Here is a 576716-nt window from a genome sequence, read left to right on the forward strand (position 1 = left end):
CGTGCAAGATGAATAGATCTCTATTTGTTTATACAAACCAACTTTGTGGGACTCTGCATGTTTTTAAATGCAGTTTCTAAATTCTCTCGTCAGCCATGCAAATCAAATTTATACAGGCTTAATCCAGTTCCAATGGGTTGAGGGGATACACTTTGCACATTTTCCTCCCAGTAACTCACTCTAATGATTTTATTTCCTGGTTGTAATTTTATTATCACAAAGATAGATGAGGGAGGCCATTCAGCCGAGGTTATTCTTCCACAGAGATCTACAATTTCCCAACCCTCCCCCTACAATACAGCATCCAAATGCTTCTTGAATGGCTCCATTCCAGGCATTAATTGTTCTTTGTGTGGAGATGCTTCTTGACATTAGTCCTGAACTTGTCTTTTACTCATTTATACCTAAGTTCCCTTGTCAAGTGAATATAGAAGATCCCATAGCATTACTCAAAGAAGGGCAACAAGTTTCCCAGTGTCCTGGCCAATGCTGAGCCCTCAACTAACGCCATCAAAACAGATTATCAGGTCATGTAGTACACATACTATTTGTGGGACCTCACTATGTGCAAATTGGCCGCCACTTTGCCTACAACAGTAACTACACTTTAAAAGTAATTCACTAGCTTTTAAGTGCTATGGGATATCCTGAGAACATGAAAGATGCAAGTTCTTCTACTTAGAGCCACTCCACCTTTTTGAAAGGTGCTTTTTTCTAATAATAAAGGCCTTCCCCAACTACCTTCAATATTACTTTGTGTTCGATCCATTTCCAGTTCTAACTTGGCTTACATTTGAGGGTAAATTTTACAAGGATCTGTTCCTAGCATGGAACCTCGCCCAACTGGAGTCAGAATCAGACAATTGGGTTGGGGGGGGATGTCATTACTGTCAATTTGGAGTGCTCCCAATTTTCCAATTTAATTTTATTCACCTGAAAAACTGGAAGTGCCGTGAATTTGGCACATTGACCCCAATGGCCCATTGTCCAAGCCGCCATTCTGTTGAGGGTGCTCTATGTCGGGTGCAGTCCCACAAAATTTACCTTTCTTGGTGGTGTTCACTGACACATGCAAATAAATGAATTTTCAGTTATGGCAGCTGTGATTCTTCCCTCTTATGTGTATGTTTCCATACCAGAGGCTTTCTTGTTGGATTGGAACTCTTCTTACAATGCCATAGTTTGCAATCTAATACCTGACCCTGCAGATACACACATTTGCTTGGATTGCTGTATTCATGTGTAGGCTAACTTGTTTACCATATATGTAAGGAATCTTACAACACCAGGTTATAGTCCAACTGTTTTATTTGAAAATCACAAGCTTTCAGAGGCTTTCTCCTTCGTCAGGTGAGCGAGTGTGTAAGGTTAGCTGCTATCATTTGTTACACATGCACTCGTTTACCACATGCAGCTTAAAAATGGATATGTAGTGCCGTCAATCTAAACCTGGTGTGCTCTCTTTGGTTGCCTGTAACATAATCTTAGAATTTGAAGGATGGGATGTGAAAATGTTATTCAGCCATCACAGGGACAGGAGGAGTTCATTTGACCCATTGAGCCTTCTTTGCTTTTTTTGTTTACCATAGCAGCTCTATCTTCTTAGTCTCAATTCCCTGCTTTGTTCCCCATATTCCTTAATACCCTTACTTCCCAAATAAGTATTTATCTCCTTTTTAAACAATTCATTTTGTCTTCTAGGACTGTGTTCCACATTCTCAGAACCCTTTGAGTGAAAAAGATTTTCCTGGATTTGGTTTTAACCAGTTTAGCTTGAATTCTATGATTGGAGGCTAATTTTCCTCTTTTTACTGCCCAATTTCAGGTGGAAATGGGATGGGCACTGTTAGGTTTATGTAGGATATTATCATATATCCCTATTGCCTTTATGTGGAGGTATTATAAGATATTGTCATACATCCTTTACCTCTTATACAAGTTTGAGGACTAGGAAACACTGAAACGTCAGGTTAGCACTTTTAATTAAATCAAGTCAATGAGATAATAAAACACAGCCTCTTACATGCAGTGTACATGAGATAAGATACCGATTATAACTCACATACCAAGGATTCCTTAGGAGGTCACAAGTATGTCATCTTGACTGCTTACGCTAGCCTCAGCAAGACTAGTTCAAAAATCCCCCAAGGAGCTCCAGTGTGTTGTATCTTTTATAGGTTTGATTACATAGGACAAATGTGGGTACCATATGTCATCATGTTCTGTGTGTATGCTGTTGAGCTCATTTAGTGGTAAGGTTAGCTGCTATCATTTGTTACACATGCCCATTAATGTCTCAGGTTGTTTATCACACTCCGAGCATTCCACACGAGTGCTCATTAGTTCTTTGTAGCATTCAAAGTCTTATGAGGGTTTTTTTAACCCCGCCACCCCCCCCCCCCACCACGACGGGTGGGAGAGGGTCGGGTGTTTGGGGGGTTAAATTGGTAAAAATGTGAAACCTGACCCAATCCGCCGCAAACGCGAATACTTCTGGTTTAACTGTGGCAGTTTTGGGGGTGTTCGAGTAACGCGCTCTGGAGAGGCGGGTCAGTGATTATAATATTTAAATAAGACTCCATCCCTCAGATTTTGGCAGCCATTTCAATTTAACAGCGGCGGGCCAGGTTTCCCAAGGCTTGGGAGTTGAAGGAAGGCGGGAGCTGCTGGATCCAGCAGGTAAGTACTTTTCCATCACTGCTTGTGGGCCAGGAGGAACAGGAGTGCTTCCCCCTGGCCCCTCAAGCAAATCTTCTGCCGCGATCTCTCTATCCCCGCGATCGGACGACCTCCCCGCAATCTCTCCCTCCTCATGATCGGCTGACAGCCCAGCGATCTCTCCCCATGATCAGTCGACCCACCTGTGATCTTTAGAACCCCCCCCAACAATCTCCCCCCACCCCGATCTTCAGACCACTGCCACGATCTCCCCCCCTCCCCCACACACACACCGCCACAAACTCAACCTCCCTCCCTCCTCGTTGCCTTGCTCCAAGCCTCCCTCCCAATCGGATCTTATCTGATTGCCGGATACAGGACCTTGGCCTTCCCGATATTTCCAGGTTTCCCGGCCGCAGACACATGCCCCCGCTCCTTCCCTGCCTCCCCGTAAATATCGGGACTTATTTCTTCCCAGTACATCCATAACACAAGTCTATTTATAACAGGTGACGCTCCTACAGTCTCCTTGACTGATTTGCTATATATCTATCTTTCTTATCTGTTCTCGTGGACAGTTAATGAGGTAATGGGGGTTAAATTGGACAGGGACACTAACCGGGCGCGGGTACTGCGATTCCGTGACTAACCCGCGCCCGGTGCTTCCTGCGCAGCCAGCACTACCCGCGCTGCTGAGAGGTTGCACAGAGAATCAGGAATCCTGAAATAGGGGCGTGGCCAGCGCTCGTCACAGGTAGCCTGTACCTCTTAAAGTTGCAGATGCAAATTTTAAAGGGCAAGTGCACAATCTACTGGGAGGGGGGAAAGATGGCAGGAGGGATCGCGGAACTGGTACGAGAGCACACCCCACGCTTCTCAGACGATGCACTGGAGGCCCTGGTGGAGGGGGTGGACGAAAAGAGGGCCAACCTGTACCCGCAGGGTGGCAGGAGACCCTCCAGACTCCAGCTCTGCAGGCATTGGGAGACTGTGGCCCAGGAAGTCAACGCCTGGAGCACGGCACCACGCACGTGGGTGCAGTGCCGAAAGAAGTTCAACGATTTGACACGAGGTAAGGTGAGTGAATGCAAGTGTCAAGTGGCACCTCCGACCAACTGCACCACTGCTCCGCGCATGACTCCCCCCCCCCCCCCACCCCGTCACCCACCCACCAACAAACACTGCCCATCCATACGCAATGCTGGACTTAGCATGCTGCATCTTATCCTCACATAGTACCACACTTGCAGGCCACACAACCACCACTCACAGGTCACACACACTGGCAGCTAGTCAACCATGACAGGCACATTACCCAGTCACCTTGCAGGATACTCACTGACACATTGCCCTCTGTCTTGCAGGAGAAAGTGGCACATAACATCTGGCAGCAGGAGTGACCTGAAGGAGGACATGCAGGCCTATATGTCCTCACCCCCTTGGGGGAGACAGTGCTTCGGATCATTGGGCAGGCTGTCGCTGTAGCAATGACTACATGCCGTGCTGGAGATCCTGATGACGGGGGAGTCTCTGCATTTCTAATGCTCCGCCTCCTTTCCCACATCTCCCTCCTCCCACAATCTTTTCTGACTCACGTGCTGCAGATGCTGTCGGCACGCGCATCTTACTTGCTCCTCTCCCCGCTCCACAACTCAACCTGTTTCCCTTTGTCATTGCAGATACTCAAGAACAGGTGCTGGCACCGTCTGAGGAGGAGGAGGACACTGAAGCCACACCGTCACTCGATCTGACACTGCCCATCTTTTAGAGGCTAGGTTAGAGGAGGGATCTGCATGTGGTGAGACACTGGGCACAAATGCGCAGGAGCCGGGGCGGGGGGAACGGTTACCACAGGTGCCAGCTCGCCAGAGAGCGAGGTCGCTCTCTACTTCTGCTGCAGAGGAGTCAGATGAGGACTTCAATGGGCCAGGCTACAGAAGATGACTGATGGGCTGGAAAGCCTGCCAGAAAGCCTGCGCACAATAACAAGGGGCATGGAGGAATCCAACTCCAACTTGGCAGAGGGCTTTGCGTAGAGCTTGGAGCACATCCTTTCTCATGGAACGGGTGGTCACCTCCATCAGCACACCTGTGGAACCTACCATGATGCAGCTCCTGATGGCCGATGTCACGGCTTCCATTGCAGCACAAATAGCTTCAAAGGTATGCAAGCTACAGTTGAAGCTCAGACTACTGCAATGTTATCGTGGCTCTGGTACCACTGTGGAATGGGGCTCCCAGGGCGTCGCAGCACTCCAGCAATCCGTTCTCCAGCTGATCACCAGGAGTGCCGCCCTGGGAGAGTGGCAGTGGCGCCATGGCAGTCAGACCTGCTGTCCGCTTTCAGCACGACAGCATTCCTGCTCCCACCCCAACCACTCCGCCAGTACCCTTGTTGTTGCCTATCAGCCAGCCAGGCCAGACTGCAGCAGCCCATGCTGAGATGGTGCAGTCTGAAGCTGGGCCCTCCCGGCCCAGAGCTGCTCGAGGTCGTCCTCCAAGGTCATCTGCTCTCTCCTCAATTGAAGGCCAGCAGCCTTCCACCACCCATGCTCCAGCCACTCGGGATGCATCTTGTAGGAGCGCTAGGATAGGTAAAGGACACGAACAACAGGCACTAAGGGAATGCACAATGGTGAATAGTCCCCTTTTTGCATAATTTAATTTGTTAATTGATAAATGTGACTTTGAATTTGCATTTGGTGGTGGTTTTTATTTATGCGATGAGCTGAAGGGGAAAGCAATACGTAATCAGATGGAGGGCGATTTGACGGTCATGTGGAAGCGGATAGGTGGGGAGTGCAGGATTGTTGGTGACTTGGGAGATGTCGTTCACATTATTGATACCGGGCACGGATCAGGTGTGCATGCAGAGCCCTTGCATACAAGGCGTGTGTTCCTTGTTGCCCCCTTGTGTCTTCCTCCACTTCCTCCTCCAGCTCCTCACCCTCCTCCTCCTCAGCCTCTTCCTTCTCCTCCTCCTCCTCCTCAGCCTCTTCCTCCGCCTCCTCCTCACCCTCTGGCTCAGGATCTTGTCCGATCGTCGGTGGCAAGGCCTGGTCCCTCATGATGGTGAGGTTGTGCAGCATGCAGCATACCACCACGAATCTTCCCACCCTCTCAGCGGAGTATTGCAGGGCTCCTCCAGAACGGTCCAGGCAGCGGAAGCGTTGCTTCAGGAGGCCTATGGTGTGCTCCACGATGTTGCGTGTGGCAGCATGGCTCTCATTGTAGGCCTGCTCTGCACGTGTGCGTGAATGCCACACTGGGATCATGAGCTACCACATGAGGGGATAACCCTTGTCGCCCAGTAGCCAGCCTTTGACTTGCTGAGCCGGGTTAAAGATAGCTGGCACGTTGGACTGCCACATAACAAAGGCATCATGACTGCTCCCAGGTTAGCGGGCATTGACCTTCATGGTACGATGTGTGTGGTCGCACACCAGCTGCACGTTCAGGGAGTAGAAGCTCTTTCAGTTCACGAAGACAGCTAAGTTGATATGCGGAGCACGTAAGGCAATATGCGTGCAGTCAATGGCACTCAGCACCATGGCGAAGCCTGCAATGCGAGCAAACCCTCATGCTCGCTCGTTCTGCTTGTCTCCATCAAGAGTGAATGTGATGAACCTGTTCCTCATCTCGTGTAGTGTGTCTGTGACCTCCCTTATGCAGCAATGCACTGCAAACTGCGAGATGTTGCACATATCGCCAGCAGAGGCCTGAAAGGATCCAGAGCCGTAGAAGTTCAACGCCACGGTTACCTTCACAACCACAGGCAGTCGTGTCCTTGCCCTGCTCTGAGGCTGTAGTTGTGACTGCAGCAGTTGACAGATCTCCATCACGACCTCCTGGGTGAACCTCAGCCGTCCAATGCACTGCTCTTTGCTCATGTTGAAGTAAGAGAATTCCCTGAAGGTCCTCATTGGATACGGCCTCCTGCTCAGTGCCCTGCTCCTCCTCCTCCCTCTCCTCACAGCTTGACCTGCTCTACATGGCTTTTCTGCATGCTCCCAGTTGTGTACAATGCCCAACGGGGGCCCTAGCAGACATGGTTGCCAGGAGTCTTGTGCAACCACTGTTGTAACTTTCCCAACCGTAAGGCAGTACCTGCCAAACCACTCTCAAATGAACACTAGCAAATCTCAGTAAGTATAGGGAGCTTCAAAAAACACTTCCTATTCTACCAGCAGCCTGAAGCAATAATCCAGCAACTAATCTGCAACACCTGCATGATCCCTTTAAATAGCGCTGGTGGGGTGTTCTCCAGGTATTCTAAGACATGTTCAGGTGTGCATGGTTAAGACAGTGCGTTGAATGGAGCGATAAGTTCCAAAATGGTGTTTCTGCCGGTGTTCGTTCTCGGCACTTGCACTAATACCTTTATCAAAATGGCATCTGGCTAGAAGCATGTGTGTGCATCCAAGACGCCATCTTGGCACTCCGGGAGGCCACGTAGCACCGAAACAACAGGCACTAAATGGCCCAATTTTTAGCCCAATGTCTCCTATACTCCAGGCCTGACCTTGTATAGCCATTGCAGAATAATCTAAAAGCTTACCATGGCTATTCTGCCTGGTACACCTATACTTACAGGGACCAGTAAAATTGACCCCTGCCCGTTTTTTTCGTCAGCCTGATTTTCTGACATTACTTTGTCCAATATTGTAAGCACTTGCACAAAAATGGGTGGCTGTATTTAAATGAGGCAGTAATGACATGGTGATGTCATACATCCCATTTTATGTCATTACCACCTTATTGACGTCAGTCGTAAATCACGCCCCTATAAAACAAGCATCTGGCATTGCTAGCTGGTAATTGAAAGGCTGAAGTGCACTTAGAAGGCTGATCTGATGTTAAAAAGCGATTCATAAAAAGTTTATTTCTCAGCCAATTTTCAATTTTTTTGTGTTTTTTATCTCCTGACAACTGCTTCAATGTCTACCTTTGTGCCTTCAGCTGTGGGGTTTCCATTTTTTCCCATCTCCAACTCTAATCACATCGTTCACCTGACGAAGGAGGAAGCCTCCGAAAGCTTGTGAATTTAAAATAAAATTGCTGGACTATAACTTGGTGTTGTAAAATTGTTTACAATTGTCAACCCCAGTCCATCACCGGCATCTCCACATCTAAAGAAATCAACATGGGCTCTCCATTAGAAAGACCTTTGTAACTTTATTTTTGAAGGAATAAGAGGAGAAGCACTGGTGGGATGACATGGCTAGTTAGGCATCACTGGAGGGGAATGGCACCCAAACACTGATATCCTCACTGCAAAAATTACAGACCAAGATACTCCTACCTACAGCTGACCGAGGAGCAATGCTTGTGGAGGCTGTGCTTCACAAGAGAGTTCTCCCATGTGTTGCAACCTGATCTATTATATATGTGGGCTTGGAGTACATGCTGCTCCTTTGCGCCACAATTGGCGACCCTCCCTTCAGCCGACTAAGCTTCAAACTCTGGAATTCCCTCCCTGAACATCTCCACCTCTCTCATTCCTTTTAAGACACTCATTAAAACCTATCTCTTTGACCAAGCTTTTCGTCACCTGTCCTACTGTCTTCTTTAGCTTGGTGTCATTTTTTGGCTGATTACGCTCCTGTAAAGCACATGGGATGTTTTACTACATTAAACGTGCTATATAATTGCAAGTTGTTGTTGTTATTTACAGGCTGCACTGCAGCAACTCATCAACTTACTTTGAATGCACCTCCCTCCCCTGTGACTTCTACCACTGAGAAGGACAAGAACAGCAATGGCATGGGAACACCGTTACTTACAATTTCCCTAAGTCACATGGCACCTTGACTTGGATATATATCATCATTCCTTCATCATCATTCGGTCAGTATCCTGGAATTCTGCACCTAACACTATTATGGAAGCACCATCATCACAAGGATTGCAGCAGTTCAAGGAATAGGCCCACTACCACATTCTCAGGGCAATTAGGAATGGGAAATAAATGTGGCCTTACCAGCATTGTCCACATCTCATGAACAAATTTTTTTAAATGGTAATGTCTGATGATACTACAGGAAGAAGCAGGAAGCAGTACTTTGAAAGGGACGCAATAGAGATGTTGTAGGAAAGGAGTTCTCTTTCCCCGTTAAGGTGCCAAAGGCAGTGGCAGAAAAGCATGGCAGGAAGTGGTCCAGTCAATAGTACCAGCAGCATCATAGAAGACCTGGCTGCATTGCTGCAAGAAATTCAAAGATTTCAGCAGGAGGTCACAGTAGGCAGCTGCATGGACACCTCTTTCTGATTTCCATCAACTGGTGGAAGCATGATCTAGAACCTCCTACCCATTCATACCTTGAGAATCTCCATGCATTCCATTGTGCACTTTCCACCTTCTCTCTTGCCCAACACCCTTTCATTCAGTACAAATAAGTCGTGGAGAAGCTGTAGACATACCTTCCATTATTACCCCTTGAATGCTGCACATATCTTTCGTCACAATCCTGATGGGGTCTCCCATCATGTTGGCACCTTCTTTAAGCCTGCTTGTTCTTTTGTAGCTGAAGTCTGCATACATTAGAGGAAGCTGACTACACCTGGAAGGGTTCTGCAACAATTATAAGCTCGTCTCATTTGAGGAGTGGGTGCTGTAAATCCAGAATCAGGAGTTCCTGGAAAAAGAGGATATGGGGATGCAGGAGGACATGTTGCAATGGAGGATTTGTATGACAGACAATTCCTACATTATCCATCCTTGATCTTCCCACAAGTACTGACATACGAGCTGGCATACATCTGCAGCACAAAGCCAGCTGTTTGCCCAGCATTGTACTGAATTGTACCAATTTCCTTTTCCTAACAGTTACCTCTTTCTGTCTCTGCAGGTATGGCAGGAAAAGAACCAGCTGGTTCCTCCAACGGGTAATCACCAAGCTTCTCACCTGGCACGGTGTCACTGCATCTTACTCTCACAATTATCATAGATAGCAATCATGTAGTGCTTTGTGTTCTTCCTGGAAGGAAGACCCCATGCATTTTGCAGAATCCAAAATTTAATGCAGTGATTAACAGCAACAGGGAGCACCATGCTTGTTCTGCAAAGTAGGTCCTCTTTCAATAAGGCACAAAGTTCTCAGTTTATCTCCCTGGTAAACTGTAGCTTTTGAAGGCACTGCTCCTCGATAAGCTTAATACAACTCCTGTGGAGCTAATAAATCTGTATTATAGGGTGACGGAGGACACATACCCTCCTCCTGTGATGCCTCGCCTCCCTGGTGTCCAAACATGCTTCCTACTTATCTTTCTCCTCTTCCTCCAAATAAGCTAGGAACAAAGGAATTCTCAAAGTGACCCCCATTCTGCTGAAGGGGAGAATGAGTAACAACTTTTCCCAAGCTCTTAATCCTAATTTGGACAGGAACTGTTCCCTTCCTGATGCTAAGTTCAGTGATCCAGCTCCCTGTTTTTATGGCCGTGATCTGCAACCAGCAGAAATAGAGGGAAACTGTTCACAGACAGGAATTACATTATTTGATCCTGATTAATGTGGAATTTGCATAGAAATGCTTGTTTCAAGTGAAAGCAATTGTAAAGCTAGAGGAAATCAGTGCAAAGTGGAGGCAAAGCACAGGCCTGGTGTAACAAATCTGCAGCCAGGAGACGGATCGATATTAGAGAAGCATAAAGCAGAGGAAAATTAAGAAAGAAAAACTTGCATTTATGTAACGTCTTTCATGACTTCAGAACGTCCCAAAGCGCTTTACAGCCAATGACGTACTTTTGAATTGTACTCTTGTAATGTAGGAAACATGGCAGCCAATCCGCGTAAAGCAAGGTCCCACAATCAGCAATATGATAATGACCAGATAATCTGTTTTTAGGGTTGGTTGGGGGATAAGTATTAGCCAGGACTCCGGGGAGAACTCCCCTGCACTTCTTCGAAATAGTGCCATGGGATCTTTTATGTCCACCTGAGAAGGCAGACCATTTAACGTCTCATCCGAAAGACGACTTCTCTGACAGTACAGTACTCCCACAGTACTGCACCAGAGTGCCAGCTTAGATTTTGTGCTCAAGTCCCTGGAGTGGGACTTGAGCACCTTCTGGCTCAGAGGTGAGAGTGCTACCAACTGATAATTGATAATTGTCCCTTATACAGCGGTTATGCTAAGGCTTTATAAGGTTAAACCTCACTTAGAATGCTGTGTGGAGTTCTGGTCGCCACACTTCAAATAGGACATACCTGAAAGAAAGACTTGCATTTATACAGCACCTTTCACAACCACTGGACATCCCAAAGCGCTTTATCGCCAATTAAGTACTTTTGAAGTGTAGTCACTGTTGTAAGGAAATGCCATGATGTGGAGATGCCGGTGATGGACTGGGGTGGACTTCTTCACTGCACAGGATCTCCAACCAACGCTATACACCAGATACATCGACGACATTTTCTTCCTATGGACCCACGGCGAAGAATCACTGAAGAGACTACACGATAACATCAACAAGTTCCATCCCACCATCAAAATCACCATGGACTACTCCTCAGAATCGGTTTCTTTCTTGGACACACAAATCTCCATCAAAGACGGGCACCTCAGCACCTCACTCTACCGCAAGCTCACGGACAACCTCACGATGCTCCACTTTTCCAGCTTCCACCCCAACCACGTCAAAGAGGCCATCCCCTATGGACAGGCCCTACAAATACACAGGATCTGCTCAGATGAGGAGGAACGCGATGGACACCTACAGACGCTGAAAGACGCCCTCGTAAGAACGGGATATGCGCTCGACTCGTCGATCGACAGTTCCGACGGGCCACAGCGAAGAATCGCATAGACCTCCTCAGAAGACAAACACGGGACGCAACCAACAGAGTACCCTTCGTCGTCCAGTACTTCCCCGGAGCGGAGAAACTACACCATGTTCTCCGCAGCCTTCAACATGTCATCGATGACGACGAACACCTCGCTAAGGCCATCCCCACGCCTCCACTACTCGCCTTCAAACAGCCACCCAACCTCAAACAGACCATCGTTCGCAGCAAATTACCCAGCTTTCAGGAGAACAGCGTCCACGACACCACAAAACCCTGCCACGGCAACCTCTGCAAGACATGCCAGATCATCGACACGGATACCACCATCACACGAGAGGACACCACCCACCAGGTACATGGTTCATACTCCTGTGACTCGGCCAACGTTGTCTACCTCAGACTTTGCAGGAAAGGATGCCCCGGAGCATGGTACATTGGCGAGACCATGCAGACACTGCGACAACGGATGAACGGACACCACGCAACAATCGCCAGACAGGAGGGTTCCCTCCCAGTCGGGGAACACTTTAGCAGTCAAGGATATTCAGCCACTGATCTTCGGGTCAGCGTTCTCCAAGGCGGCCTTCGAGACACACGACAACGCAAAATCGTCGAGCAGAAGTTGATAGCCAAGTTCCGCACCCATGAGGACGGCCTCAACCGGGATCTTGGGTTCATGTCACGCTACACGTAACCCCACCAGCAAAAAGGGAAAAAAAAGTTACGTGTTTTAATATTCTCTCTCTCTCTCTCTCTCTCTGCCATTTGGGTCTCTTTCTTTCTGTCTGTGTAATTGACACAATGTATATCCAGTGTACTGGGACGTGCTGTTCTCCGTGACTGGCCTGTTTGAACAACAACGACACCTTTTGATTGGTGTGATGCTGTCCCAGCCTAATATAAGATATGTGATTTGAGAATCTTTCACTCATTCACCTGACGAAGGGGATAATCTCCGAAAGCTTGTGATTTTAAAATAAAATTGTTGGACTGTAACCTGGTGTTGTAAGATTCCTTACGTAAGGAAACGCGGCAGCCAATTTGCACACAGCAAGGTCCCACAAACAGCAATGTGATAATGACCAGATAATTTGTTTTAGTGATGTTGGTTGAGGGATAAATATTGGCAAAGACATCGGGAAGAACTCCCCTGCTCTTCTTTGAAATAGTGCCACGGGATCTTACACGTCTACCTGAAAGGGCAGACAGATCGTCGGTTTAATGTCTCACCTTAAAGACGGCACCTCTGACAGAGCAGCACTCCCTGATTACATGCATTGGAAAAAGTACAGAGAAAAGTTACATGACTGATCCCAAATGTAGCTATAAGGAACACCCACTGCAGCACGAGAAGAGGAGAAGACAGCCTTAAAGGGGGCAGATGTGCCCTGAAGACGGCTGCAACCTTTGCATTGAAGGTCTTGTACTAGATTGAAACCTTCAGCAGTGGGATTCTGGAGCCATTTGAAGGTAGAGGAGGCCACTCCTAGGCCCTCTCCCTCCATCAAGCAACCTGGGAGGATTTCCGCCGCTACCATAGCGACAACTGCTCCTGGCAAGCCTGGGAATCATCAGGGATGGCAGTAGCAAGGGATATTGGGCATAAAGCCTGGGTCTGCCTCCCAGACAGATTTTACCCAAAGCAGGTGGGGAAGGAGCGGCCAGCAGCCATCCCAATGGGAGTGGGGAAGGAAAATCAAGGTGGGGGTGGGGGGGAAGGTGGCGATAGCCTTTCCCCCAGTTTCTTGCTGTTTTTCCCACCATCCTACCTGATTTGGGGTAAGATAGTGAGTCTATTAAGATGCCTTGATCTCTTTCAGCTTTATCTTTAGTTATTTCAGTACTATTCATGAGTACATCCTACTTTACACTTGTCCATATTAAATCTAATTTGTCATTGTTCTGCCCACCTACATATTTATCCATTATATTTTGTGCTGCCTCCTCAGGCTCAATTGCCCCAACAACTGTAATATCATCTACAAATGTGATCAATTTGCATTGAGTTTCTGAATCCAAGTTGTTAATATTATGGTAGAGGTCTGAGCAAAGATCCCTTCAATCTCCCCCCAACTCAGCACTTTCCCTCACTACCCACCTAACATACGTCCTCAAACCAGTACCCACTGCTCCTTACTTTACAGCCAATTTCTTATCCATTCTTATCCAAGAGATTTATGTTGAATCACCACCTCTTTGAGCTGAACTAGGAGTCTTATTAGTTGTTATATAGTATTGATTCCCATCTAACAACTCAATTCTTTCTGTTCAAACTCTACCACCTATGTCAAAGACTTTCAAAAAATGCAAGCATGCTGTTAAAGCATGCACCTCCCCTATTTGTGTTAAAGTATACACCTCCCCAAATCACTAGAAGTTATGGGAGTCAAAGGAAAACCACTGAATTAATAATAGACATGATGTACCCTTAAATACTGTAAGTCAAGAAAATATTTTTAATTTCCCACGATGAATAAAGAATTCATTGTTTATTTCATGACTAACAGAAAGTTTAACGATATTTTTTGTGGTTTCATTAATACATGATTGGTGTGACTGTTTTTTATGACGGTTCAGTTGTGAATGTTAGATATCCCTTTCAGCTCTTAGTAACCTGACAGCCGTACTTATATTTCTGTTCAGCATCTCAAATGTCAAACAGAAAGTTTATAGCCTCTTTCTATTGCAGAACTGCTTACTCGAGCAGTTCTGCTAATCTGATTTCCAGTTCAGCTGTTGTTAAAACTGTCCCATTTACAATACAGGATGGTTTGAACAAGCAGCCAGAATGCAAGAGAAGGGGAAAAAAACAGCAATAAACAGGGTGAGCACATGAGGTGCTCTCTCCCCCAACCTGTACAGGGACTTAAGCAGTTCCAGCATCACTCATGAGTACAGAGATACCATAGCCACTCTGAGCATTGCAGGAACCAAAGGAAAAAGGTTTTTTTGGAAAAGATTTTAAAACAACTGCATATGCACAAGCAGCAGTGAAGCAACAACAACAACTTGCATTTATATAGTGCCTTTAACGTAGTAAAATGTCCCAAGGTGCTTCACAGGAGTGATTATCAAACAAAATTTGACACTGAGCCACATAAGGAGATATTAGGACAGGTGACGCGGTAGGTTTTAAGGAGGGTTTTAAAGGAGGAGAGAGTGGAGAGATGCAGAGGCTTATGGAGGGAATTCCACAGCTTAGGGCCTAAGCAGCTGAAGGCACAGCCAGTAATGGTGAAGCAGTGACACAGTTGTTTTCTAAAACACCTGTCGCTGCTGCTTGTGCATACTCAGCTTGACAATCTTTAAAAAAAATGTTTTTCTTTTGTTCCCCTAACTTGTTCAGTGAATCAGGAAACTATGTACAGTGGAGCGATGCTGAAGCCAGTTCACTATTTGTCCATAGAGAAGCAGGGACACTTCAGTGGCTCACCTTGGCATTGTCTATGTGTTTCTTTGCCACCTTTGCCTGGAGTTTCAGCACAGTTTGTGTTTATATTATGACCAGAAGTCGCACCAACGTCAAAGGTGCTGGTGGAAGCCATCATCTATAGTGATGTAGTCGCATTTGATTCCCTATGCCAAGGATTTTATATTGCTGACTTCAGCGGTGCTATTAAACTGATAATATAAATGACATATAGGAAGTGTCACAGAATTAAAATTGAAACAGACAAAAGAGATAAGGAATACGAAATGTATTTAAAAGTGTCTTTTTATATGTTTTTTCTCCCTTCAAAAGAATTTGAGTTTAAAAAACTGCTGCATTTCTATAAAACAAAAATAAATTTATACAGGATTATTTTTGAGATCCGAGGCACCCAATTGCATTGAGAAATGGAAAATGGTGTTTGTGTGCACTGGTAGAAACATACCTTTTTCACATAGTTAAATATTTTATGACTATTTGTACTATCACCTGTTAAGTGCTGGGTAAGGGTTCGAAGTCCAAAGATACAGGATGTTGCTGTATAAAAAACAACCCTTTAACCACTCCACTCAGAGTGGCAGCCGCACAGATAAAAAGTGTGATTACAAAACACCTCTTTAAATGTCTTTAGAGACAGATCTTGCAAATCGTGTGACTATAGATCTGAAAGAGATGCACGGTAATACTAATCAAACCTTTATAGAGGATGACCAGGAAATAATAGCTAGCAACTTGGATGAATCCATCGATACTGCTAAGCCAAAAGAGGAGCCTTATGCTGTGGCAGTAAACTGTGACAAAAATGACCAGGCGAATGTAAATCAAGACGTTGAACCCTATGCTGGAATGCCCAAAGAAGTCTTAATACGCTATTCAAGCCAATTGTGTTACAGGTTACCCAGAGAGATTTTTTTCTGGTTCATAATAGCAGCCACTCTGGTTCTGGTAGCCTGTACTATCACCATCATTGCCCTGTCTCCCAAGTGTCTGGACTGGTGGCAAGCCAGCCCAATCTACCAGATCTATCCACGATCCTTCAAAGACTCTGATGGGAATGGTATCGGAGACCTCAATGGTAAGCAACAATAATTCTAGAAGAAAAAGTATTGTTGTGCATTTATCCTGTTAAACAAGTAATTCTGACATTGAAAGCCATCTGCTAACATAGTGTGTTCCAGCATTTAATTACTTTTCTTTAAACAAAAAGTATTTAAGATCGACAATTGGTTAATTTTGCACTTGTGGGACACAAAAGAATATCGGTGCCATTAAAAGGAACTCTAGCTTCATAACCAATTATTTATAGGGCTGAATTTTCAGGCCGTCTCTCCCAGCAGAAATGATGCTGGAAATCATAGGGATAGACTTACCATCCTGTTTCTGTTGATGATGCTGCTGGCACCATTTTGATCTCCTTAGGTTAGGCAGCCGGGCAGCCTCCTGAGCTCAGCAATAGGGTAAGAATGCTATTCCAGTCAGGGTTCTATGACGCGATTAGGAGCCCAATGCAATTTTTGGGCACCAAAACAGAAGCAGCGCCTAGGGGTGGTCTCGATCAGCAATCCTTTGCAGTGAAGGCTAGAATCGGCATTTAGGAATGGTATTTAAAGGGGCAAGCAGCTGCACAGAAAACTGGTCAGTACTTTTGCTGATATTGATATTTTAGTGCTGTGGAAGGTTTTGCAACATGAGTACTGATTATAACACTGAGGCTTTTTGGCACTTATTAACAGAATTCATTCTTTGCCTTCAGGGAGGGTGAGTGAAGAGAGGAGGAATGGGAGTTATTCTAGCAACCTAATTGTTGGAGAATCTCGGCTGGTGCTGGGGCAATCCGGTCTAGATGCCTTTCATGTGCCATGGTGGGCACTGCTTGAGTAGTTAGTGTGGGAGTAGACGTGCTGTCACCCTGAGAGAGGGCAGCATGAACCAATTCTATTGAGCCACTGCCACTCCCATGGGACTGTAGGACCTCACTCCTAGTGATCTGCACTACAGCAGACCGTAGGAGATCAGAGACGCTTTGGAAGCCCATATCCACGTGTTCCACCAACATTTTGAAGCTGGCAGATTCTGAGGAGCCCAGAGCCATATGGCACCGGTCTGAGCTTCCAAGAAAGCTGCCACAGCTGATGACGCACATTCCTTTTCAGAGGTCATCTGCAGCATCCACAGAGGTGACCACAAAGTCAATAGCAGACTGTTGACTACTCATCTCATGCCACTGGCCAGAATGCCACACCTGCTGGAACGGAATTCCTCCATACTCTCAGGCATGGTGCGGTAACTCCTAGGCAGGTTGTCAAATACCCCCAACAACTGCTGTTGCACGTCAAGGAGTAGGCCCTTTTTGTAGGCTGGGCCTCTGAGGTCTGCATCTCAATCCTCAGTGGCAGAGCTAGGACCCGGGCTTGCCCTCCACTAAGCCATGTCCTGGGCACTCTAGCTCCTTCGGGGCCCATAAAAATAATCTGGGCCGTTGCCCCCCTCCCCACCGGGCCCCCACCCTCTACGATCGTGACCCCCGCCCCCCGTAACTTACCTTGATGGCGGCTGCCTCAACCCGATCTTGAAGCCTCAAACCGGCGGGCCCTGGAGCTTGCCTGTCAAATTTAAATGAGGCCTCCCTTCACACCACCTTTGGCGGTTTTGCGATGTTTTGACGTGATAAGACACAGTAAAGTTGATTCCCCAATGGTGCACTCATGAAGCTCACACATGCATTCTGCACACATTGCAGAATTGGGTAGGTAGGTCTGTGTCCCAACATTGTAGTGATCCTGATTTCATGATCGTGAAATTTCTACATTTTTTGGATGCTGCATCCCAAATGTTATGCAAATGTAGTTTAATTGGTTCCACAACAAATTCTCCTTGTTTTCTGACCTCTTCACTGTTTGTGCACTGTTCGCCCATGTAGAATAGGTGCTTCTCTGTTTCCAGGCTGGTCGCCAGTGAATTTCGATTCTTAAAACTGGGATCAACTGTAATTTTTGCTAATTGGATTTTACTACCATGTTTAACTTATCATACTGCTGTTTCTCTGTTGCTGTTTTTGCATTACCTTTTTGTTGTTTGCTGCTAAAACTTTGGAAAAAAGGACTACCTTCTCAGAGACCTTTAGCCACAGTGCCTTTTCCATTCCACGAGGGTGGCTATAAGAGAGTTATACTGTCTACTGGACTGTGACTTGCATAAATGATCAATCATGCTTGTTGCTGTAAAAGTCATCATAGCACATGATTTTTTTTACACAACCACATTCTTTCAAGCAACCACCAGTAAGATATGCCATAGTACTCAGGCTTTGGTCCACTGATGCATCAAGCAAGTCATATAAGCCTTGTTTACCAGGAGAAATTCTTTTGTCCATTTCCCTATGGAAAAGAGGCAACTGCACAAGAGAATGCGGCACTTTTACCAGGTGGGAAGTTTCCCTAGAGAGTAGGGTCTCAATGATGACACACATATAGTCATCAAGTCCCCTACCTGTTTCTGTCTACTACCTGCCTCTTCTGCAGTCCTCTCAATGGGGACAACTGGTTTGGGTTATCACTCTGAAAGGTAACTGCCTCATTTGTGCCCCATCCTGCCATGGCCCAGCTGTTGGGTGCCCTTTGCGGAAGACAAGGGGTCTGAGTGGGGATAGATTTTGAACCACCACTAAGGAGTGTGAAGCCCAGCGACAAAGTCCCCTCAAGGCAATCATCTAACTTCTTGAGGCTAGAAGTAAGCGTCCTTTAAATTGGATACCGGGTCTCAATAGCAGCGGACACAGTTTTGGCAAGCGAAACTACATCTGTGGTTGGATCCTTTGTCCTTGGGAGTTCCCATTGCAGATCGCCATAGAGTTGCCACTCGCTCTTTGGTGGATTGCAGGTTCCCTAGATCCCCTAATATTCCTGCACAGGTATTGAAGCTGTACTGCTGCATATTTTGCACCATTCCATGCAGGAATCCCTGAAGATTCTCAAGGAACTGCATTAAGTGCTTTTGCTGATTAGTAAGATCCGCTCCATATGCATGCCTTGTGAGGTAAGAATTTGTGACAAAGGCACATCTGGGCCCAGCCCTCCCATCCTCATATGCTGCTCACCTGCTGCCATCTCCACTTGTGCTGGGTACCTCACCAGATGATACCGTCCGACACTCTCTTTCACATTCCCCTGAGTATGTATGTAAGACCATCTGTTTTTGTCTACTCTTTCCCATTTCTTCAAAATTTTAAATACCTCTATTAAATCAACCCACAATCTTCTCTGTTCTAATGAAAACAGCCCCAATTTTTCAAGTTTTTCTTTGAATTTTCTATTTTCTCATACCAGGCAGTGTCCTAATAATTATGCACTGTACACTCTATATTGCCTCATCATCTTTCAGATAGTGTAGGATCCAAAACTACACACAATACCCCAACTGAGGTCTTACTGAAGTTTTATATAAATTCACCATTACAATCTCAACTTATATATTCTTCCTCATCTACACTCTCTGTAGCTTTTACCCCTCTGATTTCTGGATCGATCTTCTCACAGCCACTGAGGAAATGCAGATTGGCTGAGCAGTCACCAGTGTGGGTTCTCTCTTGACAGTTGTGGGTAGTCTTCTCCTTTAAAACAAATGTTTTCAACATTTGGATGTAACATGAGGTGCACCCCAATGGCCACCCTACATTGTGTGAACCGATGACTTGTAATTTGAGATACCATATGGACTTGGTGACAAAACGTGCAATGGTTATGTGAGGTTACTTTTTTTGCCCGTTCTACAATCTTATCAATATCCCCTTGCAGCTTCCTTTGGTACTCAGATTTAATATGTATCCTATTTTGGTATCTTCTGAAAATTAGACATCACTCCCTCTAGTCCTATATCCAAATCATTGATGTACACAGTAAATAGAAGCAGTCCCAGAAAGGAACCCTGTGGACATCATTACCTATTGCCAACCACTCTGATAAACAGCCCTTAACTCCTACTCTCTCTTTCCTCCCTTCTAACCAGCTTCCTGCTCATCTCTTAGGGGGGGGGATATCGACTTGGGAGGCCCTATACACAGAGATGCCTATCTTCTTCTATGATTGCTGCACATGGCCTCAGGCAGCGAGGTTCTACTTAACCCCAAAAATGCAAATCCTTTTGCTGCATATTCAGTGCTTCCTCTTTGAAGGGGGCAGTTCTGTCACTTGTCTCTGGTTGCAGAGCCATTCTATTCACTGAAGTCAACCACATGCCGGGGAAATGGGATCTGCTGCATTCCAGGTTCCCTTCGGGAATGCTGCTATTGTACATTGTGTTCATGGAAAATGCACAAGAGAATGCATTATGTATATGAGCATCCCACTCTTCCAGTGCAGGAGCAGAGGTGTGCACCAAGATCTCAGGGCCATTTTTCTTGGGATTGGAGAATCAGTTCTTATATAAATACAAATGTTATTAGAATTTTATGATTCTTTTATAATTACAATTTAGATTCTGCATCAATTGTAAAGGAAAGTGAAACAAATTCAACTATTTTTTGACTGTCATTACTAGGCATTAAAGAAAAACTGGATTACTTTGTGGATTTAAACATCAAAGCAATCTGGATAAGTCCGGTGTACAAGTCTCCAATGAAAGATTTTGGGTATGATGTAGAAGATTTTGAAGACATCGATCCAATATTTGGAACTATGGAAGAATTTGACAATCTCTTAGGAGCTATGCACAACAGAGGTGAGAGTAGATTGAAAGAATTCAGGCTTACTTTTAGGCTGCCATTATATTGCAATCCCACTCTGACTGGTAGCTGTTGAATGCAAGACACAGTTGACATGAGTCCTGTTGCCTGACTGCGAGTTGCACTCCACCTGCCAGGAGAAAGCTTTGCACATGTGTGCTTACGTGTGTGTGTAGAATTCCACTCACTGATGGTAAATTTTTTATGGTTTGAAAGTGCGGATGGGAGTACTTGCTTTCTCAAAACATTAAAAAACACTCCAGAGTAAGTTTATAAAGTATCCAAGAGGTCCAATGGATCACTTGAATTTTAAAAAAAATCTTGCTTGGTTGATACCACATTGGAGTTATATTCCACAACCTGTCAGCTCAAGCAACATTGAGCCTCCCTCAAAGAATCTCACACTGTTGAGTTTCAGAGTCAGATTGGAAATCACCTCCAGAGCAATTGTGCTGCTTTCAGTCCGTGTGCCACAAAAGCTGCTGTGCATTAACATGAAAGTGGCTATATAACTGCACCCTTAAATAATTATTCACAAATTCTAAATCAAGGAGATTCATTGACCAAACTGGATTGTTAGTCATCAAGATATTTATAAGCACTGAATAATTTATTTTTTCAGGAAAGGTCAGGAAAGGAAATTAGTGTCCCTAAAGTAGGAATTAACACATTGGGGTAGATCTTGACTTTATGTGATAGTGTAAAACGAGTGATAGCGAGTCGGCAGCCCGTTTTACACTATGATGCATGGACAACATGCAATTAAAACTATAAAGGTAACAAGTTACAGATGTACTTGCCATTATTTCCTTTTATCATCAATTGAAAGAAAATTATGTGCACCCATTACTGAAATGTTTAAAACCGAAGCTGGGAAAGTTGTTGTCACTCCAATTTAATAATTATGTAATTCAAACCAAACACAAGAGCAAATTAATGTATTTTAAATGATGTATTAACTTAGCAGGTACAGTCTCAGATATACAATTACTTGGGGATATTTGCAGTTTTCCTACACTGCACTGTTGTTTTAAAAGAAAAAATTAATTGGAGAAAATGTGAAATATTTTGTTGGGTTATTTGCAGATTAAAGTGCTATTCATTGTGTGGTCATGAGAATAATACATTATTGCCACAAAGGTTTTTTAACATATTAGTATCATTACACTATACAGAAGAAAAAAATCAAACATATGTGCCAATATCAAACATATCAAACATAATATCAAATATCAAATCAAACATAATATTCTGCCAACACACTTCATATGTGACACTTTCACCAGGATGATATCAAGTAGGAGAAGCTATAGTCATGAGGGGAGACTTGAGGTATTGGCACTGCTTCCACTAGAGCAGAGAAGCCTAAGACGAGATTTAATAGAGGTTTTTAAAAGTATGAAGGCCATTTCCTCTGGATGTGGAGTCATTGATGAGTCATCAATTTAAAATTGTCAGTAAAATGAAGAGAAAGATCAGGAGAATTTCTTTGCACAAAGGGTTGTTGGAGCATGGAAAGTTTTGCCATAGGGAATGGTTGAGGCAGAAACCATTGCATCTTTTCAGATAAAAGTGAATAAATATTTGTCGCAGTAAAATATACATGGCTATGGAGTGTGAGCAGAGCAGTAGGATCTGTTCTTTCCAGCATCTGCAGTATTTTGCTTTTGATTTACCTTTGACCTGAAACGTTAACTCTGTTTCTTTCTCCACAGGTGCTGCCTGACTTGCTGAGCTTCTACAGCATTTTCTGTTTTTATTTCAGACTTCCAGCATCTGCAGTATTTTGCTTTTGGTCTTTCTGTTTTATTTTGCTCTGGCAAGGATCGGGCACAGATACAAAGGGCCGAATGTTGTCCTTTTATGCTGTAAACTTCTATAATTGTATGGTTCTCTTACTTCAACAGCTCAAAATGTTTCCACCACTACCATAACCAGTGTTGTATATGTGACTACCGGGGCTTTGCACCACACTTATAAACTCAAAATACTCTCTATAGACACAACCCATGTTTAGAAGAAGGAAATTTCTAAATTAACTATGCTACTGGGTGCTTTTCACTGTTCAAGTGAATATAGCATTCTATGAGTAGATGTAACATTCTATGAAAATATCACAAGCCGACCACTGAACTTTGGTAAGAGCCTAATGACAATGGCAAGTGTGTATACATAGAGAGCTATTTCACCAGCATCCAATGTAAGAACGCACTGGGCAATCCTCTTGCCTTCACATCAGCTGTTCCATGCTGTAAAAGCAGTAGGATCACCCCATTGACAATAAAAGTTCTGGTTCTGAGCTAAAGTGGTTTTCCTGTATTACAGGTTTTAACACGGCTCTTGGCGAATAATTATGAAAATGTGTAACATGACTTACTTTTAAAGGATTTAACTTTATTGAAATGTTTTTCATATACTTTTTATAAGGTTTGAAACTGATAATGGATTTCATTCCAAATCATACCAGTAACAAACACCGCTGGTTTCAACTTAGTCAGAACCGAACAGGAAAATACACTGACTACTACATCTGGGCTGACTGTAAACACGAGGCGAACAAAACCACTAACCCCAACAACTGGGTAATAATGTCAAACCTATTTTTTCATTTATTTATCTTTTCTTTCTGACTCTATAATAACAAAAGTATATCAAGATTTTCTTTATTTTTATTTTTATTGCCAATTTTCTTCCCTCCCATCTTTTCCTGTAAGCATTGATTCCTTGATGAAATATAGTTCCACGGCCATTGGTTATCTTCTGGTATCCGGCCCAAGTGGCCACTATTTATGTGTGGACTTTGACAGTGAGTGTCAGCAATTTTTTTTGGACCATGGAAGGGGCATCACAACAGAACCTAATCCTGTCCTTATCTGATGTCACACATGTACATTTCCTGCAAATGTCCAGGAGCTGATTTTCCCCTTCCCACCCAAGGGGCATTGAAGCCATTGTAGCATCATACCAGTGCCACGAGTAAGATCAGCTAAGTAAGCACAGATTGTGGATCAAACTTGAGATCTTCCTGGTCAGTATGGCTCAGATAATCAGTTACCAGGTCAGCCCAGCAAGATTTTCTAACCAAACTCCAAATTACAAATTTCAGTATTGCTGAGGCAAAGTTTCTTGGAAAACACTTTGGCCTGGATTTTCTGATTTTAATGCTGATGGTAACCCATTCATTTGATGGTTTGCTATTGGCTTTACGATCAGAAAACCTTAATAACATAATTGTACATTAAATGGAGGAAGGCTGGGTTATGTGGAAGACCGAAGGGATTTGGGGATTCAGGTTCACAAAACATTAAACATTAACACTTCAAGTGGATAAGGCCATAAAAAAGCTAATGGAATACTGGGTTTTATGGCAAGAGATATAGAATATAAAAGTTGAGATGTAGTGGTGAATCTATATAAAACCTGAGTAAAACCACAGTTAGAGTACCGTGTTAATTTTGAGCTCCACACCAAAGGATGTTGAGGTAATATAGAAGGTACAGCACAGATTCACTCGGATGTTGCCTGATATGAAGAAATACTAATGCAAAGAAAGGCTTGAAACACTGGGGCTGTTTTTGTTAGAGCAGAGAAGGTTAAAGAATGATTTGATAGAAGTGTTTAAAATCATGAAGGGATGGGACAACCTAGATAGAATGAGGCGATATAAGATTAAATGTAAGAGATTTAGAATAGGCAGCTGGAGAAATGTTTTTACACAGAGTGTTGTGAGGCTGTGAAATGCACTACCAGAGTTAGTGATTGAATCAGAGACCATGTCAACTTTTAAGAATAGGCAAGATAGGTGGTTGAAGGAAAGGGAGATAAAGGGATATGGGAACAGATATGGATATGGATAAAGGGATATGGGATTAGGATTACTGCTCATGTGGAGGAAAAACACCAACTGGTTGGGCTGAATGGCCTATTTGTAATGTGTTGTAATCTCTATGTAATTCTATGTAACAATCCCTTTTCTTCCAACCAGGATAATGGGAGCAAATGTTATTTTCGCTGCCATAACATTTTAGACTCCGTAACTCCTTAAAACAAATATACTTGATCATGTCATCAGCACTCACTCTTTAAATAAAAATCAGCTGAAATAGTCAGAACCAATGCAAAATTGATAGAGATATTGAAAATTCCTGGTAAATTCTTAATTTTTAAAAGGGATTCTATTAGTGGGAACACCCTCCCATTAAGGGTTATTGCAATGGATTATTATGTACCAATCTACAATTTACACTCCAGACAGAACATTATCAACTGCCCATTTTTTTTTCAGGTTAGTTTGTTTGGATATTCTGCTTGGCAGTATGATGAGGTTCGGGGACAGTGTTATTTACATCAGTTCTTGAAGGAACAACCCGATTTGAATTACAGAAGTGTTGATGTGCAGGAAGAAATTAAAGTAAGTACCTATTGGTTTCAACCCATGGTTTAAAACAAGTTATGTTATTATCCAGATAAATCTGCTGCACACATTAAAGGTTGCTTCATTATCTAAAAGTCAATATTTAAAATGTGTGTTAATCTTGTACTTCCATCTCTCTGTATTAGAAAATAAAGAAACCAGGTTTTTGATGCTGTAGAAATCAGTAAAAAATTTAACTTTTAACCAAATTCAGCCCGAGTGAATAATTGAAACTACGTCATCTGAAAGGTCTCCTTAGTTTTCAATGAGTACAGTATTATGCATGCCAATCGTCTACCTGAATTTTCAACTTACTGTCTGATATTCAGATGGTATTCTGGCAGATAGGAATGGAATATGGGGCAAGAATCGATTGTGCAAGACCCCTGTCCATTTTTGTGTTTGTCTAATTTTCCACCACCATTTCAGGTTGACCAGCCATATTTAAATGAGGTGGGAATGATGAGACGATGTCGTACGAGATTGAATCTGGGACTTTCTTGGTCTGTATTGCTCAGTACCACACTGAGCAAGGAATTTACCAATTGAACAACTGGGATGCTACTTCATTGCTTTAAACTTATTTAGCAAGCACTGAGGGTGACACGTTGGTGCTCTGAATTGGGACTCCAACAAGTCGTATCATGGAGTGCCCACGATTCCCCACACAATAAACTCGTGAACTCAGCTGCGCTGAGATGCCTCACAGAGATGAAGATGAAACTGGCAAACAAGCATACTCACCAATTGGTTGGCTACAAGTAGTAATGACAAGGGCCTGGGAGCAGGTTGACTGACTGCCCTCTTGGTTTAGTTATTCCTATGAACCTCACACCCTTGTATTTACTGTTCAGTGCAGACTTGATAGGGCAATTTTCATTTAGTATTTTCATTAAAAGTATATGATAAATCTGTATTTTAATCATAATTTTTCTGCTATTTCAAGAATGTATTACGATTTTGGCTGAAGAAAGGGGTTGATGGTTTTAGGGTGGATGCAGTCAAATATCTTTTAGAAGCCGAAAGTCTAAGAAATGAGCCTCAAGTCAACTTAACACAGAACCCGGTGAGTTACCTGGCTTTTTAATTACAACTAGTAAATCTCCTCTGGCATTGCCCCTGGCACTTGAATTGCAGGACCCGATTAGAGTTCCAGATAAAGATGAAAGAGGGAAAGTTGAAGAACATAAATGTAAATATGATATTAAAGATGTCACAAAAAGTTCAAAAAATGATGCCAAAGATTGAGAACTTACATGAACTTTAAAGGGGGAGACTGCAGCAGGAGAAGATTCATGGGTATTATTTGGGAGGACATCATTTTCAGCTATATTTAAAGGGATCCTCAGCTGTCCTTGGGTAATTTGCTGGAATACTTTTGCAGACTTTTGGCTTGTGAAACATTGTGGTTTCTGGCTACGTAGAGGCTGCCTCTACACCGTTGGCAACTGGTAAGGGGCTTTTAACAACTCATCTTTGCCATCACGGGATTCCTGATGGGAATTCCAGTGTAGCTGGAGGAGGAGGAGGAGGGGGAGCAGCAAGAAAGGATACACAGAGCTACAGCTGCAGGGAGAGCAGTCAGAAGGAAGATAGTTTGCAGGAATCCTTACCCTCCCAGAGTTTTCAGACCCAGGACATCATACCAGCAGTTCTCAGAGGAGTACTGCATAAGGAGACTGTGCTTCTCCAGGGCGGCAGTGACAGAGTTGTGTCAACTCCTGTAGCAAGACCTGCAGCCAACTGCCAGAGCTAGCACTGCCTTGCCTATCACAGTCAAAGTCACTGCTGCCCTGAATTTCTTTGCCTCCATATCCTTCCAGGCTGCAACATGGGACTTCAGTGACACTGCAGTCCATGCTTGGATTAAGCCATTAAATGGCTGCAGTTGCACCAGAATCACCCCCCAACCACCCCCCACCCCACCCCCAATGAGTGAGCTGCCTATCAAGAGTGCAAATGGCATTTGCAGCTCACCCTGAATATTAAAATAAGGTATAATCATAAAAATGGTTTGGGCCTCCCACTGACGTTATCGGGTGGGCATAGCAAAAGCCTTGCCTGCTGCCTGTCCGATATATGCAGAACATGAAACAGAAATAGAACTTCTTGTAACATGATGGTAGTGGTTGTTGGAGGCCAATCATCTCAGCCCCTGGACATTGCTGCAGGAGTTCCTCAGGGCAGTGTCCTAGGCCCAACCATCTTCAGCTGCTTCATCAATGACCTTCCCTCCATCATAAGGTCAGAAATGGGGATGTTCGCTGATGACTGCACAGTGTTCAGTTCCATTCACAACCCCTCAAATAATGAAGCAGTCCGAGCCCGCATGCAGCAAGACCTGGACAACATCCAGGCTTGGGCTCAAAAGTGGCAAGTAACATTCGCGCCAGATAAGTGCCAGGCAATGACCATCTCCAACAAGGGAGAGTCTAACCACCTCTCCCTGACATTCAACGGCATTACCATCACCGAATCCCCCACCATCAACATCCTGGGGGTCACCATCGACCAGAAACTTAACTGGACCAGCCATATAAATACTGTGGCTACGAGTGCAGGTCAGAGGCTGGGTATTCTGCGGTGAGTGACTCACCTCCTGACTCCCCAAAGCCTTTCCACCATCTACAAGGCACAAGTCAGGAGTGTGATGGAATACTCTCCACTTGCTTGGATGAGTGCAGCTCCAACAACACTCAAGAAGCTCGACACCATCCAAGATAAAGCAGCCCGCTTGATTGGCACCCCATCCACCACCCTAAACATTCACTCCCTTCACCACCGGCGCACTGTGGCTGCAGTGTGTACCATCCACAGGATGCACTGCAGCAACTCGCCAAGGCTTCTTCGACAGCACCTCCCAAACCCGCGACCTCTACCACCTAGAAGGACAAGAGCAGCAGGCACATGGGAACAACACCACCTGCACGTTCCCCTCCAAGTCACACACCATCCCGACTTGGAAATATATCGCCGTTCCTTCATTGTCGCTGGGTCAAAATCCTGGAACTCCCTTCCTAACAGCACTGTGGGAGATCCTTCACCACACGGACTGCAGCGGTTCAAGAAGGCGGCTCACCACCACCTTCTCGAGGGCAATTAGGGATGGGCAATAAATGCTGGCCTCGCCAGCAACGCCCACATCCCGTGAACGAATAAAAAAAAACCAGAAAGGATGCAGGTTTAAATCTCTGGTCTGTGCTGAGTTAGCTAATCTCAGCTGGGGAGGTAGTCTCAATGCCCTTGGGCTAGGGAGGGGAAAAATCAGCTAGTGTTCCTGCTCCTGATCAATGGCTTCTTCTGCGAAGTGCACGTGTGTCAGGCAGATGAGGCTATTTCAGGCTCAGGTGTAATGCTGTCCGCAGTTGAAATGCCTGAGTTATTACTGGGTTATATGGAGCACTGACTTGGTTGTATTAATGAGAATTTTAAAATTTTCTCTTCTAGAATAATATCACATCATATGATGAGCTCTATCACGATTACACAGCCACACAAGTGGGTATGCATGATATTGTCCGTAGCTGGCGCCATCTTATGAATGAGTTCGGTAATGAACCTGGCAGATACAGGTAAAGAAATACTTTATATACCACCTTCCTGGATCTCCTAGAGACAGCTCAAAAGTGGTTCACATACAATTAATTACTTTGAAGTGCAGCAGCTGCTGTAATGTTGGCAAGTGTGGCAGTTATTTCACATATAGTCAGAGCCAATGAACAGTAATGAGTAAGCAGTCAGCCTGTTTTTGACAGTGTAGTTTAAATGAGGAGTGTTTGCCGGGACAAAGGAAGAATTCTTGCTCTTCTTCGAATCATGGCATGAAATCTTTAATATCCACCCGAACCAGTGGAACAGGAAGGATAACACCTTGACAGTGCAGCAATCCCTGAGTAATGCAATGGAGTGTCAGCCTAAATTATGAGCTCAAGTCCTGCAGTGGGCCTTGAATACTCAACCTTGTGACTCAGAGGTGAGCATGCTATCCCATTTGAGCAGAGAGGCCATTTTGACTTTCTGTTGGGGCATGATTAATAAAGTTAAATTCCTCCTCTTTAGCCATGTCAACCAGCTTTGGAGCTTTGTTCTGTTTTTAGGACTACAACAAATTCGTAATGAAACGTATTGTATCATAACATGATCAAGGATCCTCATTAACCATGTGCTCATTGTCTTGCACTGTTAAGGTTAACATCATAGGGGGGATTTTTAACTGGCGGGCCTCATTAACATGCTGCCAGTCCACTTCCTGCCTAGAACGGGCTGTGCTTGGCTGCTTGCTCCCCATGCAGCAAACTCTTGATTTCTGCCCAGCTGTTAAAGAAAGATGGAATGGAAATCTAGCTTGTGTTCTGCACCTCCTTAAAAGCAGTTCAAGCAGAGCCTTGATTTTTGTTTATCTGCTTACAGGCCTCCACTGGGGGATGGTGAGTGTCATCTTATTCAAGTGTCACTTTCAAGTCTAAGGTCAGACAGACACATCCACAATCCTGCACCACTGCTGCCTCTTGTGCTGTTGCTATTGATTGCATTAGATTTTTACTCCAGATAATTTTCTTGGTTTCAGCTGAGCCTTTATTTCCTTTGGCCTGGAAGGAACCTATACCTGCCCGATATCTAGGTCATTTGTAAACATAGAATCATAGAAAGTTAGGGCACAGAAGGAGGCCATTTGGCCTATCGTGTCCGTGCCGGCCGAAAAAGAGCTATCCAGCTTAATCCCACTTTCCAGCACTTGGTCCATAGTCCTGTAGGTTACGGCACTTCAAGTGCACATCCAAGTACTTTTTAAATGAGTTGAGGGTTTCTGCCTCTACCACCCTTTCAGGCAGTGAGTTCCAGACCCCCACCACCCTCTGGGTGAAAAATTTCTCCTCAGCTCCCATCTAATCCTTCTACCAATTACTTTAAATCTATGCCCCCTGGTCACTGACCCCTCTGCTAAGGGAAAAAGGTCCTCCCTATCCACTCTATCTAGTCCCGTCATAATTTTATATAGCTCAATTAAATCTCCCCTCAGCCTCCTTTGTTCCAAAGAAAACAACACCAGCCTATCCAATCGTTTCTCATAGCTAAAATTCTCCAGCCCTGGCAACATCCTTGTAAATCTCTGTACCCTCTCTAGTGCAATCATATCTTTCCTGTAATGTGGTGACCAGAACTGTACACAGCACTCAAGCTGTGGCCTAACCAATGTTTTATACATTGTAATGGTTAAAATTGTAATTTTGTAATGATCCAATGGATCGTTGAAAAATCCCTTTTTACTGTATTTCAGTTCACTGGTTAAACCATGTATCCTTTGTTACCTTCAGAAGATGGTAGAACAAACAGTGACAATGCATTTGGGGAGGGCAAACAAGGAAAGGGAATACACAATAAATGGTAGGATACTGAGAAGTGTAGAGGAACAGAGGGACTTTGGAGTGCATGTCCACAGATCCCTGAAGGTAGCAGGACAGGTAGATAAGGTGGTTAAGAAGGCATATGGGATACTTTCCTTTGTTAGCCAAAGCATAGTCTATAAGAGCAGGGGAGGTTATGCTAGAACTGTATAAAACACTAGTTAGGCCACAGCTACAGTACTGCGTACAGTTCTGGTCACCACATTACAGGAAAGATGTGATTGCACTAGAGAGGGTACAGAGGAGATTTACGAGGATGTTGCCAGGACTGGAGAATTGTAGCTATGAGGAAAGATTGGATAGGCTGGGGTTGTTTTCTTTGGAACAGAAGAGGCTGAGGGGAGATTTAATTGAGGTATATAAAATTGAGGGGCCTGGATAGAGTGGATTGGAAGGACCTGTTTCCTTTGGCAGAGAAGTCAATAACCAGGGGGTATAGATTTAAAGTAATTGGTAGAAGGATAAGAGGGGAGTTGAGGAGAAATTTTTTCTCCCAGAGGGTGGTGGGGGTCTGGAATTCACTGCCTGAAAGGGTGGTAGAGGCAGAAACCCTCATCGCATTTAAAAAATACTTGGATGTGCACTTGAAGTGCCGTAACCTACAAGGCTTCGGACCAAGAGCTGGAAAATGGGATTAGGCTGGATAGCTCTTTCTTGGTCGGCTCAGATACGATGGGCCGAATGACTGCCTCCTGTGCCGTAAATTTCTATGATTCTATGAGGCTGACGCATACATATTTTTACTCCTATATATGTAAACTCTTGACCGTTTTCATGTTGTACAGGTTGGAGGAGTAGACTGTGGTAAGGTTAAGTCAAGTAATTTATTATTGATTGCTTGTCAGAGAATGGAATAGATTCTTAGCCATGTCATCTTTGCAGATTTCTGATGACTGAATCCTACGACAATGAAGACATTTATAAGACTATTATGTACTATGGAACACCTTTCCAGCAAGAAGCTGACTTTCCCTTTAACTTCTACCTTATCGATCTCTATAAAGAGATGTCAGGAAATGGAGTATTTAAAATTGTAGATTATTGGATGCGCAACATGCCTGCAGGAAAATGGCCGAACTGGGTGGTATGTCTTTATACTGTCAAACACTTCATAGCAAATAGCCAATGACTTTGACCATAAATTTCATAGATAACTGATAATGTTGGTATATTTTAACTTATTTGCTATCTTGTTTGGTGTAAACATTTTTTCTCCCCTTTTGAACAATTTACAGAATGGGTTAGCACAGTGGGTTGGATTTGAATCGAGACTCCTCTTTCTCTGCTGGGTCTAAAGAGTGAAATGGCTTTCATAATATCACAGTACAGCACAGGAGGCCATTTGGCCCATCGTGCCTGTGCTGGCTCTTTGAAAGAGGTATCCAATTAGTCCCATTCCCCTGCTCATTCCCCATAGCTCTGTAAATTTTTTCCCTTCAAGTATGACAGTGTCGTCAGCTGAAGGAGCTCGAACTCCGGGTTTTGGAGCTCAAGCAGCAGTTGGCATCACTGCAGTGCATCCGCAAGACTGAGAGCTACATGGATAGCACATTTCAGGAGGTGGTCGCCCCACAGCTTAAGAGAGTGCAAGCAAAGAGGGACTGGGTGACCACCAGACAAACAAGGAGAACCAGGCAGGAAGTGCAGGAGTCCCCTGAGGGCATCTCGCTCTCTAACCAGTATTCAGTTCTGAATACTGGTGAGGGAGAGGGTTCCTCTGGGGAGTACAGCCAGAGCCAAGACCATAGCACCATGAGTGGCTCAGCTATACCAGGGGGGAGGAGAAAGGTCAGGAGACCAATAGTGATGGGGGATTCTATAGTTAGGGGGGCAGGTGTTTCTGTGGCCGCAGATGTGATTCCAGGATGGTATGTTGCCGCCCTGGTGCCAGGGTCAAGGATGTCACTGAGTGGCTGCAGAACATTCCGGAAGGGGAGAGTGAACAGCCAGAGGCAGTGGTCCATATCGGTACCAACGACATAGGTAGAAAGAGGGATGAGGTCAGGCAGGCAGATTTTAAGGAGTTAGGAAAGAGATTAACAAGCAGGACCTCAAAGGTAGTAATCTCCGGATTACTCCTGGTGCCACGTGCTAGTGAGTATAGAAATAGGAGGATAGAGCAGATGAATGCGTGGCTGCAGGAAGTTGCAGGAGAGAGGGCTTTAGATTCCTGGGGCATTGGGAGAAGTTCTGGGGGAGGTGGGACGTGTACAGGCCGGACGGGTTGCACCTCAGTGGTGCTGGGACCAATGTTCTCATGGAGAGGTTCGCTAGTGCTGTGGGGGGGGGTTTAAACTAATTTGGCAGGGGGGTGGGCACCAGGATGTAGCATTGGAAAGGAGAAACAAGGAGCACAAAGAATTGGGAGAGAAAGATAGCACTAGAATAAGAAATAGGTGGGACCATACAAAGAGAGAGTACAAGAAAGTCTAAGATTGGTTTACATGTGTGTAAACGCACGAAGTGTGGTAAAGTTTGGTGAGCTGCAGACGCAAATAGCCACATGGGGATATGATGTTGTGGTGATAACGGAGACCTGGCTCAAAAATGGGCAGGATTTGGTACTAAATATTCCTGGATATAAGATGTTCAGGAAAGATAGGGAAGGAAAGAAAAGAGGTCGGGTGGGGGGGCTTGGTGGCAGTATTGATTAAGGAGAATATTGCAGTGGTGGAGAGAGAGCATGTCCTGGAGGGGTCAAGGACAGAATCTATTTGATTAGAGTTAAGAAACAAAAGAGGTGCCATTACACTAATGGGGGTGGGGAGCAAATTTGCAGGGAAATTAGAGAGAGGTGCAAAAGCCATAGTGAAATGATAATGGGGGACTTCAACTATCCTAATAAAGACTGGGATAGTAATAATATAAGGGGCAAAGAGGGGGAGAAATTTTTGAAATGTGTTCAGGAGAACTTTCTTGACCAGTACATTTCCAGCCCATCGAGGAAGGAGGCATTGCTGGATTTGGTTTTGGGGAATGAGGCGGGCCAAGCGGAGCAAGTGTCAGTGGGGGAATATTTAGAGAACAGCGATCATAGTATCATTAGGTTTAGAATAGCTATGGAAAAGGACATGGACCACCCTAAAGTAAAAATACTCAATTGGAGGAGGACCAATTTCAGTGGGATGAGAACAGATCTGACCCAGATAAATAGGAATCAAAGATTGGCAGGTAAAACTGTAATTGAACAATGGGCGGCCTTTAAGGAGGAGATGGTTCGGGTACAGTCTAGGCACATTCCCACGGGGGAGAAAGTTAGAACAACTAAAGCCAAAGCTCCCTGGATGACAAAAGAGATAGAGTAAGATGAAGTGGAAAAAAGGGGCGTATGACAGATGTCAAGTTGCTAACACAAGTGAGAACCAGGCTGAATATAGAAAGTTCAGAGGGGAAGTGAAAAATAAGAGGGGCAAAGAGAGAGTATGAGAATAGACTGGCGGCCAACATAAAAGGGAATCCGAAAGTCCTCTATAGGCATGTAAACAATAAACGGGTAGCAAGAGGAGGGGTGGGTCAAATTAGGGACCAAAAAGGAGATCTACTCATGGAGGCAGAGGGTATGACCAAGGTATTAAATGAGAACATTGCATCTGTCTTTACCAAGGAAGAAGATGCTGCCAGAGTCTCAGTAAAGGACGATATAGTTGAGATAATGGATGGGCTAAAATTAATAAAGGGGAGATACTAGAAAGGCTAGCTGTACTTAAAGTAGATAAGTCACCTGGTTTGGATAGGATGTACCTTAGGTTGCTGAGGGAAGTAAGGGTGGAAATTGTGGAGGTACTGGCCATAATTTTCCAAACATCCTTAGAGATGGGGATGGTGCCAGAGGACTGGAGAATTGCGAATGTTACACCCTTGTTCAAAAAAAGGTGTGAGGATAAACCCAGCAACTTGAGGCCAGTCAATTTAACCTCGGTGGTGGGGAAACTTTTAGAAACGATAATCTGGGACAGAATTAGCAGTCACTTGGACAAGTGGGGATTGATTAGGGAAAGCCAGCATGGATTTGTTAAAGGCAAATCATGTTTAACTAACTTGATAGAGTTTTTTGATGAGGTAGAGGGTAGATGAGGGCAATACTGTTGATGTGGTGCATATGTACTTTCAAAAGGCATTTGATAAGGTGCCGCATAATAGGCTTGTCATCAAGGTGAAGCCCATGAAATAAAAGGGGCAGTAGCAGCATAGATACAGAATTGGCTAAGTAACAGGAAACAGAGAGTAGTGGTGAATGGTTGTTTTTTGGACCGGAGGTGGGTGTAAGTGGTATTCCCCAGGGGTAGGTACTAGGACCACTGCTTTTCTTGATATACATTAATGACTTTGACTTGGGTGTACAAGGCACAATTTCAAAATTTGCAGATAACTCAAAACTTGGAAATGTAGTGAACAGTGAGGAGGATAATGATAGACTTCAAGGATATAGACAGGCTGCTGAAATGGGCGGACACATGGCAGATGAAATTTAATGCAGAAAAATGCGAGGTGATACATTTCGGTAGAAAGAATGAGGAGAGGCAATATAAACTAAAGGGCACAATTTTAAAAGGGGTACAGGAACAGAGAGATCTTGGGGTATATGTACACAAATCATTAAAGGTGGCAGGGCAGGTTGAGAAGGCGGTTAAAAAAGCATATGGGATCCTGGACTTTTTTAATAGAGGCATAGAGTAGGTTATGATGAACCTTTATAAAACACTGGTTCGGCCACAACTGGAGTACTGTGTCTGGGCACCGCACTTTCGGAAAGATGTGAAGGCCTTAGAGAGGGTGCAGAAGAGATTTACTAGAATAATTCCAGGGATGAGGGACTTTAGTTACATGGATAGACTGGAGAAGCTGGTGCTGTTCTCTTTGGAACAGAGAAGATTGAGAGGAGATTTGATGGAGGTATTCAAAATCATGAAGGGTCTAGACAGAGTAGATAGAGAGAAACTGTCCCCATTGGCGGAAGGGTCAAGAACCAGAGGACATAGATTTAAGGTGAATGGCAAAAGAACCAAAGGTGATATGAGGAAAAACTTTTTTACACAGCGAATGGTTAGGATCTGGAATGTACTGCCAGAGGGGATGGTGGAAGCAGATTCAATCATGGCTTTCAAAAGGGAACTGGATAAGTACTTGAAAGGAAAAAAATTGCAGGGTTACGGGGATAGAGCGGGGGAGTGGGTCTAGCTGGATTGCTCTTGCATAGAGCTGGCACAGATTCGATGGGCCGAAAGGCCTCCTTCCATGTTGTAAACATTCTATGATTCTATTTATCCAATTCCCTTTTGAATGATACTATTGAATCTGTTTCCACTACCCTATCAGGCATTGCATTCCAGATCATTACAACTCGCTGTGCAAAAAAAATGTTTCCTCATGTCGATTGTATAATTTCATCTTATGTTTGTGATGGACAGGGACCCACAATACAAAACGTCTCCTGTTTCAGCAATAATTTGTCAATCTCACTCAGTGAAGCTCCAAAGATGGCTAGTTTGGGAAATAAAAAAACTCACTTTGAAGCAAATAGGGAAGCTCATCTTGGTTTGAGAATAAAGCAAATAGTGGGCAGAGTAAAGAGATCAAAATAAAGTATATCTGGGAATACTTACATTTTTTAAAGAAGGTATGTGCAATAGGAACTGGTTTAACAATGCAATGCACTGGACATTTTGATGCAACGTTTAAATAATGTATGGTAGTGTTAGTAGATGTTACTTAAGAGACTATTTTCTTAACTTTTAGGTAGGAAATCATGACAATTCACGTGTTGCATCCCGTATTGCTGCAGAGTATACCAATGTCATTAATATGCTTCTGCTGACTCTTCCTGGAACTCCTACTACTTATTATGGGGAAGAAATAGGAATGGAGGATATTGTTGTATCTGAAGATGAGATTCAAGACCCTTTTGGGAAATTTGATCCTGTAAGTACTTTGCTAAATTTTAATTTCTTACAATATTTAGGAGGTTAAACAATGATCTTGAATTTGGGCTCAAATCTAGTCCAGATTGTTAGAATGAAAATCGGTTCTCTGTGGGCTGTAACAGAGCTACATGAAATGGGTTTGGGCAGTCTCCAGTCAATTCCTTGTGGCCACCCCACAAACCGCAGCCCGCCAATCAAATGTTGATGAGGCCCAGCAGTTAAAATCCACCGGGCCTCACACTGATAACATTGGGCGCTGCTCGTCCCACCAAAATCCGCTGCCAGTTAAAATTCCCCCGAACGTATCACCACTTGAAAATTAGTGGTAAGGATGCCACTTGCCCAAAAATAGGTCTCAAATTTCTTTAGTTCTACCGTAAATTCCTCTATTCACAAGATGGAAAGAACATCAAAAATTAGGTTATTGACTTCACAGTGCTATGAAGTGCTTGTTGATTTTGAGTTGCAATGGAGGCTAAAACTTAAACCCAAAATTCACATGTAAACTGACAATCACACTAAGCTTTTTCAGTTCTTAATTGTGTGGCAAGGCTAGCTGGAGATTGGCACTTATTATGTCCCAAATTATCACAGGCTGACAGGATTCCTTGTATCAAAATGGGACATGATTGGCATGGAACGTATAGCTTTCTCATCCCATAGGCTAGAGAAGGTGCAAATCTAAGGGAACTGTATGAACAAATAATATGAATAAAGTTTATAGATAAATATTTTTACATAAGAGAAAATACAAAAGTCAAATGAGTTAATGTAGTAGCTGAAGTTTTTTCTCCTATTTTGTTACAGGCAGCAAATCGAGATCCACAACGTTCACCAATGCAATGGGATAGCAGTGCCAATGCTGGCTTCAGTACAGCAAACAAAACTTGGCTACCTGTCCATCCAAACTATGCTACAGTAAATGTTGAAGTAAGTGAGCCAGAATTTTCAATACTATTTATGTAAAAGCAGATCAAATAAAGTGATTACAGAAAGCTAACCTTATATTCCTGGATTTTGAAGGATTTAAATGCATAAGTTCAGGACTAGATAATCTGGTCAGAAAATGGGGGAAAGATCACTCACACAATATGGGATATGGGGATCGGGCAGGAAAATGGAGTTGAGGTCGAAGATTAGCCATGATGTGATTGAATGGTGGAGCAGGCTCGAGGGGCCGTATGGCCTACTCCTGCTCCTTATGTTCTCATGTATGATAACGTACACTCTACACAGACATTTTAAACTTGATTGGTTTTCTTGGGAACTTGTAATTCATGCATATTTTTAATTATACTGATGTGTATTTCCATAGTTCATCATTTCCCGTGTAATAATCTTGACAGGTTGAAAAGGAAGAACAGAATTCCACCTTGACCCTGTACCGTGAGCTGAGCAGGCTTCGCCGGAATGAGCTGCCTATTCATAGAGGATGGATGTGTTACATATGGAATGACACAGATGTGTTTGCATATGTGAGAGAACTGGATGGTTTGGATTCAGTCTTCTTGATTGTACTAAATTTTGGTAAAGCTTCAACTGTCAACCTGGCAAGCAAAGTTCCATATCTTCCCAAAGAAGCAAATGTGAGACTAAGTACTGACTTTAATAAAAACGGAAATACGGTTCAAACAGCATCAGTAATAACTAGTGCTGGGGAAGGTCTTGTACTGGAATACAGAACGAGCAATCCAGTCCACAGTAAAGCAGAATTCAAAGACATGTGCTATATTTCACAGAAAGCATGTTATTTGAGTACATTTGATATACTTTACAAGAATTGTTAAGAGTTTTTGAAATGAAGTTTTAAAATATTTTCTGTGGATTTAGTAATCAATTGCAATGTAGGGTACAAAAGAACAATAAACCACTGACTTGGTGAAATATGCATGAAATTATAAGAACTTCAGTCATTGATCTGTGAGGAAACACGTTAATAAAACTAGTTTACTTTTTTTTGTATACAAAACTATATTCTATAAAATTTTTCTATCTGCCAAAGATATATGCTATGAAGAGCTCATCTCCTCCACGAGACCTACCTTCTGCACCAGCTCCACACCATACAACTACCTCTCTTCAGCCTAATGATCACTGACATCATCAGCGGCTCCCTTTCCTCAGGCCCGGTTTCATCGTTTTATAAAATTGATGTCATCACCTTTCCTCAAAAAGCCCACCCCTAACTCTTGTATCCTCTCAAATTAATTTATTTTCATTCTCCCTTTTCTTTCTAAGGTACTTGAATATATTGTTGCCACCCAATTCTGTACGCACATCTCCAATCACCCCCTGTTTGAATCTCTTAGGTTGGTTTTCCTCCCTTCCTACTGGGCTGAAACTAGTGAAAGTCCTAAACGTAATCCTTTATTGCTGCAGCTGTGGTGCATTATCTGTGCTTGTTCTCCTCATTCTCTCCATGGTGTCGACATGGTCAATTTCCTCCATTGTGTTATTGTCCTCACTTGGCTCCACTCCTAATATGTCCTGCAATGGCATTTTCTCTTGCAGAGCCACCTCGGGTGTGCCCCAAGAATCTATCCTTGGCCCCCCTCATTTCCTTGTCTACATGTTGCCCCTTAACACATCAATCATAGACATAAGGTCAGCTTCCATATGTATGTTTATGAAACTTGGCTCAACCTCTGCATCACCATTCCAGACTCCTCTGACCACCTTGTGCTGCCCTACTGTTGTCTGACATCAGGCTGTCGACGAGCAAACATATTCTCCAACTTGACATTGACAAGACCAGCTGGTTCAGTTTCCATCAATAACACTGCGCCCTAGTCTCCATAGCTGTGCAATCCTGCACTAGTTGCTCATTCGTAACTACTAACAGGTTTTATCAAATTTTCCCAACTTTTTGCAAGCATTTTTAACACTTGTTTTGGAGGGGTCAGAATCCTCAGAGCATGGATGATTAATCAGTCACCGCCTGCCTTCCATATTATGCCACTTCTCTGCTGATTACTTTTTCAAAATACTTCATGAACAAAGGAATGTTAGCTCCTAGATGTTTATTGATGCTTGCAAGTCTTTGATTAATGTGTTGGTATCCTGTTACATGCAATAGGTTAGGACTGCCCAAAAGATGCAAACCAATTTTCCATGTCTGGATATACTCACTACTGACTGTACAAAGAGCACAATTGGGACTTTGGAACAGTTTGCAAGAATTTGCAATCAACTTTCAGCTGTACTTAATTAGCAATAATCTTTATAATTCACATTATCCATTATCTAATTACACCAGTTACTGATAAAGTCAATCTTATCATAATTCTAAAAGTGATGACTGGCTTTGTTTGAGGAGAGACAGATGGGCGAATTCAGAGTGAAAGGCAGCTTTCAGTCAATAAAAAATGAGGGGTAGGCTGCCCGCCGGAAATTGCATCGCAAAAATAAACGGGCTGCCTGTTTCCTGATGCTGTCAGGTAGGTTACCGGTCAGTCACATTCAAATTTGGTGCTTTCCTTGCACTCCCGAATCCCACTCTGTTACAATTGGGGTTTATGCTGCTGAAGTGACAAGGAGGATTGATGAGGGTAGTGCAGTGGATGTTGTCTACATGTATTTCAGTAAGGCATTTGACAAGGTCTGACATGGCAGACTGGTCAGAAAGGTAAAAGCCCTTGGGGATACAGGGAAATGTGGCAAATTGGATCCAAAATTGGCTCAATAACAGGAAACGAAGGGTAAAAGTTGATGGATGTCTTTGCGAATGGAAATCAGTTTCTAGTGGTGTGCCACAGGGCTGAGTGTTGGGTCCCTTGCTGTTTGTGGTATATATTAATGATTTGGATTTGAATGTAGGGGGCATGATTGGCAAATTTGCAGACGACACAAAAATTGGCCATGTAGTTGATAGTGAAGAGGATAGCTGTAGACTCCAAAAAGATATCAATGGGTTGGTGGAGTGGGCGGAAAAATGACAAATGGAGTTCAACCCGGAGAAGCGTGAGGTAATGCACTTAGGGAAGGCACACAGTAAAAGGGAACACGCAGTAAACAGGAATATATTGAGAGGGGTAGAGGAAGTGAGAGACCTTGGAATGCATGTGCACATGTCCCTGAAGGTGGCAGTACAGGTAGATAAGGTTGTGAAGAAGGCATATGGAATGCTCTCCGTTATTAGCCGAGGTATAGAATATAAAAGTAGGGATGTAATGATGGAACTGTATAAAACGCTGGTAAGGCCACAGCTGGAGTATTGTGCACAGTTCTGGTCACCACATTACAGGAAGGACGTAATTGCTCTGGAGAGAGTGCAGAGAAGATTTAGAAGAATGTTGCCAGAGCTTGAAAATTGCAGCTACGAGGAGAGATTGGATAGGCTGGGGTTGTTTTCCTTGGAGCAGAGGAGGCTGAGGGGAGACTTGATTGAGGTGTACAAAATTATGGGGGGGGGGCCCAGATAGAGTAGACAGGAAGTATCTGTTTCCCCTAGCGGAGAGTTCAAGAACTAGAGGACATAGATTTAAGCTGATTGGCGGAAGGATTAGAGGGGACATGAGGAAAAACTTTTTTACCCAGAGGGTGGTGGGTGTATGGAATTCGCTGCCCGAATTGGTGGTAGAGGCAGGGACCCTCAACTCCTTTTAAAAGTATCTGGACCTGCACCTAAAGTGCTGTAAGCTGCAGGGCTACGGACCGGGTGCTGGAAGGTGGGATTAGAATGGGCACCTGGTTGTTCTTCGAGCCAGCACAGACACGATGGGTCAAATGGCCCCCTTCTGTGCTGTATCTTTTCTATGGTTCTATGGAATTCATCCGACTACAGTCTTCGGAGGTCACATGCAGATTTTGCTATGTGGATTGATGGAGAAGATAGCCTTTGAATAGTTTGTGTGAACTATCTGAGCTCTAAACAGGCTTCTAAAAGTTCACATAAAGCTTGACAATTTGTTTCATTTCATTAAGCAACATACTGATCAACAAATCACAAGATGTTGTGTTTGTTATAAAATGGAAGGTTGAAACCATAGGTTAAGTTAAACATAGTAATTACTAGACGAAAAAAGACCAAAGTCTGTCTAGTTCGCCTTCTAAGTGGTCGTCGCATGACACGATAATAGGAATTGTTAGCTAATCTCTATCAATTAATCTACAACAGACCCAGACATGACACAAGAAAAACCCCAGTGGTGGAGATCTTTGGGAACCGTAGGTCGGTCCAAAGGCACCTGTTCCTCCTAAGCATTCTACACATAACATATGTCATGTCTCAAATTACCCATATACTGTATTGCAAAATATTATTATTAGGGAGTTTTAGCCCAATTCAGAATTCAGCATTCAAGGGAGGTTTGGGCTAAAGCTACAGGGCCAACAGTGGCAACTAAGATTTATTTTCCTCAGGAAGGGAAAAGCAAGAGGCAGCTTGGAAGGGGCTCTAGGTAGTACTGAAGCACTTTAGGATGTCCTGGGGATATGAAAGCTACTATATAAATACAAGTCGTTTCTTCCTTAACTGGGGATTCATTCAGAGACACTGATCTCCTGCAGTATAGGAAGAGGTTAAAAATCATATTGGTCTTACAAAGCAACAGTCAACAAAAGTTCTAATAGGAAATTGGGATGGTTAATTTTTCCCTTCATTCAACAATGTACCTATCTTAACATTGGTAGATAATAACTTACATTATAATAAATAAGTTCATTATTCAAAAGTAGGAATAATTCAAAGTGACATTGCAAATGTCTTCCAAGGTTATATGCTTCAAGTTAGCCAATACTGTAGTTACTTCTCATATGGGACAGCACTTCATCTTGTAAATTGCTTTTTCAGCTTATGGCTTGAAGCAGGGCGTCTGGGCTTGAATCATTGTGGATAACACAATCAGTGTGATTTTTCTTTTAGAGAGGAACTCTATAAAGGAATAGAAGCAATAAAAAAAAACCAAAGTTCCAGGATAAATGCTCACACTCCTGGCCTTGTAGGTTGGGAGTGTAATAAAGTACCTGTGTATTTAAAGCCACACGTTGAATTGATAAAAGAAAATGCCAAGGACAGCAGATAGCACAGAGCTCTTGTAATAAAAGGGAATAGCCTTCTGTAAATTTTGCTGAAGTATCATTATGCAACAAACTCTGATGAAAGAAAAAGAACTAAAGTCATCTTGGAATATGGACAGAGAAGAGGAAGTTTTAAAAGGCATCAACATCTCATGACTTTCCTTACTAGATTACTTAGGATATGTAGTTAAAAATAATTATTCCGTAGTATATACACAATGAAATACAGATTATAAAAATGTTTTATTGTATTTAAAACTTTGCTAAAACTTTATATCTTAATTTTTGCCCAATACACAAACACTACACAGGTATAAACATTATATGTAATGTAATTTAAAAAATATGCACATATTCGTACAGCAGAAATTACTTTTTACTGCAGTTCAAAATACTTTAAATTGACTATTCACTGAACTTCCAAGGTTGGCTTCCAAATGTAAATACTGATTCAGAGTACATCAATACAAAAGAATGAATCCTACAAATGAGAATTTAATTGTAGCGATTTTGAAGAATAATTTTTCATTAAATCCATGTCACATTTACTTAAATGTGACACATCTCAGCAAGCGAGCTGCATGGAAAAGCTACAACAGATGTACATAAATGCTTCTATACACCAAGTTCTAGCTCTTCGTATAAAAATGCATAATGTCTGGCAACCTATAAAATAAAAAAAATGTATAGTCAATTGGCATGCAATTCTCACAAATATAAAAGAATTTTTTATTGCATAGATGTAATATTTTGCCTTAATAACAATTACCAAATTATTTATTGGTGCACTTTTAAACTATTTTTAACCCTCATGAGGTGGAGGTGGGGGCAGAATTAAAGTGGTCATCCTGTCTATCTGTTTAAAAAATATCAGATTTAAAATCATCTAAATGTAGCCACTGGGTGATCAATGTTTTTCCATTTAGTGCTGAGTTCAGTCTGATAAAACTATCCAACACAGAAAATACATCATTGTGTGTATGATACTGAGCCATTAAAAAAAAGTTCCAGCTTTGATCCCTGGTCTGTGTGGAGTTAGCTGATTTCAAGGGGCTGGGGTGGTAGTATTAGTCATACCTCAGCAAGACAGATGGTTTGGGCGGGGGTGAAAATCAGCTAGGATTCCCACTCCTGATCGCTATCCAGTGACCAGTGCTGATAACCGTGCATTGTGTAAATATTGGGCAAGGATAGGACTGGACTTGACTCTAATGTCTCTCCCACTATTGAATGCCTGCTGACACTAATGTTCAAGACTCACATGAAAAATGGCCACATGGGTAAGGTATTGCTAATATCCGTGGAATCATATCCCCACATAAGTTAATGGTTTCAGGAATTTGAGGGAGAAAGTGGAATAAAAAGAATGGGGAAAAAGTTACAATAAGCATCGTGCGTAATGACATAAAAATTTACACTGAAATGCTGACAGATATTATAAAGACACGTTCCTGAGAGAAAAGAACATTTCTAGTTTATAGAGGTTAAGTTGCTAGCTAGCTGGATGATGAGTTGTGGGCTACTGCAGTATCCTGGAACATTGCTTGACTACCTTAGGGAGACAGAATTATTCCTGAATTGGCCACAGACCATCCTTTTTTATTGCCCCTCCCCGGAGATTGCATTGTTAGGGGATGGGTCAATGATGTATGAGATTGCATTGACGTTACAAAAATTAAGGTTGATGATATTAAAGAGAATGCAACTACATGGATAGAAAGTAAAGGGCAGGGATGAATGAATGTTTTTTTGGATTGGCAGGATGTGAGTGGTGGTACGTCCCAGACATCTGTGCTGGGACCTCTTTTGTTTCCCATTTATATAAATAATTTGGACACAAGCATGAATGGAATGATATTAATATATACTGATACCAAATTAGGGGGTATTGCAGACCACTTGGACAATGCAGAATGCAAGAATACTGGTGAGGGAGAGGGTTCCTCTGAGGAGTGCTGCCAGAGCCAAGTCCACAGCATCATGGGTGACTCAGCTGTACAGGGGGGGCGTGGGGTAAAAAGGAGAATGGTCAGGAGAGCAAGAGTGATAGGGGATTCAATAGTTAGGGGAACAGACAGGTGTTTCTGCGGCTGCAGATGTGTTTCCAGGATGGTACGTTGCATCCCTGGTACCAGGGTCATCACTGAGCGGCTGCAGAACATTCTGTTATGCAAGATAAGGGCTCATGGGGTTGGGGGTAACATATTAGCATGGATAGAGGATCGGTTAACGGACAGAAAACAGAGATTAGGGATAAACGGATCATTTTCAGGTTGGTAGGCTGTGACTAGTGGGTGCTTGGGTCTCAGCTATTTACAATCTATATTAATGACTTGGATGAAGGGACCGAGTGTAATGTATCCAAGTTTGCTGACGATACAAAGCTAGGTGGGAAAGTAAGCAGTGAGGAGGACACAAAGAGTCTGCAAAGGGATATAAACAGGTTAAGTGAGTGGGCAAAAAGATGGCAGATGGAGTATAATGTGGGGAAATTTGGTTATTCACTTTGGTAGGTAGAAAAATGGAATATTTTTTAAATGGTGAGAAACTATTAAATGTTGGTGTCCAGGTACAAGAAACACAAGAAGTTAACATGCAGGTACAGCAAGCAATTAGGAAAGCAAATGGCATGTTTGCCTTTATTGCAAGGGGGCTGGAGTACAAGAGTAAGGAAGTCTTACTACAATTGTACAGGGTGTTGGTGAGACCTCACCTGGAGTACTGTGTACAGTTTTGGTCTCCTTACCTAAGGAAGGATATACTTGCCTTAGAGGCAGTGCAATGGAGGTTCACTAGGTTAATTCCTGGGACGAAAGGGTTGTCCTATGAGGAGAGGTTGAGTAGAATGGGCCTATACTCTCTGGAGTTTAGAAGATGAGAGGTGATTTCATTGAAACATATAAGATTCTGAGGGGGCTTAACAGGGTAGATGCTGGGAGGTTGTTTCCCCTAGCTAAAGTCTAGAACTAGAGGGCATAATCGCAGGATAAGGGATCGGCCATTTAAGATTGAGATGAGGAGGAATTTCTTCACTCAGAGGGTTATGAATCTTTGGAATTCTCCACCCGAGAGGGCTGTGGAAGCTGAGTCGTTGAGTATATTCAAGGCTGAGACAGATAGAATTTTGGACTCTAGGGTAATCAAAGGATTATGGGGATTGGGCAGGAAAGTGGAGTTGAGGTTGAAGATCAGCCATGATCTTATTGAATGGTGCAGCAGGCTCGAGGGGCCGTATGACCTACTCATGCTCTTATGTTCTTATTAAGGGGGAAGGGTGAACAGCCAGAGGTCGTGCTCCACATTGGTACCAACGACATAGGTAGAGGGATGAAGTCCTGCAGGAAGAATTGAGAGTTAGAAAAGAGATAAATAAGCAGGACCTCAAAAGGTAGTAATCTCCAGATTACTCCCGGTGCCACGTACTAGTGAGTATAGAAATAGGAAGATAGGGCAGATGAATGCGTGGCTGGAGAGATGGCTTTAGATTCCTGGGGCAGTGGGACCTGTACTGGCTGGACAGGTTGCACCTCAACATGGCTGGGACCAATATCCTTGCGGGGAGGTTCGCTAGTGCTGTGGGGGAGGGTTTAAACTAATTTAGTAGTGGTTGGGCACTAGGATGTAGCATTGGAAAGGAGAAACAAGGTGCACAAAGGATTGGGAGAGACAGATAGCACTAGAGTAAGAAATAGTACAGAATTAGATGGGATCAGACGGAGAGAGAATATAAGGTCTAAGACAGGTTTACAGTGCATGCATGTAAATGCACGAAGCGTAGTTATCAAGGTTGGAGCGCTGCAGACGCAATTAGCCACATGGGAATATAATGTTGTGGTGATAACGGAGACCTGGCTCAAAAAAGGGCAGGACTGGGTCCTAAATATTCCTGGATATGTAACTATAAAAATAATTATCTGTATATTAAATAACCACTGCACCAGGAAAGATAGGGAGGTGGAATGGCAGTACTGATTAAGGAGAATATTGCAATGCTGGAGAGAGATGATGTCCCGGAGGGGTCAAGGACAGAATCTATTTGGTTAGAGTTAAGAAACAATAGAGGTGCCATTACACTACTGGGGGTAGTTTATAGGCCACCAATTAGTGGCAAGGATATAGAGGAGCAAATTTGCAGGGAAATTAGAGATGTGCAAGAACCACAAAATAATGATAATGGAGGACTTCAATTATCCTAATATAGACTGGGATAGTAATAGTGTAAGGGGCAAAGAGGGGAGGAATTTTTCAAGTGTGTTCAGGAGAACTTTCTTAACCAGTACATTTCTGGCCCATCAAGGAAGGAGGCATTGCTGGATCTGGTTTTGAGAACGAGGTGGGCCAAGCGGAGCAAGTGTCAATGGGGGAACATTTAGGGAACAGCAACCATAGTATCATAAGGTTTAGAATGGCTATGGAAAAGGACAAGGGCCACTCTAAAGTAAAAATACTCAATTGGAGAAGGGCTAATTTCAATGGAATGTGAACAGATCTAGTCCGGGTAAATTGGAATCAAAGATTGGCAGGCAAAACTGTAATTGAACATTGGGTGGCCTTTAAAGAGGAGCTGGTTTGGGTACAGTCTAGGTACATTCCCACGAGAGATAAAGGTAGGGCAATTAAAGCCAGAGCTTTCTGGATGACAATTGAGGTAGAGTGTAAGATGAAGCAGGAAAAAAGGGGCATATGACAGATATCAGGTTGATAATACAAGTGAGAACCAGGCTGAATATTGAAAGTACAGAGGGGAAATGAAAAAGGAAATAAGAGGGGCAAAGAGAGAGTATGAGAATAGACAGGCGGCAAACATAAAAGGGAATCCAAAAGTCTTCTTTAGGGATGTAAACAGTAAACGGGTTGTAAGAGGAGGGGTGGGACCAATTAGGGCCCAAAAAGGAGATCTACTCATGGAGGCAGAGGGCATGGCTGAGGTACTAAGTGAGTACTTAGCATCCGTCCTTACCAAGGAAGAAGATTCTGTCAAAGTCACAGTAAGTGAAGGTGTAGTTGAGATACTGGATGGGGCTAAAATTGATAAAGGAGGTACTAGAAAGGCTGGCTGTACTTAGAGTAGATAAGTCACCCGGTCTGGATGGGATGCATCTTAGGTTGCTGAAGAAAGTAAGAGCGGAAATTGCAGAGGTACTGGCCATAATCTTCCAAACATCCTTAGATACGGGGGTGGTACCAGAGGACTGGAGAACTGCAAATGTTACACCCTTGTTCAAAATAGGGTGCAAGGATGAACCCAGCAATTACAGGTCTGTAAGTTTAACCTCGGTAGTGGGGAAACTTTTAGAAACAATAATCCAGGACAAAATAAGCAGTCACTTGGACAAGTGTGGATTGATTAGGGAAAGCAGTATGGATTTGTTAAAGGCAAATCGTGTTTAATCAAATTGATTGAGTTTTTCAAAGGGGTAACAGAGGGTCGATGACAGCAATATGGTTGATGTAGTGTACATGGACTTCCAAAAGGCGTTTGGTAAAGTGCTGCATATTAGGCTTGTCATCAAAGTTGAAGCCCATGGAATAAAGGGGGCAGTGGCAGAATGGATGCGAAATTGGCTAATATGAAACAGAGAGTAGTTGTGAACAGTTGTTTTTCGGACTGGAGGGAGTTATACAGTGGCGTTCCCCAGGGGTCGGTACTGGGACCATTGCTTTTTTTGATATATATCAATGACTTATACTTGGGTGTACGGGTCACAATTTCAAAATTTGCAGATGACACAAAACTTGGAAGGGTAGTGAATAATGAGGAGGATAGTGATGGACTTCAAGAGGACATGGACAGGCTGGTGGAATGGGTGGACACGTGGCAGATGAAATTCACTGCAGAAAAGTGTGAAATGATACATTTTGGTAGGAAGAACGAGGAGAGGCAATATAAACTGAAGGGTACAATTCTAAAAGGGGTGCAGGAACAGAGAGATCTGGGGGTAGATGTGCACAAATCGTTGAAGGTGGCAGGGCAGGTTGAGAAAGCGGTTAAGAAAGCATACGGGATCCTGGACTTTATAAATAGAGGCATAGAGTAGGTTATGATGAACCTTTATAAAACACTGGTTCGGCCACAACTGGAATACTGTGTCCAGTTCTGGGCACCGCACTTTCGGAAAGATGTGAAGGCCTTAGAGATTTACTAGAATGATTCCAGGGATGAAGGACTTCAGTTACGTGGATAGACTGGAGAAGCTAGGGTTGTTCTCCTTCGAGCAGAAAAGGTTGAGAGGAGAATTGATAGAGGTATTTAAAAATCAGGAAGGGTCTAGACAGAGTAGATAGAGAGAAACTGTTCCCATTGACGGAAGGGTCAAGAACCAGAGGACAAAGGTTTAAGGTGATTGGCAAAAGAACCAAAAGCGACATGAGAAAAAACTTTTTATTTTAAAAACACAGCAAATGGTTATGATCTGGAATGTACTGCCTGAGGGGGTGGTGGAAGCAGATTCAATCGTGGCTTTCATAGGGAATTGTATAAATACTTAAAAGGAAAAAATATGCAAGACTACAGGGTTAGGGCAGGGGAGTGGGACTAGCTGGATTGCTCTTGCAGAGAGGGCACAGATGTGACAGGCCACATGGCGTCCTTCCATGCTGCAACCAGTCTATGATAAGAGAACATAGACAGGTTAGTAGAGGAGGCAGATACAGTTCAATTCAGATAAATGCCATGTGGTACATTTTGGAAAAACAGTAAAAAGAAAGAATAATAAATAATAACATTCTTAATAGCAGAGGAATAGAAAAATCTTGAATTGCAGATACATAGATCCTTAAAGTTGGGAGTGCAGGAAGAAAAGACAAAAAAAAGACAAATGGATTCTAGATTTTATAGGTTGTAAACAATTTTACAACACCAAGTTATAGTCCAACAATTTTTATTTGAAATCTACAAGCTTTCGGAGGCTTCCTCCTTCGTCAGGTAAATGGACGAAGGAGGAAGCCTCCGAAAGCTTGTAGATTTCAAATAAAAATTGTTGGACTATAACTTGGTGTTGTAAAATTGTTTACAATTGTCAACCCCAGTCCATCACCGGCATCTCCACATCAGATTTTATAGGGGCAATTAATACAAAAGCAAGGAAGTGTCTTTTTTTAAACTAAGATTATGAGGGGGTTTAGAGAATGTGGATATAGATAAGTTTTTTGCCGTGTACAAAGTTCAAGAGTAAGAAGTCATGGTATTAAATAAAGGATGGCAATATAAGAAATGCAAAATGTTTTGAGTAAAAGAGTAATGAATATGTAGAGCAGACTATTAAATAAGAGTGATGGAACAAGAAATTATGAAGGGGTTCAAAAAGGGACTACGCAAGGATATAGGTCATCTTGTTGGATATTGAATGGGTATGTAGATAGACTCCTGCCTGAAAATGGTTACTTTGTTACATTTGTACAAAACACTGGTTAGGCCACAGTTGGAGTATTGTTAGGCAGTTCTGGGTACCCCATTACAGGAAGAATATTAGAGCCACGGAAAGTATAGGGAGAAGATGCACTAGAGTGATACCGGGAATCAGAGGTTATGGTTATGAAGACTCAAAAGATGCCACCACCACACTCCGGGAACAGAAAGGGTTAAAGGTGAACGTAATAGAGGTTTTCCAAATTCTGAAAGGTTGTAAGGGGCTAATTACTGAGAGATTGTTTCCATCGGTTGGTGAATCAATAATGAAGGATCATCACTAGAAGAATAAAAGGGGACGCTAGATTTTTTTTCCCACACATTATTAGAACATGGCGTGCTTAACCACAAGTGTCTATTGAGGCAGAGACTATAACATCATTTGAAATTGTAATGGATAGACATTTGAAAAGGAATAATATAAAAGGATATGGAGAAAAAGCATGGAAATAGGACTGGAGTAGATAGCTCCAGTTGAAGAGCTAGATGGGCAGAATAGGTTCCTTCTGTGCTGCCTATGTTTCTAGTGCTATTTTTTCAAATATCTAGCAACAATGGCAGCAAGGACCAAATGCATGCATCTGAGGGCCCATGGCCTAATTATAGCATGTCCTCGTACTGAATGATAGTTAACATTTTCTCCTGTTTTGTTTGAAGTACATATGCAGGACAGTACTATCTTACTTTATGTGGGCTTTGAGTGATGGGATATATTACAACCAACATTCAACTGAAGAGCCAATTAGAATGCACCAATAAAAATGTGAGTGAGCCACTTGTTAAACTGATAACCACACACTAAGCTGAAAGCTGCAAAAGCTTTGCTGCTTTAGAGTGTACATGTCTCTAGTGCCTTTTGTTTTGTTTGGCACAGCAGAAAGTTTTGGAAACTTGACATGCCCAGAAGATGATACACTCAGTCAGCCCCTTAAAAGGCAACTTTTCTATCTTTTGTAAATAACAATTTTGGCCTGTGTTAAAATATTTTGTGCGACTGCTCCTTGCTGACCATTTATAAAGGTTTATTATTAGCTTCACTACTCTTAACCACTGACAGGTTAGTAATTGTTTAAAACAACGAGGTGCTAATTACAAGACATGCCTCAAGAGGCGCAATGTGTTAATGATGGAAGTGTTTCCACAAATCCAGAAGAACATGCAATTCAGTCGTGGCTCAGATTGCTCCACATCAAGCAAAACGGTTAACACAGGAACAGAGTGCAAATGCACAATATTCTTTTTTTAAAAATTCGTTCATGGGATGTGGGCGTCGCCGGCAAGGCCAGCATTTATTGCCCATCCCTAATTGCCCTGCTTACTTCAGGAATAATTTTAGGAGTGTGAGCAACAGTTGTTTAATGTTAACAAACCAAGTTGTTAAGTTAATGCATTTTATATAATGGGCAGGATAATTTTTCGCTCCATGGGTCTCAATGTTTGCATTTTCGAAATTATTGCGTTACAACACAGCTTTTAGATGTGAACAGCTAAAATAAATCTTACTGATCCGAAGGACAGAACCTCTGCTGGGGAAGAGAAAAAAAAATAAAGGTTTACTTCGTGTATTGATTCTTCCCAGTTCGATGGACCAAAGTGATCACCTCCAGGTTGGATATCCAAGATGATGCCCGGTAATTCATCTTTGTTTGAAAACAAAATGCAAAAAAGAGACAATAACTGAACAGGTTGATCTTTATACAGAATACCATCGAATTCAATTATTAAACAATTAGAATTTCATTTCGACTGTTAAACTGTTGCATTCTACTTGTGCTGTAAAGTTTAATGGGAAATTTTACTATACTTGGATTCATCCGATAGTTATTTATTGTAAGAATTGAGCTCCATAGCCTATGAAACCTATATCCGAATAAGGGTGGAAAGAGGAAGGAGTCTGACGAGGCTGCATTCAGGATCTAGTCTGATTCGGTCAGAGCTGGAGTATCAAGAGCGGTCAGATTAAGAGAGGTGGAATGAGGAGCTATTGTGGCAGCTACATTTTGTGAATATGGTTAGTACAGATGAATTAGATCAATGGGAAGAAAATGTAAGCTGTTTTTGGTGACGGTGACACTGACACACACACACACACACACACACACCATTGTCTATAGTTGTCCATTGTCTACCATAGATTCAATTGGCCCATGTTACTCATGTGACCAATACATCATTGCTCTAATACAAGGGACCAATTCCTTTGTTTCTGGTGTATCACTCTACAGCCAAGCCCTGTGCCATCTACCCCTACCCCTCCCCCACCTTGTTCTCTCAAAGCCAAATTGCTAAGGCTAGCATCCCTGCCCAAGCCTGCACCACAGCCTTCTTACTCCCCAAAAGCCTCTGTCCCCTTCTATGCTACCCCCAAGTTTTGGTCTCCTCACTTCCTGCCAACTCAGTCTGATCACGATCCCTATCCCTCTCAACCCCGGCACTCTCACATCATGGTAACAATACAACATATGCTCCATCATCCTGATCCCAGAGAGAGATAAGATAATTTCTGCAGTTATCAGAAATTTGAAATGCTAACTCTGCTTCCAGGTCTCCATGACTGGGAAGAGCAAAAGAAAAGAGAGCTAAATACACAGAAAAGAGAAAGAGAAAAAAGAAAGTGTGTCAGATATACAGAAAAGGGGAAAGTCAGGATTGACTTACACAAAGGAAGAGGAGAGTGAGAAAAACATGTAACACGAGAAAGTCAGAGAGAGAAAAAGAGAAAAAAAAAGACAAACTGCAGAACAAAAAGGATTTGACAGTGGGCTCTAGCAGAAAGGAAAGTGAGAAGTCACCAGAGATCAACTAGTTTTAGAATAAATATTTTTGATTTAAAAAAGTAAAAATATATCAGAACGAAAATTCTTATAAAAGCAGCATATTTACCCAGATTTAATTTTGAGAGGTTTTCAATGTATACGTTCCAGTGTATTTGAACATGCTATGAACTCAATTCTATATGCAGTATTTGTGTTGGCACTGAACTTTTACCCAGTGTGCTTTTACAATGTTACTTCCACTCCACAATGCATGTAGTCAAAGGGAACATTGTTGTCATGACTATTCACAAAGGCCATTCACTTCTGGTGAATCTATAAACCCTCTGTCACATTATAGGCACTTTAACATTTAATGCTTTGGAAGTTCACGCTGCAGGAGAGTGATATTTGTGTGGTGGGTCCCTGAGTTTACATTGCTAAAATCAGTTCAGCTTTCAATTTTCTTTAGCTTGTATTTTACAGTAATTTATAAGCAATTCCAAATTGTTCACAACCGATTACCAGCAAAACCAGACTGCATTGTAATGATACTGGACCATAATTTGTATCATTGTTCATAGTGATAAAAATGAATAGATCATAGAAGAATCATAGAAAGGTTACAGCACTGAAGGAGTCCATGCCGGCTCTATGCAAGAGCAATCCAGCCAGTCCCACATAGAATCATAGAAAGGTTACAGCACGGAAGATGATGACTAATTTCATAAAATGTTTCACAACACCAAAATTCGAAGTCTTAATTAGTATAGATGGCCTAGCTACATGGTGTTCAGTGAACCAGGCACGGGATGCGAAAATCTGAACCAGGTCACATGCAAGTAGAATAGTAGAACTAGCCTTTTGGAGGAGGACAAGAATCTAATAAAACTCATGTTGCTTTGCAATGTGCAGAAGATGGCTATACTGTCATTGAGTGCATCTAAACTCAAACACTGGTACACAACTGGGAAAAATATATCACAGCAATTAATCTCTGCATTTAGCCACAGGGTATAGCGTCATCTTTTCAATTCCTTATTGAAACAATAAATGGAAATTGTTTCTTTTGATCTGAGTTCATTGCAGCTATCAGTAAATCAAATGGCTGCATTTTATAATTGTGATGTACAATTATTAACAACAGTCACTAAATAAGGAATGTAGATGTAAGCTAAAATATGCTCAATAAACCAGAATGGCAGGTTAATAAATGACAATCACGGTACAAAGACTTCTTTAAATTTCTCCAACACATTAAAAGCACTGACTTGGGTGCATCCAAGTGAACTGTAAAGCTGACATTTGGAATTGATGAAATATATTTTACACCACTCTGACAGTAAATGTGTAATAAAATACTGCTGACTCCAGAAAACACAGCAGTTTTGCCTTAGTACAAGAACAGCTCGAAAAGATAATCTCACACTCGAGCGTCAACTACTATTTCAATGGTAGTTAAAGACTGCACCAGCATCAGTCATTCGAAATTTCAACAGTAGAAGATTATACTCACGACAGGTGACTACAATCTCCTGACCCTGCCTTCCTGGTGTTTGGCCTGCAGCCTCCTGGGAGTGCTACCCAATAGTCCACATCCAACTATATACCAGTGACTGTGTACTTGGCCGTGTGCTAACTCCCCTCAGATATTTTGTTATACGAATGGTGCTGTAAGTATATCACACACACACACACATATATATATACACACTGTGTGACTACATGTACCGTGACTCAACCAAATATATGATCTTAAAACGGGTAATTTGTTTTAAATTCCCGAGATACCGCACTGCTTGGTATAATATAACTATGATGTGGAGATGCCGGTGATGGACTGGGGTTGACAATTGTAAACAATTTTACAACACCAAGTTATAGTCCAACAATTTTATTTTTAATCCCACAAGCTTTCGGAGGCTTCCCCCTTCCTCAGGTGGTGTGGAAATGACATTTTCGAATCCTTCGCATTTTAAAATCACAGAACAATGCCTGGTGATTATTGCCCGTGGCCAAGGCAATCACAGTGAGCAGACAGAAAGGTGTCACCTAAAAAGGCCACCGAATATACAAACCCCCCCAAAAAAAGAGAGAGAGAGAGATAAGGAAGACAGTCAATGACCCGTTATATTAAAAACAGATAACATTTGTTCGCTGGACATTCAGCCACCGACCTTCGGGTAAGCATACTCCAAGGCGGCCTTCGAGACACACGACAACGCAAAATCGTCGAGCAGAAATTGATAGCCAAGTTCCGCACCCATGAGGACGGCCTCAACCGGGATCTTGGGTTCATGTCACACTACACGTAACCCCACCAGCGAACAAATGTTATCTGTTTTTAATATAACGGGTCAAGCTTGTGGGATTAAAAATAAAATTGTTGGACTATAACTTGGTGTTGTAAAATTGTTTATAATATAACTGGCACGGGGGTTTAAAGGTACGGCTCATATATTTAATGGTAGCCAATCTCACCTGTTGTATTACACATATTAACAGCCACAGCATTTCTGAGTTTGCTTGTATAACCTAGCAACCCTGACAGTGGCACACGCTGATCATCCTGGTAGGCTGTGATGAATACAGAAGGGTATTTCTGAAAAAACAACAAAGTGTTGAAATCTTTAATTCTTTTTAGATTACACTCATAAAAATTCCCAAACTATTTTACTTCAAATTTCAATTTCAAAACATCAACATGAAAAACATTATCTGCAATACCATATTAAGTTATCATAATATCCCAAAACTGATGTTAAAAAGATATATTTTGAACTGGGGGTCCATAAGCTTCACTAAGTACCCCCATTTCTATCAGCGAGGGGAAATGTTTGGAAGAGCCGTCAAGCCCAGTAGTGTGAGAGCTGTATTCGTACAGTACAGCTATAGTAGAAGCACTCTGACTGATTAGTGTCTCTACGCTGATAATTAAGCTTCCTTCCAGTATCAGGCTTAGTAACACGTCCAAGACAGTACTGATGGTGAAGTCACATTTTTAAAAAACAAAATATTTTTTTCTACCAAGTGAATTTTGCGCTCCTCATGGTGAAGGGTGTTAGCGCTGGGAAAATGGAACAGTTTCACATTACAGACCTCTAAAGGGCAAATTTTAACTTTTACTGGCAGGTGGAAAACTGGCAGTAATGGATCGGCCACCTGTTATACATCTCGCATGATTTTCCTTTCCATTGAAGTCAGTTTTCTGCTGGTGGTGAAAGTTAAGTCTACCCCCCCACCTAATGTCAGCAACAACCACTTCCAGGTCAGGCACAGATGTAAAGTAAAGCTCGATCACCTCTGCCTCAACAATGTGCTTCAACAACTTGCATTTATACAGTGCCTTTAACTTCAGTCTCGAAAGATTACCCCTACTGCACCAGTGTGGCATTTTCCATTGCCCACATCAGCATTCTGTGACCTCTCTGAGTGCAACTGCCAATCAGTGTCAGTTTGTGGCATGGGTCCTTGCCTGATAGGAACTGAATCGATACTATCCATTTCACATAAGATCCAGAAGGCAAACGGAGGTGGTCAGGTCGAGGGTGGATGGAATACCATTAAAAGGAACTGTACCTTTATCCTATTAGTGAGGACTAGATAAAAACATAGGTCCCAAGGTGAGGGGCTAATGTCTAACCCATTGTACCATTCATTTTCTCCAATCCCAGATATTTAAAAAAAGAGAAAAAAAATATTGAAGTTAATAATAAATTTTGTGACTGTTTTACAGTGGCCGTTGCTCTAAGAACTGCTCATTCTGTAAACAGTTAAAATATGTTAGCATAGTTACTGACTGATGTAAGAGTCACAGGCTTACTTAGTAAGGTCAATCTGTTAAGGGAAATGTAAAGATGGGGTAAGAATGTTGCATACTTGCTAGTACTGTGGTGTAGCCAGATTGTGTAGCAAGCTGAGAGAGTCATTGTCAAACTGGAGGTGGTCATATCAGAGCTCAACTTTAGTTGTAAAAGGTAAACCTTAACCTCAGTAACATCTCTGTGGTTACCTTACTTCAGTGCAACTATCAAACTGAGTTATTGTCCAATTTCAAACACCTTTTAAAAAAATTATTACTTTGTCCTTTTACCTGCCACCCTACATCTGCACCTTGATAGACACCATTGATGCTGCTGTTTAGTCAACCTCTAGAAATTCTTTGATTGGCTAAAGATGATACCCACTGAGGCGTTCCTCAGGGAAGTGTCCTAGGCCCAACCATCTTCAGCTGCTTCATCAATGACCTTCCCTCCATCATAAGGTCAGAAATGGGGATGTTCGCTGATGATTGCACAGTGTTCCGTTCCATTCGCAACCCCTCAGATAATGAAGCAGTCCATGCCCACATGCAGCAAGACCTGGACAACATCCAGGCTTGGGCTGATAAGTGGCAAGTAACATTCACGCCAGACAAGTGCCAGACAATGACCATCTCCAACAAGAGAGAGAGTCTAACCACCTCCCCTTGACATTCAATGGCATTACCATCGTCAAATCCCCCACATCAACATCCTGGGGGTCACCATTGACCAGAAACCAAACTGGACCAGCCACATAAATACTGTGGCTATAAGAGCAGGTCAGAGGCTGGGTATTCTGCAGCAAGACACTCACCTCGTGACTCCCCAGAGCCTTTCCACCATCTACAAGGCACAAGTCAGGAGTGTGATGAAATACTCTCCACTTGCCTGGATGCCAACAACACTCAAGAAGTTCGACACCATCCAGGACAAAGCAGCCCACTTGATTGGCACCCTATCCACTACCCTAAACTTTCACTCCCTTCACCACCAGCGCACCGTGGCTGCAGCATGTACTATCTACAGGATGCACTGCAGCAACTCACCAAGGCTTCTTTGACAGCACCTCCCAAACCCACAACCTCTACCACCTAGAAGGACAAGGGCAGCAGACACATGGGAACACCACCACCTGCAAGTTCTCCTCCAAGTCACACACCATCCCGACTTGGAAATATATCACCATTCCTTCAGTGTCGCTGGGTCAAAATCCTGGAACTCCCTACCTAAAAGCACTGTGGGAGAACCTTGACCATACGGACTGCAGCGGTTCAAGAAGGCAGCTCACCACCACCTTCTCAAGGGCAATTAGGAATGGGCAATAAATGCCGGCCTCACCAGAGATGCCCACATGCCATGAACGAGTAAAAAAAAATCCCCTCATGGTATTCCCTGCTTATCACAGCACACTTGCCTTTGAAGCAGAGGGAAGGGAGAAGAGTAGCGCAGGTCGGGTGAGACTAGGATTTGAGTGCAAATCTCCGGAGGAAGTTTACCTCTTAAGCTACCGGACTGCGTTCCCAGCAAAGTCACATTTTAAGACCCAGTAAACTCGTAACATTACAAACAACATCTAAAATTACCTGTGGCTTAATATTCTGATATGGACAATAGGCTTGAATGTATTTGAAAAGATTTTTGTCAGATAAAGGGTCTCCCCACTCTTCTTGCTCTTCAACGGTGAGTGGTAATGAAGGATCCAGCATGGTGTTGAGAACATCAAGGAAAGGAGCCTATTAAGCAAAAATTCAGATTCAGTTCAGCAGTTTATTGATGTTATTACAAGCAATGATTATTGTGAAAAGAACACAATAAAAAAAGTGCAATGTATAAAATCCCTCTATTTTTCCCACTTTTCACTCTAAAAAGGCCACTATGGGCCATAAAGACCTATGAGAGAGTGGTTTGATGGGCAACAGCCAACTGTTAGCAGGCACAGAATGTCCAGGAATGACTCACAGAGACTCCACAGAAGTGCAGATAAATCAGGAAACCTTTAAAAAGGGGGTGGGGTGGGGTGGGGGGGGGGGGGTGGGGATAAATCAAATCTGTGTCTTTTCTCTCCGTTGCATCATCGGTACTGCCACATGCTATACCAGTACACCATCTTATAAACTAATAGCATCACGTAATTGCTGGGTGTTTGAAACGTGAAAGTGTTCAGTTCCCCAGCACTAACCTCTCTTGCCTTGATTAGCAACAAGGAAAAGAAAAGCCACATGTACGCACATCATTTCTACTGCATCAACTAACCAATTTCCAGTGTTTTTCCTTCAGAACGTGACCAACCCTATCTCCATTACTTCACTCATTATGGCTGAATCATGAATAGATTAGGGCTTTGGTACACAAACAATGATTCATAACTTTATTCTTGTATCAAAATCTATTAAAACCTTTGGATGACAAGAAAATCTTTGAGACCCCGTTGATAGGCTTAACTTCCCAATTTCTACTTATCTGCATGTTCCATTTATACAGCTCAACCACCGGGAAACAGCATGAATGGTTTTGGAATGTATTTTCACTCATGGGGATGGACTGAGAACATCATTCCATTTAAGGAAGTCGTCAACAGATGCTAGAGTAGTGTCATAATATGAAACAGTTTTGGACGTTATACAGTATCGCCTGAACACTTAATCCCCTTTATTACAGCAGCAAGAGGGGCAAATTTGGGCAGGTGAGGAGTGAGATTGGGAGCATATTCAGCATTAGAGGGCCAACCGATGGAATAAGAAAGCATGTATTTGCATCTCTAGATACATGCTATTTTGGAATATTTTTCTGATCTAGCGTAATCTCACTTTCACCCGCCATCAAAGCTGATTATTGCTCCCCTATATTTAGGGGAACAAAGTGTGCCAACGCGACAATACTGTGACTACAAGGTACAGCTGCAAGGGCATATTTGTTGTAATATTTGTATCGAGCCAGACATCCTTTTAGCTATTGCACGAACAATTAATGTGTGTGTGGGGGCGGGAATTTATACAGTTTTTGTCCATGGTTTGTTAAATCGATTAATAATGCTCTGATTAATAATCCAAAAATGTACATAACTACATATTTACTCAGTCCCACAAAGAGAAACAAGATTAAATCGCCTGTTAATCCGTTTTCTCAGAGGTGTTGATATGGGGATGAATTTTAGTGGGGACACTGGGACAACTATCCATCTTTTCTTCAAATAGTCCCATGGGATCTTTCGTGTCCACCTGAACTGGCAGATGGGGCTCAGTTAAACATCTCATCTGAAAGACAGCACTTCTGATGCTTCATTGCCTCAGAACTGGACTGATGAGCACACAATCTAGGCTGACAAGTCCCTGGAGTAAAGGTAAACCTACAACCTTTTGACTTAGAGGTGAGCTAAACTGACATTACCCATGGAACTGTGCCCCTGCTTAGTTCAGTCCATTCAGGAGTGCTCAGCACCAGAGAAAAAAAAAGCCAAAAATCGATACACTTCATTTTTTGTGGAGGGAATGTTACTTCGTATTTGTAATTTTATTTTGTTCAGTTAATAATTCAATATTTAATGTTATGCAATAAATATTCAACAGAAAATAGTCAACACTCTTAAAACCACAACATTTAAGAAAGGTTTTTACTATAAAAAGGCCACAGAATAGAGAAAGCCAGTTAACATCTATCTATCTACATTATGTATTCAAAATTTTACAAGTATGCACTCACTGTGCTTACAGGAAACTTGCATCATTCTATATCCATCACACCTGTAAATTAGGTGGCATTTCATAAACCTGGCTGGATCCCATCCCAGTCTCCAATGCAGCCAGCTCCCATGTTCTGGTCTTCCCTTGCTTGGTCTCATGTTTCCCGCCTGCCTTCATCACTTCTGCAACTCATTAGCCCCCTTCCCCCATTTGTCTTCAGCACCACCTTAGGCCTCAGCTGCAAATCCATTCCCCACCTTTCTGCTGTCTCGGTTGCCATTACTTTCCCACCCAATTCCTGTATCCATGGCTGCCACTCCTGATCGTACCTGCTCCTTGGGCTTCAGCACTGCTTTGCAGCCACTTTCCTCAGACTAGTGCCATGGACTTTGCACCACAGCCACCGCGTCCCAGTTCCCTTGCTCCCTCTGCCACTGTATTTCATGCCCCCACCTGTGGATCTTGGTCGATCTGCTTCCCATGCACCCTTCCCAGGGCCAGTTGCCTCCTCCTCACCAGTCTGCCATTAGATAGGAAACCTGTAGTTTGTTTTTTATAGCATGCATTGCACTTATAATGTATTTGCTGACTGTACTGGGTGGGGTAATGATGGCTGGAGGCTTTGGGGTAAGAGTAGTTCTAGGGGATGGGGAAGGTTGAGGGAAGCAAGGAAGGGGATCGGAAGGGAGTAGGAAAAAAGGCAGAAGTGGGTAGGGAGATGAAGGGATGGAGTGAAATTGTGGAAGGGGATATGGATGAGAAGGGGGATGGGAGGTCACATAGTGCGAGTAGGTATGAAGGGAGGGGACAGGCCGGAGAGGGAAGGAGATGGGTGGGGCTGGAGGAGCAGATGTTGGGTGGTAGGGGGAGGGGGAAGTAGTGCAACCCCTTCCGTTACTTTTCACTGATGATCTGCGGCCCTGCGACCCACCACCTATCACCCCAAAGACATTTTGTCACCCTTGCTGGTTCTTTCCCATCACCCACGATCCAAAGTTTGGCTGTAGTCCTGGTCAGATCTCTCCACCGGGCATCAAATTACTTGTTAACCGACCAGCATCCGCACTTCTCACTAACCAAAGAAGAAGAACAGAGAGAGAAGACAAAAGAACAAAAGAGAAAAAAAAGAGACAGAGAACCAGAAAGGAGGGGGAGGGGGTGGTGGAAAAGAGGGGAAGATACACCAGCAACACAAAGACAGTGATTTATCATTAGCAATGCCACAGGAAATCCACTAGTATTTAATACTAGTTCATTATCTATACAATATTTTAAAATCTAACAGTTAAAAAGAGTTACTTATATTTTCCAACTTACTCGTAAAACAACAGCTCTGATGAAATCAGGTGATGCATTGCACAAACTCCCTGCTAGAACTCCACCTGCACTGTTTGCTGTGAGAGCTGTCTGCTTCGGGTTTGAATATCCCATTGTGTGCAAGTGGCACAGACAAGCCTGCAAATCGTCTATGCCTACGTGCTTCTTGTCTAACCGACCCGCTTTGTGCCAGTTTAAACCCAACTCTCCGCCACCTCTGGTATGGAGAATAAATCAAAACAAATGTTAGAATTAAATCAATACAAAACACAGGAATGTGACCTTTACTTAATTAAAGCAAAATCTTTAAAACATTGTTAGAATTTAAAATAGGATTGTCTGTTCTCCATACTGAATACTTGAAACCATAAACAAGTTTATTACAAGAGCAAAGGATAACTCTTCTCCTGGTTTGTTTTTAATTTATTTTCCCCCCCTTTCCATTTTCTAAAACTGAACATTTAGAATCATGTATTTTCCATCATCATCAGCAGCAAATATGTGCATTTATATAGCACCTATAACATAGAAAAACATCTTAAGGCGCTTCACAGAGGCATGAGGAAAAACAGATGCCAAGCCAATGATGACCAAAAGATTGGTTTAAGGAGCATCTTAAAAAGGAGAGGGAGGTGGGAGAGGTTTAGGGAGGGAATTCCAGTGAGTGAGAACTAGAACACCTACTAATGGTAGCGTAAGACACAAGAGACCGGATACAGAGAAAGGGAGAATTCGGTGGGGGGAAACTGTGGGGTTGCAGGGCTGAAGATGGTTAAGGCAGTAGGGAGGGGTGAGGTGATGATTTAAGCACATAGATGAGAATTCTAAATTTGAGGTGGTGGGAGAATCAGGAACAAATGTAGATCAATGAGGGTTGGAGCAATGGCAGTGTGACTTGGTGTGGAAGAGGAAACAAGCAGCAGAGTTTTGAATAAGTTGAAGTTTATGGAGGGAGGAGAAAGGGTGGCCAGCCAGGAGAGCACTTGAATAGTTGAGTCTGGAGGTGAGTGTTCAGCAGCAGATGGGTCGAGGCAGGCTTACGTTTTGGAGTTAGAAGTAGGTGGCCTTAATGACGATATTGGGCCAGAAGCTCAGCTGGGGATCAAAAACAAGGATGTTGCTAAGGCTGACTCAGGCCGAGGAAGGGTATGGAGTTGGTGGTGAGGCTATGGTGTCCGTGCTAAGAGCTGAAGACAGTGACTTGGGTCTTTAGTGTGTCAAACTTGGCTCAGTGGTAGCACTGAGTTTGAAAGTCATGCGTTCAAGCCTCGTCAGAGACTTGAGCACATAATGTAGGTTGACACTTCACAGCATTATCGGAGGTGCCGTCTTTCGGTGACATGTCGTCTTTCGGTGAGATGTCTGCCCGCTCAGGTGGAGCTAAAAGACCCCATGGCACTATTCAAAGAAAAACAGGGGCGTTTTCCCGGAGTTCTGGCCCACATTTATCCGTCAACCAACATAACTAAAACAGATTATCTGGTCATTCATCTCACTGTTGTTTGTGGGACCTTGTGGCACCTTGTGTGCCGTGTTTCCTTACATTACAACACTGACTACACGTCATTGGCTGTGAAACACTTTGGGATGCTGAGATTGTGAAAGGCGCTATATAAATGCACATATCTTCTTTCTTTCAAATGTTTAGCTGGAGAAAGTTGCGGCTCATCCAAGACTGGATGACCGATGAGCAGTCTGATAGTGAAGGGGGTTGAGAGGTGATGGAGAGGTAGAGCTGGATGTCATCAGCATACATGTGGAAGCTGACCCCATACTTGTGGATGATGGTGCCAAGGAGCAGCATGTAGAGAAGGAAGAGGAGGGGACCACATATAGATCCTTGAGGGATTCTACAGGTGGCGATGCAGAGGCAACAGAAGCCATTGCTAGAGATGCTACTGTTATTACTGGATAGGAAAGAATGGAACCAGGCATGGACTTGACGACAGAGGAGAAATGCTGGAAGAAGATGGTGTCATCAACTATGTCGAAGGTTATAGAGAGGTCGAGGAGGGAAATGCAATATGCACCATGGTCAGGAAATGTCTGGTGGTCTAAACAAGCATAGATCTCCCCCACCCCCTTGCTTGACTCCGATTGGTGCCATATCACTGGTGGCAAGTCAAGCTGGAAGTAAGTTTTCATTTGGTTTATGCACTGTCTAGGCTATGAAGGTCACAGGCTGGTTCCTATTCTGCACTGAGCTAGCTGATTGCATTTGCGGTCGTGCTGGAGGCATTATAATTGGCTTCAGCGTCCTTGGGCCTGTTTCTGATTTGTGATCCAGTGACCCCTGCTGGAAGCTGGATGGATGTCAGGTGAATCAGACAGAAGCACGTTTCCTGTTGTGGTTACTTGAATTGAGTGAGGAGAATTTTGGGGCGATTTTAACCCCACCTGCCCACCGAAAACCGGGTGGGCAGGATTTTAAAATCGCCCAGGAGACTTACCCCTTGGACATCCCGCTCCCTTTCCACATACTTCACTTTCAATCTGCTCTTCTGAGCAGGTGGGAAGGACATCTGCCGGAAACTGGCAGGGTTGTTCTTTAAAAGTCATCAGAGCCTGACTACTATTTTAACCAGTGGTCATTGTGGCTTTCCTGCCAGGTGAAGCTAGCAGGAACAGCCAGGACCAGAAGAGGCTAAAACGGGTAAGTTTTTAAACTTTTTTTTAAAATTCTCCGTTAGTCCAGGAGAAGCAGGAGTGCTCCTCTCGGCCTCACAAGGAAAGATTTAGGCCTCCCTTGCACCAGGTTCCTCCCCAGATTGTGAGGCCCTCTCAAAACCCCCTCCCTATGAGTTACCAGAGAGCTGGGGACCCTTCCTGTGGTTCCCAGTGGTAGTCTCCTGCTGCCAGATATTCCGCTCCCGCCGGCCAGCCAGCTTCCGCTTCCCATCAGGTTCGGGCGTGCAACTTACTGGGGGCATGCAGATGAGTCCGGCCTCATGCTGCCGAGGTCAGGGAAGGTTTAGGCCAATTGCCTCGAGTTAAAATCGGGGCTTTGGTAGATCGTGTACCTGTTCTTGAAAAATGAAAATTAATCCCATTTAGACTGTTTAATCCCACACCTGCTACCATTAATCATTAGGTACAATCACTTATTTTTGATTTAAAATGTGACCTACTTTGATGAATGTCACTTTTAAAAATAAACACAGCTTCATATGTTTATAAGGAGATGTATGTTACTCTCACTGATCGTAATTGTCGCTCTAAACATTACTCCAATATTCAGCTCTGTATAACTAGAAATGTCTATAACAGCACACAGAATTAACAGCATAGAAACAGGCCATTCGGCCCAACTGGTCCATGCATGTGTTTATGCTCCACGCAAAATTCCTCCCATCCATCTTCATCTAACCCTATCAGCAAAACCTTCTATATCACTTTCTGTCTTTGGCATGGGGGGAAAAAAAAAGAGAAAACAGCAAAAAGGAAAGATAAGCAGGTATGAAAAGATGAGAAAAGGGAAAAAAAAAGGCTGAACTCAATTCTCTGCTTATTAAAAGCAGTACTCTTGTCTTTGCAAAAATATCCCTCAGATTTAGTCCCTCTGACTGAGGAGACACTACCCCACCAGTTTTGGAAGTAATCTCCACAAATAAAATCAGTCCACATATGTGACATTAAACAAAAACAATTTACCTCCCTGAAACCTCACCATAAATTATAAAATTAGACAACACCTTAAAACAGGAGCATAACTTGACACTGTGACAGGCAACACCGTAACTTGATGAAATGCCAATGAAGTATGGAGACAGTACCTAACATGACAATATGCTAAAATCCAGCCATCTTCCAATAACACCATTTGCTCTGGTTTAAAGCCAACATTCAAATCCATGCCATAAGCTCCATAGACATGGACCAATAAAGGTTTATTGATCATTCGATTCAATGTCGTTTTATGAAAAACCGTGACGGGTACCAAAGTACCATCCTGAAAATAAAAATAATGTAAATAATTGCTGCAATAGTTGCATTCTCAAAAGATTTTACACATCTCTTTCCCACATTACATTCTCAGTAAAATGTGTACAATAAAGTGATGAATATATAACGATAATCTACTTCCACAATTAAAATTGCAGTATCAGACATACCCTCTGGTGACATCATCTTTTCTTTTACACCACCCCCACCACCATGTTCAGCAATGTAAGTCTGTTAACATTTATTAGATTCCTTTCAATTCAATTACTCATACAGCTCACTACCAATGTTGATCTCTCACTGAGAACCCATTTCTGTCAGCAATAAAGTGTACCCTCTCACCCACCTACCTTATCCTTCTTACTCATTTAGCCTTTAATTGTTATGCATTAGTTTTATTTCTGATGAACAGGAAACATGAGTCAATGGGTGCTACTCATCTTTACTAACCCAGAGAAATACAGGAAATTGTTACAATTTGAGCTTTTTCCCTCCTTAACACTTGTGATCATGGTGAAAGGCAGTTTCTGTAAGCAGACTGAGTCTCCTTATATGTGCTGTGAATGGGATAAATTGCCCAGGATTAACAATTAAGTCCTAATTATAATATAGTACTCCAGAGATAATATGGGGCATCCATCAAATTAACCTATCTCTCCTGAAAGGCAGAAAATAGCAGACCAACGCATATCAGCTAAAATTACTTGGTCAGATTTATTAACAAGTTAGTTAATACACAGAAGCCACATGATACAGCATGATGCTGAACCAAAACAATACTTAAAAACAGTAAGGTTGGCTTCAGATCATAAGCCACTGATGTCACAGCAGTCAACCTATCCATGATTAAAGATTCAATGGTACAAACTACGTCACAGAATACTGATAAACAACTCTTCCCACATAGTTTGGTTTCTGAGGCCCCAGGTAAGATTTTAACCCTCTCCGCCCGGCGGAAACCGATGGTTGGGTAGTTAAAATCTCCCAGGTTATTTACCCGCCCTGGAGCCACTGGGATTTGACGAGTCACCATCAAAAGCCGGTGGGGTCCAAGGCTTCTTTGACAGCACCTCCACCACCTAGAAGGACAAGGGCAGCAGGCACATGGAACACCACCACCTGCACGTTCTCCTCCAAGTCACACACCATCCCGACTTGGAAATATATCGCTGGGTCAAAATCCTGGAACTCCCTACCTAACAGCACTGTGGGAGAACCTTCACCACACGGACTGCAGCGGTTCAAGGCGGCGGCTCACCACCACCTTCTCAAGGGCAATTAGGGATGGGCAACAACTGCTGGCCTTGCCAGCGACGTCCATATCCCATGACCGAATTAAAAAAAAGATAATAATGCCATGTGTTCCAGGATGATATACACAAACTTAGTGAGCCTTTTTGTAATTCAACATGAGCTAGGAAAGGGTACTTCACAACAATATCTATAGCATGTACAAATAGTTCAGTAAAAAACAGGTAGCATCACTTTCAGCTTGGTGTACTTTACATAAATCATTTCACAGGCAGGAAAGGTCTGAACTATGTTGATTAAATTCCCTCTGTTCCACTTACTTTACTCTTCATGTTTTATATCTTCTCAGCCTAACAGCACATCACAAACCAATTGAAGAAAACTGCCCTGACCACAACCATGTGACAAATACATTTAACAAATCATTTCTCAGACTGCCTACTCTAAGTTTCCCTCTTGAAGCTGAATTATGGCAAATCTGAAGCCAATAGCATCAATCTGGGGTTCATGTCTGGGAACTGGATGGAGACGAGGCCAACTATTCTTTTTAAAAAAGAAAGCTATTTATTTCCATGAATATAATTCACAAGTTGGATGCAAGTTATATCACTTGAGTTTACTGAATACATCATCTACATGCAATATATTAGTTGCATATTTATGCATCTTTTAATTTCCGGCATGGGAGCACAACAGTATGCACAGCAAGACAGTTAATGCTACCAATTAAAACTGGAATAGGGCCTAATAAACATCTTCACTCCCTCTATTTGGGCCATTCTACTCGGTCCCAAAGTCCAAATGGCAGTCAACAACAAGAAGCATTTATACAGCACCTTGAACTAGAAAAATGTCCCATGGCTCCTCAAAGAGGTATAATCACAAAAATAAATGCTCTGCCAAAGGAGATATTAGGAGGTTTGGTTGAATAAATGGGTTTTAAGGAGGGTCTAAAAGAATAGAGGCAGGTGGGGAGGCAGAAGGGTTAAGGGAGAGAATTTCAGAGCATGGAGCTTAGATGGCTGAAGAAATGGTGGCCAATGGTGTGATGAAGAGAGGGGATTGCACAAAAGAGAGTGGAGAGTTTGGGGGTTGGGCAAGGGTAGAGAGTTTGGGGGGGAGGGGGGGGGGCAAGGCATTGGCTTCAGTCTTCCCCATTTTAGCTGAAGAAAATTGCAGCTCATCCAAGACTGGATGTCAGACAAGCAGTCTGACAGCACAGAGGCAGTGGAGGGGTTGAGAAAGGTGGTGGAGAGGTAGAGCTGGGTGCCATGTGTGTACAAATGGAAGCTGACTCAATGACTGCAGATGATGTCACCAAGGGCAGCATGGTAAGGAAGAGAAGGGGGGCAAGGATAGATCCTTTGGAGGGGGTGGGAAAGATAAAGAGTCTGGAGGTAATGATGTATGGTATGGGAGGAGGGAAGAGAAGCCACTGCTGTAGATGCTCTGGATACGAATGGATAGGTAAGAATGAAACCAAGTGAGGGAAGTCCCACCGAGCTGGACAATGGAAGAGAGGCGTTGGAGATGGGTGGTGTGGTCGACCACGGCAAAGGCTGTGGAGTGGTCGAGGAAGGACAATGCATTATGGTCAGTCGTGGAGAATGTCGTTTGTGACTCTGGTTAGTGCTGGAAAAGGTTAGAGATAGGTTGATAATTTACAAGGACAGAGGGGTTGAGGAGTTTGGGGGGGGGGGGTGCGGTGATGGCAGCAGTTTTGAAATGCAGAGGAAAAGTTCATGAGAGGGAACCATTTACAACATCATACCTATACAATTATAACCATTTTCCTGGGATCACTTATCTTCATATATGCATTCTTGGGATGTGGGCGCCGCTGGCAAGGCTGGCATTTGTTGTCCATCCCTAGTTGCCCTGCCAACTGATGGCCTGCAAGGCCACTTCAGAGGACAATTGAGAGTCAAGCACGATGGTGTGGGACTGGAGTCACATATAGGCCAGATTGGGCAAGAACAGCAGGTTTACTTCCTAAAAGACATTAGTGAACCAATTGGATTTTTACGACAATCCGAGAGCTTCATGGTCACTTTTTAAAAAAAATACCAGCTTTTTATTTCCAGATTTAAAAAAAAACTGAATTCAAATTCTCAAACTGCCAATTTGAGTGGGATTTGAACTGATGTTTTCTGGATTATTAGTCCTGGCTCTGGATTACTAGTCCAGTAACATAACTACTATACTACATCTTACCATGCTTGGTGCCTTTAAACGATTCACTTTATAGTCCCTTGTAATATCTGACCTAGTTTCATTTTCTTGAATATAGAGCTCATCATCTTCTAATGAATACAGAAGACCCATTGGTGGCTGCACTGGAGAGGAGAGGTGAAAGGAAAATTTGTTTGCCTTGCACTTTAGGTTGTCCTCTGGCTCAATAGCACAAGCCCAAGATGGGAGCTGAAGGGAAAAAAAAGGCATCATTGTTTAAATATAACTCTCCCTCCCCAAAATGTCATAACATTATGCTAAGCAACAAATAACAAAAAACTTGGAAACCACATACAAATGATACAGGAGTTCTTATCAGTAAGTTCTGATGTCTATGTTAATGTAACTATTAAAAAGTGTTAACCAGCATCAGACCAAATCATGCAACCCACCTCACTTAGAGAATTATTCTGTCATTCACTAGGAGGTTATGGTATAGATTCTGAGGGTTCCTTCGCAGATATTGCGAGATTGTAACATGTTTTACAGCATTAGTGGGGAGACAGCAGATAACTTGTGGCAACCAAGTGATAAATATTAGTTCAGAAATCAAAAAGGTTTAGGGGTATATTTTCCTCTTTATAATGTTCAAGAAAAATCAATTTACAAAACCATTACTGGTTTAGTAAAATATTTTTTCTTTAGCTTTTGTGTACAGAGGAATATATACCCCATAGGTGTCAAAGAAATTGAAGCCTTTGATGAAAACATCAGTTATAATGCTAAACCACTCAAAGACATAGAAGTTACAACACGGAAACAGGCCTTTTGGCTCAAGTCCATGTTGGCATTTACCTTCCACTTGAGCAAATATTCTTAATTATCTTTACCCACCCTGTTCCCGTATCCCTTTAGCTCCTTGTCCTTCATTCGACCTATTCTTGAATATTGACAGTTTCTGCCTGAACCACTAACCTTGGAAGTGAATTCCACAGCCTCACAAATCGCTGTGTAAAGAAGTTCATTAGATTGATTTCAGGGATGAGAGGGTTGTCGTGTGAGGAAAGATCGAGTAGAATGGGCCTATACTCTCTGGAGTTTAGAGAAATGAGAGGTAATCTCATTGAAACATAAGATTCTTAGAGGGCTTGACAGGGTAGATGCTGTTTCTCCTGGCTGGCAAGTCTGGAACTAGGGGTCATAGTCTTAAGATAAGGGGGCGGCCATTTAGGACTGAGATGAGGAAAAATTTCCTCACTCAGCAGATTTTGAATCTTTGGAATTCTTTGCCCCAGAGGGCTGTGGATGCTCAGTCGTTGAGTATACTCAAGACTGAGATCGATGGATATTTGGACACTAAGAGAATCAAGGGATATAGGGATGGGGCGGGAAAGTGGAGTTGAGGTAGATGGTCAGCCAGGATCTTACTGAATGGTGGAGCAGACTCGAGGGGCCGTATGGCCTACACCTGCTCCTATTTCTTATGTTCTTATGTTACTTTTACTCTCTGTTCTAAATCTTTTACACTTAATCATATCTATGGCTCCTTGATCTGGACCCCTCAACTACTGAAAGCTGTCTGTTTTAATCTGCTCTGTTCCCCCTTTTCATAATTTTAAACATTTCTGTCATATTGCCCTGTAATCTGCGGTGTTCTAATGAAAAAGACCCAAATTTTAAGAGTCTTTCGTCATATTTGTGTTTCCTCATACCAGGCAGCATCCTAGTGAATCAGCGTTTTATCCTTTCAAGACTCAAAATTGTTCCTATATTGTGGAGCCCACTACTGCACATAGTACTCTGAGGTCTTAAGTTTTTAATATAGGCTCATTACTACCTCTTGGCTTTTATATTCCATACCTTGAGATAAAACCGAGAATTAGCTTTTTTTTAAAAAAACTGTCTATCAACCTGAGGTGCTGCCTTTAACCTGTGTGAACCCGTACCCCCAAATCCCTCTGCTCTTTCACAGCACCAAGACTACTTCCATTCAGAGTATAATTACATATGTTATTTTTTTAAAACCAAAATGGATCACTTCACACCTACTGACAATGACTTCCATCTGACACTTTTTCACCCACTCCCCCATCTTATCAGTATCCCTTTGCAGCATCCTTTGGTCTTATATTCGTAGTAAAGGCCTTGCATGGTGTTTTGTGCAAAGAGACCAAAGGAAAGGGCAGGGGAGAAAATAGGTAAAGAACAGGGGCTGAAAATGCTCTTAACAAAAAATAGGAAGAGGCCTGTTTTCCTCCGTAATTAACGGCTCACTAGTAAAATTGCTGGAATGTACAGCTTTGAAACATGCAATTTCTGGTCAGGTTGGTAACTATTGGTTGTTAGAAGAGGAATTTCACCCCCAGGAATTCCCCCTCAGGGAGGAGAGGAAGCTGTCAAAACCAGAATAATTGTTTTTTTTAAAAAAACCTGCTGACAACACAGCCATGTTTCAGGATTTGTCACAACTACATATTCACTCAGAACCTGACAGCCACATTACAGCACTTGCAGTTCACCAACGAGTACACATTGTTGAAGTAAAAATGTTGTGTGCAGCATTATCTAATGAGTCAAAAAGTATTAGCAATTCCCCACATACCTGGATGCACTTAACAGCTTTTGGTTCATTGAGAGAAAACACATGTAAATATAAGTGACCATAACTCTTCAGCATCATTACACAGTGATCCTTGAACAGCTCCATATCGATTAGCTTGGTTCTCTCTTTTACTGCATAAACAGTCTGCCAGTTCTTCATTCCAGGGGAAGAAATTGGTGCCTTCATCAGCTTAAAAAAAGAAAAAAAAATAGAAATCAATGCTTTGTAAGCGTTTTCCCAACATTTCAAGTTTTTCTATCTGTTACAGACAGGAACCACGTTTTGGAAATTCAGGTGCATGCTACAAATGATTTTTTGACCATTGGTCAGGAAATTGTGGGCAGTACATGCTCAAATTTTCGATATTTCCTCCCAGTCAGCGAGGCTCCCTGACAGGAACGCAAAGTCAGAAAATGACTAATTGTTTATAGCACTGCATATCAACATTTAAGAAGAAATTTGTTCTCTTTAGAGATTTATTTTCATTTGTCATTTTTTCCCCTGAAGGGAGTTTACTTTTCTCCCTATTCTCCTTCCATCTTTCCACATGCAAATGACCTTCAGCTGAACTCATTTACCCCAAATGAGCAGGCAGGTGATTCATACCAAGGCTTTTTCCAGCATCAGTGCTGTTCTGGAGTACACTGCAGGGTACTACATGAGTGTGGCCCAGGGTGACTCTCCCTCTTTGCAGGGAAGGCTAAGGGAAGAAAACAGGGGGGGTGGAGGACATCTCTGAGAAACTTGGGGTGGTGCTTAGGGGGCAGTAGACAATAAGGATTTTAAAGGAGAGGCAAGAGGTATGGAACAATGCGAGGTCCTCGAAGGATCAGATCTGGAGCTAAGCACAATTGGGGATCAAACCCCAAATCTTCCCACTCCACCATCATGCTGTGCAGAACTTACTTGGTTTTAAATGAGTATGAGCAGCACGCAACTCACTGCAGTGGAAGGCTTATCTGGAGAACACAAATTGACCATGCTCTCCTTTTAGGAGTTAAAACCAAGCTGGCTACTCTAGTTATCCAATCATAATGGTTTGCCCCAGTCATCATTGCTTGAACAGCACCCAATAGGCCAACTTGTGCAAAGCTTGGACACACAAGACAAATTTAACTGAACTCATTAATGATTGCTCGTGAAGAATCATAATCCAAAATTAATTATTCAAGTTCACATGAGGCGAAAAGCATTTCATTATTTCCACCATCTCTAAAAACAAATTGGGTGCAATTCCTGAGTGCCTCTCTGTAGCTGCAAGAGAATAAAGTCAAGGGCACTTGATCTATGATATCAGACATTTCCACTCTCCTCCAATACATTTGCACTATGTCTGCACTTGAGAGATTCTATATGACTGAATTAAGTTAAATGTGAAATGAATAAACCAACATATGAAATGTAACAACTTCCCAAAACATACTTTGGTAAAGTCACGGTGATGTACAATGAAAACTGCCGTATGAATAGTTATTAAGTTCACAGCAGAAAGGCAAATTCTGTCCAGCAACTGTTAGTGTACACTCTATTGAGAAGTCTGACCTGTGATGAACAGCAGTCATGCAATTCCCCAAAGTCTGTCTACAGGCTATTTTCAGGTATTGATCAGCGCAATTCACATTCAGTGAGATGAGTTTAAACGGCTGCTCGACTCTGTCACTGATACATTACCATACAAGCATTTAGATAAAAATTAACACTCCGAAAACATCACTGTGAAGCAAGTCAATGTAAAGTCTTGGGTTCCATTTAAGTGGTGCACATTGATGCTCCAATTGTGTAAATCTGGATATCCACTTTTTGATTGATACATATAAGCATTTGATAGGCCTAAATCTACACTTTCATTTGCTTATTGATAAATAACCATTCTACATGTCCTCAGTGGTGAGGAATCAGGGAGGACTGTTCCCACCACTGCCACCTCAATATTGTAACAATTGAGCTGTGGACCTCATACAGGCTTTCTTTTAGGTTGGAGTTATAGCCCACTTGATGCGAGCTTACATTTCCAGGCTTTAGTGCATTTGGTTGTCTACCCAGCAGGTTACATTTGGACAATTACCATGATGAACCTACCAACATAGCATAAGCACAGGAGTTTTATATCATGTAATGCAGTATATTATTTTGCTGCATCCAGATAAGGCAACAAAGTCTAAAATATTGTTAAGTAAACTCAAGCACAGGTCGCTTAGAGTTTAACTGCTCTTTGGTCAATTAACTTTGCAATCTGACATGCCTTTTTTAAAAAAAAATTAACACATCTTCTGTACTACTACTCATGGTGAGTTGAAGTACACACTTTTTTAATGTTTTGTAACATGTATGATCAGGGGCACTACTTTACGGTAATCGAATAAGTAATAATCAGTTTTTATTACAAAGTAATAAAAAGGAGTATTAGCAGTATTTTCAGGTTCAAATTAAGTGATTTTTGTGGAAATTGTAAATGATTTTATTACATGTTTGATTTTGTTTCTTAACTTTTTAAAGCCAAGGACAGGCCACAACATGGTGGGAAGATGCTCACAGTTCTAGTTAGGCAGCAGGTGTGTGGCAGCTATGGGAGGTAGGGGAACAGGTTACCATCGACTGATGTGGGTGAGGTTCTGGGTTTGATAGTATTGGAGTTTGTGTTGGGTTTGGTAGAACCTGGTTAGGTGTGGGTGCTGCAGCCTGAGATTTTTTGAGGATTGATGAGGGGTGGCGGGAGTGTTCCGGGAGAGTAGAAGTATGGCAGGGGTGGATTGCCGAGACTCAGATTCTGCTCCTTTAAACTCTCTTCTGCCCAACTCTTGACCAACTACTTTTCCTGGTCACTGAGCTAATGATATTGTAAATTGTTTTCTCTGCTCAGCCACCTGTCCCCATCAAAACTGCCATCATCTGCCACCTTAAAAAGCCCATCCTAGACTTTCCCCCATCATCTCCAACTACTACCCCACCTCCAAACTTCCTTTCCTCTCGAAGGTCCTTGAATACATCTTTGCATCCCAGTTCCATGCTCATCTCATCTACAACTTTTTGTTTGAATCCCTTCTGTCTGAAAGAAAAAAAGAACAAACTTACATTCATATAGTGCCCAAAACCTGTTAAAGCCAATGAAATACTTTTACAATGTAGTCACTGTTGTAATGTAGGGAGACGCAGCAGCCAACTTGCATGCAGCAAGGTTCCACAAACACCAACGAGATAAATATCCAATGAAGCTGTTTTAGTGATGTTGGTTGAGGGATAAATATTGGTGAGGACACTGGGAAAACTCCCCTGCTCTTCTTCAAATAGTGCCGTGGGATCTTTTATGTCCACCTTATCAGGCAGGCAAGGCCTTGTTTTAACATCTCATCCAAAAGGCAGCATGTCCAACAGTGCAGCACTCTCCCACTCCCCAATGAAATGTCAGCCTAGATTTTGCTCTTAGGTCCTAGGCTGGGGCTTAAACCCACAATCTTTTGACTCAGTGGTTAGAGTGCTACCACAGAGCTAAGCCGACTGTTTTGTAAGTTTGTTGTTTTATAAAATTAGCAACAAAAAAAAATTAAGGGATAAAACGCGTACAATCATTATTTTTTTTGGTGTGAACACAATCCAGTGAGCAAACATCACTGTCAGAATTAATTCAATGGTCACTGCACAAATTCATAACTACATTTTTGCTTTGTTATTTGTCTGATTCTAACAGCTTCTTCTGTAATTGTTTTCTTTTCCATTATTCTTCTTAACTCAAGTAATGCTTGCTTGGGAGGACAGATAGGTTGAGCCTACAACTAACTCTATCGATCATTAGTTACAGATGAGGAAGGCCATTCAGCCCACCTTAGCACAGCTATCCAGAAAGACCCTGTAGTCCCATCACCGCATCCAAGTGCTTCTTAATTCCATGGTTTCTGCCTCCATTATCTTACCTGGAAATCTATTTCATGTGTTCATTTCTCTGTGTGAAGAAGAAATTCCTTACATCATTTGCTGTTAACACTGCCTTGTGCTTAACTCAACAGGAGCCACACTTAATTAACTTCAAGGTGAACTCCTTTTTCTCCAAGATAGTTTTTCCTACTCCCTTACCCAGAGATAATCTTGTTGACCCCAGTGGAATATTCTCCAGGGATACCAGAAAACAAATGTTAGTTGAAATTGAAAATTGAGTTCATCAGGTCCTGAAGTGAGCAGGCCAGTGTACCAAAATGGTTGCTACTAAGTCACCCTTTAATGAACCCTTAATTACAAGTCGTGAGCTGGCCTGTAGTGATAGAGCTCAACAGTTCTTTGAAACTTACTCGATATTCTTTTGTTGCACCAAAATTGGTCAGAATATACAGCTGATTTTGCCAATGTTCCACATGGTAAATTACTTCGGGGACTCGTTCTTGCACAATCTTGGGGCTATCCAGAGGATCTATACGATCAATTAACCAGACCTCTGAGCTATTCTTACTGTTACTGTTGATAGTGACAAATCGCCCATCCTTGGTGCAGGTCAGCTCCACAAAAAACCTTGAAACATTGGCAGAAAGAGTAGAAAGAAGAACTCTTTAGACAACTATTTTGCTGGCAATTCAGCTGAAATCAGATTAGTATACAAGTTATTTTAGGAACGAAGGAACAGAATTCCACTATGTAATAGTTACTAGCCTATCCAAATACATAGTATTATGTAAATAGAAATCTGCAAATGGTGGAAATATGGAACAGACAGAAAATGCACAGTGGACTGAACAGCATCTAGTGAAGGACTTTAAACTAGTAAATGGGGCGGGGGGAGGGCTCAGGTGGAAAAGATTGTATAAATAATAATTCTAAAACAAATAAGAATAAAGTGATATTCAGAAATTATGCTTGAGGCACTACAGGTAAAAGGGAAAACTAAAAATTGTAAAGTAATTAAATTAGGAGAGAGAAATAAGAAATGAGAGAGAAAAACATTAGAGCAAAAGGACAGGTGTGTGGCCCAAATAAGCATTCTTTATACAAATGCATGGAGTATAAGGAACAAATTGAATGAATTGCAGGTGCAAATTCAACTTAGAGGGTATGACATGGTAGCCATTACTAAGACATGGCTGTAAGCCAGTCAGGGCTGATAACCTGGTATATTCAGTTCTAAGGTCTACAGGAAGGATAGGGAAACTGGTAGAGGGGGAGGAATAGCCTTAGTGATTAAGGATGAAATTACTTCAATGATAAGAGAGGATATAACGAGAGGTAAGCAGGCAGTGGAGACTTTATGAGTAGAATTAAGAAACAGAAAAGGATTTAAGACTGTAGTGGGAGTTGTGTATAGGTCCCTTGGTAGCAGCTGTGAAATGGCAAAATATATAAATAGAGATTAGACAAGTATATAGCAAAGGCAGAGTGATTTTAATGGGGGATTTTAACTTCCATATTGATTGGGATAAGCAGACGAGCTCATGTCAGAAAGGTAGCAAATTTCTTGAGTGTGTTCAGGACAGCTTTCTGCAACAATATGTCCTAGAACCAACAAGGGGACAAGCCACATTAGATTTAATAATGAGTAATGAGCCAGATTTAGTTAACAGCCCAATGGTGCTTGAACATTGACCAAATAGCGATTGTAATATGAGAGTTTGGCATTATGTTTGAAAGGGAGAAACCCATAACAGCTATTAAGATTCTAAATTTAGGTAAGGCCGACTTCAATGGGATGAGACAGAGACTGTCCACAGTAAACTGGGCAAATCTTTTAATGGGTAAAACGACAGAAGATCAGGAGGTGTGCAAAAAAGAATTTAACAAGATACACAAGCAGTTTATACCCCTAAGGGGGAAAGAGCTCCACTTGCCAAAAAGAAACAGCTATGGACAACAAAAAGGGTAAGGGACAACATAAAACTAAAAGAAAAAGCATACAAAAATGCAAAAAATAGCACAGACCCTGGCGATTGGGAAAGATGTAAAGAACAGCAAAGGGTGACAAAACAGATAGTATGAGCTACTAAAAGGGAGTATGAAAAGAAACTCGCGAGGGATATCAAAATCGATACAAAAAATGTTTACAATTATATTAGGAAAAAAAAGAGGGTGGGCAAGAGCAATGTGGGCCCCTTAAAAACTGATAATGGTGATACTGTAAACAAAAATAAGGAAATGGCAGACATGTTAAATAATTACTTTGTGTCGGTATTTATAGTAGAGGACACCCCAAGGAAATCAATTCTGAATCAGGGACGGGGACTCACCATAATTAACGTAAGCAAATTAACAGTAATGAAGAAAATAATGGCACTAAAGAGTGACAAATCCCCAGGACCAGATGGTTTCCATCCCAGGGTTTTAAAGGAAGTAGGTGAGAACATGGCAGAAGCCCTAACTATAATCTTCCAAAGTTCTCTCGATTCAGGAACTGTTCCTTTAGATTGGAAAATTGCACGTCACTCCGCTATTTAAGAAAAGTGAGAGGGGGAAACCAGGGAATTATAGACCAGATAGCCTAACATCTGTTGTCAGGAAGTTACTAGAGTCTATAATTAAGGCTAGAGTGATTGAACAGAGTGAAAATTTTCAGCTGATCAGAGAGAGCTAGCACGGATTTGTAAAGGGTAGGTCATGCCTGATTGAATTTTTTGAAGAGGTGACTAAAGTAGTGGACAGGGAATGTCTATGGATATTATTTATATGGGCTTCCAGAAGGCATTCGATAAAGTCCCTCGTAAGAGACTGTTAGCTAATGTTGAAGCTCATGGAATTGAGGGCAAATTATTTACCTGGTTAGAAAATTGGCTGAGCAGCAAGAGACAGAGAGTAGGGATAATAGGCAGGTACTCAAATTGGCAGAATGTGACTAGTGGTGTCCCATAGGGATCTGTGCTGGGGCCTCAACTGTTCGCTGCATTTATTAACGACTTAGAAGGACGGATAGAGAGCCACATGTCCAAGTTTGCCGATTTCACAAAGATAGGCAGTATTGTAAGCAGTGTAGATGGAAGCGTAAAATTACAGAGAGATATTAATAGATTAAGTGAATGGGCAAAACTGTGGCAAATGAAATTCAATGTAGGCAAGTGTGACGTCATCCACTTTGGACCTAAAAAGGATAGATCAGAGTACTTTCTAAATGGTGAAAAGCTTGAATCAGTGGAGGTCCAAAGAGACTTAGGGGTCCATGTACATAGAGTAAAATGTCATGGACAGGTACAGAAAATAATTTAAAAGGCTAATGGAATGGAGGATTAGAATATAAGGAGGTAGAAGTTATGCTACGGCGATACAAAGCCCTGGTTAGATCACACCTGAAATATTGTGTTCGGTTCTGGGGAAGGATAATTTGGCCTAGGAGGGAGTGCAGCGTAGATTTACTAGAATGATACCTGGACTCCAAGGGTTAAATTTATGAGGCGAGATTACACAAACCAGGGTTGTATTCCTTGAAATTTAGAAGATTAAGGGGTAATTTGATCGAAGTTTTCAAGATATTAAGCGGAACTGATAGGGTAGATCGAGAGAAACTATTTCCGCTGGTTGGGGAGTCTAGGACTAGGGGACATAGCCTAAAAATTAGAGCCAGGACTTTCAGGAGTGAAGTTAGGAAACACTTCTACACACGAAGGGTGGTAGAAGTTTGGAATGCCCTTCCGCAATCGGCAGTTGATGCTAGTTCAATTGTTAATTTTAAATCTGAGATTGATAGATTTTTGTTAACCAAAGATATTAAGGGATATGGGGCTAAGCCGGGTATATGGAGTTAGGTCACAGATCAGCCATGATCTCATTAAATGGTGGAACAGGCTTGAGGGGCTAAATGGCCTACTCCTGTTCCTATGAAGGGTCACATCCAAAACAATAATCTGATTGGCGTGTGCGTTTTTTGTTGTACCCTAGTACTACCTTGTGTCATTCTCCTTGTAAACCATTTCAGATCTTGCTCTTGTGTCTTCCAGCAGAAGCCTGAAAACTTGATGGGACTGAAGTTTCTCTAAATTGGTGTAAAACAGACTATTGTCTGTGCCCCATTCTGCAACAAACAAAATATTGCTGACTGGTTTTAAAGCCAAGAATGTACATTTGCAAAAGTCAGTAAATCTTAAAAGTATGAATAAAATAAAAACTGAAGTTTTAACTGTATTCACTGGACCCTATTATTACAAACCTCAGAAGCCCAAAGTGAAATATTAGTGGTCTGGATTTGGACACAGGGCTGCACCCATTCCCCCCGGTATAGCTGGGTAAAGAGAAAGTTGGGCTCAAAAAATACTTTACAATGACTCTCATTCCTTGCATTCTGTTGCAGTTAAACATCCACTCTAACACTTCTGTAAATCTTGTGACAATGGACGTCATCTCCATTCATGACCTCATTCTGGAGGCGTGTAGTGGCATGTTGGGCCTGACTGAGGTCTGGATCCTGACGTGACTCCTTCACTCTAATAGAAACCTGGCTTACTGGCAGCAATTCCTTTGCCCTTATCAAAGCTGTCTGACCCAGTGACACATTCCACCACAGGGCTTACCCAAACCGCTGTAGTGGTGTAACTCTTACTGCCAAGTCCCATTTCGGTCTTTTCCCCAACTCCTCCGGCACCTTTTCCTTCTTCAAGCGCCTCAATCTCTACCACCTCATTTAATAGTTTCGGCATCTACAGCCCTCCCAAGCCCCACAATTTCCTTCTGAGATCTCCTCACTTAAATGCCTCATTGTTGACTTCAACCCACACCTAAACTCTCTATGTCATTCTCTGATGTGGAGATGCCGGTGATGGACTGGGGTGGACAAATGTAAGGAATCTTACAACACCAGGTTATAGTCCAACAATTTTATTTTAAAATCACAAGCTTTCGGAGATTATCCCCTTCGTCAGGTGAGTGAGTGAATAAGAGGTTCTCAAATCGCATATCTTATATTAGGCTGGGACACCATCACACCAATCAAAAGGTGTCGTTGGTGTTCAGACAGGTTAGCCACGGAAAACAGTAGGTCCCAGTATGTTGAATACACATTGTGTCAAATTACACAGAGAGAAAGAGACCCAAAAGGCAGAGAAAGAGAGAGAGAGAGAGAGAGAGAGAGAGAGAGAGAGAGAGAGAGAGAATATATTAAAAACAGATAACTTTTTCTTCCCCTTGCTGGTGGGGTTACGTGTAGCGTGACATGAACGGATACCACCATCACACGAGAGGACACCACCCACCAGGTACATGGTTCATACTCCTGTGACTCGGCCAATGTTGTCTACCTCATACGTTGCAGGAAAGGATGCCCCGGAGCATGGTACATTGGCGAGACCATGCAGACACTGCGACAACGGATGAACGGACACCGCGCAACAATCGCCGGACAGGAGGGTTCCCTCCCAGTCGGGGAACACTTTAGCAGTCAAGGACATTCAGCCACCGATCTTTGGGTAAGTGTTCTCCAAGGCGGCCTTCGAGACACACGACAACGCAAAATCGTCGAGCAGAAGTTGATAGCCAAGTTCCGCACCCATGAGGACGGCCTCAACCGGGATCTTGGGTTCATGTCACGCTACACGTAACCCCACCAGCAAGGGGAAAAAAAAGTTATCTGTTTTTAATATTCTCTCTCTCTCTGCCTTTTGGGTCTCTTTCTCTCTGTCTGTGTAATTTGACACAATGTGTATTCAACATACTGGGACCTACTGTTTTCCGTGGCTAACCTGTCTGAACACCAACGACACCTTTGATTGGTGTGATGGTGTCCCAGCCTAATATAAGATATGCGATTTGAGAACCTCTTATTCACTCACTCACCTGACGAAGGGGATAATCTCCGAAAGCTTGTGATTTTAAAATAAAATTGTTGGACTATAACCTGGTGTTGTAAGATTCCTTACATATGTCATTCTCCTCAAACCTCTCTCCACCCTTGTTCTCACTCAATCACGCGCTTCACGTAAATTTTTCCACACACATCCAGCTGCTTTACCTCACCATTTCACGTGGTCTTTTTAATCCCGGAGGTCCTAATCACTCATAAGGGGCTATCTCTGACCGCTAACTCATTTTCTTTACGACTTAGGTCTCCATTTTTCTCCAACCTCAATACCCTCACAGTCCACCCTTAGAAAAAAAAAACTTGCTCCCAGTTCCTTCAAAAATTCACTCTCAGATTCACAGCTCCCTTTCCTCTAGCCCTCCACCTCTGCTGCTGACTGGCTCAATAGTTTGTGTGTATCTGCCTTTAATGTCCTCATTCCAGCAAGTCAAATACGGTCTCTCATTTCTGTAATTCCCGATCTACAGTTTCTCTTTTCACTTGTTTAAATAAGATCACAAGCTTGAGCATACTTTGCACATGAATGGTCTCAACATCACTATCAAAACTGTCTAAACCATGCTAAGTACTTTGGTGGGTATGATAATGTAGTGATTAGGTTACTGCACTGAGGCCTGGGCTAATAATCTAGAAAACGGCATTTTGAGAATTTGAATGGAGTTAAAAAATATCTGGAAATAAAAAGCTGTTATCAGTTAACAAAAAAGTGACCATGAAGCTACTGGATTGTTGTAAAAACTCAGCTGATTCGCTAATGTCTTTTAGGGAAGGAAACCTGCCATCCTTAACTGGTCCAGCCTATGTGACTCCAGTCTCACACCAATGTGGTTGACTCTTAACCTCCTCTAAAGCAGCCTAGCAATCCACTCAGTTCAGGGCAACTAGGATGGGCAACACATGCCAGCCTTACCAGTGATACCCACATCCCGAGAATGAATAAAAAACCGTGCCTTCCTCTCCTCAACAAAATCACCAGTGACCCAAGTGAGATGATTTAAATATACTCATAGCAATAAACACCGCGAAATAAACAGTTATCTCTATGACTGTTATGCAATAAGTGCAGACCTCTTATCTTTCAGACTACAAAAATCAGAATTGCTAACATTTGGGAAATGATTGGAATGATACACAGTTAACTGAAAGTTGCAGTATGTGCAAGCTTGTTCAAGCAGTTGATTGTTGCTCCAATGCTGTGGAATCGGCCCTGCAACATAAATGGGCAAATTCCACAGCACGAGAAACAAAGGATATTAAAAAAAAGATTTGCATTTATATAGCGCCTTTCATGACCTTAGGATGACCCAACGCACTTTACAACCAATGAAGTACTTTTGAGGTGTAGTCACCGTTTTGAGGTGGGAAACGCGGCAGCCAATTTATGCATAGTAAGGTCCCACAAACAACGTGATGTTGGTTGAGGGATAAATATTGGCCAGAACACCGGGGATAACTTCCTTGCTCTTCTTCGAAATAGTGCCATGAGATCTTTTACGTCCACCTGAGACAGCAGACAGGGCCTTGGTTTAGTGTCTCATCTGAAAGACCTTCTTTGAAAGATTCTTCTTGAAGTACTGTAATATGTTCTTAATTTATGTTGAATTTATAAGTAGCAGCAGGAGTAGGCCATATGGCCCCTTGAGCCTACTCCACCATTCAATAAGATCATGGCTGATCATCTACTTCAACTCCACTTTCTCGCCCAATCCCCATATCCATTGATTCCCCAAGAGTCCAAACATCTATCGATCTCAGTGTTGAATATACTCAATGACTGAGCATCCACAGCCCTCTGGGGGCTAGAATAATATTTGCATTTATATAGCACCGTATCACGTCAGAATGAAGTTTAGTGACTGTCTTATGCAGGCAAAAGTAGCAGCCATTCTATGCCAGCAAAGGAATGAATGACCGACCAGCTAATCTTATTTTACTGGTATTGGCCGAGGGAGGAATATTGCCATGACACCAGGAGAACTTCCTGCACGTCTTTGAATAGTGCCACAGGACCACCTGACCTACTGCAAACAGCAGATCAGACCTCAGTTTAATGTCCCATACAGAACAGAACAAAACAAATAGGAACTTAAGAAAGGTCTTGTGTATGTGAAATCAAGATGCACTGTCCCAGACTCACCAAAACTAAATGCTCTTGGCAAAAAATGTGCCACCGCTGGTTTTGGACCAAGCTTGATCACAACGCAAGTGGATTCATCTGATAAAGTACGTATGCTCGAAGCCAAATACTTTTGACTTGGTGAGACTCTGATACGTTGAAATTGAGCATCCTTTGTTTGAAGAAACTGCAGCTGGTCCAGGCATAACACAACTTCAGGAACTTGATAACCTTTGGAAATAAATAATGTTTCACACTGTACAGCACAAAATAGAACAATTAAAATGTTCAGTTACGAATCAATAGTACAGAATACTGTTCCAAACATGCAACTGCACGTCCTTCTATGATGGGAATAAATTCCTACGATGTTGTACAAAGTCAGCAATTATAACAGCATTTTCCCTTTTTTATATACAGGCTTTTTATATAAAATTAACAGTCTCCAATGTAATGGCTCGATTTTAACTTGGAGGCGTAAATCGGGAAGACTCCATGACATCCTCGGCATGAGGTCCGGGTAATTCTGACTCCTGGGCCTCATTTCCATTTAACCGACGGGCTGCCCTACCGATCGTGCTGGAAATCCGACAGCCTGCCCACATGATGCACGTAATTTCTAGCGTACCTCCAGAGGCCTATTTAAAACGAGGTTGCATCCCTCATGTTTAGTTTTGCTTGTCCAACAGTTGAAGAAATTTTAGCACCAGAGATGAGTTGAACTCAAGATAATATTAAGCATAAAATGGTGACAGTTAGATTTGGAAAAATAGAAATCTCTTAATGACTGGATGGTAGTAGGCATGTGCTAAATCACAGCAGGTTCAGGAGTTTGGACTTGTGGAAATTGACCATTAAATTTTAGCGAGTCATTTTTTCTGTGTCAATTTTCTTCCCTTCAACCACTCTTCTAAGTGCTGACTTATTTGTCGCTGGCAGCCCTCTGGTACGTTGCCAAAATGGCTATTCTTCATGTGAGAGTCCAGACAGTGAATGCTGGCAGGCTTTATGACTGTGAGCCTAATCCTCACACTTGACGTTACAGGCTTTTCAGCAGGAGTCGGTAGACAGTGATCAGTAGCGATAACTCGGGACGATTATTTTTTATCTCCATAAGTCAGGACACAGAGCTTCTGACTCAGAGGCGAGAGTATTACCAACTCAACCAAACTGACATTAAAGGTAGATGTTGGGCTACAATGTGTTTGTGCCTGATTATGATGCCTTCAATGGTGAATAGCCTGTTTGGAATCACACATTAAAGATGATCACTTGGGCGAGATATCAGAACACTGTCAGCTCTGGAAATGTACCGCAACAAAACTCAGTGCTTTTAGAAGAGGAGAGGAAAGGAAATTGGAGGGGTATTTTTTGATGTAAATTGTCTCAAGCTCAATTTTAATTTACAAAATTATTTACTTAGGTTTTTACAGTGGAGAATTAGATTTTGGAGTCTCAGGAGCAAAAAGAAATTTGATTTCAGCTGTTCAAATAGACTATCTGAATGAACTGGTGCAGCATTATTTATTCTTTTTGCACACCTCCAGACTGGTCCACAAGATTGAGATTGTTACAGCACCATTTAATTAATGGCCCTCAGAAAAAGAACGATCTTAATGATCAGCCTCATATCTGGATGTCAACCAATATCCCTGAGGTGAAAGGGCCCTTCTTACATTACAGTGTTTGAGTGGTTTCAATTGGGCTCTATTCCTGTGTGATTTCTATGCTGATTATGTTATACTGAAAGACAGTACCATTCTGCAGTCTTCTGTAAATACAGCCATCTTCTTCAAAGTACTCAAGGTCATCTACTTGCATCTGCGGAAACAATTAAACAACAGTTGCCACATCAAAATCTCATCACAAAACACATCTATTATTATTCACACAAGCCAGTACTCTATTGGCCTTTGTCCCTACCCAACACAGAAGAATGAGGTAAAAAGAACATGAAAAATCTATTAGACATATACATGTTTTACTGGGTCAGAAAACCGATTAAGCCCAAATAAGATGGCAGGATGTTTTTGTCCTTTGAGCGTCTGACTAGAATTTTATAACTTTTATTCTAGTGAATTTGTTCAAAAACTAAACACTCAGGGAAAAATGGTACATATAATGTTTCCAACTGGGGCCTTTTACAAACAAAAATGTATGTTGAATGTTTAACTTGGCCTCTGGTCAATGAAGCAATATTAATTCTATAATATCAGTTTGACAATTGGTGGCTAATAGACTTCTGACCTTTTTCTGTCCTGTTTTTAATAAGTGGGATACACATACTGGGACCTTTGGGTTACTGATCAATCAAACAATAAAATATCAAGTGGCTGAAATTCTATGGAAATTGCACCGGGTCTCCACTGTTTCCAAGAGTTCCCACAGGACCTAATAAGAGATGCAATTTCCCCTCGCACGCCTTACTTTTTTTTGAAAATAGGAACAAAAAGAGGCCTCATTTTGTTTCAGTGGGGGAGGTGGGAGCACCTTGGCACCCCTGCTCGCTGGCCACTTACACCAGCCGATTCAACCTCTTCTGGTAGGGGCTGCCCCAGATGCACCCCTTAAGCACCAAAGGCCCACTTTCATGGCCCCACCCCAAGCACACAAACTTTGGCGGGGTCAACAGTGGCAGGTGGACGTATCCGAGCACTTATGCCTCAAAAGCTTAATAGGTTATGGTAAGAGTGAAGTTAATGATCTGAATGTGGGGTATCAAACCATGGCCTGGGGCATTCTGCAGCTCCCAAACACTCACCACCCAGCCCACAAAGCTCTGGCAACTCGATTTCGACGTGCTAATAGTTCTTCCTCTGTTGATTTTGCCATTTTGAATTTTGCTGTCCTAGTAATTTGGGAAGCTCTGTTCTCAGCATTGCTCCCTCACATGTGGATAAATCCTAATTCTGAATGCCAACATCTGTTATCTTGAGGTATATGCAAATTAGTGCAAACTTTCATTTGTGATGATGGGCTCCATGATATACATCCAAGTGACCCACAAAGACAATTAATTGGGTAACTGTGACCTAGAGGAAAGCACCAAGTCGCAACCCCCCCCACCACCCAACAAATGTTTTGGAAATATAATTCAAAATTGAGTAGACAACATGTAGCAGTTTGGTATGCGACGTTTAGCAGCAGTAATTATGCTGGGCTTTGCTGGCACTGGGAGTTTGTTCTATGGCATGCCAATACTGTGGAGGGGGAAACCTGGATTTGGTCGCATTGGGTGTTGGAATGTAGGGTTTCTTTTACTGAGTGACTCATGAGATCAGGCAGTACTTGGGGAAAGATATGGGTTTTGGAATGACTGGTGTCTGGGAGCATAGGGGGGTGGTACCAGGACCTGGTCGCATTGTTCCGACTTGAAACAAATTATTAAGTGGAAAGTCTGTAACTGTATTTGCTGGCATTGGCTGCCTCAGTCCATCTGCTGCTGAAACCGTCAGCCATGCCTTTCTCTCCTCCAGACACAAACTATTCCAAAGTTCTCCTAGCCACCCTCCCATTCTTCACCCTCTAAACTTCAGCTCATCCAAAACTCCACTGTCCGTATCCTATCCCGCAACATGTCCTGCTCACCAATCACCCTGTCCATGCTACATATGGCTCTCAGACCCTAAACGACTCCAATTAAAAATTCTGATCCTTGTGTTTAAATCCCTTCATAGCACAGCCCCCTTCCCTATCTCTTCAACTGAGGTCATCAGATCTCTGTCCATCTGGGACCAGCTTTGGCACATGCCATGAGCAGTGTCTCATGAATTATTTATTTTAGATCTTTTGTGTTTGTTGGCTTACTAGCATGTTATTTCTGTAACTAGCACAGGTTTCCTTTTGGATAACTGACATTTCTTTTGGAACTTAGGACACATGAGTTCCTAGGAATGTGTCATTATTTGCAGGTTTCTGGGAATGTGTCAGGTGAGGACAGGATTGGGCTTGGCTGTAAAGCAGCCTGCCAACTCACCTTGCCTTGGCTCATACCTGAAGAATGGAAGCTTGGGCGAGTACCAGAGGCAGCAAGTGCCCGTGCAACCATACCCCAGTACAAGTCAACATCTACAGGGGAGAGAAAATGTCCCTTTCCTATTTTGTTCTTCTTTCCTTCCTTAAGTTCCTCCACATCATATTTCCAAACAAAAGAGTGAGCAGCTAATTAGAACCCTCTGCCAACATTACTTATGAACTGATTGCTAGGTGTGGCGTAAGCTTTCTCACCCTCTTGTGTTTCATTTCTTTATTCCAGCAAACCACCTTGATTACACTTGGATCTTCCTGTATTGTACAGCTGATGCAAGAAGATAATACATAGAAGTTATGTTTAACACTCCGTGCCACCGCCGTTAGTGTACAAGTACTGTCCTACTTGTATGTTTTTAATTATTGAGGCATCAATTTCATGCTTGAGTCTTTACAGATATATAATCAATGGGTGAAGATCCAAAGCTTGCACATTAAGAGTGGCCACTTGGACAACGTACTGTGCTCCATCAAGAGATGTCTTAAAACTGTAAAATCAATGGTAATTAACTATTTTGGGCAATATGTAGTAATAGATTTTTACTCACCACAGGACTATTACTGTTGGAAACATATTTGTTGCATATTGCTTCCAACCTCTTTTTAAGTTGATCTTCTAGTTTACTGTACTTGTGTGATTTAGATTTGTAATATTTTAGTTCTGCTTGCAAAAGTTCCTTGAGAAAAAACACAAGTATGCCCTTCATTAGGAGAAATCCCAAAGTATTTATTTAACAGTTATAAAGACAATACTATATATCTGTTTCTCAGATCTAGATGATTTCAATACTTTCCGAATCATCTAGATTTGATGATTTGCTGTAAGTTAAGGTTGTTTTTCTAAAAAAGCTTTCTAGCTGTGAAATGAAGATAGGGTGCAGGAATTGCAGTTTCAAAGGCTAACGTAACAGGGAATTGCTCAACACATTCAACAAAAATAAACTGTTTAATTAGACAACACACATTTTCTTTCAAAGCACTGAGGCCATTTTTTCCCCTTGTAATTCATTTTAAATGAAACATGATATCTTGTTTTAAAACTTTGTTAATCTGATAGCTGAACTGTCAAGGTAGATGTGACCCCTGAAATGACAGAATATTAAATTAACACAGTTTTTCCTTATTACAATTGTGGATGTTTAATATTACTATTTTCTCTCAACAATTTCACATTAATTCCCAGAAACAGTTATTGGCCTCTACAATACAGAAATTGCACTTCTCACCTTTGCAGAGTTGTGTTATTTGAGGGGTTAATGATTGAGGGGATAATGTTTATTGCATTAGAATGGTGGATGTTAAGACTTTAAAATCTGGCCTTAGTTTAAGTAACAAATATAGACAGATTAAAAAAAGGATCAAAAACAGTAAATCCCCAGGGATGGGCAATGTTTATCCCAAGATATCAAGGAAGATGAGGGAGGAGCTTTGCGAGGCATTGACAATCATTATGAGGGAGCCATTGGACACTGAATAGCTTAGAAACAGGCTAAAGTTGTAAACATTTTCAAAACGAGTGACAGATCAGGCACAGGCAACTACAGACTCGTTAGTCTTACTTTAATACCATGTAAACTAATCCAATTATCAGGTCTAAATTTGATTATCTGTACATTAATAACCTAGTTAACAGCAATCAACAATGAATAAGAAAAGATCCTGCTTGACCAACATCCTATTTTGAGGAAGTGACATCTCAAGGGGACTACGGCGATCCCTGTGACATTGCATCTAGACATTCAGAAGATATTTGACAAAGTTATGCATGAAAAGTTATTAAAAACTCATTGCAGAGAGGATTCAGGGTAAACCTTGGATATGAATAAGAAATCTGAATGATACTTTAGTTAGAGACATTATATCATGCTGAAAGGAAGTGCTAGAGATCAGTGTTGAGACTACTACTGTTTTTAATTTACAACCTTGATTTGGACTCAAACCCAATTCAGAATAAATTTGCAAATTATACCAAACTAGGAAGGGCATGGAATCAGAAGAGCCAGCTCAGAAATTACAGATAAGTTGGACAAAATACATTAAGTGGCAGAACAATGCAGATGACATTTAATAGATAAATATACAGTACTGAACATAGGAAGAAAAATGGGCACCATTACTTCTCTATAAATGGTCTTGAAGTAGCTAAGGATGAAGTTGAAAGAGACCTAGGAATCTTAAACATGATACTCAGCTTCTTCAACCAATACAGAGCAGCAAACAACAAAGCTAATAGAATGTTATAAACTATATGGCCAAAACAGTCAGAGGAAATCGTGATCAAACTGTATAGTGTCCTGCTCAAATCATACCTTGAGTATTGTGTCCAGTTTTGGTCACGAGACACAAGATAGACATTCAAGTGATGGAGACAATGCAAGGCATGCATACATAATTCAGTCATCATTTTAAAGTCATATGTGCTGTTCTTATTTTTCTTTTTCCCTTTAGGAGGTTTCTATGTCCACATTTATAATGGAAGCTGCTTATGTAAACTTGTCACACTGTAATTAGAGCACCACCACCACCACCACCACCACCAAATGGTAGCACTGCATAACCTCCACTGGTAGGAAGCTATAATTACAGGTTGACCAGTTTACATAAGCAGTTTCCATTCTAAAAGCCGATGTAGCAAAATACAATAGGAAAGTTGACAGGAAGTACACTCAGACATAAGTTTTAAATACAATAGTTAGGGATAAAACACAAAACGTGAAAGCAGCAGGGCAGAACTAGGCACAACCATAAGTGTAACACAATGTACATATATGGAGAAATTATAAAAAATATAGAAGGTAGAGATTATTAGAATCACTTTCATCGCCCTGCAAGTAGTGGATAAAGCTTAATGTAAGAGGGCGATACTCACCTGATTAAAACCGCGAGATAAATGATTTTTTCCCATTTCTAAATTTTTATAGCTTCTCACAAGGCTGGTGAAACGCCGGCTGTTAGACCGAGTTTCATACGTGTTCCTTAACAGACCGCATAGAGTAAAGCACCTGGATTGGTGAATGCCCAATTTCACCTTTTGCAGCAAAATTACCACTCGAGGCATTTTAATCCCAATCCACTCTTTGAAATGAATCAACAAGTTTAATGCACGTCAAAAAAAAACCTACAGGGAAATCGCTGCATTAAGTGCACACTGCAAGAAAAAAAGTCAAGGACGTGAAAGGGCTATTCGGCCCTACGAAAAACCCACCTATTCTCGTATCTTAACTCTCCCCCCACCCCCACCAAAAACTTTTATAATTACTGAATATTCTTCAAACTACACGAGGAAGGAAACACTAACAATAACTAACGATTCGTCCTCTGCAGCTCACGTCCCACTGCACAATCAGGTGCACGCGCTAGCGAGTGAGCCACCCCAAGACAGAACAAATCCATCACTCTTCATCCAATCTCCAGTGGCTTTCACGTCGATTTCAACTCAATGTTGATAGCTTTGGTCTTCAGTTCCTTCTAACCGGAAGTAAAACAAATGCACGCGAGCCGGCTATGACTGTTACTTTTTTTTTTGCTCCACTTCCCTCCGTCCCTTTTTAATTTCTGTGCCTTGAAAAGACCAGAACATTGTGAGCGGAAAGCAATCATCAACACGAATCACTGTGAACGCGTGACATTCAGATAACCAAAAAGAATCCCAAACTCGTTTAAACAGAAACACTTTTTTTTTTATTTGTTGCAAGTATTTTTGTAACCAGTTGATTGTTGCCGCTGCTCGAGACCGCACGGATGGAATGCGGCCCCGGGAATGAGAATGCAACGCCCAGCTCCGAACCAGCTGCTGGCAGGGGCTGTCATGGAAACGGGAGGGCGCTTGAGCTGCTGGCCAGTCCCAACCTCAGCCCAAAGCCGAGCCTGGCAAAAGCCCGGTGGAAACTGCTGCAACGGGTAAGAAACAAATGAATAGGGTGTTGCCGAGGAGATTTAGCATTTTATTATTTTTTAAAAAAATAATGTGCGTACACTAAAAGAGCGGGAAGGGAGAAGGTTTGCAACATGATTGTATAATACTATACATCTAAAATGCCATTTATCAAAGTGCTGTATAATATATCACATATCTACTATAAATTAGCCGGTTTCCCATGGCATTGCGCACGGTGTCAAGACCAAGTATATAGTCTTAAGAATAAGTGGAGTTAGAAGACAAGGGATAATGGGACCAAGGTGTACAGACATAATTTAGCTCCCATTTTAAAGTTATACATTCTGTTCTTATTTTTATTAAAATATTCTATTTACATATTGTCCCTCCCCTTTGAAAACTACTGTCATCATCCACTCTACCAAAAAAACACCCTCAATACTTCTGTCTTACAAACTTCCACTCCATCTCCAACCTCCCTTTCCTCTCCAAGGCCTTGAGCATGTTGTCACCTCCCAAATGTGTGCCCATCTTTCCCACAACTCTTCAATCAGGTTTCCATCCCTGCCACAACACTGAAACTGCCCTAACTAAAGTCACAAATGACATACATTGTGACTGTGATCGTAGTGCACTCTCCTTCCTTGTCCTTCTCAACCTCTTTGCAGCCTTTGACACAGTCGGCCACATCATCCACCTCCAATGACTCTTTCGTTATCCAGCTCAGTAGGACTGCTCTCACTTGGTTCCACTCTTACCTATCCAATTGTAGCCAAAGCATCTCCAGCAATCACACCCCCGCACCGTTAACTCTGGAGTCCCCCCCCCCCCGCCAAGGATCTATCTGCGGCCTCCTCCTCTTCCTCATCTACATGCTGCACCTTGGCGATATCATAGGGTCAGGTTCGACATTTACATCGAGGGCGCCCAGCTATTCCTCTCCACCACCTCTCATTACCTTTCCACTGCCTCTGTGTTGTCAGCCTGCTTGTCTGACATCCAATCCTAGATGAGCCTCAATTTTGTCCAGTTAAATATTGGGAAAACCATAGTCATCGTCTTCAGCTCCCGCCACAACCTCCGTACCCTTCCAGCAAATCCATTCCCTACCTAGCCACTATCTCAGGTTGGACCGAACTTTTTGCAATCTCGGTGTCCTACTTCGCCAAGAGCTGAGATTCCGACCCCGTATCCTCTCCATCACAAAGGCTGCCTACTTCCACCTCCGAAACATCACTGGTCTCTGCCCCAGCCTCAGACCATCTGCTGCTGAAACCCTCACCCATGCCTTTGCCGCCTCCAGACTCAACTATTCCAACGCTCTCCTGGTTGGTGTTCCATCCTCAAGCGTCATTCAGCTCATTCAAAACTCTGCTGCCCATTTCTTGCTCCAAATCCTACTCACCATTACCCTTGTATTCACTGACCTAAATTGGCTCATGGTTCCCAATACCTCAAGTTTAAAATTCCCATTCTCGTGTTTAAATGTCTTCATGACCTTTCCTCTCCATCTCTGTAACCTTTTCGAGCCGTGTAACCCTCTGAGAACTCTGCGTTCCTCCAATTTTGGCCTCTTATGTATAGCCCACTTCTTTTGCCCCACCACTGGTGGCTATGCCTTCAGCTGTCCTGGCCCTAAGCTGTGGAATTCCATTTCTGAACCTCTCCACCTACCTTTTTTTTGTTTTTAAGACCCTCCTTAAAACCCACTACTTTCACCAAGTTTTTAGTCACCCCTCTGAATATCTCCTCTTTTGGCTGGGTGTCTTTTTTAAAAATCTGATTATGTTCCCTTGGACCGATTAAAGGTGCTATACAAATACAAGTTGTTATTGTTTGTTGTAACATGCCCACACTTATAATGAATACTGCCAATGTAAATGTGTCATGCTGTAATAGGCAGTTTCCATTATAAATGTGGGCATAGGAATTAATAATGGAACAAGTTGAATGGACGTGCATGCAGATATGTTTTTATATGAGAGATAGATATTTATCAAAATATTAAAAATCTAGCATTAAGTGCCCAATTCCTGTACGTATTTAATTTTCTTCCAATGCCATGATTATTCATATAGATTAACACTGAGAGTCATGACAGAAATGTTGACACCTTGGGCATAATTTTTCCATGGAGCTAGGGGGGTGGGGTGGGGAAGATAATCGGACTCGCAACCCGGAGGTGAAGTTGGCCGGCCGCAATATGCGATGAAGGCAATAAATCTTCCGGGTTTTGCGCCCGGCAGCCAGCCTGATTGGCTGGCTCTCGGGCGGGAATCTGAGAGTAGGGAGGAAGAGATCGTAGGGCCTTGGAGGACGTGGGGATTGGGGGCTGGGGCTGGGGCTGGGGCTGGGGGTGGGAGGTCATCAGGTCATCAGAAGTTCGGAAGTGTGGAGGGGTCAGCCAATCGTGCCAGGTGAGCTCGTTGGGCCTGGCTGAAGCACTCCTGCAGTGCTATAAAGGCACTCACCTCATGGATCCGGCCCTTCTCATCTGCTTTCACAGAATCAGAAGCGATGGGCGACCTGTTCAGTTAAGGTTAAATTTGTTTCACCTTTTATAATACACAAAAAATTAAGTGCCTGAAGTGCTTAAAGTACCTAAATTGCCCCTTTAACTATCAGCCCACTGGCTTTAAGTGGAGACAGAACTTCCAGGTTTCTGTTGCGTGCACATCCTAACGTGCCTAGGTTAAATCTGGAAGTGGGTGTGTTGGAGCTGGGATGCCAAAATCAACCATCTTTACTGCCCTCCTGTTCTTGGGGGTTTAAATTACCCCCCTATGTCAACATTTATAAAGTCAACAATTCTATTATGCCTCTTACTGCTAATTTATATGTAAAAAATTTTGTTGTCACATCTCTTGTATAATATTAAACATTGACTTAAAAAGGTTAACCAATTGAAATAGTCAAAAAGTTTTTTGAAAAATAAAGGTTTGCTCTTTTGTTTCTCAATAATTGAAATTTCTAATGTCTAAAATAAGGTTTTAATCAAAAAAATTTTTTAAATTACCTATTGCGCAATAACAAACTTTTGCATTTTTTTTCTTTTTTTCATGTGCAGAAAAACCAAAAAAAACTAAAATAAGTGTCAAATTAAAATTTTATTATCTCAGTCCAGGATGCACTCCAGTCCCTGCGGTGCCCACCGGTCGCGGAAAGCCTCAAGCGTACCGGCAGACACCGCGTGCTCCCTCTCCAGGGCCACCCGGGCGCGGAGAATTCCGCGGAAGAGAAGCAGACAGTCGGAGCGACCGCCCCCACGGGCCACGTCTAATCTGGACCTGTGGATAGCCACCTTGGACAGGCCCAGGAGCCGGCCCACAAGGACGTCTACAGACCTGCCCGCCTACACCCCCCCCCCCCCCCCCCCCCCCCACCTCACTGGACGGTCAAAGATTAGGAGAGTGGGACTGAAGTGCAGCCAGAACTTGAGCAGCCCCCTTAAATAGTCAAACAGGGGCTGCAGCCTTCCACACCCTGTGAATAAATGAAACACGGACTCGTCCAGGCTGCAGAAATTGCAGGCGGCCTGGGCGTCCGTGAAATGGTGTAACCGCCTGTTGGTCGCGACTGCTCCGTGCAACACTCTCCACCCCAGATCCCCAATGACACACGGGAGGATCCCCGAATAGAGAGCCCTCCACTGGGGACCCCCACCTCCGCCGGACGGCAGGATGGTCGCCAGGGCGTGTCCGGCTGAGAGACGAGGGCGAGGAAGTGGAGAGTGTGCAGGAGCAGCAGTACAGGAAATCCCTCCACGCAGAGTGAAATGGCACGGAGGGAATTTCCAAGAGACGGCTCAAGTTGTGAGGCACAGCCCCCCCGAGGGAGGTTTTGGGGCCTGACGCCGATGAGGAATTCCATCCGAATGGGGGTCAGGTCGGACGGGATGGCTCCACACGCTTGAGCCTCCTCCACACCCCGAGTGGAGTCAGGGCCGAGTGCCCGTTTCAACGCCCGGATGGCGGTGGCCGCGTCCTGGACACGCTGCAAGGACATCCATGCAGCCAGTGTCCCTTGCGCCATCCAGCCCGCCCCTCCGCCATCCAGGATGTCCCTGACTCTGGTTACCTTACTGGCCAGGGCCCTCCGCTCCATCAGCCGCGAGCCGCTGGAGCCAACACCGTGGAGGAACAAACTTTTGCAATGAATTGTCTTCTGTGTCTTTTTATGCCTTGTTACTTAAGACCTCAGCCTCTCCCAAAAGCCTGGTCTTTAACTTGATAATTTTGCTTAGAACTGACTCTGGGAGCTGAATTTGGATTGTGCAGTCTGAGCATGTAGAGCATACCTGATTTCCCAGGATGCATCAGTACTGTTCAGCCAGGTAACATTTATTTTGTGTTTTTTTTGAAAGGCTGTGCGTGAAGAAGGAAAAGAGACGGCTGATTATACGCCTGTTGTAACTTTCGCCTTGTGTTCTACAAACTACAGACAGTGCAGTCTTTCCCTTTTTTAATAAACCCATTAGGAGACTGGGATTGCCCCAGTGTCATCAACCCAAATAAAACAAATCTAACAAAAGTGTCCCCTTCCCAAAGAAAGGAAACTTATCAAATGAAATAATATTATTTTCGCTATCCACTACACAGTCCAGTTGTCTTTGCTCATTGTACTTGAGTTCACTTATTGAATTTTGAAGCAAACAGCCTTTAATTCTCTCACCTGATTTTTACCTGTGTTATGTTGACCGTTAGATCAGCTTGATTATGTTATGTTGAGAGTTAGAAAATATAAACATTCTGAGGTAGAAGTTCAATTGCGGTTCTCCCAGTTTTTGCACTGTTTCACATACCAATTTTGTGGTGGGGATTTTTGGAGCCATTTTTTGCTGCATTTGGAAAGTCTTCAATACTAATTAGGTTTTGGAGCGATGACTTATGGCTGCAGGAGTACTGGGAAAGGTGGGAATGTTTCTGGGAATGCCATAAAGGCTGCCAGACCAGGGGGAACAGCAGCAGCAGCAGCAGCAGCAGCAAGCACGGCAGCACAGACCTGCGGAGGCGCAAAGAAGATGGTGAAGGAGGCAATGGACTAAGGATGTCTTGCAGCATGCGGATGTTTCGCAACAGGATGTCTTACCTTGACATGACCGAGGAGCAGTGTGTGAAGAGGCTGTGCTTCATCAGACAGGCAGTCACTGACCTATTGCCAGAATTTTAAATAGATATCCACTTACCACTGACTCTCCAGTCAGAGGCAATAGTCTTTTCCCTTTATAATTTTAAAAACCTCCATTAAATCTCCTTTTTTAGTTTTCTTTGCTCCAGTGGAACGCACCTAATATCTCAAGTGTCTTCTCATAACTACATCCCTGGTATCATTTTTGGTGAATCTGTGGTTTTAATATCCTTTCAATATGGGGGTGACCAAAACTGCACACAGTATTCTGTGGCCTAACCAATGTTTTGTCTAAATCTTTACTCTTGCACGCTATGCTCCTATTTGTAAAACCCATAATGCTACTGGCCTTTTTTATGGCTTTATCTACCTGTACGCGCACTATTAAGGACTTATTTATTTGCACCCCTAGGTGTCTCTGTTCATCCACAGCTATCAGTGACTAGATTAGAAGTTCTTTTGTATTAGATCTTGCCAACTAGCTCTCGCAGTTGGAAACAAATCCTCTTTTGCAGCCTCTTCAGGCTTCCTCTGTTCTTCATGTTGAGCTGGTGGCTGCAGCGTGATTTCTTCCTTCTCCACAAGGTGAAGAAGTTGTGCAATGTTTTTTTTATTAGTTCATGGGATGTGGGCGTCGCTGGCAAGGCCAACATTTATTGCCCATCCCTAATTGCCCTTGAGAAGGTGGTGGTGAGCTGCCGCCTTGAATTGCTGCAGTCCGTGTGGTGAAGGTTCTCCCACAGTGCTGTTGGGAAGGGAGTTCCTGGATTTTGATCCAGCGACGATGAAGGAACGGCGATATATTTCCAAGTCAGGATGGTGTGTGACTAGGAGGGGAACGTGCAGGTGGTGTTGTTCCCATGTGCCTGCTGCCCTTGTCCTTCTAGGTGGTAGAGATCGCGGGTTTGGGAGGTGCTGTTGAAGAAGCCTTGGCGAGTTGCTGCAGTGCATCCTCTGGATGGTATACATGGCAGCTACAGTGTGCCGGTGATGAAGGGAGTGAATGTTTAGGGTGGTGGATGGGGTGCCAATCAAGCGGGCTGCTTTATCTTGGATGGTGTCGAGCTTCTTGAGTGTTGTTGGAGCTGCACTCATCCAGGCAAGTGGCGAATATTCCATCATTGCATGATTACCATGATTCTTGACACTTTAGCTGGATTGTACTGCAGGATGCCCCCATACCTGTTCAAGCACCTGAAGCGCCACATCAGCATGCCAGTGGCGTGCTCTTTGATTACTTTGTCCCTGCCATAAAGATATAGTGAGCCATGGTTGCATATCATAGCCTTGATCACTCAAAAGCCATCCTGCCACTTGCCTTTGTCGGTCAAATAATTGCGAGACAGTAAACCGTCTTAAAATGCAGACATTGTGAGAGCTGCCTGGAAAGTGAGCATTGATTTGCATAATCCTGTGATGAAGGTTCCAAATAAGCTGGACATTTAGAGAATGTAATCATTTTCCATTCATGTAGGTATTGGAATTATGCAATGGAGCATGTAGCCAGCACCTCCGACAGTGCAGTATTCCCTCAATACTGCACAAGAGCAGCAACGTTGTGGGAACGCTATCACCTGCAAGCTCCACTCCAAATCACACACCACCCTCACTTGGACATATATCGCCATTCCTTCATTGTTGCTAGGTCAAAAAACTGGAATTCCCTACCTAACTCTATTGTGGGAGCACCATCACCTCAAAGATTGCACGGTTCAAGGAGAAGCCTACTGCCACCTTTGCAGGGCAACTAGAGATGGGCAATCTATGCATCTTTGCCAGCATTGCCCATATCCCAAGAACAAATTTTTAAAAATACACAGAAGTACAGGGAGACTCTCATGAGGAAACCCAACGTGGTTCCCTGAGAGGGCAAAAATGACAATGAGGCAGCAGTTGCCACAAAGGTCCCTCAACAGTGAAAAGGAGGAAGAACACAAAAGAAGAATTCTCCTTATAGTTTTAAGACTGAGCTCTTTGAAAGTGATTCCAAATGCAACTCTGGCTCAGCAATACAATAAAGAAGTAACAGAGCAGACAAGGGTAATGCAGTACCTTCGCTAAGGTACCGCGTTGTAGACGCATGACTAAGGTTAGAGCATATGGAGTTAGGGGACAGGTAGCAGAATGGATAACAAGCTAGCTACAAAACAGAAAACAGAGAGTAGGGGTTAAAGGTAGCTGCTCAGACAGGCAAAAGGTGGGAAGTGGTGTTCCACAGGGATCGGTGCTGGGACGACTGATGTTCACAATTTATATTAACGATTTGGACTCTGGAATCGGAAGCACAATTTCAAAAATGACACCAAATTGGGGACTGTAGTTGATATAAAGGAAGAATGCGTCAAAATGAAAGAAGACATTAATAAACTTAGAGAATGGGCATATAATTGGCAAATGAATTTCAATGTAGATAAGTGTGAGTTGGTGCATTTTGGTTGGAAGAATAAGGAGGCCGCATACTCCTTGGAAAATAAGAGTCTAAATGGGGTAGAGGAGCAAAGGGATCTAGGAGTACAGATACTTAAATCACTAAAAGTAGCAACGCAGGTTAATAAGACCATAAAAAAGGCAATCCAAGCACTGGTGTTCATTTCTAGAAGGATAGAATTGAAATGCAGAGAAGTTATGTTAAACTTGTATAGAATCTTGGTTAGACTACACTTGGAGTACAGTGCATAGTTCTGGTCTCCATTTATAAAAAGGATATAGAGGCATTAGAGAAGGTGCAAAAAAGATTCACAAGGATGATACCAGAACTGAGAGAATAAACTCATCAGGAAAGGCTGAACAGGCTGGGGCTCTTTTCTCTAGAAAAGAGAAGGCTGAGGGATGAGCTGATAGAGGTCTTTAAGATAATAGGGTTTGATAGGGTAGATGTAGAGAAAATGTCTCCACTTGTGGGGGAGTCCAAAACTAGAGATCATCAATAAATGATAGTCACTGATAAATCCAATAGGGAATGCGGGAGAAACTTCTTTACCCAAAGAGTGGTAAGAATGTGGAACGTACTACTATAAGGAGAAGTTGAGGCAAATAGCATAGATGCACTTAAGGGGAAGCTAGATAAGCACATGAGGGAGAAAGGAATAGAAGGATTTGCTGATAGAGTTAGATGAAAAGGGGTGGGAAGAGGCTTGTGTGGAGCATTAGCGCCGACATAGATCAGTTGGGCTGAATGGTCTGTTTCTGTGCTGTAGACTCTAACTTGATGTAACCCTAGACGCACTTTTTATTTAAATGGGTAGATGAATCAACGATGCTGTCAGGTATCAGTGATACCGGCAGGAACACTGGGATACTGCCTGAAGGATGTTAGTACAAAATTCTGGGCACATTTACAGCTGCACGAGTGGCAGACAGAAATACTACAGGAAAACTGCATAAGGCAGTGAACTAGAGGAACCCTAATTTGTGTAAGTTTCATCCAATTTATGCACGTTTTTCAGGTTGACCAGAGCAGAAAATCTAGGCTTTTGCCTTTTACCTGTTCCTGCCCTTATAATACTAAATCTTCAGACTGAACCACTAAAATATCTATATATTAAAAAATTTTGCGTATGGCATGAACTTCTTGTCAAGATTTTTGATAACACTTTTATATCAGCATTTACAATTGAAATTCCATATGTAAACATTTGTAACAAATTTTCCTGCGTGATCAACTGCCTGTCAAGATGTAGTTGCAGGCATCCTGCCCCACGTGCTGCTGAAGTACGTCCTGTTTCTGGCTCCCAGCTGCTAAGCCCCAACCCACACATTTACGTTTAAGGCCTGCACAACTTTCCTGGAAATTATGTTTAAGTTTTAAATTTGTGCATTTCTTTTTAAACTGTGCCTGCGAGACTTTGTGCTGCTAACCCTGATTTGATTTTTATGCCTTCATTGGGCCTCAAGCCCCAGCCTGCTCAGTCCGTTTTAAAAGTACGTCTCCCTCAGGCCCCTGTTCCCTTCCGGTCCTAGTCCTGACCCCGTTCTGCCTGATTCTTCTGCCTTACAGACCAGCTTTATGGTTGCCGCTGCTTCCTTCAACTCCATGTGTTATTTACATTTTTTGCTCCTCTGGTCCTTCGTCCTCCACCCCGGGCCTTTTTCTTCAGCCCGATCGGCTATTTTTATTCTGTTTCTGTTCCCTCTCTGATCTCTCCAACCCCAACCTCAGGCCTTCACACAAAGTATGTGGATGCTGGGTCAATTGAAATTTTCAACACTGAAATCTATAGATTTTTGTTGGGTAAGACGGGTATCAAGCCATATGAAACAAAGGCGGGTAAATAGACTTGTGATATAGATCAGCCATGATCTAATTGAATGGCGGAACAGGTTCGAGGGGCTGAATGGCCTACTCCTGTTCCTATGTTCTGAAATGCCCAGAAAAGAGATGTGGGGAATTGAGTGGACAAAATGAGAGGCACAAAAATCTGCGTGCAGATGGCTCACTGCAGAAGATTTACTAGTCTATATAAGTTGTTGTGCAATCAATAAAGATGTAAACTGCACCCTTTATGAACCATTGCTATGATTGAGTTACAAGACAAATGTGATTGTATCAGCAGGAATGATCATCTTTTCTTTCAACAGGTGCTAAAACAGAAGAGTGTAGATAAAGAAAATCTGCAGCAGGTTTCTATAAGAAGATGTTTGACTTTCAACATATTTTCCACAAATGTGCTGAAGAAATTGGAGGCAGATTCTGATAATGAAATGTGGGTTGAGTACACATGCATTCCCTATCCACAGTATAGGGTGTATTTAAGGTAAACTATTTTTTAAAAATGTCTTGTTCTTGTTTGTTTGATGTGCAGTTCTAAATTACAAAAATGTTAATTTCAGTTTACATGACCTCTTCTAACCCTGATCCCCACCTCACAATTTGGAAGACACGTCATCCCTTCTTTGACTTCCACTGTGCCTGTTTGCACACCACACACACTGTTCTGTGACTGACAGTAAAGGACGGCAGGCAGGACAGCAATTTGCTCCCAACCTCCTTACAATGCTGCACTTTAGCTGACTGCTAGAGTAATCTACCCACCTCATTGGGAAAGCATCTTGCCTCTACTTGGATGCAATTTTCTAGACAGTTCAGCCAGAATCAGGGAACCTGCTCCATTGAGCAGTAGGGGTAGAACCTATATCTTGCCACAGTATGGTTCACCGAGTTACTATACTCACCAGGTGCTTAAATTTGCATGATCTAATAATGTTGTCAGGTAACAAAGTCACCAGCAAAGAATGAATGTATTTTTTTGTAATTACACGGTGTTGCAGCAAAAAAGTTCTTAAATACAAATGATTGCTGCATCCCCCGACTGATTTTTTTTTTGTGAAAATCTGTGAAGTCAAAATTAATAAGTCGCCCTAGCACAAAATCACAACTTGGATCCATTCCATGTGACACCTTTAAAAATTTGCTTAATTTTTAAAAAACTTTATGTGCTGTTCATATTTCAAATTGTCAATCATTATTGATCTGTCGTATAAATGTGAATGCCATTACCGTTTCTTTTTAAGTTGAATAATTGATCATGTACAGCAATATAGATTTCTTCTATGTGCAGGACTAAGTGGCTACGATGGAAACAGTTATAAAAATAAAGCAATTCTAAAGGCATTCTTTTAATGACTTTCATAGATATTTGGCATATATGAGCCATGAATGTAGTAGATACTGTATCAACTAACCTTGCTGCTCCATATTTAACAGTTACCCTCCTGTATCTTTTTCTTTTGCCCATTATTCATGTGTGAGCAATGATGATGTGTCGGGAGGCTCTTTGTGTGGGCATCGCAGCTGAGCCCGGACCTGTCCTCACCAGCCGTCTTCATGTGTGTTTCTATTAGGGTTAGTTGGATAGCTATCAAAAGGCCTTTGATAAGGTACCGCATAGTAGACTCATGACTAAGGTCAGAGTATGTGGAGTCAGGGGACAAGTAGCAGAATGGATAGCAAGCTGGCTACAAAACAGAAAACAGAGAGTAGGTGTTAAAGTTGGTTACTCAGACTGGCAAAAGGAGGGAAGTGGTGTTCCACAAGGATCGGTGCTGGGACCACTGTTGTTCACCATTTACATAAACAATTTGGACTTGGGAATCAGAAGTGCAATTTCAAAATTTGCGGACAACACCAAATTGGGGGCTATAGTTAATACAAAGGAGGACTGCGACGAAATACAGGAAGACATTAACAAACTTGGCGAATGGGCGTGTAATTGGCAAATGAATTTCAATATAGATAAGTGTGAGGTATTATATTTTGGTAGGAAGAATAAAGGGACCACATGCTGCTTGGTAATAGTCTAATTGGCGTAGAGGAATAGAGGGATCTGTGAGTATGGATACACAAATCACTAAAAGTAGTGAGGCAGGTTAATAAGGCCATTTGAAAAAAAGCAAACCAAGCACTGGTGTTAGTCTCTAGTGGGATAGAATTGAAAAGCAGGGTAGTCATGTTAAACTTGTATAGAACCTTGGTTGGACCACACTTGGAGTACTGTGAACAGTTCTGGTCTCCATATTATAAAAAGGATATAGGGCGATAAAGATTTACTAGGATGATACCAGAACTGAGGGTTTATACCTATCAGGACGGATTGAGCAGGCTGGGGCTCTTTTCTCCAGAAAAGAGAAGACTGAGGGGTGATCTAATAGAGGCCTTTAAGATTATGAAAGGGTTCGATAGGGTAGAGGTAGAGAAGACGTTTCTGGATACCAGAACTAGGGGCCATAAATATAAGATAGTCACTGATAAATCCAATAGAGAATTCAGGAGAAACTTCTTTATCCAGAGAGTGGTTAGAATATGGAACTCACTACCGCAAGGGGTAGTTGAGGCGACTAGCATGGATGCATTTAAGAGGAAGCTAGATAGACACATGAGGGAGAAAGGAATAGAAGGATATGCTGATAGGATTAGATGATGTATGGAAGGAGGAGGCTCGTGTGGAGCTTAAACACTGGCCTGGACCTGTTGGGCTGAATGGCCTGATTCTGTGCTGTACATCCTATGTAATTCTAAGTAATTATCTAGAGTGGGGACTCTGGCCAATTTTCTGCTTGTTAACCAAGGGGTGGGAAGAGATTTTTTAACAGTGATAAAATCAATATAAGAGCATATTAGAGATGTACGCGCATATTTTTATTTGTATTCATCGTGACACAGTTTGTATAATAATAATTGATAAATATATATTGGGACTTGATTTTAAAAAATCTTTCATTATGGGAAGATTTTGTACTTAACAATCATTTACTTTGTTAAGACACAGTGTTGGCCCTCTGAATGTTGAAGATGTTCTCACCAGTTTTGACAACACAGGAAATGTCTGTGAGTTCATTTCATTTTATGTTCAAATGTGATGTGATGTTGGGGGGAAAAATCATAGCAGCTTTCTTAAAGAGGCACTGTCTATATCATGAATAGAAGAATGACAGTGTCATTTCATGGCAATGCTGTTTCCACAGCGTTATGACACGTGTTATGCAGATTGGGTCAGTGTGTCGAGTGTTTGGCAAATGAAGAAATTAAAAAGTTTGCCAAAGACTTTTTGACAAAACCAGTGCCTCTTTAATGCTGAAACTGAGAAGTACACTGTAAATGTGTTTGCTTGTTTACTTCACTAACACATAGTTTCACACCATGGTTAAATAAGGAACATTGTTTTGCAGCTTTGAAATTTATAGCTATGCAGCACATTTTATTTTGTTAATTTTTTATATAGCTAATTTCTATGTATTAGTTTATTGTGTTTTTTGTGGTGGTGCATGTGTGTGTGAGTGTGTGTGTGTATCTGTAATTTTTGCTGACTAGGTTTTACAAAAAGTCAACATGTGTATTAATAATTGTTTTACTTGAAGATATAGGGTGGATGGGATGAGTGGTTATGTTGTTTAACAAAAAGTGATGATTGTACAGTAACAGATTACTGGTAGCAATTGTCATTTTTTTGGACCAAAAATGTATTACAGACTCAAAAGTCTGAGTGTACCAAAGCCCTTCCTTAATTAGCCTGAGGTATTAAAACAGCATCTTAGTTGAATGTTTTTATTTTACATTTGTTGGGTTTTTGAATAAGGTAAGTCATTGCATGTTTTTTGTATGTTTGGAGCAGTGACTCCAATTGTTCAGGTGATTGGGTTTCAAAGGTGGTTCCAATGGGAAGGGGTACAATGAGAGTGGGAATGTCACTTTTGTACAGGATGGGATGCAATTTTCCTGCCCAGAGCAATGGCTGATGTGTTATAAATACTTCCATTCACCTTCAAATTTTCTTTTTGGGATGAGAGCAACTGGGTGGTGCAGTGAGTGAGTTACCATCCTGGCAACACTGTAGTCCACACTTATAGGTTGAAAGCTTGCTCTTTATTGCCTGTAAAATGGGTTTGTGGCAATAGCAGCCCAGTTATTACTGAGCATGAACCACAGCACAAACGTGCCTACAAATCAACATAACTTAGCATTGAATTACCAATGACACTCCGAATGGGAAGTAGAAAATTTCACATTTGATGCTGTAGGTGTTGCTTTACTCTGCTTCTGTTCTTGCCACACATGGCCTAGGAGCATTTGATAGTGATATTAAGTGCCAAAAGTGGGGAAAATATTCCATTCCCACCACTGATATGTCTCCTGTCAAAAAAAATAGAAAATGAAGAAGTAACAATGGTGTGACTTGCAAGGTGTTTTTACCAAGATGGCAATTGTAAAATAAATCTCTGGTTATATACCAGTGGAACTAGTAGCCCAGATTTTAGTGTCTATGGGATTCTTGGGGAGGATGGCGGATATGCCAAATCCATATTGGATTGCGTTAAACTTCTAAACTAAAATTTCAGGTGAGTAATAATGTTATTTAACAGTTTTTTGCTACAAGTGAAAATTAATTGTGTTGCATTGCAAAAGAAATAAAAGGTTATTCGTCATTAATCTTCAGTTTCCTTCTCCACCCATTTAGCCTGAATACTTTTGGACTAATAATGACGCTGCCTGTGGTCTTAAATATGGGACTGGCTAGTGGCAGCTTCTCCACATTCTGATTGCAATGTTCACCTTACTGTTTGTTCTGGTGTTTATGTAGATTTCCAGAAAGCTTCACTTTTTACTGTGTTATAGTATTGAAATGTAAGCTGTAAGCCAGCCGTTATTATTTGGCAACCACAACTTCAAACCAATATGGGAGCTGAATCAGAGGGGTGGGAAAATCAACTTGTGCTTATTTCTGGAGTGGAGTAAGTGGTGCGATCCCAACATGCGCTCGAATGCGCCAGCCTGAGATCTGAGTGAAATTGGGCCTCGGGCTTCATTTTCATTGGACTGGTGAGCTGCCGGCACGTTTGGGCATCTTTATATAGCTTGCCGGTCGGGGCACAGCCAAATCCGACTGGCTCTGGCCCGCGGGTAGGTCCGGGGGTGGGGGAGGCGAAGCAGGGCAGGCCTGGGCTGGCACCGGTCTGTGGTATTTTTATGGAGCCAAGAGGAATGCTCCTGCTCTTATTGACTCCACAGAAATGAAAGAATTGAACATTTTCTGTACCTTTTTGGAGTAGACTCTGGTGGTCCCTTTAGGCAGCCGAAGACCCGGAACAACTGGCCGGAGAATGTGTGGAAGCAAGCTGACCGATTTCGATCGAGACCCTACAAGAGCGCGAGCGCCCCGATTACCATATGCAGGGCATAACACCTGCTTCAGGTGGGCGCTGTGCATACCTAGAAGTCGCCACCTTTCAATTTGGCAACTGATGCACTTCGGGGGAGATTGGGCACGGGAGGTCATGACCCAAAATTCGTCCCCCCACTGGTGATTTAGTGCTCAAAAAACGCTAGAGTCTCGTGATCAATGAAAACATGCCTTTGGCTGAATATGCTGTATACTTTGTCAGCAGCACATTTTTCTGAATCCACAAGGGAAACCAAATTGATGTTTTACACATGAGATTATCTGTAATTTAGCTCCCGGGTGATTTAATGTGTAAGGACATTGGTGAATTGGTTTGCTGACCTACATTGGCTCCTGGTCCGGCAACTCCTCAATTTTTAAAACTCTCATCTTCGTGTTCAAAGCCCTCCATGGCCTCACCCCTTCCTATCTCTGTAACCTCCTCCAGCCCTACAACCCTCCGAGAGCTCTGCGCTCCTTCAATTCTGGCATCCTTGATTTCCTTTGCTCCACCATTGGCAGTCGTGCCTTCAGCTGCCTAGGCCCTAAGCTCTGGAATTCCCTCCCTAAACCTCTCCACCTCTCTACCTCTCTCTCCTCCTTTAAGTCATTCCTTAAAACCTACCTCTTTGACCAAGTGCTCCTGTGAAGCGCCTTGGGACATTTTACTACATGAAAGGTGCTACATAAATGCAAGTTGTTGTTGCGTCATAAAGGCCAGAAAGGAACCAGGTTTGATCACCAAATTTTTGCTTGGAATGGCAGGTGTACCTATAGTAGGATTAATGACTCTGGGCTAGGGAGGGAAATAACCATCCATGGTGCTTGCTGCTGATCACAGTCATAGAATCATAGAAGTTTACAACATGGAAACAGGCCCTTCGGCCCAACATGTCCATGTCGCCCAGTTTATACCACTAAGCTAGTCCCAATTGCCTGCACTTGGCCCATATCCCTCTATACCCATCTTACCCATGTAACTGTCCAAATGCTTTTTAAAAGACAAAATTGTACCCAAAATTAGTCCAGTGACCCATGCTGGAAAAGGCATGTGTATATTGGGCGACGGTAAAATCAGGTATGGTTCTTATACCCTGTACGAACACTGTCTGTCGACACTCACTGTTTATGCTCTCGTATAAAGAATATCATAAAAACAGGAAATGATGGAAATACTCAGCAGGTCAGGCAACATCTGTGGAGAAAGAAACAGTTAACATTTCAGGTCGATTACCTTTCGTCAGAACTGGAAGAAGTAGAGATTGAACAGTTTTTAAGCTGTTCGACCGTGTCCATCCCATTTCCCGCATTTCTGCCCTCACCCCTTCCCCCCCCCCCCCCCCCCCTCTCTCAGAACCACGATAGGGTCCCCCCCTTGTCCTCACCTGCCACCCCACCAGCCTCCACATTCAACAGATTATCCTCTGCCATTCCCGCCACCTCCGGTGTGATGCCACCACCAAACATATCTTCCCCTCCCCCTTCAGCATTCCGAAGGGACTGTTCCCTCGTCCACTCTTCCATCACCCGCTCCCCTTCCCACGGCACTTTACCGTGCGAGAGCAGAAGATGCAACACTTGCCCTTTCACCTCCTCCCTTCCCACCGTTCAGGGCCCCAAACACTCCTTCTAGGTAAAGCAACGATTTACTTGTACTACTTTCAATTAGTATACTGTATTCGCTGCTCACAATGCGATCTCCTCTACATTGGGGAGACCAAATGCAGATTGGGTGATTACTTTGCTGAGCACCTCCGTTCAGTTCGCAAGCGTGACCCTGAGCTTCTGGTCGCTTGCCATTTTAATTCTCCATCCCACTCCTGCGCTGACCTCTCTGTCCTTGCCCTTCCAAACTGTTCCAATGAAGCTCAACAGAAGCTTAACAGTGATTTCAATAACTTCAGATCATAACCATTTTTTCGGACAGCAGGTGCTGGTAATGGTTCTGCAGTTGCCATTTACACAACCTCTAGACTCATCTTTTGTTTCTTTACTTCTCCCATTATCGACCTGAAATGTTAACTCTCTTTCTTTGTCCACAGATGCTGCCTGACCTACCAAGTATTTCTAGTATTTTCTGTTTTTATTTCAGAATTCCGGCATCCGCAGTATTTTGCTTTTTTTTGCCTAAAAGAATGGAAACTTGGACTAAGTACTAAGTCTGTGGAACTGTGGTCCAGCATGAAAGGAGGAGAGTTGATTTGGAGGGACTAAAAGAAAATCCCGGTCATACCGCATGTGCACTCCAGCTGCAACAGTACTTAATCCAGCAATTAAAACCCTCTCCAAATGCATTTCCAATTTCCCCACTTACTGAGACTCACCAACATAATGCACAGAATATTACGCTGTTAGCACTTAATTACACGGTTGCATCTCTCATGCTAGAGTGCAACATAATTAACACCCAACTTCATCTCGCGTAAGAATTGGATGTTTAGTATTTCTGAAATAACCCTGTGATCAAACACTACGTGTGCATTGTCCTATGAATATCTATTTCACTGTCATAATCATCATGCTATTAAATCCTGGAACTGATTATATAATTTTATGAAACATTTTTTTTTCTTTTTTTAAATAAACAAAGTATGATTCTGTGGTACAGTCGTCCTTATCTCCTAGCTAATTAAGAAATCCGTTGTTATAACATATAGACTGAATTATTAAGCAGGATAGGCTTGAATTACTCCTTTAATTTACTATTTCTGATAAGCATTTACATTGAGGAGGATAAATAGATATTTTGAAGAAGGGGAACAGGAGTAGGCCATTCAGCCCCTTAAGCCTGTTCCGCCATTCAGTGAGATCATGGCTGATCTGTATCCTAACTCTGTCCACCCGCCTTGGTTCCATATCGCTTAATATGCTTGCCTTGTAAAAAATCTATCACTCTCAGATTTAAAATTATTAATTCAGCTAGCATCTACTGCATTTTGTGGGAGAGAGTGCCACACTTCAACCATCCTTTGCGTGAAGAAGTGTTTCTTAACTTCTCTCCTGAATGTCCTGGCTCTGATTTTAAGGTTATGTCCCCTTGTCCTAGACTCCCCCACCAGCGGAAAAAGTTTCTCTATATCTACTCTTTCAATTCCTTTCAAAATCCTGAAAACCTCAATCGTATCACCCCTTAACCTTCTATATTCCAGGAAATTCAAACCTAGTTTATGCAATCTTTCCTCATAATCTAACCCTTGGAGCCCTGGTAACATTCTGTACTGCACTCCTTCCAAGGCCAATATATCCTTTCCAAGGTGCGGTGCCCAGAACTGCGCACAGATGTGATCTAACCAGGGCTTTGTATAGCTGTAGCAAAACTTCCTTTCTTTTATATTCTAGCCCTCCTAGATATAAAGGCTAACATTCCATTAGCTTTTTTGATTATTTTTTGTACCTGACCACTTCATTTTAGTAAACAGAATAGCATTATTTGAATTTTGCTGAATAAAAAATGAATATTAAGAAATGAACTGTTATGAGACAAATAATATCTGCTTATTGTATTGCATGATTTGCCGAAAATATTGTTGCCTTTTTTGTTATGCAGTTTTTTAAGGCTTGAATAATCTGAATGTCACAAACTTATATCATCACTTGCATCAGCTCCTGCTGGTTCATAAAATGCCATCTCCTGCAATAATGAAGCTAGTTGCCACCAATATAATCTTTAAGCATTGTGCCTTTCAGCAAATACAGAGTGTTCTATGATTCTATGAACTGAGTTGCGGCACTCATATTCTGAATATTCTCATATTCAGTCAGCCTTACAACTTGATGGCAATACGGCTGGGTTGAATTTATATTTTGCTTTAAAAGAAAGCCTTGCAGCCTTGCTCTTTGACAGTGCTGGCATTTACATAGTTTTTTCTTTCCCTTGCCCTTAACTAATTTGCCTTTGCAATAATTTGGCACAGTGACCCTTGGGTCTATTGAGTTAATGCTATTTTCAATACTTTGTATTATAACTGAAACAAATGCAGTAACCTGTGTAGCGGAGTATGCAAAGCTGAGGATGACAATTTTCTTTTTTTTTAAATTGCTTATTCCTTCAGCATATTTTACAGCAAAATTGTTTCTGAACTATATTTGGAACAGTATTAAGGACTGAGCATTCAAGCTCCCAATCACTGATTTCCACCCCTCCTTCCAACCCCAGAGCATGTGCTGTGACTGCTTCACCGGCTGAGATCATCTAACGAAGCATAGATTGGGACTCATAACTGGGACCTTCCTGGTCTGTGTGGCTCAGTTTCAAATGACAGTGTATTTACTGACTGGAATGCTTAATTTTGTAATTTACAAAATAATTAGTTGATCTATATGTCAAAATCTTAGTGTTTGTCAGAGGCTGCATTTTATATCATTAGTAAGTTACTGTATCTGAGCCTGCCACAGATTGTTTTAAGTATGTGTACAGCTCTAATGTTAAAGATGTGCTTACCCTTGGGTTTCCCCTAGAGGGCGAGTTTTGCCACCACAGCAGGTTTTTGTAGTAGGGGTGAAAACTGGTAGGAGCAGGGGCAAGGAAGGGCTCCCTTCTCGCCTGGCTCGTTGACAATGTTGGCACCCAGGTTGTTGACTTTGGGATGGATCCCACCCTCTGCCTACCCATCATGATTAATATCAGCAGCTAATTTCAGGAGTATAAAGGAATATGTTGTCATGTTCTTTTTTTAAATTAGAGATTGTGAAACTTAGTCATCTTCATAAGCACCACAGTTATGTAACATAGAACAGATCTACTGAAAGAAACTACAAGCTGGAAATCTCTAATTATATTGCAGGTGAGACAGTTTTAAAGTGCTAAATAATGTACCATGTACACTAGCAATAATTCTAATTGTATTATCTTTTTCTCACCAAGAAGCAAATAAGTAGGTATTTCCCTTAGATTATGTTGCAGTAAAATTTATTAAAACCATGTTCTAAATTTCCAGGCAGTTGTATCTTGCTTCGTTTTGTTTCTTTACAGAAACTGACAAATATTAATTGTATACTTTCATACAGTATTTGCTTTGATAATGAATTACTATTTTTGAAATGAAGCTTGCTGAATAGGTAATTGCTTAAACAGAACAAATTCATTACTTTTTTTCTACTAATTTTCTCTCCCCTCTCCTGAAAGCATTAACTCTTCAACGTATGGTTCCTCAGGCACCAGTCACCTTCGTGTGCCTCCTACATGAACCTTGAAGCAATTAGAATTATTGTTAACGTACATGGCAGATACATTATTTAGAACTTTAAAACTGCCTCGTGCTGTAGTATTGTAGATTTCCAACTTGTTTCTTTTGGTAGAATTTTTGTACAGTACATAATTGTAATGTTAGGAAAATAGATAAATGAGTGTCAACAAGGGCTTCACTGTGGGGAACATCACAGGTGAAGCCGAAGCTCATCTGACATCCACATACTGCACTTCCAGCAGGTGATGCTGGATAGAGATCCGGGCCTGGATTTTAACTTGGAGCTGGGAACTCAGTAGGTGGGTGGATTTGCTTGTGGAGGACCTGGAAGTCAAGTGCGCGCGTTTAAATCTGCAATCGCAACTCGTTTGCAGGCAATTATCTTTGCATCCAGGTTTTGTATCTCCAAGTTGTGCAGCAGGCCTACTGCACACCCAAATGACACGATTTAAAGCCTACTAGTTAGAGGGCCAGTCCAAGAATGGATTTTGAAGGAGAAATGGAGTCCAGGAAGGCTGCCCCTAGATTTAATGATGCCTACCTGGATGTACGGCTGGCTGCAGTGAGAGCCAGGAGGGAAGTAATGTTTCCAATGGATGGCCGGAAGAAACCAGGCCCTGTAACCAAAAATGCTTGGCTGGAGGTGGCAGAAGAGGTGAGCAACAGGTGCACGGTGCCCAGGTCTTGGGTTCAGTGCAGGAAGTGTTTTAATAACTTTACCAGGTCAGGAAAAATGAGTACAGTTGTTGATTCACCTACATCTTGTGGTGTTCAATACCACCCCCCTCACCCAACAACCATGTCATTCTCTGTTGGCACACCTACCCCATCACAAAACTCTTCACACTCACTTAAGTGTCAGCATCAGCAACCATCCTTCACTTTCTATGCACTTCCTCAACTGTCCATTTATTCACCCACCACTTTGTGCCACCCCAATCCTGATGCAATGTGATGTATCTATCTGATCGTCACCCTCTGATGCATCCTCACCCAAACTAATGCAATCATAGGGTGAATACGTCACCCTTGGTCTGTTCTTTCTCCCCTTTCAGGGAAAGAGTGTGCAAAACACAAAGGTGAGGAGCAGAACTGGAGGTGGCCCACACATCGTGGAGGTGACAGATGTGGAGGAGGAGGCCATGGAAATAAGTTGGACCGTTGCATGCCTATCCATCGGAGATGGAGAACTGGCAACTCGCAGATGGCTGGTAACAGAACTTTAACATCTTTCACACATGATGAATTGGTTTTATCAATGATGTAACTGTCAGACCTCAGTATGGTCATTGGAAAGATTGTCACTTTCGCGTTGAATCATTAATATCATTTTTGTTGTCTTCCAGGGCCTTCACGGGGAATCAGCAGAAATGGAAGAAAGCGATTCCTCGGAGGAGCTTGTTGCTTCTGAAGGTGCACCGCCACAGGACATATAGCTATACACCAGCACTGATACTCGCACTTCGGTGGGTCATGTTAGACAGTTAGTTGGGTTGTCACCTGGTGATTCACCACTTACAAGTGAGCACGAGCAGACACTGGTGGTAGGGGCAGCTGTGGAGAGTCTGCGTCGGGGGGGCGCACTCCTCTCCAAGCTCTGCTCAGCTGGACTTAGATGCTGAACCCCGGGGTCCATGGTTGAAAAGGAGAATGGTGGAGGTACAGCAGCAACTTTGCAATGTAATGGAAAAAGTACCACACACACCCTCCACAATAACGGAGAGGATGGAGGAGTCCAACTCAATCGCTAATGGATTGGTGGTGCAGGTAACTGCGAGAATGTCTGCGATGGAGAGAATGTTCGCTTCCGTTGAGCTTCGAGCACGGCTCTCAAATGAGTCCATGCATGCCGTGACAACGGCCGTGTGGACTCTGAATGCCAACATATCTGCCGCCTTAAACAGGCAGACAGATACTTTAGCCATGGCCTTTCAATGCGGCACGTTTGTTCACTAACCTGCTGGCCAGCAGAGTGGTGGAAGTGATGATGCGCTGACCCAGGAGAGGGATGATAGCGAGAGGGGACATGGAAGTGGGAACTCCACTCAAAGCGCTCCCACATTTCACCCGTTGCCCCCTCCTCCGTTCCCATCATGCTGCCTCCTCTCCTAATGGCCGAGTCTGCCCCTGCACAGGTGGAGTCGTCTTTGGCGGGGCCCTCATGGGCTCTAAAACCTAGAGGTCATAGGCCGAGAGCATCTCAGCAGTCAGGGCAGGGATCTGAGCAACCTGCCACTACCTCTGCTGAAACCACAGGGGATGCACTACATAGAGGCGGTAGAAAAAGAAAGGCTAACCAATTGTAATTCACCAAGGGTATGCACAAGGGTATTTGATGAGCTATCATGTTGTTAATTTATATTTTATTTTTGTTATGGCACATTAAATTTAATCATTATCATCACCACTGCCATGTCTTGGCCATTATTGAGTCCCTTTTGTGAATTCACCCTTTCATCTGCTTTATCATGAATGCCAAGACATGATGCCACCATTGGGTACATATGCAATGGGTGTATGCATGGTTGAAGGACTGTTCTGTGCAAAGTCTGGGGGGGGCAGTGGGCAGGCCGGCGGAAGGTGGGTGTGTGGTTGTTCCAGGAGGCCTGAGTATTTCAAAGTCTTCAATTTGCAAATCTCATTATGAGAACCTGTTAAAGATGAGGGAATCCCTGGCATCATGGGCAGTAATATGTGCCGCTGCTCTGGTGATGGGTTTCCCATCTTCATTTTCCTCCTCCTCAGATGTTCTGTGGAATAGATCCATTGCACCCCCCCAACCTGATCTTGTCAGTTTGAGGTGCTCCAAAATGTAGGTAAATTTGTCTGAGCACAAGAGTCTCAGCAAAGAAATCTCAGTCTAAACACAAAGAACTCCCAACCAAAAGTTTGTCTGAGAGAACTGAGTGCCCAGCTGTAATACCTCACCTTATTTTGAGATGTCAATCACTGGTTTAAAGGGCCTAATGAGCCTCGGCTGCAACTCGCCTCCATTTCAATGACGTGACGCAGAAGCCACGGGAGACATGTTCAGGAGTAGTTAAATCCGTTTCTGTTGCAGAATCCATAAAAAGTAAAGTACCTAAAGTTGGCTTTAAGTGGGGACAGGACCTCCGGGTTTCTGTTGTGCGCGTGAATTCTAACACACCTGGGATAAACTAGTGGCCGGGTTGGAGCCGGGATCCAGCCCCGCTCCAAAAAGCTGCTACTTTAACCTCCCACCCGCCCCCAACCCACTAGTTCTTGGGGGTTAAAATTACACTTAAGGAGTGAGATCACAGGCTGATTTTTTTTCGCCTTCCAAATCAGGCGCTGCTGAGGTGAATTGTAATGCCCTTAAAAAGATCAGCAAACTCAAGTAATACTGAGAATCGGACCTCAGAATGTCCTGGTTTATATGGTTCAGCTACTCGCTAAGCCATTGGTTTAGATTGAATTAAAAATCCTGTTCAGTTAAAAGTAAAGCTTGAAGTACTACATGTTATAATTTCTAATTTACAGTAATGGCTTGGATCCAGAATCCAATACATACTGATCAGATTTGCAGATACCAAACTAGGAGGGGCAGTTGAATCTGAGGAAGCAACCTGGGAACTACAAAATGAGTTGGATAAAATACGTAAGCAGGCTGGCAATGTGGAATGAAATTCAATACACACAAGTATAAAGTACTGCACATGGGAAGACAAATAGGCAAGATAAGTGCTCCATGAATGGTGATGAAGTTGCTAAGGATGATGATGAAAGAGACCTAAAGATTGTAGTGCACGTGAAATCAGCCATGAGGAGCTACATGGTTGGATCAGTGTGAGGCTACTACTTGCTCAAAATTCTCTTAAGAATCAGTTCAAGTGGAAGGGATAAACTAGTTTTAGAATAGGTTTATTGTCCCATACAGATGCTGCAATAGTTTGATGAATATCTCAGTTTCATGCTGGTGTGACATTAGCCTAGAAATGTTTCATTCTGCCAAAATGTGGTCCAGACTTCCTGCGTTTGTTAATAACCTATGTATCTAATAGGAGGTGGGGGGGGGGGTAGTTTCAATTGACTGTTAGGAACATTTCAAAATCTTTGGTGAGATATTGGAACTTGAGTTTGCTATAAATGCCCTGCACCTAAGAGTGGAGTATGAATCAAGGTTGATGGGGTCATGATTTTGAGCACTTAAACAATTGAATGCTTTATGTGGTTCTTCCATTTAAAAATAAAAAAATAAATGCTTGGTTAAAATGCTTACGACTATTTGGTTTAAAATCTTAAGCATTCTGGTAATTGTTGTTGAATTGTGGATTAGAAAGATTTGGCAGCTGCTAGTTTTCTTTCCTTTGTCAAAGCAGTATATTGAGCAGATGACTAAAATTCCTTGAATGTTTGCGTTTTCATGCACTTTTATGATAATGGACAACTTTATTGTATGTGCTTTCTGGAAGATTAAGTGTATTAAAAGTAAAGCACAACTAATGTCCAATCAGTAAACACCTGTAAGAATGTTGCTCAACTAGTTAAATAGTGACTTAACCAATATAAATAGCACATGTGGGGTCAGTCCAGCTGCAGAGGAAGCAGCTTTTGTGAAAAATGGAGGAATAGCACTGAAGGCGCAAACTAAGATTTTCAGATCACGATCTCCAGAGCAAAGTCTTTGGCATGAGGGTGCAGCAGTGTGTTCTCTACAAAGTGAAGGAATAAGCCACCAGGGGGCAGAGGGTGAAGCAGGCATGAGAGGCAGTTCTACAAAAGGTCATGGGGATCATATACACCAGGAGCCATAAGAGATACCTGGAAGAAGGGGTCAGGCTGGAAGGAAGGTAGCAGGGTAAGAAATGAGAATGAGTGTGTCATGAAAAGCCACTGCACCACTGAGTCTCCTTTGAAAACAGTTTTGTTTCATTTCATTTAATGTGGTATGTTTTGTTCTATATTGGGAATAATGAATGCCTGTGAGTAATCTGATCAAAGAGTTTAAATGATGTCATAAACAAACTTGAGCTTGAGTAGCTTTGATGGAAAGAATTTGCATACATCCTCAGGATGTCCCAAAGCATTTCACAGGCAATGAATTACGTTTTGAAGTGCAGTCACAATTGTAATGTAGGAAAACAAGGCAGACAATTTGTAGACAGCAAGGTCCCACAAACAGCAATGAAATAAATGATCAAATAATCTGTTTCAGTGGTGGTGTTGAAGGGATAAATGTTGACCAGTGCACCAGGAACGCTCCTCTGCTCTACTTTGAATAGTGCCATGGGAACTTTCTCATCCACCTGGACAGACAGATAGGGTCTTTGTTTAACATTTCATCCGAAAGACAGCACCTCCGAGAGTGTAGCACTTTCTCAGTCCTGAACTGACGTTTTAGCCTAGATTACGTGCTCAAGTCTCGAGTGGAACTTGAATCTGTGACCTGAGCCAAGAGTGACACTTAGGTTTGGTGCTGCTTGGATGGTGTGCCTGGATTCCCTTGGGAGTTTGCATGTATTGGCAATGCTGGAGTTTGATTGGTTTTGTTAATTTTTTTTTATCAGGGTATACTTATTTTTCAATTTAAATCTCCTTGCCCTTTTTTCCTGGCACTGTAATATAAAGGGGGGGAGGGGGGGTGTCACTGAATTATTTGACTGAGATACTAGAGGGCTGATGCTGCCTGTGGGACTGTGGCCTGTAAGAACCTTCAGGAGAGGAAGGGATAAGGTGAGAGAATGGGGGAAAAAAAACTCTCCCAGGCTACTGCAAAGCTAATGTAGGCTAGCCATCTGATAGCCCTGAAGAAAAAGAAAGAACTTGCATTTATATAGCTCCTTTCATGACCTCAGGATGTCCCAAAGTGCTGTACAGCCAATTAAGTACTTTCTGAAGTGCAGTCATTATTGTAATGTAGGAAACATGGTAGCCCATTTGTGCACAGCAAGATCCCACAAACAGCAATGACCACATAATCTGTTTTAGTGATGTTGGTTGAGAGATAAATATTGGCCAGGACACTGGGGAGAACTCCCCTGCTTTTCGGAATAGTGCTGTTGGATCCTTTACGTCCACCTGAGAGAGGAGTCTCATCCAAAAGGCGGCATCTCCAACAGTGCAGCACTCCCTCAGTACTGCACTGGAGTGTCAGCCTAGATTTTGTGCTCAAGTCTCTGGAGTGGGACTTGAACCCGCAACTATCTGACTCTGAGGCAACAATGCTACCACTGAGCCATGGCTAACACTGCAGGACGGTTTGGTGAAAACTTTCTCAGCTGTGGCTCAGTGGGTAACACTGTCATGTCTGAGAGAGCGCTGTCGCAGGTGCTGTCTTTCGGATAAGACGTTAAACCGAGGCCCCGTCTGGCCCCTCAGGTGGACATAAAAGATTCCATGGCACTATTTCGAAGAAGAGCAGGAGAATCCTCCCCGGTGTCCTAGCCAACATTTATCCCTCAACCAACACCACTTTAAAAAAAAAACCCAGATTATCTGGTCATTATCACATTGCGGTTTGTGGGAGCTCGATGTGCGCAAATTGGCCGCCATGTTTCCTGCATTACAACAGTGACTACGCTTCAAAAAATAAAAGTACTTCATTGGTTGTAAAGCACTTTGGAACGTCCTGAGGTCGTGAAAGGCGCTATATAAATGCAAGTCTTTCTTGTTTGCTTTCTTTCTCTGCACCGTTGAATCAGAATGGGGATCAAAAATGCAACACACCAGTCCTTGGCACCCTGCAATGATACTCCAACACACTGCACCATAATATCAGCAAGTAAAAGAGACATGACTTCTTAAACCTGTGAGCCAGGCTGTGTGACTGTTGTCCTGGACAATGGCCAGCTTAATAGCTAACATTGTTTATTGTAAAATGAAATATAAAGGTTGTTGCTTAGCATCTGAAGTAAAGGCATCTAGCCAGCCTGCCACCTTTTTCCATTGTGGAATTTACTAATTTAGTAGTCAGTGACCTGGTGACCTGCAGGAGGCTTAAATACCTATTAATGCTGAATTTGTAACTACCATAGGAGGTTGATTTGTAAGGAAAAATCTCACCGAGTGTTCCTTTAACTGTGGGGAATTATAAATGCAATTGGCATCGTCATGCAAAACCTCATCCAGCTCGCCTCATACTGAGTGCCCCATTACCAGTATGAGGAGGAGCTTTTAAAAGTATAGCTACTTTACAGTCTAAAGTGTTATTCAATATTTTGTAGTTAGTCTCTGGAGACTAGGGTTGTAACTTAAATAGAGTAGCTACCCCCATGAAGGTGCTGGATTGTTTTAATCTTTAGTATGACTTATTCACCATTTTCTCTTTATTTTATATAAAGAGAATATTAATTGTTCTTTTGTTAAATTCTCCATGTTTTTGTTACCTCCAGACTCAACTATTCCAGTGCTTTCCTGGCTGGACTCCCTCCTTCTACCCTCCGTAAACTTGAGCTCATCCAAAACTCTGCTGCCCATATCCTAACTTGCACCAAGTCCCGTTCACCCATCACCCTGTGCTCGCCGACCTACATTGGTTCCCGGTCCAGCAAGTTTAAAATTCTCATCCTTGTGTTCAAATCCCTCCATAGCTTCGCCCCTCCCGAAGTCTGTAACCTTAACCAGCCCTACAACCCTCCAAGAATTCTGCGTTCCTCCAATTCTGGCACCTGTGCATCCCCGATTTCCTTCGCTCCACCATTGGCGGCCGTGCCTTCAGCTGCCTATGCCCTAAGCTCTGGAATTCCCTCCCTAAACCTCTGCGCCTCTCTATCTCTCTCTCCTTGAAGACGCTCCTTAAAACCCTCCTCTTTGACTAAGCTTTTGGTCACCTGTCCTAATATCTCCTATGTGGCTTGGTGTCAAAGTTCATATTGATGCAAAACTGAAAAACCATCATATTGACACAAACTGTGTGGTATAACCAGTCTAAACATAGAAACATAGGAACAGGAGTAGGCCATTCAGCCCCTCGTGCCTGCTCCGCCATTTGATAAGATCATGGCTGATCTGTGATCTAGCTCCATATACCTACTTTTGGCCCATATGCCTTAATACCTTTGGTTGCCAAAAAGCTATCTATCTCACATTTAAATTTAGCAATTGAGCTTGTATCAATTGCCGTTTGCGGAAGAGAGTTCCAAACTTCTACCACCCTTTGTGTGTAGAAATGTTTTCTAATCTCACTGCTGAAAGGTCTGGCTCTAATTTTTAGACTGTGCCCCCCTACTCCTAGAATCCCCAACCAGCGGAAATAGTTTCTCTCTATCCACCCTATCCGTTCCCCTTAATATCTTATAAACTTCGATCAAATCACCCCTTAACCTTCTAAACTCTAGAGAATACAACCCCAATTTGTGTAATCTCTCCTAAAGGTAGGAACTGATTTATTATATACTTTTTTTTCAGGATCTAATTGCTGTTTTTTATAAAGCAGATATTTTTCAAGTGTTGTATATAGTGCAAAGAATGATTGGTGTTTATGTCCTGAGGCAAACATCCTCCCTTCATTCAAACAATTTTGGGATATATTTCTTGTTAAATAATGGATCGATTACCAGAAGTATCAAGCTATTTTGTTCTTTTCTTTGTTTTGCAGATTGTGGAGGATGATATTTGTTTACTGATTTTCTTTGTTTTAAACTGAGTAATTTCCACATGAGATAAAGTGAAGGTTGCCCCACAGCCCCCTCCCATCAGTACATAAACAATGATTTAAGAATTTAGTTAATAGCCTCCCTCCTGTGTAAAGCATAGTCGTCAACAATTGCACCCTTGGACTAAACCAAGAAGTGCTTGTTTGGTTGTGAAGGTGTTAATGCAAATTTGTTCTACAGCTCATTCAGCCCTAGGGTTCCCATCTTTTGATTTAATTAAATGTAATTGGTTATATTGCTCCTCCCAGGCCCCTGAGGTGTTTTTGTTTATTGCTTACCCTGATCGATAATGCTTCAATTCAAGGGACAAAGATGCTGCACAAATAAGAACACTTATCCTGGGCAGGATTTACAGGCAAGATTATTCATCCAAATAAGTTTCGTTACACTGTGAAAAGTAAATGACCAGTAAAGAAAGCTGTGGGTGGGTGGGGGAAGCAGCATTTGTAAGTGTATCAGGGGGGAATTAACTAACTGGATGAGGTGACATGAGATTAGGAAAGGAAATGAAGTCTGCAAATTAAATTTAATAGTGAACACAAGTGAAAATAAAAGGCACCTGGATACCATTGACAAACTGTCAGTGGAACTAAGGATATTACCTTCCTGACCATGTAATTTAAAAATAATTAAGGGACTGCAAGGAAGTTGTCTTTTTAAATGTTTTATTTATGATGTATAAAATACTCAACTGTGCATTATGTTCAATGAGTTAGTAAAATCAGTTCAGGATTATTCTCTTTGATCTTATTTGTGGGAGGGGGTAATTCTAAAGTGGAAAGATTTTTGATTTTGCTTTTATTTGGGGGAGGAAAGGGATAATAATGGTGACCAATTCTATTGTTAAGTGGAACACCTAGAAACAGCGGTAGAATCTGTTGCACACTGCTATGCATAGTAAGATTTAAAATGATGGTTCTACCTTTTATGTCACCATCAGCAGCTGTTTAATTTCTGCTACTGGCACCCGCACCATCGGTTCAAATCCACCTCTTATTTAAAAAAAAAAGAAAGAATTGCATTTAAAGAGTGCCTTTCACAACCTTAGAGTGTCCCAAAGCGCTTTACAGCCAATGAAGCACTTTTGAAGTGTAGTCATTGTTGTAATGTAAGAAACGTGGCAACCAATTTGCGCACAGCAAGGTCCCACAGACAGCAATGTGGTAATGACCAGACAATCATCTTAGTTATGTTGGTTGAGGGATAAATATTGGTCAGGACACTGGGGACAACTCCCCTGCTCTTCTTCAAAATAGTTTACATCTGAAAGATGGCATCTCTGACAATGCAGCACTCCCTCAGTACTGTACTGGAGTGTCAGCCTAGGTTTTGTTGGAACCCAGTGCCACTTGTTTGCAATGTTGTCTCTGACACTATTGCTATCAGAAGCAAACCTAAAGTAAATTGAGTATATTGCGCAAGCCAAACAGTCTCTGAGTGGCTCTGTGTTATACAAAGGAGCCACGAGAGGTACTGAAACTTCTGATTGCTTGTGACTTTCTGATTGGTGAAGAAGGTACATTATACAAAATGCAATCTCTTTATAATGTATTAATTGGAGCCCTTACAGCTTTTTAATAACTCCTATAGGAAGTGTGCTGTATCTGTGAAATACGACTGATAGGGATCCATGAGTGAAGGGAGCGATTATTGTGGCTTTTTTTTGATTCGCATACATTTTAAGGAAGCTCGAACATCATCTCAATCCTGATGTGACACTGCATCAAGAAGACCTGACCTGTGTTAACTCATTGATATACTGTATGCACATCTTCTTTTGAAGTTTTTTTTGTTTTTTGTTAATGTTTGACATCAAACGTGCATAGCACACCAATAAAATGAATTGTGCCTACAGTTTCTTTGAGACTAATCTTTGGCTTTTGGATCCCATAGTCCAGGTCTCCCACAGCCGGCAGCCAGATCAATGTAATGCTGACTTTTTTTTCAGGCTAGTAATGAGGAACACCTGTTTTTCCTGGTTCTTGACATCTCCTATAGTCTAACTGTGGCCAGAAAAAGCTCTGTATCAACAACATCATAATCTTTGTTGCGATTAAGCACGTCCCCTCGTTGACGTTGTGACTTTGCGTCATAACATCATCACATGCATGGCTCTCTTGTGAGGCAAGTAAACAGAAAGATTTCATTAGAAAATTATGCAGTTCAAATTAGAAGAAAAGCTTATCTGAGCATTAGCAGCAACTTCCACATAGAATTAGGTAGGCCATATGCCAGTCAAAATGGCTGCAGAAGGAAGCCTTGAACATTTTACACTCGAGACTTGAGCACATAATCTAGGCTGGCACTTCTGTGCAATACTGAGAGAATGCGGCACTGTCGGAGGTGCTGTCTTTTGGATGAGGCATTAAACCGAAGCCTTGTCTGCCCTCTCATGTGGATGTAAAAGATGCCACGGCACTATTCAAAGAAGAGCAGGGGAGTTCTGTTCGTGTCCTGGCCAAAATTTATCCCTCAACCAACATCTAAAACAGATAAACTGGTCCTTTTCTCATTGCTGTTTGTGGGACCTTGCTGTTCGCAAATTGGCTGCTGTGCTTGCTGCATTACAGCAGTGACTACACATCAAAATTACTTCATTGACTGTAAAGCGTTTTGAGATGTGTGGGGTCATGAAAGGCATTATATAAATGCAAGTCTTTCTTTTATCATTGGTCAATGACATCATGCAATTTGCATTTGGAAACATTCGCAGGGCGATGTGGAAAGAGCAGGGGAGTAGGACTAATTGGAGGGCTCTTTCAAAGAGCCGGCACAGGGATGATGGGCCGAATGTCCTCCTGTGCTATATGATTCTATGAATTACATTGCTAATGTTATGGCTGCTCTGCACATGGTTGTCCAATGGAATACATTTCCATAGTGCGACTTGCAGGGTAAATTCAGGAGAGAAGCATTTTTCTCCCAAAATCCAAGTAGTAATATAAAAAGCAAAATACTGCAGATGCTGGAAATCTGAAATAAAAACAGAAAATGCTGGAAAAGCTCAGCAAGTGAGGCAGCATCTGTGGAGACTGCTTAAAAACTTTAACTCTTTAACATCTTCCAGTTCTGATGAGAGGTCTTCGACCTGAAACGTTAACTCCTGTTTCTTTCTCCACAGATGCTGCCTCACTTGCTGAGCTTTTCCAACATTTTCTGTTTTTATATTATATATAGTAATATAAAAGGTGCTTAAGAATACTATTACTAGCCCAGTAAAAGCTACTGTGTGAAATGATTACACCTTCAGTTTGAACACTGGTTAAATACAGAACGCCCTTTGTTTTTGCAGCTTGACTGGTGAATAGCAATTACTGGCTTGAAATCAAAAATTTCCATTACCTGAAACCAAAGTACAAGTCTGTGTGCGCAGCATACAACATCAAATGTAATTAAATGCTGTTGTTCTAAAATTTTGATGAATAATGCAAACTTTTATATGGTTACCATTATTCCCCAAGCTAGAAACAATCTTGTCTTCGCCCTAGCAACTATTTTCCTATGCAAATTAGCTGTTGTTTTCTTCCATAAAATTCTTAATGCATTTCTTTTCTAAAATAAATGGGTCATGATTAATCTGATTAAATTCTTGGATATAAGTGCTGTCCTCAAATTATCGTGGATCATTTGTTGTTCGGCCCAATTCCAAATGTAAGTCAAGGATAGCTTGGCCAAGCCCCTCACAAAATTCCTTCTGATGATAATTTTAATTAAAAAATCCATGGGAATACAAAGTGGAACTCGCTCCTGAATGTCAAAAGGCAAAACTGCGTTTTCCATCTGTCTCCAATTCTTTGCCCAAATAGCCAGTGTGAGCCTAAACAATGTATGCTGGTTATTTGACAATAGAAAGCATCACAGTTGAGCCTGGTCCTGTCCTCCCACAACATCCACACATGCACCATCCAGCAGAGGTCAGTGGATGGGAATCAGGACCTCTGTCTGATTTCTCCAACCTCACCCCTAGCCCCAGCTCAGCAGGACGGATGCCAATTGTAGCAGCCCTGCTACTGCCCCGACTGAGATCAACTAAATCAGCACAGACTGGGAATTAAACCTTTGTGACCTTTTGTCTGTATCCTTAGCCGCAGAGCAACCATGTATAAAGAATTTGCAGGGAAGGGGACATCAGGGTCAATTCCGCAATCTGCAGCGGGAGGAAGGAGGAAAAATAACTTGTGCTACAAAAATGAGGGGGCTGCTTCACTTCATCCCTGTCAGTGATTGCATCTCTGTCTTAGCACTACACAACATGATGCCTTTCCTCACTAGGCCAGTGTAGAACCAGGCACGGTCTTTTCACAATGGCTGCAGTATATTTGGCCCTTGTTGGAACTAACCCTTGGGAGCTAGGCATTCTTTTTCCTGTGTGCTTGTTAACAGGATGTGTGTCAGTCAGATTCTCACATGTGGTGCAAAATGTAATCATTATGGATTAAAAAAAACTAGGTGTCAAAGTCTAGTAACCTTTTTCTTAAATTGAGAAACTGAGGTGAAGGGCCCAGGCCTATTGTGCAAGACAACACCAAAGTTGAAAGGAGTAGGAGAGAAATGAGGTAAGTCAAGGTATAGAGATTACGGGGTGCCAAATTTAGACTTTTAAAAACGTGTTGACTCCAGGAAAGACTGAGGGAGGTAAAGAGTGTCATAGTTTTGATGTCCCCGGAAAGAATAAGTCGGAGATGGTCCCAAGGGTCTTAATTTCAACTCGATGAGAAGGAAAAATGTGTGTTATGGCATATGGCCTACAACTGGAAGCCTTATAAATGCACACATTTATTGCTGTATGATTCTGAGAATACAAAAAAAAATTAACAATACCCTCTTACCATTCAAGTGGAAAAGTTGGAACAAAAATAAATCAAGAGGATTGATGCATGAACAATACTGTCAGCAAGCTATCAAATGCTAACTTTGAATTCGGCAGCAGTCTGTGTATGATTCAGCGTTTGAAAATCCCACTTGTTTAAAATCTCCCAACAGCTTATACAGCATTTTGGAGAGAAAAAAAAGTGTCAAAATTTGCAATAACTGAAGGTGCGTTCAAGTGGCATGAATAGATTTAAGTTCCTAATAGGTCAGCTTTTTGCAGTCAGTCATGAAGAGAAAAAACCATCACGCACACTTCATCAACACCGTGGAATGAAGCGACCTGAGCATCGCTGCAGAAAGAATTGCCAGTGAGCGAAGAGACTAATTGGTGGATGAACATGCCCCCGGAGCAATGATTTTAAGGTCATAGCAGGCTCAGTGAATAGTGCTGACTTACGCTGTGTCTCTCTGATAGCTGATCTTACCAGTGAGCAGGTTAAGGCATTCAAGCCTGAACTCTCTTCCATGTGCCTTGAATGGTATGTCAGTGGGCAGTGTTCCTGACATCCTTTATGTTTGTCCAGTCATCTCTGAATCTTTGGCTGGGACTCAGAGTGACTGAAGAAAGAAGAACAGAAGTAATTATTTTCAGTCATTGAGTTTTGAAGATCTTAGTGTTAATTATGCCCTTGTTACAAACACTGCCAATTCATCTGAAAAAAGTAGGAATGTTTGAAAACGTACTTGAAACATGACACCTCAAGGCTCAATTACAGCAGAATGTTCTGGAAATTTATTTTTGAGTGTAGGGAATCAAAGCTACTGCAGTATTTTTGTTGTGGGATAGGGAAAGAATCGCAATTGCTTAGGTGTGTAGTCTTGTTAGCCTAGATTTTTGTGTTATTTAAGAAACATTGCTGTTGAGTTTGTAAATACTCTTAGCTACTGAAAGACAGCCAGGAATATTAGACAACTTTATAAATCAACTAACTAAACCACGGGGCTTTTTTCTTGATGAAACTGATTGTTTAAAAATGAATTTTGAATCTTTAAATGGTTCATTCTTTTAAATGCTATACTCTAAAGTAGTACTGACCATCCTAAGTCTTATCCTTGTTTCTTCCTTATATCAGTGTTAATTAATTGATATTTTTAAAATTTGTTTGAGCTAACTTAAAAGTAAGGCATGGTAGATGCACTTGATCTTGCATGATTTGACTGCTTCAAGATCTAATATCGGAAAAGGCATTTAACTGCATCTTCCAGTTTTATGCTTCATAACATTTATTGAAAGAGGTGTAATATTCATGGCTCGGACTCAGACATTTCCGGACAGGATTACAAGCGGCTTTCTGTTGAAACAAGCTTCAGACTTATTTATAGTAAAGCTTTCCTACTGTGCTTTTCATTTTGGAAGAACAGACTTTTTTTTTTATTCGTCGTTTAATGAATATAGTGTGACTAAACAGAAGAGTGGAGATTAAAAAATCTCAAGAAGCAAAACAAAAAAAAAACCTTGTCTTTTTTATTATGTTTACAAAAGCCAAGCAAAAAAGAAATAAACTTTCATCTTGTGTTGACAGTAATGATATTCAATAACTTATTTTCCAAATGGGTTATAGCAGTTAAGCGAAATGTAACAGGACTACATTGAAACCCTGCATTTAAAAAATAGCCTGAGGACTGGTAGAAATATGGATATCCTAACTGTGTAATGCTCATTGCCTGATTGTGTATGTGTACGTTCTGGATTTGGCATTGTGGTGCTTTGACAGCCTATTATAGAATATAATGAACTGCTTTTGAAATAGAAGAAATTCAACTTGACAGGATGAAAATGAAATTCAGCTTGTGGCATAATTTTTTTTGTTGTTCTGTAGATACAGTAGACTTGGGTCTATAGTAGCTGTTAACTGAGAAATCCAAGTTCATGAACCTTCTATTAAAAACAAAACAAATGTACAAATTAATGGATTGTCTTGTTGAATGTGATATGTACATCACTGATATTTCCAATGAGTTTAACAAACTGCAATGGGGGATGGGTGGGGGGGGGGTGGGAAAGTGCCTCAAGTTAGGAGGTAATTTGTCTTTTTTCATCAGAAACTCATTTAAGTATACTGGGTCTGCCACAGGAGTAACTGGGACAGACAAGCCCCATACAGATGACTTGATTTAATAATGAAAATAATGGACTAAGCTGGCAGCCGAGGTTTGGGGACTGTGCATCTGAAGGTACAATGAGTGCACATCAATAATCATCAAGTGTTATTTTATGTTAATGTTAGACTATTGGATCAGCTTTAGTTTTTGGCCTGGAGGACCATTAAGCACTGGCGTTTCGATCGAACTGATATGGGCAGACAGACCCAAACCAAGTGACTGCTTACTTACAGTATTGCTATAACCAAACATGCAAACAAACCCCTGATACACTAAAATAACAACAGATCCACTCTGCTTATGATCAGAGTAAGTGGAATCAGGATAAATTAAATTTTAAATTTTCATTCTTAACGATTTGTATAAAATGGAGAAACAATTACCATGTTAGTAAATGGGACAGGAGCAGTTCTGAATATATTATTTAACTGGGGAAGATTGCATTTCTTTTAAAATGCATTATTGATTCCAAACTATAAAGCAATCGCCGGTGCAGCTTAGTGTTCTGGCACAGGCTTTTGCCTTATCTTGCATGTTCTCAAGACCAAAATGCTGTGTATTAAGTAATAGTCGCAAGGTTAAATATTTGTGAGTCACCACTTACTGGAAAATTTGCATAGGTTTAATTTTTATGTAGTTTTGTAATAAACATAAGTTTAGTGGTTTAACAACAAAACAATTCATAAATCTGTGAAAATAAAATCTATGCAAAAAAATTACTTGATTTACAGTATTAGATGTCCATATAATTTTTCTCTCAACTACTGGTATATGTTGGGAATTTTTTTAAAAATTGTCTACAAATTCAGAAGTATACTTGTTCCAATGTGAAACTAAACAATCTAACAGTCTTCCTTCTGTGAACAACTTCCTCGATTTCCTTAGACGTGCTGAATTCTGCAGAAGGCTCCTTGCAAAGGATACAGAATAATGTAGAGATTGAGGGAGCAGTTTAAACAACAAGTTCCATTGATGTAAAAATTAAATCATGAAATTGGACTATAGACTGGAAATCACTCCCTGGTGTCTGTTGTTGTAAATTAGTTAATTCTCTCTCTGCTCCCTCCAAAATTTTCACCTATTTTCCTTGCCCAAAAATGATTGTCTGTAGAGTTGTTTCTAGACCTCCTCCAAAGCTACTGTGTTAAATGTGACTAGGAGGGATATGTCAGCAGTTCAGGGTGGGTGGGTGCTTAAGTTTTCCCTCTGCTTGCCTTTAATTCCCCTCCCCACATGGGCAAGTTCCCTGCTGCCGCTTTGCAATTCCCTAGGGTGATACAGCTGAGATTAGGAACTAAGTGGCGTGCTGGAATTGAACCCATGCCCGACCCCTCCTTTACTTCAAAGTGCTCCATCACCACATCATCTATGTATTGTCTGTTATCATTTATAAACTGCTCTGTTCAATTTTGTGTGCTGGGAATGTATTCTATATTAGGTCAGCATTTTGTGCTGGGAATTGGCTAAAACCTCCAGAACTTTACCAGGTTTATAAAGAAATACTGTGCAGTTAATCAGCTGGAAATCTATATTTAATGCATATAACAATAGATTTGATAGTGAATGTCTTGTTCTACAGTATTTATAATTAAACTTGAAAGCAATGCTTAATATGGTTGAAAACACTGAATATGCACAGCGTCTGAAAAGGAAATATAGTCTAGGCTAACATTTCATTCAAACCATTGAGTGTAGCACTACATGCCAAATTACATTTGTTATGATTTGTTAAAAGCAAAAAAAAAATCCTGTTTCTTTGAGCTTCCACATTGACTTTGTGGCTAGTTAGATTGTACTGCTAAGTCACACAGGCCAGGAAAGTATCGGGTTCAATCCCTAGTCTGTGTTGAGTTATCTGCAGTTGGAGCATTACATTTGTGCTCGGTTAGCTGAGAAAGGGAAAATGCAGCAAAGTTTCTCCTGCTGATTTGCTATCTGATGAACCCTGCTGGAAAGTGCACATGTATGGACTTTGAGTGAGGATATGCTCAGGCTTGATGGTGATTTCTTCTGCCCAACCCTCTCTGCCACCAGATCTCCATGCCTTAGTGTGGATGAGTGCCTTGAGGCAGCAAAGAAACATAGAAGGGAAAAAATGCTTTACTTGTGTTCACCAGTGATAGTAATCTTTGTTTTGCTGGTGACTCATTGACAAGTATGCATACTTATTGATCCTACCATTAGAAGTTCTTATTGGAGGAAGTCTGAAAGATTACATACTAAAAATTTACAAGGTGCAGTTTCTAAGACTAATAGTATTAAAACCTGTGAAATAGAGGGTGTTAGTTTTATATTATTATTTTCTATTTCACAAAAGAAGCTCCTTGACCTTTTTAGTACTTGACTGTAATACGTTTTGATGAAATGATTTGTGTCCAAGCCGTAGTAGCTGTGGATCAATAGACTTAGAAAAATGAATGAATGTGTTGGGAGAAAAACAGACCAGGTTAGGTTTTTATTGTGTACAGTAATGTTTTATACATGCTCAGATCTACAGAAGGTGGTGAATAATGTAGTATCTCCAAAAATAAATATTTGCAATACCTCTTGAACAGGCAATTTGACTAATGAGTTTGTTCACACTTTCTGCTCCATTGTTGTCACTAAGGTTGCAACCAAGTGTATCACTGGATATGTGAAATTTTTATGCAGCTGTGTGGTAGGTATTTTTCCCACTCAAAATTTCTCAAACACGCCAGTTGCCTGGACAGTCAGCTTTTTGAGGTCAGTGTGCATTTGTTTACATTTTCAGCTGAAAACAGCAAATTTGCTCTGCTGCTCAACACTGCATCCAACTCCTGTCTGAAACCGATGCTGTTATGGAAGATGGAATGCTCCTGTGGATGGGAATTCTCATGATAGTTTTGTGAGGTCAGGGATTCTCTTCCACAGCAGAGTTCCATCCCTTACAGCAGCAAGGTAGAAGATGGAAGTGATGATTTCACTGGTTCCCGTTTTCCCCCTCATCAGCAAAAATTCCAAATTATATGCCCAAATGTTGAATTCCAAGCCAGTCAGATGCACGATGCAGTTTCGGAATACGGATTGAACCTCGCTTGTCCGTTTCCCACCCGGGTGCAGAAAATTAAATATTTTTGGGTATGCTACCTTCATGAAAATCATGTATTGCAGAGGCATGGTGTGGTGACTTCTAACAGTAACCGAATATAAGCTGAGACACAATTCTGGAATAGTGAACCGTATATCTGTTCCTACTTTCTGCATGATGGTTGTGAGGAGAAAGAGAGGGGAACTGAGAGGAAATAATTGTTGCAGTGAGAGAGACTGAAACAAGGTAGGGAAGGATATTGAACAATGGACACTGATGGGAGAAATGGAAAGAAACTGATGGCTTGAAAGAGACAGTAAAATGTGCCAGAAAGGAGTGACTGCAATGTAGGGAGTGATGGGTAGGCAAGTCAGGAGTTCCTCAAGGCAGTGTCCGAGGCCCAACCATCTTCAGCTGCTTCATCAATGATCTTCCCTCCATCATAAGGTCAGAAATGGGGATGTTCGCTGATGACTGCACAGTGTTCAGTTCCATTCGCAACCCCTCAGATAATGAAGCAGTCCGAGCCCGCATGCAGCAAGACCTGGACAACATCCAGGCTTGGGCTCATAAGTGGCAAGTAACATTCGCGCCAGTCAAATGCCAGGCAATGACCATCTCCAACAAGAGAGAGTCTAACCACCTCCCCTTGACATTCAACGGCATTACCATCGCCGAATCCCCCACCATCAACATCCTGGGGGTCACCATTGACCAGAAACTTAACTGGACCAGCCATATAAATACTGTGGCTACGAGAGCAGGTCAGAGGCTGGGTATTCTGCGGCGAGTGACTCCCCAAAGCCTTTCCACCATCTACAAGGCACAAGTCAGGAGTGTGATGGAATACTCTCCACTTGCCTGGATGAGTGCAGCTCCAACAACACTCAAGAAGCTCGACACCATCCAAGATAAAGCAGCCCACTTGATTGGCACCCCATCCACCACCCTAAACATTCACTCCCTTCACCACCGGCGCACTGTGGCTGCAGTGTGCACCATCCACAGGATGCACTGCAGCAACTCGCCAAGGCTTCTTCGACAGCACCTCCCAAACCCGCGACCTCTACCACCTAGAAGGACAAGGGCAGCAGGCGCATGGGAACAACACCACCTGCACGTTCCCCTCCAAGTCACACACCATCCCGACTTGGAAATATATCGCCGTTCCTTCATTGTCGCTGGGTCAAAATCCTGGAACTCCCTTCCTAACAGCACTGTGGGAGAACCGTCACCACACGGACTGCAGCGGTTCAAGAAGGCGGCTCACCACCACCTTCTCAAGGGCAATTAAGGGATGGGCAATAAATGCCGGCCTTGCCAGCGATGCCCACATCCCGTGAACGAATAAAAAAAAATAAAAAAATAAATAAAGACCGATGCTGTGGTGCACTGTAGGCAAATAGGTTTGCGACTGAGGTGAGAAAGAGGAGTGTATGGCTGGGAGACAACAGCATTGGACGTAAGTTAATGTAAAAGGGTGACAATTTTAGAGGGAGAAAAGATAGGAATGAGTATTGATATTGCACACTGTTGCTGTGCCATTGATTGTAAGATGGGGTTGTGTCTGTAATTCCATGTATTTTGACTGTACTATCAGTAGGAAATGCTGAGGAGAAACTAAGATCTTGCCTTGAGAAGGATGGAAAATCAGCAGAGTGGTCATTCTAGGTTGCTGGTTTGAAATTCCTAGCATTGGCCTGAGACCAAAATCGATGTAGAAAAAAAATGTTTGATATGGGGCAAAAATACATGAGATGTTTCTTTATGATTTTTTCTCCTTACAACCATCATGCTGAAAGTAGGAACAGATATACGTTTCACTATTCCAGAATTGTGTCTCAGCTTATATTAGGTTACTATTAGAAGTCACCACACCATGCCTCTGCAACACGTTTTTCATGAAGAAAGCATACCCAAAAATATTTAATTTTCTGAACCTGGGTGGGAAACCGACAAGCGAGGTTCAATCCGCATTCTGAAACTGACTTCACCCATCTGACTGGCTTGGAATTCAACGTTTGGGCATATAATTTGGAATTTTTGCTTATGCGGGGGAAAATGGGAATCATGGGCGCCGGTGAAATCATCAATTCCATCTCCTGCTTGCTGCTGTAATGGATGGAACTCTGCTGTGGGTGAGAATGGTCTTTTGTGTTTTGCCCTTGTCTTGTAGCATTTTCAACTAATCTTGAAAAGAATTAGGTATTGTGTGGGATGGTAAGTGTGTGAAATTTTGTAGGTTATTGAGAGTTTAATGTCTTTTTGTTTCAGAATGAGCAATGGTGCATTACCTTTCAGGTACAACTGCAGTAGTTTGATTGACAGCTCTTTCTAACCAGGTACCACTACTATTCTAGCTTGCCACATGATATGATCGATTATTTGAAAGCGTAGAGTTAGTTATTTAAAAATAATATTCACTCAGAATAAGCCACTGCACCTTTATTCACACTTGTGGCATGAAAATACAACATATCATCGGCAATGCATTCCTGACTTCTGCTTTGTAAATGAAAAGACAAATTAATCAACTTGTGAGTGCCAGTTACCTGTGTCAGGGCCACATAATAAAAGTTGAGACTTGACTCTCAGAAAATATTCCTATTTTGTTATAGGACAGTTTAAATAAAGTATGATATTTGGAAGTGATTACATACAAGGCAGTAAAACAAGATAATATAAAGTATATAGGATTACAGTGCAGTAATCTGATGAAAAGTTCAGAGATAGTTCATTTGCAGAATAAAGCATGGTTGGGCATAAATAAAAGATAGCAATTTAGATGAAAGATTCAGATGGTTTGTACTGAGACTAATAACGTCTATTTTCGGGATGTGGGCAATTGCTGGCAAGTTGCATTTGTTATCTTGAGAAAGAGATGGTGGCCTTTATCATGAACTGCTGCAGTCCCTGTGGTAATGGTGCTCCTACAGTGATGTTCATTAGGGAATTCCAGGTAACTGACTCAGCGATGATGAAGGGATGGCAGTACAAGTCTAAGTCAGGATGGTTTGTGACTTGGAGGTGATGGTGTTCCAATGGTCTTGCTGGACGTCCTTAATGGTGGTAGAGGTCATGGGGCGGGGAGGCCTGTTGAAATAATCTTGGTGAGTTGCTACAGTAATCCTGTAAGTACTAGTACATATTGCAGCCACAGTACGTCGGTGTCCTGTGGCAGCAGCACTGCTCCAGTAGATTTCTTCGCCCTGGATGGTTTTGAACTTCGGGGGAGTTTTTGTGGGGAAGTTTAAGTGTTCCATCAAGTTCCTGACTTGAGCTTTGTAGGTTGTGGAGAAACTTTGAGGGGTCATGAGGTGAGCCACTCGTCAGAATACCCAGCCTCTGCCCTGCTCATTATTGATGCGGCTTGTCCAGTTAAGCTTTTAGTCAGTGGTGACCCATACGATAATGATAGTGGGGAACTCACTGATGGTGCCATTGAAGCTCAGCGGAGATGGTTGAGCCTTTTCTTGTTGGACATGGTCAATGCCTGGCACTTATGTGGTATGAATATTATCTGCCACTTGTCAGCCCAAGTCTGGATGTTGTCCAGGACCTGCTGTAGACTGGTTCATTATCCGAGCAGTTGTGAATGGAGCTGAGCACTGGAATCGTCAGTGAACAGCCACACTCCTGACTTTATGATGGAGGGACGGTCGTTGATAAAATAGCTGAAGATGGTTGGGCTGAGGATGCTGCTGCCCCGGGGAACTTGTAGTGATGTCCTGGGGCTGCAATGATTGGCCTCCAGTGACCAAAACCATCTTTAATTATGATTTATTTTCCCTTTGGCTTCCATCATCAGCCTGGATCTTCTATGAATTGGGATTTGGGTTACTACTTGTGTTGAGGATAAGCGGCAACACAGGTTGGTTGGGACCAACGGCCTGTTTCCATGTTGTAATTTATGTGTAATTCTACGTAATTGATGCATGATATTAGACACACTGAAGGATATACTTACTGTGTTTATTGAGTGATAATCAATGTTTGGTTCCAATTTTTCACGCTGCCTTTTCTGCAGGCTGACTCCTGTTGGTATGCAGTTCCACAGGCACTGGCTGGTATCTCATTCAAGTAACCATTCTTCATGTGCGAGCCTAAACCATTATTGCCAGTAGGCTATTTGCCCGAAGGGTGTCACAGCTGACCCCAGCCCTGTCCTTACTCGATGTCTCTGCACATGGACCGAGGAAGAATCGGATACGAGCGTGGGCCGAGGGAGAATCGGATACGTGCATGGGCTGAGGGAGAGAAGCACAGATGCACACAGGGACAAAGAGGGAATTGCAGAAATGTACACAGAGATGGACGGTGTCGTCGACAGTGCTATCAAGCGGCACTTACTCACCAATAACCTGCTCACCGATGCTCAGTTTGGGTTCCGCCAGGACCGTTCGGCTCCAGACCTCATTACAGCCTTGGTCCAAACATGGACAAAAGAGCTGAATTCCAGAGGTGAGGTGAGAGTGACTGCCCTTGACATCAAGGCAGCATTTGACCGAGTGTGGCACCAAGGAGCCCTAGTAAAATTGAAGTCAATGGGAATCAGGGGGAAAACTCTCCAGTGGCTGAAGTCATACCTAGCACAAAGGTTGTTGGAGGTCAACAGTGGTTGTTGGAGGTCAATCATCTCTGCCCCAGGAGTCCTTCAGGCAAGTGTACTAGGCCCGACTATCTTCAGTTGCTTCATCAATGACCTTCCCTCCATCATAAGGTCAGAAATGGGGATGTTCGCTGATGATTGCACAGTGTTTAGTTCCATTCGCAACCCCTCAGATAATGAAGCAGTCCGTGCCCGCATGCAGCAAGACCTGGACAACATCCAGGCTTGGGCTGATAAGTGGCAAGTAGCATTCACGCCAGGCAATGGAGAGACTCTCTCTCCAACATGAGAGAGTCTAACCACCTCCGCTTGACATTCAATGGCATCACCATCACCGAATCCCCCACCATCAACATCCTGGGGGTCACCATTGACCAGAAACTTAACTGGACCAGCTGCATAAATACTGTGGCTACAAGAGCAGCTCAGAGGCTGGGTATTCTATGGTGAGTGACTCACCTCCTCACTCCCAAAGCCTTTCCACCATCTACAAGATACAAATCAGGAGTGTGATGGAATACTCTCCACTTGCCTGGATGAGTGCAGCTCCAACAACACTCAAGAAGCTCGATACCATTCAGGACAAAGCAACCCGCTTGATTGGTACGCTATCCACCACCCTAAACATTCACCCCCTTCGCTACCAGCGCACCGTGGCCACAGTGTGTACCATCCACAGGATGCACTGCAGCAACTCTCCAAGGTTTCTTCGACAGCACCTCCCAAACCCACGACCTCTACCACCTAGAAAGACAAGGGCAGCAGGTACATGGGAATAACGCCACCTGCACGTTCCCCTCCAAGTCACACACCATCCCTACTTGGAAATATATCGCCGTTCCTTCATCGTTGCTGAGTCAAAATCCTGGAACTCCCTTCCTAACAGCACTGTGGGAGAACCGTCACCACACGGACTGCAGAGTTTCAAGAAGGCAGCTCACCACCACCTTCTCAAGGGCAAATAGGGATGGTCAATAAATGCTGGCCTTGCCAGCGATGCCCACATGCCATGAACGAATTTTTTTTAAAAAGAGAGAGGAATAATCACAGGTACACACAAAGGGGGAGAGCGAGAGAGATAATCACATTACACACAGTGACAGGGAGAGAAAATGACAGATTACACATGGACAAAGAGAATCACTATTATACACAGGGACAGAGAAAGACGGAATCACAATTAGACAGAGGGATTGAGAGATAATGAATTACACACAAGGGAGAGGGAGAGAATGAATCCATTGATGCATTTAGGCAGAGAGAATACCACAGATGCACTCGGGGACAAAGAGCGAGATCCACCAATTCACACAGGAGTAGGTTCTGGCAAAGTTCATATATACCTCAAAATTACATCATTACCCCACTCCTCAAAACATTCGCCTTCAACTCATCCATCCATTCCAACTACTATCCCACATCTAACCTCCCATTTGTCTCCAAGGCCTTTGAATGTATTGCTGCCACCCAGTTCCATGCTTGCCTCTCCCAAAATTCCCTCTTCGAATCTCTACAATTTGGTTTCCATCCTGCCCACAGTACCGTTTTAGTCACTATTGGCATCCTTCGTGAAAGTGCCCATGGTGTGTAATTTCTTCTTGCCCTTCGTGGCCTCTCCATAGCAGTGAACATGACCAACCGCTCCATCTTCCACTGCCGTTCACCTCCTGGAGATCGCTCGCACATGGTTCCATTTCTACTTGTTGCAACAGACCCAGCTTATCTTTAGCAATGGTTTCTCTGCCTGCCCCTGCACAGTTACCTCAGGAGTATCCTAAGGTTCCATCCTTGGTTTCCTTCTCTTCCTTATTTACATGCTACCCTTTGGAGACATTATGTGCTGATGTACCCTAGCTATACCTGTAGATAAGCCTGAACCATCTCTAGTTAAACATGGAGAAAACCAAAGCGATCCTATTTGGTTCCAGCCAAAAATTCAGTATCCATTTCCTGATTCTATCCCTCCTACCCACCTGCTTACTCGGGTTTAACTAGACATGACCCAGGGAGATCATCCCTCTATTGTTTCAACTCTCCAGCCTAACATCCAACTATATCTCGTAATCCCCTAAAGTTCTTGATTACCCTACCTTGTATGATAGATCACTTCAAATGTTTTATCGCTCATTGAGAAAAGACATTTTTTCTAAGATATGTTTTAAATTTATTTTTCACTAGTTTAAATGTATATCTTCTAGTTTTACTGGCCTGACTGACAGTTATATTCTGGGCTCACCTTATGTATGCCACGTAACGCTTTATATACTTCAATGAGGTCATCCTTTAAACCCCTTTCTCTATACTGTGGAGCTTTTACTCCAGTCTCTGTGTTGATTATTGGACAAATGTAAGGAATCTTACAACACCAGGTTATAATCCAACAGTTTTATTTGAAAACTGTTGGACTATAACCTGGTGTTGTAAGATTCCTTACATTTGTCCACCCCAGTCCATCACTGGCATCTCCACATCTTGATTATTGGAGGAATGGGAAGGCTGATTATATTATCAGGGTTACTGGTCAAACCTGGCCAGTGACATTTCTATAGTCCGAGAATAGAATTGACATCCACAGGTATCATTGAACAATTAGACTTCCAAACTTCATTTCCCCGGGAATTTTTGCAGCTTTTCCATCTTCCAGGCAGTCGTATTGACCTTAAATACTGTTTGAGTCAGCAATGAGTCACAGAGCATGTAATGCAAGTGGGTTTTATTTCTATGTGGCAGGCAATGGTAAATTTGAACACTTAATTTAAGTTTATTTGTGAATCATGGATTTCAAAATTGGTGTTAATTCTGACTCACTGCTGAGTCAAGTCATAATTATAGCTGAGGCAGTGCAATGAATTTAATACATAATTCTTGTTTGAGATTTGCAAGGTGCAGGGCCTTTGGGGCAGTATTAACAAGACCTTCTGTGCTCATAATCTCCTGATTTGTGATAAAAGGTACCAAGAGTAACTTCTTTTTACTGACTTGTATTTTAGAATCTTCGTCTGTGTTTGTCAATAACCTTTAAAGTAGAATTTGTAATACTGCTGTGTCTTTGAAATCCTTTATTTAGTTTTGACACCAAATTTGTGGGTGCAGTTGATTCAGAAACAGTTCATGTTTATGCAGACTTATCTAGTGTGTTCAGCAGTAAAGAAGTACAGAATTTTTTTTTATTCGTTCATAGGATGTGGGCGTCGCTGGCAAGGCCAGCATTTATTGCCCATCCCTAATTGCCCTTGAGAAGGTGGTGATGAGCCGCCTTCTTGAACCGTTGCAGTCCGTGTGGTGAAGATTGTCCCACAGTGCTGTTAGGTAGGGAGTTCCAGGATTGTGACCCAGCGACGATGAAGGAACGGTGATATATTTCCAAGTTGGGATGGTGTGTGACTAGGAGGGGAACGTGCAGGTGGTGTTGTTCCCATATGCCTGCTGCCCTTATCCTTCTAGGTGGTAGAGGTCGCGGGCTTGGGAGTTGATGTCGAAGAAGCCTTGGCGAGTCGCTGCAGTGCATCCTGTAGACAGTACACAATGCAGCCACAGTGCACCAGTGGTGAAGGGAGTGAATGTTTGGGGTGGTGGATGGGGTGCCATTCAAACAGACTGCTTTGTCCAGGATGGTGTCGAGCTTCCTGGTGTTGTTGGAGCTGCACTCATCCAGGCAAGTGGAGAGTATTCCATCACACTCCTGACTTGTGTCTTGTAGATGGTGGAAAGGCTTTGGGAGTCAGGAGGTGAGTCACTCACTGCAGAATACCCAGTCTCTGAGCTGCTTTTGTAGCCACGGTATTTATGTGGCTGGTCCAGTTAAGTTTCTGATCAATGTGACCCCCAGGATGTTGATGGTGGGGGATTCGGTGATGGTAATTTCTACTATTATGTGGGTAGAAACAAGTTCCATATTTAGACAACCTTAAAATATATCCAGTATTCAAGGGTTAATCTTTGTTGAAAAATAAATTGTATTTTTTAGTAAGAATGTCCAAAGAGCACTTACATGCAAGTTAAGATTTTGTTTCTGTAACTATTCTGTAATCTAGGACGTACTATCTTACGGTTTGAAATTTGAAGCACCTGTGAAGAAAAGTTTAGAAGTAAAATATTTTCTGACATTTAACATTCTATTGGGCCAAGTGCAGGCAATTGGGACTAGCTTAGTGGTATAAACTGGGCGACATGGACATGTTGGGCCGAAGGGCCTGTTTCCATGTTGTAACTTCTATGATTCTATGATTCTATGATTGCAGACATTTAACCAATACCTGAGTACGTGTGCTAGAAATTGTCAATTCCTTTGTGAGTAATAATGGTTTAAATGATTTTTGAGAGTATCAATCTTACTGTCTTACCTTTCTCCATAGTTGAGTCTCCCAACCTTGCACTCCGAGTGGATGGTTATCTTGCTCCAAGCTTTCACTAATGCTGCTCTGAGGTTGGTCACTAGGACATATATAAAAATAGCTGTATCTGATTCTTGCGCCCACCCCTCACCAATCCACTTTGTGTGGAGGCATCTCGCTGCACTTGGTGCTTCCAAAAGCGATGTGCCTGAGAACAAAATGGAGATTGGAGACATAACTGCAAGGTGTCACACATTGGTGCGCCATCATATTGTGCATCAAGTTTAAAAGTTTAAAAAATATACTGACTACTGATTTGAAGTTGGGTAATTCTGTCATGTCATTATGGGAGAAAGATTTGGGGAAATGTGAGGTTATTTACTTTGGTAGGAAGAATAGAAAAACAGAATATTTTTTAAATGATGAGAAACTATTAAATGTTGGTGTTCAGAGGGATTTGGGTGTCCTTGTACACGAAACATAGTAAGTTAACATGCAGGTACAGCAAGCAATTAGGAAGGCAAATAGTATGTTGGCTTTTATTGCAAGGAGATTGGAGTACAGGAGTAAGGAAGTCTTACTGCAATTGTACAGGGCTTTGGTGAGACCACACCTGGAGTACTGTGTACAGTTTCGGCCTCCTTACCTAAGGAAGGATATACTTGCCCTAGAGGGGGTGCAACAAAGGTTCACTAGATTGATTCCTGGGATGAGAGGGTTGTCCTATGAGGAAAGATTGAGTAGAGTGGGCCTAAACTCTCTGGAGTTTAAAAGAATGAGGTGATCTCATTGAAACATATAAGATTCTGAGGGGGGCTTGACAGGATGCTGAGAGGTTGTTTCCTTTGGCTGGAGAGCCTAGAACTAGGGGGCATAGTCTCAGGATAAGGGGTCAGCCACTTAAGACTGAGATGAGGATGAATTTCTTCACTCAGAGAGTTGTGAATCTTTGGAATTTTCTACCCCAGAGGGCTGTGGATGCTCAGTTGTTGAGTATATTCAAGAATGAGATCGATAGATTTTTGGACTCTAAGGGAATCAAAACAACAACTTGCATTTATATAGTGCCTTTAATGTAGTAAAATATCCCAACAGGCTTCACAGGAGCGTTATCAAACAAAATTCGACACCGAGCCACTTAAGGAGATATTAGGACGGGTAAGAGGTAGGTTTTAAGGAGCGAGCTAGAGCGTCGGTTTTGGGAGGGAATTCCAGAGCTTAGGACCTAGGCAGCTGAAGGCACGGCCACCAATGGTAGAGTGATTAAAATCGGGGATGCGCAAGACGCAAGAATTGGAGGAGCGCAGAGATCTCGGAGGGTTGTAGGGCTGGAGGAAGTTACAGAGATTGGGAGGGGCGAGGCCACCAAGGGCTTTGAAAACAAGGATGAAAATTTTAAAATTGAGGTGTTCCCAGACCGGGTGCCAATGTAGGTCAGCGAGCACAGGGGTGATGGGAGAACGGGACTTGGTGCGCTAGAATACTGGCAGCAGAGTTTTGGATGTGCTCAAGTTTATGGAGGGTGGAAGATGGGAGGCCAGCCAGGAGAGCATTGGAATAGTCGAGTCTGGAGGTAACAAAGGCATGGATGAGGGTTTTAGCAGCAGGTGAGCTGAGGCAAGGGCGGAGACGGGCGATGTTAGAGTTGGAAGTAGGCGGTCTCGAGGATGGAACGGATATGTGGTCGGAAGCTCAACTCAGGGTCATATAGGACGCCAAAGTTGCAAATGGTCTGGTTCCGCCTCAGACAGTGGCCAGGGAGAGGGATGGAGTCGGTGGCTAGGGAACGGCATTTGTGGTAGGGACCAAAGACAATGGCTTTGGTCTTCCCAATATTTAGTTGGAGGAAATTTTTGCTCATCCAGTACTGGATGTCGGATAAGCAATGTGACAAATGAGAGACAGTGGAGGGGTCGAGGGAGGTGGTTGTGAGGTAGAGCTGGGTGTCAAGGGATATGGGGATCGGGCGGGAAAGTGGAGTTGAGGTCGAAGATCAGCCATGCTCTTATTGAATGGCGGAGCAGGCTTGAGTGGCCGTATGGCCTAATCCTGCTCCTATTTCTTATGTTCTTATGATCTTCTTGTGAGTAACAGCAGAAAATGGAACACCTATACACTTTTTGTTTCAATAATGCTATTTTCCTGCCTGTTTTCCCCTCTCAGTTTTGCCTGTGCAGTGGAACTTCCTTCTTTCTTTACTTGAGTTCTGTATCTCATGCCACTCCCATAAGTGAGCCCCTGCTTCTTACATCCAGAGAGTGCTTTTGCTTGCCTGATATTTAGGTCATTTGTATAATGATCAGGGATCGAACAGAGGATGCTCTTCACTGCATTTTGGTTTACTGGTTTTATCATTGGACCTCACATCATCTACCTCGACTTTGGAAGGCAGCAGAATAACAATGTAGTACTCTGTGATTTAGGCTTTAGTTGCCAAACAAATTTATTAAATGGTAAAAGAATTTACTGAACAGGTGCAGAGACATACTGTAGATTGCACGGTAATTTTGAAGTATTACTACCTTCTAAGTAGAAAATAACAACTAGCCATAACTATTGATTCTTATATGGTGGTTCTTTTTGATCACTAATCCTGATAGCTAGTTGGTCTGTCTCTCTCCAAAACCTTCAGACTCTCCATTTTGAACCAGCCGGACTGAGAAACAGTTTCCAGAAAATAACAGGATCAAAAAAATTGAAATGACTGTCCGTTAAGTTCAAAAAAACTGCCAATCAAACACATATTTGAATATGTCCCACAAGATGCATGCGTTGAATGGCTTGGACCTCCCTCAGACAAAATGGCTAAAATCTGTAACATCTGTAACAAAATAAGCTAGGGCTTGGTTTTCTGTGAGTGAACCTGATTTTTAACCCATGACAAAATTAAAGAAGCCAGTACTATGCTGGATCTTAGACCAAAATGCTTCATTTTTGTTATAACAACATCGAGTGCCAAATGGGCCTGATAACTCAATTCCCACAGGTACAATTGCCTAAAGAATACGTGACATCACAAGTCATTGTAATTTTCCATACACCATTGGGGATCAAGTATGGTGTTCCTTCTGTCTCACATCTGAACTTACTTGTTGTCATATCAGTATTCCCTCCTCTCCCTCTACCCAGTTTTCTTTACCTTCAGGAGAGGTAAGGGATGATGGATGCTAATAGCTTTTTGGTGCCTTGCCCAATTTGCCATTCTACACACATCAGCCTAGATGGTGACCACGCTATTTGATCTTGTTCTCAAAGGGGCCACTAACATAGCACATAGTGGTGATCGTACCTGAGATCATCCAGCTGTCTGTGGCTCAGTAACACACCAAACAGTACATTAACCCAGCAAGTTGTTGGGGAAGCCCCTGTATGATTCTTAACAACCACCAGATCTTGAATCTGTTTATCCACATCAGAATCTCAAATGTGAAAAGAGAGTGCATTTGTCACCAAGTCCCTCTTTTCATTAACTATGTCGGCAATTTGTTTTTAGAAGTGTCAAACGATGCACTCGTGGCACTCATGATTTGAATCAACCCAACTGCATCAACAGAAGTGTCTTTGCTAAGATCTTGCAGACTAATATTACTATGTTTTGCTGCACAGCATTCAGTACGGGTAGCATTAGTCCAAGCAATGGATCAATTTCAGGTCAATTTCCTAACCTTCAGCAGTCTTTGCATACTTGGATGGATTTAGAAATGGGGATTAATAGAAAGATTATTGCAATAAGTATGTAGAATTTTTTGATTTATCATTCTTGCTTTCTCCTTTGTGTGAATTTTGCGTTCATCAAGGTTTTCAGTGGTGTGATTTGAAACACTTTTTTCCCCCACTTTTGTCAAGCACCTATTCAAAGTTTGGGTGTAGATTTAAACTTAAGGCCAAGAAGTAGAAGGGTGCATGGACATGTCCACTGGCCACTCAGCCCTCCTACTTTTGTTTTTCAAACAATTCATTTTCTGAATTAACTCAATTCAAAAAAAACCTTTTTCTTTAAAAAAAAGCTATGCTAATGTTAGGAATATCAAAAAATGGGAAAAAAAATGCCCTAGCTTAAATCTGCAAATGACTGGATTTATTTTATGCCATTCCAGAGTTAAAATTTTGCTACTTTAGCTTGTGTGTCACTACAAATGCAATGTGACATCTCTTGAAGTGCCATTTAAAAGTGGACAGATGGCTGTCGGATTGTAGTGTTTGACTCGTCATTGAGACTAAGTCTGACTCCCTGTTTTAACTGTACACTTGGCGTTCCTTCGGGAACTTGATGGAGGCGGGGGTGGGTGGGGGGGGGGGGGAAGATGAGGTCTTGTTTAGGTACAGTTTCCACATCATGGAGGTAAAACTAATTGGAGATCAATTCCTTGCCATATTACCGGAGTACCTCTGGGAATGTCCGTGGCCAAGACTCTGCAGTACATAGTTGCATGCCAAGTGTATACTCGGCTGGCTGCCTGATTTGAAGATTGTATGAGAAAAGCTCCTTCAATCAGCCTCTTCAATTGTTCCATTTCCTACTGTAGCCACTGATTGCTGTGCTTTGTCCTTTATCCAGCAAGGTGGGACAATCTGAACCAGTCTCAACACCTCTGCATGACTGGCCAGCAGGAAGTGTCTTTCTGCAAGATTGGAGTGGCCTCGTCAGTTTTTCCTCCTCCTCCTTCAGGAAACGAGATGTTTCATCAACATGAAAAGCTTGAGCTGCTGGCCCGCTGTGCTGAAAAATAACTGCAGCTCTCTGGTATCTTGTTCAAGTGGCTATTCTTGACATGATTCTAGACAGTGAATGTAGATGAGCTATTCAGTTATGGTGATGAGAGTAGAGGAGGGGAAACCAGTGTTTAACAGCCGACTCAGCCCTGTACTCACTTGAATTTATTTTTGTTTTCAGAATGTGGGTGATGCTGGCAAGGCTACATTTATTCACAACTGAGCAGCATTAAAAGTCAACTACATAGTATGAGACTAAAGTCACGTACAGGCTAGACTGGGTAGGGGTGGCAAGTGCCGTTCCCTGAAACACATTACTGAACCATTTGTGTTTTTACAACAGTCTGGCAACTTTCTGGCAGCCTACAAATTTGTTGAGTTCAATTGCACAACCACATGACCTCAGCAGTCAGTTGGTGCTGCATGGACCAGGGATTGAACTATGGACCTTTTTGGTCTCTTTAGCTGATTGCCATATTGTTTTTGCAACTTACCATGGAGCCATTGGGAGCGCCCTTCAAAGTATTTCTAAATGTTTCACAGTTTAAGTTTATTTGGGTATTTCAGTTTTGGAATGGTGTTTTTTTAAGTGAATTTTGAATGCTCAGTAGCAGTGCGATAATACCTCGCAAAAATAGCTCTGTGAAAATATGGGGCCATAACCATTAAATCGGTAATGAGTTTACTGCTTTAGTTGAGAGATTCCAAAATGCAATAAACACACACGTTCTCACTGATTCTCATCCTTCTTTTCAAATCCCTCCATGGCCTTGCCCCTCCCTATCTCTGTAACCTCCTCCAGCCCTACAATCTTCCGAGAATTCTGCGTTCCTCCAATTCTGGCATCTTGTGCATCCCCGATTCTCTTCGCCCCACCATTGGCGGCTAAGACTTCAGCTGCCTAGGCACTAAGCTCTGGAATTCCCTCCCTAAACCCCTCCACCTCTTTCCATCTCTTACTTTTAAGACTTCCTTTTAAAACCTACCTCTTTGACCAAGCTTTTGGTCACCTGTCCTAATATCGGCTTATGTGGCTCTGTGTCAAATTTTGTTTGCTAGTGCTCCTGTGAAGCACCTTGGGAAGTTTTACTACTTTAAAGGTGCTATATAAATGCAAGTTGTTGTTGATGTATGTGTGTCTATAGATCATTTTGATTTGAGCTGTTTGGAATCATTCATCTGGGTGGCAACTTTTTGTCATGGGACTGAACAGTACCTGCATAGGTGAAGAGACACCTGCTGTTGAAAAAAGGCAGCTGCAGGGTTGATCTTGGTACTGGCATTACCACCAGAGGGAGCTTGACAGATTATTTATCTGTATTTTTGATAGCCATAGGTGGCAGCAGTTCCTGTGCAATAAGATTGTGCGCATATTGAACCTGGGTCACATTTTTAATATAAACCACAAACAGATATGATACAGTTTTTAAAAATCTCTTAATTTGGCTGATTTAGCAGTAAGAATGATTTTATTTATGTTTAAGTTGCAACTGATAATGACTTATCCAAATGTAAAAAGAGGGAAAATGGGGACTACTTTTTTTTTAAAGAAAGGTCTTTATTCTTTAACCAGATGTCAAAACTGATTGTATCAATGGTGTGCTTCTATAATGCTGGAGGCAGCTCTGACATTCGCAGCAGCGCAGTAGATAAGGCGGCGCTAGTGTCTCCAGCAGCACAGAGTAGCACTTTGAAGTGTTTTGTCCCCTGAAAGCACAGCATAAACAAACAAATGGCTGCTGGTGGCAGCGTTGGACATTACATGACTACTTTTTCTGGCTGTGGGTTTGTGACTTTAACATGTGCACATGTAAATGTTTGTTACCACTGGTGATCTGAAATCCACACCCCAACATCGAGTACTAGGAGCCAACACATACAGAAACATTTAATTGGAAGAAGTTCTGCACAGTATAAGCCGGCCATAAATCTCCAACTTTACAACTGCACAAAAATAGTATAAGAAACCAGTGTGCTAGTGACATTTTCAGGTTTTATTATTGTTCCCCTTAAATTCACCATGAGTCCAAGAAACTGGTCCTAATTCCACACAACACAATCAGTTTCTTTCCCATTGAACACACATGCATGCATGCATGCTTGCTTGCATATGCCCATTTACACATAGGTGTAAAATAATGTAATTGATAGAGGGTCTAGTTGCTACAGGAACATTAGTAAATTTCCGGCACTGTTGAAATGTTGCAGCTTGTCTTATCCAGTAATGGCATGATTCTGTGTTTTCAATGCAATTTGACATTCATATATTATGATGAATGAGGCAGCACAAGCTAAATGGTGGTAAAATACAGAGTGAGACCTAAAAGTAATCTTGGCAATTTGAAAGAGGTCTGTGCACATATGTACTTCTGCAAGATCAGTTGCCATCTTTTCCTGCACTACCCCAACCACATCATCCCATGGGGGATGGGTCTGACTTATGGACATTCACATAACAGTTTTTCCCTGAAATCGTCCTTAGAGCTGTCTCAGAAAAAGGATGGCCCTGCAAACATATATTTGAACTAATGGGGTAAAATTCCATTTGTAACAAAAAATGGGAGAAGGCTCTTTTTCTGCATAATTAACAATTCACTAATGTCATCGCAGCTGTGAAATGTGGAATTTATGAAGAAAAATGAGCATTCTCCCATTTTTTTTTATTGAGGCATTTTATCCCCTAAATCAAGGGTGTTCAACCTTTTTGAGTGGTGGGCCAGACCCATGTGAATAGGCTGTCCAAGACTTGATTAAGGACTCATTTTGCTTTAGGCACAAGATGAAACTGAGGCTTCCTACAGTCCATCATACTCATTTTAAAGTCAATTTTAGTGCTGGTTCAAGGCAACAAATTAATTTAGAAGTATAGAAAACAGAGGCCCAGTATCTCTGATGGCTGACCTATGATGAAGACTCTGAAATCATTCCGAGCCATAATTCTAACTCAATTCTAACATGAATCAGTGGGATTAAGACAAACACTCTTGTATCCCTGGGAGAACACTGAGGTGCATCTGGGCTGGAGAGAAGTGCAACAGAACCAGCAGAACAATTGAGAATTTGAAGATTGCACCATTCCAGCATGCCTGCCGTCACTCAACACGTTGCCTCAGTAACTAGTTTGCATAGCCAGCCAATCAAAGTGTGAGGTAGCAATTTGTTCGGAATGAGCAACAATAGGCCACGTTGAGTAAGGACACAGTGGGCTGGGTGAAATAGCCAGGTGGGTTGGACACCTATAGCCTAAGAGACTTATAAGACACACCGTTGACCTCCAGTATTCCTTTCCTCCTAAACTTTTCCTGGAAAATTGCCCTTGAGGGAAATCCAAATGCAAATCCCAGCAAGGCACTGGCTTTCCAAATCTGCAATCCAGATATCTAGTGTTGCAACCAGTACTTAATCCATCCCATCAGTGACTGTATTTATTTAGAGGGTCAGGTAGTGTTTTTCTATTATGCTTGTATTTAATTTTTCAATGGTATGAGTTCAAAGAAAAAAGTTACAGGTCATACTTGAGAATGTCAGTGATGTATGGTTTTCCAGGTTATATTGAGACAAAAGTACTGGGCTCTATTTTTAGTTATTTCTAGTCAGTGCAATGGCTCATTTCATAAAGCAACCTGTAGTATTCATTAACAGGTTACATTACAGGGCATGTGTGCTAAATGCAAGCATTATTATTCTGATATTAATCAACAATAGATCTTCCACTTTGTCTTCAGCATGGGGAAAGAGTGTCCATAAATCCATTCACTCCTTTGTATTTTTCTGAAGGATATTCCCATCCCAAGCATCAACTGCATCATATAGGACAGCAGACTATCTGGTGCTCAGGGAGAGTGTTCTGAACTGTTTACTAACAGTGATAACATTTCCTGTTATTAGGTGCCCCATCTGTTGGAGAGGAGAATCAGCTTCTCCTTTCCAGGAAAGGAGGAAGGGAAATCTGAACATCAGATTGATTCGGGTTGCCTTTGTATTTCTATTTGAAGTATTAATGGGAGCCTGGATGGCTGCCTGTCCTCTTGGATGAGGTATGATATGTGGCCAGAAAAAGGGAGGTCCTTTTTTTAAAAAAAAGGGAAAGTTATTACTAGATAATAGGATAAAAATATGGGAAAGACTGAGTTTAAAGTAGAAGGTAACTTTTAGGTTAAAATAAATCTTTATTTAAAGCCTGCTGCTGCTCACTGTCTAGCTTAATGCATGAAGAATGGCAAAGTATTGGAGGGCTGTTGCCACTTGTAGAAACATATTTCAGTGTTGGCACTGGTGGAACTGTTTTGGTTTCAGCATTGATGGAACTATATATCAGTGTGTGTCGCTACTTTTAGGAGAGAGTAAGGGAAGAAAAAATTGGAGAAGGTGGAAATGAAAGGGAGAGATTTTAGTTGCTCACTCCTTTTGATTGAATATCTCCAACCCCCGCCCCCCTCCAGATTACGCAGTTTACCTGGTCTGCATCATTAAATTAGGCACAGTTGCTGTTACAGAACATGTTGGTTTTATGTGACATCAGTTACTTTTCACGTTTTTTCCCCCTCCCTTTAGATTTTTCCCCTCCTCTCCCAAAGATCATTCTTGGGTATAGTTCCATGGGCACTGGCTGCATTCTGGTACTTTGCTGAAGTGGCATTTCTTCATGTGTTAACCTAGACAGTGAGTGTTGGCAACTATGGGAGAGGGGAAGGGGCATCACAGCCAAGCCTGATACTTCCCACACGTGACACCAACGCATCCACTTTCCAGTAGTAGTTGCTGGATAGAAAACAGGAGTCTGAACCCTGGCTGATTATTCCCTCCCTAGCCTAGGGATACAGAGGCCATGAGATCAGCTAAGTCAGCACAAACAGGGGATTGAACTTGGAACCTCCTGGTTTGCATGGCTAAATTACACACTGCCTTTACCAATTGAACCATGTGTGTGGTATTTATTGCAGTCTTTCAGAGTATAGCATGTTGAGTGATAAATGTAAAAAAAAATTAGGTTTGTGAAAAATCCTCCATTCCAATTGAAAATGTGCAATGCATTGTACAATGATTGGACAGCTCTTCTGATCACGTATTAACATAGTGTGGAAAGCTGGTTATTCACTTATAGGGATTGACTAATATAAATATGTACAATATATAAAAACAGTGAATGAATTTATCATAAACCAATAAAGCACTGGTTTTCTCACTTAATATCCATTCTATTATAGACCTCAAGAATTGGCTGAATGGTTCTAAAAAGCATATCTTTAACACGGGTAAGATGTTCTAAATCTGTTTTATGGACAAAAATTGAGTAATGTCCCTATAGCTTATAGCTTTATTATTAAATCGCTGTGAGTGTGGTGCATTGAAGTTAGGAGTTGTTTTCCTGTGTGTCTTAAAATGCTGTGCAATTCATGGTAATTTAAAGTTATTTTCTGTCACTTAACATTTGCATTTCAAGAGCTGTACAGATATTGTACTTTGCTCAAAGTAACTCTCCTGGGGGGTTCACTTAGTGCTGACAGCCTGTGCACGAGATGGTGAAATCTCAGTTTACCAAAATGAAAATGAAAGAATGTAATTTCTTAATAATTTAATTGAGGTTGAAAAGAGTAGGATGGACATCTAGTGGCCCTGCTGGAAGAGGACATCGGAGGATGACAGGATTGGGCTAGGTTATGATGTCCTCGTTGGTTGAATTGTCCACCAACATTTACTGGGGAGGTGATGCTAAGCTTGGGTTTTAAACGCCTGTAGATTGTTGAAGGAAGGATAGACTGAGGAAGGTAAGGAGTTCTACAGCTTTGAGGTGCTGAAAAAGAACGAGAAACATAGAAACATAGAACCATAGAAAATAGGAGAAGAAGTAGGCCATTCGGCCCTTCGAGCCTGCTCCGCCATTCAATATGATCATGGCTGATCCTCTATCTCAAAAAGAAGGCAGTTTTATATGGATTGTTACGTTTTTGGGATTTTTACTCTTTATTTAACTCTAGATTCTCTTTTTGGGTTCAGTATCATCGGCCACACCTGTTTGCGAGCCAGAGAGTGCTTTCACGTGCCCAAATGTCTAAATAAATTTATAGCACGCCCATGGAACAAACGGAGAACCTTTTTTTGGCTTTCTGGTTTTAGCATATGCCCTCACATGATCTACCTTGACTTCGGAAGGTGGCAGAGTAGTACTGCACAAGCAAGCTTATTAAACAGTAAAATAAATAAATAGTAGCAATATCATAACATGAACTGTACAGTAATATTAAACTTAACTTAGTAAAAAATAATTAATAGTCACGACTGCTGCACTAAGCTATGCATTCTTATGTGGTGTTTTTTCTTTTCTCACCATCCATGGAAGCTATTTGGCCTGACTATCACTCTCCAATGGCTTCAGGCAGACTCCCTAATTTGAACCAGCCAGGCTGAGAACGACTTTCCAGAAAATGACTGGGACCAAACAAATGTAAATAAATTCAAATGTTAAATTAGAAAAAACTGGCAATTAAGCGCACATTTGAACGAATCCTGTAACACGTTTGTATTTGAATTGAATGTCCCAGGTAAAAACAACTAAAATTTATGACATTTCTAATATATTCCAGGGAACGTTTTTCTGAATGAAGTTTTTAAAAACTCCTTATATACTGTGGCAGAATTGAAGAAGCCAATGCCATGCTAAATCTTACACAAAAGAGGTAGATGATGTGAACTTAAGCATGTAGCTTGTTGGTGGAAGGATAAACTGAGAAAGGCAAGGAAATTCAGTTTTAAGGTCTTGACAGGAAATGAGAGAAGGCTGTTTTATATTGATAACTTGTAGTCTGCAACACCTGTGATGTCATGCTCCTGCTGACAGCATCTGAAAATGGAAAGGAAGTGGACTCTGTATCTGTGGTGTGTAGCATTCAAATTTTTGTGGGTCTCTATGGCATCACGAGGCAGAGCAAATCATGGATGCCTTCCAATAAGAACTGGGAGTAACACACTAAAAGAAAAACATAAAGAGTGGCACATGTAGGTTGTGGGACTCCCAATGTCCTATCCACAATATTAAAAAGATTTTAGAACCTGAGATTTGTGCATTGGGTTTTGATTTCAACATGGTAAGAATATGGAGAGGAGAAAAAGCTTGTAGGACACCATATATATCTATTAAATATTCAAAAATTGCGCCAACAGAAGGCATTGTGTTACTTGTAATTCTGTTCACATTATGAGTGTCCAACCTTAGTTTTGTTGTGTTGGATATGTGTTAAGTAGAGGATGGTTACTTCACCAGTGGGAATGAGCAGTGACCAGTTACCCTATTCTACTCTCCTGGTGTGCAGTATTGGCTGATGTCTGGTAGCAGGTCTTAAGCCCGTCTTTGTTATCCAGCGAAGGTGTTTGGAGCAAGAAGAATTTTTATTTTATTTTTAAAAGCACCTGCTGATGTGCATCAATCTCTCTTCTGAATATGGGGGTGAGAGCTTTTTTATTTTAAAAATAAAAGTCACTTAAAAGTTAACCAGTTCACAGTGAAAGATGTTCATTGCATGAAACTGCCCTCCAATTGACACTAATTCAGTCTCTCTCAGCTGTTGTAAGAACATTCATTCATTGTGAGCAAAATGGAAATACCACACAGGTGAAAATGGGAGAAGTTGTTCTCTCAATGCTTGTGTTGTCATAGTAATGTAAGAGAAGCAGCATGTTGCATTTGACCATGATACGCCTGACCTTGGAGTGCCATATGCCGATCTTACTCACAGTGAGGATGTAGTCAATTCCCCCTCGGTCCAATCCTACCTTGACCATAAATACACAGGGGGATAAACAAGCTATCGACCATAACAATACATATCTTGAAACTATTTCCAACCATTGTTTCAATAAGTAAAATAAAGTTATTGTTCATGAAGAAGCCCGTCGTAGTTAAAATATATATATAAAATTATATATTAATTAAAGCACATGGCATGCTTACTGAGAGATTGAATCACGTGCTTTCCATTAGTTATCCTGTCTTTCAAATTGTATCCTTTCAAAGAGTAGCATCGATGTAGCAGACTGGATTAGCTTGGTTCTAGGAGATTCTTTTATTCCTCTACTTCAGCTAATAACAGATCTATAACTATTAAAGGGCAGTCGAGTATCATATGACTCCAAAGCCGTAAATACGTTTTCTTTAAAAAGGAGTTTTTTAAGGCAACACTGCAAAAAATAATCAAGGGAGATTTCTGTATGAAATATGAATGAATGAATACTTGAAGATTGTGAAATTAAGAATCCTTGCAAAATAGCGGTAGCGCTGGTAGAAATAGTATGGTACGGCATATAGGGCAGACTTATGATTAACCATTATTTACAAGATGACTACATGACCCAAGTTGACAGCTACTTACTGCATATTGAACCAGGCACAAAAGATTTCCATCCCTGTCCACAGATAAAGGATTTGCATTAGAGATAGGAAGAGCAGGTGCAGGAATGTTTATGCATGAAATTCTGAAGTGACTAAATTAAATTAAATATGTATCTCACTTATATGGTGCAGTGGTCAAGAAAAAGATGATTGACTTTGTTGAACATATTTGTGAATTATTTTAATATGTGCGGCCCAAGCAGTCCTTATTGGATCCATTTGCAGTAGTTTTGTGCATTTTAATTTAAGCAATTTTTTTTCATATTTGTGCTCATCAAGATGAGGAATAATATTGCTCAGAACTGGAACTGTTCCCCACATTTCACCAAGTCAGTTCATTATGTATGGTCAAGTCATGTATCGCATAGGTTAGAAGCATGTTACCCTGATGAGGTACCTGAACTCAAGCCTAAGAGCAACACTCCCTTCTTTATCATTTTGACTTTATTTCCCATACTTGTTAATGTATACTCTTTCCATGAGTCAGAGTGCAAATTAGTATCAGTTTTTTTTTGGTTGAAGAACTAAGGTGCGATTTCAATACAGTGGGAATTTAGGGAGGAGGATGTAAGATGGCACATTTGGAGTATAGAAGAAATAAGTGAGAAACATTCAGAGGAGCACTGACCGTGACAGTGTCGATAAAATGGAGAAACACAAAAAAGGTTGCAAGAGGAAAAGTAGGAGGGTGGAGGTGAAAGAGAAATTGCTTATCAAAGGACATATGTTTTTTGTATCCTGTCTAGGAGTTCAAAAGGGGTGTTGGAAGAGCCTTATATACACGGACTGCAGCAGTTCAAGAAGGCGGCTCACCACCATCTTCTCAAGGGCAATTAGGGATAGGCAATAAATGCTGGCCTTGCCAGCGATGCCCACATCCCATGAACGAATTTTTAAAAAATACATAAGAGTATGATGGAGAGTTGAGTTTTTGAGGAAAAAGAAGTGTTCAGTGTAAAAGAAAAAAAATAGGTTCTTAGAGGGAACTTGGCAAATGTGGGAATTCCATATGAGGTGAGGAGAGATAGGTAAGGCCAAGAATATCAGTAGGTGAGGAGGAACTAGGGGTGGTGCCTTTAAAGGTACCTTCTGTAACATTGTCTGCCCTTTTGCTATTTTACCCCCACTACTGCTGAAACCCTTATCCATGTCCGTCTCATTATCAGGTTTGATCTCTTCAAACATCTTTCCTATGTTATTATGTGTGGCATGTTCCTTGCTGAGCTTCTCACACAAACTCCAGCTTGTTCAAAATGAGGTTGGCTGCCTTATATCCCATACTAAGTCCGTGGTTCTCTTTCTCATCTCTTCTGCTTATTTGTGTTTCTTGCATGAGTGTGCATTCCTGCTTTCATTCTCCTTTTTTTTCTTGGATAGAAGTTGTGGGTAAGGATGCTGAAAGGCACATTTTCTAGTGGTGGGGTGTTGGGGGAAGATGTGGCTCCCTTCATGTGACCTATTGCTTTACCCCATCCTTGTTGCTTCCCTCCCACCTCCTTGCTCCCATCAACTTGCATACCGCTTCCCCTCTATCCTTGCCACATGCCCTCACTCCTACTGTGTTCCTGACTCCTTTTCCTTGGCAATAGACCCACTTGTTGTATCCTCCTCGATGTAACCCATCAGTTCCCTGCCACTTATGCCACTGACCTCTCCATCACCTCGTCCCTTGCCAACCATTATCTCCCTAACTCATCTTTGCTGGCAGTTTCTCTTGCCCTTTTCCTCTCCTCCTCTGATTCCCTGCTGTCCCCAATTTGGCCCCACATACTGTCCCTCTATCTCTATTCTATATCTCCTCCTCTCCCCATCACATAATCCTTCCCCTCTCCTCCTGATCACCTATCTCCTCCCCGCCCCATCACTTACTTCTTTTGCCATCATTTCCCCAATAGCTGCTGTTCTGTCGACTCATCCTGCCTGAGCCCCCATTGCTTTATTTGATGATCCCACAGCATCCCCTGAGGAACCTCTTGATCCAAGTCCATATTCCCCCACATGCCTTTCATTGTCGATGACTTAACATCCTCAGCCCTATTCCCTGCCCTCCTCAATGGAAAAAACTTTGAAATAAAAGTTAAGTCAAAGCTTAAATAATAAAATTTAATGTAAAATAGAAAAACTTACAATAACATACATATACCGTTGACTACAGAAATAGAACACCAAGACCACATAATATTGGGGGGGGGGGGGTCTGAAAGCTAAATTCAATAGTAAGTATGGGCAGTTATAATGCAAGCATTACAGAGCCATGATAAAAACTGTGACACAAGAAGTGTGACCACAGGAAGTGCATGTCGTTGCAGGATTTTTAATATATCACGAGAAAAAGTTTGCCTGAATTGGATCTTCAGAACTGAATTTTTATCTTTGAATCTCAGCAAAATGAGTGAAGCCTTACGACTTTCAGACTTGAGCTGTTTTTACATTGGTTCTTGTTTAGTTTGGGTCATGAGAGAGCTGTGTCCATGTGCTGCCTATGTTGCTAAAGCTGTTTTCCTTTTTCAATTTTGCCAATGGCATAAGGGAATTGGTTTCAGCAGTATAAACAGGGAGAGTCAGCCCATGAATGGCGCACTCTTGCAATCAGATCTAAACAGGTACCAGGTCAAGGTGTCTTACGTTATAGCCGTGTGTAGTCATTAACTCAACATTTGTATTTTAATTTGTCTCCTTTATCATGCCATATTCAGTTACTTCCCCAATGACATCAGTCATCAATATTTAAGTGAAGACATTAAAAAACAGAAAGAAACTGAAATCAAAGTAAAGGGATGTTAGTTATAATCCTTTTATCTTTTTAAAAAATGCTGATGGTGAAAATGCACTCTTATTAAATAATGCTTGAATTTAGTCAATTGTCAATTGTATAGTATGACACTGAGCCATTCTGAGACCAGTAAGATCCCGGGTTTAATGCCTTGTTAACTTATCTTTCTCAGAGTTGGAGTGGAGGCCACACAATTGGCCTTAATGTCCCCAAGCTAGTTGAGGGGTAAATATCAACCAAGGTTCCCATTCCTGATGACCATCCAACATCTCCTGCTGGAAGTATGGTTGTGTGTGGTTGAGGACATGATTAGGCTTAGATGTGAGGTCTCCTCCCCATAGGTAAATAGTCTGTTGATGATTACTGCCCGGGCTCGCTCACAAATGAAGAATGGCTTTTCAGAGAGATACTGAAAGGCTACTGTTGTCAGTGGAACTGACTGCAACAGAAACTTATATTTATACACAGCATTTAATGTAGCAAAATGTCCTCCTTTTATGAAGGCTTTTGAACATGAGGTGGGGAGGGATTTAGGGAGAGAGTTCCAGAGCATGGGGTGAGATGGCTGAAAGCCTTGTACTATTTTGGAATTTCTTGTGTTCTTGAAGTGGAAAGATGGAAAATCTCTCTCACTCAAGATTGCTCTGAGCTCTTTGGGCAGTTTGAAACAATTCTACAAAGGTAAATAGAAAATTTTCTTACATAAATTAGTATTCAATAGTATCAAAAGTGTAGGATGAATTCTGAAAACAGTAGCCTTACACACTGTGCGCTGTGTTTGTATGGTAATAGCAAATTCAGAGGGAGGCCTCCTCAGCATAGCGCCAGGAAATTTTTAAAAATATATTGGCCCAGATTTTGCCGTAGCAGGACATCTAAAAGCGTCTGCCATTAGTTAGACTTGCCCTTGCACGTTTAGGTTTTAAAGTTTTTGGGTGGCAAGTTGCTGAAAGTGTGAGCTGATAACGGCGTGGTGAGTGAAACCGGGCATCTGGGATCTGAGTGAAGCAACCAGATTGAAGGATTGAGAAATAAACAGCACAAGGACTGAGAAGGAAGTGTAAATTAGAGTGGGTAAATTCAATGTCAAATCGGGTACACAGAGAGAAAGAAAGATTGGATAATGAGAGAGAGAGAAAAAAAAGTGATAAAGGAAAAGTTTAAATAAAATTTTAAATTTGACATTTTAAAAATCTCCAACAACAATTAATATCTGAAGGAATGAGACTCCACACTGTAATAGTTAATTTTCAGTGCCAGAGAGGTTGATTGGCAGTAATTAACAGTTATCACATCGTTAAAAGGGTACTTGTGCTTGTAATGATAAAACCTAGCCGCCTTGTGGCGAGTTCAGTTCGTATCTACTGCGCAAATATAGCAACTTCACGCCAAGTAATGAACGTCAATGGTGAGGCAGACAGTGAAATGCATTTTTCGCAAAGCTAACGGCGGAGCAGCGCAACTCAGATAGCAACTTTTGGATAATGGCATTTAACTGCAAATCTGCCTCTCGCCTGAAGTTTCTGTACCATTTATGCTTAAATAATGGCGAGGGCCATTAGCCTCACCGTTATTTTGACAGCAAAGTCTGGACCAATTATCCTTGGGATGTGGGTGTCGCTGACGAAGCCGGCATTTATTGCCCATCCCTAGTTGCCCTTGTCTTTGAAGTGGTGATGGTTCACCACCTTGAATTGCTGCAGTCCATGTAATGAAAAATCTCCCATAATGCTGTTAGGAAGTTCCAGGATTTTGACTCCGTGGCGATGAAGGAACGGCGATATATGCCTAGGTCAGGATACAAACATATGAAATTGACGGGCAGGAAAAGATCAGCTGGTCCATCAAGCCTGCCCCAAAATGTGACAGGACAATGTGTGACTTGGAGGTAATGGTGTTCCCATGCACCTGCTGCTCTTGTCCTTCTAGGTGGTAGAGGTCGTGGTTTTGGGAGTGTGGTGGTACTACTGAGCCACTCTTGGTGATGGACTTTGAAGTCCCCACCCAGCGTACATTCTATACCCTTGCTGCCCTCAGTGCTTTCTCCAAGTGTTGTTCAACATTGAGAAGTACTGATTCATCAGCTGATAGAGGGCGGTGGATGGCAATCAGCAGGAGGTTTCCTTGTCTATGTTTGACCTGAAGCCATGGAACTTTGTGGGGTCCAGAGTCAATGTTGGGGCCATTTACCCTCAAATGTATACCACTATGGCCCCACATCTGGTGGGTTTGTCCTTCTAGTGGGATTGTGATGGAGGAGTCTGAGACGTTGGCTGATAGATATGACACAGTTTGTACGACTGTGTCAAGCTGTTGCTTGACTAGTCTGTGGGATAGCTATCCCAACTTTGGTACCAGTTCCCAGATGTTAGTGAAGAGGATTTTGCAGGGTCGATTTGATAGTATGGTTACATTTTTGTTATCCTTTCTAGTGCTTTGATACAACTGATTGGGTTGCTAGGCCACCTCAGAGGGTAGTTAAGAGTCAACCACGTTGGTGTGGGACTGGAGTCACATATCGACCAAACCAGGTAAGCACGGCAGGTTTCCTTCCCTAAAGAACCTAAAGTTGGGTTTTATGACAATCCGACAGCTTCATGGTTACTTTTTATTGATACCAGCTTTTTATTAAACTGAATTCAAAACCTCAAACTGCCATGGTAGGATTTGAACTCACATCACGTGCTTTGCTCCACTCAATTGCATTTTAATTAAGACTCTCGTTTTAAATTGTGCCGTTGAGTGAAGCAGAACATGGACATTGCTCTTTTGGTCACTATACCATTGCCTCTCCAAACTCCAAAACCAATTGGCTTTGCTAGCTCTCACCCCCCCCACCCCCCACCTTTTCAAAAATCTCCAAAAAACCTATCTGTTTGACCATGCCTTTAATCCTGTCTAATTCCATGCTCGTTCTCCTCTCCCCCATAACTCTGAGATGTACTTTGTGAAGGGGTTCAATAAAAATGCAGATTGTTGGTGGTGGTTGTTTGTTGGTTTGTTTATTGTTATTTACATTACCAGATGGTAACTACTCCATCTGGTGGCTGAGGATCCTGCATTGTAACTGTCCTTGTGGGAGCCCGCAAAACATTGTAGTAGATAGTAAGTATAAAATCATATCAATTTCATGATGAAACCTATATAACGGTCAGCATTTTTACAATTTGATGGGGGTTAGTGTTCTATATTTGCTCAAATTTCATGTTTTTGCCATACATACATAAGATGAATCCCTCCCCCCTTCCAAACAGTCATTTTGTTGAACACAAAAGGACACTTCAAACTCAATTTTTAGGTGATAATGAAAGCCATTTGAATTATATAATTTCCCTTTATGCAGAACTTAATGTAAACAAAATGCTCAGCTCCAACCCTGCTTTGGAATAGATTTGCTTAGAAGTTAATTATTTTTGTGTAAAAGGCTCTTATTACAGCTGACTTCTGTGAAATTCAGGTTCTGTCACAATAGCCGCAACACTTCGATACAAACCATAGACGCGATCTACACCTTTTTCTTTCCCAGCCCATATTTGTAACTCAAGAGATTAGTTTTTGGCTTTTGTTGGTTTCCCAGTTGGCAATTTTCAGATTATGAGATCATGGCTGGTTGCGAAGGTATCACAAGTTTCTCCTATTATATTGGAAGTTAAACCAGTCCAGGAGGTGGAGACCAATGGAGGAAATCAGGCCATGTCTTTTTCTTCTGGTGAGCTGATAGCACTCAATCACAAAGCCAAGGTGCCATTGAAGAAAAAAAGGGAAATTCGAAAGAAACACCCATAGTAAAGTTGTTGCAGAGTTTTAGGGATCATGAAATGATAGTTTACAGTTAACCTGAGTTTTGGATTGCTGATATCTTGCCCCCTCCTGCCCATTAAATAATGCATTTGAAGTCCTGGGTTTTAAGTAACAATTTGGCATTTGATTCCAGCTATAATATAATCCAGGAGTCAGGTTGGCGATTTGTAGAATCATGCTGAAGCAAAGAGCGTAAGACTACCTCCTAGTCTTGTGCAAAGTCAAGTTCAAAGCGATCCTAGGCAGTCCAATTAACTACCTGGGACATTTACTATTATACTATCCTGTATTCCACATTTATATTTTGGGTGGGGCTTGGAAAGCTAAACAGAGCCTGAGTGCTCGAGGCTTGTCGGCGATTCAGACCCCTTCTACCAGACAGTAAGTTGGTATATTTAGGCATACGCTCACAGCTTTGAAATGATCTGGCTCATACGTCAAATAAAGTTTGAGTAGAGCCAGGCTATTTAGCAGTAGCAGCAGCATTAAAATAAACGAACAACTCAAACTCCCATGCGAACTGGGAGATGCTCCATAAGTCACTATGGAACTCCCTGCTAATGTAGGAGTTTGATGGTTTATTTTAATGCTGCTTGTTGCTATGGAAGAGGCTTGCTCTACCCGAATTTTGTGGTGACGTAGGCAGATCAATCTTAAGGCAGCAAAAACATTACAATTATCTCTGCTGTGTCTTATATGCCTAAATATACAATCAACAGTTTAGTGTGTTCACACTTGTATGCCTTCAAGCCATGCAACATCCTGACTTGGGCATATGTTGCCATTCCTTCATCGCTGGGTCAAAATCCTGGAAATCCCTGCATAACAGCATTACCATCACCATGTGGACTGCAGTGGTTCAAGAAGAAGACCCACCACCACTTTCTCAAGGGCAACTAGGGATGGGCAATAAATGCCAGCCTAGCCAGCAGCGCCCATATCCTAAGAATGAATAAAATAAAACCAGCTTGGCATCCGGCAGTGAGAGTTTCAAAGAGTCACAGTGCCCCCAAACTTTTTAAATATAATATTACAGGTAAATGATTAGAGCAGCAACTTGTATATTGTGGTCAATCACAGACCACAGATCATGGGTGTACTGTGTATACATAAGAACTGAACATCAAATATACATAAGAATTTTTGCAACTGTAATGGCCTTTTGGTCCAAAAAGCTTATTTAAAAACTAATACATCCAGCCTCTCCTACTTCAGTCGAAGGTCCGTCTGTTCAAAGTTTAACAGGATAATTTTGTTCAAGTACCTAGTTTTACATCATTATACGTGTATCGATCATTTGATATATTTATGCCAAACATCAGTGTTTCCCTGGAGTAGTTGTGAAATGCACCATTTTTGTCACATTTAAAACACTAGGGACAATTATCCTGGACCCCCTTTGCCCAGGCACTAAACAGGAGCAACACGCTCCAACTTGTCACTATTTCCTTTCCTGGCCACTTAAATGGCCTCATTGCAGGCCTGCTCCCCTAGCAGGACCTAGTACCGGCATTAGGGGAGCCCAGAAAATCAGGGGCAATTACAGATCTCTTGGGCTTGACCCTTCTGCCCCAGAATGCTTAGTTCACACTTCCAAGGGCCAAGAAAATTGGCCCTAATATCTTTTATACATTAAGGTAATAAAACCTTAAAGGAATAGTATTCCTTTTAAAGGTGGGGGGGGGGGGGGAGAATGTCCACAGATTGAACTTCTCTTTGTTCTCAACAATTAACTTGAGAAGATCTGTAATTGCCACTGATTTTTTTGGTTTGGATTGCACAAATACAATATTTCTTCTCTTCTCAAGTTAATGCCCTCACATGTTTTGCAGTTGGGAACAAAGAGAAGTTCAATCTGTAGACATCTCCCCTGGTTACTGTAAGTGCCAGTTCTTTGCTGATCCACAAGAAGTTTACATTTCAATAGTGGGAAGGGACTTCTTCCTTCTCTCCTTCCTCGGACAGATCTGTCAAGGAATACTGAGGAAACCTGAGTGCTGAATATTGGTGAAGTTTGACATTATGCTTCAGGTCTCTACTGTAATTAAGAATCTCAAATCTCTAGTGCTTGGAGTTACTGGGCAGGTATGGATTTCTTATTTGTCCGATTTCTCTGTTCAGAAAATCCAGATGTGATGTGAAGTTAATAACCTTTATCTTCTGGTCTATATTTGAGCTATATGAATATATAGCTCTTTGAGGACCATAAAAAGATTTCTATATCAAAATTATATAACTTAAAAAAAAATGCAATTAAAAAAAATCATAGCTTTTAATTAGGAAATATTTTGTAGTTCTTTATTATAAAGCAGAATTGGAGACATATGTGGGGAGAGAGGAAAAAAATCATCTTTGCTGGTGCTTTTTGTATAAACCATGTGGTTATTTTAAAAGCTGGAAAAGTAATTCAACACTAGAAGGATTAAGGGCCAGCTGGAGTGATGTATGAGGTACCTGCCACTCATTCATGTTTAAGGATTTTCTGAGGAGATTCTCCTGCGCTTTTAGCCACACTTCATTTTAAAAGGGCTGTTGCCTCATAAATGAGCTCCCAGTCTCTAAAATCATTGCATTAGCCTCTTGCAAGCAAATCTTCTGCACAAGGGGTTGAAGACAGAATCTATTTGGTTAGAATTAAGGAACAATAGAGGAGCTATTAATCTACCGGGTGTATACCCTAGGCCACCAAATAGTGGGAAGGAGATAGAGGAGCAAATTTGCAGACAAATTACAGAAAAATGCAAGAACTATAGGGTAGTGATAATGGGGGCTTCAATTATCCCAATGTAGACTGGGACAGTAGCAGTGTAAAGGGCAAAGAGGGGAGGAATTCCTGAAATGTAAACGAGAAAACTTTCTTGAATAGTGTGTTTCCAGCCCAACGAGGAAGGAAGCAGTGCTAGGTCTAGTTCTGGGGAATGAAGTGGGTCAGGTGGAGCATGTTTCAGTGGGGGAGTATTTGAGGAACAATAATCATAATATCAGGTTTAGAATAGTTATGGAAAAGGGCAAGGAACAATCAAATGTGAAAATACTTAACTGGAGGAGGGCTAATTTCAGTGAATTAAACAGGGAATTTGCCCAGGTGGATTGGAATCAAAAATTGGTAGGCAAACAGTAATTGAACAATGGGAGGCCTTCAAGGAGGAGATGATTCGGGTACAGAGTGGACACATTACTATGAGAGGGCAAGGAAGGGCATCCAAAGCTGGAGCTCCCTGGATGACTAAAGATATAGAGATTAAATGGAACAGAAATAGGAGGCTTATGATGAATGTAAGGTCCATAATATAATAGAGCACCAGGCTGAATACAGAAAGTACTGAGGAGATCTAAAAAAGGGACTGAGAGGGGCAAAGAGAAAATGTGTGAATAGATTAACGGCTAACAAAAGGGAACCCAAAAGTCTTTTATAAATATATAAATAGTAAAAGGGTAGTCAAAGGAAGGGTGGGACCGATCAGGGAGGCAGAGGTACTAAATGAATACTTTGCTTCCGTCTTCATGAGAGAGGCTGTCATTGTAGCACTAAATGAGAAGGCAGGAGCGACATTGGATAGGATAAAAATAGATAAAGGGGAGGCACTTAAAAGGTTGGCAGTACTCAAAGCAGAAAAGTCACCCGGTCCAGATAGGATGCATCCTAGGTTACTGAGGGAAATAAGGGTGGAAATTGCAGAGGTTCTGGCCACAATCTTCCAATCTTCCTTAGATAAGGACATGGTGTCATTGGACTGGAGGATTGCAAATGTTACACCCCTGTTCAAAAAAGGGGAGAGTGATAATTACAGGCAATTACTGGCAATTACAGGTCAGTCAGCCTAACGTCAGTGGTGGGGAAATTTTTAGAGACAATAATCCGGGACAAAATTAATTGGCACTTGGAAAATGGGCTCATAAATGAAAGTCAGCATGGATTTGTTAAAGGAAATTCGTGTCTGACTAACTTGATTGAGTTCTTTGATGAAGTAACGGAGAGGGTTGATGAGGGTAGTATGGTTGATGTGTATATGGACTTTCAAAAGGTGTTTGATAAAGTACCACATAATAGTCATAATAACAAAATTAAAGCCCATGGTATTAAAGGGACAATGGCAGTGTGGATACCAAATTGGCTAAGCGGCAGAAAGCAGAGAGTAGTGGTGAACGGTTGTTTTTCAGACTGGATGGAAGTATATAGTGGTGTTACCCAGGGTCAATATTAGGACCACTGCTCATTTTGATTATATAAATGACCTGGACTTGGGTCTACAGGATATAACTTCAAAGTTTGCAGATGACACAAAATTCAGAAATGTGTTAAACAATGTGAATGATAGTAATAGACTTCAGGGGGACATCGACAGGCTGGTGAAATGGGCAGACACATGGCAGATGAAATTTAATGCTGAGAAATGTGAAGTGATACATTTTGATAGGAAGAATGACGAGAAGCAATATAAACTAAATGGTACAATTTTAAAGGGATTGCAGGAACAGAGAGACCTGGGGGTGTATGTACACAAATCTTTGAAGGTGGCAGGACAAGTTGAGAAGGGAGTTAAAAAAGCATATGGGATCCTGGGCTTTATTAATTGAGGCATAGAGTACAAAAGCAATAATGTTATGCTAAATCTTTATAAAACACTGGTTAGGCCTCAGCTGTAGTACTGTGTTCAATTCTGGGCACCACAGTTTGGGAAGGATGTCAAGGCCTTAGAGAGGGTGCGGAAGAGATTTACTCGAATGGTACCAGGGATGAGGGACTTAAGTTATGTGGAGAGACTGGAGAAGTTGGGGTTGTTCTTAGAACAGAGAAGGTTAAGGGGAGATTTTGATAGAGGTGTTCAAAATCATGAACGGTTTTTACGGAGTAAATAAGGAGAAACTGTTTCCAGTGGCAGAAGGGTCAGTAAACAGAGGACGCAGATTTAAAGTGATCGGCAAAAGAGCCAGGGGCAACATGAGGAAACATATTTTTACTCAGCGAGTTGTAATGATCTAGAATGCACTGCCTGACAGGGTGGTGGAAGCAGATTCAATAATAACTTTCAAAAGGGAATTGGATAAATACTTGAAGGGAAAAGATTTACAGGGCTATGGGAAAAGAGCAGGGGAGTGGGACTAATTGGATAGCTCTTTTAAAGAGCTGGCACAGGCACGATGTGCCAAAGGCCACCTCCTGTGCTGTACCATACAGTGATACCATGAATTCAATTATGCCATAGTTGCTAAGTTGTAACTAAATACATTTTTAAAATTTTTGTACAGCTGTGAGTTAATACCATATGGAGTACAATATTATGGAAAATAATAGCTTATATGATATTTTGTCACACACAAAGCTTTGCTGTCACACCTCTCGCCAAACATCATGTTTAACTCCCCTATCGCTTCTGGTTTGTATAAGGGTAGGATAAGGCATGTGTTTTTTTAATGAATTATGGGATACACTAAGTAAAATACACTTTCTTGTTTAAAAAAAGACAAATGAGGATTTTCATTCAAAATCCTTCATGGAATCCGGTGAGTGGGGTATGTTATTTCAACATTTAATTTTTGTGTATTTTACAGGGTGAAGAAAAAATGCACCTGTAAGGAAATTCCCTTTCAAATTTTGTTTTTCTCTGTCTGCAACTCCACAGTACTATAGTTTACTTTGTGTTGTAGAACAGTGTTGGCCTTGTAAGTAATGTAAAATTGGAACATTTCAGCATGGTTACATTTTTAACCTGTCAGAAAAACATGAATAGCACAAACTAATTTTTCAATAGAGTCAGATTAAACTAACAGCCAGAGCAATGTATAACACAAGAGCAGATTGTTCAAGCTTCCTGCATGCCATGACCTTTAACCTTGTCTCTTCTTCTCCAGGTGGCTGTACATGAACAGATTAAAGCCTATTTTTAAAAAAATAGGTGTTTTGATGGCAGGAAATTACTTTTTTTATCTGATTTGTTTTTGAATCAATATGGTCATTAGGGATTGTTTTAAAAGTGCATCAGGTGGAAACTGATACAAATGTGAGTATTAAGTGTGCAAGTGTAATTTTTAGGTTTATGTTGCCTTTGTTGAGTTTAAGACTGGGATAGCTCTGCTTGTAAAGAACTTCAGCTTTCAGTACTTTGTTACATCTTTTGTTAATTTTATTATAATTTATTTCCGTTATCTAATTTCTATGCTTACCAAGGTGATGGGTTTCAGTACAGGGGAACAGAAGCTCTTTTGACTTTGTTATCCATTGTCTGCATCGAGCTCTCCCAGGTAGTGGATAACACAGGTTAGATGCAGGATAAAGTTCTATCTACACTGCCTCAGCATTGTGCTTTTTAACCAGAGCTCCAGAAGATTACCTCGCGAAGCCAATGTGCCATTTTCCAATTTCCACATTAGCCATCCTTATGGGCCTCTCTGATGTACCTGTTGTACTAGGATTTTTAACGCTGTACTTTTGCCACTATAATCTAAAATATGACACCTAAGGCCCAGTATAGTGCTGTCAGTTCCTTACCTCCTTTATGCAGTTTTGACCAAAAGTTCTCTTAAGGTGGTGATCTATTGACATGATGTTCAGATCCATGTTATAAGCATTGATGCTGTCATTATACATACTCACTGACAGCTCTTCTGTCATACAACTCCTCAGATTAACAGACTTTTGTTTGATTATGCTTCTGTGAAGAGCTTTGGGACATTTTTCTACGTTAAAGGCACCACGTAAATGCAAGTTGTTAAGTGTACAATGTGCTGGTAAATATGGCTCTAGTATCCCAGGGTTCTCCCCGTCTGAACTACTATATAAATGCTGAGTGCATGATTAATGCTAACTAATCAGAGAGGCGGGGTCAGGGAATCTCACAGGCGGAGACAGAAATAGAGTTGACTAGGGTGCCCTAATTATGTTGGTCGAAGTTGCATGAGAACTAAAATACGTGCAAAGCCACCAGAAAAGCTGATACAACCACGTTGCTGGGAACTGGAGTATCAGATAGGCGCGTTGGTGCTACTACCAATGCAGCCTAACAAGTTACAGATTTATTGGCCACATATGTACATGGAAAGGCATTGTGAGGTTGATTATGTAGTTGAGATTCCCAATCAATGATTGCAAATGCTTGGTCTACTAAATAAACATATTAAAGCCCAGTCTTTCACATGAGGAAGTGGTTCTGTGCACCAATACCACCTGGAGGAGGGAGAGGAAAGTTAAATGATTGATCTTTAATTTGAGATTAAAACAAGTTCCTTGAGATCACTCTCTCAACTCTGTTATCTCCCAGCAAGTCAGGAAACTGTTGGGTTTCTACATACTGTTTGAGGGCAAACTGGGCTATGCAAACTAGTTTGTACACGAGATAAACACGGGCACTTCAGAATCAGTGCTCCAATGCCAATGCGTAGATCCATGTCACGTAGCCTGGGGGAACGTACAGCTATGGGGGAGTAGATGTTGGAACTGGGAGTAATATGGTCATCCCAGAATTCATGGTCATTGCTGGGGGTATCGGTCCCTAAGAAGGACAAGATTATGAGTCTTGTGTAGATTATTCCTGGAGAAGCTCGAAGACACCAAGTATCTGACAACTGTGGATGTAACCCAAGTTTATTGGCAGTGGCCACCTAGTGCAGAGCACTAGTTGCGCTGTAGTCACACTGTCAGGATTATATGAGTTTACAGTTATGCTTTTCAGAATGAAAGATATATCTGCCATTTTCCAACAGGTGGTGGATTCCATTCTGACGGGGGCTGGGCATTACCCCCTAGCATACATTGCTTACCTAACCATTTTTAATTGGGCATGAGAGGAACCGAGACATTGAATGAACAATCTATCGGACCGTGGCTTTGGCTATGAACTAGTGAACAAATTTATATTAACAGTAAACAGTAGCAAAGGCAAATAGCAGATTTACATTAGTATAACAATATTAATGTAATTCCAACTACCTTGGAATATGGAAAATATCAAATGGTTGTGTCTCCTATGCTAAAACTCACAGTGAAAATAGAACTGAGAAAAAGGTTCTGAACCATAACTTTACATGGGGTTTCATTGCTAACCTTCTATAGACGCTCCTACTTACCTCCCTCTGATAGTTTCAGAAGGACCTCTGGATTGGAGAAAGCTTGTTTGAGATCTACTTTCTAACTCCTTTGAAGTTCCAACTAGTGAAAAGAGGAAATCAAATATGTATCTCTCCCGATTGCAGCTGGCTGACAAAACATCCCCAGGATGCCATGGATGATAGCTAAAGCTTCCCAGAAGCAGTTTTGGAGGTAATGCATCAAGAGTCTGCCCATGTAAACAGCTTACTCAAAATATATGGAAATATCTAATTAAAAAACCAGGATGGACTACCACCCACCTTTTGAAGTAGGTACTCTAGGATGGGGCATTGACATATTTCTATCTCCCTGATATCAGATGTCAGACATATAAGGATAGAAAGTCATCGGCTCCTAGTTTTGAGCGTGAAGGTGGTGATGTGGGTGCAGCTCCCCGCCCCCCCCAAACCGGGAGGCCTGAGGCCAGCCCAGAATTGAGCCTCAGGCCTCATATCAGTATTTATTGGGTGAGCTGCTGGTGCCATTTGCTCCTCCACAGGCAGCTCGCCCATTTGAAGAAAATGAATATCAGACGGCTTAACTTTGTGGTGGTGGGGGGGGGGGGGTGGCGGCGGCGGAGTGGCAAAAAAAACCACTTTTTGTTGGCAGCCGCTGCCTAGACCGCAGCAGCTAATGAAGAATCTGGAGTTGAGCAGGCCCAGCGCCTGCGACATCCAATTTCCCAGAGGGGGGTCTAAAACAGGCGTTAGTCCCCTCCTTTATATATGTAAGGGGCCTAATGACTTGGCTTGACCCAATATCGGGTCGGACGTTTTTCAGGCATCCTTTGGGTGTGGGACGATGGTCCCCGAAATTGGCCTTCATATCCATTTTATGCCTGTAAAATGGGTGCAACAAGGTCCAATTTCTACCCCAAAGTATGTTTCTTAGGCTGTTTTTATCAGTAGACTGGGTTATTTTCTTTGTGAACCTTATTCTAGCAAGAAAGATAGAAGCAGATGCTATAAAACAAAATGTTTCATTTTTTGTCATAAACCTTGTAGACTTTTTGAGAAGGTCATATCCCAAATGGACAAGGAATATTACACATGCACACTGTCTTCTAAAAGACCTTTGATAAAGTATCACACAAGAGGCTTCTTTACAAACTAAGATCAGTGATATCAGAGGTAGGATATGGATGTGGATTAATAATTGGAAGAGCGAAGGAGGCAGAGGCTAGTCATAAGGATGATAGTTTGAATTCCGGGGAAGTATTGAGTGGAATGGCCAAGAATTCATCTTGGGGGCCCTCCTGTTCCTGGTATATATAAATGACTTAAAGTTGAAGACCTAGTGCAAGGTATATGAAACCGATCTGCTTTAATTGAGGACTCAAAAGAGGCTGCCAAGAACTCTCAAAGGGAATTTGACACAGTTTGTATCTGAGTCAATCAGTGACAAATGAAGTTTAATACAGATAAGTATTCGATACTGTAGATTAGATGTAAAAACAGGAAATACTCCATGGATTGGATGGAACTTGCCAAGGGGAAGTTGAAAGAGACCTAGGGATATAAGTTGACTAAGTTCACCACTATATCCAAACACTAGAAGACAACAATGAAGAAAATGAACAGGATGCTCCAGTGTATTGTCAAATCAACCGAGAAAAGGATGAGAAAGCCAGTGTACAGGGAGGGGAGGGTTGTACCATCATGATCTGACAAGGGATGAAGAGAAGGCCACTAGTGTAAGCTGAAGAGGCATGAGTGGGGAGAAGCAAAATTTCACCATGAAATGGGAGAGGGAGAGAAGAGTATCAGCTTGTATTGAGGGGGGAGAGGTATAAATTGAGTGGGGAGATGGAGAAGGATGTCAACATGAACTGGGAAGAAGAGGGTAAAAGTACAAGTATAAACTGAGGGAGAAGAGTGCCAGTGTAAATTGTGGGGGAGAGGGAGAAGAGTGCCAGTGTAAATTGTGGGGGAGAGGGAGAAGAGTGCCAGTGTAAATTGTGGGGGAGAGGGAGAAGAGTGCCAGTGTAAATTGTGGGGGAGAGGGAGAAGAGTGCCAGTGTAAATTGTGGGGGAGAGGGAGAAGAGTGCCAGTGTAAATTGTGGGGGAGAGGCAGAAGAGTGCCAGTGTAAATTGTGGGGGAGAGGGAGAAGAGTGCCAGTGTAAATTGTGGGGGAGAGGGAGAAGAGTGCCAGTGTAAATTGTGGGGGAGAGGGAGAAGAGTGCCAGTGTAAATTGTGGGGGAGAGGGAGAAGAGTGCCAGTGTAAATTGTGGGGGAGAGGGAGAAGAGTGCCAGTGTAAATTGTGGGGGAGAGGGAGAAGAGTGCCAGTGTAAATTGTGGGGGAGAGGGAGAAGAGTGCCAGTGTAAATTGTGGGTGAGGAAAGAGAAGAGTGCCAAATGTCACTATTTAACAGAATTTAAAAATAAATTGTCAATTGGCTTTAGCAACATAGGGTACCAAAACATATCAACAAGAGCCCACAATTTCTCAGCAAGAAATATGAAAGAATTCCTTCAATTTATGCTACGAACTTCTGCTATGCAAGTAATAGAATGTTGGATATACCTGTAGCTTAATTATGACAAGCCCATAGCCCACTGCACTTTCAGTGTAACTACGTGTCTTAAGTCCATATTCAGGGCTGCTTTTGATCTGTTAGCTTTTCAAAGCTGTTGATCAGCTTATGCTAGTTTTCCAGTTTGGGACAATGAATTAGCCATCACCTAGGTGATTTTTCTCTTCAGTAGTCTAGGGGCTCTGAGTCCAATCACAGCATTCCTAATGCTGCCAACTGAGATCAGCTAATTCTGTTAAGGCCAGGAATCAAACCTGGGATCTACCTAAAAACTCAGTAGACCTCCTATGACTCAGTTCCACAGTGGAACTACATTTACCCCCCCCCCCCAAAGTTGTTGGAGTGCTATATTTATATTTCTCTATCTATATCTTTTGTTAATTGGAGAAAAAAAAATGCGTACTACAAATGAAGGATCCCTGGTACCAATTAGGGAAATACAATCTAAATGTCTTGAAACACTTGCAGCACAGTATAGCTGGACATTTTCTTGGGTCTTCTCTCTCTCAGCTTCTGGTGGCAACATTTTTGCACTGCTACAACAACTGGAAAAAAGTAAATTTTTGAGGTCCTGATCATTTTGGCAGAGCTTTTTGATATCGTAGATGTGTCACCGAAGTATCTGATCTGATTTAAAACAGGACCCATGATTTCAGAACTGTAAACTTAAACTTATTGTTAGCACCATGAAATCAAAATTGTTAGAATCTTTGAAGGAAAAAACATATCATTTGGTTTGAATACAAAATTTTAAATTTGAAGTGGCTAAAATTCATGATGGATTTTTCCGTTTCTAAGGCAATCAACTGTGAGTTGACCTACAATGGAGCTCTTAAATATTTGTTAATTATATTCACATTTGTTTGAATACTTGTAAATTTCTGTTTTTTTTCCAAAGGAAGTAAAATGAGTTTTAAGTTTTCTTCTTGCTCATCAATTTCTTTAAGTTGGCAAACTCCCACACACGTGCACATACGGTTTTCCAACTTCAGTGACCACCTACCTTAGCAGATTTCAGAGCTTTTTGTTATTGTAATATATCACATTCTACCTCACCGCGGAAACTTGCAGCATGGACAATGAACTGTTTCTTCTCTTTTCCTTCTCAGCGGAGCATGTTGCTCTGTAAATTGACTGTGTTTCAGAACTAATGGGCAAACAGTTTATTTTCCTGTGTGCAGCATCTGCCGTGCTTTCCCGTTTCCAATACTTTCCCTAATCTGCGTGAAATGTCTTCATTCAGACTTCAGTGGTGAATGCAAATTACCATTTATCGAGAGTGACTTTGGTGGATCTCAGTCTGTAGCTCCCCACAGTCCCTTCAGTCTCATTGCTCGTTGCAGTTGTAAAATACAATACGGTGGGAGGATATGGAAGCGTGTTAAAGGTTTGTGCAATTTTGGCTCATTGCATTAAGGTGGGACTAGATTGTTTGGCGGGTGAACGTGGAGCAAATACATTCCTCCTAGCAAGATTTTAAAAAATGTATTAATGGGGATGTTGAACACTCGTCATTGTGCTTGCCACATACTAACAAGAGTTAGTACATGGGTATGTATTCTTAAATTCAAGTTTCTGGGCCTATTTTTCTGATCAACTAAAATTCTAGTATGGTGTTCTTTTTTCAAAGTTTTACACAGGTTTACATGTCGGTGCAGATGTACATTTTGTGGTATTATATTCTGTATGCATAGTTGAATGTACTGGTATAACAATATTATGCACTTCAGAGTCAGGGTGATCCTGGTAGCAGTGGCCATGGGGGGTGGGATTGATTTAGCCGGGTAAGGGTACACATAGCCAATTTATCGTGCATACAATCTTTGCTGGAACAGGGCATCTTGTGGTGTGCCCTGTTAGACTTTTTCCCTCGCCCTTCAGCTCAAAAATCTTTTTGCCCTGTAATTTAGACCATTAGACCATAAGAGATAGGAGCAGGAGTAGGCCATTCGGCCCCTCGAGCCTGCTCCGCCATTCAATGAGATCATGGCTGATCTGATTTTTTACCTCAACTCCACGTTCCCGGCTTTTCAACATATCCTTTGACTCCCTTGCTGATCAAAAATTTGTTTAACTCAGCCTTGAATGTATTCAATGACTCAGCCTTTTGGGGTAAAGAATTCCAAAGATTCACGACCCCCTGGGAGAAGAAATTCCTCCTCATTTCCGCCTTAAACGAGTGACCCCTTATTCTGAGACTATGCCCCCTAGTTTTAGATTCCCCCATGAGCGGTAACATCCTCTCAGCATCTACCCTATCGAGTCCCCTCAGAATCTTGCAAGAAGTGTGAGCTGATAACGGCGAGGGCAACGCAGCATCAAGAACCTTGGTGAACAAGAGGACAAACAGTGTATCTCCTTAACCAATTAGATTAAAGGATTGAGAAATAAACAGAGGAAGGACTGAGAAGGTGGGTGAATTCAATGTCAAAGCAGGTACAAAAAGAGAAATAAAGAGAGGGAAAGAAAGATTGGATTAAGAAAGAGAGAAAAAAGAAAGAGAAAGGAAAAGTAAGAACATTCTAATAAAATCTCTAATAATAATTTGCTTCCCGTAGGAATGAGACGCCATAGTTTAAATTGTTCCCTTTCTGGGCCGGAGAGGTTGAGTGGCATTGCAGTAACATAAATCTCCTCGTTAAAAACATATTTACCCCGTTAAGTAGCCTAATTAATGCATAAATGCAGCAATTTCATGGAACTCACGGGGAGGTTGAGGGTGAGCTGTCGTTTTCGCAAGGCTAACGGCAGAGTGGCACAAATCATCCAGCAACTTGTGGTAATTCGCAATTCATGGGCTATCTCTTCCTCGGCACAAGTTGCTGAATGATTTATATATTAATGGTAAGCACCATTGAGCTTGCCGTTATTTTGGCAGCAAAATCTTGGCCATTGTATTGGGTCACTGTTCTAGTGTTGTTTGAATTGGATGTATAAAATGGCCTTCTGTCTTATGGGGCTGCATTGGATCTTCGTAATGCATGACTGTATTTTGCCAAGTACCATGCTACCTTCAAAGAGTTGAGGATGACATCAAAATCAATTTCTAAACCTTTTTTTAAAAAAAAGTATGTGAGCAATTTCATTGTGCAAACGTGATGTCACACGAGGCCCAGTGCAAAAGCGTTTATACAAGTATGTGGATCTGACTCAGCTGCACCTTTGTTGCTCGTGTATTGAATGGTCAAATTAATTTGTTGTACAAAATGTTTTTGCCAGATTGTCTGAGGGCAATGGGCGTATCATTACTGCACCATGATGGATCTTTATTCCTTTTGTGAATAACCATTATTAGGGCCACCCTTAAGAGTATTTGAGAGCTGACCTCAATCTTTGGCTTCATTGAACAATCCCCTTAATTGAACTATGTGTACTATGGGAGAATATGTTTTCATTATTATGGCAGCAATTACAATATATGATTCTTTCTTTCCAATTTGTTTTGGCTAATAATTTACTAGCTTCTTTATAGCATGTTTAAAGTACAGTATCTGCATGTAGGAAAGTTTAAAAAATGTTTTAAAATCACATTAATTTGGTAATACTCGTCTTAATATGGCCTTCGAAGTGCTGATAGGATTTGTTAAGTGGGTCTTAGTATGATCGGTGTAAAACATTGAAATGATTTTAATCCTGACTGCAGTAACTAAGGAGCTAATGTCAAATTGGGCTGACTGTACATCCATTTGGGAAAAGATTTGCAACATCAGGCTATTGCCAATCGTTTACTATTTAGTGGGATAATTCTTGGATTTATTCTCCTAAACTAGAACATAAAGGAAATACCCAAGTTCATTTGCCAAAGGACTTGGACATACCAGTAATGTGCCACTCTTAATCAAAGCAAGTGTGTGGGTGGGTAAATCCTCTCCCACCTCCTCCATTTGTGGGTACACCTCCCCTCTCCCTGTATGAGGTGATCTGACTTTGTTGCATCTGCTGCTGTCCAAATTCTTTATTTAACTAATCTAAACAAGTACACCCCACCAATTCTACAGCAAACAATCATCTTAATTATAATCATGCTGTTTGACACTTAGAACTTGTGCTGTCAGAAATTACTCCCTTTCAAGAACATTTTTAGACGAAGGAGTCTTCGACAACGAAGATGTAAACATTTTTTTGATTCTATTATAAAGCTACACTGGATCTGTGGCTGTCTCATTAAACAAACCTTGCAGTAAGCAATGAGATCCCTACCTGTTTCTTGCAGGTAAGCAAAGATATTCCTGCTGAATTATGCAAAAGCACTGGGCCTTCATTTATTATTAAACCAATTTCTTATTTACCTGCAGTCCACCAGTGTTTTTTTCATAAAATTGCATTTTTTTTTGCTGGCAGTCCTTTAGTATGGAACTTTTTTATTGGTCATTATCGAATGCTCTTTCAAAATCCAAATATACTACATCCTGCTGAAGTGCCCTGTAGGAGACTTGCTATGAAGACTAAGGGTCGTGGTATTAAAGGTAAAGTGGCGACATGGCTGAATGATGGGAAACCGAGAGTAAGTGGATGTTTCCTGGAATGGCAAGATCCAGCCAGTGGCGTGCTCTTGGATCTGTGTTAGGACTTATCTTGTTCTCCATTTACATTAATGATTTGTAGAAGTGACCATGAAACTGGCAAATTGTTGTAAAAACCCAGCTGGTTCGCTAATGTCCTTTTGGGAAAGAAAACCTGCTGTCCTTATCCGGTCTGGCCTAAATGTGATTCCAGTCCCACTTCAACCTGGTTGACTCTTAACTGCCCTCTGACGTGGCCTAGCAAGCCACTCAGTTAAGGGCAATAAATGCCAGCCTTGCCAGTGACAGCCACATCCCGAGAATGCATTTTTAAAAATTGTATATGAGCATAGAGGGAATATCAAAATTTGCTGTCTATACCAAATTAGAGGCATGACAAACTAAGCAGGAAGGTGCGAGATTGCAGAAGGACATAGATTGGCTAGGAAATGCAGAGTGATACATTTGGGAAGGAGGACAGAAATATGCCCTAAACAGTAAAATTGTCAATGAGTTGGAAAGACAGAATAAATTAGGAGTTTTTTTTATTCGTTCATGGGGTGTGGGCATCACTGGCGAGGCCGGCATTTATTGCCCATCCCTAATTGCCTTTGAGAAGGTGGTGGTGAGCCACCTTCTTGAACCGCTGCAGTCCGTGTGGTGGAGGTTCTCCCACAGTGCTGTTAGGAAGGGAGTTCCAGGACTTCGACCCAGCGACGATGAAGGAACGGCAATATATTTCCAAGTCGGGATGGTGTGTGACTTGGAGGGGAACGTGCAGGTGGTGTTGTTCCCACGTGCCTGCTGCTCTTGTCCTTCTAGGTGGTAGAGGTCACGGATTTGGGAGGTGCTGTCGAAGAAGCCTTAGTGAGTTGCTGCAGTGAATCCTGTGGATGGTACACACTGCAGCGACTGTGCGCCAGTGGTGAAGGGAGTGAATGTTTAGGGTGGCGGATGGGGTGCCAGTCAAATGGGCTGCTTTGTGCTGGATGGTGTCGAGCTTCTTTTGTGTTGTTGGAGCTGCACTCATCCAGGCAAGTGGAGAGTATTCCATCACACTCCTGACTTGTGCCTTGTAGATGGTGGAAAGGCTTTGGGGAGTCAGGAGGTGAGTCACTCACCGCAGAATACCCAGCCTCTGACCAGCTCTTGTAGCCACAGTATTTATGCAGCTGGTCCAGTTAAGTTTCTGGTCAATGGTGACCCCCAAGATGTTGATGGTGGGGTATTCGGCGATGGTAATGCCGTTGAATGTCAAGGGGAGGTGGTTAGACTCTCTCTTGTTGGAGATGGTCATTGCCTGGCATTTGACTGGCGCGAATGTTACTTGCCACTTATGAGCCCAAGCCTGGATGTTGTCCAGGTCTTGCTGCATGCGGGCTCGGACTGCTTCATTATCTGAGGGGTTGCGAATGGAACTGAACACTGTGCAATCATCAGCGAACATCCCCATTTCTGACCTTAATGATGGAGGGAAGGTCATTGATGAAGCAGCTGTAGATGGTTGGGCCTCGGACACTGCCCTGAGGAACTCCTGCAGCAATGCCCAGGGGCTGAGATGATTGGCCTCCAACAACCACTACCATCTTCCTTTGTGCTAGGTATGATTCCAGCCACTGGAGAGTTTTCTCCCTGATTCCCATTGACTTCAATTTTACTAGGGCTCCTTGGTGCCACGCTTGGTCAAATGCTGCCTTGTAGATACACAGACCTTTAAAAGCAGGACTGTAGATGGAACAAAACATAGAAGGAGAAATTGAATTTTTGGTTTTATCAATAGAGACATTAAAGGTGATCATGATTTTGAATAAGACATTGGTTAAGCAATAGTTGGAGGAATGTCTGCAATTTTGGGCACCCTACAATAGAAAGGAAATCAAAGCTATGGAAAAGGTGCAATTTAGGTTCACTAGGATGATGCTAGAAATGAGAGGATGTAGTTATGATTAGAAACTTGGAAAAACTAGGCTTGTATTCACCGAGCACAGAGGGTTAAGGTGGAATCTAACAGAACTGTTCACAATTATGAAAGTGTTTGAGAGGGCAAATAGTGCAACATTATTTCCACTTGTCAGTGAATTGGTATCAAGGGGGTATAAATTTATGGTTGGTACTGGAAGCTTAAAGGGTCGGTTAGCGAATAAATTTTCACCCAAGATTTTTAGGGTATGGATAGATTACCACAAGTAAATATTAAAACCAAATCAATCATGAGAAATCACTTGTAAAAAGATATTAATGGGTCCAGGAAACTGAAATTAGAGTAAATAGCTGTGATGTGGATTTGGGAATAGTTCTTTGCACTGAAATTTCTTTGGGAGAGAAAATATTGAGGCTATTTTCTATCTGGGTTGAAGGCAGAAAGAAGAGAAACACTAGTGAGACCATTAGAAGAAATAGGTTAACATGCTGCGTTGTCATCTCTGGAATCTGGATGCAAATCCAGTCAAGACTGAAGGAGGGAATATTTCTTCCCTCAGTCAGGCTCATAATTTTTTTTATTTGTTCTTGGGATTTAGGTAAAACAGTATTTATTGCCCCTGAGGGCATTAAGACTCAACCATGTCGGCCAGACTGGGTAGAGGTGGCAGGTTCCCTTCCCTGAAGGAGATCAATGAACCAGTTGGGTTTTTACAACAATCTAGTAGTTTTCATAGTCAATTTCTCATGCTAGCCCACAAATGACCAGATTTATTAAATTCAATTTCATGACTTGCCATGGTGGGATTTAAACTCATAACCTCTGGGTTGCTAGTCCAGTCCTGTAAACACCAGGCTGCCACACCCGTGAAATGAATTTGGCCAGTCTCAACTTAATTCCCAGCACTAAGCCCAAATATAAATCTAATCTGCATTAAAATAAAAACAGAAAATGATGGCAATGCACAGCATGTCAGCATGTCAGTCAGCATCTGTGAAGAGAAAAGACAAGTTACAGGTCACAACAGTTCTGATGAAGGGTATAGACTTGAAACAATAACCTGTATTTTCTCTTTACAGATACTGACTGATGTGAAGTGCATTTCCAACGTTTTCTGTCATATAAGCAGATTTCCGGCATTTGCAGTTTTATCCTTTTTATTCTAACCCAGTGCTAATTTGGCAGTCTTGGTGGCTGGAGTGGGAAATGCAAAAATATCTCACGGTGCAATAAGGATTGTTCTTTCGAGGCATGTTGGGGCACTATACTTGATCTGGAAATGCCTGATGCTGACACTGGATGCATGAAATGGGAAAGTGTTCTATTCCTTAGCACCAATATCTTGATGAGGAGAAAAAATAGCAGGTTAAGATTTACTGATGTATGCTACCCGTACTCTCCCTGAAGGTGAAGTATTATGTGCAATGGACTTTGAAAGATATGCAGCACTGAAAAATATATAGAATTGCAGCGGCAGCGGCACGTTAATATAGCCTCCTCCTTAACCTGTAATTGTAAATTAAATTTGCTGCAGAAAATTATTTGTTCAGCTTGTAACCTCCATTATCGCTATGTTATACACAGTCCGTTTTTTCCTGTGTAACTCCATGCACCTTGACAACAGGAGAGGATGTTTTAGAGTATTCATGGCACGGGAGCAGGGTTATGAGGTTCTACAGGATGGAAGAGGGGAGGGTCCCACTGAGCCTCTTCTATTGTATAGAGGTGTGTAATGCTGTAGTATGTATGATAGATGTGTTACTAATATGTCAGTCATTGCCCAGGAATAGCAGCAATCAATTCTGAGAAACACTGAGACAAAAAGAAGAAATGTGAATGCTGAAAATGCACAGCAACTGAAAGAGGAAGATGGGTTACATTTAGGTCTGTTTAGATTTCTTAGCAAATGCTGTTGGCTTCTGTTAGCAATCCTAATCACAGTTTTTTAAATATGTATAGCCTTCAAGAGTTTGCAACATTTTTTCCTCAGTGACTATTATGTCCCACCCTCTTCGAGAACCATTAATTGCTGTTTTTCTGCCACATTGTTATCCTGGAATACTGAAGTACCTCCCTAACTCTATTTGTCTATTGAGATAAGAGAAGCTCACTTATGTTGTTAATCCTACCTTATGATTGCTGTTTAATAATGCAGAATGGAACCTTGTGTAGAAAACGAGGTAAGTGTAAAAGAATTACATTTTGATTGCTCTTGATATCTTTCCAAGCCTAATTTTTTTTTTGATTGGATCTGCACCCAGACAAGAAATATTGATGTAACCAGTATGTGTGTAAGCCTGTGCTGAATTTGTCTCTTGACCTCGTCATTAATTTTCCTTCTACTGTTGTACCGTATGTCTTTTTGCCTGCCTGTCACTCCATGTAACCTTTGACCAGGTAAGAAAAGATAGTGTATATACACAATACAGAGAATAACCCTGTAACTCTCCTGAAAATGCAGCCAAGTTACCGTTTTCTTTAAGCTGCATGATCGATAATTTAAAATCATTGACATGAGAAACTGTCACGTGACTGATCAAATGCATTCACTGGTGCCATGGTGACCTCTAAACAACACGAGAACAGCTAATTTCACCAGGTAAGTCTTGTCATTGTAGTTTTTTGTAATGAAGTATCCCCTATTTAAAAAGTTCATTTTTACATATTTATATATTGCAAAGGATGCTGAGTGAGTTAAAAGCAGCAGCTAACATTTTAATTGTGTCATTCTCAGACTATGTATTGCAGAATTGTTTCTACTTGAAGTCGCTCTGCAATATACCAGGGCTGCTAGTGTTCTAGAATCCTGGGGATGGAATTTGGATCACCAGGGGTCATGGATGGGCAAATGTCTGTGTACAGATGCCAAAAGCCATGTTTTTCGGTCGTAGACCTTGCTTGATGTTCGGGAGGGTCTTTGCATGCCACCAATGCAAAAGTTGCTTTGTTAATGTACACAGGTGGGCTGCGCACTCAGTCAGATGGCAGTGGGAAAAATTGGCAGCCAGTGGTGGCAGAAACTGTTAATATTTGCCACCACCAGCATTGTTGCTTTTGGAACAGTTTTGACAGGTGGTTCTGTACTGCTCAGGGAATTCTCCTGATGTCCTGACCAACATTCCCCCCTCAACCAACAGAAACAAATTAATTGGTCAGTTATCTCACTAGCCATTTGTGTGGCCTTGCACTTTAGCTGTCATGTTTGCCTACACAATATTGCCTTCACTCTAGCATCGCTACCAAACTTGGGACTGCCATTGGCTGCAGTACTGTAATGTAGAAAACATTAATGTGCCACCGGTGTAATAAAAAAGCATGATGGTACAGGAAAAACTGCTTTTTCCCCTATTGGTGGAATTGTAGCTTTGTTCTTGGGTACTTGAGCACATTATTCTAGAGATATAAATTTCTGGTTCAGGTGATACACCCTCCCTTCCTCTTTACCCTGAGGGATTGATTGGTAAGGTCCCATTGATTGCTGCTCCACTTATTTTGTGCCATTTCTTTCTTCGTGAGTTCACAGCATGAGGTAAGCACTTTTGAAGCTTGTCCTCCTATAACCCGTTATCATGTACTTACATTTCACCAAAGGCCTCTGTGTGTAAGACAGGTGTAGCAATCATAAACCCCTAATGTGCATATTAAGGTTTTAGATGAGAATGCATCACACCTGTGAATAATTACTCTTCTCAAACACCTCTTGATGCAGTGCTGGACATATTGTTCCATTTAGATAAGTAAAAGTGCAAGTGACTGTAAAAGGTGGATTAATATAGAAAATTGCAACAAACTATACCTCTGTTATAGTAGATCTTTCGTGCCACACTCACTTTGATCCTCCATGATGTAGCATTTATGATGTGATTATATCAGCAATTTGCTACAAATTGCAAAGAAAGAACTTGCATTTATAAGGTTCTCGCATCCTCGGGATGTCTGTTTCATATCTAGTGAATTAATTTTTGAAGTGAAGGCAATATCGTGTAGGCAAACATGATAGCTAAAGCTCAAGGCCACACAAATGGCAAGTGAGATAGTTGACCAATTAATTTGTTTCTGTTGGTTGAGGACATCAGGAGAATTCCCTGCTCCTCTTCAACTAGAGCTATAGGATCCATCTTAATTGGTTTAACATCCCAAACATAGGCATCTCCAACAACGCAGCACTCCCCCCTGTGCTGGAGTGTCAGCCCAGATTATGATGCTCAAGTTCTGGAGTTCAGACTCAGAGGCAAAAGTGCTGTCAGTTCAGCCAATCTGACACTCCACTGTAAATTGACACCATGTACTCTTCCTGTAGGGATGATGCCCTCTTTCTCTCCCCACCTCCCCCCCCCACCATTTCAATTTCTCGCTTCTCCCTGGAAATAAAGGCCCTCATTTTAACCCGCCCCTGCCCAGCAGGAATGGTGCGTGGAAGGGGTTAAAATTCCAACCCGTTGCCTTCCCGGCCATTTAAATTTTTACTGCCCCAAATCAGGCCATCAACGAGGCTCCCACAAAAGGCAGGCGGGGGCCTAGTTAACATTCAAAAGTCGCAGCCTGATGACATCATCGGCACCATGACGTAGAATTAACTGAACATCAAGGGGAATCCCACTATGTCCGCTGCCTGGCAGTAGATCCTAGGCGGGAGGTGCTGACTAGCCAAGGTAAGTGTTAAAGATCTGCTTCTTTTAGAACTCCCTGTGGGACAGGAGTACTCCACCCCCCCCCATCCCAAACAGGTCTCTCAAGGAGTCCTTGGGCCTCCGCACCCCCTGCACCACCATCCCTCCCCCAACCCGCGATCTCACTGGAACCCACGATCCCCGATCTCTGGCAAAGTCCTCCTTCCACTGACTGTTGGGGACCGTCCCCATGGATCCCGGCTGCAGCCTCTTACCACTAAAATTATACTCTCACCGGCCAGGCAGTTAATCTGGCTCGGTGTTGGGCAGGAGTCAGTGAATTGTTATTTAAATGAGGCCCGGCTGTTAAAGTCGGTGAAGACGCCACGTCCCCAGCCTTGCCAGGTTCGTCGCCCACTACTAGCCTCCCCCGCACCCCTCCCGTTAATATCGAGGCCAGAGGGTCTGAATGCATATACATGTTGTGGAATCCTCGTAAGATGAATGAAGGTTGATCAATTTCATTACTGATGGAAGTTTGATAACTCTTCCCTTTCCCTGGAGGCCGGTAGATTGTTTCCAGTTTTGTATTTGGCTGGAGAGGGGCATGGACCATACATAATGACCGATTTGGTTTTGTTTGAACCTCTGAGCCTGTTGAGTATAAAATGGCGGTACAAATAATGGTACTGTTTAAATGGCACTGTACTGGAGTTTATAAAAATACTTGTATTTATATAGCATTTTATGGCGTAGTTCAGAAATGTCTCAAAATGCTTCACGTAAGTACAATGACTGCTATTATTTAAGCAAACATAGCAGCCATATTGTGCATTGCAGGTTCCCACAAACATCGGTGAGATGAATGACCGATTGAGCTACTTTATTGGTGGTGTTTCAGGAAGAAATGTTGCCCATGATTTGAGAACAACTCTCTGCTGCTCTTTGACTAGTGCCTTGGGATCCTTATTTTCTCCCTGAACCACAGGAACAAGCACATACCAGTTTAACATATCCAAAGGAGGGCATCTCTGCCAATACAGTGCTCCCTCACTACTGCACTGGCATCATACTGCTTCAGCAGCATGACAACAGTGTAGATGTTTACTGAAGACCCTGTTCCATTCTACCTTCAGTCACCAAACCATTGGGGATATTTTGCAACATGCATTTTGTTCAATGTTTGATTAGCTTGTTTCCCTCTCATTACACTTTCACTCCTGATTTTTTTGCTCTCTCTTGAAGGCACTAATACATGTTGGCCATGGTCCATGGCACCAGCCACTAACTGGTATCTCACTCAAGTGGCCATTTATCATTGTGAGCTTAGGCAGTGGTTCAGTCATGGTACGTCCATCAACTGAATGTCAAGTGAGCATTGGAGAAACTAGAAATGCAGTTCTTTAATATTTCTCCAGCGAGTCATGTTTACATTTTGACGAACCACCACACCAATTGGAAGTGTTGGATTTCAACTCGTACCTCAGAAGAGATGGATCTTTAATCCAACTGGTTAGACAACATAGCTACACCACTGTACGATGCACTCTAATAACCCTTTTTGTTTCTTTTCCTGAATATTTCTCTTTTTTTTCTTAAGTATCCTCAGGGGATTGGGTTGGATGAGTTACTGAGCTGACATTATAAGAAAATGGAGTTAACATCAGCAGTTGTGTCATTTCAATTGTGTATGTTAATTCAGCTCCTTCACATTGTCACTAACCCCTGGAAGCCAATTTCCTGATGACGATGTCAGCATTTACTGCATAAACAGAAATATTTAAAAATTGATTTTTAGTTTAATTGAGCACTGATCATAAAAATCCTTCGCAGTTTTTTTTGAAAAAAATATTGATTTAGGGAAAACTCTTATGAAGAGTTATTATAACTAGTTGTAATATGCTTTTGTTCTGTTGTTATGTTCTTTCTTTGATTTGTATTGGGTTATGATTCCATAGTGGTGGTATCTTGTCTTCATGTGTGAACAATAGAGACTTTCAGTACGTTGTTTAACTGTCCAGCATTCCAACTGGAATCACTGGAAAGAAATTAGGAGTGGGAACTTTGGCTGACTTTCTCCCCCTCCTTAACCCAGGGACATTGAGGCCAATTGTAGTACGCCTCCCACTGCTGTGGCTGAGAAGCAGGGATGTTACTGTTGAACGCAAACTTGAGGTGGTGCATTTACTCACTGGGCTACTGGAGAGCTTATTTAACAGTGAGTGCTGATGACATTATTGGGGAATTCTTGCTTGGAGCGGTTACTGAAACTGATGGTGTGACTGAGCTGAATTAGCACACACAGCTGGCACTGAGTCACTTTGGGCTTATGACTGCATCTCTATCAATGTTAATTCAATTCCATAGCACCATCAATAACTTCCCCGAGCTAGTACTACTGATATCATCAGTGCTGGCTATGCAGAAATATTCAAAAATTGACTGAGATGGATAGAATAGAACAAGCGTTGATTGGTTAATGCTTGTAACCTTTTAATTTTTCTTTTCGGAAGAGGTAATAAGAGTGAGTGTTATAAATTGGATAGCCTGGTGGTGAAGGATAGAACACTAGAGCCTGGTCTTCAGTTGCTTCCAAGCCTTTATTCACAGAGATCTACATCACAACCTCTACACCCTAGATAAGCTCTCATAAATGGATACAAGAGAGTCCGCAATTGATACGCACCACCTGAATACAATTAACACGAATTGATATAAATCATATAGATATAATTAACAGTGAGGCTGTTCAAAATTTAAATAATCTCACTAAGGTATTTACTCATCGTGTTTTGAATGCTATGTAATTAACCTGACCTTATTAAGGCAATTAACATTAAATTGATTTTGTCAAATTTGGGATATTTCAAGTTGCCAATAATTTGTGTGCTTGCATTATTCCAGGTAAAATGATAGTGGAAATGTTTAATTTCTTTACAGAACTTCTAGCAACAGACTGCAGCAACACTATAAAATAAATAAAGCTGTGCTGTTGTCTTCAGAGGTGCTGAGAACTACTTTAGCAGGTGATTTTCCCAGTTGCCTTCAGAGGCAAAATACTGCTTTTAGTGTGGCTGGCTGCCATTTTCTTCTGACTGCGAACAGCTGACACCCACCTGTCCAGGCCTGCAATGTGTTTTTCTGATTGGAGGCCATTATAGACTTTTCACAGACATTGGGAAAGGTACGGTGGCCAACAATTGCCCATGTATAAGCTTGTGCATGGACAATTATTTCTCTGTTGTGGCTAATGCTGTGGGATTGGCACCCCCAACATAAGCAGGGCAGGTGCTACACTACAAGGAGCCAAGGCTTTTATATTGATGGATGCCATCGGTGGAAGGTGTGTGGTGTTGTCACTGCTGATTGCACCCAACAATATAAATGAGAATTCTGCACAGTCAGTAGTGTCCAAAACCCACCCGTTGGTGGAGCACAACAGTAGAATAATACAGCACAGAAAGAGGACATTCAGCCCATCGTGCCTGTGCTGGCTCTTTGAAAGAGCTATCCAATTAGTCCCACACCCCTGCTCTTTCCCCCATAGCCCTGCAATTGTTCACCTTCAAGTATTTATCCAATTCCCTTTTGAAAGTTGCTATTGAATCTGCTCCCACCACCCTTTTGACAGTGCAAGGCATTGGACAAGTGTAAAATGAGCAACCATTGCCCCATTGGCTCTCTAATGGGACCCACAATCACCATCAGCTTGCTAATGCAAGTTAAAATGGGAGAACCAGGTGGCCGTGTGACTACACCTGAAAACTGCTTTCCCAGCTCCTCAACAGCAACATAAAATCATCTGAAGAGTTCATGCAAGAAGACTGGTGAGAGTGATTTTGGAAAGTTTACAGTACAAATGCTGCCTGTGTGCGTTCTAATATTATTAGTGTCAGTAGTAACTGAAGACTCTTAATTGCTTCTGAGGTTGGGGCATACAGAAAGCATCAGTAATGAGTGATATTTTCAATGGAATTTGCACATTCGTGTGTGAGACCCAATCTTATAGGTTATGTGATAGAACATTAATCAGTGAAGGGGAGGTGCGGTAAGATAGGAATGAAAAACTCTGCATCATGCTTGTACCAAGCTCGCTACAAATTTTACTTTGTGTGCCAACAGCATGAACGAAGAGGAGACTGCTGTACATCTGGGGGAGGGGTGTTTCATTATGTGTGAAGAAGAAATTGTTGAGACTTTTCTTATTGATTCTCATCTTGCAGAAGTATAGTTACTGCAAATAACCTCAGGTAATGGCGCTCCTAGAATTATCCTGAAGAATACTTCACCCGAGTTTCCTGGTTATGGTCTTGGATACAATCCTCAAAGATACATTTACTCTGGGTCTGCAGTTGCTTTGGTTTCTTTCATACTCTTTTTAAAAAGAAAACTTAATTGAAATGACCAGCATTTCACTTAGTTAAGTGAGTTTTGTCAGTTCTCAAACAGACCATTGGGTGCTCTGCTTTGCAATACAACATATTCCATCTTGGGGAGGGAATAAATAACTGCTGATACTTTTTATGTCCATCTTAAACACCCATCTTGATGTGGGTGATGGTACTGACATTGACTTGGTCATTGAGGGGAAATTTGTAGCCAGTGGCATTCTGCCTCAGTGAAGGATGCTGCATATGCCAGCAGAGGCCTTTGAAAGTGAGAAAACATTGTGTCGGTGTGGGGTAGGGGGAGAGGAAGAAGATTGGGAATACCAGTAAAAATAATAAATTAAAAGATATAGACCAACACTTACATATGAAGCTTTTCTCCTGGGATGATCATGTAGGAAGATTCATCCTCATTCTGCCATGACCGCTTCCATCATTTCAAGTGCTTGATCTGTTTCATGGTTTTATAGAATCAATGAATCTCATCCCCAAAGAGTCCAGCAAGCCCTTTGATTCCTGACCTGACATCTGCTAATGCTGCTGCTGACGACCTGCCACTCTGGATCTGCTGAACTGTGTACCATGTTTGACAACATTCATAATACGAATCAATATTCGGCATTGGGAAAGTGAGAGAGAGAGAGAGAGGCTGTTGCCGCAAAAGGCTGCATTGCCCCTGGGCAGCTGTCAGAAATGGGTAGTTATTAATAGCTCCATCTCCACTTAGCATAGTCAGTAGGGGTCAGGCATGAAATGATTTAATCAGTTTATGATATCTGTGACAGGGAGCACTTAAAATGTAATCACAAAATTTAGGTAGAAGTTTCCCTGGGCTGCTGTAGTGCTTACCTCAGTTAATTTTCTCTGATGCTGATACAGTGCAATATACTAGAACTGATTATGAATTGAAGCATTTAGTAAGAATATAGCATGTATAGGCGTGTGGTCTAGTATCATGTACTTTATTTCCTGTACGTTTCACTCCTATGTAACAAAAATAATACTGTACTTGGAATCCAATATAGGTCAGGGCTAATGAAGTACTAATGATTATTGCAATCCAAACCCCTACTGAAATGAGATACAAGTCTCTGTTTCAGATGAGTAGAAATATTTTTTAATATCTGCATGTTAAAGGTGCCAGAAAATATATTATTATAGTAGGTTAAGTATACAATATTTGGGGCTATAGAAATTAGACTTAGAATCAGAATGAGTTCTCAGTATGTGGGGGGAAATGTAAGAAGAAATCAGTAATAAAAGAACAAGTTCTGTACTTCTTCTGATGGTGTGTTGTAGTACTAAGCCATACAGAAGTTTCCAGGTTTGATTACTGGACTGTTCTGAGTTGGCTGATCTCAGCTGTGACAGTAGTTGGACACTAACTACAGTTGGTGGCCGTGTCCTTGGATGAGGGAGGGGGAAAAAATCAATCAGGATTTCTGCTCCTCATTGTATCCAGTGATTTCTGTTTGTGGTGGTGGGGGTGGGGGGGCGGTGGTGTGTGTGTGTGTGTGTGTGTGTGTGTGTGTGTGTATATAGACATTGGGTGACGACATCATTGGACTCCTCTTTGATGCCCCTCACATAAATAACATCTGAGTCAAAAGGTTGAACCTGAACAGACAGCTGGGACCTTGACTTAACATCTTTTCCAAAAGTCGTACCTTTAACAATACAGCAATCCCTTTGAACTGCGCAGAAGTGGTTACCTAAATTATATGCTCAAGTCCTGGGAAGGGGCTTGGACACTTTGTAGACACTGGAAAACTTGGACAAATGGCAAAAAAAAGTCACATATACTGTGCTAATTTTAACTATAGCATTTCATGTATGGTGTACATATCATATAAAATACTGCACCAAGGAATGATGAGTTAAAAGCTGTAACCTAATCTTGAGCTTCACAGCATCATCAAAACCCCTCAATTCAGTACAGCTTTGTGATCAGTTGTCACTTAATTTAATTAGGTTGTGTAATCTGTTTACTCTGTCTTGGAGTACAACAAATGCACTCATAACTATTGTTGATGGCATGGGAAATTTTACTGAAAATCACCAGGAAGTTCCAGTTAAAATTGGGACAATTGTGCTTCCAGCTTGTCGCTCACAATCTAACTTGACGATAAGGGTGCGAATGGCGCTTGCATTCTCCAAAACTGCCCAAGTTCTCAACTGATTTTGTGAGCATATGAGTAGCTGAAGCATTTGCACTAATACTGCACTTTCATTGACAAAGTTGTAGACTAAAAAAATAAAGTGGAGAAGGACTTTGGCTTGACAGGATCAATATTCAGGATAGCTTTGATGCTGAGTAAGCCTGTCCCCCTGCTTAAAACACTTGCCTCATATGCTGGCAATGCTTGCTTTCTTCTAGTTTCACCCAGAAGTAGTGTGTTACTGGAGAAACTCATAATTCTCATGGTAAATTGTAAAAATCATGGGATCTCTCACAACGTGTCAAAATAATAACTTGATGATGGAAGTAGCCAACGATGGTAACATTCTGGCTACAGTCATCAATGCTCAGTGAATTTTGAGGACAAAGAAAAAGTAAACTTATTGAAATGTTTACTTTAATGCATTCATAGGCACTGCACCTTAGGAAAGATATATTGGCCTTGGAAGGTTACAGCACAGATTCACCAGAATGATACCGGAACTGAAAAGGTTAATTTACGTGGACAGGTTGTATAAACTTGGTTTGCATTCCCTGGAGCTCAGACAGTTTGAGAGTGATCTAATTGAAGTGTTTAAAATGATAAAGGGTATAGAATTGAAAAGCAGAGAAGATATGTTAAACTTGCATAGAACCTTGGTTAGACCACACTTGGAGTACTGTGCACAGTTCTGGTCTCCACATCATAAAAAGGATATAGAGGCACTGGAGAAGGTGCAAAAAAAATTCACAAGGATGATACCAGAACTGAGAGGATATACATATCTGGAAAGGCTGAACAGGCTGAGGCTCTTTTCTCTAGAATAGAGAAGGCTAAGGGATGACGTGATAGAGGTCTTTAAAATTATGAAAAGGTTTGATAGGGTAGACTTAGAGAAAATGTTTCCACATGTGGGAGAGTCCAAAACTAGAGGTCATAAGTTTAAGATGGTCTCTAATAAATCCAATAGGGAATTCGGGAGAAACTTCTTTACCCAAAGAGTGGTAAGAATGTGGAGCTCGCCACCACAAGGAGTAGTTGAGGCAAATAGCGTCAATGCATTTCAGGGGAAGCTAGATAGCACATGAGGAAGAAAGGAATAGAAGGGTATGCTGATAGGGTTAGATGAAGCATGGAGGGGGGAGGCTTGTGTGGAGCATAAATGCCGGCATAGACCAGTTGGGCCGAATGGCCTGTTTCTGTGCTGTAGACTCAATGTAGATACAGAGAAACTATTTCCTCTAGTGAAGAATCCATAAAATTAGAGCTAGGCCATTTAGGAGTGAAATCAGGAAGCATTTTTTCATACATAGGGTTGTGGAAATCTGGAAATCTCTTCCCCAAAAGTCTGAGGATGTTGGGTCAATTGTAATTTTCAAGACTGAGATCAATAAGATTTTTGTTAGTAAGGGTATCAAGGAATATGGAGTAAATGGAGTTGGGGTACAGACCAACCATGATCTAACAGAATGGCGGAAAATGCTCAAGGGGCTGAATGGCCTACTCCTGTTCCTATTTAACTGTGTATGTGCCCATTTCTAAGTTGTGTCTGTTCCTACATTTGCCACTGACTAGTTGGCCAGGAGGCCAACAAGACTGCTTCACAATTGTGCTGCAAGCTCCCTTTTGCTGGTTTACTTAAAGATCAGAATTACTGTGACACACACGGCCCAACTATCAATAGATGGCATTGTGGGGAAGAGTGGAGGGAAACATTTTTCAGTAACAGAACTAAGCCATTACAAGGTAGCGATATTGAATAGAAATATAAATGCCCAGTATCTGTAATTATGAGTAGTGGCTCTTTGTTGAATTTTGTTAGTGCTAGGAAAAAAGTGATATCTATACACTGTCAGCAATAAATCCTAATGATCAACAATAGATTAAATAAGGAATGATCGATACCTTGGCATAGATGGTTTATATTGAGACTAATGGATAACTGAGAATTAAATCAAAGACAGTCATCTAATAGAGGAGTTCAGACCAACCTGAACTTTTCATGTGAACCTGGAGATTTGAGAACTACCGTGAAATAACTCCCAATGTTCACACACATGTGCTTTCCAACATTGGTCACTGGGTAGCAACGAGAAACAAAGGCTGGCTGAATTTGTTTTCTTCCCTTCTCTAGCCCAGTTACCCTGATGTCAGTTGTACCATCCAGATTGTAGCTGTAGCTTAGATAAAGATAATTCAGCACAATACATGGATCAAACTCAAATACGTTATTATTATGCATAACTACTCAATCTCCCGTCAAAATTAAGAGGACTTCTCCAGGACAAGCGGGGTTTGAGGGTGGGCGATGATTAGATTGTACATATAGAGATGGATAGAACTAGTAGATAACCTGCTTAATGGGAATATTTACTCCACTACCATATCCTTCCTCACACATTCTACATCAATTGCTTAATAGGACGGATTGTATAAATAAAATGTCTTGACTTCCATTGAGGTATCATAAATCCAAGAAAGAGGACTGCAATGATTTGGGAACATTTCAAGAATGGAATCAGCTAGAATCCTTTCATGCTCCTGCATACAGAGGTACATGGATTAAGAAGCTGAGAAAGACCAAGGGAGCGTGGATGAACAATGTCAAAAGTGACTTGTCACAGAAAGAGATACAGATGACTGAAGCGGCCAGGCTAGTTCAGAACAGACAACAGTGGAGTGATTTCATTCGGCCCCATTGTCGCTGCTGATTTGACGGATGGGAAGGTTGTAGTAGCAGTAGCAGCAGTAGTAGTATCCTGGTGAGAGTCTGCTTCTGTTTTTATGAATTTTTCCTCCTATTGGTTTCACTAGGCATTGAAACCAAAGAGAGCTGTATCATCATTTTATTAGCATCCAGCATGTTACCTAGCATCTTTAAAGGACATTTTGGGATTTTTTTGACCCGTTTTCCACAGAAGAATTGGAAAAAGAGTTACTTTTAATGCTGGAGTTTTGAAAGCAATGTGTGTTATCAAGAGTTTATTTTTTTTAAAAGAAAAGGCACTTCGATGAAAAGTGGTTAATATGCTAATCAGAAATTGCTTCTCCCAGAGATCAAACAATAAGCGATTTGTTAGTTTTTCTCACTATTTGTGTTGGAAAATCCTTTGATTTCTATCGGTCTGTGAGGGGGATAGGATTTTTGACAGAGTGAGAAGCTTTTAAGAGAACATAGTCACCGAGAAAGGCACTCAGACTTTTGGTTATAGTCAGGCAGGTAGAAAAAGGCTGGGAAAGACAGAGGACTGCGGGGAGAGTAGTTATGTCCTGCGTTGTAGGACAGGATGCAGATGGATTATTCTTTTTAATTTAAGAAAGATTGACACACTGAAGTCAGGGTAGTGTCACAGATTCTTTATTTTCTATCAATATGCAAATATAAGTTGTAGCATTTGATCTTGCCTGTTGCTCTGTACATTTTGCCTTACTAGGGAATAATCTCAATTTGAAAAAAATTTCGACTCATCTAGTGTTAACTCTGTCGTCTTTGGAGAGATTAAAAAAATATATGCCAGAGACCAGAGTTTTCTGATTCAGATTGCAAGGCGATGCTATTGTTGCATCCCTGAGTTATGCTATCTAATAAGTAACTATAGAGAAGTGTGAGTCAACTCCCATAAAAGTACGATGCTCAGACTGCTTACAGGAATGACTTATTATACATTCAAAATTACATTTGCTTTCAAACAGAAATACTCTTACCTATCCAAACATAGCCAGAGCATCTTCAGCAAAGCTTCTCTGGCTCTCCCTGCACCGTTAGCTTTTGGAGACCCCCCCGCAAGGATCAATCCTTGGTCCCCTTCCTCTTCCTCTTCCTTATCCACATGCTGCCCCACTTGGCGACATCATCTGACGACATGGGGTCAACTTCCACATATATGCTGAAGACACCCACCTCTATCTCTCCGCCACCTCTCTTGGCCCCTCTACCATCTCGGGGTTATCTGACTGCTTGTCTGATGCCCAGTCTTCGATGAGCTGCAATTTCCGCCAGGATTGTGGTGGGGTGCTACAGTTAACCTCTGTGCCCATAAGCAAACGATTATTATCTCATAAAACAATGAAAGTTCATCATTATGCAATTTCCAAGTTTTTAAATTTAAAAAAACGTTGACTCAAAAATGGTTCAGAAGAGATTTTTAAACTGAATATGTATAACCAAAAGTGATGATTGACTTTAAAAAATCCATTCTCTATAACCAATCTCTGTTTTCTTTTCTAACTGTCAACTAAGAACAGAAAAACAAAATAGCTGTATTTCCTTTCGCTATTTCTCACATGATAACAGCTGTTTGTTTTCACATGTGCTGCTTTTTGTTTTTCTGCAAGGAGTTCATAATAGAAAAGTACAATTGTAATATAATTATAGAAATTCATCACTTGACTGAACTAAAAACTTTGAGAATCTAATCTCCAGTTTCTTTCAAAGTCTTTTGGAAAAAAACAAAGAAACTTAAAATCTCAAAGAATGAGTGGTCATAACCTTTTACTTTTCAGCTCCAGATTGCCTTCTGGAATATTTTGCAAACTGCACATGCTCAGAATGCACAGACTTGCTCTTAACTGTTGTGCAGTAATAATATTCAGTTAAAACCCAGTCTTTTCAGGTCAGCTTAGGCCTTCAAGTAAAAACCTTAGTTAAGACAATAAAAGACTCAAAAGACAACTCAACGGATAAATGTAATCATGTTTTTGTGAAAGACGTAGTTTTTTTGAATTTTTATTTTGTTTAAACCGTTATTTTGAATATTAGACATTTCAGTTACCGAGAAAAGAAATGATGAATAAAAAAAAATTGACCAATCATTGTGAGCAATTTTTGGGAACCCATTCGCCAGATTGCATAATCACAGGGTATTGTACTCTAACTATAAAGTACAAACCAGAAGGTTCCAGGTATGGTTCTCAGCCTGTGTTGAGTTAATAGACCTCAGCCTGCGTGGTAATAGAGTTGCTAGATTAGCCTCAGTGCTCTTGGGTTGGGAACAGTAAATAAGCCAAGGTTCCTGCTACTGGTTGCTGTGCACTGACCCATCCTGGAAAGTGTGCGTGCATCGACGTCCAGTGAAAATAATTTGGTTCACTTATGTCCCTCCCAAGACATATTATTCTGCCAACACTAACTGTATAGGCTTGCCCATGAAGGTGGCCGTTGGTGAGATACTAGAGGGCAACTAGTGCATGTGCATTTGTACCTCTGCACGAGTCAACATCTTTAGGAGAGGCAGAGGAAAGAAAAGTAGGCAAAAAAGAAGTTTGTTTAAAAAAAAATGTACAGCAAAATAAATTGCATCTATTATTTAATATAGATATGAAGTTGCAACTTCAGGTTGTAATCTAATCGTGACTTTTTGACAACACTTATAAACTTCATTAGATTTATTCTCACTGTTTATGATCAAGGCCGCTGGATGTGATTTTCATGGAAAATGGACAGAATTGCAGAATGCGATCCCTTAAAGACTGGTAAAATAATCCTTGAATCCTAATTAATAATGCAGTTTGACCTATTCAGTCACCGTAAAACAGTGGCCCTCATTAGGATGAGATGTAAATACCTCAGTTAGGTTTGAACCTTGTACCTCAACTTCAGATATGCATCACTCTCTATTTATAAACACAGAGCAGCTTATTGCGCACGCTGTTGTGATCAACTGTGTTAGTAACAGCAGTCCTAGAAAGGTCAAAGATTATTGAGATGTGTGCTTTCACCTCCCAAGGCTATTAATAATGTAAGGTCTGTAATTAGGTTAAAAGTTAATGTACACTGCTACTACCACTAACATATATGTGTCAAATGTGGCTTGTATTAATTGGAAGCAGTCTAATCAAACTTCCTTCTCTGTTTTCTAACACCAGTTTATCAATTACAGTACAATATTGTTGACTGCAAAGTACAAGGTTACTATTCTATTTAATTTGGCCTGAATTATTATCAGAATGCAGGTATTCTGAAAATAGCTTTATTTGTTTTAAAGTAATATATCTGTATTCGTACTGCATCCCCACTGCATTGAACTGAAGACTCATTACATCATCTGATATTTTAGCTCATTTCTCAAAACTGGAACTCCTTACCTCTCTGTCTTCCCTTCCTCCTACAATCTACATGTTTTGAAAAGTGAAGTTTTGTGTCACCCAATTACCACTACTTGAGTTTGATTGTCTCCTCTCCTACTCTTTTCAATCTTGGTGCTGTGCTGAACTTGCATTGCTCCTGTACTCCTAAGTAATGCTCTAGATTTAAACAGGTGGAAATGCCATAAATTAAATCCTGCAGTATATATGTTATAAATCAATATTTTACAAAAATTATCAGATCAGCCATTTATCCACAGAACCATCAGGGGAGCACACCGTGTGCCACTGAGTCAAACTGATCAGGCTCAACCCATGATCTGTGCTGAGGTAATTGATTTTTAGTCAAGGTTTGTGGTGGATGCTACAGTTACCCACAATGCCCCTGGCTACCAAGGAGAAAATCAACCAGGGTTATAGTTCCTGATCGCTCCCGTCGAATGCTGTTGGAAAATACGCATGTGTGGATGCTGGGTAAGGGCACAATTTGGTTTAGCAGTGATGCCCTCCACAGTGAAATAGCCAACTTCTAGTCAGATGCGAAGAATGGTCAACTTGGTGAGGCACCAGATGACTTCCAGGCCTCGTGGTGTTGTGGCTCGGCATGAGTCTACAATTTCTAGAGAGGAGGCAAGAAAATTTGGGTGCAGGGGGTTTGAACAGCACAGTAAGTTTGATTATTTATGATTTAATTTAAAATGTGGTTCTATAAACCTGTAGACAAATCGGAATAGTTTTAACAGATATGAATTGTTTATAATCTGGTGTGTTACTAAAAGTCAGTGGTGCTCTCTGTTTTTCAAAGGGTTCTGTGACGATAATTTTTAAGTTGCCCAGTTTATCAATATAGTCAGGTACTTGCAAGTATTTTTTTAAAATAAAGCAAATGACTATCCTGTTTTACACAGCTTAAATTCAGGTTTATTGAATCATAATTTAATTCCTTTTCAAGTTAAATGCTACTGTAGTTTGAATTGGTGACTTTTTAAAGGTTTAAATGCTGTAATGACTGTAACACAGTGCCCCTGTAAACAAATAACCTAGATGTGATATTTTGTGCATCGGTTACATTACATAGAGATAGGCAGCAAGCCAGATATATTTATGGTCTGGCCAAGTCAGGGATATGAATTTACTCTGTGAGCCAAAGATGAGCTAAGCACTGCTGAAAATTTGCAAGTCCCCTTATGTCTTCAATGACGTCTTTCACCAAGTCATTACCAAATTCTAGAATGTACCTTTCCTGCATAAGGAAGTGGAAGAATTTAATCAATCTCCTCCAAATCTCTATTTACAGATGGTACAGTGGAGCAGCATGTCTGAGCCCCTCAATGAGCTGTGTAAAGGAATTGTAACTTGCAAATTCCTATACAGTCTCCAACACACACGACATCACTCTGCTATCCTCCATGACAATTTTCTTCCCTTTTCTCGCACCATCTCTTGAGTGTGCTGATTCAAAAGCACTGGGTACTTTCTGATATCTCGCCAATTGTTCATGTGAGTCTAGTCAACAAATGCTAAAGGGTTATTTGTTTAGTGGGACGTCACAACTGAGGCTTGATGTCTATGCACATTCACTTTCCAGCAAGGGTCACTGGATAGAGATTAGGATTAGGAAACCTGGCCATTATTTTCTTTTCTTTCCCTTTCCAAGGACACTGAGGCTAATTGTAGTGGTCCCACTGCCATCTAATCGCGCACAAACCAGGGATGAAAATAAAAAATGCTGGAAATACAGAGCAGACCCATCAGAGAACAGCTAGGGTAATGAACTGCAAAAAAGAAAATGGGTGAGTCCATTTATAAGACTGACCAAAACAGGCGATGAGAGAACAGCAGATGAAAGCAAGATTTACAAAAATACTAACTACTGTTACAAGGGGATCACTATTTTGTTTATTTGTAAGTAAACAGACTTTTATTTAAAACTGGAAAAGGGTTAAAATTGCTGATTGATATGAAATGATCATATCAGTGAGTCTGTCTGTGAACATGCATTAGAAAGGCAAAAGGCAGAACAGCTCCAAAAATGGAAGAAAACATGAGATTTTCCTGATATGTACACACTGAGCTGCCAGGGAACTTCCAACTTCAGATAGTTAAAGCCCCTTGTAAATATGGAGAGGTACCAACCGAAATGCTCTCATGGAGCCAGGGTTTATGCTGTCACTTGCCAGAGAAAATTTCCAGAGATTGTCCTTCAGTGCTGACAACAGGATCACAGCAAAAGCCTAATTCAGTGATATAAGACTGAAGGCTGCAGGCATCTTTATAGTTCAGTGCACACAAGTGTAGAGCTTTGTTTGTCCCTGGGCAGAGAGCCAACTCCACATTGTACTATATTGGTACCTGTACTACATTTGACCTCATTAATGTGAAATAGATTTTCATCCATATCACACCATTCCACTGCACTTGACTTACAAATTATATTCACCAGGTAATAGACTTGGTTAATCTTGTTGGCATCATTTTTATAGATCAGTGAACCAAAATGTTCCAAACAGTAGTTTGTAAATTCCAGGAACTGGTTAATGATACAGTGCACTGTAGAATGCAAATTGTGGGGTCTGATGGACACAGATCACTGCTGCCTATTATATCTGTAGGAGTTCTGCTGTTTTTTTTAATTTTCCCTTTGCTTTGCAGCATTAACTTGTAACTTGCAAGTTGGAGCCTGGGGCCTTTTGGTTTAATACACCACACCACACTACACAATTGACCCAGTAGGTTATCCCTGATCTGTGGTCCTTGTTGAGTTAGCAGTAATTGGATGTTACAGTTGGCCTCAGTACCTCTAGGCTAGGGAGGGGGGAAAAAAATCAGACGACCCTGATTGCTGTCCGGCGACCCCTGCTGGAAAGTGCATGGCAGACGTTGATACATGACACTTGGATGATATATCAGAGTGTGCCTGAAGACACATATTCCAGTGATAGTTGGCGCCTTCAGGAGAGGAGGGGGAGAGAAAATTGGAAAGAAAAATATCTTATCGGTTGTTGCTGACACTTAAATTTTAATGTATGTTGACAACACTGTTACTCACAGTGATATGAAGAGGGGGAAAGATTTCATTTGGCTTCTAGGCTGATTTGATTGAAATTTGTAATTGCTTTTTGGCCAGTAGCCTAGTCTGGAGTACTTATAATTGTTTGTTTCAGTTGTCTGTCAAACTTGGCAGGCTGAGGATAATTTCTCAATGTCAACCCACCTGAGGGTAGGGATCGGCTTGAATAGACTATTAATATAAATTTGTTTTTTCAGGTATCAATTCAGGTTTTGCTAATTGCATTGAGAGTGAGCTGGTACAATTGCTTCAAAAAAAAACCTACCTTTTCCTCTCCTGAAAATGCTAAACTTGCTGGGGTACAGTTGCATGGGTACCAGCAACTTGGACAGTGATTGTTGATGGGCTGTTCCACCACGAATGGCATTACAGCAAAACTTATCCTGCTCCTTACCAGTGTGGTCGTTAGATAACTGTCAGGAGTAGAATCCCTGGATGATTCCTCACCCCCCCTCCCCCCCCCACCTCCCGTCCCCGTATTTACTCAACAAGCCACTGGGGGAGTTTTTTCTTTAAAGTTTCAAGTAATTTGACATCTTTATTGAATTTTATTGGTTTCAAGTTACTTGCAGATGGCATTGTAGTGTAGTGGCAGATTGTGACTTTATGACAGCAATTTTCCCCACATGCTATGCTCCTGATACCCGATAAGCTGATAACAGATGATGGGTGAATTGAGGCGTTGATTTTAACCCCACCCGCCCGGCATAAACTGGTCGGATGGGCAGTTAGAAACGAGCAGATTACTTACCCAGCTCAGATGCTGACCATTTCTGATATTATCCTGCAGGATTTTGCAGGTGGATGAAGCATCCACCTAAAGCTGGCCTCATACAGTTCTGCAAAACGGGGTCCTGTTACGTTAAGCAGACCTTGAGCGGGAAAGTCGCTGCGGCTTTCCCGCTAGGCAGAAGCAAGTCTTCAGGTAAGTCTAAATCTTTCCTTTACGCGGCCAGGAGGAGTTCATCAGAATTTATTATGTGACCGTTATTCATATGTGAGCCTTGACAGTGAATGTTAAGCAGTAAGGAAAGGGGAATCACAACTGAGTCCAGTTCTGCCTTCACTCAGTTTCCACACAAACACACCTTCCAGCAGGGGTCATCAGCTAGTGATCAGGAAGAAGGACCTTTGCTGATTTTGTCCTCCCTTAGCATGGTACTAAGGTTAATTGTAGTGCCCAAATTGCTTCTCTTGCTGACATAGCAAACTGGGGATTAAACTTTGGACCTTCTGATCTGTATGGCTCAGTACTCACTGTGTAAATTCTCCGAGCTATCAAGGGAGCCCAATTGTAGGTTTTGGTCCCTCATATGGTGCAGTGTCATAAACAAAAAATTTAATTGTAATATGATTCCCTGATTGAAAATGCTGATTGAAAATGCATGAGTTTAAGGGAATCAATGTCAACCTCTTTTTAAAGAAAGAAATAAAATGCCCCCTTTTTTAAACAAAATTGTATAATGGTATTTGGGAGGGTTTCATTGCTGAACACTTATTCTCTGGCACTCGAGCAATGTAAGGTGCCATCTGTAATTTTTAAAAAATGTGCTAGAAAGAATACCTTGAGCAACACCTGATTTACATTTTAATAGAATATTATACATAGGAAAAATAATTGCATTAAGGTTTTTTAATTAGTGTGCTTTTGGTGAAGGAGGCTAAGTAAAAGTACTGTCTGTTCTCTTGTAGAAAAAGATGGTAATTGTGGATAGCCCCACATACAGCTAATGAGATGGGATTTTGCTGCCATTTTGAACATAAATGTGGATTAAAAACTTTTTCATAGAATCATGGAAAGGTTACAGCACGAAAGGAGGCTATTTGGCCCATCAAGTCCGGGCCGGCTCTAAGCAATCCAGCTAGTCACACTCCCCCGCCCTATCCCCGTAGCCCTGCAAATTTTTTCCTTTCAAGTACTTATCCAGTTCCCTTTTGAAAGCCATGATTGAATCTGCCTCCACCAACCCCTCGGGCAGTGCATTCCAGATCCTAACCACTCGCTGTGTAAAAAAGTTTTTCCTCATGTCACCTTTGGTTCTTTTGCCAATTACCTTAAATTTATGCCCTCTGGTTTTTGACCCTCCCGCCAATGGGAACAGTTTCTCTCCATCTACTCTGTTTAGACCCTTCATGATTTTGAACACTTCTGTCAAATCTTCCCTTAACCTTCTCTGTTCCAAGGAGAACAACCCCAGCTTTTCCAGTCTATCCACATAACTAAAGTCCCTCATCCCTGGAATCATTCTAGTAAATGTCTTCTGCACCCTCTCTAAGGCTTCCTCCTCCTCCTCCTCCTCCTCCTCCTCCTCCTCGTCGCCGTCGCCGTCGTCGTGCGGTCCCAAGAACTGGACACAATACTCCGGTTGTGGCCGAACCAGTGTTTTGTAAAGGTTCATCATGACTTCCGTACTTTTGTACTCTATGCCTCTATTTATAAATCCCAGGATCCCATATGCTTTTTTAACCGCTTTCTCAACCTGCCTTGCCACCTTTAACGATTTATGTACATATACCCCCAGATCTCTCTCTTCCTTTACCCCTTTTAGAATTGTGCCCTTTAGTTTATATTGCCTTTCCTCATTTTTCCCACCAAAATGTATCACCTCGCATTTTTCTGTGTTAAATTTCATCTGCCATGTGCCCACCCGTTCCACCAGCCTGTCTATATCCTCTTGAAGTCTATCACTATTCCCCTCACTGTTTACTACCCTTCCAAGTTTTGTGTCTTCTGCAAGTTTTGAAATTGTGCCTTGCACATCCAAGTCCAAGTTATTTGTATATATCAAGAAAATCAGTGGTCCCAGCACCTACCCTTGGGGAACACCACTGTACACCTCCCTCCAGTCCCAAAAACAACCGTTAAACCACTACTCTCTGTTTCCTGTCACTTAGCCAATTCTGTTTCCATGTTGCTACTGCCCCCTTTATTCCATGGGCCGCAATCTTGATGACAAGCCTACCATGTGGCACTTTATCAAACACGTTTTGAAAGTCCATATACACCGCATCAGCTGCATTGCCCTCATCTACCCACTCTGTTACCTCATCAAAAAACGCTATCTGGTTAGTTAAACACGATTTGCCTTCAATAAATCTCTGCTGGCTTTCCCTAATCAATCCACGCTCATCCAAGTGACTGTTAATTCTGTCCTGGATTATCATTTCTAAAACTTTCCCCACTACCGAGGTTAAACTGACTGGCCTCTAGTTGCTGGGTTTATCCTTATACCCTTTTTTGAACAAGGGTGTAACATTTGCAATTCTCCAGTCCTCTGGCACCACCCCTGTATCTAAGGATATTTGGAAAATTATGGCCAGTACCTCTGCAATTTCCACCCTTCCCTCAGCAACCTAGGATGCATCTCATCCAGACCGGGTGACTTATCTACTTTAAGTACAGCTAGCCTTTCTAGTACCTCTTCTTTATCAATTTTTAGCCCATCCAGTATCTCAACTATATCTTCCTTTACTGAGACTCTGCCAGCACCTTCTTCCTTGGTAAAGACAGTTGCAAAGTACTCATTTAGTACCTCTGCCAGGCCTTCTGCCTTCATGAGTAGATCTCCTTTATGGTCCCTAATCGGCCCCACCCCTCCTCTTACTACCTGTTTACTTTTTTCCTGCCTGTAGAAGACTTTTGGATTGCCTTTTATGTTGGCTGCCAGTCTATTCCCATACTCTTTCTTTGCCCCTCTTATTTCCTTTTTCACTTCCCCTCTGAACTTTTTATATTCTGCCTGGTTCTCACTTGTGTTATCAACCTGACATCTGTCATATGCCCCTTTATTCCGTTTCCTCTTACTTTCTATCTCTTGTCATCCAGGGAGTTCTGGCTTTAGTTGACCCACCTTTCTCCCTCGTGGCAATGTCCCTAGACTGTTCCCAAACCATCTCCTCTTTAAAGGCTGCCCATTGTTCAATTACAGTTTTGCCTGCTAATCTTTGATTCCAATTTATCCGGGCCAGATCCGTTCTCAATCCACTGAAATTAACCCTCTTCCAGTTGAGTGTTTTTTTATTTGTATTGTCTTCATTTTGTACCTTTAACCCTCAAAAGTGCCAGTCACGTTTCTTGTGCAAACTATGGGGTTAGTTTTGACTTTATTCAGGAGGGACAGAGTTAACCTATGACATTGACTAATATATGAGAAAAGCACTGCAAACCTTCTTTTTGTTGGAACCCAACAGTTACAAAAACAGAAGAAAGAATTCACAAAGATTGACCCTCAATGAAGTAATATAGAAATTTCCATGGCCATCTTGTTGCATTTTAAATCCAAGTTCGACACAATATGATAGACCATATTCATGAAATTTACTAAGAATGTGAGGCTATTGTTTTGGTATTTTGCCAGTAGCCACAAGCTAATGATAACCTAAAATATTTTAGAACCACTTAATACTTATTCGTCCATATAGTGCGAATACGTCTGTGATCAGCATAGGAGCTTCACAATAGAGACAGATCACGTGGCTGTGCGACCAGTAGCAACATGCCATTGAACTGTTATTTTCTTCATTTTAATCCTATTACAGCAAGGATTCCTTCTAATTTGCTGATCAAAGTGCTATGGTGCTTTTTTTTGCTTTTATCTTAAATATAGTGAAAGCTTTATTTTTTCCGTCAACATCTTTCAGATCTTAACTCCCTGGACGTAGTTTGTTTCGAGGCTTGAGTAATTAGAATCTGACTATTAATTGGCTGGAGTCTTTTTTTAAAAAAAGAGACCTGTATCCGAAACTAAAATGATAATAGCCTAAGCTGTTGCTGTATTACTCATAGACGGTTATCTGGAAGGAATTAAGCTAGGCTAGTATGGTGCTTGTGTTCTCTGGAAATAATTAGACCTAAACAGGCTCAGCAGCTCTTAGCTCTTACCACTGTAAAGGGCTCAGGTGACTTTAGGCTTAACAGAGCATGAAAGGTTAAGTCTTAAGTGGCTGCAGAGATTCTATCCTTCTTTGTCACTTGACCCCTAATGGAATGACCATGTTGTGCAGTTTCAGGTACTTGTTTGATGGATTAAAAATAAATAGCCATTCATATACAAACACAACTTTGGTAAGATACAATCTAACCATCAACAGAAGTTGGGGAGTTATCTGTGTTGTTCAGAATATGTAAAAAATACTGAAAAGTATTTTTTTTTAAAAGATAATTTTCTAGCCAGTTTTCTTCTCCTCTCTCCCTCCCTCCTCTCCCCCCCCCCCCCCCCCCCCCCCCCGCTTTCCAAGACCGTTGCAATTTTCTGCAGTATGGTTGGGAGTCAGCTAATATCTTTCCCAAGTAGCCCATTATTCATGTTTGGACCTTGACTGAGTGCTGGCAGGCTGTTGATACCACAGTTGAGCCTGATCCAGTCCTCGCCTGGATGTGAGAACTTTCCAACAGGGCTGCCGGTCAATTTGAACCCATCTTGACTCAGGGTACTGAGGCCAGTTGTAGTGCTCCCAACTGTCACCCTGGCTGAGATCAGGATAGGGGAATCACAAAGTAACAAATGCCATCAAAAAATGGATGGGGAGGCAAGGATTTTATTTTTTGTTAAGGCAAGATACTAACGTAATAAATAGAATACGGTGTTCAAAAATTCGATTGAACTTAAAAGTGTAAAATTAGTGGCCTTATTATCTTATTACTTTGAAGTGAAGTGATATTGCCATGTTAGATGAAAGTGCCTGCAATTTCATAGCTGATTATTACCTTATCGAGTGCCACAGGAATTTTTGTTACAGCAACTTTAGATGTACTCATTAGGGCCAAGTTCATAATGCCAGTGTTATCATGGGGGGAGTGGGGAACCAAGCAGTGCCCAGGCTTTCCCCATCCCATTCAAGCCAGAAGGGAAATATTCGCCCTGAACCATCTGCTGTAATGTTCCTTGCATTGAGGGATAAGATGATCATACAGAGAATTAAACAGTTACACAAAGGGTGGTTTGAATTTGGAATTCTCTGCCAGGACCCATTGTTGAAGCAGAATCCCTAAATTCTTTCAAAAGAGAATTAGTCCCTTAGAAGAAAAAGGGAATCTTGACAGGATGGAGAAAAACATCAGTACAGACTTGATGGATCAAATGTCCTGTTTCTACACGGTAACATTCTGTAATTCTAAGTGGAGAGTTTAGAATTTCTCTGCAGTTCTCCAAGTGGCCAGAAGTGATGCTGCAGAGCAAATATTGAAGAAAAGCTTGAAGCAGCCCGCAATGAGGGAGAAAGCCAAAGAATGAAAAACTGGGGTTGAAAAACATAGAGTAAGAAAAAAGAATAAAGTTATTTTAAGGGATGGAAAAATGTACATTTAAGAAATAAGGAAATGGCAGACATGTTAAATAATTACTTTGTGTCAGTATTTACAGTAGAGGAAGAGGATAGCATGCCAAGGAAAGTAATTTTGAATCAGGGACGGGGACTCACCATAATTAACGTAAGCAAATTAACAGTGATGAAGAAAATAATGGCACTAAAGAGTGACAAATCCCCAGGACCAGATGGTTTCCATCCCAAGATTTTAAAGGAAGTAGGAGAGAATATTGTGGAAGCCCTAACTATAATCTTCCAAAGTTCTCTTGATTCAGGAACCGTTCCTTTAGACTGGAAAATTGAACGTCACTCCGCTATTTCAGAAAGGTGAGAGAGGGAAACCAAGGAATTATAGACCAGTTAGCCTAACACATGTTGTCGGAAAATTACTAGAGTCTATAATTAAGGATAGTGACTGAACACCTTGAAAATTTTCAGCTGATCAGAGAGAGCCAGCATGGATTTGTAAAGGGTAGGGTCATGCCTGACGAACCTGATTGAATTTTTTGAAGAGGTGACTGAAGTAATGGACAGAGGAATGTCTATGATTGTTGTTTATATGGACTTCCAGAAGGTATTCGATAAAGTCCTTCATAAGAGACTGTTAGCTAAAGTTGAAGCTCATGGAATTGAGGGCAAATTATTGACCTGGTTAGGAACTTGGCTGAGCGGCAGGAGACAGAGAGTAGGAATAATGGGCAGGTACTCAAATTGGCAGGATGTGACTAGTGGTGTCCCACAGGGATCTGTGTTGGGGCCTCAACTATTCACTGTATTTATTAACGACTTAGATGATGGGATAGAGAGCCACATATCCAAGTTTGCCAATGACACAACAATAGGCAGCATTGTAGGCAGTGTAGATGGAAGCACAAATTAGAGAGAGACATTAATAGATTAAGTGAATGTGCAAAACTGTGGCAAATGGATTTCAATGTAGGCAAGTGTGAGGTCATTCACTTTGGACCTAAAAATGATAGGTTGGAGTACTTTCTAAATGATGAAAAGCTTGAAACAGTGGTGGTCCAAAGAGACTTAGGGGTCCATGTACATAGATCATTAAAATGTCATGGACAGATACAGAAAATAACCAAAAAGGCTAATGGAATGCTGGCCTTTATATTTAGAAAACTAGAATACAAGGGGTGGAAGTTATGCTATAGCTATACAAAGCCCTGGTTAGACCACACCTGGCATACTGGAAGGATAAATTGGCCTTGGAGGGAGTGTAGCATAGATTTACTAGAATGATACCTGGACTCCACGGGTTAAATTACGAGGAGGGATTACACAAACCAGGGTTGTATTCCCTGGAATTTAGAAGATTAAGGGGTGATTTGATCGAAGTTTCCAAGATATTAAGCGGAACTGTTAGGGTAGATAGAGAGAAACTATTTCCCCTGGTTGGGGAGCCTAGGACTAGGGGACAAAGCCTAAAAATTAGAGCCAGGACTTTGAGGGGTGAAGTTAGGAAACACTTCTACACGCAAAGGGTGGTCGAAGTTTGGAACTCTCTTCCACAAACGGCAGTTGATCCTAGCTCAGTTGTTAATTTTGAATCTGAGGTTGAATGTTTTTTGTTAACCAAAGGTATTAAGGGATATGGGGCTAAAGTGGGTATATGGAGTTAAGTCACAGATCAGCCATGATCTTATTGAATGGTGGAACAGGTTCAAGGGGCTAAATGTCCTACTCCTGTTCCAATGTTAATAGAATAAAACAGGAAAATTCTATTTTTCTGCAATCCTTGTCTTTTCACTTATCTTCCATTCGCATTTCATCTATTTTTCCCTCTCATTATGTTATAAGAGTAATTGACTATTAGATTATTGGTTCATTTAAAAACATCCATTAATGAAACCATAGGCCAGTACACGAATGATGATTTATCAGCTCAGCAAACTAAAAATGTTTTATTCGTGTGCAGTGGAGCAAAAAGTCGATAGGCATTGCTAGACGAAAAAAAGACCATGGTAAATCTAGTTCGCCTTCTACCGACCTGGTCGTGGCATGATACAACGGTAATGGAGTCGTTGACTAATCATGGCTTTCAATCTCTATCAATTAGTCTACAACAGACCCAGACCAGCCAAGGAAATCCCAGCAGTGAAAAGCTTTGGGTACCATAGGTGCAAAGTCACCTGTTTCTCCCAAGCATGCTACACTTATCATACGTCAGGTCTCAAATTACCCAGTCTGTATCCTAAAGTATTATTTTCTGATAGAAATCGATGTAATTTGAATGAATCAATACTATCTGCGCCAACCGTTTCCCTAGGGGAGCCTGTTCCATAGATTTACTACTCGCTCGTGGAAATAATATTTCCGCAAATTCGTTTTGAATTTACTGTCCTGATGATGCGCCAACAGAAAGGTCCCATTTCATTTGTGGTTCGAGGGGGTAGGTGTCTCCCCACGGAGATACAAGGAAAATCGGATCCAAAGCTACCTCAGGCCATTCTTGTAGACTTTATAGCGACCAGGCTTAGGCTTGCAGAATAGACTTGGATGCACTTTGCCTACTGCTGAGGAGAGGCTGGTTCTTGGGGGAGAAAATTAATTAAAATGTAAATAAACAAAATTAATTGATCAAATTTGAACTGAGCTTTTCAATGTACTTTCTCATTAGATCGAGCTCCTTGTAACTGAAACTGTCCAAGTACCTTGATTTTTTTTTACAAATGTCTATGTTTTTATTTTAAAGACAGAAAAAATTATGATTTTTTTTCTGGCTTGTTGAAGCTTGTAGCTTCTGTGGGGAACACGAGTTTGAACCAACAAAATAATTTTTTAAAAAGATGTAAATGCACGGTTGTCTTTTTTTTCATCGCAATTTAGTACCTTTTTCTTTCCTCCTGAAAGCACAGGTTCACGTTGGGTTACATTCAGTGGATGCCAGCAGCACTTTAGCATCTCGCCCAAATGGTCTCCGTTCATGTTTTAGTCCAGACTCTGAATGTCAGAAGGCCACATCACAGCCGAGCCCAGTTCTATCCTCAACCTCTGACATGCGTGCACACTTTCTATCAAATGTCACTGGATAGTAATGAGGAGTGGGAGCACTGCCTGTTTTTCCCCCTCCCAGCCCGTGATGACTGAAACCCATTGTAACGCTCTATTGATAACTCAGTTGAGATCATCTGACTCCACACAGACAGGGGTTGAAACCTGCTGGTTTGTAGGCTCAGTACCACACTAGGTGGTGCAGTTACCCACTGAGCCATCGGTGAAATTACTACGTTTGCCCAGTTGTAGTGAAATATAGAATCACTTCAATTTTTAAAAACTTTTTTATTTTTGAGACTTTTGAATTACAAAGCAATAGCAAACAAAACAAGCAAGGGAAACCCCTAAGCAAAAATTACAAATATGGAAAAGAAATCAGCATTACACTATAAACAGAAGAATAACAATATTGCAGCAATAACAAACTTAAGTACAGTGAAGGAAGATTAAGTAAATCAACAGTAATGTTCAAGGATTGTCTAAGCCAAGGCAAGAGGTATTGTGACGAATAGCAGAGCAAGCAGTAAATGAATTCTACATTTCACATGCATTACGATTCGCTATCGGAATCTAGTACGCTCTGCATTTTTTTCTTCTGTTCTTCTTTAAGCCAGGCAATATATTTATGGTATTGCACCTTTACATTTGTTAACAGCTATACATTCAGACAGTGGCCTCTTACGTACTTTCTTGTTTTTACATTTTTACATAATTAGAGTTATTATATGCAGATATGCTGCTTCAAGTGGGTCTCCTAGAAACAATTTTATGACAGTCCAGCAATAAAAACTATTAAACAGAGCTTATTGGAAAATCACAGCAGACTCAAGTTGTCCACATATTTGCTATCAGTTAATATGCCACAGTACAAAGTGGTAAAATGTTGTGTTCAAGATGTGTCGTCAATGGGACTTCATTGCTTTTAAGCAATAAATTATTGCCTTTTCAATATTCTCTCTTACCCTACCTTTCCTGAAGGTAGTGACTTCTTATCTGGTAGGTTTACCATAGAATCATAGAAAGGTTAAAGCATGGAAGGAGGCCATTCGGCCCATCGAGTTCCCCCCCCCCCTTTGCAAATCTGGCTCCCCTTATGAAAGAAAGAGCTTTTGTCTATTTTATATCATTATTCAAGAATACCAGTCCGACTGTCTTCCCATTGCCCCATCTTGGTGTTTCTTAAATGAATCTAGTATCCTAGCTTCAATCACCCTTCCTGGAAGTCGTACCCTTTTGTGTAAAGACATACTTCCAAACATCTATTCTAAATTTGTCCTTCATAAAACTGAATCTATGCCTTCTTGGTGCTGTAGCTCTGACACATCTGATATTATTTTCTTGGTTTTACTTTCTCTAACCCAGTAATTTTTTATATGTCTTTATAAGGTCCTCACTGAGACATCTCTTTTGTGAGGCTGGAGAGGCCTAACTCATCCATTCCTCATAGCTCTTGCTGTGGACACTGGAGATCAGCCACTTTGTGATCAGTACGCAGTAATCCAGGACACTGCACAGCTTTGAAGTGATTTTTTTGGGGTTTGAACTGAACTGCTTTGGCAATATAACCCAGTGTACTATTCGCTTTGTTTGCTGCTACCTCACAATGATGAACAACAAGTCAACTAATACCCTTAGATCTCTTTCAATTGCTCCCTTCTACCTATAGAGTGCATGTGCCCTCCTATGTTTACTTCCAATATATGTAGTACTTTATATTTATCTGCGTATTGAATTCAATTTGCCACTGATCAGCCTGGATGCAAACCATGTCAAGCTCTTTTGTTAGAACTTGGCTGCCTCATCTAAGCCCACTTAGTATCATCTGTAAATTTAACTAGCTTGCATTGAAACTGTGATTCCAAGACCACTTGTACATACCAAGAACAGGAGGGTATCTCAGCAATGACTCCTAAGTACCCCATCTCATCACCCGCCCCCACCAACCTTGCAAACTTGGCTCCCCATATGTCTGCCCTCTGCTTCCATGCAACGTGCAGAGAAAGTTTTCTGTATTTTCACCAGTTTGGATTGTGTACACAGAATACTAATTTCAAATCTGGAATAGAGTGAATATTTATACTTTGACATTTGCTGTGGAATTCTTCTAAAAACTGCAGACCAGTACTCTAGAATGTCCTTTGGATTTTCTGCAGTGGTTCATTAAAAGGCATTTCCACTTGGAAATATATTGCCATTCCTTCATCGTCGCTGGTTCAAAATCCTGGAACTCCCTACCTAACAGCACTGTAGGAAAACCTTCACCACACGGACTGCAGCGGTTCAAGAAGGCGGCTCACCACCACCTTCTCAAGGGCAATTAGGGATGGCCAATAAATGTTGGCCTCGCCAACGATGGCCACATCCCATGAAAGAATAAAAAATAAATTATGGGCCGGAACTTGCTCTGACCGGCGTGGCAAGGCTGTCCGCATATCCTGCGGACAAAGACTACAAAAATACTTACCTCATGATCTCCGACGTCCACTTGTTCCATTTAAAAAATTTTCTCAGTTCAGCGCACCTTCCTTCATACCGATCTACTCTGTGGGAATGGAAGCCACGCCCACAGAATCTGTTGAGAAGAGAAGTCACGTCCACAAGCAGGCACGTAAAACTCATTTATTTAAAGTGAACTTGTCTATGTTAGTAGAAATAAAAATTTAACATACCTTATTATAAAAAAGCCAAGCAAATGATTTAATTTAATGAAACTTACAAAAGTTGAAAGTTTTAAAAAAAATTTAATGATCAAAAAATATTGAAATAAGAGTAATTTGGCATTCCACATTTTTAAAATTTAATTTTTTGTTGTTTTGCAGTCATTAACAGTCACCGTGCTTTTAAAAAGTGGTGTAGGACTGGTATTTTCCAGCGTACCTTTTGGTGGCGTAAGTATCTTAGTTTCAGCTGGGCAGATGGGTACGTTGAAGAATGTTTCCTGATTTTATTGATTGTAACATACGTGTAATTTGTAACTGTCAAACCGCTGGCGAATCATTGGGAGCAATTTTGCGATTTTGGGGTTTTACTGCGTATGTGCGCACAATCGATTCGCCGACGGTAGGAGAGGACGCCATTATGGAGCGGCGTCCTCTGGTGAGTAATTTCTGGCCCTGTATTTTTCTTAAACCTATTCATCTGCAAGGGCATGTGTTAATTAAAAACACCAGAGAGGGCTGTTACTTTTAGGTGAAATTTCAGTTGGAAAAAGACATTTTTCTTTGTTTTATATGTTTAAGTGTTTCTTTTTGGTGACTTAGTTTTTCTTTTTTCGGAATTAAGAGGATAATAAGGACTGCTATATTGCCATGGCTAGTTTGCTAACAGTCCTATTTTTAGGAGTCTCTTGGAAGGATTCAAAGTGTCATGGTAATTACCTTTCAAAATAAATGATTGGTGTCTGTCTTCTGAGAAAACAGCAAAATGATCAATTAAATGTGGCATTAGGAGGGAGGGAAAAAACAGCAAAATCTCATACCTGGAGATGAAAAGATAGAAATAATCATCAATAGTTTAAAAAAAATTAAAATAAATACCATGAATGCTAGTAACCTGAAATAAAATAGGACTAAAAATGCACAGCAATCAGCATTTGTGAACAACACATGGGTTAGCACGTTCTAATGAAGGGTTGCGTGCAAAGTGTTAACCTAACTTTGTTTTCAAGGTTTTAAATTTTGCTGACTCTTGACCCTTCCACTGCCTCTATGTTGGCAGACTGCTTGTCCAATATCATGTCCTAGATGAGCTGCAATTTCATCCAATTAAATATTGGAAAGACCAATGCCATCGTCTTGCCACAAACTCCTATCCTTGCCACCATAGAAACAGAAAATAGGAGTAAGAGTAGGCCCTTTGGGCCTGCTCCACCATTCAAAATGACCATGGTTGATCGTCTAACTCAGTACCCTGTTCCTGCTTTTTCCCCATATCCCTTGATCCCTTTAGCATTAAGAAATATATCTATCTCCTTCTTGAAAACATCTAATGACTTGGCCTCCATAGCCTTCTGTGGTAGAGAATTCCACAGGTTCACCACCCTTTGAGTGAAGAAATTTCTCCTCATCTCGGTTCTGAATGGCATACCCCCGCATCCTGAGACTGTGACCCCTGGTTCTGGACTCCCCAGCCATTGGGAACATCCTCCCTGCATCTAGTCTGTCTAGTCCTGTTAGAATTTTATATGTTTCGATGAGATCACCTCTCATTCTTCTAAACTCTAGTGAATATAGGCCTAGTCGACCCAATCTCTCCTCATACGTCAGTCCTGCCATCCCAGGAATCAGTCTGGTAAACCTTTGTTGCACTCACTCCACGGCAAGGACATCCTTCCTCAGATAAGGAGACCAAAACTGCGCACAATACTCCAGATGTGGTCTCACCAAGGCCCTGTATAACTGCAGTAAGACATCCCTGCTCCTGTACTCAAATCCTCTTGCAGTGAAGGCCAACATACCATTCGCCTTCCTAATCAATTCCATTCTCCTCCTTGGCCACTATCTCAAGTTGAACCAGACTGTTCGCAACTTCAGCATCCTATTTGATCCCCAGCTAAGTTTCCAACCCCATATTCTCTCCATCACGAAGACCGTCCAATTCCAGCTCCATAACATCACCCCTGCCTCAGCCCATCTGCTGCCGAAACCCTCATCCATGCCTTTATCACTTCCAAGCTCGACTATTCCAATTCTCTCCTGGCCAACCTCCCATCCTCCACCCTCCATAATAAACTTCAGCTTCCAAAACTCTGCTGTCTGTATGCTTTCCTGCACCAAGTTCCTCTCCCCCATCATCCCTGTGCTCACTGGCCTTTGCACCCCGTCCACAACACCTGAACGTTAAAATTCTCCACCTCCTGATCAAATCCCTTTATGGCCTCGCCTATCTCTTTGTAACTTTTTCCAGCCTTAAACCCTATGAGAACTCTGCGATCCTCCAACTCTGGCCTCTTGTGCATCCCAAAATCCTGTGCCCCAAAGCTCTGGAATTCCCCCCCTATATCACTTCCCCCCCTTTCCACCTCCTTTTAGACCCTCCTTAAAGCCCACCTCTTTGACCAAGCTTTTAGTCACCCCCCCCCCCCTGCCCCCAAGTATTTCCTTGTGGCTCAGTGTTTTTTGTTTGATTACATTTCTGTGAAGTGCCTTGGCACATTCTTTTTATTAAAGGCGCTATATAAATGAAAATTATTGTTGTAGTTAATGTGGTAAATCGAACCAAACCATTCCATATCTGGAAGAGGTACTCAGACTGGCTTTTTCAGTCAGCTGGATAGCACCCTGAATTACATTGTATGCAAGTTGACTGTGGAGGTTTGGCCAGGCAGGTTGGTTCAGGGGTTTGTCTGTTGTCGTAATTAGTCCATGTCCAGACATACTTCGCCACAAATTTCAGGGGATATTGCCTGTCAGACCTTTCCTTTGATGTTGGACAAATGGACTGCAGGGATTGCTGGGGCAGCCTCAAGTGATAGTGTCTTCTGAGCTGATCCTGTGAAGGCTCCAAGCCCTAAACCCTCTACCCATAATTCAACTTTGAGTGGCTTAGATAATTATCTTCATTTTCACGACAGTAGCCAAGGCATAATATTCACCTTCAGCATCATTTTTTCTTTTTCATGGATCAATACTTTTTTTATTTTAAAATCATTAATTTTTTTCCGAATGGAATCTGTAGTTTTATTACCGTCATTTTAGCTGTCCAATCTAGTTTGTAATTTGAAAACAAAGCTCCATTCTGGAGTTGACAGCTCGCCAATTGATCCATATTGTATTGCATTGTTGCATTCATCTGAAGTTCGACATGTGATGTGCCTTTTATTCGAGATCTTGATCTTATTCTAGTCCTATAGATATGGCGGAGAGCCTGATTTTTCAGTGGGGCTTATTTTATCTGTTGCTAGAAAAGCACTGAATAACATGGCAGAAATAATTGTGTTTTTATACACTGTGTATACACTGTTGAAAATATTTTTTTTCAGGAGTTGACTACTGAACCCTTTTATCAGTGAGGGTCATGTCACTCCTAAGGCTCAGTAATATTTTCCAAGGTTGGAATGTTGTCACCAGTGTAACTTTTTTGCAAAGCCTCGAAATGAATAGAGCTGCATTTTTATTTTTGAGATGAACAGAAATGTTTATTCCCAACAAGCAACGAATCTCTGAATATAAGTCGAGCAAGCTGTGCATAGTGAATGTAAGTGCTTTCTCTTTCGCTATACTGTTGGTTGACAGATTTTTGTGCAGATATGCTTTTCTCTGCGCTCTACCAGTATTAAGCCTGACTTCAGGTTGGGCCAGTTTTTAAGGCTGGAACTTGTGTTTGAAAGAATTGGAACTAGATGTCCCTCTGTCCTACCTTTTAACATTAGATTAGTTGGCTCTTAGTGTCCCGGAGCATGGTACATCGGCGAGACCATGCAGACACTGCGACAACGGATGAACGGACACCGCACAACAATCGCCAGACAGGAGGGTTCCCTCCAAGTCGGGGAACACTCCAGCAGTCAAGGACATTCAGCCTCCAATCTTCGGGTAAGTGTTCTCCAAGGCGGCCTTCGAGACACACGACAACGCAGAATCGTCGAGCAGAAATTGATAGCCAAGTTCCGCACCCATGAGGATGGTCTCAACCGGGATCTTGGGTTCATGTCACGCTACATGTAACCCCACCTGACGTAGAGTCATCCAGACTCAAGTCGTAGTTGGCTTGTTCTCCATACACAGATGCGGCCGGACCTGCTGCGATTTCCAGCAAAAAAAAGGTTATCTGTTTTTAATACGACTGGTCGTTCTCTCTATCTATCTATCTATCTATCTATCTATCTATCTATCTATCTATCTATCTATCTATCTATCTATCTTTCTGATTTGACCCCTTGTGACCCCACCTCAGTATTCTTGGATGTAATGTTTCCCTGACTAACCTGTCTGAACACCATTCACTCCTTTGATTGCTGTGATTATCTCTCTGCCGAGGTGTGATAAAGGGCAGTTAGAAAGATTATCTGTAATCACCAGGCATTGTTCTCTGACTATATATGCTGTGCCTTTATGCAACTCTTCACTCACCTGACGAAGGAGCAAAGCTCCGAAAGCTTGTGATTTCAAATAAAGCTGTTGGACTATAACCTGGTGTGCGACTCCTTACATTTGTCCACCCCAGTCCATCACCGGCATCTCCACATCAAGAATTTCTCTGGTTGTTATGTGTAGCAACATCATAAAAGCATCAAAAGAACTTGTCTATGATGTCGCTATGCATTGCAACCAGAAAAGTTCTCTTCCCCCCCACCCCCCTGCTCCACCATTATTTACCGTTACCTACGGTCATTAACATCAACTGGAAAAACTGAACTGCTTAATATCAACAGATTACTTTCCCACTGATATTAAATCCACCTAAATGGCAGCTCACCTAGAACAAACCAGGCCATAGTCGTGCAGCGCAGTTATACAGCAGTTTTTGATGTAAAAACTGCAGAGATAAACAGCTGATCTGATGGTGCATTGAACTCGGGCAGGCGGTGTGAGACCAGCTTGAGAGGTTGTCTGGCGCTGCTTCAGCTTTGCACAGAGTGGAATGTAAAAAGGGAACTTTGATAATGGCCTAGCTTCTGAAAATGTTACTTCAGAACTTTTTAATATTTGCACTGAAATTACTGTCCCATCTGCTCTTTCCTAATAAAAAAAAAGTAAAGTATTTAGAAACTCGTGTGCACACATGTGAGTTTGCATGTGCCAGATCGGTGAACAGTACAGAGCTGATAACATAACTTTACACTGCCAACTCGCACCACTCTAAAGTAGGTGCCGCCACGTGCAATATTGCAGATACATAGCATGTTTTGCATCAGTGGCTGTATAACTCCTGCATTCCAACTGCCTGTACTGCGTAATAACTCTTGCAAGAGAGTCATTACCCACCATTTTTTAAATAATTAAAAATATTAAATGTTGTCAGAATTCATTGTAATGATATTTTGAGAAGGATGAGACTTCCCTCTTGTGAGAGTCTCCCCTCCCCCCACCCCCTTTGTAGAGGACAAGTAGCCAGAATCTTTCTAAGAGTGAATCTTCCTGTATTGTAAAGGTCTGTTGACCAGATTCCCCTCTCCTTTGGGGGAAAATATTTTCATACTTCTGCTATCCATTACCAGCACTGAGCAGTCAGAACAATATAGCTTATTACCCCCTTTATGTTATAAAACTGCTTCAAGAAAACAAGTTTTATGTTTGGATGCATCCCACAGACGCAAAGTATGCACGTTTCTTTGAAAGCTGCAACTTAATTTCTGGCTGCTGGACGTCCTCAAGACTGGGTATGGTCAGTGCAGGCCAAAGATCAAGACATTTCATCATTAGCCTCTGGGTGGTTTGAGTGCTGAGTACAACAGCAGCCAGAAATAGCCTTTGCCTCCAGAGGCAGTATTTATGTTTGCTATCATAGCATTGCTACACACAGAGCCAACAACAAAAAACACCTCTTAAGGTTAGGCCTAGGCACCTTCAGAAGCAGCAGTGATGTCCCATTTCTTTTAAACTAGTGCTGGTTGACGTCCCCTTGGATTTTTGTTTTTTTCTCTTTTTCCTCCCTCCTCACTGGCAGCCCATTTACAGGGCAGCAGAGATAGTGTTCTCTCTGTGTGATGGATCATAGCCATTAATCAGTATCCTACGGTGCTACCTTGCATTGGTACAACAGTGCACTGCATTGTCACACTGCCTAAAACGGCGATATTTCTAATGATTAAGCACCCAATTACTTTGGTACTTCGTTAAGAAAGACATAAAAGCACAACAAGGCATATGCATAATGCTACATCACCTGATAAAAAGTGGAAGCTTCAGTAAGTAATTATAGTTAATAAACCTCGATAAATGTAATTACAGTTTTTTTTTAAAGAAGACTTTCTTCCATTGTTGTGCAATTGGTGTTGTTGAACTGGAAAATAATGACAGCAATGATAAATTGTCTATTTTTATATTTGATGGTAAGTAGCTTTGTGAGACAAAATAGGAAAGATTGGCTAGTTTGTGTTCTTTATAAATTATTACCCTTGTATCTTGTATTATGCCGAAGCTTTTTGTGTCTGAGACCTTAGGGGTGAGAACTCCCCCCAAAAAAGCAGTTTGTGCGTGAACAATAAGCAGAAAATATGTGTGCATTAGTGTGAAATTTAGCATAATTATTAGTATATAACAAAATGTTAATAATTTATAGTATTGGATATATAAATTGCATGGAATGTTGTATTTAGAAAGCCAGGCAGAGCTAGGCATGGAGGTAAAAAAAAAATGCATTGTATTTACTTGTCTTAATATTATTGTTGGTTTTTGAGCTGTCACTTACAGTGTGTTCACAATATGAGCTACTATTTATGCACTCGAAAATTTTCTGGCCAGATTAGGGCAAAAGGTTGTGTTACCTACATGTATAATATTGTATAATAAATGTTCTTGCAGAATGAATTTGTTACACAAATGTCAGCAGAGTCATTTTTGCTCATGTCAGGTCTTTTGAAAGAAATGGAATGATGCCAGAGAATGCTCTGTAATTCATGCAATGGTGTAATGGAGCAAATGAAATGCAAAGGCTTTATGCAGGTCCAATTTCAGCACCAAGCACTCACCTGTCAATCATCGGAATTGTCACTGAATAAAAATGAGCCCGTCTTTGAGAGGGGGAAAAAAGAAAGGATTTTAATTTAAGTCAAATTCTTTGAATTGGCAGTTGGGTTGGAGGAAGGAGAGAAAAGAAAAGAAATGCTGAAAAGAAAAGCTTTAACCTCGGTAGGCAAAGGAAAAATGACACTTGTGTTAGTGATAATAATAGGCTTTAATATGGCCTACCCTTCTTATCGTTGTCAGATTCTTTAGCATTGCACCTGTCTGGGGTCCTCTCTCTACAAATAACTCATGGCAGGTGATTTGCCCCAGGCTATGGACGAATGAGCCAATCAGTAAAGTACCTGGAAAATACTGGCCAGGTAAATTATTTGACTTCAATGACTTCTGGAAGAAAAAAACTTAAAACTTGAAACTTAACACTGAGAAAGTAAAACAGTTGGCAGATTAATATCATAGTATCTTAGTATGTTGTAGCACAGAGCAAGGCCATTCGGCCCATCGTGCCTGTGCCGGCTCTTTGAAAGAGCTATCCAATTAGTCCCTGTTATTTCCCCGTAGCCCTGTAATTTTTTTTCCGTTCAAGTATTTATCCAATTCCCTTTTGAAAGTTATTATTGAATCTGCTTCCACCACCCTTTCAGGCAGTGCATTCCAGATCATAGCAACTCACTGCGTAAAAAAAAATGTTTCCTCATGTCACCTCTGGTTCTTTTGCCAATCACCTTAAATTTGTGTCCTCTAGTTACCGAACCTTTTGCCACTGGAAACAGTTTCCCCTTATTTACTTTATCAACACCGTTCATGATTTTGAACATCTCTATCAAATCTCCTCTTAACCGTCTCTGCTGTAAGGAGAATAACCCCAACTTCTCCAGTCTCTCCACATAGGTGAAGTTCCTCATCCCTGGCACCATTCTAGTAAATCTTTTCTGCACCCTCTCTAAGGCCTTGATATCCTTCATAAAATGTGGTGCCCAGAATTGGACACAATACTTCAGCTGAGGCCTAATCACTGTTTTATAAAAGTTTAGCATAACTTCCTTGCTTTTGAACTCTTTATGCCTCTATTAATAAAGCCTAGGATCCCATATGTTTTTTTAACAGCCTTCACAACCTGTCCTGCCACCTTCAAAGATTTGTGTACATACACTTCCAGGTCTCTCTTTTCCTGTGTCCCCTTTAAAATTGTATCATTTAGTTTATATTGCCTCTCCTCATTCTTCCTACTAAAATGTATCACTTCACACTTCTCTGCGTTAAATTTCATCTGCCGTGTGTCTGCCCATTTCACCAGTCTGTCTATGTCCTCCTGAGGTCTGTTACTACCCTCCACATTGTTTACTACATTCCGAAGTTTTGTGTCATTTGCAAACTTTGAAATTATACCCTGTATGCCAAGTCCATATCATTAATACATTTAACAAAGAGTAATGGTCCTAATACCGACCCCTGGGTAACACCACTGTATACTTCCCTCCAGTCTGAAAAACAACCGTTCATCACTACTTTCTGCTTTCTGTCCCTTAGCCAATTTTGTATACACGCTGCCACTGTCACTTTAATCCCATGGGCTTTAATTTTGCTTACAAGCCTATTATGTAGTACTTTATCAAATGCCTTTTGAAAGTCCATATATGCATCAACCCTCTCCGTTACTTCATCAAAGAACTCAATCAAGTTAGTCAAACACAATTTTCCTTTAACAAATCCGTGTTTACTTTCATTTATTAGCCCATACTTTTCCAAATGCCAATTAAATTTGTCCCGGATTATTGTCTCTAAAAGTTTCCCCACCAACGACGTTAGGCTGACTGGCCTGTAGTTGCTGGGTTTATCCTTCTCCCCTATTTTGAACAGGGGTGTAACATTTGTAATCCTTCAGTCCTCTGGCACCACCCCCATATCAAAGGAGGAGTGGAAGATTGTGGCAAGAGCCTCTGCAATTTCTACCCTTACTTCCCTCAGTAACCTAGGATGCATCCCATCTGGACCGGGTGACTTTCCTACTTTGAGTACTGCCAACCTTTTAAGTACCCCCTCTTTATCTATTTTTATCCTATCTAATATCACTCCTACCTTCTCCTTTGCTGCTACATTGGCAGCATCCTCTTCTCTAGTGAAGACCGATACAAAGTATTCATTCAGTACCTCAGCCCACACCCTCTGCCTTCACAAAAAGATCTCCTTTTTTGTCCCTAATTGGCCCCACATTTCCTTTGACTACCCTTTTACTATTTACGTTTATAAAAGAATTTTGGGTTCCCTTTTATGGTAGCTGCTAATCTATTCTCATACTCTCTCCGTGACCCTTATTCCCCTTTTTTTAGATCTCCTCTTTACTTTCTGTATTTAGCTTGGTTCTCTAATGTATTATGAACCTTACGTTTGTCATAAGCCTCTTTTTTTCTGTTTCATTTTAATCTCTATATCTTTAGTCATCCAATGACAATTATCTTCTTGGTTTTAATTGGGATGAAAAGTGTTCTGATATAGAACACTTTGAATGCACCAGTGACATCCAATGTTATCAGATATAGAGGCCCGAGGCTGACTCTGCGCCCAATGTGCTGAGCACTAGGCATGTTGGTGTTAAGAAGCCTGTACATCAACTGTGCACAAGGCTCATCAAGGCCCCATTTGCCCATGCAAATGTGGCCTGCACCCCATAAAAAAGCTGGTGTGCCTGAGAAGTGCACCAGTCGCTCAGTGCCATTATAAACAGGTACTGCAAGAGAGGGCCGGGCAAATTTATTATTTTTTTACCCCTGGGTGGCTCCGACCTTCCACTAGGAGCACCCAGCTTCTCTGCAACTGCAATGTTGGCCCACAAAAGGATGATGTTGCTCAGGCGCTGACCTCCATCACCCCACCCGCCAGACAGTCATTTGTGCTGTATGCATCAGCAGCTATGTACAAACCTGCTGGTGCAGCAATAAATATATCCAGCATGTACCTGACCTGTTCCAGTGTGGACAGAAACAAAAACATGAGAGAACAACATGATTTCCACAGTGATCACAAAGCACTTGCCTGTGAAGATGTGGCAACTGATCAGCCTAAAATTTGAGCAGTTTCTGATCTCCTGAGAAAACAGATTATTATGAGTCTTGATTCCTGCAGCATGGAATGTGGGGAGGAGGGAGCACATGTATTTGGATCCCAAGATGACAGAAGGTTCTTGTCATCACTCTGTTGTGTGTGCTCTTTCATTTTCTAATAGATACTATAGAGTTTTTTTTTTCCAGTTTATCTCTTTTCCCTCTTTCCTCTTCTGAAGTTGCAAATTTCTGCTAGGGTAAGGTTCTTAGGGCACAAGCAGTCTCTCCAGTGCGTCGCCCAAGTGGCCATTCTTTATGTGTGAGCCTAATTGGCGAGTGCCAGCATGCTATTCCATCATAGAAGGGATTACAGCAAGACCTGGTCCTGTTTTGAGCAGACTCCAGTGTGCGCGTGACACACACACACACGCACACACACACACACTTGCAACTTCCAGCAAGGGTCACTGGATAGTGATCAGGAGTCTGAACCCTGGTTGATTTTTTTTCATCCCTGATCCAGAGATACCTTGGCCACTTGTAGTGTCCTAACTATTGCCCTGGATAGAATGAGCTAACTCAGCGTCGACCAGGAATCAAATGTGGGTCTTCCCATGCTACCGATGCCATTAACAACTACTTCCTTATCTCACACCACCTACATCCCCTACCCCATTTTATTTTGTGCCTGCCCTTAGAAAAAGCTCTTCCTTCCCCATGTTGTTTATAACTCCACCTTCAAAATTCTTTGACCCTTCATTTGTCACGATACCTCTGCAGCTGTTGATTTTCTGAAATACTCCTTCACTTCCACTTGTCCTCATCAACACATTGACTGTCTCCCATCCTGGTTATTCCCCCTGGTGTGGCCCCAAATCTAAGGAGTACAGACTTGAGCATATCTGGCACACAACTGGTTTAGCTATCTTCCCCTTCGCTTTGTTGTCCATTTTTTCCCTCACACCTCTATGAAGTGCTTGGGGCCTTTTTCTACATTAAAGGTGCTATATAAATACAAATTGTTCTTGTTTGCATGGCTTAGTGCTTTATGCCTTTATTTACTAGGCAATAATTGAGATGTGTTGTAGTTTTAATTTGTTCATTTCTTTGGGGTTTTTTTGCCTGTTAGATGGCATGGCAAATGTCAATTGCCAATACCTTCCTTATTATTGAGGTGTCCATACTGATGAATTAGGATTGTGACATAATCAAGTTTATTGAGTTACAATTTACAGCTAACTACAAAGAATTATAAGACAGTATATATAAAAATACTTCAAAGAACATTTAATAACTGCACAAACATCTCAAGGAAAACAGCCAACTTCCCAACGTGAAATGACAACATTGCACCGCTGATTTCTTTGGTGGCTTCAGAGTTGTCATGGGAATCAATTGTGGAGACCGGCACAAATCCCTCCATTGCTTGAAGTACATTGAAAATAGCAGTTATAATTTCAGATATGTGTTTTTTAATGCGCATGCTGTATTTGGAAATAAAATGATCCTGGTAAAATCCTATACCATGAATATTGAGCATTATCTGATGGCCTAGGTCACCGCCCATGGTGTGTGTATGTGCGTGCGTATATCTGAGTATTTATTAATGGGTTTTTGATGGCATTGTTTATGGTGAGTCAGATGATATGCTGTTTTATAACAAAAGGGTGATATTAGCAGTGCACAATATCAATGATTGCATTTGTATTACATGGTGTTGGATTTTTACTGCTATTTTCGGAATCACATTTCATGATTCTATCCATTTTTCTGTGAAAACATTAAGTAGGTGAACTTGATTATAATGTTATATTACTTTATCTGCATACCAAATTTTTACCTCTTCAGCTGGGTTTTCAAATTATTTGGAAGAACAAGATTCAAACTCTCTTTAGATGACTGAGCAACATCTCTGGGGATAAGGATCAACAGCGAAACCAAGCTTTAGAGAGAGGCTGAGGTCTCGAAGTGCAAATGCGAATGAAAGTACTCATAAATGCTTAAAAAAAATTATGGGTAAGTTTAATCATATTATTGTGCAATATGTAATTTTCAAAACCTTTTTAGGTTAGAAACCTGATTTTGAGCCCTTATTTGACAGGCTGAAGGGAAAAATGGCAGATGAAAGAAATTTCAAAAAGTATTTTGAGTGACTTGCTTAGTTCAGTTTCTGTGCTTTTATTGGTGGATTTTCTTCAATCTTCATAGTCACTGAGTTCTGACTGGTTGCAGCTAAAATGGCGTAGAAAAAAAAACATTTTGACTGATTTAATTTGTCACTAAGATTGAAACCATTGGTTCATCTGCCTTTGCTGCTTTCCCAGGCTCCCCTTGTCCTAGCCCTGAACCCTGAACTTTTCTAGTTTCTCTTTTATCTCCCCTCATGCCTCTCTGAGCTCATCTTGTCCATGAGACCCACCTTCTGCTCCTTTGACCCATTCCCATCAAACTGATGACCACCCAACTTCCTTTCCTGGCCCCTGTGCTAGCTGACATTGTAAAAGATTCCCTCTCCTCAGGTACTGTCCCCCTCTTGTTCAAAACTGCTGTCATCACCCCTTCCCCCTTTTTTTAAAAAAAACAGCCTCGACCCCTCTGACTTGTAAACTAGTGCCTCATCTCCAACCTCCCTTTCCTCTTGAATGTTTCTCTTTGACCATGCTATCTCCTCCTCCTAACTTTCTTTCCTTTCTTCTTTCTGTTCTGTGTCCACAGCCTTGCAAAACACTCTGGCTCCTCTGTATTTGAGTAGTGCTGTAGAAATGCAAGTTGCTTTGTATTGTAGGCCTTTGCCCATTAGGAACTAAATTAATGTCAAAGCTCATTTCATGTAGGATCCTTATATTAAACAACAAGAGGAGATTTTCATCCCATCAATGTGTGCAGCTTTTGAATCAAGGGCCTAGAGATAAAAAAGCAGTGTGCTAACTTATTACACCATTTAGCCTTTCATTTTCAGCTAGACCTGTGAATTTGTTGAGCAAGTAAGTACATCCCGGTTGCATGTTTTAAAATAATTATCAGTGAGTTAAGTAAGCTGGTGTGTAAGTTGTGAGATGGTCTTTTAACATCACTTTGAATTCATTACAGTAATCTAAAATCTCATTTGATGCAACTAGCTGTAAAATATGAAGAAATATGATTTTGACAAAATAACTTTCAGCATTGCTTACATAAAAGGTGTTTATAGTTTCACCAAAATCATGGATTACATTTTTAGAAACATATTTGTGATGTCACCGTATCTAGTGATAAGAGAACTTGTTACACATGTCGTGTCCTAATAATCAAATGCAGATTATCTCAATAAACATACTGTCATTAAATCACATTTATTAATCCTTCAGTGAGTGGACCAACATGCTTCAAATCCCCTGAGCATTCTGGCCATCACAGTCCTCATGACATGTGCTTCTGTTTTTATTTCTAAGAATGAGCAAAAGATACAAACTTTGTCAACTACACAGTATAAGTTATAAACAAATATTATATATGATAAATAATTACTGCCTGGAAATTCTCTCTCACTCTCTCATATATATATATATATATATATATATTATATAGGCATACATAGAGAGTATAATATAATATGGAAAGGATTTCCAGACAGCATTTCAGTCCTGTATTTATTATGGTTCTTTGAAGCCTTTGTTGAGATTACTGCCTTGTAATCATTCTTTGATATGTGTTGTCCTCTGTGCAGTTATTCCCTTGTTTATGTTATTCTCTCTTCCCCCTCCGCACGATATTCAGAAAATATCATGGTTGAAATATGAAAAGAAAAGTGCAACTCAATGCTGTTTGTTGATATCTAAACCACTACAGTTTGATTGCCTAACGTTAAACCTATAATAACAGTGCAATCATAGCAGTATTATGTTGAATGCTGCTGTAATAGAAACAACATTTACCAAGCCTGTGGAATTGTATCAAACTTTTTGTCATGAAGTGCTTATTTGCCAGCATTGATCTGTCTAGGTCAATTGTTGGCTGTTCTCATCCCAGGCATATTGATCACATAATAAATAGATGGCGATTGCAGATGTGCAAAATTCCTCATTTTAGGATAAATTATTGGCTGTTGCCTGTTGACCTTCTACCTTACTGCCTGCGCTTTTAGACATTGGTGGGATAATTACTTGTTGCTTGTATGTATCCCTTTCTTTCAGAACTTCCTGTCCACATTTAGGTAATGAATCTTATGTTCCTTTTGCATACACCTAGTGGATGGCTGCAAGTGTGCCGTCAATATGAAGGCTTTAAATGGCAGCAAATGATTCCGGTGACCATTTTATGATCCCCACCACAATCTAGTACATGTGAGAATGTAGACAGAAAGAAAGAACTTGCATTTATATAGCGCCTCTCACAACCTCAGGACTTCCCAAAGCGCTTTATAGCCAATTAAGTACTTTTGAAGTGTGGTCACCGTTGTAATGTAGGAAATGCGGCAGCCAATTTGCACACAGCAAGGTCCCACAAACAGCAACGTGATAATGACCAGATAATCTGTTTTAAGCGTTGGTTGAGGGATAAATGTTGGCCAGGACACTGGGGAGAACTCCCCTGCTCTTCTTTGTGTTAGGAGAGCTAGCAGAGTATTTGAGCATGCAGGACATCACAGATAAGCCTTACCCTATCATCACCCCAGCACATGCACATTTTCAAGCATGGCTCATTGAATAGCAACCAGAAATGGGAACCCTAACTGAGTTTTCTCACTGTCTCCCACAAATGCTAAGGCCAAATTTAGAGCTTTAACAGCTGCTCTGGACCAAGGATTGAACTTGGGTTCTCCATCAACTGTACGGCTCAGTATCACACAAGTAGTGCATTTATCTAATTGGGGGGAACTTTTTTTTAAATAAAGGCTTTTTCTCTACACTGAGGTAAGTTAATTGAATAAGTCTTCCATTGTAGTCACTGCCCTTCGTCTGACGGAACATATCCAATTAATGTAAAGGAAGGTTTCCATCACTGCTATGTTGAAAACACCTCAGATAATGAAGCAGTCCGTGCCCACATGCAGCAAGACCTGGACAGCAGCAAGACCTGGACAACACCCAGGCTTGGGCTGATAAGTGGCAAGTAGCATTCGCGCCAGACATGTGCCAGGCAATGACCATCTCCAACAAGAGAGAGTCTAACCACCTCCCCTTGACATTCAACGGCATTACCATTGCTGAATCCCCCACCGTCAACATCCTGAGGGTCACCATTGACCAGAAACTTAACTGGACCAGCCACGTAAATACTGTGGCTACAAGAGCAGGTCAGAGGCTGGGTATTCTGCGGCGAGTGACTCACCTCCTGACTCTCCAAAGCATTTCCACCATCTACAAGGCACAAGTCAGGAGTGTGATGGAATACTCTCCACTTGCCTGGATGAGTGCAGCTCCAACAACACTCAAGAAACTCGACACCATCCAGGACAAAGCAGCCCGCTTGATTGGCACCCCATCCACCACCCTAAACATTCACTCCCTTCACCACCGGCGCTCTGTGGTTGCAGTGTGTACCATCCACAGGATGCACTGCAGCAACTCGCCAAGGCTTCTTTGACAGCACCTCCCAAACCCGCGACCTCTACCACCAAGAAGGACAAGGGCAGCAGGCACATGGGAACAACACCACCTGCACGTTCCCCTCCAAGTTACACACCATCCTGACTTGGAAATATATCGCCGTTCCTTCATCGTCGCTGAGTCAAAATCCTGGAACTCCCTTCCTAACAGCACTGTGGGAGAACCTTCACCACACGGACTGCAGCGGTTCAAGAAGGTGGCTCACCACCACCTTCTCAAGGGCAATTAGGGATGGGCAATAAATGCTGGCCTTGCCAGCTATGCCCACATCCTGTGAACGAATTTTTAAAAAACTGCTATGCTGAAAACACATTAAGTTCCATCAGAATGATTTACCTGCCAAAGGACTTGTGTATGTTGAGCATAATTATTCTGCATGAGATTGATCAACCTGTGATGTCCCAGAATTAAGAGCGAGAAGAAGTACATCTTGACTGAAGGAAGGCTACTGGTGGTGTTGGTTATTGTCATCTTATGAAGGCAGTGAATGGCAATGCTAGTGTCATGTAGTCTTTTTCACTACATATGTGGGACAACAGCTGAACTCAGTTGCAGAATTTTAAGGCATTTGAAAATCAAAAAGAAATATTGTCTTCTGCACACTTTGTCTCTGTTATAACATGACTGAGATCCATAATGCATGGATTGAAAGGGCCATGTTACTGCTCTTAGGTATAATTAAAGTGATGTGCCACTATGCCCTTATTTTAATTTTCATTCTAAACACCAGAGTGGTTTCCAAACACGTATAACCTGCCATTAGATAACAAGAATGTAAACTAACTTCTCCGTGAGTACAGCAATGCCATAGGTTACCCAAGGTTGAATTTTTCTTTGTTAGTACCAGATGTGATTGTCAGTCTAAGCATACCTGCCCAAACAGGGGCAGAAATGGGAACCCATGAAATGAAGTGACATTTTTTTTTACATAAAACATTCATCAATAAGCCCCAGTTGCAAAATTGAGTGGGAATGAGACCCAGCAACTCCCAAGCACCAGGTTCGCTACCTTCGCTGGACTTTCCACCGTTATGAAAATGGTGGGTGCTCCAGATACACTGCTAGAAGCATGGGTGCCCACCATTGGCATGATAATTAAACACCTCCCTCTGACCCTGTGAACTTTGGCAGGATCAATGGCAGCTTTCTCTGGTGGGCGCATCCTGGCACTTATATGACTGTGTATACATAAGTTAAATATTTGGATAAATGTTATTCAATTGTGATTGAGAGCGAGTGATCCCAGTTGAGAAAGGGTGACATTGGATATGCTGTCAGAAGCGTGTATGCAATGTAAAAAATCTAATATTGGTGCTCATAGAATATGTGTATTCTAGAGTACAGATTTATACAGACCATGTCTTAATTACCAGTCCTCCATTACTAGCATAGCTTTTTAAGTTCTCGCATATCAGCTCCTTTTGCTCCCAGATTTCACACCTCTGCTATGTTGGGCATACGATTTGATTGTTTGAAATGCTACATGTACAGAAGGAGACAGCGAGATATGCACGAGCCATACAGTATCAAATGCGAGTGAATTGTCAGCTTCAACTTGGTGTGCACAGTACACGTACCAGAGGTGACACCAGGACACGCACACACCATGCAATATCAGAAGTGAGCGAGTTGTCATATTTTACTGACCCTGCACTGTTACATTGATGAGAACTGACACTGAGAAATGCACACACAGCAAGTGTGGCATCAGATATGAGTGAGTTATCAAATTTAACTCCATGCATGCAGCACATGTAAAGGACGACACTGAGACATATATTTTATTTGCTTTTTCTGACAACTCATTTTATTTTTTTCTTCAATTTTTCACATGAGATCACCTTTAACCAACTGAGAGAAGAAAAATTAGAGGACCTATTTCCTGATTGCCTTCAGTGCCAGTCTAGAGTTGTCTATTAGGAAGTGTTTTTTCATGGTTGATTTCTGAGTGAACAGTTAGCTTCAACTTGGTCTATTGTATATGTACAGGAATGAACACCAGAGGCAAATTAAGAATTCTCAGGGCCCAGGACACCAAGAACATTTAGGACCCCTCCGCAACCCCCGCTGAACCCCCACTACCTGCACAAACCCCCCCAATCCCTCCCAGGATCCAATAAATACCTGACCCAGTGGAGAAAGCTGGGCCACTGCTCTCCGGCGCCGGGACCTGCCAGCATTGACGAGCGGTGGGTTGTCCCAATGGGATCGGGGGGCGGGGAGGCTGAGCACCTCTGGTTGTGGTTTGCCGGCCCCAGGCATGGGCCCCATGGGCTTGTGCGTTGATGGGCTTCTGACTAACACCAAATTACAACAGACCTAAACAATAAGAGATGCAATTGAATTATGAGCTTTATCTTCTACCGTACACACACAGTAGCTGAGGCATGAGATGCACGAGCCATGTAAAACTGATACTGTATATTTTTATTCATCTATTGCACCATCTAACCCTGTTATTTCAAAGCTGTTTTTTGTACTAAAAATATTAAAATTATCCAATATTTTGAATTGAACAATTGACCCAACATAATGCAGAACGCTTTTTTTTAAATGGTAGGGAAATTTGAATTTTACTGTCATTCGAATTAAGCAACTTTGAGTCAATGGGAATAGACACAATGAATTGCAGTGTCGGCCTTGGCCCAGTGCACTCTCGCCTTTGAGTCAGAAGGTCGTGGGTTCAAGTCCCACTCCAGAGACTTGAGCACATAATCTACGCTGACACTTCAGTGCAGTACTGAGGGAGTGCTGCACTGTCGGAGGTGCCATCTTTCGGATGAGACATTAAACTGAGGCCCCATCTACTCTCTCTGCTGGATGTAAAAGATCGCATGGCACTACTCGAAAAAGAGCAGGGGAGATCTGCCTGGTGTTCTGCCCAACATTTATCCCTCAACTAACACCTAACACAGATGATCTGATCATTATCTCATTGCTGTTCGTGGGACCTTGCTGTGCGCAAATTGGCTGTCACGTTACCTGCATTACAACAGTGACTACACTTCAAAAGTACATAATTGGCTGTAAAGCACTTTGGAACGTCCTGACATTGTGAAAGGCGTTATATAAATGCAAGTCTTTTATTTTGCTAATTTTTGATGACTCCAGTAAAATTCTTGTAAGTCATGTGTCTTAGAAGTAGCCTCATATATTTAGAGACAATAGAATTTTTTCAGGAATGTGCAATTTAAGCATCAGATTGCCCCCTCTACTCCTAATGTAATCACCAGGGAAAAATCGTCCCCTGAACCACAAAATACGTGAGTAAAATTCTAGAATATTTGTGCAGTTCCATTGTTCAACCCTGGCCAGTTGCTGTCCCACTAGACATTTCCATGACCCAGTAATGATTTTGTTCAATATTGTGATTTGTCTTCGTCCATTCTTAACACCCAAATCTTCAATGTTATTCTTAACCAAATATTTGTCCAGCTTTTCTTTAAAGCAGTTAACAGATACAACATCACCTGCTTTTGCTGGGAGCCTCTGCCTGTTATTTTGGTTAATTATTTGAACATTTCACATTTTAAAATTGTATATTAAAATGCATTTGAACACAATGTACGATTTTGTATCTATACTTTTTTAGAAAATAAATTATAACCCTTGATTTATTGTCCTATTCCTGTTCCCTTGGGACAAGTACCAACTGCAGCCAAGATGGTAAGTTAAGCACCTGCTCTCAGACCCCTGCCAATACTGTTCTCGTGATGTGGAGATGCCGGTGATGGACTGGGGTTAACAATTGTAAACAATTTTACAACACCAAGTTATAGTCCAACGATTTTATTTTTAATCCCACAAGCTTTCGGGGGCTTTCCCCTTCCTCAGGCGGTGTGGAAAAATGAAAAAAAATACTGTTCTCAATCACCTACCAGGAAATGTGTAAAATAGGTGATAATTCTTCCTGCTGACTCTTTTCTTGACTGAAATCTGCTGGGTGCTTCTTTAGAGTCTTCCTCACCTCCATAACTTGAGATTAGAAGGCCTGGAAAAGGTAAGACACAGTACATTATTCCATGGCATTGTAAGTTTGTGCTTCAATGCATCATGTCAGTACCTGTACTCTCAATGCTCAGGACACATTCTACATATTAAAAGGTTAACTGAGTATAGCATTACATTTAGGTAGTAGTAGTAATTTTTTTTAAATGGAGATTTATTTATCTATATAAAATCATTTTTCTTTCAATCATTCAAAATTGTTACTGGAATTAATGCACAATTCAAGGTAGACTTCGCAACATAAATAAAGAATTAGCAAATATAAATACTGATAATTATCTCCATTCTTTTGGAAATGCTGATGTCAGTCCTTTCCCACATCATAGAATCATAGAATCATAGAATCATAGAAGTTACAACATGGAAACAGGCCCTTCGGCCCAACATGTCCATGTCGCCCAGTTTATACCACTAAGCTAGTCCCAATTGCCTGCACTTGGCCCATATCCCTCGATACCCATCTTCCCCATGTAACTGTCCAAATGCTTTTTAAAAGACAAAATTGTACCCGCCTCTACTACTGCCTCTGGCAGCTCGTTCCAGACACTCACCACCCTTTGAGTGAAAAAATTGCCCCTCTGGATCCTTTTGTATCTCTCCCCTCTCACCTTAAATCTGTGCCCCCTCGTTATAGACTCCCCTACCTTTGGGAAAAGATTTTGACTATCGACCTTATCTATGCCCCTCATTATTTTATAGACTTCTATAAGATCACCCCTTAACCTCCTACTCTCCAGGGAATAAAGTCCCAGTCTGTCTAACCTCTCCCTGTAAGTCAAACCATCAAGTCCCGGTAGCATCCTAGTAAATCTTTTCTGCACTCTTTCTAGTTTAATAATATCCTTTCTATAATAGGGTGACCAGAACTGTACACAGTACTCCAAGTGTGGCCTCACCAATGCCCTGTACAACTTCAACAAGACATCCCAACTCCTGCATTCAATGTTCTGACCAATGAAACCAAGCATGCTGAATGCCTTCTTCACCACCCTATCCTCTCACTAAGACCATTTATTTCCACCTCCACAACGTTGCCTACTTCCATCCCTACCTCAATTATTCCGCCACTGAAATCCTTATCCATGCTTTTATCACTTACAAACTTGATTTATTCCAATGCTCTCCTCCAAATGAAAATGCTATATCTTATTATTTGGGCTGCACCAGTATGAGATTTAATTAAAACGTACCTCCTTACCCCTCGGCTTCCTTGCATTTTTGTAGCAGCGCCTCCCTAATGTAAACATGATGGCTGCTTTCATGTCCACTAGACTCATTTACAGTGGACACCTTTTATGTCTTTACCCTCCTTCACCCCCACCGCCCCCCCCCCCCAAATTTCTCCAAAAGATGCTGACACATGCTATGGTACAGTCCCATGATCCCACTGGCACTCCATAATCTTGCTGAAGTGGCTATTCTTCACTTATGAGCCTGATAGGGAATGTTGACAGGTTCAACCATGGGAGGGGGACCATCACAGCTGAGCCCAATCATGTTTTCACCCAATGCTTGCATACAAGTACTTTCTAGCAGGAGCAGTATCATTGTACACTGATCATGATAAATAACTTTTCTTCTCCCGAGCCTAGGGACCCTAAATCTAATTGTAACACCCCTATCAGCACCGCTTGTATATAATGGCTCTTTGTAACGGATAGCTGTGCACACTGACTCCCCGCAGTGACTTTGTAGGTGTATAACCGAGATCAGCTGCTCACACAGACCTGGGACCTTCCTGGTCTGTATGGCTCAGTATCACAGCACAAGGTGCTTTTACCTGTCCGTACTCTTCATAAGGCTGTTCTGTGGTGAAATATGAACAGAACAAAAACGGAATAATTTGTCCTACTTTTATTTGTTAGTAATAAATGGAACTTTGTTATGCTTATACCTGTGTGTGAGAGAATGAACACAAACAAGAATCTGAATGTGTAGCATAGGAAAAGGAAAATTTATTTTCTCTTCCAGTAAATCATAAAAAGGGCAATTCAGGTGTTCTTCTCCTTTTGAAAAAAAAAAGCAGAAAGGAAATAGAACATAGGAATAATTTTAAAGTTAGTGATTTTTTTTCTGTACTGAAGCATTACAATTGAAGGAGCAATTGTATTTTCTATTTTTTAATCTTAACATAGGTCACCTTCACAAGTAAGAGCAGGCAAACTGATATTGATTACAGGAGAGGTTTTTGTTGGGTACTTCACAAATTATTGAGTGACAAATATTATTGAATTTGACTCATGGAAGTAAGACGACAGCTGAAGCAGAAGAGAGCTCGCGCTAGCATCAGAGTCATTTCCCGACAGCCTGAGAGCAGAGCTCTGAGATGGATACTGAGCTGTTTGCTGGCCCTCGGAGATTAGCTGTGCAGCCTTCCTTGCAAATTCCCAAGGCTGTCAGCAGAACCAATTAGATTTTCAACCAGCAGACAGGGAGGGTGGCACTCAGGGACCTTTTTGCTTTAGGTCGTAGGCTTTTCTGACTGCGGTAAGATGACATTGATGATGACACATTGAGCATCGGTTGGTTTTTAAGACAAGTTAAATTAGCAGTCTTGAAATGATTCCAACTGTCTCCTGACTTCTCACTGTTGCCATATTCAGTGGATCCTGTCAGAAGCAGCTTGATGACTTAATAGTCTTTCTTGAGTGGATTTGAGCACTTTGCCTATGTGTTTACGTGTGGTTGTCACACTTAAAATATTCATATGAAGGTTTGAAATATTCATTTGAAGGCTTCTTCTTGCAGAGTTTAGCAGTAAAGCTCTCACTGCTTCTACATGCTGTTTTGCTGCCCTAAGCGGTAATTCTTTGATGTTGGCCTAAATTACATTTCAGGATAAGTTAGCCTTGCAGTAAAGAGAGAGAGCGACTTTTACTTTCAAATCTGTGCAGGCAGATTTCAGATCATCATCAAAATGGGTCTGAAATGAAAACATATTAGTTTTATTACACAAACTTGTTTTCAAAACTAGCATGAGGCAATTTGTTATTTTGCTATTACGGTCAAAACAGTCATGTTAGAAAATCCACTGGGGGGATTTAAAAAAAAATATTGTTCTTCCATGCTCTAACCAAAAGAATACCAATTCCAGTTCCAGATGTGAATGAAAACTAGTCACAATGCTTAATTAAGCTGAAACGATGATGCGCATTACGTTGCCAGTGTTGGAATGAAAGAATAGTTACAATACAAAAATGAATCTCTCTTTTCAATAAGAACATTTTAGGGATTTATATACTGGTGTATGTGTTGCATATTATTTGTGAGATGCTTATGAAAATGGTTGAAGCAGTATTTGTATTTTCATCTCTTAAATGAAGTTGGGCTCTTATGAATTTCTTAATTCAGAGTTTTGTTCGTTTTGGAAATGTTGAGAAAATAGAGGCCAATTTTTAAAAACTGTTTAGATTTCATGGAGTGGTATACAGCACCCCTTTTGTTCTTCCCCACTTCCAACCTCTTCGTCTCCCTCGCACCCTGAGGCATTTTTTCAAAATTGTGCTCTCTAAGTAACTAGCAGCATCTACAGGCAGAATTCAGGATCTGCAAAAAAAAAAGAAATCCAGGAAGTATGGTCTTGTTTATAAAAGTCAGTTTCAAAGAATCCTCATTAACTTTAACATCCTTTTGTTTACAGTGCTTGTCTTTGTTGATGAAACAGTGAGTGTTGATAGCACCATCAAGGGACCAATCATGGCGAGCTACTGAGCCCAACAACGTTAAAGACCTGAATTAACATCAGTAGGGATGCAGTTCTCACTCCGGAGGTGCTTCCAATTCAGTTATTTGTGTTAATTCAGCTCAATCGCAATGTTGGGCTGCAGGCCAATTCCCCCAACAATGTCATCAGCACTTCCTGCTTAAACAAAACTATTCAAAAGAATGAACAGAACTGGATAAAAATAAAGGGATGTCAAATGTTTAATAATTCTCTGTAACTTGTTTAAGGTGTTATTGGTGGAATTGGTATTTTAACAGAGGTTATCTGGTACACAGGAATTAATATTAAGAGAGTTTCCTCAGTCTGGTGTCCACCTTTAAACTGTGATCTCAGTTATTTTTATTTTTTAAATATCTAGTAAATGAACAACAGATAAGCAGATATTTATCATCTTTGTAGTTGGACTGTTTGTTTGACCAGTTATAAACTCTGCCTTGGCACTTCAGTAACACAATTTATTTTAATTAAGTAACATTTTCCATTCTCCTCTGCCCAAACTTAATTTACACCTCTTCTCCTGAATGCACTGACTCGTGTTGGGATATGGCTCCATGGCCACTAACTGCTCTCTGCTACCTTACCCAAGTGGCCATTCTTCCTGTTTGAGCGTAGGCAGGCTGAATGTCGACATGCCACTTTATCATGGGAAACCCAACAATCCAGCCCAAATTTGTCCTCACCCGACATCCACGTATGCACACTTGCCAGCAAAAACATACTGGATAGCTATCGAGAGCAGGTACCCAGATTTATTTCCTCTCCCAAGCCAGGACTATTGAAACCCACTGTACTGTCACCCAGCTGAGATCAGCTAAAGCAAAGCAGACTATGGAGCAAACCTGAGATCTTTCTGATATGTGTGGCTCAGTTCCACACTGAGCAGTAAGTTTCCCAATTTTTCCAGGGGATGATCCTGGAGTTTAGTAACACTAAAAGCAGGGTGGGGGTGGTCCTGAAGTTTGGCAGCAGTTTAATAAGTTTTGAGACATAAGATGGAGGTTCTGAAATTTAGTAACGGAGGGGAGGGTCATGCGCTTTCGCAATATTGGGGAGGTGGTCCTTGGTTTGGCACTTGTTGCAGGTGATCCGGAGTTTTGGAGCACTGCAACGGGGGAGGGGCATCTGCAGGTTGCAAAACTGGTGGTTGGCATGTAGGGTTTAACTTAAGAAGGCGATTCCTGGAGTCTAAGTTTTGAGGCAGGGTCCAGGGAATGGCAGCACTGGGAAGTGGGGTTCCAGAGTCTGTCAGCAGTGGAGAGGAAATTCTGGACCACGGTAGTACCCTACAGTGGTAGTCCAGGGTCTGGTTGCACTGGGAGATTCCTTGATATGGCAGAATTGGGGAAGGGAATCTGAGACCTGGCAGTATGGGGAGAAGGAGTTCCTGGGATCTGGCAGCACTGAGAAGGTGACCTGAAGTCTTGTAGCTTAAGGAAGGAGAAGGATGGAGAATCAGTGGAATTGTTCTCGTCTCTCGTCTCTCTTCCCACCTCCCACCCACCCCCCTCCCATTTTCATGTATCAGCCCACCTACAGGTTTCCCTTGCAACCAAGCTCTACCAGAGCTGAGATCTGTTTCAGTGTCATTTCCCTCTGACCTACTTGTAATATTATCCTCCTACATGGCTCACCAGCACCAGATGCCCACTTGATTAGGCAACTAACAGGGGAGTGGTGAGCTGGATGTTGGAGAAGAGCCAGGGGAAAGATGAGAATGGGGTGTTCTGGCCGCAATGGGTTGCAAGGGAGACATGATCAAATCAGTCAAGTGGAGATATCTGGGAGTGAGACACCTGCTAACGATCAGCCAATCAAAGGTTTTTAAAAAAATGCTGAAAATACCATTGGAAATGGCATTTTTTAATGTGACAACCAGGTGTGACAGAAAAACCGTAATGGAAACAAACAATTACAGGAAATGAAAGCGGCATACGCAAGACTTTTTAAATAATATAGACGTACTACGGATTTTATTGGTTGGACATTATCGATAGGATTTCAGTAAAGTGTAACGGTGGATGTGTGAAATCTTCATAAAATGCCCACTTCAATCTGTGTTAAAGCGCTTAACTGTATAATTTTAGATTTTGCTCTTCCAAACTTGGATTTTGTCAGACGGGAGCATTATTAGCTGGATAACGATAAAATATTGGTGGTACCAAAGTGCTAAATAAAGCCATTGACAACAATGATTGTTCAGTATAAGGTCTGCTTTTGTGCTGGCGGTAGTGCATACTACCAAAGCTTCAGGCATTGATGTGAGAGCATTCGCTGCGAAAGATGAATGGTGATATAATCACTACAAGTTTATCGACAAATCATGTTCAATTGATTACCAAGAATAATACAGAGCAGTATGTGTTTATTAAAGCAATATCATCTTTCTCCCTGCCTTAATTTATTATAACTGTTGCAACATTTTCCACACATTTACACTGGATTACACCCTGGTTAGCTTTCTTCACTTTTATTTTTTTCTAAACTGTAAAACTGAGAAGAAAAATCTTAGTCGATTTTTATGCCAATAAACATTTCACTTTACACTGATGATTATACCCTTGTGTATACTTTACTTTTTAATCTATTTATATTTTCACTGCTTTACAAATGATTTCCAAAACTACCTCAGGCAATGATTTTTTTGGTATTTTTACAGTAGTACAGTTGTGTACACATCTACAGTTGTGCTAACAAACTCATTGCATAAATGTATACTCACAAATAGTGTTAGCAAGGTATATCGTGAGGAAGGTGAATAAAACATTCTTTTTGATCCTTTTTTAAATGTATTTTTTCTTTTTTTAATACCCACACAACCTCATATTATTTCCCCACTGATAAGGTGGACAGGCAACCTATTGCTGGGCATCTGCTAATTCTGCAGTTGAGCCCATTTACAAGATCACATGATTGACGTGGATGAGGAAGGTTCAACCATCCAGTCCTCCCGTCACAACCTCTGTTTCTTAAATGACTCCTCTATCTTACCTTGGAAGTCCATTCTGTATGTTGATCACTCTTGTGTAAAGAAGATCTTCTTGATATCAGTCCTAATTTTTCCTTTCACTGGTTTGAACTTGTGCCCCCTTCTCCTACTGTCATGGTTTAGTTTGAAGTAATGTTCTGGATTTATCTTTTCTTATCACCAAGATAGGGATAAGAGATGAATGAAGCAAATTTGTAGAAGAGAGTGAAGGAATGTCAGAGATATTAAATAAGTACCTCAGTTTTCACGGTGGAGATGGATATTGAAATTGTAGAATCACCAGAGATGGGCATAGAATAGCTATTTACTCGAAGAGATGTGATACTGAAGAAATTACTCATGCTTGAGGTAAACAGGTTACTGGAACCTGATTTACATGTGAGGGTTCTGGGGAAGACAAGAGCAGGAGACTCCAACTATAGTTTTCCAAAATTCTTTTGAAAGGAAAATTGTGCCAGAGGAATAGAGAGTGCCAAATGTGAAACCACATTTCAAAAAAGGAGACAGGGATAAACCAGGAAATTATACACCAGTAAGTTTTACTTCAAATGTTTGTAAACTATTAGATTCCATAATACATGATGAAATTACTAAGCACTTATAGAAATATGAGTTAATCAGGGCCAGTCAGCATGGATTTCTAAAGGGTAGGTCGTGCTTGACCAATCTTGTAGAATTCTTTGAAGAAATAAGAGAGATAATGATGAAGGAAATGCAGTGACGTTTATATGGTTTTTATATAGCATCTTTAACTTTGGAAAAAATCTCAAGGCACTTCACAGCTAGGTGTATGATGAATGGATCTCAAGGCTGGAAAGTAGAGACACCAAAATATTGAAATTTGCTGTTGGCACCAAATTAGGAGTGTAGCAATTTGTGATGAGGATTGTGAAACAATGCAGGAGGACATAAAAGAGAGAGATTATGGGGGAGTCTTTAAAGGAGGAGAGAGAGGAAGGCATAGAGGTTTAGGAAATTCTAGAGAGTCGGAACGAGAAGGCTGAAGTCTCTGCGACCAATGGTGGGGCAAGAAGGGGGAGAGTGATGCAAGCCTAGAATCAGAGGAATGGAGAGTTTGTGGGGAGATATATAGAGGCTGAAAGAGATTGCAGAGATAGGTTGGGGCCAGGCATTTAAAGATGACGACAAGGATTTTAACCTTAAAATATTGAAGCATGAGGAGCCATTGTAGGTCAATGACAACTGAGGTGATGAATGAGTGAGACTTACAGTCGGACTAGATAACTGTAGCAGAGTTTTGGATAAGCTGGCGTTTACAGAAGGTAAACGAGAGAGGCCAGCAAGGGGAGCATGGGCGTAGTCAGGCTGGAGGTGACAAAAGCATGTATAAAGGTTTCAGTGGCAGAGATGTGGAGGTTGGGGCAGAGAAGGGCAATGCTGCGAGGTGGAAGTAAGCAGTCTTTGTGACGGAGGAGATATGGGATCTATTACTCAGCTAATGGTTTAAAAGGACTCAGAATGGGAGAGTAGCCAGGGAAGGGGATTGAATGGTGATGAATGAGTGGAATTTGTGCAGGTTAAAGACTCTGGCTTTGATTTTCCCAATATTCTGCTGGTCATAAATAGGCTAGCAGGATGGGCAGATAGGTGACTAATGCACTTCAATTGGAAAAAATGTAAAATAATACATTTTGGAAATAAGAATAAGGAAAGGAAATGCACCTTGAGTGGTAAGATTTTACATAGGGAACAGGAGTAGAGGAACCTTGATGTGCTGACATACAAGTCATTAAAGATTACAGTGTAATGGAAAAGGCAAATGGAATCCTAGGTTTTGTACCTAGAGGTGTAGAATACAAAAGCAAGGAGGTAATGTTGAACTTCTACAAGAATATTGTGTACAGCTTTGGGCATCCCATTATAGGAAGGATATAAAACCAAAAAAGAAATTGCAGCACAGATTCACTAAGATGTTACCAGGAGTGAGGAGTTACATTTATGAAAGAATTGAGAAGTTGGTCATTTTTCAGGAGCTAAGAAGGTTAAGGGGTAATTTGAAGGTGATCTTCAAGATTATGATAAGCTGGTAGGTTGTTTCCACTGGTTGGTGATACATTGAAGAGAGGGAAATAAGTCAAGATAATCACAAAAAGAATTGAAGAGAAGAATAGGAAACAATTCTTTACAGAAGGTGGAAATCTCAACTATAGTTGAAGCAGAGACTATAAATTCTTTCAAGTACTGTAGTTGGTTGAAAAAAGAAATATTAAACAATTTGGCAACCAAGTGGGATTAGACTAGGTGGCTTATGGGGAGAAAAAGCTTCTGTAGACTTGATGGATCAAATGATCTGTTTCTGTGCTGTACCCCTCTATGATTCTACTATTTAGTATCTTGTGAATCTCTCTATATGATCTCTTCTCAGTCGCCTCCTTTCAAGGAGGAATAATTAGTTGCCCCAGTTTTTCTTCATATCTGTCGTCTCACACGAGAGATCAGTGCTGTGGCTATTCTTCACACTGCCTCCAAAGCTTGAATGCTTTCCTTGTGTCTCAGTGACCAGAATGGGACACAGTACTCAAGATCTGGTCTGAGTAGTGCACTGTACAGTTTACACAATGTTGTCCGACTTGCACTGTATTGCTTTGGCTGTATAGATTACCTTCTTGCATGGTGCGTGTTTCGCTGCAGTGAATGGGCATGTTAGACAGCAATTGATGTTATGCATCAAGTGTATTAGTGCCTCCAGATCTCTTTCAACTTCATCTTTATCTATTTCAAAACATTTATAGAGTACTTATGCCCATTTTTCTTCATATATACAATACTTTAAATTTGTCTGTACTAAATTTCATACTTGGAGTGACACAATGGAGGCTGCAGGGTGATTTAGTATCTCTCCCTCCCTCTTCCCCTTAATGGTTCAGATGATATCAGCAATTGTTTGGTGAATCATAAGTGTAATGAGTATACAGTGTGACCATATGCAAGTAGCACTCTCTTTATTGGGAATATTTTCGTGAGATTTTGCTCACTTTTGCAGTTCTGTTCTTTATTCTGACAATGGTAATGCAAAGCTGAGGAAAATTACATGATTATAAATTGATGTAAACACAGTAAAACTGGAATATTATAGGTGTACTCTGGAATATCGTTTTGTTGTCATGCAATCCAACTTATAATGAAGTCTTTCTAAATTTTGTCTCATCTTCAGTTAAATGGATAACTAGTCTCATATAATTGCTAATTTGATCCATACTCTAGGACTATCTTGTTTTAAAAAAATAAGTTTATATTGTATAAAGCCACTTCACAATGCATATTATTCTGTATGTGTTGGCCCCAGCTGCAGTGGAATTTTTCCCTTTTACACTGATGGTGGATTCCAGATTAATGGTGAGAGTACATAATCAATTGGGCATGTTGGAGGAGGTCAGGAGTGAAGGTCCACAAAGGTCAGCAATGCAAAAACTGCTTGGGTGTGCCGAACACTCAGCAAGCCAGTGGCCAGAAAACGTGGCGGCATGTGGCATTGAATGGCACAGGCGCGGCTGTTTGTTTTCCATTTGGCAGCTCCATTCCTTTGGCTATGTAAAGAAATGCCTACCTCCGCGTCCCTGGAGGCAGTAGCGCTGCCTCATTAATATTGCCGCTTGTGGTGGCAGTGCTGCAATATAAATGCAATAAAGGACAAATGATCCTCCTGTTTGAACTGCTTTGTGCCAAATGTAATTGTTACAACAATAACTTACTGTTGTACAGCACCTTTTAACATCCCAAGGTGCTTCATAAAAGCATGACAAAAATGGATGTTGAGCCAGAGAAGGAGATATTAGGAGGGGTAATTAAAAACTTGGTCAAAGAGGTTAGTTTTAAGGAGACTCTTAAAGGAGGAGACTCGAAGAAGTTTAACGGGGGGAGTTTCATAACATAGGCCTAAACCACTGAAGGCATAGCCCAAATGTTGAGGCAAAGGGCGAGGGCAATGCAAAAGAAGACAGAATTGGAGTAACGCTTAGTTCAGGGGAGGGGGCGGAGGTTATAGGGCTGGAGAGGTTACAGAGATAGGAACGGGCGTGGCAATGAAGAGATTTAAAAATGTGGATGAAAATTTTAAATTTGAGGCTTTGGGGGATCAGGAGCCATTGTTGGTCAGTGAGCACAGGGATGATGGGTGAGCGGGTCCTGGTGCAGGATAAGGTACAGGAAGCAGAGTTTTGGATGAGCTGAAGTTCATGAAGAGTGTAAGATAGGAGGAAAGCCAGGACAGCATTGGAACAGTTGTGTTTATAGCTGACAAAGGCATAGATGAGGGTTTCAGCAGCAAATGGGCTGAGGTGGAGGTGGGCGGTGTTATGGAGGTAGGCGATGCTCATAATGCAGATGTTGCAATTCATGTGTTTAAAAATTGATCTCAGGCTAAACAACCCACAAAGTATATGATACGTGATTGATCCAATTTGGAGGCACTGCAATATAAACCAGTGGTTGAATACATCTGGAGGTGTTGAGTTCTATTTCCCATTTCAAAGGGTGAAATTGTGTCATTGTTTTGAGATAAGTACATGGTCAAAAACAACACCAAAAAAATATACTTCTTCGTACCAAATTAGAATAACTCAGCAACTGAATTAAAAATACTCCTAAAATATTCCTTGACTATGGGCACTTCTGTGAGATGCCTACCTGCATATTGAAGATTTATTTGTTTTTAAAGAGGTGAGGATATCATCTGGCATTATGGCATTATTAACATTAGCAAATAACATTGAAAGCTCCTATCATGCGCCCCCTTCAGGCATAACAGGTATTGCAAGTAGATGTAATGGCAAAATGCCAAAAGGGTCACGTGACCTAGGGGTTTCAATTGCAACTCCTGCAATTTTAATTTATAATAGATGTGTTAAAGAATAAATATGGCAAACAAATAATTGGCAGCATGTTACAAGATAGTAATTCAGCTGAACAGTCATAGTGATGTTTTTGATTGAATTTACTTTCCTGCCAAATCTTATTTTTACAAATATGAACTATGTATTTTTAATGTTCAATTTTTCAAAACTTTTTTTTCAAAAATATCAAGCAGCAGGTAAGCTGAGCTGTGCAGAAAGAGGTGAAAGGATAATTAAAAATCGTACTGACACAGAGAGGTTTTATTATGTTGCTATGCCACGATACAATTTTACCAAGGTTTTCTTTAACAGTGGGTTACCAGGTAATAACTTATAATTTAGCTTCATGTAAGCAGTGAACACATGCAAAACAAAAACAGGTTGGAAATATTATTGACTTAAAAAAGAAACCCTAAATGCTGGAAATCTGAAATTAGAAGAGAAAATGCTGCATATATTGATTTGGCATCTGAAGGAAAAAATGTTAGGGGTTAACATTTTGGTTGCAACTCTTCCTCTAAACTCAACTACTTTTTGATGAGTTGCATTTACAATAGAAATCTACTTTGCTTTCAGTTGCTGATTAATCAGCTGTGTATTTCCAGTATTCGCTATTTTTATTTGAAAAATATTCTTGCCTTGCTGCAGTAGTCGGATGTGTTTGCAGAACACCGTCGAGGAATTATGTATCAGCCAGTTCCATCCTATGGTTTTGCAATCGCCAGTCTTTGCTTGTTGCGCACTGTTGAAATAATTTGGCTGACTCCAAGGCAGCCCATTTCTTCACATGAGCATTGGTATGTACCGGAGCAGAAAAGGCCATTGTGGTCCACCAGGTCGGTCCCAGTGTCTTTAAAAAAAATGTTACATCCTACAATGCATGTCATCACCCTCTATCAAACTTTTTGCTAGTATGTATCCAACTCAACAACAACAACTTGCATTTATATAGCACCTTTAATGTAGTAAAATGGCGCTTCACAGGAGCCTTATCAAACAAAATTTGACACCGAGCCATGTAAAGAGATATTAGGACAGGTGACCAAAAGCTTGGTCAAAGACATGGGTTTTAAGGAGCATCTTAAAGGAGGAGAGAGGTAGAGAGGTAGAGAGGTTTAGGGAGGGAATTCCAGAACTTGGGGCCTAGGCAGCTGAAGGCACGGCCGCCAATGGTGGGGCGATGGAAATCAGGGATGCGCAGGAGGCCAGAATTTGAGGAGCGCAGGGATCCTGGAGGGTTGTAGGGCTGGAGGAGGTTACAGCGATAGGGAGTCTTGAATTTGCCTATGCGACTACCTCCCTTGGCAGTCTATTCCATATATTCACCACACTCTACGTAACGAAACAGGAAATGACACAATTGTCGGACAGAACAGCTAAATACTGAGATGTAATATTTTCAAAAATATAGTGAAGATAAAAAGAAAAACCACAAAGACTGGAAATCCAAGACAAAAATAGAAAATGTTGGAAAACCATGTGAAAGGGAAAGATAGATTAACATTTTGGGTAGGAACATAGATCAGAACCGGCAAGAACAGTAATCTGACTTAGAGTGGGCACAGGATTGATGGTGTGGGAAACAGAAAGAGATTGATGCTGCTGCATTGGGGGAAAATAGTATTGGGAATAAAGCTGTTAAATAAAACTGGTGATGCAGAGAAATGTACATTTAGATAAATACTAGAAACTGAAATCTATGTATGTACACACTTGCTTTGGGAGAGAGGGTGAGCTAGATGTCTGGCACACCTGAAAACCAATCACCATGTCTAAGACTCCAAAAACAGCTGCTGAGAACTCTACATCCATCTGTAGGGTTTCTGTTTGCTCAGTATGGGAGTGTACACTCTCTCCCCATATAAACACATTCCGTTTATCTAAGTTTAGAGAGTTTAGGCACAGGTTTGCAGAGCCAAGGCTTAGGGACTCCCAATTGTGCACAGGGATACTGCTGGAGATACAGGGATACTAACTAAAAATGTACAGTTTCCTGCTGCTCGCCCTATCTGTTAGGGCATCAGCTTGCAGGATTAACTGGAACTAAATAACACCTACATGCCTTTAATGTAGAAAAATATCCCAAGGCCCTTCACAGAGGTTCAATTAAAAAAAATGGATGGCGAGCCAAAGGAAGAGATATTAGGATGGGTGACGAGAAGTTTGGTCAAAGGTATGGGTTATAAGGAGGGTCAAAGGCGGAGAGGGAGATGAAGAAGCAGAATGGTTTATGGAGGGAAATCGGAAGAACCTTGGCCCCCAGTGATGAGCCCCCCCCGGCTCTATCATGAGTGAAGCTAGTTGGTCAATCATTAGCAGTGGCCTGGAGTGTTGCCTGAAACAGACATCAGATGACTGGGTCTGCCACAGAGGGTTGACTTGGTTCTGATTCTCAACACCAAGCATGTCCTCTTGGAGCCACCCCAACTCCCAAATAGACTCCACCCACCTCCCCCCATGGTAGATAGTCACTAGTGGGCTGTCAGAGAACTGATGAGTGGTACGGTGAGCAGTAACTTAGCGGAATGTGTGTGAGTGTATTGCCACCACCCTCCTGGCCACAGTGTGGACACATACATCCCACTGAACGTTGGCTGTACCAGTGATGCTGCACAGTTTCTTTGGAGCTGCTTATTTCTCTGCAACTCAATCACAGTAAGCAGCATTCTCCGGGTATATTGGTGTGTGCTCTCTTACCTGGCCTTCAAGAAGTGGCTTGTAGTAGCTGTTCCAAATCTCAGAATTTCATTATTGACTATATAGTGGGAATTTACTTTTGCCATGGTGGAAAGATTTGCGCAAGGCATCTTGTGTTGTGCCTGTCACCTTTCAGTTCTTGACATCCATGTCCAATGCCACATACCAAACTTACTCATCGCCAACTGCTTAATCCATGTCCTCTTGTCAATACAAACTGTGTTCCTAGGACTCCATGAGTTTGTAGTGAGGTCCAACCATATATTTTCTGGCCAAACCAGCAGACACACCAACTTTAAAAACCCTTTATTGAATTTGAGCTGCTTTAGCACTATATTGGCAATGATGCCTTAGAAAGGCCAATGGTGTGGGAAATGGAAAAATATCTTACTGGTGCAGTAGGAGTGTGCTTCTCTGAGGTTGGGACAGAGCACAGGGGCTTTACTACTGCCGCACTATACCTGAGCTGGAAATATGTGCTGACACCGTGTTCCCAAAATTCCATTCCCCAGTCAAGGACTCAGGAATGATCTCAGCGTTCTGAAGGACATTTGGGATTTTTGTATTTCTATATTATTTCAGTTTTCGTTTAAATAAAGTGGGTTTGGATCCTGAAGCACCTGTTCCAAATTCAAGACCGCTCCTGCGCCTTCATCAGAGGTCACATGGACAGCATTATAGCCTTTCCCCTCATATAGATAAGAAAGGTAATTGGAGCATGTAGTGTCTGCCTGCACAGGATCTGCACTTGATCAGAAAGTGAATGGGCTAAAGAACGTTGTCTTTTGTAAAGGTGAAAAGCAAGCCGTGATGAATGTAAATTTCCAAAGCCGCTCTGGGGGAAGAAAAAATGCTGTTCTGTATTTTGATGTAAACCTGCAGGTATCAATACAAATAAATAATAATTAAGCACACTCCCTGTTGTTTGGAAGGTACCACCTATATTCAGATTTCTAAGAGCAACTGTGAAGGTGAAAAAAAAACAATTTGTTTGGTACAGACAGAAGGGTTGCCTGGACAACCAGATCTTTAGTCTTAGCTACACAGGAATAATGCATGGAAAAGGGAGGGGGAGGGGAGATTTCAGAGCCTAAATGCTATACCACGAGTGTAGAAAACATTCATGAATTTATTGTGCTCAGAGCTCTATAGTATCTTGTAACAAAACACTCTGTGGTGTCACTAAAATTGCTTCCTATTGTGAATTGCACATTACCTGTTGGCTGTTAGCTACTTTTTTTCAGTGTTAGTTGATCTTCCAATAGAGGATTTATTGTTCTACAACATGGGCCTACTAAGCCCTGACAACAACCATCCCTCCTGCTCCCAGCAGATTCAGAGAGAACCCCTACCCAGCCGAATAGGGTCTTTTTTGTCATTTCTTTTTATTTCTCTCTCCTTCCTTTATCTCTCTCCTAGGGTTGCCAACACTGGTTGGATTTATTCCAGGAGGTTTCATCTCATGACCTCCAACCTCCAGTCACCCCGCTCCCACACTCCCACCGTTGGTCACATGACATGTCCATCCTCATGCAGCACCACTTTCCCGTGCCAATTGGAAAGCAAACAGATTCTTCGTTACCCGATTGGATGATTCCGGACTGACAGTAAAACAGCCTTTTCCCCCATCTCCAATATTTTTATAACTAATAAACAAAAGTGTTCAAAGAAAATGAAAAAACAACACAATTTTTTAATGCCCCTTTGATTTTTTTGCCCTGGTTGCTCGCAACAGCGTCCTGGAGATCAATCTTTAATTCCTGGAGACTCCAGGATAACCCTACTTTCTCCCCATCTGAATAGGGTTTCTTTTTCCCTCCTTACTCAATGGTATGTTTCCTTGCACTCCCAACAGGTTTGCTACTACCACTCCCCATAACAAGGTATCATTTCCTCTCTGTTCTTGCCTCTCCTCAAAATGGCTTCTCTCAGAGATAGCTGAATGTCTGGTCTCTGTCTTGGTGGCAGACAAGTCCATGAGCTCCTTGTGGGTGGTTTTGGCAGAGGAGAGTGAGGCCCGGTAGAACTTAATGGAGTTCAACCAGTTTTGACCATCGTTCTGGGATCGTTTATCTATTTCCTTGAAGAACTGAAGTGCCTCAATAAGGTCACCTCTTAGCCACCTTTTTCCGACGTAACCACCTTGAAAGTCAGGTACCCAATCCCATTTACCAACTTAGTTGTCCTTGTAAATCTGATATTTTTTTAAAAAGTGTTTTTCTCCTCTTCATTCACTTTTGCTTCTCTTTCTCTACTCCTTCACAACTTCTCTCACTTGCTATTGTTGCTGTCTCTCTTCAATTTTACTTCTGTCTGCCTGCTCTTCTGTATCTCTCTCCTTTGTTTCTGTTACTCTCTCCCTTCACTTGTTTCTCTAACTTCACTTCTCTTTTTCTCTCCTCCACTTTTGTAACTTTCTGCCCTCTATTTTCATTTCCTTCTCCAACTTTTTATGTTTTGCCTCCTTCAGTTCTGTATTTCTCTTTCTCGTTCTCCCTTCTATTCTTCTCGCTCTTCCATCACTTCTGTTTCTCTTTACACCTCCCCATTTTCTCTTTTCCTACTTTTTAAAAAACTATTCCTGGTTATCTCTGCAACGATGTCCCCTCTACTCCCTACAACATTCACACTGTTGCATGTGGAGAGGGGGGTGGGGGGGAGACACCACAGTCCAGGGAAAGAGCATAAATGATTGGGAGGGATTGTCCAGGGAAAGAAGCATATTCCTTTGCATATGTGTTGGAGCTGTGGCTCCTGGAAATAGCAGTCTTGTTGAGGGTAGGCATCAGAGTGTGGTTTAGGTTAGATCAGGTGGTCAGCTCCCTGAACATGAGTCAGCTAGTCAGATAGGGCTCGTGAAGTCTGGGATGGAGGCTGTATCTGGAGTTCTGGAAGTTCCTTCCTCTGGTTGCATTTGCTGTTTGTGGAATGATGGGGGCCGGCGGGGAGGGGTGGAGGGAGGTGGGAGTTGAAGCCAAGTTTAAGAGTATGTTTGTGAATCTTGTAAGTATTTCTTAGGTAATCATATTTATTTTAAGGGTTAAGGGTGAGGAGCAGTCTTGAGGACCATATCTCACATTTGTTTTGTTGCAATGTGATTGGGCTAATTTTATTTTTGTAGAATGTGCTTGGGAAGTTTGAAATAGGGCAGAAAGCTTTTGCTTAATATGACTGGTGAATAATAAATCTCCAACTGTAGTAAGAAATAACCAGTTAGAAAGGAAAAAAGCAAAGGGACTTGATCATTGAGAAGGAAGAAACTTAATCAATGACTTAACGATCATAATGTAGACAACAGACTCAAAGCACATGTCAGACGCAAAAAAAAATTGTTATAAAGGTATTAAAGCATTGTATTGTAGTTCAGTGTATGTGGTCATTTATACATGCAGGAAATGTGTAAGAGAAAGCGTGGCAGTGGAGAGTGCCTGTACTGTGTAGATTATGATCATATAATTATTAATGCAGAGGCTTATGATTGCTGCACGAAATACAACTACTCCTAGACAATACCTCTCGACCTGCAATGCGCTGAAAGTGAAATTCAGTCAGCATTTGCGGCAGTAGAGTGGTTTTCTGCAGACTCTGCGAATCTGCTGATTTTACCAGCTTGTGTGCTCTGCTTCTTTCTACAGAATTGCAAATTCCAGGATCTCTATGCCCGTGGAGACATTTTATGTAGCCATTTTGAAGATATGGCAGTGATCGAAGTGGTCTAGCATTATGATGTGAAATGGGAAGCCCTGAGGAGAAGCCAGTATTTGCTTTTGCATATAATATGAATCTTTCTACTTGAGTCGTTTCAATATTACAAGCTACAAATAACCTGTACTCAGGCTATTTGAAAGACCTATCATCTCTCTAGTCTAATCATTAGTGGCACATTATTTTAAATTTTCATCCAGTTCAATATTAAAATATAAGCAAACTAACTATGGGATTGATGTATGTAAATATACTTCATTTTTTACTTTACATTATCTTCGTGTATCTTTGCTTTACATTTCATTTGATAAAAGATTTAGTAGCTCATAAATATGAGGAAATATTTTCCCTTCCCTGTTTATTTTTATAAAGCAGATGGGCCTAAATAGGATAGAAAGTAGCAAAAAATGTTTGACTTTAGTTAGACGTTAGTACTGCCACTCTGATTCTCACTGCTGTCCCAAGGTGAATTAATGGAAATTAGCAGAAAAAACTTTGCTTATCAAGACCCTCTTAAAGATCAACCAAGAAAATTATGCAAAGGAGATGTAAACAAAAATGAGTCCTGTATTCACAATCAGGTATTAATCAAATAAAAATTTCAAAGTATCGTCACAGCACTGATGGAAATTAATAGTACAGAGGAGTTTTCGTTGCCAGAAGTATAGGTTCAGCAGCCATTATTGGGTAACTGCAGCAAAAGGAGAGGGTGGCCTCGGAGTTCAGAGGGTATAGGAGATGCTTGACTTATAGAACGACCTACCAAAGGAATGAATCTACCAGATCACAGTCAGCTACCTGAGAACGATGGAGGCTCCAGCTCGGCAAGGAGACTGTGAATGAGGTGTCACCTTGGCCATAAAGATCTACAGGGACAGTCCACCATCTGCATTGCACTGCACTGCCATCATTGCTCTTGGGGGGCCTTTTTTGTTAGAACAACGCAGATTATGGGGCAATATGACAGAAGTTTTATAAATTATGAAAATGTGAGACAGCATAGATATAAGCAGATTGTTTCCAGTAGTTGAGGGGTCTAGAATAAGAGGCCATAGATACAAAATTAAATGTTAAGAGATTTAGAACAGAGAGCAAGATTAACTTCTTTACACAGAGAGTTGTCAAGCTGTGGAATTCGCTTCCAGGGTTAGTAGTTGAGGTAGAAACTATGTCAACATTCAAGATTACATTGGATAAGTGAATAAAGGAAAAGGGGTTGAAGGAATATGGGAGCAAGATGGGCAAATGTGATTAGAACTGTTTGCTCGTGTGGAGAGTAAATGCTGACATGTACTAGTTGGATGAATGGTCTGTTTCTGTGTTGTAATTTCTTTGTATTTCTATGCAACTTTTACGCCATAAGGCATATCGTAGTGTCAGCTGCTTTTGGCATCCACCACTCCATTAGAAGGTATCTGAAGCCCTGTTTGCTACATACACTTAAGCAGCGATTCGGAGAATTAGTTTTACCATGTTGATGTCTTCCCCGAGGTATGATTCACTGTACATGTACGGACATTTGTGCATCTATCAGCACGCCTATGGCATAACAACAATAACTTCTGCTTATAAAGTATTCCTCATATAACAAATGTCCCAAGGTGCTTATATAGGTAGACATTAAGCAAGAAGTTCAGAGTGAAGTTAGGGAAGGTGATTGAAAACATGGTTAAATAGATAAGTTTTGAAGAGGCTTTTGGAAGAGGAGAGAGATGTATAGAAACAGGAGTTGGCCATTTAACCTGTTAAAACTGGATAGCCATGTGGTGAAGGAAAGAATACTCGAGCCTGGTCTATAGTTGCTTCCGAGCCTTTATTCACAGAGTTTCCTCTTGCACACCCTGGCTAAGCTCTCCTATGAAAAGGATCCAAGAGAGTCCCCAATGGATACCCACCACCTGAATATAATTAACCCCAACTGATACAAATCATACAATTAACACAACCCCTCGTGCCTGTTCCGCCATTCAATGAGATTATGGCTGATCTGTATCCCAACTCCATCCCCCCGCCTTGTTTCCTTATCCCTTAATACCCTTGTCTAGGAAAAATCTATCGATCTCAGATTTAAAATTATTAATTGAGCTAGCATCTACTGCTTTTTTTGGGAGAGAGTTCCACACTTCTACCACCCTTTGCGTGAAGAAATGTTTCCTAACTTCTCTCCTGAATGGCCTGGCTCTGATTCTAAGATTATGTTCCTTTCTACTAGACTCCCCCACCAGTGGAAAAAGTTTCTCCCTATCTACTTTATCATTTCCTTTCAAAATCCTAAAAACTTCAATCAAATCACTCCTTAACCTTCTATATTCCAGGGAATACAAACGTAGTTTATGTAATCTCTCTTCATAATCTAACCCTTGGAGCCCTGGTAACATTCTGGTGAATCTGTGCTGCACTCCTTCTAAGGCAAATATATCCTTTCTAAGGCACGGTGCCCAGAACTGTACACAGTTTTCCAGATGTGGTCTAACCAGGATAGCTGTAGCAAAACTTCCTCCCCTTTATATTCTAGCCCTCTAGATATAAAGGCTAACATTCCATTAGCCTTTTTGACTTTTCACCATTTAAAAAATAATCGGATCTATCCTTTTTGGTCCAAAATGAATGACCTCACACTTGTGTTGAAATCCGTCTGTCACAGTTTTGCCCACTCACTTAATCTGTTAATGTCTCTTTGTAATTTTATGCTCCTGTCTACACTACTAACTATGCCACCAATCTTTGTGTCATCGACAAACTTGAATATATGGTTTAAGGTGAGAGTTTTCGAGTAGAAAGAGGCTTGGGTCTTGAAGTGTCTCGCACCAATGATGGAACAGAGGGAGGGGGAGAACAGAATAGACCAGAGTCACAATAGTGGAATTGGATGCTTGGGTATAGGACCAGAGAAGATTATTGATGGAAACTGGAGTGAGGCCATGAAGAGATTTAAAGACAAGTACCCAAATACATCAGGATATTATTTCACCAGTGTACAAAATGGAATGTGACCATCGTTGGAAAATAGCGCATGTTAATAGATGCTCCCATGAAGTATATAAGCTGCTTTCCTTTTGAGACAGATTTACGGAGAAGGAGGAATGTAATAACTGCTAGCTTCTCTACAGTTTGGGCAATCTGGTGCAACCATGGTTGATGACATTCCACCCCCCCACCCCCCATTCCTCAGCAGTTAGTGAGGCACAAAGAAGAGCCAAGATTCTTCAGTGAGCAGATATTTGAGGTTATAAAGCAACATTTCTGTTGCTTGGACCAGTCAGGGTAGCATTACAATATGCTGTAGAGAAGGTCAACAAAGTTACAATTTCATGCTGTACAATATTGGTATGGATAGAGATAAATTTTGAATGAGGACCAGTAGCAAGGCGTGGAACAATAGAAGGGTGGTGGTGTGCAAGAGCCACCAGCAGCAGACCAGCCACTACCGGCAGGGAGACAGGTGTAGGAGGCTCTTGTTGCCCATTTATGTTGATCTTTGCAATGGGGCCACTACAACTTTCGGTGAGTGGTATTTAAAATCAAGGAACTGCTGGTTGCTTTACCTGTTGAATTTCTGTTAATAACTGAATATGTTCAGTTTGCTTTGCATTTGGACAACTGGTGATTTTTTTTCTGCACAAGCAAACACAGACTGCAAAATGTATTGGAAGTGATATGATTTTATTGTATCTGAGTGCACGTACTGCACATGTTCAGTATTTTATCCTACTGCATTTATTACTGCTGCATTTACCTCCTTTTGAGCCATCTATGTCTGCGTGTGCCTTGTGTGGGTGCCCAACTTTAAAATATCCCCCTATTTGGAGAGTAGTCGTGGTGTTGAGTAGCTGCTCAGCCAGCTGGCGAGCTGCAGGGGATTCAAAAGACGTGCTGTCTGTATCTGTGCCTTCCCCGTGTATCTGTCAGGGATCTCCCTTTCCTGAGTTCCTGTGGGCTCATTGACTTATATGGTGCTACGTGATGGCTGAGAACTGCCGCTGACGTGAACGCCAACATGCTGTTCCATCCCACCGTCTGCTTCAAGTGTATTTGTGTTCCTATAGGTGTAATTGAAGCTGTAGTTCTCCTCTCTCATCCACCCCCCCCCACATAAAAAGTACATACTGCATGGATGGCAACAAACATGAACAGTAAAGTTTAATATTATTTTTCGATTACACTCCTTGAGAAAACTAATTTGCTGAATATTGTACAAAATGCTTTTTAAAGGCTGGGGCTTCCTCTTTTGATGGATTTTCTCCCTCACAGGAGACAGAGCTTGTTTGTTCGTTTGTTTGTGTCTGTCTAGATCAGAGACAAGTCTTAAGTTTATTTCTGGTAAGTTTAGTTAAATTTAGCACCTCAGTCCCAATGCCCATCTTGTGCCATGTGGGAACTTCAGAACGCTTCTCATGTACTGGACAACCACATGTGCAGGAAGTGTCGTCAGCTGGAGGAGCTTGAGCTCCAGGTTTCGGAGCTCGAGCAGCAGCTGGCGTCTCTGCAGTGCATCCGCGAGGCTGAGAGCTACGTGGATAGCACGTTTCAGGAGGTGGTCACCCCACAGCTTAAGAGTGTGCAGTGGAGAGGGAATGGGTGACCGCCAGACAGACCAGGAGGACCAGGCAGGAAGTGCAAGAGTCCCCTGAGTGCTTCTTGCTCTCAAACCGGTATAATGCTGATGAGGGCGATGGTTCATCTGGGGCGTACAGCCAGAGCCAAGTCCAAGGCACCATGGGTGGCTCAGCTGTACAGGGGGGAGGAAGAAAGTCAGGAAAGCAATAGTGGTAGGGGATTAAATAGTTGGGGTAACAGATAGATGTTTTTGGGGCTGCAGACATGATTCCAAGACGGCATGTTGCCTCCCTGTTGCCAGAGTCAAGGATGTCACTGAATGGCTGCAGAACATTCTGAGGGGGGAGGATGAACAGGTTGTGGTCCATATCGGTACCAACGACATAGGTAGAAAGAGGGATGAGGTCCTGCAGGCAGATTTTAGGGAGCAAGGAAAGAGATTAATAAACAGGACCTCAAAAGTAGAAATCTCCGGACTGCCCTCGGTGCTATGTGCTAGTAAGTACAGAAATAGGAAGATAGTGCAGATGAATGCGTGGCTGGAGAGATGGTGCAGGAGGGAGGGCTTTAGATTCCTGAGGCTTCGGGACTGGTACGGGGGGAGGTGGGACCTGTACTAGCTGAATGGGTTGCACCTCAACATGGCTGGGACCAATATCATCGCGGGGAGGTTTGCTCGTGTTGGGGAGGATTTAAACTAGCTTGGCGGGGGGATGGGAACCTAAGCGTATATTCAGAAGGGAGAGAAGCAGCGCTGGAAATGGAAGGCAGAAAATTAGTAAGCAAGTTTTGAAGGCAGAGGAAGCAAAGGCTAGAAAGTAAACCACAGAGGAGTTTGGCAGTGCTTAATGGTATATACTTCAATGCAAGGTGTCTAGCGAATAAGGCAGATGAGCTGAGGAGACAGATAGACACGTAGAAGTATGATGATATTGCTATTACTGAAACATGGCTTAAAGAAGGGCAGGAATGGCAGTTCAGCATTCCTGGTTACAGAGTTTTCAGACGAGATAGAGAAGGAGATAAAAAAGGAGGAGGGAATCACAATATTGGTTAAAGAAATAATTACAGCTGTGAGGAGGGATGATATGTTAAAAGGATCATCAAATGAGGCCTTATGGGTTGAACTGAAGAACAAAAAAGGGGAAACCATGCTGCTGGGAGTGTACGATAGACCCCCAAATAGTCAGAGGGAGATAGAGGAGCAAATATGTAGGCAAATTTCTGAGAAGTGCAAAAACAATAGGGCAGTAATAGCAGGGGATTTCAACTACCCTAATATTAACTGGGATAGAATCAGTGTAAAAGGTATAGAGGGCGCAGAATTCTTAAAATGCATTCAGGAGAACTTTTTTAGCCAGTACGTAGTAAGCCCAACAAGAGAGGGGGCAGTTCTGGACTTAGTTTTAGGGCATGAAGCTGGGCAGGTGGAAAGGGTATCAGTGGGAGAGCATTTTGGTGGTAGTGATCATAATTCAGTTAGATTTAGTGTAGTTATGGAAAAGGACAAAGATAGACCAGGAGCGAAAGTCCAATTTTACTAAGCCGAGATGCGATTTAGTAAAAGTAGACTGGAAACAGCTACTTGAAGGTAAATCAGTGTCCGAGCAGTGGCTGGCATTCAAGGAGGAGATAGTGGGGATTCAGAGCAAATATAGTCTCACAAAGAAAAAGTTGGCACTCCCAAATCTAGAGCCCCCTGGATGTCAAGGAGCATAATGCAAAAAAGGGGAGCTTATGTCAGATACCGAGAGCTCAATACTGCAGAAAGCCTAGAGGAGTATAGAAAATGGATACTGAAATTAAAAAGGAAATTAGGAAAGCAAAGTGAAGGCATGAAAAAATATTGGCAAGGAAAACCCAAAGATGTTTTATAAATACATAAAAAGCAAGAGGATAACTAAGGAAAGAGTAGGGCCTATTAGAGCCCAAAAAGGTAATCTATGTGTGGAGGCGAAAGACGTGGGTATGGTTCTTAATGAATACTTTGCTTCTGTCTTCACAAAAGGGGGGGACGATGCAGACATTGTAGTTAAGGAGGAGTGTGAAATATTGGATGGAATAAATGTAGTGAGAGAGGAAATATTAAGGGGTTTGGCATCTTTGAAAGTAGATAAATCGCCAGGCCCAGATGAAATGTATCCCAGGCTGTTAAGAGAAGCAAGGAAGGAAATAGCGGAGGCTCTGACCATCATTTTCCAATCCTGTCTTGCTACAGGTGTGGTGCTCGAGGACTATTAACGTTGTTTAAAAAGGGAGAAAGGGATAGACCGAGTAGTTACAGGCCAGTCAGCCTAACCTCGGTGGTGGGCAAATTATTGGAAAAAATTCTGAGGGACCGTATTAATAGTCACTTAGAAAGGCATGGATTAATCAAGGACGGTCAGCATGGATTGTTAAGGGAAGGTTGTTTCTGACTAACTTGATTGAATTTTTTGAGCAGCTAACAAGGAGGGTCGATGAGAATAGGGCGTTTGATGTAGTGTACATGGATTTTAGTAAGGCTTTTGACAAGGTCCCACATGGCAGACTGGTCAGAAAAGTAAAAGCCCATGGGATCCAAGGGAAAATGGCAAGTTAGATCCAAAATTGGCTCCGTGGCAGAAAGCAAAGGGTAATGGTCAATGGGTGTTTTTGTGACTGGAAGGCTGTTTCCAATGGGGTTCCGCAGGGCTCAGTACTAGGTCCCTTGCTTTTTGTGGTATATATCAATGATTTAGATTTAAATGTAGGGGGCATGATTAAGAAGTTTGCAGATGATACAAAAGTTGGCCGTATGATTGATAGTGAGGAAGAAAGCTGTAGACTGCAGGAAGATACCAGGTGGGCAGAAAAGTGGCAAATGGAATTCAATCCTGAAAAGTGTGAGGTAATGCATTTGGGGAGGGCAAACAAGGCAAGGGAATACACAATAAATGGGAGGATACTGAGAGGTGTAGAGGAAGTGAGAGACATTGGAGCGCATGTCCACAGATCCCTGAAGGTAGCAGGTCAGTTAGATAAGGTGGTTAAGAAGGCATACGGGATACTTTCCTTTATTAGCCAAGACTAGAACAGAGAGAGGTTATGCTAGAAACTGTATAAAACACTAGTTAGGCCACAGCTTGAGTACTGCGTACAGTTCTAATCACAACATTACAGGAAAGATGTGATTGCACTAGAGAGGGTACAGAAGAGATTTACGAGGATGTTGCCAGGACTGGAGAATTTTAGCAATGAGACAAGATTGGATAGGCTGGGGTTGTTTCATTTGGAACAGAGGAGGCTGAGGGGAGATTTAATTGATGTGCATAAAATTATAAGGGGCCTGGATAGAGTGGATAGGAAGGACCTATTTGCTTTAGCAGAGAGGTCAATAACCAGTGGACATAGATTTAAAGTAATTGGTAGAAGGATTAGAGGGGAGTTGAGAAATGTTTTCACCCAGAGGGTGGTGGGGGTCTGGAACTCACTGCCTGAAAGGGTGGTAGAGGCAGAAACCCTCATCGCATTTAAAAAGTTCTTGGATACGCATTTGAAGTGCCATAACCTACAGGACTATGGACCAAGAGCTAGAAAGTGGGATTAGGCTGGATAGCTCTTTTTCAGCCGGCACTGACACGATGGGCCGAATGGCCTCTTTCTGAGCCATAAATTTCTATGGTTCTATGAAAAGAAAAATTGAAAGGCAAAGGCATCATCCAGGTTTTTAAAATCCTAAGAAAGAGATATAGGGTCACAGTTTGCTGTTGCAGGGCATCTAACGGCACCTACCGTTAGTTAGACTTGCCTTTGCACGTTTAGGTTTTTAAATTTTGTGTGTGGCAAATTGCTGAAAGTGTGAGCTGATAACGTCGCAGCGAGGGAAACCGGGCATCTGGGACCTGAGTGAACAGGACAACCAACTGTGTATCTCCTTAACCAATCAGATTGAAGGATTGTGAAATAAACAGCGCAAGGACGGAGAAGGAAGTGTAAATTAGAGTGAGTGAATTCAGTGTTAAATCAGGTATAGAAAGAGAAATAGAGAGAGGGACAGAAAGATTGGTTTAAGAGAGAGAGAGAAAAAAAAAAGACAGAAAGGAAAAGTTCTTTAAAAATTAATTTAAAATTTTATATTTTTTAAATCTCCAACAATTAAAACCTGAAGGAATGAGACTCCACACTTGTAATAGTTCATTTTCAGTGCCAGAGAGGTTGATTGGCAGTAATTAATATTTATCATGTCGTTAAAAGGGTACTTCGACTGGAATGGACAAGACTTAACTTTCTGTGGCGAGTTTAGTTCGTATCTACTGCGCAAACACAGCAACCTCACGCCGGTCAATGCATTTCAATGGTGAGGCGGGCAGCGAGATGCCGTTCTTGCGAAGCTAAAGGCGGAGCGGCGCAACTCAAACGGCAACTTTTGGTTATTTGACTTTAACCGTGCATCTGTCCCTCGCCTGAAGTTGGTGTACCATTTGCGCATAAATAACGGTGAGCACCATTAGACTCACCGTTATTTTGACAGCAAAATCTGAGACAAACTGTAAGCAAATTATTCAACTCTGGACTGTGGGCACACAACAAGAAGACCTGAGAATAAAATTAACAGGCCTCAGGTAAAATTTCAGATTAGAAAGATTTTTTTTTGTTTACATTGAGGGACCTGAATTTATATCCCTGGAGATAGTGTCATTAATCTGGAGTGCTTCAGCAATCGTCAGGTCCACTGCTTTGCAGTTTTCACAGATATAGATAAAATCCTGAAATGCAATCCATAGAAGGTCCAGTAAATCGCACAGTGCATGACTTATTCAGATACTATAAATCAGTGAGTTTAATGATAAAGAAAGAAAGAAGAATGTCCTCAGGATGTCCAAAAGCATTTCACAGCCATATTATCATAGCATGTTACAGCACAGAAGGAGGCCATTCGGCACATCGTGCTTGTTCCGGCTCTTTGAAAGTGCCATCCCAATTAGTCCCATTCCCCTGCTCTTTCCCCATAGTCCTGTAAACTTTTTTCCTTCTTTTGAAAGTTATTATTGAATCTGCTTCCACCGCCCTTTCAGGCAGTGCATTCCAGATCATTGCAACTCGCTGTGTAAAAAAAATGTTTCCTCATGTCACCTCGGTTCTTTTGCCAATCACCTTAAATCTATGTGCTCTGGTTACTGACCCTTCTGCCACTGGAAACAGTTTCTCCTTATTTACTCTATCAGAACCCATTCATGATTTTGAACACCTCTATCAAATCTCCTTATAACCTTCTCTGATCTAAGGAGAACAACCCCAGCTTCTTCAGTCCCTCAACATAACTGAAGTTCCTCATCCCTGGTACCATTCCAGTAAATCTCTTCTGCATCCTCTCTAAGGCCTTGACATCCTTCCTAAAGTGTGGTGCCCAGAATTGAACACAATACTCCAGCTAAGGCCTAACCAGTTTTATAAATGTTTACCGTAACTTCCTTGCTCTTGTATTCTGTGTCTCTATTAATAAATCGCAGGATCCCGTATGCATTTTTAACAGCTTTCTCAACTTCTCCTACCACCTTCAAAAATTTGTGTACATACACCCTCAGGTCTCTCTGTTCCTGTTCCCCCTTTAAAATTGTACCGTTTAGTTTATATTGCCTCTCCTCATTCTTCCTAAAATGTGTCACTACACACTTCTCTGCATTAAATTTCACCTGCCATTTGTATGCTTATTTCACCAGTCTGTCCATGTCCTCCCGAAGTCTGTTACTACCCTCCTCATTGTTTACTACATTTCTGAGTTTCGTGTCATCTGCAATTTTTGAAATTATGCCCAAGTCTAGGTCATTAATATATATCAAAAAGAGTAATAATCCTAATACCGACCCCTAGGGAACACCACTGTATAATTCCCTCCAGTCTGAAAAACAACCGTTCACCACTACTCTCTGTTTTCTGTCCCTTAGCCAATTTTGTATACACACTGCCACTGTCACTTTAATCCCATGGGCTTTAATTTTGCTAACAAGTCTATTATGTGGTACTTTATCAAATGCCTTTTGAAAGTCCACATACACAACATAAACTGTATTATCCTCATCAACCCTCTCCATTACTTCATCAAAGAACTCAATCAAGTTAGTCAAACACGATTTTAACAAATCTGTGCTGACTTTCATTTATTAGCCTATACTTTTCCAAGTGCCAATTAATTTTGTCTTGGATTATTGTCTCTCAAAGTTTCCCCACCACCAATGTTAGGTTGACTGGCCTGTAATTTCCAGGTTTATCCCTCTTCCCCTTTTTGAACAAGGATGTAACATTTGCAATCCTCCAGTCCTCTGGCACTGCCCCCATATCTAAAGAGGAGTGGAAGATTGTGGCCAGAACCTCTGCAATTTCTACCCTTACTTCCCTCAGTAACCCAGGATGCATCCCATCTGGTCCGGGTGACTTTCCTACTTCGAGTATTGCAGATCTTTTAAGTACCTCCTCTTTATCTATTTTTTATCCTATCCAATATCACTCCTACCTCCTTCTTTACTGCCTCATTGGCAGCATCCTCTTCTCTAGTGAAGACCGATGCGAAGTATTCATCTGGTAGCTCAGCCGTACCCTCTGCCTCCACAAGATGATCTTTTGTGTCCCTAATAGGCCCCACCCTTTTACTATTTATATGTTTATAAAAAGACTTTTGGGTTCCTTTTTATGTTAGTCACTAATCTATTCACATACTCTCTCTTTACCCCTTTTATTCCCTTTTTTAGATCTCCTCTGTACTTTCTGTAATTGGCTTGATTCTCTATTGTATTATGAACTGTACATTTCTCATAAGCTTCCTTTTCTGTTTCATTTTAATCTCTATATTGTTAGTCATCCAGGAAGCTCTAGCTTTGGATGTCCTTCCTTTCCCCCTCGTGGGAATGTGTCTACTTTGTACCCGAACCATCTCCTTCTTGAATTGTTCAATTGTTTTGCCTACCAATTTTTGATTCCAATCCATCAGGGCAAGATCGCTTTTTAACTCACTGAAATTAGCCCTCCTCCAGTTAAGCATTTTTATGCTTGATTGTTCCTTGTCCTTTTCCATTAATTCTAAACCTAATGATATTATGATTACTGTTTCCCAAATGTCCCCCCACTGAAACATGCTCCACTTGCCCCACTTTATTCCCCTGAACTAGATCTAGCACTGCTTCCTTCCTCATTGGGCTGGAAACACACTGATCAAGAAGGTTTTCTTGTGCACATTTCAGGAATTCCCACCCCGGCTTGCCCTTTACACTGTTACTGTCCCAGTCTCTATTGGGATAATTGAAGTCCCTTATTATCACTACTCTATAGTTCTTGCATCTTTCTGTAATTTGCCTGCAAATTTGCTCCTCTATCTCCTTTTCACTATTTGGTGGCCTATAGTATACACCCAGTGGCATAATAGCTCCTCTATTGTTCCTTAATTCTAACCAAATAGATTCTGTCTTTGACCCCTCAACTACATCATCTCTTTCCAGTGCTATAATAGTTTCTTTGATCAATACTGCCACCCTCCCCCTCCCCCTCATTTTCTTCCTTCTTTATCTTTTCTGAATAGCTTGTAGCCAAGAATATTAAGTACCTAATCCTCCCCTTCTTTGAGTCAGGTTTCTGTTATTGCTGCCATATCATAATGAACTATTCTTTACTCTAATGCTAATAGTCTCTCCCAGTCCTCTGTGCACCTTGTTTCTCCTTTCTAATGTTTCATTCTGGTGCCCACCCCCCTGCCAAATTAGTTTAAACCCTCCCCCACAGCACTAGTTAACCTCTCCATGGGGACATTGGTCCCAGCTCTGTTGAGATGCAACCCATCCGGTTTGTACAGGTCTCTCCTGCCCCAGAACTGGTCCCAATGCCCCAGGAATCTGAAGCCCTCCCTCCTGCACCATTTCTCCAACCATGCATTAACTTGTCTTATCCTACTATTCCGATACTTATTAGCACGTGGCACTGGGAGTAATCCAGAGAGTGCTACCTTTTGAGGTCCTGCTTTTCAACTTCCTGCCTAGCTCCTGAAACTCTGACTGCAGGAACTCAACGCTTTTCCTTCCTCTATCATTGGTTCCCACATGGACCATGACTTCTGACTGTTCACCTTCCCCACCTCAAAATATCCTGCACCCATTCAGTGATGTCCTTTACCCTGGCACCAGGGAGGCAACATACCATGCGCGACTCACATCGGCAGTTGCTGAAACTGCCTGTCTATCCCCCTGACTATCAAATCCCCTATAACTGCTGCATTTCTACACTTGTGCCCACCTGTACGGTTGAGTCTCCCATGGTGCGGTGGATTTGCTTCTGACTGCACTCCCCCAAGATGTCATCATCCTCACTGGTATTCCACACTGAATGAGTGCCACACTCCCAGGGGATTCCTGCGCTGACTGCCTGTTCCTCTTAGTCTGTCTGGTGGTCACCCACACCCTCTCCTCCTGAGCTCTCTGTAGCTGTGGGGTGACCACCTCCTGAAACGTGCTATCCACGAAACTCTCAGCTTCCCGTATGCTCTGTAGCGACGCCAGCCATCCCCCAAGCTCAAAAACTCTGAGCTCGAGCAGTTGGCGGCACTTCCTGAGCATGTGGTTTTCCAGGTCAAACACAATGTTCTGGAGTTCCCACATGGCACAAGATGCTCATGCGACGGGCCCCAACAGGCCAATCAAGAGCATTTGAAGTCCGCTCATTGCAAAAGTTTTGTGGCAGCTATGAGAGGTACTTGGGTTCTGGCAGCAGTTGGGGAAGGGTGGGTGGGTGTTAGGGAGGTCTTGAGATCTGACAGCAGTTGAGGAGACAAGGTGGCAGCTGGAAGCAGAATTCAGAGTCTGAAGGTGGGCCTGCCCTTCTAGCTCGAAACTGGAGTTTGAGTTATAGGTTTCACCTGCCTGGCTGCTGGGATTTCCAGCTGCTATGGACAAAACCTGTATGTGCGTGAAAATAATAGGGCAGAAATTGCTCCCAAAATAATGGAGGACCTCCTCAGCGCTCTCCGTTTTTTTATGGTGAATCAAAGAAGCAAGTTCTCGCGTTTGCACATGCCCACTAAAACGTGAACTTGCTCCTATTGGTTCGCTGGCGATTTGACAGCTTTGAATTAAACGGTCATCGCACGCTGCAATCGTTGAAATCACTGAAAAATTGCAAACTTGCTCATCTGCCCAGCTGGAAAGTAACTAATTAGGCCACCAAAAAGTACGCTTAAAAATACCAGGTCTAAAATAAGTTTTAAAAGCACAGTAACTATTTATGACTGCCAAACAGCTAAAAACTAAATTTTTAAAATGTGGAGTCTCATATTACTCCTTATTTTAATAGTATTTGGTCATTAAAAAAAATGTAAACATGAATCACTGTTACATGTAAACATCAGAAACTGCACATTTTAAAAAAAAATGTTACTTTTCCCTTCTGTCTCTTTAATTTAATTCAATTATTTATTTGGCTTTTAAAAAAAAAATTTTAAATTTTTATTTACAATGACTTCCAGAATATTAACTTTAAATGAATGAAGTCTGCTTGCCTGCTTGTGGGCATGACTTCCTTTCCTGACAGATTTTGTGGGCGTGCCTTCTGTTCTCACAGACGGTTCCATGCTCATCAACTTACCCTGCTGAGAGGCTGAGTTGATTGCGCACAATTTTTCGAAACTTCAAAAATCAAGCAAGTTGACGCCATAGAGCCCGCAGTAAGTACAATCGTTAGTTTAATTTGCAGGAGCTGCAGCGATCGTTGCCATGCCGCTCTGCGCAAGTTCCGGCCCAATGTCTCCTGGGAGATGTCATTTTCAGACTGCTGTTTTAAAACAGCAATACCCAGAGTGCACCATGATGACTTACATGTCACAATGAGATAGAAATGGACTGTGTATTTTAGCTTCTGTGGAACAGTTCTGTGTGTTTGAGACTGATCCATCATGGGAGTTGCAGTTTTGATCCTGCCTCTGTGCAACTACAATATCCAGAATGTGAGTCAGGCAGAACATTTATAATGAACAGCTGAGGTGCGAGTGGCAGGGATAAAACATAAACATTAAATAGATTTCAATTTTTTTTAGCATTTTAAATGTTTTAAGCTATTAAATAAAAATTCTGAACTAGCAGTTAGGGATGATCTCCCTCCCCTTCGAGGGCGATTAATATTTGCAGAGGGGAAAAGTTATTTGTGGGACGTTTTATGCAAGCAGACTTGGTAAGTCAGTTAGCCTGGCCTGGATCGTGGCAATAAAGCACCTCTTAAATCACTAGCTATTGAAGACTCAACAGTGGAAAAAAGCTCCTTTGGCAATACTACACCAAAGACAGCTTTTGCAAGAACTACAAACCTATAATGGAAAGTAAAGGGGAAATATAAATCATTTAAATAACTGAGTAAAGAAGAGTTTTGAGAAGGGAAGAGGGAAAGAGTAAAATATTTGCATTTTAAGCAAATACTGCAAATCCACTTTAGGAAATAGAACAAAAAATGTTATGATGGGAATAACTGAGAATAAGAGGCTTAGGGGAGAAAACAATGAAGATTCTTGCATCTTAACCAAGTTTTGTAAACTGATAGGTAAATAGTGTTACAGATATATCTGAGAGGTCTGTATCTTTCGGTATCAGTAAGGCATGTAATATATTTTTTACCTCACTCCACCCATGATATGTTGCTTCAGTTAATTTTACTGTAGAACAGCAGTGATTGAATCACTGTTACATTTAGACTGTTACGGGACCATCGTAAACATCAGAAACTGCACACCGGGTTCCAAATTATCCACGAGCAATGCCGAGGAGGGTCTGCTAGTATTTCGTTAATTTTGTGATGTTCACGTCAGCTCTGGCTCATTTATTGCAGTGGTCTTATGTTATGTGCCTGAAGAATCCATGTATCTTCTAGCCTCGGCAGTACTCCATCCTAGGCTCCCATTTTCTTCACTCACTTGAGAGCAATATTCATGACTTGTGGTTTTGGGAATTTTCCGAATGATCCATCTACTCCTGTTGAGATTTAGGGGATTGCCTGTTATTTTTCTTTACATTCTACAATTCTATTCCATCTGAGCTGTGTGTTTTCCTAGTGATCTAGGGATTTTTTTTTATCCGTTCATGGGATGTGGGTGTAGCTGGCAAGGCCAGCATTTATTACCCATCCCTAATTGCCCTTGAGAAGGTGGTGCTGAGCCGCCGCCTTGAACCGCTGCAGTCCGTATGGTGAAGATTCTGCGACAGTGCTGTTAGGTAGGGAGTTCCAGGATTTTGACCCAGCAACGATGAAGGAACGGCGATATATTTCCAAGTCGGGACGGTGTGTAACTTGGAGGGGAACGTGCAGGTGGTGTTGTTCCCATGTGCCTGCTGCCCTTGTCCTTCTAGGTGGTAGAGGTTGCAGGTTTGGGAGGTGCTGTCAAAGAAGCCTTGACGAGTTGCTGCAGTGCATCCTCTGGATGGTACACACAGCAGCCACAATGCGCCGGTGGTGAAGGGGGGGAATGTTTATGGTGGTGGATGGGGTGCCAATCAAGCAGGCTGCTTTGTCCTGTATGGTGTCGAGCTTCTCGAGTGTTGTTGGAGCTGCACTCATCCAGGCAAGTGGAGAGTATCCCATCGCACTCTGGACCTGTGCCTTATAGATGGTGGAAAGGCTTTGGGGAGTCAGGAGGTGAGTCACTCGCCGCAGAATACCCAGCCTCTGACCTGCTCTTGTAGCCACAGTGTTTATGTGGCTGGTCCAGTTAAGTTTCTGGTCAATAGTGACACCCAGGATGTTGATGGTGGGGGATTCGGCGATGGACTGCTGTTGAATGTCAAGGAGAGGTGGTTAGAGACTCTCTTGTTGGAGATGGTCATTATCTGGCACTTGTCTGGCGCAAATGCTACTTGCCACTTATCAGCCCAAGCCTGGATGTTGTCCAGGTCTTGCTACATACGGGCATGGACTGCTTCATTACCTGAGGGGTTGCGAATGGAACTGAACACGTGCAATCATCAGCGAACATCCCCATTTCTGACCTTATGATGGAGGGAAGTTCATTGATGAAGCAGCTGAAGATGATTGGGCCTAGGACACTGCCCTGAGGATCTCCTGCAGCAATGTTCCGGGGCTGAGATAATTGGCCTCCAACAACCACTACCATCTTCCTTTGTGCTAGGTATGACTCCAGTCACTGGAGAGATTTCCCCAATTCCCATTGACTTCGATTTTTACTAGGGCTTCTTGGTGCCACACTCAGTCAAATGCAGCCTTGATGTCAAGGGCAGTCACTCTCACCTCACCTCTGGAATTCAGCTCTTTTGTCCATGTTTGGACCAAAGCTCTAATGAGTTCTATAGCCGAGTGGTCCTGGCGGAACCCAAACTGAGCATCGGTGAGCAGATTATTGGTTAGTAAGTGCCGCTTGATAGCACTGTTGACGACACCTTCATCACTTTGCTGTTGATTGAGAGTAGACTGATGGGGCAGTAATTGGCCGGATTGGATTTGTCCTGCTTTTTGTGGACAGGACATCCTTGGGCAATTTTCCACATTGTCAGGTGGATGCCAGTGTTGTAGCTGTACTGGAATAGTTTGGCTAGAGGCGCGGCTAGTTCTGGAGCACAAGTCTTCAGCACTACAGCCAGGATGTTGTCGGGGCCCATAGCCTTTCCTGTATCCAGTGCACTCAGCCGTTTCTTGATATCACGTGGAGTGAATCGAATTGGCTGAAGACTGGCTTCTGTGATGGTGGGGTTATCGGGAGGAGGCCGAGATGGATCATCCACTCGGCACTTCTGGATCATCTCTCAACAGCTGCAGCTAATGTTGTGTCAGTTAGCTGATTCAAAAAGAACTGCATAAACACCTGGTTAATAAAAGGATTGAAGATTATAGGAATACATTTAAACAGAGGTAATCAAGTGCCTTGGAACACTATGATTCCTGTGCTCCTGGAGCCAAGAAAATTTCAGGTGTGGAAAGGGTTAAATATTGAAGCTGCATGGATGCCATTAAATGAAAGTTGTAAGGGATTGATGAATATTCTGGGGTTTTACTTGATTATCTTTTGGGGAGAAATTATGTAGAGTGTTCCCTTAGGCATTTATAAAGAAAGTTGAGTGCATCCATGATAGAGTTGATTATACACCGCTTGTGGAAGAAATGGGTTTGATTGGTTGACATTTTCTCAATGCAATGCTTTTATGCAATTAAAGTGTCTGTCTTTCTGGTGGTCTAGGGGGCCATCTGTTGGAAAAGTTTATTTCTCTAGCATTCTAGGAGACTACATGGCTGAATCTGTGATTGGGTGCTGTGAGGGTGTGCAGCTTAGGAAATCTCAGGGCCCATAGCCTGTGATTTTCCATCCATTAATTTTAATGGATGGAAGATCACAGGCTGTGGGCCTGTTATTTCCTGACTTGCACTCCCTGCAAGCTTTGCTATGTGCCGGAATGCCAAATTACATAATCAGCACTTATCTTTTCAAGAGGTTCCTATGCTTTACAGTCTAGCAGGATGTCTATCTGATATGTCTTTCTGTTGGTGTCTTAATAGGTTATTGAAGGGGAAGATCAGAATTAATAAGGCTATTAGAATAGAAACAGAAGGCATTAGCTGAAATAACTACTGAGAACATTCTATCAAAAGAGAAAGTGGAATTATCAGGCTACGATGTAGTGCAACATAAAAACATTGCTGTAGAAGGGGCAAGGGATGTCAAAAGATTAAATGAGGAAAGCAGGAAAAGGAATGAGGGTGAACAGTCCAAAAAATTGGAATCATTATTGAATGGTATGTTTGTGAATGTGAGTTAGAAGCATTAGTAATGGGAGCAATTGATAGAGGAATGTGATATAGTAGCTATGACGGAGCTGTGGCTTAAGTTTGGACAGGAATGAGAACTTAATATTCTTGGGTATAACATTTTCAGGAATGAGAGGGAGGGAAATAAAGGGAGTGGGATGGTGGTGTTAGTGAAGTATTTTATCACAGTGCTAGAACATAATGATGTCTTAAGGGGTTGTGTTAAATCAGTTTCCATATGGATAGAGTTAAGAAAAAGGAAGGGAAATGGTATGGGCCACCAAATAGAGATGGAGATCTGCAGACAGTTCAGAGCGATATTAAGAAGAGGGAAATAATATTGCCTGATTTGAACTATCACAGGATAGAATGGAATAATGTTAATGCATGTGGTCAAAATGGGAAAAGCTTTTTAGGACTGCCTCCTAGATCAATATGTTTCTCGTCCAACAGGGAAATGAAGTGGGGCAAATAACTAACACGATAGCAGGAGAACAATTGGGAAACACTAATGTAGGAATAGAAGAACACGAAGAGTCAAAGATAAGGGTGCTGAACTGGAAAAGTGCAATGAAACAGAATGGGATCTGGCCCAATATAACTGGGCAGAAAAGTTAGGTTCAACAGATTAGCAGTGTGAAATTTTCAAATATGAAATGAATAGAGTACAAAATAAATATATTCCTATAAGGTAAAAAGAGGGTGCATTAAAGTATAGAGTTCCATGGATAAATAGTTTAAAACTAAACTGAATTAAAAAGGAAGGCTTTTAATGAAGTTAGGGCTAACAATATTAAAGGAAATCATGAGGAAAATAGAAAGTAAAGGGGGGGGGGTGAAAATGGAGATTTAGAAGGACAAAAGAGAATATGAAAAAAGATGAGCAGATAATATAAAAGGGAATAGTAAGGGCTTTTATAGCATGTAAAAAGTAAAAGAATAATTAAAGAGAGAGTAGGATCACTCATTGATGAAAAGGGGTATCTGGTTGTTGAGGGTATGGCGCAGATGTTAAATAAGTATTTTGCATCAGTTTTTACAATTAATGATAGAAGTGTGCTGCAGGAGGATATGAAACAATTGGTAGTGATAATTGTAGAAAGGCAAATGGTTCTGAAAAAAATAGAAAACAAGGTGGATAAGTCACTGAGCACAGATGGCATGAACCCTAGGCTATTGAAGGAAGTCAGAGAGGCAACAGTAAAGGATTTGGCCACAGTGTTTCAATCCCTCTTAAATATGCAAGTTGTGCCATACGACTGAAAAATAGCTGATGCAACATGCATGCTCAAGAAGGGAGAGAAGGATAAATCAGGTTTCCATAAACCTGTTAGTCTAATGTCAGTTGTGGGAAAATTCTGAGAATTCATAATTTAAGTTTAAATTACTGAACATTTAGAAATGCATGGGTTAATCAGGGACAACCAGTACAGATTTTTTAAAGGCAGTTCATGATTGACAGATTTAGTAGACATTTTTGAAGAAGAGACAGGATGGATAGATAAAGGGAATGCAGTAATGTATACAGATTTTTAGAAGGCATTCAATAAGGTGTCTCACAAGAGGCTTATTAGAAAAATTGAGGTGTAGAAAAAATGAGGAAATGTAGAAGCATGGATGGAAAGTTGGTTGATCAACAGGAAGCAGAGAGTTAGAGCAGGTGTTGCTTGGACTGGAGAAGTGTTGGCAGCGATGTACCCTACGGGTCTTTGCTTGGTCCATTTTTGCTCCTGGTTTGGGACTTGACTATAGGGAACAAAATCTCAAAATTAGGAGATTTGGCAAACAATGAGGAGGACTACAGAAGACTTCAGGAAGACATAGGCAGGCTAGAATGGGCAAACAGGTGGCAGATGCAATTTAATGTAGATAAGCATGAGTAATATATTTTGGGAGAAAAAATAAGGAACGTACGTATACGCTTTTTAGAAAGACACTGAAGGGTGTGGATGAACAGAGAGACCTAGCGATTCAAATACATAATTCCCTGAAAGTAGGAGTGCAGGTAGATAAAGCCATAACAAGACCAGTAGAATTTTGCAATTTATTAATAAGAGTCCAAGAGTAAAGAAGTAATGATGAATTTATACAAAACATTGGTTAGACCACAGTGAGCGTACTGTGCAGTTTTGGGTGCCTCCTTATAGAAAGGGTATGGGGGATATTCAGCATAGATTCACCAGGAAGATGCTAACAATAGGAGACTATAGTTTTGAAGAGAGACTTAAGATATTTGGTCTCCACTGGAACAGACAAGGCTAAGAAGAGATTTAATAGAGGTTTTTAAAATTTTGAAGAATTTTGATAAAGTGGCTAGGGAAAGCCTTTTCCCTCTGGTTGATTGGGTTGGTGACAAGGGATCATCAATTTACAATCATCACTAAGAGTGAGGAAGGAGGTTAGGAGAAATTACCTTACACAAAGTGGTGACAGCATAGAATGAGGCAAAGAGTATTGCATCTTTTAAGGGAAAATTGGATAAATATTTGAAGCAGAGAAAGGTACAGGGCTATGAGGAGAGAGTGGGGCAGTGGAATTGGTTTTGGATTGTTCTAGCTGAGAGGCGGCATAGACATTGTGGTTCAGTGTCCTTTTGTCTTGCAATCAATAGGAAACTATCTGTTCAAGATGTACCTTCTCCTGGTGATGGGCCCCATTGTGTATGTCAATGGGACAACTCTTTCTGGACTGTCCTGTTGTGACTGTTCCAAGTTATAATTTAAGACAGGTTAAAGCATATAAATATATACCAATGTGTTTAACCTTCTCCCTTCCCAATAATAACTACAGCTAATAGTCTGAGCTGGCAGAATCCATCACCAATGTGCATGGACTGTAAGTATTGATTACATGATACTCTGGGATTGTAGAGCATGACCCTTTTTTTCCCATCCCCCTCCTTCCTCTCCTGACTCATTCTAAGGCATGGTTTCATGGTGCTAGCCACTCTCCAGTACCTCACACAGGTGACCATCCTATGTGTCTGACCTTAGGTAATGAGTGTTGGCAGGCTGTTGAACCATCTAATCTGACTTTCCAGCAGGGGGTCACCTGATAGATGTTCTGAATCAAATACCCAAGCTGATTTTTTTCTTCCATAACGTTGGACGCTTTGCTTGGTTGTCTATCGCAGGGATCAAACCTGGAAACTTCCTGTTCTATTTGCTCACTTCCAGACTAGTCATTGCATTTACTAACTGACTTATCGGGGAAGGTGTGAGCGAGACTTTTAATGAAAGATAATGCTGCAAAGCGACAGTTTGCTTAGAAAACACTCTAATAGCAGTAACATGTTTAAGTTTCTCCTTCACTTTTCCTATTTGTGTTTTGTAACGTAAGGCAGGAGCAAGATTACATTGCAGCTTGCAGCCTGAAAACCAGGGTTTTAATTTGAAATTGCTTCACTGTCGGTTTGTGCACTGACTGGAAGCAATGGCTCTTTGGATTAACTATTTCTCACAGTGCACTGCTTCACCACTGGACATGTAAATAAATATTTTAAATATAATTATGATCACTAATTACATGTGAACAGTCTTATCATGCAACTTTTAGCTATTTGGTGCATTGCGTTTGATTGTACCGTCTTCTGTTTTCTTGGTCTAATTTTGGATGCAACGAGCAATCATTGCGGGGTCTTGAGTTTGTAGCAATACTATCTAAATCTCAGCAGTGGGGAAGAGGATAGTTATTCATGATGAAGCAAATACTGGTAAGAAAACAGCAGTCATATTTTTATTAACCTAAATACCGTACAATATTTCTGTGCCCCCGTTAAGCTGTGGAAACAAGTAATGTAGGCACTGGGGGAAAGTAGAAAACATTAGACTGAAATGAAAATATTTTTCCAAATTAAAAGGGAACAACTCCCAGGAGAAGAGGAAGAGTCACCAGACTCATCTTAAGGCTTCAAAAGTTGCCAAAAGAACAGCCAAAAGCTCAGTTGTGTACAAGGCTAGTCTGTCTTTTTGTATGTTCATATGTTCATTGGTGGATTTTTATTCCCAGTATTAATTGCTACACATTTCGTTTAAAACATCAATCGGGCACATTGAAAAATGTGTACTTTACATGATCCTTAATATTCTCAAATAAGGTTATAATGTTTGGGGGAAACCCTGATGGCTGAGATAGTAAATGCACTGCCAAGTGTGGAACTTGGCTATACAGAACAGAAAGTTCCCAGGACAAATCCCCAGGCTATGTTTGGTTGCAGTAGCTACTCTACCTTTGCTCTTAGGGCCTTGAGGGGTAATTGGTCTGTGTTGCTAACCTTGATTGCTATACACTGACACCTGCTGAAATAAAGCACGTTTGCCGACCTTGGGTGAGGACAGACTCATCTGTGATCACCCTCCCCATGATCAGATACCTTGTAGACACACTGCCAGGTGCAAACACATATGAAGAATGCCACTTGAGCAAGGAGTGTATGGCCAGTTGAACTATAACCCAGCAAGAGTCGGTACCTTTATCAGAGGAAACCTGAAGGGAAAAGAACAACAACCATAATGCCCAATTAGGTTGTTTTAACTATTGGATTTAAATGATGGTATTGGGATATCGTAGCGTTGGAGTAAGCAGGCAAAGAAACGTCAATGCCACACTTGAGCACTCTGAGTGACTGTTGTCTGATTTTTTTTATTCCTACGTCCCTGAAGGTAAATGTTCAGCCTCCACTGAGCACTTCTCCCTTCAGTTACAGATGAGATGGGGACTTACCATGTGTTGGTGCTTGAATGTGTCTTCAATCAGTCTTTATCCAATACATACACTTTGCCACACTGCTCTGCACATGTTTCTGTATACTACTTTCAAGGCTGAGGAACAAAGATACATCCACTGTATTTCCTCCCTAAATCATAGATGCTCACATCAAATTGCTTACGGACAGGGAAGTATCTGCTCTCCACCATCTTCCGAAAATATTAATAATGCAAAACTGGACATACAGGAACTCAAATGTAATTAGCCTCCTGATTGGGTTTCCTTCCTGCTGCTCCACCCCACTGGAATCTCAAGCAACATGTTTTCCTCCCATCTGTCCCGTTAATGGCGGACAGCTCGCCCTTTCGCAACTTCTTCCTAACACCTGTGTAAATAAGTTGCTGTGTTGCTGCCAGGCATCGGTCCACTCTCTACTCACCATTAATGCAGTGTAATGGTTATGGCACCGGGCTGGCACCCCAGAGATTGAGATCAGATCCCACCAGGGCATGCTGTGAAATTGAAATTTAAAAAACCTGGCAATTTGTGGACCGGCACCAGAAAAATGACCAATGGAGCTATTGAATTGTTAATCAAACAGAGTCAGCATGGATTTGTGAAGGGTAGATCACGTCTAGCTAATTTGGTTGATTTTTTGAGGAGGTCACTAGCATGGTGGATAGGAGAGTGCCTATATGGACTTCCAGAAGGCATCTGATATGGTTCTGTACAGGTTCTGTATTAGCAAAAATGAGAGCACATGGAATTGGAGGTAACCTTGTGACATGGATTAATAATTGGTTGGGAGGTAGAAGATAGAGAGTAGGCATAAAGGGTTTGTTCTCTGCTTGGCAAGATATGACAAATGGTGTCCCCTAGGAATCTGTACTGGGGCCTCAGCTTTTTAACACAAATAAGAACTTAACATAAGAAATAGGAGCAGGAAGAGGCCATATGGCCCCTCGAGCCTGCTCTGTCATTCAATCAGATCATGGCTGATCTTCGACCTCAACTCCACTTTCCTGCCCGATCCCCATATCCCTTGATTCCCCTCGAGTTCAAAAATCTATCCATCTCAGCCTTGAATAATTCAATGACTCAGCATCCCCAGTCCTCTGGGGTAGACAATTCCAAAGATTCACAACCCTCTGCATGAAGAAATTCCTCCTCATCTCAGTCTTGAATGGTCGACCCCTTACCCTGTGACTATGCCCCCCTAGTTCTAGACTCTCTAGCCTAAATATCAATGACTTGAATGAAGGAATAGAGAGTTGTATATCCAAGTTTGCAGATGATACTAAGTTAAGAGCCTCAGGGAGTTGTTTTCATGGGAGGAGGAAGTTACAAAGGGACATGGACAGACTAAGTGAGTGGGCAAAACTACGGCCGATGGGCTTCAATGTAGGAAGTGTGAGGTCATCCACTTTGGATCTGAGAAAGACAAATCACAATATTTTCTGAATCGTTGAATCGTAGAATCTTACAACACAGAAGGTCGTCATTCGGCCCGTTGTGCCTGTGCCAGCTCATTGAAAGAGCTCTTCAATTTAGTCCCACGCCCCAGCTTTTTCCCTATAACCCTGACAATTCGTCCTCTTCAAGTACATGTCCAGTTGCCTTTTGAATGTTCTTATGGAATCTGCTTCCACCACCCTTTCAGGCAGTGTGTTCCAGATCTTAACAGCCCTCTGTGTGAAAAAATTTCTCCTCATTTTCTTTTGCCAATAATTTTAAATCTATGACCTCTGATTAGTGATCCATTTGCCAGTGGAAAAAGTTTCTCCTTACTTGGTCTATTAACACTTCATTATTTTGAATACCTCTATTAGGTCTCCCCTTAACCTTCACTGCTCTAAGGAGAACAATCCTAGCTTCTACAATCTCTCCACATAACTGAAGTCCCTCATCCCTAGTATCATCCTGGTAAACCTCCTCTGTAACCTCTACAAGGGCTTGACATCCTTCCTAAAGTATGGTGCCCAGAATTGTACACAATACTCCAGCTGATTTGTAACCAATGATTTGTAAAGGTTTAGCATGACTTCCTTGTTTTTATATCCAATTCCCCTATTTATAAAGCCAAGTATCCCATATGCTGTCTTAACCATCTTGTCAACTTGCCTTGCCACCTTCAAGATTTGTGACTATGCACCTCTCCCTCTGCTCTTGCAATCCCTTCAAAATAGTACCATTTAGATTATACTGCCTCTCCATGTTGTTCCTCCCAAAGTGCATCTTTTCACAGTTAACTACATTAAATTGCATCTGCCATGTATCTGCCCATTTCACTAGTCTGTCTAAGTCCTCTTGCAGTCTGCTGCTATCCTCCTTAGTATTTACTACGTTGCCAAGTTTTGTATTATCCACAAACTTCAAAAGTGTACTCCCTTTTGCCCAAGTCCAGGTCATTTATATGTAACAACAAAAGCAATGGTCCATATACCGACCTTTGGGGGACCCCGCTGCATACTTCTCTCCAGTCAGAAAAACACATTCACCACGACTCTCTGCCTTCTATCTCTTAGCCAATTACGTACCCAAGTTACCGCCGTCCCTTTAATCCCATGTGCTTCTATTTTCTGAATAAGTCTGTTAGGTGGTACCTTATTAAATGCCTTTTGAAAGTCCATATACTGCACTACCTTCATCAACCCTCTCTGATACTTCATCAAAGAGCTCAATCAGGTTAGTCAGACACGATTTGCCTTTAACAAATCTGTGCTGGCTGTCCCTTATTAACCCATTCTTCTCCAAGTGAGAATTAATTTTGTCCTTGACCCTGGCCTCTAGAAGTTTTCCCACCACTGACATTGGACTGATTGGCTTGTAGTTACCAGGTTTGACCCTCTCCTCTTTTGAATAGGGGTGTAACATTTGCAATCCTCCAGTCCTCTGGCACAACTCCCATATCCAAGGAGGATTGAAAGATTGTGGTCAGAGCTCCTGCTTTCTCCATCCTTGCTTCCCTCAACAGTGTAGGATGTATCCCATCTGGACCGGGTGACTTGTTAACTTTGAATGATGCCAACCTATTTAGCTCCTCCTTTCTATCTATTTTTATCCTTTCCAATATCTCTCCTCCCTCCTCCTCTACTGTGACATTAACTTCATCCTCTTCTTTTATGAAGACAGATACAATGTACACATTCAATACCTCAGTCATGCCCTCTGCCTCCACAGGAAGATTTCCTTCTTTGTCCCTTTACCACCATTCTTTTAACTATCCTTTTACTTTTTATATGTTTATAAAAGATTTTTGGGTTCCCTTTTATGTTACCCACTAATCTTTTCTTATATTCTCTCTCTTTGCCCTTCTTATATCTTTTTTCAATTTCCTCCTGCACTCTCTGTATTCTGCCTGGTTTTCTACTATATTCTTTACCTGACATTTGTCATAAACCTCCTTATTCTGTTTTATTTTAACCTCTATTTCCTTTGTCATCCAGGGAACTCTGGCTTTGGATGCCCTATCTTCCCTTCTTAAGGGAATATGCTTGGTTTGTACTCGAACTATCTCCACCTTGAAGGCCTGCCATTGCTCATTTTCTTGGCCAGTCTTTGTTTCCAGTCCACCTGTACTAGATCCCTTTTCAAATCACTGAAGTTGGCTCTCTTCCAGTTGGGTATTTTCACCAATGATTTTTCTTTGTCCCTTTCCGTAATTACTTTAAATCTAATTATATTATGATCACTATTACCCAGATGTTCTCCCACTGAAACACACTCCACTTGCCCTACTTCATTCCCCAGAACTAGATCCAGCACTGCTTCCTTCCTCATTGGGCTAGAAACATACGGATTAAGAACGTTCTCCTGTTCACAGTTTAGGAATTCTTCACCCTCCTTGCCCTTTACACTTTTTTTCCCAGTCCACATTAGGGTAATTGAAGTCCCCTACTATTACAGCTCTATTATTTTTACATTTCTCTGAAATTTGCCTACAGATTTGCTTCTCTATCTCCTTCTCACTATTTGGGGTCTATAGTAACCACCCAGCAATGTTTTCGGTTCCTTAACTTTTAACCAAATAGATTTAGTCTTTGAACCCGCTAGTGCATTGTCCCTCTGTAGATCTGTAATATTATCCTTGATCAATACTGCCACCGCCCCCCCCACACACACTTTTTTCCTTTCCTATCCCTCCTGAATACATTGTACCCAGGAATATTTAGTTCCCATTGCTGCTCATGTTTAAGCCAAGTCTCTGTTACAGCCATTATATCATAACTCCATGTGGCAACTTAAACTCATCACCTTATTTGTAATACTTCTCGCATTAACAAACATGCATTCCAACACCATGCTAGTCTGCTTTGCTTTTTTCCTCCATCTAATTCCTGCTCTTTCTATACATTCTTTATTCTGTTGCTATTTGTCCTGTTAGTTTTCCATGCACCTTGTCTCTCCTGTCTACTGCTATGCCTTGGTTCTCCTCCCCCTGCCAAATTAGTTTAAACCCTCTCCCACAGCACTAGTTAACCTTCCTACGAGGCCATTGGTCCCAGCCCTGTTCAGGTGCAACCCTTCTGGCTTGTACAGGTTCCTTCTGCCCCAGAACTGGTTCCAGTGCCCCAGGAATCTGCTGAGAGACTAGGAGCTGTGCAGGAGAAAAGGGGTTTAGTTGTCCATGTACACAAATCACTAAAAGCCAGTGCACAGATACAAATAGTAATTTAAAAAAGCTAATGGAATGTTGGCCTTAATCTCAAGGCGGGGCGGGGTGGGGGGGATGGCTGTTGGAATTCAAAAGTGAGGAAGTGATGCTTCAGTTGTGCAGAGCCTTGGTCAGATCCCATCTGGAGTACTGTATTCAGTTTTGGGCACCGAACCTCAGGAAAGATATATTGTCCTTGGAAGGGGTACAGCGCAGATTCACCAAATTGATACCGGGGCTTAAAGGGTTAAATTATGAGGACATGATGCATAAACTTGGTTTGTATTCCCTTGAGTTTAGAAGATTGAGGGGTGACCTAATTGAGGTATTTAACATGATTGAGGGATTGGATAAGGTAGATACAGAGAAACAATTTCCTCTGGTGGGGGAGTCCAGAACAAGGGGGCATAATTTTAAAATTAGAGCTAAGCCATTTAGGAGTGAAATCAGGAAAAACTTTCACAGAAAGGGTAATGGAAATCTGGAACGCAATCCCCCCAAAAGTCTGTGGATGGTGGGCCAGTTGAAATTTTCAAGACTGCAATCAATAGATTTTTGTTAGGTAAGGGTATTAAAGGATATGGAACAAAGGCGGGTAAATGGAGTTGAGGTACAGATCAGCCATGATCTAATTGAATGGCAGAACAGGCTCGAGGAGCTGAATGGCCTGCTTTTATTCCTATATATTCCACTCTAAGTTGCTCCTTTCATTTCCCTAAATTATTTAACTTTACCTCCCATTCTCCAAACCACTTTAAAACTAAATTTTATTTCCTCACTATTTCCCATTTTTTTACTGCAAGTCGCTATAGCCACAGAATGGCTCAATAAACCGCCAACGGTTTTGGGCCACAGTATCTCATATCATTTCATGATCCACAGGAACTTGGCCTGGGGAGGAGGTGAGCTGAAGGGATGAAATAGAAATTTTAAAGGATCATTGTCACCATGGTAACAGGTTTTATAAGATGCTTTATATGTAAACAGTGGAGTGTGCAATGATGTATTTGGTGCTCTAATGTTTCTCGTATCACAAATCACATTGCAACATTAAATGTATCATTTTATATTACAGTTTCAAGATAAAAATTTAGAAACGGAATTTGCAGTAGTTTGTTCTGATGTTTAAACTTAGTCCAATGACTGATGTGACAACATTGAAGGGCCTGTTCCAAGCAACTGTGCCAGTCCAGAATTTCCCCACAAACCTAACATCGCCTCTTGAAAAAACACAATAGAAACTATGTTTCTGAGTTCGTATTTGTAAGATGTTAGGTTTGTGCAATTTAGAATTGGGATTATTCTGTATGTGATGCTGTCAAGGGAATGCATCCCGGCCAGCAATGTGATATAAAGGTCTCTGACAGTAAGGCTAACCAAAGATTTGAGGAGTAATGGGATCAGCAGTGGGTAATGGTTACTTTCACAAATGGAGACCCTTGCTCTACCACATGGTTGGCTGTGATATATTCTACTAATGAGACTTGTAAGTTGTGTTCAGTCAAAAACAAAATCTTTGTGTATTTGTGTAGTTTTTGTCGCTCAAGGAAATTTGTTTAAAGCAGCCTTGTCCCACAGCAACTAGTGCGTAGCTAAACTGTATAGATCTTGGTCTGAAGTGAGTTAATAGATAGCCATTTGGATGAGGTACCAGCAAAGGTTCAGCAACTTCAGGAGAAGGTGGGGGATGTAGAAAACTAACAAGAAAAAAATCTGCTGTCTTGTGATGTCGTGTTGTTGTTAAAGTATTATACAATGAGAATTGGACTGCTTATTTCCATTGGTATTTTTCCACAAACTGTTAAAAGATGTTTGTGCTGTGGACCATTACACCCCTTTGCACAGGGAAAATCTTCCATCAATCTCTTGACATTTTGCTGTGAAGTAGTTATAGTTGTATTCTGTGGTACTGTTAGATTCTGATAAACACACAACTAATCTCCAACATTTGTTATGACTAGATTAGAATATCTATAAACCTCAGATACAAACAGCTAATTTGGCAGATCTTTGTACCACAACCTATTTAGTTATAGGTTCAGCAATTCAATCTAATCAGAAGGAAGGAAAATACTTAATGAAAGCATGAAAAAAAAAGTTGATAATTGAGAAACATATTGTGCATGGACTGGGACTTTGTAGCTAAGAATTGCTCTTGGATCAGGAATTCCACACCTGGGAAGTAGTTTGTTTTATTGTAGTTCTGTTGAATGGGAGAAAATGGAAAGTTGTTCCACTGGAATTCTTATTCTGGAAATGAATGGGAAGTACTTTGTTATGCTGGAATTCTATGATTTGAAGAACCTGGAAAGTAGTGCAAGTAGATTGGGGATCTGTAGAATTTGGGAGACTTGGGAGTGTTTTGGTTTGAATGGAATTCAATACAGTGGGAATGAATAGGAAATTGTTTGGAACATTAAATTCTACAGTGACAACAAATGGGTTCAAGTGTATTCAACTGCAATCAACTGTAAGCAGATCAATCTTAAAAGTCACCATTTTCATAAAAAGATGCTTGGCAGATGTTCTCTTCATTTGTTTTTGTACATGACCAGTGGTGTAAATGACTTTTGAAATGTATCATTGCATCACTTGTGTGTAAAATCATAATGAAACTGTTTTGTATTTATTTTGACGCTTCTCCCTTCCTAAACAATAGGGGGAAAAAGATTTGCAAAATACTTCCTGATGAAAACTATGCCCCATTAAACTTGGAAATAGTACCATGCATCTTAACAAAAATCTGATTTGCTGGTCTGTTGCCAGTCAGCACAATTTTCTATCGTGTATTCTGTGTAACAGAAAGAATACGATCATCTATTCTTTATTTCACGCCTTTTAATCATGTTTGTCACAACATAGGAGAAGATAAATGATTTGACTGAATAACGCAAGAGCAACAAAGTCACGAGTGAGCTCTGACCAACTCCCAAGCAGAAATATTTACTCTAGTCAGTCGTTATTAAAAAAAATATTATTTTGAAACTTTAACTTAGTTTAATTTGTAAATTAATTCTTTACAAAAGATATTTTGTGAACAAGGAAAGGATTTTAATATTTCCCCATTGTATCATGTAGCTTGCTTCTCATTATTCTCCAGAGTTGACCGACCACCATCTTGAAAAACTCCATACACTTATTCAATTTGCAGATTGTAGCCCAAATAAAACTTGATTCAGCAGTCACTCAATCAGAGAACTAATATGAATTTTAACACTCTTTTTCCACATAAATCCATAATAAATGGACATTGATAGCACAGTTTGTTGGAACATTGTCATCTTACCTCTGGGGCCTATGTTTTAATGCAGTGGGATGAAAATCTCCCCTCTATCTGTCTGGACAATCGCAACCCAGTTCTTTGTGGCCACTGCACAAAAATGGCTTTAAATTAGCAATCTTAATCAAGAAGGTCATAGAGGTGGCTCGTATGAGAAATGAAAATGTCATATTGGTGTAGTAGAGGTGCTCCACTAAGGTTGGGAGTCTTAATGCTCTGGAGAATTGCAGATTTTGCTCTCGTGAAGAATGTGTAGGGCAGGTTATATAGATTTATATGAGGTCTCAGAATGTAGTATGGCCGAGGGAACCTCACTTACAATGCTTTTATTTTTGTGAGGCTTTCGACTGAGTGCCTCGTGCAGTCCCTATGAAGAAACTGGAAACTATGAACATACAGGCCAAACCTTTCATTTATCTGGTATATGAACTCCTGCTTCAAAATCAGTATAGGATAGACAAAGGACTGATCCTGCCTCTCTCAAAAGAGGAATGAGGCAAGGTTGTGCTCTATCTATAATCCTATTCAATGTCTTCGTTATTGATGTGGCGGATAGCACAGGGCAGCCACAGGGTGTGTTCCAGGCATTTCTGAAAGTATCTCAGCACTCCTTTTTGCAGAAGATGTGGTGGCTGGCAGATTCACCTAGGGACAGATTTTCCTCCACCATCCCGCCTGAAATCTGATAGAATAGTGGCAGAAAAGGGAGCAAAATTGGGCGGCGAGGCCTACTTTTGCTTCATCGTCCCAGCCTCAATTTCCCTCCACTATCCCTGCCAGGACTGCCATGGGATGTTCCTTGCCTGCCTGCCCCAAGCAAATACCAGTGAAAGGTCTACCATGTACTTGCACATCTTATGGTGGGCTGTGCTGCTCAACATACCACTTGTGAAGAACTCTTGGTACCAGCTGCCCATCTAGCGAGGGCTCAAACCTGCACTCATCAGTTCTCCGATAACTAACTAGTGACTATTCTCCTTTGGAGCAGAGGGGCGGAAGTAAGCAGGGTCTCTTTTGGGTTGAGGTGGCTCTTGTTTTGTAGGCAAATGAGGTAGCAAGGTACCACAAACAGCAATGTGGTAAATGACCATTTAATCTGTTTTGGTGGTGCTGGTTGAAGAATGGATGCTGGCCAAGACATCAGAAGAGCTCTTCATTAGTGCCACAGGATCTTTTATGTCCACCCGAAAAGGCAGATAGGGACTCGGTTTAACATTTTATCTGAAAGACCGCACTTCAATCAACACAGTGTTCCCTTAGTAGTGGACTGAAGTGTCGAACTAGATTATGTGCTCAAGTCTTGGAGTGGTCTTCAACCCACAATCTTCTGATTAAGGTAAGAGTGCTACCACGGAGCCAAGGCTGACAGAAGTAGGTTTGAATATCAGAGAACAACATGACATCAACCGTTTAGAAACTTTAAGGCAGTAGCAGCCATCATCCTACATCAGCTGTACTTTCCAAGCAGCTTGTAGTTCACCATTGCCAGAAACTGCCTGAATGTGTGCGAGACCTGGTGGAGGAAGGATTGACAGGTGGTGGGAATGTTGCCTGATGAAAGGGATGGGCTTACTGGCTGCCGGCACAATCACGATTTCTTTAGTAGAAGCTCCTCCGGCTGTCGGTAGCAAGACAGTGGTCAGTGCAACTGGTTTCTACTTAGGAGAGTGTCACCACTGAGTCTGCTTCTGGCACTGTTATCAATGCGCAGCCAATAACACCTTCCTGGAGGGCACAGAGCTGATCCCAGAGGAACACCATCAACTGGTCTAGCAGTTAGCGAGGCGATGGGGACTGGCGGAAGTGAGTGACATTGGTTCAAAGGTCAGCAGCAAGAGCATGTTCAATTTGTGCAGCATGTGTGGCTGACAGATGTAGTGAAGCAAGTCATTGCTCAGATTGTCCCATTGGAGGGGAGTGAAGAGACAGAATCTGTTGACGAGGAAGACCCTGTTGAATACCGGTGGAAGAGAGACCCTGTTGAGGCAGGGAACATAGAGAGTCTATTGAGCAGGGTGTTGGGGGGAAGAAATCCTGTTGAGGGAATCTTTTGGCTTTGCTAGGAACAAGAAGGATGATTGCTACCTGGGCTCAGCGAGTCCATGTTATAAAACAGCACGTGCTTTGATTCACCGTTAACAATGCCTTGGTGATCCACTAATGTGTATATATAATGATATATTAAAATGTTTGGGACTTTGGCCTAGAAATTCGATGGGGCAGCGCCCATTTTACAGACAGAGTGCACGCACTCATTCCGTGCCGAAATTGCATCGCCCACCATTTTGGTCCTGCATAGACGTCATGGGCAGAAGAGAAGAGAGAGAAACAGAAGAGCTGAGGAAGACTGACATGAGAAAGTAGAAAGGTTATGAGAAGCAGAAAAGAAGGACAACTTGAGAGAAAGAGAGAAGCAGAAGAGAAGAGAGAGAAACAGAAGAGCTGAGGAAGACTAACATGAGAAAGTAGAAAGGTTATGAGAAGCAGAAAAGAAGAAAGAAGGACAACTTGAGAGAAAGCGGCAACATAAAGTTGAGAGATGGTTAAGAGAAAGATCTTGGTCTTTCAGAGGCACAGTAGCATACTGGCTGTGTTACTAGACTAGTAATCCAGAGGCCTGGACTAAAAATCCCGCCAAGGCAGCTGGAGAATTTAAATTCAGTTAATTAAATAAAATCTGGAATAAAAAGCTAGTATCAGTAAAGGTGACCATGAAACCACCAGATTGTCATAAAAACCCATCTGGTTCACAAATGTTCTTTAGGAAAGGAAACCTGCCATCCTTACCCGGCCTGGCCTATGTAACTGCAGACCCAAGGCAATGTGGTTGATTCTTAACTGCCCTCTGAAATGGCCTAGCAAGCCACTCAGTTGTACAATCCTGCTACAAAATGTCATAATAAGAATAAAACCGGATGGACCACTAGGCACCGGACGTGACAAAGGCAAACCAAGCCTGGTCGACCCTGCAAAGTCCTCCTCACTAACATCTGGGGACTTGTGCCAAAATTGGGAGAGCTGTCCCACAGACTAGGCAAGCAACAACCCGACATAGCCATACTCACAGAATCATACCTTTCAGCCAACGTCCCAGACTCCTCCATCACCATTCCTGGGTATGTCCTGTCCCACCGGCAGGTCAGACCCACCAGAGATGGCAGCACAGTGCTACACAGTCAGGAGGGAGTGGCCCTGGGAGTCGGAAACGTTGACTCCGGACCCCATGAAATCTCATGGCATCAAGTCAAACATGGGCAAGGAAACCTCCTGCTGATTACCACCTACCGCCCTCCCTCAGCTGATGAATCAGTACTCCTCCATGTTGAGAACCACTTGGAGGAAGCAGTGAGGGTAGCAAGGGCACAGAATATACACTGGATGGGGGACTTCAATGTCCATCACCAAGAGTGGCTCGGTAGCACCACTACTGACCGAGCTGGCCGAGTCCTGAAGGACAAAGCTGCCAGACTGGGCCTGCGGCAAGTGGTGAGTGAACCAACACGAGGGGAGAAACCTATTTGACCTCGTCCTCACCAATTTATCTGTTGCAGATGCATCTGTCCATGACAGTATTGATAAGAGTTATCACCGCACAGTCTTTGTGAAGATGAAGTCCCGTCTTCACACTGAGGACACCGTCCAACATGCAGTGTGGTACTACCACCGTGCTAAATGGGATAGATTCAGAACAGATCTAGCAGCTCAAACTGGGCATCCATGAGGCGCTGCGGGCCATCAGCAGCAGCAGAATTGTATTCCACCACAACTTGTAACCTCTTGGCCCGGCATATCCCTCTCAGATAATGAAGCAGTCCGTGCCCGTATGCAGCAAGACTTGGACAACATCCAGGCTTGGGCTGATTAGTGGCAAGTAACATTCATGCCAGATAAGTGCCAGGCAATGACCATCTCCAACAAGAGAGAGTCTAACCACCTCCCCTTGACATTCAATGGCATTACCATTGCCGAATCCCTCATCATCAACAACCTGGGGGTCACCATTGACCAGAAACTGAACTGGACCAGCCACGTAAATACCGTGGCTACAAGAGCTGGTCAGAGGCTGGGTATTCTGCGGCGAGTGACCCACCTGACTCCCCAAAGCCTTTCCGCCATCTACAAGGCACAGGTCCAGAGTGCGATGGAATACTCTCCACTTGCCTGGATGAGTACAGCTCCAACAACACTCAAGAATCTCGACGCCATCCTGGACAAAGCAGCCCGCTTGATTGGCACCCCATCCACCACCCTAAACATTCACTCCCTTCACCACCGGCGCACTGTGGCTGCAGTGTGTACCATCCACAGGATGCACTGCAGCAACACGCCAAGGCTTCATCGACAGCACCTCCCAAACCCGCGACCTCTACCACCTAGAAGGACAAGAGCAGCAGGCACATGTGAACAACACCACCTGCACGTTCCTCTCCAAGTCACACACCGTCCCGACTTGGAAATCTATCACCGTTGCATCATCGTCGCTGGGTCAAAATCCTGGAACTCCCTACCTAACAGCACTGTAGGAGAATCTTCACCATACGGACTGCAGCAGTTCAAGAAGGCGGCTCAGCACCACCTTCTCAAGGGCAATTAGGGATGGGTAATAAATGCTGGCTTTGCCAGCGACGCCCACATCCCATGAATGAATAAAAAAAAGTGAGCAGGTCCACAGGAGATCCACTAATATATAAAATATTTGTATTCTGCACAATGCAGGTCCAATGTGAACAAAAAAAATCTAAGTACGCTGTTTGATAAGACTGGCGGAAATGGAATGTTTGGTTTGTCTACTTTTCCATTTAGAGCCCTGTGTAATTGAATAGGAATCATGCTTCTTTTCTGCAGGTAACTGTTGGCACAATCACATGACCTCACAGCTTCACAGAGCAACTTTTCTTTCCATTAGACTGATTGTGTTACCATTGCTTTACAGCTTCCAGTACTATTCACAACCTGATGCCTTGTTTATTCAGACACCAATTCTGCATTTATTACCTCCAACACAGTTGTCATTCTTATTTCCTCAGTTTCCATCCCCTGTTTGAAATGCTTTCCTTTATCCTTTTTTTTGTTAGCATTGTCTGAGCTGGTAATAATTTCCCTGCTGGAGACCCCATCTGCCTTTATTGTTTTCTTTTTTTTAAAATCATGTACAGGAGGAGTATGGGAGAGAACAGTCCATGATTAAATGAGGGCAGATAAGTGCTAAAAATTTCAGGGACCGTGTAAATAACACTCCCGTGAACCCACTAGGTCCACAATTTAGAAAAACATTGGAAATGTTTGTAGTGACTGTAATGTATATCATTGGTAACTGCAGAATGAGATGCAACACATATGAATAATCATCAGCCTTGCTGTGCGTGGTGACAGTTGCTATTTCTGTGATTCCTTTGGGATCTGCTGCTACTATTACCTCCTTGTAAAAGCTGTCATTTTTAAATCCTGAAAAGGATCACTTCCTTTTTCTTATTTGCCCTCAATTTTCTGCCACTTTTCTCTGTCTCACACTTGGACTTAAAAATTGGGATGTATGATGAGGATGGGATTGGGCTTGGCTGTGGTAGCGCTCACAGTGGGATTGATTGTAACTCGCCCCTCCGCCCGGTGTGAATGATGTGTGAGAGAGGTTAAAATTAGCCAAGTCCGTTTACTGGCCCAGGGTCATACTGTTCCCACCTGGCGAAGTCGGCCGAGACTCCTGCTACAAGCAGGTGGGAGCCTAATTTAAATCTAAAAGTCACGGCCCGATGACATCATCAACACTGCAACATGATTTTAACGAGAAATCAGGTTGGGGCCTGCGCAGTGTCAAACCCACTGGCGAAACCTAGCAGGATGCTGGAGAGTGGCCAGAAGGCCACGGTAAGTCACATTTTTTATTTCTCGGGAGGACTCCTTTTGGGCTAGGAGGAGCAGGAATGTTCCTGCGGGACCCGAAAGGAATCCTCGGGCCTCCCCTACCCATCTTTTTGGAACACACCCCTCACCCTGTATGTATCATAGTATCATAGTATGGTTCAGTACAGAAGGAGGCCATTCGGCCCATCGTGCCTGTGCCAACTCTTTGAAAGCTCTTCCCTGTAGCCCTGTAAATTTTTCCCTTCAAGTATTTATCCAATTCCTTTTGAAAGTTATTATTGAATGTGCTTCCACCAATCTTTCAGACAATGCATTCCAGATCATTGCAACTCGCTGCGTAAAAATATGTTTCCTCATGTCGCCTCTGGTTCTTTTGCAAATCACCTTAAATTTGTGTCCTATGGTTACCGACCCTTCTGCCACTGGAAACAGTTTTTCCTTATTTACACTATCAAAGCCGTTCATCATTTTGAACACTTCGATCAAGTCTCCTCTCAACCTTCTCTGCCCTAAGGAAAACAACCCAAGCTTCTCCAGTCTCTCCACATAACTGAAGTCTCTCATCCCTGGTACCATTCTAGTAAATCTCTTCTGCATCCTCTCTAAGGCCTTGACATCCTTCCTAAAGTGTGGTGTCCAGAATTGAACATAATACTCCAGCTGAGGCCTAACCAGTGTTTTATAAAGGTTTAGCATAACTTCCTTGCTTTTGTGCTCTATGCTTCTATTTATAAAGCCCAGGATCCCATATGCATTTTTATCAGCCTTCTCAACTTGTCCTGCCACCTTCAAAGATTTGTGTACGTACACCCGCAGGTGTCTCTGTTCTTGCACCCCCTTTAAAATTGTACCATATTGCCTCTCCTCATTCTTCCTACCAAAATGTATTACTTCACACTTCCCTGCATTAGATATCATCTGCCATGTGTCTGCCCATTTCTCCATTATCGATGTCCTTCTGAATTCTGTTACTATCCTCCACATTGTTTACTACATTTCCGAGTTTCGTGTCATCTGCAGACTTTGAAATTATACCCTGTGTACCCATGTACAGATCATTAATATATATCAAAAAGAGCAGTGGTCTTAATACGGATCCCTGGGGAACACCATTGTATTCTTCCCTCCAGTCTGAATAACAACCGTTCACCACTATTCTCTGCTTTCTGTCCCCTAGCCAATTTCGTATCCATGTTGCCACTGTCCCTTTAATCCCATGGGCTTTAATTTTGCTAACAAGTCTATTATGTGATACTTTATCAAATGCCTTTTGAAAGTCTTTATACACAACATCAAGCACACTACCCTCATCAACTCTCTCCGTTACTTCAACTCTCTCCATTATTTTATCAAAGAACTCAAGTTAGTCAAACACGATTTTCCTTCAACAAATCCGTGCTGAATTTCATTTATTAGCCCATACTTTTCCAAGTGCCAATTAATTTTGTCGCAGATTATTATCTCAAAGTTTCCTCACCACCGACGTTAGGTTGACTGGCCTGTAATTGTCGGGTTTATCCTCTCCCCTTTTTTGAACAGGGGTGTAACATTTGCAATCCTCCAGTCCTCTGGCATCATTCCCATATCTAAACAGGATTGGAAGATTGTGGCCCGAGCCTCCACAATTTTCACCCTTACTTCCCTCCGTGACCTAGAATGCGTCCCATCTGGACAAGTCGACTTTTCTGCTTTGAGCACCGCCAACCTTTTAAATATCTCCTCTTTATGTATTTTTATCCTCTCCAATATCGCTACTACCTCTTCCTTTACTGCTACATTGTCAGCATCCTCTTCACTAGTGAAGACCGATGCAAAGTATTCATTTATTACCTCTGCCTCCACAGGATGATCTCTTTTTTGGTCCCTAATTGGCTGCACCCTTCGTTGGATTGCTCTTTTACTATTTATATGTTTATAAAAGACTTTTGGGTTCCCTTTTATGTTAGCCGTTAATCTATTCTCATACTCTATCTTTGCCCCTCTTAGTTCCTTTTTTAGATCTCCTCTGTACTTTCTGTATTCAGCTTGGTTCTCTACTATATTTGTGAATCTTACATCTACCATAAGCTTCCTTTTTCTGTTTCATTTTAATCTCTATATATGGGCTCATGCATGGAAGAATGAAGGCCTTATCAAGGTAAAGGGGGGGGGTTGCCAGAGGCCAAAGAACAAAACAGGAGTCAGTGAGCAGCGATCAGCGTTTATTTTTCCCCCTCCCTTGCCCAGAAGCTTTCAGGTCCAGCTTTCCATTTCTTGTCCTGACTGAGATCCGCTGACACAGCCTAGCATTTCCCTCTTTTTGAGATCTCGTTCAACTTTCCCTTTTTCCATCCTATGTACGAGCCAGAGCCTACCTCAGCTTGGTGGAACTAATTTCTCCATTGCCATTCCAGGTGTGCTCCCCTTATGTCATCTTGAAACAGGAGGTTAGTCAAAGGTGTCAGTTTTTCTTGTTGCTGAAATGGAGCACCTCCTTCCTTTCTCCCTACCCACCCTGCATCGCATGAAATATACTGGCCTGGCCAACAGCTTCTGAAACTCAAACTCAGCCCCAGTAGTGACAGGTGGTGCTGGAATTTAATCCCTTGGCTGTCTGGCTGGGAGGCAGGTGCTCAGCCACCTGGGTTACTAGATAATGAAGACACGTTTTGTTTACCTATAACAGTGCTCACAGATCTCGAGTATTCAGTTCCTAATTGTCAAACACTTCTAAGTTGATTATGGTGTTTTGCTGTTTTTTTTCTTAAATATGCAAAACAATTCATGCTTGGCAGCACTTCACTCTTGCGTTTAATTTTGTAAATCTTTCCTTCTGTTATTCCCTCTCCCCCCCCCCCCTCCCCCCACCATTCCACCCAGTAAAATGCAAAACAAAATTATATTTTGTTCCAGTGGTCGAAGACCATAGGAACATAGGAATTCCTAGACGATAAAAGACCAAGGTCCATCTAGTTCACCTTCTACCATTCTGGTAGTCGCATGATACAGTGATATTGGAGCTGTTGATTAATCATAGCAATCAATCTCTATCAATCAGTCTACAACAGACTCAGACATTGCACGAGGAAAACCCCCAGTGGTGGAGAGCTTTGGGAACCACAGGTCCAAAGTCACCTTTTCCTCCCAAGCATCCTACACTTACCATATGCCATGTCACAAATTACTTATATACTGTACTCCAAAATGTTATTTCTGAAAGCAATCTATCTAATTTGCATTTGAATGAATCAATTCCAACTGCTTCTGTTGTCTCCTAAGCGAGTTTGTTCCATAGATTGACCACTCACTCACTGAAATATTGTTTCCACAGATTAGTTTTGAATTTACCCTCCTTCAAGCACAGGCTGTGTCCTCTAGTTCTATTGTTCTGGACAAGGTGAAAAAGCTTGTCATGGTCTACATTACCTAGTCCCTTTTAGAATCCTAAAAACAGCAATCATATCACCTCTCAAACTTCTCTTTTCGGGTGAGGACATGGCCAATCTACATAATTGCCATAACAGACCATGGGAAATATTACTGCTGCTTATGTGTTTTAATGTGTCAATTGCCACAGACTTAACCAGTTTACATTACCCATTTGTGTGCTCCACGCGATTGAGTTGCTGTATACTCCAAAGGAGGAGAGTTAGTTCTCTCGAGTTTCCTGGAAGCAGTGCACAGCCAGCTACACAGTAAGCAATACAGGTGGGGAGGGAAGTTGCTTTCACGGCATCAACCCAATTCTGAAAACTCGAGGCAGCCACTTTGGAATTGGGCATGAAGTAATGGAAGTTGAAGCAAAACATTGGGTAGTTGTGCCATATTTGTATTCTCATTTTAACTTGAGTGCATGTTTTCTGCATAACAAAGCAAAATTCCAGTATAGGAGCATTGTTAACCAGATGTTCTGGCTTTCAGTCACTGTCAATATTTTAACCGAAAAGATTACCCCATAATTAGAACGACTTTAGCCTTTTGAAAAACAAGATTTAAAAAAAATCAGAATGATTTTAATCATATTTATGTAATAAATAGCTTTATTAAGTTAAATAAACAAGCTTTATTAAGTTATTATAAATTGTCAGAATTTATTTGTTTTAGTTACTATAAGTGCTTCATCCCAAGAAGATTAAGAAATGTGCATCTTTTTCATTGATGAAACTGATGGTTACTGAGTTGATTTATTGGGAATTTATTTCAATTGATCCCTGTGTTACAGTTAATTTAAATGAACTATAATTGTTTTCTAATAGTCCTTTAATTTCCCATAATGCATGTAAAACGGAGTTTCCGACTGTTCAGCGGATAATGAATGATGTGGGGTCAGTAATAGCCATTACAGTTCTGGCTATTATTTCCTCCTTTCATGGGTGCTCAGGAAAATGAGATTGTCACACTCTCTCTGATAGGCGTAGCGGCAGACAGCTAAAAGCCTCTTCATGTAAGGATGTTATTTCATAGAGACACCCGCTCCGGATTATCTCTTTACTTCAAACTTCTGCCAGCTTGCACAGGAGATAAAAAAAAAACACACAAAATAGCCTCAACCCAGAGGTGGGGCGGTTCTGGCCGGATGCAGTCCCCGTCTTCGGCTTTCACTTTGATTAAGTCTGCGGCGACTAAAATTCACTTAGGCCAAGAGGTAAATTTAATACCAGTTATGCACATGCTGTTCATATCACAATCATTTCACATGATGCCACTTAATTCCCTGAGAAGTGGAAAGGTAAATCAGTGGCTGGCCAGCTAAGGTGTCATAATGCATTAGGACCAGGGCTCGCTGTGGGGGATAATGGTTGTGATTGCTGTTGACTCATGTCTCTGCAAAGAGCTTCATGTAAAATAAGTGACATTTAAAAGGCATCAAGATGTGAAAGGGGAGGGGGAAAATCGCAGTTCTAATCTTGCCACCTGAAAATAAAGTCTCTCTCTCGTCCTGAGTGGCCTGAAATGATAACTCAATATGCCACCACTGACCCCTACTAAAGCTTTAACTTCTTGTCTTAAGTTTCAGGGTAAATCTATGAAACAGCTCCTAGGAGCTGCCTCCAGTATCATGTTATCTCTTAATTCAAATTCAAAAATCTTTTTAAAAAAAAATCTACTGCCCTCGGATATCAGTGCCTTCATCCTCTGAGAGCTTCAGGCTGGATCACACTAGGCAGCATTGTACTAGCAATGGGGTAGCTGGTCTCCAAAGGCTGGATTTAGTCTTATTTCTATAAAAGAATCAGATTCCATTTTACAGTAAGCATATGCCACAGATAATGTGCATCTAGTAGACTTTTGTTTGCAAAACAAGCACCAATGAGCAGTCTCGTTTTTAGCCTGCTCACTGGGTTGTACGCGGGCTGTTCAGATGGGGGATTGAGCTGCAGCTGATCCCCTGCCGCTTAGCTGATAGGGAGGAAAAAAAATCTGAGGGGGCCAGCCCTGTTTGTTAATGCAGTTTTTAACCTCCTTAATGAACCACTTAGCCAAAGTTAGATGACAACCTAATCCATGTTTGCACAGGCAGGGGGTTTGGAAATGCTGAATAATGGCTTTGCGCAGAGGATTGTTAGAAAGGTCACTGCTGTGTGGTTTTTTTTTTAATATTATTATTCTCAAACCTATACTGATTGTTGTTACCCCGGTTTTCTATCTTTGCCTTGATATTTTTTTTCTCTCTCTCCTATATAAAAGTCTCCAGAGAATCCAGGTGACAGGGCTGTTATTTGAAAACTCACTAGGAAGAGAGTAAGCAATTTGAGCTTAGCTGAAGCGTAATCTTGGGTTGTCAAGAAGAAACCCATTCAGCCTATGCTAATCAATCAGTAAAATCAACCGACCAATCATCTCTTCAGCTTAGCATATATCCTGAGGTCTGATATATCTATTAACTGCCTATCATGCAGCTGGTCCCTGGATGATGAGATTCTCTCAATCCAGCATTTGGAGGTAGATAACTGAGCTATCACAATCCCGGATAAATACTAAAGTAAAAAAAAACCTGGTAAAGCCTTGAGAGCAAGACAATGCAATACTATCCAAGTGCACTACTGCTCACAATATCAGGCACAGGCGTTTTATAGATTGAACATAAAGATTTTTCTTATATATGCAAAATTCATTTTTGTAGCTTTTAATTGTTTTGTACTAATGCCATGAAAGTATAAATGTATTTAAATGTACATTTATATATGTATATATCTTGTGCTGGAAAGTATCATTTTGTCTTTATTATAAGGTAGCTATGAAATAAGATATGATGCTCTGTGACTGGTATGTACAGTACGAGCAACTGCTGGATCTGTCAAAATATTACAGTACTAATTGACGACACAATTGTTGGTTATCATTGGTTTTAGATTTGAACGCAGTAATCATTATACACATCCTTAACAGTGTTCTGCTGCCATTTTTGTTGTTGGTTCTGCTCCTTTCTTTTTCTTTTCCCCCAATTTTCACTCTCTCTCCTCCTGTATGTTCTGACTCTTGCTTCCATGAGTGCCGCAACCTTCCGGTACCTCAGTCAGGTAGTTATTCTTCATATGTTTAGCCTAGAAGAGTGAGTGTTGATCGGCTATTCGACCATGGAAAGCATCCTAGGCAATCTATTTTCATCTGAAGCCCACACATACATCAAATTCAAACACTTTTTTAAAATGAAAAATTGTTTTTTGCACACAAACCATTGACAATTTGCAGTGTGATTTAGTATCACTGACATTGGCCACATCACTGCATAACACATGTGCACATTTATAGTGCCTTTAACATAGTGGAACATCCCAAGACACTCCACTGGGGGAGGGAGGCAGTGAATGGAATGGCAGTGAATGATTCTCTCCTTCTCCCCCCCCCCCCCCTCCCCCAATGTCCCCTCCCCCAATGTCCCCTTCCCCAATGTCCCCTTCCCAGTGAAGAGCCTTGGGATGTTTCACTATGTTAAACGTGCTATGTAAGTTAATATTGTTTGCTGTTATTAATCAGTGTGCAACAAAAATCTGCATTGCTGAAAACAGTATGGAATAAGAAATTGATATGAAAAATGTTGATAATCATCCTAAAGAAATTATGGTCTGTACCTCCACAGTGTCATATTCTTTAATTTCTTGAATGTTACATTTAAAAAAAGGATTAGCTGAGAGTTTATCTTCCACAGAAATGAATCATAAGACACTTTGGCTCAGCAACATTTTGGCCATGTTCTCCAACTAGTTGAAATAGTAATTGGGCTAACATAGAATAAAAAAACTTTAGCTTAACCCTTTGAAGTACTGAGTTCACTTGATAACTGACATAATACACTTATGATTTCTGGCATCTACCCCAAGAGCCATGGAGCTTTGACTTGTGAATTTTTTAAAACTGTAATTAAAGAGAAACTACAGTCATTCAGTTGGTAAGTCTAATTGTGATTTCTATTGCTTTTCCCTCCACTCCTGAAGATGCTGACTCATGCTCAGATGTGGTTCCACATGCATCTGCTGCCCTCCAGTACCTTAGCTAAGTGGTTATTCTTCATGTGTGACCCTAGAAAACGAGTGTTAGCAAGATATACAACCGTGGAAGCATCACAATTGAAAGAGGTGTTGTCATCACCGGACACCCACATGTGCAGACTTTAAAGTAGGGAAACACTGAATACTGACCAGCCACAGGAATCCTGGCTGATTTTCCTCCCTGCTCCCAGCCTAGTGCGGCTGAGACCAAGTATGGCACCCCACCGATGCCCTGTCTTAGATCACTTAACTCAGCACACGTAATGTTCAGTGTTATAAAGAGTGGATGCCAGTAACATCTGTTGCTTTTTCATTCAGTTGTCCCCAGGTGCAGCCTGGATATTGATATCTTGTGAGGAACATGCTGTCATTATACAGTAAGTTTGGTGTCGATACAGTGACTCCCCTTGCTCCATATTGGCAGCGAGGATTGAGTGTAATGCTACAAGTTTTTATACTGATCTGCAATGAGGCAGCAGTAAGACCACCCAAAAAAGGTAGGCTCGTACGACTAGCACAGCGCATCAATTGCAGTAATAATTTTAGTCGACCTTGGCAAAACCAGTTGCATTGAGAACTAATCCATGTTTTTCACGACCTCAGGACATCCCAAAGCGCTTTACAGCCAGTGAAATATTTCTGCAAGTAGTCACTGTGGTAATGTAGGAAAGACGGCAGCCAGTTTGCGCACAGCAAGGTCCCAATAATAGTAATGCGATAATGACCAGATCATCTGTTTTAGTGATGTTCAACAAGGGATAAATATTGGCTAGGACACTGGGAAGAACTCCCCTGCTCCTCTTTGAAATAGTGCCTTGGGATCTTTTATGTCCATCTAAGAGGGCAGACTCTGTTTAAAGTCGCATCCAAAAGATGGCACCTCCAACAACGCAGCACTCCTTCAGTACTGCACTGGAGTGTCAGCCTAGATTTAGTGCTCGTGTCTCTGGAGTGCGACAGCCTCATCCCATTTCCATCCACTGAATCTGTAACTTTTTTGGGGGGTGAATCTTCTTGAAGGATGCATTCATAGAACAGGACCGACAGTATGGTGGTGTGTAAGTACGAGATGCCTGCTCCTAATGGGCCATTCTAAATACTTATGCAGAGGTTTTTATTTCATACTAGCAGACCCCCCATGGTCAGTCGGAGGATACTGTGTTTTATGCTGCGTATTATACAATATATCATTAAAGCCACTAATTTGGGGTGATTAAATAAGTGAAATTATGTTTTTATTACAGTATTATGAAACTGTTAGTATTTTCAGCTTCATATTATGTGATTATGCTCTTATTTTTGTGGAAATTGTAAATCTGTGGCCTTGATGACTATCATATGTTTGTTTAACTATGTACTCACCTTTATCTTCTAGAGTGCAGCGTGTGCAGGAAGATGGTAGAGAAGATGTTAAGATGTTGCAATTAGGCGGGAGGTGTGTGGCAGTACGGAGGAGGGAAGGAGGGAGGTCCACATAGCTTGGTCACATTGGGAAGATGGTCCAAGGGCTTGGAACAATAGAAAGCAGATTATGGGGCATGGGAGAAATGGAGGGTGCCAGGGTCTGGGAGTATTAGGGAGGGAAGGTCAGAGTGTGGGAGGAGAGTGCTGAAGGGTGGCAGTGGTGAGAGAACGATTTTGGGGTGTGGGAACATTAGGGAGGACTATTTCTGCTGTATGAGAATATGGTGAGGAGGATCCTGAGGGGTAGGAACAGTGGGAAGGGGCACTGTGAGGTCTGGGAATATTTTGTCAGCAGTCTAGGAACAATGGAAGTTCGATGGTACGGTTTGGGAGTAGAGGACAGGGTGCTTGGCTCTGGGGCATTGTGGAAGGGATACATAAGTGTGGGATTACTTGGAGGTGGGCATGGTAGGTTGGGAGCATTGATAGCGATGGTCAGATATGGAAGCAAGGAGGTGATCATGTGGTGCAGAAGTACTAGACAGGGTAGTTCAAGGGTCTGGACAATTGGGGAGAGGAGTTACGGGGTCCAGGAGGACAGAGGGGATAGGGCCTGGAATTGTAGGAGGGAGATCTGTGATGTGGTAGTGTTTGGGAGGCTGGGTTTGAGAAGCATTTTTGGGGAGAGGAATGAAGGAAAATGAAGGTCATATGCCTTCATGAATTACTCCCGTGCCCCAAAAGTTTTGGAACCCTGGTTCCCAGCACTGAGTTAGGAATCTTGCTTTAGTTACTTAAAGTGCTCATTGCTGTTGTACAGTAAACACAGTAAAAAATGTATTTTAGCAATCACAGCATGTGCACATTATGTGCTTTTAATAAATAATACATAGCTCCCAGCTTAGCCAGGAAAGCCGTTTGTGTGCATTCAGTGCTCCCACAAAGGCCTTATTGCTGTGTTCCTGGCCATGACCCACGAAACGGCTTTGAACTCTTCAAAGCAGTTACTGCTCCTTTGCTATGCGCACCAGCAGGAGGGAGGAAGGACACTAGCTGGGTAAGCAGGTAGTGAGGTGAGGCAGCAGGAGGGAGTGAGGAGCAGCAAGTGGGGAAAGGAGGAAGGCCACCAATGCACGGAGAGGCTCAGGAATGGGAGAGGTGACAAGAGGCCTGATTTTCGTAGATCTTCAGCACTGTGGTGAAGAGTGCCACCGTCCTTGGAAATGCAAATTGAGATCAGGGAGCACTCAGTCAGAGGCTAATATAACAAAGAGGATAGGAAATAGAAAGTTTGAGCATTACAGGAGTGTGACAGCGAAGTTTTGCAGGTAATGCGCACAGTATGCAGGAATTTTAATACACTAATAGTGATAGCTAAGCCTAACTCCATCCTTACCCAACTCCACACATCCGGACTTCCAGCAGGGATTGCTGGGTTGCAACCTCTGGCCAATCCTGCCCAGTTATTTCCTTCTCTCAAGGCCAAGGATAATGAACCGTGTAGCATTGAACTATTCCGCCCTAGCTGAGGTAAGTTTCTGTTCAGAGTTGGTGATATTTTTGTCTCTTTCGCTGTAGTGTACCCAAGTGAAGGAGCTCTTTACACATCTGTGTGTTTTGTATATAACCATCCAATAACATATGCTTTTTATTTAGAAGTTCACTGTATGTTGCTCTATACATAACTCTTCTTAAAGTTAAATTGATAATGTGTTCCACAAGTTTTTAGTGGAAGTAATCATTCCTGAAAGGACTGATTTAAAAAAAATTGTGGGATATTCCTTCCTTTTTTGTGTCTGTGGAATATAAATATGGTGGAGAAGAACTTCCACCTAAGGTGGATATGCTGCACAATTCTGGCGGAGAGGCTGCATTTTGGATGAAATCCAGATTGGCCGAGTTTCTACCCCTCATAATGAGCCCCATAATTGTGCTGGGGGGAGGGGTGGGGTGGGGTGGTGGTGTGCAAGTGCTTCTCCTGCCCACCCTTGTTAGATCAATATTCGACTTTAGGGGCATGTCTGGGTTCGTTGCCATGCCAACCCAGGAATTCCGTTCAACTAACTGCTGAGGCGCCCAGCCAGGGACGTCTGTTAGGCAAAAGGTTCCATTGTGGGTATACTGAAGGTCCTAAGAAGAAAAAAAATAAGGTAATCAACCCTGAGGGATCAATCATATTTACAAAGCTGGCCCTCTGCTCCCTAATGAACATTAAAAAAATTAAAGGCCTCTTTTCTTTGGCCTGATTGTGGTCTCTAGTGCCTCCAGAGTGCCGTTCAGACTTAAACTTCCACAATGGGACGGGTGTCTCTGTTGCTCTGCTACATGCATGGGCACCCACCCCAAATATTCTAAAGACCTCATCACCCCCGAGATTTGGGACAGGGTCAACAGCACAGCAAAGCACTGGGCGGATGTTCTACCTTGTCACACTTCCGCCCGCTCAAAAGGGTCTGCAGAATTTTTAGGCTGGAAAATGTTCTCAGTGTTTCCTCCCTCGTGTCAGTATTAAAGATTCCTGGCTCAGTTACTGTATGGCTAGATGCAGAGTGAAAAGTGGTTTATGTTTTGGGTGGTCTCCCTGAGTTCTGAATGTTGGCCTGTTTCTTGATGGATCTCCTGTATATTTCCAGCATTCTCTGTTTTTATTTCATATTTCCATCAATCACATGTTTTCTTTTTTATCTCTGATAGAAATATTGAACATATTTTTAATAAGATGAAAATATATGGATAAAAATGTTTTGGGTGGGGAGAGAAATCTTGGATAATGGATTCACATGAAGATTTAGGTTTTGGAATGATACTCATAGCCGTTACCAGAAAGTAGTGATAGCCATTACCAGAAAGTAGTGGTGCTTTCTAAAAGCTGCTTTTGTTTTACTTTAACGTCATGAAAACCTTGTTCTTAATCCTAAAGTACCAGTATTCTTGGGTAGATTGCAAGTTGATCATGTGGAGATGCTTTTTTATCCATTATTGGATCTGAAATGGAGGAGACTTAAAAATTATCTTAGTTGATGTGCAAATGATCTAAAAAGCTACGTTGAGATGGGTCACATTGACGAGATAGTGTTAAAATGTCAACAGCATTTATCAAACTAGCTTTGTTTCTTTCCACGAATTGACTTTTCAGAGTACTGTTTAGTCAGAGTTGTTTAACTTTGAAGTTAAGTGCATTTTCCATATGCTAGCTGAGAAAGTAATTTATCACCTATCCTGGCATGGACTCCCATTTGCAAACAGTGAGAGTGCTAGAGCGCGGTGGGGTGGGGAGGCTTTGGATAGGGTATTTGCTTGCATGCTGTCAGCGTTTTCAACAGAAGAAAATACCCTGCGTGAGCTGCCATGGCCTAATAAATGAAATTGGAGTCCGTGTCTTCAACATAGAAAATAATGACCACTTAAGAATAACAAATCACTTAATATGTGCCAAACTCCCAACATGGTTTCTTCTTTCGGGTGAAACGTTAAACTGAGGCTACGCCTTCCCTGTCAGGGCGACGTATAAGATCCCAAAGCACTATTTTGATGAAGAGCAGGGGAGTTCTCCCTGGCATCGTGGACAATATTTATCCCTCAATCAATATTGCTTAAAAAAGTACTGGTCATTTATCTCACTGCTGTTTGGGGGAGCTTGCTATGTGCAAATTGGCAGCCACGTTTCCTACATTACAACAGTGGCTACACTTCAAAAGTACCTAATTGGCTCTAAAGTGCTTTGGGACATCCTGAGGTCGTGAAAGGCGCCATATAAATGTAAGTTCTTCCTTTCTTTCTTAAAAGCAATACTTGCTGAGGTGTACATTTGAGAACTTGGGCTATACTTCCTCCATACGGCCACAGCCCCAAAATAGAATCTGTCAATAATTTGTTAACGCTGTCTCAGGGATGCAATGTTCCTGCTTTCAAAATATTTCAGTAGCAGCTCCTTAATGGCTCAGTTCGTAAAGAGTGTGCTACATACAAGCCAGGAAGGTCCCAAGTTCAGTTTTTGATTTGTGCCAGATAGCTAATGTCCGGTGTACATAAGGTGAGGACAGGATTAGGTACAGCTAGGATGTTCCCCAAGGATGACTAACGTGCTGAAATTCACTATTCAGGCTCGCGAATGAAGAATGGCCCGTTGGGTGAGGTAGCGGAGAGGACTGATAGCACCCGTGGAACCAATAGTCAGCACCTTGAGGACAGAAGGGGAGAAACTTGAAAATAAATAAAGGCAGTACTGGTCGGGGTGTCTTTTGCTAAATAAGGCTATATTCTGCTGCTCCAGAATCAAACCTTGATGTGTTAATGCTATGTGGTAGGTACAATCTTTGATTAAATCCAGTGTCCTGATTTGGAAACTTTCCAGTAACTGTGCCTGATTCCCTTCATGGAGAGGAGAGCTGCCTGGTGTGCATAGGTACATTGCCTACTTAATCTGACTGGGAAAATTTGCACATTCTGGTGGTTTTTTTTAATCACTGACTACACAATGTTTAGTGCATGTAATCAATTAAAATCTTGCGGGATATTCCAGCATCTGTGGGAATGATGATCCCATTGAAATCAGGTTACTTTTGATACTTACCTTGAATAGCTTAATACTATTATGCTATCGAAGAAATATATGAGAACTATGGCTGCATTTTTCAGTGTTTAAAATAGCGTGTGCATTTGATTTCAAATGTATTATTTCCCAGGAACATTCGTGTTGACTAACACAGTACTTTGCTGTATATCTTTGATTCTCTTTATATTGTCATACACAGGATTATGGATGATTAGGAGCAAATAAGATTAATTTAATTATGGGGTTCAGATGACCACAAAAAATTTTGAGTGAGGTTCAAATAGTTAAAGTCATTATCTGAACAGTGAGATTAAATTACAGCATTTTACAGCTCCTTGCCATCTATAATCTTTTTAATTGCACGAATTGTGGTCTCGGTAACATTAAAATAATTCAAATGATAATTCAAAGTAGTGTTGAATAATGTGGTCACATGATTCATGAGTCTACAGGAATGAACTGATTGTGCAGGTTCTAAAACAGAATGATGAGGAAATTAAGATTTTGGTTTATGTTTTAGTTCAGCTTCAAATGCCTTCCTTGTAAGTTGAAGGAAAACCTGATAAAGGAAGTGTGATGTACAAATCTGTGTTGGTGAAGATGCGGCCGGGCTAAACAATCATGTAGCAGATTTTGACATCTACAGTATTTGACCTGATCCTATCTCCTTCCTGGGAGAGATGTTTTCAATGCTTTTTAACCTCTTGGGGGAGGGGGTGTGATCTGTACCTGCCATTAAAATTGAACATGGAGAATTCAGACTTGGTAGAATTTGAGTGGTCAGATATTGGACTATAACATAACTTTAAAAAAAAACTTGTCCTCATGCAAAACCAAGCACCTTAACACTTGTTACAACCAGTCGCAAATTGTGACTTTTTATTTTAATACTGCATTCATACATCTCAAAATGATGAAAAGTTACTGCCCAAAAATATTTCCAATGTTTACATCGAGTCTACAGCACAGAAACAGGCCATTCGGCTTATCTAGATTCCCTTTAAATGCATCAATGCTATTTTCCTCAACTACTCCTTGTAGTAGCACATTCCACATTCTTACCACTCTTTGAGTAAAGAAGTTTCTCCTGAATCCCCTATTGGATTTATTAGTGACTATCTTATATTGATGATCTCTAGTTTTGGACTCCCCCACAAGTGGAGACATTTTCTCTACGTCTACCCTATCAAACCCTTTCGTTATCTTAAAGACCTCTATTGAGTCACCCCTCAGTCTTCTCTGAAAAGAGCCCCAACCTGTTCAGCCTTTCCTGATAAGCATATCCTCTCAGTTTTGGTATTGCCCTTGTGAATCTTTTTTGCACCTTCTCCAATGCCTCTATATCCTTTTTATAATATGGAACCAGAACAGACATAATACTCCAAGTGTTGTCTAACCAAGGTGCTACACAAATTTAACATAACTTCTCTACTTTTCAATTCTATTCCTCTAGAAATTTGTAATGCACATAATTCAGACTAAATCCAGGAAAAAAGGAAATATTATTTGTCAATAATCTCAGTTTGTTTCAAGATGTCAGTGATAGATGTTGAACTGCTTAAATAATTAAATAAATAAATGTTTGAGTTGTTTGTTGTGTTTTTGCTGCTTTCCACATCAAAGCTTTAAAATAGTTTATTTCTTCTGAAGAAAAAACAAAGGAAGCCTTTCTGTAAGTGTTGTGTGATTCAGCTGACAATAGACAACTGACAGTAGCTGATAAGCTGGCTTATTGTTGATTATTCATTTATTTATTTATTTTATTTTGGCACTCATCAGTACATTTTTTTGGCAAGAAATGGTTGACTTGGTTTCTTTGGAACCTTTAATTCCACATTTTGTTAGGTACCAATAAAGCTGTATGTATAAAGCTCTGGTACTAGCATGGCTGTTTCATCACACAAATGTGGTTTTATATCAGACACCTGCCTGAACCAATAATTTGTGATTTTTGGAGCCGAGCTTTCTTCTTTTTTTTCCTGTTACAGTCGCAATTTATGTAATTAATATTGGTACTTTTTCCCTCACATAAATCTAAAGCTTTGATTAAATTGGCAAAATAGTTCAATGGTCTGGATTAGCAACAAGCTATGGGAAATGCAGATTAGAAGCTATAACATTATACAGTGAGATTTGTTTTCCTTTAAACAAAGGTAATGATTTCATGCTGTTATTGTACAGTAGCTAACAACACTTGCTCTTATTTTGTTCTAGGCATCTGGCCTTCAGAAGAGGTTTTGGCTTATTACTGCATAAAACACAGTGATATCTTTAGGTATGTGAAAGGATTTATCTACTGACTCAGTGGTTCTCCATTTATTTTGTGCAAATTTATCTCAATTATATATTAACCAAGCTAATTCAAGGTGAATCGCACCTTTTGTACTCGGACTTTGCGGGATTGCCTGGAGGTACCAAATCGCCACTGTATATGCCCCTTGCTTAGTAAAATATGTCAAAGACATTTGATTTCCACTCAAGGCATTTGGTTTCACTTTGATTTTTTTTTCTTTTGGAAAACAAAAGTGAAGCTGCAATCGATGAGCCTTTGTTGTGAAGGTCAGACAGGAGAGAGGCAATGACAGGATTCACACATGCACTGTATATAATGTGAAAAGAGATTCAGTGAAACCATGCAGCAAATGTCCTTCAAATAAAACCTCAGCACTCATTCTGTTTTCTTTTCTGTTTTATTATAATACTTTAATCAATATGTTTACTTATTTTTACTTCATTTATTTGAAAGGAAATTTCCATCAGATGTTGTCACTAAGCATTTACAGCATGTCAGGCCTGATCTTGTACAGTAGAGAGAGTGCGTGGCCTCTAACATTTTAAATGCAGCTCACTTCCGGGTTTTGACTTGACAGCTGAATAATCAAACATTAGACATTTTCTCTCTCCCACAATTGAACCAATTCAAATTAAAATTTAATATTTTAAACAATCAAATGATAGAAGTTGTCAGGCCATTACTGAAACAGAAGATACTTTTTTGGCTTTTCTTTATATAAAAAAAACAACTGAGAGGTTTAGCTCTGTATTTGGTGGTGTAAAAAAAAGAGATCCATTTTTAAATTGTCTAATTTTTTGAAAAGGTGGCATGTACAAGGCCAGGCATTGACTACAACATCAGGCAGTAGCACCCACTGTTACGGTTTGGCAAAATCCTTGCAACAACCCTGCAGATCTGCCTTCTCTTGCGTACTGATCTCTTTTCACAAAGCAATGTGATAAGGCTTCTTTTTGTCAAGCCCTTTGAATGTGTTAGATACAGTTGATTTTAGTGTTTTCACTTGTGCCTATAGTATTGTTTTATTTTAGTATTTTTTTCATTCAGTACTCCCATTTTAAAATAATAACTATTTGAAAAAAAATTATTATTCCACCAAGGGCACAATTGGAAAGCGCACCTTCCAGTGTGGAGCTGAGCCATACAGATTAGGAAGGTCCCTGGTTTAATCCTCAGTATGTGCTGAGTTAAGTGGTTGCAGTTGGCATTCAGTGCTCCTGGGCTAAAAAATGGGGGGAAATCGGTAGGGCTTCCATTCCTGATTAGACTCTGGAGACCCCTGCTGGAAAGTGCATATGTATGGATAGCTGGCGAGGACAGAATCAGGATCAGCTGTGGCGCCTTACACGATTGGATAGCATGCCAACACTCAGTGACAAGGATTAGACACAAAGAATGACGACTCGGCTGAGGTACCCAAAGGCTGATGGCACCTGTGGAACCATAACCCACCATGACTGAGAAAATGAGGATGGGGACTGAGAAAATGAGGAAGGGGAAGAGTTAGTATTAACCCTTTTATGTATCTGTTCAGTTAAAATACTATAAATGTATAAATATCTATATTGGTTTCAGCGGTGAAGTCTAATGACTTTATCTAAGAAATAGATTGGAATCAATTACTGAGTCCAAAGATGTGATGCATTTGAATTGGCATTAGTCATTTACTCTGGATGCTACAGTGATCTTGTTATTTCAGCTCTGTACTTTAATTCAACTCAGTTGGGATCAGTCACTCCTCCCAACTAGCTTTCCCAGATGATGACCACTCACAGTTGAAACAACAGTATTCATCAAATTAGCACAAATGGAAAGAAAAGTAAAAAAAGATGTTGATCATAATTTTTTCAAACTTCTTGTAAAGATGTGCAACATGCTCCTATGACGAGATTCTCTCTTTAAATATGCTGAACTACTCAATCTATTTGCCTCGCCTTTCTTCTATTACAGTAGTTATTGAGTTGAACAAGTATTTGGCTGAAGGAAACATTCAGACTCCTTCTGCCTCTCTTTTGTTTAGCCTTTCCTCACTGATTCACTGTGCCATCACAGGAGGCACAATCAGGAGACAGAGTCTCTCTGGAAAAAAAAGGAACCTTTTCAGATTTGCAGCACAGCAGTGTTAGTGTTGCAGTGAACACTAATGAGAACCCCCTGCTGCTTAGCATTGCTACACAATTATTTTTTATATAATTATTTTTAAAAAGCAAGCTACATGTGGTGGCCCAGTGAAGCAGCAAGACTTCTGCCTTTCATATCTTTGTAACCTCCTGCTTGTTGATGTGTTTCTGTAGACATTGAATTGTGCTGTAATGTATATGCTTCCAAAATCATTTTGCCTAATTTGCGATGGGTTCTGACATTTCCTTTTATAAAAAAAAATATTTCTTCTGCAGAGGGCTTGCAGTTTGTGAACTGGGAGGTGGAATGACATGCTTGGCTGGTCTCATGGTAGGTCTTCTCAATTCGCTTTTATTACCCCCGCTCCTCCATTCAGGAATGAATAAAGAAAGGAGGGAAAAATGTGTTCCACTGCCACTGGGTCGTAGGGACTGTCATCTGCATCAGTTGCGGTCAAGCTGTAGAGTCTTGAGAGACCCTCTAGATTGACTTGCTTTCGTATCACATTGATTTTGATGGTTGCTTTGGATGAGCAGAAGCATTTCATCCGGGTGTACTCAATATCCCTTGTTGTGACATTTCAGGCCCTAAGAAGAGCTACTTTCATTGCCACAGTCAAAGCATTTCAGTTGACAGTCCATTTTCCCAAATACATGAAAAGCATCAGCAAAAAAAAATCACAGTTGGACCACTATGATATAGTTGTTAATGTTTGGCTATATTATTACATCAACAAACATGATCCAGACTTCCAGTAATTAGATTCTTTTAACTTAGATTGACCATTCAGGAGCTGTCACCCCTGCGTTCTTTAAGCTCTGAGTCATGTATTGAGCAGATATTATGCACCATTGCAGTGCAGCAGAGACGAGTTTTTATTTCTCTCCAAATAAAAAGCATATTGTTGCGCTGATTGACATTTGACAAACCTGTCGTACACTTATATAATGTGTCTAGGTTACTCACAAATGTGCGAGCATGTCAGCTACACACACACACAAAAAAAATTACCCTTACAAAGCCATCTACCTCCAATGCAAAGTTATGTGAAGGGCATCAGGCGGGCAGACAGAGGCAGGCTGAAAGGCAGAGTGACAGCCTAGTATGATGGCTGTACTAGATAAACAGAAGGCTGCAAATGAAAGCCTCTCAGAATACCATCATCCACTGTCACAATCCAATTACCGAACAGAATGATAGCAAGATAGAGGCTCCCGCAAATGGAATGATAAAAGTATTGACTGATTTGATTGAATGATTAAAATAATGCAGACATAAAATGAAAAAAGATTGAAGATTGTTACTAAGAAATAGGTGAAGAAGCATGATACTGAAGGCTTGTCACTTCTGTCTTCACTTCCACACAAGACAAGCATATTTGATCATCGTTCGATGCTATTTTTTTGCAGGTTGCTATTTCTTCAGATGTCAAAGAAGTTCTATTAACTGATGGGAATGAAAAAGCCATCAAAAGTATCCTTACTCATGCAATCTCATTTCAAAACTCAAAAGTTTTTTTTAAAATTTAAAAAAAAATTGAGGTTTGGTAATCACTAGAATGGTATCAACAACAAAAAAGACCTGATGAATTTCTAGAAATAACTCACAAATGTAGGAAATCTGAAATAAAAAGGGAAAATCTTGGAAATGCCAATTGTCACACCCAAAATGCTAATCTATCTTTCCCATTCAGGTGTTGATTGATTTGCTGTGCATCTCCTATCATTTTCTGTTCTTATTTCAGGTATGAGGGTTGCTTGTTATTCATCTCCCTTAAGTTGAGGATAATCCAGAATTTGTGTTCATTAAGCTGAGTCACGGAGTTTGTGAGGACAAGGCAGACTAAAGAAACACACAGAAGAAATTTACAATTAACTACCTGATCAAACAAATTATTCTCCGTATTCCAGAAACTTTATACAAAGTCAGTAATATATGGAATTCGCTGGGGTGGAGTGAAAAGACTGTTGTAGATTCCCCCGCAGCTTTGCTGCACGCTACCTCTGCAACCTTCCCCAATCTGACATCCTAGTCCATGAGCTGCGATCCTCAGACTCGGTCTCTCTGTGCATTCCTCCTCCCCCATCCCTCTGCTTCACCATCAGTAGCAAAGTCTTCAGCGTGATTCTCTCCCTACAGCCCCTCCCCAAACTCTTCTCTCTTAGAAGCCTTCTATCTTTTCAATCACGCTTCCAGTTATCTTCCCTAGCTCTTCCCCTACTGCTCGGCATCCTTTTCTCTTCTTTAATGCTCCTTTTGGACTTCTACATTAAAGATGCTATCTTAATACAAGGTGCTATTGTTAAATGATTATGCATTTAACAATAGGAACATGGTGGCACACGCACGGAAGCACTGCAAGAGTTCGAGGGGGGTGGGCAACACCCAATGGGACATGCAAATACAAGGGAGCAGTTGGGTAACCTGAGACCCAAAGACCCAAAATGTGGATGGCACATCTGTGGCCCACATAGATACAACACAGCTATCTTCTACACAACTTGCTCGCCAATATAGCCAAGCTCAGAATTCTATCCTTAAATGTCAAGAGTCTCAACCAAATGGGAAAAAAAATCCTGACTCTTTAGATTTCTAGGTATATAAAAAAAAGTATTTAGGGCGAGCGAAGCTTTGGACACTAAGGAACAGTGCAAAACAAAGTTTATTCTATTAATGGGTCAAAATAAAGGTTTGACCCAAAGTTTTTTTTCAAAATAAATTTTTTCCACTGATTGGTGGAAAGTTGAATTGAAATAAGAGCAAGTCAAATCAGCAAACAGCAAGTGCCTTTGGAGTGGCAGAAAGTAAAGGCTGAATTTCTAAGGAGAAATTTGCTTCTTTGCAGAAAATAGTACTTTGGGCCCATCTTAAAGGCATTTCTAATTCAGATAATTGTAAACAATTTTACAACACCAAGTTATAGTCCAGCAATTTTATTTTAAATTCACAAGCTTTCGGAGGCTTCCCCCTTCCTCAGGTGAACGATGTGAAATCAGCTTCTAATTCAGATAGGAGAAGCTGATTGTACGATATTTTTTCTTTAGAATACTTCCTGGTTATAAGGCCAAATTCCCTACCACATCCAACAACCAAAAGAGCTGTGTTGGACAGATTCTTGTTACTTTGACAATTAAGTGCCGTTCACAGAAAAAAGGGAATTGTGTTTTTTGGGTTTTTTTTTTCCCCCTCCTTCCAAGTTACAAATGCGTAACTTCTTGATTAGGTGTCTTGACTCTTATCCAAATACTGCAGCTACCTACTGCATGTGTTTGCTGCATGACTGTGAAAGTGATATTGTTTTGCAATTTCTGTATTGATCATTCCTGTCCTTTAATGATTCCTGATTCAATTTAGAGGAAGTTCACAATTGTGACTTGTTGGAAGTGTTACCTGTGTTTAATCTCCTCTCTCAGGGAACTTAAATAAGTTAATTAGCCATAACAATTCAAATTGTACATGGTACATTGACCCCTGAAACAGTGGGTCCAGAATCGATGGAGTGTATTGGAGAAGGTCATGCGGGAGGGATCATCAACCTCCAGGCTAGTGGCCATCATTATTGCTTAGTCTTCCTCCCCACAATCTTTCACACACTCAGCCACTCTACCATTCACTCACTTAACATGCACACTAGCATCATAGCACACCACATATTGGCAAGTCATATTTGTTACAAGGAGTGTGTTGGTATGGCATTCATGAGCTGCAAGGACTTCCATTCCATCAATGCACAGATAATCACTGACCAACACCACAGGATCATGCAGGGTAATGCCTTATTCCTCGGTAGCAGCATTCATTTTAGGACAGTTTTCTGGGCCTAGGCTATTTGAAGGAGGTACCCTGGAAGGGTAGCTCCTAGGAGACTACGACTACCCCCTGCAGCCCCTGGCTCGTGACGATAGTCATGAATACCAACTGACCTAAGATACGAATTGCATGCGTTCACTTGATTTTTTTTGAGCAAATGAAATGCGTCTTCTTGCAGCACTTCAGATCCCTTTATGGATCGGGGAGTGTATTATAATGCAGTCCTACCAGATTCAGACAAACAGTGGGAGGTATTCAAAGAAGTATTTGGTACAATACAAGACAAGTACATACCCCTAAAAGGCAAAAGCTCCACTTGTGTAGTTAAGCAACCATGGCCAACAAATGAGGTAAGATGCAGTATAAAGCTAAAAGAAGAGGCTTACGCAAAGAAATGTGGAAATCTAGCAGACTGGGAGAGCTATAAAAGCAACAAAGGGATACAAAGAAAGTACGAGAGTTGCAAAAAGGGAATACGAAAAGAAACTTTCAAGGGCTATCAAGGCTACCAGTAAAAGTTTTTATAAATATACAATGAGAAAGAGAGTGGCCAAGCGAAATGTGGACCCATTAACGACAGATGCGGGAGATATCGTAATCGAAAATAAGGAAGTGGCAGACTTATTAAATGTGTACTTTGCATCCGTCCTCACAGTAGAGGAAGTGGATAAAGTACCAGCAGCACTAGGGAAACTAAAAATAAATCAAGGGGAGGAACTTAGTTGATTTAATATGTTTAAAAAATGGTAATGGAGAAAATAACGAGACTTATCACCAGGACTAGATGGTTTCCACCCCAGGGCATTAAAGAAGTAGGTGAGGAAATTGCAGAAGCATTAATCATAATCTTCTAAAGCTTTCTTGTTTTGGGAATTGTACCGTTGGATTGGAAAATTGCAAATGTCACTCCATTATTTAAGATGGGTGGGAGAGAAAAAACAAGTAACTGCAGACCTGTCAGTCTATGTCCTTTGTGGGGAAGTTACTAGAATCTGTCATTAGGGACAGATTGACTGAACAGTTGAACAAATATGAGCTGATCAGAGAGAACCAGTATGGCTGGGTTGTTCTACCATAGCAGATTTTATGTCCACATTTTTTCTTCATCTGCTCTCAGATTCTCTGCATGTTAGACATTGACTCTTAATGCCTCCTCCTCCCACTCAGTTCACACTGCTGTGCTGTGGGAAGAGTGGCCTTCCTTTTGCCAACTTTGTGTAGCAGCAGCTCCACAGCTGCATCAGAGAATGGAGGGGTTCCTGAGGCGAGCTGAACAACTACCAACACTTTTGCCTCCTTCCTCTTTCTGCACTGCAACATGCTCTCCTTTAATGCACAACCCTTTAAGAGCTGCAATTGTGTAGTATTTCTACCCCTGCATGTCATTGAGCTGGAATGTACATCTTATGCACATAGTGTCAGCTTTGTTCAGTTGGTGACACTCTCACCTCTGAGTTAGAAGGTTGAGGGTTCAAGCCCCACTTGATCACATAATCTAGACTGATGCTTCAGTGCAATACTAAGGGAGTATCGCATTATTGGAGGTGGTGTCTTTTGTAAGAGATGTTAAACCAAGGCCCGGCCTGCATGTTCAGGTGGATATAAAAGATCCCTTGGCATTATTCCAGCAGTGAGTTTTTCTGATGTCTTGGCTAATATTCACCCCTCAACCAAATTCAAAAACATGACCTGCTCATTACTTCATTTGCTTTGTGTGAGATTGTGCTGTACAAAACAACAGTGGGTGCACTCCAAAAGTAATTCATTGGTTGTAAAATGCTTTGGGACATCTTGAGGACATGTTAAGGCACTATAATAATTCCAAGTTCTTTCTTTCAACATGTGTTGCATTTAGTTTCCCCCCCGCCATTCTCTACCCACCTGTCCTGCAGGCACCTACTCTTGCTAGGGGTAAGCTATAGTTCCACAGGTGCCAGCAACTCCAGTGTATCTCCCATGTGCTTGTGGAACTTGTGTGAGTCCAGACTTCAAGTGGCTATTCTCTTGTGAGTGACATCACAGCCGGGGCCTGGTGCTGTTCTCACCCAATATCCATCATCCACTTTTTCTAATGGGGCCACTGGATAGTGATCAAGTGCAGAAGCCCTCCCTCCCAGCCAGGATTGATGAGGCCAATTGCAGCATCCGAGCCGAGATCAGCTAACTCAGTGGAGACTAGAAATGGAACCACTGACTTTCTGGTCTGTATGGCAATGCCTTTACCCAGTAGCAGTGGCCACGCTTCATTTTGGATGAAAAAAAATTGAAAAGCTAAAGGATTAATAATTAATTATAGATAATAACTATACCAGTTTTTACTGTTTAGGTTATGTAAAATGATTGTTGATCCCTGGCCCATTGATTTTATATCCTAACCAGTTCAACACTAAAAAGCCTGAGGGGACTCTTAAAAAAGAAAAACCTTGGCTGCTGCTGTAGAATCTCTGTCCATTATAATTTCCTCAGCTCTTCCCACCTTGTTAATGCACTGTAGGGCTAATCGTTATGCATTTTGTCAGTTTAAGCAATGAGACGGATTAAATATGTAGTGTACGAGTGGTCAAAATAAATAAAAAATGCACTGTTTACAAGGAACTTCTTTTATATGTGCAATCTAACTCCATAAATGTAGAGAGAGATTTGGCTGTATCTATAATTACATTTTTTTAGTTTATTAAAATGTCTCCTCCAAGGATGCTCCTGTTTGTTAATTCAATAGGTCTTCTCACACTTTCTCAATGGAAAGCACTGCTTGATCCTTAGTAACACCTCTGAGGAAATATTGGCTAGTGCCCAAGAGTGTTTATAAGGAAATAATAAGATATTTTTGGACTGTCTTCTGTAGAAATACACATGGATTTATGGCGCTACCTGCTCGTGCTAAAGAGGTGGTTTATGGACTGAGAAGGTGATGTTTGGTTTCAAATCTGATAACAGGCTTTTAACATTAAGTAAGATTTTCGCTACAAGCCAGGAATCTCCCAGGTTTAATCCTGGTTTGTGTGAGTTAGTTGATCTCAGTTAGGGTGATGGTAGGGGCACTGCAATTGGCCTGGGCTAGAGAGGGTAAAAACTAACTGTGAAGAGCATATGTGAATAGAGAGGATTGACCTTTGCTGTGATATGTTCCCCCCACCGCCCCCCCCCCAACACCAAAAAGACCTTATGATTCTCACTGACTAGCCAATCACATGGAAAATGGCCCCTTGGACAAAGTATAGAGTGCTGCAGGCACCCATGGAACCATATCCCAACAAGAATCAGTACTATCTAGAGAGGATGGGAGAAAACTGGATATTTCCACTTCTGTTAAAGCTAAAACAAGCACTCAGTTCTGTCTCTCCACTTCCTTACCAAACTGAAAGTTGTTGCCACTCCCAAGTGCTTATCTGACACTAAGACCTAGATGAGTCGAAATTTCATCTAGCTAAATGTTGGCAAAACTGAAGCCATTCACTGCAGGTCCTGCAAATGCCATCACTTCACTAACCTTGACTCCGTAAACTTCCCTGACTTCCATCTTGGGCTAAACACAGAGGTGCAGCGCTTTTGTATGCTATGTGACACCAAGCTTAGCTTCCAACCCCGACAACTAATCTGTCACCTCTGTAACATTTCCCTCCTCTGACCCTACTTCTCCCCCTCTGCGGTGGAAAACCTTATTCAAGCCTTTATTACCTTAAGGCTTGATTTTTCCAGTTCTGCCCTTGTCAGTCTCCCCACCTCCACCCTCCAGATACTACAACTAATCCAAAATGTCGGAACCCATATCCTCACTTTCACCAAGACCACAACCCCCTCATACCAGTCCTCGCCTGGCTCCGTGTACTCTAGTGAATTAACTTTAAGATCCATATTCTTGCCTCAAATCCTGCCATGGTCTTACCCCATCCTACCTCTGCAATCTACTCCAACCCTCCACTTACCCTGCATCACTGATGCTTGTCTACTCTTTGTTCCCTGCCTTATCAGTAGCAAATCTTTTGGCCGCTATTTGCTCACCATGTGGAACTTCTTCCCAATATCTCTGCCGTGCCATCCCCCATTTTGCCTTCAAAACATCCTTTAAACCTTATCTTTAACCGTGTTTTCTCATCTTTCGCTCTTTCTCCCTTTCCTTCTGCTCGATGTCTACCGTTTGTCCACCACTTTGACACACCTTTCTGCACGAGGTCCGTTAAGAAAATTACCATAACTCTTTAACTGCGTCTTGCATCTAACATTTCAGATTATAATTACTGTTAATCCTCGTGCCAATCTGAAGCTGTATCAGTACAAATGATCTCTTGCTAGTCTGTGTAAGGATGGGCAAAGAGGAAAGGGGGGTTGGAGATGAGGTTTTTGTTTGCAAGGACGTGAACCAGGATAGACTTTTTTGAGGAAGTGGTTGATTACAGAGGTTTTGAAAGGGAGGGAGACAGTACCTGTGGAGAGGGAACCATTTACAATGGTTCCCTCTCCACATGGTGGGGGTGGGGGGGGAGGGTCAAGAAGGGAAGTTGGGTGGTCGACTGTTAAGTGAGAATGCGGCAAGGGAGCAGGAGGTGAGTCTCATGGATAAGATGAGTTTGAAGAGAGGAGATAGGAGAGCCTGGGGGGAGGTGTGACTTGTTGGGCAAGGAAAAGGGCGTGGGAGGCAGTTGAACGAATGGTCTTGATCTTAGTGATAAAGAAGTCTGTGAGCTCCTCATACTTGTTCTTGGAGATGATGGTGGAGGGGGCAGGGGAGAGGAGTTTAAGGAAACAGTTGATAGTTCAGAAAAGAAGTCAGGATGTATCTTTGTTCTCCATGGATGATTTTAGAGTAGTAAGCAGTTTTGGCAGAGGCGAGTAAGGCCCAATAACTCTTGATGTGGTCCAGCCAGATCTGGTGATGAATGGCTGAACCAGTTGTATGCCAAATACAATCTGCGCCCCTTGGACTTACAGGAATAAAGATCGTGGTTATACTGGGGGAATGACCAGAATTGGAGAGAGTAGAGGTTTTATTGTGGACATGGGCATCAAAGGTGGAGGAGAAGAACTGACTAAGCTACAGAAGTACTGTGGCAAATGGAGGATCACAGGCTAGGCAGTTGGCAGCTTGAAAGTGCAGTTGTAAGTGACTTAGAGAGAGTTTTTTTTCCAGGGCTAGTGCAGAATGAAGTGGGATTGGAAAGGGTGTGAGTGGTGAGGGATCCAAGGAAGTGGTCAGGGAAGACCTTTTCTGCAATTGAGACCACAGGAGTAGACAGACCATATGGCATGGAAACGCCAATGGGGGCGGCCTTAAAAATGGTAGGAGAGTTTGCATGGAGGTAGAGGTTTAGGATTACAGAAAGACAGTGAATTCAGAGGAATAGGGGCATGGTGAGATGAAGATTGACTGCTCATCCTTGGTGATTTCATTCAGTGCAGAGCTATCTCACTGAGAAACTTGGGGTGGGGGGGTTCTGGACAACAAGGATTTTAAAGGAGAGGCGAGATGGATGGAATAAGGTGAGCTGCTCAAAGAAGGAGAAGGTACTAGAGGATTAAGGGGAGAGACCTTTGGTGATAAGGGCCATACTGCCATCACAGCAGTTTGGGTAGGGCAGGTGGTGGAAAGTATAGTCAGGTGGGAGGCTTCAGTAAGGGGGCAAGGTGTTGCCAACCATGAGCCATGTGATAGTAAATTCCGAACGTTTTCCATTTTTAGAAAATTTATACGTCTGATAACTATAAATTTGTTTTTATCCTTGACGAAACGAACCTTTTCAGATGTTAGTGACATCATCGAAAGAAACAAGAAGCATGGACTATTCAGGGCTTCGTCTGTTTCCAGCCGGTAAGACGTTCTTTATTTACTTTCCTTTATTGGAAACAATTTGATAGTAATTTATATGTATTTTTAACCTGTAAATGTCATAAAACTGAACAAATACTGGTAATGGTCCACCATTTGAGACTTATACAGGAAACTTCTTCCAACAATATTGAGACTACAGTAACATATAAAGTAGAATTCTGTAAGCATGTGGAAACAATAACAGGGAAATTCACTTTAACAGGAAGTGAAAAGAGCAATATGACGCATTTCATCATATTCTTCTGGAATTACAATAAATTGTACAATGCAAATCATTACTAAAATGTTAAAGAGCAGAAAATGATACAAACATATTGTTGCTTTATGCAACCTGTTTAATTTCATTAGGAAAGCGATTCTGTTTGTATCGTCCAAGTCTAAATGATTTAGGTTGGAAATGCAGTATTTTAAAAAAATTCTTGGACAAATTTTTATTCTCCTTCATCGTAGCTGGTTGGCTATCCTCATCTCGCTTTCAATTATAAAGGCAGGCAAACACTGCCAAGAAACACTTAAAGTCTCAATCCTGCTCTGTGACCTAACCTATAAGAGACATATTCGCATTAGGGTAAGTTGGATCAAAACGGTGCAGATGTGGGTTGAAACAATGGGCTCGATTTTCGCACCCCCGATCGGGTGCGTTCGTGGCGGGGGGCTGCAAAATCAGCGATTCCAGGGGCGGATCTGGAGCCCAGCTCCAACCCGCCCACTTCCGGATTCCCCAGTGACGCGCTGTTATGTGCGCGCAGCCCCCGCATGTGGGACTCCTGCCGGCAATTAAAGCCGGCGGGATGCCACTTAAAGTACTTAAACAGGTACTTCAGGTCGTTTACAGACCTGATTGACCTGATATTTTAGGAGGGCTGGGATTTTGAAATTAACTGAGACTGTTCCCCGTACTGGGGGAAACACTCCCAGTTCAAATGGACGTGTTGCAGCCATCAGCCTGTGGCAGTTGCAAAGGTCCATTTGACAGGTGGGGGGGAGGGGAGACCCTCACTCATTGCAGGAGGCCACTCTGTCACTTTGGACAAAGTTTGGCCTCCACCACCCTCCTCCTAACAGTCAAATTCACAAACTTGCACACTTACCCCGGTGTCCAGACACATTTACCTACCTTGTGGACCCCCTCAAATGTACATCTTCCGGATGGGGGCCGCCGTAGCTGCACCCATGACCTGCTCGGAGGGCGAACAGAAACACCATCCTCGCCGGCCACGCCGTCCACCTGAGACACCTGGAGCTCCACAACACAGTGCTGTGACACATCCACCTGCACAGCAGGAGGGAGGGCAACCGCAGAGAGAGATGCGTCGCAGAGGGCACTACCCTCGCCACAGGGTCTACAGACCAAGGCTCAGCTTCCTGGACCTCTCTGAGCAGCAGTGCAAATGGAGGCTCAGAGTCACTCGACATGTAGTTGTGGACATCTGCAGCCTCCTTCATGCCGAGCTGCTCCCGGCTGGCCCGAGCACCATCTTCTTACCTATCGCTGTCAAAGTCACCACTGCCCTCAACAAATTCTCCTCCGCATCCTTCCAGGGTGCCACCAGGGACATCACCAACGTCTCTGTCATCTGCACAAAAAAGCCCTGCAAATACACCTACACCCACTCTGCAGCGACACAATGGGTGGCATCAAGTATGCATGTTCATGGTGAACCCCATGAAAGGGACCTATTCCGCAAGCCAGTCAAGAATGGGCAAGACGTGGCAGTAGTGGTGATAATAACAATATTTATTGTGCATGTGAAAGAAAACAAATATAAATAAAAACATGACAAATCGTCAGACACCCTTGTGCATTCCCTTTGTGCTCACAAAACCTTCGCCTTGCGTTTCTGGGAACCTCTTCGTGGTGCTACCCCTGTGGCTTCAGCAGAGATAGTGGCAGGTTGCTCTTATCCATGCCCTGACCGATGAGATGCTTTGGGCCGACACCCTCTGGGTTTGGGTGCACGTGAGGGCCCCTCCAAAGACTGCTCCACCTGTACCTGTGCAGGGGCAGACTCGGCCACCTGGAGAGGGGGCAGCATTGCGCGTACTGGTTGAGAGGGGGTCAACGGGTGAGACGTGGGAGCGCTTTGAATGGCGTCCCCACTTCCATGTCCCCTTTCACCATCATCCCTCTCGTGGCCCAGGCCCACATCACTCCTTCCACCCTGCTGGACGGCAGTTTGGAGGACTTGTGTGAGGCCTTGGAAGGCCACTTGTAAAGTATCTGTCAGCCTGTTCAAGGCGGCAGAATGTTGCTCACCCTGAATCCGATCGGCCATTGTCAGGGCCTGAATGTACTCATTGTTGAGCCGTGCTTGACGCTCGAGGGAGGCTAGCCTTTCCTCCATCGCAGACATTCCCACACCTACCCGCGACACTATCTCAGAGATGCCTTCACGTCCCTGCGACACTATCTCGGAGATACCCTCCTGCACCTGTGCCACCATTCCCCTCATGCAGGAGTTGGACTCCTCCATCCTCTGCGCGATTGTGGAGAGTGCGCGTGGCACCTGTTCCAGTGCCTCGGTAATGTGCTGCTGCCCCTTAATGACTCTCCTTTTCACGGCTGACCCCCAGGGTTCAGCATCTGGGTCCAGCTGAGCAGAGCCTGGAGAAGAGTGCTCCCACCGACGCGGACTCTCCACTGCTGCCCCTGCCACCAGGGTCTGCTTGTGCTCATATGTGCATGGTGACTCACCATGTGCAAGCCCAACTAAGTGAGGACGGGGACCCACCAAGATGTGTGTATCTGCGCTGGTGGATAAATGGCTCAGATGTGACGATGGACCGTCTGAGGCCGGCAGGTCCTCTGAAGAATCACCATCCACGGTCACGGCGCTCGCAGATGGCCCTGCAAGAGAACAGAAAACAATATTAGGCATGTGGACAGATGTTGAGGTGCTTCAGATGCCAAGTGATGCTAAGACCAATCGCTATCATGAGTGCTGAGTGTTAACTTTCTGTCACCGGCCGCTTGCGCGATCCCAGCCTCGGCATCCGCCACGGACAGGCAGTCCAGCGTGCAGCTGATCTCCAATGCCTGCTGCTCTGCGTCTGTTAGTGCCACCTGGTGTGGCGGGCCCTCTCCGGTCTGTGCCCTCTCCCGGGCGTTATGGCATCTCTTCTCCTATCAAGGCAAAACACAGAGGCGTGATTGAGTGATGGTTGCATGGTGAGCCACTGCATGCATTGGTGTGGGTGGGGTTGAGCGTGAGGGAGATGCATGGGAGGGTGTGTGTGCAACATCGCCATGAGGATTGGGTTGCGTGGTACTGTTCGAATGGGGACGGGGCGGTGAGTACGTGCAGGCAAGGTGAGGATGATAGTTGAGTGGATGTGAGGAGTGATGTGAGAGTGTTGTGGTGGCAGTGCAGAAGGGGTTGAGTGGTGGTAGAGATGATGTGGAAGACGGAGTGTGGGTGAATGCGTAAGTATACTCACTTTGGCTGACCTGGTTAGGTCATTAAATCTCTTCCTGCACTGGACCCAGGTTCGTGGCACATTGCCGCTGCTGGTGACCTCCACGGCCACCTCCAGCCAGGCCACCTTCGTGGTGGAGGGAGGGCACTTCCTCCCATCGGACAGGAAAACGTTTAATCATTGGTACAGGAAGTGGATCAAAATAATGTTCCTTTACTCGAGGCTTTGGGTTACCTGGGATTTCCCTCCTCCTCCTCACCCCATCCAGCAGCACCTGGAGTAAGGAGTCCGAAAATCTTGGGGCAGCCTTCCCTCTGGCCTGCTCCATGGTTCAGCATTGGTTGTTTGCTGCAGGAGGAGCATTGGTGGATTGCCCCTTTAAATAGGGCTCCTCCTGCTGACAGACCTTGCTGCGCATGCACAGTCCGCCCGCCGCGCAGCTTACCAGCGGGAAACCCGGAAGCACAGGTAAGTGGCTCCAATTAGCCTGCGATTACGTGCGGAGCACACTGATTTCATCGGGCGCGTTACCCACGTGCCCAGTCGACCCCCCGCTGAGAACCCGCCGCCCTGCTAATATCAGGCCCAATGACTTTCAACCACACTGAGGGTGGTGGGGAGGTTGGGGAAATTTATTGTGCGGAGCTGAGACGAAAGCCCAGTGTGGTAACAGCTTCATACAGCAAAGAAGAAAGGAAAAAGTACAGGAAGTTTTGACCCACATTTCAAAAGAAATTTTGTGAGAGAGAGAGAATGAGAAGAGCTCGAATTTAAGTTTTCCTCAGGCAAGGACGCCTAAGGCTCTGATGCACAGGATCTGCTCCTGCCTCCCTGATGCATTAGTTGGTAAGTGCACTATCTAATGTAGAATTGAGCCATAAAGACCAGTAATGTCTCAGGTTTGACTCCTGGTCTGTGCAGAGTTAGCCAATCTCAGGCAATGCAGTTGTAGGGCTGCAGCAATTGGACTCAGCACCCTTGGAGAAGGGAACTGAATTAGGCACTTGTTGCTGTGCAGTGACTCCTGATGGAAAGTACCAGTGGTGTTGGGTAAAGATAGGATCTGGCTTGGCTGTAATGCCCCAATTAGTGAACAGCTTACTGATGGTCACTAGTTAGACTCTCATAGGAAGAATGACAACTTGGTCAATGGCTCAGAATCGCACTCAGCATCAGTCAGTGCCTTAAGAAGAGGACAAGATAAAATTGGAAGGGGAAAAAAAGTGTGAAATTCTGCCTGGAAATGGAAGAATAACTGCTGTAAAACAAAGATTCTAATCCCAGGTAACCCAAAGCCTCGAGTAAAGGAACATTATTTTGATCCACTTCCTGTACCAATGATTAAACATTTTTTTGTGTATGTACAAGAAAAAAATAGCTGATTACAATGTTTTAATCAGTTAAACAGGTTTTAATATCTGTGATAGCTTTAAGACAATAGAGTTAGTAATCTGGGAGATAAATGCTTGACAGAGATAAAGAGTAATATCTTTAATCTCCTTTTACAGGCTTTATATCTGTCATATAAAGGATTTAATATTCAAAACCCATTTTAATTTTTTAATTTTTATTCATTTTAGTTCTTTTCTTTGTTAGTGAAAATTAAACAGTGGAAATATCATTTTAAAGAACTTGACTGAGTCTCATTAATTTAATCAGATATTCCTATTCAAAAAGCAATCCAGTTCACACAGTTTCCCCGATGAAATGATCTGTCTAGTCTAGTATCAGTCAGATTAGTATCACTTAAAGCTGTGCCGATTAAAATAGATACTGAGTGCAGGATTTCTAGATAATCTACTGTGGATTATTCCTCAATAGACCTGCAAAAACAACGTCACATTCATCGATCTGCTTGCGTGAACGGCATCGTGGAATAACAACACACTGAATATTGCTGTCTGTACCGAGAATCGTAGCTGACTCAGAAAACTAACCAGTGATAGAATAAAGCTACCTGCCACGTAAAAAAATAACTGTCTTTAAACGAACAGACACCGGAGAATGATTTCAAGGCCACTATCTCGGTCTGAGTTTTGGAGGCAAAGTGTTGGCTACAAGCTGTTAACTTTTTGGTTTTGACTATTGTCTTCTAATTCCACCTGGATGCTTTACAGAATTGATTAATTGGTTTGATATTTAAATCAATATATAATCAGATTGTTGTTGAGCCACTCAAGTACAGTTGCAACGCAGTACTTTACACACTAGATCGGTCCCATAGATTCATTGTTGTCCATATTGTTATTAAAACAGAACACTGAAACTGATTTTAAATATTTGGTTTATTTAGTTAGCCAGATGGCATTGTATTGCCATGAGTTTTTTTAAAAGTCAGAATGAGTTAAACGAGACTGGAGGTGAGAGGAAACTTTTCTTAGATTAGTGGACTCCCAGAAAAGCAGTTGAGCTGAGACAATCGACTTGTTTAAAAAGGAGCTGGATATGTTTTTGGCTGAGAATGGAAATTAGGGTTATAGGCACAGGTTATGAATAAAATACTTGGGGCACAATGGTCCTGTGCCACAGGGTAAGGGTGAGGGAAATATTTTCCATGTAGCACAGAAGGCTAGGGTTGAATAGTGGAGACTTTAGTATGGGTGAACATTCTGGATTTTGTTTGATTCCTTTGGAAATTAGAGGTTTTAATGCAAAACTTTCTCTCAGGAAATTAAATGATGGGTTAGAGACCATAATAGGGTAGTTTGTACATGGTCTGTGCAACAAGTGGGCTTGGTGGGCTGATTCATTTTCATTCTAAGACAGATGTGTTTCTCAGTGCAAGAAACTGAATGCTATTTAAGCAAGATCCATACCATTTTAATAGCTTAATGCATCTGAGTAGGTTATTTAATTAATTACTTCAATATCAATAAAATGATTGATTTTTTTTAGTATTACTGTGGAGTGATACCTCTTCACACCAACACTACAGTTGTAGTCTAAAGGCAGTCTTACTGTCCCAAATGTTAGAGCATAATACTGAGTGCACCACTGCCCACAAAATGTAACATTTTGCAGATGAGTGAGGTTGGTAATAAATAATCAGTGATTATTAACACCCAGTACACAGAATTATATCTTGTGGAAGCACTATTTCTCAACCATTTTCTTTTCTCGGTATGAGGTTGAAATGCATTATTCACCGGTGCCAAATATTTAAATATTCTAACACGCTCATGTAACCTTAAACATCGGAAATCAATGTCAGGGAACAAGCTGTTTTAAAAAAAAGAAAGAATCAGCATGTTGCAGAGTAATTATATGTTTACTTTTCCAGTTTATCCAAATGCGCATAATCAACAATTTCATTTTAGATCATTTCACTCAGAAATTATTTGTGAGAAATTTTTCCTTATTTTGTTTCACAGTAATTTGTGCATCCTACCACAATATTACTGTTTAACCAACAGAACTTGAGGCAATGAAACAAACATAATTTAAAAATAGAAATTCTTTCAACTTTATTTTTAGAAAGTGTTAATAGCATACTGCATGTTACCTAGAACACTGGAGAGTTCCTTTAAGGAGGCTCCAGGGTAAATGTGTATCTTAGTGTCTCAGTGATGGAGTCACAGCACAGTTATTTCACTTTGGTGGGTGTACCTGCTACTGCAATAGCAAGTCATTGTAAAGGATTAAAACTGTTTTAAGTACAAATTGTAATGTCTACCTGACTGGGTGCTTTTTGTAAATGTTTCAACTACATCAAAGTGAGAACAATGTTCTACCAATTGACCTACCAAGGATGGCATTTAACTTGAAACTTAAATAGTTTTATTTAATGCTGTTAAACTCATCTCCCCCAATTGCTTGGTGAGTAAAGGCACAGCCCAGTGTAGTATTGAGTGTACTGACTAGGAAGATCCCAGGTCTGTGTTGTGCTAGCTGATCTTGGCAGATGCCGGAGTACCAGTCTCCGAGCGACAGCAGCTCACAAATAACTCGCCTAGGTGGCCATTCCTTCAAGTGAACCAAAATTAATTTATCGATTATGGGGTGCATCACAGCCAACTCCTGATCTCTCCTAATGCCCCATCACATGCAGGTTCCAACGGGATAGTGGTCAAGAGTGAGAACCCTGGCAAATTACTCCCCTTCCTAGCTCGTAGGTGCAATGGGCAATTGTAGTGCCCTTCCTGCTGCCTTGGCTGAAAGTGACTAACTTAGCATAGACCACAAACCTGGGATCATCTTGGTTCATATGACTCAATTCCACACTGGACAGTGCACTAACTAACATTCTATACTTCAAAGTATTAAGTGTATGAGTCTCAGAAAATCTCTCTCTCTCTTTCTCTCAGTACCTCTTTTTCTCTCTTCCCCCTTCTTCCCCTTTTGTTGATGAACACTTCCTCACAATAATTTTCTTTTCCTTGTGCCTTTACAGCAAACGTAAACTCCACATCCCATCACAATATATTAGAAAGCCATGATTTCAAGCCACACAATGGAGAGGAAACTTGCTTTGCAAGCATGGTCTTGATCCAACTTGCCCTCCAGCAAGTGTATATCTCATAAGTTAGGTCACAGAATAGGACTAACAATGGAAGTCATGAGATGCCTGCCCTTATAACTGAAGACAGGATGAGTGCAGGCAACCAGCTATGATGAGTAAGCAATGAAAAAAAGTCTTAAGAATTTTATAAAAGGAAACACTGCAGTTTTAGAACAAATCATTTAGACACAAGGAACAGCTTCACTCTTTGATTTAAATAGATTCCATAAAAATGAACAGTGGAATTTAGGGGGAGAGAAGCATACAAGTCAAAAAAAGCTAATTTGCAGGTGCAAAAAGCAATAAAAAGTCGAGTGCAATGCTGTGCTTAATCACAAATATAAGGCCTCAGAAGCAATTATGGAATTATGTAGAGCTTTGGTCAGATTGTGTTTGGAATACTGTGCTCAATTTTAGGAACTCCACCTTATGAAACATATACAGGCCTTCAGAGAGTCCAACGATTATGTACCAGGACGTTATCTGAGATGAAAGGACTTGGCTATTATGAGAAATAGGTTAATTTGGGTTATATCCTTCAGATATGAAGTGTTTAAGATCAAATCCGATTGAGGTGAAGGGATTTAATAAGGTAAACAGAGGATGCTCTTTCCTCTAGTAGGGGAATCTAAGAACAAGGGGACAAAACCTTTAAATTAGAACCGAGTCGGTTAGAGGTGAAACCAGGAAAATGTGAGAATGTAGAATGCACTGTCTCAGAAGGCCATAAATGCAGAATCAATTGAGGTGCTTAAAAGGGAAATGGATACTTATTTGGGAAGTAAAGTTATTAAGGGCTATGAGGAAAAGGCAGGGAATTGCAATTAAAAAGATAAAGAACTGCCATTGCTGCCAAAATGGCGGGGCATACTAGTTGGGTCAAATGACTGGCTCCTGCTTTATGAATTGAAGCACTTAATCGTTTTCAGCCCTGATATTTATGTGACAATCAAGTGTGAAGAATTCATAAATTTCTTCATCTCTATCCATGCAGACTATCTCCCCTTAGCACCCCCACCCCACCCACGTTGTTCATTCCACCATTGATGGTAGAACTTTCAGCTGCCTCAGCCCCACTCTCTGCAACACCCTCCCTAAACCCCTTCACTTCACTGCTTCTCTACTCTTAAACCTCAAAAGCCATCATTTCGACCAAGCTTTTGTTCATTCCTCCTAATCTCTTCCTCCACGACTTGGTGTCCGTTTCCCTCTCTATTTCCATTGTTATGTTAAAGGAGCTGGTTACTGTTGATTTGTGTTGTATTGCTAATATTTATGGATAAGTTTGATTTGAAACATACCATTTCTCCCACTCTCTGTTAAAGAGGAAAGTAGTTCTCACAGTATGTACTTAGCATTTATAGTAATACCTAAGCCTTTTCCTTAATTATTGACTGACTCCATTGAATAGCTCAGTTTATACATATTAGTGAGCTTACCAACTCGTTCTCTGGAAGTGCTATTTCACAGTAAGATTGACCATCAATATGCTCGGATCCAAAGTGACAAGGTTGCTCTGGAACACATGTACTACTTGATCGTGTAAATTAGAAACACAATGAAAATTTTCAGGAGTAAATGGCAGGATGGCAGAAAAAGTATATAATGTTAAGCAACATTCCTCTCTGTTTAAAAAGACTGTTGGTAAATATATGACAGCACTTAAGTCTTCAAAGTCAACTCAGTATGTTTAGCCACAAACCATGAATAGATATTTGTTTTTGTGGGGTTTTGCCAAAAAAAAATTGTTGCTTTAGAACTACATCCAATTGCTTGTTTTAAAGTTGGTTGTAATTTGGGTTCCTTATAGAATTATGGGGACCGATGTAACTCCTAGCATAAGTTTAAAATTTTATGGTTGTCTCATTTAAAACTGGGGAAATGGGGGAAGTGGGAGCAAGCGATTCAGCTGCCAAATCATCTGTGCATAATTGTTGCAGTTAAACTTACCTTTAAAAAGTGGTGCGTAGGCCACATTCCCAAACTGGGTTATGAGCCACACTCCCAAATCAGTGTACGAACTGCACCCAAAACTGAAGTTCTCAGATGATAAAAGCCTGTCCTAAGGTATAACTTGTGTCTCAAATTTCACTGTGCATGCTATTGGTCTGGTACTCAGTGTATGGGTATATGGGTGCAACCACTGTTTTGGTTTATGTACTTTGATTTAAATGATGGGAGGGGACATTGAATCCAACAATGCGAGATAGGCATAATATTACACTGTTGAATAACATCAATAATGAAGCACCCGGATTAATGAATGGTGTTAATTCAGCACCTTTACACTATGGAACTCCTTCAAAACAGTTTAACCACTTAATTTTAAAAAAATAGAATCTTGAAGTTACACCTGTTTTTTAATTGGACAAGAGTGCATCCAGGTAACTGGTGTTGGCCAATGTCCATCCATCTTTGTTTTATTTATTACCTGCTAGTAAAAACAAGTCATAAAGTTATGGCAAGATTCACAACCTTCTGTCAGTTGGATTATTTAAAGAGAGTAGATTGGGGAATGCTTTCGTTGTTTAATGGGTAGTTGCACTGTTCATCATGGTGCTGAGCCATACAGACCAATAAAGGTCCCAGCTTCAGTTCCTGAGCTGGGACAACAGTTGGGATGCTATCTATGTTCATAAATGAAGAATGACTACGTGAGTGAATTACTGGGGAAAGGGGCAGTAATTACAGAATCGTACCTAGGACAAGTTGGTGCCTTCAGGAGAAAATTGGGGGTGGGGGGAGTGGTGGGAAAGGAAAAGATTAATGGCTGGCATAGACAATCTGACATTCAGGCAGAAAATTAAGCCTTTAGATTCACAAACAGAACAATCTATCCTTTAAACAAAATCTGAATCTACATATTCTTTACTGAATGAGTTCTCAATGTTAGTATATGTTTTGTTCTTCATTAGATATTCAATTTGTTGAAGTTAGCAAATTCTTAAACAAAAGAGATTCTTGTTAAATTATGAAGCAAACGGTTATAATTAAATACCATCATCCAGCGTGTTGAACTTGTAGTCCTATCGGTTCAGAGAGCTTGGAGTCATTTGAAATAATAACTGTCTTAAAGAAACTTGAGATTCAACCTGGCAGCTTCGGAAGTGAGTCCTGGGGCCCAGTTCTAGTCAGTGCGCATCCATTCGGGTTTGCTAAGAAAAAAAAATTACGTTTGTTACACGAGCAGTTCTAACTTTTTCTTTGAAATGAATTGCATGTACTTTTATCTTCATTTATACTGCAGCTACCGATCCGTATGCATAGAGCTTCTCTACCTGGTGGTTAATATTTGAAAGAGTACAGGCAGCAGGGATACCTGATGCCTTTTTAAACCTGCTTTGACACCACTCCGGAGTTACAGTGTTGAATCCAAGCAGTGTAGGCCTCAAGGGCATCTCACTCTGCTTCTCTCAGACTCTGGTCAGGCCCTGACTCCAAATGTATACTGCAACTTTAGTATTGCTGAGATGCGATTTCCATTCAGCAGGGATGCTAAACTTGAGTAGAATTTTTTAAATTCTGAACTCTGGTAGCTGCCTTCACTTCATTAGAATGAAGGCCTTGCTCAAGCCAACAAAAACTTGACAGGCTAATTTCTGAATGTTTTTGAACTGATTAACCAAATAATCAAAATCGGTTGCTTGGAATTTTATATTCCACTAGTCAATCTCTTGTGGTATTGCACATGAGGAGTCAAAACCAAATGTAGTCTTCAAGTGAAGCGGGGTTAAAGAGTGAGGATGATTGGTTCAGGGCACGCAGATTTAATTCAGTCCCCATTTTAAAGTCATACATTCTGTCCTTATTTTTATACAATATACTTTGATTTTATATTATTATTTATAATTACATAGCAAAACTTACAGCGTTTGGAAAGCACAGAAGTAGAGTTAGTTAGAGCACAGAAGTTTCACTGCAGCACAAGCTGAGGAACTGGGAGATGTAAAACTGAGGCTCTACAGTGCCACCACTGGCAGAAGGTTGGTAGTTAGAGTGTGACAAGTTTACTTAGGCAGTTTCCATTATGAATGTGGGCACAGGAATTTATAATGGAAAACATTGACGCAATAGTATGACCAAAACATGACAACAGGAAATGAGATTTGGTAAACATAAGATTTTTAATTTATGATAAGTCAATCTTCTGTTGTGTTGCACACATGGCGGGGTGGTGTTAATTTATCCTTCTAGAAATAGTGTTTAAACGGGCAATATCGGAATGAATCGGCCGCCCTATTGTACATCTTAATCGATTTTCCTTTCTGTTGACTTCAGTCGAAAGGAAAATCGGGCGGTTAGTATATCTGGCAGCTGATTCAATATCGCTCGTTTTACACTATCGCCAAAAGTTACAATTACCACCGGGGATTTATGAACAAGTGAAGACTTCAGTGAAGTGGGGCTAGACGTCAGGGAATAATTGGACTAGGATGCTCAGACTTAATTCAGTCCCCATTTTAAAGGGACACATTCTGTATTTATTTTTATATTTCTATTATAAATTCCTATTTAAGGACCAAGTTACACTTGTCACTCTGCCTAGTGACAATGGCCAGGAATTTCCTCGGAGCTGCTCCCACTCCACCAATGTAACTTTTCCAGAACAGCAGCAGAAACCATGATTACATATGTAAACACACTTCCGGCGAAACTACAACAGCGGAGCAGGTCTGAGGAAATTCCTGGCCATTGAAAACAAGCACATGCAGCATTCCACTACTGTCCGTTTTAATTTTAAAGCTAGTATAGTAAAGGTAGATGCATCAGCTCTCTGCTAACATTTGAAAACATTGAAAATGTCCCCCCAACGGTCTGTTCCATAAAGGGAATGCCGGTGTACCACTAAGCCAAATGGTCACAGGTACGATTTGTTGTCTGGGTTGCTGCTTTCAGGCAGGGCAGCAATTGAAATTCTACAGTTAGCCTCAGGAGTTTGTGCTCAGGATAGGAAAGACAACCAGGGTTCTTACCTTTTGATCACTATTCAGTGACCCCTATGGTATGCATATCGGGTGAGGCCAGAATTGAGCTCAGCGTCGGTAATGTTCATGGATGAATAGGCTGCTGAAACTCGTTGGGCTCAGACATGAAAAATGGCTACTTGAACCAGGTACCAGAGGATGCCTGGCTCTCATGGAACTATGTCTCAGCAAGAATCACAGAGACAATTGGCAAAAAATACAAACTGCTAATAGAGGTGTACTGGCTACTTGAATAAAGCGATGTAACCTAACTATATTTTTGCTACTTGTACTGCAGCATAATGCGATGGGATAATGAGACGGATGTGTCTCTTATGGAAGGACATTTTGATGTCATTATCTGTGCTGATTGGTGAGTATGTACATGTTATATATATATATAATATAAAAAATATTACAAATATCATTTTGTGACACACAACATATGCTAGGGATAATTTTGCATGCTTTGTCTGAGTATTTTTTTGAAAAAGAAAGATTGCTTACCAAAAATCCAAGCAAAGTAAACAGATGAAGTGCAGAATAGCATAACGGTGACAAATTAATATGCAGCTTCATGTGACAGCTATCAAGTAGTGGTCTATCAGACAGTAACTTCTACCACATTATTTCCAAAGATTGATTTTAAGAGGCATTCCATTTTCTGAAATTGCCTCTTTTTCATGCTTGACGTACCAGTAAATGGACAACTTAGGCAAATTGCTAATAATTATGGCTCAGTGAGAAGCAGTCTGGAGAAAGCAAATGTATCAACATAAACAGCTCTTTCTGCAGATTAAAAAGGAATCAGTTGGCCCCCTTTTCTCCCTTCCAAAAACAAATATCTGACCAATAGTACAGGAATTATTCTTGATACAAATAGAGAGCTTAAAAAATCTATTTTTGTAACTTTGTTAGACAGAGATGTGTACTTGACACCATTTACTCTAATGTACCATTTACTGCATCAGGTGCTTGTGAAATTATTTTGGTTTATTTGATTCTGAATTGATTATTGCTAGATATATTATGTCACTTATAGTTCTGCAGTTGTTTATTGTACTGGTGCAAAGGCAATTTTTTTGCTTTATATATTTTTTTACCCTTGTCAATTGAAAGTAATGCACACTTTGATCCCTGGTCAGCACTGAGTTAGCTGATCTCAATCGGTGTGGCATTGGCATGCTACAGTTGGCCTAACCACACCTGTTCCTGATGGCTGTCCAGTCATTCCTGCTGCAAAGCGCACAGCTGTAGATGTCAAGTGAGGCAGTATTGGGCTCAGCTCTGATTCCTGCCCATTCTACCTCCCTCCTATGTTAAATAGCCTGCTGACACTCGCTGTCTAGTCAAGGAAACAGCTAGCAGCTTGCACCCATGAAGTCATACCCTACATTAGTCAGCACTTTCAGGAGAGGACAGGGAGAAAATTCGAAAGGGGGAAACTAATAAATAAAAGTAATGCACAAGGCTGTTTTGCTTCATGGAAGCCCTTGTTTCTTATGGCTTTAATACAAGTGATGTAGATGGGCAGCTTTAATAACTATGCAGTGTTGATTTAAACCAGAGATGCATCCTCTGAATCAAACAAAGAGCTAAGCAATGCCATATGATTTCAGCAAGTAATTTAGCAAATGCCTTCCTCACCTAATATTAGAGTGGATACTTCAGGTTTCATTGCAAGGATAAAGATAATACTGTCAGGATTAGATCAGATTAAGAATGAAGGCAAGCAGGAGAACTGGCGAACTGGAGAAGGAGGCCTGCAGCTTCCTTGGAAGCTTATGCATGGCTCACATATGGACTTTCCGCAGATTAAATAGGTGAAGCGAGTTCCGGCTAAAAGATTTACAATTAAATTTGTTCCTTGTACAAGTACAGAAATAACTTGGCTTTGACATGCTGTGTAGTCTTTGTACCTAATCTTATTTTGGAATAAACTGTTTGTACCAAAAGGGTAAGAAATTAGGTAGGACATAAATCACTTTAGTTTAATAAAAAAAAATGTATATATCCTAGACCTTCCACCAAACATTGACCAACAGATGAGTAAAGAATTAGCGGAAGTGCTCATTACTTTAATTTCCGCACAGATTCTTTTGTTAACAGATTATAATAATGGATATTTGAAATGACCTTTTTTCTGTTTTTACATAAACCAAAAAAAAACTTCAGAGTAATGCAAGATGGCTTGAAAACCCTTTTGTGTTTCTTTCCCCTCAATGTCAGTTTGTTTCTGGACCAGTACAGAGCCAGCCTCGTTGATGCAATAAAGAGATTACTCAAACCCAATGTAAGTGTGTTTCAATTTTCTTCTGAGCATGGGCTTCAGAATAATTAGTCCTCCTGCACAATGATTGAGAATGGAATGAAATGGCAGGATTAATGTCATGTAATACTTTAATACTTATTATGTCCAACTTCAATTGAGTCGTCTTATCTATCTGATTCTTTCTTAATCATAAAGTAGAAAATTTCTTGTGTTCAGCTGACTGATAAGATGCAGTGTGAAGCTAAAGAAATGAAATTGCTCCAAAGATGCATGAGATTATTTTTTTTTAATCAAAGTCTATCTCGAGTTATCAAAACCTATTACACGTTTTTCTTTTTTTAAAAGTTAAACCAGGTACCGAATTATTTACTGTCATTAGCTTATGATCTCTTAAATGTTGTCATTCTTTTATTTAGTATTCCAAAATTGAAACAAAAATTAATAACGTTCATACCTTCTTTCAAATAAAGATGATATACATTTGAGCTTGTGTAATGCATGAGCGTTTGAATAGTTCCAAATGAATGTTAAAAAAAAGTCACTGGAAGGTGCTCAGAAACCACTAACTTTGGAATAAAGTGTAATAATTTCTTGTGTTTTATGAAAGTATGTAAATGTCCATGTTCTCCCCATGGATCAGTGGTTCTCGAGTTCAATCTTCAGTCTCTTCTGAATTATCTGATCTCAGACATGACAGCAATAGAGACACTAAAATTGACCTCACAACCCTTTGGCTACAAAGGGGAAAAATCCATGCAGGGTTTCTGCTCCTGATCACCATCCAGCGGCATCCTATTAGACAGTCTTTGTCTGTTGACATGGGGTTACCGCTGGATCAGGTTTGGCTATGAAGCACTCCACTATCGGATAGCTTGCCCAACACTCATTGTTTAGACTCTTACCTGTAAAATGGCCAATTCGGTAAGTTACCAGAGAACGCTGGGATTCCTGGGACCATGCCCCTGCGCGAGTCATCACTATCAGGAGAAGTGGCGGGGTTGGGGGGAAAGGAAAGACAAGATATGTAAATAAAGCTTTTACAGTCTACTCTTCAAAGTTACTGAATTTGAATTACTGGTTAATTTTGTTTAACATTAAATTCACACTTTTATGTTATGTCATTTCTAGAGGGATAGGAATTGAAAAGCAGGGAAATTATGTTAAACATGTATAGATCCTTGGTGAGACCACACTTGGAGTACTGTGCACAGTCCTGGTGTCCATATGATAGAAAGGATGTAGAGGCACTGGCGAAGGTGCAAAAAAGATTTACTAGGATGGTACCAGAACTGAGAGGTTTCACCTATCAGGAAAGATTGAACAGCTGGGGCTCTTTTCTCCAGAAAAGAGAAGATTAAGGGGTGAACTGATAGAGGTCTTTAAGATTATGAAAGGGTTTGATAGGGTAGATGTAGAGAAGATGTTTCCACTTGCGGGGGAGACCATAAATATAAGATAGTCACTAATAAATCCAATATGGAATTCAGGAGAAACTTCTTTACCCAGAGAGTGGTTAGAATGTGGAACTCGCTACCACAAGGAGTAGTTGAGGCAACTAGCATGGATACATTTAAGTTAGATAAACACATGAGGGAGAAAGGAATAGAAGGATATGTTGATGGGGTGAGATGAAGGAGGGTGGGAGGAGGCTCATGTGGAGCTTAAACATTGGCATGGACCTGTTGGGCCGAATGGCCTGTTTCTATGCTGTACATTCTACGTAATTCTATGTAATTCAAATTATTGGATAGTTGAAACTTTTAGCGCAAAAGGTGAATTCAAATTATCAGGAGTATTGCATATATTGTTTGAGCCTAAAGTTTAGAGTTTATATATGTATAATTAAAACTGCTTTAGTTTCCAAATGTTGAGATTAATCTAGAGCTTAAATGAAGTGTGCATTGCAATGTAACAGATTTATCCGTGGTTTTTGTTCTTAGCTGTGGAGCATTATGTTGTATGGTTGGTGGAATTGCAATTTTTACATCAACAATCACTAACCATTCATAATTGTCTTTTCTTTTTAGGGGAAAGTGTTCGTATTTGCTCCTCAGAGAGGCAGTACTTTAAACCAGTTCTGCAGTCTTGCAGAGAAAGCCTGTTTAACTGCCCAGAGGCTTGTGAATTACGACGACCACGTTTGGAACTTTCACCTCAAGGTCAGAACTCTCCCGATATTAGGGTAGCATCACAATCCATTTTGCAATAAGAAGGGATCACAAGAGTTTTTTGGCAGATACCTTAAATGCCTTTGACTACAATATGCCCCCTGGCATCTCCTTCTTTATTATATTAATTATGCTCTTGTGCAGCAAATCCTCTCAGACTACCTTGCCTGAAGCTGTTCATTATAGGAAGTGTTTATTAACACTTTCTACATACTCTTCAGGATGACTGTTCCAATTATTTATTATTTTGCTGGGATTTGTACTGACTGGCATTCTGTCATTCATTGCTGTGCAGAGTCCGACTGTGTTCACCACCTGATGAGTAGTGTCCCTCCCCACTGTTCCTCGTGAACTTTTACAATGGCCTGCATGCTATTTCAGTGACACTGATCAGAAGTTCTGACCATACGCATGGTTGACCTGGTCTGCTTGAGATCACATGATTCAATAAGTGATCACTATCCTTTTGATTTTCAGTTTCGCTCTCCTGAAGGGGCTGAATTGTACTGGGTGCTGGCTGTCCTCTGATGCATTGCCTTAATAACCAATCTTCATGTATTAACCTTAATGCTTAATATTGGAAGGCTGTTCAACTATGAGGGGCATCACACCAGAGCCCAATCCTATCCTCAACCAATGTCCACACATACAACTGCCAAGCACTAATCACTGGCTAGCAATCAGGAGTGTTTTTTTTCCCCCACACTCTCCCTAGCCCAGGGGGATTGATGCCAATTGTAACTACCATTCTCCCACATTGGCTAGAAACAGCTAACTCAGCAAAAGGCAGAAATCAAATTTGGAACCCTTCATAAAAAAGCAAGTTTGTATGTAAGACGCACCAGCCGGAGGTAGACATCTGGTATTCAGCAGTACTGGGGATTAAGTATCTTGGGGGGTGCGGGGGAATATTGAGGTGATAAGGGGAAGCCAGCATGGTTTTAGAAATAAAATATACTGAAATTCTTTGGTTATGTTTTAAGGAGCGTATTAAAAGGAGGAGAGAGAGATGGAGAGGTTTAGGGAGGGAATTCAAGAGCTTAGGGCCTAGGAAGCTGAAGGCATGACCGCCAATGGTGGGGCAAATGAAATTGGGGATGCACAAGAGGCCAGAATTGGAGGAACAGAGTTCTCGAAGGGTTGTAGAGCTGGAGGAGGTTACAGAGATAGGAAGGGGCGAGGCCACACAAGGTGAACTCAAGGATGAGAATTTTAAATTCGAGGCTTTGCTGGATCGGGAGCCATCGTAGGTCAGCGAGCATAGGGGCAATAGGTGAACGGGACTTGCTGCAAGTTATGATATGGGCAGCAGAGTTTTGGATCAGCTGAAGTTTACGGAAAGTGGAAGATGGGAGGCCAGTCAAGAGAGACAAAAGTGTGGATGTAACAAATGCAAGCTGTTGCTGGCGACATAATTCCTAATCAGAAAAACATGAGGAGTGGGTTCCAGTGGTTCTCAGGTGTGATCACTCTTCCCTGCACACCCAAATGGTGCCAGTGGGCACAATCCCACCAGTTGAAGAATCCACCCAGTGTAACACTTGAAGTGCGATGTGCCTGAAAAATTTAAAATTTGTTTATTTATATGTACAATCAAATCTCCCATGGTGCTGCTCACAGTAAGTCAGATGATGTGCTGTTTCAAATTGCAGGGGCATTATACTATGTAACGCATTGTTTCACTGTTAAGGTGGAACTATATTTAAACTGGCATGTCCCTTTAAGGCCAGAAAGGCTAATTGCTAGAAGTAAGCACAACCTGAGGTCATTAAGTTTCATTGATTTTTTTTGGTCAAGAGAACTTTGGAGATTACGATGTGCTGGTCAGTTTCAGCTTAGAGCTCAGAAGCATGCAACATTGAGATTGTTCTGTGTTTTTAACAACATATGACATTTGCATATGCTGACATTTTGAATATATTAAAATGATATATAGCATGTTATGTTACATATACTATATAGAGAGAGATTAATATATATATATATATATATATATACATTGATTGCCTCCAGTTCTCACCAACAATTCTTCCATCATAATGTCAGTGTCCCACAAATTTCCTCCTTGGTCTCCTGCAGTAACTCCCTTGCCACAATTTGCTACCCTCCCTTCCTCATCTCAACCTGCTGACTTCTTCCAGAGGTACATCATTGGATGCCCTCCAGTATCTCGCCAAGTGGACATTGATCATGGGTGAGCCTTGATGGTGAGTGTAGAGAGGCTATTTAAGTGATCCTATCCTCACCTAACAATCACATATGTGCAGTCCCAGCTGGGGTCATTGGATAAGGTTCAGGCTGATTTTCCCTTCCTCACCTCATAAGCACCAAACTGAATTGTACTGCCTCTACCACCACCTGAGATCAGTTAACTTATCACAGACTGTGGATTGAACCTGGGACCTTCCCGGTATGAATGGCACAACTCTTCACTAGATAAACTTACTAAGACATCAGGGAAGGCTAACTAGCATTTGTTAGTCTTAAGTCCCCATAAATTATCAAGCTTCCTGGCTTCAAAATCCTCGGGTGTTGAGTATACTTCAGGTCTCAGATCCAGTCTCTCATCGGTGCTGAATTAGTTGATATCAACAGTGGTAGCGATGTGGATGTTAGATGAGGCCATTAAATAACCTGCTGGTGCTCATACTTGAGAATATCTGTAACATTCAATAGCTAGTTAGTATTATTCCCTCTAGTGAGCACTTTTAAAAATATTCGTTTCATATTTCAACTATTCTATCTTCTTTAAAAATAGCCATTGGAATAGTACAGGAGGGCTATTGATGCCTATAGAACCATACCCCAGCATATACCGGCACCTTTGGGACAGAGGGGAAGAAAATTGGAAAATAAATATATAATAAACCACTTGAGGGCAGCCCCAAAAATTCAGTTGGTAAATGCACCACTGTTAAAATCATAGAATCTTACAGCACAGAAGGAGGCCATTCGGCCCATCAGCTCTTTGAAAGAGCTGTCCAATTTCGTCCTACACCCCAGCTTTTTCCCCATAACCCTTCCAATTAGTCCTCTTCGAGTACATGTCCAATTGCCTTTTGAAAGTTCCTATCGAATCTGCTTCCACCACCCTTTCATTCAAGATCTTAACAACCCTCTGTGTGAAAAGATTTCTCTTCTTTTCCCCTCCAGTTCTTTTGCCAATTATTTTAAATCTATGACCTCTGGTTACCGACCCACTTGCCAGAGGAAACAATTTCTCCCTATTTGCTCTATTATTCTGAATACCTCTATTAGGTCTCCCTTTAACCTTTTCTGCTCTAAAAAGAACAATCCCAGCTTCTCGTGTCTCTCCACATAACTGAAGTCCCTCATCCATGGTATCATCCTGGTAAACCTCCTCTGTAACCTCTATAAGGCCTTGACATCCTTCCTAAAGTATGGTGCCCAGAATTGTACACAATAATCCAGCTCAGGCCTACCCAGTGATATGTAAAGGTTTAGCATAACTTCCTTGTTTTCGTATTCAATTCACTTATTTACAAAGCCAAGTATCCCATATGCTTTCTTAACCACTTTATCAACTTGCCCTGCCACCTTCAAAGATTTGTGACTATGCACCTCAAGGTCCCTCTGCTCTTGCAATCCCCTCAAAGTACCATTTAGATTATACTGCCTCTCCATGTTGTTCCTCCCAAAGTGCATCATTTCACACTTATCCACATTAAATTGCATCTGCCATGTGTCTGCCCATTTCACCAGTCTGTCTCTGTCCTCCTGAAGTCTGCTACTATCCTCCTCAGTATTTACTATGATGCCAAGTTTTGTATCATCCACAAACTTCAAAATTGTACTCCCTGTACCCAAGTCCAGGTCATTTATATATAACAAGAAAAGTAATGTTCCTAATACTGACCCCTGGGAGATCCCAATGCATCTCCAGTCAGAAAAACACCCGTTCACCGCTACTGTCTGCCTTCTATCCCTTAGCCAATTACGTACCCAAGTTACCACCATCCCTTTAATCTCATGTGCTCCTATTTTCCAAATAAGTCTGTTATGTGGTACTTTATCAAATGCCTTTTGAAAGTCCATATATACAACGTCTACTGCACTATCTTCATCAACCCTCTCTGTTACTTCATCAAGTTTGATGTGATCTTGAGCTGTATAGGCCATGACGGCCCCAGATTCGATTCCTAGGCAGTGCTGAATTAACTGATGTTAGCTGTGACAGTGATGTAGGTGTTAGATGAGGACAGGATTGGCTGTTTAACAACCTGTTGGTGCTCACACATGAGAAGCAGGCACTGGGCAAGGTATTGCCTGTGGACCTGTACCATTTAGGAGCGGAGGGGAGTAAAACTGGAAAAAAAAATCTTAACCCTTCCTCTTGGCAAGAGTGTACCCCCTTGTAGTTTTTCTCAATGTGACATCTTTACTGAAGGCTTGACGAAAAAAATCTGCTGTTGACTGCCAGAAAATGCAATGTCCAGTGAAAACTCTCCTGCTCACTAGTTTCCGTTTTGGGCTGTTACGCATGTCTCCAAATCCAGGCTGTTAAAGCTCCAACAGTAGTTCACAGCTGTTGAGGTAAATGTCTGTGTCAGACACTACAAGATTTAGGTCAAGAGCGCTTAATTTGGTATGATATTTCCTGCTATGCCTTCTCACACAATGCTACATATTTGAGTAACATATTCTGTCAGTGGGCAAACTCCTAACGCCTATTGTTATTGACAGGTAATTGTCAATAGATTTAATTCTAGACTTTTGGATTAAGTGAAATCTGTAAGAGTTCCTTTGATCTGTGACTAGGCACACAAACAGCACTGATCTGTTTTAGCTGTTCCTAAATGCTGAAGTCTACTGTGGTAGAGTACTGTGTATAATATTGTAACAATTTTCAGAAAAGGACCTAATTTTTTGTACTATTCAGGAATTACTGTCACGTTCAGCTGAAGTTGTATGAGTAGCCTTAATAGATGAATTCATGAAACTGACAACAGAGTAGGAGTAGGGCTATCAAATTTACTTAAAACCAATTTTTTACTGCTTGAAATGTATTCAAATGTTTAATATATCATATTCTTAGTGGCATTACAGCATGAGAGACTACAATCATAACATTTTGAGCCCTGATGCAAAAGAAATTATTTGTGCATTCTTTTTTTATACCAATTTTGAACCTGTTTTATTTTCTCCCATCCATCTTTCCTGCACCATTTGGTATTCATTAGCTGAGAAGGTTGGTAGGGAGACAGGTGACTTGCTGCCTGGGGTGTTCTTGATCCAGACCTAGGAGGCTTGTGGGAGCTGCTTGTTGTGACTCACTTGCCCATTTTTTTTTCTCTCCTTGGAGCTGAGAATAACTGAGGCCAGTTAACTTTGTGAAATCTTTCCCTGAGTAAAACTCCAGAATATTAATCCAATTTTACAACCTGTAATTGCAGGTTGAATTTAATTAACTAGTTGAATTCCACAGGTGACTTATCTATGGTCTCAGCAGTGCTCAAACCATTGTGTTCGAGAGAATTTGATCATCCTTAACATAACCTTCAATCTCCTCCTTCAACAAATGTTTTTATTCAGTTTTTTTTTGTAGCTCTTAATTGGCATAACTAACTGCTTTTGCTTGGGAGTTTATTCCATATCTTTGTGGGATTTTTGATTGTAATCTCTAGTTTTGCTTGAGGCTTGCTAATTTTATACTCATATCCTTTAGGTCCAAACTCAATACCATACTTTTATAAAACTAACCATACTCTCATTTAAAAGACTCGAAGAGTGGCTCTTTTCAATTTTTCATCAAATGAAAATAAATTCATTTCTTTGAGTATCTCTCCATATTTCGGAATCCTAAATATTAATCCTTCCAGTGCCTTTTTTAGAAGTACGATGTCCAGAATTGCCTATAGTATATGAAATGTGGTTTTGCCAATGGCTAAATAAGTAAAATAAACTGTTCTGACCTGCAATCAAACAACGACACCTTTTGATTGGTGTGATGGTGTCCCAGCCTAATATAAGATATGCAATTTGAGAACCTTTCACTCATTCACCTGACGAAGGGGATAATCTCCGAAAGCTTGTGATTTTAAAATAAAATTGTTGGACTATAACCTGGTGTTGTAAGATTCCTTACAGTAATCAAACAAATGTGAGCTGCATCTGACTGCATGATTAGCCCTGTCCGATATAAGATTCATATTGACTGGATATTTCCAGTGAATGGTCAATAATCACAGACCTTTCCTTTTTCTGCTACACCTTGCCAGTGGACATTAATTTATTGTGTACATGTGCTATATGTTTCCTGACCCAATGTGCATTATTAAATTTGTCACTTTTGGAAAATATTTATATTTTTTAATGAATTTATGTATTCATCAAGGTGAAAGTTGTCAGAACAGGGAGATGGAACAATATTGTCACTTTTGTCACTCAATGTCAAGCACTCCCTGGTCAAGCATAGCATAGTTACATCATGAGCAATGTTCCCTCTACACTGGTCCAACAACATGACTTAATCCCAACCTCAGTAGGGTAACACCTACTTTGTGTGAATTTTTCCACTTCCCACAACTGCCTCTCTGAGCTTTTTTGTGCTGTCGCAACCAGGCCACCGATTTTGCTTTCACTGCCACCACTGTTCGTAATAGCTGCAGACTGAAATCTAAAGCATCATTGCTAAAGCTGACTTTTGTAATTCTTGCCATTTATAGCACCAAACTGTTCCAGTTTGCCACTTACGTTTAACTGAGAAATCATGATGAGAGGCCACGATCCCATATTGCAGGACAGGATTAAAAGAGATTGAATAAATGAAGAAGTAGTGACTAGTTGATGCTGCGATACATTTATTAAAGCCTGTAGATTATAGGAGGAAGGGAAAACTGATGGAGACAATAGTTTTGAGGTCCTTGGAAGGAATGAGTTAAAGTAGGAAATGTAATAAGTTTTGATTCCAATACAGTTAGAATGTAGGCAGCAGGAAGAGCATGTAGAATGGCCCATTTGAACTTTCCTTTCTATTCTTCTTTTCAAGTTTCAGAGGGGTAAGAAAGAAAGAACTCGCATTTATATAGCGCCTTTCATCATATCCCAAAGCAATTCACAGCCATTGAAGTATTTTCAAGTGTAGTCACTATTGTAATTTAGGCAAACACAACAGCCAATTTGTGCACAGCAAGGTACCACAAACAGAAATAAATGACAAGATAATTTTTTTAATGATGTTGGTTAAGGGATAAATGTTGGCCAGGACACTTGTTCAAAAAGTGCTATGGGATCTTTTACGTCCATCTGACGGCAGATGGGGCCTGGTTTAACATCTCATCCAAATTATGGCACCTCCGACAGTGCAACATTCCATCAGTACTGCACTGAAGTGTCAGCCTAGGTTATGCACTAAAGTCCTTGAGTAGGGTTTGAACCCACAGTCTTCTGACTTGGGTGAGAATGCTATCACTGAGCCAAGGCTGACACCTACTGATCACATATTGATAAAATAAAAATAGGCAGAGAGAGATCACCTGTTAAACAACAAGCAGCTTCTTATACCTTGTTCAGGAATTTGACACAGGTTCTGTAAAAGCCTTTCTAGATATGGGAGCCTTATTGAAGTCTTGGACAAACTTGGGCTTTAGTTGATAGTTGTTGGTCCCAGTCCCTCAGCATATTGACTTCAAACTTTTCAGACTGGTCTACAAATACCTCAGGTCGCACTCCACTCTACCTCTGCAACCTTCTCCCACCCTGTGTGCCTGCTCACATCCTCCACTCTTCCAGCTTTGACTTTTTGTGTATTTTCCCTCCTTCCACTCTAACACTGCCTTCAGTCATCTTGCCGCACACTCTGGAACATTCTCCCCAAACTTGTCCCACCTTGTTTCTCCCCACCTTCCAAAGCTTCTTTTAAACCTACATCTTTAACTGCATTTTTGGCCGACTCTTCTACAGCTGCTCAGGCCTACTTTACATTATCGTGAGACTTCACGGAACTGAACGTTATTGCTAATGTAGACCTTATTGTACTGTTTGTCTTAATAGACTACATGAGACTTTTTTCTATGAAAGGAAAAGCAATCATAGCATTTTAATAAACTCTGTACACTGCATGTAGAACAATATCATCTTTGTCTTGGTAGTATTGGGCTAATACAAGGTGGCCAACTTTTCAAAACTCAACAGCTAGAAAAGAAATTTGTCTCTGACAAAAAGGCGCCAGTGTTAAGGCCCATTTTCGTTACAGCTCGGTTGCTTGGCTCTACAAAAGTCATGTCAATTACGTTCAGGATTGCCACCGTCAATGCAAAACCACGCATCTGCTGCACCACACGGACTGCAGTGGTTCAAGAAGGCAGCTCACCACCACCTTCTCAAGGGCAATTAGGGATGGGCAATAAATGCTGGCCTTGCCAGCGATGCCCACATCCCATGAACGAATAAAAAAAAAACCATGGCTTTATATTATGGCAAACGTGCTTTTAATTAAAATAGTACTAGGTATGTAGTACTACGCCTATTCGATCTAGAATGATGTAGCATTTTTGTTGAATAGAGTTGTAACAACAAAAATTGAGTCATCAATTAATTTTTTTAATTGAAGATTCCAACAGCAATTCAAGAAATAACAAGAATCAAGATATAATAATTTGCATTACTAAATAATGAAATACCACCACTAGTAATACTTGTATGGCAGTAATAGTCACACTGCAATTACAACAAAATACAGTTGCATTGCACAAGGTGCAGTTAGATGCAGAAATCAAAGTAATTTTTGACATGCTTTGTTTCTCACTATTTGGCCACCCTGGCCTAATATTGTTGCTCCAGTAAATCATTTCATTGTAAATAAATTCAATTCGTTAATTTAGCCTTTAATTTAGCCTTTATGAAGTGGGCCTATCATGTGATATTTTCCGTCTTGAAAGACTGGAGACAGAATGAGAATACGGTAATTGTTAGCCCATGGCTACACAACCAGTTCTTCAGAGGTGTAGCCACTCAAGGGGAGTCTGTTATAAATGTTGATAGAGGACAAGGATCTTGGAATTAATTTCCATGGAAATCGAGCCAGTGAAGCTTGGCGACGATGGATGTAATGGTTGGATGAACTTCTGGATTAGCTAAAGATTGCAAAGCATGAAGATGAGGTTTTTAAAATTTGTTCTTGAGGCGTGGGTGATACTGCCACGGTCGCATTCATTGCCCATACCTAGTTATCTGGAAACGCTGCAAACCCTGTGATGGTTCCACCATGGTGGTGTTAGGTAGGGAATTCCAGGATTTTAGCCCAGCACTGATGAAGGAACTGCAATATATGTTCAAGTCAGGATTATGACTTGGAGGAGAACTTAGAGATGATGGTGTCCCCATGATCTTGCTGTTCTTGTCCTTCTTGGTGGTAGAGTTTGCAGGGCCAGGAGGTACTATTGAAGTGGGCTTGGTAAGTTACTGCAGCGCATCTTGTACATACTGTGGCCGCAGTGCGACTGTGGTGGAGGTGATAGATGTTGATGTCAGTAGTCGGGTGCAGATGAAGCAAACTGCTCTGTCCTAGATGGTAGTTGAGCTCCTTGAGTGTTGCTACTGCAGCCGTTCAGGCAAGTGGTAAGTATCCCATCATACCCCTGACTTGAGCCTTGTAGATGGTAGAGAGGCACTGAGGGGGTTAGGAGGTAAGGGTCACAAAGTACCCGACCTCTACCTTGCTCTTGTAGCCACATTGTTGATACAGTTCTCCAGTTCAGCCTCTGATCAGCAGTGACCCCAAGACATTGATATTGGGGGACTCAGCGATCGTGGCACTGTTAAAGATCAGCGGGAGGTGGTTGGACCTTTTCTTGGAGTGAGAAGAGTTTTTAGGAAACTGAGCCTCATAATGAGAAGGTACAGGTAAGGTTTTCAGCAGCTGTGAGTGTGAAGTAAATTCATGGGCTCAATTTTGCAGGCAAGTAGCGGGGGGGGCTCCGAAAATCGGGGAAATCCCGATCGGGTTCGGAAACCGGCTCCAACCCGCAGTCTTCCGGGTTCCCCACTGATGCTTCTGGGTGCACGCGCACCACTGGCAATTGAAGCCGGCAGGATGATACTTTACACAGTTGTTTAGATATTTTAAGTACTTGAAATATTTAATTTTCTCCACATTGAGGCAGGGGTCCGACTTTGAAGCATCCTCAGCGTGTTTCCCATGCTGTGGGAAACACTCCATGTTCCAACAGATGTGTTTCAGCCAGCAGCCAGTTGCATATTCAAATGCTTGTTTGACAGATGGGGAGAAAAGGTGAGTTCTTGCTGCAGGACACTCAGTTCTTTCAGAGCTTTGTGTTTTCACTGAAAATTCTTACTTTCCACCACAATTCTTCTTTTCACATATATTTAACTGCTTTTCGGACCCCCTCAAACTCTCACCAGCAGGATGGGGGGGGTGCTATGGCTGCATTCACCACTACATCCAAGGACGAGCAACATCACCAGCCTCGCCAGGCAAGGCGTCCACCTCTGCCACTTGGAGCTTCACAACTTGTGCTCTTGTGCTGCGCCACAGGCACAGGGCCTCGCACTACGTCAACTTCCCCATGGACGACCTCAGCCAGACGGAGAGGGCAGTGGGATTCCACTCTTTGGCTGGCTTCCCACGGGTGCAGGGTGCAATCGATTGCACCCATATAGCAATCTGAGTACCTCCACACGAGCCAGGACTGTTCATCAACAGGAAGGGGTATCACTCCATCAACACTCAGCTCGTTTGTGACCACCGCAAAAGATTCCTTCACTTGTGCGCCAGATTCCCTGGCAGCTGCCATGATTCCTTCATCCTGAGGGAATCCAACATCCCACCCCTCTTCCACGCACAAACACCCTTAAGGGCTGACTCCTGGGGGACAAGGGAATACCCCCTGCACATGTGGCACATGATACCTTTGAGGAACCCCATCACTGAGGGACCCCATCACTGAGGGACCCCATCACTGAGGGACCCCATCACTGAGGGACCCCATCACGGAGGGACCCCATCACGGAGGGACCCCATCACGGAGGGACCCCATCACGGAGGGACCCCATCACGGAGGGACCCCATCACGGAGGGACCCCATCACGGAGGGACCCCATCACGGAGGGACCCCATCACGGAGGGACCCCATCACGGAGGGACCCCATCACCGAGCAACAGCGTCAATATGACGACAGCCACATCGCCACCAGGTCTACAATTGAGCATGCTATAGAGCTGCTCAAGATGCGATTTAGGTGCCTTGATCGTTCTGGGCGAGCGCTTCAATTTGCACCAGACAGAGTGGGACGTATTATAGTAGTGTGTTGTGCCTGGCACAACAGAGAGAGAGGTGCCACTTGAGGAGGCCCCATCCACATCTGCCACCCACATTGAGGAAGAGGAGGAGCAGGAGAAACCCAAGGGCAGAGCAGCGGCTCACCTGGCTGCTCGTAAGGCCAAGAAGTCACTGATATGTGACCGATTCTCCTAACGTCAGAAAGTGTGAAGGGTCCAGTCCTCAGATCACCTGGAAAGCGCAGTGCCTACACCAGGACATCCATGCCTCCCTGCACAAAACAGTCCTGCACCTACACATACACCTACTGTAAAGTGACCCAATGTTGTGTCATCAAGTGTCGCCATTCATGGTGAACCTCATGAAAGCCAGTCAAGAATGGCCAAGATGTGGCAATAGTGGTGATAATCATAATATTCAATGTGATTTTAACAAAAAGCAAATATAAATGAAAAACATGACAATCTGTCAAACACCCTTGTGCATACCCTTCGTGGTTACAAAACCTTCGCCTTTCTCTTGTGGCTACTTCTACGTGGTGCATCCCCTGTTCCTGCAGTAGAGGTAGTGGCAGGTTGCTCATGTTCATGCCCTGTCTGCTTCGATGCTTTGGGCCTATGCCCTCTGGGATTTGGAGCCCGTGAAGGCCCCTCCAAAGACTGCTCCACCTGCACCTGTGCAGGGGCAGACTCGGCCACCTGGAGACGAGGCAGCATGCGGGTACTGTTTGAGAGGGGGGCAACGGGTGAGACGTGGGAGCAGTTTGAGTGCGTCCCCACTTCCATGTCCCCTTTTGCCAACATCCCTCCCCTGGGCCAGGGCCACATCACTCCTACCACTCTGCTGGACAACAGTTTGGAGGACGTGTGTGATGTCTTGTAAGGCCAGTACTAGTGTATCTGTCTGCCTGTTTAAGGCGGCAGAATGTTGTTTGCCCTGATTCCGAACGGCCATTGTCAGGGCCCGAATGGACTCATTTGTGAGCCGTGCTTGAAGCTCGATGGAGGCTAGCCTTCTCTCCATTGCAGACATTCCTGCACTTTCCTGTGACACTATCTCAGAGAGTTGCTCACGTCCCTGTGACAGTATCTCAGAGATTCCCTTCCTGGATGGACTCCTCCATCCTCTGCGCTATTGTGGAGAGTGTGCGTGGCACCTGTTCCATTACCTCGCAAATGTGCTGCTGTCCCTCAATCGTTCTCCTTTTAAAGGATGGCCCCCAGGGTTCCGCATCTGCGTCCAGCTGAGCAGAGCCCGGAGAGGAGTGCGCCCACCGACGCGGACTCTCCACAGCTGCCTGTCACCAGTGTCTGCTTATGCTCACGTGTGGTAACTCACCAGGTACCGACCCACCAAGATGTGAGTATCTGCGCTGGTGGATGGCTCACTAAGATGTGACGGTGCACCCTCAAAGGCCGGCAGGTCCTCTGAGGAATCGCCCTCTACCGCCACAGAAGGCAATATTATGCATCATCACAGATGTGTCATGTTGCATTGAGCATACTGAGGTGCTGAAGATGGCAAGGCATGTTAACATCAATTCATATTGTGTGTGGTGAATGTTACAGTTGTGTCACCAGACGTTTGTCGGGTGCCAGTCTCAATGTCCCTGATGGACAGGCCCTCGAGGGTTCAGCTGAGCTCCAGCGCCTCCTGCTCCGCATCTGTGAGGACGACGATTTGTTACGGCCCCCCTCCGGTCCTCGCCCTCTCGCATGCATTTTGCGCTCTCTTCTAGAAGGGGAGAAAGAACAGACTTGCGAGTGAGTGATGGTGAAGTGGCCAACCAATTAATGTATTGGTTTGGGTGAGGCTGACCGTGAAAGAGATGCATCAGAGGGTGAGTATGAGACAGTGCCATCACATTGGATGAGGATTGGGTTGAGTGGTAGTGGTGGGGTGACTAATGGGGAGGTGAGGAAGTGCAGGTAAGTTGAGGATGAGCCTTAAGTGGGTGTGAGGAGTGATGTGATTGTGCAGAATGAGTTGGGGGATGGGAGTGGTGATGTGGAAGTTGGAGTGCAGGAGAATCAATAAGTGTTCTCACTTTGGCTGAAATAGTTAGATCATTGATGCGCATACTGCACTGGATCCATGTGCGCGCGATGTTGCTGCTGCTGGTGACCTCCTCTGCCACCTCGAGCCAGGCCTTCTTGGTGGCAGATGCAGGGCACTTCCTCCCATCTGCTGGGTAAAACAGATCCCTCCTCCTCCTCACTCCATCCTGTAGCACCTGGAGCGAGGCATCATTGAATCTTGGAGCAGCCTTGCCCCTGTGCTGCTCCATTGTGGTGTGTGATGTTTGCTTCAGGAAAAGCCATTGGAGCAATGGCCCTTTAAATAAAGCTCCTCCAGCTGACAGCCTGTGATGCGGGTGCACAGTCTGCCCGCTGTGCAGTTTTTGGACGGCAAACCGTTAAATGGCGCCGATTGAATTGCGATCGCATGGGAAACTGGCATTTTTTTATTGGTCAGGTTACCCGTGCGCCCATTCACGCCCCCTCACTGCCATCCCGCCTCCACTCTAATATCAAGGCCCATAAGTGGGCAATGTTCAGGAGATGGATGATGATTTTGTGCCCAATTGGTATTTGGGGTTTAAAATCCAGCCAAGAAATGAGAAGAACATTGAGATTATTGGATGCAGCCTGAATGGACAGCTGAGGTGGAGGATAGGTTGATCGAGTCAGGCCCACGATGCTGGTAAGAGACACATAAAATAACTACAGCCTTGTTGGTGTGAGCTGCAGGAAAATTTGGCTTATTCAGGATGTGAAATTGCATCCGTGCAGATAATGGTGCCGAGGGCTCAGAATTAAATAATGAATAGGAGTGGCCCTAAGATGGTCCCTGGAGTACACTGGAGGTGACTGTGTGGGCACGGGAGGAGAAACTGTTAAAGGTGGTCTACAGGTAGAAGGGGAGCCAGGAGACAATGGCCCCATCGAAATGGACCACAGAGGAAAGGCATTGGAGGAAAACGGAATAGTCAACCGTGTCAAAGGAGCTAGAAAGGTTGAGCGGAGATAGAAAGCTTTGGTTGCAGTCATACGGGATGCCATTTGTGACTTTAACCAGAGTGATCTCTTGGTTGTGGGTGGGTCAAAAATCTGATTAGAGGGATTCAATTAGGGAGTGGTGAAAAAGGTGACCGCATAGAGGGTGACAACAGCATGTTCAAAAAGTTTGAATAGAAAGGGCAGTTGAGACCTAGGGCAGTAGTTTGAGAGGCGAGTTGGTGTTCTGATTTTGAAAGAGGTGGAAACTATGCCTGAGGATAGAAAGAGGTCAACTATCACTGGATCTGTGACAGGTTGTGATCTGTTTGTGTATTTGAAGCGTGCAATATGTTATTCAGTTTTAACACTCTCTGCTTTCCATGATTTTGTCACGTGCTAAAAAAATTTCCCTTGCAATAGTCATTCCCTATTCAATTCAACCGGTACTTCTCCAGATCGGGAGAAGCATTTTTTTCTTAAGGCTGCATGTTATCCTCTTATCCCTACTGTTTTAGAAAAGAGCATAACCAACTGGAGAACTGTAAGAAGGCTGATAATGCAAGCTATTTTCTGCTGTGTCATCTTAATCTTGTTACACAAATGATTGTGAAAGGATTCATGAATTTTAATTTTTCCCTTTGCATTAGCCCCACGTGTCATGCATCCCCAGCTGCCCTCTGCAGGAGCTGGCCACCCTGCCTTATACTTTTGGGGGGGGGGGGGGGGAATTGCTTATAATCTTGCCAGTTATGGAAGAAAAACATGGACTTGCCAACCGCCCACGAAGCTGATTAACAGTGATCAGGAGGAACAGCTTTGCCTTTTACACTTTTCACCTCTACCTGATTGCCACAGATTTTGGCTTCTGTTAAAGCAGAGGTTTTAATAGCACCAATTCACAATATACAGGCAACAAATTATTACACTACCTGATGTTTCTATCTCCGTGTTTGTCCTCATACTGTAAAATGCATTCATCTAGCAAAAGCTGTTCTCCCCCCCCCCCCCCCCCCCCCCCCCGTACACCATTTTGCTGTTTTTATTTAAAGTCCAATTTTTTTACAGGTTTTTTTTCCCCCGTTTCTCCCTTTCCTTCTGAAGCTGCCGATTCACATTCAGGTGTGAGCTGCACACTGCTGCCTTCTCGTACAAGTGGCCAGTCTTCATGTGTGAACCTAGACACTGTAGTCAAGTGTGATCCTGACCTTACCTGACAGCAATGCGCACATACTTTCCAATAGGAGCCACTGGATATGAACCTTTGTTGATTTTGTTATTTTCCCCTCTCCCAGGACCAGGACTGCTAAGGCTATTTAGTAGTAACCCAGCACAGAACAGGGATTGAACTTGGTTTTGTTATTTTAATAAAAAGTCCAGGGTGTTGCAAGGATCAGTGCTTAGGCCTCAGCTGTTTACAATATATATCAATGACTTAGGATGAGGGGACCAAGTGTAATGTATCCAAGTTTACTGACAATACAAAGCTAGGTGGGAAAGTAAGCTGTGAGGAGGACGTAAAGAGGCTGCAGGGAGATGTAGACAGGTTAAATGAGTGGGCGGGAAGATGGCAGATGTAGTATAATGTGGAGAAATGTGAAATTATCCACTTTGGTAGGAAGAATAGAAAAGCAGAATATTTTTTAAAAGGTGAGAGATTTAGAAATGTTGGTAGTCAGAGGAATTTGGGTGTCCTTGTACACAAATCACAGAATGTTAACATGCAGGTACAGCAAGCAATTAGGAAGACAAATGGTATGTTAGCCTTTATTGCAAGGGGTTGGAGTATAAGAGTAAGGAGGTCTTGCTGCAATTATCTAGGGCTCTGGTGAGACCACACCTGGAGTACTGTGTATAGTTTTGGTCTCCTTAACTAAGGAAGGATCTACTTGCCTTAGAGAGGGTGCAACAAAGGTTCACTAGATTGATTCCTGGGATGAGAGGGTTGTTCTATGAGGAGAGATTGAGTAGAATAGGCCTATATTCTCTGGAGTTTAGAAGAATGAGAGGCGATCTCATTGAAACGTATAAGATTCTGAGGGGGGCTTGACAGGGTAGATGCTGAGAGGCTGTTTCCCCTGGCTGGAGAGTCTAGCACTGGGGGTCATAGTCTCAAGATAAGTGGTCGGCCATTTAGGACCGAGATAAGGAAAAATTTCTTTACTCAGAGGGTTGTGAATCTTTGGAATTCTCTACCCCGGAGGGCTACGGATGCTTAGCCGTTGAATATATTCAAGACTGAGATCGCTAGATTTTTGGACACTAAGGGAATCAAGGGATATGGGGATAGGGCGGGAAAGTGGAGGTGAGGTAGAAGATCAGCCATGATCTTATTGAACGGTGGAACAGGCTCAAGGGGTCGATGGCTTACTCCTGCTCCTACTTGGAAATATATCGCCGTTCTTCATCGTGGCTGGGTCAAAATCCTGGAACTCCCTACCTAACAGCACTGTGGGAGAACCTTCACCACACGGACTGCAGCAGTTCAAGAAGGCGGCTCACCACCACCACCTTCTCAAGGGCAATTAGGGATGGGCAATAAATGCTGGCCTTGCCAGCGACGCCCACATCCCATGAACGAATAAAAAAAACTTCTTTTGTTCTTATGTTTTAGAGGTTTCTATATTATACCTTTTGTGCATTGATTATTTCTTAATTTACATCACAAAATACAGAAACAAATTTCTTTCCTTTGCACCATGTAGATTCCAGCAGTAAGCAATGGTAGACAACTGTAGTAATTTCTGATGGATTCGATGAGTTCTCTCCTTTGATCAGCCAGCAGGGGCCCCCAAATGAACCCATCGATTTCCCCCTCTTTTTTCATTGGTTGGAGTCTTTGTTTCCACTTGATATATTTAATGGTTCATTGAAGAGATGGAACAGCTTATGATCTGAGTAAAGCAGATGCCGATTTGTCCATTGGTCTGCTAGTTAAAGCTGATTGGGTATCGTGTTGAACTTAGTAATTTGATCATTTCCTTTTTTGTGTCACATTTTACATTTATTTTTTATCCCTTTATAGGAAATGGCTTTCAAACATTTTTGTGTAAGGATACGACCACCTGCAAATATTGACATGTGCCTGGGACTCCTTGCAAATATTGACACACTCCTGGGGAGTCTGTGCCAATATTGATGCACTCCCAGGGCACATTCCCCAACTTCCAAAGGACAGTGCAAGCTACCCAAAGGAAAACAGTGGCATTATTGCAGAAAATATTATTTTTACACGTGTAGAGCAACAGAATCAATGTGCTAGTAAGTTAACAAGTGCAGAAATATGATTAACTCACAGACTCCCTGTGATTTCCTAAAGTCCAGGAACCATAATTTGAAAACCTATTCATTTAGTATTCCTTTAACTCATCTATCATTACTCCATAGAGAATATGGGCTGGTGACTTGCTTGAAAGTCTTTGCCAATTCATCTCTTTGCCAATTCATCTCTTTAGTGAATTACTAGATGATCCTCTAACTTAGTTTTCTGGTGTCTATTGTTGGGAAATGTGTAGAAATTCCTGATTGGTCCTAAATCTAAACAAAGGAAACTACGAAGGTATGAGGAGTGAGTTGGCTACAATAGATTGGGAAGCTTCATTAAAAGGCATGACGGTGGATAGGCAATGGCTAACATTTAAGGAACGAATGCATGAATTGCAACAATTATTCTTTCCTTTCTGGCACAAAAACACAAAGGGAATTAAGGATAGTGTTAGATCCAAAGATTGCCAGAAAAAGTAGCAAGCCTGAAGATTGAGAGCAGTTTAGAATTCAGAAAAAAAGGACCAAGAGATTGATTAAGAGGGGAAAAATAGAGTATGAGAGTAAACTTGCAAGGAACATAAAAGTGGACTGTAAAAGCTTCTACAAGTATGTAAAAAGAAAAAGATTAGTGAAGACAAATGTAGGTCCCTTACAGTCAGAAACGGGAGAATTTATAATGGGGAACAGGGAAATGGTAGAGCAATTAAACAAATACTTTGGTTCTACCTTCATGGAAGAGGACACAAATAACTTCCCAGAAATGCTAGGGAACCAAGGGACTAGTGAGAAGGAGGAATTAAAGGAAATTAGTATTAGTAAAAAAATAGTGCTGGAGAAATTAATGGGTCTGAAAGCTGATAAATCCCCAGGGCCTTATAATCTGCATCCCAGAGTACTAAAAGAGGTAGCCATGGAAATAGTGGATGCATTAGTTGTCATCTTCCAAAATTCTATAGATTATGGAACAGTTCCTGCAGATTGGAGGATAGCAAATGTAACCCCACTATTTAAAAAAGGAGGGAGAGAGAAAACAGGGAACTACAGACCAGTTAGCCTAACATCAGGAGTAGGGAAAATGCGAGAGTCTATTATAAAGGATGTGATATCAGGACACTTAGAAAATATCAACAGGATTAGACAAAGTCAACATGGATTTATGAAAGGGAAATCATGTTTGACAAGCCTACTGGAGTTTTCTGAGGATGTAACTGGTAGAATAGATTAGGGAGAACCAGTAGATGTAGTTTATTTGGATTTTCAGAAGGCCTTTGATAAAGTCTCACATAAGAGGTTAATGCGCAAAATTAAAGCACATGGGATTGGGGGTAATATACTGGCATGGATTGAAAATTGGTTAACAGACAGGAAACAGAGAGTAGGAATAAATGGATCTTTTTCAGGGTGGCAGGCAATGACTAGTGGGGTACCGCAGGGATCAGTGCTTGGGCTCTAGCTATTCACAATATATATCAATGATTTGGATGAGGGAACCAAATGTAATATTTCCTAGTTTGCTGACGACACAAAACTAGGTGGGATTGTGAGTTGTGAGGAGGATGCAAAGAGGCTTCAAGGCATTTTAGACAAGTTGAGTGAGTGGGCAAATACATGGCAGATGCAGTATAATGTGGATAAATGTGAAGTTATCCACTTCGGAAGGAAAAACAGAAAGGTAGAGTATTATTTAAATGGTGATAGATTGGGAAATGTTGATGTACAAAGGGACCTGGGTGTCCTTGTGCACGAGTCACTGAAAGCAAACATGCAGGTGCAGCAAGCAGTTAGGAAGGCAAATGGTATGTTGGCCTTCATTGCAAGAGGATTTGAGTACAGGAGCAAGGATGTCTTACTGCAGTTATACAGGGCCTTGGTGAGACCACACCTGGAGTATTGTATGCAGTTTTGGTCTCCTTACCTAAGAAAGGATATACTTGTCATGGAGGGAGTGCAGCGAAGGTTCACCAGACTGATTCCTGGGATGGCAGGACTGTCGTATGAGGAGAGATTGGGTCGACTCGGCCTGTATTCACTCGAGTTTAGAAGAATGAGAGTGGATCTCGTTGAAACATATAAAATTTTCACAGGGCTAGACAGACTGGATGCAGGGAGGATATTTCCCCTGGCTGGGGGGGTCCAGAAAGAGGGGTCACAGTCTCAGGATACAGGGTAGGACAGTTAGGACTGAGATGAGGAGAATTTTCTTCACTCAGAAGGTGGTGAACCTGTGGAATTCTCTACCACAGAAGGCTGTGGAGGCCAAGTCACTGAATATATTTAAGAAGGAGCTAGATAGATTTCTAGACACAAAAGGCATCAAGGGATATGATGAGAGAGCAGGAATATGGTATTGAGATAGAGGATCAGCCATGATCATATTGAATGGTGGAGCAGGCTCGAAGGGCCAAATGGCCTACTCCTGCTTCAATTTTCTATGTTTTCTATGTTTCCTCCTGTTGGCAAAAGTGACATTGAAAACTCATCAAATGGAGAAATTAATCTTTATTTTCCTCTCCCCTCCCCCCTTCAATTTTCTCCCATCCTCCCCAGAAAGCACCACTTACACAGTTCCACAAGCAACTGGCCACTCTCCAGTACCTCATTCAAGTGGTGATTCTTCATTTGTGAGACCAAACTATGCCATTTGGCTATACTACCTTGGGGTATCACAGCTGAATCCAATCTTGTCCTCATCCCGTGATAGCGGTCGGGACCTGGCTATTCTTTCCTCCCCCTTTGCAAGCTGAGGGGTGAGAGGCCAATGCAGTGTCTCTGTTGCAACACCTGCTGAGATCAATTATCTCAGCGTAGGCCGTGGATCAAACTTGGAGCTTTACTGAGCCATGTGACTCACTTCTACATGAGTAGTAGACTGGTTCTCAAACTGTAGGACACAAGACATGTCCAAGTGGGGTGTGGTGAGAGGCTGGGAGAACCAGAAATGGTGGTATGAAAATTAATTTAACTTGAATGACAGGATCAGAGTAGCACTACTGTGGTTCTTGCCAATTGGTTGCAGCCCTTGCAATCATACCATGTTTCTCTCTTCAGCAGAACCACTCACATTTGGTTTTCTTCCCTATTTAGAACTCCACCTCCAATTTTCAAAATTCTGACAGCCACTTTCTGTGTACTCGTTCAGTACCTTGACCTGGTCTTTTCTGCTCTTTGTGCTCTTTTTTTTTAGCAGCCCCAACCTGCACCAATGAAAAGAAGTAAGCGAGGAAATAAAGTAAAATACAGGAAGAAAATAAAACAAAAATGGAGGGGGAGAGAGGATCAGAACTGAAAGAGGATTGAAGAGAAACGAAAGTGAAGAAGGATGAAACAGAAGAGTAGGACGAGAGAGTGAGAAACGAGGACTAGGAGAAAGATAAAGGAGAGGGGAAGAGGGTGAAAAGAATGGAACAGGGAGAAGGGGAACAGGAGAAAGGGAGAAACTGCTGGAAAGGAGAAAGAAATGTAAGGAGAGAAAAACAACGGAAGGAATAGGAAGAGAGAAAAAAGGAATGAGAGATTATGAGATACAGAAGGAAAGAGGTAGAGAAATTGCAGAGAAGGAGGAGAAGAGATAGACATTTTTGAAAACTTATGGGTATCCATATCCTTGGTGGATGGGCACAAGAAGCTATTTGAAATTTTTTTGGTGGGGCTCAGCCCAACAGAGTTTGAAATGTTGGGACCAGAGCTGAAGTTTAAGAACTACAGGGGTAATATTTTTATGAATTGAACCATCGAGAGCAAAAATCTGCTCTGAAAGTGGTTGCCTTTATTTAAACCGGTATCATTAGCTTACTAGCACCATTGATGTGAAATGAAGGGTCTAAATTATGATTGACCTAAATGCTCCTGTTTTCTTTTTTCAGATGAAGGATGAGAAAACTGAGAGATATGATGAGAACCTCCACTATCCTGTCCTCATCACTCTAACTAAGCAGAAAACAGCTATCGATCCCCAACCAAGCTGAGTCCTGTGAACGTACTGATGTTGTCCTCGGTTCTTCTTGTGGCTGCGCTCGTCAGTACAAAAGCACAGCCCACTACAACTTCTATTAAGGATGCTCATTATGGATGGAATAATTTTGTTGTTGAGGAATAAGAGAAATTCGTATGTGTAAGCTCACCCCTTCCCCCACCCACAAAATCCACAGAATTTGCAAAGTTCCACAAACTTTTTCCCAGTTAAAGCAGTTTGCCTCACTGAAGACGGTTGTATACATGTAATTGTTTTTTTTTTCTGATTGCTTTGCTATTTCAAATGTAAAGTCCTTTATTTTGTAAGATATTTTCTTTTCCTAATGCAGTTTTCCTACCTAAAGAACATTATGCAATTGTTTATTTTTCAATAAAGTTTTTAGAAAAAAATATCCATTAATAATAAGGAATCTGCAAATCTCTTTTATTTTCAGCTTTTGGCATATACCTAGATTTTATGCAAAAATGTTTTAGCTTGGGTGGTTTTCAATTCAGTTTACTTTACCTATTTGCATCATTGCAGGAACCTTGTAAACTTGACCACTTAGCTTTTGTGAGACAAAGCTTGTCCAACCCTCTGCCCCTCCCTTCCAATTATGTATGATTAGTCTCAGTGCGTTGTGTCAAGATGAAGGAGTGTGCTGAGTGGTTATTATCTGTTTAGGTGCAAGGAATCCATGCAGTTTCTTATTTTCTGCAGAGAACAAACCTTTTGCAATATTTGGTTCAAGCAACTCGCTGAGATAACCTTTTTTTAAAAACCTACGCTTTTGGATATAATTATTTTTAAAACCTCTATTTGATGGCATCACAGTGGATATCTTAAAGCTCCAGAGTTATTCCTACACTTTTGCGTGTATAAATCTCACCAATCTTTCTCAGGGAAATCTTTGTGTCACTGCACACATTACATGAGCAATCACATACACAACAAAAGTGGTGTCAAAGGCTGGGACAATGGTGAAGGACAGCCAAGTTTGAAAAGTAGTTTCTAACCTTGATGGTTATTACTATTTATCCAAATGGCGCTTTAGCCCTAGTTTTGAATGAAGTTAAAAGTCTTAAGTGTTCGGTTTGAAGTGCATGATTCAATTTTTTTTTGCCTCTGCATTCCTATTTTGTGCTTTTCAGTGCATTTTTTTTCTTTCTTTGTCTTTCTCCTTTTTTGTTGTTAAGCAGGACCTGAAAGAAGGGCTTAGCAGTTAATACTGGGATCTAGTTGTAGGAGTGTATACAGTAGCAGAATCCAAGAAGCTGAGCAAATGATGGAGGCTTAGTGTTGCAAACTGAGAAGGAAGATTGTTTTTAATTAGCACCTTGGTAAGAACTGCTGATTAATAGCGTTTGGTTTTGTGAAGAGCTTTCAGCTGAGTATGTGCAGCCATTACAACAGTTTTGTCAGAGCTCCTCTCCTGTTGTTAAACACAAACAGCAGATGATAACGGCCCAAGATGAGTTTGTCAAGTAACAATTTACATGACTGAAGAAGTATCATCTGCACTGAGGTGTAGTAGCTCATAAAGAACTAGAAAGGTGTTTTTAAGCTTTGGAGGAAAAAAACTGTTGTGTGTCAAGACGTCTTTTGAGTAAGATCTTGTGTTGTAGCAATTTCCATTGCAGTTTGAATTTGTCTATGTATGCATACATATGCTTATGTGTGTGTGTGTGTGTGTGTGTGTGTATGTTTTAACCTTATGCCAATGCTAAAGGAGATTGAGACAGCCTAGAAGCCTATAAAGAAAAGCTATACTGTGTTGATGTGAATGAACAGTCATCCACCCCATGCAGCACAAGCCTTAACGGTCAACTTTGTGGCTGTGCCTCCAATATGAAATTGGTGGGCATGGTAAAAGTCTGAAATTTAATGCAGCTTCAGAATTGGAGGGCCTCCAGCGATGGGTGTCATTAAGTGCTTTCATCATAATGAACTTTAAACTGTTGGCTTTATGAATTGCCAGGCAGTTTTGCTGTTGCTGAGAAGGAGCTTGCAGTGTCTTAAGTGTGACAAGGCCTATTAGGAATTGCGACCGCATTTCAAGCATACTTGGCTTTTCCACTCCCGGGGTGATTGCTGCTTATTAGTCAGCATCTGGGAAGATTTTCCTCTGGCAATCTTAGTTCAAGAGCTTTATGGGCTTTGACCTGCTTTTTCAAGGCATTCTCTGAGGAGTTTTGTAAGAACAGAATTCTAGAGGATTTGTGGCCATTTTTTATTAATTCCATTTCAATTTTCAAACACTGGTATATAGAAAAAGGCTTTCATTGTTTCTAGGGTGCTTATTTGCCTGCTGTTCCTTTCCACACGTTCCTAAAAAGAATGATTGTGAACGTAATTGTATAACATCGCAAGGTATTTATTTTCAAGAAAATAATTGTTAAACTCAATCTTCTATAGATCTAATGTAAAATATGATTGTCCCATGAAATGACCAAGCATTAGTCATTTTATATTCAAATATTTCATACAATAACAATGCAATAAATATATAGAAGCTTCTCAACAGGGAAATGTGGAATAGGCAATTGATTCTATTCATAAAGAAAACCTGAAAGCTCACAGTCTCAACTGAGTTATCAAGGTCCTCTTCCAGTTTCCCATTGATAATAAACATGTAAAATTAATCAAATTTGAATTATCTTTATCTTTACAGTAATGCTATTTTAGTTATATTAATGCTATTTTCAACCTTTGTAAGGAATCTTACAACACCAGGTTATAGTCCAACTGTTTTATTTGAAAATCACAAGCTTTCGGAGGCTTTCTCCTTCGTCAGGTGAGCAAGGTGTAAGATTCCTTACATTTGTCAACCTCAGTCCATCACCGGCATCTCCACATCATTTTCAACCTTGATGGTATGTCCTGCACTATCGGCCTTGCCCTTTCACCGAGGTTTCTCAATTTAAAAAAATATAATGACTGTTAGAAGATGCTTTTGTATTGCCCATTTGGTCCTGTGAAATGCATCTCTCCAGAAACAAATGGCTGGTACCTTGAAAATCCCATTAGAGGGCTAAAGAGTTTAATCTGCAAACTATTCTTGGCCAGACTCCTGTGTGTTTTGCAACAGTGAGTCATCAAGTTAGGATCAGGCTTCAGACTTGTGACACGACAGAAAAAGTATAAAGTCAATTTTAAAATTTGCACTTTAGCTGATGTAAGCTGACACGTGCTTAACAATTTACATCCACAGCAGGCCATACATGTAGTGTTTACAATGGAAGTGCAGTGTTTTGGTAGTTTACCATTCCATTAGTTGTGTGAGAACATTCCCATTCATGCATACAATTGCTTTGCAAGATTGACAATCAGAAACAGATTATTATCATTCATGGTGCTGAATGCTACAAAGATAACTGAAAAGTCAAGATTCATCTATCAATCAGAGAGGTTTATTGTTCATGTTTTGGTTTAGTAATTTGGGGGCCAGGTGGGCGACTCATCCAAGTGGAATGGGGAAGCCATGTAAGAATAATCTTGGTAAAGGTTTCTCACCTATGTGCAATAAGTCTAGAGTTCCACAAATGTAAAATCAATCATAGAATCGTATTTTACATCACAGAAGGAAGCCATTTGGCTCATTGAACCTGTGCCAGCTTTCTGAAAGAGCTACCCACTTAGTCCCATTCCCTGGCCTTTCTCCATGCCTGGTCTTTTTTAAATTTTTCCAAATATTTACCCTTTAAAACCTATTATGAATCCTTCCACCACTGTTTCTGGCAAGGCATTCCATGTCCTAACAATCCTCTGCATATTAAAAAACAATCAAACCTTTCCCTTCATTCTTTTGGTGATGATCTTAAATTTATGTCCTTTACTTACCAACACTCTGCTTAATTATTTTATCAAAACCCTTAATCATTTTGAACACTTCTAACAGTTTTCCTCTTGACCTTCTTGCCTTAATGGAAAGAGCCCCTGTTTTTCTTAACTCTGCTCATAACTAAAACAACTCATTCTTGGTATCATCTTAATGAATCACTTTTGTAACCACTCCATGGCCTTGACATTCTTCCAAAAGTAGGATGCCCAAAACTGGATACAATATTCCAACTGGATCCTAACAAATGGCTTGTATGGGTTTAGCATTATTCCTTTGCTGTTGTACTATTTATGCCTATTCATAAAACCTAGGATCTGATTTTTCTTCCACAGCTTTATTAATTTGTCCTCCCATTTTCAAAAATGTGTTTATCTGAACCACTGGGTCTCTCTACAGCTGTACTCCTATTAAGTTTTACCATTTTGTGTACCATTAAGCGCCTTGGAATGTTTTACTACGTCAGAGGAGATATATAAATGCAAGTTGTTGTATACAGTTGCTGCATATTCTTGCTTCCAAAATGTATCATCTCAGATTTCTCAGCATTAAATTTCATCTTGCATCTATCTGTCCAATCTGCTAACTTGTTGGTGTCCTCCTGACGTTGCTTACTGTCCTCTTCACAACTCACCATGGTCCTTATTCACATGTCATCTGTAAATGTTGATATTGTGCCCAAATCCAGATTGTTTATAATATTGAGAAAAGCTCTGGAATACACCACTATTTACATCCCTCCAACCTTTATTAATTTACTGTTAGCTCTGCAGAAAAACCTAATTTGCCTTTCACAAATCCATGCTGCCTATTATTTACCCCTGTCTTTCTAGGTGAGTATTAATTTTGTCCTATTTTTTGGCCTCTGGAAGTTTACCCACTAACGATGTTAGACTGACTGATCTATAGTAACCTCATTTAACCCTTTCTCCCTTCTTGAGTGCTGATGTTAGGCCTGGAGGATTTCCAGTTACTTGCAGACCTGGTTCCCAATGGTCCAGTGGCTAAGTCATTGTGTGTTGTGATATGGAGCCAAACAGAACACAAGGTTCTAGCTTTGATCCCTAATTTATGCTGAGTTAACTGATCTAAGCCAGAACAGCAGTGGGGTTTTTTTAATCAGCCTCAGTGTCCCATGGAAATATCAGCCAGGATTTCCTCTCCTGATTGTGAAACCCAGTGATGCTGCTCAAAGTGTACTTGTTGGGACGTCAAGTGAGGAGAGAGTCATGTTCAGCTGTGAAATTCTCCAAGATCAAAAAGTATGTTGCCACTTGCTGTACCAACTCACATGTGAAGAATCCCCACTTGAACCAGACTCTTGGCAACCTCAATGCCCTATTTGATTAAGCTGAGCTTCTGACCCTATATCTTCTCCAACACAAAGACCGCCTACTTCCGCCTTCATAACTACGCCCGTCTCTGCCCCTGCCTCAGCCCATTTGCTGCTGAAACCCTCATTCATGCCTTTGTCACCTCCAGACTCAACTATTCCAATGCTCTTCTGGCCAGCCTCCCATCCTCCACCCTCCATAAACTTTAGCTCAATCAAAACTCTGCTGTCTGTATCCTATCCCACGCCAGGTCTTGCTCACCTATCACCCTGTCCTCGCTGACCTACATTGTCTCGTGGTCTCTCAACACCTCTGCTTGTTATTTGAATGATGATCCAGTAATTTTGTTGTCTACGTCCTGGTGTCCTCCATTTTATTTTTACTGCAGCTATTCACACCTTATTAAAGCTGGCCCCATCTGCCATCTGTGGGTGTCAGCTGAGGGAACTGAAATTGACCTCTGCCTAAATAGAACCAATGGGTATCCTGCTGGGCACTCCTCTCTATCTGCTGATTCTGTAGGACGAGAGGCATGGAGTACAAGCCTTACCTAGATATCCATGATGATCACAACTTAGTGCACCTTAGGCTGCAAAGGGCCATTAAGAGAATCTGCCTCAATAATGGCAGGAGAGAACTTTGGTCATCAGCCCACCTTATGTGAATCTGTGAACCACGTGTTGCGTTGGGACGATTGGACATATTGGGGTAGATTTTAAATTATTGTATGCGGAAGGCCCAGTCCATTTTGAGGGCATGCTGCCGGTGGGCTGCGAGTGCCAAACAGGTGCCCTGCTGCAGCTCACTGACTCTGGGTTGGCGCAATATTTTTTAATATTTTTTTATTATTCGTTCACGGGATGTGGGCGTCGCTGGCAAGGCCGGCATTTATTGCCCATCCCTAATTGCCCTCGAGAAGGTGGTGGTGAGCCGCCTTATTGAACCGCTGCAGTCCGTGTGGTGACGGTTCTCCCACAGTGCTGTTAGGAAGGGAGTTCCAGGATTTTGACCCAGCGACAATGAAGGAACGGCAATATATTTCCAAGTCGGGATGGTGTGTGACTTGGAGGGGAACGTGCAGGTGGTGTTGTTCCCATGCGCCTGCTGCCCTTGTCCTTCTAGGTGGTAGAGGTCGCGGGTTTGGGAGGTGCTGTCGAAGAAGCCTTGGCGAGCTGCTGCAGTGCATCCTGTGGATGGTGCACACTGCAGCCACAGTGCGCCGGTGGTGAAGGGAGTGAATGTTTAGGGTGGTGGATGGGGTGCCAATCAAGCGGGCTGCTTTATCTTGGATGGTGTCGAGCTTCTTGAGTGTTGTTGGAGCTGCACTCATCCAGGCAAGTGGAGAGTATTCCATCACACTCCTGACTTGTGCCTTGTAGATGGTGGAAAGGCTTTGGGGAGTCAGGAGGTGAGTCACTCGCCGCAGAATACCCAGCCTCTGACCTGCTCTCGTAGCCACAGTATTTATACTAGGGCTCCTTGGTGCCACACTCGGTCAAATGCTGCCTTGATGTCAAGGGCAGTCACTCTCACCTCACCTCTGGAATTCAGCGCTTTTGTCCATGTTTGGACCAAGGCTGTAATGAGGTCTGGAGCCGAGTGGTCCTGGCGGAACCCAAACTGAGCATCGGTGAGCAGGTTATTGGTGAGTAAGTGCCGCTTGATAGCACTGTAGACGACACCTTCCATCACTTTGCTGATGATTGAGAGTAGACTGATGGGGCGGTAATTGGCCGGATTGGATTTGTCCTGCTTTTTGTGGACAGGACATACCTGGGCAATTTTCCACATTGTCGGGTGGATGCCAGTGTTGTAGCTGTACTGGAACAGCTTGGCTAGAGGCGCAGCTAGTTCTAGAGCACAAGTCTTCAGCACTACAGCTGGGATGCTGTCGGGGCCCGTAGCCTTTGCTGTATCCAGTGCACTCAGCCGTTTCTTGATATCACGTGGAGTGAATCGAATTGGCCGAAGACTGGCTTCCGTGATGGTGGGGATATCGGGAGGAGGCTGAGATGGATTATCCACTGGGCACTTCTGGCTGAAGATGGTTGCAAACGCTTCAGCCTTGTCTTTTGCACTCACGTGCTGGACTCCGCCATCATTGAGAATGGGGATGTTTGCAGAGCCTCCTCCTCCCGTTAGTTGTTTAATTGTCCACCACCATTCACGACTGGATGTAGCAGGACTGCAGAGCTTTGATCTGATCCGTTGGTTGTGGAATCGCTTAGCTCTGTCTATAGCATGTTGCTTCCGCTGTTTAGCATGCATGTAGTCCTGAGTTGTAGCTTCACCAGGTTGGCACCTCATTTTTCGGTACGCCTGGTGCTGCTCCTGGCATGCTCTTCTACACTCCTCATTGAACCAGGGTTGATCCCCTGGCTTGTTGGTAATGGTGGGCGGCCAGGAAGTGATATGACCAGCAGAAAGGTTGGTCCAGGGAGGTGATGGGGTGGGGGGTGGGGTTGTTGATCACGGAGGGAGCCTAGGCAGCAATGGCCTACATATTATTCTTGTGGAGCCCAGAGAAGCAATCGTGGTCTTCACAGACCCCCCAAAATAAATTTAGAACTTACCTTTTCGGCTCCACTCTAGTATTGGTTAATTTTCAATGCCAGAGAGGTTGTTTGGCAGTAGTTAAGACTTATCACATCATTAAAATGGTACTTAGACTGGAATGGACAAGCCCTAACTTTTTGTGGCGAGTTTCGCATGTATCTACGTCAATACAGGAACTTCACGCCATTCAATGTATTTGAATGGTGAGTCAGACAGCGAGATGCTGTTTTTTCAGCTTATCTCAGCTGCATCTCGGACAGCAACTTCCGGATTTTTGCGTTTAACTGTGCATCTCCTCTAGCCGGAAGTTGCTGTCTGATTTGCTATTAGCCTCACCGTTATTTGAACAGTAAATTCTGGGCCATAGTGTTTATGCCTAGACGTGTGGTGTGCTGGTTAACAGACATATTTAACATATTTCCAGTACCAGGACTTTTTGAAACTCAATGTTGGCCCAGACATCAAAAAATTTACAGGGCTACGGGGAAAGAGCAGAGGAATGGGACTAATTGGTTAGCTCTTTCAAAGAGCCAGCACAGGCCTGATGGGCCAAATGGCCGCCTCCTGTGCTGTACTATGATAATTAAAATTTTCAACAGAGATCGATAGATTTTTATTAGATAAGACTATCAAGAGAGATGGAGCAAAGGCGGCTAAATGGAGTTGAGGTACAGATTGACCATGATCAAATACAATGGTGGAACAGGCTCGAGGGGTTGAATGGCCTACTCCTGTTCATATGTTTTTACACAACCAGATCACCGTGAATGTGAACTAATATATTTTGGGAGTAAGAACAGGTAAATGAAATACACTTAAACGGTAAGATTTTAAATAGAAGTGCCGATACACAGGTCATTAAAGGTTACAGAGCAAATACACAAGGCCGTAACAAAGACAAATAGAATCCATGGTCTTGTATCTCGAGGCATAGAATACAAAAGCAAAGAAGCAATGTTGAACTTGTACAAGACTTTAATTAGGCCACAGATGGAGTATTGTGTGCAGGTTTCAGCACCCCACCTTAGGCATGGATATAAAAGTAATGGAAAGGTGCAGCATAGATTCACTCGGATATCCCCAAACACAAGGGGTTACAGATTTAAAGAGATACTTGAGAAATTAGGGTTTTTTTCCACTGAAGCTGAGAAGATGAAGGGTTGACGATAAAAGGCTTCGGGACTATGAAGGGTTATGATAAGGTTGTTTCAACTTGTCAGCAAAATTAACAAGAGGGCAGAACCTTAAGATAATCACAAAAAGAATTAAAGGGGAAGCTAGAAAGAAATTCTTTATACAGGTGGTGAAATTCTCTGCCATAAATTGTTGAAGCAGAGTCCATAAATTCTTTTAAAAGGGAATTAGATGGCTGCTTGTAAAAGAGGAATATTAAAAGGTATGGGGAGCAATTGGGAGAATGGGATTAGACCAGATGGCTCATGTGGAAAAAGACACCGACACAAATTTGGAAGGCCAAATGGTCTGTTTCTGTGCTGTAATGTTCTATAATTCTTTACAGTGGTAAAATGACCACAGTTATTGCTTCCCACTCTAGTTATACATTACAAAGACTTCAAATACAACTCTTTAAGGATGATTAAAACTGCCCAAATAATTACCAGACTTATTTTGCATCAACTACACTCAATTAAGTTTTCCAGCCAAATCCTTCCTTAAAATGGATGGTATTTAATATTGTTATAGACACAGTGATATGCAGATAGATGGATGAGGTGCTGTGGTAATAACTCACTTCAGGTGTGAGTGAAAATCTACTATCTGTTGCTAGGGCCACTAGTGGTCATGGAGCAGATATAGGAAATGAGGATCCTCGGGAAAGGGAGGGGAATAAAGTATTTAAAATATAAAACCCCATACGAGTTCTTGATTTCAGTTATGTTTCTGGGAGAAGGACAGGCAGTAAAGGAAAAATTGGATGGAAAGTCACCCAAAGCTGCAGTAATACATCTGTTTGTGGCTGCCTGCAGAGGATTGAGACCAGGTCACCTGCCATTTTAGCTCACCAATGTGTTTGGCAGGGGCATCAAAGATGATAGAACATAAAAGCAATTGTACAAATTCTCTTTAATGTAAATCATGAAGCCAATATTCCTTACTTAATAGTCTTCTACTTGAAAAATCAAAGTGACTGCAAGCCATATTCTGGTACACGGTTTATGCTTTTTGAGGGATTGTTAACAAAATTTATAAATCAAGTGAAAAAGAACAATTTAAATTTTCCCCAGACCACTGGTGAGGCCAAAACTTTAATGGTGACTTCTGTTTAATCATTTAAAGTTGATAGCCACAGGTTTTGACCCCAAACGAACCATTGTTTGTTTTCCATTCCTGTCACAATGGCTCTGTGTAGTCATAAGCACCAAGTCATTCTTGTCACTTGTTCCTTCTAAAATGGGTGGCTTGCAGAATGAATTTTCCAATCGGTGGTTATTCAACTGAGTAGAGTTACTTGCACAGTGAGTGTGTTCACTTAAAGTGGGGATGTTAATATTTTTCCCCTCACTTAAACTAAGGAAACTCTCATGTGATATTTATTATGATGTAAGCACCAGCTATTGATTGTGTGACAGAACACCTCCTATAAGCTCCCATTCAGAAAAAAAGATGTTATTTTTGTGGGAGGAGAAACATTTACCAAACAAGCAGATTCCCCATTCCAGCCAGGTGACAAAGAACCCCTCAGGAGTCCTGGCCCCGCCTGGAGCTGACCAGAGTCTATTGGCTCTTGGGCCCACCTGCTGGTTAAGCCATTGGTCAATGGATTAACTGCTGCTGTTAGAGTGTTCAGCAAAGCAGGTCATGTGGCTGAACAAACAAAACCAAGCTACCCTTAACACATGTTAATTCAGAATTTAATAAATCTGAAGTGACAACTGTAAACTAATCAAACAAGAGGATGGCTGTTTATACACAGCAGAGCTCCTCAAAAGCAAGTGTCGAATTCCAGTTCAGAAATCTGTAATGCATCAACGCACTAAAGGCCACCACTTAATTTACTCTTAAAATAACATTGTTGGAAATTTGAGGGTCCTTTCCAGACCCTTGCCAGTTCCACCAAATCTGTCTGACCTTCATTTTCTTATTTACTCTGGGTCCTCCAGAATGTGCAACGGTCTCTTAAGATAGTAGCTATGGTATGGCAGAGAAATATACTTCTTTGTTACTTTTCTCAGGAGGGGTGGGGGAAATGTTCCAAAGGGACTCTTCGCTCAGTTTTAGTGTTTCAATGTTGTTTGTCTCTTCAACTTTCTCCCCTTCTCTCCTGAAAGCACTGAATCATCCCGGGTTATGATTCCACTAGTTCCAGCAGCCCTCTGTTACCTCGTCCAAGTGGCTATTTTTTATGTGTGAGCTTAGACAATGAGAGTTGGTTCAGTGTTAAACCTGAAACCATATGTGCTACTCAGCTGAGTGATAAAGATAAGGGCCGTTTATGCTCAACCAGTTCATTTTGTGTGGTGCACTTTTATTTTCCAAAATCAATACATCAAAGTAATAAGCTTTCAGAATCCTGAGTTTAGTATTCTGATACTTATCAAATGACACACAAAACTTGAGTGTCCTCTGATTACAATCACATATTGCCAATCTGAAGGATAAGACTAAGCTTGATTTGAGACTGAGACACTGAGTCTTATATTTTCCACCAGAATGATAATTTAGTTATTTACAACCTGAAATACTTACATTCCAACACCACACAAGGTCTGGCAGTTTAGAGCTTGGATTAGAATTTTATTACTTTTTATCAAGAATAAACAAGTTTATGCTGCAGATTCAGTGCTGTTAGGCCACATTGAATTAGGTGTGCATTTCTAATGAGGTTTAGGTTGTGTTTGTATTACAGGACTGCTCGGAAATGGAAACAGCTATGCAGGCTGCCAGTTCATGTAGAATTCACCCTGTTTATCTTGGAAGTAAATTCCACAGCACTGACAGCAATAGATAAACAATGATGCACGGGCAGCCCTTCGAAAATTACGTAGAAAGTACAGCATAGAAACAGGCCATTTGGCCCAACTGGTCCATGCTGGAGTTTATGTTCCACACAAGCCTCCTCCCACCCCTTTTCATCTAACCCTACAGCATAACATGCTATTCCTTTCTCCCTCGTGTCTTTATCTAGATTCCCTTTAAATGCATCTATGCTTTTCGCCTCAACTACTCCTTATGGTAGTAAGTTTCACATTCTAAACACTCTCTTGGTAAATAAGTTTCTCCTGAATTCCCTATCTTATATTTATGACCTCTAGTTTTGGTTTCCCCACAAGTGGAAACGTCTTCTCTACATTTACCCTATCAAACCCTTTCATTATCTTAAAGACCTCTATCAGGTCATCCCTCAGCCTTTTCTAGTTGTGACTTGTGACTTTATTTTCTGACCAATGGACCTTCCCAAGGGTTAGAGCAGATATGTGCAGACCAGCAATTGGGAAACAGTATCACTGGCCTGTAAAAGCAGGTTGAACGGTGAGCCGCTCAGGTCAGAGATTTGGAGACCAGCACCCGTGGAAACAACATTTACATTGTCACTGTAGGTCTATTGCCTCCAGTGGCACAAGGGAAAACCACCTCTCCAGCTAGGCCTTGGTACCCCCACAGGCAATAGTTACTGTTGCTCCCAGGTGGAAATGTTGGACCTTGTTTTGAACAGAGGCATAGCACTAACACGTAGTGCCACTGCCCAGAAAAAGTTGTGCAGTAAAATCCTCTGTTCCTTATGCAAACTCCAAGCAATGAAGAAACACCAAGTAGAACTCAGAGAAAGTACTATTGCGCTCTACACCCATAGTATTTTATATAATTCTTTACTATACAGTGTGTAGCAAACAGACAACAGCAGCAACTTGCATTTATATAGTGCCTTTAACGTAGTAAAAAGTCCAAAGGTGCTTCACAGGAGTGTAATCACGTAAAATTTGACATCAAGCCACATAAAGAGATAGTAGGGCAAGTGACCAAAAGCTTGGTCAGTGAGGTAGGTTTTAAGGAGCATCTTAAAGGAGGAGAGAGAGGTGGAGAGATTTAGGGAGGGAATTCCAGAGCTTAGGGCCGAGGCAGCTGAAGGCACGGCCGCCAATAGTGCAGCGATGGGAATTGGGGATGCACAAGAGACACTTTTACTGTAAAACAAACTAGTTTAATGTTGGATAACGGTTTCACTTTCTGACTGTCTTCAAGTTTCTTTCCACATGTAAATACTGATGCTGCACTAAAACATTGTCATTTCGACTAATTAATAGATTTTGGTTGTGAATAAACTGTAATGCTAGAGAGGCACAAAAAACATACTGGAAATAGTGGGGAATCAAGGGTCTAATGAAGGGAGGAGCTTAAAGTAATTAAGATTAGTAAAGAAAAAGTTTTGGAAAAATTAATGGGACTAAAAGCTGACAAATCCCCTGGACCTGGTGGCCTACATCCTAGGGTTTTAAAAGTGATGGCTGCAGAGATAGTGGATGCATTGATTTTGATCTTCCAGAATTCTCTAGATTCAAAACGGTCCCAGTGGTTTGGGAGGTAGCAAATGTAACCCCGCTATTCAAAAAAGGAGGGAGAGAGAAAACAGGGAACGATAGACCAGTTAGCCTGACATCACTAGTAGGGAAAATGCTAGAATCTATTATTAAGGAACGTAGTAACAGGGCACTTAGAAAATCATAATATGATTAGGCAGAGTCAACACGGTTTTATGGAAGGGAAATAATGTTTGACAAATCTATTAGAGCTTTTTGAGGGTGTAACTAGCAGGGTAGATAAGGGAGAACCAGTGGATGTAGTATATTTGGATTTTCAAAAGGCATTCGATAAGGTGCCACATAAGAGGATGTTACACAAGATTAGGGCTCATGGGATTGGGGGTAATATAATAGCATGGATTGAGGATTGGTTAACGGACAAAAAACAGAGAGTAGGAATAAACGGGTCATTTTCGGGTTTGCAGGTTGTAACTAGTGGGGTGCTGCAGGGATCAGTGCTTGGACCTCAGTTATTTACAGTCTATATTAATGACTTTGATGAAGGGATCGACTGTAATGTATCCAAGTTTTCTGACGATACAAAGGTAGGTGGGAAAGTAAGCTGTGAGGAAGTCACAAAGAGTCTGCAAAGGGATATAGACAGCTTAAGTGAGTGGGCAAGAAGGTGGCAGATGGAGTATAATGTGGGGAAATGTGAGGTTATTCACTTTGGTAGGAAAAATAGAAAAACGGAATATTTTTTAAATGGAACAAACTATTAAATTTTGGTGTTCAGAAGGATTTGGGTGTCCTTCTACACGATACGAAGCACAGAAAGTTAACATGCAGGTACATCAAGCAATTAGGAAGGCAAATGATATGTTGGCCTTTGTTGCAAGGGGGTTGGAGTACAAGAGTAAGGAAGTCTTGCTACAATTGTACAGGGCTTTGGTGTGAGACCACACCTGGAGTACTGAGTGCAAATTTGGTCTCCTTACCTAAGGAAGGATCTACTTGCCTCAGAGGCGGTGCAACGAAGATTTACTAGATTGATTCCTGGGATGAGAGGGTTGTCCTATGAGGAGAGATTGAGCAGAATGGGCCTATAATCTCTGGAGTTTAGAAGAATGAGAGGTGATCTCATTGAAACCTACAAGATTCTGAGGGGGCTTGCAGGGTAGATGCTGAGAGGTTGTTTTCCCTGGCTGCAGAGTCTAGAACAAGGGATCATAGTCTCAGGATAAGTGGTCAGCCATTTAAGACTGAGACGAGGAATTTCTTCACTCAGGATTGTGAATCTTTGGAATTCTCTGTCCCAGACTGCTGTGAATGCTGAGTCATTGACTATATTCAAGTTAAGTTGAGGTCGAAGATCAGCCATGATCTTATTGAGTGGTGGGACAGGCTCGAGTGGCCGTATGGCCTACTCCTGCTCCTATTTCTTATGTTCTTATGCCAGATGTGATGAGTATAAATTGATTTTCACCCAACAAAATATAATCTTTACGGTACTTGAGATTATAACGATAGAATTGCTATCCGATCAGTTCCACAGCGATCGAACCGAAGCGGCCTGCCAAAGTTAAGTGTTGAATTATTTTTATGGGCCCCAGAGCAGCAGGAATGATTCACAAAAATAATCAGGGCAGCTGTCGTGCCAGGACCCCCACACTCTGCGATCGTGACACACCCCCCACCTCCCCCTTCCCCCCCCCCTCTGAGTTACCTTGACGGTGGCTGCTCCGGCTGGATCTTGAGGCCTCAATCTGATCAGTTGCGACATCTGTCTGGTACCCCTCAGCACACCTGCCAGATTTAAATGAGGCCGTGGCCTTAAGATCGTGGGGCCTCTTCACCTCCAGAATGAGCGGACAACTAGTGCGTTCCAAAAGTCAAAATGGACCCCAACATCTTTAAGATATTAGTTGCTGGTTACATACCTTCTCATTAGCCAGAGATATCAATGAATATTTGACAGGAAGACAGGAGATGCAAAGAGTTATCAGAAACCGTGTACTTCTGACACAGAAGTCACAGTTTTGACATCTCCATGCTTTTGGTTTTTTTTATTCATTCATGGGATGTGGGCATCACTGGCGAGGCCGGCATTTATTGCCCATCTCTAATTGCCCTCGAGAAGGTGGTGGTGAGCCGCCGCCTTGAACCGCTGCAGTCCGTGTGGTGAAGGTTCTCCCACAGTGCTGTTAGATAGGGAGTTCCAGGATTTTGACCCAGCGACGATGAAGGAACGGCGATATATTTCCAAGTCGGGATGGTGTGTGACTTCGAGGGGAACGTGCAGGTGGTGTTGTTCCCATGTACCTGCTGCTCTTGTCCTTCTAGGTGGTAGAGGTCCCGGGTTTGGCAGATGCTGCCAAAGAAGCCTTGGCAAGTTGCTGCAGTGCATCCTGTAGATGGTACACACTGCAGCCACGGTGCGCCGGTGGTGAAGGGAGTGAATGTTTAGGGTGGTGGATGGGGTCCCAATCAAGCGGGCTGCTTTGTCCGGGATGGTGTCGAGCTTCTTGAGTGTTGTTGGAGCTGCACTCATCCAGACGAGTATTCCATCATACTCCTGACTTGTGCCTTGTAGATGGTGGAAAGGCTTTGGGGAGTCAGGAGGTGAGTCACTCACCGCAGAATACCCAGCCTCTGACCTGCTTTTGTAGCCACAGTATTTATGTGGCTGGTCCAGTTAAGTTTTTGGTTAATGGTGACCCCGAGGATGTTGATGGTAGGGGATTCGGCGATGGTAATTCCATTGAATGTCAAGGGGAGGTGGTTAGACTCTCTTTTGTTGGAGATGATCATTGCCTGGCACTTGTCCGGCGTGGATGTTACTTGCCACTTATCAATCCAAGCCTGGACGTTGTCCAGGTCTTGCTGCGTGCGGGCACAGACTGCTTCATTATCTGAGGGGTTGTGAATGGAAATGAACACTGTGCAATCATCAGTGAACATCCCCATTTCTAACCTTATGATGGAGGGAAGGTCATTGATGAAGCAGCTGAAGATGGTTGGGCCTAGGACATTGCCCTGAGGAACTCCTGCAGCAATGTTCTGGGGCTGAGATGATTGCCCTCCAACAACCACGACCATCTTCCTTTGTGCTTGTATGGCTCCATATGTCTTCCACTGTTGAAAACTGGGACAAGGGGAAACTGTAATAGTTTTATATACTGTGGAGGAGGGGTATATTTTGTGTTCAATAAGGTGAGGGATGAAATTCACTTTCCAATTTTTGCATTCACAGTTAGCACCAAGCCCTCTCAGGTCAGCTTTAGCACAGGCTCACTCTTCTGTGCCCCAGCAAGTGCTCTAACCTCACCCTCAGAACAGCAGCCCCACTGCATCATGGTGAACTTTGCTGTTCCCCACATCAGCCATCCTTACTGACTATCCGAATAAGATTGCTAGATTATTGCAAAATTGTGCTAAATTGTCAGGGCTTTCACACTGTGGATTTGAAGCAACTCAGAGTTGGGTTCAAAGTGACCAAATTAATTTGATATAGGACATGTATTGCCAAAAGAAACAAAGTAGCCTAGAAATTCAATGAGGTTGTGCCCGTTTTACATGTGTGAAACGGGCACCAAAGCATCCAATATGGCAGATGGTGTGTGCGGGCACATATTCTTCACTGATCGTGCACCGTCTGCCATATTGTTATAGGCATCAAAACAGGTGTTAGGCACTTTGGATATGCAAATAAGGGGCCTAATGCCTGTTTGATGCCTCTTTTACCAAATTCGTTTGCCCTGAATTTAGCCGGCTCCAGGCCAGCTGCATTCATGAGAACCACGTCTACATGAGGCCTAACCAGCGGTCCTTAAAGGGAAATCTGCAGGCCGCCACCAAAAAATTAAGTTTAAAAAGAAATACTTACCTGAATGTGAATCCGGGAGGTGCAGGAGTGCTCCTCCCAGCTCATCATTAAAACCATTGGCCATTGCCGGCCACCGCTCGTCCACGCTCCCGATCACTACCTCGAACCCCCTCCTGATCGCCACCTCGACGCCCCCCCCAATCACTCCTCTTCCAGCAGTTCCTCCCCCCTCCCAAGACCTACCTGAGGGCCGCTGTCGGCGTGCATCCATCCCAAATTCAAATGTTTTTCGCCAGCGAACTGCCTGGGATGCTCAGTAGGTGTCTGCAGCCCACCGGTCTGATGTTAGATGGCACCCGAGGCCCAATATCAAGTAACATTCGTGCCAGACAAGTGCCAGGCAATGACCATCTCCAACAAGAGAGAGTCCCCTTGACATTCAACGGCATTACCATCGCCGAATCCCCCACCATCAACTACCTGGGGGTTAGCATTGACCAGAAACTTAACTGGACCAGCCACATAAATACTGTGGCTACAAAAGCAGGTCAGAGGCTGGGTATTCTATGGCGAGTGACTCACCTCCTGATTCCCCAAATCCTTTCCACCATCTACAAGGCACTAGTCAGGAGTGTAATGGAATACTCTCCACTTGCTTGGATGAGTGCAGCTCCAACAACACTCAAGAAGCTCGACACCATCCAGGACAAAGCAGCCTGCTTGATTGGCACCCCATCCACCACCCTAAACATTCACTCCCTTCACCACCGGCGCACTGTAGCTGCAGTGTGTACCATCCACTGGATGCAATGCACCAACTCGCCAAGGCTTCTTCGACAGCACCTCCCAAACCCGCGACCTCTACCACCTAGAAGGACAAGGGCAGCAGGCACGTGGGAACAACACCATCTGCGCGTTCCCCTCCAAGTCACACACCATCCCGACTTGGAAATATATTGCCGTTCCTTCATCGTCGCTGGGTCAAAATCTTGGAACTCCCTTCCTAACAGCATTGTGGGAGAACCTTCACCACATGGACTGCAGCGGTTCAAGAAGGCGGCTCACCACCACCTTCTCAAGGGCAATTAGGGATGGGCAATAAAGGCTGGCCTCGCCAGCGATGTCGACATCCCATGAATGAATAATAAAAAGGGCCTTGGGTCTGCCTGTTCTGGCGCAGGGAATGATCCCTGGGCCGAGTTCGCACCGGCCAGTGACTTTCAAACCATCAATCTGGGCAGGTTTCAAACTCAAATCCCAGAGCTTGAAGGAAAGTTTCTAACTCATTGCTCCTTCATTTTTAGATCTTCAATTTGTACAGGAATAATTGAGGAAACTATATCTTATTAATTTTAATGCTATAAATGAACTGTAAAGTAAAATATTATCTTATTGCATTCTCAAAATAAGATTAAACGTATTGCTAACAGAAACTGTGAAGTATCACCTTTTGCTTCCTCAATGACTCAGTGGGTAAGTACAAAGTGTTATGGTACTAAGCACATATACCAGGAAACACGAAGGGGGATCAATTTTAGGATGGCCAAGCAGGTGCGTTCGTGGCGGGGGAGGGGGGGGTTGCTAAAATCGGGGAATCCCGCAGCGGGTCCAGAGCCCGGGTTCCCCAATGACGTGCTTAGATGCGCGCGCAGCCCCCGCATGCGGGACTCCCACCGGCAATTAAAACTGGTGGGATCCCACTTAAAGCAATTAATTAGATAGTTTAGGTCGTTTGCAGACCTGATTGACATGATATTTTAGGAGGGGTGGGATTTTCATCTCAACAGAGTGTGTTTCCCATGTTGGGGGAAACACTCCCAGTTGAAACAGATGTGTTGCAGCCACCAGCCAGTAGGAGCTGCAAAGATCCATTTGACAAGTTGGGGGAAGACCCCCACTCATTGCAGGAGGCCACTCTGTCACTTTGGACAAGGTTTGGCCTGCACCACCCTCCTCCTAACACTAAAATTCACCAACTTGGTACCTCAACCCGGTGTGCATACACATTTACCTACCTTGCGGACCCCCTCAAACGTACATCTTCTGGATGGGGGCCACGATAGCTGCAGTCATGACCTCCTCGGAGGACGAACAGCAACACCAGCCTTGCCAGCAACGCCATCCACCTGAGACACGTGGAGCTCCACAACAAAGTGCTGTGACACATCCACCTGCACAGCAGGAGGGGAGGGCAACCGTAGAGAGAGATGCGTCGCAGAAGGCATTACCCTCGCCACGGGGTCTACAGACCGAGGCTCAGCTTCCTGGACCTCTCTGAGCAGCAGTGCACATGGAGGCTCAGAGTCACTTGACATGTAGTCGTGGACATCTCCAGCCTCCTTGATGCCGAGCTGCTCCTGGCTGGCCTGAGCACCATCTTCTTACCTGTTGCTGTCAACATCAAGACTGCCCTCAACTTCTTCTCCTCCAGGGTGCCACCGGGGACATCGCCGGCGTCTCTCAGTCGTCTGCACAAAAAAGCCCTGCAAATACACCTACACCCACTCTACAGTGACCCAATGGGTGGCATCAGGTGTGGGTCTTCATGGTGATCCTCTGGAAAGGGAATTATTGCACAAACCAGACAAGATTTGCAAAGACGTGGCAGTAGTGGTGATAACAACATTTAATGTGATTGGCAAAACAAACAAATCTAAATGAAAAACATGACATTGCGTCATACACCCTTGTGCATCCCCTTTGTGTTCACAAAACCTTAGCCTTACGTTTACGAGAACACCTACGTGGTGCTACCCCAGTGGCTTCAGCAGAGGTAGTGGCAGGTTGCTCTTATCCATGCCCTGACCGATGAGATGCTTTGTGCGGATGCCCTCTGGGTTTCGGTGCCCGTGAGGGCCCCTCCAAAGACTGCTCCACCTGCACCTGTGCAGGGGCAGACTCGACCACCTGGAGAGGAGGCAGCATTGCGGGTACTGGTTGAGAGGGTGGCAACGGGTGAGACGTGGGTGCGCTTTGAGTGGCGTCCCCACTTCCATGTCCCCTTTCGCCATCTTCCCTCTCCTGGGCCAGGCCAACACCACTCCTACCATTCTGTTGGACGACAGTTTGGAGGATTTGTGTGAAACCTTGGAAGGCCAGTTGTAACGTATCTATCAGCTTATTTCAGGCAGCAGAATGTTGCTCACCCTGAATCCGAACGACTCTTGTCAGGGCCTGAATGGACTCATTGTTGAGCCGTGCTTGAAGCTTGATGGAGGCTAGCCTTCCCTCCATCGCAGACATTCCCGCACTTAACCGCGACACTATCTCAGAGATGTCTTCACGTCCCTGTGACAGCGATTGCGGAGAGTGCACGTGGCAACTGTTCCAGTACCTCGGCAATGTGCTGCTGCCCCTGGATGACTCTCCTTTTCATGGCTGGCCCCCAGGGTTCAGCATCTGGGTCCAGCTGAGCAGAGCCTGGAGAAGAGTGCTCCCACCGACGCGGACTCTCCACGACAGCCCCTGCCACCAGGGTCTACTTGTGCTCACATGTGCGTGGTGACTCACCATGTGCAATCCCAACTAACTGAGGACAGGGAACCACCGAGGTATGTGCATCTGCGTTGGTAGATAGCTGGCTCAGATGTGACGATGCCCCCTCAGAGGCTGGCAGGTCCTCTGAGGAATCGCCGTCTGCAGTCACGGTGGTCGCAGATGGCCCTGCAAGAGAACAGAAAGCAATATTAAGCATGTGGACAGATGTTGAGGTGCTTCAGATGCCAAGTGATGCTAAGATCATTCGCTATCATGAGTGCTGAGTGTTAGATTTCTATCACCAGCCACTTGTGTGCTCCCAGTCTCGGCGTCCGCCACGGACAGGCACTCCAGTGTGTGGCTTATTTCTATTGCCTGCTGCTCTGCGCCGGCAAGGACCACCTAGTGTGGCGGGCCCCCTCCGGTCCGTGCCCTCTCCTGGGCATTCTGGCATCTCTTCTCCTATCAAGGCAAAACACAGAGAGGCGTGATTGAGTGATGGTTGCATAGTGACCCGCTGCATGCATTGGTGTGGGTGGGGGTGACCGTGAGGGAGATGCATGGGAGGGTGCATGTGAGACATAGCCATGAAATTGTATGAGGATTGGGTGCGTAGTAGTGTTCGAATGGGTACTGGGGCGGTGAGTAAGTGCAGGCAAAGTGAGGATGACGGTTGAGTGGATGTGAGGAGTGATGCGAGAGCGTTGTGGCAGTGCAGAAGGAGTTGTGTGGTGGTGGAGGTGATGTGGAAGACGGAGTGTGGGAGAATGCGTAAGTATACTCACTTTGGTTGACCTGGTTAGGTCATTAAAGCGCTTCCTGCACTGGACCCAGGTTCGGGAGATGTCCCTGATGCTGGTGACCTCCTCTGCCACCTCGAGCCAGGCTTTCTTGGTGGCAGAGGCAGGCCACTTCCTCCCGTCCGCTGGGAAAAACGTTTCCCTCCTCCTCCTGACCCCATCGAGCAGCAACTGGAGTGAGGAGTCTGAGAACCTTGGAGCAGCCTTGCCTCTGGGCTGCTCCATGCTGCCAATTTGGTTCTTTGCTGCAGGAGGAGCATTGGAGGACTGCCCCTTTAAATAAGCCTCTGAGGGGGCATCGTCACATCTGAGCCAGCTATCTACCAACGCAGATACACATACCTCGGTGGTTCCCTGTCCTCAGTTAGTTGGGATTGCACATGGTGAGTCACCACGCACATGTGAGCACGAGTAGACCCTGGTGGCAGGGGCAGCCGTGGAGAGTCCGCGTCGGTGGGCACACTCTCCTCCTGCTGACAGCCTGTGATGCGGGTGCGCAGTGCGCCCGCTGCACAGGTCTGCAACGGGAAACCCGGAAGCACATGTAAGTACCTCCAATTAGGCTGCGATCGGATGCGGAGCCTAGTCGACCCCCCGCTGCCAACCTGCCTCCCTCCTAATATCAGCGCCTAAGGTTCAGTCCCTGGTCTGTGCGAGTTATTGTTAATTAATGACTCTTAATGGAAAGTTCAAATGCATAGGTGTTCATTGGTGATGAAACAGACTTAACCATAATTGTAACATCCTGGGGTTGAGCAACCTGGCTGGACACCCTATCAAGCCTCATACATTAATATTGGAGGGCCATGAGCACCCAGGACACAGTAAGAAGTCAGTGGGGTTGAGTTTCCATGGGAGATCTCCAGAGCGTCTGCGATAACTTTGGTTGAAAGATCCACAGAAACCTCGGAGAAATGACGTAAATACCATTTAGCTGCTTCTCTGGGATTTCCATGGATCTTTCACCAAAGTTACGGCAGACGATTAGGAGAACCCGCGCAGAAGTTCAACCCCAATGCCTTCAGGTGAGGAGAAGAAGGGAGGTAATTGGTGGAAATAAAGATATCAGCAGATAACTAGAATCATAGAAAGGTTACAGCACGGAAGGAGGCCATTCAGCCCATCGAATCCGTGCCGACTCTATGCAAGAGCAATCCAGTTAGTCCCACTCCCCAGCCCTATCCCCGTAGCCCTGCAAATTTTTTTCCTTTCAAGCACTTATCCAGTTCCCTTTTGAAAGCCATGATTGAATCTGCCTCCATCACCCCCTTGGGCAGTGCATTCCAGATCCTAACCACTCGCTGTGTAAAAAAGTTTTTCCTCATGTCATCTTTGGCAAAAGAACCAATCACCTTAAATCTATGTCCTCTGGTTCTTGACCCTTCCGCTAGTGGGAACAGTTTCTCTCTATCTACTCTGTCTGGAGCCTTCATGATTTTGAATACCTCTATCAAATCTCCTCTCAACTTGTCTCCTCTCTGTTCCCAGGAGAACAACCCCAGCATCTCTAGTCTATCCTCGTAACTAAAGTCCCTCATCCCTGGAATCATTCTAGTAAATGTCTTCTGCACCCTCTAAAAGGCTTTCACATCTTACCTAAAGTGCGGTGCCCAGAACTGGACACTATACTCCAGTTGTGGCCGAACGAGTGTTTTATAAAGATTCATCATGCCTTCCTTGCTTTTGTACTCTACGCCACTATTTATAAAGCCCAGGATCCCGTATGCTTTTTTAGCCGCTTTCTCAACCTGTCCTACCATCTTCGACGATTTGTGTACAAATACCCCCAGATCTCTCTGTTCCTGTACCCCTTTTAGAATTGTGCATGTTCCCTTTAAGAAACCATGCAGAAATGGTTTTGAAATTCAATTGACATTTGTAGAGTGAGGCACTTTCTACCTCCCCCACCCTTCCACTTCACCCCCTCCCCCTCTCCACCTTTTCCATCCACACACATCAGATTTTTCCTCCTACTCTCTCGAAGGTGCTGACTCCTGCTGGGTTGTGGTTCAATAGATGCTGCCAACCTTCTGATACCTCACCCAAATGGCCATTTTTCATGTGTAGACCTAGCTAGTGAGGTTCAACCAGAGAGTACCCCAGTTGAGCCTGATTGCACATCCATCCAGTAGTCCACAAGCATGCACCAGGAGTTAATGGATGGTGACCAGAAGCATGACTTCAGCTGATTTTGTCCCCCTTCCCTGGGCCAGTAGCACTGAGGCCAATCATCATGTTCCTTCTCCCACCCGAGCTGAGATCAGCACACAGGAACTGGACACTCCTGTGTGCAGTATGGCTGAATTTCACACAGTGCACATACCAACTGAGCCACTTGGGGGTAGCAGAAACTGTGGGGCTGTTTTTAATTACTAATTAATTAATGCAAAGGTATACAGGTCACTTCAAGAAACATTTCAAATACTTTGGGTTTTTTTTGCTACTGATGTGTAATTTACAGAACTATGAGATAAAATGACAATACGCTAGCTACAGAGCAAACGTTTATGTGGTTTGTGAAACAATCATACTGATGAGTGTTCTTTTAAGGTTTCCCCCATCACAGACCACCGGAAAACTAATACTCACCTACTGGGCATCCTGCCGTGCTGATCCACCTTTGCGACGATGAGGTTTGAGCTCAGCCAAGCTTGATTAATTCACTGCAAGCCTTGAATGGTCCCAAAATTAGCACATAACAACTACACCTGTTTATCAAGTCGGTTCACTTCCCTTCCTCTGTCCCACAGTGAAAAGGAGTATTAATTAAAACAGTAAATAAATGAGCTCCCATTCTAAGTCAAACCTGCAGGCAAAGAGGAGATAACTCAAGCTTTTGAGAAGAGGGATTTCAGTTAATTTCCAGACCCCACTGTCACTCTGAGACTGGGGAAGCTCATTTGTCTGGAAAATTGAAAAAAGACAGGTTTTGCCTAGATGCTGTTTTTGTTAAAGCAAAATACTTCAGTTTTTTCTCTCCCTTTCCTCCATTCTTTTGTCTGTTGAACACGTATAATGGAGGCTGTCACGCTCTTTCGTGATTCTGAACAGAATTCTACTTCCCTGTCATATTCTTCATATTTAAAAAGAATTAGAGGATGATGAGATGTAAAAACCTGTTTGATTAAACAAGTATCCAACGTCTTGCTTGTGAGGCCTGTGCATTATTGAGATGAGGTAGGCTGCATCTTAAATTATATAAGTGCTAGTTTTTTTTTCATTTAAGTTTAATTTTTAAGGAGAGTTTCGAAGTCATATAATCATTTCTTCAAGCCGACCTGCTTGAAAAAAAACAGAAAAACATTAATGCCTTGTACATATTTATGAGGAAAATTTGCCTTTCCATATGACATATCAGGCATAGTTGCATTGACAAATAAATTGTACAGAATTAGTTGTACATTAAAGGTTTACAATTTTATTATGCAGCAGACTGTCATAAAATGACATAAAATTGTAGGAAATAAATGTAAATTATTTCCAGTAATAATAAGCAGAAAGTCAAATTGACAACTTTGGATTACCACCACCACCACCCCCTCCAAGTTAACCTTTTCTGAACCATGTAAAAGAAAAAAGAAAGATTTGTAGATGTAGAAACGTCCAAAATCCAATGGACCTTCGTCCATTTCTAACCAAATCACTCAGGAATATATTAACGAATGATCCAAGAGCTGCTCCTTCTCAATCAGCTCTCCATCAGCCTGTGAATTTTTATCGTCAGTGATACTGCAACTTACTAAACATCTGGACTAACAAAGCTTTTTTTCTTAAAGCCCTGAACTAGAGAGAATTCCACTAAATATTTTAAGTTCATATATAAGTTTGCAATAGGTGGTGTCCAACTTTGTTCTGCTTTAATCCTCTAAGCATATAATAAAATTGGACACCATTGTACTGGGCTATATAACCACAACAGAACAAAAAAAATTAAGTCTTTGCTATAATAACATGGTCCTTTATGATAAAATCCTGGACTAAGAAGCTCTTGAGAGGCATGGCCCTTAAACTCACAGGGTTTTTCTGTGCACCACTGTGCAAGATAATTACAAGGAGCCAGTTCCCTGGTAAGAAGGAATTCCATACCTGCAGCAAAAGATGCATAAAATATGAGGAGCCAGGGGTGCTGGGAGGAAGCTGAGCCATGTAGTGAATGCAGGGATATCCCTGGGTTCAAACCCACAATCCCTGCGCATGCTGAGAGTCTAATCACCAGGCCATTCTTGGCACTGTTGTCAAATCAGTTCCTGAATAGCTAAAGCTCACAATGCAGTGTATGAATTAGAGAGGGGAATAAATGTGCACATAGACTTTTTTTTTGCAACAATACCTAACTGGGCCATTCAGATGGGGTAACCGACGGACAAAAGCACGACGGAAATTGGAGTAACTTTTTTTGGAAGCTTTGCAGTTTTTTCAATGATTGCGGCTCCATAATGGCATTGCTGCCTCACGTTGTTTAAGGGATCAATTGTTCAGCTGCAAAAGTCATGAAAATTGGACATTTTTTTGTCGTCGTCCTGCGCTGAAAATGCATTAGCTTCCTCCTGAATAAAAGCCAGAAGTATTTGTTCACTGTCCTCATGTGCATTGTGGACAGACCAGCACTTTAGTCCTTGGCAAAGTCCTTATACTTTTTAAAGGACAGAAGCTTGTTGAGCAACAGAAATCTCAAGTCTCTGCTTTATATATAATATAATATAATAGAAGTCATTACTTTGTCTCATTCAGTAAAGCAATTCAATTTTTGTGACATGTTTTCTTTTATTAGCGATTAAAAGAGAAATCTTGTTTGAAGGTCATGTAAGCATTATTGCAAACTAAACGCAAATATGAATTCTTAACAACATAATAAATAAAACTTATATTCATGACCATGTAAAATGCAGTTTCGCATTCTTATCTTTTCTGCAAATATCGTTGAAACAAGATAAGATGTGCTGCTGTAATTAGAAAGGCTTCATCGATGACACTAGGTTACAGAGCCTCACAGAGCACTTGAATTTGTATTTTTTGGAACATACTTTGATAATGAAGTACATAACCAAAATAAACTGAGGCGGTTTGCAGTCTCTTTAGTGTAGATGAATCGCCTTCCAATACCACAGGTTAACAGACCTTTACTGATTTATTTTAGTCACTCCAGAGCATAACTAGGAATACTGTTGTGTGTAAAGTTAGTTGTTTTTATTGGCTCAAAACTTTGTCCTTCCTACACTTCCATTGAGTGGCTTCTTGCAAACAAGCCTGCATAGACAGTGAATCTCTTTCATAATAAGCTTAAACAGAAGCCTTTGTCATGCCTGCTGTTCTCAGGTCTGAAAAATTAGGCTGGATCTTTCTAACTGCCAACTCAAGTGGTTCATTACTGCGGTTTCCCTCTCCAGTCCCTGGCCCGACCATTCCCAGTACTCAAGGTCTGTAACTTCCTCAGAAAGGAAGAAGGAAAACATGGCACACAAAGGTCTTGTTAGCACTTCCTATGTGAAATTAGCAGCTTTATAAAAGGTACAACTCCAATTACCGCACATTGTGGAGACGCGCACAAATGCAACAATGAAGCTCGTCTGCAAGTGACATTCTGTCTTTCTAGAGTTACTTCCCTAATTAAAAATGAAGAAGCTATTTTCTTGCGAGTGCATCTATTTATGGTGGCTCACAATGCTTTAACTTGAGCATCCTTCCTAAAAGACGAGTGTTATACACAAGTGCTCTTTTAGCAGAGCTGTCTTTGGGGAAGCACTACATTCCAAACTGCTACACCCTGGAAAAAAAAGTGTATTGCTTTGCATTATTGTTCACACTTCAGAATTCAGCTTTTGACAATAAAAGCCCGGTCTAGCAAGCTCTGGGAATGATGGTAGACAAAAGAGAGACATTCCTCAGAGAGTCTAATGATGAAAAATAAAGAAAAACATTTATTGGCTTTGACAGTTTCACAAGACGCAAAAAAAAATCTCCTCATGGCTCCAGTTTCCAGAGCTTTCGGATAAAGGATGTCATAGCATGAACTGAAACAGACAAGGTCTTTTGTTAGGGGCCTGAAGAGAAGGTCTAAACTGTGAAACTAAAGTACAAATTAGTTAAGGGAAAATCAGTCGCGTTGGGCTGCTGTAGGTACAGGTGTATTCGTGCGTCCATCGGTACTACTGAGACTTCTTTTCATTTGGTGAGTAACGCACAGAATATATGATGTGGGGCTAACAGTTACAACAATCACAGTGGATAACACATCGTGCCATTGTTTAAATATCCATTACTAATGAGATTCTAAACAATCTATAGGTTACACGATGTGTTTTTTAAATGTTTATTCAAATAAAATTGAATTGAAAATGATTTGCATTTGTAAATCTACACATTAAAGTGTGTAAGTTATTCTAATAAAGAGCAAAGTTTGAGATTATGTGGGTTTTCTAATGAGCTGCTCAATTCAACCTGGTTCTGATTTGCACTGGGCCATGGAGAGTGAGCACCTCACAGCCCTAAGGCCGTGAAGCGACTTATATAGATGTTCATTCAGATTCTGGTGGGAACTGTGGTTCATTTAGGTGCATTGTCATTTCTAATTAATGTTGAGATAAATGTCAATCTGATTTTTGAGAAGTTGATTCTTAAATGCATGTGAATAAGGAGACAACTGAGCTGAATTTGGTCATTTTGACAGGACGCTGGAACCTGAAAACTTGCTGTTAAAACGAACAGAAGTTCAGGTCTTATGCATTGTAATCAAAATGGTACATATCCCTTTAACCTTTTCACCAGGACAAACCACTTCATAACTGGAGCCAAGTTACTTCAGGATGATGTTAAAACCTTCAGTGCTGACTGACCTCTGCAGCTTTCAAACAATATGTGTTTACTGTTTTCGTATAACAATTACACAAATGCATCTCTGTTGTTTACTAATGTTGACTTCAGGGTAGCAGGTTGCAAGTTCTTTGTCCCTTCCCCAGTTCCCAGCAATTACACGCTATCACACGGTGAGCTCTCAATCTCAGGTGAAATTTTGGCTGGGAGAGGGGGAGGTGCTGAGCTGGTGAGGCAGTTCTTCTGTGGGAAGGAACATCAAAGGCGAGTCAATTGCGGCCATCTCTTAGCATACAACTCAAGATCTCCATTGGCAATGTATGAAAAGACTTGCATTTATATAGCGCCTTTCATGACTTCAGGAAGTCCCAAAGCACTTTACAGCCAATTAAGTATTTTCAACGTATTCACTGTTGTAATGTAGGGAAACATGGCAGCCAATTTGCACACAGCAAACTCCCACGAACAGCGATGTGATAAATGACCAGATAATCTGTTTTAGTGATATTGGTTGAAGGATAAATATTGGCCAGGACACCAGGGAGAACTCCCCTGCTCTTCTTCATATAGTGCCCTGGGATCGTTTCCGACTAGCTGAGAGGGCAGGCGGGGCCTCACTTTAATGACTCATCCGAAATACGGAAGTCTATAATGTATAGAAAATTATACATGGTCGGATATATCCATGCACCCCTTCCACAAACACTGTGCAATCAAAATGTACAATGGTATCATAAAACGTAGATGTGAATGTGCAATTAAATGTAAAATGGCCTCATATGCACACAGTGTATATACTTTTTTGAGAATTCATTAAAAAAACAAAAAAATGTTAGAGGGTGAGTTGAAGGCTACAATTTAACCTCTGGATCATTATGGACTGAGAGCTTCTCTCTCGTGGTTTATGCTCACATGGACACTGTAGGAAAAGTGGCTCCTTTAGTCAATTTTTCCTCTGTCCCCTCCCCGCGTTAGACCATCTCCCAGTGCAAGTTCACAGTCTAGGGGAAGCCTCAGCCCGAATGCTGGCCCAGTCTTCCACTCAAGAACCAAGTGCTGTAACTATTGACCACCTTATCTCTATTTTAAAAATATTTAAACTGTTCCTTCCTGAAGCTGCCGTTTCAAAAAGTCGTAGCATAAAATGAGTTAGTTCCTGTACATTTCTGACAGATTTACTAATTATATATTTTAATAAAGAAATAGGTTATAGAAAGAATCAACAGAAAAGTGACATTTTTAGCAGCTATTAAACTGTTTATCTTTATCTAGAGAATAATAAGAATTAATACATTTTCCACATATCTGTAAAATTTTCCAATATCTTCCTTCAATTTCTTTTTAAATGCCTTAACTCCATATTGTCAAGCCATTTACTCCTGACTCTTTAGGTCTATCTGCAACACATATCCTTTCACCTCAAGAGAAATAAGCAACCTGTCCTTGGGTCTTTGCCAATCTTATTCCTCTATTTTTAAAATTTTACTTCCCTTGTATTAGCCTTCCCTCAGTGGTAGCACTTTTGTCCTCTGAGTCAGAAGGTCATGGGTTCAAGTCCTACTCCAGAGACTTGAGCACATAATCTAGGCTGACACACCAGGTGGACCAGGTGAAAGATCCCATGGCACTATTTTGAAGAAGAGCAGGGGAGTTCTCCCTGGTGTCCTGGCCAGTATTTATCCCTCAACCATCATTCACTAAAAAATCAGATTATCTGGTCATTATCTTATTGCTGTTTCTGGGAGCTTGCTGTATGCAAATTGGCTGCCGTGTTTCCCTACATTACAACAGTGACTACACTTCAAAAGTACTTTATTGGCTGTAACGCGCTTTGGGACATCCCAAGACCGTGAAAGGCGCTGTATACATGCCAGTCTTTCTTTCTTTAGACCGTAGTTTTGATAAAGTGAAAAAAAATACATACTTAAGCTTTTATTCATTCATTCTCGGATGTGGGTGTCACTGGCAAGGCCAGCATTTATTGTCCATCCCTAGTTACCCTGAATTGAGTGGCTTGCTAGGCCACCTCAGAGGGCAGTTGAGAGTCAACTACGTTTTCACATTAGTGTGGCACTGGAGTCAGATATTGTCCAGACCAGGCGAGGATGGCAGATTTCCATCCCTGAAGGGAATTAGTGAACCAGTTGGGTTTTTATAACAATCTGGTAGCTTCATGGTCACTTTTATTTCCAGATTCTTTTTAACTGAATTCCAATTCTTAAACTGCCATGGTGGGATTTGAATTCACATTCTCTTAATTATTAGTCCAATAGCATAGTCAGTATACTACCAAGCCCTGCATATCATTGAAATGATATTGACTGAAGACTGGAGATGGTGTTACTACAGAAAACATTGGCACATAATTCACAGGAGAAGAGTACAAAGGAATTATTTTCAGTTCTAAAACTGAATTCTAAGAGAATTGGCAGTTCATAATATTATCTAATACTGTTTATAGCTCTTGTGAAGACAATTATTAGTGGAACTAAAATCTATATTTGTACTGTTGTGATATCAGTAAGTAGTGCCAAATAATTCTCTTTGGCTATAAGAACAAACAGTAATAATTAACATTTCTTTTTATTTTAACATGACATTGAAATCATACTACATCTGCTCTAAATGTATGTTATAGGCAGCAGAGTGTTAATATTACTAAGCAGTTTTGACGCTGATGGTAACTCACTTGTGATGATGAGTTATTGAATCAGTCTTACTGATGCAGATATTTATATCATATTACAGTCCCTGCTGTATCCTCCATTTATTAGGCATGGCGTTGTGTCACGAATAATTAAGAGTTTATGCAGTTTGTCATTTTAAGTCAGGGCAGGTTTTTTTGTATTATTGGGAAGGTCCAAGGCCAACAGTGCAGGATATCACCGTGGTTGAAAAGAGTAAGAGGAAGACAAGTGAAGTCAAGAAGTAGTGGTTAATGATGACAAGTTTGGTTGTAAAAAACTTTTCGATTGTTGGGAAGAAAGGAAGATTAATGGAGGTACACTTACATAGTTGTGGAAAAGAATGAGATTGAGCAGCAGACTTTCTATGGACTTAGTGTTACATAGTATAAACCCACCAAGCTGTCTTCAAATCAAGATGTCTGAATGGGACTGAATGTGAAAACCTGTTATTAACACATCAGCGCTGTATCAAAGTGTAAGTACTTTCTTAGTTTTACATCCTTTGTGTTGGAAGCAACATCCAGCTCGGGTGGCTTTTTGTAAACTGACGTTATGTTTGCTTTGTAATATGTGTTTAATAAACTGGTTCATTCCTAAAGATTAAAAGTGGAATTTTGAAATAATTACAAAAATGCTGTCTTAATCCTTTTTATTTGAAAAATATTTATTTTTTAATATATTGTTTTTCATTCATTTAAGTGAAGAATTGATGATCACTGGGTGTGTAAGTTTACTGTATGTATGATCGTCGTGTGTGTATTATCACTGTGTGTATGATCGCTGTGTGTATGATCACTGTGTGTATGATCACTGTGTGTATGATCACAGTGTGTATGATCATTAGGTGTATGATCACTGGGTGTGTGATCACTGGGTGTATGATCACAGTGTGTATGATCACTGTGTATGATCGCTGTGTGTATGAGCACTGGGTGTATGATCGCTGTGTATGATCGCTGTGTGTATGATCACTGTGTATGATCGCTGTGTGTATGAGCACTGGGTGTATGATCGCTGTGTGTATGATTGCTGTGTGTATGATCACTGGGTGTGTATGATCACTGTGTGCATGATCACTGGGTGTGTATCATCACTGTGTGTATGATCACAGCGTGTATGATCACTGGGTGTGTACGATCGCCGTATGTGTATTATCACTGTGTATATGATCACTGTGTGTGTATGATCGCTGTGTGTATGATCACAGTGTGTATGATCACTGGGTGTGTATGATCACTGTGTGTGTATGATCACTGCATGCATGATCACTGGGTGCATATGATTACTGTGTGTGCATGATCACAGCGTGTATGATCACTGGGTGTGTATGATTGCCGTATGTGTATTATCACTGTATATGATCACACTGTGTGTATGATCGCTGTTTGTATGATCACTGTGTGGATGATCACTGTGTGTATGATCGCTCTGTGTATGATCACTGGGTGTATGATCGCTGTGTGTATGATCGCTGTGTGCATGATCACAGTGTGTATGATCACTGTGTGTGTATGATCACTGTGTGCATGATCACTGGGTGTATATGATTACTGTGTGTGTATGATCACAGTGTGTATGATCACTGGGTGTGCATGATCGCCGTATGTGTATTATCACAGTGTATATGATCACTGTGTGTATGATCACTGTGTGTATGATCACTGGGTGTATGATCACTGGGTGTATGATCGCTGTGTGTGTATGATCGCTGTGTGTGTATGATCGCTGTGTGTATGATCGCTGTGTCTATGATCGCTGTGTATGATCACTGTGTGTGCATGGTCGCTCTTTGTGTACGATCGCTGTGTGAATGATCACAGTGTGTATGATCACCGTGTGTCTATGATCGCTGTGGTATGATCACTGTGTGCATGGTCGCTGTGTGCATGATCGCTGTGTCTATGATCATTGTGTATGTATGATCGCTGTGTCTATGATCGCTGTGTGCATGATCACTGTATGTTTGATCAGTGTGTGTGTGATCACTGTGTGTATTATCACTGTGTGTATGATCACTGTGTGTATGATCACAGCGTGCATGGTCGCGCTGTGTGTATGATCACTGTGTGTATGATCACTCTGTGTGCATGATCGCTGTGTGTGTATGAACACTATGTATGGTCGCTGTGTGTGTATGATCGCAGTGTGCATGGTCGCTGTGTGTGTATGATCACGTGTGTATGATCACTGTGTGTGCGATCACAGTGTGCATGGTCGCTGTGTGTATGATCACAGTGTGTATGATCACTGTGTCTATGATCACTGTATGATCACTCTGCGTGTATTATCACTGTGTGTATGTTAGCTGTGTGTATGATCACAGTGTGTGTATGATCACTGTGTGTATGATCGCTGTGTGTGTATGATCACTGTGCGTATGATCACAGTGTGTATGATCACTGTGTCTATGATCGCTATGTGTATCATCACTGGGTGTGTATGATCATAGTATGTATGATCGCTGTGTGTATGATTGCTGTGTGTATTATCACTGTGCGTATGTTAGCTGTGTGTATGATCACTGTCTGTGTATGATCACAGTGTATGATCACTATGTCTATGATCGCTATGTGTATCATCACTGGGTGTGTATGATCACAGTATGTATGATCACAGTGTGTATGATAACAGTGTGTATGATCACTGTGTGTATGATCGCTGTCTGTATGATCACGGTGTGTATGATCGCTGTGTGTATGATAACTGTGTGTATGATCACTGGGTGTGTATGATCACTGTGTGTATGATCAATGGGTGTGTATGATCACTGTGTGTATGATCACTGGGTGTGTATGATCACTGTGTGTATGATCACTGGGTGTGTATGTTCACTGTGTATGATCACTGGGTGTGTATGATCACTGTGTGTATGATCACAGTGTGTTTGATCACTGGGTGTGTATGATCACTGTGTGTATGATCACAGTGTGTTTGATCACTGGGTGTGTATGGTCACTGTGTGTATGATCACAGTGTGTATGATCACTGTGTGTATGATCACTGTGTGTATGATCACAGTGTGTTTGATCACTGGGTGTGTATGATCACTGTGTGTATGATCACTGTGTGTATGATCACAGTGTGTTTGATCACTGTGTGTATGATCACTGTGTGTATGATCACTGTGTGTATGATCACAGTGTGTTTGATCACTGGGTGTGTTTGATCACTGGGTGTGTATGATCGCTGTGTGTGTATGATCACTGTGTGTGTATGATCACTGGGTGTGTATGATCGCTGTGTGTGTATGATCACTGTGTGTGTAGGATCACTGTCTGTATGATCGCTGTGTGTATGATCGCTGTGTGTATGATCACTGTATGTACGATCGCTGTGTGTCTATAATCGCTGTGTCTATGATCACAGTGTGTATGATCACTGTGTGTATCATCACTGTTTGCATGATTGCAGTGTGTATGATCACTGTGTGTGTATGGTCACTGTGTGTATGATTGCTGTGTGTGTATGATCACTGTGTGTGTATGATCATTGTGTGTCTATGATCGCTGTGTGTATGATCGCTGTGTGTACGGTCATTGTGTGTATGATCATTGTGTGTCTATGATCGCTGTGTGTATGATCGCTGTGTGTACTGTCATTGTGTGTATGATCACTGTGTGTGTATGATCACTGTTTGTATGATCGCTGTGTGTGTATGGTCACTGTGTGTATGATTGCTGTGTGTGTATGATCACTGTGTGTGCATGATCATTGTGTGTCTATGATCGCTGTGTGTATGATCGCTGTGTGTATGGTCACTGTGTGTATGATTGTGTGTGTATGTTCATTGTGTGTCTGATCGCTGTGTGTGTATGGTCACTGTGTGTATGATTGTGTGTGTATGATCACTGTGTGTGTATGATCGTTATGTGTCTATGATCGCTGTGTGTATGGTCACTGTGTGTATGATCACTGTGTGTATGATCATTGTGTGTCTATGATCGATTTGTGTATGATCGCTGTGTGTATGGTCACTGTGTGTATGATCAATCTGTGTGTGTGATTGCTGTGTGTATGATCATTGTGTGTCTATGATCGCTGTGTATATGATCACTGTGTGTATGATCGCTGTGTGTGTATGATCGCTGTGTGTATGATCACTGTATGTATGATCGCTATGTGTATGATCGCTGTGTGTATGATCAATCTGTGTGTGTGATTGCTGTGTGTATGATCACTGTGTGTGTGATTGCTGTGTGTATGATCATTGTGTGTCTATGATCGCTGTGTGTATGATCACTGTGTGTATGATCGCTGTGTGTATGATCGCTGTGTGCATGATCACTGTATGTATGATCGCTATGTGTATGATCGCTGTGTGTATGATCAATCTGTGTGTGTGATTGCTGTGTGTATGATCACTGTGTGTGTGATTGCTGTGTGTATGATCATTGTGTGTCTATGATCGCTGTGTGTATGATCACTGTGTGTATGATCGCTGTGTGTCTATGATCGCTGTGTGTATGATCACTGTGTGTATGATCGCTGTGTGTATGATCGCTGTGTGTGTATGATCACTGTATGTATGATCGCTGTGTGTATGATCGCTGTGTGCATCATCACTGTTTTTATGATTGCTGTGTGTATGATCACTGTGTGTGTGATTGCTGTGTGTATGATCATTGTGTGTCTATAATCGCTGTGTGTATGATCACTGTGTGCATGATCACTGTGTGTATGATCACTCTGTGTATGATCACCGTGTATCTATGATTGCTGTGTGCATGATCACGGTGTGTATGATCACTGTGTGTGTATAATCGCTGTGTGTGTATGATCGCTGTGTGTACGATCACTGTGTGTATGATCACAGTGTGCACGGTCGCTCTGTGTGTATGATCGCTGTGTGTGTGATCACTGTGTGTATGATCACAGTGTGCAAGGTCGTGCTGTGTGTATGATCTCTGTGTGTATGATCACTCTATGTGCACGATCGCTGTGTGTGTATGAACACTGTATGTATGGTCGCTGTGTGTGTATGGTCGCTGCGTGCATGATCACTGTGTGTATGATCACTGTGTGTGCGATCACAGTGTGCAGGGTCGCTGTGTGTATGATCACTGTGTGTATGATCACTGTGTGTGCGATCACAGTGTGCAGGGACGCTGTGTGTATGATCACTGTGTGTGCGATCACAGTGTGCAGGGACGCTGTGTGTATGATCACTGTGTGTATGATCGCTGTGTGTTTGATCGCTGTGTGTATGATCACTGTGTGCATGATCACTGTGTCTATGATCACTGTTTGTATGATCACGCTGCGTGTATTATCACTGTGTGTATGTTAGATGTGTGTATGATCACAGTGTGTGTATGATCACTGTGTGTATGATCGCTGTGTGTGTATGATCACTGTGAGTATGATCACAGTGTGTATGATAACTGTGTGTATGATCACTGCATGTATGATCACTTGGTGTGTATGATCGCTGTGTGTATGATCACTGTGTGTATGATCACTGGGTGTGTATGATCACTGTGTGTATGATCACTGTGTGTATGATCACTGGGTGTGTATGATCACTGTGTGTATGATCACAGTGTGTATGATAACTGTGTGTATGATCACTGTGTGTATGATTGCTGTGTGTATGATCACTGCATGTATGATCACTTGGTGTGTATGATCGCTGTGTGTATGATCACTGTGTGTATGATCACTGGGTGTGTATGATCACTGTGTGTATGATCACAGTGTGTATAATCGCTGTGTGTGTATGATCACTGGGTGTGTATGATCACTGTCTGTATGATCGCTGTGTGTATGATCGCTGTATGTATGATCGTTGTGTCTATGATCGCTGTGCGTCTATGATCGCTGTGTCTATGATCACAGTGTGTATGGTCACTGTGTGTATCATCACTGTTTGCATGATCGCAGTGTGTATGATCACTGTGTGTGTATGGTCACTGTGTGTATGATTGCTGTGTGTGTATGATCGCTGTGTGTGTATGATCATTGTGTGTGTATGATCATTGTGTGTCTATGATCGCTGTGTGTATGATCGCTGTGTGTATGATCACTGTGTGTGTGTGATCACTGTGTGTATGATCGCTGTGTGTGTATGATCACTGTGTGTATGATCATTGTGTGTCTATGATCGCTGTGTGTATGATCGCTGTGTGTATGGTCACTGTGTGTATGATCGCTGTGTGTATGATCACTGTATGTATGATCGCTATGTGTATGATCGCTGTGTGTATGATCAATCTGTGTGTGTGATTGCTGTGTGTGTATGGGCACTGTGTGTATGATTGCTGTGTGTGTATGATTACTGTGTGTGTATGATCATTGTATGTCTATGATCGCTGTGTGTATGATCGCTGTGTGTATGATCACTGTATGTATGATCGCTATGTGTACGATTGCTGTGTGTATGATCAATCTGTGTGTATGATCGCTGTGTGTATGATCACTGTATGTATGATCGCTATATGTATGATCGCTGTGTGTATGATCAATCTGTGTGTGTGATTGCTGTGTGTATGATCATTGTGTGTCTATGATCGCTGTGTGTATGATCACTGTGTGTATGATCGCTGTGTGTGTATGATCACTGTGTGTGTATGATCACTGTGTGTATGATCGCTGTGTGTGTACGATCGCTGTGTGTGTATGATCACTGTGTGTATGATCGCTGTGTGCATCATCACTGTTTTTATGATCGCTGTGTGTATGATCACTGTGTGTGATTGCTGTGTGTATGATCATTGTGTGTCTATGATCGCTGTGTGTATGATCACTGTGTGCATGATCACTGTGTGTATGATCACTCTGTGTATGATCACTGTGTGTCTATGATCGCTGTGTGTATGATCATTGTATGTATGATCGCTGTGTGTATTATCACTGTGTGTATGATCGCTGTGTGTATGATCACTGTGTGTATAAGAACAATGTATATGATCACTGTGTGTATGATCACTGTGTGTGTATGATCATTGTATGTATGATCTCTGTGTATATGATCACTGTGTGTATTATCACTGTGTGTATGACCACACTGTGTATGATCACTCTTTGTATGTGATCACTGTGTTTATGATCGCTGTGTGTATGAAGACTCTGTGTGCATGATTACTGTGTGTATGATTACTGTGTGTATGATTGCTGTGTGTATGATCACTCTATGTATCATCACTGTGTGTCCATGATCGCTGTGTGTATGATCACTGTGTATGTATGATCACTGTGTGTATGATCAATGTGTGTGTGTTATCACGGTGTGTATGTTAGCTGTGTGCATGATCACTGTATTTGTATGATAACCGTGTGTGTATGTTCACTGTGTGTATGATTACTGTGTGCATGATCGCTGTGTGTATGATCACTATGTGTATCATCACTGTGTGTATCATCACTGTTTGCATGATCACTGTGTGTATCATCACTGTTTGCATGATCGCTGTGTGTATGATCACTGTGTGTATGATCACTGTGTGTCTATTATCACTGTATGTATGATCACTGAGTGTGTATCATCACTGTGCGTATGTTAGCTGTGTGTATGATCACTGTGCGTGTATGGTCAATGTATGTATGATCACCGTGTGTGTATTATCACTGTGCGTATGATAGCTGTGTGCATGATCACTGTTGTTGTATGATCACTATGTGTATAATCACTGTGTGTGTATGATCACTGGGTGTATGATCACTGTTGTTGTATGATCACTGTGTGTATGATCATTGTGTGTATGATCACTGTGTGTTTTATCACTGCGTGTATGTTAGCTGTGTATGATCACTGTGTGTGTATTATTACTGTGTGTATGATCGCTGTGTGTATGATCACTGTGTGTGTATGATCACTGTGTGTATGATCACTGTGTGTGTATGATCACTGTGTGTGTATTATCACTGTGTATATGATCACTGTGTGTGTATGATCACTGTGTGTGTATTATCACTGTGTGTATGATCACTGTGTGTATGATCACTGTGTGTGTATGATCACTGTGTGTATGATCACTGTTGTTGTATGATCACTGTGTGTGTATGATCACTGTGTGTGTATTATCACTGTGTGTATGATCACTGTGTGTATGATCACTGTGTGTATTATCACTGTGTGTATGATCACTGTGTGTATGATCACTGTGTGTGTATGATCATTGTTTATGATCACTGTGTTTGTATTATCACTCTGTATATAATAGCTGTGTGTATGATCGCTGTGTGTATGTGATCGCTGTGTGTATATTGGTTGTATGTGTGTGATCGCTGTGTGTATATAATGGCTGTGTGTGTATTATTGCTGTGTGTGTGAACCAGCTGTATGTATATAATGCCTGTGTGTGTATTATCACTGTTGGTGTATATGGCTGTGTGTGTACGATCGCTGTGTATGTGTATGATCTCAGTGTGTGTTTAATGGCTGTATGTATATGATAACTGCGTATGTATGATTGTGGTGTGTGTATGAACGCTTTGCGTAACTGCCTGTTTGGGACAGTCATTTACACAGAGGTATATGAAGGATAAGTTTAATATATAAATGCACCCGTTAGGTACTGAACTATATAGACAGGCAAAGTCCCAGGTTCAACCACTGACCTGTGTTATGTTAATTGATCTCAGCAGAGTTGTGGTAGAGGTGCTAACATTGGTCTTAGTGTGCAGGGTTTGAGAGAGGATCCTGTCCACAAGCTAAGAAAGACTTGCATTTATAAAGCGCTTTTCACGATTTCAGGACGACCCAATGTGCTTTACAGCCAATGAAGTACTTTTGAAGTGTAGTCACTGTTGTAATGTAGGAAATGCAGCAGACAATTTGTGCACAGCAAGCTCCCACAAACAGCGATGTGATAATGACCAAGTAATCTGTTTTAGTGATGTTGGTTGAGATAAGTATTGGCCAGGACACCTCCCCAGCTCTTCTTCAAATAGTGCCATGGGATCTTTTACATCCACCTGAGAGGGCAGACTGGGCCTCAGTTTAACATCACATCTGAAACGACAGCACGTCAGACAGTGCAGTGCACCCTCAGTACTACACTAGAGTGTCAGCCTTGATTTTGTGCTCAAGTCTCTGGAGTGGGAGCTTGAACCCAAAACCTTCTGACTCAGAGGTGAAGTGCTACCACTGAGCTACTGCTGATAATTACTGTGCAGGTTGTCACGTGAAGAATAGCCATTCAGGTGAGGTACCAGGTGGGGGTAGAGAAACCCAGTGAACCAGACACCAGTGTGAGCCAGCATCTTCAGGAGATGGGAGAATATTGGAAAAAAGGAAGTCTTTTTGGCTGCTGAACGATAAACAGCCAAGTTACCTCAGCTCATGTGTAGCAGGCACCATCACAACAAGTTTAGCTCTTGATATAAATATATAAATTATAAGACTTATCTGACGTGCTTTCTTGTGTTTATCATTAGATTCACATGGTGATGAGCCTCTGAAATGTTACGGTCATATTCTGGTAACAAACATATTGTTTTGCAGTAAGCTGCGGAAGACAATCGGTGCTATGCGGTTTCACTCCAGACTCAGTCTACTGTTATCTCTTTGCTGCCTCTGTAAGGAAAGAGAATACACGATCGACCTGGGAGTTTGTGTGATTGGTTTTATATCCGTGTTCGGGGAAGCTTGTCTTTTATGGGATTCTTGCAGAGGTGAAATAAATTGGAAAAATGTGTGCAATATTAATAATGTTAATAACAGAATTCAATCAGCATTAAAAATATTATTTAAACATTATATGTACGTTTGAGAAACAGATAATTTCTGCAGTGTTCATGGCTTGAATCTTTGGTTGCCAATTGTATTTACAAATCTGAATAATTTTGCAATGATTTAATTCATTAGGATTTCCGGCTTTATTGTCAAACCCTTTATTCTTCAAAAGTTAACGTTATCAAAGAAAAGCCAATTTAATTGGCAAAGAATACAGTTTATGGCTGCCCTGATAAATTGCACATAAACACTATTACTAAGGCTTTTGAAATCAACTAGCCTGATTCTCTGTTTGTAGATTAGTGGAAGAGATTAGAAGGTATTATAAATCCGAATGGAACTGAATGATTTCAAGAAACAATTAGAACAAAAAGCGAGTAGTTGCAGCCCTTAATTCCAACTGTATTTACATCTAGATTGTGCTCAAAAGAGTTTGATTTAAAATAAAAGTTGCACACCGTTTCAGGATGACTTATTTCAATAAAGTACAGACTGGTTAAATGTCATCTATTATTTGTTTTAAACAATTTTACTCTGTTCAAAATTATTTATTTATTTATGGAGAGATTATTTCAGATGAAAAGATCTTTTGTTGTTCTTTGTCTGTAATATTCAGTGATAATCTGTTGTTTTCTTAACTTTCATTTCCACCATTCTCCCTCCAGTTTTCCTCTCTCTTTTCAAGGCACTGACTCTTGCTGACGTTTGACTCTCTGGGTCTCAGCTGTTCTCTGATATCTTGCTCAAATGATCATTTTTCATGCGTGAGGCTAGCCAGAGAATTTATTCTAGAGTGGGAGGGATCACAGTGCAGCCCGACCCCTGCCCTCACCCAACATTTGGCCACACACAATTGGAGGAGTGAAAGGGAATAAGTTGGAGAGTAGGGCTAGATATGATCGCAGACATAGGGTGGAGAAAGACAGTGGAGAGATTGGTAAATGAGAATTTTGAAATTCCTGCACCCACTGATTTTAAAAATCCTGTCCTCTTTTACAAATCTCCTCATGACCTTAATCCATCCAACCCCTGGTGTCTGTGTTATGGCCCAACACATCTCCTCAGCACTTCCACCACTGGATTACTGTGCATCCTCCTCACTCCTCCCCTGTGGTGCTGGCAGAGTCCTCAGCCAATATTTCTTGGCGTTCTGGAACTTTCTCCCTAATCTCCTCCATCCTGCTACATCTCTCCCCACCTTCAAAAACCTTTTCAAAATCTACTTTTGGTCACCTACCCCAACTCTTTTCTCAACTACTGATTGGTGTGAAGTTGCTTGGAAAGTTTTGCTATATTATGTGCTATGTAAGTGCAACATTGTAGTCAATGTTGTTGCAATAAAGATCAAACAATGGGGGCAAGCTGCAGTGCCTCAGGGCTTTCAGTATCTGACAGCTGCCATTAGACCAGCCAGCCCACTTATCAATGGACACACAGATTTGGGGTCCAGTGGAATGGTGACGATTGAAGGTGACCTCATGAAGTTGCCATTTCTAGGACAGCAATACGTTCTTTTGTCCTCACTGCATCACACAGATGACATGTAGGAGGTGATACCAGGCTGCACAGGCACAAGCTCCAGAGATGCAGCCAGCAGCTGCTCGCTACCAGGACTAAGGTGCCATGAGAGGAAGGTCACCCTAGTTCCATGACCTTTTTGGATTACAAGAGCAGCCAACCACCCCACATGATACTGGCCCTCAAATTGCACCCAGGAAATGCACTTAGAGCAGGATAAAGAAAGGCACATTTAGACACCCTGGGGAAGCACGGTGTGAGGAAAGAATAGGATGGCTTAAGCTGACTTTTGAATTTGTTGTAATAAAGGAGAATGTGCACTTATTGCATACTCAGTTGTTCATGGGGATTACAGTCATACAGGAAAGGGTGCACTTATATTATACCTAGTTATTCATTCATATTGCGACTTGCATCAACATGTGATGTTCTAGAATGGGTATTGTATTGTAAACAATTTTACAACACCAAGTTATAGTCCAGCAATTGTCACGCTACACGTTACCCCACCAGCGAACAAATGTCATCTGTTTTCAATACAATGGGTCATCTGCTGGCTCTCTCTGCCTTCCGGATGTTTCTGCCTCTCTCTGTATTGTAAGTTTTGTAATTTATGTGAAGAGGGCAATGGTGACAAAGGAAGACTGTTAAACAGCTGATAAGTGTCAGCTGTGTCTCAGTGGTAGCCCTTTCACCTTCTGAGTCAGAAGGTTGTGGGTTCATGTCCCACTCCAGATATCTGAGCACATAAACTAGACTGACACTTCAGTGTAGTACTGAGGGAGTGCTACACTCTCAGAGGTGCTGTCTTTTGGATGAGACATTAAGCTGAGGCCCCGTCTGCCTTTTCAGCTGGACGTAAAAGATCCCATGGCATTATTCGAAGAAGAGCAGGGGGATAGTTCTCACCAGTGTTCGGCCAATATTTATCCCTCAACCAACATTCACTAAACAAAAAACAGATTATTTGGTCATTATCTCGTTGCTATTTGTGGGTCCTTGCAAATTGACTGCTGTGTTTCCCTGCATTGCAACAGTGACTACACTTCAAAAGTACTGGCTGTAAAGGTGAAAGGTGCTATATAATTGCAAGTTCTTTCTTTCTTTCTCTAATGCTTCATTTAAAAGTTGAGTTCTGATTCCACTTGCAGCTGTCACTGATGAGTCCTGAGTGACAGTCCTCTTCATGCTCCACTCTCTGCTCTTGTTGTGCACGGCATAACAATCTACAACTATACAGGATACACACTCCATTCCCAACCTGTCACGACAGCGAAAGCGTCCCTTTAAGATCCCAATGGTCCTCTCATTGGCCACTCTGGTAGAGACACGTGCCTCTTTGTAGCTCTCCTCATCTGTTCCTAAGGGGGTCATTATCCATGGCAGCAAGGAGTATACCTTGTCATCCACAAGGCATCTATGCACTTGATTATATTCCTCGGAGAGCTCTGGGAGGGCAGAATTGCTGAGAATGAATGCATCATGGCAACTTCCAGCAAATCTGCATTCATGTGAAGGATTCTTTGCGTGTAGTCACATGCAATCTGGACATTCAGCGAGTACCCTGTTCTGTTAAAAAAATTGAGGGGATTACAGTAAGAACATAGGAACAGGAGGAAGCCAGTCAGCCCCTCGGGTCTGTTCCATTCAATGAGATAGTGGCTGATTTGTACCTCAACTCCGTTTACCTGTCTTTGCTCCATGACCCTTTCCTAACAAAAATCTACCCTTCTCAGTCTTGAAAATATCAATTGACCCAGCATCAAAGCCTTTTGGGGGAGAGAATTCCAGATTTCCACAACTCTTGGTGCGAAAAAATGCTTCCTGATTTCACTCCTAACTGGCCTAGCTCTAATTTTAAGATTATGCCCCATTGCACTGGACTCCCCCAGCAGAGGAAATAGTTTCTCTGTATCTACCCTATTGAATCCCTTTATCGTTTTAAACTGGTGCAAGCTAAAAAATTACCAGCTTTATTGAATTCAATTTCGTGCCATGGTGGGATTTGAACTCATGACTCCTGGGGTGCTAATCTAGTAAAATAACCATGAATTTATTCTATCCAACGCAGCTGATGCTGGCAAGAGGTATGCTTCTTTTAACTAATCATTCATTCTCCTTGGCGCAATGAAAGTACAAGTCGCAGGTTTTCAGCAGTCCTACGTCACTCCTCCTCATTAGTATTTATTTTAATGATTTCCCAATAGCACGGGGTGCATTTCGAGAAGGCCCTAGATTGTGACGGAAACCACAGCACTGCCACTATGGGGCGGAAAGCCAATGGAAAGGGGTACTGCCCCTGAATCCACCTCTATAAATGGCCATATGCTCATTTTAAACCCAGAACTCACCAGAAATCATGAGTAAATTCAGGCCCACTATGTTGAATCCTCATTCATATCTTATTCCCATTATCATTATATACATTATATCCAGATTCATACACACTTCCCATTCCCATTATATACTATTCTTAATTCTCATTCACATATATTCCATATGTTCATAACATAAAACTTTTCCCTAAATAAATATAATTAAGTATTATGAATATGGGCTGATGAGAAATCCCCAGCCCACTATTAATAATTATGAATAGTTTGTGGACCATACATTGATTTATCTCCACCTATTGCTCAAACCTCACATCTGATCAATTATCATCTCTCCTTGAAAGGCCAGGTTGAGTTTTTTTTTCAGATGGAGCTATATAAACATAGAAACATAGAAAATAGGAGCAAGAGTAGGCCATTCGGCCCTTCGGGCCTGCTCCGCCATTCAAAATGATCATGGCTGATCGTCTAACTCAATACCCTGTTACGCTTTTTCCCCATATCCCTTGATCCCTTTAGCATTAAGAAACAAATCTTAGAATTGCTTAAAAGAATTCTTTGATCCACTTTTAATTCAATCACCTAGATCCCACTCTTTGAAATTTCTATTTTAAACCCCTCTGCCTTTCCACCTGCTTCTCCTCCTTTAAAACCCACCTCTTTGGCCAAGCTATTGGTCAACTTCCTAATCTGTCTTTGTTTGGCTTAGCATCTATTTTGCTTTATGCCTCAGTGAAGCACGGTGGGACAGTTTTCTGTTAAAAGCCCTATATAAATGCACGTTCTTGCTTGTTTTCTAGTTCTGACAATAGTGACTTCCAGGTTCAAAAAAGAAAAGTGGAAAACCAGAAGCAAGTTAAAGCAAGAGTAGAGAAACAAGTACATTACTTTGTTAATAATAGATTACCACAACATATATGATTCGCCATTATTACTGTTTTCAGTCCAGCGCAGTGGGGCAATTTTCTCATGTAAAGTAGCAGATGTGAGGGAAAATATTTGTTTATTTAACAAACCTACTCCAAAGTGCTGGAAAGTGTCAAAAATTTAAATTTTCCAGAGAAGTAGCCCGAGATCTCCCCCAGAAAAAAGATCTCGGCCTAGAAATTGGATCATGCTGCCCCTGTTTTATAGGCGTAAAATGGGCGCCAAAGGGTCTAATATGGTGGATGGCATGCAAGCATGCACTCATTCTGCGCAGGAGGTGCGCCATCTGTCATATTGGTCCTCCGTAGGTGTCCAGGGCTTGCGCCTGAAACAGGCGTTAGGCCCTTTGCATATGCAAATCGGAGGCCTATTGCCTGTTTCATGCCCCCTTTGCAAAATTTGATTGCAAATGACTGCAGTATGTGCCATGCATGCTGCAGTCAGTTTCTTCAGGCACTTAGCAGCTAAACCCTTAAAGGGACCTCTGGAGGCTGCCATTCAAAAGGCAAGTTTTAATTTTTTAATTTACCTTATTGTGCAGCCGGCCACCGCTTGCCCCCTTCTAATTGCCTCCCCGACCTGAACTCTGCTGAGGACCTCGCCGGCATCCAAGCAGACCAAATTCGCACCCCCTCCGCGACCAGCGAACTGCCTCTGGGGCCGCAAAAACCGCCCGCAGCTCGACGGTAAGAAACAAATGAGGCCAGCAGACCAATTTACTGTGGTCCTGCCGCCGGCTTCATTATGGATGTGCAAGATGCAGCATGCGCTGAAACGGGTTTGCGCCCCCGATTTGGGCGTGATCCAATTTCTAGACACTCATCTCTGAGGTGCTTTATTCCCGTTTAAGGAATTGCTACTACATCAAGGACCCTAAGCCTTAGCTCTTGCCAACCTGGGCCTAAACTCTCAGGTAAGTAGGATGTATCCCAGTGAGGAGAGAGTGTGCACTCTATATTCAGCAAACAGAAGCTCTACTAGTGTGGATCTCTCAGTAGCTTGAATTGGAGACTGTTAAGCATGGTGATGGGTTTCTATGTATGTCAGGCTTTAAATTGACCGATACACAGCATACTTCAGGTATCTCACTGGTGATGAATGCATGGGGTATTAAGAAGGAATTTGCATTTATATAGTGCCTTTCACAACATGGCAAAGCACTTCACAGCCATTGAAGTACTTTTGAAATGAAGTTACTATTGTAATATAGGGAAACACAGTAGCCAATTTGCACACAGCAAGGTCCCACAAACAAAAATAAGTAAATGACCAGATCATCTGTTTTAGTGATTTTGGCTGTGGGATAAATGTTGGCCAGGACAAATTCCCCTGCTCTTCTTCAGATTTTGCTATGTCCATTTGAGAGGGCAGATGTGACTTCAGTTTAATGTCTCATCTCATCCAAAAGGCAGTGCCTCCAACACTGTAGCACCAATTCAGTACTGCACTGAAGTATCAACCTAGTTTCTGTGCTAAAGTCTCTGGCATAGGGCCTGAACCCAAAACCTTCAAACTCAGAGGCAAGAGTGCTACCACAGAGACAAGGCTAACACCTTTAACTAGCGAAGCACATTTGGGTATTTGACTAGTAATGTAGGCTTACATTACTGCACTAGTAATGAGCACTTTGGGTATTGAACTAGTATGGCATACTTCGGGTATTGCAACAGTGAAACATTGGTGGGTTATTGCAATAGTGATGTGCACTTGGGATATTGAACTAATGATGCCCCAGTTGGGATAATACACTGGTGATGTATATTTAGGATGCAGAATGATGTGTGGCTGAGGATTTATAGTTAGCAAATGTCCACCACTGGTGAAGCGCATGGATGTTAGATAAATGGTGTATTACACTGAACACTTTCTTCATTCTGTAACCTTTATTTAAATACTAAATAAAACAATAGAAAAATACAGCAACATTTATACCTTGTGGTCTTGAAAAAAAATGAAGCAGGGTTTCTCCCTTCTATTAGTAATGATCTGAGGCAAAGTGCTAATTGCAGACTGGAGTGGCCACAACAGAAAAATAGCGTTTTACTCAACGCCATGATGTGATGTGAGGCTCTACAAATAGAACTATACGATCAGATAACAGTGAGGAGGCTGTTTGGGGCTCTGTCTGGTGCTGTCTTTCTTACATTCTGTTTAGTAAAACATAGAAACAATGGCATACTTCCACCACTATGTGAACACACAGGTGGTCTTTACTGCCAAGCTCAGGTCTGTGGACTGGTGAAAAAACATTATCACTAGGGCAGATTTCCCTTTCTCTATCCCCTCAATTACGACAGGGCACAGAAATCCTACATTGCTGCTAATGGGTTAATTACATTCAATAACTCTGTTTCCGTGCTCCTAAATTATGTCAGGATCACTAACTGCAGCATTAACGCTATTTAGTGCCAACCTAACAGGAATCAAATTCTGAGAAATTATTTTCTATTTATTAAAAATTATTACTGAGAAACCTAGGGTGAAGGGTCAAGGTCCATAGCACAGTGCACCACGAGGGTTGAAAATAGTAAGAGAGAAAAGAAGATAAATCAAGAAATATTGGGTTAGATGATACCAAACTTAGGCTTTAAATGTTGTAGATTGTAGGAGGAAGAGTTTGAGGGAAGAATGAATTAGAGTAAGAGATGTTACATTGAATCTTGAGGGGAAATTCAACAAAGCTGCACTCCGGGGGCAGAGTCTTGCTAGATATGAGCATGTATTGGAGAAGCAGAGTTATAGTCGCCCTATTTCCAACTTACATTGACATTTAGACAGCCTTGCTCAATTTGTCAATACAGGTTATAGAGAGCAAATGAACTTCGTAGGACAGCATTTCTTGGACCATCAGTCAATATCAAAAATGCCAAATTTGCTAATTATACTCAATAGCCTAATAATTACGAACCTAGCGAAGAAACCAAATAATTCGTATCAGGCTTTCAACTTACCCTGGTCTGACTTCCTCTATTGACTGCAATGGAACTTCAATCGCAAGTAGGGATAAACCTGATTATAATGGGAGTTTTGTAATAGCAGACTTTGTTACAATGAGGTTCCCTGTAGCAGCATGATATTCTGCATGAGAAACAAATAAGAAGACATTTATATTTTGAAAGCTGAAAGGAAATTGAACACTGAAAATGTTAAAACTTTTATGTGAAGCTCAGCTTTATGTTAAGCTAAAATGCAACTGAATCAAAACACCATTCTTTAAAAAGTGGCCATGTAATCAACCAATTATTTAATTTCACACCTACAATAAAAAGCATAGTAGCTTCATGATAAAGCAAATATTTTGAAACATTAATTTACTGTGAAGAAGAAAGCACTTTTGAAATTTGCAGTAAGATAATGGGGGCAATTTTAACCCTGCCCTCCTGGCGGACACTGGTCAGGTGGGCAGTTAAAATCGCTGCAGTTACTTATCCGCCCCAGAGCCGCCGAAAGCTAATGGGTTCCGATTTTCACCTGCTCACCGGAGCAGGAGGCAAGGACGGCCGCCTAAAGCCAGCAGGGTCCTTTTTACATTACAAATCTCGCTTTCACAGCCACATCTCTTTCCTCAGCAACTGTCTTTGGCTCCATGTGGATTGCAACTTAAATACCACCCTTCATGTTTCAAATCCACCCATGATTACAGATATCTCCATGATATTCAGAGTTCCTCGAACCACTGCTCTCGCCGCTTCCTGAAATCCAGGCTTAATGCCATGTGCTGCCACATGCACGTTCTAGACATCTCTCTCCAGCAGCACCGACTCACTCTATTTCAGAGTTGTCCTGTTCCGCAGTTCCATTTTATCCTTTGCCTCATCCGGCACTTTAACAAAGAACTTTTTTTCTCCCTTTCAGGTGTCAAGGTCCGCAAGCTTCAAGAATTCTTAGAGACCATAGAATCATAGAATGGTTACAGCACGGAAGGAGGCCATTCGGCTCATCAAATCCATGCCGGCTCTCCGCAAGAGCAATCCAGCTAGTCCCACTCACCTGCCCTTTCCCCGTAGCCCTGCAAATTTTTTCCCTTCAAGTACTTATCCAATTCCCTTTTGAAAGCCATGATTGAATCGGCCTCAATTACCCCCTCAGGCTGTGCATTCCAGATCCTAACCACTTGCTGTGTAAAAAAGTTTTTCCTCATGTCGCCTTTGGTTCTTTTGCCAATCACCTTAAATCTATGTCCTTTGGTTCTTGACCCTTCTGCCAATGGGAACAGTTTCTCTCTATCTATTCTGTCTAGACCCTTCATGATTTTGAATGCCTCTATTAAATCTTCTCTCAACTTTCTCTGTTCCAAGGAGAACAACCCCAGCTTCTCCAGTCTATCCACGTAACTGAAGTCCTTCATCCCTGGAACCATTCTAGTAAGTCTCTTCTGCACCCTCTCTAAGGCCTTCATATCCTACCTAATGTGCGGTGCCCAGAATTGGACACAATACTCCAGTTGTGGCCGAACCAGTGTTTTATAAAGGTTCATCATGACTTCCATACTTTTGTACTCTATGCCTCTATTTATTAATGATGTGGAGATGCCGGTGATGGACTGGGGTTGACAATTGTAAACAATTTTACAACACCAAGTTATAGTCCAGCAATTTTATTTTAAATTCACAAGCTTTCGGAGATTTTCTCCTTCCTCAGGCAAATGTTTCAAGAGCTCCTTGAAGCCTACGCATTTATACATATTGAACAATACATGGTGTTTACAGACTGCCCCTGCAACTGCCCGTTGCCAAGGCAATCACCGTGTTCAGACAGAGAGGTGTCACCTGCAGAACCCCCGAATACACATTCAACAAAAAAACAAACAGGGAAAAAAAACAGAGAAAAAAAACACAGAGAGAGGCAGAAACATCCGGAAGGCAGAGAGAGCCAGCAAATGACCCATTATATTAAAAACAGATAACATTTGTTCGCTGGTGGGGTAACGTGTAGCGTGACATGAACCCAAGATCCCGGTTGAGGCCGTCCTCATGGGTGCGGAACTTGGCTATCAATTTCTGCTCGACGATTTTGCGTTGTCGTGTGTGTCGAAGGCCGCCTTGGAGTACGCTTACCCGAAGGTCGGTGGATGAATGTCCATGACTGCTGAAGTGTTCCCCGACTGGGAGGGAACCCTCCTGTTTGGCGATTGTTGCGCGGTGTCCGTTCATCCGTTGTCGCAGCGTCTGCATGGTCTCGCCAATGTACCATGCTCTGGGGCATCCTTTCCTGCAACGTATTAAGCCCAAGATCCCGTATGCTTTTTTAACCGCTTTCTCAACCTGCCCTGTCACCTTCAACGATTTGTGCACATATACTCCCAGATCGCTCTGTTCCTCCACCCCTTTTGGAATTGTACCCTTTAGTTTATATTGCCTCTCCTCATTTTTCCTACCAAAATGTATCACTCTACACTTCTCTGCATTAAATTTCATCTGCTACATGTTCGCCCATTCCACCAGCCTGTCTATGTCTTCTTGAAGTCTATCCTATCCTCCTCTCTGTTCACTACATTTACAAGTTTTATGTCATCTGCAAATTTTGAAATTGTGCCCTGTACACCCAGGTCCAAGTCATTAATATATATCAAGAAAAGTAGTGGTCCCAGTACCGATCCCTGGGGAACACCACTGTATACCTTGCTCCAGTCTGAAAAACAACCGTTCACCACTACTCTCTGTTTCCTGTCACTTAGACAATTTCATATCCATGCTGCTGCTGCCCCTTTTGTTCCATGGGCTTCAACCTTGATGACAAGCCTATTATGTGGCACTTTATCAAACGCCTTTTGGAAGTCTGTATACACAACATCAACCGCATTACCCTCATCAACCCTTTCTGTTACCTCATCAAAAAACTCAATCAAATTAGTTGAACACAATTTGCCTTTAACAAATCCATGCTGGCTTTCCTGAATTAATCCACACTTGTCCAAGTGACTGTTAATTTTGTTATGGATTATTGTTTCTAAAAGTTTCTCCACCACCGAGGTGAATTTGACTGGCCTGTAGTTGCTGGGTTTATCCTTACACCCTTTTTTGAACAAGGGTGTAACATTTGCAATTCTCCAGTCCTCTTCCCTTTCACTTTCCTCTGACCCCATTGTTCCTTCCAATCTCACCCTTTATCGTGTTTTCACTATCCCCTCTGACCTTCCCCTCTTTGACCATGACTGATCAATCCTCAGCAAAGGCCTCAGCTTCATCCCCTTATGCCCCCGCCTCAATGAATTTCGAGCTCGACACGATGCTGAACTCTTCTTCCGTCAACTTCGCCTCCGTGCTCACTTCCTTGGCCAGGAGTCTTCCCTCCGCACAGCAAACCCTTTCTTCTACCTTCAGAATTCTCGTTCACTTGGAACCCTCCCCTCACCCCGGCTTCTTACCCTCTCTCAATCTTTTCATTGGGAACTGCCAGCCTGACATCGGCCGTCTCAATTTCTCTACTCCCCTCATTCATTCTAACCTACCTCCCTCTGAACTTGCAGCACTCCGTTTTCTCAGGTCCATCCCTGACATTGTCATTAAACCTGCTGATGAGGGCGGCGCTCTTGTTGTTTGGAAAACAGACCTCTATCTTGCGGAGGCTAAATGCCAACTCTCCAACATCTCCTCCTACCACCCCCTGGACCATGAACTTACCGCCGAACATCAAGCCATCGTTTTCCAGACCATCAGTGACCTCATCACTTCTGGAGATCTTCCCTCCACCCCCGCTGCCTCCAACCTCATAGTTCCCCAAACTTGCACAGCCTGCTTCTACCTCCTTCCCACGGTCCACAAACAGGACTGTCCCTGTAGACCCATTGTTTCAGCCTGTTCTTGCCTCACGGAACTTATTTCCTCCTATCTCGACTCTATTTTTTCTCCCCTTGTCCAGTCTCTTCTGACCTACATCTGCAACTCTTCAGATGCCCTCCGCCACTTTAACTGTTTCCAGTTTCCTGGCCCTAACAGTCACCTTTTCACCATGGACGTCCAGTCCCTCTACACCTTCTCCCCCCAACCAGGACAGTCTGCGGGCCCTCCGCTTCTTCCTTGAACGGAGGCCCAACCAGTCCCCATCCACCATCACCCTCCTTCGCCTGACTGAACCTGTTCTGGCATTGAACAACTTCTCCTTTGACTCCACTCACTTCCACCAAATAAAAGGTGTCTGCAGTATTTTGCTTTCCTTTTTACATTATATATGTTGTGTCCCGATGTCATCGGAACCTGACTGCAATTTTTAATAAGCAGCCTGAGAGCGAAGCTGCAATGAGTTTCCCACCAGGCCAACCCAGAAGAGGTAAGTTTTTACATTTATTTTTTTACTTTCCTTGTGGGGCCTGGATGAGCAGGAATGCTCCTCTCAGCCCCACAAGGAAAGCTTAGGCCTCCCCTGCCACGATCTTGCCCCCTCCTGATTGCGGGATCCCCACGGATGACACGGCAGCCAATCTTGCCACTTATGTGCTGTCGGTGGGCAGTCTCGGGACGCGTGATTTCCTGCCGACTTGCTGACCAGAACGGATGGGAAGCTGGGCAGCAGGATTTAAAATGAGGCCTGGCAGTTAAAATCGGTCTCACTCTGTCGCGGGCGGGTGGGTGGGAAATGCACTCACAGCACAGTTTCCCACTAGCAGTTAAAATCCATGATGTGGAGATGCCGGTGATGGACTGGGGTTGACAAATGTAAGGAATCTTACAACATCAGGTTATAGTCCAACTGTTTTATTTGAAAATCACAAGCTTTCGGAGGCTTTCTCCTTCGTCAGGTGACGAAGGAGAAAGCCTCCGAAAGCTTGTGATTTTCAAATAAAACAGTTGGACTATAACCTGGTGTTGTAAGATTCCTTACATTAGTTAAAATCCAGGCCAATATATTTCTTAACATTGACCTCTGAATTAACATTATCTAAATAATAAGAGCAACAGCTTTCTTTCCAGCGGTCTTAAATGGAAATTTCAGTTATTTACTCTGCATATTTTGCCTGGTTGTCACTCACTGACCAACACTGCGCTTTCCAGAGGTCCTCAAAAAAGAAACATTGTTAAAAACTATCGGGGGAGGTGGGGGAAAGGGTTTCACCAAACATTTTTCTTACTTTCTAAAAAATTCCCAACATGCCAAGAACATTGATTGCTTAAATGAGCCGACCTATTTTCTTTCGGGGGTTTTCTCTCCTCCTCTCCTGAAAGTGATGACTCATGATGGAGTCCGATTCCACGAGACCCAGCTGCCCTATAATGCCTCGCCCAAGCGGGCTTTCTTCATGTGTGAGCCTAGACAGGGAGTGTCAGCAGGCTATTTGCCCATGGGGCCATCACACCTGAGCCTGAGCCTGAGCCAGTCTGATACCCTCTCACATACTTTCCGTGGCCTGCTCGTTTTAAGCTGCTTTCATATTTCGTTTAATTCAGATTCCGGGAAGCTGGCTGGATCTACGAGTTTAGTGCTGGGATGAGTAAACCAGATCTAGCTGGGACCTGGCTCACAGATGCTAGTATCCCAGAATCCAAGTTAAAATGACACCAATGTGAATGCAGCTTTTGTGTGAGTGCCAGCGTATTTACGAGAGGGAAATCACTGTTTCATTTAGCTCAATGATGTCATAATTAATTAAATGACATAGTAATTTCGCACAAAATGGCCACTACCAGTATGGAGCTGAGAGTTGCTTATCGGTATGGAGAAAGATTTTCTGTCTAAAGCATTGGAAGGCTTTTATTTGAAACTCAGGGCAGCAGAGGATTGTAATTAAGCCTTAGTAATACATTGCTGGCGTTGTTTTTCCTGTGTTTTCCATTATGTAAGTAGTTTTTCTCACACCCAGCAGGTGTCCAATTCAATTAAATAGGATAGGGCCTGCTCCTGGATTAGGCAGCCATCAGCTAACATGGACATGGCTACTAGTGGAAGCAGAATGTTACCAAAAATAAGTACAGGAAACAGACCCTTTCACTATATTAAGCAGCCACCCTAGCACTTTTTAAAAGTCATCATCGTGACAGGTTTAAAGCACGAAATTTCCGTGCAGGAGCTGTCTCCTGGGTTCAATGGTTTCCTTCCTTAAACAATCGGTTTATTTCAGTCCTAAAGGCGATTACATAATAGCAGTGGTTTCACTGTTGCAAAATGGTACTAATAATATAATTAAATAATAACATTAAATAGGCATTGTTATAGTGCAGGTACTGGTCTGAGATGTTGTTACAATGAGGGGAAATGAAAGTTTGCACACACATGCCTACACACATGCGCAGATCATCACTTACCAGTGTTTACACGGTGGTTGCATTTTAATGTTGGCCAAGAAACAACAAAACAGTCAGCCCTTTACTAATGTTAAAAAGGGTGAAAGTTTTGTTTAAAATGTTTACTTTGCACCAGTGATGCTTATATCACAGCCACTGCTTTCCAGAATGCCATTCAGGCAGCTTCACATCTGAGTTACCATCACATTTTGCATCAGTGGGTAGCTGAAATCTTTTTTCATTAACCCAAAATGTGTAGTATAACAGACCATTAAAACACCCAAGTGATACGTGTGGGTTACTGTACCAAATAAACAGTACTCAATCGTCAAAGTACAGAAAGGATAAAATAAGCTTTTCAGAATTAGAATATATATACGATATTACGTGTGACTGAATAGTATCCAAAAACATTCACAAGTGCAAAAGGCAGACCTGTGACTTATGATCATTTTTATTGTGCATGTTAAAGAACATCTATAATAATATACAATCACTGGTGTAAGCATGTTCTGAGAACTGGCTTTTATACCCATTCTGGAATACGTTGCACAGTGCAGAGGGTTGAGTGATAATTAAGTATAGTTATTGTTTTTAATCTCACTGCAGGTAATTATCATGTTTCTGATCTGTGGAACAATCACTAACATCCACACAATAATACAAATTAGTGTTTGCATATTAAATTGTATACCATCATTTTTAAATACTGTCTTTTCAATTCCTGTAATTCAGCCAGACATAACAACATTGGAGAAATTTTAGATCTGATACTTTGCAGCCAGTATTGTGCAGATATTAATATCTCCATATATCTTCATTTTTAAAGAACAGCACGATATTTTTGGCAGTTTTAGCTATTTTCTCTGTAAATTAATAGAAGGATGTGCAGCTTTTCATGATGTGGTTGTGCCTCAGTCCCTTATTAGGGCCCCACCCTCGTGCTGGCATAAACCACATTATTTAACACTGTTTATGTTAATGCGGAATGTGTTTTAGCATGCTGCAAATTGCTTTGTGTATAAGAAGACAACACATCTGATGTTCCTAAATTTAAGTCACAACATTAGTCAGACTCGTTGCCAGGAAGGGACAAGCATTGCTGCCAGCGTTTGTGATTTGTTATCAGAACCTATGATACGTTTCGTGCCCATGGTTTCCCATGTGGCAAGGTCCTGATCTCATCCATGCTGTAGTTGGCAGGTGATGAGCAAAGGCCAGATGCATCCTCATAGAGAGGGAAAAAGACAGCTGGAGGGACTACCGTACTCTTGCACACCTCCTGGCAGAACACATCAGTCCATATTTGTGCCCGATCAGGAGTAGGAACTCCGGTTAATTTTTCCTTTCTGAAACCTGAGGCGCCAAGTCTATTGTAACCCCACTGCCACCTCCTTGTCTGAGACCAGCTAACATAGCACAGATCAGGCTCTGTATGGTTCAGTAACACACCAGGATGTTTAAACATTGGCGGAACCCTGTCACGGTTTATTAAAATTTTAATTTTAAAATCTTAATTTTTAAAAACTTACTTAGGGATCTAATGTCAGTGTGAAATTAAATGTGTCTATGTCTGGATTTTTAATAACACAGTTTTAGTACTTATTCTGCCTTAGTGCCAAAACAACTCTTGGTGTGGTGACCTGGTGACTCTTCTGTTCCATCTGATTATACATTTACAGCTTCTCATTCAATGTTCAATGTCCCTATTTCAGAATCACAGAGATAGCAATCTATTTATGGCAGGTCATATCTTGGTTAGGGGACTTGATGTACAAAATTATTGAAGTAATATTTAATTTACTTTCGAATGTAAACAACATTAGTTTAAGAGGAATAATTGCAGGGAATTAATGGGATTCATTTGTCTTCAATATACAGTAATAAGAAGGCCAAGCAACAGAATACTGCAGCTTCAGCGAGGCAGAGTGATTAAAAATGGATGTAATGTTTTAATTCATTAGTAGCTTGGATCTGGTGTAATTACCATAGAACCCCATCTGCCTGCTTTACAGAACCCAATAATCCACTAACTATCCCCTCCCTCATCATTATCTGATATTATAAAAGCAGAAAACATAAAAACAGACCATCATTTTATGTAACAAGGTATATACAGTATGCCACACATACACTGAGTGGTACTTGTACTTCAGAATTAATAATCTGCCTCCAGCTCACTGTGTAACATGCTAATTTTTAGCTATTTTAATTTCATATATACATGAATACATTTTATGTCATTTTGAATTAGAAGCGTAGATATATTATGCGAATTATTTTGACCAATTCAAACCTGTGGGATATAAAGCTGATTGCATATGATTAGATTATGTTAAATGTGTAAAACAACTTTAGGCACTGCAGTAAAAATGATGGACCTATATAGAAAATTAATTTCATATAATAAAGTATTCACAAACTATTAAATGTGAAGTATTGGCTCGTTAAGGCCCAGTCAGGAATGCTGTATACGCTTGCTTTTTAATAAAATTAAGGCTTTTGTAAAATCACCGACTCCATCACAATTAGATTTCCTTCCATTTTATGAATTACTAAGACTAGAAATCGTTAACACTTGCGGCGCACGGAAAGCCAACAAGGTAAACTGATCAGACCATGTATACAACCAGTGCAACTCTCCGTATGAGCAAAGGACCTTTTGGAATCTGCATGTTCTTACATCAAAAATGTAACTTATATTCTCGCGTTTTGTTTTTCATCTTCGACCTCAAGTCTATGGGGGTGTCGCACGTCTGAGATCCCATATCTTGTTCTCTGATTCTGTTACAACTGCAACTCACTCGTGTTGTGAACTCACGGTGGAAGCGTTGTTTCCTTCGACACTGAGGTCGAGTTGTAACGGCAACTTTCTATACTGTAGTGTGTGAAATGACGGATAATCTAGGAATGATTTAGAGATGTATGGGGAGTGCTTATTGCCTTTGGGTTTGTAGGTGTTGCGCCACCCATATACTATACATTCTAGCCTATTACCCACGTGGCACTTCATACACATGGTTAAATCACCCCCAGCCGACCATTATTCAGCGTGAAATTAAATCCTCACAGGACTCATCCATTAAAAAATGTAATGAATTTTATGTTACAAAACAGACAGCAGCGACTTCCAGAAGTGAAAGAATACTTTTACATATAATGATGGGGAGGGGGTGGTGCAAATGGATTTTCTTTTTGCATTAATAAAACTGTATTACAATATATTATTTGTTTTAAAAATTGTGCCGTATTTAGTCAAGTTATAAAATTATATTACTGCCTGTCTAAAATGAAAAAAAACTTTTAATAATTCAAACAAAATTGCATTCCTTAAAGCATTTTAACTGCTGCTGAACCACGTCTAAAATGAATTTGCAGCCGTACAATATTCTTTAATCGCAGTTGCCGACTTTTAAAGAGAAGACATAATTCTGTCTGGATGTAAACTCTTATTTTTACCATTAACGAGGCTTCATTAATCATCACGAATTGCCTGCAAAAGAAGGGAAAGGGAGACGACAATTGGCTGTTAAAGAAAGATATTGTGAATCAAACTGTTGTATTTTTTCCAGACTACCACATTTGAAGGTTGTTTAGTATCTGTGTCTTTGTAGATTTTATTTTGTTTTTTTCCCCTCCCCAACGTGTTTGTATGCAGCAAAACAAAGAGGTGTTTTGGGCAATTTAATGTGTGTGCATGTAAATCTTTCTGAGTGTGACATAGATAGATATAGCTTCCAACATTGTTCTGATCCATACTTTAGGCCAGCAGCCAAAGCATTTTATCTTTTAATGCATTAGAGTGATCTTCCAATTAGCTGCAGTCTATAATACCCTGATTTTGGGACAGGGAGGAGGGCGGGGGGGTTGATAGTTCTGCTCGAGAGGCAAAATGAGGGGGCTTATTATGGAAAGAGCAGAGGTTGTGCAGTAGCTGGGCTCTGTTGTAAAGTTTGTAGATAAGAGGAAACTGGCCCTTGAGCATCCATTCTATTCTGTATATTAACACTTCTAATCTGCAGTGCTGATAAAACGCTGCCTTTGGAGGAATTAATTCTTGAGTTACTGTTGTAACCAGGCGACAGTGATTAACCTCTAAACTGTCCAATATTCTCTGCAGAATTATGCTCCTGGATTATAAACTACTTAGTTTTGTCCAACTAAATTAACAGTTTTCTTCCCCCTCTGAGAAATGAGATCTGGAAGGTATTCTGCCTAATCGAAACACTGCATCATTTGTGGGATGTCAGTCAAAAATGCAATCCCTGACAGAGCTGCCTTCTTATAATGCCAATTTAAATCATTTCCAATCCTTTCTTTGGCGTTATTCAAAAAGATCATAATAATTTTTCCCGTGGCCAAAGCACAAGAAATCAATTATTTCCCCCACAAAGACTTGAAAGCACTTAGCATATGCTGCAAGAAAAGCTTTGGGTTATAACAATTTGAAATTGCACTCATTACACGCAACACAATTAGTTGCCACTAGTCTGGCTGGCGCTTTAATTCCGAATGGCATATCTATATTATTACAGAAACAAGCATGCAAACAGCATTGTTTGGGATTTACGGGAATCAATAGGATATCGTGTCTTACATTTGGTGGGCAGTGTCACTCAATCTGCTGCGGATTAGAGATAACGTCTGCATTCGAATTAATGAAGGCAAGCGTGAAACATCACTAGTGACACACAAATAAAGAAGGAAATGTATACATGACTTTTTTTTGTACAAGATTTGTTTCGTGTAATTTGCTGTAATAAAGCGCCATTATTGTTTTCCCATATAGTTGCTATTATAGTTCTTACTGACCTATAAGAATGAAGTGAAATTATTGGTTGGTGGGTGGAATTAGCTCTTAAATCCTGAGTGTCCCAGCAGAGTTATGTTTTCCATCTCAAACAACCAATATTAAATATCATTTTTAATATTCGGAATATTGTTTAAAAGGGGGACAGTGCTATAAACTCGAACAGAATATCCTTCTGTATCTTGGTAGCAATACAGACAGTATAGTGTCACACTACAGTAAGATGATCAATAATTATTTTTATAGAAAAAAAGTATTATTTGAAAAGAGGGCAAGCAGAAACCGAATACCAAGAAGAATATTTTGATATTCATTATATTCTCTGTATTTCCATAATATTTGTGATACCATTCAAAATGTTCTCACAGGGTGAACAATAGCATCCGATATATTTATGCATTGGTAAATGTTTCTTCATTCTTGGCCGTGTGTGTGTGTAGAGTTTTGCTACTAAAAGAACTTCAGCAGTGGATCTTTTCAAATGCAACACAATGCCTCTAAATAGGTCACAGTTTCTCTGCTTTAGCCAGCACATTTGAGGCCTGCAAAATGTAATTCATACAAAGCACACTAAAATGTTTGCTCATCAGTACAATAGAGTAGTTGGAACTGAACTGTTCTACAGCATCTCATCCTATCAGCTGTGGCCTGAGGCAGGGGAAGAATGAGGTAAGGTCAGTCAATTATGTGTGGTAATCACTGTAAGCATATTATCTGAGACCCAGATGTCTTTGCTGACCCCACATGACATAGCTATTAACCCCACAGCAATAGGAATGATGGGGGAGGGCGGGAGGGAGGGGGAGAGAGGAGGAGGTGCCAATCCCCTAAGTAAACCAGCCTTTTCACTCCAGGATCGTGCACCTATTTATAAGGGAGCTGGAGATGCCCACAGTTTCAGGCAGAGCTATCCAACAACATGACCTTACACTGTTCGAGGCGGTTTTGGTGGCTTGGTCTGTCTGTGGTCCTTTTCACTGGGTCCAGTCATGTGAGATAAAGAGCGACATCATGAAAGAATGCAGCTGACAAATAGGGCAATGAGATATGTGAAATGGGAAGGAAAGACAACTCAGTTGTAACTATTGGGCTCACCATGTAAGATTAGTCTTGGAATGTGCAACTCTATCAATGAAAGAGGATCTAGTCAGTACAGAAAAACACTGCACGTCCACTCAGTGCATTATACAGACACTATTCATCCTGACTGTGGTGCAACAGAATGTCAGGTTTAATCAACTTCTAGCAGTTTGAAAAGTACAAGAATGATCTTAAATAACATTTCAAAATTAAACATGCATTATTTTGAAAGAGATGCACATTGTGGTTAACAAGAAGCAGAGAGGTCTAAAGTCCTGATAATTACGTTGCAACTGTGTGTTTATATTTGTTGTAAATTTTCAGACCAATTTAATTTCTAATGCAATATCAGCATCAAGCTCGCTGGGGTCAGGTTGGATGGTTGGTTGCAGTGCAAAACTCTCTGTATATCCCAAACAATATGCCTCAGCCCCAAACTCAGAACAGCACCCCAAATTGCATCAGTCTGGCACTGCTGCCATCCTCATCTCATGCCAATTAGTGCCCGTTTTATGCTGTGTGCTCATATCCAGTGAGAATTGGATTGAGACTGCCCTAACTCACATATAGTGCGAAGTTATTTACTCTGATAATTCGCAGTAGAAACTCCCACTTTTGGAGCAGATGTCCTCTTGCATAAATGTGAATCCCCTGTCCTTTACTGCAGTGAAGAAACTCACAGCAGGGCTGAGTGGGTAACACCGGCAGAGATGTGTGAAGCTAAATGCAGTGATAGTGCATTCAGTTCTGAGTACACTGACACAAGCTGAGAACCAGCCATCCTGTGGCCTCCCCGAAGCACCTTCCTTCACTTTTGGCAGAAATGTGGCAAAGACCTGGTGGATCCAGATCCTACACCAATTTCTGCCTCAACCCACTCCCATCACCTGAAATACATCATTATGCTGAAATGGGCATGCATTCTCAGGGCCACTGTGTTATGTTTAATCTTCCACAGCATACCTTACACACTGGCCTAGATTTCCTGCTTTGGCAGAACTGGGGCATATCTTGAGCATGGCTAGACTTCTGCCTGCCATAAAGATGCACCCTGACCCTGGCTGATTTCTTGGTCTTGGAGTTATTTGTATAGTTTTGGTGGGAACACCGGCCTTGGTGGGGGAATGGCTGCGGCTGACCGCAGAGTCCTGCCACAGAGTAGCATTGCTGGCTGCATCAATACTGCTGCTGTCAATTCAAGAACTCATTTTAGGTTTTTTTTGAATTGGTGCCAAAGTCTTTGCATTGATTGCTAATGGTCAATTCCATAGGTTTTTGGGCCATTTAAATTTTACATGATGTAAGTGCTGTCCATAACAACACTGGTGATTTCCAGTCTTGCGTCCAGTGTTGTTACGAGTTAAATGATGGAAGATACATTATATACAAGATATTGAAAATCATTTCAATATAACCACCCATATATGGGTGAATATATTGAAGGATGCCAGTGGGAAAGCCACTGGGTGGGAAAAAGAGCAAGGACATGGCAGAGGGCATCCTTGCTCAATTTTCCACCTCTGCCTGCTACAGTTCCATCTAGAAATTGGTGGAGAGAGGGCAGAAGATCATGGCCAATATGTATAATCTTCATTATACATACTCCTCATTATCGTAAATTCTATGTATAATCCACACTTATACATTTCCATTCCCATTACATACTATGCTTAATCCTCTTTCATCTATATTTCATGACATAAAATTTCTCGCTTTCATAGATATATTGATGTGCGCTGATGAGAAATCCCATCCCAGTATTAAATACATAATTATGAATGGTGTGTTGTACATCAATTGATTTATCCCCACCTTTAGCTCCAAGCTGCCGTCTAATTAATAATTTAGGCACATCTCACCCTTGACCCTCTCAGTCGTCCTTAGAAGGCTAGGTTCTCATTTAAGTTTTTATCAGATGAAACTAAATAGCATTCATTGATCCACATTTAATTTTGATCAAATCCCAAATTTGAAGATTTGAAGATATTAATGAAGTGGCAAAATAATTATGTGCAATGAAAGATGAAGACAAAATGGCAATAGAACAGCATTCATAATCTCAAACATAGCAAGACTCAAGTTGTAAAGCTGAATGGGCCACCTCTTCCTTTGTGGAATCCAAAGTACATCAGATTTTGGCTGAAAAAACAGAAGACAGCAAATGACACAAAGTCAAGGCAATAGAGTGCACAATATCAAAATGTTCAGAGCATGGCTAACTGTGAAGAGGACAGTAGGTAACTTCAGGAGGACATAGACAGGTGAGTAGATTGGGCAGATAGATGACAGATGGAATTCAATGTGGAGAAATGTTAAGTTATATATTTTGGGAGGAAGAATGAGAAGAAATATGCACTAAATGGTAAAACTTTAAAAGGAGTAGAGGAGCAATGAGACTTAAGGATTCAGATTCACAAATCTTTAAAAGTAGGAGGGCAAGTTGATAAAGCTGTAAAGAATAGTAGTAAGCCTGAGGATTGGGAGAGTTTTAGAAACCAGCAAAGGATGGCCAAAAAATTGATCAAAAGGGAGAAAATAGAAAATGAAAGTAAACTAGCAAGAAATATAAAAACAGATTGTAAGAGTTTCTACAAGTATGTAAAAAGGAAGAGAGTAGCAAAAGTAAACATTGATCCCTTGGAGGCTGAGACAGGAGAAATTACAATGAGGAATAAGGAAATGGCAGAGACACTAAACAAATATTTTGTATCTGTCTTCACTGTGGAAGACACAAAAAGCATACCAGGCTCGAGGGGCCATATGGCCTACTCCTGCTCCTATTTCTTATGTTCTTAAAAAATGCATATGGGAGGTTTAGCACACAATGAGGATGGCTGTGAAAGATTTCAGGAAAACATATACAGGTTAGCTGAATAGGCAGACAGGTGGCAGATGCAATTTAATGTCCAATTTGGGAGAAAAAAACAAGGAATGGGAGTATACACTTAATGAAAAGATACTGAAGAGCGTGAATGAGCAGAGGCCTAAGGGTTAAAATACATAATTGGGGTTTTACAAATAGGGGCATAGAGTACAAGAGAAAAGAAGTAACGATATATTTATACAAAAAATTGGTTAGGCCACAGAGAACTGTATGCAGTTTTGGGCACCCATTATAAAAAGGACATTAAAGCCATAGAGAGTGTAGAATGTAGTTTTACCAGGATGATGCCAATGTTATGAGGAAAGATTTGAGATTCTGGGACTATTTCCACCAGAGCTGAGAAAGCTAAGAGGAGATTTAATAGAGGTTTTTTAGAAGTATGAAGTGTCTTGATAAAGTGAATAGGGAGAGACTATTTCATCTGGTTGGGGAGTCAGTGACAACTGGACACCAATTTAAAATCATCATAGAGAATGAGGAGAGAATATTGATAAACTAGTCAAACTTAGAAAGGATAAGATGGATTGTATCTGCGCATACTTAAAGAAGCTAGGGAAGAGATAGCAGAGGCACTACTATATATACATAAAAATTCAATAGAAAAGGGAATGGTGCCAGAGGACTGGCAGACAGATAATGTTATTCCTATATTTATAAAGGGAGGTGGAACAAGTCCAGGGCACTATAGACCAATTAGCTTAACATCGGTGGTAGGAAAGATGTTGGAATCTTTACTCAAAATGTAATAAAAAAACATCTATCAACTGAAAATATAATAAAGAATAGTCAGCATGGATTTCTCAAGGGAAAGTCATGATTGACCAACCTTATTGAATTCTTTGAAGAAGTAACAGAAAGAGTACAACAGGGTAATGTAGTAGATGTACTTGGATTTTTAAAAGGCCTTTGTTAAGGTATCAAGGATATGTTGACACAGTGAGATGAAGTAAGGTGGGAGGACGCTCACAATGGAGCATAAACACTGGCATAGACCTGTTGGTCTGAATGGCCTGTTTCTGTGCTGTAATATTCTACGTAATTCTAGAAGTTAGGAGAAATTTCTTTACTCAAAGGGCTGTTGGAGCACGGAATGCTTTGCCACAGAGAATGTTTGAGACAGAGACCACTCATGAAAGTGGACAAATATTTGAAGCAAAGGAAGATACAAAACTATGAGGAAAGAGTGGGCCAGTGAAATTATTTTTAAATTGCTCTAGCAAAGAGTCAGCACAGACATGATGGATTGAATGGCCTCCTGTACTATGAACTTCTATGGTCCTGTGGATCCTGAGTTTTATAAATAGAGGCATGGAGTATAAAAGCAAAAGAGGTAATGCTAAACCTTTACAAATCATTGGTTAGGGTGCAATAGAATATTGCGTCATGCTTTAGGTGCCATACTGTAGGAAAGATGTCAAGAGCATGAAGAGGGTTGAAAAGAAATTCACTAAGATTATATTAGGGTGAAAGGCTTTAGTTATGAGGAGAAACTAGAGAACCTGAGGCTTGTTTCCTTGCAACAAAGATTAAGAGGAGATCTGCTAAGAATTTTTTGAAATTATGAAGGATTTTGATAAGGTAAATAGGGAAAAGTTATTTCCACTGGTTGTTGAGTCCATAACTAAAGGCATAACTTTAAGATCACACCAAAAGAATCAACAAAGAATTTAGAAGAAACTTTTTTCACACAGACAAGGAATGCCCTACCTGAAACAATGGTGGATGCAGAATTCATTATAGCTTTTAAAGGGGAAATTGATAAATACATGAGAAAGAGGAATCTTGGTATCACTTTTCTGGGGCACAGAGAGCCAGCGGAGCTTGGCGAGGACATGGGTTATAGGAGCGTGGGTGAAGATGTGACTGCAGCATTATGTAGTATGTGGAGGTCGGGCTGCCAGCAAGGAGTGCATTTGGGAAGTTGAGCCTTGAGATGAAAAATCGTGAATGAGGATTTTGGTAGCTGTGGGGAAGAGGTAGTGGCAGAGGCTAGCAATGTTTAGGAGGTGGAAGAAGGTTGTTTTAGTAATGGGCCAATCTGGGGAAGAAAACTTCAGTTTGGTGTCAAGCAATACACCAAGCTTTGGACTTAGCCTGAGGTGATTGCTGGAGTGGTTAAATGGAAGACAGGAAACCCAACAGTTTTAGTGGTGCACGGGCAGCATCACAGATCTAGTGGTAGAAGAACTGCCCTGAAGCTGTAGGAGTAGATGGGCAGCTCACCAGCTGTAGAGGTAGATAAGCTTCCCTGTGGATCTAGTAGTAGCCAAGTGGTGGTTGAGCTTAAATTATAGTCTTCGCTGTCATGAAAAGTCATAAATTGTCACATTATCACGCCTTGTCGAGGCTTCTGTTAGATGGTACACATCGAAGTGGAATGCTTTTCCAAGAAAAGGATCAGTGCCACCCCACTGCTGTCAACCAATCAAGATGTTAGCTTGAGCTAGACTGCCATGACTGCTGTGTGAGAAAGAATACATATTGTAAATTGCCTTAGGATCAGGGGGATGTAGTAGTATAAAATAAAAGGCTAGACGTTATTGTTGCCGATATTAGTGGGGAAATACTTAATGCCTTTATATGACATTCCTTTGTCCATTAATTTAACAGAGGTGTTAACCAGGTCATTTTAAGTGGGTTAATGCTTCTATTAAAATAGTAGACGGAGAAATCTCATTTGAATGCTTTAAGCATTTGTCAGCTAACATTGCCAGCCTCAAATGATTTCAGTTGTTTGCCATTAGAAAATTTTAAAATCTGGCATATATAGGACAAGTGTGAGTGTGTGTGAGCATCTCTTTTTCACTAGTGAATAAGGAAAGCCTTTCTCATAGTGAATGATTAAAGGAGAGATGGGATAGAAACAGAGGGTTAGGGTTTGGGGCTGAAGGCATGGTCAAAGAGGAGTTTTGAAAGCAGAAACGGAGGTGGCAAAGCTGAGTGAGCTAACAAGGGAGTTCCAGAAACAAAATAGTGCCCAACATCTAAAGCACAACCCATACAGTTGGTAGATTTTCATTCACAGTTAATAAACCCTTCGATTGTGTAATATCCTTGCAATGCATCCATACAAGTATGCAATACCATATAAAATATTGAATGCCGTATGCTTATATTGGAGCATCATATTGATGTGGCAAAGCTAGTACGTGGTGCCTGCTGACAATCAACTTTGACGAGATCAATTTTCCTCTTAAGATTACTTTTAATTTTTTTAAGACTGCAATTAGCATTTGCAAAATTTGTATATCTAGATGAGTCAGGGTACATATCAGCTCACATGGAATTCCCATATACATACATTTTACATATCATGGTAGATTTTCTGCCCTTTGTCTATGAATGGGTGATAGTCTAGATCAGTGATTTCTCCCCTTTACTGCCTTCCTCTCCTGAACGTAATGACTAATACTAGAGTACAGTTCCTTGTCGAAGCAGCCATTCTTTGTTTGTGAGCCTAGGCAGTGAATACTGGCTATGGTACCACAGAATGCATCATAGAAAGTCCTGTTTTGCCCTCATCTGGTGGCCACACATGCACATTTTCCAGCAGGGGTCACTGTGATCAGGAATAGGAACTGGCTGATTTTTTTTTCTCTCCCTGGCCTGGGTCAATGGCAGTGCCTCAAAAACCACTTTGGTTGAGATCAGCTAATAGCACAGACCAAGATTAAACCTTGGACTTTCTGATCTGTATAGTTCAGTACTAGAGCTGGCAGTACAATCACCAACTGAGGCATTTGGGTGAGTTGTGAGTCTTTTATTTTCTTGATCAAAAAGACAACCTTATTAAGGCTTGTACATAATGTTCTCACCCAATTCCTGGATTCACTGCCTACATAATTCACATCACCATGCTGGAGTGCAATCAATTAGTGTCCATTAAGGTTGGGTTTTATTAGTGTGGTTGGGTGAAAAAAGTTTCCCATTGGCTTTATGGAGAATTCAGCAGTCTATTACAGACTGACATTTACAGTTACCTTAGATAAGCCAAAATAATGTAAAGCCTTCAGTCCTCTTTTTAATTTGATTGTTTCAAAATGCTTTTAGATTATTTAGATGCTTTTAGGACTGTAGAATTGCAAATGTTGCACCCTTGTTCTGAAAAGGGTGTAAGGATAAACCCAGTGACTACAGGCCAGTCAGTTTAACCTTGGTGGTGGGGAAGTTTATAGAAACGATAATCTGGGACAAAATTAATATTCACTTGGACAAGTGTGGATTAATAAAGGAAAGCCAGCACGGATTTGTTAAAGGCAAATCATGTTTAACTAACTTGATTGAGTTTTTTGATGCAGTAACAGAGAGGGTTAATGAGGGCAATGCAGTTGATGTTGTGTATATGGACATTCAAAAGGCTTTGATAAAGTGCCACATAATAGGCTTGTCAGCAAAATTGAAGCCTGTGGAATAAAACAGGCATGGCAGCATGGATCAAAAATTGGCTAAGTGACAGGAAACAGAGTGGTGGTGAACGGTTGTTTTTCAGACTGGAGGAAGGTGTACAGTAGTGTTCCCCAGGGGTCGGTACTAGCACCACTGCTTTTTTTGATATATATTAATTACTTGGACTTGGGTGTACAGGGCATCATTTCCAAATTTGCAGATGACACAAAACTTGGATGTGTAGTAAACAGTGAGGCTAGTAATAGAAACATAGAAAATAGGAGCAGGAGTAGGCCATTCGGCCCTTCGAGCCTGTTCCGCCATTCAATATGATCATGGCTGATCCTCTATCTCAATACCATATTCCCGCTCTCTCCCCATTAGTAATAGACTTCAAGAGGACATAAACAGGCTGGTGGAAAGGGCGGACGTGGCAGATGAAATTTAACGCAAAGAAGTGCAAAGAGGTACATTTTGGCAGGAAGAACAAGGCGGGGCAATAGAAACTAAATGGTACAATTCTAAAGCGGTTGCAGGAACAGAGAGACCTGGAGGTATATGTGCACAGATCTTTGAAGGTGGCAGGTCAGGTTGAGAAAGCAGTTAAAAAAGCATATGGGATCCTGGGCTTTATAAATAGAGGCATAGAGTACAAAATCAAATATGTTGAACCTTTATAAAACACTGTTTCGGCCACAACTGGAGTATTGTGTCCAATTCTGGGTACTGCACTTTAGGAAGAATGTGAAGGCCTTAGAGAGGGTACAGACAAGATTTACTAGAATGGTTCCAGGGATGAGGGACTTCACTTATGTGGATAGACTGGAGAAGCTGGGGTTGTTCTCCTTGGAGCAAAGAAGGTTGAGAGGAGATTTGATAGAAGTGTTCAAAATCATGAAGGGTTTAGATAAAGTAAATAAAGAGAAACCGTTCCCATTGGCAGAAAGGTTGAGAACCAGAGGACACAGATTTAAGGTGATTGGCAAAAGAACCAAGGACGATATAAGGAAAAACTTTTTTACACAATGAGTGGTTATGATCTGGAATGCGCTGCCTGAAAGGATGGTGGAAGCAAATTCAATCGTGGCTTTCAAAAAGGAATTGGATAAACACTTGAAGGGAAAAAATGTGAAGGGCTTCAGGGAAAGAGCAGGGGAATGAGACCAACTGGATTGCTCTTAAGAAGACCCGGCATGGGCTCGATGGGCCGAATGGCCTCCTTCTGTGCTGTAATCATTCTATGATCCTATGATGATTCTGATTTTCTTTGGTGTGTTGCAGTTGCTGTAGAGCGATCTTTTTATGATGTTTGATTCATGTCTCAGTTTTAATTACTGATGTTAACAACAAGAAAAAGTTAATAATCTTAGCTGCTATTCTAATTTTAAAACGTTATACATAAGATCTGAATTTGCTTGTTTTATATTGGATTAAATATTTCTCCTGCACAGTATGGCACCCACATCTAGTAATAGTGTTAATAACGGCCCAGAATTTGCTGTCAAAATAATGGTGGGGCTAACGGCACTCACTGTTATTTATGCGCAAATCATACAGCAACTTCAGGCGAGGGTAGATGCGCGGTTAAATGCGGCAATGCAAAAGTTACTCTCCGAGATCTGCCGCTCCGCTGTTAGCTTTGTGAAAACGGCATCTTGCTGTCTGGCTCACCATTGAAATGCATTGAATGGCGTGATGTTCCTTGGTATTTGCATGGTAGATACGAACTAAACTTGCCACAGAACGTTAAGTCAAGTCATTTCAAGTCTAAACACCCTTTTAACGACATGATAATTGTTAATTATTGCTCGTCAGCCTCTCTGGCACTGAAAATTAACTATTACAAGCGTGGAGTCTCATTCCTTCAGGATTTAATTATTGTTGGCGATTTTAAAAAAATATTTAAATTCAATTTTTTTTCTTATTCTTTCTGTCTCTTTTTTCTCTCTCTCTTAATCCAATCTTTCGTACCCTCTCTTTATTTCTCTCTCTGTACCTGATGTGACATTGAATTCACCCACTCTATCTTACACTTCCTGCTCAGTCCTTGCGCTGGTAATTTCACAATCCTTCAAGCTGATTGGTTAAGGAGACACACAGTCGCTTGGCCTGTTCACTCAGATCCCAGATGCCCTGTAGGGGGCGCATCACCATTTCCATCTCCCACTTCCAGCAACTTGCAGTGCAAAATATCATAGAGATTAAACGGGCAAGGGCAAACGTAATGAACAATGGATGCCATTTGTTGCCTTGCTACAGCAAATTTTGGGCCAACATATCTGTACTTTGCAATCAATAGATTAGGAGAGGAATATAAGTGAGGCATTGGGGTGCTGACTGAATGGGGGGAAGACATGGTGAGGGAGAGTTTTCCATTCATATCCTTTCATTGGATTTTCTAATTCCTGATTTAACAATAGAAATCCTGTAAAGTTCAAACTTCAAAATACTCCACTAAAATGGCATATTTAATGTCCAAATTAATGAAAGTTGCTCATCTGCCTCGTTGCTGAATGCATTAAATATCATTATGTAACTAGGATTGATGGAATTGATTAAGTTGAAGGGGTGTCATTGCATGCTGACATTTGCTCAAGCTAGACTTTCTTCCCTTGTTTTTTTTTGTATATTCTTTTAATCAATGTAACCTTTACAAAGTTCATGAACTTAAGAATGAGATAAGGAATAGCTATTTGAAGCTGAAAGACCCAGGCAGTTAGCCCCTTACAACTCCTCAAAAATATATATTGTCAACTTGGAAACTGTATGCATTGTTTTGCATCATTTTATCATTTCCTTCTCAATTGCTACCAATATTCAGGTATAAAGTGTTATGTTTCGTCATCTGGATGAAAGAAAAAATAATTTATGTTTGTATAGTGCCTTTTATGTCCTCAGGACATCCCAAAGTGCTTTGCAGTTAATGAATGACTATTTTGAAGTGTAATCACTATTTCTTGTAGACAATCACAACAGCCAATATATATACAGCAAATGAGATGTGTTCAGTTGTGGTGTTGTTGGTTAAGGGATGAATCTTGGCCAAGATACCAGGAGAATTCTTTGCTCTTCTTCGAAAAAGTGCTGTGGGATTATTTACATCCATCTAAACAGGCAAATGGGACCTCAGCTTATTGTCTCATCTGAAAGGTATAAGTACAATGGTGCAACACTCCCTCAGAGCTGCAGTGAAGTATCATCTTGGATTATGTACCCATCAAAGATACAAATTGTAAGTAGCAGCTTGAATGTATGCCCTGCTAGATTATGCAAAGTAAACAATGAAGTTGCTGCACACTTGTGTACGGCCTTTGCAAGGGCCAGCAATAAATATGGTACAGGTTGACAGACGGCATTTTGTGCATATACTTGGGTCACCTATCTGGTAAATGGTACCATTGGGTCGTCTTACCTTGGGAACTTCCTTAAGTTGTGTCATCTTCTTTTACATTAATTCCCCTGTACATAGCATTGACTCTGGCAACCACCCCCTGTGAGGCATGCTACATTGCTCTCCTCTGGGAAGTGGCAAACAGAGCAACCCCCTCTCACCCCCACCTGATGCAGTAGCAACTCCACTTTGCAAGCCATCAAACAAACTGGGTGCTGGGCCACATCATGACTTCCACACAGTCTCAGTCTCCCTGCTCCACATTTATTTTGCCATTCACTGGCTTTTGCCAGCCACTTCTTTTATCCCATAAAGCTGTCAAAAGGCTGAAGAAGAATTTAAAGTTTCATGCAGCCTTTTGGAAAGGCTGAGAAAGAATATGGGTTGAAATTCTGCAAGGGTTCCACAGGTCTTCCACCAGAGTTACGGTGGGAGATGACTTTCAGATCCCATATTCCCACATATTTCTACTTACCTTTAAGGAATACATTCTTTTAATTTTGGTGTACAACCCTTTAAAGGTAATGACGTGCACTAAAACAACAACTCCTTCAATTTATATAGTGCTTTTTAAGTGGAAAAACACCCCAAGGCACTTTGCAGAAGTGTAATCAACAAATGGATACAAAGCCAAAGAAGGAGATTTTAGAAAAGGTCATCAAAAGCTTGGTCAATTGATTGGGTTTTAAGGAGGGCCTTAAAGGAGCAGCGAGAGGTGGAGAAGCAGAGGAAATTCCAGGTTGTAGGGCCAAGGTGGCGGAAGGCCATCAATGGTGGGACAAAGGGAATGGGGATGCATGAGAGGCCAGAGTCAGAGGAAGAAGTGGAAGTAGGCAATCTTTGCAATGAAGAGGATTTGGGATAGGAAGTTCAGCTCAGGGTCAAATAGAATGTTGAGGCTGTGATTCAGCCTAAAATGCCTGGCCAGGGAGAGGGATTGAATAGATAGGAAGGGTACAGGGTTTGTGCCAGGGGGCCGAAGACAATGGCTTCAGTCTTCCCAATGTTTAGCTGCAGGAAATTGTTGCTTATCCAGATTGAATGTCGTACAGGCGGTCTGACAACACAGATGCAGTGGAAGGTGGAGAGGGAGAGCTGGGTGTCGTCAGCGTACATTTGAAAGCTGAGCCAATGTCTGCGGATGATGTCACAAAGGAATAGCATGTAGATAAGGAAGGAGCCAAGGATAGATCCTTGGGGCACTCCAGAGGTAATCGTGCAGGGGCAGGAATAGTGCCCATTGCTAGAGATGCTCTGGCCGTGAGGTCAAGGGGTGGCTGTGAATATAGGTACAAGAGTTTATATGGAGGGAGAGGTTTAGGGAAGACAAGAGGGTGGTAAATTCCAAGGAACAAGAGGATATGAAGCTGAGATGAAGATTGAAATCGTTGAGGATGAGGAGGCACTCAGAGAGGGAGGAAAGGAGGGAGAATATCTTAAGGAGAAGCTCGAGTGGGGCTTGGGGGCAGTAGACAATGAAGATTTTAAAGGAGAAACAAGAGGAGTGGAACAGGGTGAGGTGCTCAAAGGAGGAGAAGGTATATCGCATGCCCCTCTTCTGATGAGCTAACAAACCTATGAAAATGACGGTGAGGAAAAGACCAGCTGGTCCATCGAGCCTGTCCCATGGTCATGTTGCAATTAGCATCATGATTCCCAATGCTCTTACCCACCGACAACTATGTGAAAAAAACAGGAAAAAAAACTTCAGTCAATTCAGGGAAAAATAATTCCTCTCTGACCCCCATAGGTGATCAAAACAAGTTACAGGACACCACAGTAACCATGAGGTACATCATGAAGCATCTCACCTATCTTTTGTAAGCAGTGAAATCAATTCCCGTCCATAGGCCCAATCTAAGCTGCGAGCTGCCCTTACATAGTAAATAAGGGCCTACCCCAGACCTGCCATAGTTGGTGCTTCCCAATTCATGTGTGCTAAATATTTGCAGCACTCCATTCAACATACTGAATAGGCCCATAAGCTTTCTTTCCCTACTTTTCTTAAGAAAAATCAGGTAGAGTTATTAATATCTTTTTAACCTTCATTGCTCTTTCTTAACAGATATTGATCCAGCACCTTTTTAAGAGTATGATTTGGCCCCTAATCAATTCTCTTCGCTGAGAGTTTGTTCCACATATCCACTAGCCTGTGGATAAAAAGATTTTTCTAATCTCTAACCTTTTTCGAGGCTTGTGAATTTTGTACTTGTGTCTTCTGGTCCTCTGATCATTGGCCGAGTTAAATAGCTGGCTTGCTTCAACCTTTCATCATGTTTTTTTGAGAGCAAAAGAGGTGTTTGACATAAAAGAGGTGTAAACCGAGCATTTTGGAGTGCAATGAATGAGCAATTTGACTAGGTTGATGCTTGTCATGTGGACTGAGTGAGAGGCTCCACTGTATGAGGATTACCATTGTATTGTGTGCTAAGTGCATCAATTACCAACAGTTGATCTTGACATTTGGTTTCAAAATGTTCTTTCTCTGTCTCTGTCTCTATCTCTGTCTCTGTTGCTATCTCTCTCCCACCCCCTCTCCCTCTCTCTTTTAGTCCTGGAATGTAGAGATCAGAGGGTACAGAACCCTACAAGCAACTATTAAGGGCACAGCAATTCATAACTGTTCATCTCAGATATCTGAAAAGAACAAACACGACTGAGAGAACTCCTGGGATTTGTTCTAATTTTTTAACAGCAGAAAAATCTAAGATTTTACTGTACCTATATCAACAGAGTGAATTGCTTTTCAAATACTGTGCATCAAAGAAGTCGAAATGGAAGATGGAACTAGATGAGTCCCAGAAAGAATTGATTAACTTTGAATTGATTCACAACATGATGAAAATATATTCTTTATCCTAGTTATTCAAAGCAATCATTAGAGGTTTTCAAGTTTTACAAGTACTGTACTCAAAGATATTTTATAATTGTTGGTTTGATTGTATAGTAATTACACTTTACAAACATTGTTGAAGCTGGCGTACTCTGCTGGAGATCAGTCTGAACTCCAGTTCACAGTGTGTGGTGATGTTGTCATGGGTCTGCTCTCAAAGTGATGTGAGTGACAAGCCTGTTTTTAAAGACCTCTAAAAGTGCCACCCCAAGTAGTAATCAGCAGATTTCCTCTTCGTGCAGTTGGCAGGTACGCTGCCTGGTGTAGAACTAAGCCACACAAACCACGGGGTGTCCTGAGTTAGCTGGCCTCAGCTGAGGTGGTGGTAGAGACACTATTTTTCCACCTCAGCATCCTGGACTGAGGAGAGGGAAATTAGCCAGCGTCCCTGCTCCTCATCACTATTCTGTGATTCTTCCTGGAAAGGGCGTCTGTGTGTCAGATGAGGACAGATAGGGCTTGGCTGTGATATCCCCACAGTTGAATAGCCCATTGATATTCATTGTCTAGAATAACAGACGACGAATGGCCTCTTGGGTGAAACTGCTGTTTCTAGCATAAAGCAGAATATGATTAGACAATGGCCTTTCATCTGGGGGACTGGGTTTAAATCCAGCCCAGACGATGCGGTGAAAGATTCCTGTCTGCCAGATATAAAGACCCCGTATGAAATAAGTTTGCAAAATTTCAATTCAGTTCCTAGTGCGCACAAGGTAGCAAAGCAGTTTGACACTAATTACCAGTCTCACTCAGAGAGGTCATAAGACGGCTTGTGAGGAAAATGGAAATGTGTCACACTGGGGAGTAGGGAGCACTCTTCTGAGGTTAGGGGTCAAGCACACTGTTAGTGAAGAGTAGAGGGAGCTTTACTCTGCATCTAACCAAGCTATACCTGATGCTCTCAATGGGTGTCTGAAGTGGGGAAATTTTGTAGCACTGACATCCCTCAACTTGATAAGCTCAAAATTTAGTTATTTAGTGACTTAATATTGATGCATTAAAAATGTACTTGTAATTAGTCAGGACTCATGTAAGTTTTTTCAGGTACAGTAAATCCCTCAATGGGTAAATGCAGCTATGTATGGTCCTTAAGACATACACACTAGGAAGGCCTGTGCTGAATTAGCTGGCAGTGGAGGCAAACAGTTGTCCTCAGCATTCCTGGGCTAGGAAAGGGGGGGAAAAAAACAGCCAAAGGTTCCTGCTCTTGACAGTTATTCTGTGATTCCTCCCCACCCTCTGATTGAAACATATGCATGTGGATGTAGGCTGATAACCTTATTGGGCTAGATTGTGTTGCCCCACAGTGGAATAGCTTTCCAAAACTCACCATCTAGGCTAACATATAAATATGTGGGGAAGGTATGGGAGGGTTGTGTGTGCACATTAAATTTTATCTGCCTTTGATCTGTCCATGTACTTATTTTGTCCAACTCACTTGATAATTTCTGAGCTGCTTCCTTTGGTTTCACTGCTCCTCCCAGTTTGGTATCATCCACAAAGGTGACCACTTTGCATGGAATTTCTGAGTTTAGGTCACTTACGTAAATGAGAAACAGTGATGGCCCCAACAAAGAGCCCTGGGGAACCCCACTCAATATTTCCACGAACTTAATTTAGCTCCTCTAATGAGTACTCATTGTTTTCTACTCTTCAACCAGTTTCTTATCCCTTTCCAGGGTTTACCATGAATTCCTACCACTTTGAGTTTGACTAATAACCTTTCATGAGGAACTTTGTCAAATGCCTTTGGAAGTCGAGGTACATTATGCTGTAGAGCTTGCCACAGTCCACTTAGGATATTACTTCCTTAAAAAAAGGTGAGTAGGTAGGTCAGGCATGATCTTCTCCTTCTAAATCCATGTTGGCTACAGTTAACTTGAGTTTTTATTTGCACAAATGCTTCTCAAGCTTACTCCTGACGGTCAATTCTGATACTTTACACAGAATGGAGGTGAGACTGATAGGTCTGTAATTGCTTGTGCCTGTTTTATCCACATTGGTCTGTTTCCAATCTACCAGTACAAGTGTCCAGTGACTTCTTCATAATGGTTGTCAGTGGCCCACAAATCACCTCCTTAGTCTTCAGCACTGGAACAAATATCATCTATCCCAGGTGATTTTTTTTGTTTTAAGCTCCTTTAGTCTGTCTAGGACTTCCATCTTGTGAATGCTTGGAGGAAGTAATTGAGAACATTAATTATTTTGTGCTCAAACTTAGGTTTGGTTCCAATTGCATCTTTTATGGTTTTCATCTCTTCTCTGACTGCCCTCTTACTGTTATACTATAGAAATAATTTTTTATTGTGTTTAGCCTCTACTGTTATGTTTTATCTAGGATTCTTTTTGCCTCTCTCATCACCATATTAACTCATCTCTGCATTTTCTTATATTCATCCTTTCTCTCTATAGGGTTTGTAAAGGTCAAATTTTCTTTTTATATCAGTTATGTTAGTTATTTTGGATCATTTTTGTTTAGTCTTTTTTTATTCGTTCACGTGAGCTTCGCTGGCAAGACCAGCATTTATTGCACATCCCTAATTGTCCTTGAGAAGGTGGTGGTGAGCCGTCTTCTTGAACCGCCGCAGTCTGTGTGGTGAAGGTTCTCCCACAGTGCTGTTAGGTAGGGAGTTCCAGGACTTTGATCCAGCGACGATGAAGGAACGGAAATATACTTCCAAGTCGGGATGGTGTGTGACTTGGAGGGGAACGTGCAGGTGGTGTTGTTCACATGTGCCTGTTGCCCTCGTCCTTCTAGGTGGTAGAGGTTGTGGGTTTGGGAGGTGCTGTCGAAGAAGTCTTGGTGAGTTGCTGCAGTGCATCCTGTGGATGGTACACACTGCAGCCACAGTGCGCCGGTGGTGAAGGGAGTGAATGTTTAGGGTGGTGGATGGGGTGCTAATCAAACTGGCTGCTTTGTCCTGGATGCTGTCGAGCTTCTTGAATGTTGTTGAAGCTGCACTCATCCAGGCAAGTGGAGAGTATTCCATCACACTCCTGACTTGTGCCTTGTGGATGGTGGAAAGGCTTTGGGAAGTCAGGAGGTGAGTCACTCGCTGCAGAATACCCAGCCTCTGACATGCTCTTGTAGCCACAGTATTTATGTGGCTGGTCCAGTTAAGTTTCTGGTCAATGGTGACCCCCAGGATGTTGATGGTGGGGGATTCAGCGATGGTAATGCCGTTGAATGTCAAGGGGAGGTGGTTAGACTCTCTCTTGTTGGAGATGGTCATTGCCTGGCACTTGTCTGGCGTGAATGTTACTTGCCACTTATCAGCCCAAGCCTGGATGTTGTCCACGTCTTGCTGCATGCGGGCATGGACTGCTTCATTATTTGAGGGGTTGTGAATGGAACTGAATACTGTGCAATCATCTGACCTTATGATGGAGGGAAGGTCATTGATGAAGCAGCAGAAGATGATTGGGCCTAGGACACTGCCCTGAGGAACTCCTGCAGCAATGTCCTGGGGCTGAGATGATTGGCCTCCAACAACCACTACCATCTTCCTTTGTGCTAGGTATGACTCCAGCCACTAGAGAGTTTTCCCCCTGATTCCCATTGACTTCAATTTTACTAGTGCTCCTTGGTGCCACACTCGGTCAAATGCTGCCTTGATGTCAAGGGCAGTCACTCTCACCTCACCTCTGGAATTCAGCTCTTTTGTCCAAGTTTGGACCAAAGCTGTAATGAGGTCTGGAGCCGAGTGGTCCTGGCGGAACCCGAACTGAGCATCGGTGAGCAGGTTATTGGTGAGTAAATGCCGCTTGATAGCACTGTCGACGACACCTTCCATCACTTTGCTGATGATTGATAGTAGACTGATGGGGCGGTAATTGGCTGGATTGGATTTGTCCTGCTTTTTGTGGACAGGACATACCTGGGTAATTTTTCACATTGTCGGGTAGATGCCAGTGTTGTAGCTGTACTGGAACAGCTTGGCTAGAGGTGCGGCTAGTTCTGGAGCACAAGTCTTCAGCACTATAGCCGGGATGTTGTTGGGGCCCATAACCTTTGCTGTATCCAGTGCACTCAGCCGTTTCTTGATATCACGTGGAGTGAATTGAATTGGCTGAGGACTGGCTTCTGTGGATGGTGGGGATATCGGGAGGAGATCGAGATGGATCATCCAGTCGATACTTCTAGCTGAAGATGGTTACAAATGCTTCAGCCTTGTATTTTGCACTCACATGCTGGACTCTGCCTTCATTGAGGATGGGGACGTTCACGGAGCCTCCTCCTCCCATTAGTTGTTTAATTGTCCACCACCATTCACAACTGGATGTGGCAGGACTGCAGAGCTTTGATCTGATCTGTTGGCTGTGGAATCGCTTAGCTCTGTCTATAGCATGTTGCTTCCACTGTTTAGCATGCATGTAGTCCTGTGTTGTAGCTTCACCAGGTTGGCACCTTATGTTTAGGTACACCTGGTGCTGCTCCTGGTATGCTCTTCTACACTCCTCATTGAACCAGGGTTGATCCCCTGGCTTGTTGGTAGAGTGAGGAATATGCCGGGCCATGAGGTTACAGATTGTGCTGGAATACAATTCTGCTGCTGCTGATAGCCCACAGGGCCTCATGGATGCCCAGTTTTGAGCTGCTAGATCTGTTCTGAATCTATCCCATTTAGCACGGTGGTAGTGCCACACAACATGTTGGATGGTGTCCTCAGTGTGAAGGTGGGACTTGGTCTCCACGAGGACTGTGCGTTGGTCACTCCTACCAATACTGTCATGGACAGATGCATCTGTGACAGGTAGATTGGTGAGGACGAGGTGAAGTAGGTTTTTCCCTCGTGTTGATTCGCTCGCCACCTGCCGCAGGCCCAGTCTGGCAGCTATGTCCTTCAGGACTCGGCCAACTCGGTCAGTAGTGGTGTTACCAAGCCACTCTTGTTGATGGACATTGAAGGCCCCCACCCAGAGTACATTCTGTGCCCTTGCTACCCTCAGTGCTTCCTCCAAGTGGTGCTCAACATGGAGGTGGATTGATTCACCAGCTGAGGGAGGGCGGTAGGTGATAATCAGCAGAAGGTTTCCTTGCCCATGTTTGACCTGATGCCATGAGATTTCTGGTGGGACAGAACATACCCAGGGATGGTGATGGAAGAGTCTGGGACGTTCTGAGCTTACTTGTTTTCAGTATCTATTTTTCATTTTCAGGATTATACCTTTAAAGATCTTATCTTCCAACTAAGTATTGGTGAACAAACTTCGCCAATCTATTCGTTTTTAGGCTTTTTAATGTTATATATGTATGGGCTAATAAATGAAAGTCAGCACGGATTTGTTAAAGGAAAATAGTGTTTGACTAACTTGATTGAGTTCTTTGATGAAGTAACGGAATGGGTTGGTGAGGGTAGTGCGATTGATGTTTTGTAGATGAACTTCCAAAAGGCATTTGATAAAGTACCACATGATAGACTTGTTAGCAAAATTAAAGCCCATGGGATTAAAGGGACAGTGGCAGTGTGGATACAAAATTGGCTAAGGGACAGAAAGCAGAGAGTAGTGATGAATGGTTGTTTTTCAGACTGATGGTGTTCCCCATTGCTAGGCATTGGACCACTGCTCTTTTTGATATATATTAGTGACCTGGTCTTGGGTATGCAGGGTATAATTTCAAAGTTTGCAGATGACATGAAACTTGGAAAAGTAGTGTACAATGCAGAGGATAGTAACAGACTTCAGGAGGACATTGACAGACTGGTGAAATGGTCAGACACATGGCAGATGAAATTTAATGCAGAGAAGTGTGAAGTGATACATTTTGGTAGGAAGAATGAGGAGAGGCAATATAAACAAAATGGTAGAATTTTAAAGTTATATATGTATGGGCTAATAAGTGAAAGTCAGCACGGATTTGTTAAAGAAAAATAGTGTTTGACTATGAGGTACAGGAACAAAGAGGCCTGGGGGTGTATGTACACATATCTTTGAAGGCGGCAGGAAAAGCATGTGGGATCCTTGGCTTTATTAGTGGAGGCATAGAATACAAAAACAAGGAAGTTATGCTAAACCTTTATAAAACACTGGTTAGGCTTCAGCTGGAGTATTGTGTTCAATTCTGGGCACCACACTTTAGGAAGGATGTCAAGACCTTAGAGAGAGTGCAGAAGAGATTTACTAGAAAGGTACCAGGGATGACGGACTTCAGTTATCTGAAGAGACTGGAGAAGCTGGGGTTGTTCACCTTAGAGCAGAGAAGGTTAAGAGGAGGTTTGATAGAGATGTTCAAAATCATGAATGGTATTGATAGAGTAAATCAGGAGAAACTGTTTCCAGTGGCAGAAGGGTCGATAACCAGAGGACACAGATTTAAGGTGATTGGCAAAAGAAACAGAGGTGACTTGAGGAAACATTTTTTTACGCAGCGAGTTGTTATGATCTTGAATGCACTGCCTGAAAGGGCGGTGGAAGCAGATTCAATAGTAACTTTCAAAGGGAATTGGATAAATACTCCCAGCTCATATTATATACCTAGCCCCTGGTCCTGGGTATTTCTGACTCCCAGCTCACGTTAAACTTTATTGTACAGTGGTCACTATTGCCCAGGGTTGCTATGACTTCTATTTCCTATGTTTAATCTGAAGCCTTTGGAAATAGCAGATTTAGATGAGAACTGCCTCTTGTTACCTCTTCATCATCAAGGCTTGCATTAATAATGGCCACTTGGGCTCGTACCAGAGGGTGTCTGGCACCCATGGAACTGCACACTAGCAAGAGTCAATGTTCCCAGCACAGGAGGAGAGGGGGGGAATCTTGTATAGAAAATAACCACAAAAAAGCAAATTTAAAAACACACAATATTACAGTGATAAAGAAACGGAACAATATAGGATCAATTTACTCTACAACCAAGAGAGACAGTTTGAATGGAAACAAATACATTCTGTGAACCCAAAGCTCAGAAATGAACTGAATTGCTGATTTCTACAGTATACCTCCTGTTGTATTTTACATCAATTTCTGTGAAACCTGTTAAATTTCAGCAAAAGACTTAACTTCCGATGCTTTAGAATTTCAGTCAGTGGACTCCAACCACAGGGAAGCTGCCTCTCTATGCATAACAAAGCCAGCCATTAGTGAACCTTTATTGAGCTCATTTTAGGGGCTACTTTGCTAAATTAGACCTAAGAAATAAATAACCTTAATCCATGTGACCCTTTCCATACAAATAGCATAGAAAACAACAGAAAATTCTTAGAAGCAAAATGACTAAGATTTGAAGGCAAATCTCTGTGAAGTTTCTCCCTGAGCCCCAAAGGTAATTTCACAAAACGCCAGGCAACCTCCTTAACATTGCAATCTTGAGACCGGAATATAAATATTCTACAAACAACATCCAAATAGCCCCAACAGGAGAGGAACCAGTGTTCCGTAAAGCATTTGATCAACTACATCTAAAATTATTTTAATATTTTATTTTAGTTCTGACCTGAACCATCCAACTCTTTTTCAGAAGGTTGTAGGTTCAAGTCCCACTTTCGACATATTATATAGAGGAAATGTAGCAGCATGGATACAAAGTTGGATGACGGTGTCAGCCTTGACTCAGTAATACCACTCTTGCCTCTGAGTCAGAAGATCATGGGTTCAAGTCCCACTCCAGAGAATTGAGCACATAATCTATACTGGCATTTCAGTGCAGTACTGAAGGAGTGCTGCGCTATTGGAGATGCCATCTTCCAGATGAGTTTTAATCCAAGGACCTGAGCACCTGCTTGTTCGGATGCCTGTAAAAGGTCATGTGGCACTTTTTCAAAAAAGCGCAGGCAATTCTTCCAGTGTTCTGGTCAACATTCATCCATCAAACAACACTACCATAGCAGACTAACTTTTAACATAGCCTAAATAAAGTCATTCATATCATTGCAGTTTGTGTGAAAATTGGCTTCCATGTTTGCCTACATAGTAACAGTGACTGCAATTCAAAGGTAACTAATTGGCTGTGAAGCACTTTTCGACATCCTGAGGATGTGAAAGGCACTATATAAATGCAAGTTCTTCTTCTACCAATTCCCCCCCTGCTCTCTTGAAGGTGTTGATCCTTTGCTTGGGTACAGTTCTATATGAATAGTTTGCCCTCTAGAGCCTTGCCCAACTGACCATTATGTGTGGCCTTCAGAATGAAAGTTGGCAAACTATTTTATTATTGGGTGGCATCACTGCCTACCCTGATCCTGTCCTTACTGGGCATTCACAGACATGCACTTCCAACAGGGGTCACTGAACAACGATCAAAAGCAGGAATCCTGGCCAACTTGCACCCTACCCCCAATTCCAGGAGTACTTAGGCCAATTATAGTGCTCCTGCCTCCAACTAGGCTGGGATTAGATATAACAGCAGAGAATGGAGTTCACTATAAAAGTGACTTCAGAGACACCAATAAGTGTACAAATTAAAGGTGCTTTTAGATTGTGTTGCAACCAAGTTCCAATGCACAGCTCTCGCAAGGTAAATATACAACTGTCAGAGCTTGCTAAGACCAGTGATCCAGTGGACCTGCTAAGACTGGATCTTCTTGGAAACTGGTCTTAACAAGTCCAGCAGTTCTATATTTGGCTTTCTGCCAGCTACGACAGATCCATGTTTCTGCAACCTGGCTGTACTAGCAAGGGTCTCACTCAGTATAAAAGCACCATTAGGGTTGTGTCACAATTCAGTAAAACCACTTGCTCTTAAAAAAGTCTTGCAATAAATTACCTATGATTCCTGTGCAAAATATTGACAAACAATATGATGCTTCCACTAAAATTTACAATGAAATATTTTGCCGTAAAATTCAATTTGAAGCTGTAATTACAGGAAATATAACAGACCTTCTCAATAGAAGGGTGACACCTATAGTTTTAACAATCACATGCACACTGTCACTTGTTACCCATAGGATTCTATATTCTAATACATAACAATATATGATTAGTCGGAAACACGGGTGTCACCCACAAAATGTAGTTGAGTTGGAAGGTTTGGTATTTTTACACAATGGGAAGTCTGCCCAGTATTCTTGACAATTTCATATTTCTATTAATTTAAAACTGAGGCGAGTATGAAACAAATGTACAACAATAGCAACTTGCATTTATGTCGCGCCTTTAACGTAGAAAAATGTCCCAAAATGTCTCATACAAGCATAATCAAAATATGGATACCAAGCCAAAGAACATATTTGACGGGGTTGGCCAAAGGTTTGGTCAAAGAGGTGGGTTCTAAGAAGGGTCTTAAAGCAGGAGAGGGAGGTAGAGAGGCAGAGGGGTTTAGGGAGAGAGTTCCAAAGTGTGCTTCAAATTGCATCCAACTCATGAGTTCTGATAAAGGGAATTACCTGAAACGTTAATCTCACTTTCTCTAAACTCCCCCCACCTAGCTGAACCACAGACCAAGAAAGTCCCTGGTTCCATCCCCGGTCTGTACTGAGCCAGCTGACCTTAGGCACCAGGGGCTACACTTATTTTTAGCACTGTGGGATAGGAATCATATAATCTGTGGGTTCCTGCTGGGCTAATCATTATCTAATGATCCCTGCTGGAAAGTACATGCGTGGATGTCGGATGAGAACAGGACCAAGCTTGGCTGTGATGCTCCCACAGTCAAATAGCCCTACACTCACCACTTGTGCTCGGACATGAAAAATGGCCTAAGTACTGCAAGATGGCTGGTGACTGCGAACCAAAAACCTCAGCAAGAACCAAGCAACTAGGGGAGAAAAGAACAGGCTTTAAACAAGTTCTTTTGGATGCTGACGGAACAGCTGTGTACTTCCAGTACTTAGTTTTAACTGTAATCACCCGGTCACATTTATCTTCAGTTAATCCATCACTGTGGGAGAGCACAAAGAGCACCCCCACCCCCCACAAAAAAAGCAAACTCACCCCTTTTGCCCCTGGTAATATGATCCAATCTACAGTGTACCAAATTCACTCACTTTCTACTGTGGGCAACACTGGAGCCATTGAAACTGCCACAAAGTTGAAATGGTCTGTGCAGAGCCACCATGTTAGTCACACTGGGCCTTGAGGGAGATGCTGGGGTCCCATGGCATTGGAGGGTGAGGGGGGAGATCCTGGCCACCAAAGAGAGGGGGTCCAGAGGCCATGGAAATCTCTTTGGCTTTGAACACATCGCTACTCAAAGTAAACCTCTTAATCTTGATCTAGCCAGTAAGACAGAAGGACACCAAATTTTATAAAGTAATATGCAGGATTATTGTCATTCAAAAATGAACACCTACAACAATTAGATTTTTCCTGAACCACTGAGAAGCTTTTTCGTATGAAATAGCTTTGCCAACACTCCTAATTTTTTAATGCTTGCAATTCATGGAAAATGTAGTAATTTTCAAGACCCCTTTGGTAGAAGATGAGAATATGAACCTCCCTGACTCTCTTGGCTCCACTTCAGTGCTGCCTCAAGACTCCTGCATCAAGAATCGCTTTGAAAAGGGTAAGCATTGGAAAGGCTGATCAAATAATGTTTTATCTCCTCTTTCAAGCATTTAAGTTCTATAAATTGATTTGTTGTTGATGGCTTTTCTGGATTGGCTTAGTAATGTAGAGAGAAATAACACTTGAGAGAACATGCATCCATTAAGGAGAAGAGTTTTTCTTTCCACAATTGCCAGTTCCTTTACCAGCAGAAGTGGGGGAAGGGTGGGTGGCTGTTTCTTCTGCTACATTTGGGAATGACTGGCTGAAGAGCACTTGTTCTACTCACTCTGAGCAGCAAACACAATGAGAGCTAGACAAACTAATGCTTGTCAGGGCATTCATTTTCTAAAGGTCAACAAGGAAAATGAATGTTCCTTTCTTCACTCCACCCAAATGGAGGAACTGAAAATCAGAACCTGAAAAACCAAGACCCTCAGATTTAGTGATGATGGTTTATATATTTGTTCAAAATTAAGGGGACTAATAAGAATGTAAAAAATATCATGCAGGTTCAAGATGTGACATTTAGGTTACACATCACAAATGGATATAAAGTGTATTTCCTATAGCATGGCCGAATTGAAAGTCTGGAATGAGGATGACAATCAGCAGGCTATTTGAGTGATAATAGCTGTTTTTTTTAAGCAGGTAAGTTTAAGTAGGCTCACCAGTAACCAGTACTTAGTAAAAAGGCTGAAAATATTAAAACGTGGGCTGGCTATGCTGCTATATTAGAAATGGTCAGCTGTAGACCATTGGAATCTGCCCAGAGCATTGTGAGTTTTAATCCCTGCTCAAAGGACATTTGAACTGACCTAGCTTTCTCACGCACGATTTGGTATTTCTTTGCTGGCCAACTAAATGGAGTATAGAGTCACTGAAGAGTACTCTGTGGGAAGAAGAGGTTTTTTTGGCAGGGACATGAAAAACTGGTAGGCGCACACTTCCTGTTGGCTGGTAACAGAACCATGTTGAGTAGCCTGTGCTACGAAGAAATCAACAGCAGAAACGACTCTGAAATAATGACAGGATGCAGCTGATGAAAGGACTGAGTTAGGCATTGAAAAAAAGGAGTGAATCTATATTTAATGTAAAAAGAGAGATGACAGTAGGGCCTCAGTGCCTCAGGGTTAGAGAGACGGAAAAACAGCTAGGGTTACTGCAGCTGATCACTATTTAGCGACCCCTGCTGGAAGTGTGAGAGTGTGGCCATCAGGTGACAACAGGACCAGGCCTGGTTGTGATACCTCCGTGACATGGAGCCTGCTGATTATCGTCGTTAAGGCCCATACACAAATAATGGCCATTTGGGTGAGGTCCTTGTGGGGGAAGGACGGGGGCGTACGTCCTAATGTGTCAATGCCTTCCGGAGAGAAGGTGATGGGAGAAAGTTGGCAGGAAAATAAGAAAGAAAGCAGGCATCATATTCCCCTGCATATATTGGAATTACTGAATAGTGCAGCAAGTGAAATTTTAAGTTACGAATGTTTTGTTGTCATTATAATCACAGACAAAGTAATTTTAGCATTAATCGACATGTTATTAGGTTACTGTCCGGATTCTGTCATTACCTTCAGAGATGCTGAAAGGCTCATAAATGCTGACAAATTATGAAATTATGAAATGAAACAATAAGGTACAAACTGGGAAGCTCATTGTGAGAAACCAAGGCCAAAGCAGAGAACACGTGATTAGAAGCTCAAAAACCATCTTCTTCTTAGAGCTGTAAAATTTGTAGAATGAAAAGATCAGTTAGCCCATCAGGCCTGTTCCTTTCTGATAGACCAACCCCTTTTCAGCATGTCCCTTAATTCCTTTTGTCTCCAGAAACAAATGATCTGCTTTAGTGACATTCCTTGGTAACTTATTCTACAAGCTGACAACTCAAAAGCATGGATTTCCCCCTAATTACAGCCTGAAAATTGTACAACATTTCAGTGGGTGGGGGTGGGAAATGGGGCAACACCTGTTACACCAAATGCCCACCCTAATATCCTGCTGTGTTTCTGGTCAGTGCGAGAAATGCCTGTCCTAAAATGGGTGGGTGTATTTAAATGAAGCAGTAATGATGTAGTGACAACAAGGGGGTAATTTTAACCAATCCCCACATGCAGCAAGACCTGGATAACATCTCGGGCTGATAAGTGTCAAGTAACATTCGCACCAGACAAGTGCCAGGCAATGACCATCTCCAACAAGAGAGAGCTTAACTACCTCCCCTTGACATTCAATGGCATTACCATTGCCGAATCCCCCACCATCACCATCCTGAGGTTCACCGTTGACCAGAAACATAACCAGCCACAGCTACTAGAGCAGGTCAGAGACTGGGTATTCTGTGGCGAGTGACTCATGTCCTGATTTCCCTCTCCACCACCTACAAGGCACAAGTCAAGAGTGTGATGGAATATTCTCCACTTGCCTGGATGGGTGCAGCTGTAATAACACTCAAGAAGCTCGACACCAACCAGGACAAAGCAGTCAGTTCGATCGGCACCCCATCCACCAGCTTAAAAATCCACTCTTTCCACCACCAGCGTGCAGTGGCTGCAGTGTGTCCTATCCACAGGATGCACTGCAGCAAGTCGCTAAGACTTCTTCAGCAGCATCTCCCAAACCCGCGACCTCCACAACCTAGAAGGACAAGGGCAGCAGGTGCATGGGAACACCATAACCTCCAAGTTCCCGTCCAAATCACGCACCGACCTAACTTAGACATATATCGCTGTTCCTTCATCATCACTATGTCAAAATCCTGGAACTCCCTATCGAACAGCATTATGGGAGTACCTTCACCTCATGGATTGCAGTGGTTTAAGAAGAGTATCCACCACCACCTTCTCATGGACAACTAGGGATAGGCAATAAAGGCCAGCCTTGCCAGTGACACCCATATCCCGAGAATGAATTTCTTTAAAAACCCGCTCGACGGGAAACTGACAACATCGTATTGGCCGTCGATTTTACATCTGTCCGATTTTACTTTCCATCGACTTCAATAGAAAGTAAAGTTAGGCAGTGTAAAACGGGCAGCTTATCTGATCCAATCACTTACCCGCCGGGCAAATTGGGTTAAAATTATCCCCATACATCCCATTTTCCATCATTACCACATCATTAAATCACATCCATATAAAATGGTCATCCAGCATTTTTAAGCAGTGCAGAAAAGGTGGAATCAAGTCTAAAGACCCACAGCTGGTACTTTCAAAAGTCTTGTAAAACCCTTATTTCTGAATGGTTTCTCATAATTCTTTTGGGTTTTTTTCGAAACTGGCTGCTTCTTTACCATCTACCCCTTCTGCTGTGGAGCACTCTCTTCTCTCTCCAGTTCAAAAGAGCCCACAATAGGTTTCTCATTGGGAGTGCCCCTATATCTTTGTTTTTTGTAGGAAGAGCATTTGAGGGAGTCGATGCTGATCAGGTACCACAAGATTCACCCATTGGTTCCCTCACTCCAGAATATCGGTCTTCCAACGACCATGGGAGACCTTCACTTGATGACCACATTTTCCCACTGCATGAACAGTCCTGTGTTTATCAACCTCCTTCTCACCACAAAGATGCCTTCATCTACAGACACATCAATGTGTATCAACTCGCATGGCTCCAAGTCATGCCACTTCATCAAAGCCACTTTCAACCCTTAACAGAAAGAGTGTCCACGACCACATCAATATTAATGCGACCATAATTTTAATCAAAAACCATACTGTGTGTGTGCCTAATAATTCTTTCCTCCATGTTTCACTTTGGTGCAAATGTGTGATGTGTGCCCTCTTAACCTCATGTTTCTCCGAGGTACTACCTGAGTGATAGCTGTGCATAAGGTGGCTGGCTGCTGTGTTCTTAATAAGCATTTCTTGGGAACTTGATGAACATGTTGCCACTTGCAAACAAAGCATCTGTCACTTAATTGATGCATCTGTGGACAGTGACTAATTGATTTTTCATATGTCGCCAATGGTGGCTTAGAGGGGTCCTGTGTCATCACATTTAATGCGGTACTGACAATCACATCCACAGGAAGGGCCATCACTGTGATAGAAATTGTCTGCCCAGGTAGGACTGTCTGGGTCTGTCAATGTGGACTGTGGGGTAGTGATGGTACAGAACATCTGAGGTGTAATTTCACTTAACTTTCTTGTGCCTCTATAAATTCATCTTCCTCCTCTATATCTTGGAGCGCCTTTGCAAAGAAATTCCCGTCCTGAGCACTTTTTTGCAAGTGAAATTGCAGCTGAAGATAAGACTTTTGTCAGAGAAAGAGTCATTAAAAAAAACTTGAGCTCATCCAAAACTCTGCTGCTCGTTTTCCAACTCGCACCACGTCCCGTTCACTCGTCATCCCGTGCTTGATCATCTGTCCTAATATCTCTTTATGTGACTCGGTGTCAAATTTTATTTGATAAATCGCTCCTGTGAAGCGCCTTGGGACATTTTGATACATTATAGGCGCTATATAAATGCAGGTTGTTGTTGTTGTACTTTGGCTCCCAGTCCGGCAACACCCCGATTGTAAAATTCTCATCTTTGTGTTCAAATCCATCCATGGCCCCAATCTCTGTAACCTCCTCCAGCCCTACAACACTCCGAGATCTCTGCACTCCTCCAATTCTGGCCTCTTGCACATCCCTGTTGTCATTGCTCCACTATTGGTGGCCGTGCCTTCAGCTGTCTAGACACTAAGTTCTGAAATTCTCTCCCTAAACCTTTCCTCCTCTCTGCCTCTCTCTCCTCCTTTATGTCGTCCCTTAAAACCTACCTCTTTGATCAAGCTTTTGGTCACCTGTCCTAATGTCTCTTTATGTGGCTTGGTGTCAAATTTTGTCTGATAATGTTCATGTGAAGCGCCTTGGGATGTTTTTACGATGTTGTAGGCGCTATATAAATGCAAGTTGTTTATGAAGTTGTACAGCAACAGGTTGTATCGTACTAATGAAAACGCTGATGAAACAAATAAGTGAAAAAAAATCAAAGCTTCCAACAAAACATTGAACACCCCAATACTCCATTAGGAAGCCAACTTCTAAAGGCCGGGCCATCTGAACTGCCATGTGCCTGTATTATATGGTTAAGCTGAACCAAGGGGAAGGAAGCAAGGCAAAGGGCATAAATTTGGCATGGGATCCATTTGAATAAATGTAGTGGTTTAATCAGGCTTGCACTGGTTGACAATACAGGCTCTTAACATGAAAATCTTTTGCTGCCAAATACAGCAAGCTGCAAATTGGGCCTACTTGGATGTTGCACTAAGAATTGTCAGTCCCAAGGAAATATTTTTAAAAACTGAGTTTTGAAACAATGGCGATATGTAATAATATTCTTCCTAATCAGTGAAGGACAACTGAAGAATTTGAGAAGACAGTTTGAAAATGCTTTCACGAATAACATGGAGTCAGATTGATGACAGTTAAAATATCAGTTTATGGATGGGAATGTTTGTATAACATTAGGCCTATCACTTCAGGAGAGTTAGATGCCAGTGAATCAGTTAACAACAACTTGCCTTTATTGACTGAACATTTGGCATAATTATTTGGTGCTGATGTTTCTCTAAAGCCACAGGTTCTCCTTCTCTTTTCCCTATATTTAAAGACCGGAAAAATAAAGTTGGCCAAAAAGTTTAGTTATCTCAGCCCAACAATAAGGTTTGTTCTATAAATAAATTCAAAAACATGGCATTAAAGACTGTGGTCTTTATTTCTTAGATTGAAAAAAAGGCATTTCAACTATTTAAAAAAAACATTTGTAGATCCCTCACAGTGTTGTCCATGGGATGTCTGAGCATGGGTTAGGGAAAGCCTGAAAAACATCTGAATTGTACTTCTGCATGCCACAGAGGGCGGAACGTAAGAACATAAGAAATAGGAGCAGGAGTAGGCCATACGACCCCTCGAGCCTGCTCCGCCATTCAATAAGATCACGGCTGATCTTCGACCTCAACTCTACTTTCCTGCCCGATCCCCATATCCCTTGATTCCCTTAGAGTCCAAAAATTTATCAATCTCAGTCTTGAATGTACTCAACGACTGAGCATCCACCGCCCTCCGGGGTAGAGAATTCAAAAGATTCACAACCCTCTGAGTGAAGAAATTTCTCCTCATCTCAGTCCTAAATGGCCAACTCCTTATCCTGAGACTCACCAGCCAGGGGAAACAACCTCTCAGCAACTACCCTGTCAAGCCCTCTCAGAATCTTATATGTTTCAATCAGATCATCCCTCATTCTTCTAAACTCCAGAGGTATACTCAATCTCTCCTCATAGGTCAACCCTCTCATCCCAGGAATTAATCTAGTGAACCATCGTTGCACCGCCTATAAGGCAGGTATATCCTTCCTTAGATAAGGAGACCAAAACTGTACACAGTACTCCAGGTGTGGTCTCACCAAAGCCCTGTACAATTGCATCAAGACTTCCTTACTCTTGTACTCCAACCCCCTTGCAATAAAGGCCAACATACCATTTGCCTTCCTAATTGCATGCTGTACCTGCATGTTAACTTTCTGTGTTTTGCGAACAAGGACACCTCTGAACACCAACATTTAATAGTTTCTCACCATTTAAAAATATTCTGTTTTTTTATTCTTCCTACCAAAGTGAATAATCTCACATTTCCCCACATTATACTCCATCTGCCACCTTGTTGCCTACTCACTTAACCTGTCTATATCCCTTTGCAGACTCTTTGTGTCCTTACAGCTTACTTTCCCACCTGGCTTTGTATCATCTGCAAACTTGGATACATTACACTCGGTCCCTTCATCTAAGTCATTAATATAGATTGTAAATAGATTGTAAATAGCTGAGGCCCAAACACTGATCCTTGAGGCACCTCCTTAGTTACAGCCTGCCAACCTGAAAATGACCCATTTATTCCTACTCTCTGTTTTCTGTCTGTTAACTAATCCTCTATCCATGCTAATATATTACCCCCAAACCCATGAGCGCTTATCTTGTGTAACAACCTTTCATATGGCACCTTATCGAATGCCTTTTGAAAATCCAAATATACTACATCCACTGGTTCCCCTTTATCTACCCTACTGGTTACATCCTCAAAAAACTCTAATAGATTTGTCAAACATGATTTCCCTTCCATAAAACCATGTTGACTCTGCCTAATCATGATTTTCTAAGTGCCCCGTTGCCACATCCTTAATGATAAACTCCAGCATTTTCCTGACTACTGATGTCAGACTAACTAGCCTGTAGTTCCCTGTTTCCTCTCTCCCTCCTTTCTTGAATAGCGGTTTTACATTTGCTACCTTCCAATCCACTGGGACCTTTCTAAAATCTAGGGCATTTTGGAAGATCACAACCAATGCATTCGGTATCTCTGCAGCTTAAGGTAGTTTTATGATCCCTTTTCAGAATTGTTCAATTTTTTGTGTTTATTATATTATAATTTGTTATCTTTCGGCATATATAATAGGGTGGATAGGCAATAAATGTGGTTGCCAAAAGGATTTTGAAAGACTCTTTTAGGGATGTGGTTGTTCCTTTTTATGTTGTTTTTTGGATACAGGTGATGTTGGCAAGGCTGTATTTATTGCCAATCCCTAGTTGCCCTGAGAAGATGGTGGTGGGCTAAACCACTGCAGTCCTTGTGGTGATGGTGCTCCTACAGTGGTGTTAGGTAGGAAATTCCAAAATATTAACCCAGTGATGATGAAGGAATGACGATATATGTCAGTATGGTGTGTGACTTGGAGAGGAATGTGGAGGTGATGGTGTTCCCAGACATTGCTGCTTTTGTCTTTCTTGGTCAAAGTAACTTTGGTGAGTTGCTGCAGTGCATCCTGTAAATAGTACATATTGTAGCCACAGTGTGCCAGAAATGGAGAGGATGACTATTGAGTCCAGCAGCAGGGGCACCAATCAAACAAATTGCTCTTTCTTTGATGGTGTCAAACCTCTTGAGTGTTGTTGTGCCTGGACCCATTCAAGAGAGTGATGAATATTCCATCACACTCTCGACTTGAGCCTTGAAAATGGGGAGAGGCGTTGAGAGGTCAGGAGGTGAGATAGTGTCTCACAGAGTACCCAGCCTCTGCCCTGCTCTTGTAGCCATGGTGTTGATATGGCTGATCCAGTTCAGCTTCTGGTCACTGGTAACCCCCAAGATATTGATGGTGAAGGACTCAGTGATGCCGTGCCATAGAAGGTTAAGGAGAAATGGTTAGGCTTTCTCTTGTTCGAGATTCATAACATTCATGTCTCTTATTTGACATGAATGTTACCTGCCACTTGTCAACCCAAGCATGGATATTATCCAGGTCCTGCTGTAGGTTGGCATGCTCCATTATTGGAGGAGTTGTGATTGCAGCTGGTTACTGTGGAATTGTCAATGAACAACCTCACTCCTGACCTTATGATGGAGAAAACATCATTGAAGATGGTTGGGTCAAGGATGCTTTCCTGAGGAACTCCTGCAATAATGTTTTGGGGCTGCAATGACTGGCCTCCAACAACCAACTTCCTTTGTGTTAGGTATGAATCTAGTCACTGGAGGGTTTTCTCTATGGCCCCTACTGACTTCAGTTTTTCTAGGGCTTCTTGGTGCTATACTTTGTCGAATGCTGCTTTGATGTTGACGACAGCTACTGTCACCTCTCCTCTGGCATTCAGCTCTCACCCCCTAGTCTGGACCAAGGCAGTGAGTGGTTCTGGTGGAAATTAAACTGGTGACCAGGCAAGGTAGCTTGTCGTGAAAGTTTCCAGGTTGATGTAAAAACCCAACTAGTTCACTAATGGCTCACTGTAGGGACTTTTTGTTGTTGCACATGACAATTAATAAATTGTTAATTGAAAAGTTGCCTGAATAATAAATCACAATTGCAAGCTATTAGGCAGCTCCCCATCTCTCTTTCTATTTTATTTAGTGCAGGACATTTTTCTCTCTTGTTTTATTTCTTGCTTCTGCCTCTCATCTTAAGTTATTTTGTCCTAAATAACTTGTCATGTTTTGGGATTTTTGATCTATTTTTTGGTCTTCACAGAAAAGATTTGGGAATGAGTTATACTTAAGTGTTGTGTTTTAAAACAAAGTAATTTCACAAAGGTTATAAAGCCACTTGCTAAAACCACTTAGACAAAGGATTTATTTGTTAATGGGCTAAGCACTAAAATTATGAATTAAAGCCAGATGAGCCAGTTTATGAATGTCGCAGCTCACAATCTATTTCAAATGAAGACCATGAATGTCATTGTCTCATCTCAGATCCATTAATGTAACAATGAAAACACAAAATTCTGGAAACATTCAGCAAGTCAGGCAGCATCTGTGGAGAGGACAGTCAAGTTAACATTTTGGGTACAGACCTTAAGGCAGGATGGTCCCTAATCATTTTGACAATTTCAAGAGACGTTGGGGGGAGGGGAATTGAGCCTCGTTATGCCTGTTTTTCAGGTGCAAAACCATGGCAAAAATGACAAATCTCATGCGGTCATGTCCACAAGCGTGCCTGAAATACACCCTAAGCTATTTTGGCTCAGGTGAGATTCAGATGTCCCTGGTAGCTGCTTTAAACAGACATTAGGAACCTTGCTTATGCTAATGAGGGGCCTAACGCCTGTTTAAAGCCCTGTCCGGAAATTCGTCTGCACTGACCACAGTATGTGCTGGGCATGCTCTGTTCAGGATTTTGGGTTCTTCAGCAGCCTAACCAACACTCCTTAAAGGGGCCTCTCCGGCAACAAAGTCTGCGATGTGCCCAATGCAAGAATTTCGACCCTTAGACTTCTTTTGAGTGGCTTGATTAGTTGATTTTGTAGTGGTTGCTGGTTGATGATTGACAGATTTTGCTTCTTATCTGGTAAGTGGAAGGGAAGTTTTCTTTGATTTCTTTGCATTTATATGATTCGGATATTTGAGCGAATCAGGGTGGTACAGCTAGGAGCAAGACATCACAGAGTTACCCCTTTAATGAATGATGGAAGCATTGGAATAATTAAATAGAGAATAATGGATATCCAGGAGTAATAATAAAGAATTAATGAATACAAAGGAGTGAGTATACAGAGAATAATGGATGCTCAGAAGTAATTACATAAAGACTTTTGGACTATTTACAAGAAAAATGGTGATTACTTGGTTAATAATGAATACGCAGGAGTAATTACTTAACACCGGACACACAGGAGCTGGAATTTTCCTCTTTGGTGGCAATGCTGTTGGAAGTATGGTGGGCAGGACCTCTGCCCATCTGGGTGACCTGTCGCTGATCCCAGCAAAGTTTTCAGGTCAGATTTCTTTGATTTTTTTTTTGGCAGGCAAGTCTGCGTTGGTCATTGAAATGAGTTCACTGGCGATCCTGGGGTCTGGCCTGTTCAAACAGGCTTCTTAAAACTATACAGGTGTTGTGGTCTTCTGAAATAGTTTTTCTTTGCATTTTCTGGTAAATGTTGCTGCACTTTGCCCCATTGTTTAAGCTGTGAACTCTGCCTTTTTGTAATTTGTTTTTTTTTGCTGTCAGTGTTTTCCTACTTCAATGCTCTTGTTTGCTGCAGGCTGTTAAATGTCATCGTACAAATTGACAAGCATGGACATTCCTTGCTGCTTTCTGAACACGCTGGACGATGCAAATGAGGAGGATTTTGTGAGATGCCACCAAATGGATGTCAATTGAGACCGGAGGTGGTCTATCTGCACTCATCATGCACCAGGTACCTGTGTTTCTAGACCACTCTACAATTGTGCCATCCTGCACAGTTGTACCATACATCACAGGATGACTTGCAAACAACATCAGGCTCTTTCTGTAGACCTGAAGATTACCACACTATGAAGAGTTTATGTTACTACCTGTGACAGAAATGAGTTTTTTTTTCTAGTTTCCGTTTGGCAACTGCTTCTTTTAAACCCATAAGCAATTTTTAAAAAACAACTGGCGTTTGGATATCTATACCAAACTTATTTTGATCATAACATTGTACGTTTTGTCAGTTACAGGCTGGATGGAGAAATAATTCAAACTTAAATAATGCTATGTGATTGGTTCATTTTGCATACATCAAAAGTTCTTGATTGGTGAGACTTTACAAAGTTGGGAAGTCCCAGTAATTCTTTTGCAGGATATGTAAAAAAAGCTACTCTGTTCAAATCAAAGATTCAATTTGAATTCCCAAGAAATAGTTTAGATTAATGAAGCTCTCACATTGGTAAGAAATTCTAGGAAAATAAATACTTATTATTTAAAAGTTATTTACAAAGGATGAGCTCGGTTCTGAGAGTTACAGGGGGTCACAGAAACCCTGGAAAAATGGCGTTGACAGCTGCTCAGTGGAGGTTACAGCGGACGATTGGGAGAAATTACTTATACATTCACCCACCCAATATTTCTATTATTTTGTTCATTTGAGGAGTTAGATAGAAGTTACTGTAAATATATAACAATATTTTATGACTGTTACTTAGGTGCTTGTTCATTTTTTGTTAAATAAATTGGGCTGATATTTTGAACTTAAAACAAGATCTGATGTGATGCTCCATCTGTTTTAATGATGCAGTTGGGAACTTATGGAGGCCTAAGATAAAGTTAGGTGTCTAAAAGCAAATACCAGACAAGGTTTCCTGTTTCTTTCCATTTTATTGAAAGGATAGACACGTTCAAAGGAATGGAGAATTGGGATATGCCCATGAGAGTGATCTAAGATATGAGACCCAAAGTAATCTAGGATAAAAATAAAGTCCAAAAATCATAAGCCACCCCAGAAATATGTGCCACATCAAGCAGTCTACTGTATTATAGAAATATATAGAAGTTACAATATGAAACGGCCATTCAGCCCAACCAGTCCATGTCAGCGTTTACCCTCCACATAAGCAAATACTTCTAATCACATTTACCCAACCTGTTTCCATATCCCTTCAAACCCTTTTCTTTCATCCACTTATCCGATCTAATTTTGAATGTTACCATAGTTTCTGCCTCAACCACTAACTGTGGAATCAAGCAAGTGGCAGATGCTGTGTTTACAAGCGGTAACACTTTCATCACTTTCTCAGTGGAAAGTAAACATTAGCTGGACAGAGCTTTCAGAGTCTGGTAAGCTTCCCTGGAGTGAAAGGCGTCAGAGATGGGCATCATTGCTCCTCACATCAGTGTGCAAAGAAAGTGTTTGTGTTCAATTAATGTTCAGATGGTAAATGGCAACAGATATACCATTAAGCACATTAATGCGGTAACTCATAAAGCAGTCACACTGCCATCAGTAAGCAGCAGTCCGAGGTGGCTGCATTTTTGGATGGGGAAGAAACATTGGAGAAAGGAGTGAATGGATCTTAGGAAATCAAGGCTTACCTCTGCATCCGGGGTTACCGAACCCACTGAGAAACCCCCTAACAGCAGAGAAGGTCTTTGGGCTGGAAGCCTGAGCATTTGTTTGATGCCCCACTTCTGCCTCCTTCACTTGCCGTGAAGCTTTGGCACAATGAAAACCCGTCTGCAAAAGTGCAATGATTATGTACATTGTTTGAAATGGTGCCTCCCAGGGGTGTGGGAGTTCCCATTTTAGATTTATGCCATTCTTGATGGACTTCACAAGAAATGTGTGAGGAGCGCACCTATCATCACCTTCCTCCTGATACCAGCAAACTCCTTCCTCCTTTTCGGCCAGGTGCAAAGGGGCCTGGGTGACTGCATGGACTCAGTCAGTGTCCTCCTTCAATGCAGCTGTCACCTGTCCCTTTACTGGTGGGTGTAATTCAGCCCCAAGTAGGGTATCCCTACTCTGGTGCACTTCTTCTTGCAGCAGGAAAAGGATCAGTATTGTCCACATGTCTCTGCTATGCCATTGTGTTCAAATACAGCACTTTTCTGTCCCCACTACAACCTGACCTTTATTGGCTAGCTGCAGCCTTAGAAGAGCTGCTCCTTCACTGTATTTTCTGATTCCCTGCCAAATATGTTACAGGCCCAACAGTTTGGGTAAGCTTTTTCTGTGACTATGAAGTGAGGGGCTCCCCTCACAAAATTGGGCAAGGTTAGCCCCATGTGCTGCAAGGGTAGCTGATAGGGCAAACCTTGGCCTATGTGCTGCAGGGTTAGGTGAGCCAAAGTTTGCCCTATGTGCTGCATGCCTAGGTAACACATTGGGCCAGCTGACCCTATTTTTTTCCATTATCAGAATATTAGGGCTGTTATTACTGCTCATGAAGCAGAGGCACAAAGACATTTCCTTATACATAAGTGGCAATTGTGCGATTCAGCACTCTCAGTGGGAAGTGGCACTCACAGGGAGCACAGCTCAGGAAATTGTGGGCGTGTAGCCTATGATTTTGCATCTGTTACCATGCTGGATTGCTGTTTAGTGCTCCTTGCTAGAAAGAGTTCACGTATTGATGTGAAATGAAGACTGAATTAAACTCTGTTGTGATGCCCTGCACTGTTGAATAGCCTGACTAATCTCGCTGTCTCGGCTCACACATAAAGGATGGCTACTTGACTGAGGTAGCAGAAGGCGACCAACAGCCATGGAACCATGGGCCAGAAATTGCTCACCAAACAACAGGGTACCTCAACGGCATTCTCTGCCTCCGACGGCGAAACGAAGGAGCAAGTTCCCGCGTTTGCACATGTGCACTAAAACCCGGAAATCGTGAACTTGCTCCTATTGGTTCGCCGGCGATTTGATAGCTGCGAATTAAAGGGGAATCACACGCTACAATCATTGAAATCACTGAAAAATCGTAAACTTGCTCATCTGCCCAGCTGGAACATAACTAATTGCGCCACCAAAAGGTACGCTGAAAAATACCAGGTCTACACTACTTTTTAAAAGCGCAATGACTCTTAATGGCTGCCAAACATCTAAAAATTAAATTTTAAAAATGTGGAATGTCATATTACTTCTTATAACATTTTTTGATCATTAAAAACATTTTTTAAAATTAAAAAGTTAACTTTTTTTTAAACTTCTGTCTCTTTAATTTAATTCAATTATTTGCTTGGCTTTTTATTAAAAAAATGTTACATTTTTATTTACAATGACATACAGAATAGTAACTTTAAATGAATGAAGTTTGCTTGCCTGCTTGTGGGCGTGACTTCTCTTCCTGGCAGATTCTGTGGGCGTGTCTTCCATTCCCACACACTGTCCCATACGAATCAGCTTATGTTGCTGAGAGGATGAAGTGACAGCACACAACCTCTCGAAACTTCAAAATTGAGCAAGTGGACGCCACAGAGTCCACAGTAAATACTTTCGTTCTTTTAATTCGCAGGAGCTGCCATGCTGCTTGGTGCGATTTCCAGCCCCATACCTCAACATGAGGCATTAATACTATTTAAATGAGTTGCATGCATCGTTCTACAGACATTGTTGCCACACCGAGTATAGTGTTCTATGTGGACACACCCAGGCTGCCCTCACTGGACAAGACTCAGGACAGAAGAAATTTTGGAAAAAGAATTTAAAGAAATTTATATACATATGTACAACAGAACCTTTTTTTAAATTCATTCATGGGATGTGGGTGTCACTGGCAAGGCCAGCATTTATTGCCCATCCCTAATTGCCCTTGAGAAGGTGGTGGTGAGCCGCCTTCTTGAACCGTTGCAGTCCGTGTGGTGAACCTCAACAATAGTTGGGTATAAAGCAGGAGTAAAACTTCCCACCTCTTGAGCAGACTTCCCCCTTTGTGCAAAGGAATTATTTTAAATTTGTTTTTAATCAAAGGTAGTGAGAATATTTTTTGAGGAAATGATATCCTAATTGGACTGTGGAAAGCATTGCCGTATAATATATCTAGATTTCCAAATAACATTTGACAAAGTGCCATTTGGATTCAGAAACTGATAACAAATTAGTTATATTTACAAATGATACCAACAGGTAGGACCAATCGAATCTGAGGAGGCAGCTCAGCAATTACAAAATTAGTTGGGTAAAATATGACAGATGAAATTTAATATAAACAAGTGTAAAATACTGCACTTAGGAAGAAAACAATAAGTGACGCACATACTCCATGAATGGTATTGAAATAGCTGGAGATTAAGCTGAAAGAGATCTAAGGGTCTTAGTAGACTCAGCCCTTAATGGGCCCGATATTTACGGGGAATCGTGTTTGCGGCCGGGAAACCTGGAAATGCCGGCAACGTGGAGATCCTGCTGAATTTAACGGCAGAACCTCATTATCATTTTTTAAATCCGTTTCCCGCCCTGCAACCGGCCAGACTGAGAGACAAGATGACACAGGCTCATACTAGTAAAAAGTGAATTTAGAATTGAGGTCAGAAAATTCTTCACACAAATAGTCAACACATAGAATGGCCTTCTAGTTAGGGCATTGGGGGCTAAAAGACTGAAATCATTTAGGATATAAAATTGGATGCAGTGAAGGGGACTATAGGCTCTTTCTGGGTGGATCAGCCAAGATGGGTCGAATGGTCGTCTTCATCTGTATTCATCTTGTGATATTGTGAAAGGGACTGTCCATCTCTGGCCTGGACCTGAATCAGCATTTTGTGAAAATAAAACACCAAGTTTTAGATAAAGCTGAAACCTTGTACCAACACTAGTAATTCTTTCCTTTATTTTTTTTTTCAAATTTTCTTCTGTCTTGTCCTGAGTCGCACTGACTCTTCCAGAGATGCCATTCCACGTTGAGTTAACAGATCTCAGGGTGGCAGTTGGCGTATTATAATAGACCGTGGCACTCTGGGCTAGGAAGGGAAAGAACCGGCCAGGGTTCCTGCTCCTGATTGCTGTCCAGTGACTCCTGTTAGAAAACACATGTATAAAAGGCAGATGAGGCCTGGTAATGCTTGATAAATGCCAGTTGTTGTTGATTGTGATGCCCCTCACAGTTGAACAGATTGCTGATACTCACTGCCTGGAAGCACAGGGCGTCGGAGGGCAGACAGCGCCTGCAGAACATACCACAGCACGAGTGGCTGCCTTCAGGAGAGGAGGGAAGAAAAGTGGAGGGGAGAAGTCAGAAGCTAAAGTATTTTCTTTGGCATAAAATCACAATTAAATATACTAAACTTCAGAAAAGGGTCAAAAGCATAGAACACAGATTGGATTTCTAATTTTTTTTACAGCCAGCCTATTTGACCAGAATTCTGATTTGTTATTTAAATGATCAGTATCCTTACTTATGAAACCTACTCATGCAGTTAGTAATTACTGAGTTAACGATATATAACTTTAATATAGTCTGACTGAATTGGAGATAAGAAGCCTGTGTGTATTCCATTTGCCTCTTGCTTGGAAGGTAAAATCCTTTATCTTATCTCCATCTCCACACAACAACTAGGCTCTCTCCAATTCAGCCCTAATCTCCTTAGTAAATAATACTGATATTTTTCACCACAACCAAAAGGGGCCTGCCAGATTTTTGTGATAACACCTCTCATTTACAAACCATTCTCTGTCAGACCCTGGGTGATTTCTGTTAATCTCTCTAACTCATCAGAAAGGAGATTTTAAAAAAAAATATTTTCATGACAGGTTTGTCATTGCCAAATAGAAAGGGAGAAAAAAAATGCAATCCTTTTTGGCACTGACAATTTCTTTAAGAAGATAACCCACAAAGAAAGGCAGGATATCGGTTCAATTAGGCTATGGTTCCTCAGCAACTGGGGGAAAAAATCTTCTTCGACTTATACATGTTTATTGACGGATATACTTTCAATTTTTTTACAGAAATCTGGTTGCTTGCTGATGTACTGCTTAGAATGTACCGGACATCAAACACATATCTTGTGGGCCATTCAGTGTTTAAATTAAGTCAGAAAATTCATTTCCCCCTTCTCCTCTCAGCTAATTCCTTGCAAACACACAACTGATTGGAAAAGTATCTGAAACATAAGGCTCTATTCTAGCCCTGCCTGCCCGGCAGGAACGGAGGGGGCGGGTGGTTAAAATACCAGCAGGCGCTTCCCGCAGCATTCCCAATGCGTTGTGCCCACCGCCGTTTTAACTGCCCGGTTTTGGGCAGCTTCGGGGACGCCCGACACAGGCAGGCAGGCAGGAGGCCTCACTCATATTAAATTATTATCAATAGGCAGAAAACAATGAAATATCTCTGGCATAACAGGCAGGTGGAGTGCAGCTTTACACAGCTGACTGTCAAGTCCTGATTTTTTGCACTGATGGCAAAAATGGACGAGCCTTTAAGAAGCCTTGAGCAGGCCAGGGCCCAGGACCCCCAAGTACTCAACTTTTATGGGTGAGGTTTGGGGGATCTGGGAAAAAAGGGACTTAAGTTTAATGCTGGCAAATAGCTGAACAGTTGAGCAAAAAAAGAAGCTCAACTGTTCAGCTATTTGTGGGAAAATGTACACCAATAAGTGGGAAAATGTACACCAAGTAGTGGCAGCAAGCCCAAAGGAATCAGGCAAAGACCCAACATCAGGGAAGAGGTTACTCTTGCAGTGCTTGTTTTGCACAGCGCTGAGCATTTGGGGTGCTGTTCAGATGCTCCATCTGCATTATGGGGCTTAGTGCACTTAAAATATTTTTCATGCCAAAGTAAGCCTAGCGTTTACTGGTCTGTCGGTTTTCGGTGTCACAGGCCCAGTTGGATTACAATAGGCCATGTGGACACAAGGCTAAGACTAAGGTTTGAGCAGGCCTCAGGCTTCAGGTTTCAGTCCTGCAGTACAGTTTCCTACGATTGTGCTGACATGCTTGTTACCGATTTCACACAGTGCACTTTCAACCTCATCGTGCCAAAATTTACCATCATTAAACATATGGGCCCTGAAATCCCTGGGCATGGGAAAGCAGGATGAAGGCATCTGTCAGGCAAGGGCACTGGGGCACGATTTGGGATGGGTTCTGGTTCTGCTGGGTTTTTATTTATGCTCTAAATTCCAATGGGAGTAGGAGGCTCAAGAAGCCTCTGCTCACTTCTGTTCTGATGTCACACAAAGAGGTAGGACTAGTGGGATGATGTTTCCTGCTGGAAATCCCACCAGTTCCACCTTTCCTGCAGCCAGGCAATAGTATGCCTGCATGGAGCAGGTGCACTCACTCTACCAATATGGAGTTGGGAGCCTAATGCCGGTTAATAATGGCAACAGTGAAATTGCAGCAATGATTTTAAAATTGACTTTAACTGGAATGGCTCATCCCTCCCTTGACGTTGTTGCTCTGATGTTCTTGCTCTGCACCCTCACCCCTTCCACAGGGTGGGTGCCCAGGGAGTGCCATGAATGGTGTGGGCACCTGCCCCATTTATGTTAATGACCCCGTCCTCAGGATTTGGGACGGGGTGAACATCAGGGCAGGATGGCAGCCAGAAGTCTCACACTCGCCCCACTTCCAGTGGCAGGGCAGGGCTGAAGGAATTTCAGTCCCAAGAAACACGCATGGAAATTTTAGACTGCGTTTTTATTCTGCTAGAAAATAAAATTGTGCAACTCAAAAAATAAAAATTGAAAGAAAGTATTGCAGAACATCAAAATAGTTAATCAGGTTGCAATGTAGAAAAAGTGTCAAAAATTAACATCTTTAGTTGTGCTGAACTTCAAACAATTCTTGAGGACCAAAGTATGGACTGCTACTTGGGGCCTAAGCACATGCTCAGGATTGAGTCAGCTGACGTGCACTCATTACACACACCAATTGTGTACTCTACGGCTGAATTAACGAAGATTGAGAGATTTCTACCAGCTAAGTGGGCTTGAAGTGTTAAAGGATCATTGTGATTGGCTAATATTGTGTCGCTACTGCTAACAAATTAATTTCCCCTGGAATCACCGTTTAAAGCACTTTCTAAGAACTGGTAACATAAGCCTAGCTGGGGCTGTGAGACAGTTTGCTCTAGTAGGAGAATAAGTCAGGTACTGCCGAAGAGTCAATGTTCAGCTCGTTGTGCTACCAAACCACCAACTGAGGTTCCAATTCTTGCCTCCTGCTCTCCTGAGTAGGAGGCAAGAACAGCCACCCAAAGCCAGTGGGGTCCTGCTTAACATAAGCATGTTGGGTCTCTATGATGTCAACGGGACCCCACTGCAATTTTTGCTAGGCAGCCAGAGTGGGAAGTGGCAGTGAGTTAAACACCAGGACAACCCAGCAGCGAAGAGATCAACCAGAAGAGACCCATGACATTTTTATTTTCTACTTTCCTTATAGGAGGGCTCCTCCGGGCCCCACAAGAAAAGCTTAGGCCTCCTCGGCCTCCTCTGCCGCAAACTTGTGCCCCCTCCACCATCATAAAATGGCCCAGCAGCCAATACCGCCACTTACTTTCTGTCAGTGGATGGATACTGGGCCGCACAATTTCCTGCCGACTTGCCGCCCGGAATGGGTGGGAATTCGGCTGGTGGGATTTAAATGAGGCCGGCTGTTGAAATTGACTAAGTCTTATTCTTCTATGGGCGGGCAGGAAATGAACTCACCAGAAACCCACTGTCAATTAAAACTCAGGCCCTCTTTTTCAGTTTTCACAATACTTTGCATGTCACACCTGTAACAGTGATCTTTTGGGAGGGTTTCTACAATAAGTCTTACAAAATTAGAATTAGGGAAACATATTCCTTGAAATGCTGCTGTGGGTTACTAGCGTACATACACAACGGGGGTGATTTTAAACCCCAAGAACGGGTGGGTTGGGGGTGGGTGGGAGTTGAAAATATCTTTTTTGGGTCGCGACCTCAACCCGGCTTTATTTCGGGGTTTAACGTCGGTGCGTAAAAGTACAGGCTTCCCACTGGGAATGCAAAGTCTGGAAATTTTGTGGTTGCAATCCAAAGGAACAACTATTTTCAACTCCCACCCGCCCCCAACCCACCCGTTCTTGGGGTTTAAAATCACCCCAAATGTTTTTGTATGACATTCCTCTGTTATTTTAATGGGGTTAGTGCCTCTGTTAAAATAGTGGGGTAGTAATTCACATAAATGTGTTAAATGTACATTTGTTAGTAATCCAGAATTTTGAAAATAATTTTAAAAAACAAATTGCCACTGTCATGCTTGATTATTATGTTGACTTGTACAATACAACACTCTCTGGTACCTTGCCCAAATCGGCATGTGTAAAGCTAGATAGTGCATGACAGCAGCCTATTTAACAATAGAGGGGCATTATAGCCACATCTGATGTTACCCATGCCCAGTAGGTGGTCAATGGATAGCAATCAGGAGCTGGAACCCAACCTTATTCTCCTCTTCCTAACCAAGAGCACTAAGGACAATTATAGCATGCCTATTACCACCCTGGCTGAGCTCAGGAACCTCTGCCCAGACCAGGGATTGAACTTGGTACCCTCCTAATTATATACTCAGTTCCACTTTAGACAATGTACTTATCATCTGAGCCATGAGAAAGCTCCTGGATTTGTTTTATTATAAGCAGTCTATATATCAGCATTAAACAATGGAACTGTTCTATTAAAAAATCAGTTCTAGCTTATCTGTGATTCTGACTTTATTACTGTTGCCCCCCTTAACCAGATAAATCTCTGAACAGTTTAGTAGACGAGTCATCCACTTCTGATTTCACTATAGATCTGAATCATTTATTAATCCATATAGTGAATTGTAATATGAAACAGCTTGTAAGTGCTAACAGATAAGGCAATTAGGACATAATTTATACACACTGCACCCTCTCTGTGATGTTAAAAAGGTTTTGCTTTGCACCTTAATGAAACATTATTACAGAGAGAGGAAAGAAACAAGAATGAAGTTAAAGGTAAGCAAAACCACTGGGTTTTGAAAGAAACCATGAATTTATGGCCATAAATCATGAACTTTTGGTTCTTGTAAAGCTGAAATATATACAAGTGGAGAAGTTTCACAGCACATTATACACTCATTATTGAAAAGCAAGCTCTGAAATGAGAACAAATATCAATTTAAGGGCCTTTTATTTCCCAACATTATGACTTAAAAACATACACCCAACATGAATATTTAACTAGGCTTTGCTTCACACTGGACCCGGTTTAGCCCTCTGACCCTAATTAGACATCCTATTGAAAAACGTTGGTCGCTCCAACAGTGTGACAAGCCTGAGTGTGTTCAAAAAAATAGCTATGAAGCTTTGTAACAATGCAATAGTGAACAGTTAGGAGATGACTGACAATTTCTGGGCAAGCACCCCTAATTTATAAGCTTTCATTTTCCCCATGAATGAATTTCATTATGGTCAGAGATCTCTCTTGGATGGATGCTTCATGTTAGAATGTTTTCTTGCCATTCAAGTGCTCAGATGTGCCGTCAGCCCTAAAATAAAATGTAACTTTGCTCGTGGAGCCTGTCTGCTTAACAGTTCCTTCACAATTGGGGGTGGGGGGCGGAGAGTTAGGTAGGAAGTGAGAGCGATAGTTAGTCTTTTAGCCCTTGCTGGAACCAAGAATTTTTATTAAGGATTTTAAGATTATTTTTTCATAATTTGACATGTAACATACATCAGACATATTTACCTGCCTTTTACATATTTTTCATGTAATGTCTTATTGGCAAGCAGTAATTTGAATACTATGGAACATACAAGAGGGGATTTTAACTGGCAGCAGTTTTCGGGGCAGGCAGTGAGTGCGGTGGGCAGTGCCTCCAGCCGACGCCATCAGTTTGAGGCCAGGATGATTTTAACTGCTGAACCTGGTTGCAAGCTGGTGATTTTGCCCTCCATCTTCTGCTGCTCCCTTGCCTTTTTCTGAGTCTTCCTCGCTCTTTACACAGCAATGTTGCACAAAAATGCAGCGCACTGCCACAATACGGGAGACTTTCTGTCGGCTGTACTGCAGCAAGCCTCCAGATCTATCCAGGCACCATAAATATTGCTTCAGGAGCCCACTGTGTGCTCAATCACCTGGCAAAAAAGTGCAACAGTGAAATATTTTATGCATTTATGGACTGCAGATTGACTGATGCACAAAATGTCACCTGTTGCAGCCTGGAAGGAGTCCGAGGCAAAGAATTGATGGGTGGTGGTGGCTTTCACTACCACAGACAAAGCATGGTCACCTGATCCTGGGGGGTTTACGTCATGCTGCAGGAAAGCTACACGGGTCTGTGACAGCCTGTCTGGAGAAGCGCAGCGTCTCATACACTGCAACTCAGATAATTCCATGAAAGTGACTTGAGGCCTGTAGATCCTATGGGTCCCTTCACAGAGACCCAACTGCTGCTCCTTGTGGTTGGCCAGCCTACCTCTGCTGTTGTTGCTGCTACTCCTGTTACTTCCCTTCATGCAACCAAACTGGTGCCAAGAATGACGCCCATCATAAGCTCTGTGCTTATTGATGGTGTAGAAACAGGATAAATGTGGAAGACAGCAATCTCCAAGTCAAATCTCCTGCAGAAAATCATAAAACGCTATAGCGAACAAATACCAATGATCTGAACAACTGCAGGTGAATGCCCCTTTAAATATCGCTTCCAATTGCCGTTTGGAAACCAATCCTGCTAGGTTTTACTCAGGGGTTCAGTGCTGGATGGGACTCCCAGTTTTGCATGTTAAAATTGCATCAGCATTCTAATGATATCATAGAACCTGATTTGCATATAGTAATCAGGCTCCAGCCTGGTTCTGGTGGATGCCTCAGACGCCTAAAGAAAAACTGCACGGTTAAGATGACGGCAGACGAGAATCAAGTGGGAAATGGAGCAGTAAGTCTTCCGATGCAATTTCAACCCTGCTACCGCCCCGTTTCTGTTGAGCAGGGGGGTTAATATATATAAGATCACACTTATATTTTCATACACTAAGAATGCTCTTCATATATCTATCTCAAACTCCTGGAAAGGATACGAGAAAAAGCTTTTTATCTGTTGGGCAACCCTCTTACATCTAGCCTGCAATCTTAATCTCACAGTCGTAGCCTTTCTTGTGCCTTTCTATTTTATCAACAGTACAATGGTTAGTGATTCACTGATCTTTCCTCTTCTGTTCCTTTTACTGTGCTCTCCCAGCATGCTCATTGTATTGAAATCAAAATGATGCTGTGATCTGTTACTACAAGGAGTGTATCATGGAAAATCAGAGCCTGCGTGCCTGCCATTTCCTGAGATTCACCTCTTGCGTGTGCCGCCCCCCACTGGGAGCGATGGATCATAGAATCACCTCTTAAGAATCATTGCTTCTTATTCTAACTCGTTCTTTCCCAGGACCTCAAAACTGTGAAATCCCTTACCTCTCTCAGTTTTCCTTTCCTCTTGCAAAGTACATGCTTTTAAAACCAGAGATTGGCATCATATAACCACTGCTTCTTGACTTCTTCCCTACTCTTTTGAACAGAAATCGTAGCCTGCACGGTTCGGGTTGGCCCTTCACCTAGGTTTCTGAGTAAAGAAAAAAGATTGATCAAGTAGAACTTAAAAAGGGAGGATCAGGCATTGGATTCTTTTTGAAAATTAAATGGTGACATCAAATTATGAAGAAGTAAGGATCTTTATGTTTGTCTTGATTTTTATACCATTATTTTTGTTTAAATAGTGAGTGTTGATGACATTAGTAGGGAATTGTTTTGGAGGAGTTATTGGGCCGGAAATTGCTCAACAAAGAATGGTGAGCTCAACAGTGCTCACCGTTGTTGGTGGCCAAATTGAAGATCAAGTTCCGGCGTTCTCTCATGCCCAGTCAAACGCAGAAATCCAGAATTTGCTCTTCCTGGTTCACCAGCAATCTGTCAGCTTTGTGTTAAAGGGATATCGCCAGCTCCAATCAACAGAATCAATGGACCAGTGCCAACTTGCTGTTCTGCCCAGCTGGAAAGTAACTAACATTGCCACAAAACAGGTACACTTAAAATTACCAGGCTTAAACTAAGTTTTAACAGTCATTAAGACCACGGTAAGTCTTAATGACTGCCAAACAACTAAAAATTAACTTTTAAAATTTCGAGTCTCATTCCTCCTTATTTTAATAGTTTTTGGTCATAAAAAATCTGTCTCTTTTATTTAATTCAGTTATTTCTTAGCCTTTCTTTTTTTTGCTGTCTATAACTGTTTTTACAAATGATTTTATTGTTGCAGCTTTCACTTCCTGGATTTTATGTGGCAGCTTGTTTTGACTCTTTGCGGCTTTTCAAGGATGCTGCAATCTGATTGGTCGAGGGGAGAGATAGAATCGTAGAATCATAGAATGGTTACAGCACCGAAGGAGGCCATTCGGCCCATTGAGCCCTTGCCAGCTCTTTGTAAGAGCAATCCAGCTAGTCCCATTCCCCCGCTCTTTCCCCGTAGCACTGCAAATTTTTTCCCTTCAAGTATTTATCCAATTCCTTTTTGAAAACCACAGTTGAATTTGTTGGAACCACCCTTTCAGGCAGCGCATTCCAGATCAGAACTACTCGCTGTGTAAAAAGGTTTCCTCATGTTGCCTTTGGTTGTTTTGCTGATTACCTTAAATCTGTGCCCTCTGGTTCTCGACACTTCCACCAATGGGAATAGTTTCTCTTTATTTACTTTATCTAAACCCTTCATGATTTTGAACGCTTCTATCAAATCTCCTCTCAACCTTCTCTGCTCTAAGGAGAACAACCCCAGCTTCTCCAGTCTATCCATGTAACTGAAATCCCTCATCCCTGGAACCATTCTAGTAAATCTTTTCTGCAACCTCTCTAAGGCCTTCACATCCTTCCTAAAGTGCAGTGCCAGAATTGGACACAATACTCCAGTTGTGCCCGAACCAGTGTTTTATAAAGGTTCATCATAACCTCCTTGCTTTTGTACACTGTGCCTCTATTTATAAAGCCCAGGATCCCATATGCTTTTTTAACGACTTTCTCAACCTATCCTGCCACCTTCAAAGACTTTTTTTTTATTCGTTCACGGGATGTGGGCGTCGCTGGTGAGGCCGGCATTTATTGCCCATCCCTAATTGCCCTTGAGAAGGTGGTGGTGAGCCGCCGCCTTGAACCGCTGCAGTGACGGTTCTCCCACAGTGCTGTTAGGAAGGGAGTTCCAGGATTTTGACCCAGCGACGATGAAGGAACGGCGATATATTTCCAAGTCGGGATGGTGTGTGACTTGGAGGGGAACGTGCAGGTGGTGTTGTTCCCATGTACCTGCTGCTCTTGTCCTTCTAGGTGGTAGAGGTCGCGGGTTTGGGAGGTGCTGTCGAAGAAGCCTTGGCGAGTTGCTGCAGTGCATCCTGTGGATGGTACACACTGCAGCCACAGTGCGCTGGTGGTGAAGGGAGTGAATGTTTAGGGTGGTGGATGGGGTGCCAATCAAGCGGGCTGCTTTATCTTGGATGGTGTCGAGCTTCTTGAGTGTTGTTGGAGCTGCACTCATCCAAGCAAGTGGAGAGTATTCCATCACACTCCTGACTTGTGCCTTGTAGATGGTGGAAAGGCTTTGGGGAGTCAGGAGATGAGTCACTCGCCGCAGAATACCCAGCCTTGTGCACACATATCCCCGGGTCTCTCTGTTCCTGCACCCCTTTAGAATTGTACCATTTAGTTTATATTGCCTCCCCTCATTCTTCCTGCCAAAATGTATCACTTTGCACTTCTCTGCCTTAAATTTCATCTGCCATGTGTCTGCCCATTCCATCAGCCTGAGTATGTCCTCTTGAAATCTATTACTATCCTTATAACAGTTTACTACACTTCCAAGTTTTGAGTCATCTGCAAATTTTGAAATTATGCCCTGTACACCCAAGTCGAAGTAATTAATATGTATCAAAAAAAGCAGTGGCTTTAGTACCGACCCCTGGGGAACACCACTGTGTACCTTCCTCCAGTCCGACAAACAACCGTTCACCACTACTCTCTGTTTCCTTTCACTTAGCCAATTTCGTATCCATGCCGCCACTGCCCCTTTTATTCCATGGGCTTCAATGTTGCTGACAAGCCACTCCATCCTCTTGCTTCTGCCAAGGATCCTAGCTTCACTGGAACTAATGCTGGGCTCTTCTCAACTTCCTATTAGAGGAATTGCCCCCAGTAAAGCTCGCAGGTAAGTTAATGGGTTAGTATAAACCTGTGGAGAGTTCGCCTTTGTTCGCCGCTCGGAGCAATTTCTGGGCCATTGAGCCTGATGCCATAGAGAAGTTAATTTACCTGCACAGATGATTTGGCACAATCACTGAGGTATCCTGGAGTTAATGAGTGTCATTCTGTTGATAGATAGTATTTGAACTGCCTCCAGATGTCAATATTGTTCACAGTTTATTTCTTTCTAATTCTCCTTTTCAATTCTCTCCTCGCCTCTTCTGAAGTGACTCATGCTAGATAATGTATCCACAGGTGATAGTTGCCTCTTTAACTTTGCCAAGTGGCCATTTTTTAATGCACAAACCTAGATAGTGAGTGCGAGCAGGCTGTTCAATCACAGAGAGTATCACAGCTAAGCCCTATCCTGTGCTTACTCCACATCCATACACACGGTGCCTTTCAGCAGGAGTCACTGAATAGCGATCAGGAGTGGAAACATTATCTGATTTTCTCCTCCCTTGCCCAGGGATGACAAGGCTAATTATAGCATTCCTGTGACAATTATGAAGCAGTTCTATCTTGTTTTGGTCTGGTAGCTGTTCCTTTAAATTAAGCATAATACATGAGATTTTTTTTAATCACCTGCAGTTTCAAACCTTTTTTTTAAACGTATGTTTTAAAATTTGTTGATATTGTCTCTCTGGTACCAGGTTTGAGAGGAGGTCTAACATACAATTTTCAGATAGATACAGACTTTGTGTATAGACTTTGTCATTGGCTTAGTTATGATTATAACAACCTGTAATTCTTTGAATGAGGCTAAAGTTATGAATTTCTAATGAGCATTGGCAATATGTCAAGGTTTATAACATAGGACAAACTGCGAACATTCCTCTGAGTGTAATTGAATTGAACAACGGAGATCCTCATTGAGAGGCAGGTAGCTCCCACGGCTCAATGGGACTAGAAGGAGGACAGAATATTGTTTATAGAGATACAGATGATCATTTAGATTATTGACCATTTACTGTTTTTCTCCTTTGAGGAGATAGATAGAATCTCTGTTGTAAATATATATATATGCATGCTATATTGTTGATGCATATTCACTTGTTCATTGTTTAGTTAATAAATTTGCTTAATATTTCAAAACTAGACCCAGGTCTGATGTGATGTTTTATCAGTTATTGAGGAGTGGAGATAGATTTTTTGGATACTTAAAAATAATTCCAGCAGCTTACAAATAATTGGCAGGTCGTTTTCTATTTGTTGTCCCAATCACGTTACCAATATTAAGCTTGTGAAGACACTCTTGAAGGCACAGGGACGTGATCTAAGATAGAGGGATGAAAAATCTAAAGTGAAAAGCATATAAAGGACCAAAAATGTGATAACCCCTTTCACCAATCAGTCTAGATCAGATAATTCAATTGATCTAGGCTGGGGGTGATAGGGGTTGTTACTATTTTGAGTCAAGCATCAAATTTGGTGCCTTCCTGGTATGTATGGCTCTGTAATAAGTGACGAATTTAGCAACCATGTCATTGCACAGAATTCAAGGTTGAAAAAAAAACAAAGATGTGAAAATTAATCCAAAATCATTGTAACTCTTTTATTTTTAAAAGGGGTTCTGATCAATAGCCTGAGTCTTTAAGTTGATGCTTTTTATACTGAATTAAAGCCAATCTGCAACAATTATGCAGTGCTATTTTAGGGCATATTAAATGATTCAGCTGTGACTCAGAGGTAGCATTCTCGTCATTAAGTCAGGAGGTTGTGGGTTCAAGCACCACTCCAGAGACTTGAGCATATAATCTAGGCAGACAATTCAGTGCAATACAGAGGGAGTGCTGCACTGTCAGAGGTGCTGTCCTTCCGATGAAATGTTAAATCGAAGCCCTGACTGCCCTCTCAGATGGATGTAACAGATCCCATAGCACTCTTTTGAAGAAGAGCAGGGGAGTTCTCCTGGCGAATATTTATCCCTCAACCAACACCTAAAACAGATGATCTGGTCATTATCTCATTGCTGTTTGTGGGTGCTTGCTGTGCACAAATTGGCTGCTGTATTTTCTACATTACAACAGTGACTACACTTCAAAAGTACTTCATTGGCTGTAAAGCACTTTGGGACGTCCTGAAAGGCATAATATAAATGCAAGTCTTTCTTCCTATAAAATAAAATATACATCTGAGAATATCCAATCTAAAGTCTGAACAGAAGTGATGTTTCAAGTTTGTATTAACCCATTTAAATGCATGAGATAAAGTTGACCAGAAAAAAATAAGCACCAGAATTAGCATCTTATCTTTGTGGATTAATTTTCAGCTGGAATATGCTTGCATTAAGGAATGCTGCTTTTAAATTAAATTGATGTTATTTCAAGTCAATTTTAATCTCATGCATGTAAACACAGTATACACCTTTGCTCATACTGCACATTTGAAGAACACAGACAATCCTTGTCTTATCTTATTTTGGTAAACAGCAAAATGTTAATGCAGTCCCTTATGTGTTAATTTGTAACACTGACAGTGTTGAAGGCTGTAGTATTGTTAGCTGATAGATTGCCTATTTTAAGTAAATACTTTATTAGCTGGATACCGTGCATAATGGCCATATGCCACTCTTATTACTATGACGTTTCTTGGTACACCATGACCTCTGATATAAAATGTATTACTGATGACTTCCTCCCTAATAAAACATCCCCTCAGTATAACAGTGATTAGAAATGCTTCCCAAAGAGAGCCTTGTTCAGAGGTTTTTGTCTATTTCCAACCAACATTTTCTAATGTCATCTGCAAAGGTATAAAAGTCAAACAATATTAGTGAAAAAAAGAAAATTGAGTACAGTGTTTCCTAAAGTGATGTTGTAAATCATCCTATCAATTCATACCCTCTGTCCCGTTGCTGAAGAATTATTACTCAGTCTCCCCCTTTCCTGTGAAACAAGGTTCAATTAGAAATTCTTCCATCTTTAGAATAACATTAACCACTCTCCTCTGTGATTACTCATTCAGTAGTGTGGAATTGAGCCACACAGAAGAATGTCGCAGCTTCAGTGCCACAGAGCTGAGTGTGCAGGGGGGGACAAGCCAGGATTGCTACCTCCGATGGCTGCCCAGTGACTTCTACTGGAAGGTAGGAATGTATAAATACTGGGCGAGGACATGATTGGGCTTGGTTGTGATGCCTTCTGTAGTTAAATAGCCAGCCAATACTCATTGTGTTGGTTCATGCATTAAGAATGGACACTTGGATGAGGTACTGGAGGTTTGCCTGTGTCTATGGAACTGTACCTCAGCATAAGTCAAGAGAGAATGTGAGAAAATTGGAATTGGAAAAATATGATCAACATTAGCCATTCTCTTTCAATGACAGTGTCATATATTGACAGTGCCTTTTATTGCCAATTTTATCAATTTAGCCAGACTGGAGAATGAAGAATCAGCATCATTTGAGGAAATCCTTAAACAGAAAAATCCTTGCTTGGAGCTGGTATTACACAGGAAAATGTCAAATACATTAGGAGGCTGATATTTTTCCTTCTATGTATTTTTCTGGAAAGACTCTTCAGAGTTGCAGGTGATGGCACAATAGGATGTGATATGAAGATGTGACACCTCATCTTAAATTCCTTCCCCATGTTGCTTAAGTTGACAGGAATGACAGGAAGTGTGGCTGATAAGGCTTTCCGTCCTCTCCAAGCAGACTGATCACACATGAAGTCTTGGCAAGAGATTACCAGGTTATAGCAGAGTCAGAATGACATCACATCAACTCAATTTCAGATCCTGTACACACCAGTGCCTATCACCACTCCAGGTTGCTAACATCCTTGACACACAAACAGTATTTTCAGTCTTGAATGTCCCCCCTTTTTAGCCTATGCCTGTCACTCTGGGTAAATCAGGAGGCAAATTTGTCATTAGATGCAAAGCACCATTAATACACAGCATTCTGACAGTTGCAGGATGATTTTCTTTAGGTCCAATTACTTGAAAATCTGAAGATCCTCGCTATTTGCATAAAAACTTGCAATTTGAACTGACGATGAAGGACAGCAGTGCCTGTCAAAAAAAATCACACGCAAAAATGAGTACGGAAAATAGAATCGGGGTCCTTTGAATATTGCTTCAAATCTTCGAGAGTTGTTCACTAATAATGAATTTCAAATAACTTATTCACTTTAGGAGTAAATGGCTGGCACATGGTCCTTACAGCTGGTTTGTTGAGATAATTGATTTTCAAATAGTTTAAAGCACGGAGAAAGAAACAGATGACAACTGCAGCAGGTTTCAGGCGATTTCAAATACCATATCAGTTTAATTATTGCTGCAGCTTTGCCTGACACAGGTTCCTTTCCTGCTGGAATTAAAATATCCCAGGAGACAAAAAAAATGTAAGAATTATGAATTTTTCATGTTCTTCCTACCTAGCTTGTGTGTCCTACCTTAGGGCACTGTTGCCAACACACTCCAAGCTTTTCAATAGACAGTTAACATGACATACAAGACTAGTCTGCATGACACAGATAACTCGGGGGAATAACAACAAAGTAAATGAGATGCATTAGTGTCTCGAAGTGAATTGGGGAATGCACTTCCCAGAACTTTGTGTTTAATTTATGGATTTTTTTTTTGCTAGCGCAGTCTGCCGAGCGATAATAGAATTCAAGAAATGAGAGGCTCCCACTTCACATACAAATTTCAGATGCTAATATCCATATGCAGAGGCAAATGGTTTACTAGATGTAATACTCAGCGTCTCTAAGTTTCATATTAAGAAGTTACATCTCCTCACTTCATACACATGGGAACCACGACCTCCATAACAGAGGATAGGCAAGGGAAATAAAATGCATTTTTGCATTCTACTTTAATCTTTAAATATTACCTGGCAAAATTAAATTTAAAACAGTTCCCTAAGAATTCACTGAGTAACTTTTATGTAGCGCTGAGTTTACATTTTCTCTCCTAATTACAACATTTTTTCAACTAATTTGTTTGCATTTTACATAAGTTACGGTGACTGGGCTTTCGATCCCACTAATCTCATTTCATCAGGGCTCTGCCAGCTACAAATTAGTCTTTCTAATTTGAAGCAGGAGAGAAAAGTAAATATTTAACAGCTATTGATTGCAAGTTCATGTAAAATAATAAGAATAATTTAATCATATTAATACGCATACATTTGAGGTATGAAACCATGTGAGCACTTGTTTTGTTTATGCTGGTGGTCTTGGTTTGTGACTAAGGTTGCAAGATTTGATATGAGCAAATGGGATTGAGTTAAGAGCGAGGGGAGTACATGGGAAGGATCAAACAATCTTCAACACATGATTTGGGAGGGAGTAGAAGTTAAGGAAATTGATTCCTCTGATGCTTGTTTACTTTTCCATCTCAGGGGATTGAATATTGTGGAATAAATAATTTGTGGAATAAATAAGATGGAACACTCTCCCCATCACCCATTCCTTGTGCCCTGCTGAGCTATAAGGTAGTATATTAGTGGCTCCACTGAGAGTAGCTGAACACTGTAGTCACTGCTGCTACTTTTCCCTTTTGGGTTCTTTCTCCTCAGACTGTGAACTTGGTAATGGGGTATGAGTGCTCTTGGGCTACCCAGGCACTAAGGCATGAGGCTATTGCAGCCTGGAAACCTCTCCCCCTGGGAAACTGCTGCATTCAGCTGTAGTTATTAGAAGATAGAAATATGTTATTATGAAGCCCCATGAGTGCACTGTTCCACACATGCTTGAAGTGTAGTATCAGTTTTTTTTTTATGTGCCACATATCTGATCTTATTCTAAAGATTTGAACAAGTATCCTGTGGTGGTAGGGATTGGTCCTAGTTTGTATCTACAGGTTCTAGATATTATAAATTTTACCTTTTGTTCTTTTTAATGATTGATATATTTTATAATGTAGCTTGAGTTACAACTGTTTCAGGTGTATTCTCCTAAAATATATTTCATGTTCCTCTGATGAATCAGCAAAAGTAGCTCAGCCACACAGGCCAGGAAAGTCCTAGATTTGATCACATTGATCCCCAGTATATACTGGGTAAGCTGATCTCAGCCAAAGCTGAAATTAGCTTTAACACCTCTGCGTTAGGAGGGGGATGATTGTACCTGGTTTACACTGCTGATTGCTATTGAGCAATCAGAAGTGGTGTAAAGGGACATCAGAGGAGGATAGGATCTGACTTGCCTGTGATGAATGCAAGAAAAGTCAAATCCTTTAACCTCCCTCCATCTCCTATACAATTTTGAATCTTCCTTTTCTCTCTAAAGTCTTGGATGGTCATATTGCCTTGCTAGAATGGTCCAATCTTTGAGATCTGCCTATCATGCTCAATCTCTCCATGCCTTTGTCACCATTGTTGAGTCCATCTTCCTCCAATGTATCTCCTTTGCATTCCTTCTCCATGCCACTGCTCTCTAATTCCACTCATACCTATTGCAATACAGGCAGTACATCACCTTCAAAGGCTTCTCCTTCTCTACCTACATGGTCACCCCAGGTACACCATAAGGGTCCATTCTTCATCCCCTTCTCTTTACCATCCACATGCAACAGCATAAGGTCAGCTTCCCCATGTATGCAGATGATGCCATTCTACCTTTGTTTCCTCCATTGATCTAAAGGCTGTTTTCATACTGTCCAAATGCCTGTCCAACATCAAGATCTGAATTAACCAAAATTTTATATCAGCAAAACCAAAACTTTTGGGCTTCTGCAAACACTCACATACTCTGAATCAGGAGGTGTAAAACCTTGGTGTACTGCTCGACCCTAAACTCAGTTTTCTCCACCACATCTGTTCTGACCAAGAACACTTACACCCATTGCCTACCTTTTCCCCTGTCACTGAACTATGCCTTCACTACCTTGAGACTTGCCTTGTTTAATGCTCTCCTTGTTGGCCTCCCTTCCTCAACCCCACTCAAGCCTCAACTCATCCAAAACACCACATCTCACATTCTCACCAACACCCACATTCCCATGACCCCTATCCAGCCCAAGCTCCACTGCAGAAAATTGACTTCAAAAATTCCATCATCACTTTCAAATCTCTCTGTGGCCTTACCCCACCCAGCCTTAGTGATCACCTCTTGACATATCTCTACTTTACAACCTCCACTTCTCTAATATCAGGATTCTCCCTTGACTCCACTCCACCATTGGCATCCACCCTTTCAACTAACATAATCTGACCCTCTGGAACTCCCTGCCTAGGTCCCTCTGCATTGATCTCTCTCCCTGCTTTCAAGAACTTTCTCAAAACCTTTTTCTTCAATTGTATCTTTGGTCCCCCACCCTAACACTTTCCAGTTTTTCCTTTTCCCCAGCATTCATTGTTTTGTGGTCCTTAATGTAAAACATTGATATCATCCTGCATGTGAGGGACCCTATACAAATTCAAGTTGCTGTAGTAAAAAAAGTCTGAGCTGCTACTAAACAAATCTGCATGTTCTAACCTGTTCTAATAGTCTAGAAATATCCTCATTGCCTTTTTAAAAAAGTTCCTTCCAGCAAGGTAATGACTAAATTAGGGTTAGCAAAACTCAAAAACTATTCAGGCAAACAGCTGTGACTTTCTTGGGTAGATATTTTTACCAGTGTGAGGTAATTGGTACTCAGCCACATGTAGCAATGCAAAGTAATGTCATTCATATCCAGGTAGCAATGTGACATAATTCACCTCCTATGTGATTGCCTTCCATATTTGTAGATTCCTGTGTTTCGAGATGATTGCCCATCCAACCCATAGAGGGAATTCCTCCATTCCCTCACACAATTCACAATCATCTGAAGGGCTTCATCAGTGACATGGGCCTTACTCCCTCCAGCAGCACTCCAATATGTACATTCTACATTGGATGGGAATGCTGAGTGTTATATGTCGTGCTTATATGCCTATTAAGGAATTAATGGGCAATTCAGCACCACTACTGCAGGATTTTATGATTGGCTGCCCAGTGCACTGATTGTAATGCACCTCGGGGAGGGGGAGATGTTAGTCTGTGAAATTGGCTCTCATTGCTCCCATAAAACGGGCACAACAATTTCCACCCCATTTAGTCTCATTTAATGTACAACCAGTGTGCTAATCTAACCCAAACTGAGAAATCTGAAATTAAAAAAGTCAAGTATCTTTTTTTTCCCAATATAAAATGATTGAGTACTTTAAACAAAAAGGACGGTGCCTAGACATTTTTCCTTCTTCTTTAATGTTCGCAGTATTTATCTTTGGAATTATAACCACTCCTTTAATCTCAACACCACAATGGTGTGCAAAAGTAAAAACAGTAAAAACCATCATCTGATTAATGTTTCTGGTGGGACTGTTTGTCAGAATTCGACTGGCATTGCTGTCTTTTGCCAGAGTGGACTGGATATAACTGTATCAGAGTATGTATTTGGCTAAATTGTATGAATTTTTTGGAATGTGTTATGCTTTTTGTTTAAAGTACTATGCAGAAGCAAATGAGCAGGCCGACTGCAAAGGGTTCATTGAACCCACGGCTCTCAAATGTTTCTTTTAAATGATTAATTCCTGGTCATCATCGCTGTTCGAATAATATCATTGAAATTTGGCAATGTTCCTTTTTGTGTAATTATGTATTTAAAAAAAAAAATATTTGCATACCTGTGTAGGAACAAGAATTATGCATTTTGTCAAGCTGTTCCAGTACAGCTGTGACACTGGCATCTACCTGAGATTATGGAAGATTTTCTAGGTATGTCTTATTCGCAAAAAGCAGGATAAATCTAACCTGGCCAATAACTATTCTATCAGCCTCACCCCAACCATCAGTAAGGTGATAGAAGGAGTCATCAATAGGGGAGTGGGACTAATTGGATAGTTCTTTCAAAGAGCCAGCATTGGTACAATGGGCTGAATGGCCTCCTTTTGTGCTGTAACATACAATGATACTATGAATAGTGCCTTCAAGTGATGCTTACTCACTGATAACCTGCTTACCAAAGATCAGTTCAGGTTTGGCCAGAACCACTCGGCTCCAGACCTCATCACGGCCTTGATCCAGACATGGATGCAAGAGCTGAGTGCCAGAGTTACCCTCAATATTAAAGCAGCATTCAATTGAGGATGGGATCAAGGAGCCCTGGCAAAACTGAAGTCAATGGGAGTCAAAGGGGAACCTCTCCAATGTATGTAGTCACGAAGGAAGATGGTTGTCTAACACCAGTCACCGTAGTCCAAGGACATCCCTGCAGGAGTTTCTGAGGAAAGTGTCCTCGGCCCAATTATCTTCAGCTGCTTTATCAATGACCTACCCTGCATCATAAGATCAGGAGTGGAGCTGTTTGCTGACAATTCCACAGTGTTCATTCAGCTCCATTCACACCTCCTCTGACACTTAAGCAGCCCATGCCAGACTACAGCAGGACCTAGATAACATTGATGCTTAGGATGACAAGTGACAGATACCATTTGTGCACATAAGTGCCACGTAATGACCATCTCAAACAAGAGAAGGCCTAGCCAAATCTCCTTCACCTTTAGTGACACCACCGTTGCTAAGTTCCCCCATCATCAACATGTTATGGTCACCAATGACCAGAGGTTTAACTGGACCAGGCATATCAGCACTATGGCTACAAGAACAGGGCAGAGACTAAGTACTCTGTAATGAGTAGCTCACCTCCTGACCCTTCAAAAACTATCCAGCATCTACAAGGCTCAAGTCAAGAGTGCGATGGATTATACATCACTTGCCACTCTAGAATCTCGACACGATTCAGGAAGGAGCAGTTCATTTGATTGGCACCCATCACCAGGCTCAACATCCACCCCTTCTACAAGTGTGACCTGGGGCTGCAGTATGTATGACCTACAGGATGCATGCAGCAATTCACTAAGCTTACTTTGACACCACACCCCTCTCCTGTGATCTCTACCAGTGAGAAGGACAAGAACAGCAATATCGTGGGAACACCGTCACCTCCAAGTTCACCACCAAGTTATACACAAAATTGACCTGCGCATATACCACCATTTCTTCATCATCACTGGGTCAAAATCCTGCAATTCACTACCTAATACCATTTTGGGAGCACCATCATTACAAGAACTGTAGTGGTTTAAGGAGAAATCCCATTGCCACCTTCTCAGGGCAACTAGGGATGGGCAATAAATGCAGCCTTGCCAGTGTCACCAACATCCCAAGAATAAAGAAAGGAACAAGAATTAGAATAATCTTCACTTATGTGGAAACACTACTTTTTTTTCACTTTTCTCCCATATTCTCCTGAAAGACCTGACTTATGCTGGCATATGGCTCCAAAAGCATTGGTCACTCATGTGAAGCTACACAGTGTGATGGCAGGCTATTCCCCCACTAAAGGCACCTTTGCCAAACCTAATACTGTCCACACCCACACAAATCGACTTTCCAACAAGACTTATGATTAAAAGCAGGAAGTCAAGCTGATTTCTCCTCCCCCCCCCCCCCACCCCACTCCCTAACCCAGGATTGGCAAGGTCAACTCCCATGCACTATCACCACCCGTATTGAGATCAGGTAAATCGGCACAGACCAGGAATTAAAGCTGGGCCTTCTTGGCCTGTATAGCTCATTGGGCAGTGCACATCAAAACTGAGCCATCAACGGTGTACTATATACATTCGGTTTCAGTGCTACATATGCTGTCACTCAATTTAAATCCACATTGCCCATAGAATCATCGAATCATTACTGCACAGAAGGAGGCCATTCGGCCCAACGAGCCTGTGCCAGCTCTTTGTAAGAGCAAATCCAGTTAGTCCCGTTCCCCCGCTCATTCCCGGTAGCCCTGCAAATTTTTTCTCTTCAAATATTTATCCAATTCCTTTTTGAAAGCCACGATTAAATCTGCATCCACCACCCTTTCAGGGAGCGCATTCCAGATCATAACTACTCGCTGTGTAAAAAAGTTATTCCTCATGTCGCCTTTGGTTCTTTTGCCAATCACCTTAAATCTGTGTTCTCTGGTTCTCGACCCTTCCGCCAATGGGAACAGTTTTTCTTTATTTACTTTATCTAAACCTGTCATGATTTTAAACACTTCTATCAAATCTCCTCTCAACCTTCTCTACTCTAAGGAGAATAACCCCAGCTTCACCAGTCTATCCATGTAACTGAAGTCCCTCATCCCTGGAACCATTCCAGTACTCTCTATTAGGCCTTCACATCCTTCCTAAAGGATGGAAACTAGCAACCTAGCACTGTGCACCTCAAATGCCCCTTGCCATGGGGAAATGCCATCTGAAAAACTGTCACAGCTAACATTACCACTTTGCTTTTCATATTTAATGTTCTGCTTTTATTTTTAATACAACAGTTGAATAAGCGCCTTGGGTAGTTTTACTATGTTAAAGGCGCTATATAAATGCAAGTTGCTGCTGTTGTTGAGTAAAATTAATTGAAAATTGAAAATGAGGTTTTTGCTTGTTCCTCAGGCACATTTATTAATCAGTAACAGATGTGTAGATGTACACTGGGGTTATAATCGAGGTTGTTTGATCGAGCAACGAGAGTACAAGTGGAGTCTTTAAACCAAATGCTGCATTCAATTTTAGGAACTAAAGTGGACTGGGATGGCCCAGGACACTGTTCTAGTTCTCCTCTTACGGCATCTCCACATCATGAATAGTATCGGTTTTGATTTGGTTGTTGGATCTCGTAGACTTAGGAACATTTTTTGCACCTTGTTCTTCAGACTTTCTGCCATATGCTCCTTGACCGGCCCTTTACTAGTACAGGTCAGGTTATGTTTTTAACCTTTCACCAGGCTTCTGCTTGTTCCAGTTGATCTTGTTGCTGATCCCTCCCACTTTGCCGCCTTTGCAGATGTTGGTGCTCCATCTGCTTCGTCGTCACTCCCGGTGGTCTTCTCACCACTCTCTCCTGCCTCGTTGCTGGTTCTGGCAGCCTGGTTGCTGGACTTGTCGCCAGAAAACTTCCCAGATGAAAGTTGGAAAATCTGGTCTTGGGTTCGAAGTGGGCTTTAGAGTTGGCAACCCTAGGGTTGATCATTTGGAGGAATAATCTCTGCAAAAATTAATTTCAGGAGCTTTACAAGTTGACTAATATTTTGCTGTGAACTCCTAATAATAAAATGCTGTGGAAAACAGCTTGTTTACTGAATGTGAACTGAGTGAACTGTGACCTTGATAGTCCAAGATTTCCCATGTTAGATCTGCTCTTGTAGCTTATGATGTCATGTGAACTGCCTCAATTAAATTCCAGCTTTCTTACACCCAGTCACCATGACTGTATATGCAACTTGGAACTAGGGAAATTTGCTTAAAGCCACCGATCTGTGTGCCATTGTGATGCAATGTGGAAGTTTCACATTACACCTTTTCAGATTCTTCCCTGTTGAGGTGCTGTTTTTCTTTTGTTGTACTGTGGTCAGAGCTGCTGAAGGATGAGAGGCAGGTTTGTTTCCAGAAGCTTGTTCACCCAGACTGAAAGTTATCTCTGCTTTCTCACAGAATATGCTCTCACTTTGCTCTTTTGTCTTAGAGTGTCAGTCAGTATTCATGTTCCACTTTTCAACCCATCATTCATTTGACAGTTCTGGTACCAGATGGGAAGTGAAAGGCACTAAATAAAAATATACCAGGAGGGACCAACTATCATAAGTCAGTACATCAACTACTGACAGTGTCCTTAGTTTGACTGTGGACAAAACTAAAGGCCAATATATCTATATCCAGATCTATACATGTACCTATCAGTATTTGTTTTAAACTGGATTCTGCCTTTCTGAATGCTAGGAAAGTTATCGATTCATTTCATTTGACAGAAGCCGCAATGAATTCAGTGATAGAAGAAGCTGGTTTGTTAATGTATGGATGATGGGTTGTTTTAAAGCTAAGTCACAGCCTGGGGTTACACGTTTGTATGGAATGGAGGAGACAGATAGAGGAGCTTCTGAATCTCTCATATCCTGACAAGTTGCAACCCGAAAGGCTACACTTAGCCCATTAAAGATTTGCACAGTGACATTTCAATGCAGCTGCAGCAATGTGCATCACCTTGCCATTTACCATTTATAGGGCATCAATTTAGTGAAGGGTGGCTGTTCAGAAGAAGGAAAAAAAATGAATTTAATTCATGGAGGTGAGCTCAGCTTGGTGCATCCATTGCTGATAAATGCAGTTCCTTGAATGTCAGCAAATGTCATTTGAGAAGCCATTTGCAGCTGCCATAATAGCTCCACTAACCCACAAAGAGAAGGAATACTGAGAAAAGAGACTGGGTGTACACTCTTCCACATGAATAAGCAATCAGTAGCCATAGACAGTGTACAAGAAAGTTGTTAAACTTGATTATTGTCAGATAGAGTTGTTTATGCTACACTGACACACACCTTACTGCCAAAAAAAAATTCAGTGGCATGAAGTAATGTGATTAATTAGGTAATGTTTTAGGAAGTGGTGGCAGCCTGTTATGTTTAAAGCAACAGGGGTAGCCATTCAGTTCCATAGCGGCCAAGTTGCACTATTTTGTTTCTTTTTAATTCTGCCTCAGCATCTCATCATATGCCAAATCTCACTCATTTCTATTTTATTTAAACCAATAAATGATGCAGCATTTTATGCTTCAAAATACAGCCTTAAGTTATAAGTTAAATCAACACTTTTTATACTGTAACAAACTTCTTCAATTAATCTAAGTATTGTAACAAACATTGGCTCCTTATGCCTGATCACTCAGCTTTTTGAAGGATGAGGAGGGAGGATGAGAATAAAAAGGTCTGATCAATTTTGCCTGCTAATCTCACCAAAATTAATTTCAGGAACTTTGCAACCTAACTTAATACACAGAATTTTTGCAGAAAGGTCAGCAAGTACTTTTTATAAAGCTGCAAAATTTATGCGACGACTTTGATGGAATTAATTAGAACACATTGAATTTTGTGCTAAAGGGTAAACTAATTAAGGAAATTGAACTGTCTCATTGTGGTGTTTATGGGAACTCATTTACAAATTAATTTAAATAATCATTCTTCTAATGTTCTAAACATAATCGTGATAAATTGAAACTTCTAAATGTAAGAAATTTGAAACTGATGAAAATTAAATGAATGCTTTTTGAAAGAAAGAGAATAGCATGAAATCAGTTTACTTTATTTTGGAATGCATATATTAATGAAATGCTTCACAAATTACTTAAAAAAACATAAAATCGCTTAAACAGAATCTCTTGGATTTTAGTAGTTAAGATACGGCTCATTGAGGTTAGATTAGGGTAACATTTCTGAAATTGCCTCTTATTTTAACAGTTTTCACCAGAAAAACACAGAAAATCTAAAAGGGATGTATTATTATTGTTGGGATTAAAGGAAAACCCCAAAATGTTCAAAATCTAGAATAGGGACGTGTGATATGGGAAACACACTGGCCCCGAAATTTACAGGGAGGTGGGGAGGGAGCATGGGGAGCGTTTTTGCAGGGGGGAAAGCCGTAAATCCCAGGAATGCGGAGGTGCTGCCGAATTTAACGACAGGACCTCATTGGGACCTCATTATCATTTTTTAATTCCATTTCCCGCCCAGCAGCCAGCCAGATTGACAGGCTGGGTGGCTGCTGGGTGGAAAAGCCTGCGGTAGAAGGCCGCAGCCAGGGATCCTTGGGGACGGTCCCCGGCAATCGGCATAGAATGAAGGAGATGGCGGGGGGAGGGGGGGTGTGGAGCCGCAATCGAGAGGGATCGTGGGTTGAAGGGGGGATCGGACCGGCAATCGGGAGGGAGGGAGGGATTGTGGGGCAGAAAGGGGGGGTCGGACCGGCAATTGGGAGGGAGGGAGGGAAGGATCGCGGGGCAGAAAGGGCGGCATCGGCAGATCACGGGAAGAAGGTTAGGATCATGGGTTTGGAGGGGTGGGGGGGCAATGGGTGATCGCGGCAGCAAGGAGAAGCCGCAATCGGCAGAAGATTTGCTTGAGGGGCCGGGGGGAAGCAATCCTGCTCCTCTTGGCCCACAAGCAATGCTGGAAAAGCACTTGCCTGTTTGATCCAGCTGCTCCTGTCTCCATTTCGCTGCCGGGTTTCCCGAGCCCTGGGAAACCCATTCGGCCAGGGTTAAATTTAAATCAGACTCCCAACTGCACTGTGGGAGCCTAATTTAAATATTATAATGAAGTGTCCTGCCTCTCGAGAACGGAACACAGACAAGGCACGCGACCCGCCGCCGTACAAATGGCAATGGGCACATATGCAGCAAGTGGGGGTCGCATTTTGCCATTTTTAATTTTTAAACCCCCCTGACCCTCTCCCGCTGGTGGTGGGGGGTGGAGGGGGGAGCTGGGAGGGGGGGGGGTGGGCGGGGCAGAAAGAGTCCCACCTGAAACATCACCTGATGAAGGAGGTAAGCTCCAAAAGCTTGTGATTTAAAATAAAACTGTTGGACTATAACCTGGTGTTGTGCGACTCCTTACATTTGTCCACCCCAGTCCATCACCGGCATCTCCACATCATGCAGACGCTGACTGAATTTGTGTGTATTTCCAACAGTGGAGTAAAGTTCCACTGATGTTGGCACTGCTGTAGTATCTCACTAGAAAATGGCCTTTCTCCATGTGTGAGTGTAGACAGTGAATGTCAGCCGGCTATTCGAGTGTGGAGAGCGTCACGAGTCTGATCCTGTTGTACCTGACACCATAACTCTGCACTTTCCAGCAAGAGTCATTAGATAGTGATCAGGGGCTGTATTTTCTGCTGGGTGTGAAGTGTAACAAAAACGGAGAGTAAATTAGTGTGGAATGCTGATCTTCATCTTGTTATTAGTGCTATTTACATTTCTGCCATAGGTAAAGTGCTGCAAGGCGAATAAAAATGCACAACAAACCTACTTGTTAACTGTTTGCAAATGCATGGGAATCATGGAATTTTACAGCACAGAAACAGGCCATTTGGGACATCAAGTATATCTCCATGTGAATCTAATCATATTCTTCTGTTTGCTCAATATTCCCTATAATATTCCTTTTTCTCAAGCCACGTTCAAACCATATTCCATATAAAGACATTCGCCAGGAAATTCCCCAGGGGATTCTCCCAATAACCTGCTGTAACGACGTCGGAAGATCGGCAGAAACCCCGTTTACATGATGGTTTCCGTCAATCTTCCGCCAAAGTTACGGCAATATAATAAATAAACTAACAAAACAAACTACTGATAATTCAGTAGGATAAAACAGATTATAAAAATTCAAAGTTTACTGTGGTTAAATTATATTTTACTATGATACAGAACCACAGTAATTCAAATAGAATAAAATCAATGGGGTAGATCTTGACTTTGCACAGTTGTGTAAAACACGTGATAGCGAGTCGACAGCCTGTTTCACATCTCTCCCAATTTTTATTTCGATTAAAGTCATCATTTCCTGCTGCAGTGCTATAACTTCAGGAGAAGCTCGGCAGAAACCTTGATGCAGTGGGAGGAACTCTGAGCAAATTTCCTTCCATGGTCTTGATCCCCAGTGTGCAATGCTATGGGAGCTCAATGAGATTTAAAGGGTGTTTTGCTCCTGATTTTCTTATTATAAAAGGCAATTTTTCATTTCTAGAAAGATAATTTTTTTAACTTCCTTTTCTTTACTCTGTAGGCCAGAAACCAATAATAAATAATCTAATTGTGATCTGTATTTCATGGAGCTGGGTGAGAATAGTTCATCAGGGAAGGATTCAGTGTAAATTAATTCCATATTATTCACTCCTGTCAATATGGGATGACAATTTGAAATTTTTTTCTTCACTAAACTCACCAATGCCAGGTCGCACTACTTTTTGATTTCACTGTTCAGCTGAGGAAAACAGCACAGGTTTCTAATTAATGGCCTTAGCAAAACTGTAGCAAGCAAAAACCATCTATTTACCTCACTTTTTGCTGATGTTTGTGAACCCAATTTTGGAGGGGTAGGAAGCCAAAATAAAAACCGTTTCCTAGTCATTGCTAAATAATATGTTAGGTTGATATCTGGTGTAAATATTTTAACACCTGATACAACATAGTTTTAATTGATGTAATTAGGGTTCCCAGCTATCGTGTTAAACTTGATAAAACTCCACAAAATCCAAAATATTAAATTCAAAATATTCAAAATGTAGATGAAACATCAAAACCCATTGAGTTTAAAAGATAAGGCTAAAGTCAAATCGGAATCTGAAATGGAAAACCTAACTATAATTATCCACTGAAACCCAACCTGATAGTGAAAGCCTTACAACCAAACTACGACATTCTACAATTGCCTCTTTTGCACTTGACTATTTTACGTGGTATATTTCTCTCCCCTCGCCTTTGATTTTTTAAATTAATTTTCTTTACATAATTCGCATATTTTAAAATTTCTATTTTTAGGAAAAATTTTGTGTTTAGCAAGGTGAAGGATGTCGGTGCTGGCAATGGAACACATTTTTACTTTGCATGTCAATGTGAAGTATTTCACAGCTAGACACAGAGTGGAGCTCAAATTATTCTGTCCAAATAATGTGCCTTAACTCCAGATATTCTTATCAGGGGAAATGCTTACATTTCTTATATCTGCCATCCTTGGGATTCACTTGAACGAGATTGACAATTTAGTGTTAATTAATGCTCAGGGAGATTTTGTGTTTAGGGCCCGGGCCTACTAGGAATCAGGTTGAAGCCATACAACATACAACTGTTGGAGAGATGTAACTTTTATCTCATCAATGTGGACTTGATTTGGATCCAGGTCTAAGAAGTGAAAGGGCATTGTGCTAACCATTTGCACCATCCAGGCCTCATTTGATTTTAAAAAACCTTTCCATATTTTGTTTCTTTCCTATATGACTGCTTAATTCTCCCCAGTGGTGAAGTGGGATAAAGGCATCATCTAGTGTTCTAACAGGCTACACAAATCAGGATGTTACAGGTTCAATTCCTAATCTGTTCTGAGTTAGTTCATCTCAGCTAGCATGGCAGTAGGGGTCTCAGTACCATCTTGGATAGGGTAGGGAACGATCAGCTGAAATTCCTGTTCCTCATCATCATCCATTGGCTTCTGTAAAAAATGCATGTGTGTGGATTCCAGGTAAGGACAAGCTCAGATTTGGCTGTGATGACCCCAACGTTGCTCTTCTATATAGTGCCTTTCCCAATCTCAGGACGTCCCAAAGCATTTTACAGCTATGAAGCCCTTTTGAAGTATAGTCACCGTTGTAATGTAGGAAAACGCGACAGCCAATTTGCACACAGCAAGTTCCCACAAACAACAATGAGATACATGACCAGATAATCTGTTTTAGTGACATTGGTTGAGGGATAAATATTGGCCAGGAGACTGGGTAAACTTCCCTGCTCTTCTTTAAAATAGTGCCACTGGATCTATTATGTCCACCTGACGGGGCCTCGGTTTAATGTCTCATCCGAAAGACAGCAGCTCTGACAGTGCAGTACTCCCTCAGTACTGCACTGGAGTGCCAACGTAGATTATGCACTCAAGTCACTGGTGTGGGGTTTGAAATGTTAGCCCCAAAGAACGGGTGGGTTGGGGGCGGGTGGGAGGTTAAAATAACAACTTTTTGAAGCACAACCGCAACCTGGCTCCAACACATCCACTTTCGGGTTTAACATGGGCACTTTTGGATGCGCGTGCACAGCCAAAACCCAGAAGTCGCATCCCCAATTAATGCTGGCGGGCGGATCATTAAAGGGGCAATTTACCTACTTGACATACTTGAAGTAGGCCTTTTTTTGTTGTTCCTGATCCTGAAATGAATTTTACTTCACCTACATGGGTTTCCCATGGCTTCTGAATCTCGCCATTGAAACAGAGGCGAGATGCATCCGAAGGTGATTTGGCCCTTTAAACCTATGATTGACACATCTCAATAAAAGCTCAGGCATTGCAGCTATTCTCTCAGTTCTCTCAATTAAATGTTTGGTTGAGAGTGCTTGTGTTGAGCCTAACAGTTCTTTGTTGAGAAAGCTTTAGGAAAGCTTTGGAGCCTCTCAAATTGACAAGATCAGGATGGTGGGGGTGGGGGGTGGGGTGCAATGGATGTGTTCCAGAGGACATGTGAGGACGAGGAAAATGACCATCCACGGCAGCCACGTCGTGCTGTGTTGGGATCTGCAGGTTCACAAGACAGAAGTGCGCAACAAAGATCTAGAGAACAGCAGAGAGGGGAGCAACAGAGGGGCTGATATCGCAGGAGGCACTACGCATGTGAGAGGGTATACAGGCAGAGACTGAGCTTCCTGGACCTCTCTGAGGAGCAGTGCCTACACAAGCTCAGATTGAGTCGGCAGGTGGTTGCAGATATCTGCAGCCTCCTTGGGGAAGAGCTGCTCCCTGCTGGACCTGGTGGCTACTCATTGCCCGTCGTAGTAAAAGTAATCACTGCCCTCAGTTTCTTTGCCTCTGGATCCTTCCAGGACACCACCGGTAACACCTCCAGGGTATGTCAATCCTCTACACGTAAGTGTATAAGGCAGGTGACAGATGGGTTATTTGTCAATTATGTGATGTTCCCCCTCAACGATATCAGCCAGAATGAGTGGGCAGTGGGTTTCACCTCTCTGGCTGGCTTCCCACGGGTGCAGGGCGCAGTCAATTGCACACACATATGGCAATCTGAGGACCACCACATGAGCCAGGAGTCTTCATAAACCGAAAGGCCTATCAGTCCATCAATGCACAGCTGGTGTGCGACCACAGGAAGAGATTTCTATAGGTGTGTGCCAGATTCCGTAGCAGTTGTCATGATGCGTTCATTCTGCGCCAGTCCAACATTACACAACTCTTCCAAACAGGAGACAGACTTAGGGCTGGCCCGTTGAAGACAAGGGATATCCCCTTCAAACTTGGCTCATGACACCAGTAAGGAACCCCACCAGTGAGACACAGCAGCTGTGCAACCAGAGCCACATCACCAGCACATGTGTCAATGAACAAGCCATAGGCATGTTGAAGATGTGCTTCAGGTGCCTGGTTAGGTCTGAAGGTGCCCTTCAATACTTGCCAGTGAGGGTCTCCAGAATAATCATGGTGTGCTGCGTCCTGCAAAACTTAGCACAGCGGAGAAGTTTCAGAGGCACTCGTCCATCATCTTCTGTTGACAACATTGAAGAAGAGGCGGAGGAAGATGAAGATGGGGCACCCATCGCCAGACCATCTGCGCAAATTGCTACCCGGAATATCGTGCTTGAAGCTCCATGGAGGTGGCCACTCTCTCAATGGCAGACATTCTCACAATTACCTGTGACATCAATCCACTAATGTTGGAATTGGACTCCTCCATCCTCTTGCTATTGTAGATGGTGTGCTGCATGGCACATTTTCCAGTACCTCACAAAGGTGCAGCTGTACCTCAATCATTCTCATTCTCAACAATGGCCCCCCTTGGGTTCAGCATCTGTGTCCAATTGAGCAAAGCTTGGAGAGGAGTGCGCCCCCCAACATGGACTCTCTACAGTTGCCCCTGCCACCAGTGTCTGCTCGTACTCACTTGTGAGTTGTGAATCACCAGGTGACAACCCAACTATCTGGCTAACAGGACCCACCGAAGTGCCAGTATCTGGGCTGGTGCATGGCTGGATGTCCTGTGACGGTGCACCTTCAGAAGGAATGAAGTCCTCTGAGGAATCGATGTCTTCCATCTCGCCACACTCTTCTTCAACGTGTGAGGGCCCTGGAAGACAATAGAAAGTGATATGAATTAGTTATGGCAAAGTAACAGTTTTGCCAATCACTGTACTCAGGTCTGTCAGAGTTCAGTCATTGATGAAATAAAGTCACCATGTCTGTGAAAAATGTTTAAGTTCTGTCACCAGTCATGTGCAGGTTCCCAGTCTCTCCATCTCTAATGAAACTGTTCCACTTATCTCCATGGCCTCCTCCTCTGCATCGGTCAGCTGGACTATTTGTGGTGGTCCGCCTTCAGTCCTTGTCCGCTCCCTTGTGTTTTGCGCTCTCTTCTATGAGGGGCGAAAGAACAGACCTGTGGTGACTGACAGTGCCGTATTCACCCGATGGATGCAGTGTATTGGGTGAGGATGACTATCATACAGATGCATCAGAGGGTGACTATCAGACAGATGTATCACATTGCATCAGGATTGGGTGATGGATGCATAAATGGGGAGGTGAGCAAGTGCATAGAAAGTATAGGATGGTTGCTGCTGAAACTGGAGTGGGTGTGAGGAGTGATGTGATGGAGTACACTTGCCAACACAGAGTGAGAAATGGGTGGATGAATCTGCAACTGTACTCACTTTTCCTTATCTGGTTAGGTCATTAAACTGCTTCCTGCATTGCAGCCAAGACCTGGGTACAGTGTTCTTGCTGCTCACCTCTTCTGACACCTTCAGCCACGCCTTCTTTGGTGGCAGAACAAGGTTTCTTTCTCCCATCGCTTGGGCAAATGACACCCTCCTGGTTCTTACAGCATCCAGCAGTACTTCAAGCGAAGCATCTGAGAACCTGGATACTGTGTTTGCTCTATGTGAATCCATGCCTTCACTTCCTCCTTGCTCCTCCAAAATCCATTTTTGCATTGGCCCTTTAAATTGTGGACTTCAGATTGCGTCATCTGGGTGCGCAGTACGCCCGCTGTGCAGATTGGAGACTCAAAACCCGGAAGTAAAATTAATTGCCTTCAATTGAGTTGCGATCGCAGATTCCAATGCACTCACTTTACTTGGAGATTTCCCATGTGAAAATCTACCCACCCCCTGAGTTCCCGGCTCCAGGTAAAAATCATGCCCACTGTCTCAGAGGTGGGAGTGCTATCACTGAGCCAAGGCTTTCACCACAGTGATAGTATACCAATACTCACTGTCAAGGCTCACAATAAAGAATGGCCACATGGGTGAGATACCAGAGGATTGCCAGCAATCTTGAAACCATACTCGAGTATGTCAGTGCCTTCAAGAGAGATGGGAAAAAATTGAAAAGAAAAGAAAAAAAAGACAGCTCTACTTATGGCCATCAGAGAGAAGAGACTGTTATCCCATCAATTTGGGTCGGATTGAACCATTGTGCTAAACTATTGCACAGCCAAATTCCCCATTTAAAAAAAATCTCCTCTCATTGTTTTCCTATAAACCTTCTTAATCATCAGAAAACAATAGAAAATCGGTGATGACGAACAGAAGACTAAAGTTGTTTATTTCAAATTGATACCTTTTCATCTAACCTTTCCAGATTGGCTGGCCCCACATTTATTTTGAGGAGGATTGGAGAGGATGCAGTTACTATACGTTACAGCTACTATACATTATAGTTTTGTTTGCTATTCTTTTTATAGAAAAAATAGTGTTTACTACTAATTTATGGATAGATGATTAATTTTTATAAGCTGCGCCTGGTAAATTGCCAGTTCACTTCCACATACCCATTGCCTTGTCCTTTTCACATGTTGTAGTTGAATTCTAAAGGGCTGCTATCATAATTATTTTTGTGCTAATGTGCCCCATTAATTCATTTAGGTCTGGGATCAGAGAGGCAGTTAATGTCATATGCTGACTGTGCCAGCCACTTGACATTCTATTCATTAAGCTCGCTTTTTTTGTTTTTGCTGTTGTTAGCTTTTTGTTTATTCAAAATTTTTACAATATATTATACAACAGTGATATGACATGGTTTATACTGTCAAGTGATAGTTATTCTGATCAGTTCATGGTTTTGAGTTTGTGAACGTGCAGCTAATGACAGTTCACTTATTACATTGTAGTCACTTCACAGTGGGTTGGATGTAAGAAAATAAAAGTGAGACGGAAAGCTACATATTTCAAGGCTGAGAAGGCTTTTACAAGGACACCAGCATGATACCTGATGTGTTGCTATTGCAGTATGTTAGTATATTCTACTGACCCTCTCAATGTCAATATGGAAAGATATGATATGGAAGTGTTGTTATGAAATAACTATCAATCAGCAATGCACAGCTCTGGTGTGATCTATTTTTAAAAATCTGCTAGAAATCCATAGTCATTCAAAGAGGTCTTGGTATTGTTACCATGCACAGTAATTTTCCGAATATCCCATAATAAATTATCAGTGACAATTCATTTTGAAGCTATTGGAGAGTGATTTACTTATTAGCTTGTTGAAGTAGCATATAAGCCACGATCTTCCTAGATAGTTTATCCTTAACTCAGGTCCAACAGGGGGCAATTTTAATCTAACCCGCCAGTCGGGAAGCTGACCAGATCGGGTGGAACGCTGGATTAACACCCCACCCGACATTACTCTCCATTGACCTCGGCTGGATCTGCAGATGGGAAGGTCTTTAAAAGGCCCACATCTTTTAAAGATTAGTGGATTCGGCCTTTTAATTGGTTTTTCAGCTGGCGCTTAAGCTTTCATGAGCGTTTGTGCCAGTTGCTTACTTCTTTTATTTTTTTTGCTTCAGTCTCCCTTTATTGGTAAAGATGTTTTGCCACTCTGCATCCTCTGAGGTGAGGATGTAGTGTTTGGAGGAATGGTGGCAGCTGCAGGGGAATACCAAGCAGGTCAGGCTGTCCAAGAGGAGCTCTGTGCCATTGGGTTGGTGCGGTGGAGTGGCACAGTGGGCAGCCTTGCATACAAGCATGTCATGCAGCACCACCTGGACTTCAACAGCCATCAAAGAGGAGGTTGGGAGATGGGCTGCACCATCGCTTGTCACATGTCTGCAGACCCATGCCTGCATGTAGGAATTCCTTTTCCTTCAACCTGACCTGCCACTTCCTAATCCCCTGCCCTGTCAGCCTTAATGTGCTTCCTAATGTCACGGATGTTTTGTAAATTTTGTCCTCGTTCTTGTGACACTCCCCTTTAATTGTTCCCATCCCTTTAAATTTGATTTACATGCAATTTTTCTCTCCTAATGTGGCATCTTCATTAGGCCCATGTGTGTTTACACCTGGAGTTGTGAGTAGAAGAGAAAATTGAGTGCTATTGGCACTTGATATTCAGATAGGTATGAAAGCAGTGCAAACCAAATTAGAACTGATTTACACATGAAGATGAAAATAGGCCCTTCTGTGTTTACTGTCTGGGAATGGAGGCTGTGCATTGTAGTGTTATGTTAATAGACTATTCTTTTTCAACCTATGTATAATTGCGACAGACCAAAAATCCTTGAAAGTTGTGGGTTATCAATAACCTCCTGTCCAACATTCAAACATTTATTACCTGATTCCCACATGGTTCTAATAGGCCTATTACAAAGGAAGCTTCATTCTTAGGTGAGACATACAGACTCTCTCCCCCCTCCCGCCCCCAATCTACTTCTCCCAGGGAATCACAGTTGAGCCCAATCCTATTCTCATCCAGTGTCCACACATTTTAGCAGGGTTTACGGGATAATGATCATGAGTGAGAACCCAGCTGAATTTTCTTCTCTTTAATCCAGGGGCGCTGGAGCAATTTACAGCAACCTAACTGCTGCATAAGCTGAGATCAGCTAAATTAAACTTTTCTGTCTCTCGGTATTCACTGCCCAGGAAAAACAAAGCATCGATTTTAACCCGGAGCGGATTTCAAGCAAGTAGGGGGAAGGGCGAGTGCAAAACACACTCGCTGGCCTAGATTTCAGGTCCAGGGTATTTAACTCTCGGACTTCATTTAAATTTGACTGGCGTGTTTCCCAGCCAATCATGTCGAGAATGGGAAGCCCACCCACTATTAGCGTGTAAATACCAGTGGGCCTATTTAAAGCAGGAGTGCACCTCTTAACGGGAGGTTACATTCCTTTCTGGCAGATCGCTCTGTGAGATTGATGCAAGAAGATTTTCTGTAGAAGTATGCCGGAGGTTTCCTGAAGCCTCCCTTCGCTCTGCTAAGGAGGATACAGATGCAGACTTCAGGGGCCCAGCTATGCTCCCTCGCCACTCCTTCAACCTATACCCTTCATGGTGCCAGAAAGCCAGCTGGGGCCAGACAGACCCAGCAGCAGCCAAAGTGCTGCAGTTTGCGGCCGGGCCTCACAGGTTAAAGCACCCAAAAGTCGCCAGCCATGAGCAACTTAATGATCCCAACATGAGCAGCAGCCGCCTTTCACCGGTTTTGCTGAGGCCACTGGGGGAGAACCTCTTAGGAGCAGCAGAGTTAGTAAATCTTCTTTTGACACTTGGGTGAGAGATGAATTCAAGGCAATTATTGTGTTTGGCATGAAATTAATCACCTTTATCATATTTAGTACTTTGATCAGTAATATCTTTTCATAGCAGCTTCTGAGTTCGCATTGCCAGTATGTTATTCATATAAAAGTTGTCTGAATGGTTTTGATGTTCTTTAATACAGCTCTAAGGGAGTGGTGAAGGGGGTAACAAGTACTGTTAATGCAGAGGGGCTTTATGTCACTTTTCAGAGGAGGGGAATGAGCAGGTCACCCAAAGTGCTGTTCTATCAACTGATCCCTGGCCTATCTTACTGCAATATGCTGTGCTCGCCCTCCTTCTTCTGCTTCTCCCTTGCCTTCCTCGTCAGATGATGACTCTTCTTGTTGCTTCGTCTCCTCCAATCCTCTCTTGGGCCGTGTGGCGCCCGTTATATAGGTGCTACGTGGATTCTTAAGCCCTGAAAATGGCGTCCGAGATGCACGCGCACACTTCCGACATGAAATGCGCAGGACGCCATCTTGGTAAAGGTGTTTGCGCGCGCGCACCTAACGGTCATTGGCAACATGTAGAGTAGGGAGATTATTTTTTTAATTATTCGTTCATGGGATGTGGGCGTCGCTGGCGAGGCCGGCATTTATTGCCCATCCCTAATTGCCCTTGAGAAGGTGGTGGTGAGCCGCCTTCTTGAACTGCTGCAGTCCGTGTGGTGAAGGTTCTCCCACAGTGCTGTTAGGAAGGGAGTTCCAGGATTTAGACCCAGCGACGATGAAGGAACTGCAATATATTTCCAAGTCGGGATGGTGTGTGACTTGGAGGGGAACGTGCAGGTGGTGTTGTTCCCATGTACCTGCTGCTCTTGTCCTTCTAGGTGGTAGAGGTCGCGGGTTTGGGAGGTGCTGTCGAAGAAGCCTTGGCGAGTTGCTGCAGTGCATCCTGTGGATGGTACAAACTGCAGCCACAGTGCGCTGGTGGTGAAGGGAGTGAATGTTTAGGGTGGTGGATGGGGTGCCAATCAAGCAGGCAGCTTTATCTTGGATGGTGTCGAGCTTCTTGAGTGTTGTTGGAGCTGCACTCATCCAGGCAAGTGGAGAGTATTCCATCACACTCCTGACTTGTGCCTTGTAGATGGTGGAAAGGCTTTGGGGAGTCAGGAGGTGAGTCACTCGCCGCAGAATAGCCAGCCTCTGATTTGAAGCAGCTGGTGACATGTTGGAACTCCCCGCTCAAGCCAACGCCCTGTCTTAACCTCACACAGCTGAACAGGCCTTAAACGGCATGAAAGACCCCCCCCCCCCCCCCGCACCCCCCACACCAGCACTATTTAAAGGGATCAAGCAGGAGTTACAGGTTAGTTGCTGGATTATTTATCCTGGCTGCCGGTGTAATTGTACATGTTTTTGGATGTTTCCTATACTTGGCTAAAGTTTCAATATTCTATAGAGAGTGGTCTGGCTGGTCTTGCAGTGCTTTTACTGGCATTTAAAATATTGTGCTGATAAAAGTTGCTTTCAGACATGGGTGGCCTGCTAGGGCTTCCTCTGGGAATTGAACATGACTGGGAGAATGAAAAGAGGCCACGTAGAGCAGGACAAGCTGCTAGAAGAGGGAGGAGGAGGAGGAGGAGCAGGTCACTCAGTAGGAGGTCATATCCTGCAGAAGGGTCTACAGGGTCTTCAGGGACCAACTCTCTTGCCTCAACTTCAGCGACGACCAGTGCATCAGATGTCTGAGGTTCACTAAAGAGGTCGTGACTGTAATTTGTCAACTGCTGCAGCCATTGCCTGTGGCTGTCAAGGTAACTGTGACGCTTAATTTTTATGGCTCTGGCTCCTTTCAGACTGTTGCTGGCGATATAAGCAACATCTCGCAGTTTGCAGTGCACTGCTGTATGAGGGGGGGTCACTGCTGTATGAGGCTCTGTATGCACTGAGAAACTGATTCATCTCATTCCCTCTTGCCAGAGACAAGCAGCAGGAGCGAGCACGAGGGTTTGCTCGCATTGCAGGCTTCCCCATGTTGCAGGGTGCCGTTGACCACACGCATATTGCCATGCGTGCTCCACATCTGAACTAGGCCATCTTCATGAACAGAAAGGGATTCCACTCCCTCAATGTGCAGCTGGTGTGTGCCCACACGCAGCGCATCATATAGGTCAATGCCCGCTATCCTGGCAGCAGTCATGATTCCTTCATCCTGCGGCAGTCCTCTGTGCCATCTATATTTCAACCAGCATGGCAAATCAAAGGCTGGCAATTGGGCGATAAGTGTTATCCTCTCATGAAATGGCTCATGACGGCAGTTAGGACATACACACATGTGTACAACAGGCCTACAACGAGAGCCATGCTGCTAGACAAAACATCATAGAGCACACCATAGGTGTCCTCAAACAATGCTTCCACTGCCTGGACCGCTCTGGAGGAGCCCTGCAGTACTCTGCTTAGCGGGTATAAAGATTTGTCTTTGTCTGCTGCGTGCTGCGCAACCTGGCCATTATAGAATCATAGAATCATAGAATCATAGAAGTTTACAACATGGAAACAGGCCCTTCGGCCCAACATGTCCACGTCGCCCAGTTTATACCACTAAGCTAGTCCCAATTGCCTGCACTTGGCCCATATCCCTCTATACCCATCTTACCCATGTAACTGTCCAAATGCTTTTTAAAAGACAAAATTGTACCCGCCTCTACTACTGCCTCTGGCAGCTCATTCCAGACACTCACCACCCTTTGAGTGAAAAAATTGCCCCTCTGGACCCTTTTGTATCTCTCCCCTCTCACCTTAAATCTATGCCCCCTCGTTATAGACTCCCCTACCTTTGGGAAAAGATTTTGACTATCGACCTTATCTATGCCCCTCATTATTTTATAGACTTCTATAAGATCACCCCTTAACCTCCTACTCTCCAGGGAAAAAAGTCCCAGTCTGTCTAACCTCTCCCTGTAAGTCAAACCATCAAGTCCCGGTAGCATCCTAGTAAATCTTTTCTGCACTCTTTCTAGTTTAATAATATCCTTTCTATAATAGGGTGACCAGAACTGTACACAGTACTCCAAGTGTGGCCTCACCAATGCCCTGTACAACTTCAACAAGACATCCCAACTCCTGCATTCAATGTTCTGACCAATGAAACCAAGCATGCCGAATGCCTTCTTCACCACCCTATCCACCTGTGACTCCACTTTCAAGGAGCTATGAATCTGTACTCCTAGATCTCTTTGTTCTATAACTCTCCCCAACGCCCTACCATTAACGGAGTAGGTCCTGGCCCGATTCGATCTACCAAAATGCATCACCTCACATTTATCTAAATTAAACTCCATCTGCCATTCATCGGCCCACTGGCCCAATTGATCAAGATCCCGTTGCAATCCCAGATAACCTTCTTCACTGTCCACAATGCCACCAATCTTGGTGTCATCTGCAAACTTACTAACCATGCCTCCTAAATTCTCATCCAAATCATTAATATAAATAACAAATAACAGCGGACCCAGCACCGATCCCTGAGGCACACCGCTGGACACAGGCATCCAGTTTGAAAAACAACCCTCTACAACCACCCTCTGTCTTCTGTCGTCAATCCAATTTTGTATCCAATTGGCAACCTCACCTTGGATCCCATGAGATTTAACCTTATGTAACAACCTACCATGCGGTACCTTGTCAAATGCTTTGCTGAAGTCCATGTAGACCACGTCTACTGCACAGCCCTCATCTATCTTCTTGGTTACCCCTTCAAAAAACTCAATCAAATTCGTGAGACATGATTTTCCTCTCACAAAACCATGCTGACTGTTCCTAATCAGTCCCTGCCTCTCCAAATGCCTGTAGATCCTGTCCCTCAGAATACCCTCTAACAACTTACCCACTACAGATGTCAGGCTCACTGGTCTGTAGTTCCCAGTCTGAGGGAACAGTCCTTGCCACCGCCTATCAGAGCAACAGGAGGAAGATGTGGAGGAGGAGGAGGAAGATATGGAGGACAAAATGATGGTGGAGGAGGAGAAAGTGCAGCAGGAGGTGGAGGAAGAGGCAGGGAGGCTACAAGGTAGACAGGCCCTGACTGCCAGGGCTCTGTGTGATCAGATTATTAATGAGCGACACCAGTAACCTCAACGACATCCCCCCCCCCACCCATTCACCAACAGTCCCACACTCCTTACCTTTCCTCTCCCACATGACCATCAAATCGTCCTCCTTATGATTACACATTGCTTCCTCCCTCAGCTCATCACAAGAACAAAATCCACCACCAAATGCAAATTCAAATCCACATTTATAAATTATCACATGAAATTATGCAAACAAAATGATACTATTCACCCTTGTGCATTCCCTTGGTGCCTATCGTTCATGTGCCTTTCCTATCCTAGTGCTCCTACGAGCTGCATCCTCAGAGGCTGGAGCATGAGTGGTGGAAGGCTGCTGACCTTCAAGGAGAGTGCAGATGTCCGTGGAGGATGACCTCGAGCAGCTCTGAGCCAGGAGGGCCCGGCCTCAGACTGTACCATCTTGGCCTGGGCTGCAGCAATCTGGCCTGGCTGGCTGACAATCAACAGCAAGGACACTGGTGGAGTGGCAGGGGTGAGAGCAGGAAAGCTGTCATCCTGAGAGAGGACAGCAGGTTCGTCTCCCATGGCGCCACTGCCACTCTCCCGGGGCGGCGCCTCAGCACCCCTGGTGATCTGCTGGAGAACAGATTGCTGGACTGCTGCGACGCCCTGGAAGCCCCGTTCAGCAGTACTATCCAGAGCCATGATAGCAGCAGTCTGAGCTCCAAATGCAGCAGTCAGGCCTTTAATGGCAGCTGTTGTGCTGCAATGGAGGCTGTGACATTGATCATCAGACGCTGTATCATGGTGGGTTCCACAGGTGTGCTGATGATAAAGGATGAGGTTAAGGCAGTAGTGAGAAAGGATCTTAGCTCAGAAAATCAGGATGTAGAATCAGTATGGGTGGAGCTAAAGAATAACAAGGGACAGAAAACACTGGTGGGAGTAGTTTACAGGCCCCCTAACAGTAGTTATAGTATTGGACAGAGTGTAAATCAGGAAATTAGAGCAGCATGTGACAAGGGTAATGCAATATCCGTGGGGGACTTTAATCTTCATATAGACTGGGCAAACCAAATTGGCAAAAGTAGTTTGGAGGACAAGTTCATGTATTGCATCCGAGACAGTTTTCTAGAACAATATGTCAAGGAACCATCTAGGGAACAGGCTATTTTCGATCTAGTATTGTGTAATGAGACAGGATTAATTAGTAATCTTATAGTTAAGGATCCTCTGAGGTAGAGTGATCATAATATGATAGAATTTCATATTGAGTTTGAGAGCAATATACTTAAGTCCAAAACCAGGGTCTTAAATTTAAATAAAGCAAATTACGTAGGTATGAGGGGCGAGTTGGCTAAGGTAGATTGGGAAATTAGATTAAAAGATATGACGTAGATAAATAATGGTGAACATTTAAAGAAATTCATAATTCTCGACAAATATACATTCCCTTGAAGAATAAAAATTCCATGGGAAAAGTGATCCAATCGTAGTTAACTAGAGAAGTTAAGGATAGTATTAGATTAAAAGAGGTTTACTATGTTGCCAAAAACAGTAGTAAGCCTAATGATTTAAATGAGGGGACTGAGTGTAATGTATCCAAATTTGCTTACAATACAAATCTAGGTGGGAAAGTGAGCTGTGAGGAGAACGCAAAGAAGCTGCAAAGGGATATAGATAGGTTAAGTGAGTGGGCGAGGAGGTGGCAGATGGAATATAATGTGGGGAAATGTGAAATTATCCACTTTGGTCGGAAGAATAGAAAAGCAGAATATTTTTAAAAGGTGAGAGACTAAGAAATGTTGGTAGTCAGAGGGATTTGGGTGCCCTTGTACACGAGTCACAGAAAGTTAACATGCAGGTACAGCAAGCAATTAGGAAGGCAAATGGTATGTTAACCTTTATTGCATGGGGGTGGGAGTATCAGATTTAAGAGGTCCTGCTGCAATTATATAGGGCTCTGGTGAGACCACACCTGGAGTACTATGTACAGTTTTGGTCTCCTTCCATAAGGAAGGATATACTTGCCTTAGAGGGGGTGCAACGAAGGTTCACTAGATTGATTTCTGGGATGAGAGGGTTGTCCTGTGAGGATTAATTGAGCAAAATGGGCCTATGTTCTCTGGAGTTTAGAAGAATGAGAGGTGATCTCATTGAAATATATAAAATTCTTAGAGGGCTTGACAGGGTAGATGCTGAGAGGTTGTTTCCCCTGGCTGGAGTGTCTAGAACCAGGGGGCATAGTCTCAAAATAAGGGGTCGGCCATTTAGGACCAAGATGAGGAAAAATTTCTTCACTCAGAGGGTTGTGAATCTTTGGAATTCTCTACCCCAAAGGGCTGTGGATGCCCAGTTGTTGAGTATATTCAAGACTGAGATCAACAGATTTTTGGATACTAAGGGAATCAAGGGAAATGGGGATTGGGCAGGAAAGTGGAGCTGAGGTAGAAGATTAGCCATGATCTTATTGAATGGCGGAGCAGGCTCAAGGGGCTGTATGGCCTACTCCTGCTCCTATTTCTTGTGTTCTTATGTGACCACCCGTTTCATGTGGGAAAGGATGGGCTCCAAGCTGTGCGCAAAGCCTTGTGCCAAGTTGGAGCTGGACTCCTCCATGCTCATTGACATTGTGTGCAGACTTCTGGCAGGCTTTCCAGTGCACCAAGGATTTAGTTGTGTATGCCCATCAGCCTTCTTTTGTAGCCTGGCCCATCGCAGTCATCATCTGACACCTCCGCAGCAGAACTAGTGTGCGACCTCGTCCTCTGGTGAGCTGGCACGTGCCAAATCCATTCCCCCCCCGTCCTGGCTCCTGTGCACATGCCCAGTGTCTCACCATGTGCAGATCCCTCCTCTATCCTAACCTCTAAACTACGCGCAGTGTCAGTCTCTGAGCTGTTGGCTGCGAGTGTAAGGTTGAGTGATGGTGTCTCTTCATTATCACTGTCATCTTCCTCTGCATCTTCTGACGGGGCAAGTTCCAGTTCTTGGGTATCTGAAAGTGACTCGGGTTGCATTGTGGTGAAGGGAGAGGAGAAAGTAAGAAGTACGTGTTTACACCATCTGCAGCACGTGAGTCAGAAAAGATTGTGGGATGAGGGAGAAGTGGGAAGCGAGAAAGAGGATTAGGTATACAGAGACCCTCATCATCAATCCCTCCAGCCCCGCCAGTGGCCATGGCCTCAGCAATGGCCGAACCAATGGTGGCTAGCACCATCTCCTCCATGGGGGTCAGGACGTGTAGTTGCGCCTGTCCTCCTCCAGTTCTTGCTGCCTACAGTTATGTGCCACCTGCTCCTGCAAGAAAGAGGGAAGTGTGTCAGTGAGTGTCCTGCAAGATGTTTGGGTGATGTGGCTTTCATAGTTGAATAGATGCCAGTGTGTGTGACCTGTGAGTTGTGGGTATGTGGCTTTCAACAGTGGTAATGTGTGAGGGTGAGATGAAGCATCTGATTTGAAAGGTTGAGTACTGATTGAAAGAGTTTGTTGGCACGTGGGTGGTGGGGGGTGTAGTGCGTGGAGCATTGGATGAGGCTAGTGGTGCAGTTGGTAGGAGATGCCACTTGAAAGTTCAACTCGCTCACCTTGACTACGCATGTCAAATCATTGAACTTCTTCCTGCACTGCATCCATGTGTTTGGCGCTATGCTCCTGGCATTGACCTTGTCCACTACTTCCTCCCACTGCCTCTTGTGTATATGCCTGGAGGACCTCTTGCCCCCCTGCAGATATAGGATGCCCCTCCTTCTATCCACCTCTTCCACCAAGGCCTCTAGTGCATCATCATGCTCTCTCTCAGGAGCAGCCAATCTTCCAACTATCACAGCCCAAGAATCACTTCTCACACCACTCCCTGCAGCCACATGGCACCTCCCCTTTAAGAGGTCCAGGCTACCTTTAAGTTGCGCCACCCACTCCCGATATCAGAGCCCCCTGCTGGTGCGTGCAGCCAATCAAAAACGCAGGTAGCGCTGGCTGCACGCAGCTATCATTGAAATCATCAGGCAGCACGAATGTTACGTGCTGCCTGCATCGCAACCAACGGGCGCGGGTTAATCGCGCAGTGCAATCCCAGCGCCCATTTATAGGGGTTATCGTAAATAATCCCCTGTATGATTAACAGCTTTCTTCAGCTGTCTGATTATTCATTACTAAAAGAAAATGAACAGAAAAGATATTTTCAAGTTGCTGCAATTATTGGTGATGTTTGGTGCAACAGTACCATCAGGTCTGGTAATCTAACTTAATCATAACAATCTAAAAAGCCATTGGAACAAAATATAATAGGTAACCAATAGGCTTTGTTCTCCTTGGCCTGATTCACCCCTGGTAACAAACATAACAATTTCTGCAACATTCATTTGACTAGTTCTCACCCTTTCATCATGGGTAAGGGGTAATGAAAGAGTTTGGAGTGTAACCTGACATCATATAATACAGAAAAATGTACTTAACTTTAACTTTCCTTGGCTGTAATTATAGTGAGAACAAGACACAGATACCAGAACTTCTGAAATCTCTTTGTTTGTGTAACTCGGCACGGCTTAGTAACACCCATGTTCGTGGGAGAATGCAGTGCTCTCATTTCCTGGCACTTTGACTGTGTAGGAGGCAGGGCAGTGAGAGCTACGCTGGAACAAACCTGTGCCATGTTTTAATTAATAACTCAAATAAACAGTTTCCATCTTTATTCAAGTTGAAAATCAGGCAGGGATCAAGATAGGGCAGGACAGGGGTGGGATCATAATTTGCTTTGCTGATGAGGAGAATTAATTGAAAATCATAATAACTGGTGTCTCCATTGTATATTTTAAAACAGCGATGAGCAGGAAAAATAGACTGGTGTTTTTAAGCCAGCTTTTGATATCCAGCTTGTGTTTTAAAAAATTCATGACTAAATTCCTAATTGACCAATTAAAAAGTTATCCTGGGCTCCCCTGGCATGTCATTCGGCATTTTGCCTGAAAGTGGCATTGAGAGAGGCTCACTGTAATGACTATAGCAAACAGCTGTGCCATACAGAACAGGAAAATCCTGGCTTCGATTTGCTCTCTGTACCGAGTTAGCTGATCACAGCCAGCCTGGCAGTAGGGTGCAACAACTGGCCTTTGGACCCATGCATAAGGGAGAGGAAAACAATCCGGGGATTCTACCAGTGATTGCTGCTGGAAATGTGGGGGTCTGAACATTGGGTGTTGACGGAATCTGATGTCACCAGGGGTTAAATAGCTTGTCAACGCACAATGTTGTGGCTCACACGTGAATAATGGCCACATGGGTGAGGGTAACGGTGCCAATGCAACCGTAAAATAGCAAAGAGTCAAAGCCTTCAGGAGAGAAGGGAGGGAGAAAAAATGAAAAAGGGATGGAGAAAACTGGCAAGAGAAAAATAAGAAGAGTGGCGTTGTCAGAAGCCAAGGAGCGGATCAGGCTGCCTGACCCCTCAGACGGGACTGGTACAAGGATGACGTAAGCAGAGTGGGAAGTAAATAAACATCCCAGGTCTGTGAAACCTAAAGGACATAGCTGTTAAACTTAAGAATATAAAAATATTAATGTATCTTGTTTAGATCTAATTTCCATATATACATCATATTAATTAAAAAATAGATTCCTCTACAGCTGAAAGATTTATAGTCCTATCTGTATGAAACTCAAAATGTATCATTATTATGCTGTGAAAGATAACATCAGACCCTCACGTATTCACAAATTAAGCAATTTAACCTAGTGTATCTATGCAAATTAGGTATATTAGCAAACAGATGTCTCACTGTAACTTGAACATCTTAAGTCCTATTTTTGGGAAACTTTGATGGCTAGAATTAGCATACTGTGAGGGTTAACACATTAATAAATTATACAAATTACACTTAATTTACATATGCAAATTGAACAAATGAGAAAATAGGCTTTTCCTTAAAATAAAGAACATAAGCCCTGTCCTAGTTAAATTTGGAGAGCACGTCCATTATGCTATTACTGATAAAGTAATAATTAATTATACTAATTAGATTTAAACTAAGTGTGTAAATGAGGTTACTTAAAAAAATACCTTCCCCAGTAACTCAAAAACAGTAACAACTGCCTTTACAAAACTTAGTAGGTATTATTGTTATGTTGTTAGAGATTGTAAAATCATTAATTATGTTAATTAGACCTAATTTAAGTAGGCTTAATTTACATATATGAATAAGACTACTTATAAACCAGCTGGTCTAGCTATAAGTGAAAAATTAGAAATACTTGTTATACAGCAAAATACCCAGGAATTGCTGTTAACTATTAACTCTACCCTTATGGTCAATTCAGTAAAAAGCTTCTCCTAAGTACGCATGATGGCATATCTCACTGGCTAGCAATGCTCAGTGCCATGAAGTGGTGTGATGTGGGTCTGTGCCTTCAAACTCCATCACCAACTCTGGTGCCTCGTCATTATCAATGACTAATCAGGCCAGTCAGGGACTTCTGCAGAGAGTGGTGAGAGAGGATGTCAGGGAGAGAGTTTTCACCCTCTCCCACCCACACACACTCAGATTGCTCTCATGAACCTTCTAAAGGCTGGTTTCAGAGCGGCATTGGCTGAGGGGTCAAAAACAAGGGGCCACAGATACTAGATTAAATGTAAGAGATTTCGAACAGAGGGCAGGAGAAACTTCTTCACACAGAGAGCTGTGAGGCTGTGGAATTCACTTCCAGAGTTAGTGGTTGAGGCAGAAACTATGTCAACATTCAAGATTAGATTGGATAGGTGGATGAAGGAAAACAGGTTGAAGTGATATGGGAACAGGGTGGGTAAATATGATTAGAACTATTTCCTCATGTGGAGGGCAAATGCCGACACGGACTAGTTGGGCCGAGTGGCCTGTCTCCAAGTTGTAACTTCTATGTATTTCTGGGAACTGGATGCTCATCCATCTGTCCTTTCATGATGGATAGTATATATAATGCAGGAAGACTCAATAGGGAAAAAGGGAGAAAATAATAAATGAAAAGAAATCTTACTCCTTAAAAGGAATAAATAACCATTCCAATTATATGTGGAGAGTGATAAAGGGAAGAAAAGACACCAAAGAGAAAAAAATTAAATGGGAACTAGAGAAATGGACTGAGAGTGAGAGCAAGAAAGAGAAAAGAAAGACTAAAACAAGAGACAATGAGAGAAAAATCAGACAGAGAAACAAAAAGAAGACAGAAGGAATTAAGATGTGTGTCAAGGGAACAATTGTTCTGAATCTCATTGCTCAACCACAATGGTTAAAAACTACGAGGGAGAATATCTGTGGAGTTCTCCCAATCTCCCATCATAACATTGGCAGAAGATCAGCGGTAAACCCTGAAGAAACAGCCATTTTTTTCCATTTATACTTTTTCTCCAGGAGTTCTGTCAATCTTTTGCTCAAGAACTCCCATGGAAGTTCCAAGCTTATTTCTGCAGTTAGGATACAGCATTAAGATCCTGGCTTAAACATGGAGGTCTGGCTTAAATACAAGCAGCTCTTATGCCCATTGTGATCTTGTACAGGATTGACAGTGTGCCCACATCTCCCTGATGCTCTTAAGTGGATGGTCTTTTGAAAGTCAGAATTTACATGAATGAGGCCTCGTAGGGTTGCTGACACCCATGAAATTGTACCCCAGTCAGAGCTAGCACCTTCAGGAGAGAGAAAAGAGGAAGGGATAAAAAAACTTTAAAAAGCCAAATTCCTCCTGTTCCTTTCTATGACAGTCCATGTCTACTTTGTGTAGAATAATGAATTGTTTACTGTTAAGTGGATAGTCTATTGGACACACATTGCAAATGCTAACCTGTTAATCATTCATCTATTTAACTAGTAAAATCATTTAGCCTGCTAATCCTTCATCTATTTAACCAGCATAAACATCATACTTGAATCTCTTCAAGTAGTCAAAACTATCTGATTATATGTAAATATAAAACAGCATGCTTCCAAATAAATGAGTCCTTGCGCTACAGTGGATATCTGTATGTGTTCTTCTTCTGAGTATATAAAGGATTGAAGGAAATGAGTTACACACTTAGCAGGAGTGCACAGTGTTACTGGAGCAGTTATTACATTCCCGGGGTTTCTTTCATCCATCTCTCATTCATGTCGATGAGATGAGACAGTGTACATTTGATGCAGGCTTTAGCTGGGAATCAACAAAGCCCACTCTGACCGCGCGCGCCCCCCTCCCTCCAGAATAGTAAAATGACATGCTTCTTGTGTTCCTGTTCTGGTTAGTTTTCCTTGCACAAAAAATGGCAACATTTTCATTGAAATAAACTGGTTGGATACAAGTGATGAAAAAGATATAAATTAAATATATCCATATCTTAAAGACTCAAGTACATTTCCAATAGTTTGTTGCCATGGTGTTATTACTGGGAATATTTGTATATGAATTTGGATTTCCCAGTGTTCACAAGAAGCTTTTTGGGAATAATACTCAGGCTGAATATGATTGGATGATGTCCAATGACTAACAATGTGTCATTTAGTATCATGTGTTTTGCATCTTTTTGTTTCTTGTATATTTCTCATCTAAGGTGGACTGAGTTAGACAGAGAAGAAGACAGATGGTCCTTGCAGCAGTTAACAAGTGCACGTCATCCTGATGGTCTGCTCCATGTAATTCTGGATCCACTGAAGCCAAGGCCTCCTCCTCAGTTTTGTTCAACTACAGCCCTTCATAAATGGCAAAGTTATGAAGGGCACAGCAGGATAGCACTATTCTGATCACCCGACCTGCAGCAAACTGCAGATGTTCTCCCAGGCAGTGAAAGCACGCTTTCAACAGCCCAATGGTCCACTCAATCACCAACCTAGTAGATACATTTGCCTCAGTGTAGCACTCCTCTGCTGCTTTTCAAGGCATTCTGATTGGGGTCATTAGCCATGTAAGCAGGGGGTATGCTTTGTCACTCAGAAGTCGTCCGTGTACTTGATTCTCTTCCCTGAAGAGGTCAGGGAGGGCCAAACGATGAAGGCATCATGACAATTTCTTGCATATTGGCCATTGATGTGGAGGATCCTCTGATTGTTGTCACACACCACTAGAATATTGAGAGAGCGGAATCCTTTTCTGTTCTTGTAGCTGAGGGGGTGTTCAGTGGGCGCCATCAATGCAATGTGGTTGCCATCGATTGCACCCTGGACCTCGGGGAAGCCAGCAAGTTGGTAACCCTACAAAATTGGATGGCCGTATCTGTCTGTTGCCTTGCTGTGATGCCAAAGTTTATGAATTAGGCCGCTCTGCTGTAAAGGGCGTCAACGAGCTGACGAATGCTTGTACTGCTCTCTGGTTGAAGTTGCAGAGATCCCCGGTGGCTGCCTGAAATAATCCTAGAAGTTGAGGGAAGTCATCACCTTCATAGCCACTGAGGGAGCAGTGCAGGCAGTTGAGTGTGGCTGCAGGTCTTCCTGCACCATGTCACAGAAATGTCCTGTTGCCTCTTTGGCAAAGCACACTCTTATGCAGAGATCCTCAGAGAGATCCTGATATAACCTGAGTTTCCTGTATATTCTTTGTGGGAGGTGGGTAATATCTGGTGGGCTGCATCCTCCTTGAATGGTGTCTGATTCTCCTTTACTCCATCACATGATGGGAAAAATAATATAATGTGGGAAGGGATTTCTGTCAATCACCATTACTCTGTCCCTAATTCTTTTTTGTTTAAAGTCAAGACTTCCACACAATAGGAGGCCATAGCATGAATGAGCTCCATGTGAGGATGCTATTGTTAACTCATTCAAGGAGGGACAGTCTGAAAGACATTGGGACTGTGGAGTTTGGGGAGGTGTGCAGAGTTGCTGGTATGTACCATATTAATTATAATTCAGTGACTTGCTTATATTACAATCTGTGCACAAGTGCATAATAGTGCATGTAACAACAACACAGAAACCAATGGATGTGCGCATATGTACCAATAATGTCCCATCTGCTCTTTACAGAATAAGGAGAACCCAGTAGTCAACCTGATATACCCAAAGATCACCATATTTAACACATTTCAGTATGAAAGCAAGACTCGGGGCAGAGTTAATACAAATGGAAAGTCCGTTACCGCCTTCTGTAAGTTTTGCTGCCATTTGCTGATGTCTATTTTTTCACCAAATCAGAGAAAATATGACTCTAAAAGAACCGTCACAAATTGGATTTTTGTTTGTGCTGCCTAAATTGAATTTTTGAAATTATATTTCTGTAATGCTAGATCCGGCATATATGGGGTTAACTCTCAGGCTGCAGACAGCAATTTTTCTCAACAATAAGCCAGTAGCCCAGAACTAGTCTGGCTACAATAGTGATTTGAAGTTTAAATAAGTTATACATTATGTATAATCTCATGTGGAAGGAGGTGTCTGTGATTATGAGTAGCACCTCAATACCCCAAGAACCCTCATACAGTGTCAGTAGAAGCTTAATGACCTCACAAGATCAGCAAAGTTAAGTGAGTTGTCAGGTAAGTAGCAGGAAAGCGTACTGAAACACAAAGAGACAAATGGATGCTCCTTGCCCCAATATTCCTTTGAGGCATCACATGGCATTTTTCTCCTTGCCCCAGAAGATCCAAAACACACAGTGCTAGCACATTGAATTCTCAAATCCTAGGTTCTTATTCTCTTCTACCTACTGTTATTACCATTCATTCCATGGATCCTGACAGATTATGACTGCAGGATCTGATGACTGCTACAGCCAATTAACAAAATGCATTCCTCTTGCAGGAGAAGACAGCATATAATGCCAGGGAATGGTAAACCACTGGGGAGAAAGCACAGACATCCACACATTAACTCATCATGAAGAGGAAGCACAGTCAATCATTGTAATCAACTTTGGTCTGGTAAACGGGGATAGAAATCTGGGAGTCAATATGATTTCAGTGGGCTTGTCATCACATACATCTTTTTGTATATATTGTTTCTATGTATTCTTCAATCTGAATTGAACCTGGAGCTATTGAACATTGGTTAATTTGCGATATTTTAATACAATCTCACAACATTATCAGTTACAGCAGGGATGAGAAGGACATTTGTGTTTTACATTCTGAACCTGCATTTCTATGACTTGGCATGTTCCATCTTTGGCTGGGAGATAAGATGCTGGCACATGTGTTATTAAACAAATGAGCACAGTACCTAAGCAACCTGAACCATTAGCAAACTTGCAACTAATTGGAAGCCCTCAACACGTGGTGACACCTTAGCTGCAGGCAACGGGAACAATTCCCATCAACCACAGGAATGCAATTAAAAAGCACTCAACTAGTTGTTTGAACATTATTGTTATTGCTGCGGATGATATGAGATAATAGATCTCAATGTACCAGAAAGCCAACCTTCAGTAACATTAAAGGCAAGAATCATTCTGTAATCATTGGAGAAAATGCAATGTACAAAGTATCTCCTTTATTGTCCATAAACAGTTTTAAAGTATTAATTAAAGTGTTAACCATGATTGATGATAGAGCTATCAAGTAAATGAGAATAATTTCACAACTGCCAACTCTATTGGTTGGATGCCACGAAACTTGGGCTGTAGTCTATGCAGTTTTCTTTTGTATCTAAAGGCACTTTTGCATTACCACTTGTTTAGTTCAGATCATGGGAGAGTGATGTTGATATGCTGGCTCTCTATATCTAAATTGTTAAATCGGCTTCCTTATCTTGCTTCCTTATCTTGCTGCAGAATCATCGACTCAGCTTTCTATCACTGAGGCACTGCTCTCCAATGATCCAAACTAAATGAGCAGCAATGGAAAAAAACACCTAGATACATGTGGAAACCTATCACTGTGCTTCAGAGTTTTCAAACCATGCGCACTCTCCCCATCAAGATAAACCCCACTTACCTAAATCCAGAGAACTTAGGTGCAGGTTGACCGTAACAAAGGCTCATTGACCCCCAAAGTAAAAACAGGAGTACTGATAGAGTTTAATCAGCTAAAACTGTGCAGGCTACCTATTGGTAAGGTTCCTGCGGCATGTCCTGTTGGTGCCACGTAAAATGCTAAATGAGAAGAATTGCATGTCTAAGTAACAGGTCGACACATAATTCAGCCAGGTTTGTAGGTCAATCATCAACAGTGCCCTGGAGTCCTATGGAAATATTTGATTCAGGTATTGGATTACTGAGTCTGCCACAGAGGATCAACTTGGCGTGCCTTCTTGGAGTCAAGTTGGCCCCAAGGAGACCCCAATTACCTGTCCCAAATATGTAAAGTCACTAGTTTGTCATTAGACAATTGACAAGCATAGGTTTGAGTCCTTGGCAGATAAGAGAGAGCAGGAACTCTTGTGACAAGCATGAAATATATTTCTCTAGTTTTGGCTTGGTGGCTGTCCCTTTAGATCTAGTTACAATGCACATGGATTTTATAAAAAAGATGCAATCAGAACCATTCACCTAGCCTAAATTGATATGATTTTTGTGAAGTTTTATCCATCATCTCCAAGGTTACAGATGCCAGAGAAGAACCAAGTTATAGGCAGGAGGGAGGAGCCAAGCCACATAATTCAAACAGAAATACTGTTAAAATTGGATAGCCATGTGGTGAAGGATAGAATACTAGAGCCTGGTTTTTATTTGTTTCCAAGCCTTTATTCATAGAGATTCCCCTTATACACACACCACACCCTAGCTAAGCTCTCCTATAAAAAGGATACAAGAGGGTCCCCAATTGATACCCACCATCTGAATACAATTAACACTCACTGATATAAATCATACAATTAACAAATACTACTGTGTGTTTGGTTCAGTTGCGTGTATGACTGGCAACACTTTTTTGAATTGAGTTGTATATTTTTTATATATTTGTTCTCAGAATGTGGGTGATGCAAGGCTTTGTTTCTTGCCCATCCCTAGTTGCTCTGAAAAGGTGGTGGTGGGCCTTGTCCTTAAACCATTGCAGTTCTCCTGGCTCCATTTCAAATGATGTGGAGATGCCGGTGATGGACTGGGGTTGACAAATATAAACAATCTTACAACACCAAGTTATAGTCCAACAATTTTATTTGAAAATCACAAGCTTTCGGAGGCTTCCTCCTTCGTCAGGTGAATGTCAGGAAATCCTTGAACCTTTCGCATTTATATTCAGAGAACAATAACAGCCATGGGGACCAAATTCGCACCCCAATACGCCAACATTTTCATGCACAAGTTCGAGCCGGACTTCTTCACTGCACAGGACCTCCAACCAACGCTATACACCAGATACATCGACGACATTTTCTTTCTATGGACCCACGGCGAAGAATCACTAAAGAGACTACACGATAACATCAACAAGTTCCATCCCACCATCAAGCTCACCATGGACTACTCCTCAGAATTGGTTTCTTTCTTGGACACACGAATCTCCATCAAAGACGGGCACCTCAGCACCTCACTCTACCGCAAGCCCACGGACAACCTCACGATGCTCCACTTTTCCAGCTTCCACCCTAACCACGTCAAAGAGGCCATCCCCTATGGACAGGCCCTGCGAATACACAGGATCTGCTCAGACGAGGAGGAACGCGATGGACACCTACAGACGCTGAAAGACGCCCTAGTAAGAACGGGATATGACGCTCGACTCGTCGATCAACAGTTCCGACGAGCCACAGCGAAAAATCGCACAGACCTCCTCAGAAGACTAACACGGGACGCAACCAACAGAGTACCCTTCGTCGTCCAGTACTTCCCCGGAGCGGAGAAACTACGCCATGTTCTCCGCAGCCTGCAACATGTCATCAATGACGACGAACACCTCGCTAAGGCCATCCCCACACCTCCACTACTCGCCTTTAAACAGCCACACAACCTCAAACAGACCATCGTTCGCAGCAAATTACCTAGCTTTCAGGAAAACAGCGTCCACGACACCACACAACCCTGCCACGGCAACCTCTGCAAGACATGCCAGATCATCGACACAGATACCACCATCACACGAGAGGACACCACCCACCAGGTACATGGTTCATACTCCTGTGACTCGGCCAACGTTGTCTACCTCATACGTTGCAGGAAAGGATGCCCCGGAGCATGGTACATTGGCGAGACCATGCAGACACTGCGACAACGGATGAACGGACACCGCGCAACAATCGCCAGACAGGAGGGTTCCCTCCCAGTCGGGGAACACTTCAGCAGTCGAGGACATTCAGCCACCGATCTTCGGGTAAGCGTACTCCAAGGCGGCCTTCGAGACACATGACAACACAAAATCGTCGAGCAGAAATTGATAGCCAAGTTCCGTACCCATGAGGACGGCCTCAACCGGGATCTTGGGTTCATGTCGCGCTACACGTAACCCCACCAGCGAATAAAAGTTATCTGTTTTTAATTCAACGGGTCATTTTCAGTCTTTCTCTTCCTTTCGGATGTTTCTCCCTCTCTCTGTTTTGTGTTCTGGCCGTTTGTATATTCGGTGGTCCTGTAGGTAACACCTCTCTGTCTGAACACTTTGATTGCCTTGACAACGGGCAGTTGGAATGATTATCTGTAATCACCAGGTATTGTTCTCTGAATATAAATGCGAAAGGTTCAAGGATTTCCTGACATTCACCTGACGAAGGAGGAAGCCTCCGAAAGCTTGTGATTTTCAAATAAAATTGTTGGACTATAACTTGGTGTTGTAAGATTGTTTACATCCATTTCAAATGTTATTCTCCAGTTTTCTCCTCTTCTCTCATGAAAGATGGTAGCTTGTGTGGGGGTATGATCCTGCAGGTTCCAACAGCTGTCTGGTCGGTACCTTGCCAAAGTGTCTATTCCACATGTGTGAATCTAGACAATGAATGTTGGCAGCCTATTCCATTATAGCGGGGCACCACAGCCAAGCTGCACCTGATCCTCACATGATGTCCACACATGCATTGGGAGACAGCAGAAAGCAGGAGAAAGTAAAAGGCTTGTAGGCAATACATCAGCCCACTCCTGGACTGGGAAGAGAAGAATCAATCAGGGTTCTCTCTCCTGCATGTTTACATAGAATTACAAAGAATGTACTGAACAGAAACAGGCCATTAGGCCCAACAAGTCCATGCTGGTGTTTATGCTACACACAAGCCACCTCCCACCCTTCTTCATCTAACCCTATCAGCATAGCCTTCTATTTCTTTCTCCCTCATGTGTTTAGCTAGCTTCCCCTTAAATGCATCTATGCTAGTCATCTTAACTAATTCTTGTGGTAGTGAGTTCCACATCCTAACCACTCTCAGGGTAAAGAAGTTTCTCTTGAATTCCCTATTGGATTTATTAGTGACTGTCTTATATTTATGGCCTCTAGTTCTGGTCTCTCCCACAAGTGGAAACATCTTCTCTATGTCTACCCTATCAAACCCTTTCATAATCTTAAAGACCTCTATTAGGTCACCCCTCAGTCTTCTCTTTTCCAGAGAAAAGAGCCCCAGCCTGTTCAATCTTTCTTGATAGGTATAACCTCTCAGTCCTGGTATCATCTTCATAAATCTTTATTGCACTTTCTCTGGTGCCTCTATATCCCTTTTATAATATGGAGACCAGAACTGTTCACAGTATTCCAAGTGTGGTCTAATCAAGGTTTTATACAAGTTTAACATAACTTCCCTGCTTTTCAATTCTATCCCTCTAGAAATGAACCCTAATGTTTTGTTTGCTTTTTATATGGTCCTATTAACCTGCATCACTGCTTTTGGTGATTTGTGTATCTGTACCCCCTCCCCAGATCCCTCTGCTCCTCTACCCCATTTACACTCTTATTTTCCAAAGAGCATGCAGCCCCCTTATTCTTCCTACCAAAATGTACCACTTCACACTTATCTATATTGAAATTTATTTGCCAATTACATGCCCATTCTGCAAGTTTATTAATGTCTTCCTATATTTTGTTGCAGTCCTCCTCAGTATTAACCATACCCCCAATTTGATGTCTGCAAATTTTGAAATTGTACTCCCGATTCCCTAGTCCAGTTTAGTGACTACTGCTGGAAAATGTGGATATGTTCATGTCAGATGAAGATAGAATTGGGCTTGGCTGTGGCGCAGCTCCACGCTTAGTCTGCTAGAGCTCATTTTCTACACTTATAACATGAAGACTAGGCTCTTGTTGAGGTCCCAAAGGGTAACTATCGCCCATGGAGCTGTACATTTAGAAGAGAAGGGAGAAAGTGGGAATGAATTTTTTTATATGTAAAAGGCAGTCGGTGTTAGTGAAATAAAAACAGAAAATGCTGGAAACACTCAGCAGGTCAGGCAGCATCGGTGGAGAGAGAAACTGATTTAACTTTTCAGGTCCATGACCTTTCATGAGAAAGGTATTGGTGATGTCATTGCTCCAGGTATACAAAGAAATAATTGCGCGTAAGTTTTGCATATTTTTGTGTGTGAGAGAAAAATTAAAATATAAATTAAGACTGGTTACTTAGCTGAGAGATTATTTATATTTTCAACATATACCTGCGAGGAAGTCTGCACTTGATGAAACAAAGCATAAAATGCGCCTTAGGTTGGACTAACACGTCCGCAGTTCACAATCCAAATTCTACATCGTTCCCACATGACCAGACATGGCTTAGAAACCGGACATGCAATTGATTTTTAAAATGCCAAACCAATTATCCTGTTCATGATTTCTAAATAGAAGGTACTGAGGAACTTTTACACAAATTGCAAAATCTGTTAGACGCCCTCAAGTATGTAGGTTAACAACACTCAAACCAAGTAAGAGACACATGCACACTTACAGGACTTGCAAATACAGCAGCAAACAGAGCCCAAACAGTAGAAATGGAAATAGCTGCAGCAAAAATCCTACAAATTAAAGTTCTTTGTTAAATGTAAGGAATGATATTCCAAATCTCCCACAGAGCTCAAACACCGTGGGTAATATGGTTCGGGATTTTATTCCAACAGGACTTACCACCGTGATACAGAACTATCATTGCCAAGGGCAACTGCAGGACTCTGAAACATGCCCCATGTGGGATGTGAAATGTAGTCCAGACAACAGTCTCCAAGACCATTGTTGTCCTTCTGAAGTATGCCAGTTCCAGAATTTAGAGAGTAAAACCAGCCGGACTGTCCAGGGTCGCCGCATGTCTCACAATTCCTCCTAATAGTTTGATGTAATTTACCAAAACTACAGCTGAGAGAGAAAAAACAAGCGTCTAGCGTCAGCGGGTTTAACATCCCAATGCTTTGCTTTTGGACCGGACATCGTGATGCTACCGCCTTCCTTCAGGAAACTTAAATTATGCCATTTGTTATTACTGTGAGAACTTTTTAATTTGAGAATTCACAACGTTACAACAATTTTAATAGAAAATTCAGAAACTGACCAACGGAAAACATTATATATAATATCATCACCATAATGGGAGAGAGCTTTGATGGGCCGTGTGTACTTTTCTCCCACAGAATTAAGTTCTTTTTATGCGCACTATTGCATATTGCAAAATAGTAGACTGGTGACTTGAACACAATTTGCAATGCAATACAAGGAATGATTAAATGCATTTAACAAAATGATTTAAAGTCTAATGTAATTAACGTTCTATGCATAATATAAACACACATGAAGACTTGTAGAATCAGATGCGCAGCCAGAGCTGACATTTTCTTTCATGAGTTATCAAGTCAGCCACTTATGAGGTACAAAATGATGCATCATCTGTATAGGTTTTCATATTTTTCTCCCCTCAAAATGTTTTAACCGATTGTACTGTCCAGTGCCACGGAGACTCTCTCACTTAAATTGATTTGGACTGGGTAATAACCTCGATTCTCAAACGCATGTGCCATCATAGAATCATAGAATCATAGAAAATTTACGGCACAAAAGGAGGCCATTCGGTCCATCGTGTCAGCACTTGCGGAAAATGAGCCACCCAGCCTATTCCCACTTTCCAGCACTTGGTCCGTAGCCATTTAGATTATGGCACTTCAGGTGCACATCCAGGTACTTTTTAAATGAGCTGAGGATTTCTGCCTCTACCATTCTTTCAGACAGTGAGTTTCAGACCCCCACAACCCTCTGGGTGAATTTTTTTCCCCTCAGCTCCCCTCTAATCCTTCTACCAATCATGTAAATCTATGGCCCCTGGTTATTGACTTCTCTGCTAAGGGAAATAGATCCTCCCTATCCACTCTATGTAGGCCCCTCATAATTTTGTACACCTCAATTAAATCACCACTCAGCCTCCTCTGATCCAAGGAAAACAACCCCAGCCTATTCAATCTGTCCTCATAGCTAAAATTCTCCAGTCCTGGCAACATCCTCATAAATCTCCTCTGTACCCTCTCGAGTGCAATCACATCTTTCCTGTAATGTGGTGACCCGAACTTATGCAGTACTCAAGCTGTGGCCTAACTAGTGTTTTGTACAGTTCCAGCGTAACCTCCCTGCTCCTATATTCTATGCCTTCTTAATAAAGGAAAATATTCCATATGCCCTCTTAACCACCTTATCTACCTGTCTTGCTACCTTCAGGGATCAGTGGGCATGCACTCCAAGGTCCCTCACTTCCTCTACACCACTCAGTATCCTCCCATTTATTATGTATTTCCTTGCCTTGTTTGCCCTCCCCAAATGCATTACCTCACATTTCTCTGGATTGAATTCCATTTACCACTTTTCTGCCCAACTGACCAGTCCATTGATGCAGTCTTCCTGAAGTCTACAGCTTTCCTCCTCGCTATCAGCCACACGGCCAATTTTTGTATCATCTGCAAACTTCTTAATCATGCCCCCTACATTTAAGTCCAAGTCATTAATATATACCACATATATACCAGTTTGAATTGCTGGATCCTTGTTACTAACATCGATCATTTGTAGATTATTTTATGCATTTGTTCACTTTTGACTGGTTAATTTTTAATCCAGTTAAGTAGCTGATATTTGTCATTAAAGGTTTGCTCTGTCAGTGACTGCATTCTTTGCTAAAATATCTCTGATGGCAGCCATGGCCATGAGTGAACCTTTTGCACAGGATATTTCCATGTAATGCTGCATTAAATCGTTAATTTTATATATAAGTACCAGTTAAAATACAACTCTAATGCAGCTTATCACATTGTTTTGCTTTGTACAGTTTCTTGTTGCCATTTCACAATTGTTTCATTTGGCCAAAAAAGGATCCTGCAGATGCTGGAAATCTGAAAATAAACACAGGGAAAACTAGAAATACTCAGCAGGTGAGGCAGCATCTGTGGAGAACCAGAAATCAATCAGTCTACATTTCAGGTCTAAGACCCTTCCTTAATACTGTGAAGTGCTTGGTAGAGAGCAGGATGGCAGAAGTGATATTAGCAGCAGACAAAAGGAGGCATAATGAGAAAATCAAAGAAATAAAAAAAAGACATGTTTTATTTGACCAATGTTTCTGAGAAACATTATATGCCCATTTGAGATAGATTCGAGATTATTTTGTTGCAGCAAAGATAAGTTATAGATAGTATCTCATTTTAATGGAAGTTGATCTGATGCAGCGAGTAAAAGGACAGTGTGTCTCTTTAGTATGACACTTACACATTAAACTAGATAGCTTGGTGAGTAAGGTGCTGCACTGTATACCACTTAGATTGTGAGTTTTAACTCAGGGAAAGGGAATTAACATTTGTGACTGATTAAATGTGTCAAGCAGAGCAAAATGCGTAATAATGTATGAGGCCACTGATTAAGTGAGAACTAATATTTGAGATTTCTATATAATTCAACACTTCTAAAATACAATGAAGTTAAAATGTAATTTCTACAATGTGATTTAATATCTTCAGAAATCATAATTTATAGATTAATTTTAATAGAAAAAAACACCAGAATAAAATTTTGTATGGGCAATGCTTAATTAGAGAATCTCACCATCAGAGCACATTTAAAAATTAAATAGTTTAAATTAATGTTTGATTTAATCTAATGTTTTTTTCCAATCCTTTAGAAAGATTTTTGATCAGAACATAAGCTGTTGGCATTACTGGTGGAATTAGCTGGGAGCAGTTACTATGGTTGACAAAGTGATGGAGCATGAATTAACATCACCGATGCCATCAATTTCTCAGAGTGGTTCTTTTGGTCTTGCCGTTTATTTTATAGCAGAATGACATGAAAAAGAAGTGCTTCAGTAATATGTTGGAGGTGCTGGTGCTGCGGATTCTACCTTGTTTGCAATTGTAGGGTGGATTCCACAACAGTGAGGGAAAAGGTAATTCTGCCTCTGGACATGTTTGAAAAACACTATTTGCAGCTTAATTTCGGTTCAGTATAGTTTGATATAGTCCTGCACAGGACAGTGATCATGAAACCACATGTTGGCCTGTGTTGGATGGGGTGAGTGTTCAGTGCAACCAGTTGGAAAAAAACGTGTCTGATACTGGTGTTTATATTCAGCACAATTGTGCTGCACTCAGAAAACTACTTCTTCAGGTTGTTCTTGGCAGCAGCATCACCTCCAGTGCTGCTACTGAACTCGAGGCTGCCATTGTTAAGGAACCATTAAACTCTATTTATGTGTGAGTATAAGAGAGAAAGAGAGTTTAGCTTCCTTCAGACTATCTGGATGCTAAATCCTGCCATTAAATTCCTTTAATGACTGCTGTGTTCTTTTATTTACTCTTGGGATGTAGGTGACACGGGCAAGGCTGCACTTATTGCCCATCTAGTTGCCCTGAGAAGGTAGTGGTGGGTCTTTTTCTTACATCACTGCAGTCTTTGTGGTGATGGCACCCCTACAATGGTGCTAGGTAGAAATTCCAGCCTGTTGACCCAGTGACAATGAAGGAACAGTGACATATGTCCAAATCAGGATGGTGTGTGACTTGGAGGGAACTTGGAGTTGATGGTGTTCACACACATTGCTGCTCTTGTCCTTCTTGCTGGTAGAAGTCGCAAGAGAGGGAGATGCTGTTAAAGCAAACATGTTGAGTTGCTGCAGGGCATTTTGTAGATAGCACGTACTACAGCCACATTGCACTTCTGCTGGAAAGAGTGGATATTAAGTCAAATTATAGAGGGGCCCATTAAGTGAACTGCTCTGTCAAGAATAGCATTGAGCTTCATAAGTGTTATTGTGGCTGCACACATCCAAGCTAGTGGTGAGAATTCCATCACACTCCTGCCAAGCCTCGTAGATGGTGGGGAGGCATTGAGGGATCAGGAGGTGAGCCACTCATTGCAGAGCACCCACCCTCTGTCCTGCCCTTGTAAACACTGTAAGTATAGGCGTGCCAGGTAGAATCACCATAGTAAGCTTCTGTTAATATAAAATATATATCCACGTATTAAAGATTGATTCTGCAGTGGTTGTAATGGCAATACAAGATCAGGCGCAAATACTACAGAAAACTAATGGGCACTCGAGTAGACTGTCCAGAATGCAATAAACAACCTAAGACATCAAAGGCATGCAGAACAAATGGTAGCATCTAACCTTAACACTAAACGAGCTTGCGTGTCAACAGCACAAACACAGAATGCGATGACATATGGTACCCACATCGGTCCTACGTAATTAAACCTATAAAAGATATAACACACTGGAGCACCTGGGGCACTTCAATCTAGTATTGCTGAGGCTAGGGTAAATAGTCAGGACAACACTCTTGTGACCTCCTGAAGGAGTCCTTGATATGTGAGTTATAATGTTATAATTGGTACCTATATCTTATTTGCATGGCATATAAGGGATTGTGTTATATATTGTGTTATTATTATCTCATTGATTTGATTTAATAAAGAGTATAACCAGGCCTTTCAGTGCTTCCTAGTTCTTGAACTTGTATTAGAGGTAAAGGATGTACGACAATATCCTATATTCCCTCCACATAGGGGCAGTAAGGATATATGACATTATTCTATATAAACCCAACAAACACAATGTTGATATAGCTGCTCCAGTTAAGCTTCTGGTCAGTGGTGACTTCAAGATATTCCTGGTGGGGGAAACGGTGATGCTTGTGCCATTAAAGGTCAGAATGAGATGCCTGGGCTTTCTGCTGTTCAAGATGGTCTTTATCTATAACTTATCAGGTATGAATGCTATCTGCCACTTGTCAGCTCAAGCTTAGATGTTGTCTAACTGCTGTTATAGATTGGCATGGGCAGCTGCATTATTGGAGGAGTTGTGGAATCGAGCTGAACATTGTGGAATCATTCACAAACTGCCCCACTCCTGACCTTATGATGGAGGGAAGGTAATTAATGAAGCAACTGAAGACAGTTGATGCTTCCTTAAGGATTTCCTGCATCGATGTCCTGGGGCTGCGATGGTTGCCCTCTGACAATCCCAACCATTCAATTTTTTTTGTGAAAATATTAAAACAACTGGAAAGAATCTTGGAATGTGATAAAAATACTCAAAAATCATGTAATCCCATGTAAAAAAGAACAGAATTTGACTTATTCACTCATCAGTAAACTAATGGCCCTCATTATAAGCAGATAGAATCTTGGAAGGTAATCCCCAAACATCAGAATCCCATGTAATAGAAACAATTTGACTGATTCAGTCAACCCACACCAATGGTGCTGATCATAATACCTTTAAATAGTTCTATTTCTGAGATTTATTTCTCCATCTTTTGTCCTGTGTTTCTTCCACCCTGCAAACCATTCCATAAATCCCTAGCCAAGAAAACAGACCTGTTCTGGTGCTGTTCTGTAACTGGCCATTGGAAGCTCACTTGATGTATGATTTTCCCTGTCTTCCCCTCAGCACCTCTTGAAGCCCAGGGAAACTGAGAACTTGTTCAGGCAATTGCAGATGTAAGCCTGCATCTTTGGCTGAGTTTTACAGTTACTATTATATCAACATTGCTCCACTTTAAGATAACTCTGAGAAAGTTATATTCCAGCTTCGAACATCAGGGAAATTCTAGGAGTGAGACTTATGATCAACAAGAGTGGCACAGATTACAAAAAACATTTAAACACGTGGAATTGTATTTATTTTTGAAAGTGACACACATTAAAATGAAAGACCTTTGTTCCCAATTAATGCCCTATGCATGGCTGGTATAGCATCAATCAATACAAGAAATAGGCTTCCCACGTGGTAAAGCAGGCCAGGAGGTGGGATCATGACTTGAGTTTGACTTTATCTTTGATGATAATACATTTTTAAAAATTTGAATAATCTTAATAACTAATGGTTTCCCCCATAGTTCCATAGGTTTATCCAGTGAGTAGCTGAGCCATTCAGATTAGGAGAGTCCCAGGTTAAATCCATGGTCTGTGCTAAATTAGCTAATCTTAGGTCAGGTGGTGAAAGGGGTACAACAATTGGCCTCCGCACACCTGGAGTTCAGAAGGGAAAAAACAGACAGTTTCCCCCTCCTGATTGGATACCTGCCAACTCACTGTCAAGGCTCACATGAATAATTGCCACTTGGGTGAAGTAGCAAAAGGCAACTAATGCCCATGGAACTGTACTTTAGCAGAGTCATTAGGGATGAAATTGATTTTCACCACCTGACCTAAGATTAGCTAATTTAGCACAGACCATGGATTTAACCTGGGACTCTCCTAATCTGAATGGTTCAGCTACTCACTAGATAAACCTGCGGAACTATGGGGGAACACCATTAGTTATTATGGTTATTCAAATTGCTGTACAAAACAGGCGATAGCGAATGGACAGCCTGTTTTACACCCCGCCCGATTTTTTTTTCCATTGAAGGCAGTCGGGCGGGGTGTAAAGTGGGCTGCCGATTCACTATCGACTGTTTATGTGCTACTGCTGAAGACCATTTTCACCCCCAATATCTTCAGAAGAGAAGGGAGAAAATTGGCATGGAAAGAAACATTTTTATAATGTAATGCTTCTGCATTAGAAGTAAGTTGAGAAAATGGTCTTGTATTTTAACATTTAGAATTGGGTATTTAGTTTACACTTTACAGATTTTCAGACACCCACTCAAACACCAGACTGACAAGGCCAAAACTGATGGCAACTCCAAGACAACAACATCTATAAATATAACTATGTGGGAAATTGGCTTCCTCTCCCTATTCCTAGCCTTGTCTTGATCCCATCAGCTCCACAGTAAGTGGCTACTATAGCCTGACAAGGCAGTACAGAATAATCGATTTAAATAAATGCCAATATATGTGAGCCTGAAAGAATCTCGACTTTATTTACACATTAACACCTCTAAATGAATTGGTTCCAGAACCTTTGTTTCTTTTTGAATAATAATGAGCCGAATTACTAATCCCTTCCCCCAACCCTGCTAGTTACCAGATTGGAGAACCGTTACATGAAAAAAATGGCTCTTTAATTACCAACTCACTTTAAAGTGTATCACTAACAATTTAGAGATTAAAGGCAAACATCAAAATTTACTAAAACTGACAAAGAGTGGTATAGTGAGGGCAGCAGAATGAAAAATGAATCTGTTTAATATAGTTACTTAACCTTGAAAAGTTGTGACTGTTTCCTGCCTGAAAAGCTTGTGATTTCTTGTTAACTATTCATTATTTGTCAGGGACATCTGCGACCCACTCTTGTTACAGTATTACCATTTGAATTAACCTAGCAGTAGAACAGATTGCCGAATGGGCAAGTACATATCAGCTTAAGCACATAACCTACTACAGAATATAATTAATGTCTGATTTAATGCTTTCAAGCAATACTGCATCTGAGCCAATTCAGGTGCTGAATGAGCAGAGGTGGTTAGACTGCCTACTCACACTTCTTTCAAATTGGAAAAGTAGCCCTCCACACATACATGCTCACAACAACAACAACAACAACTCGCATTTATATAGTGCCTTTAACATAGTAAAACATCCCAAGCCGTTTCACAGGAGCGATCATCAAACAAAATTTGACACCGAACCACATAAGAAGATATTAGGATAGGTGACCAAAAGCGTAGTCAAAGGAATAAGTTTTAAGAAGCGTCTTAAAAGAGGAGAGAGAGGTAGAGAGGCGGAGAGGTTTAGGAAGGGAATTCCAGAGCTTAGGGCCTAGGCAGCTGAAGGCACAGCTGCCAATGGTGGAGTGATTAAAATCAGGGATGCGCAAGAGGAAAGAATTGGAGGAGCGCAAAGATCTCGGAGGGTTGTAGGGCTGGATGCGGTTACAGAGATAGGCAGGAGCGAAGCCATGGAGGGATTTGAAAACAAGGATGAGAATTTTAATATCGAGGTGTTCCCGGACTGGGAGCCAATGTAGGTCAGCGAACGCAGGGGTGATGGGTGAACGGGACTTGGTGCGAGTTGGGATAAAGGGCAGCAGAGTTTTGGATGAGCTCAAGTTTATGGAGGGTGGAAGATGGGTGGCCGGCCATGAGAGCATTGGAATAGTCGAGTCTAGAGATAATAAAGGCATGGATGTGGGTGTCAGCAACAGATGAGCTGAGGCAGGGGTGGAGATGGGCAATGTTAAGGAGGTGGAAGTAGGTGGTCTTGGTGATGGAACGGATATGTGGTCGGAAGCACAGCTCAGGGTCATACTAAATGCACATGGCAATTTTTTCTCCTCATTTATTCTTTTCTTTCCAACTTAGGGTTGCCTTTTGTCTGTTTTTTAACTAGGTTATAAGGTCATTTCCAAATTGCATCTGGACACAGTTAGTATTATGTAATTATTTTTGTAAATCAGCTTCTACATATATACAGATGACACTCAACTCTACTGCTTGACCACTATCATTAATTCCAGAGCTGTTGTACTATCCAAATCCTGATGAGTTGAAACTTTCTACAACTCATCGGCCAAATTGAAGCCAACCAGCTAAGCTCTTGCCAGGTCTTATGTGCCCTGTTGTTGACTCCATCAACCCTGACAGTTTCTCATTTAGACTCAACCAATTATGCAGAACGTCATCATTCTGACCAAACCTAACACCCCACATCTGGCCTGTTCCAAGACCGTGACTCCCACATCTGCAACATTCCTGCTTATGTCCCTACCTCAATCAATCTGCTGCCAAAAACCTGAACCATACTTTCAGCACTTCAATGGTCAGTTTCTCTAATGCTCTCCTCATCGGCCTTTACCCTTTGCAAATTAGCTAATTCAGAACTCCTCGCCTGGTTTCTTCTCCTGCATATAGTCTGCACATTTATCCCCACCATCTGTTCCCTGCTTCCCTGGCTCTCTGTGCCTCAAGGAATTGACTTCAAGATCCTCAACCATGTTTTGAAATTCCTTTACAGCCTTTCCCAATCATATTTAAGTAATCTTCTATATCCCTATGTCCCAGCTCCCCCTTTTGCCTGACTCCAGATTTCCACCTCATTTCTCACCCCCTCTGCACAACCATTGGAGACCAATCTTTCAGTCACTAAACTCCTGCCTTCTGGAGCTTCCTTCTAAAACCACGTGGCCTTGCTGCATCTCTCCCTGCCTTCAAAACCCTTCCAAAAACCTAACTCTTCAATAGGGGATAATTGGATCCAAGGTGGGGAAGGGGGAAAAGGAAGGGGGAGAGAGGAAGTTGGGAGATAGAAGGGGAGGATGAAAAGGAGGGGGCAAGAGAGAGGAGGACAGGAGGAGGTAGAGGATGGAAAGGGAGAAGGGGAAGGGAAGGATAGGGATCAGGGAAGAGGGCTGGAAATGCTGCTATGAGTGGGTAGAATTGGGTGTCGAGGGCTGAAAATGGGTTCAGTGGGGCGGCGGTTTATATCTCATGCAGTGAAGGGGAGGAGCCATGGGACTGGAATGCATCGGGAAAGTCAGGCCAAAGTGAGATTGGACTGGAGACTGGAGATTGGCTTGGCTGTGAGGCGGAACATCAATAGGCTAGTCAGGTCAAAGATTGGCAGGCTAGTTGGGCTGGAGAGTGAAGAGGTTGGTGGGCCAGTTGGGCAAAAATGCAGTGGAGGCGGAGGCCAAGGAGCAGCCCTGGAAACAAGCTCATCACGGGGTTGCAAGTAGAGCAGGAGCATTTGATGAGATTTCTGGTCAGAAGTGAAACACTGTCAGTGGAGGGGTTGGTAAGGGTGTGATTTGCTCTCCGGTCTGGGAAAAAGCTCTTAACGAGATACAATACTACATTGGTGTTACAGCTAATGTTAAATGACAGATCAAGCTTATTACTGCCTATAGGCATGACTGGTACTGCAACTAAATATTGACACTTTTAAAATAGGTTTTCCCATTGACAAATCCTGACATAGGATTGCTCAGTGTCTTTTGAGATGGATTGTTGCAACCCACTCTGTATTTTTAATTTTTAATAGTTTTTAATAAAATAATATTTAGAGGGAAGTACACAGGCAAAAGGTTATCAATTGTGATAGTAGGACAAGGGCGTGACATAGGCTCAAAGTAGCAAAAGGTCAGTTGTCAAGAATTTCTTCTTCAAAGAAAGAATAATCATCTCATATAATGGACCTTCAGGTAGAGAAACAGAGGCAATAAGATGGGAAATATTTAAGAATCACCTGGGAGCTGTGATGGGTCTGAAAAGTCTTTCTGGACAGATGATCTAATGTGAGCTGAATGGCTTTCCTCACCTGTATTAATTTTGTGATACTGTGATCCAAACAGATAAAGGCTTTTATTTTTCAAAAAGAATATATCATTTAGAACAAGCACACTGTAGAAAGGGGCTCTACACACAAAAGGATGTTGCATTATACACATCTGCTTACTACAAATAAAAACTGAGAAATGTATTCAGTTCTGATAATTATCATTTTCATGCTATCTTATAGTCGCATATAGTTATAAAAACAATTAATCCTAATTTTTAAAAATCCATTAAAAAAAATGTTTACTTTCCATCTATTCTCCAACAGTGTCATTTCGTAACAGCTTTTGTCTTGATGCAAGTCATTTTTGGATGCACATCAAGACAAAAGTGGTTTTGTAATTTGGGAGTCAGGCTGGCAACCTTACTCCTGAGCATACTAAAGTGGGAACACCTCTAATAGGTAGTATCATATTGCTTAGGTTTCGCAATGGTGTAGTAAAAGCCATATTTTAACAGTGCCCAGATAATCCATTGGATCTCCTGGGAACTTTTCAAGCATTATCGAATCATTTTAATGTTATGAGAGAAGCATTGCTGCTGCCTGTGTTCTCTTGACATTAAAAATTACCCACTAAGGGAATAGAACTCTGTGCTTTGCAAGCACTTGTGTTCTTTTGTTCCTAAAATTCAGTGCAAAGTGCAGCCCACAGCAATAACCTGGGCCTGCCAGCTGCCCATTGCATCATATAAGGTACATTTATATCTAACCGGATTTTTTTATCCTGTTACAGGAGAACAACCTCTGTGCATCACTCTCCCATTTACACTCCATATCAGGAAGTCAATCTCATGTGACACTGTTGGAAATTGCTGCTAATATGGAGACCCAGCGCATGATTTTAACATGGCAGTGGGAAGTCAGCAGGTGGGTGAGTATTCACGTGGGAAACCCGGGAAACTTTTCTGCGCATCAGCTCGAGCGATCACAACTAAATTGAAGGCCCTTAATGTTACTTCCAGTTTCCACGTCTACAAGCTGTGCAGTGGGTGTACTATGCACCCGAATGACGTGCTGGAACTGGAGTATTTAAAGGCCCATCGCAACCATGGATTTTGAAGGAGAAAGGAGGAAAATTGAAAAATGCAGCATCACAGGTCTACGGCAGCACCTGGTTTTAGCGACTCCTCTCTTGAGTTGCTACTGGCTGGTGTCAGGGGCAGGAGGGAAATAATATACCTGGCTGACTGGAGGAAACGCCCTCCTTCTGCCACCAAGAAGGCATGGCTGGAGGTGGCAGAGGAGCTTAGCAGCAGAAGCGCGGTGGCAAGGTCATGGGTACAATACAGGAAGCGCTTAAATGACCTGACCAGGTTAGGAAAAGTGAGTACAGTTACTGATTCACCTACATCCTGTGGTGTATAATACTTTCCTTTTCATTCTGTCTTGAAAAGCCTACTCCATCACATCACTCCTCACACCCACTTAAATCTCATTATCAACTTACTTTTCTGTGCACTTCCTCACCTCCCTATTTGTAAACTCACCACTCACCCCAATCTTGGTGCAATGTGATGAATCCGTCTGATACTCAGCTTCTGATGCATCTGTTTCATTGCCAGCCCCACCCAAAGCAATGCATCCATTGGGTGAACACATCTCCTTCACTCATTCACACGTCTGATCTTTCTCCCCTTGTAGGAGAAGAGAGCGCAAAATGCATGGGAGAGAAGTAGGACTGGAGAGGGTCCACCACAAATAGTGGCCCTGACAGATGCAGAGGTGGAGGCATTGGATCTCAGCCACATAGTTGCATGCCTGGTCGTTGGAGATGGCCAGACTGGCAACCCACAAATGGCTGGTGACAGAACTTTAATTTTCTGCACACACATCATGAATTGATGTTATTAATGATTGACCTATTGCACACCTCAGTGTGCTCATTGCAAACTAACTTCAGCGATGAGTTTTTAACATTGCTTTATGTTCCCTTCCAGTGCCTTCACTGATTGATGAGGAGTCGGGCACCATGGAAGAAGGTGATTCCTCAGAGGAGCTCAATTCCTCTGAGTGTCCACCATCACATGACATCCAACCATGCATCAGCGCAGATACTGGCACTTCTGTGGGTCCTGTTTGGTAGCTAGTTGGCTTATCATCTGGTGATTCAACACTCACAAGTGAACACGAGCAGACACTGGTGGCAGGGGCAGCTGTGGAGAGTATGCGTCGGGAGGCACATTCCTCTCTAAGCTCTGCTCAGCTGGACCCAGATGATGAACCCCGGGGGACCCGTTGAGAGTCAGAATGATCGAGGTACAGCTCCACCTTTGCGAGGTATTGTAAAAGGTGTCATGCACACTCTCCACAACAGCACAGAGGATGGAGGAGTCCAACTCCATCGCTGGTGGTTTGAAATCATGAAGGGTCTAGACAGAGCAGATAGAGAGAAACTATTCCCATTGGCAGAAGGGTCAAGAACCAGAGGGCATAGATTTAAAGTGATTGGCAAAAGAACCAAAGATCACATGAGAAAAAACTTCTTTACACAGCGAGTGATTAGGATCTGGAATGCACTGCCTGAGAGGGTGGTGGAGGCAGATTCAATCATGGCCTTCAAAAGGGAACTGGATAAGTACTTGAAAGTAAAATATTTGCAGGGCTATGGGGATAGGGTGGGGGAGTGGGACTTGCTGGATTGCTCTTGCACAGAGCCGGCATGGACTTGATGGGCTGAATGGCCTCCTTCCGTGCTGTAACCTTTCAATGATTCTATGATTCTATGGTGGTGCAGGTAAGTGTGGGAATGTCTTTGATGGAGAGAGTAGCAGCCTCCACTGAGCTTCAAGCACGGTTCTCAAATGAGTCCATGCAGGCAATGACAACGGCTGTGCAGACATGTCTGTCGCCTTAAACAAGCAGACAGAAACTTCATCCATGGCCTTAGAAAGCGCCACATCGCCTCAACAGCCTGCTGGCCAGCGGTGGTGGGAGTGATGTTGCGCCCATCCGGGAGAGTGATGATGGCGAAAGGGGACATGGAAGTGAGAATTCCACTCAAAGTGCTCCCACGTCTCACCCGTTGCTCCCCTACTCAACCAGTACCAGCAATGTTGCCTCCTCTCCCGATGTCCGAGTCTGTCCCTGCACAGATGCAAGTTGAGCAGTCTTCGGTGGAGCCCTTCACAGGCTCCAAATCCCAGAGGTCATAGGCCGAAAGCATCTCATCCCCAGGGGATGAATCTGAGTAACCTGCCACTACCTCTGCTGAAGCCACAGGGGATGCACCACGTAAAAGCGCTAGGAAGAGGAAGGCTAAGGTTTTGTAATCACCAAGAGTATGCACAAGGGTGTCTGATGCAATGTCATGTTTTTCATTTATATTTGTTTTTTGTTAAATGTACATTAAATGTTATAATTCTCATCACCACTGCCACATCTTGACCATTCTTGAATCCCTTTTGTGAAAGCGCCCTTTCATGTGCTTCATCATGAACGCCAAGACATGATGCCACCTGTTGGGCGCATGTACAATTTGCTTGGTTGAAGGACTGTTTTGTGCAAATGAAGGGGGGTGCTGGTGTTGGTGGTGCTGGTTGTTCCAGGTGGTCTGAGTAGTTAACTATCTTCAGTTTGCAGATCTCATTATGAGCACCTGTTATGAGAGAATTCCCTGGCATCACGAGCGACCATGTGGCGTTGTTGCTCTGGCAATGGGTTTCCCATCTTCGTCTTCCTCCTTCTCCTCTTCCTCCTCATTTTCCTCATCGTCTTTTTCAATGTTGCCGGCAGATGAGGATGCTTCATAAGCACATTCGAGCTCCTCCACCTGTAACATTCTCTGTTGAGTGGTGTTGTGCAGGGCGCAACACACAACAATTATTCTGTACACCCTTGCCAGTGAGTACTGAAGGGCTCCCCCAGATCAATCCAGACACCTGAAGCGCATCTTCAGCATTCCTACGGCTTGTTCAATGACGGACCTGGTGGTGATGTGACTGTCGTTGTACTGCTGTTGTTCCTCTTTGGTGGAGTTTCTCACAGGCGACATGAGCCACATCTGCAGGGAGTGCCCCTTGTCTCCAAGGAGCCAGCCCTTAAGTCTGCCTTGTGTGTGGAAGAGGGCCGGGATGTTGGACTCGCGCAAAATGAAGGAATTATGGCAGCTTCCAGGGAATCTGGCACACACCTGCAGAAACATCCTCCGATGGTCGCAAACCAGCTGTGCATTGATGGAGTGATATACCTTTAGGTTGATGAACAGACCTGGCTCATGTGGAGGTCCTCGGATTGCTACATGTGTGCAATGAATTACTCCCTGCACCCCTGTGGGAAGCCAGCCAGAGAGTTGAAACCCATTGCCCTCTTAGTCTGACTGATGTCGTCGCGGGGGAAGTTGACATAGTCGGATGCCCTGGCAAACAAGCCATCTGTGACCTGTCATATATACACTTACTTGCAGATGACTGAGAGACCCTGGAGATGTCACTGATGACACCCTGGAAGGATCCAGAGGCGAAGAAATTGAGGATAGTGGTGACTTTAACTGCGACAGGCAATGCTTGGCCACCAGGCTCAGCCGGGAGCAGTTCTGCATGAAGGAACATGTAGATGTCTGTGACCACCTGGTGACTCAATCTGAGCCTGTGAAGGTACTGCTCCTCAGAGAGGTCCAGGAAGCTCAGCCTCTGCCTATAGACCCTCTCACGTGGGTTGTGCCTCCTGCAACCTCGACCCCTCCGTTGGTCCCCTCTCTGTTCTTCTGCAGGTCCTTGTAGCACACCTCTGTTTTGTGCACAAGCAACTCTCAGAACTGCATGCCATGTCTGCCACGGATGGTGATGTGACTCCTGCTCAGATGTACTGTGGAATACATCCATTGCGTCCCCCCATCCTGATGTCATCAGTTTGAGGGGGTCCAAAATGTAGATAAATTTGCCTGAACATAAGAATTCTCAGTGTACGCAAAGAAATCTCAGTCTAAACACAAAGAACTCCCAGCCGAAGGTTTGTCTGAGAGAACTGAGCGCCCTGCTGCAAAAACTCGCCTTTCATTCACATATGTCAATCACTGGTTTAAAGGTCCAAATGAGGGTCGGCTGCAACTCGCCTCCATTTCCAAGGCGTGTTTCAGGGGCCACAGGAGACACGTTCAGGGAAAGTTAAAATTGTTTGTGTAACTCCATACACAAAACAATTAATCCCCTTAATTGGTTTAAATGCCTAAATTGGCCCTTTAAATATCCGCCTGTCGGCTTTAAGTGCCGACGGGACTTCCGGGTGTCAGAAGCGGGTGCGCATCCAAATACATCTGGGTCAAACCCGGAAGTGGGCGCGTTGGAGCTGGGATGCGGTCCCACTCCGATTTCTTATAATTTTCACTGCCCACCAACCTCCAATCCACCCGTTCTTGGGGGTTGAAATTACCCCCCAAAGTCTGAATGCACAGAACCAGCTTCCAACATTTACTTTAGTTAAACAGGTGGTCGTAATTTAAGTGCACATTCATGGATCCACATGTGTTACATTTTTGTGCTGAAAGGATTGAACTACACTTGCAACTCTTTTCTCTGAGGGACCTGACAGAAAATCACACAGTATTGAACCACAGCAGTATATTTACAGATTCTAGTATTATAGGTCAGAGATCAAATCTTAGATCTATTTGGAAGAACCCTTCTCAAACATAGAGTGAATCATACAATAACCTAATTTTGATGTCTTTTAATGTATTTTTTATTTCCAAATCACCATTCAATTCTTATATCAATAACTACAGAATATGATAAAGTATGTCATTCTACTACTGACAAACTTTAAAACCATTTGCAGGAGGACCTTGCAGGGACTCAGGATATGCGCTAAAGAAACTATAGCCACCTTTAAACTACTTGTCCTTTTTTAAAAATTAACTGTCTCCCCAAAGGCCACAACTGACTGCATTTAACCATAAATGTTGTGAGCCTGTTTATTCCCAAACAGTTTAGTTATGTGCACATTTTTAAATTATTAAATCTTGACCTGCCCTCTTGGGCTGGTGTGGAAGCAACCGTTTCATTGGTCAATTGCAGCTATTGGTGGGCTATGTAAATCAATATGACAATGCAAAAATGCAAGACTACCCTGATGTGCCCTTGACATCACTCTGGATGTAGGGTTCATCCTGTATATTTCTTGATTGATATTATTAATTATGTAGCATTTACACTAGTAGTTTCACATTATAAGAATTTGAGAAATCATAGAATGAGAGAAGACCATTTGGCATAAAAGCTTATCTCAGTTGGTAGTACTTTCACCTCTAAGTCAGAACATAAGAACATAAGAAATAGGAGCAGGGGTAGGCCATACGGCCCCTCGAGCCTGTTCCACCATTCAAAAAGATCATGGCTGATCTTCTAATTCAACTCCACTTTCCCGCCCTATCCCCTTGATTCCCCCAGAAGGTTGTGGTTCAAGCTTAACTAATCCACATTGACAATAGTGCCATAGAAAAGGAGTGTTGGATTGTTAGAATCACTGTGAATCAAATGAGACGTCAAATCAAGTCCCTGTCTGCCTATCCCAGTGGTTCAGGTGTACATTAAAGAACCAATGGCAATATGTGAAGATGAATGGGGAGTTCTCCTTGTGTCCTGGCCAGCATTGTTCCTTCAACCAATACCATCAAAAATAATTAACAGTCCATTCTTTGTGGGATCTTCCTTTTTGTAAAATGGCTGTTGTTATTATGTCTACATAATAACATTGAATGCACCTGCAAGCAATTCATTGTATGAGATGTGTCTTGGGATGTTTCTGAGAGATGAGGTACTATACAAATGCAAGTTTGTTTGCCTTTAAAACCCATTCCTTCCACATAACATTTGAGAAGCGTCCACTCTATCATGGCCACTGTCCAACCCATCTGATTTCCTGGGGAAAGGTTATGTAAAATCTTACCTCTAAAGAAAAACCAAAGAAAACTCCAGAATATTTATGTAACCTTGCATCCTACATTACACATCCAAGACCTGTTGCTTTTAGCATCACACTTCCATGGACCCAGCAGCTCTGGAACTATCATGTCCTACACAATTTTTAATTATCTTTATCTGTATTTATAGTCCCAACTCTGTTCTTATCCAGAATTTCCTCCAGCTTTATTCTGTTAATCAACACATCATTATATTTTTTATCTGGAATCCACTCTACATTATGGCATTAATATCTGGTATGCCAGACTATTTAATGGATGGTAAACAGGGTTTAAGAGAGTAAACCTGTTTTAGTGCCAGCATATATTTCCTAAGCAGTATGTGTACAGGTGACTATTGCACTGTAATTAATTGCATGTTATTTTCTTGAGAATAAAAATGTATTGATTTAACAATTAACTACCAACGACAATAAGAAACATTTAAGAAAAGGAATATAAACTTACGTCCAGTTCAACATATAAAACATCAACATTATAAAATGTGATATAAATATCCCAATGAGTCCCAATTATATCCTCCTTTCCAATTAACTCAGCAAATAGAAACAAGAAAGAAACGATTTAAGGAAAAGAAAATGAAAGAAACAACAGGCAATCGGCTCTATCCCAGGATAGGCCCAGCATCTCTCATCATTGTTCTCTCCTGCTCCTTGACCCCAGGAAAGAAGTTGGGTTCTGGACAACAACACCTAAGAAGCATAACAACTCTTTCTCTTAATGTTCTACTCTAAGGGCACTTCTCTTCCTCCGCAAACCTGGTAGTACAGTTCTACCCTCCCCACATTACAAAATGCTAGTCTCTCGAGATCCATACTCTTGAGGATTGTATTCACCCGGTGGGAATGCATAGTTGGCTCATTTGAATGCCACATGAAGACAATGAGCCTTTATGTGATCAACAATGCTGCTATAATTATATTTTCTGGTGTATATGTAGTTGCTAAAGAAGGTATCCTGTTAAAGAAATGGTCCAATGTTAGTTGTTAGAAAGGTGTTCAGATTTTAACAGTGCGTCAGTATACCTATGTCACTGATCACTGATCTGCAGCACTGAATTCTGATTATGTGTTTCACAGAAATGGAGCTGGCGGGAGAGAAGATCAGGACCATAAGTACACAAATAGTGCATGACTGGAATTTACCAGTGCTGCAAAAGCTTAAATCATAGTCATATCATAGTAGGTACAGCACAGGAGGAGGCCATTTGGCCCATCATGCCTGTGACGGCTCTTTGAAAGAGCTATCCAATTAGTCCCATTCCCCTACTCTTTCCCCATAGCCCTGTACATTTTTAACCCTGTAAGTATTTATCCAATTCCCTTTTGAAAGTTGCTATTGAATCTGCTTCTACCACCCTTTCAGGCAGTGTGTTCCAGATCATTACAACTCGCAGCATAAAAAAATGATTCGTCATGTCGCATTTGGCTCTTTTGCCGATCACCCTAAATCTGTGTCCTCTGGTTACTGACCCTTCAGCCACTGGGAACAGTTTCTCCTGATTTAATTTATCAAAACTGTACATGATTTTGAACACCTCTATCAAATCTCCCCTTGGAACCCCAACTTCTCCAATCCCTACACATAACTGAAGTCCTTCATCCCTGGTACCATTCTAGTAAATCTCTTCTGCACTCTCTCTAAGGACCTGATTTCCTTTCTAAAGTGTGGTGTCCAGAATTGAACACAATACTCCAGCTGAGGCCTAACCAGTGTTTTATAAAGGTTTAACATAACCTTCTTGTTTTTGTACTCAATGCTTCTATTAATAAAGCCCAGGTTCCATTATTTTTTAACAGCCTTCTCAACTTGTCCTGCCATCTTCAAAGATTTGTATATGTGCATCCCCAGATCCCTCTGTTTCTGCACCCCCTTTAAAATTGTACCATTTGTTTATATTGCCTCTCCTCATTCTCCCTACCAAAATGTATCACACTTCTCTGCATTAAATTTCACCTGCCATGTGTCTGCCCATTTCACCAGTCTGTCTATGTCCTCCTGAAGTCTGTTACTAACCTCCACATTGTTTCATGTCATCTGCAAACTTTGAAATTATATCCTGTATACCCAAGTACGGGTCTTAATATATATCAAAAAGAGCAATGGTCCTAATACTGACCCTCCCCGGGGAACACCACTGTATACATCGTTCCAGTCTGAAAAACAACCATTGACCATTACTCTCTGATTTTTGTCCCTTAGCCAATTTTGCATCCACTGTCCCTTTAATCCCATGGGCTTTAATTTTGCTAACAAGTCTATTATGTGGTATTTTATCAAATGCCTTTTGAAAGTCCATCTAAACAACATCAACTGCACTACCCTCATCAACCCTCTCTGTTACTTCATCAAAGAACTCAATCAAGTTAGTCAAACATGAGTTTCCTTTAACTAGCCCATACTTTTCCAAGTGACAATTTATTTCATCCCGGATTATTGCCTCTAAGAGTTTCCCCACCACCAACATTAGGCTGACAGGCCTGTAATTGCCGGGTTTATCCCTCTCCTCTTTTTTGAACAGGGGCTTAACATTTGCAATCCTCCAGTCCTCCGGCACCATCCCCATATCTAAGCAGGATTGGAAGATTGTGGCCAGAGCCTCCGCAATTTCCACCCTTCCATCAGTAACGTAGGATGCATCCCATCTGGAACGAGTGACTTTTCTACTTTGAGTACTGCCAATCTTTTAAGTACCTCCTCTTTATCTATTTTTATCCTATCCAATATCGCTACTGCCTCCTCCTTTACTGCTACAATGGCAGCATCCTCTTCTGTATTGAAGATGGATGCAAAGTATTCGTTTAGTACTTTAGCCATGCCCTCTTAATCTACAAGAAGATCTCCTTTTTTGTCTCTAATCGGTCCCACCCTTCCTTTGACTACCATTTTTACTATTTATATGTTTATAAAAGACTTTTGGGTTCCCTTCATTGTTAGCCACTAATCTATTCTCATACTCTCTCTTTGCCCCTCTTGTTCCCTTTTTTAGATCTCCTCTGTTTTTTCTGCATTCAGCCTGGTTCTCTACTGTATTATGCACTTACATTCATCATAAGCCTCCTTTTTCTGCTTCATATTAATCTCTATATCTTTAGTCATCCAGGGAGCTCCAGCTTTGGATGTCCTTCCTCTCCACCTCGGAATATGTCTACTCTGTATCTGAACCACCTCCTCCTTGAAGGCCTCCCATTGTTCAATTACTGTTTTGCCTATCAATTTTTGATTCTATTCCACCTGGGCATGATCCCTTTTTAACTCACTAAAATTAGTACGCCTCCAGTTAAGTATTGTTCCTTGTCCTTTTCCATAACTATTCTAAACCTAATGATCACTGTTCCCCAAATGCTCCCCCACTGAAACATGCTCCACCTGCCCCACTTCATTCCTCAGAACTAGATCTAGCATTGTTTCCTTTTGGTTGGGCTGGAAACACACTATTCCAAAAAGTACTCTTGTACACATTTCAGGAATTCTTCCCCCTCTTTGCCCTTTACATTGTTACTGTCTTAGTCTATATTGGAATATTTGAAGTCCCCCATTATCACAACCCTATAGTTCTTGCATTTTTTTGTAATTTGCTCCTCTACCTCCTTTCCACTATTTGGTGGCCTATAGTATACACCCATGAGCTCCTCTATTGTTCCTTAATTCTAATCAAATAGATTCTGTCTTTGACCCCTCAACCACATTATCTCTTTCCAGTGCAATAATAGTTTCTTTGATCAATACTGCCACCACCTCCCTCTCCTTTCTTTCCTCCCCTATCTTTCCTGAATATCTTATAGCCAGGAAAATTAAGTACCCAATCCTCCCCTTCTTTGAGCCAAGTCTCTGTTATTGTCAATATATCATAATCCCATTTGGCAACTTGAGCCTGCAGCTCACCAACCTTATTTACCACACTATGTACATTTACACATATGCACTCCAAACTCATCTTAGTCTGTCTCACATTTGCCCCGTGTCAGATCCCTCCTATTTCTGAACTCTTCTTTACTGTAGTGCTATTTGTCCCTCCCAGCCCTCTGTGCACCTTGTTTCTCCTCTCTAATGTTTCACCATGGTACCCTTCTCCCTGCCAAATAGTTTCATAAGAGATGGCATTGGAAAGAACATTTGTTAAGTGCACTAACTTCTAATTTTCTGCATCGTTTTCCCTTCTGTGGGAAAGATTTATTTTGTCTTCTAGTTGTAGCAAAATCATAAATGTCTTCTTTACAGATGCTTTTTTCCCTCCTTGTTTTATTGGCCTTGGAACTTCGTTGACTAAGCCTGCAGGAAGATGATCTGCTGTAAAGATTTCCAACAGTGCTGCTCTGAATTAGCCAGACTCGCACTGGGCTTTGAGTCTCCTTCCAACGTTCTCACCCTCCTTCCCTGTGGAAAGGCACCTGACTCCACTTGACATCTCCTCACAGTGATGGAGCTGAGATCAAAAGCTCAGTGGAGTAAAAACATTGCATTGACTGATGTAAGTTGTAAGATGTACAGACCTGAAGATCTTTGGTATGATTCTTGTCTTTTATTGAGTTATCTGATCTCAGCTGTGGCATTTCAAATGCTGTCAGCATCCCTGGACTAAGAGGGAGAAAATTATCCAGGGTTCCAACTCGTGATCACTACCCAGTGAATCCTGCTGAAGTGTGTATATGTTTGAGTGTGTACATGTGTGTAAATGTCAGGACGAAAAGGATCAGGCTGGCATGTGATGCCCTCCGTGGTCAAATTGCTGCCTCAAACACTCACTATTTAACCATAAAGAATAAGTGAGGCACCATAGACAGTTGGTGCCTGCGGAATCATACCCCAAGTCGATGCTTTCAGGAGAACGGATCTTTTTTCAAGAACCTGTGTGTTGGCACATCTGGATCTAGAAAGAACACGGTTAGCTTCTTTAGCTCAAACTTGTAGCTGGAGAAAATGGTTTTATAGGCCAGTTATGACCCACTGCATTTCAAGGCAGAAATAACAAATATGCTTTTACGCCTGTATTTATATAGCTTTAATACAAATCGGGCTACCGTACTGAGTACATAACTGCGTGTGGCATTGCTGGTCAAGGGACTAGTCTGCAATCTTGCTCCTCTTGTATATTATCTTCAACCTTTTCAACATCCTCATTTGATCACATGTGAAGGACTTGACAGTTAGATCTATTCTGCCCTGTACGTGTTCACATTGGCGTCTTTCAAAGATCTTTTGAAATGCTCCCGAGTGATTGTGTTGGAACAGGGCAGCTGTACGTCACCTTGGCACTTTTGTCTTCCTTAACACATGATAGCTGGAAAATCAGTAATCAGTGCACTTAAAACCGTGTCTCCTGCAACCGAAATACAAATACACCCGCATTTACCACCCCACAATTATATATAAATACAAGACGTTATTTGTTATTTAAATATGTTACCTCACTTTACAGATACTATGCTTCATAGTTTTAAACGGCTGTTCAGTCAACTAACTGAAAACGCCGCTAAGTTGTTTATGCGAAGCATTCTTTCCGGTTACTCCTTCAGCTTTTCTTTCTCTGTCCCTCCCACTCTCTCACTCATCTCTTTCACTCCATTTCCTCTATCTCTGTATTCTTCACTTCCCCTCTATCTCTTGCTCATTTTTGTCTGTCTTGTTCGGTCTTTCCCTGTCTCGCTGTCGCTCACTCATTCCTTTCTCTCTCTTCCTCTCTCTCTCTCATTCTCTCAATCTTTGTGTGGATCTGTCCCGGCCTTTCTCGCTTACTCTGTCCCCCTTCTCTTTCTCTTTTGCTCACTCACTCAATTGCATTCTCCCCTTTTTTCCCCTCTGTGTGGCTCTTTCCCCTCGCTGTTTCTCTCTCGGTTTCTCCTCTCTCCCTTCCTCGTCTCTTTCTCTTTCTGTATCTTTTCTCCTCTATCTCAATTCACTGTTATGATACTGAATTACCCTATCTATTAACATCTGGTAATTCCATTGGGACGAATAGGGAGCAGTTCACTACTCCCCATAGGGGACTGTAATATTTTCCCACTGGATACAATAGCAAGACCCTGGATATTAGCAGTGCAGATATGTTTAAATAAGCTGATGCGGCCGACTGGCCTCCTTGGAGTGAGGGGAGGCCAGTGCGCACGCCGCTGCCGAGGGAGCTCATCTTGGTGTATCCTTCCCCCTCCCCTGTGTAGGCAGTGGGATAAACGGGCTCTTTTAAAAATAAAACCAGTTAGCGAGGCTGTGAATGGTGCCTGTTCCTCTTTTACAGATACCTGCTCACTGAGCGTTCGGACCAAGTGGCTCGTACACAATCCCGGCAAAGAGATTCATTCTAAGAATGGTTCCCTCCCGGCGGGTCAGACCCACTGGATTGTTTGGGTGCTTTTTTTCCGAGACGATAAAACACGAGTAGGGGTCGGATATGCCGCTCGGTTATTAGACATCACCAGCATAATATCAAAAGGAATATATCTGTTTCGTTTTTGATGGTTTATTGAGCTGCCTGTTTCTGAGTCTGTCCTTCTGTTGGCCACTTTCTTTTATATTTTAATCTTCTTGCATTCGTTTGGAGTTATATTTAGGAACAATCAATAAGAACATATTCATTATTCATATTTTAAACGGGTCGGAAGTTCCATTTCCAGGTGGTTAATCAGTCCAGGTAACAAAGTAAAGGCTGCTCCATTCTCTTCTATAGTTCATGTGAAATGACATCTTTTCTGGAGCAAATAGTTTCATTTTATCATCTCGGTCTCCTATAATATTTATCTCGATCCTGGATTAGTCATTTTCATTGTCAGAAACAAAGATACTCATCAGTTCTTTCCGCTTTCAAACACAGAATTACATTGATGTGGATTTGCAACTTTGTTTAATTTGTGTTGTAGTCTAAGAATGAAACAAGTTTGCTGTAAGAGACATTTTTAAACATCGGGATTCTTTGTAATTCCGTGCTGTCAAATTCTTCCTGTAAATGCGCTGAAAAGCTTGGACTAAAAACAATCCCCATTTGTTCTTCATACTTCTGCATTTCTGTTTTTAGCACGCATTAATCCAGCGGTCAGATGTTTTATTTTCCTTGTGTATAGCGGTCATATTATTTATGTACATAAAAAGTTACGGATCTGAGCTCACTCAAGGGACTCTGACTGCGGCAGTAAGTATATTAAGGGTGGCAGTATTTCATTATTTAGTGCTTGTTTCTTTCAGGCAATGTCTACATAACACTCGCTGTAAATTAAGAAGACACACTGCAGAGCACAGGTCTTGCTTGGAGTAAAGCGGGACAGCTGGACATTGCTGAACTGTACAGCGCATCATGAATGCATTGGCGATAGAGCTGAAACAAAATGATTTGTTTTATGTATAAAGAATTACATGTACTAGAGTTAGACTGTGTGTGCGTGTGTACGATTGGAAAACGATTGTTGCGGTAGAAACATATAGTAGCTGTAGTTTGCTAAATGGGCGAGAAGTAGTGAGAAGTCTGGAATCGAAATATTCATGTTTACACTCAAAGGAGTGTCGAGAAATGGTGCAATCTTGGTCCCTACCATTTATGTTACGTTTTAAGAAACATAGGAAACAGGAGCAGGAGTAGGCCATATGGCCCCTCGAGTCTGCTCCACCATTCAGTAAGATCATGGCTGATCTTCGACCCCAACCCTACTTTCCTGCCCTGACCCCATATCCCTTGATTCCCTTAGTGCCCAAAAATATATCAATCTCAATCTTGAATATACTCAAGGACTGAGCATCCAAAACCCTCTGAGGTAGAGAATTTCAAAGATTCACAACCCTCTGAGTGAAGAAATTTTTCCTCATCTTGGTCCTAAATGGCCGACCCCTTATCTTGAGACTTTGACCCCTAGTTCTAGACTCTCCAGCTAGAGGAAACAATCTCTCAGCAGCTACCATGTCAAGCCCTCTAAGAATTTTATACGTTTCAATGTGACCACCTCTCATTCTTCTAAACTCCAGCGAATATAGCCCCATTTTATTCAATCTTTCCTCATGGGACAACCCTCTTATCCCAGGAATCAATCTAGTGAACCTTCATTGCACCCTCTCTAAGGCAAATAGATCTTTCCTTAGGTAAGGAGACCAAAACTGTACAATTTTGAACAATTATAATCTTTGTAACGTGTAAAATTTAAGAAAGCATTGAAGTTTATCCTTAGGACAATATGGAGAGAAAGCCTAACTTACTTTGAAGTCATGTTATTGGGCAATAGCCCATGCTTTATTACTTTTTGATGGTGTTACAAGGTGATGTCTGTATTTTGTCTCACTTTGATGAAGTATCACTGGATAATAATATACTTTGTCATATTTTAATCACATTACTTGATAATACTTATTCCAAATCACCCTCCATGATATGTAACACCACTCAATGACAATGTTAGATAGTGAGTTACCAACTGGACTTCCACTAAGTGAAAGAACTTGCATTTATATAGCGCATTTCATCACCTCGGGAAGTCCAAAAGTGTCCTATAGCCAATTAAGTTTAGTCACTGTTGTAACGTAGGAAACACACAACCCAACAGCAAGGTCTCACAAATAGCAATGAGATAAATGACCAAGTCATCTGTTTTTAGGTGCTGGTTGAGGGATAAATGTTGGCCAGGACACCAGGAGAATTCCCCTGCTCTTCTTCAAATAGTGCCCTGGGATCTTTTAGGTCCACCTGAGAAGGTTGACTGGGCCTCCGTTTAACGTCTCATCAGAAGAATAGCACCTCCAATAGTGCAGCACTCTCTCAGTACTGCATTGAACTGTCAGCCTAGATTATGTGCTCAATTCTCTAGAGTGAGGCTTGACTCCACAACGTTCTGACTCAGAGGTGAGAGTGCTACCACTGGGCCAAGGATGACACTAAACTCTAATTACTGGTGGTGGGGTAGGAGGATAGTGGTTCTAGAGACTAAGCCAGGGACCCATTTGAGACCTTTTGGGGATCCTGTACAAACTCTTGGGCACAGTAAGGGGACTGAATGAATAAATATATGACATGGAACTGAGACCAGACAAATGTATGGTCTTGGTCACATATTATCCTACTCCAACTCACCTGTTTGATGCACTTCCTATTGATTTCCTTAAAGGAGAATCTAGGTGGGCTTGGTGAAATATTGTACACCTCAACCAGTACATTCCAAATGCCTGTATTTAAAAGGTGTTTTTCTCAGCTACTGAGTGTTTGCTATAATCTGTTTTGTTGTGAGTCAAATATCAATAAAAATATTAATGACCCCAAAACACTATACTCCCTCATATTTTAAGTGTAATTTGGAATAAGTTGCGATATTACTGAGTGTTAACACACCCTGTCACGTTTTGATATATTACCAGATAATAATATTATTTCAAACACTTTGGTGATAAACATTGTCACATATGACTGGGTTACAATTCATGATGTATTCCATCCGTTCATTGTGTTCTGCCCTAGGGCAGATCTTAACTCAAGTCTCACACATGAGATTCTTGAGCCACTTACTGTGGAAGAGGAGCCAAGGTGGATTCTCATTGCCTTTCTTGATGGTTTTTATTTTTAGAGTACCTTCTGGGTGGGCTGCAATCAAGGCTAAATAGTCCCACCTACCCTTTATGATGGGGGAGTCCATACACCAATCGGATGCAAGAAGCCCCACTGGACATGAGTCCAGTATTCACAGCTGGTGCTCCAGTCTCTGCTCACTGGGGTTGTCTGGAGAGGGGACCGATCCAGATCCCTCTGACTCATAGGCAGGAATACTACCACTGAGTCAGTGGTCACTCAAGATTTAGAGACCATATTCCAGTCTCCACTCGCCAGGGCTGTGGAGCTCAAACCCTTCACCTTCTGACTCAGAGGAATATTATCACTGAACCAGTGTTCACTCCATTCAGATGCAAGCATCCCAGTGGATGTCAACCCAGCACTTAGAGACCAATATTCCACTGACATGGATGCAGGAATGCTACTACCAAGCCAAAGGCTAACTCCTACTGTTGAAGTATTACTTGATAATAATTCAAATCTCTGTCACACATTACTGGAAACTAGCATATAACTTGTTATAATTTCATGGTATATTATTATAAAAAAGTATATTCATTTACAGTCACAATTATAGCCTGTCACACTTTGTGACATGTCACCAGGTAATAATGCATATATTCTGCCAGATTGCAATGATACATTGCTAGAAAAAAAAAGAACCAAGTAGCTCTTTCTTTGATGATATATTGAATAATAATGTTATACTCTATCACACTTTAATGACGTATCACTGAATGATAACATAATATTTTATCATAGTTTGATGGTATATTACTGGAGATAACGGATATATCTCGTCGTGCTTTTTGACATTCCTGAAAATAACACATACTGTGTCACACTTTGGCGACATTACCAGAGAATAAATACTTATGTCCTGTCACAGTTTGACGACATACTGCTGGGTAATACACACATCCTGCAACATTGGAGAATAAAATATATCTTGTCAGAATTTTGTGACATTATTGGGTAATATACATACATCTCACCCTTGTGCTTTGGTGCTTAATAAAGCATACCTGCCACACTTTAACATATTACAACTGGGTAATAATATATATCAAACTTTGATGAAATGTAATTGAACAATACATTTATCCAACTATAAAGATATATTACTGTATATTTTACATTTATGTCCTGTCACAATTTAATGACGCTGTTACTCAGTAGTAACGTGTATACACTGTTATCGTTTGATGCTAGCTATATTACTTTGCAATTTTATACATACTTTATTACACTGTTTGATGAAATATGACCGAAATCTCACAGATATCTTGTTTCAATATGTTACATTTTGATAATATACTACTTAGCAATCATACGCGTATATCTTGTCATACTTTGATGGCAAAACAATTATACTTTGCTGCACTTCGACTATATATTATTAGGCAATGAATGATACATAATGCCATGTTTCACTTTGGTGACATATTTGTAGGTAATAACACAGACCCTGTCAGAGTTTGATGATCTATCACTGAATATCATTCTCATGATATACTGATGGTGGAAAAAAGCGCGTACCAAATTAACGAAGTAATTATTCCTCACTGAGGTGTCGACAATTAAGCATTTTGTTTTATTTATTGCTTCGTTTTAAAGGCACGCTTTCTCAGGTGAGACAATAACAAACTTTGTGTGAATGTGCACACAGCAACTGACCCTAATCGTAGACAGGAAACAAGAGTTTATTTATTGCCCGCGGGGCTGTTGGTTTATGTGGGAGCTCTAATTGGAGAGTAATTACATAAACTCTTTTGAACTTCCTAAATTTGTAATAGCTAACACTAATTAAAATGTGCATTACTTTCAAACTTGAAATTACCAGAAGGTGAAATTGAGTGAAAGAAAGAATGACATTGGAATAAAGTTGTATTTTGCTTGATGACGCAATGATATTGGTTGTTTTCCTGTTTGGCAAGAGCTCACACAAGGAAAACAAACATTCGGGGTGGCTGATGACATAGTCGGGAGAAAGCTGCTGCGAAGAGGCTGAGCACATCCCCTGCAGGAAGGAAGTGGATTCTGAAGAAGGAAAACAAAAGATGGCAGCCGCTCTGACCGCAGCTTGAACCAGACCTCATCGCCACCCAGCTGCTTCCCAGCTACTTCCCATTACCTTTACATGACACTTTACCCTCTTCTTTCAATAGCAAACACCAATTTGGTCCCTTAATTAAAAAGTAAATACAAAAAAAAACCCACACACAACTAAGACACATCTCTTTTGTAACTTAAACGTAAATGTTTTTTAAGACATCAGACCACACGCTCATACAATACCTTTTGTGGTAAGGCCCGTTATGTAGACGCATTAACCGCTTTGTTTTTCTTTTTTCCTCCCCGAGCCTCACGAAGACAGTATTTCCAGGCAGGGAATTGCTTTGTACGGAAATCCAAACCATTGCAAAAAAAAACCCAGCTTTAACACAGTGGGGCCTTTACACTGGTGAAATAAATTGGTAATGTATTCGAGCTAATAAGAAGGAGAACGCAATGTTGCATTTCTATCTGCAGGGAGGGCAGTGTAACTTACACTAAACCGCTACTACTGTTCTGGCCACACATTTAAAACAGTAGCTTCAGTTTGTTAACACAATACACCGAACGGCTCATGGGCGGCCTTCGGGCAACTTGTCCTGCTGTTTATAAGGATCAAACTTGGTCAAGTTATCACCGCGCTATCAAGCTCTTTCAAACTACTCAATGCTTTGCTATGTTTATATGAAGCTTATATTTAACGAAACATGGAAATCAGAACCAGCACATAACGTGGTCTGCACTTGACCATATAAAACAAGATCAAAATAATCCCAGGTAAGTTGTTGAAAATGGGCCTATTTTAATTAAAAAGTAAGTGAAATGTACTGCACTATCACCGTTACCTTTGAGAAATTATGTCGTTTCAAACAAGACAGTAGAACTGATTTTTAAAAAACTCTTTTCTATGAAATGGTATGCATTGTTTCTCAAATGCCAGAATACAAAAACGTAATATTTTATTGCCAATCTCTATGTTACAGTAAAAACCACTTTTTAAAGTTTTTTTTAAAACTGCGAACTAAGGACTATGTAATGTATTAATCTATAGTTTGTCATAAACTAAATCTAGTGTGGAACGAGGATAAGTAAACCAATTGTCCCCATACTTTGGTTCTGAAATACGATCACTACAGGACATCAATAAATAATTATTTAAATCAGACATTAGGAACTCACTAAATCATTAAAATTAAAAAAGCAGTCCTGCTTGTTAATGATCAACGGGAGAGGCTGTTACAAACAGCTGTTCTCTATACATATTTTATATTACAATCAGCTAAAGCGTCTATGCATCGTTTTAATTATTTAAAAATAAACATTTCAGGATAAATCTGCATTACTTTCTACGATTAGTTTGGAAAGCACAATACTTAAACGCATGGTTGCATTAGTCTATGCTACTATTACAAAATGAAACTTTCAGAATGACATGCATGGTTTCACTTTATTTCAAACTCATTGTACCCAAATATGCCGTTTCCCTGTTGAACAGCTTTTATTTGCTCCTCGGTTGCATTTGTATAGGTGTTTACGTGTAATATAAATGTTTCTGGTATATGTTTGGATTTTCTGTATACTGTATTTCCAGTAAACAATTGAGATATTTTGGATTTCAATGGAAAATGAGTAAATGGTTAAATCGTTACTATTTTCCCGCGCATCGTTTAGAGCAGGCACTGATTTAATAAACATGTCAAATTAAGACAAAGAAATACAGTGACGGTAAGACACGGCTTCAGCAAGTTTTAAAGTTTTCAATTCTCATTACCACATTGCTGGTCCTGTTTGCAAAGCCTTTGAGTAAATTTAAATTTAACAAACCTGGGACCTGCTACAAATTTTGGCTAGATCGATGGATAGATGATAGAGACAGCTAGATAGATAGATAGATAGATGAATAGATAGAAAGATGTTTAGTTGTTCTATACTGAGATCTATCGTAACTTCTAGAAACATTTACGATTAATGTAATGAGCTTGCAAATTAATATTGATTAAAGCTTAACACAATATTTAATATATTTGTATCACATAAAACTTTAAAAAATTAAAACTTTACGATAAACATTAGAATTATTTCAGAAATGTTTAAATTAATCAATAAGTTACATATTTTTAGAAATAAATGTAATTATCATATCAGTTTGAAAACAACCAAAAGACATGAAAACTATTGCAATTTACTTCTCCTTTCTATTACATCTTACTGCAGTGAAAGAGACAGTTCAACAGGTATCCATGCAGGTTAACTAAGGAACCAACATCTCACTAGGTATTAATTAAACCGTATATAATCCCTGAAAATCATATTTATGTATTCTGATAATCCGAAATAAATACATTCTGAATGTATCTGTATAAGTGAATTGCTTTTCCGCCAGTTAGCAAGTTGTAAACACATACAAACCCTGCAAAGCAATTTGAACTCATGCACCATACAGAATGTATATATGTGTGTGTATGTGTATGTGTGTGTATTATACACACACACATATATATAATGGTGAGTACATTGCTGCATAGCATGGGGTGTGGGAGTTTCTGATGTAGGTGACACTCCAGGAATCAGTCCGAGACCCCGGGTTAGTCTACAACATAAAGTCAGGCTTGTACAAACGCGATAATAACGTCAAAAAGTCGAGACCTTCCGGCTTTCGTGAGTTTGGAACCAAAACTTCTGCCATTTTTTCTTTTGTTCCCCTGTTTCCTGGCGGTAATCCCTTTTCTGAAATAAAGACATTCGACAATTGAAAAGACATTGCGTGCCTTATTAGCTTTTTCTGAATCAAAAATAATGAGAAAAAAATCTTTTGATGGGCTTCAGGAAAAAGACTTTTTATACAAGTGTCTTTTGTTTTTGTTGACTTTATTTTACTTCGACTCTTGCGGCCAGGAAGCAAGATTTCAGATTTAATTTTTTTTAAGAAAGCACCCCCCCCCCCACCCCGATTTGTTTAAAACTTGACAGTTTCCACGACTCTTTGTCTGCAGGAAAGACTTACAGGAACATTTTAAAGGATGAACCGTTTTAACTCTAAAAGAAACCATATGTTTCCCCAAAAACCTATGGTAAGGCGTAAACGGAGTACCGGTCGGAGCACAAAGATTAATTTATTGGAGGAAAGATTTAACCAGCAGCCTTTCTTTTATTTGTGACAATTCTTATTAAGATTTCTATATTTTCTTATTTACCGTGACAGCCTAAATTAAATAATAAGTCACAAATAAAGATAAACAGATTATTAAAGTGCATAGTACATAAATATAAAGTTTTCATAGTCGTTACCAATCCTAAGTAAGAATAAACAATAACTGAATTTACTTTTAGCTATAAACGCCCAGCTATGATTATATAATCCACAATAGTTGAACTGCTCCGCAAATGAGTTTATGGGTCCAGTGACTGGATGTTGTAACTTAAGTGCAGATATATATCACAACATTCAGCAAACATATATATTACAACATTCAGTATACTATTGTTACAATGGGTTTACAGATGTTGTATTCATAGTAAACAGTGTATAGTGTAGTCTGTATGGTACATTGTAGCGAGCGACCTTTACTGAGCGGCTTGGACAGTGGGCTATCCTGGAGACTGATCCAAGGGTTTCGAAATTGTGTTAGTGGGGCTATTGAGTTTTTCCGTTGTGTCATAGCTCCGTGAATGTTTTGTATATTTATGATATTTGATCATAAATGTAATCAACACTCTGCTACTTAATTTATTTCTCTGTCAATTTGTCGCTTTAGGCTATTATAAGCCAGCACAACAATTTAGAACCATGCATACCTTGCAGGACATCAGTATACTTCCTATGGCATGATCTATAGCATATTAACATAGGGCACATAATCTGTAGGGCAATAACATAACCTATCAGACATTATCGATAGGATATTGTCTGGGACATTAATGTAGAGCAAAATGTCTACACTACATTAATGTAAGTTGTAGAACATTAACTATATAGGACAATAATTTATGGCGCATTGCGAAGCAATAACAAAGTCTACACGGCGTTATCCATAGGGTATTAATATATCTATAAGGCATTCATTTAGCCTATAGGCCATTATTTTAGATCATCAGTATGGAACATATTAGATGTCTCTAGGCCACCGATATTAAGACACATATCGTGTTAACGGCGTTGAACTTTCGGAATTAGGTTTGATTATAATTTAGTTCTGTACTAGTACCGTAGATCCCACATTAATATTTTGATAGATAGTAGTACTAAATGTAGGTAAGTAAAAGTGCTGGGAAAATCAACATCATAAAAAATAAGCAATTGAATAACAGCGCATTACAGTCTTGGGCACAACCTATCAAATGTGTCATATTCTCCTTCCATTGGCTGTGAATTCAATTCTAATTGGGTAGGTTTAGGCAAACCTTAGCTGAGAAAGTATCACTGTAGAATGTTCATTGTCCGCTACTTTTGTTTACAGTTACTTATAAACTTTATGCATTTCATTGACGACTGTTATGCATTTCATTGACGACAAACATTAAAATGAAATTAAAATGCCTCACTATATTTACAAACCATTTTTAGGAGGGGAGTGAATTTTACAGAAAATTAAAGTTGTACATTCAAAAACATATTTTTGTTAACTGGCAATATTTTCTTAGCTTGAAAAAATCGTGATGCCAAAAGCACATCGCGTTCATTCAAACGCAATCTTTCTGACCCGTACGGTTATCCGTAGCGTTTCCTTCCACCAATCTAAAGAAATAAAAGACAAAAATCACTGCTGCCAGTCACTGAGTCTCCAAACTGCTTGGTTTTCTGGTTAAACTGTACGCCGCATTCTTTTGCATTTTGTGACTGAAAACCAGCGCAAGTGGACCTGTTGCAGTTGTAAAGAATGACTTTGGATTGTGCCATTCTGCACTGAGACAGAGTTTGTTGCAGTTTGTTTTGATGTTTTGGCAGCCTTGCGAGGTTGTAACAGTGAGAATATTTTTGAGAACAAGCACGCAGAGAAAATAAGTAAATAAATAAGTTTTAAACGCACAGTGCCCCCTTCCGCTGCCTAGCTACATATAATTCTTACACTGATGATAACTGTGATTTGATCTGAGCTGACACATTTCAATAACGACTCTACACCGTAATCACCGTTGATAGAGATGCAGTTGTTTTAAAGCTGCCACTAGCACTGATCAGGGGAATACTGTATATTGTACCTGTCACGGTACTGCTGCTCACAGGTTACTGACTCTCCTTTCAGTCTTCAGACGTCCTTCTCTGTATTGATTGTGGCAGACAAACCGGGAGAAAGATGAATATGATATTCGACAGACACTGCTCATTCGTGAATAATAAGTTCAGTGAATGATGTATTTGCGCCATTATCTTGTAAGTTAATCGAGTAAAATATATCTTTCTAAATATCAAAATCTATTTATAGGAGTTAGCCACGATGTGTGCGTCTGACCTGCAATTATAGCAACCTCGATCAGTAGACACGTTTTGTATGTAGGTGTGTGTGTGTATTTTCTATTCCTTTAGCAATAAGTATATTTAAAACGCATTATGTTACTTTTAACAAATGCAAGGATTATAGTTAAACAGAGAAAGCAACGTTCCAATGAGAGGTTGCACTTAAGCAACCAACTTCATGGAGTTAACTAAATCCATTATGGGAAAAAAGCCTATCAATTTAAACTAGAATGACGCCACTAACACGTTCAATAACAGCCTGTTAGGAAACACCTTTCCTGGACTGTCCGCAGCTGAAGGCAACACAATTTATAATCTTTATATCACATCAGTGCGATTTTTTTGGAGAAAATTATAACAAATAGCTGAACTTATCAATTTTGAGTGAGTGGCATCGCTATTTGCTCATCGATGTGGATTTCATTTTTCACATTCAATGGCAGAATTTGTTCTTGCCCATTATTCTCCTTGTATACCATTCTTTGTTGTGTAGTCCAACGTTCTCAAAGGACAGATTATTCGATTAAAAAAAATAAGTCAATATAGCTATTAATAAGATTCAATTCATAGCAACAATTTCAGTAATGGGTAACCTGTAGCTCGGTTTGTGTCATATTTAACAGCAATGATAAGATTTCCAAAAGATATACTCATATCCGTTCATCTATTAGCTGGATGAAGTTTATAGGCCAGATCAGCCGTCATTTGTACTGTAGCACGTGGAATGTCATAGCACTTCGCAATACGTCAAAACTTAGCAGCCCATCTTCTATTAAGAAACTACAGGTAAACTATATTTTAATGGGGTTCATAAAATGTTTTTGACAAGCACACTAAACAAATGCCTAGCAATATTGAAGACCGCCTTACAGTCGCATGCATGCAGCCATCTATTAAAATCAGTGCAACAATCAATTTCATGGCAGGGGTTCCCAATATACACTAATAACATTCTATGTGTGCGTGGGTGGGGCAAGGATGAGGGAGTGGTTTCACCATATAACTTAGAATATTGGTAGATTAATTATCGTGTAGCGCAGTTTTGAAAAAAAGGGTAATGAATGAACTTATGCTTAAAGTAAATAAAACATTGAGATAATAGTCAGGTATTCAGAGAGAGGAATCCACTTTTTGAGAAATCTTATGCGTTTTGTTATCCTTACATTGTTTTAAATGCACTCTATATCTTTGTATCTCATACAGAATATTAAAGAAAATTCACTATATGGCAGCTGTTCTTGCTTTGATATTTTCTATTTCCCAAATATATTCTTGAGTGTGAGCTATGTGTATGAGCGATGGACAAGCGAGTCAGCAAGTGTGCGTGAGGGAGGCAGAGGGTGAGAATGAGAGTGTGAGAGTGAGTCGTGTGCATGAGAAAGGAAGCGTGAGGAGTGTGTATAAGAGAGAGTGAGCGTACGAAAAGTGCGTGAGAGAGGGAGAGTGAGCAGTGTTGGAGAGAGAGATGGATAGTGTGTGTGAGAGAGAATGAGTGCGTGAGAGAGAAAATCAGATAGTGTCCGCGCGAAAGAACGAAAGTGCGAGACAGAAGCAACGTGTGCGTGAAAGAGAAAACAACAGATAAAGAAAAATAAAGGAAATAAAGGGGAGAGCAAGAGATGAAGGAAGTGAGCGTGTATGTATGTGTGAGAGACAGGAAGTCAGAAAGGGAGAGAGAAAGAATTAATGTTAAACGTGTGAACAATAGTCTGCGCTGTCACCCAAACCAGTTGATGTGTAACAGACTGCAACATAAGGCATGTTGAGAAGAATGAGCCGTTGTGATTAAATACCTTGAGAATAACACTGGTTTCACTTAAATATTAAATGAAAGAAAAGTCATTATGTTGAACATTTTTACAGGGAGGTGGGATCATTAGTTCGATTCCATCCCGAATGGTAGCTTCAAGTTGCATCAGCCCTGCAGCTCTGAACTGCTTAACTTGTTCGTAAACTTGGCAATTACTTAACATTTTACATGCAAGCGGCTGTTTCACTTTCTGTATTAATTAGCCATTCTACACAAATCATTAGAAGGATAACATACATCAATTAAGCTGCCTAAACTGATCTTCAATTTGCGGCCACAAATTATTAGCATGCTAACATTCTAAATCATGAAGGAATGCAAAACTCGATAGGCAGCTATTCGTGTTATTGTAATAAAATGGTGTGTTCATCTCACTACGAGTTACTGAGAATTTAGCACACGAGCCTATCTATTTCATGCAATTTGGATTAGTTGGAGCTTTGTCGACAATATTCCCACCGATCGGTGTGCTAGAGGGTAGCACATTGTATTTATGTCTATTTATACATGCGAATATGTCTGGCGTTGTACCTTACGAAGATGTTCGTGAATGTGATTTGCGGTTTTGAATATGCTCACGTGATTAATAGAAATAAGTGTTTCTGTATTCTCCGAATGCTGTTGTATCTTTATACCGTCAATTAGTGTTGAATTGTGGCTAAAGGTTTCAGGAGCACAGGGTGACACTTCAGGCCTTCAAGTGTCACTCGTTGGGCATACCAATGCCTCATTTTGATCTAAAATAAAACACTCTTTTGATGTATGTCATTCTTAAAATAAACTCCGCCCCATAAATTTAAGTTAGTTTGGAACCTGTGTCACTTTTTACTGATCATAAATATCGTCCCCAAATATTACTCCTAAAACTTGCCCGATTTTAGCTCTGAAACCTGGGCTGGATCACACTGGAGAATAATTTACAGGTGTTCAGCATCTAGGGGGAAAACTGCTGAGCTTCAGAACTCGCATGTTAAGGACAGCGTCCTCTACAGGGGACAGAGCACATATCTTTCCTGTTGAGCCCAAAGGCTAACCAAGGGAAATGGAAAATATACAGTGGGCATAACAGTCAAGTAGAAAGGTTTCCGACTTGTAAATAGGTTATCCTTGTGCATCATTGTTAGCATTTTAAATAAAACTGCCATTTTCTGTATTAATATACGTCTACATTATCAATATTAATAAAATCCCAGTCGATTGCTATGTGCCTTGAAACGAGAGTTTTGTGAATTAATCCATCAGTGCTACCGATGAGATCCTGCAAAGAAATTGCAATCCTACCGAACGATTATATCATACACATTGGTAAGAAATTACTTTGTACAAGAGGGATCCCATCCCCCACCCCCGCGTCCCTACCCATCCATCGGTGCTTTAAGGAAGAAGAGCGAAGGGACGAAAAGTGAAGCGGATGTGTTAAACTCCAAAAAACGTTCAGCACTGTCTATTTGATGCCTCAAATATTTCTGTGACATAGTCTCAGGTGTATGTCCTTGATTGGATATAAAGCCAATGATGGGTTCTCTGCTGCTGTGCTGGTGTAGCAAACAGTGTCGCTCGCGTTCTTCTCCAGGGTCTCTGACCATTGTTTAGACTCCGAGCTGTGAGATTAACGTGTAAATGCTTACACGATGTACCAGTAATTATTCAGGCAGTTCTGACGCGGCATAGCAAGGGAAACTGTAACATAAATCGCCCAGTGTAACCACACCACTAAAGGTCTCTGTAGGTTTACTGGACCATTAACAATGTGGCTAACGTGATTAATGAAAAAAATAACGTTTGCATAAGATTTGGAAATTAAATATATTCCCCAAAATTACTTTTTGGAGAGCATTGCTATTGGACACCATTCAATATGTAGTTGTGTTACTGTTTCAAGATCAGTATTTAGTATAAAGTAGACTGTTAGGAAGACTGATAAATCTTATAATTAATGGTTCGTTAACTCCAAAAGTGATAATTTAGGGGATACAGTAAGTCACTCCAGAGTTATGATTATTGCATTTTAATGTAAGTTTCATGTATTTGTATGTTGTGGGTTTATGGGTATGTATTATGTTTCTATGTTCTGTTGTGTCCAATGTGACTGAGTCTGTATGATGTTTATTTAACGCGTTTTCTGTATATATTTGTGTGCTTAAGGTGACATTGTTTATATTTGATGTGTGTATGTTTGCGTTTGTATGTTCTGTGTGCTTTGTGTTCCATGTGTATTTTGTGCGTTGTGTATGTTTGTTGCTGTATGTGTTTACGTGTTGTGTTTTTGTGTTGAGTTTGTATTATTTGTGGGTATGTATTATGTATCTGCGTTTGTCTAACAGAATAGGAATTTTACAGCACAGAAGGAGGCCATTCAGCCCAGTTGCCTCGTCAGCTCTCTGCAGCAGCTAACGATTTAGTTCCATTCCCTTATCCTTCCCTTTTACCCTTTTATTTTTTTCTTTTCCAAATATTTATCCAATTACCCTTTGAAAGCTATTATGGGTTAGGTTTCCACCACGGTTTCTGGTAAGGCATTCTATGTCCTAACAACCATCTGCATAAAAACATTTCATATTACCACTCCCTTCCTGTGTCTCTATATTTTGCGTTTATGTGTATTACTGTGTGTACGAGCATAACTTTAATGTGTGCATTTAAACGCAGTGCAAATGTGAGTTTTATGACTGTTATGTTCGTGCATTGCGTCCATTTGCGTGTTTTATGGGTCGGTAGGTTATATGTGTTTGCATGTTGCATTTGTGTGCATTGTATTGTTAATCATAGAATCATACAGCACAGAAGGAGACCATTCGGCCCATCATGCCTGTGCCGGCATGTATTAGATTTTCATGTTCCGTTTGAGTGTTGTGTTTCCGTTTAGTCGGAGTGTCCTGTAAGTGTCTATCATTGTATGTTTGTGCATTCAGTTTGTTCCGCTTTGTGAGCTTATATCATCTTTGTATGTGGTTGTTTTGTGAGTATTACATTTATGTGTTATGTTTGAATGTGTTTATGTTTGAGTGTTTTTTTGTCTCTGCTTTGTTGGTATGTATCTATTACTGTATGCTTATTCTATTCGAGTTGTATGTTGTTTTTGGGTGTGCATTATCTTTGTATGTTGTAATTGTGTATGCTTTATTTGCGAATGTGCATTATTGTTGTGCGTTGTGTATATTTTGGAGTATTTTATTTGTATATTATGCACTATGTTTGTGTGCTATACGTATATTTGAGTATTGTGTTTGTGTGCTATATATTTTGTTTGTGTTGTTTTGTGGTACTATCTTTGTAGGTTTTATTTTTGTGTTTCATGAGCGCTATGTTTGTGTACTGTATGCCTGGATTATATTTCTGCATTGGGTATTTGTGTAGTGTCTTTGTATGTGGGCACACGAAGCAATATTTAATTGGTCCCAACAGTTTTGCTGCAGAAGAATTATCAGAATAACGAGGTATTAGTATAATCAGCTTTCTTTCATTCAACAAATATTGCAGTTAAAAAGAAACAATCCCAATAAAGCGATCATAAGTTTTCAGCAACACATGTAAAACATAGGTTGTTGTGCCTGGAGGCTTGATTTGGATGGATTCGTACTATAATGTTACATTTACTGTTTATGTTATACTAGATGTGCTGCCTAATACCAGACTGTTCACTCTGCAGGGAAGAGAAGGAATCATCGTATGCTTTCTCCAGTGACCCCTGGTGTAAAAGGAGAACCAAAGCTCCATTGAGGAAGTACTCTACAATAAATATACAGAACACATGCATTAAAAATACAACACGCCTTGGATTACCAATGAAAAGTTAATAGGAAATTGTAACACTATCCCTCAGCCCCCTGGTCCCGAATTAACCCGCCGGAGCTGAAAATCAATCCATTTCGGTTGTTACGTTTGTACACGTGTTCTGCAGAAATATCTGTTGGAGATTGCAGTTGTTTTGGATTAAAGCTGTGGACATGTCTGAAGAGAAGAACCCCAGCTGCATTGTCCACAGCCAATTCAAATAGGCGGTGAAAGACAAAGCAAAGGTTGTCCAAACGTCCTTTCTTCAACGCTATAACTAAATTAGAAGAAATATAGCGTCGCTATTAACAAAATGTACGAACAATAGTTAATTTATCTATCTATCTATCTCTCTAGCTATCTATCATCTAGCCATCCATCCGTCTATTCTTCTATCTATCCATCCATCCATTCATCCATCCATCCGTCCCTCCATCTATCCATCTATCTACCTTTGTCTATCGGCCTACCAATCTGTCGAACCAACCATTATGTGCATCATTGACAAAATTACAACTGTAAGTGCACAGGAAAATCAATGATAACTTTCCTGTCCTTCAGTAATTAACTTTTTCGTGCTCGACTTTGTATGACAATCCGTAGATGGTCCGATTTATATTTATTTATATACGTGCCAGTTCTTCATTCTATTTGTTGATAAATATGTTAAAATATTGTCTGTTTGTGAATTAATGCTGTGATTGAAAAGATTCACAGTCGCATATCGCAACACACATATAAAACTATTTTCCAGATTTAAAAATCTCAGGAGCCATTCTTAGTTCCATAGAATTGCACATTGGAAAACCTCAAACATCGTTCTGTCATCACAATTGGAGCATATCTTTTCAAAGGCCAATTTCGCATAAATGTGCTCCATGGCACCACGTAAAACACTGCTGAATTATCTAATGGGTGAGCTATGCCGTACGTTGGTATTATTAATAAGATTCCACTTGTGAAAAGGCTCATAAGATTCGAAATAACGGGGACGACTTGACAAAGAGTGGCGTGTATTTTAACAGTTTAAACCTCTTTTATTTAGTTTGTAATAATAAATACGTTTTAAAACTAGATGTGTTGCACACTAATACCCCATGTTATTGAGTACACCACATTGGTCAGAAGATAGTTTGTGATGAAGAATGATGTCTGGGTAGCAGGACAGATGCAAACAATGGGAAATCCTACCGCAGGATCACAGCGTGAGGAGGATTGGGTTGTTGGTGTTTTGTTACAAAACTCTGTGTACGGTACTCATACAGAATGAAGGGTGGGAAAGAACCCATTGGGAATTTGGGGGCAATGTACGGAACAGCATCAAGGCTACCAGAGGAGCAAATACAAAACCAAAACTAAAGTAGTACAGCGAGCAACACGGCATCCCAGTACTGGTAGCCGTTGGCACACACACACACACACATACACACGCACTTACATACACTCAAACTCACACACTCAAACTCACACACACCTACACACACGCTCATACACTGAAACACACACCCTCATATACACTCAAACACACAGACACACACTCACATACACACACATACATTGGTGCACATACATTTAAGTGAGTAGACTGCATAGTTGAGTCAGGGATTCGTAATGACGTCAATTATGCGAAAGAATGGACAATCCTTATTATCGCGCACGTTCTGACAGCAGGGCGCACCCAATACCGCGTTTATCACAGTCTGGGGCGATCCGGTCTAGTTCCATCGCTTGTTAAATACAGATGTGTGGGTAACGTGTAAGGGAAAGCCCTTGGTTTTCAAATTATGCGACCGAATTGGTATTTGCTCGCATTGCTAACCAAGCAATTAGACTTACCACAAGCCCCTTGTCCCCGTAAAGAATATTACAACAGATGTTGATAATGATTATCATTGACGAATAATTATTTGTTTGTGATCCATGTTAACACATAAGGGATAACTGATGTTCACATCATAGAAAGATAGACAGATATATAGTAAGATAGACGAATCGACATAGTTGTATACGTAAGTCTGTCAACACGAACATAAATGTACTTTATATAAATGGGAACAAGGTAAAGTGCATTCAGTACCGCATATATACACTCAACTTTTCAACAAACTAGCCTGATAGCAGTTTCTGCCATTTGATTCCAGCTGACAATTGTACTGTAATTTGTAAAAGGAAAGCGAGTTCAGTGGACATATTACCCACCACACCTTCATTACGCTAATTTATCTTCTTATTTCAAAGCTAAATATATGTCCAAGTGTGTTTGCATACGACCTAGCACGAATGCATCGGCGAGCTGAAGGCCCAATGCCTTACAATGTTGTGCACCCTTTGTACAGGTGAACAAATAAATGTGTTATTCTTTAAATGTTGTAAATTCGAGTCCTAAACGGCAAAGATTTTGAATAAATGAACAAGAGGGATTACTAACATTGAACTTCCTTGTGTGTGAAGAGTGGGGAATGGGTGATGGGGTTGCTAAATTCTGTTTGCTTTCTCTAATAATTAGTCAAAAACTTATTTTTCGCACTTCACATAATAGATTCGAACTTCAAACCTGTAGCAACTGGTAACACTTAGCGTGCCCGACAGGTACTCGGCACCAGCCTTGTATATAACACTGATCAGATGCTATTAAGTAGCTGAGACAATGTTGTGCTTTCAGTAAATATTCAGAATAACGCCAGAGCTGTACACACTCAAACTTGTTGACCATACTGGTATTTTATTTTTCATTTCCATTGACAATGAAAAAAATGGGAACTGAAAGAACTAACTAAAAGAGGAGGAAAATATAGTACCAGCATTAACAAGTAATAGTGATAATGTTGGTGATTACTAAACACGGAGTCCCTGTGATCTGAAGTTTCTATCTGTTTGAAAAGTATTTTTCTTCTTTAGTGTGTTAACAGAATGTACACACAAAGTAAAACAAAACAAATTTAAATCACGTAGAATCCTTTGTGTATAACTGTTTACATGCAAAGCTATTAGTTTGCAAAATGAAGTCTTCCTATCCCAAAAGGTATCAGATAAAAATAATCTTCAAAATAATTTTTTTGACTTGAATTTACCCACAGCCATTGGAACTAACCAAGACAGTTATGCAAACCGTTAAAGACGAGGATTCAATGAGCCGATTGTCATTCACATCTACGATCATGCTTAGCCATTATAACACAGGCTATGTAGCATATAGTTTGTGGTTAAATCACGTCGGCAGCGTGACAGGAATAGTTTGCCCCATCGTACAGCTTATTTAGTGATTGCTGGACAAATGAACAGTTTATCCTGAGCTTTTAACGCATCGGTATACGGACTACTAATTTACACAAGAATGCAGTGGTAAGTGACGCACATTTGTTGCCAGATTACTGTTGGTGTATAAGATAGAATATAATTAGCTCGATACTTGTCATAATTCGTCATATAAATACCTGGCAACTATTGTAAACGAAACACGCAGTTTCAATAATCCATTGTCTGGAAAACACTCTTAACTTGACATAAAGAACAGTGAGAGGGTAGGCTATCATCTCTCTCGTTTTTTGTCACTATTTTTACAGGCCATTTCTCTTTTCTAATTGCATCCGGATATTATTTACGGTGGATTGACACCACTTCTACCTGAGTTCGGGTAAATAATAATGACCGAGGGAAAGTCCTGAAATTGAGCTCACATATGTTTTATTTGACTTTTAAATAAAAGTAACACCAATCATCCCGCCCGCTATTACGCAACAGACTTGTCCCCACAACTTTTGAAAGTAATCCAGTCCGTGCATCGGAAAAGAAATGGTAAAGACTGTTATGATTTTAATTCTATGCTGTCACCCAGACTTTTGATTCTTAACTGGCATGTGTAACTAAACAATGGCTGTAACCATAACAATAAAGCATTATGACATCGATCTGCTCATATTCAAATAGTAACAGCAGCTAACTGTGTTCAGCGAGGCCCTTTCCCTCTAAAGTGAAACCCAGGCCGATAATGCGCCACAAAGTTTGAAGTTTACAAGAAAACTTTCAGAAAGAACATGCAGTACTAGAATTGCACTATTGTTAATGACACGGTTTTCTTTACAGTCGCAAACAAATGTTTGCAATAAACAAGTCATTTGACATTAATTATGTATAAGATATTGATTATAATAAATACAAGTAAAGGGAAAATAATGGTAAGTAAGTGACGTGTTGATTAGAGACTGGGGTAGGAAATTATAATATAAATGCTCTGAATAAACTTATTTTTCCATCTCTCACGTGACAGAAGGAGCTTACATGATCCTTACTATAGGGTGATGGGGGCTGTCAATTAATGGTTAAATAAAATATATAATTATGTTACTGCATCGAAAAAACGCGTATTTACTTTGACACACAACTCATGAAATGAACAACTAGACCTTTTGGAGAAGGATAGTATGAGGTTAAAAGCCTATGCACATAAATAGATCCTGTTTTTGTCATTAGTTTATTAGTATTAATATTATTATTTAGTGAAGTGGCGTGATAATCCTCCAATGTTAAAACCTTGCGCTTGACTGACTCATCTGTTGAGTGCAATGCGGGCGATGAAAATCAATGTATCTGCTGCAGGCCAGGCTAATGGATTAGAATTAGTCTATAGTGTAGAGTGTTCGATAGTATGGGGGATGGTGATTGCTGAGCTGGGATTGTATAGCTCCCGTTTATCTATAACAAGCTGTCCATAATCCAAATAAAGTAATAATCGCCAGCGTGGAAAGTTCCGGCAACATTTTTTTCTTACTGTAAGGAGCTAGTTCTCACATGCACAAATTAATGCATGCGCTCAGCGAGTGAAACGGGAACTGATTTGGCAAATTGTTCTTTCATCATCTGTCAGAGGCTTTTGGAATAAAACAACATAAAAAGAAACCTTTTATCCTCGCTCCGCTCTCCCTCGGGGGAGCACTATACATTTGTTTCGAATAATTTGCTTTAAGATTTCAAAAGACTAATTGATTTTTAAGTGCTAACCCAGTGGGGGAAAAGGCACAATGCCATACGCCAAAAGCAAGCAATTGGCAATCGAAAGGTTACCTGAATTTGATAGCAATCGAGCGTTTTATTCGGGAGAAATCACGATGGGCATCTGCTTTGGGCAGCTCGAGGGACCGATTATATAGAGGCAGTTAAGTCAACTTTTTTTGACTAAAGCAGATTGAAATGTCAAGCCGACTGACCAATGAGCCATGATAGCACCATATGATATTATATTGTGTTGAGCTGGATTCAGTGCTTTTATTCCTGTAACTAATTCGTTTTGACACATACACACATAACCCGGTAGCAGGAAGCCCGGCTTTCACCCTTCAACCCCCCCCCCCCTTCCCTGCAACTCCCCCCCCCCCTACCCATCACCACAAAAAACTGCTAAGTTTGCTGGGCTTGGACTCACATCTTTGTTCAATTCATTAGAAGTAACGAGTTGACATAAGGTAAATCTACGGTGAGGCGCCTTTATTACTTGTCTACAGGGCGACCTCATTAAATGTCGCTAACAAGGCGTGCAAATCTCCTGATTGGACAGTCCTCTTGTAACACTCTGTCCCTTGCAGGATGTCCACTTAATGAAGGCCACAAGGAAAAATGAGTGGCAAGAAATTCCAAAAGTCCCGACTAACAGAATAGGAAGTTTTTTAACGTATAATTTGACACCTGTCGCCCTTTTCACTAAAAATTGCGCATCCAACTCAGCGGTGGGGAAAAAAGTCTATTTTAAACAAATTGTTGAAACTTCAAGGGTAAATCATTCCTTCTAACTACTTAATATTCCATTGTTTACGTTTTTAAATGTCGAGAATCGACTATCAATTGTTTAAAAATTCAACGCGAAAAGGTCTCCGCAATAAATGTTCTATTTAAAGTTTTCCCAAGCAAGTCGCTCATTCCTTCCAACCTGTTCGCTTAATATATATGGACCCGATTATTGTTTCAACTGTTACAAACTCTTTATTGACAAACTTTGAGAAGGCGAACACATTTGTGATGTTCATGTACACGTCCTTCAATTATGATGCGTTGATATGAAAAGGGTTAGCCAAGTTTGAATAAGTTGTGCAGTTATGGAGTTAAAACTTTACAGCCTTTGCATTCACTCCAAACTGTCAGTGATTTCTTCATGGAATTAGATCGGCGAGCGCGACTTCAAACTGAAACTTATTACGCTGAAGTCATAAATTAAGTCAAATTATCTATTCAATTTCATGTTAAACCATTATCTGTTGAATCTTACTGGAATCACAATGATGCTGGCGCAGAGTTAGTTGGGAGGGGAGAATAGTCCACACTTCATAATAAATTGCTGTTTGTAGATTTTATAGATATATTTTGTAGATTTTGTAGATATTGTTCTTTACCTTCCAATGATTTTCGCTATATAATTAATACCTCTACTTTTAACGTTTACTGCCTTATACGTAGAAAGAAACAAGGACGGTAAGAGCAAATATGTGTAATGTATTTAACATGTTTCCCGGTTACGTGAAATAAGTATTAATCATCTTTAAGTGTCTTTAAACATTCTATTAAATAAATATTTAAATAAATATTTAATGGCGCCAGCTGATATATATCATCTATGTTTTTAGCTTTGACATATATTTAATTTGTGCTACCATTTTATGTGGTACTTTGCAGGTATACTGATATTTTAGAGGGGTTCATATTTTCCATAATTGTTTCCATTTTCATTTTCAAATAATTTTAATTGCGTTTGAGCGAGTTATTATTGAGCTGCTTGCTTTCAAGCCATTTAAAGTGCAAAGGCGCCGCTGATTTATATGTAAAATTGATAAACACAAGCACTAAAGGGGACGCTATAGCTTTAAATGTAAACACATATAAACCATGTTTATAACCAAATAGCACACAGACAGTTAATTCAAACAGGTAATCCACGATGCAGCTAATATGAATGGATCAGGTACAATACAACCAATATTGCAAGCAAAACTAAATAAAATCATATAAGTAATTCGTTTCAGCACTGAGGATTAAGGGCAGACTGTGTTGGCAGTGAATAAATCTGAGCTGTTTGCGCCCCGTCTTGGCAGTGAATATAGCGTCAGGCGACACAGGCCCAGCGGAGCTCACATTTAACCAGCCACCTTAAAGAGACAAGGTCAGTGCAGGAGGAAAGGGTAAAGGAAACAGTAGCAGAGGATACAAAACAAATTGGAAATTTAACAAGTAACACCAAACAAAATTGAACAAAAACGAAAGTAAAGGGTCGAATCGTATTTGCCACATCAATACCAACAATGGCGACACAACAATACCAAAAATAATAAATAATTAATAAGCCAATTCCCCATCTTGCAAGAATTAACTAACAAGTCTCTGAAGGCGATGTATTGTATATTGGATTAGTGAAAGAGAGAACAAAATAGAACAAGTGCAATCTTTATCACAATTTTATTATTATTCAAAACATTCTAAATTATGTCATTCGACTGAACTACTTTAACTCATAAAATTGTTACTATACATATAGATTCCAAATTAAATTGAAATAACCGCATTTCCGTTCCTTTAGCTGTGTAAACTTTCACGGTTGATAAAGCAACACTAGACTTTAACATTCCATACTAATCAGTTATTACCTTTCAGAAAATGGATTGCGAACATTCACAATTCAACTTTAATCATACGTTATGCAAAGTACAAAGCAGTAAGTCACAGTGACCGTAACAAAAACTGAAATAATTCTAATAAAACAGAAACTTACAGGAGTATGAAACGCTTCACCGGGGAAAGAGTCCTGGACCTTTTCACCGCTCGCATGCCCTTTCGGATGCTGATTTGTCACTTTGACTAATTGCAGAATTTCCTAATAATTGTGAAACTTTTATGTTGCCTTCTTTTTGGGAGGTTACAGTTACGTGAGCCGGACAGGGCTCAGAGCTTTGAATGAGGCCGTTTCATTGACGGTCACTGCTACAAACAGCAGCGGCCAGCTGCCGTCATTAAAAAGCCATTTACACCCTGTACTCTTCACACAAAGATTGGGCGAATAATTATGTGCTTGTAGCTTTACTATGTGGATGTGTCACGAATAGGCTCTGACAACCACATACATCGTTGCTTTTATTCTTAGCACCTGCAAATGTATAAATATATATAGAGAGATGGAATTATATGTACATTTTCACCTTTTACATTTTTTTGTGCAGAACAGAAAATAAATTTTAACCACCTACCATTAAAACCGATTTATGTTCAAATACATTGCTGGTTGTTCGAAAGTCTGTAGGATACAATTTACAAAGATTCCTTCTCCTTTTGAAGGTGCTCTCATGTAGCGGGCGGAAAACCTGACGCTCCCTATATGCCTGAAACAAACAAATAAATAAATACGGGTTACCGCGGACCTCACAGGGTTAATCTACATGGATAATAATTCAACATTTTAGAAACATTTCCCCAAACTTCCTTTTTCCCCTTTGTTTTGTGAAGCAATGAACGAAAATTAAAGTGATTATAAAAGTAGAGATTATGCTGCTAGTAGCTCGCCTCTCCTCTTGTGTTTTCTCTGAATGAAACAATTTAGGGCATTTAAATGGGCGTTGATGATACTTTTTAATAGAAATCTACAGCGAATGTGTAATACAGCATCGCTGTTTCCAGTTGAACAACCTTCCCAACTGGACCTATTCATGTGCCACTTGGAATTACTTCATGCGGAGTGCGCTATGACAGGAGCGCAAACAGTTTGCAGTCCACTAAAGAACCCATACCACCCATTAGCGTTATTATCTTTGTGCAAGGCAAATTCGCTCCCTGTTTCCCTTTTTAATTGCAATATCTTTTTTCATTGGAGTTTGGAAAGCACATTGGGCTCATAACCGTACACCTCGCCTTTCCTCCGATCTGCATTGGAATGTGGAAGAGAGTTAAAAAAAAAGTTTTGAATTCCTCAATGATTTTTTTCCCCGTAGAAAGGCGGCTTAGGATAATTATTTCAGCTTTATTGAGGGCAGATTAGTTGAAGTCTGGATGCTGCGTTTCAATACGCGTTGTACAATTCGGTACAATGTCCGTATTGTTCGCTACTGTGTGTGAACCCATTCAAAATATACACTTTTTAACACCAAGCAAAGTCCTGTCTAAATATACACAGTAAGGCTGGAAAGACATCCATGACCCGTACAAATCTTTGTAAATCACACTTCCATAGTTACAGAAGCCAAACAAAAGAGCTACCAGCTCAAGATGCTGATTAAACCCTTCTTAAAGGCAGACATACCTAATCGTAAAATATAGTTGCACGGTAGCAACGGCCAGTAGAACTCCTGGCGCCGGTACCGATCGAATAAACAGCATTAAAAACACAAAGCATGATTCCAGAAACTCCAAGTCAATTATTCAAAATGAAGGAGTTTTCTAATACAATATATAACTTCTACCTGCGTACTATCCACATCCGGTCCATGGATTCCCAAATAGCCCTATCTGCGCGAAGTCCTTAACTCAAGCTGTAATGATCCACACTCAATGCCATAACAATGTACAGTGTTATTATTGCATGATCCAGTTAAACCGGGCTTCGGGTTGGCAGTTACGCTCATAATTAAAGAGTTATGACTACGTAGAAAGCGCAGTGCTAAAGGCAGATTAAAAATCTCCTTCTACAAACATAGCCATGACATGAGGATGGGTCTAATGATCTCATTTTTCTTTTATTCCCCAGCATTATTAATGCTCATACCCGCAGAATGAAGTGAAACTACGTGCAAATCATGTGTAAACTGTCTCAGTTAGGAGCCCCTTATTCCAACGTGTATTATAGGCTGTCCCATTTACTTTCCCCCTATCTTCCAGCCTTAACGAGGCTCGTTAAGATCGCAGTAATATTTCCACCCTCTAATTACTCATCCCATTCAGCAAATATGCGAGCCGAGGCTTTCACATTTGAACTTTTCGAGAGGTAGGTGGGCGACGTTGAGATGTATTTCAGATAACCCCCACGCAGCCCAAAAGTGGTGAAAGCCTCTACGTTCTGCTGGTTGATTGGCACGCTTGACAGTGATTGACAGCGGCGCCATGGCAACGGTACAACGACACCGTCAAGACCAATAGAAAAAGCGAAGAAAAAAATCAGCGCTCCACACAGTATTTTGGGGATATAATATGAGGGAGTGTGACATTAGTCGATTTCGTTGCATCTGACACGTTTTTGTGTTTTTTTTTAAATCATCAGGTCAGTCCATGGTGTTCAGGTCCCAGCTAGAGCTTTACAGCGCCCTTCCCTTTCTACCAAACTCAGCCGAGCGCGCTTTTCTCCTCTTAGCCAGCTCCCGGCCCCAAGAAGAGTTGTCAATGTTCCAGCTACCGACCATCAATTTCACTCCGGAGCAAGTGGCCAGCGTTTGCGAGACGCTGGAGGAGACGGGGGACATCGAGAGATTGGGACGGTTTCTCTGGTCTTTACCTGTGGCACCGGGGGCATGCGAGGCGATCAACAAACACGAATCGATCCTCAGAGCCCGGGCCGTAGTGGCCTTCCACACGGGCAACTTCCGAGACTTGTATCACATCCTGGAGAACCACAAGTTCACCAAGGAGTCCCACGGCAAGCTTCAGGCGATGTGGCTCGAAGCGCACTACCAGGAGGCCGAGAAGTTAAGGGGTCGCCCCCTGGGGCCGGTCGATAAGTACCGCGTCCGCAAGAAGTTCCCTCTGCCCCGGACCATCTGGGACGGCGAGCAAAAAACGCACTGTTTCAAGGAGAGGACACGCAGCTTGTTACGAGAGTGGTACTTGCAGGACCCATACCCAAACCCTTCCAAAAAAAGGGAACTGGCCCAGGCAACCGGCCTGACCCCGACACAAGTGGGGAATTGGTTTAAAAACCGTAGGCAGAGAGACAGAGCGGCAGCCGCCAAAAACAGGTTCGTTGTTTTATTCCAGGTTACTCCTCTCCAGTTGGTCAAAATTAACATTTAAATAATGTCTCAGAGACCCAGAAAGTCTTTATTAAAAGACTGTAAATAAAGTCATAAGAGAAATGTTATTTAAGTACACAGCGAATGTGTTTTTTTATTAATGAAATAAAATATATTCATCCTGGGTAATAGCTGAAGCAAAATGGAATCACAGGGCAAACTTTTTAAGCTGTTCAGCAAATGATCAAAATTACAGTGTATCAGTCAGAATTGGGAAGAAGTTACTAAACGGTTTTAGTTAAATAATGTAATTTCCAGCTGTAAAACAGGATCATAACTAACTACACTGATGCCCCGGGTTTAACAACAAAAATATTATTACAACCAGAAATTCCCATTTTATGAAAATAAAACCCATTAAAGGCTTTAGCAAAATAATGCCTATTTGAGTGAGGGCTGCCACTAAAGACAGTCCATAATTAGTATTGAAATTTACTGTAAACAATTAAAGAAAGCGATACTTGTGTTCCTATAGTGAACTAACATGACATAAACATTTGGACAAAATCCAACGCAAATAAGTTGTATGTTTTTGATTCAGAAACACATTTTAAGTTTGCTGCTGATGCTAATAGACAATTAATAGCCCCTCATCCATATGGCTTGCTACAATAATGTAATTAATAGTCAGGAGAGATGAAACTAACAGAGAATGTGGAATTGTAACTTTCGGGAGAATGCGCTAATTTCTAACTTAAGTAAACGGATACACAAGCAAACGATTGCTTACTCCCAAACTAAAATAAACACATTTCAAAATGTGATAAATAAAAAGATAAACAGGAGCAGCACTCGTGTGAAAGATATAAAAACCCCGTACGTTTTACACCGAGAAATGAGAAATGCCACATTAAATACTTTGCCATCCCAGTGCAGGACAACGGGGGTCCTTGTTTTGGGTAATTTGACCGAAATATATGCGCCAATGAGATGTTAATGCTACTTTCTGCTTCTTTAAAGTTATTGGGAACTCGTCTCAATATTTTAAACATAAATTAAGTCTTCCAGCACAACAAAGAAGGCGTACTTGGCGGACATTCAAACCAATACAGGACATTATTTGCTTTGAAAACTATAGCAATATCTCTTTATCCAAAATAAACACATCATGTTTGCCTAGCTAACCTTCAAAGTCCTTCTAAACATTTCAAGTTGGCATTAAAAAATATTAATACTGATAGAGTGCATCTTAAATACGAAATTTGGACATAACTTGAAGCATCATTTAAGCTAGCGGTTTGCGATATATATAAAAGACCGTGTTAAAACTTATCTTTCGAGATTTCAAAACACTTTCCTAAGCGATACAATGAAACGCGCGCTAACCTTTAAGACATGAGAGTGTAATTGTTTACAGCTAAATGCATTGTGTTTTGGTTCAGTTTTTGAACAATATGTTAAATGAAACGGACAAACAAATTGCAACATAATAGCAATATATTGGTCGGATGTGATATGTAAGCTTCTATCAAATTCTAAATGATAACACTTAGTGTATTGTATTTTTTTAAAAAACTATTGGTGTCTGTGGAACATCTAGTGAATAAATATATTTTAAAAAGATACCGTGTATTGAAAGATATTTAGCTTTATAACAACACAAGGTTTTAAGTGATTTTCAATAACTTTATGCTTTGGATTTCTTGTTCTGCAATGATTTGGACTCATGAGGAATATTTACTGATTGTGTTCTTTTTATTTGTTTTGATTCCCCCTTGTTGTTTGTCCTGGACAGGCTGCAGCATCAGGCAGTAGGACAGAGTGGGGTTTGTACGCTATCGGAGCCGGGCTGCACTGCTCACAGCGCGGCGGAATCTCCGTCCACAGCCGCGAGCCCCACTACCAGCGTATCGAGCATGACAGAGCGAGCGGAGACGGCCACATCCATCCTATCGGTAACCTCCAGCGACAGTGAATGTGATGTATGATACAAAAAAAAGACAAACTCTTAATACATTCACAAAGGAATATGGACCTGAGATTTAAAACAAAAAGACATTTAATGAAAATTTTAAAAAAAGAGAAAAAAAACACATTCGAGAAGGAAAAAAAAAGTGACAGTTCAAAAAACAAATCTAGGACAAGCACGTCTGATCCAGCGCTTTCCATGGAGGCACCCGACTTGCATGATGTATTTTATTTCTGGGGAAATAATAATCTACGTTAATATTTTTTACAAGGAACTGCAACGAAGAGGGAATGAGAGAATCTTCGTCGCCTTTGTTGCTCTCTATAGTCCGAGTGCTGGTCAGACCCCCGAAGCCAAGCTGCAATCGTTTTTCTGTTCCGCAGACAATCATTTTTCGTAAGCACCTTTTTCTACACTTCTGTTACTGCCTGTGTGGGTACTGGTTATGTGGAAGAATAGTTATGACTGTAACAGATTTTTATTTTTTATTTCAAAATTTTATATGAATTATGTATATCTAATGACGCGATCATTCTCCCAGTTTGTAATATATGTGTAGAAATGCTTGTATATGATATTGCTCTTTTGTCTCCCTCTCGCTTTCTTTTTACTTCTATCGATCTCGATCACAGACTCAGTGTTCTTGCATATTGTGTCAAACGTCTGACGAAAGTACTAGGTTCTTAAGAAAGTGGGGAGGGTGGGGGTGATATCCAGCTAGATAAATCTAGTGCGATGTAATTTTATGCAAAGTGCTATTTTGAATATCTTCAGCAAGTACGAAGTTCTATTATCTCCCGAGTTCATTCATGTAGGGCGCTTACTAGTCACTGTTTCTTCAACTGCGTGTTTATCTATATGTAAAAAAAAACCTTTCTAAATCAAAATATAGTATTCCGTTTTCTTATACCTGATGGCTTATTGTGTCTTTCTCTGCAAAGTTACTTTGAATGGTTCAACATACTTGTTCACAGAAACTATAAAACTAGACACGGAGTTCACAGGAAATGCCAATGTGAAAAAGGAATACGCACTGAGGGCTTTTATCTTTTCATTTTGGTATTTTTAAAAACCTGTTAAATTTAAAAAATGTTAACCAAACATATCACGCATTTTCGAAAGTGGTATCAATCTTCAGAAAAACTGTACGAGCGGTTTTTTTTAAAGTAGGCTAGTTCACACGGTAACCGCATTCCGAGGAACATGTTTGCAGCGTGTCATATAGACTAATTGTACAAAAAATGGGGTTTGAGACACTAACTTCCTCTTATTTATGGCGGCAAATGAAAACAGTAAATACGAGGACTCGCCATTTAATCAGCTAATCATATTACAGCTCCTCCCCGTGAATCTTAAGTTCATTGTGAAGTGTTGAAAGAAGTCTTTATTTGCATGACTAACAGTCCACCGCCAGCACCTTTGCACTAATGTCGTTCATTGCCCCGGGCTGTTAATTCAAGCGTGAATTAAAAATAGAACTGAGCCCTGAACTTGTTTTCACTTGTGAAGTTTTTGAAATCTATCCCTGTGTGCTTTGGATAACTGATTGAGAAATTCCGTGACGAGTTCTTTGGCAACTAAAACGAGATTTAAATGAGACTCAACCGCTAACTGCAGAAACTAACAAGCACAACCAAACGATTGAAAGTTTTGCACTTTCCTTGAGATATAAACATTGATTAATATTATTATATATACAGGTATATACGTACATATATATTCTATAGATAGATAGATCAAATTGCAATAAATCTCACTAAAATACACAGACACAAAAGCAATCTTAGATGGAAGATACTAGAACAAGATGCTTTCCAAACTTTTCAAGGGTATCAATCTTTATTAGTGGCGAGCTCGGGCGCACTGTTTTCTTGTAACCTTAACCACGATTGGAGTGGATTTCTGTTTTCTCATGTTGTAATCATTGTAATTATTATTTATTTTTATTATAACTGCGACTGAAAACAAAGATCTATTAGCCTTGATGAGCGATTATTTCTTTTTTTCATGTAAAGTTAATGCGTTCACTCCAACCTTTGTAACCACTTGGCAGCGATATGTTTCACGACGTGCTGCTTAGTGATTATTGAATCTTTTTGAACTGTTGTTTTTGTGCGAAGAACACAAGGTTTACACAGGGGATCCCTATTTCTACGGGATTTTCTATTGAAACCCACCTGGTTGGAAAAACGTTTAAAAATGAAACGATTTTTTTGATTAAATAATAAAAATGCCAAGTTTAGGATTTTATATCGCCTTCGATGTGCTGAATTGTTTTTACAGTTTTATTTTGAACAAAACAAGGTGTCATTTACCAAAAGGATACAGTTCAATATAACTGTTTGGGTAATTCCTAAGTCAAACCAATCAAGTGCAATGGCACAGCTCTAACTATATTATATATACTTGCAGTATAGATAGATGCATGTATCAATTCTTACACAATTGTTTTACACTGTAATAATACTTGGTTGGACAAGTACTGTTGTTTTAAAAGGTTGGAATTGTAATATATGTGCAGATGTGAACATTATTCATGGTGAAATACAATTTAGAAATCTATATAAACATTTTTTTTTCAATTGGTTCCGATTTGAACGTCCGGCAATTTTCTTTTACATTGAATAATGCCACACCGGGGGGAACAAAAAGGGACAAAAAAAAAAGCCAGACAAAAGTGACTATATCTCCTGCTTGGAAAACCTGCACAAATGTAGGGGGGATTTTTTTTTGTTGATTGAGGACAGAGAAAGAGTTAATTGCGGAAATGGAATGTTCCTGGACCAGGGTCCGCAGGAAGGAAGCAGCATGCGGCTCCGCGGAAAGGCCGCGAGCATGCGCGGTCTCAGCGTGTTACTTTCAAAGAGTGAGCTGAGCTCAGCTGCCAGAACAAATCGTGTCAGGCCAGGAGAGATAACATACACTTATTAGTGAAATCTCATTGAAATAATGGTCTGTAATTTTAAAGGGGTAGCGCTGGCAACATGTACCTTTTTTAAAAAAAAAAATATTCAATAGAAATCTTAGGTCGCTTAATTTAAGAAATTGGCATTTTGATAGAGAAAGTCTACTGATTTGGGATTTGTTTTGTTCTTGGGCAGTAGGTTGAGACGTAAATCTATGAAAATCTGAATTTAAGCTTTCTGACTCGCTAAACCATCTGCCCCGGAAAGATATGGCCTATCACAAGCACCAAGCCAGGGCAGCTTACCTCTGGTTCCCCATTACCGATTATTATCGATGGGTCTTCTTCAGACCTCCATTAGTTTATTATCCATGACAAGCCTAGCTGTTGATTAAGATGAAATTAATCTAAAGCCGATGAGCATTTATTCATCAATGCTCAAGCCTTCGGCGTGAGATACAAGTCAAACAGATGGCATGGACTGTATTTGACTTTGATATTCCACTCGGGCGCTAATATGCCAAATGCACCAAAGCACACAAGAAGCACAGGGAGGGCATTACAGCGGCTGTCTATCTGTATCCAAGTACACGGTTTAGGCCATGAAACCGTTAAATATGATATGCCATTAAAAGGAAGTTTCAAAAATACTGCAATGTGGCCATTTTCTATATACATGAGAGCGCGTTTTACTCCGTATCTAGGTGCAATGTCTCCGGTTCTGGTTAATACCAAGTAGCCCACAAAAATCCACAAATCTACACATATAAGCCGAATTTATGTAAAACAAGTATATACATACACATAATTTTTAGTGTTCAGAAACTAATTGCCCTCATGATCACATCGATTAATGGGAGATTAATTTATTTACTGAAATGAATTCAGCTTGAACTCAGGCAGGCTATAATGCAGTGGCCCCAAGAAAAAAAAATAGTTGAGCTATGGACGTGGCCTTTTCTGAGCTTGCACTGATTTGGCGGTTTAGCAGAGCAGAAGTTTTTTTTATTCGTGTGTATTCATGCAGTTCTTATTCCAGCACTGTGCTGCACTTGGACTGATTTCGGGAAAAGGCGGACAATCGGAGACATTCAATCTAGGAGAACGGGGAGAAGCATAAAGGTAGGATATGGCCAAATAACCCTGCTCCTAAATAACACCTGTCTTTTTCTACTTTAGTGTAATGTTTACTTTATAAATGACCCTTTTTGTATATTTATGGATAATGATAAATAAAAGATTGCCAACAATGAAACTTTGCATTAGATTGTTTTGTTTACAATTGACTTAGTCGGTATAGGGGTTATTGACGCGAACACTGAGAGAAATAAAACCGCTCAGATATTGAAAAGGATGACGTGGCACCAAAAAAGTCCCACATCTACCTGGTGCTTTTCCGGCCGACATTAGAAATTTACATTATCTGGGATTTTTGTTGAAATGCGGTCTGTTCGCATTAAAGGATTCAGGTGTTGTCCCCGTTAAATTCACATTGTGGGCAATGGAATGCTTTAATGTCTAAGGAAGCAATTTACGAGTGACTTTTCATTTGTTTTATTTTAGAACTAGATTAATATGTGTTATAATAAACTGTTTGATACAGCTTTAAATTCACATTAAATACAACTTTAAATTCACATTAATCAATCGTATTTGTCCAGCTTACCTACTATTTGTATTACATCGCTGTGACTATTTAATAACAAAGTGCGTGGGACACTGGTTGCTAAACCTATTATAATAACACTTCATGATTCCCCAAGACAACGTAACTTTCCTCTGTACCAGCTTTTGTAAAAAAAAAATCAATGCACTATTTAATAGGATGTAATATAGTATCATAAGTAAGATTAACCTCAGTTTGACAAAAGAGATGTCGCTTCCTTATTGCCAAACATACCCCCACTTCTCTGCTAACGTCCACACCAGTGTTGCTATTTTTAATTGCTTAATGTTTGCAATCTTTCCAGGATGTGATCTAATCCTCAACGGGTGTATATTTCACATGGATTTAGAGAAGTTCTGAATTGTTTAAACGATGTGGTTCTGTGCGTGAAAATTCAGAACATTTTAAAAAAATCACACCAGGAATCTTAGAATTTTGTTCTGTGCAGATCGGTATTATAGATGTTCTGTGTAAATCGCAGAGGTATCTTTATTCAAAAATGATTACTTTTCATTAAGGATCCAATAATATTTTTTACAAAGTTTGCGTTGATTGAATCTAAGTAATTAATATAACAAAACGTGTAGTAATAAATTTGAGCATGGAAAGTCAGGAGCTATGTGACCTGTCAGTAGATCGCTTTCACTCCACTGCACGATGCATTCGGTTCTTGTTTCTCTGTTATGCTCACTCTTTACTGATAAAAACATTCTTTAAGACTATTTGGATTTAAAACTGTAATTCTATTAAATAGTAATTGAAGGATCACGAAAGACTATGATACAGGATCAACTGCCACATAAGCCGCCCGTTTGAACTTTGATTTGTTGTCATACGCAGATGAGATCATGGCCTTTCCAGGATGATTGCGAGTCTCAGACATGCAAAGGCTGCAACAACAGATTAATTAATTTATCTTCATTTAAACGAAGAAAATTGACAGAATATTTGTTCTGTTTCGAGACATCTTCAGAACGTTTTTAAACTTCCCATTCTTTTTGTGGATTAGATGGAATTAAACTCATCTTTGTAGATTGTAGGATTCTGTGGGATTCATATTTTCTGTATCTGCTGTTGCTCCTCAAAGACAGGCCGTTTTTCGTTTAATTCATTTCGCTTGTGTGTAATTGAAGATTAATTTGTGAATACTGGGCCATTTCCAAGTGGTGGCTATAAATATTATTGTTAGATCTGTATTTATCATCATAACCGATATAACATCATTATTACATTGACATTCTCAGCAGGGTGATATAATGATTAGTACATTGGTTCATCATTAATTGCCAAGTTTCCTGATTGTTTTGACTAGTTGGTTGTAGCTTCGGCTCCTGATATTAATCTTATGCGAATTACACACACATTAGCTATCGGCCGTTGCTGTAAAATAATTAAAATAAGCGAGTGCTATTTCTCCATTTTTAATTTCAATTTCATAAATATAATAATTAACTCCAAAATATAAAATTTAAATGAAGTAGCACAAAATTATATGGGACTTCTACCAACGCAGTTTTTAAATTAAAAGAACAATATATCTAAACTTTTGAGCATAATAAATTATTTGATTGTTGAAATTCCCCAGATCATTTTGTTTGTTTCTGTCTATAAAGGGATGTGTAGGTGTGTACGCGCGCGCCTGTACATATAGATAGAAGGTGAGCGTTCCATAATTTAGACCTACCATCTGAAAAGTGAAGTACCTTTACTGTAAGTATATCCAAAACCTGATGCAATTCATTTATAAGTAATCAATCTTTTATGTTTTTCTTTAGTGTGCAGTCGTCGTGTCTCCACTAATATATACTCAGTGTACGATCCATAGATCAGGTTACAAATTATGGACGGGTTTTTTTCTGGACTAGTCTTAACTAAATGTTGACAATCGTCCAAAATGTGACAATATCGCCCGCCTGATCTGATACATAAGTTACGGTAAAATAATAATTCAATAATTATAATTCTTAATACACTTCATTTTACTGAAAGAATACATTTCGCATGTAGTTATATATTTCATTCAGCTATCAAACGGAAACTGAGATCTGCCTGTACAGTAACGGCCAAGTCCATATTGCAGGAGTCATGTTAGATAATGCATAATACATCAACAAATTGAAGTGTTAAACATTACAGCATATTTCAGCACTTACGCTGCCAGTGCATTGGGTTCAGGGCTCTAATAGTTCCATTTTATGCAGTCGTGTTTTGAAATAGTACCTATTTAGGCAGGTCTAGCTGTACACATTAGCTGTATGTCATTTCGATAGGCGTTAGGATGTGTAAATAGAAACATGCATTACTGGATAATAACGTGGACAGATAGGTACATAAATATATGTCCTTAGAATTATGGAAGTGGTTCATGTTATTGGAAAGTCACTTGTGATTGTCAAAAATGTGTGTGTCTATTAAATGTTTGGATGTTGCTATATGTGTGCAATTTATGTGCGCTCGCAGTCTCTGTTTAGTATAGGGACAACCTCTTCAATTCGCCTTCTTAGCTCCACAAGTGTTGCCGCTACTTATCATTTACCTAGTTCTTTGCGTTAGGGAATGTCTCTGCATTGACTCCAAATGAGATGTCCTTTACCGAGCTAACGATTTCGTAATCGCCACTCCACTAATTCGGTTTCTTATGCCCAATCTATTTAAGCTATTTAACCGATCGTGTGCCTGGACACCAATAATCTTTCCATTTTAGCTGCCTCTGTGTATGAGTGGGTAGCAGGTGGATGTGTGAAGTCTATAGTTCGTGAACTTTCCGACCTGTGGGTGAAGGCGGGCAGGCCACGTTACTCCATTATTTGCGCTTATTCGGTTGATCTGACAAGCCAATTGGAAGCATTCAACGTGCGAATTTCTAAGTATTGGATCTGCTTCTTTTATTTCCCGTTATGCGCATTGATTGCATTTACAAACTGGCATTTATATCTCACTTTGTGCTATAAGTTCAGCTGTCTGGTTACATGGATTCCCCCCAGATTTGCCTGAAGGTGCGTGTGTATATGTATATTTGTGTATATATATATATATGTGTGTGTATGTATATATATGTGTGTGTGTACATTTATGTGATTGTATGTGTGTGTATATATATATGTGTGTATATTTGTGTGTGTATATATGTATATGTGTGTGTGTATATATGTATATGTGTGTGTATGTATATATGTGTGTATGTATGTGTGTGTGTATATATATATATGTGTGTGTGTGTATATATGTGTGTATATGTGTGTGTGTATATATGTGCTTTTGTGTTATAAATCCACATTTCTGCTTCTGTGTTTACCCGAGTACGTCGGACGGAACAATATAGGCTCTTTATCTGTGCGCCTTTATCTGAGGAAAAATTTGCAGGGCTGTGGGGAAAGAGCAAGGGAGTGGGACTAATTGGATAGCTCTTTCAAAGAGCCGGCACAGGCACGATGGGCCGAATAGCCTCCTTCTGTGCTGTAAGATTCTATGATTCTATGACGCGTGCCTAAGTACATCGTACCTGCCTGTATGGATGTCTCGTACATACTTGACAATCTGACTACTCTATATTCTCACCTGATTAATCACTTAACTGGAAGGCTTGCCTCTGACCCCACTTGTCTGGGAGAGTGATTATGCTGTATTTGTGTATCGTGCACACCAACTCATTTATCTAGAAACAAGTGCTCACTTATTTGTTGGGCACCTGTCAGTGTTGTGTAACATTGATTTTCCTGTTAGTGTGTTTATGCAAAATATACACTATTGATGCTTCCGCCGTGACTGCAGGTATGTTTTGTGAATATACTTTTGGATCACTGTTTTGTGCGTTGTTATGTGCCTGAGAGAGATGTATTTCTGTGTGTGTGTTGTGTGCCTGCAGCTCTGAGTACCATTGAGGAGAGCAGCGTTTAGAAGTCTCTCTGTAGCTCTCTCTCCCATCCACTCTCACACGTTCTGTTGAACACTGAGAACGCTCTGTTTTCTATCCCCAGTGGTCACATCACGCGGGTCACGAAGATTTTGGGGTGGCCCATTCTCCGGTCGGTAAAGCAGTTTGTATATCCGTGTGATTCGCCTTGAAATGAAGCGCCCGCTTGAGCAGCTACATAAATCAGCGAATGGCACCAACCGTCCCAGAGTCAGGGGCAGTGGTGGGCAATGTCCAGCCGCCCAACATTTCCCCTTGTTTGCACATTCGTAATGTTATTATTTAGGTTTACCATTTGCATGTTTGACTCAGTATCTGTAGGTCCGGTTAGTCTGCGTGAAAAGTATCCAGGTACCTGTCTGCCGCCAATCTTTGTCAACATATAGTGGGTCTCAGACACTGAACCGGCTACCGATGCAGCTGTATTGAGTCTGTGGGCTTGTCCACATCTCATTCACTCAAACTATCAGGCCTTATGTGAGAGAGTGTGAAGGAGGTCAGTGTTATTGTCAGTGAGCTGACTATGACTGTGAGAAACCAGCTCAGTTCATCTCTGTGTGTAACTGTGCATTGTAATAAGTTTAGCGTTATTGCAAAGTCGTTTTGACATTGCACCAAAGCTAAACTGGTGGGATGTAAATCAGATATGAAAGCATAAACTAACTCCGGAACTAACTGCGAAGCCAAGCTGAGTGACACCAACTCCTCCAGGGGGTTTCACTTCACTTTATTTCAGTGTCTCCTCAGGCCCTGACTCTAGATTCAAAGAAATACATAGAAGTTTCAACGTGGAAACAGGCCATTCACCCCAACCAGTCGGTGTCAGCATTTACCCTCCAATCAAGCAAATGGTTCTAATTACATTTACCCGCCCTGTTCCCATATCCCTTTATCCACTTTTCCTTCATCCACCTATCTGACCTAATCTTGAATGTTGACATAGATGTTGCCTCAACCACTAATCCTGGAAGTGAATTTCACACACCCACATGGCTGCATTTACACTATAATTGTAGTGTTAGCATGATGCTGCAACAATGCCAATAAACTGAGTCTTACTGTGAATGTGTGTGAATGAGTGCAGTGTAAACATCAGTGTGCGTGAATGAGTGCAGTGTAACAATAGGTGTGTGTGTGAATGAGTTCAGTGTAATTATGACTGTGTGTGACTGAGCTCAGTGTAACTGTGAGTGTTTATGAATGAAATCAGTGTGACTATGGGTGTGTATGAATGAGTTCAGTTTAAACATCAGTATGTGTGAATGAATTCAGTGTAATTATGAGTGTGTGTGACAGCTCTGTGCAAATATGGGTGTGTGTGAATTACTTCACTGTAACTATGGGTGTGTATGAGTTCAGTGTAACTGTGAGTGTGTATGAATGAGATCAGTGTGACTATGGGTGTATGTGATTGAATTCAGTGTAAATATGGGAGTGTGTGAATGAGTTCAGTGTAATTAATGATACGTGTGAATAAGTTCAGTATAACTGTGGGTGTGTGTGAATGAATTCAGTGTAACTATGGGTGTGTGTGACTGAGCTCAGTGTAACTGAGTGTGTGTGACTGACTTCAGTTTAACTATGACTGTGTGTGAATGAGTTCAGTGTAACTATGTCTGAACAAGCTCAGTGTAGCTATGAATGTGTGTGAATGTGTTTGGTGTAAGTATGGGTGTTTGTGAATGAGTTCAATGTAACTATGCATGTGTGTGAATGAGACCTGTGTAACTATGAATGTCTGTGATTGGGCTCAGTGTAAATATGTGTGTGTTACTCAGCTCAGTTTAACTATATGTGTGTGAACAAGTTCAGTGTAACTATGGGTGTGTGTGAATGAGCTCGGTTAACAATGGGTTATGTGAATGAGCTCAGTTTAACTATGAAATAAAAACAGAAAATACTGGAAATACTCAGTAGGTCAGGCAGCATCTGAGGAGAGAAAAGCAGAGCTAATGTTTCAGGTCGATGACCTTTTGTTAGATCTGCAATAAATAAAGATTTAACAGTTCTAGGCAAATACAGAGCTAGGGAAAGGCGGGGGAGGGGAGGGGTAGAAAGAACAAAAGGGATGGGGGACAGGAGTGATTAACTAAGAAAAGGGATTATGGTGCAAGGCAAAATGGGTGGTAATGGGACAAGGAAAGAAACAAAAGATGGGTCTAGAGGAGCTGTAAAGGACAACAGCAGAACCATTACCAGCACCCGCTGTCTGAAAAAAATGGGAGCAGTGGTTATAATCTGAAGTTGTTGAAATCGATGTTGAGTTCGGAAGGTTGTAAAGTGCCTAATCGAAAGACGAGAGGCTGTTCCTCGAGCTTCCATTGACCTTCATTGGAACGGTGCAGGAGGCCGAGGAGAGAGAGGTCAGAGTGGGAGTGGGATGGAGAATTAAAATGGCAAGCGACCGCTTGCGAACTGAATGGAGGTGTTCAGCAAAGTGATCACCCGTCTGCGTTTGGTCTCCCCAATGTAGAGGAGACCGCATCGTCAGCAGCCTCTGAAGTACAGTAAGTTGGAAGAAGTACATGTAAAGGCCTGTTTCACCTGGAAGGAGTGTTTGGGGCCCTGGATGGTGGGAAGTGCAGGAGATGCAACACCTGCCCTATCACTTCCTCCCTTCCCACCATCCAGGGCCCCAAACACTCCTTCCAGGTGAAACAGTGATTTACTTATTCTTGTTTCAATTTACTAATCTGCAAAGAGGCTGCCTGACCTGCTGAATATTTCTAGCATTTTATGTTTTTATTTCAGATTTCCAGCATCTGCAGTATTTTGCTTTTGTGTTGTGTGTGTGAATGAGTTCAGTGTAACTATAGGTGTGTGAATGAGTTCAGTGTAAATATGGGTGTGTGTTAATGAGTTCAGTGTAACTATGGGTGTGTGTGAATGAGTTCATTGTAACTATGAGTGTGTGTCAATGAGCTCAGTGTGATTATGGGGATGTATGAATGAGCTCAGTGTAAGTATGGGTGTGTGTGAATGAGTTGAGCGTAACTTTGAGTGTGTGTGAATGAGTTGAGCGTAACTTTGGGTGTGTGTGAATGAGTTCGTGTAATTATTGGTGTGTGAATGAGCTTAGTATAACAATGAATGTGTGTGAATGAGCCCATTGTAACTATGGGTGTGTGTGAATGAGCTCATTGTAACTATGGGTGTGTGTGAATGAGCCCATTGTAACTATGGGTGTGTGTGAATGAGCTCATTGTAACTATGGGTGTGTGTGAATGAGCCCATTGTAACTATGGGTGTGTGTGAATGAGCTCATTGTAACTATGGGTGTGTGTGAATGAGCCCATTGTAACTATGGGTGTGTGTGAATGAGCCCATTGTAACTATGGGTGTGTGTGAATGAGTTCACTGTAACTATGGGAATGTGTGAATGAGCTATGTGTAAATATGGGTGTTTGTAAATGAGCTCAGTGTAACTATGTGTGTGTGTGAATGAGCTCAGTGTAACAATAAATGTGTGTGAATGGGCTCAGTGTAACAATAAGTGTAATTGAATGAACTATGTGTAAATATGGGTGTTTGTGAATGACCTCAGTGTAACTATGGGTTGTGTGTAATTGAGGTCAGTATAACTGTGAGTTGCGTAAGAATGAGCTCAGTGTTAATTGTATGATTTATATCAATGAGTGTTAATTGTATTCAGGTGGTGTGTATTAATTGGGAACTCTCTTGTACCCTTTTTCCAGGAGCACTTATCTAGGGTGTGGTGTGTGTGTGTAAGGGGAATCTCTATTAATAATGGCTTGGAAACAAATAAGGACTAGGCTCTAGTATTCTATCCTTCTCCACATGGCAATCCAATTATAACAATTGTAACTATGGGTGCGTGTCTGTATGAGTTCAATGTAACTATGGGTGTGTGTGTGTGTATGGGCTCAGTGTAACTATGGGTGCGTGTGTGTATGCGCTCAGTGTAATTATGGGTGCGTGTGTGTATGGGCTCAGTGTAACTATGGGTGTGTGTGTGTATGCGCTCAGTGTAATTATGGGTGCGTGTGTGTATGGGCTCAGTGTAACTATGGGTGCGTGTGTTCATGGGCTCAGTGTAACTATGGGTGCGTGTGTTTATGGGCTCAGTGTAACTATGGGTGCGTGTGTTCATGGGCTCAGTGTAACTATGGGTGCGTGTGTTTATGGGCTCAGTGTAACTATGGGTGCGTGTGCTTATGGGCTCAGTGTAACTATGGGTGCGTGTGTGTATGGGCTCAGTGTAACTATGGGTGCGTGTGTGTGCGAGCTCATACACACACATACCCATAGTTACACTTAGCTCATACACACACACACCCATAGTGACACTGAGCTCATACACACATGCACCCATAGTTACCCTTGTTATAAATTGGATAGCTATGTGGTGAAGGATAGAACACTAGAGACTGGTCTTATGTAACTACGGGTGTGTGAGACTGAGCGCAGTGTAACTGTGGGTGTGTGGATTGTTAATTGTATCCATGTGATTTATATCAATTAGTGTTATTTGGATCCATTTATAAGAGAACTGATCTAGGGTGTAGTAGGTATAATGTGGAGCTCTATGAATAAAGGCTTGGAAGCAACTGAAGACTAGGCTCTAGTGTTCTATCCTTCACCATCTGGCTATCCAATTTGTAAAACGAATCACCTCAGTGTAACTGCCCGTGTGTGAATGAGCTCGGTGTAACTATGGGTTTGTCTGATTCAGTTCAGTGTAACTATGGGTGTGTGTGACTGAGCTCACTGTAACTATGGGTGTGTGTGAATCAGTTCAGTGTAACTATGGGTGTGTGAATAAGTTCAGTGTGAATGTGTGTGATTGAGCACAGTGCAACTATGAGTGTGTGTGAATGAGCACAGTGTAATTCTGTGTGTGTGTGTAATTTAGCTCAGTGTAACTGAGTGTGTTTGAATGAACTCTGAATAGCTATGAGTTTGTGTGAATATGCTCAGTGTAACTGGGTGTGTGTAACTGAAGTCAGTGTAATTATGGGTGTGTATGAATGAGCTCAGTGTAAATATGAGAGTGTGTGAATTGTTAATTGTAACCATGTGATTTATGTCAATTAGTTTTAATTGTATTCAGGTGGTGCATAGCAATTAGGAACTCTCTATCCATTTATGAGAGCTGATCTAGGGTGTGGTGAGTGTAATGTGGAGCTCTGTGAATAAAGGCTTGGAAGCAACTGAAGATTAGGCTCTAGTGTTCTATCCTTCACCATCTGGCTATCCAATTTATAACATAAATCAGCGCAGTGTAACTATGGGTTTGTGTGATTGAGCTCAGTTTAAATAGGGGTGTGTGTGCCGTAGCTCACTGTGTGGGTGTGTGTGAATCAGCTCAGTGTAACTATGGGTGTGTGTGAATGAGCTCAGTATAACTGAATGTGTGTGAATGAGAGCATTGTATCTATGGGTGTATGTGAATGCACTCAGTGTTACTATGAGTGTGCGTGAATGAGTTCAATGCAACTATGTGTGTGTCAATGAGCTCAGCATAACTATGGGTTTGTGTGAATGAGCTCAGTGTGAGAATGTGTGTATGTGAATGAGCTCAGTGTGACTCTGGGTATGTGTGATTCAGCTCAGTATAACTATGGCTGTTTGTGAATAAGCTCAGTGTAAATGTGGGCATGTGTGAATCAACTCAGTGTAACTATGCGTGTGTGTGACTGAGCTCAATCTAACTGAGTGTGAATGAGTTCAGTGTAACAATGGATGTTTGTGTATCAGCTCAGTGTAACTGAGAGTGTGTGATTGAGCTCAGTGTAAATATGTGTGTGTGTGTGACTGAGCTCATTGTAACAATGTGTGTGTGTGACTGAGCACAGTCTAACTATGTGTGTAAATGATCTAATTTTAACTATGGGTTTTTGTAAATCAGCTCAGTGTAACTATTGGTTTGTGTGACTGAACTCAGTGTAACTACGGGTGTGTGAATGAGCTGAGTGTAAGTATGAGTGTGTGTGAATTGCTAATTATATCCATGTGATTTATATAAATTAGTGTTAATTGTATTCAGGTGGTGCGTATCAATTGGGAACTCTCTTGTATCCATTTATAAGAGAGCTGATCTAGGATGTGGTGGTTGTAATGTGAAGCTCTGTGAATAAAGGCTTGGAAGCAACTGAAGACCAGGCTCTAGTGTTCTATCCTTCACCACCTGGCTATCCAATTTATAACATGAATTAGCTTAGTGTAACTATGAGTGTGTTTGAATGAATTTAATATAACTATGGGTGCCTGAGAATGAGCTCAGTGTAATTATGGGTGTGTGTGAAACAGCTCAGTGTAACTGAGAGTGTGTGAATGAGCTCATTGTAGTGGGTGGGGGGTGTGAATCAGCTCAGTGTAACTATGGTTGTGTGAATGAGTTCAGTGTAACTGTGTGTGAGTGACCGAACTCAGTGTAATTATGGGTGTGTCTGATTCAGTTCATTGTAACTATGGGTGTGTGTGACTGAGCCCTCTGTAACTGTGTGTGTGTAAAGGAGCTCTGTGTAACTATGGGTGTGTGTAAAGGAGCTCTGTGTAACTATGGGTGTTAGTGAATGAGCTCAGTGTAACTATGGGTGTTTGTGAATGAGCTCAGTGTAACTATGGGTGTGTATGAATGAGCTCAGTGTAACTATGGGTGTTTGTGAATGAGCTCAGTGTAACTGGGTGTTGCAAATGAGCTCACTCTTACTATGTGTGTGTGTGTGTGAGAAATAGCTCAGTGTAAGTATGGGTGTTTGTGAATGTGCTCAGTGTAACTATGGGTGTTAGTGAATGAGCTCAGTGTAACTATGGGTGTTTGTGAATGAGTTCAGGGTAACTATGGGTGTTGCAAATGAGCTCACTCTTACTATGTGTGTGTGTGTGAGAAATAGCTCAGTGTAAGTATGGGTGTTTGTGAATGTGTTCAGTGTAACTGTGGCTGTGTGTGAATGAGCTCAGTGTAACAATGGGTGTATGGAACTGAGCTCAGTGTAAGTATGGGTGTGTGGAACTGAGCTCAGTGTAAGTATGGGTGTTTGTGAATGAGCGCAGGGTAACTATGGGTGTGTGTGAATGGGGTAAATTTTAACCCTGATGATCGGGTAGGATGGGGGCGGGTAAACCGTGAAAATTCTCGGTTTTGGAAGAGGGGCTGCATCCGGATCCAACTTGCCGACTTCCGGGTTTGACCCAGACACGTCTGGGTGCACGCTCACTTCTGAAACCCGGTAGTCCCGCTGGCTTTAAGGACCAAGTGAGCTACTTAAAGTACTTAAAGATGTTAAATATTTGTAGTTTGAACTACACAAGCCATTTTAACTGCTTTGGAACATCTCTCTTGTGGCCTCTGAATGACTCCACGGAAACGGAGGTGAGTTGCAGCCGACCCTCATTTGGATCTTTAAACCAGTGGTGGACACGTGAAGAAAAGGTGAGTTTTTGCAGCAGGGCGAACAGTCCTCTCAGACAAACCTTTGGCTGGGAGTTCTTTGTGTTTAGTCTGAGATTTCTTGGTTCACACTCAGAATTCTGTGTTCACACATATTTACCAACATTTTAGACCCCCTCAAGCTGACACCGTTAGGATGGGAGGTGAGTTGGGGGTGCAATGGATTTATTCAGCAGAGCATCTGAGGAGGAGGCACATCACCATCGGCGGCAGGCACGGCAAGCTGTTCTGGGAGTTGCAGCTCCACAAGGCAGAGATGCGTCACAAGGACCTGCAGAAGAGCTGAGGGGACCAATGGAGGGGCCGAGGTCGTAGGAGGCACAACCCACGTGAGAGGGTCTACAGACAGAGCTTCCTGGACCTCTCTGAGGAGCAGTGCCTATGAAGGCTCAGATTGAGTCGCCAGGTGGTCGCAGACATCTGCTGGCTCCTTCATGCAGAGCTGCTTCCGGCTGGGCCTGGTGGCCACGCATTGCCCTTCGCAGTAAAAGTCACCACTGCCATCAATTTCTTCGCCTCCGGGTCCTTCCAGGGCGCCACCGGTGACATCACCAGGATCTCTCAGTCATCCGCACATAAGTGTATACGGCAGGTCATGGTTGGCTTGTTTGCCAGGGCATCCAACTACATCAACTTCCCCATCGGCCACATCAGCCGGACCAAGAGGGCAGTGTGTTTCCAGTCCCTGGCTGGCTTCCCACGGGTGCAGGGCGCGATTGATTGCACACACGTAGCAATCTGAGGATCTCTACATGAGTCAGGAATATTTATCAACCGAAAGGGATATCACTCCATCAATACGCAACTGGCGTGCGATCACCGGAAGAGGTTTCTGCAGGTGTGTGCCAAATTCCTTGGCAGCTGCCATGATTCCTTCATTCTGCACGAGTACAAGAATCCGGCCCTCTTCCACGCACAAAACAGACTTAAGGGCAGGCTCCTTGGAGACAAGTGATACCTCCATAGACATGGCTCATGACACCCGTGGGAAACCCCACCAATGAGGCACAGCAGCGGTACAATGACAGTCATATCACCACCAGGTCTGTCATTGAACAAGCCATAGGACTGCTCAAGATGCACTTCAGGTGCCTGGATCGATCTGGGGGATCCCTCCAGTACTCACCGGTGAGGGTGTGTAGAATAATAGTCGTGTGTTGCGTCCTGTACAACATCGCTCAACGGAGAGGGTTACAAGTAGATGAGGTCTCATGTACTCATGAAGCACCCGCACCTGCCATTATCATTGAAGAAGACGAGGAGGATGAAGAGGAGGACGATGGGCAACCTATCGGCACAGCAACGACACACCTGGCTGCTTGTGATGCCAGGGAGTCACTCATACCTGATAGATTCTCATAAGGAGATCTGCAAAGTGAAGATAGTCAAGTACTCAGACCAGCTGGAACGACGCCCACCACCACCAACACCAGCGTACCCCCCACCCTCACCCCCTCCGTTTGCACAAAACAACCTTACAACCACACATACACCCACTGTAAACCCGTCCGATGGGTGGCATCAAGTCTCGCCGTTCATGATGAAGGACATGCAAGGGCGCTTTCACGAAAGGGACTCGAGAATGGACAAGACATGTCAGTGGTGGAGACCAGTATGACATTGATTGTGAATGTATCAAAAAAAAGAGAAATGAGAAACATGACATTTAGTCAGATACCCTTGTACCCTTGGTGATCACAAAACCTTCGCCTTCCTCTTCCTATAACTTCTATGGGGTGCATCCCTTGTGGTTTCAGCAGAGGTAGTGGCAGGTTGCTCAGGTCCCTGCCCTGACTGTTGAGATGCTCTCGTCCTACGACCTCAGGGAGCCCATGAAGGCCCCGCTAAAGACTGCTCCACCTGCACCAGTGCAGAGACAGACTCGGCCATCGGGAGGGGAGACAGCATTGCCGGTACCGGTTGAGGTGGGGGGGGGGGTGCACAACGGGTGAGATGTGGGAGTGCTTGAGGCTTGAGTGGAGTCCCCACTTCCAGGCACTCTTTCACCATCATCCCTCTTCTGGCCCAGAGCCACATCAGTCCTACCACTCTGCTGGACAACAGTTTGGAGCACATCTGTAACACATTCTAAGGCTACGGCCAAAGTTTCTGTCTCCCTGTTTAAGGCGGCAGACATGGCCTGGCCTGGATGGACTCAATTGAGAGCCAGGCTTGAAGCTCAATGGAGGCTGCCATTCTCTCCATCACAGACATTCCCGCACTTGCCTGCGCCACCATTCCACTAATGCTGGAGGTGGACTCCTCCATCCTCTCTGCTATTGTGAAGACTGAGTGTGGCATGTCTTCCAGTACGTTGCAAAGGTGCATCTGTACCTCGATCATTCTCCTTTTCAAGGATGGCCCCCGGGGTTCAGCATCTGTGTCCAGCTGAGCAGAGCTGGGAGAGGAGTGCGCCCCCCCCCACCGACTCGGACTCTCCACTGCTGCCCCACCACCAGTTTCTGCTCATGTTCATTTGTGTGTGTTGAATCACCAGATGACAACCCAACTAACTCTCTAATAGAACCCACCGAGGTGTGAGTATTTGCGCTGGTGCATGGCTCGCTATGATGTAATGGTGCACCTCCAGAGGCATGGAGCTCCTCTGAGGATTCGTCCTCATCCAGGTCATTTGCTGCTTCAGCACTCCTTGAAGGCCCTGGTACAGCAATATTAATAATCATCGCAAGAGGTCAATCATTGAAAACATCAATTCATACTGTGAGTGAAGGATGTTAAAGTTCTGTCACCAGACGTTTGTGGGGTATCAGTCTCAGCATCTCTGACGGCCAGGCATTCCTGCGTCCAGCTTAGTTCCAATGCCTCCTCCTCCACCTCTGTCAGCGCAACTATTTGTGGTGGCCCCCCTCCAATCCGACTCCATTTGCGCTCTCTTCTACAAGTGGAGAAAGTACAGACGTATGAGTGAGTGAGGATGATGGGGTCACCCATTGGATGCATTGGTCTGGGTCATGTTGACAATGAAACAAATGCATCAGAGGATGAGTATCAGACAGATTCATCACATTGTATCAGGATTGGGGTGAATGGGAGAGATGGGTTCACAAATGGGGAAGGTGAGGAGTTGCACAGAAAGTGAAGGTAACTTGACACTGAGCCTTAATTGGGTGTGAGGAGTGAAGTGATGGAGTAGGCTTGGCAAGGCAGCATGTGAGATGGGGTAATGTGCACAACAGAATGTGGGTGAATCAGTAACTGCACTCACTTTTCCTGACCTGTTCAGGTCATTGAAGCACTTTCTGCACTGCATCCAAATCCTTGAGATGGTGGTCCTGCTGGTCACCTCCTCTGCCACCTCGAGCCAAGCCTCCTTGGTGGCAGAGGCAGGGCGCTT

At 41.8% G+C, this 576716-nt stretch overlaps 4 protein-coding genes and 2 long non-coding RNA genes across 11 annotated transcripts; 4 read left to right on the forward strand and 2 right to left on the reverse strand.

Moving 5' to 3' along the window:
• The first annotated feature begins 15421 nt into the window (after positions 1–15421).
• slc3a1 (solute carrier family 3 member 1) lies at positions 15422–38216 on the forward strand. The gene is made up of 10 exons (XM_067988776.1): positions 15422–15948; positions 20409–20588; positions 23020–23174; positions 24878–25003; positions 25953–26072; positions 28454–28578; positions 31294–31495; positions 36148–36330; positions 37140–37262; positions 37679–38216. The coding sequence occupies exons 1-10, from the start codon at positions 15495–15497 to the stop codon at positions 38117–38119; spliced, it is 2109 nt and encodes a 702-aa protein (XP_067844877.1). The 5' UTR covers positions 15422–15494; the 3' UTR covers positions 38120–38216.
• Positions 38217–42614: 4398 nt separating this feature from the next.
• prepl (prolyl endopeptidase like) lies at positions 42615–90563 on the reverse strand. Of its 3 annotated transcripts, none has more exons than XM_067988780.1 (14): positions 90473–90563; positions 87723–87851; positions 84903–84966; positions 83167–83376; positions 79124–79250; positions 75559–75775; positions 71279–71467; positions 68719–68925; positions 65085–65260; positions 61312–61528; positions 57898–58047; positions 54993–55113; positions 51262–51398; positions 42615–43016 (listed from the first exon to the last, which is right to left on the reverse strand). In XM_067988780.1, exons 3-14 carry the CDS (start codon positions 84964–84966, stop codon positions 42966–42968), a joined length of 1866 nt encoding a protein of 621 aa, XP_067844881.1. In that variant the 5' UTR covers positions 87723–87851; positions 90473–90563; the 3' UTR covers positions 42615–42965. The 3 variants fall into 3 exon arrangements, with proteins under 3 accessions (XP_067844881.1, XP_067844880.1, XP_067844879.1); XM_067988779.1 differs by having other exon boundaries at positions 51316–51398; positions 90044–90560; XM_067988778.1 differs by having other exon boundaries at positions 90044–90560.
• Positions 90564–90696: 133 nt separating this feature from the next.
• Positions 90697–352617, forward strand: camkmt (calmodulin-lysine N-methyltransferase). Of its 4 annotated transcripts, none has more exons than XM_067988781.1 (12): positions 90697–91074; positions 100757–100932; positions 103438–103502; positions 148520–148567; positions 297606–297666; positions 300081–300135; positions 301215–301278; positions 309355–309421; positions 322620–322694; positions 324551–324614; positions 326621–326752; positions 348149–352617. In XM_067988781.1, exons 1-12 carry the CDS (start codon positions 90916–90918, stop codon positions 348248–348250), a joined length of 1068 nt encoding a protein of 355 aa, XP_067844882.1. In that variant the 5' UTR covers positions 90697–90915; the 3' UTR covers positions 348251–352617. The 4 variants fall into 4 exon arrangements, with proteins under 4 accessions (XP_067844882.1, XP_067844883.1, XP_067844884.1 ...); XM_067988782.1 differs by having other exon boundaries at positions 103444–103502; XM_067988783.1 differs by lacking the exon at positions 148520–148567.
• Positions 132425–184927, reverse strand: LOC137324470 (uncharacterized). Its single transcript, XR_010963622.1, has 3 exons — positions 184682–184927; positions 138609–138807; positions 132425–132749 (listed from the first exon to the last, which is right to left on the reverse strand). It is a non-coding gene; the product is annotated as an uncharacterized lncRNA (long non-coding RNA).
• Positions 352618–497363: 144746 nt separating the features above from the next.
• LOC137324158 (uncharacterized) lies at positions 497364–498943 on the forward strand. The gene is made up of 3 exons (XR_010963517.1): positions 497364–497418; positions 497560–497680; positions 498334–498943. It is a non-coding gene; the product is annotated as an uncharacterized lncRNA (long non-coding RNA).
• Positions 498944–554817: 55874 nt separating this feature from the next.
• six3a (SIX homeobox 3a) lies at positions 554818–557482 on the forward strand. Its single transcript, XM_067988300.1, has 2 exons — positions 554818–555500; positions 557290–557482. The coding sequence occupies exons 1-2, from the start codon at positions 554818–554820 to the stop codon at positions 557480–557482; spliced, it is 876 nt and encodes a 291-aa protein (XP_067844401.1).
• The last annotated feature ends 19234 nt before the right edge of the window (positions 557483–576716 follow it).

Source organism: Heptranchias perlo, chromosome 8, assembly GCF_035084215.1.
Source record: "Heptranchias perlo isolate sHepPer1 chromosome 8, sHepPer1.hap1, whole genome shotgun sequence".
Taxonomy (NCBI): domain Eukaryota; kingdom Metazoa; phylum Chordata; class Chondrichthyes; order Hexanchiformes; family Hexanchidae; genus Heptranchias; species Heptranchias perlo.

Bases quoted from the DNA above. Each gene is read 5' to 3' on its own strand.
- six3a (XM_067988300.1), top strand. From the start codon at position 554,818: ATGGTGTTCAGGTCCCAGCTAGAGCTTTACAGCGCCCTTCCCTTTCTA. The intron at 555,501-557,289 runs GTTCGTTGTTTT...TGTCCTGGACAG, and splicing joins GCGGCAGCCGCCAAAAACAG to GCTGCAGCATCAGGCAGTAG.
- slc3a1 (XM_067988776.1), top strand. From the start codon at position 15,495: ATGTCTTTAGAGACAGATCTTGCAAATCGTGTGACTATAGATCTGAAA. The intron at 25,004-25,952 runs GTAAGTACCTAT...TGCTATTTCAAG, and splicing joins ATGTGCAGGAAGAAATTAAA to AATGTATTACGATTTTGGCT. The intron at 36,331-37,139 runs GTAAGTACTTTG...ATTTTGTTACAG, and splicing joins CTTTTGGGAAATTTGATCCT to GCAGCAAATCGAGATCCACA.
- prepl (XM_067988778.1), bottom strand. From the start codon at position 90,232: ATGCCTCGAGTGGTAATTTTGCTGCAAAAGGTGAAATTGGGCATTCAC. The intron at 55,114-57,897 runs GTAATTTTAGAT...TTGTTTTTTCAG, and splicing joins ATCAGAATATTAAGCCACAG to AAATACCCTTCTGTATTCAT. The intron at 43,017-51,261 runs GTAAGATTTATT...TTTATTTTATAG, and splicing joins AGGTTCTGTCCTTCGGATCA to GTTGCCAGACATTATGCATT.
- camkmt (XM_067988781.1), top strand. From the start codon at position 90,916: ATGGAATGCGGCCCCGGGAATGAGAATGCAACGCCCAGCTCCGAACCA. The intron at 100,933-103,437 runs GTAAACTATTTT...TACTTTGTTAAG, and splicing joins CAGTATAGGGTGTATTTAAG to ACACAGTGTTGGCCCTCTGA. The intron at 103,503-148,519 runs GTGAGTTCATTT...ATTCTATTATAG, and splicing joins TGACAACACAGGAAATGTCT to ACCTCAAGAATTGGCTGAAT.